General features: G+C 43.2%; 39 protein-coding genes and 12 non-coding genes across 81 annotated transcripts in view; 19 read left to right on the top strand and 32 right to left on the bottom strand.

Annotated features, from left to right (window-relative positions):
* The window catches only part of LOC128763071 (DNA repair protein XRCC4-like), a 22,096-nt gene extending 21,530 nt beyond the window's left edge, over positions 1-566 (bottom strand). For 3 of the 4 annotated variants that reach the window (XM_053871818.1, XM_053871816.1, XM_053871819.1), the window contains exon 1: positions 502-543. The gene's annotated coding sequence lies outside the window, so the exon portion shown is untranslated. Of the gene's footprint in view, positions 1-497 lie in introns of all 4 variants that reach the window. The other variant, XM_053871817.1, reaches the window with a different exon arrangement.
* Positions 567-631: 65 nt separating this feature from the next.
* Positions 632-2,581, top strand: tmem167a (transmembrane protein 167A). The gene is made up of 4 exons (XM_053870930.1): positions 632-694; positions 1,508-1,617; positions 1,707-1,741; positions 1,823-2,581. The coding sequence occupies exons 1-4, from the start codon at positions 692-694 to the stop codon at positions 1,891-1,893; spliced, it is 219 nt and encodes a 72-aa protein (XP_053726905.1). The 5' UTR covers positions 632-691; the 3' UTR covers positions 1,894-2,581.
* Positions 2,582-17,160: 14,579 nt separating this feature from the next.
* Positions 17,161-19,134, top strand: LOC128762372 (piggyBac transposable element-derived protein 4-like). The gene has a single exon (XM_053870591.1). It carries the CDS (start codon positions 17,161-17,163, stop codon positions 19,132-19,134), a length of 1,974 nt encoding a protein of 657 aa, XP_053726566.1.
* A 4,544-nt stretch (positions 19,135-23,678) lies between these two features.
* On the bottom strand, positions 23,679-27,466 carry LOC128762373 (arrestin domain-containing protein 3-like). Its single transcript, XM_053870592.1, has 7 exons — positions 27,232-27,466; positions 25,570-25,856; positions 25,445-25,505; positions 25,191-25,362; positions 25,027-25,114; positions 24,696-24,952; positions 23,679-23,864 (listed from the first exon to the last, which is right to left on the bottom strand). Exons 2-7 carry the CDS (start codon positions 25,826-25,828, stop codon positions 23,679-23,681), a joined length of 1,023 nt encoding a protein of 340 aa, XP_053726567.1. The 5' UTR covers positions 25,829-25,856; positions 27,232-27,466.
* A 176-nt stretch (positions 27,467-27,642) lies between these two features.
* Positions 27,643-30,816, bottom strand: LOC128762733 (arrestin domain-containing protein 3-like). Its single transcript, XM_053871192.1, has 6 exons — positions 30,526-30,816; positions 30,395-30,455; positions 30,183-30,330; positions 30,024-30,120; positions 29,501-29,757; positions 27,643-29,220 (listed from the first exon to the last, which is right to left on the bottom strand). Exons 1-6 carry the CDS (start codon positions 30,782-30,784, stop codon positions 28,783-28,785), a joined length of 1,260 nt encoding a protein of 419 aa, XP_053727167.1. The 5' UTR covers positions 30,785-30,816; the 3' UTR covers positions 27,643-28,782.
* A 213-nt stretch (positions 30,817-31,029) lies between these two features.
* Positions 31,030-34,508, bottom strand: LOC128762824 (arrestin domain-containing protein 3-like). Its single transcript, XM_053871350.1, has 6 exons — positions 34,232-34,508; positions 34,113-34,173; positions 33,894-34,041; positions 33,735-33,831; positions 31,816-32,072; positions 31,030-31,643 (listed from the first exon to the last, which is right to left on the bottom strand). The coding sequence occupies exons 1-6, from the start codon at positions 34,476-34,478 to the stop codon at positions 31,320-31,322; spliced, it is 1,134 nt and encodes a 377-aa protein (XP_053727325.1). The 5' UTR covers positions 34,479-34,508; the 3' UTR covers positions 31,030-31,319.
* Positions 34,509-34,836: 328 nt separating this feature from the next.
* LOC128762374 (uncharacterized) lies at positions 34,837-39,737 on the bottom strand. Its single transcript, XM_053870593.1, is given in 11 exon segments — positions 34,837-35,482; positions 35,607-35,858; positions 35,977-36,078; positions 36,144-36,291; positions 36,358-36,855; positions 37,697-38,244; positions 38,326-38,577; positions 38,885-38,983; positions 39,061-39,208; positions 39,280-39,340; positions 39,418-39,737. Coding segments are annotated over 11 exon segments (2,754 nt in total). The 5' UTR covers positions 39,692-39,737; the 3' UTR covers positions 34,837-35,110.
* A 1,416-nt stretch (positions 39,738-41,153) lies between these two features.
* LOC128762619 (arrestin domain-containing protein 3-like) lies at positions 41,154-44,647 on the bottom strand. The gene is made up of 7 exons (XM_053870982.1): positions 44,353-44,647; positions 44,043-44,087; positions 43,694-43,754; positions 43,209-43,359; positions 42,908-43,004; positions 42,441-42,697; positions 41,154-42,324 (listed from the first exon to the last, which is right to left on the bottom strand). Exons 1-7 carry the CDS (start codon positions 44,612-44,614, stop codon positions 42,058-42,060), a joined length of 1,140 nt encoding a protein of 379 aa, XP_053726957.1. The 5' UTR covers positions 44,615-44,647; the 3' UTR covers positions 41,154-42,057.
* Positions 44,648-45,207: 560 nt separating this feature from the next.
* On the bottom strand, positions 45,208-48,501 carry LOC128762865 (arrestin domain-containing protein 3-like). Its single transcript, XM_053871416.1, has 6 exons — positions 48,190-48,501; positions 47,471-47,531; positions 47,246-47,396; positions 47,081-47,177; positions 46,433-46,689; positions 45,208-46,361 (listed from the first exon to the last, which is right to left on the bottom strand). Exons 1-6 carry the CDS (start codon positions 48,443-48,445, stop codon positions 46,110-46,112), a joined length of 1,074 nt encoding a protein of 357 aa, XP_053727391.1. The 5' UTR covers positions 48,446-48,501; the 3' UTR covers positions 45,208-46,109.
* Positions 48,502-51,042: 2,541 nt separating this feature from the next.
* Positions 51,043-54,323, bottom strand: LOC128762681 (arrestin domain-containing protein 3-like). The gene is made up of 6 exons (XM_053871104.1): positions 53,961-54,323; positions 53,806-53,875; positions 53,513-53,660; positions 53,339-53,441; positions 53,003-53,268; positions 51,043-52,674 (listed from the first exon to the last, which is right to left on the bottom strand). The coding sequence occupies exons 1-6, from the start codon at positions 54,217-54,219 to the stop codon at positions 52,576-52,578; spliced, it is 945 nt and encodes a 314-aa protein (XP_053727079.1). The 5' UTR covers positions 54,220-54,323; the 3' UTR covers positions 51,043-52,575.
* A 12,440-nt stretch (positions 54,324-66,763) lies between these two features.
* On the top strand, positions 66,764-118,127 carry ssbp2a (single stranded DNA binding protein 2a). 2 transcript variants are annotated; one of them, XM_053869702.1, is made up of 17 exons: positions 66,764-66,887; positions 95,238-95,310; positions 99,307-99,368; positions 99,462-99,546; positions 112,187-112,276; positions 112,614-112,673; positions 112,750-112,807; positions 113,375-113,439; positions 113,504-113,571; positions 113,700-113,748; positions 113,878-113,913; positions 113,995-114,049; positions 114,202-114,272; positions 114,341-114,419; positions 115,585-115,625; positions 115,701-115,799; positions 115,877-118,127. In XM_053869702.1, the coding sequence occupies exons 1-17, from the start codon at positions 66,832-66,834 to the stop codon at positions 115,904-115,906; spliced, it is 1,077 nt and encodes a 358-aa protein (XP_053725677.1). In that variant the 5' UTR covers positions 66,764-66,831; the 3' UTR covers positions 115,907-118,127. The 2 variants fall into 2 exon arrangements, with proteins under 2 accessions (XP_053725677.1, XP_053725678.1); XM_053869703.1 differs by having other exon boundaries at positions 115,585-115,613; positions 115,877-118,124.
* Positions 118,128-118,205: 78 nt separating this feature from the next.
* LOC128761999 (uncharacterized) lies at positions 118,206-120,009 on the top strand. Its single transcript, XM_053869706.1, has 6 exons — positions 118,206-118,358; positions 119,047-119,189; positions 119,272-119,336; positions 119,404-119,532; positions 119,603-119,698; positions 119,795-120,009. Exons 1-6 carry the CDS (start codon positions 118,248-118,250, stop codon positions 119,875-119,877), a joined length of 627 nt encoding a protein of 208 aa, XP_053725681.1. The 5' UTR covers positions 118,206-118,247; the 3' UTR covers positions 119,878-120,009.
* A 656-nt stretch (positions 120,010-120,665) lies between these two features.
* Positions 120,666-125,907, top strand: LOC128761998 (single-stranded DNA-binding protein 2-like). 2 transcript variants are annotated; one of them, XM_053869704.1, is made up of 13 exons: positions 120,666-121,205; positions 121,520-121,579; positions 121,656-121,713; positions 122,281-122,345; positions 122,410-122,477; positions 122,607-122,655; positions 122,785-122,820; positions 122,902-122,956; positions 123,109-123,179; positions 123,248-123,326; positions 124,495-124,535; positions 124,611-124,709; positions 124,787-125,907. In XM_053869704.1, exons 1-13 carry the CDS (start codon positions 121,170-121,172, stop codon positions 124,814-124,816), a joined length of 747 nt encoding a protein of 248 aa, XP_053725679.1. In that variant the 5' UTR covers positions 120,666-121,169; the 3' UTR covers positions 124,817-125,907. The 2 variants fall into 2 exon arrangements, with proteins under 2 accessions (XP_053725679.1, XP_053725680.1); XM_053869705.1 differs by having other exon boundaries at positions 120,668-121,205; positions 124,495-124,523.
* A 614-nt stretch (positions 125,908-126,521) lies between these two features.
* Positions 126,522-128,266, top strand: LOC128762747 (uncharacterized). Its single transcript, XM_053871214.1, has 6 exons — positions 126,522-126,691; positions 127,317-127,459; positions 127,538-127,602; positions 127,670-127,798; positions 127,869-127,964; positions 128,061-128,266. Exons 1-6 carry the CDS (start codon positions 126,581-126,583, stop codon positions 128,141-128,143), a joined length of 627 nt encoding a protein of 208 aa, XP_053727189.1. The 5' UTR covers positions 126,522-126,580; the 3' UTR covers positions 128,144-128,266.
* A 4,332-nt stretch (positions 128,267-132,598) lies between these two features.
* Positions 132,599-135,267, bottom strand: f2r (coagulation factor II (thrombin) receptor). Its single transcript, XM_053870871.1, has 2 exons — positions 134,747-135,267; positions 132,599-134,218 (listed from the first exon to the last, which is right to left on the bottom strand). Exons 1-2 carry the CDS (start codon positions 134,820-134,822, stop codon positions 133,029-133,031), a joined length of 1,266 nt encoding a protein of 421 aa, XP_053726846.1. The 5' UTR covers positions 134,823-135,267; the 3' UTR covers positions 132,599-133,028.
* Positions 135,268-137,186: 1,919 nt separating this feature from the next.
* iqgap2 (IQ motif containing GTPase activating protein 2) lies at positions 137,187-164,011 on the bottom strand. Of its 2 annotated transcripts, none has more exons than XM_053870379.1 (39): positions 163,912-164,011; positions 163,534-163,659; positions 160,315-160,414; positions 153,246-153,402; positions 153,033-153,110; positions 151,628-151,704; positions 150,210-150,277; positions 150,009-150,122; positions 149,649-149,827; positions 148,993-149,080; positions 148,749-148,912; positions 148,595-148,682; positions 148,361-148,524; positions 148,123-148,283; positions 147,623-147,747; positions 147,377-147,540; positions 144,090-144,180; positions 143,828-143,995; positions 143,600-143,742; positions 143,347-143,517; positions 143,098-143,181; positions 142,944-143,015; positions 142,805-142,874; positions 142,513-142,721; positions 142,289-142,441; positions 142,061-142,224; positions 141,735-141,959; positions 141,405-141,545; positions 140,648-140,732; positions 140,355-140,587; positions 140,134-140,266; positions 139,949-140,051; positions 139,744-139,885; positions 138,642-138,729; positions 138,370-138,582; positions 138,142-138,302; positions 137,924-138,067; positions 137,728-137,836; positions 137,187-137,654 (listed from the first exon to the last, which is right to left on the bottom strand). In XM_053870379.1, the coding sequence occupies exons 2-39, from the start codon at positions 163,577-163,579 to the stop codon at positions 137,541-137,543; spliced, it is 4,989 nt and encodes a 1,662-aa protein (XP_053726354.1). In that variant the 5' UTR covers positions 163,580-163,659; positions 163,912-164,011; the 3' UTR covers positions 137,187-137,540. The 2 variants fall into 2 exon arrangements, with proteins under 2 accessions (XP_053726354.1, XP_053726355.1); XM_053870380.1 differs by lacking the exon at positions 163,912-164,011 and adding an exon at positions 163,828-163,846.
* Positions 145,815-147,904, top strand: f2rl2 (coagulation factor II (thrombin) receptor-like 2). The gene is made up of 2 exons (XM_053870381.1): positions 145,815-146,004; positions 146,181-147,904. Exons 1-2 carry the CDS (start codon positions 145,941-145,943, stop codon positions 147,224-147,226), a joined length of 1,110 nt encoding a protein of 369 aa, XP_053726356.1. The 5' UTR covers positions 145,815-145,940; the 3' UTR covers positions 147,227-147,904.
* A 907-nt stretch (positions 164,012-164,918) lies between the features above and the next one.
* On the bottom strand, positions 164,919-192,809 carry sv2ca (synaptic vesicle glycoprotein 2Ca). Its single transcript, XM_053871493.1, has 13 exons — positions 192,663-192,809; positions 187,209-187,946; positions 180,994-181,174; positions 179,207-179,358; positions 172,232-172,365; positions 171,906-171,995; positions 170,919-171,029; positions 170,741-170,829; positions 169,507-169,671; positions 169,309-169,442; positions 169,011-169,217; positions 168,212-168,371; positions 164,919-168,109 (listed from the first exon to the last, which is right to left on the bottom strand). The coding sequence occupies exons 2-13, from the start codon at positions 187,804-187,806 to the stop codon at positions 167,926-167,928; spliced, it is 2,205 nt and encodes a 734-aa protein (XP_053727468.1). The 5' UTR covers positions 187,807-187,946; positions 192,663-192,809; the 3' UTR covers positions 164,919-167,925.
* Positions 192,810-199,558: 6,749 nt separating this feature from the next.
* poc5 (POC5 centriolar protein homolog (Chlamydomonas)) lies at positions 199,559-204,184 on the top strand. The gene is made up of 13 exons (XM_053870932.1): positions 199,559-199,657; positions 200,181-200,261; positions 200,330-200,483; positions 200,655-200,750; positions 200,828-201,027; positions 201,226-201,402; positions 201,485-201,589; positions 201,961-202,140; positions 202,496-202,667; positions 203,170-203,270; positions 203,460-203,555; positions 203,616-203,786; positions 203,846-204,184. Exons 2-13 carry the CDS (start codon positions 200,181-200,183, stop codon positions 203,975-203,977), a joined length of 1,665 nt encoding a protein of 554 aa, XP_053726907.1. The 5' UTR covers positions 199,559-199,657; the 3' UTR covers positions 203,978-204,184.
* ankdd1b (ankyrin repeat and death domain containing 1B) lies at positions 204,059-210,100 on the bottom strand. 2 transcript variants are annotated; one of them, XM_053870933.1, is made up of 15 exons: positions 209,488-210,100; positions 208,640-208,740; positions 208,471-208,569; positions 208,307-208,405; positions 207,946-208,050; positions 207,770-207,874; positions 207,590-207,688; positions 206,651-206,749; positions 206,381-206,479; positions 206,185-206,283; positions 205,128-205,226; positions 204,964-205,059; positions 204,561-204,762; positions 204,346-204,477; positions 204,059-204,282 (listed from the first exon to the last, which is right to left on the bottom strand). In XM_053870933.1, exons 1-15 carry the CDS (start codon positions 209,639-209,641, stop codon positions 204,227-204,229), a joined length of 1,644 nt encoding a protein of 547 aa, XP_053726908.1. In that variant the 5' UTR covers positions 209,642-210,100; the 3' UTR covers positions 204,059-204,226. The 2 variants fall into 2 exon arrangements, with proteins under 2 accessions (XP_053726908.1, XP_053726909.1); XM_053870934.1 differs by lacking the exon at positions 209,488-210,100 and adding an exon at positions 209,252-209,389.
* Positions 210,101-211,341: 1,241 nt separating this feature from the next.
* Positions 211,342-217,266, bottom strand: polk (polymerase (DNA directed) kappa). The gene is made up of 15 exons (XM_053870507.1): positions 217,169-217,266; positions 216,902-217,030; positions 216,557-216,676; positions 216,329-216,481; positions 216,014-216,145; positions 215,782-215,932; positions 215,444-215,665; positions 215,042-215,166; positions 214,704-214,870; positions 214,599-214,631; positions 214,434-214,530; positions 213,764-213,935; positions 212,730-213,638; positions 212,549-212,597; positions 211,342-212,468 (listed from the first exon to the last, which is right to left on the bottom strand). The coding sequence occupies exons 2-15, from the start codon at positions 217,028-217,030 to the stop codon at positions 212,387-212,389; spliced, it is 2,541 nt and encodes an 846-aa protein (XP_053726482.1). The 5' UTR covers positions 217,169-217,266; the 3' UTR covers positions 211,342-212,386.
* On the top strand, positions 216,955-234,690 carry LOC128762328 (ceramide transfer protein-like). Of its 3 annotated transcripts, none has more exons than XM_053870508.1 (17): positions 216,955-218,399; positions 218,880-219,014; positions 220,988-221,104; positions 226,642-226,749; positions 226,837-226,975; positions 228,309-228,395; positions 228,471-228,628; positions 230,713-230,805; positions 230,870-230,956; positions 231,716-231,802; positions 231,968-232,045; positions 232,274-232,369; positions 232,431-232,563; positions 232,632-232,702; positions 232,761-232,889; positions 233,133-233,262; positions 233,538-234,690. In XM_053870508.1, the coding sequence occupies exons 1-17, from the start codon at positions 218,310-218,312 to the stop codon at positions 233,663-233,665; spliced, it is 1,866 nt and encodes a 621-aa protein (XP_053726483.1). In that variant the 5' UTR covers positions 216,955-218,309; the 3' UTR covers positions 233,666-234,690. The 3 variants fall into 3 exon arrangements, with proteins under 3 accessions (XP_053726483.1, XP_053726484.1, XP_053726485.1); XM_053870509.1 differs by having other exon boundaries at positions 216,956-218,399; positions 228,312-228,395; XM_053870510.1 differs by lacking the exon at positions 231,968-232,045 and having other exon boundaries at positions 216,956-218,399.
* A 1,313-nt stretch (positions 234,691-236,003) lies between these two features.
* Positions 236,004-264,705, bottom strand: pip5k1bb (phosphatidylinositol-4-phosphate 5-kinase, type I, beta b). The gene is made up of 15 exons (XM_053871750.1): positions 264,482-264,705; positions 252,915-252,988; positions 252,759-252,827; positions 251,696-251,826; positions 248,079-248,196; positions 246,808-246,960; positions 246,437-246,736; positions 241,098-241,300; positions 240,774-240,857; positions 240,495-240,543; positions 240,320-240,404; positions 238,602-238,760; positions 237,988-238,114; positions 237,029-237,155; positions 236,004-236,654 (listed from the first exon to the last, which is right to left on the bottom strand). The coding sequence occupies exons 3-15, from the start codon at positions 252,825-252,827 to the stop codon at positions 236,652-236,654; spliced, it is 1,608 nt and encodes a 535-aa protein (XP_053727725.1). The 5' UTR covers positions 252,915-252,988; positions 264,482-264,705; the 3' UTR covers positions 236,004-236,651.
* A 518-nt stretch (positions 264,706-265,223) lies between these two features.
* unc45b (unc-45 myosin chaperone B) lies at positions 265,224-271,839 on the bottom strand. 5 transcript variants are annotated; one of them, XM_053870136.1, is made up of 21 exons: positions 271,797-271,839; positions 271,589-271,635; positions 270,070-270,231; positions 269,949-269,985; positions 269,305-269,480; positions 269,127-269,216; positions 268,871-269,038; positions 268,617-268,782; positions 268,374-268,541; positions 268,136-268,307; positions 267,757-268,057; positions 267,575-267,669; positions 267,317-267,458; positions 267,096-267,236; positions 266,885-267,012; positions 266,733-266,799; positions 266,519-266,632; positions 266,187-266,302; positions 266,007-266,124; positions 265,783-265,938; positions 265,224-265,714 (listed from the first exon to the last, which is right to left on the bottom strand). In XM_053870136.1, exons 1-21 carry the CDS (start codon positions 271,834-271,836, stop codon positions 265,448-265,450), a joined length of 2,871 nt encoding a protein of 956 aa, XP_053726111.1. In that variant the 5' UTR covers positions 271,837-271,839; the 3' UTR covers positions 265,224-265,447. The 5 variants fall into 5 exon arrangements, with proteins under 5 accessions (XP_053726111.1, XP_053726113.1, XP_053726114.1 ...); XM_053870138.1 differs by having other exon boundaries at positions 271,589-271,655; positions 271,752-271,815; XM_053870139.1 differs by having other exon boundaries at positions 271,589-271,655; positions 271,797-271,812.
* A 176-nt stretch (positions 271,840-272,015) lies between these two features.
* On the top strand, positions 272,016-284,745 carry LOC128762160 (kinesin-like protein KIF2A). Of its 4 annotated transcripts, XM_053870141.1 has the most exons (22): positions 272,894-273,163; positions 276,314-276,408; positions 277,004-277,126; positions 278,231-278,285; positions 278,547-278,684; positions 278,780-278,824; positions 279,837-279,937; positions 280,677-280,772; positions 280,848-280,902; positions 280,972-281,134; positions 281,206-281,296; positions 281,377-281,440; positions 281,510-281,601; positions 281,667-281,809; positions 281,886-282,090; positions 282,153-282,263; positions 282,336-282,403; positions 282,639-282,764; positions 283,115-283,262; positions 283,422-283,523; positions 283,606-283,741; positions 283,809-284,745. In XM_053870141.1, exons 1-22 carry the CDS (start codon positions 273,103-273,105, stop codon positions 283,892-283,894), a joined length of 2,304 nt encoding a protein of 767 aa, XP_053726116.1. In that variant the 5' UTR covers positions 272,894-273,102; the 3' UTR covers positions 283,895-284,745. The 4 variants fall into 4 exon arrangements, with proteins under 4 accessions (XP_053726119.1, XP_053726116.1, XP_053726118.1 ...); XM_053870144.1 differs by lacking the exons at positions 272,894-273,163; positions 282,639-282,764 and adding an exon at positions 272,016-272,336; XM_053870143.1 differs by lacking the exon at positions 282,639-282,764 and having other exon boundaries at positions 272,897-273,163.
* Positions 284,746-285,047: 302 nt separating this feature from the next.
* On the bottom strand, positions 285,048-287,542 carry dimt1l (DIM1 dimethyladenosine transferase 1-like (S. cerevisiae)). The gene is made up of 12 exons (XM_053870146.1): positions 287,381-287,542; positions 286,878-286,951; positions 286,657-286,743; positions 286,519-286,580; positions 286,354-286,447; positions 286,235-286,284; positions 286,041-286,164; positions 285,884-285,976; positions 285,750-285,814; positions 285,615-285,678; positions 285,451-285,557; positions 285,048-285,286 (listed from the first exon to the last, which is right to left on the bottom strand). Exons 1-12 carry the CDS (start codon positions 287,436-287,438, stop codon positions 285,244-285,246), a joined length of 921 nt encoding a protein of 306 aa, XP_053726121.1. The 5' UTR covers positions 287,439-287,542; the 3' UTR covers positions 285,048-285,243.
* Positions 287,543-287,857: 315 nt separating this feature from the next.
* cenph (centromere protein H) lies at positions 287,858-289,875 on the bottom strand. Of its 3 annotated transcripts, none has more exons than XM_053871363.1 (10): positions 289,811-289,875; positions 289,227-289,362; positions 289,039-289,094; positions 288,884-288,929; positions 288,739-288,807; positions 288,622-288,678; positions 288,497-288,551; positions 288,370-288,421; positions 288,136-288,296; positions 287,858-288,055 (listed from the first exon to the last, which is right to left on the bottom strand). In XM_053871363.1, the coding sequence occupies exons 2-10, from the start codon at positions 289,358-289,360 to the stop codon at positions 287,963-287,965; spliced, it is 723 nt and encodes a 240-aa protein (XP_053727338.1). In that variant the 5' UTR covers positions 289,361-289,362; positions 289,811-289,875; the 3' UTR covers positions 287,858-287,962. The 3 variants fall into 3 exon arrangements, with proteins under 3 accessions (XP_053727338.1, XP_053727340.1, XP_053727337.1); XM_053871365.1 differs by having other exon boundaries at positions 289,227-289,346; positions 289,715-289,849; XM_053871362.1 differs by having other exon boundaries at positions 289,715-289,848.
* Positions 289,876-290,046: 171 nt separating this feature from the next.
* Positions 290,047-290,118, bottom strand: trnaq-uug (transfer RNA glutamine (anticodon UUG)). The gene has a single exon. It is a non-coding gene; the product is annotated as a tRNA-Gln (tRNA).
* A 353-nt stretch (positions 290,119-290,471) lies between these two features.
* trnaq-cug (transfer RNA glutamine (anticodon CUG)) lies at positions 290,472-290,543 on the bottom strand. The gene has a single exon. It is a non-coding gene; the product is annotated as a tRNA-Gln (tRNA).
* Positions 290,544-290,716: 173 nt separating this feature from the next.
* Positions 290,717-290,788, bottom strand: trnaq-cug (transfer RNA glutamine (anticodon CUG)). Its single transcript has one exon. It is a non-coding gene; the product is annotated as a tRNA-Gln (tRNA).
* Positions 290,789-291,566: 778 nt separating this feature from the next.
* Positions 291,567-291,638, top strand: trnaq-cug (transfer RNA glutamine (anticodon CUG)). Its single transcript has one exon. It is a non-coding gene; the product is annotated as a tRNA-Gln (tRNA).
* Positions 291,639-292,112: 474 nt separating this feature from the next.
* Positions 292,113-292,184, bottom strand: trnaq-cug (transfer RNA glutamine (anticodon CUG)). The gene has a single exon. It is a non-coding gene; the product is annotated as a tRNA-Gln (tRNA).
* Positions 292,185-292,371: 187 nt separating this feature from the next.
* trnaq-uug (transfer RNA glutamine (anticodon UUG)) lies at positions 292,372-292,443 on the bottom strand. Its single transcript has one exon. It is a non-coding gene; the product is annotated as a tRNA-Gln (tRNA).
* A 487-nt stretch (positions 292,444-292,930) lies between these two features.
* trnaq-cug (transfer RNA glutamine (anticodon CUG)) lies at positions 292,931-293,002 on the top strand. Its single transcript has one exon. It is a non-coding gene; the product is annotated as a tRNA-Gln (tRNA).
* Positions 293,003-293,128: 126 nt separating this feature from the next.
* On the top strand, positions 293,129-293,200 carry trnaq-cug (transfer RNA glutamine (anticodon CUG)). The gene has a single exon. It is a non-coding gene; the product is annotated as a tRNA-Gln (tRNA).
* Positions 293,201-293,553: 353 nt separating this feature from the next.
* On the top strand, positions 293,554-293,625 carry trnaq-uug (transfer RNA glutamine (anticodon UUG)). The gene has a single exon. It is a non-coding gene; the product is annotated as a tRNA-Gln (tRNA).
* A 486-nt stretch (positions 293,626-294,111) lies between these two features.
* Positions 294,112-294,183, bottom strand: trnaq-cug (transfer RNA glutamine (anticodon CUG)). The gene has a single exon. It is a non-coding gene; the product is annotated as a tRNA-Gln (tRNA).
* Positions 294,184-294,370: 187 nt separating this feature from the next.
* Positions 294,371-294,442, bottom strand: trnaq-cug (transfer RNA glutamine (anticodon CUG)). Its single transcript has one exon. It is a non-coding gene; the product is annotated as a tRNA-Gln (tRNA).
* Positions 294,443-294,796: 354 nt separating this feature from the next.
* LOC128762116 (junction-mediating and -regulatory protein-like) lies at positions 294,797-305,833 on the top strand. 2 transcript variants are annotated; one of them, XM_053869991.1, is made up of 10 exons: positions 294,797-296,009; positions 298,528-298,701; positions 300,697-300,847; positions 301,264-301,433; positions 301,505-301,670; positions 301,950-302,119; positions 302,993-303,067; positions 303,138-303,233; positions 303,296-303,782; positions 303,886-305,833. In XM_053869991.1, the coding sequence occupies exons 1-10, from the start codon at positions 295,221-295,223 to the stop codon at positions 304,188-304,190; spliced, it is 2,583 nt and encodes an 860-aa protein (XP_053725966.1). In that variant the 5' UTR covers positions 294,797-295,220; the 3' UTR covers positions 304,191-305,833. The 2 variants fall into 2 exon arrangements, with proteins under 2 accessions (XP_053725966.1, XP_053725967.1); XM_053869992.1 differs by having other exon boundaries at positions 302,022-302,119.
* Positions 299,985-300,056, bottom strand: trnaq-cug (transfer RNA glutamine (anticodon CUG)). Its single transcript has one exon. It is a non-coding gene; the product is annotated as a tRNA-Gln (tRNA).
* Positions 305,079-329,300, bottom strand: homer1b (homer scaffold protein 1b). 3 transcript variants are annotated; one of them, XM_053869995.1, is made up of 10 exons: positions 328,071-329,300; positions 327,896-328,005; positions 321,180-321,336; positions 320,055-320,186; positions 317,918-318,010; positions 316,021-316,169; positions 309,107-309,263; positions 308,904-309,014; positions 308,364-308,444; positions 305,085-308,292 (listed from the first exon to the last, which is right to left on the bottom strand). In XM_053869995.1, the coding sequence occupies exons 2-10, from the start codon at positions 327,898-327,900 to the stop codon at positions 308,101-308,103; spliced, it is 1,077 nt and encodes a 358-aa protein (XP_053725970.1). In that variant the 5' UTR covers positions 327,901-328,005; positions 328,071-329,300; the 3' UTR covers positions 305,085-308,100. The 3 variants fall into 3 exon arrangements, with proteins under 3 accessions (XP_053725968.1, XP_053725970.1, XP_053725969.1); XM_053869994.1 differs by having other exon boundaries at positions 327,896-329,300; XM_053869993.1 differs by lacking the exons at positions 327,896-328,005; positions 328,071-329,300 and having other exon boundaries at positions 305,079-308,292; positions 321,180-323,224.
* Positions 329,301-330,570: 1,270 nt separating this feature from the next.
* Positions 330,571-338,177, top strand: tent2 (terminal nucleotidyltransferase 2). 3 transcript variants are annotated; one of them, XM_053871436.1, is made up of 15 exons: positions 330,571-330,672; positions 330,952-331,081; positions 332,858-332,950; positions 333,036-333,258; positions 333,334-333,448; positions 333,523-333,611; positions 333,742-333,793; positions 334,594-334,660; positions 334,726-334,802; positions 334,883-335,011; positions 335,088-335,131; positions 336,000-336,136; positions 336,882-336,973; positions 337,223-337,302; positions 337,363-338,177. In XM_053871436.1, exons 2-15 carry the CDS (start codon positions 330,981-330,983, stop codon positions 337,447-337,449), a joined length of 1,386 nt encoding a protein of 461 aa, XP_053727411.1. In that variant the 5' UTR covers positions 330,571-330,672; positions 330,952-330,980; the 3' UTR covers positions 337,450-338,177. The 3 variants fall into 3 exon arrangements, with proteins under 3 accessions (XP_053727411.1, XP_053727410.1, XP_053727412.1); XM_053871435.1 differs by having other exon boundaries at positions 330,599-330,672; positions 330,949-331,081; XM_053871437.1 differs by having other exon boundaries at positions 330,603-331,081; positions 336,003-336,136.
* An 850-nt stretch (positions 338,178-339,027) lies between these two features.
* cmya5 (cardiomyopathy associated 5) lies at positions 339,028-350,097 on the top strand. Its single transcript, XM_053870595.1, has 14 exons — positions 339,028-339,128; positions 339,668-340,304; positions 342,850-345,123; positions 345,616-345,711; positions 345,773-345,991; positions 346,081-346,103; positions 348,004-348,128; positions 348,195-348,329; positions 348,745-348,891; positions 348,969-349,116; positions 349,179-349,312; positions 349,417-349,534; positions 349,604-349,780; positions 349,845-350,097. Exons 1-14 carry the CDS (start codon positions 339,028-339,030, stop codon positions 350,095-350,097), a joined length of 4,587 nt encoding a protein of 1,528 aa, XP_053726570.1.
* A 1,184-nt stretch (positions 350,098-351,281) lies between these two features.
* mtx3 (metaxin 3) lies at positions 351,282-354,769 on the bottom strand. 2 transcript variants are annotated; one of them, XM_053870484.1, is made up of 9 exons: positions 354,664-354,769; positions 354,117-354,186; positions 353,919-353,995; positions 353,750-353,842; positions 353,495-353,677; positions 353,340-353,416; positions 352,739-352,896; positions 352,529-352,617; positions 351,282-352,445 (listed from the first exon to the last, which is right to left on the bottom strand). In XM_053870484.1, the coding sequence occupies exons 1-9, from the start codon at positions 354,754-354,756 to the stop codon at positions 352,344-352,346; spliced, it is 942 nt and encodes a 313-aa protein (XP_053726459.1). In that variant the 5' UTR covers positions 354,757-354,769; the 3' UTR covers positions 351,282-352,343. The 2 variants fall into 2 exon arrangements, with proteins under 2 accessions (XP_053726459.1, XP_053726460.1); XM_053870485.1 differs by having other exon boundaries at positions 354,293-354,752.
* Positions 354,770-356,096: 1,327 nt separating this feature from the next.
* Positions 356,097-362,940, top strand: thbs4a (thrombospondin 4a). The gene is made up of 23 exons (XM_053870309.1): positions 356,097-356,203; positions 356,574-356,771; positions 356,917-357,164; positions 357,401-357,506; positions 357,575-357,666; positions 357,768-357,819; positions 357,892-358,100; positions 358,164-358,301; positions 358,433-358,513; positions 358,582-358,734; positions 358,803-358,907; positions 359,112-359,219; positions 359,287-359,446; positions 361,017-361,135; positions 361,190-361,242; positions 361,302-361,386; positions 361,450-361,546; positions 361,603-361,781; positions 361,898-361,946; positions 362,017-362,213; positions 362,317-362,489; positions 362,552-362,691; positions 362,754-362,940. The coding sequence occupies exons 1-23, from the start codon at positions 356,125-356,127 to the stop codon at positions 362,801-362,803; spliced, it is 2,871 nt and encodes a 956-aa protein (XP_053726284.1). The 5' UTR covers positions 356,097-356,124; the 3' UTR covers positions 362,804-362,940.
* A 281-nt stretch (positions 362,941-363,221) lies between these two features.
* serinc5 (serine incorporator 5) lies at positions 363,222-376,900 on the bottom strand. Its single transcript, XM_053870310.1, has 12 exons — positions 376,732-376,900; positions 370,228-370,395; positions 367,600-367,778; positions 367,398-367,480; positions 367,197-367,290; positions 366,784-366,995; positions 365,768-365,860; positions 365,482-365,608; positions 365,213-365,282; positions 365,084-365,120; positions 364,569-364,719; positions 363,222-364,325 (listed from the first exon to the last, which is right to left on the bottom strand). The coding sequence occupies exons 1-12, from the start codon at positions 376,759-376,761 to the stop codon at positions 364,181-364,183; spliced, it is 1,389 nt and encodes a 462-aa protein (XP_053726285.1). The 5' UTR covers positions 376,762-376,900; the 3' UTR covers positions 363,222-364,180.
* A 751-nt stretch (positions 376,901-377,651) lies between these two features.
* On the bottom strand, positions 377,652-437,362 carry cdk7 (cyclin-dependent kinase 7). 4 transcript variants are annotated; one of them, XM_053869678.1, is made up of 13 exons: positions 437,321-437,362; positions 433,585-433,694; positions 381,416-381,475; positions 381,306-381,339; positions 380,878-380,945; positions 380,738-380,806; positions 380,001-380,111; positions 379,643-379,761; positions 379,294-379,393; positions 379,132-379,218; positions 378,910-379,059; positions 378,522-378,660; positions 377,652-378,001 (listed from the first exon to the last, which is right to left on the bottom strand). In XM_053869678.1, the coding sequence occupies exons 2-13, from the start codon at positions 433,591-433,593 to the stop codon at positions 377,973-377,975; spliced, it is 975 nt and encodes a 324-aa protein (XP_053725653.1). In that variant the 5' UTR covers positions 433,594-433,694; positions 437,321-437,362; the 3' UTR covers positions 377,652-377,972. The 4 variants fall into 4 exon arrangements, with proteins under 4 accessions (XP_053725653.1, XP_053725655.1, XP_053725651.1 ...); XM_053869680.1 differs by lacking the exon at positions 437,321-437,362 and adding an exon at positions 437,154-437,205; XM_053869676.1 differs by lacking the exons at positions 433,585-433,694; positions 437,321-437,362 and adding an exon at positions 391,448-391,608.
* Positions 390,970-423,656, top strand: setbp1 (SET binding protein 1). The gene is made up of 7 exons (XM_053869675.1): positions 390,970-391,683; positions 398,121-398,712; positions 411,912-412,333; positions 412,455-414,356; positions 414,447-414,654; positions 414,727-415,795; positions 419,202-423,656. Exons 2-7 carry the CDS (start codon positions 398,278-398,280, stop codon positions 419,693-419,695), a joined length of 4,530 nt encoding a protein of 1,509 aa, XP_053725650.1. The 5' UTR covers positions 390,970-391,683; positions 398,121-398,277; the 3' UTR covers positions 419,696-423,656.
* Positions 437,363-443,562: 6,200 nt separating the features above from the next.
* slc14a2 (solute carrier family 14 member 2) lies at positions 443,563-450,440 on the bottom strand. 3 transcript variants are annotated; one of them, XM_053871805.1, is made up of 11 exons: positions 446,874-450,440; positions 446,597-446,782; positions 445,693-445,761; positions 445,444-445,618; positions 445,183-445,372; positions 444,981-445,109; positions 444,669-444,861; positions 444,457-444,604; positions 444,264-444,398; positions 444,110-444,159; positions 443,563-444,036 (listed from the first exon to the last, which is right to left on the bottom strand). In XM_053871805.1, exons 2-11 carry the CDS (start codon positions 446,618-446,620, stop codon positions 443,674-443,676), a joined length of 1,476 nt encoding a protein of 491 aa, XP_053727780.1. In that variant the 5' UTR covers positions 446,621-446,782; positions 446,874-450,440; the 3' UTR covers positions 443,563-443,673. The 3 variants fall into 3 exon arrangements, with proteins under 3 accessions (XP_053727780.1, XP_053727779.1, XP_053727781.1); XM_053871804.1 differs by having other exon boundaries at positions 446,868-450,440; XM_053871806.1 differs by having other exon boundaries at positions 445,252-445,372; positions 446,597-450,435.
* A 4,065-nt stretch (positions 450,441-454,505) lies between these two features.
* Positions 454,506-465,845, bottom strand: lnpep (leucyl/cystinyl aminopeptidase). 2 transcript variants are annotated; one of them, XM_053871211.1, is made up of 22 exons: positions 465,494-465,845; positions 463,787-463,884; positions 463,126-463,328; positions 462,777-462,888; positions 461,960-462,217; positions 461,472-461,662; positions 461,191-461,329; positions 460,888-461,022; positions 459,758-459,878; positions 458,504-458,655; positions 458,323-458,436; positions 458,130-458,261; positions 457,940-458,074; positions 457,712-457,875; positions 457,554-457,642; positions 457,308-457,491; positions 457,076-457,232; positions 456,414-456,598; positions 456,142-456,303; positions 455,932-456,072; positions 455,779-455,860; positions 454,506-455,600 (listed from the first exon to the last, which is right to left on the bottom strand). In XM_053871211.1, exons 1-22 carry the CDS (start codon positions 465,519-465,521, stop codon positions 455,469-455,471), a joined length of 3,114 nt encoding a protein of 1,037 aa, XP_053727186.1. In that variant the 5' UTR covers positions 465,522-465,845; the 3' UTR covers positions 454,506-455,468. The 2 variants fall into 2 exon arrangements, with proteins under 2 accessions (XP_053727186.1, XP_053727185.1); XM_053871210.1 differs by having other exon boundaries at positions 457,554-457,663.
* A 2,205-nt stretch (positions 465,846-468,050) lies between these two features.
* Positions 468,051-478,993, bottom strand: rgmb (repulsive guidance molecule BMP co-receptor b). The gene is made up of 3 exons (XM_053871212.1): positions 478,534-478,993; positions 473,211-473,740; positions 468,051-471,583 (listed from the first exon to the last, which is right to left on the bottom strand). The coding sequence occupies exons 1-3, from the start codon at positions 478,649-478,651 to the stop codon at positions 470,843-470,845; spliced, it is 1,389 nt and encodes a 462-aa protein (XP_053727187.1). The 5' UTR covers positions 478,652-478,993; the 3' UTR covers positions 468,051-470,842.
* Positions 478,994-495,546: the final 16,553 nt, after the last annotated feature.

Genomic DNA, 495,546 nt, shown 5'->3' on the forward strand with positions numbered 1-495,546 from the left:
AGCTGATCACTAGTCCTTAGTAGTAGCAAATGTATCTTTGTATTTTCACATTACTTAAATCATGAATGTACAATTTACTATAAAACAAGATGTTACACTGCACGGCACTCTAGAATGGATGGATCACACGCTGTTGTTTTAACTTTCAATACATATATCTTGTTATCATATAGTTACAGCATTAATTGTCGAAAATATTTCCTTTTTACCTGTCAGACAGTAAGAATAAGGAGCGTACTTTTGGGTCATAACTTCGGAGAGGATAAATATAGACGCATGTACAGAAAATGTGTCATAAATAAAATAATTTCAAATACAATAAATACGTATGTGAACCAGATGAACAGGTGACATGTACATGCTGTGAAAGATTAACATAAATATTACCATTTGCATTAGAATATTTTAATTAATTTATGCGGTTCACTAAAACGCCGCGCACAACGCTCGGTGGTATAAGTTAACTTTCATAAATAAAGCACTTGCACTCAACATACCTACAGATCTCAAGCCTTCTGCTGGACTCATTCGTTGGCGTCCAACTACTTATTCTTCCGTCAACACTAAGAACCTTTGACCTTTGCTACTTCAACGAATCGCCGTGCAGATTCGTGTGACGTCATCTCTGGTTAAATCCTTACGCAATTTCCTCCAGACAGGAAGTGTGATGTGGCGTTGACTTGGGACGAAAATGGTAAGATTTTTATCTGTGTCTGGCCCTTTTTTTGCAAGAATAATTTACTTTGCCTTGCAGAGCCCCCGCGTATTTTAGAATAAGACAGCAAACGTTCAAGTACGAGTCGTTAATGCCGGTTGGTGAACTCGCTAGCCCGTGTGAGCTAAGTAAAGCTAACGGCTCGCCCTGCGAGTGAACCAGTGTTTATGTCCGTGACGTGGCTTCGCGGGAAAGTAGAAGTTTTATTGGTTTTCTTGCCACTGCGTTTCAGTGAATTTCAGGTATGGCATCGTGAGCGGTAGTGGGGTGACCGTTATCTTTGGGATTGTGTGCCACGTCGATGCCCGGTGTCTGGATGATCATGACACAGCTGACTGTATTTATGGCATCTAAAGCTATAAATCACACCCAGTGCCCCCATGTGATGTGCGAGAGTCTTGTATTTGTTGGCAGTGATCACCCCAGTGGTGTCTCATGCAGACTCCATGCATCTGCCATGAAGTTGTAGTAGACTCAAATCATCTAAATATTTACGGTAACTGAATCATGACTCCAAATTCGTGTTGTCTCAACATTTTGTGAGTGTATTTGTCATTTATCATAAATAGACAGATTGATCAGTAAGTTTGTATGGTGTGGTGTGGTTTGAGCCAAATGAAGTCTGGGATTTTCTGTCCATCATGACCAGAAACTCTTGGTGGACCTGAGGAACCTCTGAATACAATCCAAGCAAGTCACTATTAACATGGAGTTTATATAATGTTTAATATGTTTCAAGAGTATTCAGATCAATGCACTTCATTTTCTTTTATTTTTCTTTCCGCGTTCCAGTCGGCCATTTTTAACTTCCAGTCACTGCTCACAGTGATTCTGCTGTTGATTTGTACGTGCGCCTACATTAGAGCTCTGGCGCCCAGCCTCCTGGACAAGAACAAAACTGGGTATGTTCAAAGCCTTTCTTCGACACATCTAGTGCAAACATAGCTGTTGTCTTTTTTGGCCAGCATAATTAGTTGTCTTGTGCTTGCAGGATTCTAGGAATTTTCTGGAAATGTGCCAGGATAGGTAAGTCTGACCAGTAACTTGCATTAATTTTGTTTAAAATTGTAACTTTTTCTCCATCTACTTGCATGTCTGATTCTTCAGGAGAGCGGAAAAGTCCCTGGGTGGCCTGCTGCTGTATCATTATGGCGTTTAGCACACTTTTTCTACAGTAGCTGTCCAGAGGTGAATGGAAATATGAGTCGATAAAGGCGCACGGACAATACAATTGCAGAAGACCTTCAGTGGCTTTCTGTGACCTGGGGGACTGGCTCGAGTCACAGAGGCGAGGTGTGTCCTGTTGGAAGTCTGTGGCAGTAGCTTCATCCCTGAACTGTCCTTGAACATGATTCTGGGGAGCCTTTTCACTGGGTGTCCGTGGTCGGAGGGTAAATGCTTTACGTTGTTTAACTCATTATCGAGGAATCAAATGCAAAATTTTGGGATCAAAATGTAATCATGTTGCAATGCGTGTTCTGTTTTTAACTCATAAAAGAGTGTCCTTGTAACATACACATGGGTCATGTGACCGAGTTTTCCCCCAGCTCTTGACACAACCGCTAATGAAGCCAACCTTTGTATTCCACAACGAGCAAACTGTGTGTCTTGCTTTTAGTGGTTTCTCATGTTTGCTTTGGAAGAAACCAGGGATTTGACATCCTGTGCTATTTATTAAGCAGTGTTTTTGGACATGTAGTCACCTGGTTTGTGAATGAAAACCACTTGGGTCTCACTTTCCTCTTGACAGCATGTTTGACTGTTGAGAAACCTGGGCTCGACAAAGGCATGTAAACCTGTTTTCATTTTTGTACTGTCATAATTAAACTTCCTCTTAAATAAAGCACAAGGCAGTTTTGACTGAAACGGTCAGGTTCCTGAGTTGTGCATCTCTGTAACTCAGTGTGGACTTCGAAGTACATTGCTTGGTATTGCACTTTTATTTTGGTCATTTGACTTGAAGAGCAGTGCATGTGAGAACTTCTCTTGTCATTCTGAAGTTGTGGGTGTGTAAAGTGCAGTCACTTAGGTCCAAGATGCTTTTCACCAATGTTCCTTGGTCCAAGATGCTTTTCACCAATGTCCCTTGGAAAAAAGATTAATTCTGTCTAGTCTTGATGTCACATTTTCCAATACAAAAACCCAATAATCGACAGGCTAATCAGACAGTTCTTACAGAAGATTATTTTGTCTTAACCCGGTCATCTTTGCTTGGCATTTTGGAAAAGCAGACATTGTTTTTGGAATTCTGGTTTTTAGCCTTATTAAAGCTTCACATTGTTGCCAATATGTGCAATGGAGTCTCGTGGAGTTTTGCTCTCTGAATTGAACACTATTACTGCCCATAAGTTTGATTTGGGATTTATATAGTATTTCCTGGTTTGGATCCCTCACTGGAAAAGCCTGGCCTGAACCAATGGAGCATGAGATACCTGACAGTGATGTGTAAAAGTGTGCAAAGCATGAGGCTGCTAAACCTGTCAGCAGAATTCATTCATAAATATCAGATCAGAAGTCTTGAGTCAAGTGGGTCTTTAAACAGAGTTTAGTGCTTCCTGATAAAAGTATTCATACGCTTCCACTGAGAAGTCATGCAGTCAGTCTGGCCTATGTGTTGATATGTATGATTACGAATCGGTGACACTTCGCCTAAGACACTATAATTCATATACTCTATGAGAGGATACTGTTTATAATCATTTATAACCACTATAACAAGGTTTATAACGTATGTGGTGGACTTTCATTCTCAATCTTTGTTATCTAGTTATTGAAGCATTTCAGCCTAATATAAATAACACAAACCTGTCTCCTGTAAACCCTTATAAATGTATTATTATACCTTATTATGTACTAATAATGCATCCAAGATGAGACAGCTTGGTAAAGTTCAACCAACAGGTGGGAGCAATGCAACATAACATGAAGATAAAAACATATGTACGGAAATTTGTGTTAATAATACACTAGATAGAGAAATGTAGTTATTTGTATTGTTGTACCCACATTGTGTACCTTCATTAAAAAAAAGTTTGTTTGTAAAAAGTTCTGAAAACTCAACCTGAAGACATCTGTTTTGCCATCACACCCTGCCTCAGCTTCCTCAATGAGTGGCCACTCATACCAGGCGCTGCTCCTCAAAGCATCATGGAGCAGTTGGTTAAATCTGTGCATGACGGTATGAGAAAGAGGAAGCAGTTAGGACCGTACTCTTTACTCTGATCAGAGAGGAGTGTTGACTCCCACGCGTGGCTGCCATATTGGTGTGCATCCGTTTGCCACTTGCTTGTTGAGATAAGTCCATGTGAAGCCTTCTGGAAAAGTTGATATTATCAGACAGTGACGCAGATCCAGGAGACACTGCGGAGGCGGACACTCAGTCTTCTATCTTTGGGCGCAGAGATAATGATGGACAAGAGGAACATCGTGGGGTCAATGAAGAAAACAAACGTCCCAGTGATGTTGAGAGGAGAAAGATATGGAAGACTTGAAGTTGAAGATAGCAACTATAGTCACAAGCGTTGTGAACTGCAGAGCAAATGTGAAATCTTCCCAATGTTAAATGACCCAAAATAAATTATTCCATGCACTAAAACTCAAACTACATGCCATGAGTCATGTGAAGGGTTTCTGCTGTTTATAAAGTGACTTAATGGATCCTTTTATTTGAGTTGGCTGCAGTGAATTTACCCTCATTAATGCCAAATTGCTATTTAATGTCATGTCATTGCGTCAAAACGGAGCTTTAGCTCGGTGCATGTCATCTCTGCAGAGCAGTTGGCCCACTTTCCCTTTTCTTCCTGTGCTCTTTGTCTCAATCACAGGGCACAGCTGGCTTTCTAAATAAATACTAAACAGAGTTTGGGGATGTTTACGCCTGCCAGCTGGCACGCTGAAGCTTGAGTGATGTGCTCTGAGTGTTTTTTTTAATTCTCAGTCACTTGAGGTATTGTTGCTTGTGGGTGCCATTATTAGAAAAATATGACACAGATTCAACCTGAAATGTTTGTATAGGAGCGTTGTAGTAATTCTCATGGAGTTATATTGTTTTTGTTGTGAGGTCACAATGGCTAACCCTGACTCTAACACACTGTATATGACAGATAATAAATGTAAGTGTGACATGCAAATGGACAGTAAAAAAATATTTTTTAAACATTTAGAAAAATTGTTATAGCGTGCATTTTACAGACAAAAGTGCATCCAAGACTCAGTCTCTCACAGTGCAGAGGATGAAGAAAAGACTTGAGTCACACCAAGCCTCCTCCTCTGAAACCTACCTGGCATGTGGAAAAGCTTGGTCCCTCCTCCAAGCTGAGCACTGTGTCTTAAAACTGAACCACTGGACACACACAAGGGCAGATGAATCTGCAGCACAGCTCTGGAGCTTCACTACCTGGTTGACTGGTACGTTCCTTCTCTCACCTGTAGTCACAGGCTGCTTGAGAGGGTAAGGGTGTTAGTGAAGGAGTTTTTTGGGGAGAGAGAAATCCAGGCCTGTTTAAAGCACTAGCTGTCCTCTGATAAGACAAGGGACGGTGGAAGAAAAACGCTCGACCACCAGTCCTACTTTAGTAATCCCTTCTGAAAGTGACCAAACAAGGGTGCAGGTTCTCCTGTGACCTAGTAGGAGATTCAATTTCCACCTGAGATTTGTGGCAGATGGTCATTGGAGCAAATCCCAACTTCAATTTGTCCTAGCAAGCAGACGCATTAGCCATGGCAGTGGAACGTCTGGAATGTTGACATTCTTCAAAAGTGATCATCATAACTGTACCTAAACAAAAACAGATCACTCCAGAGGAACATTAATACCACGCCCCCCACCCCAAAAAGGTGTAACCTTCTGAAGAGCAAATGAAGTCATTATGACTATTTAATGAAAAGTAAACAAGTGCTCTGGTGTTATAATATAATTATTAATAGATATATTATAAATATATTAATAACAAGTCCATAAATTTTGTCTCAGAGCTTCGTATGTTCCTAAAAATGCTAGCAACAATTGTATTCGAGATACAATTTCTTTGCCACTGTTCATAGTCCGCGTTTCATTTCATTCATTTTTGCACAACGATATTCATAAGCAAGTGAAACAATTCTCTGCTCATCACATGCCAAATCAAAATTCGTTCCTCTCCTCAATTTTTTATTCAGAGGGATTGAAATGAGCCCTCTTTTATTAACCTTTTGTCTCTGAACTTTTCATCTTCCACAGTGATAAGGGCAGCGGGGAATGACAGCATGAGGTGAGATGAACTCCAAATTGTTTCAGTTCATAGCCTCATAATAATATTAATCAGGGAAATAAAGTTACTGAATGTCAGGGGGCTGTTGGATGATCCCGCTCAGCAAGAGACGCGGAATGAAATCAGCTACTCAGAGGTTTTGGCATCAGTTATCAATTCGTATAAGTCGTTATAGTGTGGAGCAACCAATAAACAGTCGACATGGAGCAGGGGTCAGGTGAATGGGGGAGGAGGTCAAACATTGCTGCGGGTCTGCAGCACCAGAAGGAAGCTCAGCTTTTGCTGCCATCCACTTGTTGGCCAAAAGCTGAATGATGATTTCTGTAGGTTGGTTGATATTTCTGTTGTTGTCATTGAAATGGCATCGCTACCAGTTGACATACCTTTCTTTTAGGATTTTTTTCCCCTTTTGCTTTAACATTTATTCCTGAACATACTCAAATATTTTCTATTGTTTCTGGATATAATTTTCTGTTTGGGTCGTAACATTGCGATATAGTTCTTGACATTATTGCTGGTAAATTTTCATAACCATTGTGAGCATATGTTTTTGGGTTTTAGTTTAGCTTTTGATTTTTTTCAAAATAGGTTTTAAGCTGCTTTGGTTTTAGCCATTCATTTTGTCATGCATTTCCCAATTCTTTAATGCGTTCCAATGAAATATTTTCTTTTTTTTCTTGGCTCCGTTCTGTTACAGAGGTCACGACTGCAGAGTTTTCCTTTCATATATTTATCTTTCATATTACATTCTTTAAATTTAACATATTTAACAAAACATACATTGACATTTCCCTTGTAGGTTTACGTATCCCTTTCCCTTTGTTATCTGTATTATCTTACTCAGTTTTGGACAGTCCATTTCCATATTAACTTTTATTTATTATTGTAATTTTTTTTTTATTGCCTAAAACTGGTTAGGAAGACCAGACGCAGATGGAGTGGACACATGAAGACAAGAGACGGGACATATTGGGTGAAGAAATGGGGGGAGGATACACCAGATCTATTCCAGTAGAGGGGTCAGTTATCCGAAACGTACATCCGCTATTGCAGTTTTATCTTTTATAGTTGGTTAGTTATTGACATTTCTCATGAGATTCCTTTCTCTCCAGATAGACTATTTGTCGCTGCCTTAATGTCAGCTTCAAACAGCATGACACTGCCATCAGCAAGCTTTGGAAGGGAAAACATGATGGAGGGAGGCCGGGAGAGATATTCAAGATGGGGAGAAAGCAGAGGAATCGACGGCAGGAAGGCGGCACTTTGTGGTCGACTGATCACTGTGAGAGCGCCGCCTCATTACAAATGCTTGAATTTGCAGTCTCTCCACAAAGTCTTTGTTCTGTCCTCACTTCCTCATTAGCAACAAGCTGCCTTCAAAAAAAAAAAAAAAGAAGCTGAAAGATACCAATATCCTCTTAGCGGGGAGAAATACAGTGCAGCTGGGTAACGGAGTGTGTGAAAGACTTGCCTTCTGGGTCACTCTAATTCCTTCCACGTGTAATCTTTTACCACAAATTTAATGGTAACATGAGAAATTTTCAAACTCTTACAGTCAGACAGCTCCCCGTGGCCGCAGTAACTGGGTCACCACATGGCTCCTTTGAAGGTGGCAGCAGAGGTTTGTTCAGAGGACGTCTCTCCCCGTGCTCATTAGCCCGCGGCCGCTCTGCTCTGCGTTACAAGGCGCAGCGCCACAAAGCTGGAAGAGGCCGCAGCCGGCGCCCGTGGAGATTTATCAGTGGAAGGAGAAGATGTAAAGCCTCTGTGATATGAATTAATGATGGTACAAAGCTGAAGACTTTGAAATGCGTCTTCGCAGCGAAGCAGATGAAACTCCGGGGATCTACTGTGTGGATGGAAGGGTTTACTTTGCTGCTCATTCTGATGCCAATAGTCTCCAAGCATCGTGTACTTACTGTGTTCCAGCCCAACTCTGCTGCAATGGAAGTGGCTTATTCATCGCTGGGAGCGTGCAGACTGTACCTCACTGCACACAGCTCAAGCTAATACAAATGTATAGAGTGTTGACTTCTGGCTCTGCTCTTTTACAGTGTGACACAGTGAATAGCACCTTTCACTTCAGGTTATATCACATTATCAGTCATTCAGCAAACACGCTAATCCAAAGAAACTCCCCAAATTCTAAGCAATATCAAACAAGCTGAGCAACTCAATGAAGCATGAGACGTTTTTGTTCAATTCAAGGCACATTTTGAAGTCTGCACCTGAACATTCAGGGAGCTCTTGTTCCTGCATCTTGAGACAAGACAGCGAGCAGCCTTGAGCTCCATGAGTGAGATGATCCGACAGCGATTCACTGGGTTGATGCTGAGCTGGACTGGCTTGACCATTCCTACATCAGTCCTGATCCTGGCCCGATACGTGAGTAGTACTGCTAAAATGTGAAAAAAAAAACTGTGAACTCTCAAACTCTGGATATCAGCTCGACCAACTTCCAGCAAGGTTAAATGACAAACTTGCATGTCCAAGTTGAGTAGCCTTGTCAGAGAGAGCAGATAGACCGTGGCACCTTTGTAGCAGTTGTAGTTGTATTCTTCATCTAACAACCCCTTAGCAAATACTAGCATACTCGAAGTATAGAAAGTAATGCTGACTTTATCTTATTATTACTACGACTAAATTGGAACATTTTTAGTTGACTAAAATTTATAAAAAGAGGTATACTGCGAGTGTACTCAGTAAATGCTTCCCATCTACATTTTAATGATTCAATGTTTAATCAAAGTTCACAGTTTAATAGGTGAAAAGATATAACAGAGAACAAAACAATATCAGAGCAAAATGTCTCTTTTCAACCACCGGTGACCCACTCCTGTGATCCTTTGATGCTGAATCACCTCAATAATGTACTTGAAATCCCTTAGAAAAAAAGTAGTGTACATCTTCAATGTTTTTCACTTCAGCGCACAGTCCTGTTGAGTGTTGCAGGCAGTGCTGGAGCCTATCCCAGCGGTCATTGGTCGAGAGGCAGGAATACACCCTGGACAGGTTGCCAGTCCATCGCAGGCCACACACAACATTCACACACACCTCAATTGACAGTGAGCTTCAGCGTGCTACTTTTATGTATTTCAAATGTAGCATGTCAAAAGTAGACTTCAAGTGTACTTCCTCAGATTTAGTATAAAATAAATATACTCTCAGTACACTTGAATAAACTGTTTTTTGCAAAGGGACCTAAAAAAACGACTGAACACTAAAATGTCACCATCACTAACATTAGGTTTCTTTTTTCTTATTTACCAGTAATATATAATAGGTGATAATAAATGTGGCACAATGTTCACACCCTTGAAATGTTCACCTGATATTACACTCTTGAAAAATCGGTGAGACAAAGCTGGGATGGGAGCAAGGAAACCATCTTCTAGTGACCGGGATGAAGTGTATTAGCTACACATCGTGTTTAACTGATTCATCTCTGTGAGTTCTGGAAGCTTTTGTTTGTCTGAGGGGGGAACAAATGAGCTGCTGAAACCATCACCTTTCACCACGTGCTCAGCAGCTCTCACATGCCGGGAGATAAACTATCATCCGAAGAATAAACCGTATTTAATTATTTACTCTTTTCAAAAGATCATCCAACACATATGAAGCCTGACGCGTCGTCCCTCTGCACAAATAAACACTGCTGGGTGGATGGAGATCACGAAGAGAAAAGCATCCGTCCGAGATAAAGAGGTCAAACTCTCAGTTAGCTTGAGCTACAACAACGCAGCGAAAGCTTTTGCCTTGTCCACGTCTGTTCCATAAGATCCACGCCTTGTTGACAACATTGCAAAGTGATACTTGATTTAAAAAATAAATAAATATGGGTCTTTAAATGGAACAAAATAGGAAGTGTCCAAACTTAAATCTGCTATGTGACATGAGAGAAACATTATTTAATGGTGTTAAAATGATTCATTTTTCTACCAAAAAAATGACTGCTATCTGAAGTGTACTAACTCATTGATATTGTCAATCAGATTATTATGAAAATAAATAAATATTTGCTGCTGACCTCCTGACGTGGCAGCAGAGTAGCTGAACTCCACAAAAGCTCCTCTGTCTCGCGCTGCTCGCTCAGACATGAGTCAGGCTCTGGTGATGTCTAGATCCTTCACTCAACATGATCTACTGAACGAGTAACCTCCCTTTTAGCCAGTAGATTAAAATTTCTGTTTGTCCTTGTGCTTCCTGTGCGCTTCAAATGAGCTAAAACTGAAATAACCAAGAGAGAAAAAGAAGAAATCCCTCCAGCGCTGTAATCTGTCACGAGTGGAAGTGTCCTCTGACAGCGTGGAGTAAACAGTGCCGTGTGCAAATGCATCATTCCCTCTCTGACCTGACCCACCACTGATAACTGCTGAAAATGATCACCTGGCTTACAAAGAGTTCAGGAAACTGTTTGTGCTTGACCTAAACACCAGCGGCGGTATGAAGCTCCTTCACTTGCTTCTCTCTTTTTCAGTCTGGCAGAAGCCGTGGGAATGTTTACATTTCATCGCCCTGCAACTTCCTTTTTTCAAATCTTTGTGACACATCACCTCACCAGTGAATTGAATATTTAAAACAACACTTCCACATGTGCGTTTCTATTCACAAGTTTTATATCTAGATGAAGTATGCAGTATTCACTGATTCTAAATCAAACACTGATCATGCACACGGTGCATTCACAGTCATACGGACGTCCCATTGAAACTGAAGGAAGACTCTAACCAGAGTCTGCAGTCCTGACCTCACCATGCAATGAGGCAGTATTAAAATCTGAATTAAAAAATAAAAGCTGAATTTCTGAGACCACCAATGTTTGTCTCAGCTCTCTCTGCAGCCCACAGGTTTTCGGCAGTATGTCTTCAAGATGTATTCACATCGGAACTAAGCAATGACTGGTTTTACCTTCAAGGGGAATTATTTCTTTCAGAATTGCATCATGCGCGCCCCACTGAAGTGGGTTTCCTTTTGTCTATGAGACATTGTGATAGCTTTTCCTCTCAGATAAAAGTCACATTTGTTGCACTGTAACGTTCATCTGACTTGAGTTTCCATGTCCTCACACACTCACTTTAAGCTGCAGTGTTAGCCTGTTCAGAAGTTTTATTCATCTGAGCCATGTTATTTACACTCAATCCTGAGTCAATTGATGTACACACACCCCAATATATATAGAGTGGTGTAGCGACAGTGAGCAACAAGGTCAATGTGAGTCAGCATATTTAGTCAGGTGAGTTGCGACTCAGAAAAGAAACGACATCTGATGTGCAAGAAGTCGTTGCAAAGGCGCCCCCGTACGGTAGACTTTGGTATTGTCCGTGTCATGTCTGCTTGGAAAGACAGTTTTTCTTGATGTCTGTTTGACTCACAATGTATTTCAGTGTAATTTGTGACACTGTTATTTTCATTTCCGTTAGAATGACACATGAAGCGAGTGGATGAAGTTAAAGAGTGAAAGCGTTGCCTCTTGCTGTGATGTATTAGTCACGTTAACGTGGTTTTTGCAGTTTTGTTGTGTCATAGAATAATGTCACTCTGCAGAGAGGTAGATCAGATATACTCCTGAGTAATATGCCAGTGAAATAAGTGCAGATATAAAGGCCATAACCCACCATCCATCAGTCCCTCGGCCTGTGATGAACGACCAGTGATCATCAGTCAACATCTGCAGGCCACAAGATGAATTGCTGTTTCAACTCTCTGCGCTGCTTGTTCCAGCAAATACATACAAAGACATGTGTTTGATGATTAAAAGCACATTCTTCTAAGACAATTGTTATATTTGTTTGTTGCTGCTGGAAGAAGGATGCGGTGGAGAGAAAATCTGTTGGGCTCTGTGGTCGGTGTTGCGTCACCGTGGGTCTCACTCGCTGGGTCACATGGTAACAGGATCCATGTGTTCGAGGAAGGCGCGAGGACACGATCAGCTTTTTCAATGACACTTTATAAAATTGTAAACCTATAGCAGTTGGCTAATTTAAAGAGGTTGTGCAAAGAGGTCTTATCCAGCTGTCAATGTATGTCCACACCAAACGCCATCTACACGACCTGAAGTCTATATACAGACGTGCTACAATATGGAACCCGCGACACATTTGGAGTGAAGTTTTTTCAGGTGATTCGTCGCGTCAACTGGTGAGGTTATGAAAACAGAAATATGGCGTCCATCATTACCATTTGCAGAAAAGGAAAAACTCATCAACAGATTAGATGGAAGAGTAACTGATAGATTCAATGTTTAATGATTTAATGTGGTGTGTTTAACTTTACATTACACATTATTATTATTACACATTGACTTTCCATTCATACTTCCATCAAGATATAGATCTTTTTTAAGTGCTGTATAGTTTCATTTAGCTGTGACAAGCACTGGATTTTACAGAAGCTACTCAACAGCTTGCCTTATCTAGAATATAAACTTTAACCATTTCATTCCACATGCGTCACAACACATCACTACCTGTGTTCAGTCTGAGACATTTAAAACCCACTGACAGAGACGTCCACCAAAGTAATGAGGAACAGAGGAAGATGCCCCGAACCAATGAGTCTGTTTACACGGGGTTATAACAAAGTGAAATGTCATAAATCAGAACCAAAAGATGACGAGCTCCAGCGGGCCGGGTCCAGCAGATCAGCACAAATGAGGAACACATGGCGCGTTAGCGCGCGCGTGTGCCTACGCGCACATGTTCTCTGGCGGGACTGCGGGCCTGTATTTTACCTTTCACCTCCATCTAGTGGTGTGACTGGGCACATCGTCCTCTGACTTGGACCACAGCAGAAAGCAGTGTGGTCTCTTGGATGCAAGTCAAGTCACGCAACACCGAAACAAGAATATATAACTGACTAGCACATCCATAAACATTATGGCCAGAATTTTGCAAATCGCCTCCAAAACTGCTGCTCCAGTGGATTATTCCTAGCTGGCACATTTACCAAAATTGGCTGGGAAAAGAGTTACATGTAGTTATTATGTATTTGACAAAAGGAAAGATGGAAGGAAGAAGCACAGTGAGATCCTCGCGCTGTTGTTACTTTTAGCCACAAGATGGCGTTTCATTCAGGTAAGAATGAGGGTCAGAATTCTAACTGTGAACATTTATATATTTATTTTCATCAAAGCCCATTTTTAATTATCATTAACTTATTTTTCATGACATATCTGAAAGAGCCTATCAATGTGTGCACTTTTTAATCAGAAATAAATTCTCATTTGTTTATATTCTATTCTTTCTTATATCTGTTTTGATCTCATGTTGCAGGCAGTAGCTAAGAGAAGGGAAAACATCAGGCAGAAACCTCAAGTTAACCATACTGAGCCAGTGCATTAGCAACACTGGGTCACAGAGTGAATGCTGCTGCACAATCCACAGACACGGAAAAGGGCGAGTTTGGGATTCATGTTTTTGCACAGTTGAACTCAGCACCAATAGCTTAGCACATTCAGAGCATGCAACTGGTGCAGAAGGTAAGCGGGTGCCGGTGTCAGGTATTGCATTTAAATGGATGATGAGGAAGGAGAGAAAAACATCTTATTATAAACAAACACCCTTGCAGGACGACTCTGAGCAGGGTCTCCATATCGGAGGCTGCAGAAGCTGCACCATTTGCTCCCATGCTGGGAGAGAAACCATCTCTTAAATCATCTATGAGAACAGAATCTCAGCCGCGATGGAGCCGAGTCAGCCGCACACACACACGCACGTAGATCCAAACGCCTCCATTGGTCGGCGTCTCTCCACCCCACCGTGGGAGTCTCAGAGGGTCTGCTGCAGTGCTCTGCTCTCGGGGCCTGGAAACGCTGGAGTGAGCCGTTTTTCCTCCTACTTCTATTTTTAGGTTCCATATTCGAAAAAACCCACATCCGCACAGATTTCCAGATCTATCTGGCAAACTGGTTTCCAGTCCTCTCAGCTCGATCACTGCGGCTAGATGGAGGAGGGCAAGCTACGGCTGAGACGCTGAGGAAACACGAGACACGAAGCGAAGAGGGTGCATGCATAAATGGTGCCTGGGCTGCCTGGCCCCGGGGCAGCAGCCTGGTGCTCAGCCAGCCGTGCACTCAAGACACTGCTGAAGGAATTTGGAGGGGGACACTTCCTGCAGCAGCCCCCTGCTATCACAATATCAGAGCGAATGAGTTCCTCCCCAGTGAGACACAAGTCTGCATTTGGTGTAAACACACTCGCAAAGTTACGTCAAATGAAGACATGTTTTCAGGCTTGTCCACTTTGGCATTGAACGTGTCCGTCAAATATTTGGCCAAAACTAATGAGGAATGTTGCACGATTGGTACGGTGATATTAACTAAAGTAATGGGTTGCACACACACAGCTGATTTAATATTCATCGGCGCTAGTGATGGTTGCAGGATCCTTCAGGGGCCACTCAGCAAACACCGTTTCAGTTGACAAACTGCTGCGAGTAATTGAAGACACTTCCTGGCACATTCATAAAAGGTTCGGGGTTCATCAGAACAAGCGAGCGTGTCTCGAAAGGCTGACGCGAGACTTGATACTGATTGCTACGAGACTGAGCGGCAGGATTCTTCATCCTCCACTCAGACTGGTGCACAGAATCCACCTGCTGTGAGTGAGGCTTAAATCGGATTGAGGCTGAGATGAAGCACCAGCGTTTCTCACGCTTTTGTGGAAACAAACCTTTGGTGAAGCTGCTTCATGGTCATGTGACACAATAATTCCCATGTCAACCTCTTGTTTTTCCTTCTGATTTGCCATGAAAAGAAGACAACTTAGGAAGTTTGTTCTGACGTCCTTCTTGTCCTCAGACGTGGTCAGACAGCCTCATGGGTTGCAGTTGACTCCACCATGGGAGTTGTAGTTTTCTTAGCAGCGGCCATTTTGATTGAAGTTTCTTACCCAGGAGGCGGGAATGAAGCAGCTGTCAACACAATGCTTTGTATGTTGTGTTTCTACGTACATCTTTGCTTGTGTGATTACATTAAGTTTGCTTATCATCAGCTCCCCAACAGTTACACAGCATAAATGGGGCTAAAAACAAAGAGGAGGTCATAGTTTCATGTCTAAGCCAGCTGTGGTGCTCAATGTCCGACGGGTGGGCCACTTGGGTCCCTTGACCCGATTATACGATGGACAAGATATACTATAGAGTAGATGCTAATAGCCTCTGTAATATTGGAGGGGGTAAAAGACAGCAAATATTTATTAGCGTGGTGGCAAAAAAATCTTTTTAAACATCACATGATGATGGGACAAGAGCAGACTGCAGTGCATTGTGTGTTCTGCTGAGAAGGTGATCGAGTGCAGCCTGCCACCTCTACATGACCTGTATGCCTCCAGGACCCAGAGACGTGCAGGTCGAATCAGAGCCCACTCTTCTCACCCTGGTCATGGGCTGTCTGTTCCACTTCCCTCTGGCAGGAGGTTGCGGTCGATCCAGACCAGAACCTTATGTCACAGGAACAGCTTCCTCCCCTCGGCCGTCAGACTGTTGAATTCGAGATCAGCCTTTGTTGTCTGTGGGTTTCATTTTATATTATTTTATTTTATTTTATTGATAGCACTTTATTTCGAAACACTTAGTTGGTGACCATGGCAATAAATTTGATTCTGATGATGTACACTGTACCACAGATTTAAGGCCCTAAAAAACAATGCTAACTGCTAATTCTTGATCTTGTACATATGTACAATTGATTTATACTCCAGGTATGACACTCTAATACCCTGGTAATATAAGATCAGATTGCCTCAATTGTTTTTTGTTTTTTTTTGTCTTTAGCATTAGAACATCTGTGACTAAAATCGTAACTACAATACAGCAGAAGCAAGTAGATGAGAACGATACTATCACTTTGCCACCTGGAGGTAAGTCCTCCACAGTTCCACAGTAGTACATCCATGTCTTGTTAAATCACATCTCACTTTGAGGCGAGCACATATGCTTCCGGCCCGATCAAGCAGGTGAGTGTGTCACAAAAGGTAAACACTAAAAACAGCTAAGGCAGTGTTTTTAATTGGCCTGAAATATGTTTAAACAGTGTGGAAATGGTATAAAAAGATATGGTAGAATCTCAGGGACTTATGTGTTTATTCATTCACACACTCACACGCACACCCCCACACTCCTAGTTGCACTTCGTCTGCACTCTCATTGTTAACTCGACACTTGTGTTTTTGTTGTTGTTTATGTTTGTTTTTTGTGGTTCAAGTTGTTCTTGTTATTCATCTTGTATTTAATACATAGTTCAATGTCGTATATGTCGCTGCACGGGCCGCCGAGTAATGACATTTCAATCCTATACTTTCCATTACCTTACCTAATATAATGGGTTGAAACAAAAGCTGAAATGATTCTTTTTTCAAGGGATCTTTCTCACGCTGGCTGGAATATGAGATTTTAATGAAAACACTGTGTTTCATTGCTTATCATTTTTTTGACAGGTACTGACCACTGCTGACCAGAATAGTATAGGTTAGTGTGTCTGTGTGTGTGGGGACAGTGTATTTATGACGGTGCAGGACTGCCAGCTGAGAGGTTTGAAACATCATGGAGCCAGAGTATCTGCCCACATTGATAAAATAAAGGGAGGTCCCTATTCCTTTTTAGCCTATAGGGCTTGAGATTCATGTAGGAACCTGTCAGCATGTTTATGAATGAACAAGCTGCTTCTCTCTGACTTCACTGAGGAGTGTGTGTGTGTGATGTGATGATGACACTGTGCTCCTGCAAGATGACTCCTGATCAGCTCCAAAAAAGAGACAGGAGAGGGAGTCCAGTGTGTACGTGGAACACTTGAGAGACTCCCTGACAATGTGGGGTTTTGATGTTTGAACCCGAACTTGTCAAGAATCCGGCTTATTGGTGGCGGTGGTGGATGCCAGCGGGCATGAGAAGAGCGCGCGGCCATCTGCCAGCCGAGCGAACGAGCAACCCCACCAGCAGCTGCAGTCGCAAAACGCCCTACAAAGCAGGACATGCATGCAGCTTCTGACGTCTGCGGCCACACTGCTGCTGCTGCAAAGCCCAGAACCCAGCAGCGGAAACCATGCGAGCCAGGCTCACAAGCGCCGCATAGGCTCCAAACCCCAGACTTTTAGCCCAGCAGCGTGTGCAGAAGCGCACATGGCTTCAGTTCGGATGGTCGCTCGGGGGAAATCGACATAAAAAAAAAAGACTCATGCCGGGGCACTTGAACACCGCGACATGGCGACGGCAAGAAAAGGAAGGGAGCTTTTTACTATTTTGGAAACTAGCGCGGATACAGAAAGTAGCTCGGTATGCGACGGTCGGGACACTCCACCGAACCTTTCGGCTGATGTGAAGTGGTTCGAAATCCCCGACCGAAAGCCAGACTCGGACGAGGAAGAGGGCGAAGTGCGGGAGGAGGAGGAGGCGGTGGACGGCGAGGGGGAGAATGGACTCTCGGCAGCCGCGGCGGAGCCCGCAGACGCGGGCAGCCTCAACATTATTCTGGTGACCGGGACCAGCAATGGGCTCAAACACGACGAGGACACCGAGGACTGTTGTTATTCCACCTCCACCGATTCGGATATCGACTTCTCGGATCTGGAGGAGGAGGAGCAGCGCCGGAGCTGTTGGAGCCTGGGCGACGACTCGGACGAGGACTGCACCGCTCCGGACTTCTGGAGGGAGCCGGACCAGGTCATCGCGATCGAGCCCTTCGCTGCGCCCAGCGGCCCGCAGCACTCGCTGGGGGACGATGCCGACACCCGTGACTATTTCCGGATACTCTTCCCAGATTCTCTTTTTGAACACATGGTAGAACAAACAAACAATTACGCCCTCTATCGGCAAAGGAGGAGTGGGAAGGCAGACCCAAACTGGCACCCCACTGATGTGAGGGAGATGAAAGCCTACGTGGGTCTGAACATCCTGATGGGGGTCAATCAGCTGCCGGACCCGGGCATGTACTGGGCCAGCGACGTTTTTATTGGCAACGCTGGATTTAAAAAGACAATGACGGCCAGGCGCTTTGAAAAGCTGACCCAGTACCTGCATCTGTGTGACCGCGGGTCCCAGCCGGTGCGCGGAGAGAGGGGCTACGACGGCCTCTACAAAATCAGACCCCTTCTGGACGTGCTGGAAAACACTATATGGGACGCGTACATGCCCAACCGCTGCCTGACGGTAGATAAGTGTGCCATAGTGATGAAGGGACGCTACGCCCCCTCGCATTACATGCCCTCTAAACCGCTGAAGAAGGGCTTGAACGTGTGGATGCTGTGTGACTCGCGCTCCGGCTACTGCCACCGGGCAAAGCTCCACGTAGGCAAACCCTGCGAGGACGAGGAGGCGGCTGTGCTGGGCTACAGAGCGGTGACCTCTCTGGTGCGGGGCCTGGAGGGTCAGCACCACCACATCTTCATGAACAGCTTCTTCTCCTCTGTTCCCCTCCTCCAGAGGTTGTTGAAGGACGGACTGTACGCCTGTGGTCCCGCCCACCCGGGTCGCAAAGGTTACCCCGAGGTGCTTAAACCTGGCAACGTTGGAAAGCTGGCCCAGGGGGAGTTCTACCAGTGCCAGCGTGGCAACCTCATCGCCACAGTGACTCGGGATGTCAAAATGGTTTACTCCTTATCCACCAACTCGGCGCCTGGCATCGTGGGAATCAGCCCACCGCAGAGGCAGCATGAAATGGATTTGGAGGACGACTACATGGAGAGTTTGTCCTTTGGCCTGCCCCGACCTTTGCCCTTGCTGCTGTACCAGGAGAACATGAGGGGTGTGGATCTTTGTGACCAAATGAGGGAGTGCTACCAAGTCGGGCGGCCATGTAAGAAGTGGTGGCGCTACTTCCTGTGGTTCTATGTGAATTTGTGCATTGTCAACGCGTACATTATCCTGAAAGAGAGCCGGGGCGGAAGCGCTCCGGCCGGCTTTAACGGAAAACAGTTCACCCATCGCCACTTCCGGGTGCGACTGGCGCAACAGTTGATCGGAGACTACCAAGGAGCGAGAGGCATGGAGCGCGCCGCGAGGAAGAGGCACGCGGACTCACCCATAGAGTACGGCCACCGGCTGGAGCGCATGTCTGAGCGCTCGCGCCGCTGCAGGAACTGCACCAACAAGGGACTGCGGCACGAAAGCGTGTTCGGCTGCAAGATATGCAACGTCCACCTATGCAGGGGAGGCTGCTTCTCTGAGTTTCATAAATAATGTCTTTTGTTTTTTATATCATTTGTGTATCGAGCAACAAACTTTTTTCAAGTAGACATTGCATTTGTAATTCCAAAGGTTACAGCTGTTCATATGCCCTTGTGTTTCTGCCCAGCACATTTTGGACATCTGGCGAGCATCATTTCATCACGACTCGGAAAGTATAATATGATTTTTCAAAATGTTTTCAAGTCAAAAACATCCAACACTATTCCCCCCCTCCTTTTCTTTATTATTTCAATTGTATTAAAATGGAACACAATCCAACAAAAGCCCACAAAATAATTGCTGAAGTTCTTCATGTCTGCTCTTCTCCCCACACTCAGCCACGTGGTGCCTTCATGTTCTGTCAGATTGATCCGAGAGTGATTTGAAACACAAGTTTGAGTATGTGGTGAAGTCGATGCAACAGTCATATTAAACATTAAATGGTGGTGCTGTGCGTGCCAGCCATGCAAAATTATGTTACATAAAAAAACAAGTTTATTAATAAACAACTTTTTTATATTAAGTCAAAAACAAATCTGATTCAGCTCCTGCACTTCTGTGAACGCTTGAACTAGTTCAGTGATCGACATGTGGTGTATAAGTGTGTATATTATTTAGAACCCAGAGCAAATACTGATGCATTATGAAGTCAATATTTTTCAATGTTAATGAAATCAAAACTTTCTTCCTCGCCCTCATGTGGAAAACGGCTGAACTATTCTGTCCCTCTTAGTGATGAGTCAGCACTGTTTGTCGCAGCTTTGTCACCATCAGATGTCGAGCCATAAAGCGAGTTCAACACCAAATTGAACCCTATATTCGGGCTGTGTGCGTGATGCTCCTCATTCACTACATTGTGACCAACATGTGTTGCACTTCACACAGTCACGGCAGAAACAAAACAGCATTATGTCAAGTGCACAATATATCATACACTTTAAGTAGACCTAGGGTTAGAGTAGACTAGAGTCATGTTATTGCACGTGTCATTAGAGATTATAAAGTCTGTTAAATATTTGAGTTAGAATAGAAGGTTTTTTTGGCAAACGCCCTCTGTAACACTGACTGAAATGCCTTGTTGTCACTTTTTATACATTTCAAATCTGAGAATTTTATATGAAGGAAAGAAGATTTTAAACTTTTCTGCACTTAATCACAGACTGGAAAAATGTTTACTATGGAAAGTTTGTCTTCTTTTCCAAAATAAATATTTCATTATGATTCATTAATTCGTTACTTGAGTTCATTCAGCCCCCACAAAGGGACGTTTACAAACACGCCGCACGGCGCTTTTAGATTAGATCAGTTTCCCCTGCTTTTGAAGGAGATTCAGCAGCGACCGAGGACATGAAGCAAACAGCTTGGAGCAATTACAGACTAGAAGAGAAACTCATCAGTAATCCCAGCCGGGACTGGTGACTCCACTCTTCACGGACATCTGCGGGCTCCAGCCAGAACCAAGTCTGTTGAAGTGAGTGGTCCAGATGAGGCCGTACGAAACGTCATTCACTTGTGATAATCTTCACCGCGAGATGAAGACGTCTGTATTTATACAGTTGATCTGGCTCTTCTTACATCGTAATAAGGTTCTCATTTTGAGCCACATATTAGTATGCGCAGGGAAACGTTGATATCTTTCAGGACAGGACCAAATGTGACTGGAATGGTCCACAGCTGAGTGGAATCCGGGATGACATCAGCTGCTCTAAAGCTGCAGGAACATACTTCTGTGGAGTGTCCCATCTCAATAGGAGATGAGATGCTTCACTAGATCTGAGCAGCGTTTTGACTCCTGAGCATGTTGCTTCTGACTCAATTGGTAAGAAAAGAGATTCGGATTTCATCACTCAGTCGGTGCACACTGCTTGGTGGCGACTGGCAGGTATTCTCAATGCTAACCAAAATTTAAGTCCATATCAGTGGGTTTTTTGTCCTCCATTTGACCTCCACTTATATTTCACCATCTCGACTGGCGAAGCAGTGGATAGAGTAGGAAGGGTAACTGATGCCACTGCTACATGGTGATGTGGGAGACAGAAGTGTGGGTTCAATATGCCCAGAATCACAGGCACAGTGAGCTTTCTAAATAAGCAGAATTCATTGTGTCGGAAAAATGATCTCTGTGGTGATGCTTTGATTTAAATGATGGAAGCTGATCCTTCCGCTCCCAAAAGGAGGTCAACTACATATCCAAACCTGTTAGTGGACCTGGTTTGACGTGCGCTTTCTCATCGTGGCTGTCTCTCTCTCGCTCTCTTTCCAGGCTAAACGTTCGGTGGAGTCCAGCCGAGGTCAGAGCAGCACCCTCCTCCACAGGAGCTGCGTCCTCACGCTTGCACACAAACATCCACGCTCTCCACTTTCACTCACGCTGCCTTCTCACCGTTCCCCAGCTGGGAGCGGGTTAGTCAACTGGACGCCCATCCTGCTGATCCGTGGGAGCCCCATGGGGAGTTGCCATGGAAACCACGGCTGATGAAGACTGGGTGTCGCCAGCAGGCCGGCGTGGTTGTCATGGTGCTCACTCTGGCTACAGGAGTAGGAGGATCTGGAGGCCACACCCCCCCCCACCACCACAGAGGGCTGTGTGTGTGTGTGTGTGTGTGTGTGTGTTCGAGGAACTGGTGCACACTTTGCATGGAGCCAGTCTGGTTACCACGGCGGCGCTGCGACTACTCCTGACGCCAAAAATGAATGGCTTGCTGCGGAGGCGACAACTGAAGGCAGGTGGTGGGGAGAAAAGAGAGATGTATGTGGCCGTGAATACTGCCAACAAAGTTGGCCGCACATATGGAAAAAGAAAGGGTTTTATATAATTATAAGCAATTATGTAACATTCAGGCACTGAAGATCACACGCACTCCTTACTTTGCTGCATCTTATTATTGATAACCTCATAAACAATACTGCATCATACAAGCATGCATGTACTTTGAATGAACAAGTGTTTATTTCATTCGCCACTTTAATATGTTCATTATTTAAGTTAATAAGTTCATTATTTCCCATGGTATCATAATTGTTATATTACATACAATTCAGTCAATACTTTGTCTTGCAGAGATTGAAAAGAAACAGCAGAAGAACAGTTACGGTAATATATATTGCATGACTGGGCTTGGTATGGTAGAAGCTATGCAAGCTTTATACATGCTATAAAACCCCCCCATATATATCCTAGAAATATAGGATTTATATATATATATATATATATATATATATATATATATATATATATATATATATAGGATTTATATATTGGTGGCATGTATAAAATAGCTTTTATAGCATGTATAAAGCTTGCATAGCTTCTACCATACCAAGTATAAAATAAATATAATGTAATTTAAAACGTTACGCAGTATGACCACGATTTATATTGTTCGAACATGAACATTATTTTTGAAATTTGATAACATTTGATCTATTTATAACTGTATGACGAGTATACAAATGAGAAGCACTGTCTCACTTCTATTTTCGATTATATTCTATTGTTAAATATTCAAGGTGCAATGAGCTCCGACGGACAGCAGGTGGAAGTAGCGCTACAGACACACGAAGAAGAGACTGCATTGCTGAAAACGGTCGCATGTCGTTCGCCTCATTGAAAATGACACGGGGAGCTTTACCATTTTTTATAAATGAACACTGACCTCCAGCAGTAATAACTTGTATTCACATCAAACAATGTTTAACAAACCTGACACGTATGCCAATTCTACAGAGTGCCTTTGCCGTTACAATGTAAGTATCCTGTAGTTACATTACATGTTAATAAAATATGATGAAACATGACCCTTATTTTGCATTTGCACACATTGTGGCAGCACCTGAAACAAACCCTGATTCACATTTTAAAGTCAGTTTTTGGTCAAATCATTGAAAGATGTAGTGGATGTTGAAATAGTTTATTGTTACAGCGTGATTTTGCGTCATCACTAGCAGCACACAAGGAAAACACATTAGGGCAAAATAGCTTGTTCTTGATTCCCAAAGTCACGCAAGCATGAGAGGCTATTTGGGATCAAGAAGACTGAGCCTAAACCTTCGCTGGTCACGCTTGTCCTGCATTATTGATGATGTGGAGCAACCATTTTTCTTTTGGTTTTTTGAGCCAGCATTCACCAACAGATCCAGCTTCGGGCTGAGTCTGCACCTCACACCCTTCTCTCTCATTGAGGTGTTTGGTGTCACACAACTAGATCAGGTTTCTGGCCTCTAGTCGGGTAACTGTAAACATCTTCCCAACATCCATGTCTGGTTCCACTTAAAACCATCTGGCTGGGGAACAGATGAGAAACATGAATGTGTCTTTGTTCAATACTGGCTGACAAAACAAGACATTGGACTTTGTAGAGTGCACCGTCTCTGTTCTCATCCCATGAAATGACGTTTGATTTGAAACCGTATAAAATTGTCCACTTCAGAAGGCAGAAAAAAATACAGATGTGTACCGTGTATTATGTCATATTTGGTTATCATAGCCATTGTTTTTGCCTGCTGTGAATATATTAAACATAACTGGAATGATATCATGTGGCAGTGACCCATCCTCATGCTAAAACATATGGCCACTTCCTGTCTGTTTCCTCTGGATCTTTGGCTTCATTTAAACAAGGCAGCCTCCGAAACCAGATGGAGCGCTTTGGTTTCTGCTTCTCTGGCCTTGGCATCCGCAAGAGAATGACCAGTGGAAGCTTGACCTCTGGATGTCTCTTCAGAGGGACATCAAGAGCGACCTATGAGCAAAAAAAACAAAAAAGTTTTCACGTTATTTTCAGGCCAAATGTGGATTGTGTGGCTTGGATTCGCTATTCAGAAATCAAAGTGAGCAATTTCACGATTCATTGACCAGGATGGATCTAGCATCCGTCATTCATTCCATCATCCATCTTTTATGACTTTAACCTCGTGTCCGGATCCAAATTGTGTTGGATACATATTTCCATTTAATCATCAATCGATATATTTTGCTTCTAAGTAAGAAAATAAGAGATTAAATCGACGACCAATTTGTCATTGGCACGCAATATATTCAAGTCAAGGTACAAGGTACAGCGAGTTCACGCTCCTCTTGTGTTCTCCCCATGAGCCACTAAGAGGCGCTGTTGCTCATAAAAGTACCATCCAAGTATGATAAACCGCTGTCCATCCTAAATGTGGGTGGAGGCGCTAACTAACCTGAGACAGATCTGGCTATTTTATCATTGTTAATATCTTAAACATGTAGAAAATGTGACTTTAAATGTTAATGGGCACTTTATCTTTTCCGTTCATATCTTAATTGTCACTTTTATCTTTCATTTCTTTCCAACTGTCGCCTTCACAGCGTTTGTTTTGAATTATATCTGTAAATAAAATCCAGATTTGATACACCAACATGAGTTTAGATAAAACCATTTAAAAGACCAAATTTTTAGTCTGAGGAGCTTATCAGTTTTCTTTCAATGAGGTTGAAATTGAATTGTACTGATAATTGAAAATGACTTTTATTTGAAATGTTCAGTTTTGTGGTAAGGGTTAAAGGTGTCTTTACCACCACCAGTAAAAGCATCAGTGGAATCACATACCTTGAGCCTGTATTCAAGATTCATCATGGAGCAGTTGAGGAAGGTGGGAGGAAGGTTTGGAGGGACCCGGAGAATGTTAGTAATGGTTCCACTGCATAAAGCCGAAACAGAGTCTCCTGTCCCAAAAAGGATTTCGTTGGCGTGTGTCATTCTCCTGGACTGAGCAGCGAAAGTCTGCTTCTCACAAAAGAGGAATTTGGGTGTAACGCTATAGGCTGAGTTGTTCAGAACTTCAACAGAAACTGCCATCGCTTCTCCTGTTTACAATTTGAAGAAAAATTAAATAATGAAATACAGATTTTTTTTTTGTCATGTGATTTGAGAAGCTGACCTTGTCCCATAGCCATTCGTTCAGAGGTCACATTCATCGTCACTGGACCTGAACCGAAGAATGAAACGCTGCTGGCAAACTGCTGCTCCTGGCAAGCAGACGACACAAGTGTCACATGAATCCTCTCACGTGAATTGCACAATATTGAAAAATGAAGTGTGCACCTTCAGCCCAATGATGAACATTTCAGATCTGGAGGCAAATGGAAACTCAGACTTGGTCAAGAAGGGGAACTCCAACTTAGTTTTGTGGACGTGCCAGATCGATCGTGTCAGCTGCGCTCGCAAACTATATGTGATGTTTCCCCACTTCCCGTCGAAGGACGAGGGCATGTCCCTGGAATTAAAAGAGGAAGTGTTTCTTGGGCTCGGCATGTAGCCGTATGTAGGGTCACAGTCCTCTCCATGCAGAAACTTACGCCGTGGGAATGACAAAGGTAAAAGGATAAACGTTCCGGCCTGCAGCCATTATTTCCGACCCTTCATAAACAAGAAAAAAACATCACCTTCAGTAGTTTGACTCTCTGTATGAATGATGACATACCATCTCCTTTGTTTTTATCCTGGAGAATAATCTGTTCAAAGTTAAAGTATATTTTCTTGTCGCTCACGACGTGTGTGGCACATCCATCCTGCTCGCTCCACGTCACTGCAGCCTTCCCCTTGGCCTTCACCAACAGCCTCTGGACTTTGGTCTCTCTGCTGGTCACCACGGTCACTCTGCCCGTGAGAACGTCTCCAGGGGAGAAGGTTCCTTGCTCGTTCACCTTGTCGTAATCCAGTGAGAGATGTTTCACAGTCATAGTGAGTTTTGCGTCTCGTCCCTTGTGCCTGTGTGATACCAGGTCATGTGATCAGGTTGGTGGTGTCACTTTCACATAGGTAACGTGAGCCTTCAGCTGCACCGGTGAAATTTGGAGGACTTTATTCAGACCAGGAACATGCATTGACTCTGATCCACTCACTCTACACCGGCTGAACAAAGGTCCACAAAAAAAGAGCACTCTCACTTCATTTATTTATTACATATATTTCATTCCCATTTTATGGTTTCTCATGGTTCCATTTGATATGAGCTTGATCAGACTTCCAGAATTGGTTTAATGTTAACTTAGTGGCAGAGCACTGAAGTGACTGACATGACTGGCATACAAGGCTTTATTCACTTCAGTTTTCACTTTGAGAAGTTTGTTGAGGTAATTTTTCTTGAAATGTATATGTATGTTTATTGAAATATTACAGCTGCTGAGGTGCAAAACAAAACACAAAACGTCTAAAACAAAACACACAATCGGCAAAACAAAACCCCAAAAATCCACCGTGGTAGCTAACAACAAGGGTTTTCAGTATATTCTGTGTTGTCTATGTTGTGTGTTTTGTTTTAACAATTGTGTATTTAATTATGCGATTGTGTGCTTTGTTTTAACAATTGTGTGTTTTGTTTAGGCAATTAGGTCTTGTTTGTGAAAGTGTGTTTTGTTTTAGCAATTGCGTGTTTTGTTGTAACAACTGTGCATTTTGTGATTGTGCGTTTTGTTTTAGTGATTGTGTGTTTTGTTGTAACAATTGTGTGTTTTGTTTGTGAAATTCACGTCTGACTCAGTTAATATTAACCAACCAGCGTAAATAACACCAGCAAAGCAACATATTGAATCAAAAAATATTTTATTTAAGTGATGCAGTGAACAGATTAAAACAGTTCTGTTGAAAATGGAGTGTAATGAACATCATGTTTTTTTGTGTTGATCTCAAGGGTTTTGTCTTCCAAATGCAGGTTCAGGTTCTGAGTCGGTACAAAGGCACCGCGGTGTCAAATCAACTGTACAAGAACACCATTTGTTGGACCTAATTGATGTTCATCTCACAACAGGAGACAGGGACCAAAACGCACACCAGTGTTTACTGTCAGGTTGTAAAGTCTTGCCTCAAACCTGTAAACTATCCTGCTTATTTGAGCTCTTGTACACACCATGGTCTCAGACAGCGAGCTCACAATCACTGATCTGGATAGCGAGTGTCGAGCATTTGTGATGTTTTCATTAGATTGGAAAATCCCGTCTGTATCTCTATAGCAGAACCACTTCCAGGAGGCACAGATTCCAACACAAGCACAGACAGACAAATACGGTACAATAAGTGAGGCAGGTGCACAACTGTCCAGTCACACTGCACATGCCTCAATAGATGAGTCAGTGTAATCACTCACCCCCCTGACAGGACTCGCTGATATGGTACAAGTTCCACTCATACTTGGACTCCATAGGTGGAATGGAAAGTTCCACAGTGACAAACAGGTTACGTCGAGTCACATTGTATGCACAACACATGACAAAGCTATTGCCAAGATTAGCTGAGGAAAACGTTTTGAATGAAAAACACGGAGCACCTGCAGTACAGATGATCATTACTGGATCAGAAAACATAAACGCTGGCTCCCAGAGAAAACCCCGCTCATTTTCTGGGAGATGAAAATGATGCTTTGTGGTTCAGCTCACACACAGTATGGATCAGATTTGACCAAACAGACTTTATTAGTGCAACAGCGGAGAACTTCAACATGTCACTGCAGTCAATGACACCAAAGACACTGACACATATCAAAGACATGAAAGGTACACAACAAACATTGAAAAAAAAAATGCTATCAACAACGCAAGATAAATAAATTAATATATATAATCTAAACGAATATCATGACCAAATAAATACAAGTAAAGATACGTAAATAGATAATACAATGATAATGATGAATTATATATTTTGTACAAAACATTCAGTCTATCAGGTTCTACTGTTGTACAACCTGACAGCACTGGGCAGAAAAGAGCAGTGAAGTCGCTCCATCATGCAGTGGAAAGATAAGAAAGCGTAAGAAAGAAAACTGTGTGTGTGTGTAAGTTGGAGTGAGAAGCCGTGTGTGTGTTTGTGTGGAAACAAACTATGTATTTACAGAGCATCGCATTTGCAAAGACTCAAATTTGAAAGAGTTTTGTCACTCAGTCGTGAGCGCACCGAAGTTTACACACTTCTGAGAGGAAGAAGACAACTGGTTACCCCTGCTGGTCGAAGACCCACTCAACAAGGAAAGTAAAATGAGCCTTTTATTCATACACAAATTTAGAATGGTGATCACAGACCCGGGAGAGAAACATGGACAGAACCATCCAATGAATCAGGCAGACAACAGAGAGTAAATTAGAACGTGATGGTCAAACGGCCATCGAGCATGAGTTATACACAACGGAAAGTAAGGTGGCGGTCAAAAACTCACACGAGGGGAAGGGAAGAAAAAAGAACAAAGCTAAGCTGGTGGCAGAACACGCGCACCTGGCTGTGTAAACAGGGGGAAACAAGGAGAGAAAAGTGAATGGCAGAACTGACCGACATGCAATTTAACTATCAAGGATCTTGTAGTAAACACAAAGAGAAAACCGACTAAATATAATCCAGCCAAGCTAGTTGCAGTTGGAAATCTGCTGCAGAGGACAGGGCTTTTTACCCGTGTCTTGGTTGAACATAATAGCAGAAGCTCACGGGAGAACGGGGGGGGAGAAGACAGGAAGTCGAGATACAAAACAAAAGCAAAATAAAAGCAGAAGACGACAAGTATGGTCCTTTAAAACGTGGCTTGAAAGCAGGGTAAATCTGGACCCCTCTCCAACGTCCGGAGACGGACACTTGAGGCTTCTTTCTAAAAGAACCACCAGAGAAATACTGGTGGGTAGCTATGAAATGTCCTAAAAAATAAATAAATAAATCACAATTCATCCTGGTAGTGCTCTGGTTCTGGGGTGGGAGGAGGTAAGGCACAGGCGCTGTATGGTGGGGGAGGATCCAGATATGGCTGATACGGCTGGTGGCTCACAGTTGGCAGACATGGATCCGCACAGGTTTGGTTCAGGTTCTCAAATGGTGAGACTGGATAGAGACATGCTTGGTTGGAGTACCCCACCGGGTTCTGGGGATAAGCAAACGCTTGGTTCCCGTCTCCAATCGGTTGGTGAGAGTTTCCAAATGACTGTTGTGGGTTTACAGTTGGATGATTAGTCTGCTTTGACTTCCGGCGTTGTTTCTTTGGGTTTCCAACTGGCTGAGATCCATCCAGAACAGGAACCGTCTTCGTCTTCAGAGCAGGAAGGACAACGATTGGAAGTTTGAGCTTTGGATCGATCGCAGACTTGATATTCAGGTAGACCTACAAGCACCAGGGACAGACACAGCAGTAACATGTGAGTAAATAATAGTAACAACAACACTGTCTGTCAGCGAGATGTATTTTTTCCAGATGAAAGGGTTGTAAATGTCACAGCTCAGGTTTTCTCTCAGTTATGTTTGGGCTTGTGAAAAGAATTAACAGCAGTCAGACGTCAGGGGAACTGGATTCTGGATCACTCCATCTCTAACTTTGGAGTGTAGCGCTGAATTATTGTCAGAAACAAGTTATGTTGGGATAGTTTTAGCCATTTGTCCTGTACCTTCAGCCTGTACTCCAGCGTGAGTATGGAGCAGTTGGTGATGGAGGAGGGAAGCTCGCAGGGAACGGTGATCACTTTCTTCACCATCTCCGTGCAGCCGGATGCAACAGCATCTACTTTCTCCTTCAGAACGTCCTTGGTATGAACTCTCCTGTGACCCTGAGCAAAGTAGCTCTTCTTCTCATACAACACGAACTTGGGCTTCACCGAGCGGCTGCAGTTATTGTTGATGGCAACGGTGACCTTGATGGCCTCACCTTTAAACATGAGACATGCTCGATTCAGATATTAGGGTTAGAAACTAAAGATGCCTGACTTTGATAGAACATATTTATAGATCAAGCTTATCAAACTCTCGTACATGTTTGCCACAACAAAAAAAGCAAAGAAAAATAAATATTCCAAAATATTTAACCTGAGATGCACCAACGATATTTCAAAGATATTTAATGTGAGTATATATAATATTTGAAATATGTATATCACTCAAAGAATAACACGGGAAAGGAATGAGTTTCCTCACCTTGCATGTACCCCATCTGATTGGTGTGAACGTCCATGGTTACAATCCCAGATCCAAAAAACGTGATCGTTTTATCTTTACTCTCAGATTGTGGCTCCTGGTAAAAACAAACATATGTTTTTAATAATGTAGAAATGATCATATGTGATGATAGCTTACCATGAGTCCAGGAATATCCAGGTCAGCTTTGGACACAAATGTAAAATGTGCTTTCGCTTTCTTGGTCAGTTTCATCGACTGTTTGAGCTCAGCCTGCACCTTATGAACGATTTTACCGACGCCGTCTTTGAATGACGACGGTATTTTTCTGTCCAGACAAGACGAATAGTTAGCGTAAAAGCACGAATGAGGAGACATTAAAAACAATCTACCTGTCTGGAATCTGGAAGGTAAAAGGGAAAACATGTCGTCCTTTGCCAATGAAGTCACTTCCTTAATAGATATATTAATGTAAACAAAAGTCTGTGGCACAAAAACACTGCTTCAAGGTATATTTGCGTACCATTTTCCCAATGCTGACTCACAATACGATGCTTGACTTCGTAGTATTTTTCGTCGGCCCAGTAAACCCTGGTATTGTACTGCCCGTAGTGTTCCGTCCAGATGACTCGAGCCTTTCCTGATGCGATGAATGTCAACGTCTGGACTTGAGTTTCCTTTGAAGCCTCCACAATGATCCTCCCGTTGATGGTGTCTCCATTTGTGAAGATATTTTTGCTGTTGATGGCGTCATACTCGATAGAGAAGTTGGTGATAGTCATGACACCAGAGGAGCAAATGTCCCGGCTCAAGGAGAAACCAGGTAAGGGTGTGTACAGACATCTGACGGTGCTGCTCCATGTGAAACCTGTTTTTCCTGCCACAAATGCTTCTTCTCACTCACATTAGCAGCAGCAAGTTTACAGAGGAGGAGCGAAACATATGAGCGAGTGTTGCTGCAGCCAAGGTGTCAGTGTGATACACTGAATGTTTCACACAGGAATGATTTTATTTCAGTGAGAAGGCCAGTTCAGGAGTCACATTGAAAACCAACAATATCTGGCACAGAGGAGCAAAATAAGCTTTTCATGCTGCACTTAGCTACAGCTGATGGATCCACATACTCATTGCAAGTCTTTTCAACACAGTGAGTGGAAACTTTTGCTGCTTCTTTGCAGCGAGATCTCAAGTGAAAAACAAAGGGAAGGAAAAGAAAAACACACAACTGTACATATGGATGAATATCCACTGGATTTCAACAGCTGATGGACTTTGTTTGCATCTGAATTGATTTTGTTGAATTACTGTAGTCTGGCTTCACGTCCCGGGTCTGGGGGGCGGGTACAAGCTGACCGCACTGTAAGGTGGAGGAGGACCCATAGGGCTGGTGATGCTTGGTAGACCTGGGCTGGAATTCACTTGATTTGAGTTTCCAAATGGTGGGTTTGTGGGCGCATGCGACCGACACCAGTTCACAATTGGTGCAGTGGTGTACGGTTGGTTAGGGTATCCACCCAGAGGAGCTTGGTTTGGGATCCCAGAAGTCTGATTTGGCTGAAGTGGAGGTTGTTCCTTCCACGGCATGACAACAATCGGAAGAGTGACAGTCGGACCTTTTGCATGTTTTCTCTTCAGAGTCACCTGCAATCAATAAAGTTTGTTTAAAATAACAAAATGAAGCTGCCTCTTGTCACCAATGTAGAAAAAAATTACCTTCTGCATTGAATGATAGTATATATAACATAAATGTCCACATTTGTGAAACAGCCTGAAATGATTCATAAGAATCAACTTTGATTTTGAGTCTTCATACCTTCAGCCTGTACTCCAGCTGGAAGATGGGACAGTTGGTGATGGAACAGCAGAGTTCACCGGGGACAGTGATCACTTTCTTCACAACTTCTTTCCTGCCTGATGGAATAGAATCCAACTTGTCCTTGAGAACATCAGAGGTGCAATATTTGCTGTCATCATCAGCCTTGTATTCCTTCGTCATGCACAAGGCCAATTTGGGCTTCACCGAGCGGCTGGACTTGTTGTGGACCTCAACTGTGACCATGATGCCTTCACCTTTAACACATGTAAACACAGAGAAATTACTGCATCAGAGGGATTCCATCCTTGATGCAGTATACAGGCGAGAAAAGAAGGAAAAATGAGTGGTTACTAAAACTCATTCATCATCTTCTATGAAGTCCCCACAGGCCTCGCTGAGTCAGCATGGAGCCGGCACCAAAGCAGGGCCCACGTTAGGTTTGCTCACCACTAACCAGCAACACGGTTGAAATAACATCCACCAATAACACGACGTTCACCAGTTAAAAATTTATGAGAGAGCTTTCTCGACATTTGGATGAGCAATGTGACGTCACATTGTGCTTGACTCCGCCTCCAGCGCAGCTCTAAACCCACCCACCTCCTCCTCCACCCAAGCAAGAGTGTTGCCTCCATTAAGATGAAAATAACAAAAAAAAAAATTTCATGCCTTCAGGAGTGTCAGCTACTTCCTGCTCCTGTGTATTTTTGTTCTCTCTTGACAGTGTCGGGCGCGATCGGCAGCTGTGATCAATTTCTACTGATGAACCTCCACCTCTTAAGGAGAAGCTGGAGGTTGGTGCAGCTCCAGATCGTGAATGTTTCTGCACTGTGATATACTTTTGGACTCCTGATCAGAACATTTTTGGACTTCGACTTCCCCATATTTTCACTTCCTGGTTTGCACTGTTTTTTTTTGCCTTTGTGGCTGAGAATTTTCATAAGTTTATTCTAATTTATGTTTTCTTGTTTCTTAGTTCCTCGTGCCTGACCTGTTGTCAGTGAGTTTCTGGACTCTTTTGATTGCTCCCTGGATTTCAGTTGAGCATGTTCCGTTGGAGTTTCTCTCAGTTATCTATTTTTGGACCTGGGCCGTGTCCCATTTGTGTTGGCCCTGTATTAAACTTTGTTTGTGGATATAGTTGTGACAGCCTTTCTATACTTCCTGCGCTTGGATTCTCCTCATTGTCTGAGCTGTCACAAGGAGGTGGATTTGTCTGCCAATAAATGCCAACACTAGTTTGTTATTTTGAGCAAATATCAATCAAACGAAATTCAAGCTAATTTCTCCCTGTATTGTCGTAGAAGGAAGCGGGTGACCACAGAGCTGCCCAAAAACACATGTCCCCAGACACTCTCTCATGACTGTAATACAAGCTAAACGCCCACGGTCACAGCGCCTCCTTGTGGATGGCTGGAATGCGTCGTTCTTACAGAGCAAGTATTTTTGAAACTGCCATACAAAGTGATCAAATGGGAATGTTCAGGCAGATGCGGCCTCATGCTGTTCTGGATGGGAAATGTCAGACGTGTGTTGTTGGTTCTGCGGCGCAGAGACGCTCTCTGATGACATCACCTCATGGCGCACGCTCCTCCGATCACAAAACAATAACGAATGGAAACGGGCATAAAATAGCGTTTTCTTTTTGTGCGTCTTCACTAAATTCGCTAACCAGGTCAAAATATTTGGATGTAAATAAATGTTATGATTAACAATTAACAATTAACAGGTGATGGTGTGTGGATGCATGAAAAGCTACAAGTTTGTTTTGAGTCCAGAGCATTCTGGACGCCGGTGATACGTCAACAAGTCAGTGTTTCTTCTCATTTCATTTCTTATCTCAGAAAAGACCTCGTACAATGACTGATCACGGATATATTTATTTATGTCCATATATCTTCACCAAAAACTCTCACCTTGCATGTATCCCGTCCTTTCAGTGAGGACCTTCATTGTTACACTTCCATACCCTGGAGAACGGACAGGACTATCTGCAGAGCCATATTGAGGGTCCTAGAGAAAACAACTGTATCTTTTGAGGGCCATGAATGAGTCTATTTGATGTTGCTTCTTACCATGAGTCTGCGGCTACTCGGGTTCACAGGCGACACAAAGTTGAAGTGTTTGTTGACCTTCTTGGTCAGTCTCATCGACTGCTTGAGCTTCGCCTTCACCTTATAAATGATAGTACACTCATCGTCTTTGAAAGACGACGGCATTTTTCTGTTCAGACATGACAGATAAGAATGAGAAAAGGCAGATATGAAAAGAAAACGACCGCAAAAGTCACTCACGTGTCTGGAATCTGGAAGTTAAAAGGAAATACATGTCGCCCCTTGCTAATGATGTCACTCCCTGAGAACACACATTATATTGAAGTGATATTGAATCATAAAGTTTGTAGCAGCTTTACCATCATTCCGGAGGTGACTCAGGATATCATGCATGACTTTGTAGTACTCTATGTGAGCCCAATGAGTGCCTTCATCATCATCCGCCCAGTGGACTCCAGCCTGTCCCGATGCAATGAATGTCAACGTCTGGACTTTAGTTTCCTTTGAAGCCTCCACAATGATCCTCCCGTTGATGGTGTCTCCATTTGTGAAGATATTTTTGCTGTTGATGGCGTCATACTCGATAGAGAATTTGCTGATGGTCATTATTCCAAAGCGACACTGGCTGCGGTTCAAACACGCGCACTGCGTACTGGACATGTGAGAAGGCAGACATTTCTTCCGGGTGAAACTTGTTTTTCCTGTCGCACACGTTTGAATCTCTGGAGCCCACATACAGTATCAGTGCCGTTTGTTATAACAGGTCGCGCTTTTCACCACAGCGGGGAGGAGTGGAAGAGGATTGGCTGCAGGCGCTGTGTCAAGTGACAGAGAAGACAGAGAAAACAGACCAGGAGGATAATAACTGAACAAACTGAATAAGTCACACATGTTGAAAATACAGACACAAACACTTTGCTAGCTTTATTGCACCAAAAGGTCAAAGTTCCCTGCTAAAAGAAAAGAAAAGTGAACAGTGAAAACTGACGATACAAAGATCAGACTGACATATTGCATTTACTCTCCCTCTAAATAGTTCACTCCTGTTTTCTATATTGAGTTTTATTTTACAGTGCTGGACCCGTTGCACGGAAACAATGTTAGACACAGCAAATGAAGCTGATGGATCCACATACTAACTCATTTCAACACAATGATCGAGCCTCAGAATAGCAAAATACAAATCTGTGCATATGATTAAATCTCTACTGAATTTAAGCCACAGATACTTTGGGGAATTATTGCAGTTTATCTTCAGGTTTGTCGGTGGTGGGGGTGTATTCTCCGGATGCACTGTAAGAAGGAGGAGGACCCACAGGGTTGGTGGGCCATGCATATGCTTGACTCCCAAATGGTGGGCTCAGCAGCGCATGTGGCTGACATGGGTTCACTATTGGTGGAGTGGGGTATGGGTACGGTTGGTGAGGGTATCCACCCGGAGGAGCTGCGAACGCTTGGTTTGGGATTCCAAATGGCTGATTTGGCTGAAGTGATCCGCACATATCCAAACTAGGTTGTTTCTTCCCTGGATCAATGGACTTCAGCGCAGGCATGACGACAATAGGAAGCTTGATCTTCGGATCTGTCGCAAATTTGATATCCAGAATCACCTGCAAAAAAGTGCTGTCACTGAGGTAGAAAAACAGTTTCAATAGTAAGAATCAGGACTTGGCTGAAGTGGGCGGCTGCTAAGAATGAAATCCCGAGCTTGACCCTGACTGTGAGTCTTCATACCTTCAGCCTGTACTCCAGCTTGAAGATGGGACAGTTGGTGATGGAACAGCGGAGTTCACTGGGGACAGTGATCACTTTCTTCACAACTTCTTTGCTGCCTGATGGAACAGACTCCATCTTGCCCTTAAGGACATCTTTTGTCTCAACATTCCGGTGACCCTGAGCAAAGGAGCTCTTCTTCCTGTACAACACGAATTTGGGCTCCACCGAGCGGCTGGACTTGTTGTTGATCTCAATTTTGACCATGATGCCCTCACCTTTAACGCATGCAAACACAGGCAAGTTAGGCATGTTAGGCAATGAAAAAGTTGATCAACTGTTACATAGGAGGGAAATAAAATCCATCTAAAGAGGGGTTCGCAAGCAGAACCTCACCTTGGATGTATCCCATCTTATCAGTGTGGACGTCCATTGTTATGCTTCCAGATCCAAATAAACTGACAGTTTTATCTTTGCAACCATATTGAGGGTCCTACAGAAAATAAAATAATATTTTTTAGCAATGAATAAATGATTGTTATGGATGTTACTTCTGACCATGAGTCCAGGAATATCCAGGTCTGCACCAGACACAAAGGTGAAGTGTTGTTTGGCCTTCTCCCTGAATCGCATCGATCGGTGGAGCTCCGCCTTCACCTTATGAACGATTTTACAAATGCTGTCTTTGAATGACGACGGCATTTTTCTGTTCAGAAACAACAAAATGTGAGAAAAAAGAGATGAGAAGACAATGAAAGCAATCACCACCTACCTGTCTGGTATTTGGAAGGTAAAAGGAAAGACATGTCGCCCCTCGCTTATGATGTCGCTCCCTAAATAGACACAGTATTGTATTAATGCTGAATCATAAAATCATTATTACTGTTATTCAGCTTTACCATCTCCGCGTAGCTGTCTCAGGATATGCTGCTTGACTTCGTAGTATTTTTCTTCAGCCCAGTAATGCCTGGTATCGTACTGCCCGTAATGTTCAGACCAGTAGACTTGAGCCCTTCCAGATGCAATGAACATCAAATCCTGGACTTTAGTTTCCTTTGAAACCTCCACAATGATCCTCCCGTTGATGGTGTCCCCATTTGTGAAGATATTTTTGCTGTTGATGGCGTCATACTCGATAGAGAAGTTGGTGATAGTCATTGTGCCAGCCGAGCAATCACAGAGGTACCAGAGTACTAGCGTGTAGTGACATCGGATGAGGCTCACATTTCCTCCCCGTGTGACTCGCTTTTCCTGTCGTGCTTCTTTGCATCTTATTGACCTCACATATAGCATTGGTGCCATTCATAAGCCATAGTGGATCACTCAACCGTGTCGGAAAATATAAGCCGTGCCATCAGACCAAACAATGGTCATGTCTACAGCAAAAACAGCAGAAACAGATTTCCGCATGCAGGTGTCAGGTGCAGTAGGGAGGAGTCTGTTGGCATGTTTGGGGCGTCTGTCAAGTCAGAACTATCCGTACTCTTGAAAACAGAATGAATTCATCACATCAGATGAGGTCCAAAGTTCGGGCCATTTGTTGTCCTAAATTTAATATAATAATTAATATATTTAATACAGCTTAAAATTTAAATCAATGGAACATAATATCACCTCTTTGGACAAACTCCTATGAACCCAAATGAACTCAGTTTTGAAATGCATCAAAAATGAGGAATTATATATATATATATATATATATATATATATATATATATAAAAGGTACATGCAGTGTCGCAATCACACTATATACTGTCCAATAAAAACAAGCCACACCTCCTTCTCTTTTGGTTCCTGTTTCAGTTGGATGTTCCTCTGAATTCAAAACGACTTGTGTCATCGCTGTCTGGTGTGATGGTGCCAATGTAGTCATTGTTAGTTGGTTATGGAGGTCAGTGTAATATACACCGTGAGGTAGATGTTGAATAATGGCTTCCACAACAGTTACTATTCCTTTATTATTGAAATATTGCATACAAAACAGAATATTGCAAAAAAAAAAAGCTGTTTGGACAAGCACCTATTTCAACCAAAAAGTAAATGTGGTGCACATTCACTGAAGGCATCGCCATGTGATCGCCAGTAGTTCAGATTCAAATTGGCACATTACAGTTTATCTTCACGTTTTTCAGGACTGGTGATGTTGGGGTATAGGTTGGGCGCACTGTAGGCCGGCAGTGGACCCCCAGGGTTGGTCTTGGGTGGTTGGCTTTGGTTTGGGAACGGTGCAGTTGGATAAACATATGGTTGGTTTGGGTATCCGCCTGGAGGAGCTCCACCTGGAGGAGCCGGGTATCCACCTGGGGGAGCCGGGTATCCACCTGGGGGAACCGGGTATCCGCCTGGAGGAGCTCCGCCTGGAGGAGCTCCACCTGGAGGAGCCGGGTATCCACCTGGAGGAGCCGGGTATCCCCCTGAGGGAGCTGGGTATCCACCTGTTGGAACAGGGTACCCACCTGAAGGAACAGGGTACCCACCTGGAGGAACAGGGTATCCACCTGGAGGAATGGGGTACCCGATTGGTTGGCTTGGCTGAAATGATGGATGGTTTTCCAAGTTATGTTGCTTCATAGTCATGTCCTTTGATGTCAGAGCAGGCATGACAACAATGGGAAGCTTGACCTCTGGGTCTGCTGCATACTTGATGTCCAGAAACACCTGCAAAATATATAAAATATACATATATTTCAAATAACAAGAAGATGAAATAAAATGAAATTTTCGAAACTAGTGCTGGACCTTCAGCCTGTACTCCAGCTTGATGATGTTACAGTTGGTAATGGATACGGGGAGATCGCTGGGGACTGGGATCTTCTTCTTCAAAGTTTCTTTGCCACTTGATGGAATTTCATCTATCTTGTCCTTGAGAATGTCCTTGGTTTGAACTTTCCTGTGACCCTGAGCGAAGAAGCTCTTCTTCTCATACAATACGAATTTGGGCTTCACCGAGCGGCTGGAGTTGTTTTTGATCTCAGCAATGATCTCGATGTTCTCACCTTAAAAAAAAATCACACCACAAATATACATACAAATTATACATCGAATCATCAGACATCATCAAATATCACAAAAATAATCGGCACAAAATGATGTACAGTACGATCAAAATCAAAAGTTGTCCAAAATCATGTTTTTTTTTTCCTCAAAAAAAGAAAAACAATCTTCCTAGTAAGTGGAATTGCCTTCCTAACTCAGAAATCAGATGAATCCTCTGCTGTCTTGATGGCATAATGCATGAAAATAGTTCATCTGAATGAATTGAAAGTCACAATATTTTCGGAGTCAAAGGAGTGTTAACCTCACCTTGCATGTATCCCATCTTCTTCGTGTGCACATCCATCGTTATACTTCCAGATCCAAACAAGACACTTTTATCTTTACAGCCATACTGGGGTTCCTGAAATGAAAAGTACAAATTCCACATAAGGACTACATGAAAGACATGACTTGACTTTGTAATATACTGTATCTTACCATGAGTCCATGAATATCTGCGTCCGGTTTGGACACGAAGGTGAAGTGTTTTTTGGCCTTCTCTGTCAGTCTCATGGAGCGCTTGAGCTCGGCCTTCACCTTATGGACGATTTTACCGGTGGTGTGTTTGAATGTCGATGGCATTTTTCTGTCAAGCAAGGTAACAGGACTCACAACCAGAATGTGTAACAAAGTGATGAGTGCATGAAGGCTTGATACCTGTCTGGGATCTGAAAGGTGAAGGGAAACACATTCCGCCCCATTTTAAGGACATTGGAACCTTCAAATAAAGGTGAGTACAATGGTAATTATTGCAGAAAATACTGAAGCTGCTGTATGACACACCCCTCTTCTTACCTGCTGACTGTCTCAGAATGTGCTGCTTCACTTCGTAGTACGCCTCTTTTGCCCAATAGTGGCGGGTGCGACCATGATGACCGTGAGCTCCATGATGTCCGTGGTGTTCCGTCCAGGAAACCTCAGCTCTCCCTGAAGCGATGAACATCAGTGACTGAACTTCAATTTCTTTTGAAAGCTCCACGATGATGCGTCCATTGATGATATCTCCATTAGTGAAGGTGTTTTTGCTGTTGATAGCATCATACTCGATGGTGAAGCTGTTAATGGTCATTGCCGCAGAGGCGAGAGGAGACGAATTAAAACAGCTGCCTGGTAAAAACAAGTGCGGAAGTCTGACACAGCTTTCTGTGCCGTGGCTCTTGAGAAACCTGTTCTGCTGGTTTTGCGTACTTTAAAGGGGCAGCACTCAAAGTTTAGTTTAAAAAAAAACAAAAACTAAACACTTGGAGCAGCTTCATGACTTTTATCTTCAATGAGATAAATCATTTTTACTGTTTTGAAAAACTGAATTTCTCAATTTCATAATCTATTTCTGTGGAGTTTATTTGTTATACTATCATTCAGGCATCTGAGGATTGTAACGTTGGGCTGCACCTGTTTCCATTCATGTTTGAAAGAACCAGGTATGTGTTGTGACTAAACAAAGACAAAAGTATACAATGGTTTTATTCCGTACATGCTCTGCCCTCTAAACCAATAGCAAAGTCTGTACATAGTATTTATTCATTTTCTCATGTGAATGAATATATTTCCTTTATTTATTTACTCTTTGTCTCTTTATATACAACATAGTTAATCTCCAGTCATTCCATAAAACTCAATTCCTGGATGTAATCGCCCTTATTATTATTATTATTATTGAACTGGTAACCCACAGCCATCCATCAGAACTGTTGGTGAGGAGGATGATAACCAGTATGGTTCACTTGATGCCAGCAACAGATTGTTTTAGTGAAGTTTTTCTGCCAGTCAAAATACTGGATAAAGTTTTGTCTGAAGAAAAGAGGAAAATGAACCATTGAAATGATGGAAAAGGGTATTGAGCGATAAATAAGTGTGAAAAATGTGAAAATGTGAATTTATAAGATTGTGGGCGAACAGGGTCAAATGTGTGAAAGGACAACGGCCAGACTTTGCGGCAGCAGACAATTGAAGGTAGTTGTTGCAATCTTTCTATAATTGGAATGTTGTCAATGCTGACATGGCTCTCCTTCACAGTTAAGCATTGTTGCTTTCTGCCTAAGCTCTTCCTTATGTTGATGTGCTTAGTTCATTTTATAATATTTCTCAAGTGTACAACTGAAAAACAGAAGCATTGTAACCCGGTTTGCAAAAGATGATTATTGCTGTTGAAAAATAAAAACAACCAAAAAAATACGTTGTCACAAATACCAGATGAAGACGACTGTTGTATACATTCTTACTCAGCTGCTCAAAGGCTCTTTCATGAATATGCAGTGAAGTCATGCAGACCGACTGGTCTTTGCTGTCGCCAACACACTTTCAACAGCTCCCTCGCAATGAATCCTGGATCCAGCTGGAGAATGTACCTGGTCCCATTGTCGCCATTCATGCAAGATTTCATTGAAATGAACTCATAACTGATTTGGCAGACTGAAGCAATGATCACATGACCTCCATGAGGAACGTAAGGACACAAGAATTTAATTGTTAAACATTAATAAGGAAGTGAACATCTCTGGGATTAACTGTGCCATTACCATGTGATCGTCAATATGAGAAAAACAGGTTTTACAAACCAATACACATGCAAAGGAATTTACGTCAATAAAATCAGAATTTTAACTTGTGGGAAAAAAATGGCATTTCAGAAAATATTGCTTTTTATCAATTTCATTTATTATGTCATGAAATATAAAACAGAATACGTCAAACAGTCTTCGCATGATAAATATGTATGCATGCACACATATAAGGAAATGTTGAGACGAGAAGAACAGCAGCTGTATGTTTTCAATGCTATTAAAATACTAAAATAACAATGAATAATACAAACAACAGGTCAGTATTTGGGTTATAAACAAACTACACACCACAGGGACAGGGCTATTGTGACCCCACCCACACATTGCAAACGTCTGTGGCTCAGACAAGTTAGTAACTGAACTGACACTTCCATCGTTTTGTGTGAAGCCTGTAAAAGCCATGGATTTACAATATATTTCTTAATATCACGCATATCATTACCCATCTAATGAGAATTGTCGACAGGCATTGGTTTTGGAAGACACATAAAACTGAGTTCAAACTTCCTGGGTTTCTTCCCGAGATGTCAGTCCAAGTTGAGGTATTGATACAAAATAAATACACAAATACAATTTGTAGCTGTCTCTTTGACTTTGAGATGAAACTTTAGATGGTATGAGCCAATAAAGAGCTAATGTCACATGACATGTCACAAGACATGACATAATACGGAAGCTTTCAAAGTCGTAATGTGAGGTCAGAGAGCAGGTGTAGAGATGACAGCATCTATGCAGTATTTCAGTGAGAACACATCAGTCATCCTTGTCATATCATTCAACCGTGTATAAAAGGCAGTTTCCAGTCACAAGCTAAGTAAAAGCATAGTAAAAATGCATTCTTCAGGTAACCTGGAGCAACACATTGAAATGTTTAGTACTTTAAGCCTGTAATCGAATACGTTGGATACATCGAATGGGCACCATAAGGGGGTGGAGCTTCAGCATTATGAGTCGCTTCAGGTAGCTCCTGCAGTGGCGAATAGGCAAAGCTGGGTTGGTTTTGGATGTTCAAGGCCTCAAATCCGAATGTTGCAGCAGCAGCTTGAGGGAGGAAATCAGAGGGAACCCCAGCGGCAGGCAGGATGATTATGGGGAACTTGATTTCTGGGTCTGAAGCATATTTGACGTCCAGATAAACCTGTAAGGAGCCATGCTGTTACTGAGGAGGACATGTCACACTGCACTCCAGTTAATCTCAGCCGTAATGTTATCGCCATCACTCGCACCAATCACACAACAAGTTGAAAGGCTCACCCTGAGTCTGTACTCCACTGTGATAATCTGGCAGTTGAGGATGGACGGCTGGACATCGTGGGGCACGTTTATAATCTTGGTCACGTTCTCATTAGACGACGGTGGGATGGGGTTTCCCACCTCCTTCAGGAGGTCTTTGGTATAACATTTCCTCTTCCCCTCAGCGAAGAAGCAGTGTTTTGTGTAAATGCAGAACTTTGGCTTGATGGGACGAGAGGAGTTGTTTTGAGCACAGACCAGGACCTTTATTCCTTCTCCTGCAACACAGACCAATAAACAGAGAACTACATGACACTGTATGAAAACTACTCTAAGCACACAGCACCACATAGAGCTTAGCTCCCGATTCATCAGATGGAGACACTTGAGAGTGGGTGAGCAGTTTGCACCACAGAACACAAATGGACTGGACACGTCAAGTATGAGTCAAGGATGTGATCGGTTCCAAGCTGGAGCTGCTGCCTCACCTTGGACAAACCCAGTCTTCTCCAGTCGTGCATCCATGGACACTGCTCCTGAGCTGAAGACCTTCATTTTCTTCTCCACAGTATCATGTTGTGGCACCTGAGAGATCAGCAGCTCGTGAACACAGGATCATGAAGCACTTTGAATTGTGGCAATAGTTATATTCACACGCATCAGAACCAGCTTTATTGCCAATGTCACTGAGGATCCCACCAAGTAGGAAAGTGCTTTGGTACATTGTGCAATAAAAATAAAAATAAACACGTCAATCATCACCAAGACAAGATAGGGCTTCTCACTTACTGTTATTTCAGGAAGCAGGTTCATGTTGACACTGCTAACAAAGTTGAGTTTGGCTGTGTCCGTCTTGCTGATTCTCATTGATCTGGACAGTTTGGCTTCCAACAGAAAAACAATTTTACCATATTCTCCTTTGAAAGACGACGGCAGATCCCTGGTGCAGAGGGCGACAGCAAAAACCATTACAACTGCGCTCAGATGTTTCAACGGCTGAATCAGGAAGTCACTTCTCTCACAGAGTCACAAAATCGACGCTGTTCGTCTTTTGTTTTCTTTCTCTAAAAGGCTGTGGTATCTCACCGCGGACGGCTAATGCACAGCTCTAAGGTTACATCATTTGTGATGCAGAGTTCTTTTCTTGTGCACTTGTGTAGACGCAACTGCAGTCCTTCTGAATGTAAAAAGGAATTCCACCTTCGGAGACGCTCATTTCAGATCAGCTGCACACATCCCTGATACATATCGAATACCGAGAAGAGTAAACTCACCCTGGCGGGATCACAAAAGAGAATGGGTAGACGTGACATCCAGGGGCGACAACATTGCCATCTGCAAAACAAGGCTTGATTTAAAACACAGGACATGCATAAGGTGTGTCTGAAAGTATTCAAAGTTCCTATATTTGCACTGTGACCAATGTAAATAAGCGACGACAACAACATCCTAGTCAGTACTGAGGTGTGGCCTGCCCTGGAGATTTGACCGGAGAGACCATGTCAGAACATGCCACCAACCCAAATGGGAGGCAGCAACCATCACCAGACACGGAAGACAATATGCTGTATAAACTATGGATGGATGGTCCACTTAAAAAAGAGAGACCTGCCAGTCACTTACATGTTGCTCCATTTTGTTGTGTCAGTAGAGTTTCAAAATCTCCATCTGAAAAAAAAAAGACTTTTTTCAACTCCATGTATGTGCGTGTGTAAAAGAAAAAATAAAATAAAATAAAGGAAAAGTAAATAAATAAATAAATAAATGAAATAAAGGAAGTGAGTCACACACCTTGAAACAAAGTAGCATATAAACAACTTCAGCCAGAGAGAAAATGGGGGCCGCCCCCCGCCGCAAGTTATTTGAGGGGGCGGAGAGGAACAACTCACCAGATAACTCACCAGATAACACTCCAGCCGCATCAGAAACTCACCTTTTTTATCCTTGTCGCGAACAAAGTAGTGCGTGGTGGAGAAGTACTTGTCCTTGGAGTGGTAGTAGTGCGTGGTCTGTCCGTGCCGCTCCGACCACATCACCTCCGCCTTCGCCTTGAATTTGATGGACAGCGACTGGATCTCGCAGTCTTTCGCCACCTCCAGAGCCACCTGGCCGCTCACGCAGTCGCCACTTCGAAAAGTGTTGCTCTCGTTCACGGGACTGTATGTCACTTTAAGACTTTTCACGGTGGACGACATGTTCACGGACTCGCGCGACTCGAGCAGAACAGTCGGAGCAACACGCCCTGCTTGACGATCACCTCGGAGAGCCAATCGGCTGCGTATTATGTAACAAAGTGGGCGGGACAGTTACTGGAATCAAACCAGACGCAATATCGACTTTTTTTTTCAGAATCAGAATAAGAATCAGAATAGAATCTATTGCCATGGTCAGTGGGGGTTCCACCAACTAGGAAAGTGCTTCGAATTAAAGTGCTGTTATAAACTAAACTAAACTAAAACAAAATTAAAAAAATAAATAAATTAATTAATTAATTAATTAATAAAAGTAAAATAAATAAAATAAAATAAAATAACAAAGGCTGATCACAAATTTAACAGTCTGATGGCTGTGGGGAAGAAGCTGTTTAGGATAGATTTACCCAATTTTACCAAAATTCCCGGGTTAAGTTAAATAATACAACAAAAAAGGAAAGAAAAAAAAAAACACAAAGCATTGAAAAGATGAGGAATGGAATTTAATTTCAAACGGACATCAACTCTGGAATGACAAGAATGACCCTGACAGCTGTTTCTTATTTGTAGGGGAAGGGTCAAGTTTGCACCGCTAACAGGAAGATGTTTTTATAGATCTGCTCCTGAATTTTCCTGTTTTGCAGTGTGCTCTGCTTTCTCTACTAATATATTAATATTAATACTGATCTATGATATACTGAAATACAGTGGTACCTCGGTTCTCAACCACAATCCATTCCAGACAGCCGTTCGAGAAGCGATTTGTTCGAAATCTGAATCGATTTTTCCCATTACAATGAATGGAAAAAGAAATAATGCGTTCCAAGCCTTAAAATAGTCTTTTGTAGGAGTGAATGTAGAGTGTCTGCTGCAGGTGCGCTGTTCGTCCATGTGTGTGGCCGCTGCATGTGGGAGGGGTTGCTGAATGAGTGACATCTCTCCAGAAGTGAAGAGGTGCCCGGTGCGTGTCCAGCTCTGAATGTGCGCTTCTGTGCAGTTTGGCTGTGACAAAGTCATAAACCAAGTCACGCTCTGTCCCAGACTCGCCTCATCCCTGTCTGAGCTCCAGCTGACAACAGAACATCAAACCTTGGAGTGAGCGCTCCAGCCTCGGAGGTGTGGAGAGCGAGCACCTCCCCTGTGACACTCTACCACGGTCCAGTGTGGAGACAGGAAAGGTTTTACACCTCAATATGAAGAAAAAACAGTCAGTAAATGTAGCTAACGGGACACGTCTGCATACAGAGGCTGTGTTATACACAATAACAAAGCGCGTCATGGGTCAGCTGATCGGTCCACGCACATTATGGTTTTTCCAGATTTTTTCAGGGGCGTTCAAGTTCTGGATTTTCGTTCGAAATTCGAAACAAAAAAATCTCAAAATTTTTGTTCGAACTCCGATCTGTTTGAATTCCAGGACGTTCAAAAACCGAGGTACCACTGTATTGGCATATTAAATTCACAACTCAAAGCATATTTATAGTCAATATTGCTGACTTTAAGATTTTTCGTTGAAATCGGCCAGGGAAGGGTACGTGCTGTAGGGAGTGTATGCAGGTGGGAGAGCATATGGACTGTCGTACATGGGAGCGGGGGGTAACACGTTCCCCCCGAAATTTGTTTGTGAGAACGCATCAAATCCATAGGCAGGAGGAGGAGCTGCCATCTCATCAGATGTCGGCACAACTGGCAGAATGGAAATTGGAAACTTGATCTCTGGGTCTGAAGCGTATTTGACATCCAAGTAGACCTGCAGCACAACCACCCAGCTTTGTGACATACAAGTCTGGAAGCAGTCACGACAGATAAATTGATACTCACCCTGAGGCGGTACTCTGCTTTGAGGATTTTGCAGTTTTGGATAGACACGCATGTGTCTGGTGGGATGGTAATGACCTTGGAGACGGTCTGATAACTAAGAGGGGAAATGGTTTCACCCACCTCCTTCACAATGTCTTTTGTTTCAACTCGTCTGTTCCCTTTGGCAAAGTAGCTGTACTTCTTGTACAGACAATACTTTGGCCTGATATCCCGGGAAGTCTTGTTTTCAATGGTAGCTACAACCATGATGCCCTGACCTGCGAAGAAGAAAGGTACACATTGTCCAGTGAGTCATAAAAGGCAGAAACGCATGACAATGCCGAATTGTCAAACTTTAGTTTTAAAAAATGGGGAAAACTACTACTATGAATACTTAGATATGAGATGAGTCTTGACTTGAAAAATATGTATTTAGTAGTGCCACAATCTTAACGTAAATAACAAATGCACACAGAACATGACAGCCATGTTTTGTTCACGTTGCCTTTTGTTGTTACTTCTATCGTTCTGCAGTAACCCTGAGTCTTATCTCAGAACCATAAACTGTTTCCATGAAGAATAGACTTTGAGCAACATATGGTCCTGGAACCCATCCAGCCAGCCACACCACACACCTCAGTCCAGCTCAACTGTACATGAGTTCAGTACCTTGAATGTAGCCGGTTCGCTCCAGCTTGACATCCAGGCTGACGTTTCCTGAAGAGAATAACTTCATTTTCTTACTGGTGCTTTCATGCTGTGGACTCTTGAGAGAAGCAGCTCGATCACTGACTCGGTTCTTCTGCAGAGTATTTATGACTGGTCATTCATTACCATCAGTATCGGGTCACTGTTCAGGCTGGCTTGATGGACCACAGTTAACACAGCCTTCGCTTTGCTGTCAGTTCTCATCGACCGGCTCAGGTTTGCTTTCAGTGTGTACTTGATTTTCCCACAAGAGCCCTTGAAGGAAGGCGGCAAATCTCTGCAACATGTGGGAAATTTTGAGTCACTGATTGTTTCTGTTTTGATGTGGAGCTCACAGGGGGTCAGACTTACTGTGCAGGGATCTGAAAGGTGAATGGAAAGACATTGTTGCCTGCACGAAGGATGTTGTTACCTGGAAAACACTTTGGACTCTTAACTACACAGTTACCTCAGCAGATTTACAAGCCAAACTATAGAGACGTCATTGTGTTTCACCTGCAGAAGATATTCATGTGGCTAATACAGATAGCGAAATTGTGCCTGCGAATGAAAACAGACGCAAACTGTTGGAGAGAGGCCTATTTAAAACAAAGGCAGTGTTTCAGGGGGGTTTGGAAGGACACCAGCATTGGTACACAAAGCCATCGTAGTGATCCCCGAACCTCAGCATTTAGAACTTCCCGCAACAGGATCACTTCATTTATCACTGCGGTAAAAACACCACCATCAGCCAGAACACACAGAGACAGTTGAAGCTAGCGATGGGCCGATGAGGCTTCATGAAACAGTGTGCTCACTTTCAGTGCACTCTCATTGACGTGGCTGTCAAAATCCAAAGATTTTAGAGCAGGGAGTGCCATTTAGTGCGCTCTAAAAATGCAGACTTGAAGCATCTCTCCCCTCCAAACAAGCGTCTGACTGCTGTAGTCATGTGACAGACTAACCAGTCTCAGACAAGGCTGACAGCAGACACACATAAAACAAACCATACTTATATAAGCAGCGACGTATATATTTAAAATGCGATGGAAAAACTGTATTGAAGTGAGAGTTAGGCATGCACCTCTTACCTCGTCCCTCGTGAATGACCTCTGTCTTGATGCTGAAGTATTTCTCCTTGTCGTAGTACGTCACCACTGTTCTCCCGTAAGTCTCGGTCCATTTCACAGTAGCCTTCCCCTTCAGCTTGACCCAGAGTGAGCTCACGGTGCATTCTTTACTCGTTTCTACCAAGATCTGTCCGGTGACGGTGTCACCGCTGCGGAAAACATTGCTTTTGTTAATGGGATTATAACCCACAGTGAACGTCTTAATGCTGCTGGTCATGATACGCCGAGGCTTAAAGGAGGTGTGTATCGTGTCGGTGAAGGTGAAGAGTGAGGTGATGAGCGATGACAAGCCTTGCTTTTTAGGTGTGTACCCAGTGGAGATAAACATGTGGGTAATGATTAAACCAAAGGTTTCCAGCTGTCAGAAGACGGATGACTGGCAAACAAGATAGAGGAAAAGTAGGATGACTCTCTCACTGGTTCGGTTCATTCACTGTGTCCCGAGACTTTTTTAGGCTGTGTCTGTATTCGCCAGGCAAGCGTGAATCCTTTGTTGTGGTGCGTACAAGAGCTGTAAGAAAGTATTTAATGCAGCTGTGCTTTATTAGGATTTTGAAGTTTCACGGAGACCAGACTCAATGTTTATATTTGTTCACCACATCTCACCATCTGCTACTACAGCACGTTTCATTTCAGTTAATATGCTGCTACTATGACATTAACTTACTACTACAATGTTGCTGTTACCCTGTAATGATTATTTCTGAATGTTTTAAGTGTTGATTTGCAAATAATCCTAGTCTGCTAAATCATATTCACCGCAACTCTCATGTAAATATTATTTACATTGCTGATATATCGCAAAATTTTTGATGCACAAACCAACTCAAAAAATAAATAAATAAATAAATAAAAAAAAAAAAAAAATATATATATATATATATATATATATATATATATATATATATATATATATATAGGTCTTCACAATGTCTGCTATTGACGTCTTATTGTTCACTGGTCTCAGAAGCATCGTGCATTAGGAGCCATGGTAACATTACTGAGGTAACAAGTGTTTGAAGTCTAGTTTGAAGACTAACTAAACTTGAGATTTCTTTTCTCATCTGATAAAGGGCACATATCAAGTGATAAAAGTGATCATGAAAAGTGCCTCAACAGTGATGCATCTCAGCTAGTCACTGCTCAAATTCTTTGTTGTTGTGCTTCCTTTACAATTTATTGCTGAGTATCATTCAGTACTGAAAACATATACTTTCGCATGTACTGCCTTCACATGGATCTTCTGGAAATCATCCAAGGGCCCCCATTGTGGCAGGAGTCTGCCGGTCAGCTGAGGTAGGCGCTGGAGGGTCAGTGTTCGCCTCAGAATTTGTTAGTGAAAACACTTCAAATCCATAGGCAGGAGGAGCAGCCACCTCATCCGATGTCTGCTGGGCTGGCAGGACACCTGATCTCTAGTTCTGAAGTGCATTTCACAAGTAGACCAGCAGCACGACCACAAGGCTTAGTTTGCCAGCAAAACCAGCGAAACCAACAGAAGATACTCGCCCTGAGGCGGTGCTCTGCACACATGATATAGCAATTTTCGAGAGACACAAATGTATCTGGTGGGATGGTAATGAGCATGGAGACAGTCTGACAAAGCACTAGGTGAAATGGTTTCACCCACTTCCTTCACAATGCCTTTCATCTCAATGAATCCGCAGAGAAGCTGTGCTTCTAGACAGTCCAGCCACCTAGAAGAACTCAATTTAAAAAATGAGAAATAAAATGGAAAGAAATACGACTATTGCTGCTATTAATGTTGCTAACTACGTCACATTCCCTTTAGTCTGTTAACCTCCAGCCTCCTTCTGCAGTAACTCTGAGTCTTATCTCAGGACCATAAACTGTTTCCATGGAGAATAGACTTTGAGCAACATATGGTCCTGGAACCCATCCACACTGACTCTGTTCTACTGGAGAGTATTTATGATTGATTATTTATTACCATCAGGATCGGGTCACTGTTCAGGCTTGCTTGATGGACCACAGGTAACACTTTGCGGTCACTTCTCATCGACCTGCTAGGACTTTCAAGTTTTGCTACATGAAGCCCAAGTGACGCTCCTTCAAACCCAGCACACCACAGCTTTTGGAACATCCCAAAAAAGGACTGAGATACCTCTGCACTCATAGACGCTAAAAGTCCAATATTGCGAACAAACTTTTTCTAGTGTTGTGTGTTGGGTATGTTGTGTTGGCTTGTTGGCGCCTCATTATGCATGTGAAATGTGAATAAAAACTGTCAACGCCTTTTTAAGTGATAGATGTTTTTGTGCTGAGAGCCCTGAAATCAGATCACGTCAGACTTCCACAACATACTGGGGTCACGATGTTGCCCATTTTCGTAGTCCTACTCTGCCCCCCAACAAATCACAAAGCTCCATCTTTAGTCGGTCTACGTCTGAGTGTGCCATTTCTTTTTTCCACCTTGACACAGCCACAAGTGTCGGCCAAATGTGTGTGACACTCTGTGCACGTCAGCCTCACAGTTAATAGTACACACCTGGTTCCTGTGCTGTCCTGCCAGGATGTAAATGCTCCTATGCCATCTTGTTTATTATTATGTACTAGTGTATCAGCTCGGACTGTCAGGCATTTTCAGTTTCTTCCTTTGTTCCCTTGGCTCAGCTGCGTGTGTGTGTGAGTTGTGCTTGTTCTGCTTGTTCATTCTCACTGATTCTGTTATTTTCGTATTATTGGTCATGTGAGATCTGTAATCTCATATTGAATACATCTGTGCATCATCAAGATTCAGACAGAGTACAGAGGTTGACAGTGCACCACCGTCTTTTTTTTATTCCAGTTTATTCCAATCTGCGCACAGTAATGATATTGGACATGTATATAACACTTCTTTGCATTATAAGACACTGCTTCTGATACATTAATGACCGTGAAGGCATCATTTTGTCATATATTTTATTGAGGTTGAAAAGGAGTGTAGTGAAAAACATTTTATATCATTTCTGCCTCTTTTTTCTTCACACCAGCAGTTAACTGGGATAAAATCAGTCACTTGGGTGCAACTAAACAGAAAAGAACCCTGAAATTTCTGCTAATGTAATAGAAGAATGTGGACCAACTGAGATCAGTGAACATCAGAAATGATTCATCTCTGCACATCCATGAACTAAAAAACATTTGATCATCAACTATTGGGGTGAATTCTAAAACCTCTTATTATGGAGATTCATTTTTAATGCAGTCCAACCCCAAGAACTGTGTGCTACAAGTATGACGCTTTGTCAAGTCTTTGAAAGGATGTGTTTATTTCCGGTGTGAAGGAAGTAATAGTGCTGTCTCAAAATAAAAGTATGCAACCAAAGAAGCGGTGATAAATAAACTATTCAAATAAAATCTTCAACTGGTAATAATGACATGTGTATAGCATGACCGTTACATTAGCCTATGAAGGTCAAGGCTGCACCAACTTTCTTCTGTTGTGGGTTGAACGGCATAAACCATTCCCATAGACTCTGTGAAATGCCCCTTTTCATGCAGTGTGAAGTGTAGACATCCTTCACCCAAGTTGGAAGAGCTTTTTACATCACACGTCTGGCTGTTGCTGCAACAAATGTACTCACATATCTACTGCACATATCTGTCCTCAATAACAACATAAGAGAAGTGCCACTCGCCTCTACATCTACTTGGCACTGCTTTGTGTTGTTTACTTATCATGAACAAGACTAACATTGCGGTTCATTACCGGCAATGAGGCTCATTCTGATGGCTATGAAATGCTTATTCATCACTGCCAGGTAATAAAAGGCGGTGAGTTGCTGAAGCCAACTGCAGCTTCACCGTGCGAGAGATGATGGATGCCGTGGACAAGCCCATCATTTTTTTTTAAAGATAAAGTGCACTTGTAAATTCCACAAAACACTGCACATGTTGCAGGATTGACACATTGTTATATGTTAGGCAGCTTCCGTGGCAGAAACCAGGGCAAGAAAAGACACATGGTTATTCAGATAGCCAACAAACAAACAAACTACTTTTGACTCCCAGTCAGTCGGCTGTTTAAATACAAATTCATAGGCATATTGAGAAACATGAATGAAAGCTAAACGTTCACATAATTTTCCTGAACAATCCCTGAGCAAGAAAAGCTCCAATTAAAACACAAGTAACATCAGGATACATTTCATGACACAAACGTCTCAGGAACACTGATAAATTGGATTGTGACGGAAAAGAGGTGCGATAACAACTACTAAAGGCAGCAAAGTGACTATGTGTAAACATTCAAGAATACAAGGATCCTCTAATAATAAGGCGTATTTATGCTCCGACTTCTTATTACCTAGCTGGCACATCTCATGGCCATCACTGACACACTCACGAGTACGGTGGCGGGAGGGTCATCATAGGAGGTTCATAGAGGATGATGGGAAAGATCACCACAAGATTAGATGATGCTGTCATGCGGAGGGACAACTGGAAGAAAACAGAAGAGTAAAATGAGAAGTGAATACAAGCATCACAGGAGGAACACATTCCAATGACCCCTATGCTATGATAGCTAGGTGTTGAGCAGGTGACTTTCGGCCCTCTGCAACACACAGATAGCAGGAGCTGGAGTAGTGTATATTTAGTATTTATCATTTAATGTAGTTTTTTTCTTGTAGCATTTTTATTTTATCAAGTTTTAGCCACATAATCTTTCATTAACCTTAGTTTTTTTTAATTTTACCACACAACTGATGTTATACTCAGATAATTTTTTTTTTTTTTTTCCATCACACAAATGTTTGATTAAACAAACCTCAATCACGTAGTCCACCACCAGGACGCTACAGTTGGAGATAGTGGGTGAAGCATCGGCAGGGATGGTCAACATGAGCATCGTGTGGACCGCAGACCCGTGAGGGTTGAGGGGCTGCCCTGTCTCTGAGGCCAAGGTTCTGAAATGCAGCCTGCTGCTTACTCGGTTATGTGTGAAAAAGCTCTGCTTCTGCTGCAGCTTGACTGTCGGGGTCACCACACGAGACGATGCGTTGCCAAATTCACAGAATATTTTCACTACCTCACCTGGAGGGGCAGAAAAAGACACGTTTTAGTTAGATTTTCTCTTTCACTTGAGACAACAAGGAGGCTGCACCTGGTGCAAATGCTTTCTTCTCTAATCTGGCATCCATGGTGATCGGTCCTGAGGCACACCAGAGGCAGCACAAGGTTTTGCTGTTGGCACCTGACATAGGAGACTTGGGGACAGCAGTGTTAAAAGGTGAGGTCACAACACTCAATGTGCGTCGATAGTTTAGAGCCCACTTGCCCACAGGTCCGGCTGGTTCATATTGATGCGGTTGACAAAGTCCAAATCAGTTGCAAAGTCCTTATCCAAATGCCAGCTTCTGCTGATGCTCACCTTAAAGGTGTACTTTATTTCTCCAAAGGCTCCTTTAAAACTTGAGGGGAAATCCCTGGAACAAGACACAGTGCAAAGTCTGCTCTCACCATTGACTCAATACATTCCAATGTGTCCTATCTCGTCTGTACTGGACGGGAACATGACTGGTGAATACGCTCTGGACAAGTCAGGGATTCACAAACGCAGGTCTTACATACCCATGGGGGATGTGGCAGGTGAAGGGATACGCGTATCTACCAGGGCGGAGTTTTGCAGCAGCACTCGACACTGCAAGAATCCATTCATGGAGTGAACGTGTTGCTGAAGTCATAGCTGACATCAAACAGACAAACACAAAAAGTTGTTTTCATACCAGCGCCGTTCTGCAGTAAGTTGCTCTTGAGTTTAAAGTACTCCACCTTGGCGGAGTAATGCCTCCTGTTTTTGCTGCTCCCGGAGCTCCAGTGGACGTTGACCTGTCCAACAATCTTAATGGTTATGGAGTTGATGCTGGTGTCCTTCGTCAGGTCAAAGCCGAGCTGCCCCGTTACAATGTCGCCACTGGACACCGTGAAGCGCTCGCTCACCGAGTTGAAGTTGATGGTGAAATTCTTAAAAGTCTGCTCGAACATCTTTTTTTTAATAAGTTGATCGTTAGCAGTGATAACGCCACTATTCACGTCAGGCTTCCAGACAAAAACAGAGCGAGCAACAGGACGCCCAGTGCGCACGCGTGACCGACCAAGCCCTGGTTATGGGCGTGGCAGCATTGTCCGTCCTTTTCCGGTAAAAACTGATGTTTCTGGTGTCGAATCTTTGTTTTTTGTTTTTTTTTTTTTACAAATCTTCGTTGATACTTTCTTTATCTAGTTTTATTCATAATTCTCCCAAGTCAATAATTCCCAGCCTTAATCTCAGTGCCTCATATTTGGAGCAATCAAATCATTTCACCTCAGTGTTTTTGGTTTGTGGGAGGAAACCAGAGTGCCCAGAAGAATCCCATACGAGCGGAATATCGCAGTCCTTGTTGCTCCGTCATTTCATGTGGCCAATATATATATATTTTACTTTTTATAAAAGTGATTTCCTCCCGCTCATCTGTTGACACCCACCGCTTAGTTTCTTATTCCTTGTTAAACGGGCGGTATATAGACTGACATATTATATGAGCACTGGCCAGTCACTCTTGATGAAGGTGTCCGGAAAGAAAATGCAATGTAATATACCCCATCTCTTACTGCGTCTTTTATTTCATTTGCAACTGCATTTCCCAGTTATTACAGTGCTGATGTTGGAATTTAATGATTAATTCCAGAACATTAATAAATCATATTTTTTATTTTATTTTCATTTGTATTTTTTTTTTTTTTATTAACAGCACTTTATTTCGAAGCACTTTCCTAGTTGGTGGAACCCCCACTGACCATGGCAATAAATTTGATTCTGATTCAGATTCTGAATTACAGCTGACAGACTCCGTTTGACATATTAAAATCAACCTCTAGATGGCACTGTTTGCCTTACTATTGCCTTTAAATAGTTCAAAACCAGTGCTTTTGGGGTCAGATAATTCATTTAAAGTTGATATGTTACCAGATAATTTGCTCTATATATTAAGACGCTTTGCTTTAATGGTTGTTAGATGACTAAATAGTAGAGCTGCCATGAAACCGTACAGAGCAGAGGTCTCAGAGGGTCCTCAAAGGGCCACAGTGGAGGAAGGTTTTGTTCCAACCAGGCACCATTTCACCAGTCTTACCACCAGCCTGGTGCAGCTGCTGGTTAATAACAACAACAACAAAAACCTGCACACACTGTGGCCCCTTTGTGGATCAGTTTGAGACCCCTGGTTTAGAGGGTGCAATAAAGCCACGTCTCCCCAACATTGCTGTGTACAGTATAGGATTCAATATACTGTTGCTTTACTGCCAATATATGCCTTTGCAGAAACGTGAACGTGTGCAGCAGATGACTTTGCGACCTTTATCAGACCCTTTGGCGCACACTTATGTAATTCTCTGAATGTTTACATCAGTCGTCGTCGTCTGCAAACGAATCACGAATCTCATTGGGTCTAGAGCGTCCCTTTTCATCCAGTTCAAGGTTTCCACTTACAGAGTTTACATCAGAGAATTAAATATTTGACTAGACTTGACTCACGCAGGATCATCAGCTGAATTCTAAAACAGGAAGAGCTCTCAGCCAGACATTGCTTGGCTTCGTTATTTACTCTAACTGTCCATTAGTTGCTCAGAGACTCCATACCCAGGCTCATAAACAGTGGAAAGAATGTTGAAATAGGAGATGTGCACGGGGTGGCATTTGTAAAGCCAAACAGCAGCAAAGTTCAGTGAATCAAAATAAGACTATGTAATGCCAAAAAAAAAAGAAAAAAAAAACTTTTTGTGATGACCGAGATCCTCATGTTTAATGGAGAAGTCTTCTGAATCACTCAGGACTCACTACAGGAACTGAGTGTGATCTTTCTCTGTCACACACACACACACAGAGTCGTCAATATCAGGATTGACTTTAACGGTCTCAGAGGAGGGAGCCGATCAGGTTTAGTAAAGATCACAGAGACCTTATTCAGCTCCAGACTGTCATCTCTAGCTTCGGATGTGGGTTTATCTGAGAGTAATGGCTACATGACAGGATGATGGAGTCAAGCGCAGGTAAGAGAGAAGGGCAGGATTTTAGGATGTGGTGAGATTTATCTATCTATTATTTCACTACTCACATATCTGTATTCAAGTTCTATTCACATTGCAGCTCACAAGCAAAATGTTTCATCCAAAATCGGAGTCAATTTCAATGTTTGGTGCTGGATACGAAATTTTCTCTTAGATGCTGATGCACACCAATATTTCACTTTTATTATGACGGTGATTATAGGACACAAATCACATGGCTTTCTATCATAGATAATAAATCACCGATGATGATACTTAAGTGCTTATAAAGTTGGCTGGATTTCAATCTCGTGAATGCCAAATGCCAGAAAACGAAAAAGAAATTGACCAACTTCTCAAAGAAATTCTTTCTGCATTTGGAGCACTGGTGTTTGGCTGTTCTTTTGAGTTAAGTCTGTGTTTGGTGATTACATAGACAAGAAAGGTTTTCTCAAAGCAAGGTGATGCATGGTTCAGGAAGGTCAAACACCAAAACATTACAATTAAAATGAGGTTGAATTGTTGTGTTGAACTTGAGTTTTATTTGTTTTGTTTTTGAAAGACATGCCTTTCTACTCCCTCTATATTTGACTAACAATAGAGAAATCATACAGAATGCAGTGCATGGCCTAATGATTCCTCTGTTGTTTCCCAGACGGGAGTAAATGTTTGTCCGTAAAACAGACTATAATCCAAAGTGAAGTAAAGGAACCCCGTGGATAAGCTTCGATATCGATCCACACATTCTCCAGAGCTCCAGTTAATCCACAGGGTCGGTTCTGATGACTTTGGAAAGCTCTGCTAGCAGTCGACCTGTGTCTATTTGCAATTTAGATGGGAGAAGAGGAGATGTCTGAGGCTGAAAACGAGGAGGGGAGAGTGAAGCAGGAGAGAGCAGTGAAGCAGGATGGTGGAAAATACAGAGAAGGAAATGTGATGAGGGATGGAGGAGGAGGATGGCGCACTGCAGGAGGAGCGGAGCGAGAGGACAGACAGATTTGAAGGATACGTTCAAGCTTCAGTGCGTTTGGATAAAATATACTGGACTAGCTAACAGTAATCCTTGTTAAAAAAAAAGAATAATGGACTGTAAAAAGGTTTTACTTCTGACTCTTTTTAATGATTTAGATTGTAGTTATTTTATAAAATGAAATTGTATTTTCTCTGTTGATTGGAATGTAGAGGCTCATGATCATGAATAAAACAAATTAAAAGACCCATCTCAGATTCTGACATCTGTCAGAAACAAACCACCCCACCATGTCATCATCAACCATGTGAATCCGGTGGAGACGAAAGGGATAAAGTTGCTAGATATGGCCTCTTTTGTACGTCATTTCCACCCTGCACAAGAAATCCTGTGGCCAAACAGGAAGCCAACAGTTGGCAAGCCTAATCTGTCTCAGATCCACTGATCCCCACAAACAATGCCGCTCACAGACGACGAGGCTCTGACGGATCTGCACCCGCCACCAGGAAAGTTTTGTCTCCGTGTCTTACTCATTTTTGCCCTGCTTCCTGTGCTCATTGCCCTTCTGTTGTGGATGAGTACTCTGTAATATAAACCACTTACAACTGTAGCCACATCACTTTACCTCATTCAGAAGAAGCTGAAGGAAATATGTTAAAAGCTCAGTGTCATCACCAGAGATCCACTGCTATGTCTTCAGGTCACCGTGTCTCAGAAGAACCGGCAATATTCTTGTCTAAAGTTCCAGTCTGAGGCGCAGCGCCGTCTCAGAGAAGAAAGAAGAGTTGGCTCTCAAGAACAAAAGCGATTCTTTGTTCCGTCGTCATCCTAAACCTCAGCAATTAACGTTCACCTTCCAAAGACCTCGGCATGGAGAAGAGCAACACTCCATCTTTTGAAGAAACCAGCCAAGCATGGAGACAACCCGGTGGCTTTTATTCAGTGACAGCATTGCAGAATGAATTGCGCCTCAACTGCTTCATGATTTGAAGAATATATTGACTATTTTTGACTCATAACTCATTAAAGAAACACTGACCCGAACAGAAACTGTCTTTAAGTTGTCTAACTGTTTAACCCCAAGGAAGAAATACGGTCCAGCTGATCTGACTTAGCCCTCAAACGTCCATATCCTGAGGCTGACTCAGCTTGCACTCATTTCCTTTTGTATTTAGGCACAAAATCATCACACAGGAAAGCAAAGAAATAATAAAACCAAGTCCTTAAACAACTTTATCTGACTCCTGACGGTGTATAGGGCCAGTTCTAGCTGTTGGTATCTTTTATTACTGCAATTTGTCATTTCAGCAAAGTGTAATCCTGAAAAATCACCACCAGATACAGCGATTATTGTGTATTGGTGGGAGGAACCAAAATAAAAAGCTTTTCCACAGTATTGGAACAAAGTGCTCCCACCTTGCTCTGCCATATGAAAATAAAATATTACAAAAAAAGGAGCTTTACCCATCATTCATCTATTTAATCTGACAACTCAGGCAGTTTCAAACTGCAAATTGCTTTTGCACATGATGCCATTGTCACCAAACTTAAAAAAGTAATAGTTTTCTGTGTGAAAGAGAACAAACCTCTCATCCAAGACTCAAATTCCTGTTTTATCTAGGCCTGGAACTTTGAGAGATTAATTTCAATGAATTAATTGAAGACAAAATTGATGAATCAATTCAAGTTGCAGGTTAATCGCCTATAACCTGGCTTTCACCGGGAACATTTTTCCTGGTACATGTCAGTAGATCAGAGGGACAGCACATGTCAGGTGTTTAGGAGACAAAGTCAGAGAGGCTCGATGGAGATGGTTTGGACATGTACAGAGGAGAGAGAGCCAGTACATTGGTAGGAAGATGTTGAGGTTGGAACTGCCAGGCAGAAGGTGGAGAGGAAGGCCAAAGAGGAGATTGATGGAGGTGGTGAAGGAGGACATGAGGTTTGTAGGTTTGAGAGAAGAGGAAGCAGAGGACAGGGTGAGATGGAGGAAGATGATCCACTGTGGCCACCCCTGAAGGGAGAATCTGAAAGAGAAAGAAGAAGATCACATTCTACTATATGATGTCATCACCAAAACATCTGTGATGATGCTAAAATGTAAAAAACTTCAGGATAGAAACACAAAAAAATGTTTGCACTTTGTGCAGCACAGAGTTGGCTCAGCACTACGTGCACAGTTTCTACTTCGAGTCAACCAAACTCTTATACAAATATTGAATCAAAATTAAGTAATTATAAAAGCTCTACATTTTTTATGTAAAAAATGGTTCATATTGTATTTATTTTAACTTTAAACAATTTGAAAAATTTATTTTCTGGATGCGCGACTTTCTGTCATAGGCAGGCACCACCTGATGCCACTGGGGTGTAAAGAGTAGTAAACCTGGTCCGTTTGGCTTCACTACAAAGAGTCCTTATTATACAACCAGTTTGTTAGATTTGTACACTTTTATAGTATGTGAATGAAGTCACTATAGAAATCAAATTAAAAACCAATGCAACAATGCAGCAGGTAAAAGCAGTTTAACTCTGTGGGGCCCTGTCTGCGAATGTTTATGTTGCACTTACAGTAAGTGAGTCCACCGCCTGACAGGGGAAGAGAATAGTTAATAGGCCACACGACCTCTGCTCTGACCTTGAAGCAGGACCATCCATCATGAGGGGTCGATGATAGATTGAGGTTGAGAGGTGGATTACAGGTCGCTGCTCTGAGATTCAGGACTGAACTGACTTGATGAGTAGCAACTTAATAAGCTTCTTTATTCAGCAAATGGTGATTGCAGACTATTTCATCATGGAAGCTGGATGGTTTGTGGTGTCAAACCTCTGCCAGAAGAGTTTTAAGTCACTCGTCTAAACATGTCAAAGAATACTAATACGGCTGTGTGAAGGACCTGAGGTTTCTCACCCTCACGCTAGTTCGGCCGTCTTTTCCGACACGGCGTCACTAGCGGGGTCAGAGAGGTCAACTGTCCAGAAGAAGAAGACCTTGGCAGACATTCATTGTTTCAAGACCTTCATCAACTGTTGCCTGCACTTTCCTTAATCGCTAAGATACAGGAGGGAGTGAGCAAGTCTGAGAAATTCCCAAGACATTTTATATAATTCAAACTCTCAACTGCACATAGTCAGCGAAAACAAAGGTGATGACAAATGAAGAAATTGAAGGACAATCCCAAACTAACTACACAACCCACAAGTGTAGTAGAGGCTGTATGTTCTTCTATGTGTGAACCATATTACAGCGCGTGTAACCTCAACACTGCAGACTGCGGGTGGAAATAAGTCTTGTTTTGTCCTTGCTCCACCTTCAGTCCCCTTCTCTCTTATTTCCAGTTTTGGGTCGCACTCATCTGCAACCTTATTACCCAGCGTCCTCCGCGGCAGCCTCGCCAGCGCTTCACTGCTGGAGTGGTTCTGTCAGACATCAGCACCCGGCGCACGCTTCAGCCCACTTCTGATCATCAGGAATTTTACCAACACAAAACCTGCTCAGAATTGACAACAAGGTTCTTCAGATATTAACCGTCTTTTTCTGTCTAGTCTTGGTCAAAAAAGTGAATTTTCATCTCATTATTATGACTCTCTAAAAAGGGTAAAATGGCGTGTGAATATTGCTTCATTGTTCACGGCTTCATCCAGGCGTGAACATCATTATTGTTTTTGTATTTAGCAGCCATCATTGTTTACTGTACTGCAATCTCATCCGTGCTGCATCTGTGGAGCCGAAATGCCAGCGGCTCTTTAAGTGCGACATCATTTAACAGCTTAATAACTACTGTGTGATTCAGCCTATAAAACAGACCGTTTCATCTCCACTTGAATCAAACGTTCTTTAATGTTAGAAGAAAAAAACCTGCTCGGCGGTCTCCAACCATATTGTCACCGGGAGATGCAGTTATTTGTCATAAATGTCACTATCATCCAAAAGTAATGGCTCAGTCGGTAATTGCAATCTGGTTCAGAAAAGTTCTCAGCAGATCTCATGCCGACAGCCTTGCACGACAGTTGCAGCGTCATATTGTGCTGAAAAGTTGTGTAATTATTGTGGGTTTAGAATCGCAAAATTTGAAGTCATTTATCAGTTGATTAACTGATAATAATACATAATAAACATTCAAATTCTTGGACGTTTCCGTAGCATAGATAGATTGCTTTCTCCGTCTCTCTGTCTGGTGAAGCTTGTTTCAGCTGACACCTGATTGGCTAAACTGTGTGAGCTTGGCGCGAAAACCGGGCCCTTTGAGGACTGGATTGGACACCTCTGACTTCTATCCTATATCTGGAGCAGGGTTGGGCAGTTCTATTCGCAAAAAAAAGTGCAGGGACGTTGGTAAAATGCTGAATCAAGGCGTGTCAGTACCATGGAGAGAGAATGCAGTGATGCTGCAGCAGTAATTTGTTATCTTCTATTGCGTCTCAGGGAGAGAGTCACAAGTTCAGCATGAGGTCAACTACTCTGTTAAGCAACAAGAGAGACACATTGAAACTACAAAACAGGGAGGAGAGAGATTTGTCTTACTGTTCAAGTCACACCTGGGAAAAGTGCGGCCCCGGGGCCATATACGGCCCGATGCCTGTATTTTGGTGGCCCGTTTGATGTTGGACTAAAACTAATATGTCCTAATTTTTCTGCCTTTTTTTTGTTCTTTCTCTTTTAGTCAACACCACTTCAGCAGTAAATTTAGCATGTTCTTGTTTTAAGACTGAAATGAAAACTGAATTTTTGTGTTTTTCTTGTTCCATAAGTTACATTGAAAAATTACTGAAAATATATTTTGAACTAAATTTACTTTTTATCCTGACCGTCTTGCAGTTGATTTATATTCAAATGAAATGCACATAAAATTAAATATTTAAATAGGTTTCATGGCATATTTACACTTCTTAATATCCTTATTTCCATTTCATCTTCTTAGGTTCATTTTGTCTTTGCTACTTAAGTATATATTTTGGATATTTTCCCGTCAGGTTTTGTAGTCATCTCAGTATTTTTTTTTTGATGGTCCCTTATAACCGTTACAGTTTCTCATGTGGCCCTTTAGGAAATATAATTGCCCACCTCTGGTTTAAGCGAATACATTTAAAGTTTCAAAGAAGACGCCAAAAGAATATCAAATTTAAAAAAGCACTCAGGGAGCGCAAACCTCCGCCAAGCAGCTTCAGTCCATCCCCAACACAATCTCCCAACGACTAAGTATTTAAAATTCCTGATTTCAAATGCCAATCTTGCAAAAATACAGAAAATGGTCATATCCTGGATTCAGCCAGTGATCAGGATCTCTCTCAAAACTGAAGTATTTCTTCCTGAAAATTTCATCCAAAGGAGTCCATATCTCAGCTCAGACAGACAAACCAACACGGTGTAAAACATAACCTTCTCAGCAGAGGGAATGATAAGGTATAGTAATGATCACAACCATTGTTAGCTGTGCAGGTGGTCACATGATGGTGACACTGCTGTGTGAACGGTTCAATTCATAGCACAAACAATTGGTAGAAACTTGTTAGAGCAAACAAATTATTGCCAAAGACCCTCACATTCAAGTCATGCAAAGTTCTTATCAGTTGTTCAGCTCCCATAGAATCCATCACCGACTCCTTCACACAGTGGAGAATGAAGTTGTCCTCTTTGATTTGGAAACAGCCTTGTCAGGAACATCTGGTGCAGGAGAGTACAGCAGAGCAGGAGGCACCAGGAACAGGCAGTTTTAAGAAGCCCTGGGACCACAGGAGGAGAGAGCTCTATAGCTCTAATCCTGCTTTCATGTGAACATGTGTGAGATCTGGCACACTTACTTTGTTGACCCACGACTCTTGTCCTCACGTTCTGGTTAGTGCTCAGCACAGGGAGAGATCCACCACATCAGTTAATGTTCATTAGAAGAAGTCTTCACAGGCGTACTTCAGTTAACGGCGCTGCTGGTGCCAGATGCCCATGGGGCCCGGCGTATAGGACGCTGGCATCTAGACTCTCTATCAAGAGCATGAGGACATTTAAACTTTGACCTGAAGTCATCTTTTCGTCGCCATCAGTGTCTATTGAAGACGTGCGGCTTTGAAATTGAAACGTGTTCTTCACCGCACACTTTCAAACGTCGCACGTCCTCAACCCCGACACCAGCAATTACACATTAGAGAACCAAAGAGTTACAAGGTGCACTATTGTTCATGCTAAATTATTTACCAAGCACACGCTTTTGTAAACTTCAATGGCAGTTAATCTTAAGAAGCTCTTTTGTGTCAGCACTTAATCGTTTCCTAATTAGCGTCCTTGCTAACACACGCTCTCAGTGGAAATATGCGATTACAGAGCCCACTGACACACACAGCCAGCAGAGGCTGTTCGGCAGCGCACCACCGCTGCTGCTGCTGCTGCTGCTGTTGCTGCTGCCGTGGTGATCATTTCTGTGCACTAGAGTCAACACATGCTGGCATGCTCTATGGTGCAGTGTGTTGGTAGGTGTCACTGAAGGACATAAGGGAGATGAAATCCAAATTTGAAGCGCAAAGTGGTTTCCCAGTGTGTTGACAAGTAATTACATGCAGGAGTTTGCGTTCCTAGGTGCGGCGCCCAGAACAGCACCGAACAGTTATTGCATTCGAAAGTACATCAATAAATAAAATACATTACAATGCTGGGAGCATTTTTCAATGCACCAATTCCAAGTGTATATCGTGTGATATCGTAAGCAAAAGAGCCATGATGAGGGAGAGTAAATGGGAAAAATTGAGTTTAAAAAATGCATGCAAGTACAAAATATTTTAATGCTAATGTGTACAGTACAGGTTCATCATTCTGGAATCAAATATTAAAACAGAATTAAAATATTGTACAGATAGATGGGTTGGCCGAAATGGATCCAGATCCAGGGCAAATATCCTTCACTTTGTCTTTTTGATTTTACAATGTTGCGTCAAACAAGCTACATAGCTGAGTGTTTTTTGCCACGTTGCACGGCTATTTGCATTTTAAAGCTTTATATTTTAATAAAGCCAAAGCATGAACAACTTCAATGATTTGGTGTTTTTAGGTGTCACAATTAACATTCACATCCATAACTTTTTGAGTGACAAGTAGAAGGTATCGGATTGTTGTTGACCGATCCTCAAGTATCGGTATTGGTTTCTAATGTGACAAAGTGGTATCAAGGTATTCGTGGTTAAAAATCTGTGTGTGTGTGTGTGTGTGTGTGTGTGTGTGTGTGTGTGTTGCAGAAAACGCAGCAAAATAACTGGGTCATTATAAATGAGTTTACGTTTGGTTCAGAGTCCTGGTTAAGGTTTTGAATGGTTAGGGTTACAGAGAGAGTCTGGGGAAAGTGTTATCAGTCCCCACAAAGATGGTGTCACAAACCTCTGTGTGCATGTATAATATAAATGAGGCATGTAAATATTTGACGTTACAGAAAGAATTAGATTTTGGTAAAAGCTGACTGAGCCAGTGATTTTTTCATTCTTCTGACATTTTCCATAACAGTTTGATTTATTTATTTGTATTTTACACACTCCAACGGCTTTAAAACGAAGACAGTAAGGCAAAAGAAATGGAGCTGCAGGAAGACTCCGTGATTGTCTTTACCTAATGGATATTTATTAGGACTTAAAACAGCCATTCTATTTTGATTTGTCAAACTTAGTTTTCAAGAGAAAGTGACGTCCTTGAGAATACTATGAGAATACTCTGCATCACTGTTGAATTCAGAGGTGAGCCAGCAGGCAAAGCTCTCAACTAACAAACCCACCATTTTTAATATATTTTTTTTATTTTTTGTAGGAGGTTTGTGGCTCCCATGACTGGAGATGAATTAAACTTCATGACCTGTAGTGACCAGTAAAAAATAAATGATGAGCTCTTTGTTTTTTCCATAATAACATGGTACTTGTTCAGTCCTACGACATGATGGGACTTTAATAATTTGTTGACCTCTATGAGCAGTGGTGGCGGTTTAGAGAGATGTCTGTGCCATATCTTCAGACATGTCTCGAAGAAGTGGACAGTGCTCATCACTCCAATGTGGAAGCTCAGAAAACTAACTCTTATGAGCTTCAACTATTTCAATGTTATCTTTATTGTTCCCCGCTAATCCGCATAAAAATGAAGTCAAACTCCACACAATAATTTGAGGTCTCACTCAGAAAGCTCAGGGGAACCATTTCTCTCGTCTTGCTTTCATCGCGAACCTCACCGCTCTCTCCCAATCTGCTCCTAATACCGTCTTTCCTCCTTTGTCCTCCTCCTCCATCCCTCAGAACACATGCTTATTGCCTGCCAGTGGTTGTCATGGTGATCCACCCAGAGGGACTCATCCCAAAACCCAAAGTTCTGCATGTCAAAAAATAGAACCTCCACCTCTCTCTTGGGGAAAAAAAGGGGGTTCACTCTGCATGAGGGGGGAAAGCGTCACCAGTCAAGCAGGAGGAGATGAAAAGATGAGGATAGACTGGGAGGAAGAGAGAACGGGGCTGCGTTTATCCTCTCCAACTGGGTCACATCGCAGGAGCATTGTGAGAGCGCAAACACTGCCGCGCCTGTGATATGCCCCAAGTTTGTGCACACACTTTTGCACAAGAGACCGTCTCCGTTTCCCAATCACGGCCGGCGTCACAGCCAGCTCCCTCCTCGCCGAGCATTTTTTACGGTAAATACATGGAGGCTGCGGAGGAAACCTCTGCTCGGAGAGAGCTGACAGTCTGGACAGCAGCATGACATTGCACTTCTTCTTCCTGACTGCACATCCAGTCAACCACACCGGCCACTGAAGAGAGGGATGTCAGAGTTACCTTTATTTTAGGGTGAGGTTCTGACAGTAAACGTGTGTGTTCATTTTATATATATATTTTAATATATAAAAAATATACTCTTTGTAAGTGTTACTGTAAATATGACATAGCTATTTACCGCCAACACCCTCTGTAAAATAAGTGACTGCAGGCTTATCTATCGAGCTGAGCACCTCTGTCATTCGCTGTAGACTTGGAGTAGAGCTGCTTCCTCTCTGGTGCTTCTTCAAAGCCTAAGGTCAAGCTGAAGTTGGGACAGTTGTCACATGTCCGTCCAGCAGGACCGGCGGGAGCAACACCATCATGTCGACAAACATGCCACGACTGTATAACAAGTATTACATTCCGAATGAGCTGCACCAGTCTCCCACCCTGCATCCACCACATGTGATGCCCAGTGGCCCAGTCAGGGGTCTGCTGTCTCTCCATCACGCTCTGTTGCTCCACTCATATTTGGACATCTGAACACACGTGTGCATTGACAACAGAAATGCTGCGTGTGAGGTGTTTGCGTGGCGCTGTGCACCAGCGAGGAGGGCGATTGTCTATAAAAGGAATCCTAGTTGGACGGTTTCAAATCCCCCCTGTGAGTGTGCGCGCGGGAGCGCGCGTGAGGGAGGGGTGGAGCTTGTGCTCGAGGGGCGCGGCATTGCTCCTGTCACTCACGCACCGTTGTCATGACGAGTGGGCGGTGCCGAGCAGCGGGGCGTCCAATGGGAGGCGACGCTGCTGGTGTCGCCATGGTGACGGGGCTGTGCCCGGGGAGGTTGTGATGGGTTGACAGGTGCGTGACAATCGCGCCGCTCTCTGCAAGCATGTACGCCAAAGGCAAGAGTAGCACCGTGCCGTCCGACAGCCAAGCCAGAGAAAAGTAAGTTTTATTGACGGGGGCGGCCGGGGGGAGACACGCGGAGCAGGGAGAGGGGAGGGCTCATTGAGGGTGTCCGCTGTCTGTGCTCTGTTTGCCGCGGAAAGTTGACCGCTCCGTTTATTTCGCGATTCTCACATTCAGCCGGGGATATTCTTTTTCATTTGAAACTGGAATGACAGCGGTTTTGTATCGGAGCTGCTTGCTTGCTCCGCTGCAATGTTTTGGGAAGTGTTTGCTACGTATTGTCTGACTGAGTTGTTATTCATAGTTTGTTGACTCCGTGGTGTCTGGACCTTGTGGTGCGTTCACTGCCGGCGTCACTCGCTGTTGACTGTGTTCAGCGATGCTTCTCCTCAGTCTTCTGTTTTTACCGAAGCTCCCGTAAGATCGTCTTTGAAGTTGGCTTTCCATATGACAGTGAGACTCTGGGCTGCCATAGCGATGCATAACAGTGACCTTATTTAGGACGTATCATGTCAATTCTTACGTTGAAAAAACTTCTGATACAGTTAAATCTATCGTGACGTTGAGGTTTCTAAAAAAATGGAGTTAACATGAGTGTCTTTTGTCATTCGTCTGACAGACATTTGTATGTAACAATAATAATAAAAAAAATCATTATAATTCGGGATAACTTTTTATACTCTGGCAGTAGCTTCTCTGTGTTGCATTTCTGCATTTGTGTCATGAACTGTTCAAAGCTCACGGTAATGTATTCATTCATCATCTTCCGCCTCTTAACACGGTCGGCTCCCGACTACGTGGGGCGAGAGGAGGTGGACACACTGGACAGGGCAGTAAGTGCCCATGTGAAGGAAGATCAGTCACTGGCTGGTTTGACAGCATGAATGCCCAACACACAGTCATGACTTAATATGTTGTGACAACAGATTTTGTACGTGTACAAAGTGGTGTTACAAACAATCTACCTGAATAATAACTGTGTAGTTCACGATTGCTGATCTTGAAGGCAGCATTTGGTCATGTTTCTGACATATATTAGCATTCTGTTGTTGCTGTCCTGTTACCACAGAGAGGATTTGACACAGGAAATCAAATTATTGCTTTTGGGGTTTATGACTATATGGAACATTCTGTCAGTAAGAAGAAAGCATGTTGTGACAGTGGACCCCAGGACATCCGCAGTAGCCCTGCTGGAACAGATGAGATTCACCAGCACCTGTATGAAGCATTAGGAGCTTCTCAGTATTGTAGGAAGCAATGAAGGAATCATACACCCGAACCAAGCCAACCCTAACCTGTCATCATCATTATTATTACTATCATTAGGAGGAGGACGAGTCGTGGTAGTGGTGGAATATCTTTTTCTTTTTTTCATTCTTTATTGATTGATTTGTTTTTTGATGGAAATGGTCATTTAAACACACAACAAAAGCCTTATCCAATGAGAGAATATACTTAGAACTGGTGACTCTGAATAGCTGTGGGGAGAGTTTTGAATATGGGGGGGTCAGAATTCTATGGAAGTACGTCTATGAATACTCACAGAAGGACAACTCAAGCGAAGACTGGACAAACCTGGTCCTGAGTGTTCATATTTGTATTTAGATGATTCATATCCACTGTGTGCAATTCTACTGTTTCTCTCTTTTAACCTTAAAGCGAGTGTCTAGCAATGATTTAGTACATTGGGTACTTTGAATTGGTTGAAGGTTATAATAAAAAAAGCCTGTCTTTGACTGAGCTCGAGCAAACTCTCTAATACCAAGACAGTTAATTTGCATGTATTGCAAACAAATATAATGTATATGCATGTACAGTGTTACCTGCTAGTTAGATTTGTCCCTATTAAGCATCTTTTTTACTAATCCTGAGGTTGTATTGGATTGCTAGCCTCATAACGTTTTCCCTGTAGCCAACTTCCTTCATTGTACTGCAACTATCTGGCCACCCAGGAACAGCCTCTCTTGTGGTCCCCACATGGTAATCATTTGCCAAACCTTGATCTAAAAAGTGAGTCGTATAAAAGGCTGTTCTGTTGAGAAACTAGCTCAAACTCCTGTGTTGTTGCAGATCATAGAACTTTTTCAGTCTGTGCAAGCCCAATGTCTGCTAATAGAAAACACAAGAAAGGGAAAGAGTGAGGATTATTTGTCTCTTAACAAGCAACCTTGTTTATCAGTGCCATGTATCGGAGAAGAGAAGGAGGCCCAGTGTTGCCATGTCGTTGTTTTTAATTTCTGCTGCACAGCGGGGCATCGGTGCGCGAGAGAGCGAGATACACCACACTGAAGCAAAAAGTATGAGCGAGAAAGACTGTGCTGGATCATTAGTTTACGGTGACCTCGGGTTCGGCCTCTGTAGATGTGAAACTTTGGATTCTTGTTCATGTAAGCTACCAAATGCTACTGACCATCTTCACAACTCTATTGGCTTTGGATCTGTGATGATAATAAGAATTTGTTTGTTTGCCATAGTCACAGCGGAACATTGTTTTTGTGTCACCAGCAGTAAAGCGACATACGGAACTTCACGCTTCAGCCGATGATAGTACATTTTTAACTGTTGACAATTACAACTTGGGTTTATGTGTTGGGACTATGCAAGTCAAGTAAACAAATCCACTGTTGGCATCAACCTTTCTACCTTTTAGACCTTTTAGAGTCATCAATGAACCTCTGCAATCCTTCAGACTGTGGAGGAAACCAGAGTCCCTGACAAAATAACGCAGGAGCGCAAGCGGACAACATGGCAATGTCACACAGGAAGGATCAGGGCTTACTCACTTGGTCCTCACCACAGAAGGCTCCAGGGGAAGACAAATGTTTCTCCAGCATGTCCTGTGTCTGCCCTTGGGACTCCACCCATTTGGCCTAGCACACTTCATGATGGATTCGTCTAGCATGCGACCTGACTCAACCACTAGTAAAGGGTCTTCTTAAATCAGACATCGACTCCGAGCCTCTCCTGGATGCACCCCTGCTTCTCCTATGTGACAGGTGTGCATCCAGTAGAAGCACGTCCCGTGACTGCCCAAAGCCTTAGGGTGCCAGAGTTGTTTTCAATGGAACATTCCGCTTTGATATCACAATATCAAAAGGCTCTACTTTGAAAACTGTTACAGATGAAGGCATACTATAAAACAAAAGAATCTTCAGTGTAACCCGAAAGTTTGGGATGGAAGTAAATCCACTCATCCAATCGAATCTGGCCATAGTGTATTATGTAACATTTTCAGACGTGGTATCTGATCCACAGGACATTCTTCCTCCTCTCTGAAGCAAAAGTGATGATGATGACAGCTGGGCACTGTGTGTGTGTACATCAAGGCTCAGAAAAAGAAATACTGTGTTAGTACAGCTAAGTTCGGACTTTGAAAATGTATGTAAACAGCTTTGCCTGGCTACTGGAGAGAAATGGGAATGTCTCTTAGACAATGCGGTTAGTAGCTGGACTAAGCTAGCATGTAGCTGAGTAGCTCAACTATGACCGGACTGGGTGTTGTGAGAGTTGGGCGAGCTTCAACTACGCAGCGGAAGTAAACAAACTCTCAGACTAATCACTAGTCTTATGATGTCCAATAATCTTCTATACAATGGAGAAGTTGTGTGTGCAACCTGATGCAGTGTGTGTGTGTTCTTCAGTCTTAGCCGATGCCTGCGGCGAACACATTACAAACCTGATATCTGCCGTTAGCACGACTGCTAAGTTAGTCTAGGTTCACGCCAGTGATCAAAAGAACGACTCTGTACTTTACATACTCCACATCTACCATTCTTAAATACATAGAAAACACGATCCCTGGGATATTTATTCTTAGTCACAATTTAGCAAATTTATTCCCAGAACTGGACTATAAACTCAGATGTGTGCATGTGCATCTTCCACTGCGATTCACAGTGTATTTTATCTCAGGGCTGCCGCTATTCCACCGTTATATTATGTTAGTCCACCACATTCCCACAGGCAGTAAGGCATCAGCTCCAGAATGCGTTGCTTGTTGACTCTCGACGAGCAGACCCGCTATCACCATGCACAAAGGCTGCTTCTCTTTCTGGCTTCCTGTACTACCTCGCTCTCTGCCTCCCTAGTCTCCTTGAGGTGGCGTGGTTTTCATACTAAGTATACTCCAAAACTGCATTAGTAACACGCCCTCAAATGGTGCTCAGACTGCATGTGTAAAGTAGTAACTACATCATGCTCCATATTTGCAGCTGGGCTTGTTTAAATGATGTGATGCTGTCTGTCGAAATATTACAACTTTTGCGCCCAATGGGTTAAGACTCTGCATTGATCTGAGCACTTATTAAAAAGACCCACATCATGCTTGAAGGCCATTCCTACTTGGACTGAAATGGCCAGATTCTCTTCCTTCCTGCTTTATGTTCCCTCTTTCCCAATGTACGTTTCCTTTAAGCTTTACACAATTGCTCGCTTTAATTGACTTATAGAGCGCTGTGCTTCTGTGGAGTCAAACCAGCTAGTATCTGACCTCACCTGTCAATCATCACTGCTCAGAAATAACAGCAAAGTGCTGACTGTTGAAGTCAACCTTGAAACTGCCTGTCAGTCCAACTGCACAGCTCTCTGTTGTGTTGTACCTCAGTGCTTCTTGTTTACCACAAGTGTTTAAAAAACCTGATGGATGGAAGATTGACTGCTGCAAGGGCAAAATGTTTTTACGCACCGTGAGAGGCATTAGTTGCGTACGATATTTGTCTTTCGGAGACGAGGAATTTCAAAATAAAAGAACCAGCAGCAGTTGCATCCCAAAAATGCTGGGCTTTTGAGAAAAAGTTAGTTTCAAATGTTGCCACTTTGAGAAGTAAATATTTATGGGATTATTGAAAAAAGTTGACATAAACTTCCCCTTGAGTTGTTTTTATCTTCACTAAACTTGAAACTGATTCTGGTGAGACAGAATCCCTCTCTGTTTCGCCCGCCCTCCTTTTTCCCCATCTTCTCTACCTGCATTATACTTGTACTTGATTTGGATTGGAAGTGACAGAACACGACCACAGGCTGCGTACTGCAGTAGTTCAACAAGTCTAGATTTCAGTCTCTGGCAGTTAGAGCAACATATTTCACATAGTTTTTGGGATTGTGGTTCTGAACAGAGCTGACATTAGACTTTCTACTTCTTCTGTAGTAGGGAATCTGCTGGAAAGTGATGCTTTCTTCAACTGGGATTGATTTTCTTAACCTAAAAAAAAACGTGCCTTTTGCGTTCGCTACTTTCGCTACTGATACCAAAGGTGTCATTGGGTTGTATTGAGATCCTGTGTAGTTTTGAAAGACTCTTGGCAGAAAGACACCGTGCAGACGGAAGGAAAGCACTGCATGCTGGGAGTGATTACCCGCTCTGCAACTCTGGCTATGACAGAGTGAGTCACATTACACGAGGACCATAATGAAAACAGAAGTGGTCATACACACATGGGTGTCCACCACACACTGGCAGTGTCTTTTCCCACATTTTCAAACATCAGCTGCCACCACCTGATGAATGAGCAGTTGTTTATTCATGGGTTTAATGAGGTGGACTGGGGAGAAGGGTCAGTGTTTGAAAAACAGAACAGCGTTCTAAAAACATGCTGATGATCACGTTCTATTAGGAATATTGGTAAATGGCGAAGAGATATTGGAATGGTTGATAAAACGACATGATTTATTTTCATCCACCTATACCCTTATTGGGCTCATGGAGGCTGGTGGGGAGGACACATCAGACTTCTGTAGGGGTGCAAGTAAATATAGACTCTCTCGAGCTCCCGATATTTGTTGGCATGCACCGTATCTATATCTTTGGGTGCAATATGGATATTTGATTGGATATTTTGAGTCAAGTACTCGTGGAAAACACCACAAAGATGCAGCATTACAGCAAACCGAGGGGGTTTCATGCTATTCTGATCACAAACCTGTGTGTTTAAGTTACAGCCCACCTGTGTACCCAGAATAATGCTGTCTATAAAGATATACAGGTAGATTGTTTAGGAAGATTGTTTTTAAATTAATTGCACAATTTGTATTTTTTTATTTTGTCAAGTGTGAGTTATAGCATTACACCCAACATGGCAGGGATGTCAGTACAAGAGTTCTACTGCAACTACAAGATAGAAATATTAAGCATTATCTCAATTTTCAAAACAAAACCATGTATAAAAAACTTGGGTTGTCAGGATAACAACATTTCAGTAGTCGATATAAATACCAAGGATTTTAGATGATAATAATAAGAATGATTTTGAAAAAAAAAATCACAGCTTTATTCAAACAGTTTCAAAATATTTACTTGTTCTTCTGACCACATGGGATTGGAATTAATTTCCTACTGTACCTGGGAAGGCCATTCCTACTTGGACTGAAACAACTGGATTCTCTTCCTTCCTACTTGATATTCCTTCCCAATGTACGTTTCCTTGAAGCTTTACACATTTTCTTGCTTTAATTGATAACAAAATTTCAGTCGATAAGAATACTAATGATTTTACATGACTGCCGTTACTGAAAACAAGTACTATTACTGCTAATACTACTACTATTATTATTATTAGTATTATTATTATTTTGATTATTGTTAATAATAATAATAATAATAATAATAATAATGAAATTCACTACTTTATTAAAACATATTTACTTGTTCTTCACTAGTATAAAACTTATAAAATGACTATAAAACAAAGAAGCTGAATTTAATAGCAGGTAATCTCTTTTTTGATAGATTGACAAATTGTTGTAATTTTGTGCATTCATCTTGAGAGATGCCAGTTTCCCACATTGGCATAATTTCTTACGATTTTTGAACTTCATATATTTTGCTTTTGCTGCCGTTTGAACGCAAATCATGTATTCTTTTCCCTCAAAACTATTGTTAGTCTGTGACTCTCCTCCTGCTCGTCTTGGTCGCAGTCATCCTCTCACTGATCCTGTGAAGAAAAAACAAAAGTTTCGTAGTAGTGACCAGCATAGACAGCATCTTAATGCTTCATTGCATGACAGTATCGTCAACGTAGTAACGGAACGTGTGTTGCGATGTTAAGTACAAGGCGACTCAAGTGACTGTAAACTTAAACTCTCTCACCTTTAATTCTTTAAATGTGTTGCGGTGAATGTCTTCACGTGTTCTGGTTCGTGTTTCCGTCTTTTGCATGTCAGTTTTAGTGTGTTTAAAATGATTCTGCATTCATCCTCCTAGAATGCAAAGTGTCTCTACACACAAATCCAACTACAGCACCGGAAAAGAAGCTGGTATGTTTTTTTTGTTTGTTTTTGTGTTTTTTGTGGAACCAAATTGGTCCCGAAGTATCTGTTTTTGTGACAACCCTGCATAACACATAAAAATAAAAATAAAAAGAAAATTCATATTTCAACATATTTTATTAATGTTATCAGTAGCGGTGTGTCAAAAAATTTATTCACATCATCTCATTTACCGTCATTCAGAATCAATTTAACATGTCCAAAAATCGCTCAAAACAACAACACACACAAAGTGATGGCTGTCTGCTGTTTTGTAACAACATGCAACATGCAACCCTGCAGCCTGTTCTGGACGTACACACAGAAAGCACCACAACAAAGATGACGGAGATGGAGGTTCAACCACCAATTTTTCTTACTTGCATCAAACCAGTCACTTGATGAACAAAACAGAGTTAAGGCCTATGAACTGCATTGCCTTCCATATCAAGTGGGCACTTAAAGAACAAGGTCACGTTCGAAAGGCAAACAAGAACACAGAGACTAAGGAAAGTGAATCTCTGCATAGATGCATTGTGAGGTTGAGGCGAGACCAGGTCCGGCTGCACTTGGAGATCATGCATCAGCATTGTCTGGGAAACTGAGTTGTGTTGAATATTTCTCCAAAAACGTAGTGAGAAATTCATTAAAACTGTTGTCCCCAGATCTTGCAATGAGAATGTCCGATATCAGAATATCGGAAGCACAGTAGATGTTCTAAAGACTCCCCACTCTCATTGACTCACAATGAGGAGGACCTGGTAAAGCTCCTGCTGTTGGACCACTGCTCTGTGATCCAGACTGGCTACTAATAACGGTTATTAAAATATTTAAAATAGGTGCAGATAAAAAACATTGTACCCACATGTTTAATGTACCGATGGATTCTTCACTTCAGACGGAACACTGGTGTCTCCCAGGCGTCTACACTACTGACATTTAATGAAAGGTATCAACTTCAAACTGCTGTCGATGTTTTCATCCTCACAGCGCTGTAGATTAGCTTCAATCTGGGATAACAAGGAAATCCGAGGGCACGCTGATACCAGCTCCTTTTTTTCTGCTCCTCTCCTCAAACAAAAGTGGTTATGGCACTTTGACAAGCGCTTGATGGAAAACACTTTTTAACCAGCTAAACACAGAGCCTGTTAAAAGTTGTGTTTTATCTGATGGCATCCCCCTGCTCTTGCTCTTATCCCTGCTGCCAGAGATGTAGTGTGCCAACTCCAACTGCTATCAAAGCCTCTTACTGAGCTGTGTGTGTGTGTGCGCACACATGTGCAAGAAGGCACTGCTTTTAAAGAAGGGGTGATGTGTCAATCACCAAGTGACTCTCTGCAGTCAGCACCTTCTCACACACCTTTGGCTCCTTTACTGGGAGTGATGTTACACAGGACCTTTCATCACGATCGGATAACGTGAGCGAAAGCTTGGGTGCGATGCTTGACATCCCAATGTCATTTATCACGGCAATGTGATGCTCAATATCACAATGTGTGTCCATCAAAGTTTTTTTTCCTTGAGTGCTACTGTAGCACGAGACACCAGAATGGCAGGTCAAAGTTTTAATATGTAAACATGACCTTCTATTGATGCCAATTTACTTTTTAGGAAATGCCAAACTTGACAAAACAGAACATTATTATTATTCTATGAAAGAGTGTTGCTTTTCGTCTTAGAGGCTAAATTGACCATTCTTAACTCTGTGTTTGATTTTAAAGTGTAAATCTTACCCTGCACCATTTAGTGCTCTCTAGAAATGAAGGCTGTGCGATAATAATAAATCAAAATATATAGTGATAATACAAGAACATTAGAACAATCTATATATACGACTTAAGATTTTGCTGTCATTAAACTTTCAAACTTTATTGAACAATGAACTACAAAACAAACTGTGTAAAATTGAAATAATAATTTAACAGTTATATTTCACCGTCTCCATGTAGGTTAAATATTTCTTTCTAGAAATGTCGCCAATCTGTATGGTCAGGCTTCAGAGAACAGTTGAGACAGGAGACAATATTTCGAGCTGAGCAGGCACTTGGTTGGGACGCAAAGATGTTTCTGTGGTTCTAATTTGTAAGCTGTGATGTCATATTCCAAGTTTTCTATTCATTTTTTCGTGCGTCTCTGCAGTGTGATGAATGACAAGGAGCGCTTGATTTTATCACCCTATCTCAGGTTGAGTGGAAGCGATTGTTCTTATGCATTTATCCACTTCCTAATAGTCGCAGGTTTTTGAAAGATCAGCAACAAGCAGCTAGCGTTGCTGTTGTGACTCAGAAGGCTGGATGAGCGTCTGCTCCTCGGAGGTTCTGAATACCATGCCGCCGTTGTAGAGGCGACCGAGTTGGTAGCTAACAGTGGCCAATATTAGCGTCCCCCACTCCATGCAAATAGAGGCTCGAGCTCTCTCGCTGACAGGTAGAGCTTTGCGCTGAGTGGCTCACTCTGTGTAGCAGGTTCACTGTGCCCTCCACAGTAGCCAATTTTCATGGGGACGAAGCGTGGTGCAGCGTTTGGGTGCATCAGGACATAATGAGAGAAGCTGGGGAGACGGGTGTCCGGTTAAATAATCGTTTCATGACGATTATCAGGTTTTTATAATCGAAGGAAGACATAATCGTAATCATATGTGTGTGTGTGTATATATATATATATACATTATTTTCATTCGCTTACACCTTTGATAGCATCGAGCTGTTTGCTCATGGTGACTTGTAATGTGCATTGCCGTGTTGTTCCATGAAGTGTCCTGTTGGCTGACACCACAATCCTGCTTGTTGGTGGTGAAACGTGCGGTTTTCTCAGGAAGTTTTTGTTGCTTGTAGTGACACCAAATATGCAGAGCTTTGCTCCAAACCGCAGCTCAGCAGGCTATGCTTTTAAACACTTCCTGTAACTGGAGCTCTGTGGATAGAAGCGCTCTGTGGGCTCAGTTGTTGTGTCTCCATTATCATCCAGCTTCTGAGTGTCAACATGAACTTGTTTGCCTGGAGAGAACAACCTCTTTGGTTTATGCTCAACCGATTTGTTTCACCGCCGTTTTTAGCTCTGCTCCTGTAATCATGACAAGTAGTCATGTCAATATTAATGCTTATATTGTTCCTGCTGCCGAGACTATGGTGAAGGCTGCTCTGCTGATATTCCTAAATCATTGATATGCAAGCTGCGTCGCTCAGACGCTAGCGCAAGGTTAAGCATGCATGACGGCCAGGCTTAGGAACAGCCTCAGACATCGTCTCTCTCTATCTCCCTTCCACACACACCCCTTCTCTCCCTCCTCCCTGCGTCGCCCTCACTTCTTATGTCTCGCACTCAATTTGTCCCTCATCTGTCTGCTGAAGTTGAGCTGCAAACTTCTTCACTTTAATTCCTCATAAATGCTCCGTCCTTACTCCACCACTTATTCGAGGTGTGTCAGCTGATCCGGAGTCCTTGATGCCTATCACACTGCAAGCGTTCATATCCTTTTTTCTGATTATATTGCTGACATGGTTGTCGACTTTTCAAGGTCCAGGTCATCATCGTATTCATCCGATCATTCATTGTGGACATGCAGGGTCGAATTAGCTCTAAATATCTAAGTAACACATGCATCAAAAACCGTAATCTGTTTTCTCTCCATCCATACTCTGTATTCTCTCCATCCGGTCAGTTTCTACCGCAGAATACTACATCATTGAAACACCAGCCATCACCAGGAAACCAGAACCAGGTTCTTCTGAACATGCCTTAAGATTTAATAATGTAATATGTTGTGACAACAGGTGTTGTCCACCTCTATTCAACATCACTCTAGAGTAGCTTGACATACAATTCCACAGTGGGATCGTGGGCAGAGCGCATCCCCGAGGAGCTAAAGGTTGCAGGTTCGCCTCCATTGTTAGCTAAATTTTCTGCATTTTATTGTGAGCTCATTCAAAATATTAAACTAGTTTTCATATGAAAACACACTGTGTATGTGTCATATGAGATACAGGGCAGTCTGAATAAAACCTATTAACACTCTGTCTGAAGGGGATTTCGCAAGCACGGTGTGAACCTGTCTGAAGTGGCTGGACCAACGCTCTGTGTAGCATGAGGAAGAGTGGGAGGGGCCATGGTCATGGTCTAGGAACGGTTTTCACAAGAACTGAAATAAACGAAATACATTTGGATGCAATTGAATTTAAGAATGAAGCAATAAAAGGTGGCTCTGTAAGTGGTTTCTCATGCAGCGGAAAGGGTAAGATATTTTATTAAGAATCCGAGCAACATTTTAAGTTAATATTCATTGAATGAGATTCAACTGGTTGTAATATATACAGTAAAATGAGAGCGTAGAAGGTGGGAAAGATGTCTTTTCAGGAACAGAGGTTTTACTCAAGATAGGTCAAAAGTGCTATGTGACATATCAAATCAGTTCTTGTAGTTTTCGAGGTGGTTCTGCTCAACAAGCGGGCGGAACTGGCAGCTCTCAAGCATTGCAAGTCAGTGGCTTTTGGGCTGAATGGTTTTAGGAAAAACATTGTGTTGCGATTTTAATTCACAAGTGTCTTTTTCAATTCATACGCCACATTGACTCCTCGTTTCTTTTGTCTGCAGTGTAGCTCCACTCATCACAGTTTGCACGTCCACGTCCATCTTTGTTTGTCATGTGCATTCTTAATGAAAAACCTTGTGATAATTTATTCAACAAAAAAGTAGCGGCATATTTCTAAACAGTTATTTATGCCCTCCTGTCAAGCACCTAATGGTCCCACATTGTCGCCCAAATTGAATCGGACTGCATTCATTTATACCATGTTTTGTTTCCTTACTCGAAGCTTGGATCAAAGAAGAGCAGGATATTGGATCTACGTAGATTTGAAAAGATCAGTGCATCCTCTGCTTAGTCCGCTTTCATGCTTTGTTATGGTGGCTGATGATTATAGAAGTTTAAATTGATCCCTACAATGGAAGCTGCTGCTGTAAGATATTGTACATCTTAAATTATAATTATATTGAAATAATGAGAATAATAATTTATATTATTGTAGTTGTTTGTTTTATTGTCACACCTTCACCTTCTTCTACCGCTTATCCGGGGTCGGGTCGCGGAGGCAAAATTCAGAGCAGGGAAGCCCAAACTTCCCGGTCCGCACAAACCTCCTCCAGCTCCTCCCGGGGGATCCCGAGGCGTTCCCATGCCAGACCGGAGACATAATCTTTCCAGCGAGTCCTGGGTCTTCCCCGGGGTCTCCTCCCGGTAGGACATGCCCAGAACACCTCCCCAGGGAGGCGTCCAGGGGGCATCCGGATCAGATGCCCGAGCCACCTCAACTGGTTCCTCTCGATGTGGAGGAGCAGCGGCTCCACCCCGAGCTCCTCCCGGATGACCGAACTCCTCACCCTATCTCTAAGGGTGCGCCCAGCCACCCTGCGGAGGAAAATCATCTCAGCCGCTTGTATCCGCGATCTCATCCTTTCGGTCACTACCCAAAGCTCGTGACCATAGGTGAGGGTGGGAACGTAGATTGATCTGTAAATCGAGAGCTTCGTCTTGTGACTCAGCTCCCTCTTCACCACGACGGTCCGATACAGCGACCGCATCACTGCTGCCGCTGCACCAACTCGTCTATCAATCTCACGCTCCCCTTTTCCCTCACTCGAGAACAAGACCCCGAGATAATTTATTGTCACAAATGTCTTTAATTTAAAAAGTGACATTTCAACTTCTATTTCAGGCTCCACCATTTTCTCCTTCATTAGTTACTACTCATCTGATGGACCATAAGCAGTCGTGCGACGATGCACACACTTGAATTTAGCGTCTCTCAAGCTTCAGCGAGATTCTCTTTCCGCGTTGAAGTCATTCTATATGCTGTTGCGGCAAATTGAAACAAGGATTATTAATTGCCATGATGAGTTCTTTTAGCAAACAGCTCAATGTAGTGACGCTGCGTTCATGGCTTACTGTAATAAGTCGCGGACCAAGTTGAACAGGGAAAAATCATTGGTGCTCCCTCAGCTGTGAAATTAAACAAACTCCCCGCGAGAGGCGACTAAATCTAAACAAATCAAGTCCACTGAATTGGAACTCAAATCAAGAAAGTGATATGTTTGCCTAAGATTTTATTTGATACATGCACTGCTAAATGAATTTTATTGACGCTAAGCTCCATAGAAATGGCTTGGTTTGTTAATATGAGCGTCCTCCTCTGCTCCCTCTGTGTTGCTCGGAGTCTGATAAGCTGGTGCTTCCTGTTATCTCAGCCCTGGCATTGTTGTCTGCTCTGTGAGACGGCCGCGTCTCAGCACCGCGGACAGAAACTAGAAGTCATTTCTCTTCAGGTCTGTTCTAGGTGGAGGTGGGGGCTGCTTCCTCTTTTTGCTCTGCTGTCAGGACGGGACTAAGTCCACCATGCTCATTGTCTTAGCTTGAAGGCTGAGAATACAGTCGTGACTGTTGGTGTCGTGACTATATGTGCCATCATTGCTACAGAAACAAGTCCCAAGCTCATATAACCGCACCTGCACTCGCTAGAAGGAAACCATTCAATGATATTGAACAGTCTTGACTCAGACAGGGGTGCATGATGAGATGGTTAATATGGCAAAAATATCATAGTCATATTTTTTACTATAAGATTATAGTTTGGATTTTATAAAATTCTCACCCCTTTTTGCAATCTTCTAGACCATGCAAAAAATCCTTGTGTAAAACAGTCATAAAACAGACCAAAAAAATCAGACAATTCAGGCTAAAGAACAAGTTTTTACCAGCATATGCAAAAAAAAAAAAAAAAAAAGAAATATACCAAAAGCTAAACAACAAAAGCACTCTGATGAAGACTCTTCCAACACAAAAGGTCACTTTCAAACCATGGCTTCCTCAACCCAGTCATTTTAACAGGAAGTGCACCAAAACACTAAAGAGCTTGTTGAAAAGGTCAAATAAATATGCAAAACAAAGAAGACAATATATTTGAAAGATTCTTGCAAGATGATGTCAAACGTGGGTCATATGTCGGAGCGGGCCAATGAGAAGCAGTGCTAACACAAACTAGCACTGACATAAAATGTGATTTTTAACAATTATTTATTTTTTATTTAAATATATATATATTTTTTTTTTATTTTGTCACTTAATCATTAAAGCACCAGCAATTGACAGAGCAGGGAGAGTTTTCCAGGCTCATGAAAGTGAGACCACTGGTTCCTCAGCAGCAGGCTGTTAGTGTGGCTAACGCTTAGCAGCACCCACCGGTCCGAGCGCGACATTCGGAAGGCTCAGTGAATTGTGCAAGAAATAACTATTAATTTCACCAAGCTAGATGACCAGCCTTTCTCAGGTGTCATTCACGTGGAGACAGTAACGACCGGATCCATCGCCGGTTTAGAGTGAGGTGCAGCGTTTGTCAGCCTGAATCTGAAACTGTTGAAAAAGTCTGGAGTAGAAACTTTCATAAATGCAGTGCTCTCTGTCTCGGAGTGCCACTACAGGCGGCCAGTATGTAAATATTTCACAGACATAGCAGAGTGTCCAGAGATTCACCAAACTGCAAATTCTCGCATTGAATTAAATGTACTTCAGTTGTCCTTTTGACAGAATAGTTTTCGCATTCTGCAAGTTTTTTTTTTTGCCTCCTTGAGGAGGTATATAAAAACTTGTCTGAATTAAAATGATTTAATTCAGTTCATTTTTTCACATCATGTACACAGAATGTCGCATCGTATTGATTACAAATTCATTGTCAATCCATGTGATCGGTATCAGTGATCGGCACCAAAGATCCTGATCGGAGCATCCGCAGTCGGTACAGTTAAAGAGGCAACATTCATCCACAGTTCCATACACCATCACCCTGGTATTGACCGATCAGTGTGAATCACCGGTCTAATAAGTGTGTTATGATTAATGTGCTGTGGACCTGTCCTGCTTGTTCCTCGTAAATTCCTCTGTACTTCTCGGACAGGTCACCAGTCATCTCCGCTGACTGTTGTGATCCTGTCATGCTTCATGTTTTTACATGATAAACTTGTTAATAACTATATGCTCCCATTATTTAAGCTGCACTTCAGCACTTGGAGTCACGTTTTTTTGTCCCTGTTTTTCTGCCTTTGCAGGAAAGATTACGCATGGATCCTGTCCTGAATATCTGGTGACTCAAGTTGAGGCAAGACTGACCGTTGGCCTGACAGGGTGTAGTCTGGTCAGTAGACAAGAAAACAGGGTGGAACAGTTGAACCGCTCTGTTATCTCTCCCTCGCCACGTGCGAAGTCCATGACTGGTTGAAGAAACATAACTAAACTGATTCCCTGGTCAAGATGCAACGGAGAAAGTAATGCTGAATTATTTGAACATGAAAAATAGATGAAGCTTGAAGTGGCTTTATGGACTGGAGTGTCCGCAGGGTGGGGAGTGGAGGGGTGGATCGCGGGATATCTGTTTAATGAAAGGTAAACAGAAGGATTCACTTAGGTGAGCCAAAGAACACAGGATTCTCCCTCCCTGTCAGGATATGAGCTTCATTCTTTGGACTTAAACCCTGAAACTGGACAACCCACCGAACAAGAGAGCGCATCTGTTTTCAGTTAAATCTTTTTTTCCGACATCAGAGTCAGAGTGATACAAACAAATATACAAACCTTGGCGGGTCATGTGTGTTCTGGTGATAGCTTGAAGTTCTTCATAAGTTTGGTGCACATTGACCATGAAGAGGAGCGGATTTCCCATCTCACCAGCTCTACACAGTGGCATCATGTTCTGAAATCGGAAGCGTACCGCAAACATTTGCTCGTCAAAGCAGCGTCAGAGGCCCAACGTTAGCGGAGACAAAACAGAGAACAGGAGGGGATGAAACCAAATTTGTGTAAGAACAAATGTCTCTCCTCAGGCTGTTTCCGTGTGGGATTATGACGCCTGTTTTGTTAATCTTCAAAGCTGCAGTGAACTTTTCACTGCTCCTCCCGACATGGTACTGCATTCCAAACCTGATGCTCGGCGAGGGTTTGCTGCACATGGACCTCTCTGTACAGGCGCATTTAGCTGCGGCCATTAGAGTGACCCCTGGGGATTCCTCGGGAGACTAATGGAGAATATAGATTCAGCTTGTGACCATCAGCAAATATACCAATTAGAGATGCATCAGCGAGCGGGCTGTATGGCCCGTTGGAGAGCTGAGGAATTGTTTGATATATTTCATGGAGAGTTGGTGCTCTTGTCAAACAAGTCTCTTGGTTTAGGTGCAGACTCCTCGGGACCATCGGAACTAGGAACTTAGGCGACCACTGCACAATAGAAAAACCTAACACAGTCAGCACTGACAGTGTTAGGCTGAAACAACACGGAAACACTTTGTGACGGTTATCGGCAAAGAGTAAATTAATTTCAAAATTAAAGTTTTGACTTTTCAATAGAGCGGCAAATTACTTCTCAAACTAAAAATATTTCAAGATTATCATATTTTGATGGATTCCATCTGTTGCATGTGGTGAGGTAAAAGCCAAAACAAAATATGGTGTGTGTATATATATATATATATATATATATATATATATATATATATATATATATATATATATATATATATAATATATATATATATATATATATATATATATATATATATATATATATATATATATATATATATATATATATATATATATATATGTATATATTATTTTCATTATTTTTCATGGTGCCTAAAATACATATGTGGGTCTTTTTAATTTCATTCATATATTTGCAATTTAATATTCTTACTTATTAACTTTGTTTCTTTCTATATTTATTTTATTTGTATTTCCTTATTTCCTTATTATTATGGCTCAATGGTAGTTTACCAGTGTAATAACAATAATAATGTTTGCAGTAGTAATACACATCATGTAATCAAATATTTAATAAAGAATAACAGACCGTGATGACTGTTGTGAGTTTCTCCAGGCACTGGTTTCTTCACGCTGTCCAAAACATACAGAGGTGGATTTATGACAATTTGAATGATAGACCGGAGGCCTGTCCAGGGTGTCCGCTGCATCTCGCGCTTTGTAGCTGCATTAGGCTTCAGCCTCTTGATCCCGGGATAGCAGGATTGAAAGTGACTGTTTTGCTTGTTGAATACACTGCTGACACATTCTGAACGCCATCACAGCCAAAATAAACACTGCATGGTAAAACACACAGTGGAGGAGGATGACAAATGTAATCCTTGTGCTCAAAAAGCTAAAAACCATGACCAGATGTATGTTTACACTTCTGGGAATCCGTTAAACCATCTTGTGGTCCATGCAAACAAACTCATCTGTGACAAGCTATTTGACACTTTCCCTCCGAGCAAAGCTTGGCTTTCGAATTATGCTGCAGGTTTACTTGTAGTCTCGATCTTCGTATTGCTTTACTCACAAATTGGAAAAAAAGGGAGAAAGCATGAAGCGTGGTTCATGGATGTCACATGGGATGACATGTGACTTGGCGTGTGGCTTGTAGATAAAATAACAATAACAAACAATAACAAACAAGTCTACAGAACCAGGAGAGAAGAATAGTAGGAGCAGTGGGTAATTTAAGGACCAGAAAGAACAAACAACAAAATACACACTGGTCAAAAATACTTAAGTAATCAATCGCGAAACAATGATCCAAGCCGAAGGCTGATCCATATGAAACAGAGCTGAACTCGCTTCCAGAACAATTCAGTAAGTCAGAATCGAAACTAGAAGAGACGTTTATCAAGCACTCAGGTCTGCAACTCAAGAGCAGGTGTGTTCCATTTATGAAGCTCTCATGAACAAAGATGAGGAATAAAGAAGAGACATGACAGGACGCGCACAACCAAAATAAAAGCAAAACAAAAGCAGAACATGAAAAATAGAAGTTGAGGAGACTTGGCAGAGACCTGCTTCGACCTTTTTCTGATTTAACAAAACTTTAAAATGTGATTGTTTTTACTCTGTAGTTTTATATCCTACACAGATCAACTCCAAATGTTGTCAAACTAAAATGTCATTAAACATTTTTTGCAGTTCAGATTAAACAATTCCAGGTTCAGAAAATGAATAAAACATTAATGCCCGAGACTTGTGCTTGTTGAAAGTTCAATTCTACTGCAGTTTAGTTTGAAGGAAAGAGGTAATTCAGTTAAACGTACACCCACTGACCCATTTCCTTGTGTTTGCTAGTTGGTTTTATCAGCTGTTAATCGCTTTATTTGGTCCTTATTTATAACCTCCTTTGCATGTGCACAACGTATTCTCAGCCTGTGACTCTATATACCATCTGGAATCTTCTGCTTTCCATATGGCCATGATCCAAGCAACTGCTCACACACAAGTCGATTTTGCTTATTTGCAATTATCTGAACGTAGCTATCGAGGCTCGCATCTCTGATGATAACGGGAGGCAGCTTCTGGTTCTGTCCTTCTCAGTGCTTTGCTCACAGGCTGCAGCATCGCTTCTCTCCAGCTCCATCTTGACCTCCCCTCAGTTGCGTGCGCCTGTCATTAATCATTTACTCTTCCTTTCACTCTCCCTCCATTTTTGTATTTCTCTCTCACTCACTAGTCTCACTGCCTCTGCCTCACCAAAAACACCATCATTACTTTCACAACTAACATGTTTTTTCAGGTTTTCTTTTCAGCTTTCTTTGTGCGTTATCTGCTCAGCATATTAATATTGATGTGTCCTGCTGACAGATTCTTGGAAACCTTGTTTGCTGTCACTAGTGAACAGTGTAACACTCCTTCGACTTCAGGAGCCTGTTATCCAGGTGGCTGTTGGCGGTTGGAAACTCCAAACTAAGCTTAAAAATCAGGAGAATGTGTGGTGCAGCTGGCTTTGAAAGACAGACTGGGTGTAAGCTTTATAGTCGCAGTCGGAACTTTGACCATGATGGTGGAGGTCCACCTGGCTAAAGCATCAAAGACATCCACTCCGATATTTTCCGCCTGTCTCTACACTACAATTAATGCTCTCCCTCTGTTGTTTTCTTGTGCCGCTGTCTATAAGATGAATAATTCAGTGTTGTAATGGGTCTATATTTGTAGTTGTTTATCCTGCCTCAGTGCCCCGACCAGCCTCTCCAAGAGTCCTCCATCTCTCTCTCTGCCTGTCAGTCAGTCAGAGCCTCATATAGGACGGGAGAGTTCAGCGAAGTCGTTCAGCGAGCCTCTTAAAGGAACATAAAGCCCCTCAGAGAGGCTTGATTAATCAGGGGAAGTGTTTGGCAGTGGCACACTGAGTCGTCATCAGCAGCAGTTTGATCACTGCTGTCTTTCAGGGCCAAGCTCCTCTCTCTTTTCTGCCGGCGTAGAACACTCGACTCCTCCACAGGTGGCTCGTGTTTAAGGCTAGCAGGAGCCAGCTTTGTTTTATTGTGATGGATTTGAAGAATGTCTTTGGAGGTTTACCTGCATTTTTATGGGGTGTTGACAGGGCATGACAGTTGTTTAAGTTTCATGTACGGATGCAATGACAGGTCAATGCAGTCGATGGCATCGTGGGGAGGTGCTCGCTCTCCACACCTCCGAGGCTGGAGGGCACACTCCAGGGTTTGATGTCCTGTTGGAGCTGGGACAGGGATGAGGCGAGTCTGGGACAGAGCGTTACTTGGTTTATGACTTTGTCACAACCAAACTGCACAGAAGCGCACATTCAGAGCTGGGCACCTCGAGAGAGTGCCATCTCTTCACTCGGCAACCCCTCTCACATGCAGCGGCCACACACATAGACGACACTCTACATTCACTCCTACAAAAGCCTCTTTTAAGCCTTGGAACGCATTATTTCTTTTTCCATTAATTTTAATAGGAAAAATCGATTCAGATTTCGAACAATTCGCTTCTCGAACGGCCGTCTGGAACGGATTGTGTTCAAGAACCGAGGTACCACTGTATATCTTTGTATCCATGAAATTACCTTTTTTGAGTGTAATGTCCAAGTATAACTACTCGCATCACTTGCTCATTCTCGGTTCAGTCCTGGTTCCCGTCCTCAGTGTTGGAGCTTTGTGAGAGTCATTGATGAAATGATAATGTGCACGCTCCAAGGAAAAGATACTTGTCATTCTTTCAGCACGGCAGGAGACGTTAGATTTAGTTCCCCCCACAGCGCTAGGTTTATCTGGTCCTGGTGTTTCCGGAGATGGTTTGGTATTAATTTGTAGAATCAGGTCACAGCAGGGAGTCTGGTTAACTGACGCGCAGCTCAGTGATGATCCTCGACAGAGGAAATATGGAAGTTACCCAAACTCAGGAGGAACCATAGTGACACTCTTCCAGCAACTCTTGTGCTTGTGTGCTTTCCATTGTCACTGGTGTTGGAATGGTATTGTCATGTCATTACAAGTAACATCCGACTTACGACCTGCTCGACCCACGTCCACCCGTACTTACGACCACGGCCAGCAAATGCTTTTTTTTAAAATACAATGTCTGGCACCGCAGCACGTGTACAACAGTTATGGCAGCACAGTATCCCAGCATCTCACACTCACAGCAATCGACCACTGCAGTAGTACCTGACCCTCGCGTCGGCTATTTTGAATGGCATTCCACTTACATCCAATCTGACTTACGACCGGTTGGGTGGAACCGATCAGAGTCGTACGTCGGATGTTACTTGTCCAGTGGTACCTTGGTTCTCGACCACAATCTATTCCAAAGGGCCGTTCGAGAAGTGATTTGTTAAAAATCTGAATCGATTTTTCCCATTACAGTGAATGGAAAAAGAAATAATGCATTCCAAGCCTTAAAAGAGGCTTTTGTAGGAGTGAATGTAGAGTGTCTGCTGCAGGTGCGCTGTTCCTCTATGTGTGTGGCCGCTGCATGTGGGAAGCAAACATTTTTTTTGTTCAAACTCCGATTTGTTCAAAGTCTGGGACGTTCGAAAACCGAGGTACCACTGTATATGGCATGTTGTGTAACTGCTGTTATGTTGGAGTTGGAATGAATGGCATGAATTGAATTTTATGGCATGTTTTGATTCCACAACTAAAAGGCTGCAACTGTATATAGCATTTAACACAGTTAAATGCTATAATACACTTTGATGTTTTGGGTTGCAACAATTGTGGTCCTGGGACTTGACCTGAATCTTCTAACTTTAAGACGAAGAGAAGATTGTTTTCAAGGAGGTAGTCAAGAGTCTATCTGGCTTTTTTTTCAGTGAGAGAAACAGCACCAAAGGAACCTTGGCTGAAGTGCAATTGAGCTTTGCCAAAATTTTAGAAAATCCCTTTTGTGACAAAAAGACACTTGACTATGATGGCATACTATTTGCAGAAAATAACTATAATAATAATTTGTTGTGTAATGTGTATTACAGTGGTACTGAAGGCTCTTCATTTCATCAATAAAAATATGATGTACCTCTTGATAATGAATCCTGTTTAAAGTAAGGGTCAAAATCACTTGAGTTACTGTGTAAGACTGTGTACCAGCTGAAGAGGTTCTCTGTAACTAAGCAGTAGTTATGAGTGTGTTGCACGACACATTGACGTTGTGTTCTGCATGTTGGTAACCGGTGGCGATCTTCAGTCTGCAGTGGCCAGTCATTCTAGCTGATCTAGTTGAAATCACTACAATAGGTTTGCAGCTGAGAATCTCAATAAAAAAATACTTTATTTACAACCATGGAAACATTCAGTGCTGCTCTTCACAAATCATGTTTTTTGTTTATTTTTAAGCCACCAGCTTGGCAACAAATGCTTTAACATTTTTCACCAATGTTCATTGAGCATCTTTTTGTGTGCTGAAGGTGTGCGGTCCTGTGATCATCTCTAAAACTAATAGTGTGAGGAGATTCCTGGTTGTAGCTTTCCTAAACAGCTTCAGCTACTGTGTCATGTCTGAACGCTCCTGTCGTGTTCTGTCCATCACTTGGCAATACAGCTCCCAAAGAGTCTTGATCAGACGTCAAATTAGCAAAGGAGCGACGCTGTCTTTCATGTTGCAACTCTCACACATATTGAATCACCCGCAGCTGATCAATAAACGACAGATCCATTACAAAGTTTATGTTTGTTGTGATGTGAATCTGTGCCAGACTTTGATCAGCCTAAGTCGATTAGGAACGATCGCTGGTCTTTGCTAAATGCTGATCTTGGGAAACACGTGTGGACTGAGTGTGGGGTGTGGTGGAGAGCCGCTCCTCTCCGGATGAGATCACTCTTTCTTCCCGCTGCCTTCATTAGACCAAACTCTCCCACCGACAGTTCAGGCTCACCGACTCGCTGCTCCTCTGCAGATTTACAGCAGCAACTCGGGATGGGGGTCGACTTCAAATATGAATCTAATTATATCTGACAAAATCACTTCTGTTATGAAGGAGGAAGGAGTTGGTGCTCTCTTCCCCTTGTTAGCCCAATTTCTCCTCTCCAGATTTTCATCGCAGCAGCCTTCAGTCATCCACCGCCATTAATGCGTCGGCGCGTTTATTTACAACACAAATTACAGAAGCAGACAAGTTGGAAATAGAAATTGTCTTCATTCCTGATGGATGTACACGATGAAGGACAATGTGAGCAAGCTGATTCCGGACCCGGGCGAGTCTCATTAGAATCCATCAAGTGTCTAATTCTTTAAACTGCATATTCTCAGGCCGGAGCTATTTGAAGTGATGTTCATGTCATGACAAGAGAGTCAATTTATGATGTCAAGTCAGCTAACCTTGAACCCCCCTCACCAACCCGACCCCCTCATCTAATCCTCAGATCATATCTCGGCTCAATAGTTTGACTTTAAATTCCACATCACTGAGTTTTCATCAGCTTAATTCAACAATTTGAACAGTTCAATGGCAAAGCTCCAGCGTGAACCGTCCTGGCATTGGAACCGTTGTTGGTCACTGTCCAGCCACCATCATAATGTGTCGTCATATTTAATTTTTAAATTGTATTTTCACCCTTTGGTTCTTGTTTTAAATTCAATATTTCAATGTCCTTGAAGTCCTTGTCTCAGTATATGTATTTTTTAAAGTATTCCTCAGTAATGTTTGGCTACAATTTATTGTCAAAATGCAGTTCATTATTATTTTTTATTATATTATGGATTACTATTGTGTTACTGTTTTTTTTGTCTTGTGTGTCTTCTTATATGTCTATCTTTGTGAGAACCAGTATGAGTTTTTAACCAACAGAGTGAGGACATTTTTGCAAAGTGAGGACATTTAGTCCTCACTTCTTTAACCCACATTTGGAGTGTTCATTGTCTCTGGCATGGTAATGTCCTTGTGGTAGCTATGCTTCCCCACAAAATATTTTCTTGTTGCATGTGCATCATGATGCAGACTTTACATCACAGACCAACACAGCTGACATGTTGCTGCCGGTGGGAAATTATTTTCTCGGCTACTGGAACTTTCTTGAGGCGGGGCTTCCGGCCATTTCCGCTGACAGCTGATGGCATCTGATACGTTTATCTTTTTAATGTAAAGACAAAAAACAGCAGAACCCATCTGTTGCAACACTGGTGTCTGGGATAAAATAGATACACAACAATGTAAATAAAACATTCAGAAGTTTGTTCATTGCGCTTTGTTTTTCTGGTGACGTCAGTATTCACCGACATTTGTTTTTGGAAAACTTCTTTAGTAACAACAAGATGAATTGAACACAATTGAACAGCAATGCATATTGACCTTAAAGTGCTAACTTTTTTAAATAACTATATTCATTCTATTTAGTTCACTATCATGAACTAAAATACTCATATCAGACATGCTCTGTTTTCTGTTTCCGTCCAGGGTCCTCCCCAGCGCTTTTGCAATGTAGAGCTCCCCCCGACATGAGTTGTATTTTAAGACTGTTAAATAAATTAAAAAAAAGAAGCCCCATGTTTTTGCTTTCCTTCCAAATTGTCAGTATGTTTCTGTATCGTCTATCCCATAAATCAACCCCCCCTTTTCCTCTGCCCTCTTCTCTGTGATAAACGCACTTCCTCTGACCCGCATCTTTGGAAAAGTTGAAAGGTCCTTGACCTCTTGTCCAACCCATTAATGCTGAACACTTTCCTTCCATTGGCTTGAATTTGAAACCGAATGGGACCAGAATAATTCATTCACTCGTGCAGCCGTCTCTCTGAATGCATTCACAGCAGGTACACAAGATCTTTGGGTTTAATAAATGCTAACACTGTTGTTTGGAAGTCAGGGCTCACTGGGGAGACAGAATCAGACACTTTGACAGCAAAAAAAAAGAAAAGAAAAATGATGGCACAAGTTTGTTGTAGAGGATGTTCACTGATGTACAGTGCTTTGAAAAAAAAGTGGACACATCTTTTATTCATGCTCAGTTACCGAGGTATCAAGAGTTTTGTCAGGCCTCTCATTGTTCTGTTAACCTTGTCCCTGTAAAGCGCTCTGTCTTTGGTTAGACATTACTGGCAGGTCACTGGGGAGCCGAAGAAAAATGAAGATGTCTCTGCATTTTTTCATCATTTCTACAAACTATTGCATGCAACCAAAAAAAATGAATGTTGAGAGCTGTGACACAACATTCTGCATTATTAAAACTGTGTGGGGAAGTAGCGTCACACAGCATGCGCATCCATTGATTCTCGTCTTGGAAAGCATACTTTCAGCTCAACAAATGAATCGCTTTGAGTCATGAACTTTTCATGAGTCGACCAATTTTTATTGGACTCTTTCTTTGAACCAGTTTCTTCTCTATTCTCTCGAAGCCACCAAGCTAGCCAGTTCCGAAGTCAGATCCTGTGCCCTGATCTTGGTGCACTTTTTCATGTTCAGTTTATTTGCTTTGCTGTCTTGGAGTGCATTGTTCTATTTTTCTATTTATTGCTGATCTTTGTAATGTGTTATTTCTAAAATTTGATTTGATTTGTTGGTAAAGTCTTTCAACAATTGAAGTATTTTATTTTAATTTTGAAAATTAAACTAAACCAAAATATATAAATAGATAAAGTATTTTTGACAATATTTTTAAAGGAAACTGTTATCACAAGAAAACGTAATGGGTCACCGACATTCGGTCAATTGAGACATAAGAAGAAACAATTTTCATTCTGTTTATACAAATAAATATCAATACAATTTTGTTTCTATATCCAACTGTCGATTAAACTTTCACCCAGACAAGACTGATGCTTCCATCTTACAACGTAACCGGAGGTACCTACTCTTTAAAAAAGCTGAGTTCAGAGCATGGAAGCAGAGGAAGAATATCAGTGAAGAATTGAGCAGTTTTTTTTAGGTTGAAGAGAAGGTTCGTGTAAATGAAGGACTTGGTTGTATCCACACAAGATGAAGATGAACTGGTTGTTCCACTCTCTCAAGAAGGGTCAGCAGTACAACGTATATAATGCGTGTGAGTAAACAAAGGGACTTACCCTTTTCCAGGCCCATTTTGTCACTGCGGCGTCTTCCCACTGCTTCGATGATAAGTTCATGTTTGTTTACGTGTGGAAACCTTTGGTTGTGCAGGCAGTTTGAGGCATGTTCTTGCTTAGTGCAAAACTGCCCTGAATTTGAAATCATTTTTACTTCACTACACTTTTTCTAATTCAACAGAACCCAATTTGTAGACAAGGTAAGGTCATTTCATACAGAATATTTATGCATAGTTTCATAGCAGTTGGTGACTCATCAACCTGCATCACATTAGGTTATATTTCAGGTGTTTTAAAATGATGCCATGGGACGAATCATGTGTCTGCTGGTGAAAAATGCTCATAGTATAGAAGTTTAAACTGCCATTTCCTGAAGTTCATTCCAGAATTGTAATGGTGAATCCCATCGGGTTTGTGTTCTTCCTATCTCTAAATGGGCATAAGGAACAAGGCGAGGGAGCAAGAAAGGAAAGTGATAAAGGCAATAAGGAGTGAGGGGGGCGGGAGCGAAGAGATGAAGCACCTGTGTGCTGAACAGAAAGGTGCGTAGTTCATCATCTTCAGACGCACAGACGGTGCTGTCTGGAGAGTTTATTTTTACCTCTGAAAAAGTGGAGTCTGGAACCACGACAGCCATTCAGAGGGGATTCTAGGACACAGACAATGAAATGTTTTCACAAATGTGACTTATTAACTGCTGCTTAATTTAGCTCTCCGTGTGCTGTAAATAAACAAAGTTCTGCATCATCGTTTCACTGCAGCGCATTCATAATTGTGTTTAATGTGGTGAGCTATACTGACGTATCACACTCAGAGGTGGTGGTGGTGTTGCCTCGAGCTTCTGTTGGTTTAATGCCGTGGAGATCTCTTCATCATGTTCAATATCTATGAGAAGATCTGGGGGATTTCTCCCACCTTGTCCAGTTGGAGCCCCACATATGCTGAGACAAAGGTCAAAGCCTAAACTCAGGAAATGGAAGATTCTGGGCATGAGTAGCATGTGAGACTCATTTTCAAGACAGGATGCAGTGTTGTAATTTAAAGGTCACCAAGTAAAATTTGCCCTGCTACAGTTGGTGGTTACTTCAAGTGTATTTTCCTCTTAATGTGTAGAGTACTAAGAGCCAGTTTTCTACCCTACAATATCATTGACTTGTGTGTCTTGTGTGTTTTACCCAAATGTTAAATTCTGTTTATGAATATTTTGGGGAATCTGTGGGTTCTGTCTTACTGCTTGTCTGAGTCAAACCTTCTATCCTCCTGCTGCGCTGCAACCAGACTGGAATGTACCCTCATATGATATTGTTGCTATGATCCAAAATGTCTTCTTTTATGCAAGACTAGGGTTGTCACGCAGTTTGTGTGTGTGTGTGTGTGTGTGACTGTTTGATTTTTTTATTTTTATTTTCATAAATTATTTTTATTGCAATGTTATGGACTTCATTTCTTTGTTGTAATAAAAAAAAGAAGATACTGATCATTGAGATGTATATTTTTGCTGTCATGTGTCAATAAAAATATTGTCCAAAAAAAAAAAAACTTCTATCCTCCATCACCTCCCGATCCATAACACACATTAACTTGTGGCTTTCCATGTGATTAAACTCAGCATAACAACAACAGACAATTCAGTATACATACAACACATGTCCAGTAATAAGCATTTGTACCACTACGGTACAGGTCCCCTAATACACTGCAGGAATTCAAGCTCTAATAATGGTAAACGTTATAAGTCCAAATGATAGCCCAAAAAAGCAGTAAATACTTTTTGTGCCACAACTGTTTTTACTGACTCAGATTCTCCCACCTTCTAGACATGACCATGACAAAACCGACGCTTTAAGAAGCCACCTGTCTGGCATACATTCGCTTGAGTAAATCGGCTGGAGTTATTTTAAAATCAATGTGACTTGTTTTAAAGACCCGATAGTTCATCACCTCACCGTGGCTCAAAGCTGTAGTCAGTATTGGTATAGACACTCCAGGGGGTTATTGATGAACAAATTAGGCCGGTGGTTAATTCTAATCACAGACCTGGGGTCACTGGTCCGTGCACTGTGTGGATTGGAACACTTGAATCTGATAGTCTGCACTGTCACCCCATGTGTTTACACGGACAAGAATGTAGAATAGAAGAGTATGTGTAATGTGAAGTAGCCATAGTGAGAAGTCTGTGCGGGCTCAAAGCTGCAGCTTCAAAGTTCTAGAAAGTCAATTGATGTGGCATCTAGACAGAATGTCTCCGCCGTGACTCTCCATCGATGTCTGCAGAGGATGTTCTGGGAGGAGACACGCTAGAGAAATTATTCCTCAGTTGACCTGGGAGCACCTGGGCATTCCCTCAGTTTCTGGGGAGAGGGATGTCTGATACTCTTTACAGGATCAGACCCTGCGGATAAGCAGAAGGAAGTGATGGATTTATTGATCACTTGCGGGAATTGAGTGAGAGGACTTCATATAGGTTTGTTGTTGGGCTGCCTGGTGCAGTGGCTTCCTGTCATTTACCGAGAGAAAACCTGTACACAAGAGTGATAAACACCTCTCTTTTCGCCACATATAATGATAAAATTTAACTTGACCTTAGTCAGGTAAAACTCTGGCTCTTAAGACTGGCTTGAGAGTTTTCTGTCACTTTTCATGCAGCAATGATGAAGAAAATAAATATCTGTATTTCAATTAAACCTTCTGTATAGCCCATTTAAATGTAAATCTTTGTTGTGTTGTTTATTGAAGAAGTTCCATGAGGTTTCCAGCATGTTGGCTAACATGAACGTATAGAAAGACTGTCTTTTTTCTGACCGTGTCCTTCCTTCTCTCATCAACAGGTTAGCTCTGTATGTGTATGAATATCTGCTGCATGTCGGAGCTCAGAAGTCAGCACAGACCTTCCTGTCTGAGGTGAGTGTGTTTGTGTATCTGTCCATGTGTTGGAGAAATGGAAGCAAAAATGAAAATTGGTCATCAACATCTTTCTCATTTTGAATTTTCCGTCATTGATTACAAGGTTGATTTTATTCCATTATAATTTCTGTAAGATCTGGATTAATGGCTGAGTAGTCTGAGTTTATTTAAACAAGAGAAACCTTTAACCTAAACTGATTCCACTACTATATCCTCTAAACACGTTCATATAGCAGTTGATTTGTTTGGCTCTCAAGACTCTTTTGAGTTCATTTAGCTGACACAGCAATAGCTCATTTTACCTTGTACTTCCATTGCTACGATGGCCGTAGTGTTTCTTTATAATAGGGTTTCCCCTTCCTACTGTACATTACATTTAAATCCAGAGTAATTTACAAGTAACATCTGACTTACGACCTTACCTTACTGACTTAGGTCCACCCCTACTTACGACCACAGCCAGCAGATGGTTTTTAATTTTTTTTTTTTTTAATTCAATGTCTGGCACCGCAGCGCGAAGCTGCCCGGGAACAGTACAACAGTTACGGCAGCACTGTATCCCAGCATCTCACTCTCATACATTGATCTACCACTGAAAAGTACCTATAGGAGCACCTAGAACCCTTGCGACCTATGTCCAATCTGACTTAGAACAAGTTGGTTGGAACTGATCCCGGTCGTAAGTCGGATGTTTCTTGTATTATTATTTTTATTGTTGAATTTTCAAGATAAATGCTACCTGACTTGAGATAATTTCATCAAGCCAGGAGAAACATACACTCACACACAACCTACAGTATCATCCTGGCATTTTCCTCTGCCTTGTCATGGAGGAAGCGGTCTGGGCTCACACTTTCCTCTCCCTTCTCTCTTGTCACTCTTCTCTGGGAATATGAAGGTGTTGCCAGGATACAGAGACACAATCCCTCCAGCAAGTCCTGCGTCTGTCCCGGGGCTTCCTCTCTGTTAGTCACACATGCAACAGACATCCAGGAAGTCTTTTGACTGGACCCTCTCTTGTTTAGCCGAGCTCCTTACTCAGATCTTAGGGGGTGTCCAGATATCCTGCAGAGAATGTATGAAAGATGCTTCCTGTTTACGGTAGCGATGACCAGTGAGAAACCCATGAATGTTACACACCATAGCATTGCAGCAGTGGGCACCAAGATCCGCTGCTGTGATAAGGCAAGGCTTCCATATAATAGCCTGCGTAACGGATAGCTATTCCTGAAGTGCATGTCAGTAATAATTAAAGCAAAGAAAATGCGTACTTGTGCGAAGATCTGCAATCAGTAAAAAAGCGCAGCCGTGAGTGATGAGGTTTCACTGCAGGCTGAACATCCAGATCTCACACAGCGCCGAGTCCGATTCACTCTCTGCCTCAGCAAAGTCTCTCCTCTTTCTTCCTCCGCTCTTCTATTGTCTTGAGCATATTCTCGCAGTCGCTCTGGAGGTGATGGGGTGAAGATGAGGTTAGTATCTGGTTCTCTGCTGTAAATGGCGGTGAATTACCTCACTGAAGACAGAAGCTGCAGGCTTGTTGATCCTCAGCCAGAACAAAGAGCGGTTATAAAAAGGTTATCAGAATCTCTAACCACTCAGACACCAGTGTTCAGTCTGTTCTACACTGCGTTCTTCTTTTCCCCACAGCAAATCACGATCATGTTGGATTCATTTTAACTTTTTTTTTTCTGTATTTAATGAATATTTGCGTTCAGTATTGAATAGATTAATAGATGCGAGGCAGCTCACTAGGGTTGCACGATCAGGGGATGGAGGTGTTCGCACGAGCCTTCCCAAAAGCCTGCTGGAACACTGCAGTGAGAGTGGCGGCTGCAGCAGCGCGCCAACATCTGCCAGTAATCAGGCTAAAAGGATCTCACTGCAGTGAAGGTAAATGAATGAACCTCCGGGGAATGCAGACCACAAGAAGAAAGAATATGCAGACAGAGTCGATGCTATTTTCTTCTACTCCGATTAAGCGAGAATGAGAGACAGCGCTGAAAGTGTCCTGACCTGAACTGTCTGGAAATCTTATTTGGGCTGAGCTGCTGCCAATTAAATGTGACAAAACTGGAGACACCATGCAAATTCGCCGTCTTTTGTAGCATCACTGTGAGAATAAATCCGTCTTTGTCATAGTGCCGCTGGAAATGAAGTCTTTACTCCGACTGTTAGCGGAGACTGAAAGCACGCGGGATAAACAAGGAGGAGCAGTTCCTGACCCCCCCACATCCCCTCCCTCGGCCCGACGGCTTCAAAGCAAAACATTCCATCTAAAAGTTAGTGTGTCTGATTCACAGCTGAGGTCAGGACAGTCTGATTCGCACTGCAGTCATCGAGCGCTTCCTGTTATTTTAGAAGTGGAACTGTCGAAGAAATGGAGCGCTCACTTTAATTGTAAAGTGTTTGAATAACGCTCACTTCATGTGGGAGTCATATATATTATATGAGAGAGTACATTTCACACAACAAACTGCTGCACCGGATAAAAGCAACAGTAGATTAAAAAACACACCAGAACAGGGCTGTCACACTCAAGCACCAGAAGTTCAATCAGAAGACAATGTTGGACCTCATTTCGGTTGTTAAAGACTAAAGGAAGTGTTTCTGTGGCTCAAAACCTTCCATCCAGTTTCTCTTCTTTCATCAAGTCTTCTTTATCAACTTTCTGGAGCATTCCAAAGGATTCTCTCAAATCTCATGCAGGTCCCAAGGAGTGACTTGGTTAGCCCCTGAGTCTTGAGTTTGACATGTGCTCCAGTGCAGTGATTCTTAACCACAGGACCGGGGCCCATGGTGTGGCCGTGAGTGCCTCCGAGAGTGCCGCTAAAAGTTTTTTTTTTTCACACCTTTGGGCCACGAGGGCCGTAAGACACTCAGTTTTAATACATTAGCCACGTATGGTGGCAGCAGTGTGTCACTGAATTGACTTGACAGCTGCAGATCTGTGATAGTTAACTATGGAGAAGTTCTTGAAAAGAAAAAAATGATAAAGTGATGGCGCCCCCAACAGTAAAAGCTGTTCATGAAAGAAGCTGTTGAAGCAGTTTTTAAAATTAATTTATTTTTATTTTAACATGTTACTTTATTATTTTATGATATTTAGACATGGTTTATTATATTTATTTTATTCCCAATTTTATTCAGCTTTTTTCAATTGTCTCAACAGTTTTCATGTAATGTATTTTTGTTTTTATTTTTTCTTTAGTAAATTTAATGAACACGTCTTGCACCTGCTTCTGCTGCTGGTTGGACTTTTCGATGACAAATATCTTTGCGATGATTACATGCTTTCATGTCATTTCACAAGGTTTTGGTTTGTTTATGTGTAAGTAGATTAAATATGGTTATTGATCACAAATGAAATCAAGAGTGACGAATCAGATCTATTACTCGAATGGGCCCTGGGTCCATTTATTCTGGGAAAGGTGGGCCCCGAGATCAAAAAGGTGATAGAACCCCTGCTCTAGTGCACCCACTGTATTGGTTACAGAGTTTGAGATACCTGACCTTCCAGCTACTGTAAACCTAGCGGCCTTAGTTGGTTGTAAAAAAACTGAAACATCGGTCTTTTTACAGCTGGAAATTGGTGCTTTTGTTTCGTTTTCAATATTTATACAGTACACTATGTAACAGTACTAATTACCTGTAGAAAATAAAGTGTCTAATGAGTTTTATTGAATCATAGTTTAACTTATCACTGGCTGAATATACAGGACTCCTTCTTCAACCAGCTCAGGTGCCATTGAGCAGTTACTCTATCATTCACTCAGCATTCAGTCTCATAAATATATTAAATGACAGATTTAATCGATATATTATCTTTTGATATATTTTTCCATCTGCGATCTCTTTGGTGACAAAACATATTTATTTATTGTATTGGCAACATAGTCTAAAAACAAACCACGCTTTTTTGATGATGCTCTCAGTGCTTCTTAACCTTATGCTTTTCTTTGTTCTTCTCCTGCCTTCCATGTCTGTGTCCAGATCCGATGGGAGAAAAACATCACATTAGGGGAGCCTCCTGGGTTCCTGCACTCATGGTGGTGGTGAGTGTTTGCCTCCTGTCTGCCCCGTTTAAACACATGTATCCTAGCGGCTTTGATCTTCCTCAGAAAACATGATGCTCTTCTTCTCCACAGTGTTTTCTGGGACTTGTACTGTGCAGCTCCAGAGAGGAGAGACACGTGTGAACACTCGAGCGAAGCCAAGGCTTTCCATGACTACGTGAGTCAGCAGTGCTGTACTATTTAATGTGTTGTGAAAACAAAACGCATCACACTTATCGTTTTTTACTTGACATGATCAAATGTTTCCACTGTATCTACTTAAATAGTTGTAAAGAGGGTCACTAACTTGGAGAGTGCCTAACTTTAGCTGTGTGTTGAAGGCTCGGTTCGGTTTTCCCTGCTGCATTACATCCCTGCAGTGACTGTGGTTACTGCAGGGGCCTTTTTAAGATAACCCGTTGACCATTGTGCGAACGGATGAGTGCGTCTCTCGGGGACGGTGCAAGAAGAAGGAGGATTATTGTTGTTTTTCCGCCGTCTGACTCATCGGATTTGACTGTTGTTTATTGAGATATATTGCGGGCAGAGCGCAGGTCAGAGGTTTCTGCTACACCAGCAGGATTGGAGCATCTACATCACTGCGATGAGCGAACTGGTGTGGCTTCTGTGCCTGGGCTGTAATGTGTGCATGCGCAGGTGATGCTGCTGATGTCGGCGATGATGATCAGAATGATGAATAGGCACTCTGAGGGTGATGATGTCATCCTGGCTCCAAGTGAACCAGCTAGAGGGCAGCTTGACCTCCAGAGACAGGCAGAGAGAGGAGGCAGAGCTGGGTGTGATGGAGACACACGCGCGGATTCAGTTGGTTACGAAAACACCACGAGGAACTTTCTACTCCCAAATTCACCTGCAGGCATGTAATCAGAGAGTAGTAATTAGACCAATTGTAATTACACCAAGGTCACATTCAATCAGAAGGTGCGACGATATATCTGCGGCTCAATTACAACCCGCCGCCGAGGTGGACGCGGCGGAGAAAAATGCCTCTTCATTTGGAGCCGGTGTCTCTCATTCTGTTTCCTGACTTTGAGACTGATGTAGATGTTAATCAGACGTATTGAAGGTAATTATTTTCAGATAATAGATAATTATAGGGTGATCTCCTCATTAACGGCGGAGAGACTCGCTGCTCATTCGCTCGCCGTCCTTCTCACCTGATAACGGATGGGATTGCGACAAATCCTTCCACTTGATTTGTAAGATTATCCTGGCTGGAAGCACCTGCAGCAGATAGCAGGAGCACGAGCAGAGCACAGGGAGAATGCTGGTCGCCAGATCGCACGTGGAGCGTAGATATTAGCGTCGGTGGTGAAGCGCTGCTTGGATGGTCATGTTAAAAGGGAAAGGCTCGTGAGCGAAGTGAAGGGAGATGCAACCGTATTGATTTCCGCCCTGACTCCAGGCTTTTCGGGCCTCAGAAAGACCGTTGACGGTTCTGTTAAGTGCTTTGTAAATCACTCTCTCCATAGCAGATGTGCGGTTTCCATTTCAAAGAGCCATGATGTCATCAAAACAAGTTATTTTTTTTAAATGATGATGCTCACTCGGGACACAAGGTCCTGAAAGACAAATGGGTAAATGTGGGAAATATTTATTTAAAATGTTGTCTGTATTTATTTGCGGAGAGTGGATTGAGTTCTGTTTTTCAAAGTATGTCCCTATAACATTTGCAGTCGGTGGAAACAGATTTCCGTGTTTTGAGGAGCTGACTCTAGATTATCAGTGTGCAGCACTTGCACTGGTCAGCTATGAGCCTTCTGATAAGAACATGCTTGGTAACTGAAGCAAGCGCGGAAACTCGCTCATGAACGTTTAGAAGTAGTTTGTCTCGCACTTGTCTGTTATGTCAACGCAGAACTGAACCAATAGATCTTTCAAGGCCACCACAGTTAGTTCAGTCACACACTTCATGGAGGATGGGTCGATCTTGATGCTTACTAGAAACCAGCAAAGATCTGAATCTGCTTTTGTTCAATATTAATCTAGATGAAATTCTCATTACATTGTATGACATAGCAACAGTAACGTAGGGTACAATGAAATCAGCAATAGCAGCAGAGTCTTCTCAATAGAGACTCTATAGAAGGAAGATATAGTTTTCCATCCAAGAGGCTTGTGGTTCGTGCAAAAAACCTGATTACTGAATTAAAAAATTATCACTAAGGTCCCTTTAACATAGTGATCCTGAGGATGGAGACACTTAATATATAAATGTTAAAGGGCCTGGGGAATTTCTTTCTTTTTTTTCTAGATTAACAGTTTTTGCTTTAGTATTAGCAGGATCACATCTGAATTATTCTTCAAAAAATCTGTGTACATCCACCCAGTCACACTGAAAGCACATCATCATTTCTGGACATATATCTGTTGTCGCACTTGGTTTATCATAAGAGATCGTGTCCGAATAAAAACTTATATTATATTATTATTATAAAGTATATTTTAATGTGGCGTTACCCAAGGCGCAGGTTCGGTTCTCTCTGGATTCTGTTTTCTCATGAACTTGTGGTCGGTGAGTCCCCTCAACTTGAGATCTTATTTCAAAGTGTCGAGCAGCTGTTGATTCTTCCAACGTTTTTGCATCAAATCACCTCTGACAGAGACTCGGCATGCAGAACAGCATGTACGATGAGCGGAACCTTCTATCAATACGAGTCATCGCTGTGGGAGATACGAGCCACGCAGCGGTTAGAGGGAAGGAGAGATCAAGAGGCACCACGGAGAGCATCCGTGTCTGATAAGAGACGTTTCATGCTGCCAGATTGGTTTCATTCTCACGCTCTGAAGCAGGGAAACACATTGAAAGTGTTCGATGGAGCGTCAGAATGTGACTTTGTCTTGCAGATTGAAAAGTCAGTGGTAACCATTTTGACGGTGTCTTTATAGGTGGTGAGAAGGACAATAGGGGTGAATGTTGTAGGTTACATCAGATATTGCAACACAAAAACTTGTCAGCTTTGATCCCTGTAGAAATATACAGTCAGGTGTTTTGTATGGCCTGTTATGGTGAATGCCCCTGGGTGTCCCTCGCCTCTCGCCCTATGTAGCTGGGATAGACTTCACCAGCCAAGCAAACCAGAAGGAGGCATCAGAAAATACACATTTTAATGGGACCACGAACTTTGAAACATGCTAATGTGTCTATGTGATTCTTTCCTCAATGGGGTTGTGGGGTCCTGGTTTGGTGTGGACGGCCCACCAGTAGTAGTTGAGATAAAAAAACAAAAAAACACTGACATTGCTGCGAGAACGAATGGTAGGTACTGAACTAGTTGAGAGCCAATGGGGGCCAGGGAGACCCCAAGTCTGTTTCCAGGGAAACATCCTTTTCTCCTCGCCGCCTCTCACTTGCTCCAATGTTCCTTGGTGTTTTTGAGGAGGAGGGAGAAGTGGAGGTGACTCACTGTAACATCATTGCCATGGCGATGAGGAGCGAGGCGCATGGAGGGAGAAAGAACGGGAATTTCCATCAGCAGAAGAGACGTGGACATTGTCGTGACAGAGAAATTTAAATATAAACTCTTTCTCTCTCTGTGCTTCGTCCTCACGTCAGCAGCTTTGCTCTCTTTTGTTCCATACGCTTATCTCCAGCCCGGCTCCAAATCCTCCCCCTGCCTCTTATCTTCGGTCGTTTTGGTCCTCTTGTCTCGGGGGAGCATGTCCCCCACTGCTGAGTCATGTCACACGCATGTTTGGACACGCTGTGGTGATGTAGACATATGCAAAGCTGCTGCTCTGTCGTGGGCAACAACAGGGAAGTGAGAAAGGGTCATCTCAAGTTTGATATCAATCAAGATGCAAAATGAAGCGTCAGTGAAGGAAGAGCACGCAGGGATCTTCACTCGCATCGTCCCGGGAGACGCAGTAGTTCTCTTGATGTCGTGTTTTTATATGTGGCTTCCACAAACATTTGTTTCACAGTCAGTTGAATCTCCTGATGAGTTTGTTGTCAGGGAGCTTCCTCTGGGTTTGGTGGTACAAAGATTACTGTGAGTGGCAACATTTCAAATGAAGTATAGACATGCACGGTTTACGTCGCATGCTCACACGTGTGGGACTCACATAACGTAATGTAGTTGCTCACAGAACTCAAGTCACACATTCCAAGGAACGGACCGCCTGAGGACGGCTTGGATTGGAGGCAGATTTACTCCTCATGATAGAAAACTGCTGTTTTCACCGTCACCAAATGACAATACGTTCCCTGCAGTTTCTCTATCACTTCTTCATTGGCTTTGTTTGTTTCCATTTTTTTGTTTTGGTTTTGCTTTTTGTTTACCACAGTTTAAAATAATCATGTGACATGTGAATCCAGTTCACCAGGTTTCATAATTCTTGCTGTATTAAATTAGAACCCAACAAAATGATCTCAGCTCATTTCAATAATGTAAGAACATGAAACTCACACTTGCATGAAGTTTCATTTTTACATTTTTCATATAGTAGTTAACAATCAGACCTTCACTGGGTCTATACACCGAGGCGTCATACTGAGGTGGTTATTTAATCCAGATCCAGCTGTGTTTTCAAGATGTCTCTTTATGATGCCAACTCCCAACTACTTAAGCGATTTAGCCCCAACGTTTTGCTGAAAGAAGCTGCGCATTGTTATTGCCTGTAGATTGCTGCAGTATGTGTCTGTGTAGAGTAAATAATACTCTTTATAAATACACAAATACACCTCCACAGTCACCTCCTAAACTGACCAATTTAAGGGAAGGGAAAATAAGGGAATTAAAATGCTAGAAAATTGCCCCAGTACTGCAGAATCGCAATAAATCCGATGCAGTAGAATCGCAATAAATCCGGTTCACAGTCCAAATTCAGTCAGCACTCACTATCAGGATTAAATTGAATTGGAACAATATATTTATATTAAATCATTGACACGTGAAAGTGAAGAAAAACTGAACTACAGGAGTTGCGCGCAAAAATAATGCCTGTCAACAACAGCTACAAGTTGGGTCACTACATTGTTTGAGTCATTAAGGACTTAACTGTACCTGCAGCTGGTGCGAGAGCAGAGACTCTGCAGGTCAGTGCAGTGAGGCAAAGGTCTGACTGTTGTAATGCTCTCAATAATTGTATTAGCAATTATTAAGACTCTGTGTTTGATCATTTCAATATGGACATATCTGATCAGAAACATCTGTAAAGTCAGCATGGTCGGCAGGGTCCAACTTTGCACATCACTCACAGCTGTAACAAAATGTTTTGAGAAATTAAAATAAATTTAAAAAATCCCACTACATTCTTACATCTTTGATACAACCTTGACACGCACAGTCGCTCAGAAGAAGACAGCTCTAGATCATATTTCAACTAGTTTTACTTTAAATAATGCATTCACGATGAGCTAGAGCTTCAGGAACCCCAACATGAACCCCTTATGAACAACTGGTTCACTGACTGAAATGGATTCAGTGCTGGTAAAGGCTTGCTCAAGAAGACATTGGTGAAATCATCTGTTTCAGTGTGCTACTTGGAGAGATCTGATGTGTGTGGGTGTCGCTGCCAGAAGAGTAGCAGAAGTTCTATAGGAGCAGTAGGCGGCGGTGTGGGAGGAGGACCATTAAATCTGAGCGTCAAGCGGGCTGTCTTCCTCTAACGTCTGTTTTAAATTGGGATCTGGTTGGGTAGAGACTTTAAACCAGTTTTGGCCGCATTGTTTGAGTTGTTATTGTAGTTTTGCTGACAAGTTGTGGAGCTAATTATTCCAGAGAGGGTGAAAGAGAGCTGGATCGATACAAGGAGAGCAGGAGAGTGTCGAACTGCTGACACAGTATGACGGGTGTTTGTGGATGACCTCCGATGACCCCACTTCATTTTGCCACTCTGCACTGTTATCTTGTGCTCAGGCTCATCAGGGATTACGGAGGAAGCATCGCTGCTTAGTTCCACTCTCACAGACACTGTCGTAAATTCAAGTATGTCTGCATGTCCACACAAAAAAAAGATCCTTTGTATTGATCAACTGGAGCTAAAGGCTGTGATATTTTATTCTCTTCATCTCAAGCTGTCTCTATAATCTGCCGCTCTGTCTTTCTCCACCTTCATCTCCCCACCGTTGCTCCTTATCTCCAGCAGCGTCGGGGCCAAGTGTGATAGCAGAAGTGTGCTTCTCCGGCTCCGATCATTTTCGGCTCTGTTCATGTATCTGACAGAGCATCAGGCCTCAGCGCCGGCTCACATTTTATATACTGCTGCCCAGAGATGTTTAGAGCGCTTGATAATGACAACAGCGATAAAGAAAACACAGACACTTTCTCCGCGTCACTGTCACCTGCTGCTGCAGATACCAGACCTCATTTGAGGAGCGTTGAAAACCCCCAGTTCTTGACTAGATAATGATGCTCCAAACATGTAGTGAGTCAGTTGGATTCAAGTGAAATATCCAGTGAAGAATCAATTTTTCTGTCTTTAAAACAGCAGGAAATTATATTTTAATCCTGGATTAATTGAATAGTTATTACAAGGAGTGGCCACTTCAGCGTGACTCAGTCCTGTTTCATGTGAGAGTTTTGAGTTACTTCGCTCGGAACAGGAAGAGGAGAGAAACACCCTTCAGCACATTTAAACAGTCTAACCTGAAGTGCTAAAATATTTGTGGGCCACAGAAGAGTCGCTTCAGGAGTGGTAATGTTTGTTTTTTAACAAGATGAAATCTAATCTGCTTCACGTTGTTGTCTCTCAGAGTTGTAACCGAACAGAAGCACATTTTTAATTAGCCTGCCATTGTGTTCGTGAGTGTGTGTGTGTGTGTCATTTACGTTGGAGCATCTCTTCTTTCCATTTCCTCTCCTCCCTTGTTCAGGAAGTGGACTAATGGCATTTGAGAGGATGAAGGGAGCCGGGAAGAGTGAGCGGAGAGATGGACTTCCTTCCTGTGTTGTGTGTCATTCACAGATTTGGATGATACTGCAACTGGGCCTCAACACATTACTAAAGTCATGATGGCAATAATACAGTAATTATATTTAGTAGCAGAGAGAAAGAGAGAGAGAGCTCAGTAAGTGATCAGTAAATGACACCTCCACTCTCCGACATGAGATTGAGTTGGTTACAACAATGTTTATGTAAAGTTGATGGCTAAACAAAAGACCGCTTCTTATCTGAGCAGCAACAAGATGATACGAAGACCCAATTTTTGTATAATAATAATCATAATAATAATAATAATCGGTTTGCAGCTCGGATGAGCATCAGCACCTCTAAGTCCAAAGTAATCTCAACTGGAAAAAGATGGATTGCTCTCCGCAGGTGGGGAATGACTTCCTGCCTCAAGTGGAGAAGTTTAAGGATCTTGGATTCTTGTTCTCCAGTGGGGAGGTAAGGGAGTTGGGGGATTAGTCTGTGAATAGGCGGAGTGGTAGTCGCTCTACCACACTGACGTATGTAAGAGAGAGCTGAGTCAGAAGGCAAAGCTCTCCATTTACTGACCTTCACCTATGGTCCTGAGCTTTGGGTCATGACTGAAAGAATGAGATACCAGCTACAAGCAACTGAGTTTTCTCAGACAGGTAGCAGGCGTCTCCCTTAGAGATCGGGTGAGTCAGTCGGGAGAGACTTAGAGTAGAGCCGCAACTTCTCCACATTGAGAGGAGTCAGTTGAGGTGGCTCGGGCATCTCATGAGGATGCCCCCTGGCCACCTCCCTTTGGAGGTGTGTCAGGCACAGGCAGCAGAGAGGAGACCCAGAACCAGGTTGGGGGTGTTACACCTCTTCACTGGCCTGGGGGTGTCTGTGGACCCCCCAGTCAGGGCTAGTGGATGTTGCCCGGGACAAGGGCATTTGGCCCGACCTTTTGGAGCTGCGACCTGGCAACAGATAAGTGGATGAAGATGTATGGAGGGATGGATGGACCACGCTTGTTGGTTCCAGAGAAGACCAATCCTGCCTGACATGTTGGAGAATTTAAAGAGAAAGACACTCCCTTGGTCGAATGTACCAATGAGCTAGCCGTATAGCTCTCGCAACAAATTTTAGTTGTCGAAGGATCCTTCCTCTGGAGCATGAGCAAAAGGCACAGATTATTTTATATACAGTATTTCTACTCAGTCTGTATTCATAACGTAGTTTTCACTTGTGGTGATGCCCATAAACAAAAGATTAGCGGCATCATTTTCCTGCGACAACCCATCACCCACATCACTGTAATCATCCCTTCATAAATAAACAAGAATAAGACGTTAATAACCCACAAATATGTGACTCGTGTTATGTTGAAAACACAGAGGAAAGTGTAGAACTTATGTGGAAAAACTGGCAAAGCAGATCTGATTAGTCATGTGGGACTTTAAAGGACTTCAGACAGAATATGAGTCTCACATTCAGAAGTTAGTTTTCGGGTATCGTAGAATAAAGAGCGGTCCGGTGTGGCAGCAGTGATCGTTTCATAAACATAGTGACAGTAATGAGACTTTGAATCAATCACCATTAGTCATGTGTTACGTGCCGTGGCTGTTCTCCGGGCTGATGTGTGTGTGAGTGTGTTTGAAGGAGACAGGGAGGTGGAGGGAGCAGACAGGCAGCGGTGCAGGTAGACTCGCAGACAGAATATTGAAATTCCTCTCACGCACCCGAGTGTCTCTCTGTCTCTGAAGTATTGAAAGAAAATGACTCCTCATTTTCTCACGCACACGAAAACAACCATACATATATGTATATATATATATATATATATATGTGCAACAACACAGGTGCCGGCACCACAATCGCTAAACTCAGACGGTTCAGAGGGTTTGAAGTTTCCTCATTAAGTGGCTCCCAGAGCTAATGGTGATGGGATTAGCGTAGCATGGACGTAGCATAGACAAAGTCTGATTAGTTTAGAGCACCAGCGTGCTGCGGTGAGAGCGCACGACATCTTGATGTCTATAGGGATTTTTCCATTCTTCCCTGGAGGGTAAGGCGTGTTGTGATCAACTTGAAATGTACCTCCAGTTTAAATGAAAACACAATTTACGATCAAGAGAGGACGAAACAGGGCTGACTCAGTGGTCACGCAGCACCTCAATATTAGACTGTTGATACCTAGTTTGTGTGTTGGACTCTTGTACGGCTCATATTGTTCATTGCGTTCTCGTGAGAACATGTTCTAAGTCTCACCCCAGGACCATTTGGAGCCTTTGATCAGAGTCCATGCGGCTTATGTTATTGAATTTATTTATATTTTTGCCGCCTCCTGAGAATGTAAAACTACTGAGATTGCGACTTTTTAAAGGCCCATTTATGCATGGATTTATGTACGGATCTAGATATGCATGGAGCCTTCTGCCCGTGTTCTCCATACATTTCATCTCCATTTCTGCACATTCCCACAAAGCTTACAAATATGGACCAAGCGCAGCAGTACCACCGGAAACCAGGGGGCGGGGGGACAGTGTTGCTGTTACTACCTGATACATAGCTTGAATGAGACACGAGGAAGACATTGTGGTGGAAATTTAACAGCCTCACTGACCACCGCCTGCTGCAACGCTGCCTACGTGTTCCTCTTTTGTGCAAGAAGTACATTATCAATACTTCGTCCACAGTCGCCATGTTTGTTGTCATTGGGCTGCTCCCTCTGGTGGATATATGGGTGTACAGCAATACCAACATAAATAACGTATGGAAGCGTGTGATCAGCTAGGTGGAGCGTCACATAAAACAGGGTGCGCTTGTTTATCTGAAACCGTTGAACCATTAAAGCATGTGTGCCTGATCGGCTGGAACACAACCATGCTCCACCCCATCCCAATTTTTAATCTACTTTAAGCGCTCTAAGTAAAGGTTCAGTGCTGGAAATACGTTGGATAGTTTACATTAAAAGACAGTAAAGTTCAACACATGGTCATCTTAGCGCCTGAATGAACAGGGCACAAGGTTTGCGGACACTATGTAGTACAAGGGTTTGAACTTAAACTAGATGAAAATACTTAGATAAATATTTTATTTTGGTGAAAAGCTTCTCTATTAATATGGTAGGTTTGATTGCTGAAAAAAAATAAGGAGAATAGGGCGCCTTTATACATCACAGAGAATCACCTCACTAAAATGAGCCTGCAATGACCCAGTGGTGATTCTTAAATTCTGCAAGTATCATGTTTTCTGTTGGTCAAAACACCTCAAAAGCCTCAAATTCCAATGTTGAAAATATGTTATTTTACAGAGACGATGCTGTGCAGGTGCTGTTTTATATACATCTTTATGGCTAATAGTTGAGCCAAACTAAGCCGAGACAAATGCTCTATGGAGTGTAGCATATACAGTGGCCTGTTTGAACAGATAGATGTGCGTGTTAGCAGGCGTGAGTTTCCTTGTCTGAGCTGTTGTGCGTATGTTGTTTTTTCTCCTCCAGTTTTGAATAATTCATGCAACAAATGAGTTCACCAGGTGTTCATTTGAGTCGGTGGTGAGGAGTCGAGTTTCATCACACTTGATCATTGAACTACACGTGTCGGGGCAGAGAGCCTGTGACCTTCTGTTTGTTTTGAGGGCGTGTGTTTGAAGAGTCATCAACACCGACTTCTTGTGATGATTTAACAGCTGCTATTAACTCTTATGTGCTGGATGTTAATTGTGTGCCCGAGTAGGTGGGATGGACTCCAGCTCAGGGTCGTAGATGAATGAGTGAATGGATAAACAAACAAATTTAGGGAATTATTTGGTCTTTCTTCATCATAGTTTGGTGCAGGACTTTGTTTTGTTTTCCTTCCCTGTTGCTGAATGTGGAAAATGCTGCTTTGTCAGCAGGTCAGGTACATTCTTTCTCCCTCTCTCCTCTTTTTGTGCACAAACAAACATCAAGTACACACACTCAGATGCACACACACACACACACATATAATCTGGGCTTTGTCCTCCTTTCTCTCTCTCTTTCTGAGCAAACTCAGCAGACCTTCAGGCTGCCAGAGAGCTCAGGCATTCTGGGTAATCCAACGACCAAGAAGAAAGAGTTACAGAAAGTGAAAAGAAACTTGTTGTTGTGCATATTCTCACACACACACTCGCACGCACCAGTCTCGTTGAAGCATGGAGGAATAAAATCCATCTGTGTCCATCTGCATCGCCGTCTGCTGAGACAAATAAACGCTGTGTTTGGCGGCGAATATTCAAGCTGCTGGTGTCTCAGCGTTATATTAAGACAGTGAGGCGAGGGAAGAGGAGTGATGGAGCACAGGAGGACGCACCAGTGTCGTCGGGCGGCTTTTACCTCGCTGCTGTCTGACCTAAAAAGTCAGCCGGTGGAAACTTCAGAGAATTTTGGCTGGAGCACTTTGCGTCCTGGTGATCCCTCCAGAGATGGTGAGTGAACTGTTGCACGGCAGCCTGGTGGGCTCACTGCTTCCTCACCAATTACACAATGAGCTCAGATCTGAGCCAGCAGATCTCTTAACGCCAAATGTCCATGTTGGGATTCCACATGTTTAGCCCTCAACTCGGTAAATACGTGGCACTGAGACCAAAAATCACCCCCCACCAGCCATGGCACAAGTTCCACAATGCACTGCAACAGTGAACACTCTCGTGAAACTCTACAATATCATTCACTGTCCTCGCTGTTGTGGATTTTTTAGCCTACAAAGGACACCAGTGTTGCACATTGGCTGCCAATAAACAAGGACCATAACAGTGATTGATCATTTAAAGCCAGCGCTGTTTTTCATGTCACGTACGCTGCGTGCATGGAGGCGCTCTTCCTCCTCCGTCTCTAATGAGTTTGTCGAAAAGTTTGGAGCTGTGAGCGGCGACACGGTGGCAGTCACAATGCGGCAGGAAGCAGACAGCAGAGGCAGCGTTGACATGTAGCAGCGCCAGCCGTCTGGAACCAGCACAACAACACAAAAAAAAAAAAATCACAAGGTATAAAAATAAACGCGGGCCTGCCTGGCAGGGTATCTGCAGACACCGGAAATATCCCACTGAAAGACAGCGAGCGAGAGACAGAGGAAGACCTCTGAATTTGGGGCTTTCTAGTCGGTGTGGTGGCAGTCGTGACAGCTCAGGACTGACTGATCTTTTGATATGTTGGTGCTAAAATTGATCACATAACGTGCAGTGCCACAATGGAGCCGTTTATATTAAGATCAGTTTTTCAATTAAGTACTGATGCTTGATGGGTGTAAAACAGTCTGTTGGAGGACAGAAAAAATGAAATGTATTCAACAAAGTGCCAGAGCAGCATGTCTTTTTATACATTATTATGTGTTATTACTGTTATTTCTATATTGTTGTCATAAATCATTTTAAGAGAAAATATTTGTATTTTAAGATGAGAAGTTTAGAACTTATTCATCCACGATACACTGGAATATCCTGCATCCTTAAACAGAATCTGTTAGTTACAGTATGAAAGCAAAGGGATTACTGTGTATTAGCTTGCATCCTGAATCAAACTAGTGGCAGGAGCCTGTCACTCACCACATCAACATGCTGAATCTGAACATCCATTTCAATCTGAAGTGGTGTATGTAGTGGCCCAGAGTCTTGATGTAAAAAGCACTGAACCTTGAGGAACACCATGGATCAGAGGCGCCATGAAGGAGCATGTGCCGTAAATGAACTATCACAAAGTGTGATCGATGTTTCCAAACCATTGATAGATAAGGAGGATCCTAAAGTGAGGTTTGAAAATAAGACTGACATGTGTTGATCCGGTGAGTGGTGTCAGAGATGGTGTCAGAGATACCTGGGATGGGAGTGGTTTGAATAACTCTTTGGGTGTAAGGTGCCAGGTTGCCTGGCAGTATCTTTGGCTACAGCTCCCTGGACACAGAGTGTCATACCGAGTACTTGTGTGTGTGTTTCAGAGCGCGGCAGCAGCCCCCAGTCCTGTACTGGGGAACCTTCCACCAGGAGATGGGATGCCAGTGGGGCCCGTCCCACCAGGCTTCTTTCAGGTACACACACGCTGACGCAAACCCTCAAGCACATGGACTGTATGTATCTCAGGGAAGTGTTGTTATCAGGAGACATTTCAGTTGTGGGAATCAAATCTAGTTTAATCTTGAAATCAAAACATTCTGACCACTCTTCTTCACTCAACTTTAAATCGTTAAAATTGTGCGTTTTTCTTACATAAATTGCACTCTATTCAGTTCGACCGTCCAAAAACCGTCCACCAAAGTGTTTCGGCGCGCCCTAGTGGTCAAATGTGAAATTGCAGGACTTAAGGTAGATAGATCTGTTTTGGTGTAAATAATGAAAATGGCAAACTTTTTATGTCCCTCCGGGCAGCCATTTATGTCACCTCGATACCCAGGCGGACCCAGGCCCACACTCAGACTACCCAACCAGGTAACAGAGACAAATAAGTCCCATGTAGCGACAAATATTCTGAAAAAAATCTGTGGATGTGTCTGATCGTCTTCAGGGGCTCGGTGGGAGTCAGCCAATGTTGCCCAGTGGAATGGACCCCTCACGACAACAAGGTACGTCAGCGCCTCCCATATTCACCGCTAACCATATCATTATAATCCATTATATGATAAAACCAATAAGCAGACAAATCTTGAATTAAAAGCCCAGTGAAGCCCTGGTGGTGGTTCCCTCTAGAGCATCATCCATGCGTTGTTTTCATTCTTCCTGGACAGAAACTTCCTCTTTTGCCTTCTAAGCCACCCTTCAAGGTCGAGACGCTGCAGCAGACAACCTTTTAATTTTCACTGATGGTATCTGAGTTCTTACCAGAGAAGAGAATCAAGCACAGACAGACAGACAGACATGGTCTTCTGTACCAAGAGGGACAAGTCAGTTTAGCCTGAAGGTTCAAGCCCAGACCAGGACAGGTCGTGTTTCACCAATAAACAAGACCAAATAAGGCTTAAGATGAGGCTTCATCACACCGTATGATGTCAGAGACGATGGTCTTAAGAAGAATAATGTGCTCATTCACAAGCAGGTGAATATTTGCTACTGCAGTTTTACACCACATGTAGTAGCACCATGACAGTAAAAGGCTAGTAAACTCAATATGATGTCCGGCCTTTGTCTTTCAGGACATCCAAATATGGGCGGTCCCATGCAGAGGATGACTCCGCCCAGAGGCATGGTACCCCTGCAGGTAGAGACGCGCTTCCTTAATGGCTGATAAGCGATAAATACCACCTCTTTGCTTCCTCTTTTAGAACTACGGCGGCGGAATGAGGCCCCCGCTGAACGCTCTGGTGGGTCCAGGGATGCCCGGCATGAACATGTGAGTGTGGACGTGCAGACAGAACACTTTTGAATGATAAAAAAAACTCTGTCCAAGTTAAAAGCAACGAGAATGTAGCGTAAGAAGTGAAGAAGAAGAAGTGTAAGAATAAAAAATGTGTGTTTCAGGGGACCTGGAGGGGGCAGACCCTGGCCAAACCCTCCAAACTCTAATTCAGTAAGTCTTTGTAAAGAGTCACTTTTAGAATGTTGTGTCAGGCCTGTTCTGCTGTGGTCAGAGGAGGCAGTTGGTTCTCTGTTAACTGAGTAGCTCTCCAAACATGCTTTGTTTGCCTGTGTTCTCCAGACTCCCTACTCTTCAGCGTCGCCAGGCAGTTATGTGGTGAGTACTGTACTTCCACCCTCTCTGGTCTCCTGCCATGATTCTCCACACCGTGATGCAAACTCATTCATGTGACTTCAGGGTCCTCCAGGAGGAGGGGGGCCACCTGGGACTCCCATTATGCCCAGTCCAGCAGGTAAGTGTGGCTCTCCGACTGTGAGTGAGCCAAATGACCCAAAGACGGTCCTCGGAGAGAAGGTTATTAAAAGCTGACACCATCAGAAGGTCCTTCATGGCAGACAAAAAAACATGTGTCAGAATTTTGACCTCTGCTTTGTCCTCCGTCAGATTCAACCAACTCCGGTGACAACATGTACACAATGATCAACACGGTCCCTCCTGGTGGAAGCCGACCCAACGTAATGACCGCCCAACACAGAAGACTTCCACCAGAGCTGTTGTTTACACTCCTGTTTCCTCCCCTCAGTTCCCTCTTGGTTCAGGCGGCGATGGTCCGCTGGGCGGGATGGCAGGAATGGAGCCTCACCACATGAACGGATCAATAGGTGAGGCAATAAGCCTACCTCGACACCGGGGAACACCAAACTGTTCCAGAAATAGCTACAGTGAATCCGGGTTTTTGGTCCAACCAATCGAGAACACACTCGCATTCCGGCCCTTTCTGGCACAGTTTGTGGCCCCTGCTCTACACTGTCCAGGTGGAGTGAGCTAGTGATGACACCCTCATGAGCCACAGAGGCTAATAAAACAATGGCAAGTTCCCAACAGAGAGCTGTGGTTTAGAGCAAGGGTTCTTAACCTTTCTGATCTCGGGGACCACCTTTTCCAGAACAAATGGGTCCAGGGCCCATTCAAGGAATAGATCTGATTCATTACTGTGTTTACTGATTTCAGAATTTGTGATTTCATTTTGTGTTCAATAACCATATACGTGTAAACAAACCAAAACCTTGTGAAATGACATGAAACCATGTGATCATCGCAAAGATATTTGTCATGGAAAAGTCCAACCAGCAGCCAAAGCAGGTGCAAGTCATGTTCATCAAATTTAATAAAGAAAAAAGATGAAAAAACAATACATTTGATGCAAACTGTTGAGAAAATTAGAAAAACTGTACGTCATGAAAACAAATAAAATAAATATGATTAAACAACGTATAAATATAATTTAAAAAATCATTTTTATAAACAAACTCTAAAGAAGATAAGTAAAGTGTAAATGAAAGTGTCACCATTTTATTAACAAATCTTTTAATAAAACATTTAGGTGGTGAAAACAAATGATATATGTGTCAAACTCAAGGTACAGCTGCAAAAACTGTCCCGCCAGATCATTGACACGTAAAAACTGAAAAATATATATAATATAATATAATGTAATATAATAGAACAAATGTTTTCTTTTTCATAAATAAACTCTAAAGTAGATAAGTGAGGTGTAAATGAAAGTATCAGCAAGCGCTCCAACAGGTGACTTTCGTTATCATTTTTTCTTTCCATCGTTGGTAACTATCACAAATGTGCATCTGTCAAGTCAATGACTCATTACTGCCTCCATACGTGGCAAGTGTATTAGAAGTGAGCTTCTCCAGAGGTGTGAAACAAAAAACTTCTAGCGGCCCTCTAGGGGGCGCTCACGGCCCAACCATGGGCCCTGGCCCTGTGGTTAGGAGTCACTGGTTTAGATGATAAACTCCTTCTTGTCCTCAGGCTCTGCTGACATGGACAGTCTGCCCAAGGTGAGAGAGACGGTCAGTGTGACGTCAGTAAGCAACACTCCATCACACGCCACCGACGGCGCACTGAGTCTGGACTTATCCCGACAGAACTCTCCCGGGAACTTGAGTATGAGCAACCAGCCGGGGACCCCGAGGGAGGACGGCGAAATGGGCGGGAACTTCCTCAACCCCTTCCAGAGCGAAAGTGTAAGTCCACCGAGTCTGTGTTGGCGTCATGAAACGGTGTTTGGCAGCACATATGAAGTGTCACTGTCTCCGTGCAGTATTCTCCCAACATGACGATGAGCGTCTGAGGCAGGTTGGAGCTTTGTCCAGCAGCATTTGTCGACAACCTGGGGACAGGAAGTGATGTCACACGGACCGTCGTCTCTTCCATCTGTGGTCCGGCCTGGACCGTGGACTGTGGCGCCCCCTCTCTCCTCCCTCCCCCTCCTCCTGGTTTCCTCTGACATCTTGGCCAACACCTTCCTCTCTGAATGATCAGCTCGTCCTCTGCCGATGTACAAAGGTTTTATCTACGTGGAGGAGAACTGCGTGTTTTTACTGTGTGTGCGCGCGCGCTCCAGGCTGATGTTTTCACCGTCTCAACACAATACATTTGACTCTCTTCAATTTGGATCAGACCCAGAGAAACATTATGAAACAAAATGTTCAGTTCAAAACCCCCGAAAAATGTAAAAAAAGGGCCCCAAAAACCTTCATCCTTTGTATAGCTGAGGGCCACAACATGTATCCGTTTGATCGGCTTAAGGGACGATCAGAGGTCACATGGCTTCCTACTACTAAAATGTGGTGGTGGACCAATGGTGGTGATGAAAAAGTGCCCTCCCTCCTCACGCGCCACCACAAGTTGAACAGCTCAAGGACAAATTCGGGCTCCTCACCCTGCCCTCCATCCCACTGACTCTCTTGTGTTTACCTGTTGAAATCACTGAACTCAGTTATCAAAAAAGGGATCAAGAGTGAATCACTTTCGTAACATCGTCCGGATAAACTGTGATCTCGGTGGTACCAGAGGCTCCGGCCCTTCCTTCCCCAGAACTTTTGATGGCCCGCCTTGTACAGAAAACATCTCTTTCCACTGTACAGCTGACAAATGTAGCTCCCTGTCTCGTGTGTGTATTTGATATTGTTGATATTATTTAAAGTACCACTCTATGGAAAGGTGGACTGCAGGTGAGAGGAAGTTCCTGTTCCTTTCTTCTCAGCGAAGCCACAAGTGGGGGAGACGCATCTGTAAATCGAGTCACGTTTCTTTGGTTATGTGGCAGTTTTTGGAGACTCCATTTGTGTCATGTTCATTTTTCTCTTTTTTATTCTTGTATTGTGTTTTTTTGTAAATATACAGAGAAGTGTGAATATGCTGGTATAAAGCTTCTCTCCCCTTCACTGCGGCGTCCCTTGGTGGTGTCATGACTCCGCTTCCTGGATCAGTGTCCTGGTTTTGCTTTTTTCCCCTCTGTTCCTTTGGCACACGGCTGGAGCCGATTAACCTGATGACTTGACTTCAAAAACACCTGGGCTCCAGCAACGTGTGCCTGACCGTATTTATCCCATCGTTTGTTCCCTGTGTTTGCCGCTAGTCCCTGTGATTGTTCCTCTCGCTCCTGTCTTTTCTGGACCTCTCGTTCCCTGTGGTAACTCCCGGTTCTTGTGTCTCTCTCCGTGTTTGGGTCTCTTGCTCTGTCTGTTACCTTGATTTACTTTGTCTTATACTTTGGTGCCTGAAGTTAGTGTTTTGTTTTCTTCCTGTTTTTTTTCCGTGTGCTCCCTGTTTTCTTTTGTAGTTTATTCTTGGTTTCATTTGTGAATTAAGTTAGTTTTTTTTCTCCCGGTTCGGTGACGCTTTCTGTTCTGTTTTAGTTTGTTTATTATTAAATATCTCTTTTTTACTCGTTCCTGCCTCCTGTGCCTATCACCACTTGCGCTTGGGTCTTGGTCCAGTCCTCTATACGTGACCTTCAGTTCCCACGTCCTCTATACGTGGCTTTAGCTCCTTCGTCCCTTGACTCGTGACATTACGGTCTGGCCATGTTAATAGACCCAGCAGTGTTGAAAGGCTGGCAGGACGAACTAGACCCTCAGGCCACCAATGGAAGCAATATGGAGATGATTATGCGGGAGATCTCTGAGGCGGTTGCGCGGCTTTCCTCCCGCTCTGATCTGTCCGGTTCTCCGCTTGCTTCCTCTGCTCCTCCTCTTATGTTGGAGCAAACTTTCTGTTCCCGTCCTGCCCCCAGAACCCGAGCTTCCCGTCCGTGATTTTGGTTCCCGGCGTCCTTAGTTTTCTAGTCATCTGTCTGTACTTATTTATTTGTTCCAACGAATAAATTGTAAGTTAACCTCGTCTCCCGTGCCTTCTGCCGACCAACACCGCCTGCACTTGGGTCCATCAGCCGTCAATTATGACAGGTGGTTCTTTATGAATGTGGCGGTGCAGTCAGAGCGTCGGTTATGCTTCTCAACAGTTTGAGAAGGTTTCAAGGCTGAATCTGAGGTCAACGGTGTCACATGTACTGGCTGGACTGGTCCCCAGAGCCTTCAGATTAATCAAAGTTCGTTTGATTTGGCGCAGCAGTTGGTCCCGCTCAACCTTGACCTTGACTTCATTGCTGCTCCCTGCTGGCTACAGTCATGGCTGCACAGCTGGTCATCGCTCTGCTGGCTCTCGCCTCCCTGGCCTCTGCGTCTGAGCTGGACTGCAAGGAACTGATCAAGCCTCTGGTGCTGGACGACCACAGTCCTGTAAGTATGACAGCAGTCACTTCATCTGGCCTCCACATAGAATATGCACTACTTCTTCACTGTATGCCTAGGTGCTGTTGATCCGACTTTACAATGACTATTATTATTAATGTTATGTTTTTACAAGGGGCAATAACCCAACTTCTGTTGTCCACAAAGCTCCCAGTGAACAACGTTCAGAAAGGTGCTACGTAACTTGTATAGTAAATTATATTCCTTTTTTTTGTAGTATATTATATTTTAAGGTGCTCATAATGCATTTATGACAATACAATACAATGTAATGTAATATAGTATGTCATAATGTAACATTACAATGTAATGTAAGATAATGTGAGATAGTATCATGTATCATGTCATATATCGTAACATTGCAATGCAATGCAATGCAATTCAATACAATACAATGTAATGTAATATAAGAATGTAATATAGTATAACGTAATAATACAATACAAAACAATGTAGTATAATATATCATATAATACAATATGATGCAATATCATATCTTATTTCATATAATAACATAACATAATGTAATAAGATATATAACGCAACGCAACGCAGCGTACCGTAACAACATCATACAATACAATATATGAAGTTGTACTTCAGTGAAAGTCGCACTTCAAATACTAAAGTCTTTTGAAAGCCAGGATGTTACTGGACAGAGTTTTTCAACCCTCAGATCTACGGGAAGTGGATCATGCACATGGGCACCTACGATCACGAGGGCCTGAGGAATGACTTGGTGTCCGTCAGCAGTTCCTGGGTGGAGATGTCGGCCTCAGCTGAGACACACGTTCTGTCCGTCAACTGGGCCGACCGAGTGTGAGGACCTCCACAGGGAGTCCCTTGCGAGCGTCGGAGCGAGGCCACTGACTGACTCTGACTCTTTTCTCTCTGGCTGCAGAAATGGAACTTGCATGCATGGGGTCGCCAACGGCACCGTCTCTGACGCCATCACCCACGCCACATGTAAGCTGGAGACTGATCATGTTGTGGAGAACTTGAGGGTTGGAACAGTGAATCCCTTCTCCTCCAGTCACAATCAACGGTCACACTTCCTTCCATGACTGGAAATACTTCGAGACCTGCCCCGACTGCCTCATGTCTGAAGACACCACCATGCTGCCGGACGACACGGCGATGGGCCGATACTTTTACCTTTTCAGTAAGACTCTTGTGCGTTTATCGCCTGCTTTTCTTCTGAGACTCACATCTACACATGTTCCAATGTGCAGCACGGACTGGGAAACTAGACGCGGCCCACGTGGAGACCGTCAAGAAGCAGGCCAAGTGTCTGAATTTCGTCAACGATTTCCACTTCATGGGTGAAGGTCAGTCCAGAGTTGAGAGAATCACATCAGCGTCTCAAGGCTGGGAGCTGGGTGTGAGGCATCACTCACTCCTCACGTCCTGTGCTCTTGTTCCAGACCACTGCCCTGACACCAGAGAGCCGGCAGCAGCCACGGAGAAGCCAGCGGTGGTGGAAGACTCCAGCAAACCCCCTGAGTAGACAAACGACTCATATCATGGTCATTTAAAAACAAAGAATCCTAATGTTTAGACCATCTTCTTATGCTGCTTCCTCTGCCATCCTAACAGCGACCTCTAGATAAACACGTCAGATGAAACTCTCTCCCTTTGTTTTGTTCCGTTTGTTCATCCACTTACAGACACCTCATACTGAATCCAACTCACTGCGTGTGGTGTTGCCAAGAACAGGAACAAACAGTAGCTGTTCCTCCCTCGGGGTCCCCGGCTGGTTGCTCATACTCAAGTTCCCGGGAGAGTTCTGTCGGGATAAGTCCAGACTCAGTGCGCCATCGGTGGCGTGTGATGGAGTGTTGCTCACTGACGTCACACTGACCGTCTCTCTCACCTTGGGCAGACTGTCCATGTCAGCAGAGCCTGAGGACAAGGAGTTTATCATCTAAACCAGTGACTCCTAACCACAGGGCCCATGGTTGGGCCGTGAGGAAGACCTCTGAATTTGAGGCTTTCTAGTCGGTGTGGTGGCGGTCGTGACAGCTCAGGACTGACTGATCTTTTGATATGTTGGCGCTAAAATTGATCACATAACGTGCAGTGCCACAATGGAGCTGTTGAATACATTTCATTTTTTGTCCTCCAACAAAGTGCCAGAGCAGCATGTCTTTATACTTTATTTCTATATTGTAATAAATTAAGAGAAAATACTTGTATTTTAAGATGAGAAGTTTAGAACTTATTCATCCACGATACACTGGAATATCCTGCATAAACAGAATCTGTTAGTTACAGTATGAACGCAAAGGGATTACTGTGTATTAGCTTGCATCCTGAATCAAACTAGTGGCGGGAGCCCGTCACTCACCACATCAACACGCTGAATCTGAACATCCATTTCAATCTGAAGTGGTGTATGTAGTGGCCCACAGTCTTGATGTAAAAAGCACTGAACCTTGAGGAACACCATGGATCAGAGGCGCCATGAAGGAGCATGTGCCGTAAATGAACTATCACAAAGTGTGATCGATGTTTCCAAACCATTGATAGATAAGGAGGATCCTAAAGTGAGGTTTGAAAATAAGACTGACATGTGTTGATCCGGTGAGTGGTGTCAGAGATGGTGTCAGAGATGTGTTACCTGGGATGGGAGTGGTTTGAATAACTCTTTGCTTGTAAGGTGCCAGGTTGCCTGGCAGTATCTTTGGCTACAGCTCCCTGGACACAGAGTGTCATACCGAGTACTTGTGTGTGTGTGTGTTTCAGAGCGCGGCAGCAGCCCCCAGTCCTGTACTGGGGAACCTTCCACCAGGAGATGGGATGCCAGTGGGGCCCGTCCCACCAGGCTTCTTTCAGGTACACACACGCTGACGCAAACCCTCAAGCACATGGACTGTATCAGGAGACATTTCAGTTGTGGGAATCAAATCTAGTTTAATCTTGAAATCAAAACATTCTGACCACTCTTCTTCACTCAACTTTAAATCGTTAAAATTGTGCGTTTTTCTTACATAAATTGCACTCTATTCAGTTCGACCGTCCAAAAACCGTCCACCAAAGTGTTTCGGCGCGCCCTTGTGGTCAAATGTGAAATTGCAGGACTTAAGGTAGATAGTTCTGTTTTGGTGTAAATAATGAAAATGGCAAACTTTATATGTTCCTCCGGGCAGCCATTTATGTCACCTCGATACCCAGGCGGACCCAGGCCCACACTCAGACTACCCAACCAGGTAACAGAGACAAATAAGTCCCATGTAGCGACCAATATTCTGAAAAAAATCTGTGGATGTGTCTGATCGTCTTCAGGGGCTCGGTGGGAGTCAGCCAATGTTGCCCAGTGGAATGGACCCCTCACGACAACAAGGTACGTCAGCGCCTCCCATATTCACCGCTAACCATATCATTATTATCTATTATATGATAAAACCAATAAGCAGACAAATCTTGAATTAAAAGCCCAGTGAAGCCCTGGTGGTGGTTCCCTCTAGAGCATCATCCATGCGTTGTTTTCATTCTTCCTGGACAGAAACTTCCTCTTTTGCCTTCTAAGCCACCCTTCAAGGTCGAGACGCTGCAGCAGACAACCTTTTAATTTTCACTGATGGTATCTGAGTTCTTACCAGAGAAGAGAATCAAGCAGAATGGCACAGACAGACATGGTCTTCTGTACCAAGAGGGACAAGTCAGTTTAGCCTGAAGGTTCAAGCCCAGACCAGGACAGGTCGTGTTTCACCAATAAACAAGACCAAATAAGGCTTAAGATGAGGCATCATCACACCGTATGATGTGAGAGACGATGGTCTTAAGAAGAATAATGTGCTCATTCACAAGCAGGTGAATATTTGCTACTGCAGTTTTACACCACATGTAGTAGCACCATGACAGTAAAAGGCTAGTAAACTCAATATGATGTCCGGCCTTTGTCTTTCAGGACATCCAAATATGGGCGGTCCCATGCAGAGGATGACTCCGCCCAGAGGCATGGTACCCCTGCAGGTAGAGACGCGCTTCCTTAATGGCTGATAAGCGATAAATACCACCTCTTTGCTTCCTCTTTTAGAACTACGGCGGCGGAATGAGGCCCCCGCTGAACGCTCAGGTGGGTCCAGGGATGCCCGGCATGAACATGTGAGTGTGGACGTGCAGACAGAACACTTTTGAATGATAAAAAAAAACTCTGTCCAAGTTAAAAGCAACGAGAATGTAGTGTAAGAAGTGAAGAAGAAGAAGTGTAAGAATAAAAAATGTGTGTTTCAGGGGACCTGGAGGGGGCAGACCCTGGCCAAACCCTCCAAACTCTAATTCAGTAAGTCTTTGTAAAGAGTCACTTTTAGAATGTTGTGTCAGGCCTGTTCTGCTGTGGTCGGAGGAGGCAGTTGGTTCTCTGTTAACTGAGTAGCTCTCCAAACATGCTTTGTTTGCCTGTGTTCTCCAGACTCCCTACTCTTCAGCGTCGCCAGGCAGTTATGTGGTGAGTACTGTACTTCCACCCTCTCTGGTCTCCTGCCATGATTCTCCACACCGTGATGCAAACTCATTCATGTGACTTCAGGGTCCTCCAGGAGGAGGGGGGCCACCTGGGACTCCCATTATGCCCAGTCCAGCAGGTAAGTGTGGCTCTCCGACTGTGAGTGAGCCAAATGACCCAAAGACGGTCCTCGGAGAGAAGGTTATTAAAAGCTGACACCATCAGAAGGTCCTTCATGGCAGACAAAAAAACATGTGTCAGAATTTTGACCTCTGCTTTGTCCTCCGTCAGATTCAACCAACTCCGGTGACAACATGTACACAATGATCAACACGGTCCCTCCTGGTGGAAGCCGACCCAACGTAATGACCGCCCAACACAGAAGACTTCCACCAGAGCTGTTGTTTACACTCCTGTTTCCTCCCCTCAGTTCCCTCTTGGTTCAGGCGGCGATGGTCCGCTGGGCGGGATGGCAGGAATGGAGCCTCACCACATGAACGGATCAATAGGTGAGGCAATAAGCCTACCTCGACACCGGGGAACACCAAACTGTTCCAGAAATAGCTACAGTGAATCCGGGTTTTTGGTCCAACCAATCGAGAACACACTCGCATTCCGGCCCTTTCTGGCACAGTTTGTGGCCCCTGCTCTACACTGTCCAGGTGGAGTGAGCTAGTGATGACACCCTCATGAGCCACAGAGGCTAATAAAACAATGGCAAGTTCCCAACAGAGAGCTGTGGTTTAGAGCAAGGGTTCTTAACCTTTCTGATCTCGGGGACCACCTTTTCCAGAACAAATGGGTCCAGGGCCCATTCAAGGAATAGATCTGATTCATTACTGTGTTTACTGATTTCAGAATTTGTGATTTCATTTTGTGTTCAATAACCATATACGTGTAAACAAACCAAAACCTTGTGAAATGACATGAAACCATGTCATCATTGCAAAGATATTTGTCATGGAAAAGTCCAACCAGCAGCCAAAGCAGGTGCAAGTCATGTTCATCAAATTTAATAAAGAAAAAAAGACGAAAAAACAATACATTTGATGCAAACTGTTGAGAAAATTAGAAAAACTGTACGTCATGAAAACAAATAAAATAAATATGATTAAACAACGTATAAATATAATTAAAAAAATCATTTTAATAAACAAACTCTAAAGAAGATAAGTAAAGTGTAAATGAAAGTATCACCATTTTATTAACAAATCTTTTAATAAAAGATTTAGGTGGTGAAAGCAAATGATATATGTGTCAAACTCAAGGTACAGGTGCAAAAACTGTCCCGCCAGGTCATTGACACGTAAAAACTGAAAAATATATATAATATCATATAATGTAATGTAATATAATACAAAACAAATGTTTTCTTTTTCATAAATAAACTCTAAAGTAGATTAGTGCTCCAACAGGTGAGCAGTTTTCACTGTTGCTGTCACTTTTGTTATCATTTTTTCTTTCCATAGTTGGTAACTATCACAAATGTGCAGCTGTCAAGTCAATGACTCACTACTGCCTCCATACGTGGCAAGTGTATTAGAAGTGAGCTTCTCCAGAGGTGTGAAACAAAAAACTTCTAGCGGCCCTCTAGGGGGCGCTCACGGCCCAACCATGGGCCCTGGCCCTGTGGTTAGGAGTCACTGGTTTAGATGATGAACTCCTTCTTGTCCTCAGGCTCTGCTGACATGGACAGTCTGCCCAAGGTGAGAGAGACGGTCAGTGTGACGTCAGTAAGCAACACTCCATCACACGCCACCGACGGCGCACTGAGTCTGGACTTATCCCGACAGAACTCTCCCGGGAACTTGAGTATGAGCAACCAGCCGGGGACCCCGAGGGAGGACGGCGAAATGAGCGGGAACTTCATCAACCCCTTCCAGAGCGAAAGTGTAAGTCCTCCGAGTCTGTGTTGGCGTCATGAAACGGTGTTTGGCAGCACATATGAAGTGTCACTGTCTCCGTGCAGTATTCTCCCAACATGACGATGAGCGTCTGAGGCAGGTTGGAGCTTTGTCCAGCAGCATTTGTCGACAACCTGGGGACAGGAAGTGATGTCACACGGACCGTCGTCTCTTCCATCTGTGGTCCGGCCTGGACCGTGGACTGTGGCGCCCCCTCCTTCCTCCCTCCCCCTCCTCCTGGTTTCCTCTGACATCTTGGCCAACACCTTCCTCTCTGAATGATCAGCTCTTCCTCTGCCGATGTACAAAGGTTTTATCTACGTGGAGGAGAACTGCGTGTTTTTACTGTGTGTGCGCGCGCGCTCCAGGCTGATGTTTTCACCGTCTCAACACAATACATTTGACTCTCTTCAATTTGGATCAGACCCAGAGAAACATTATGAAACAAAATGTTCAGTTCAAAACCCCCGAAAAATGTAAAAAAAGGGCCCCAAAAACCTTCATCCTTTGTATAGCTGAGGGCCACAACATGTATTCGTTTGATCGGCTTAAGGGACGATCAGAGGTCACATGGCTTCCTACTACTAAAATGTGGTGGTGGACCAATGGTGGTGATGAAAAAGTGCCCTCCCTCCTCACGCGCCACCACAAGTTGAACAGCTCAAGGACAAATTCGGGCTCCTCACCCTGCCCTCCATCCCACTGACTCTCTTGTGTTTACCTGTTGAAATCACTGAACTTAGTTATCAAAACGAAAAAGGGATCAAGAGTGAATCACTTTCGTAACATCGTCCGGATAAACTGTGATCTCGGTGGTACCAGAGGCTCCGGCCCTTCATTCCCCAGAACTTTGGATGGCCCGCCTTGTACAGAAAACATCTCTTTCCACTGTACAGCTGACAAATGTAGCTCCCTGTCTCGTGTGTGTATTTGATATTGTTGATATTATTTAAAGTACCACTCTATGGAAAGGTGGACTGCAGGTGAGAGGAAGTTCCTGGTCCTTTCTTCTCAGCGAAGCCACAAGTGGGGGAGACGCATCTGTAAATCGAGTCACGTTTCTTTGGTTATGTGGCAGTTTTTGGAGACTCCATTTGTGTCGTGTTCATTTTTCTCTTTTTTATTCTTGTATTATGTTTTTTTGTAAATATACAGAGAAGTGTGAATATGCTGGTATAAAGCTTCTCTCCCCTTCACTGCGGCGTCCCCTGGTGGTTCTTTATGAATGTGGCGGTGCAGTCAGAGCGTCGGTTATGCGGTGTTGTAGACAGTAATAACAGTTTGAGAAGGTTTCAAGGCTGAATCTGAGGTCAACGGTGTCACATGTACTGGCTGGACTGGTCCCCAGAGCCTTCAGATTAATCAAAGTTCGTTTGATTTGGCGCAGCAGTTGGTCCCGCTCAACCTTTGCCTTGTTTTCCTGGCTGAGTGCGCTTGTGTAACACTTAAAAGTCCACTTCAAGTCCCTTGTGACTCATTGTTGCACAAACAAGTAGCACCTCTTTCCTCGTCCCACAAGGACTGAGAGGGTGGGGATTTGAAAAAGCACTTCAAAACACGTCTTGTTCAATATGGCTTCATCTGGTGCAAATTGCTGGTGTGCTTGGAGCCATTGTTGAGGGCCAACACTGTTGGAAATCCCTGTCTGTGTAGAAGAAAAAGTGGAGGATGGCGGGGGGGCTGCTCCGGCCCTGCCAGCTGGCTGTTATGTGAGTGGATCAACATGCCCCCGCAGACCGGACTGGAGATGTGTGTGTGATGTGATGTGATGGTGTGTGTGTGTGAGAGCCGGCCCTCTATTTAACAGCTGAGTGAGGGACTCTCCCTGACTTCATTGCTGCTCCCTGCTGGCTACAGTCATGGCTGCACAGCTGGTCATCTCTCTGCTGGCTCTCGCCTCCCTGGCATCTGCGTCTGAGCTGGACTGCAAGGAACTGATCAAGCCTCTGGTGCTGGACGACCACAGTCCTGTAAGTATGACAGCAGTCACTTCATCTGGCCTCCACATAGAATACGCACTACTTCTTCACTGTATGCCTAGGTGCTGTTGATCCGACTTTACAATTTTTACATTTTTTTTTGTAGTATATTATATTGTTGTAAGGTGCTCATAATGCATTTATGACAACACAATACAATACAATACAATACAATGTAATGTAATATAAAATAATGTAATATAGTATCATATCATATCATATCATGTCATATCATATATCATATCATAACGTAACATTACAAAACAATACAATGCAATACAATACAATACAATGTAATGTAATGTAGTATAATATGATGATGATGATATGAATACAATATGATGCAATATCATATCATATAATCTATTATTTCATATAATAACATAACATAACATAACAATGTAATATAAGATATATAACGTAATGTAACGTAACATAACGTAGCGTACCGTACCGTAACGTAACGTAACGTAACGTAACATCATACAATACAATACAATACAATACAATACAATACAATATATGAAGTTGTACTTCAGTGAAAGTTGCACTTCAAATACTAAAGTCTTTTGAAAGCCAGGACGTTACTGGACAGAAAGTTTCTTTCAACCCTCAGATCTATGGGAAGTGGATCATGCACATGGGCACCTACGATCACGAGGGCCTGAGGAGTGACTTGGTGTCCGTCAGCAGTTCCTGGGTGGAGATGTCGGCCTCAGCTGAGACACACGTTCTGTCCGTCTACTGGGCCGACCGAGTGTGAGGACCTCCACAGGGAGTCCCCTGCGAGCGTCGGAGCGAGGCCACTGACTCTGACTCTTTTCTCTCTGGCTGCAGAAATGGAACTTGCATGCATGGGGTCGCCAACGGCACCGTCTCTGACGCCATCACCCACGCCACATGTAAGCTGGAGACTGATCATGTTGTGGAGAACTTGAGGGTTGGAACAGTGAATCCCTTCTCCTCCAGTCACAATCAACGGTCACACTTCCTTCCATGACGGGAAATACTTCGAGACCTGCCCCGACTGCCTCATGTCTGAAGACACCACCATGCTGCCGGACGACACGGCGATGGGCCGATACTTTTACCTTTTCAGTAAGACTCTTGTGCGTTTAGCGCCTGCTTTTCTTCTGAGTCTCACATCTACACATGTTCCAATGTGCAGCACGGACTGGGAAACTAGACGCGGCCCACGTGGAGACCGTCAAGAAGCAGGCCAAGTGTCTGAATTTCGTCAACGATTTCCACTTCATGGGTGAAGGTCAGTCCAGAGTTGAGAGAATCACATCAGCGTCTCAAGGCTGGGAGCTGGGTGTGAGGCATCACTCACTCCTCACGTCCTGTGCTCTTGTTCCAGACCACTGCCCTGACACCAGAGAGCCGGCAGCAGCCACGGAGAAGCCAGCGGTGGTGGAAGACTCCAGCAAACCCCCTGAGTAGACAAACAACTCATATCATGGTCATTTAAAAACAAAGAATCCTAATGTTTAGACCATCTTCTTATGCTGCTTCCTCTGCCATCCTAACAGCGACCTCTAGATAAACACGTCAGATGAAACTCTCTCCCTTTGTGTTTTGTTCCGTTTGTTCATCCACTCACAGACACCTCCATACTGAATCCAACTCACTGCGTGTGGTGTTGCCAAGAACAGGAACAAACAGTAGCTGTTGGGAAACTTTGCGGTCAGACTGCTGCCAGGTATTTGCCACATGGAGCCGAAGCCCCTCGCTCCGACGGCAACCATTATTTCGGGGAAGAAAAGCCAATTCACTCCAGACCGAGCTGAGTCATGGCCTGTCTCGGCCCAGCAGAGCTCCCTCCCTCCAGAAAGGCTTTGGCTTTGTCCTGTGTCCACCCACCGCTGCTTCTCTGATTGTCCGAAAAGGTCCATTCCAAGGAGATTTGGCAGGTCAAGCTGGGAACCTTCTGCTTGAGAGTTGATGAAGAAAAACAGGGTTTAGATCGACCGAAGTGCAAAACGTCTGTATAAATAACAGACTTGTTATTGGAAAAGTTTCAGCTTCCCAGCCACAAAAATGAGGTATCACTTCTGATGCACATTTTGCGTTTTTGGACTACAGACAGACCTCTAGAACATAATCAGGGTAACAAGGGCCTTAACTCTCAGCCCTCCTTCTTGCAGAAGATATGGTTCTCTTCGCTCCTAGGACCACCAACTGTCACTGGAACAGGTGGGGTTCAGACCAGATCCTTGAGGTTCATGGCTACAGTATGGGGGGGAAGGAAATCCCTCCCAGGTGGAGTTTCAGTATCTTCAGATCTTCAAGTGGGAGAAGAAAGTATCCTAAGCATATGGATGCTCTATCAGACTGTGTAGAAAGAGCTGAGCCAAGAGGCAAAGGTTTCTCAGGTTTCTCCTCTCATCTATTGTCCCTGCATCATGCAACAACTGAACCAGAACAGATATTCAGGCAGGATCTGTCGTCCAGCTGAGACTCGGAGTGAAACATCTCTCCCTCAGGATTTAGAGGAACCAGTTGAGAAGCCAAGGTCTGGAGGCCTCCCCCAGTGAGGTGTTTGCAGTGTGTGCACCTGGGAAGAGGCTCCAGGTGAATGATAAATAGTGGATGAAAGTGGAAGACGTGAGTATAGAGTGTACCTTTACAACGTACTGCGGAATAAAGCTCAGTTGTTATAGATGTCGGGTGAAATATGCTGGTGCTTGTGTTGAGATACATAATGCAGTAAATATCAGAGATGCAACATCAGCAGGGCGTCAACGAGAGGTCACTGAGGAGCATTGAAGGGTGTCATGTGAGAGGCACACTTCCAGCAGTGCAGGAACACACACACACACACACACACACACACACACAAGTCCTGTTGCACCAGAAATGGAACAGATCCAGTCAGTTCTATGCTTTAAATCAATCGCTTTTGAACATTCACTTCTGTCATCTATCAAGACACGTCGCAGCTAAGATGATAACAACAACAACAAACGTGGAGGAGAAAATGTTTTTCGCCACACAGTGGCCAGTGTTACCACTACTCTGAATGTACTTGAAATTCTTATAAAAGTGAAATTCTTATACAAATATTTTCAAGACATTAAAAGAGCTTTAGTGTAAATAAGGTGATATAAAAACTTGAATATAGACACCATCCTGATTTATTGTGCTTTTGTCAAACTGATGCAAAATAAACAACATTTTGTTGTTTAAATGTATCCATGGGTCCATCATTTGATTCAGTTATATACCAACTTCATTCAAATTGTGGCTTCTTGTGGCAAATATTCTTATACCATTAAACTGCGATAAATTAATGAAAAAATTCTCTAATTAACTATATGTGTGTGTGTATATATGTGGAGTAAACAATTTGGATTGAAGACACAGACTCAGATATGTTGAGTGAGTCAAGATGAGGAACATGAAACACAAGTAACATTGGGGCTGTAAGGAACAGGGGCTGGAGTTTGAGTTCAGCAGTTTATTGAGCTCACTTCTCATACTAATTCTCAGTATAGAAGGAGTCAAAAATACAAACAGAAACACTCCACTACAAACTAACAAAGGAGGTAGGACAAACTAAGACAATTCCAAAACACAACTTAGCGCGCCAGAGTTGAAAAACCACAAACAAAAAGAGTCGAATGGATTGACAAGCGTCCGTGAGAGTGCAGCAAGTCCAGCAAAGCCAAACAAGTCCACAGGGTTGGGGGGAAGAGGAACCAGGGTCACACTGGAAAAACAAAGGAGATCAGTCAGTCAAACTCACGAAAGCAAAGCACATGGCAAAAATGGTCCAGAGCTGAATCATTCAGGTTGGCGAGACGAACCCGGAGGGTCATACCAGGGAGAACACGCGTGACAAACTGCGTTTAAGTAGTGAGCGGGCATGATTGCGGGATCAGCTGGGGCGGGAAAAAGGCCCCCAATCCTGGGAGAGAGGCAGAGAAAAAGGTGGGAGCAGGAAGCAGTCCAAACCAAATTGAACAGACGGAGGAGGGTTCGTAACAGGGGCTTCCAATACACAATATTTTTGTTTTGTTGCAATTGAAATGTGGTTGTTCCTGAACCAGCGAGACCAACAACAAGTCCAAAACCCTTCTGAGGACAGTCCAAGCACAGGGATGGGGTCATGCTGGGGTCAGACAGGGTCCTCCGAGCCCTCCCCGTCCACTCCCCCTCCTCCTCCTCCTCCTCCTCCTCCTCCTCCTCCTCCTCCTCCTCCTCACTTTATAATCTCAGCAGGGAAAGTGTATCAAAGTTCGGGCGACTCGCTCTCAGACTCCCTGAACACGATGAGCGGCTCACTCGTGCTCCTGCTCGCCCTCGTCGCGCTCGCCGATGCTGCCGCGCCCGACTGTCAGGAGCTGGTGAGAACCTTGGTGTCTGAGGATCCTGCGCAGGTGAGGCCGACCTCTCCTCTGTCTGGAGGCGCTTTGTTTGAAGAGTTGGAGGCTCAACTGTTGAACCTTCAGGGAGAGGGTGCATCTCTTTAGCTGGGAGGCTTTTAGGATGTTAGAGGAAGTGGAACTGTGCTCCAAGATCTTTGCCATTGTACCAACGGATTTCCCGCAGGTTTTTGGGAAGTGGGTGTATGTGTACGGAGCTGGCGCCCCTGAGCCCTACCACAAGGCCCTGGGCTCTATGCAGAGCTCCTGGATCCACCTGTCTCCGACCTCAGACAGCCAGAGGGTGGCGCTGCGCTGGGGAGATCGCTGCTTGTGAGTCCCACCTCTCCAGTTCCCTCAGGCGGCTGTTCATACAAATGTCTCCCACAGTAACCGCTGCATTTTTGGCAACGTCAACGCCTCAGTGTCCAGTGAAGCGGTGACATTCAGAAGTGAGTCGGGACGACTGAAGCATGTAACTGACAAATAACAACTGGTGAATTTCTTTATTGACAGAGAACCTCTCGGATCATAAAGGACGGCTCATCCACACCTGCGACAACTGCCTCCTGTGGACTGACACTTTCCGGAACGGAGACGTCACAGGAAGATACATCCTGCAGTTCAGTGAGTCCTGACTGAGAAGTTTACGCTTTTTTTTTCTAGTTTAAAAACAAACCTTTTTTTGTGTTGTCATCCAGCGCGGAGCGGGAAAATGGAGCCAGAAGATGTGGAAGTGTTTCAGAAACAAGTCGCCTGTCTGAACTTCCCGGAGAACATCCACAGCTTTGATCTGAAAACTGGTCAGTTGTTTTTCAGGCTGAATGTAGACTTTAATGACTGTAAGCAAGTCTCCACGAGGTGGAGTGCGAGGATCCGCCATTTTTACTTTACATTTCCACATGCGCTTTCATAAACAGCGCCTTTATTTCGCCTATTTATTGTTTTGTTTTGTCCATATTACATATGGTAGAGATATTATGGACACGTTGGTGCTTATGTTTTTTTTCTTCTCATAAATCATTTCTCTTTGATCTAATATATTAATGAATTTTGTAAATGTATCGATTTGTCTACATTATTTGCTATTTCTTTATATAAATTGTGTCTTTCAGAGCTCTGCCCTGACGACATGGAAAACGCAAAGTAAGCAAGGGGAAAAAAAGTGAGTCGTCGCTGACGTTGGATATTTTTGGGAACTGTTAACCAAATAAATCACTGTTGAGCAATGAAATTTCTGAAAAAATGTCTAAACTGCTGATGTAATGAGTCTGACACGCACCCGGAGACACTGGTGCTGAGGTGACTGGAAGCGTCTTTACAATTCAAACTAATACATGACAACGATTGTCACAACTTCAGCTCCCAGTTTCTCTTCATGAGAATGTGAATTCCTCTGTATTCAAAACTAAATTGGTCATGATTCAAGTAGATTTGTTATATCAATATATATAGAGAGATTTAGCCACAAAAAAAAAATCAGAAAACATAGATGCTTGACAAAGATCAGAATCATTGTTAGAGCCCCAAATGTAGTATTATGAAAAATCTTTTAATAAAAGATTTATGTGGTGAAAAAACTCCAAAAGGTATATGTGTCAAACTCAAGGCCCCGGGGCCAAAACTGGCCCGCCAGGTCATTGGCCCGCAAACACTTTGAACTACTACAATTTGGGAGGATGATGATACACAGATTCCAGCATCAATCCACAATGGGTCCAGAGGAAATGTGTTTGTTCTTTAAGGAGAAAAGTTGACGCAGTTGCATTACAAACCAAGAGTTACATTGGGACGTGGTCCAAGCATGTTTGTACAAAAAAAAGAAAGTTTCTAGAGATTTATGTCCAGAAATGCTGTTCAGTTACAGTGAATATACACAAGCAAATCCATCACGTTCGAGCAATAAAGACAAAGAATGTCAATGTGTGGTTTTCCCATGAGCACTAGGGTGTCAGAGTTCCTCATGCAGCCAGCTGCTGGTACATTTTCACGAGTCCATTCTGACCCGGGTCTGTTGCTCCAACCATGCTGGTGACCGTCTTCCTGCTGCGAGTGCTGCTGCTGCTCGCTGTGGGTGCCAAGCGCTGGCCCCGCAGCAAAGCCATCACCTGCTTCTGACACTGAGAGGAGCCAAAGTAGTAGAGGAGCGGGTCCAGGCAGCAGGCGACACTGCCCAGGCTCAGAGAGAGGAGGTAGGCCTGGTAGGTCCCGTCACTGGGGCGGCTGGACAGCTGGATGTAGTGGACCAGCAGGATGACGTTCGTGGGAGTGAAGCAGAGCACAAACACCAGCAGCACCATCACAGCCATGACCACCGCTCGCTTCTTACGAGATCGGTTCTGGACGCTGGTGGCTGCCAGGACGCTGATGACACGTAGGTAGCAGGCAGCGGTGAGGACCAGGGGGATGAAGAAGAAGACAAAGGAGTAGATGGGGAAGAAGAACTGGTAGAAGGTCTGCAGCTTGGCTGCATCCTGAACGTCGTGGCATGTGGTGATGTTCAACTCCGGCAGGTACGCGGTCTGCTCTGAGACCAGCAGGGGCGCCGCTCCCACCAGGGCCAGGAGCCACATGGACACGCAGACCAGCGAGGCCGCCTGGGAGCTCCGCCAGCTCAACGACTGGATGGGGTAGGCCACGGCCAGGAGGCGGTCCACGCCGATGCAGGTCATGAGCAGGACGGAGCAGTACATGTTGCAGTAGAAGGAGGCGGTGACCACCCGGCACAGGGCGCCCCCGAAGACCCAGTTGTTGCCTTGATAGTGGTACGCCACCTTGAAAGGAAGCAGCAGGCCAAAGAGCAGGTCGGCGATGGCCAGGTTCAGCATGTAAATCACAGCCGGTTTCTTGGGTCGGATGAGCTGCACGAACATCACCACGGCGACGGCGTTCAGGGGGACGCTGAGGACAAAGACCAGCGTGTAGAGGGTCGGGACAAAGACAGTCGCCAGGCGACTCTGGAGGAAACTCCGGGCTTCGTCAGAGACAAAGAAGAGTTTCTGGCCGTCATGGTGGTGTTTCTTCACTGGCTGCTGAGGCGGGACAGAGCCGGAGCCGCCGTCGTCGATCCAAGACGGGTCCAGGTAGTCAGCCCGGTCACTCTGGTCCTGCACCGGCTGACCCGAGAAGGTTCGCGGGCCAACAGCGGAGCCTTAGGACAGAAACATGCACATCATTACGTATGAAGTTGGGTGAAATCCAATTCTCTGAGGCTGAAGGAATATTGTCAGCGGAGCTGTAGCTGTTGCAGTACATTATGGAACATGCAGCATGTAGGAGGGAATGGTTTTTCACCGGTGGTGAGCAATAGTGGGCATCACTAGAAACATGACTGGAGAGAAAAACACGCTCTTGTTATCTAACTGTCCCGCTGAGGACCCAACAGCGGAAACTCAAAGGAAGCACAGGAAGAGGGAGAAGTATGTTGATGTACTGTGGGAGGGGCTAAAGTTGGGACCTCAAACACTCCATGTTCTAACTGGTTCAAATTACACTTCATAGTACAAGAACTACAGTCACAATTGACACAACATCTATGACAAGAGAAGACACACAGCGATTACAACTGAGTCCCGCTACAGCACTTTCCAAAGTAGAAATACGACAGGAAGGACACACGTTCTTCCCCCATTCTTTCACAGCCAAAGCTAGATCCACGGATGAACAGAAAGAAACTTACCATTCCCATGAGCTGAAGTTGAGCCGATCGAGATCAGCAGCAGCAGCAGCAGCAGCGACACTGAAGAAAGAGCCATCCAGTCTCCTCACAACAGCAGCAACACTGGCTACAGATGTGCGTCAGCGCAGTCGGAGAAGAGACCCAAATGTGACATCATGTTATCAGCAACTACTGTAGCTGCTTCCTGCCTCCCACTCACTGCTCCGGCGACTCCCAAATATAAACAGGAAACTTGTGTCGACGTTTTCCCAAGCTTGTTCCAGATCAGCTCTCACATCAAATATGGGCAACCGACGACGCGCGGCTAGCTAGGCTATCTGCGCTGGTCATCACACCACGCTGATCTGAATCTATTACAACACTATTGCAACAGCAAATACATGTGGCCCAGACAGGTTCTACACTTGACGCGTGAAATGCCTCCACATACCAAGGTTACGGCACCGCATGGACTCAAGAAGAACTAACCGCCATAATGCATCAAATCATTCCCTACAAAAACGCAACAATGTTGTTCATCTACTTCCATTGTCCTTGACCTGCAATGTACGTGACTCCCCAGTAGGGGGCACATTCCTGCTTAGGGTTCTTTAACCTGCTTCTCCTGAGGCTAAAGGAGAACCAAAAAACGAGAAGTAAATACTGGCGCCACGTATTCTCAGAGGAGGCGGTTTTTCTTGGTACTTCCTCCATGACAGCACTTTTCTAGGAAGCGAGTCTCACGTACTCATGGTGCCTTCAAAGTACACGTTTAAATGAGTGTTACAAAATGGCCGCCTCACTGCTTATGAGACTCTGGTGCCAGTTTGTGTGGATCACATGACAACTGTTCAATTTTAGGTTCAATGCGAAACAGACTGTATGACTCATTTCTGCCAGGCCATCCATGACGATGACTAAGCCATGAAGAACGATGCAAAGGGAGAGACGCAAAAAAAAAAAAAAGTGGTGTGGTTTCACTTTTATTTTTGTCATAACTTGACCTTCAATCTACTGCAGTAGTTATCATATATATTCTCTGTGTGGTTGCTCACATTGTTAAAGGTCTCAGTCATTCCAAAGTACAAATCACACAGGCTCTGGGAGACTGGACAAGCCTTGATACCTTTACTGGATACCTTTACTTATACAGTGGTACCTCGGTTTTTGAACATATCGGAGTTCAAACAAAAATTTGGAGATTTTTTTGCTTATGATTTCGAACGAAAATCCAGAACTCGAATGCCCTGAAAAAAGGAGCGCGCGGACCGATCAGCAGACCCACGACGCGCTTTGTTATTGTGTATAATGCAGCCTCTGTATGCAGAATTGTCCCATTAGCTCCATTTACTGACTGTTTCTTCTTCATATTGAGGTGTTAAACCTTTCCTGTCTCCACACTGGACCGTGGTAGAGTGTCACAGGGGAGGTGCTTGCTCTCCACACCTCCGAGGCTGGAGCGCTCACTCCAGGGTTTGACGTTCTGTTGGAGCTGGGACAGGGATGAGGCGAGTCTGGGACAGAGCGTTACTTGGTTTATGACTTTGTCACAGCCAAACTGCACAGAAGCGCACATTCAGAGCTGGACACGCACCGGGCACCTCTTCACTTCTGGAGAGACGTCACTCACTCGGCAACCCCTCCCACATGCAGCGGCCACACACATAGAGGAACAGTGCACCTGCAGCAGACACTCTACATTCACTCCTACAAAAGACTATTTTAAGGCTTGGAACGCATTAGTTCTTTTTCCATTCATCATAATGGGAAAAATCAATTCAGATTTCGAACAAATCGCTTCTCGAACGGCCGTCTGGAACGGATTGTGGTCGAGAACCGAGGTACCACTGTATCTTCTTCGGAGTTTAAATAATATTTTCTGATATTTAGACATGGTTTTATTATATTAATATTATTCAGAATTTTATACAGTTATAAAGTTTTCTCAACTATTTGCATCAAGAGTATTTTTTGACGACACACCTTGAGTCTGTCATGGTACGTGTCGTGGCACAACGGTTGAAAAACACTTATTTAAGCAAAGAAATATTGACTAGTGAGAGTCAAACTATGAACCAACTATAAATAAAGTCTCGACTTGATTTCTCGATATTTGAAAACTTGAATTATGTTGATATTGTCCCGCACTCGTGGAGAGTTGGCTTTACTGTCTGATGAACACATTTATGATAAAGGGATAATAAGGAACAATATGCATATTTACTGATTTTAAAACCGTAGCAAGGCATGAAACTTAAAAAAAAAAAATTGTAAGCATAGAGTACATTAGAAAATAGATTAGAATAGACTAAAACTAATAACCAAATGACACTTCACACAGACACGACTAGATTAGAATAGACTAAAACTAATAACCAAATGACACTTCACACAGACACGACTAGATTAGAATAGACTAAAACTAATAACCAAATGACACTTCACACAGACACGACTCGTTGAACATCATTTATTCGTCCTGGATCTAAGATTACAAATAGTTTTCAAATACACATTAAAATATATCCACTTTTTTAATTAAAAGAGCATTTAACTTCATTAAAAGGCACGTGACCCTCATTAACCCTGTGAAATTCCATCGATCCCGTTCTCAACATACAAATAGTGTATTTCTCTGACAATTAAAAACATTGCATTTACAACCAGAGGAAGACGTTTCATCCAATGTTTAAACTATGAAACACAGCTCTCACTCAGACTCTCTTCAAAGGCACCGACGTCTTCCCTCTTCTTCCCTCATATATATATATATATATATTTATCACATAAAAAAATCCATTTATTATTCAGTTCTTCATTTCCCATGAAACTTCTTGTTCAGGAGGAAGATGAGCAGGTTGACGTTGACCTTAGCTTTGTCGAACATCTTCATGACGGCGACGCCCTCGTACTGCATCTGGAGCAGATCCTACACACACACACACGTTCAGGAGGAGCCGATGAACACGCCTGTCACCGGACTGAGGCTGAGCGATTCATACCTGGAAGTGGAGCTGAACCTTCTCCATCTCCACGCCCATGAATTTGGCTTTGACTTCAAAATCCCCCACTTCTTCCGTAGGCGAGATGTCAAACATGACGTTTTTGAACCTGGAGGAGGAGAAGAAGAGGTGTTTCCCAGACATCAGGTGGTGGATTCAAAAGTGCTGAAAAGAAAAAATGAACCTCTGTACTCACTGGTTGGTCTGTAGACCCTCGATCTCCAGGATGACTCCCTTCTCGTGCAGCCTCGCTGCCGTGTACTTCAGAGACTGTGGCTTGGACTTTTTACTGCCCTTTCCTTCTCCTTTGCTGTCCAGTTTAATGGACCGGCGGGAATTCCTGGTGGGGAACGGCAACACCACACGCATCAACTCTCCAGCTTCTTCTCGCCACACGGACTCAGCACAACTCACTTCCTGTTGAGGTTGTCCAGGCAGGTTTTGATGTAAGTGTCGTAATAGTTCATCTGCTCCTGGAAGAAAGCCGTTTTGGAGTTGAGCGCCGTCAGGGTCTGCTGAAGCTTCACCAGCTCGGCCTTCCTCCTCTGCCTGTAGCGCCGCTGATAGCGAATATCCTGCCGATCACCATGGCAACGATCACATTCAGCTCAGGTGCGAATCCAGCTAATGTGCGGGTTGCACCTTGGACACGTCATTGATGATGTCCTGGTAGTTGTTGCCGGCGGAGACCAGGCTGGCCTGCTCCAGGTTCCTCAGGTTCCTCTGGATCTTCCTCTTCTTCTGCTCAATGGGGAGCTGGCTGTCCTCCAGCACCGCCGGGCTGCTCTTCAGACCTTCAGGCGTCTGTGCGTCCTGAACGGCCCGACGTGCCACAATCTTGTTGTGCTCCAGCTCCTTCAGGTGAGAACCGGTCAGAACATCTCCAACTCAAGACAAAAAAACAAAAACCCAACCTGGGGCGCCGAGGCAGGGGACTCCAGGATCTCCGTCAAAGTCTCTGCAGGCTGAATGCGAACCACATCCACTATGAGTTTCTTAGTCCTGAAATCATAAATACATAGATATAGCAACAACAAGAGAATAGTGGCACTGAACAGCTCATGACCACAGGAGGGAGCAGGACTCAGCTCTGTCTTCATCACCACAGAACAATAGAACTGAAGACGACACACTGGTTCCACATCCCACTCCTTTATCACGAGTGATTTCACACTGTGAACCGTGACCTTGAACTTAGAGCAGCTGATCCTCATCTTGACTTTGTAAAACTCAGAATTTAATATTAAACATTTATAAAGTGCTCTTTCGCAACATTTCCAGGGAGCAAAGGTCATGACTTCTGCAATGATACAAACAACTGCCTACATAGAGCTTACCAAAATATTCTACTCCTTACTGGACTATAGTCATGAAATTCAAAGCTGTTTTCCGGTAAAAACATATATGTACAGTTAAGTAAAAAAAAAATCTGCAAGTCTTCATTAAAAAAATGTTAACACAGTTCAGTGATGAGAAGGTCTTTGAGCTGAGGGGTCATTTCAAAGCTGACCAAAGTTCACATCAGGAGGCATCACGTGGCTCTGCAGTAACTATCCGTGACTCTGCTAAATTCAACAAGTCATACAGTAATTAAATCATTGTCCATCATTTCGAGGACCATCAAATAATAGAGTCAAAAGGACTGCAGCACATGTACTGACACATGACTTCACTTCCCCAGTGAAGAAACAGTTTTTTTTAACCAAAAAACACTAGTAGTGAATATTAGAAACATATTACAGTCGAAGTGCGTATCTTTCTGTACATTCATTCACTTTCACTTGTAAAAACCGTGACAAGGCCATGGCTACAGGTTTACAGGAAAGATAACAGCGTTGACTCCAGCACTTCCTGTTTGAGCAGGAAAGAGGATGACAACGTGTCGGTGGGTGATAGTGACAGATGCTAACTGGAGACACGTCATCGCTCCCATCATAACAGTGTGACTGGTGGAAACATTATTTAAGCCGAAGAAATTGGTCACATCTCTAAGGTACAGAATCCTGGGAAACCTACTTGGTCATCAGGGTCTTCAGGTCCTTGTCGTCTCCTTCCAGCAGCTCAAACTTGCTGGTGAGAGTCAGAGAGATCTCAGTTTTGGCCAGTAGGCTGAGAGCAGTCTCTCTGTTGGGATCATTGGGATTTACAGCCCCTTCTCCTGCAAACAAACACTACATCTAGTGACATGTGAATTGATGTCAGGCTGTGGAACTGGCTCTACCCAGCAGCGTCTCTACGTCTGGAACATCTCCCAGGTCCTGCAGCAGCTCATGCAGCAGGTCGTTACGGTCCGGAGAAATGGCATCCAAGTGCTCCAGAAGCAGCTGCGCAGATGAATTTGGTGAGATAAAAGGGTGACAATTCACTACAGTCAACAGTCAGAGCCCAGACAATTCAAACGCTCACTGAATGTGTGTTGATGATCTCCTCGATGGAGATGTAGATGATTGGTTTGCTCAGGGTCACCATGTCCGAGTACTCGTCAATGTTGAATTTCTCCTCCGGCTCAGGAACATCACAGGCAGCCTGGAAAAACTCCCTGGAAGAAGACCATGAATGACCCTCCTGAACCTTCTCCTGCAGCAGCTTGGCTCGTCCTTCACACTGACTCAGAAGCCTGCGCTCACCTGAACTTGTCGTAGGTCTGTGATATGTAGTTGTTGAGGGGGGTGAGGTGAGCGTTCTCCCCCTCGAACAGCTTGTTAGCAGCGGCGTGCTGGAGCATCTTTGCCACGGAGCCCAGGTTGCGCCGCTGGTCGGAGTGCAGCTGCCCCCCGGCAGACATGTCGATGATGTCGAAACCATCTGGAGCCACGATGGCTGGATTCATGTAGCGGTAGTAAAGCAGGTTCCCTACGATCTGGCCCAAACTCCAGTCAGTACCTCCAGTCATGAAAGAAAAACACGTGCATGTTCTAACCTTCATCAGCTCATCGTCTGAGGCGTCGGGGAACTTTTCATGGAGGCAGTTCTTCAGAACTTTGGCGATGTATTTCATGCCATAACTGCAAGCAAAGCAAACAATGACATTGGGGAAATAAACACGCAGATATCTCTCTCCCTCATTTCTGCCTAACTTATGAACGTAAACGTGTAATAAGAAAGATACATTCAATTCACAAAACATCTTTTAAAATGTAATTCATGTAGCGGTGGTTTTCCTTTAAAAGCGTCAACGTTGCATGCAACAGCAACAGCACCACCTAGTGGTAACACAGTAATACGCGATTAAAAATACCGCCAACAATTTAACTTCAAGCTAAAAGCTTTTAGATGAAAAAAAATATTTCGTGGCAGAATGTAGTAAACATATGTTATCACCTATCAGAAACAGAAAGTCCATCACTATCAGCATATTGTATTATAGCCTTGAAATGTGTTTAATGTGTATACACTGTAAATATGTTCAGATGGTTCTTATATTCTATTCTATTGTGATCTTAACACTTAGTGTATACTAGTATATCTTTTATTCTATTTAGTATGTTTTTTTTGAGTAACATCGTATTCTCTTTATTTCTTTATTCCTCTTCGATCTTCAGAAGGGGTTTTGCATGTAACAAAAAAAATTCCCCCCAGATAAAAAAAACTGATATTGATTCTGATATTGATCTTTGTTTCATTCAACAAGAGCTATCCTGACGTTGAAAGTCCTTGTCGGTGCAGGACACACTTACGGTATATTATCCAGTGAAGACACGATGGAGTTCAGAACTTTGTCTGTGGCTGCACGAAGCGCTACACTTGAAGCCTCCAGTCTGTTGCGCACCTCCTCGTGAGACATGGCCTGCTCGGGGGTCACCTCGTACGGCAGCTTACTGTGACACAGAAATGGAGAATTCAACCTCTTATAGTGAGGAAGCGTCTGTGTGCGCTCCTCAAACAAAGAGCACAAATAAATCATGGAAAGTAAGGATTCATCAAGCGCTCACTTGCATCCAGTGAAAAACTACTGTAGTTATATACATAATGCTTTTTAAACTCTGATTTCTGTGGCCTCCAGCTACCTGGCCTCCCCAGTTGCGGTCTCCACCTGGTTGACCCAGGCCTTGTACACGTCCACAGGGTTGGTGTTGATGCCCAGGTTCTTGTCCTCAATGAGATCTTTGACGACTGGAGCCAGCAGCTGCCTGAGAGTGTTGTGGCCTCGCGCACCTCTGTTGAAGCTCACCACCATCTTGATGACGGTCGGGTTTCCCGTCACTATGTCCTGCATTTGGTCCACCTTGGAGCTGAGGTTCAACAACACCACGATGGTTTTCATTGGTTCCAACATGAAGAGGGCCTAAGTCTGAGAGCTAAGCTGGTGACAGGGTAAGGGTGTTTCTCTCACTTGATTTCCTCCTCCAGCGCCGTCTTGAAGAGCTTCAGCAGAAGGTATTCCTCTCTCTGGTTGGAGGCGTAGTTGTACAAGGTGAAAATCACAGTGTCCATAAACTTGGTGGACTTGTTTTGTGGCATCTGGAATATAAGCTTGGCCAAGTAGGACGGGTTGGTCTGGAAGAAAGGGGTAGGTTCACGTTCCATATGAGACAGTGAGAGTGAGATGAGAGTGTCGTACCTGCAGCAGGTAGAAGAGGTGCTGGTAGGCCTCCAGCTTTCTTCTCTTGACTTTATTCAGACCCTTGATGCCCAGTCTGTCTGCTCCAGCCAGTTCATCTTTACGCTCCTTATTTTTCATATTCTTCATCTTCTTATTATGAGTGACCACGTCCTTTTGAGGAGAAAAGGATTGAGCAAGAGTTGGAATGAATGTACAAACACTTTGTAATGCTCAGAACAAACCTGCAGAGTGATCCTGTTCTTCACCAGCAGCCCGATCTTTATGTCCATCAGGTTCAAGTCTTTCTCCATCTGCTGGTTGGAGCGAATTTTGGTGACGACTTCCTCTCTTAACCGTGTCACTTCCTGCTCCTCCTGCACATCCAGAGGACTCTGCTCCAACAAGTGGACGAACTTGCGCACCACAGACAGAGGGGGGTCTTTGGCTCCGGCTGAAAACATGGCACAAGTCGGTTCACCACAGGTGATAGATGACTCCAATATACAGTATATATCAACATTGACGTTGACTTACTAAGCGTCCTGTAGTCCTCCCTGGCCTTGTTGGCTTTAAGGAAAGCCTGGATCTTCACAATCTCTTTCTCCTACACGCAAAAACAAAACACTTCAATGACATATTCACACACAGAATCTGCAAGAGTTCATGGACTCACATGCTCCTTGAAGTACCGCAGCCTCTGATTGTACTGACGCTTGGCTTTCCACATTTTAACCCAAGACTGGAGCTGCAGGGAAATTCACATTTTAATGTGCAACAAAAGGTGATTTAATTTAACTGCACTATTAACAAAACCAAAAAAAGCTCACCTTGACAATGGAGTCGACATTGTCTTGTAGCAAATTCATTCTCTCCTTGTACGCTTTCCGCTGTTTGTAACCTTTCCAGCAGGCCTGGGATTCATTGGTTCAATGTTACTTTCTTGGGATACGAAAAAATGGCTACCCCTCACTTTCTCATCCACATACTGACTGACCTTACATGCTCAGTCACTCACTTTCTCAGACTAAAAGTCTATTTAATACTCCGTAAAAGCAGCTGACTCATAGCTAGGTTACCTGTAACTTGACAACATGCGGCTCCTGCTCACGCAGGTACTCCATTCTCTGCGCATGCTTTTTCCTGGCCAGGAAGCCTCTCACTCTGGCCTGCAGCTGGATTATGAAGCCTTCGTTGGCCAGCCATAACTGCTCCCTGTTATAATCCACTGTGACACAGCTGACGACTCCCTGAGGAGAGACGGGAAACGTTTTCCCACAAAGCACTTCTAACAACTGATGCATTTACTTCAATGATAGTTTAAAATGGTACCTGGATTTCATCTTTATCAAGCTGAACAGTGTTGGGGTCAAACTCTTCAGGCTGCTGCCACAAACCCTGTCCCGTCTCCAAGTTGAAATAATAGTCATATCGGTCCCGAACACAATGTTTCACCCACACACCATGAGAGCCGCCTGGACATCATAATAAAAATAATAATGAAGTAAACAATGTTCATCACTAATAGCAGTCACTGAAATGTTACAGAAGGGTTGTCACCTTCAGCAGCTTTTTCATCCTGCCTGTCTGACAGTTCAGACTGGTACGTGTCGGCACATTCGGAGAGGACAGCCTTCAGTCCGGCACCAGGAGACTGCAAAGCCCTCAGTGTTTTCTGGGGGTCTCCCTCTGCTACACTTCTGTTGATATCAGCTAAAGCCCCAGCAACTGACAAAACATATGAGGGGAAATGTCAACGCAAGGGACAAAAGAAAATATCAATATATATTTACACACGCTGGTAAACAAGGAAATGACATACATATGAAAGCCTCCTCTGCATCTTGATTGGCTGCATCAATGGCCTCCTGGATCTGGTCCAGCCACAGAACTGCAGACTCATCCCCACAGCGCTAGAAAAAAAAGACCAGAGAAAGACGTTCAACCTCTGCGGAGCTAATTTGACCTTCAGGCTAGATTAAGTCTGTAATAGAACTATATATTACTTTATTATTTATTATGACCTACTGGGGAAAAGTCAAACCAAGCCATTATGCACTTCAGCAGTGACGCAATGGCGGCATTTTGAATCAAATTTGATATCTATATGGCACATGCAATCACAAACAAAAAAAAATACAGAAAAAAAATGCAATGACAAGAAAGCATGTGAAGTCTGTCACAGCAGAAGTATATATACAGACATGTACAGCGCCTGATTACTAAAACAAGCAATACAAACTTAGTAGGGATAACAGTCAAATAAACCGTAATTCTGTCATGTGAAAACATTTAGTCCCATTTTTCCCAAAACGTCTTTCCCTTGTGGTTTTGAAGTCACTACGAGAAGGTCAACAAATGACCTGCATGGAGGGCAACCGTGGGTGTGTTACTCTGGAGCCAACATTGTGTGTCTTTTCTGCTGTAGTCAAAATATCTGTGATAAGATATTTCCCATTCTTATTGAATCCTTCAGCCTTTTTATTTATTTAGTTATTTATTTATACCAGCTACCTGGACAGATCACCACTTTCCTCCTCTCAAAATTGGTGACGACTAATGTGCATTAGGTCCAAAAAATGTCGGTATGCTCAGCATGATCTGATCCAGACACCAGCATGGATGGCACTGAGTTTACAGTTCTGGCATGGAGTGAGAAAAATCTCTCCAGACAAAACAACAGAGTCTGTCAGACTTGGCTCCACTCCTCTTTAGTTGTAGCATATTAGCCTGTTTTTTACAGCAGTTCAGCACCATCAAGCCTTATTAGAATTGACTGGCCAAGTATGTAACATTGTTATGTGAATAAGCGTTATCAAATATTTGGATATTAATAAAAATGGCATACCTGGAGAAATAAAAATGAATTAAGACTGGCACATATGGTGCGACCGTGACATCATGACAAAGTAAATACACACAGAGAAAGGGGAGCGTATGTAGAATGTACAACAATAGGTGAAGTCATATGGCTGAGATAAAGTCTCTTCCTTGTTTTATCAGATTTAATCTTGGCCAACACTTAAGATGAAAATAAAAAAGATTGTTCGTTTAACCTGACTTGGGGTGGTTCCCAGGCTAACATTAGAGAACTCTAGGGGGGACAGGGTGTTCCCCGCAGCTAAGGAAGGAAGCTGCCATTAACAGATGCTAAAAAAATCTTTCAAGTTTGTATCGGCATGTGGATAATAACTTCCTACTCTGCAAAAGAGCGTATTGTGTCAGGAAGCACAAGATAAAAATAACTCTTGTTGCCGCTGAAGATCCAACAGGCACAAAGGTCACTCAGCTGGTTAGTATTTGTATGAATAGAGCTAATTAGAACAGTTGTCTCTGACCAGCCAGGAACTTTATTTTCAGTAGCTTGTTTATAGCTCCAGCTGCTGATAAGGCAGAAGGCCACGTTCTCCAACCTCAGCAAAGCTGCGCATACTACTGACGCAAACAGATGGGAATTCAGGAATTCCGGGACAGGAAACATGCTGGGTGCATGGCTCAACATGAAAACACCCCCGCATACGGCCGTCAGAGGCCAGAGCGAATACACAGCCACCACAGTCGTGTCCCACTACAGAGATGCACAACAGCAGACGTAACCACAGAAAAGCTTCGGTGTATATTCAAGTAACTTAAGTGCGGCGGAAGGTCTTTTGAATCCCTCTGCGGTCCAGTCATGGCTGACCTGGTGTCCGGATTACTTGCTGGCCTAATGGCAGCGCAGACTGCTCAGCATGAAGGTGAGTCCACAGTCTTCACTCTTGCTATGTATTAGTATATATATTGTACTTATTGTGGCTTGGACAGAGATGAGTTTACTGACTAAGGGATGTGTGTGCAATTGCATTAGTCACCTTTAAGTACAAAAACTGGTCAAATTTCATTGACTGTTCTATTTTCCACTTTAAACCAATAGGCAACAGAAGCAGCATAACACGGAGCAACTCGACCGGTGCGACACCAAAAACCTTTAAGGGGAGGCTTCGAATAGACAACTTCACCAGCATGGACCCACAACTGAACTTGTACCCCGACGACGCTGTCACAGGATACACAACAGGGGTGCTAAGCAACTGGGTGATACCCTGCGCCTATATCGTCGCCATGCTGGTGGGAATCCCCTCCAACGCCTACATCCTGGCCTTCCTGCGAGTCCGAATGAGAGCCAAGTCCTTGTCCACGGTGATCCTCTACCTAAACCTGGCCTTGTCTGACCTGCTGCTCCTGCTGTCGCTCGCGCTGCGTGTTCACTACCATTTTAATGGAAATGACTGGATATTTGGGGAAACCTCCTGTCGGCTCATCACAGCTCTGTTTTATGGGAACGTGTACTGCTCGGCGCAGACTATAGCGTGCATCAGTCTGAAGCGGTACCTGGCTGTGGCCCGCCCATTCTTGTACAGGCGGCTGGCTAAAACTGCGCTGGCCATGTGGATGTGCTTGATTGTGTGGATCCTGTTTGTCGCTGCCATTGTTCCCGAGCTTCTGGTCCGGCAGAGTTACCACATTATTCAACTCGGGGTCACGACCTGCCATGACGTGCTTCCAATCGAGGTGGACTCCTACAGAGTGATGGTGCAGTACAGGCTGGTACTGGTTTGCCTGGGCTTCATGATACCTTTCCTCATATGCATTTATGCCCATTTAGCGGTGATATTCCACCTCGGGCAATCCGGTTGCGACTGGAGACCATTTATCAGGGTCAGCTCCCTGGTTTTCATCATCTTTGTCATCTGTTTTCTCCCCAGCAGTGTCCTGCACATGGCTCACTACATCCGTCTGTTTTCCAATGGAGACGACCATCTGTACGAATACTACAGAGTAGCTGTGTGTCTGTGCTGCTTCCACAGTTGTTTGGACCCTTTCCTGTGTTTGCTCATTTCAAAGACCGCTACATCAGAGCTACAATTCATCCCCCTCCGCGGGATACCTCAGAGACTGGCTATTATGATGTGCAATTGAACTTGAGAACAAAAACAGGAAGTACACTCACGATTGTGACACAGCAGCTATAAATATATATCTCCAGAAGATGAACAGTACCAAAAATGAAATATATTTATGATTGGCACACAAGTTGCATTATCTTCATTTAAGCCAGGAAACGCTTACCTCACAGAGCAGCTGCTTGTTGTACAGGAGCACATCGTGATAGTGTTTGGCAATAGCAGGGTCCACTCCAGTCAGTCTGGCTGTAGGGAGGAGCAACGCCTCCAGTGTTTGCTGATGATCCCCAGAGTTCAGAGCCTCATTGATCTCAGCAATAGCTATGATACCTGGAATAGAGAGACACCAGGAAAACAATTTACAACACTACAGTAAATTCCAAATGCTCTGCATGAAATAAATGGCTCTTACGTTCATGCTCCTCATGGACCTGAATGTTGACGGCGTCAATGCACTTCTGCACGTCATTCCAAGTGAGAAACTCTTGTCCACTAGCCAGAGCCTCAGCTCGCAGAGTGATGAGGGTGTCGGCATACCTGGCGAGCAGCGTTGAGAAAATGACAGTGAACAGACAGAAATGATAATGAAAAGTTGGACAATCAGGTAAATGCAACTCTGTTCTTGCAGCTTACTAATGTGTTGATGCACATTTCATTCTGGAACATACATAAAATAAAGAAACGTGTTCGACTAACCAACTAAAAAACTGGATCCTTTCTTTTAATTGACCCGGTGAACAGGTGCAGCCACTAAAGGTAAAAGACCTTCACCTTCACATCACAAGAAACGGCATCAGCGTATGTTACTTTGGGGCTTGGCCACATGTGATCGGCCCATTGGAGTCACTGACGTCAGCATAAAACCATCAAGAAGAACGTTTTTCAGTCTTGGCTGGGGATGAACCCCCTTACCTGTGCACGTTGTCCTGGTCCATGTTGGTGAAACCTAACGGAGAATCTGTAAGTTGCTCAATGACAGCCTGTGGATCTTTGGTGTCCAGCACTTCGTTGAGGACAGCGACGGCCGAGAGCATCTCCACGGCGACGCTCAACTCCTCGTGGCTTAGGCCCGACTGAAACATACGAAGGAACACTTTGGTACACTCATCCACTGTATTGCTGCTGGAGCTCATGTGCAGGATCTCATTACCCGTCCTCCTTGGAGCTGCAGACTGAAGAGCTCGTTTTGGTAGAGGTTAGCAGCAGGTTGGTAGACAATTGGCAGCTGTGCTTCAGGGTTCATCAGCTCCTGCACTGTGTCCTCTGGGTTGCCCAAACGAATGGCAGTGTTGATGGCAGCAACGGCCTGAAGTTCTGGTGGAAACAAAGGCCTTTCAGAAGTCCATTAAACGCCATGTGAGCATCTCAGCAGGAATTTGCTTACTTCTCTTCTCCGCCTCAGCAAAGTCATTGCAAGAGCTGACCACCCTCTGGATCTCCTCTTTGTCCACCATCAGTGGCTTCCCGCTGTCCTGCAAGTGAGGTTTGGTGACACTGGTGTAAATGATCAAGCTTTAACAGTATCGTGCACAGGGTACCTTTGTCTTGTGCTGGCAGTAGGTGGTGAAGTGTTCCAGGTACCAGTGACAGTATGCCTCCTGAACACCAAGCAGAGCCAAGTCTTCCAGCCTGAGTGCAGCCAGGAGTGCAACCTCATCCTGGTCGGACACAGCCTGGTTCACCTGCATTATGGCCGTCTGAACTGCGATCAGGGAACAGGTGTTACATTAACAACCCCCACATGTTAGCTTAGCATTTCATGAAAGTGAAGGTCTTTCTTACCATTGACAAAATCAATGCAGCTCTGAATCTCTTGCTGAGTCAGCAGCTCCTCGTACACATCTCTTTCCTCTGTTGAAAGTGTTGATTTCTAAAGAAAACACACGCAATATTTATTTGCATATTGTCACATGTATTCTGATTTATATTTTAGTCTCATGACTTCCAAGGTTTTAATCACATATAGGGCTCACAGAGGCGCGTGGGGGGGGGCTTAACTGGGTGGGATTCACTTCAGCTGACTCTGCAACCACTGGAATGTGTTGGTGAGGCCCGGGGAATTCCATGACAGCATTTTCACACAACAAAAACAACTTGAATCTAATATATGATTTTATCTATAGAGGGATTCAATATCCCTTTTATATTCTATGTTTTTTTTTTACATGACTCACCACCAGCCAATGGTCAGTTTGATCCTTTGAGTCTTTATCTCCATGTTTCACCAGCTCATTCAACATGTGGTTCAATTGTGGACATTTCAGCAACCAGTCAGAAGTTTTCATGATCCAAAAACAGGTAAATTATTTATTCACCAATTAGACCAGACCACTCACAACCACCAGTATAGTTACAGTTTTAGCTAACCCTTGGTCTTTGATAGTTTAGATTAAATTACTGAGAAAGTATCAAACAGGGTCAAGGCTGCTCGCTCATACCCTCCTCGACGACTGGTGCTGCTTCCGACCTTTGGCCTGGCTCAGTGTGTCCTGGTATTCCTGAGCAAGACTGTCCTTGATGTTTCTCAGCATGGCGTTGGGATTATGAAGGGCGGCCATCGTCACAGACGCCTGACCCTTGTTTATGGCCTCATTAATGGCAATGACGGCAGCATGCACTGCAGTTGAGAGGAAAGGCAATGCTTTAGTGACATGCATATACTGTAATGAACAAACAAGGAGTCATTCATAAATCAGCTACATTAACTTGACTTAAATCATTGCCACGCTTTTGCCACTAAAACAATTCCCAAATAGGCTGACAATTGCAATTGATCAGAGAGTATATTGACAACTCACAGGCGGCTTCATCCACTGAGAGCTCATTGGCAAGGATGCCACCGATTTTGCTGAACGCTGGCATTTGAATTCCATACTTCTCCAGCTCACTCCTCATGTTGCTGATCTCTTCCTCTGTTGCACAACACATACAGAAGAAAAGATTCAAGTGGATGAATGAAGTTGTAAAACATGGCTGTATCTTGTATCTTTGCCTCTCACCTGTGAAGTCAACTTTACCCAACAGGTCCTGGATCTGCGGGGCAATACCCAGCTTGTACAAGTACAAGCTGAAACAAAAATCGACTTTAAATCATGTGCCAAAACATCACACAAACTGTCTCAGGTCTAAAATTCAGGAAGAAATTTGCGTCGCCAATCATTTTATGTCTCGGTTTACCCACTAGAGGGAAGTGTTTGCCAGGTGAAGGTAGCGCCTCCGGAATAACAGGAGTTCGCAGAGCAGGTGGCCGGAAACTTCATAAAACTTTCATCTACTAGCGGGTATCTGATAAGTGGTAATGAATTATAGATATTTGAGCCTGGTGAAGACCCAGCTTCAGCCCTTTTCAGAACCATGGCTTCTTCTGCACTTTGCCCAGAGGGTGTCTGTAAACAAAGAATACCCTCTGTCCTTGGAACTCATGGGACTTTAGACTACTTTTTCAAGTCGACAGGGGCTATGTTTGGCAGGTATTTAGTTTTGGTTAGAACAAACTCAAGTCACTGATAATGGGTAACCAAGCAATTGGTACAAGCAGTCAGCTGACTAACTGGACTCAGGACCTTCTTCTTGTTCACTCACTCAACTGACTTTTCCCTGAACTGAACAACGTGGACAAAAATTGTCTTTAGGACAAAGTCAAGTCGACAACGCAGAAGGTAGTGGAGGAACCTCAGCCCGATTTGCAGGAAGGAAGAACATGTGTGTGCATATGGAGGGAAGGAAACAAATTCTCAAAGGACCATGACCACAGAGAAAACAATCCCACCACTTCAACTAGCCACTCCCCAAAACTGTGGACCGGATTGAGACAATTCACAGTTCATTTACAGCCAGCTTGTATAGTGACACGCCAGGGAAAAGATTTTTTTTAAATGTCATGTACCAAGAAGCTACTCTGGGTCAGTATTTACAGTTAACTATGTGCCAATCTCTGGCTACTGTATATAAAGAGCTTTATAATAAAAGTGAGAGTGAAAACCATATGACAATAAGCAGTTACTTTCTGCGGACAGTAGCACACAACACCTGTCAACTATAAAAAGAGCGTGTGAACAAAAAACCTACTACTCCAGAAAGTGAAAACTGATCACAGTACAGTAAAAAACAGTAAAATAATACATATACATTACAAAAAAAACACAGGTTAATTGGTAGGGTATTAATTCAGTTAAATGAAATTTACAAAAAATATATTACTACACCAAAACAAATGTCAAACCATGAGAAAGTCCTCGCAAAAACTTAGCAGGAGATGAACTGACACCAATAACTACTAAATTGTTTGAGGAAATTGATAAAAGTAAAAACAACCCATCACCTGAGTTTTGAGAGCCCTGATAAAAACTCATAACAAAGGAGTGCCATCTTTAGCAAACAACTTTTTCAACCTTAACCAGCGTCTCATTCATCTTACCTCAGAGCGTGTATGCAGTACACCACCTTGGGCATGTTTTTGCGATCATACACATCTGTTGTTTCAGGATAGAAGATCTGAAAAATAAGAACCAAGCAAAACATTATGACGCCCATTTCAGCACATCTTTTGTTCTGTGGTGACAGGTCATCTGAAAACCATCAAAGGGAACAAAAGCAAGGTCTGCAAGTTGAAAGCGGCATATATTATAATGAAACTTGAATAGCTGAAGCTTTTTGGCCTCTTGGTTTTGGCAGACAGGAAAGAACATCAGAAAGAGGAGTTGCTATTTTCTCAAACTGTGCTTCATTGAGGTCTTTGTGCCCCTCATGAGCAATACAAGTGTTCTTGTACAAGCATGAGTGAATTTCCACATATCCATTACCAATTAACCACATGACAAGATATTCATGATATTTACTTTTAAGGAACTAGCTAATACTTCCTAACAAGGGAATTGCTTTTTGTGCATTCTCAACAGCAACTACCATTATTATTATTTATTATTTTATTATTATTTTCTTCTTATTTTTTAATGAAGTTACACACTGTAAGTACTTGTCAAGCTTAGTTCAAAACCAAGGAAAATTAGAGTTCACTTCATTGTGCTTTCAAGTTCAAATTCAAATGTCTTCCACCTCTGCGTTGCCAAGTGACACTCATCATATTTACTATGCTAAAAATTATTTAAAAGGCTCTGAACTTGATAAACATGCCTTTTTTGGGAGGTTTGTGCTGCATCATGGTCTGGAAATAAAGCATTTGTACTCCCATGTTGTTTCATTCAAATGAAAAGTGTTACATTTTTATTTCAACAGAGAACAGAGCAGATAGAAGTCATCACACCGTAAAATAGACAAAGACCAATCTTGTCCAAATCCACACGTTAATCTGAAATTGACAGTTATTAGCCTGAGGTTGTCAAAACTTGAAATAGCCGGTGGGTATCCTGAATATTCATAAGTGCCAAATGGATAGTTTTATGGAGATGCAGTTAATTTTTGACAGAATTTAAAAGACCTCCTAAAAAGAAAAACGTTTCCTACCCCCATCATGTGATACTTTGACCTTGTTCTGTATTTTGCACCACAGACGCTGACGGTTAATTTTGTTCATTTCATTGGTGAGAAACCAAAACAATCTTTACTAGTATCATGACAAAACTCATATACAGCTGCAATTCATATTCACTAATATTTTGCACATTAGCCCAGGGACAGAGAAAACAAATGAAGCAACAAATGTAACGCTGTTATGAAGATTAATTGATTTGTCAAATTGGAGCAGAAACAGAAAGGATCATGTGGGGTGAAGGCGCCAGTGCTCCTCAGTCTAGTGGCGTCAGGGCCATGACATTATGAGTTGGATTAATAAGAACACACTGTTGGTGGAAGCAGCACCTTACCTTGGGGAGACCTACTGACTCCATGGCTCTTAGCCACTGCACTGTGTTGTCAGTGTGTCTGAAGTGCAGTCCATTGCTCTGAAAAAAGGAACAATTTTGTCTGGTGTTAAACATTGATTGGAGCACACACACAAAATCCTATTCATCAACCAAGTGAAACGCAGTACACCAACAAAATGCACCAGTTTTCAAGTTGCTAGAACAGTGGCAAACCTTATATCGTGTCTGATCTCTGTCATATATCCTTTTTTCAGAGACCATTTTGGGTGCAAAAAAGGTCGCAAGCTTGCCAAGGTAGACGCCATTCCTGAGTCCCTCCTCAAGTTCAGTAGTTGGAGGCAAGTCCTCTTCTAAGCAGGCTTCAATCCACCTGAGGAGAAGAGTTTGGATCAGGCAAAGTACGGGAAAAAAAACATGCAAGCATGAGCAATGCTAAAAAATAATCTAGACCTCTAACTAACCCAAGCTGTGCCCAGCTGCCCTAAATTAACAGCTTATGTTTGACTGTGCTCTGTCTGAAGAATCGTTATATGCAAATGAGTTATGAGCCAAGTACTTTGGTGTATATCAGTTACATCAATCTTAGTACTGTATAGTGCTGTACAAAAAAGTTCAGATGAGTCTGCACTTTTCACATTTTGACAGGTATCTCTTTTTCAAAGCTGCATTCCATGGATGCCTAACCACCACTGGCTGACCCATTACCCCAGACCTTTTATTGCGGACCATTTGAAGATGTAATTTTTGGCTTTAGATGGCAGTTTACGCCAAGTCGATTCAAGGGCAGATATTTGCCACCTTACTCAAACCCAATTCATATCCCGGAAGTCATACTTTTATCTCATGCCATTGATCCAGGTCAAACAGACTATTTTAGTCAAATCAGCAACCTTCATTTTGCATCTCCTCTTTTAAATACAAGATGTTTATTATCCTCATTCATTACTCACACAATGTATCCAAGAGCCATTTATTACTATACAATTACTTTTCCATTTGTTGGTCAGACTTAAAGGTGATGATCCTCGAGGATCAAATCTTCAGAGCAGGGGAATAGAAACTCTCAGGAGAGACCAAATCCACCCCACATTTGATACAACTCGAATGTTAAATATTTACACCATCCATTATTCAGTTTCCTTAAAGAGGGCCTGATGCCTGGATTCCATCAAATCTCCACAACAAAAGCAGAGGCTGCAGTCTTAGCTTTCACGTCTTAAGCGAGAATACCCCAGATAGATTACTGTATAAACAACTTGCACTGGCCAAAACCAGGGATGTAATCCACCAGGCTGTCCAGCAAATGCACAGCCGGAAGTCATACTTTTAATTCACACCTTTGCTCCAGGTCAAACGTCCTACTGATTATTGGAGTAAAACCAACAACCTTCATATTGCATCTCCTCTTCTAAATACAAGAAAAATGCTTGTGTGTGCTAACACTTGATGACAAAATATACAAACATTTATCAATTACTTACTTTGCATTGAAAGTCGTGCAATGGTGCAACAATGACATTTATTAAAAAATAGGATTATTGAGGCAGGCTCTTTCACAAAAGCAAACAAGATAAGTGGGATTCCATTGGACTTAAACATGAATGGAGCATGACAAAGGCAGGTTTGGGACAGTAAGAGCCGTGCGCACATCCTTTATTAAACAGGACTCGGCATCAAATAACATAAAGCTTTCATTTGATGCATCAGCTTTACGGATTCAGCGTCCTTGAAAACCCAGCATTACAACCAACCACCTGGTGAACCATTTGCGAGGACTACAATAGCTTCAAAATCAGTTACATATTATCTCACAGCCACACCAGCAATGGTACTGCAATAACTCCATATAACTGAAGACATTTGTGTGTCTCTTTTGCAGATCAAACCTCGTACTGAGGCTATTCACAGGTAATAACGTAGTAAGGTAATAAGTTTCCTCCCATGGATGCACACAACCTTTGTTTAGGTTAATTAAGTTGTGTGTGGGAGTTTAAGGGAATCAATTACCTAAAGCGCTTGTGTCAGCAATTTACAACACGCATGCAGGGTCAACAAAACCGTGAGTTTAATCGAGGGAAAATGAACACATGCGACAAGTACGGTACACTGGAGTTAGCAGATAACAGTTCTTTTAACTACACATGGAGTGGATGACGCTTGGTACTCACTAAGAAACAAGACCAGCACCACAAAGGAGGATAAGGCATCAAGGTTGACTAGAGTGTAACTGTAAGTGGCTGTAACTGACAGTTATCACTTCAGGAAAAAGTCTGGAGTTACAGTAACTGGATGGCATAAATGTTTGCACAAAAGCACATTGGGGGCCTGGATGATTACAAACTTTTTCTCAGTGAACTTTACTTTTATTGTCCTTGAAATCCCAGACAGACTAAACATCTGCCTTACAAACATGAACACTGGGGAACAAGAAAGGACACTCTTGTGAAACCATGTACAGCATTTAAAGACTTGGAAATAGTTTCCAAATAGAAGATAACTGAATGGATGCGACTACAATAAATACAGACAAACTACATATTGATGCATTTATTTGGTTTGTGTAGATAATCCAACACCCTTAACAAACACATCACATTCAGCTAAATTTCCCAAAGTTCTCCATAATCTAGGCCAGAAGTTAGTAACCCAATATCAGGACAAGTCACGAGGCCATAAAACTTTCACTGTATGACAGCTGATAATTAGAACGGAAACATGTTTTCAAGAGCTATCTAAATTCCAGTGACCAGAGCACTGCATATGACAACTATCAATCTATCTTGTGGCTAAAGCTATTTGCTGCAGCTGCGGATCATGTGCTTGGCATCCACACCATGACTTCATAACAGCTCACAGCACATGGATGAGGCCATAATTTCAAAATGCAAACACTGGAGATTGCTGGCAATAAGTGATCTGGGAATATAACACCCCTTGAAATTCAGATGACGTTCTTATGGGCTGAAATTCTGGATGGAAACAGACACAGTTTCAATCCAGACACAAGCGGTCAAGTAAGATACTAAATGTTTGGCGTAGAAACAGTATAAACTGTTGTCACAAACAAATGTCGGATCACTGTGATTTAAAAAGGATGACAACAAAAATGCAGAGGAATACTGAACAACAAATCCTGTGCAGTTGTAGAGCTCTCATGTGTTAAGTCACTTCCCGTATTTAACACAATGTCAGGAGACTCCTGACGCAGGAAGTACTAGTTGTCCTGTTTACAGCCCCCCTCCCCCAAAACAGCTCTTCCTGTCATTGTCCAACCTGTCGCTCCGCAGAGATAAACAAGCTACATCTGAGTGATCAGTATCAGATCAACACATTCACAAATTACGACAGAAGCATGTGTGTTCAGCATCTGTGTCACTGTGTACACAGAGCGTTGCATCATTAGTCATGCTGGTCATGAGTTGCTTTGTCCCAAAGATCAGAGGAAATTCTGCCAGCGGCAGAATTCACTGTCATCGAGTCTGAAGTCCAATTCCACAAACCAATTTGTGTTTGCATTCCTGTTATTGGTAAATCACAAAGAAGTTAAAAATGCACTCACTTTACAAAAAACATTACAAAGGTCTAGATAATCTAATTTTTCACCAAGTCAAAGCCTCAAGACACATGATGGCTTGTGTTTTTTTTCTTCCCCACATCTTCCCTCGTGATTGCCCACGATTTACACTACTGTTGCTGGTCAACTTATTCAGTCAGTCCCTGAGGGTAATTTTCTCTTTACAGTCCAGTTTAAATATTTAACATCCATCATCTTGACCATAACTTCTTGCAAGCAGTCCCTCCCCTCTTAGTCACACAGACGTACTCCATACTTGGCCTACTGACTTTTAAAACTCCTGTCTGAGAACCGCCAACAACACGTCTAGTTATACATCATTTCTACAGTAAACAAGGAGAGTGGCGCTAAACTCTGCCACATTGCAAAGCGAAGAAAAAAAAAAACTAACTCCTCTTGTGTGTACAAGAGGAGCCTCAGTGTTTGCTCTCAATGTTTCAGGTCTATTAGTGTCTTTGTAACTTTTGCTCATCCAGTCAAGGTCTCAAAACGTCTCAGCCATGTTCTTTGAAAATGCTGTTCCACAGATAAATCGGCGTTCATATATGTATGATGATGAGCAATATGAATTGTCATTGCAATACGCCAAGCAAAACAATGCCGATCTCCAAAGCTACATCTGGCTAACTTGCGTTTCAATACATATCCTGATACAGGTGTGGTGTATTGCTGTAATAATAACCTGCTGTACTGCGATACTGTAGGTTCAGCAATATAATGTGATATAAGCTAACAAGAGCCATCGTTTTAAAGGGGAAAAATCAGATACTGTAATGCAGTATAACATTGCGTGCATAAAAACTGGTGTGTTGTAATGAACTCCAGTGTACAGGAAGAACATGTTATTAGTATTAAATACGTAACAAATGCAGGCGCATATCCATGTATCGATGTGTTAAATATTAATATAGCCGACTAAAAACATCAAGGAAAAATCACACAATGAACCATCACAATATTTTAGCAAAAAAATCAATACAATAATGCGCAATCAAGTATTGGGATATTTGAACATATTTTCTTTCACCCCTACTATATAATAATAAAGCTTTCAATTCCACATTCCAAGAGACGTTTCCCTGAAAAACCACAGTCCACTTTGTGAAGCAACAAAATTAGCTGCTGGGTAAAACCCTCAAAACATTCCACATATTTCACCAGACACTAGGTCACAAGCGCTAGAGAGAATAATATCCTCATTAGGAGGGTATGCAGGATAACTGTGTAGTGTACAGTGTACAGTACTTAAGTTACCAGGGAGAAAGAAAAAATGGTATTGGCCCTCTGTCTCTAGGACAATGGCCAAAAAACAGGTGTACCTGAGCAGAACTGAGTGGAGATAGAAAAGATGGAGCTCAATGACACAACCACAGCCTGATAGTGTTGTTTAGTATCAACTTGTTATACCTTTTTATTTGATAAAAAGTACCTTTCTACACCTGAAAGACAACAATTATCAACAAGTAACTCTTAAGTGGGTTAGGATAGTTGGCAATGATATCCAAAGTGGAGTCAAATTGGACTTTCAAGAGCCAAACTTGCACCTCATAAGTGGCACTATCCTGGTGATGATATTTCATGGATTTGATATCATTATCTTATATTCATGTCTTGGTTCTCTCCTGTGTGTCCACACGAAAACAGTCAGCTGCAAACTGCATACATCTATCACCACAGTCAACTATACAATACATACTCTAAAATTTTGGTTTGAGATTACCTTTTTTTTTTAATCAAAAATATTCAAAGCTGAATCCACAACAAATATGCCCAGCAATTATTTAATAGCATTAGAGAACTAAATCGCCAAAGCCAAACCAACAACTTAACACGATTTATTCTGTATTTGCCAACATCAGAGCAAACCGAACCATAGACTGCCAGGGCTCAATTGTTGAGTCCATCTTGACACATTCCTCAGAAAGCAAGCAGTGTTTAGGTAAATTTGAAATGCACTTGCAGCCGAATCTATTATACAATTCAGGCTTTATGGCTACACATCAATGCTTCCAATTTCTAGCAGCATAACTGTTGACAACAATTTTTCAACGCAACTTTCATTGTACCAACCTGCCATGCAGAACCTGTTCAATCAAAATAAACACTCTTGGGAATCAATATTAGCGTGATAGGGTGTAACCGTCAAAAAATCTGTTTAGTAAAGAGGCGTGACAGCACTTCCTGTTCAGATAGAATCCCTCTTCAAGAAGACAGGAAGTGGCTTTCTGTTGCTCAAATACCTCACAGGCCACAAACACGTGGGTGACTTCATAGGGAAAGTTTCACTACTGTAGGAAGAAGAAAGGCAAACTGTCAATCAATCAAGCTACTGATCCATTTAGTTGGCAACAAAATGAGGTAAATGAGGAAAAAAAATAATTCAAGAATTTTGATGAAACGTAAACATAGTAGCTCACATGCAGGCGACTGGTGTGAGAGTTGAAACAGTCTGGAACATGCAGACACAATTGAACAGAGCAGATAATCATAATAGACTACAGTGCAAAAATGTATTCTCTGCCATCTTCCCAACCTTATGGATTATCAGTCCTTCAGTCTGTCTTTACCTCCCTGATCAGTTCAGTCGTGATCAGTCAGTCAGTCAGTGTGTTTAAACACAGCCTACTATAGAGATAGCCACTTTCAATATACATGAGACTAGCTTTAAACACAAACTGACACACTTAAAACACGAACTGAAAAGGCTCAAATAAAAATGTTGACTTCAGAAAAAATTGTAGTGTCTGATTATTGAACCCGATTATGAAAGATCCAACAGCTATGGAATATATTACTACTTCATTATCTTATCTTCGAGTTTTCACTTCTATAAAGTAGATGTCATGACAGATTCCTATCACCTATTGTTAGACAGGGAAAACATTTTGTCACCTTAACCTCGCTTGCATTTGTTAAGGATCGCATACTGTGTATTTTTGGAGATTTTCCAGACAAATCTTAGACATTCATTATCTTATCTCGATTCATAACAGAAAATAGTGTGTTTACATTTTGGAGCACATTTATTTGGTGCAATATTTTAAGCCAACTGCTTAACAGCTAGGTAGACTTGATGCTCTTTGAGTGTTATTAAAGGTCAGAGTGAAACGTCATGTTAGCTGCTAGCCCTGTTAGCTCTGCAGTGCGGACAGTCTTTGTCAACAAGAGTCAGATAAGGAAGACCCCATCAATCATGAAGGTCAGTGGACATGTTAGAGGCACGTCAGGTTTAATAACAACAGAAAGTTGGCTGGTTTGGCAAGTGTGACAACGTACGTGTGCAGTGTTTCACAGTCGCTATCGTCAGCATCAAACTATAGACTAGTCTAGACTATAGACAGTCCATACAGACTCCTCACTTTGGCAGATCATCATCACAGGCTAACACCGCCACATCGCACACTCCTAAACCAGCAGATTGTCACCACAATAGACCAACCAAAACGACACATATTTTTAAAAAGCTACTGCGTACATTTATATAATAGTAATTCTATTCCTTGTCTACTTTGTGAAGCAAGAAAATGGCATTATTATCAGGAATCTATCCAGGCTAACGCTAGCTGGAGTGAACCTCAGTCATCTTCCCACCCTTATTTTTCACACACTCTTTTGATGATTTCATTTCCATCTGTTTTTATCTCCATATAATCCCCTTTTAATGGCTGCAAACAACGGACATGTGCGAGTCGCGGTGCCCTTACTTACCGTTTGGCCTCCTCCAGGTGACAGAGGTACTCGTAGGCAATGTTCTGTCGCCTCCTCTCATCCATCTCCTCTGCTGATAGTCTCTCGTCATCCTGAATAGCTAAAAACAAAAGCAAAAACGATCAGTCTGGAGCAACAACGTGATTTGTGAAAGTGTTTTTGTCTCATGGCTCAGCTCTATTACAATCCCCCAACAGCCAGCAATACACAACCGCTACTACTGTGTTCAGTTATTATAAGATCCCAAGCTAAAGCTTTGTAAGATGAAGGCTAGTTTACTACTTTACCTCACAGTATCCTGGTGGGGCACTCTCATACAATTTTTATCCACCTCTTCCTACTGTATCTATATTGGGATTGAGCAGTGAAGGGAATCTCAGAATCCTAATGCACACGTTCAGACATAAAAAATGTATACAGTAAAGCTAGAAATCCAGAATATCTGACCAAGGTGGCATCCTTGCCTGAGCCACTTCAACTGGCTTGTTTAAAGGTAAGACGCAGCAGTTCTACGGTGATGTCTCATGGATGACGGAGCTCCTCCCCACCTCTAAGGTATCTTTTTGTTACAACCCAAAAGTCTGTGGCCATAGGTGAGAGCAGGAATACTGTAAACCAATATTCCAGTAAAACCACAACTTTACCTACCTATTTCTATTTTAATAAAGAAATGGATTGCAACATATCTCCAGATATCATCAGTGACGTAATGTTTTTGTTTTCGACTAATCGCGCAGGATCCAGTCCAGCAGCCACTGCTTTGACGGCGGTAACATGTAAGCGACAACTGGCTTCTGCTGAGGGTTGACCTTTACCTGCTGCTTAATGACTTCTCCTCCCACGGTGCTTCTTACCGCACTCTAATCCAATCAAATCTCTTTATTTCTGGCTGAGCAAAGACCAAGTCACAAGCTTTGTGCTCCCAGGTGGTTGGTTGTTTGATAATAGACGGGCAAAATTTTCACATGAAAGAACAGAGGGAGCATCGACACATTTCAGCAGCTCATGGGACGTACATGTAGAGCACCAGTCTGAGTACTTGAACATGCTAATTTGTTTTCCACACAAATAAGAGAGAAGGATGAACTAAGACAAGGCTTTCATCTCCAAGTTGAATGTTGTCGAGTGTATTCATTTCAAGGGTCTCCATGGTGTTTATTGAGGTAAACATGGAGGTGGCAAGTCTGGAACCTAACTTAAACACATCTTTACTACACCAAACCAAATGAAGTTGACTGACTAAATTATGCAATGCAGCAGCTACTTTTTACGAGCACACTGTGTTGACTGCTGTTGAAATGTTTGAATTTAAAACTTAAAATCAACAAGCTGAAACATTCAGCTAAAGTAGCAAGTATGCACATTAAACTTCATGCTGCTTGCCAACATTTCTATAGTCCTCATGGAGGTGAGTTTTTGGATACTAGAAGAAATAAACTAACCAAGACTGCAAACTACCTATGAAATCAAGTGGACCCATGAACCTTTTTATTTGCAAAAATGGAAAGGAAACTGGAGTTTACATGAACACATTTTTTGCCACAACACAGCTGTCAACATTCCAACCTTGACATTTAATTTGACATAACACACCCTGCAAACAGCAGAAATTCAAACTCAAAAACTTAAACCTTGCGTTCAAAATGAGCACTACGACCCTGTTTGACTCCGGATGAGGGTTGTCCTCTTTTATTTGCCCATATTCTCTATGTGTATGCATATTGCAAGTGCATGGACGTATGACATGTCTGAAAAAAGTTTAACTGCTTGTATTGTCTGTATTTTAACATGCTTTCTGTCACTTCTTATGGAAAGTACTTTAGGTGTACGAAAAGTTCTAAATAAATAAAGATCATTTGTCCATTCATTAATCACGTGAGCCCCAGTAAATCTACACCGATCTTCCTGGCTGATAATGCCAAGCGTAGATAAACACGATGACTGCACTCGACAGTGATTTCCAGCGAGCCAGCAGTAGGCATGCCTAAATATTGCAAGGCAGAAAGACTACGATCGTACATTTGGTAACTAGGGCATCAGAGCACAACAGTCAAATAAACCAAGGGTGTAACTGCACACACAACATATTGGTAAACACTCACGATGGCATACGAAGGGGGAGTAGCACCGTACGCCCCAAGCCTTTTGGTTTACATTTATACTGTGTTTATGCTGGAATGGCATTGCTAATGTCTACTTACAGTAACTGCTTTGCAAGTCAATAAAATGTTTCCTATTTAAATCTGTTCATTAACGTAATGAATAATTTCCATTCGTCAAGTAAACATACAGAGTAAATACTCCATGAATGCATGACAGTGTGAGCAATTCAAGTATACACACTCCACACCACAATGATGACAGGTACAATGCAAACTTGACTTTTCTGACACCGTCTGTCTGTCATGAAACTGAAACAGACTAAAACTGACAGGATGTTGGTCGGCCTTGACTCTTACGGTGGTAACTCTCACTGGAGTCTGACTGCAAGGCTGATCAGGCATCTGGATCCAAATTTTTGGAAGCGATGCTAATGAATGTTTCCACAGCCATCTGAACTTCACAAACAAGCTGTTCAAATGTTGACTTTTCCAAATAGCAGTACAGTGGGAACCATGTGAAAACTGGCGCCTCAATCATGTTTTCACTTTGTTTAAGGTCAGACACATTGTGAAATGATGAAATCTTCGTTGTGAAAGGATTGATGAGACAAAGTGATTATCTCCCCCCACTTGAACTTTGACCTCTGTGACTACACAGCAGCAAATGGTGAAGATGAATTGTAATGTTTTTCAATATTCTAGACACACTAGAGAGTAAAGTAGGTCAGTTAGATATCTGTACAGAGCAGAATCTTAAGTTAATGGTTAACTTATGAGAATAAGACCTGATGTGTAGACATGCTGCCAAACGCCATTAAATAAATAGATTTTTTTTTTAAACACAAGCTGATAAACTGAGGACATTTAAAATAAAGCAAGCCTTTGGAACGAAAGGGTTCTATTGAATTGATTTAATGCAGTGCCTGGCATACCCATTTCTGTATCACAAATACAAGGTGTATTTACTATAAATGGTTAGCAGCAACCGCACCTAGGTAGCTAACCTCAGAGCAGCCCGGTGCCCCTTGACTAACCACCTGCTGCCAATCAAACATCCGTCAATGGTCGCCCAACCATTTATTGCTTTTAGAAAATAAAAAATGAGGCGTGTACTTACTTCCATATCGAGGCTTTTGAAAAGCAGCGGTCTCTTCATGATACATCCTGTCTCGTTTCCTCCACTTGTTCCAACTCACAGCAGTTCAGCCCAAGTTGTCTTCAACACGCACACGTCAAAGTCGAACTGTCCGAGTCAAATAAATAAGCGGTTACAATGTAAATAACACTTGGTGGAAGTTTCTTTGGTCACTTGCGGCAGAGAATCCCCATCCTGAGCGCGCGCTTGTGTGTGTGTGTGTGTGAGAGAGAGAGAGAGAGACTCTTGGACTAAGTGCTGGTGTGTGTCACTTGCATTGAGATCCGCTTCCTCCGCCTCAGCTAGTGCGACTCCTGCTGGTTCACTGCTGTATTGTGTGGAAACGAACAAAGTTCTTACCTCATTGATGTATGAATTTAGCAAATATGATGTGTAAGAGGAAGCAGAGAGCAGTTGACAGATTCACCGAATGTGACATGAGAGCCTTCCTTCGCTTTTGTTTATGTGAGCGTGGAGGACATCAAAGGCTTAAAGGCACGACGTAGCTTTAATACGTCACAGATAAAAGGCAACTGCGGTCTTTTAAAATTTACGTCACCAGCTTGTCCTTGTTAGCCAGAGCAACTCATCTGAACAAGTTAGTTCGACTACCAACTTTATGTCTCTTCTATCTGAGTCCAAGCCATCTACTTCTGTCCCTAAAACTCTGGCTGAATTCCCTTCTGGACTGTATGAATATTGCGCTTTGTTATGGCTTTTGGGATGCTCTCGATCATCTGGGAGAGACTCACTGCAGAGAGCCTGCGCGAAGAGTAATCAGTTACCAAGATAGTCACTGGAGAGAGCCAGGCATGTTCACAAGGGAGGAGGCCTTGGATCAGACCTGGAGAAAATCCACAGCTTGGAACGTCTTAATATAGTTTCAATGAAGAGTGAAGTCTGGACTGCTGTCCTCCACTGCTGCCTCTGCGATCCACTCTTGGCTTAGCAGTAGTGAATAGCCAGTACCTCTCACAAATCAAGGCATCCTGTCAGCCAAAACATTTGATCTCCACAAAACATTCATGCATTTGTGGGCATCTGGGACATTTAATTTAATTTAATTTAATTTAATATAATTTAATTTTTCAATGTACCGAAGCACTTTCCTAGTTGGTGGGATCCTCACTCACAGAGGCAACAAAGCGTTTTCTGATTCAAATGTACTGTACAGCAGCAGAAGAGTTAAAACGTTATAAGGAATTATAACTTACTAAAGGGGAGGGAGGATCATTCTCGCCACTAGATGGCAGCATTCCTTTTGTTTTGAACGCGTGACATTACGATTACGCTCATTGACTGAGTCCAAACTTTGCTGTAGAACAAAAGATTTATTGTATATTTGTTCAAAAAAAAATACAGTTTGCAGTCCCTGCCATTTCCAAATATAGCTCACTCCGCTTCATTTGGCACATTTTTTTAAAACCTCTGAACTCATTCAGTAATTCTCACATCAATACAGACTCCACATACATTTCATCACCTCCATAAATCGGATGAAGATAACTTACATTCACATTTTTTCTGAACAAAATATGAATATTGCCTTTGTTTTTCGCAATTGTAAGTCACACTTAAACACGAAACTAAGCACAGAACAGAAATTAAGTACATGCAAGTTTATACACACACATACGCCCACACATACACACACGCACGCACACGCACATCAGAGCAGGGAGACACACAAATGTACGACAGAGATACGGTCAATGGCGCTATCACTTGGACAAACAGGGAACTGATGAGTTTTGATACATATCTTGACCCAACACCTATACAATAGTAGCTTCTTATGCACAGTATTTACAGTCAGAACTGCACTTGCAGGCCCACATATGTAAGCAATAAAAGTGAATTCAAACCAAAGAACAAATAATGACCTTTAACACACAATATTTCAGACACATTGTTCTTCAATAATTGATGGTTGTTTCACATCAAGTGTAACTTTCAAACACAGGCTCACAACCGGCGTAGTGGTTAGGATGTCCTGCGATCACAACATTGAAAAAATAGCCTGATTTAACCATTACAGAGGAACAAAACAAAACTTTAGAGCGCTACTCTGGTGCAATTTAAATATATTTCTTATTACACAGCAGCTAAAAGAGGAGCATTCAAAACACCACCCGCAATAACATCATCATCGTAGCGCTACAAGAAATATGCTAGAGCCTTATGATGCATCTTAAGCGTTTATTCACCCAAAATTTACTTCCCTGCTTCAGCGATGCTCTCAGCTCAGGACTGATTTTTGGTTTTTTTTTTCTTAAATGTAATTTGAAATGTAAGATATTATCCGATGATATTTGTCTTGACGCAATAGTTTAGCATGACTACTTAGTATGTGTAGTGATGTGGTTTGAGTTTCAATTTGAGTTTCAAGTCAGAGCTCTATCAACAAACTCAAGAAACTTGAAACGCTCTGTCGAATACTGGAGGAGTGTCGCTGCTTTGCTTGCAAGCAATGATTGTTCTGTCAATGATAACTGAACACTTACAAACTTGGGCTGCGAGGACAGCAATTCATTCCAAGGATTCTAAAAACAAAACATGAAATATTCAAAACCATTGGACAAGGTTGGCTGCCAACACCCGTCGTATTATCACAGCATGGAAGTTTTATACAAAGCTGTTGTTCCAAGTTTCAGGGGTGACAATCTGAAAGTCTTTTTGAGACCTTAAGCTTCTGTTAGACCCCCTTGATAACTGGCCAGAACATTTTGGACAGGAAACTGGATTCAACAATCCCACGTTTAAGTGGCTGGCCAGCCTGAAATCTGCTGTTACTTTGAGCCATTTTCACTGCTCAAATGGCAGTTCACTGCTTTTCTTTCTGGACATATTCTATATGTAATTGCACCCCTCAGGGCTCTCTACTTCATAGCTAGCACAGCTCAGTTTTAGCTTTTTTTTCTTCAGCCATTTTGAGAAAACCTCCCTCATGTGGACCTCAAGAGAACAGGAGTCACCACAAACTGTTGAACTAACCCTATTGGTCTTCTCATAAAGGTTTCACACAGATTTCCGTTACTGATCTACGCCAATAATGGTGGATCAGTGAACATGACTATGGGCAGACAGCTCGAGTTGAGGAGAGGCACATTTAGAAAAGGCCATTGAGTATTTTTAAAAGACAGCAGCATGACATGACATCGTCATCAAAAGTCACCGCCACAAGCAACCAACAGAGAAGTAGTTTGACAAGGTCTCACAGTCAAGCGAGGTAAACACATTTGGAAAAAAAAAACGTCCATCAATAAAGCAGAAAGCAAGAGCATATCATTACATTATTAGGACAAGAAAATGCAGATATTTTAAATATGGCATTTATTTATTCTCTGAACTGCAGGTAATGCAAAAGGCTTGGCATCTGTTTAAATTGTCTGCAGAAGACAAAAACTACAAGTGCAAATGCACATCAGTGTTAATGTTACGAAGACATGTTTTAAGCTATAACAAGATGCATTTCCTGTTTAAGACCATTTCTAGGGCATTTAAGGATAATATGCTTCACTTAGAAGTGAATTATTTAATTTATCTCTTGCACAATAAATAGTTTTTTCTGTTGATATAATGTCATTGTTGTACTCGCGCTATTGTTATTACCGTTTCCCTGAGGAGTCAAACCGTGTTTAAACGCCTTTCGTCTGAAAGGGGGAAGCTACAAGAACTAAAAAAAAACAACAACATAATTTTATCAGTCAAATTGCGGAAAAATACCATTACTTGAAAGTGAAGCTTCCGAGTTAAGTGGTCAACTATTGACCTTTCGTGCAAACATATCTCATCCAAACCAGATCATGATCAACAGTTATGTGTGCTGACCGATGCTTCTGTCCAGCTTTGAGAATATAAGCAGAGTACAATTTTATTTTACCCAATTGTTGTATTTAGTTTGAAAGTCCCTCTCCCTCTTTAACACCTTGAATAGTTGTCAATGAGTTATAATAAAGCAGATCAAATCCTTATTTCCATCCTACTGATGTTTCATACAGACGTGGGTCTCGGCTTGTGAGTCTACGGGTATGTGGGCGACCCAGCTGCTGGCATCTGTTTCCTGTGGCCTCTGTCTGATCATCTATTCCCTTCGTTATCACACAACAGATTGGTGATGCTCATTACGACTTGTTTTTCACTTTTCTGCCCATCTGCTGCGTCCTAATAAGACTGTTTCAATATTTAGCTCATTTCATTTTTTTCTCTCTTGAACCTAAAAAAAGTGGAAATCTGAGCAGGTATTACTGTACAGCTTGGTGGAAACATGTCTGACAGACATTTATATGTGAATTATTGATATGTTGTCTGAAGCTATTTGCATTCCTTGCTCGTTGCTTCCTTGGCTCGATCCTGGATTTTCAAACGCTGGTGTTACATAAGAACGTTGGCCCTGGTGTCAGGCAACCGCAGCCCCACCAGGCCTCCGCCCACAAGCACGGACGAGGCCATGAGGATTGGTATCGCCTTTGTGATGCCAACCAGCGAGCCAAAGATCAGGTTCCCCAAGACTGCAGCCATCTTACACAGAGCATTGCAGAATCCGAAGCCTGTTCCTCTGCAGAGCGATAGAAGAGAGGACAGACAGAGAGAGAAGGGGACCATTAAAAGGTACAACAGCAAGAATATTTCGACAAATTCAGCACCTGTATAGTCTTACCTGCGGGCAGTTGGGAAGGACTCAGTCGTGACCACATCCAAGGAATTCCAGGCAGAGATGCTCAGGCCATTGTAAAGGCACAACATGAAAATCATCATGGACTCACTGGTGCCAAACCAAAGGAAGAAGCAGCTGATGCCTGACAACACCATGGAGCCTCCTGAGGAACACCACCACATCACATGGATTTTTAGTGAATAAGCAACATAATAGTTTCTTATGTACTCTTTGCAATATATAATTTTGTTTTTTCAAAATATTTCTCTTGGAAAAATGATTAAAACTATGCATGCATACATTCTTCACATACATTCATACATACATAACAACTGCAGTGTATCTACTTTGGCATTTCGGTTAGGTGTGCTGTCTGCTACAACACAAGTCTAAAACCAAGCCTACTGATGTAAGAAAGAACTCTTATGAGTCAGCCTTTTCTCTTCATAAATCTGGTGGTGAACTTTGAAGGTTTTTTTCATTTACTGCATTCATCATTGTTTTGGACATTATTCTCCTGGCGAGCCAGTTCCTTAGAGCACTGAAGCCAAAGTCATCTATAATGGATGAGAGGATCCTGAACCCAGTCCAGGCAAGCACACACTAGGGACAATTCAGATTCACTACTCTGACCTAAAGCATGACTTTATAAATTCATCCATTAATGTCCCATTGAAGAAAGTTGAGAGTGTTTGTAAGTGGTTATGAACTGAACTCCCTAACTGCCACATGAGTAGCCCATGCATTTGTTAACCCATACTCTCCATGACGTACACGACTTCGACTCACCACTCCATCTTACCTAACATGGACAGACGGCCTATTTTGTCCATGAGTAGGGCGGAGACAATATTGCCAGGCAGGACGGCCAACGTCCCCAGGAAGTTGATGAAGTAGACCCAGTAAGCACTGTAGTCATCATCAAAGGTCATCTGGCATCCGGTCTTGTTGTGGGTGAAGGTGCTGTTGATCACCTCAGTGCCGTCTAACAACTTGGTTTCATCAATATCTGCAGCACATTGAACAGGAGCCAGACGACAGATCAAGAACGTGACAGTGTTTGATTGACAGGTCATACCAAGATGGCAAAAAGCTTTCACCTGTGTTGTAGAAATAGGTATCGATGAAAGTGCAGTGATGGAAGTAGGACCCCACTGATGTAACATCATCGAAGTAGCAGTGACGAAATGTTGAGTTATAGAATGTCACCGACTTCAGCTTCATATTGATGAACCTGAGAAAACCTTACGTCAGAGATTTCTTTTTTTTTAATCACATAGAATGCCAAGTATTCTTACCGATCATTAATGAAAAGACTATTTTTGTGTATCTGGTTCTCCAACGTGAAATTGAATGTGAAATCCTCGATATGTTCATTCCGGTGGATCTGAACCTTTGACGCATACTCATCAGCCTGAAGGTGCTTGATGACATCGGGGAACCAGACTGACAGACCATAATACCTGAAACACATGATAAAGGTTAACTAAATGGACTAGTAATAATATTTTTACAAAAGAAAACAAACCACTGTCTTCACTAAACATCAACTCGGATGACTTACGTTTCTTTTTAACCACTACAGTATTGGCTGTAACTTTTTTTTTTTTTTCATATGAAGCCTTGAGAGTTTTTTCTTTCTGAGGCCAGTAGGTAGCAATTTCAGACACCAACAGTGTGTCACAAGCTTGAGCATGCTTGATCGCAAATTGAATTTCAGATTTTTTATTTATTTTTTTTTCCCCAAATGCCACTGAATCAGTCAGCATTATTTCACTTGGATTCTATTTTTCGTTGCTCGAGAATGTGACCTTATTTTGTTAAAGTTATTGCTTTGATGCTGTTGTTTTCACCTGGTTTATTTCCATCATACGTGTCACTTTATGACTACCAAACTATATATTTGGCTTAGAACATGACATTTCAAAATGCACAGCAACAGTCAATGTTTTAGGATTGAAATAAAATTTGTGTTGTTTAATAAATGGTATTTATTAAGAAAAAGTATTGACTGTATTCCATTTGGCCCTATATTGTTAGGTTTATGACCCATGGAATATTTATTTTCTTCAACCGGTCATTCAGTTATTCAGACGATTCAACTATTAAGGACAAATGAAAGTCTTCAGATGTGGCCCAGAAATTAACTACAATAATTTTTAAGTCAAAACATCATGGCTGAAGACTGCCTGAGCCACACATCCCGTCCATCATCTAGCACGACCAGACAAACCCTCACCCACACCGCCTGGACAAACATCGGCCATTAATAATGCTGCATGAATTGTAAATGTTCCCTGACTCATTTTTCACTGTCTTTTTTTTTACTTCTGCGGCTGCTAAGACTCATGTCTCTGAAAATGGAACGCTATTGATCTGACGATGGTGATTGATTCGGGGGAGCGTTCACCAGCGAGAGACCGGGTTGACACAAATGCGATGTGGCCACGAGCCGCTCCGTCTCGTGCTATCATCCGACCAGACAAATTATAACGATTTTTCTTCACAACACAAATGACTTCAAGAGCTCACCCGAACGACAAAGTGAACCACACCACGGCCAGCCGCATCATGTTCTCCCTCATTGGATAGTTGAAGCATTTCATTAGATTCAGATAGATCTAGGAGGACAACCAAACGATTGCACTTTTTTTTGTGAGAAAAGATTTTGGGGGGAAACAAGATTATTGGCTGTTAAATGCACACTCACCCCGCGAACCTCAGCCTTTATCCGGAAGAAAGCTTTAGAAAAAGGGTTTCCAGACTCTGATTCCATTTCCACCAACTCATCCAGCTGCTTTGGGATCTTGATTCTGTTAACCTGAAGAGATTTGTTTAGATTAGATTTGGTATCTATAACACAGAGTGGGAAGTTTTCACTGCCATGCATCATTCAAATTGGCAAGAAAAAAATGACAAAAATGCGGTGTTTCTGAACTAAATCTGCGTCTGGAGAAATGATGTCAGTTTGAATCCTAAGGGAATAAAGTTTGCACTTACAACTAATAATACGTTTAATGCTTCATCTTAAATATAAAATAAAAAACACGAGCCTCACTTTCTTCACTGTTCTGAAACCAGCTATCTACCAATCGCATTGCTGTCATGAATGCTTTGCACCATCTGGCGTCCCGGAGGTGGAACTGTCTGACAGACTCATGGCTCCTCTGAGCTTGTATCGACGAAATCTTTATTTAAATAAAATGTATTTGGGACTGTCATTTTAGATTAGACAAAATAAACACACAAGTTCAGTCCAATGAGCAGTTTGTTTGAGAAATTAAGGGACAAATTTAGGTTCCGGTGACTCTTAAATAGTGATAGGTGGACAAAAATGGAGGCCTGCCTCTCTCAAAACTAAATATCAGAACAACCTGCCAGTCAGACTGGCAACACTGAATCTTTGCCCCAACAAAGGATTAGTTTTTAATTGCATTATTAATACAAGGGAAATTGTGATCATAAACAAGGTTTCACTCTCAAGGAATTTGCGTTGTCTAAGAAGCTTTCCCTACACACACGTCGCCCAACGAGTAATCCTGAATGGCATAAAACTGCTTGCAGAAGCGTGATAACTCTGATATGATCCTATGGAGGAAACATGTTGGAACGTGTCCCACTGGTGACAGCATATAAGCCTCTTTGCTTCTTTAAGCATCCAGCGACGACAGCACACAGGGGAGAAGCACACACTCACCGTGAAGACTTTCTCGGGCTGCCCACGCGCTCTCATGTTGGTGTCGTGGATCTGTTTGAGGATCATCCAGGCTTCATCGTGCTTCCCCACCTGACAGTAGAAGGAAGATGATGAAAGGGAAGATTCACTTTAACACTCAGAGTGACTGTAATCAGTGCGAGCAGAAGTGTGTCACCCTACCTAAGATGTTGAGTTGTCTATGTTTAATTCACTACACGTTTGTTTCTCTCCCTTTCATTCAGATGTTCTAACCATGCACTCAAAGTACAGGAGCAGCTCAAATTCTCCACTGGGATTCTTCATATCTTTGAGGAGAAAAACTCTACCTCAAGGTAAAATCGGGGGCTTTCTGGCATGAAGGTTAGAGCCACCACTGCACAGACGCAGGGCAGGGCACAGACGACCACGAACACCCGCCAACTGTGGAACTGGTATGCTGAGCCCATACTGAAACTCCAACCTGCCATGGAGAAAATGTTGAGAGTGAAAAACATTGGCAGCTGGTGACACACCACACACACATCATCATCACATAATTCAGCTCTCATCTCTATGACAAAGTGGATGTTTATGTGGTACTACTCTCCAATATGATACTGCGAAGCTATGGCCACAAAAAAGTTTCTTAAACCAAGAAACAAGGACAAAAGAAGACTGTTTTGAAAGGAGCATCACTCCAAACATGGGGTGAGAGTCTCCTGCCCAAAGTTTATCACAGCATAGGGACCTACCATCACCCCACAATGACAAGCCGTGACCCAACTCAACCCACCAGTAGAGAATCACTCCTCAACATCATTATAACAGCAATGTCCTGCTCGCAGCAGAAGAACCCAGTTGCGCCGGTTGAAGGCCCTCCTCACTTTCAGAAGAACATAAACTGACACTTGCAGCAACAAAAAAAACCAATGCAGATTTACATGGGTTGGATCCAGTTTGCTGTCAAGGTTGACACCTAGTCTTCCCTTTGATTCTAATGAGGGCAGTAGTCCACACCAGGTCCAACATCTAGAAGGTGCCTCGCCCCACACTACCAGGAGAACATGCCGGACTGGAGAGCAGCAGATTCGTTGTGCGTTCCTCCTATCGCCAACATGATGCCAGTGGAGCATGACATTTAAATAAGTTCACTGGAGGGCCGCTACTGACTGATGTATAGTCTCACAGGGTGGATGGCTCCTTGGAGGCAGCTGTGAGAATCAGACAGGGACCGGTTAATTGAATGGGTAAGAAAAAAATGAGTGTTTTTCGGTGAAGTTAAATCTTGTTGCACCTGATCTCAGCCCACGGGCACTTTCCCAGACTCATTAATCATTGTAAAGCACACACACACACACATTTGGTTTGCTATTTTTGTGAGGACCGCCCATTGCCATAAGCCTTTCCCCAGCCTCTCATTGCTAACCTAACCATCCAAAACACACAAATAACTTTAACCAGGACTCTGAACCGAACTGACACCCAACTCATAAACTACTTGTACAGATATTTTCTAGTGAGGACCGGCCAAAATGTCCTCACAAGAAGTATGGCAAAACATGGCTGCACACACACAGTTGTGTTTCACTATTTTTGTGGAGACCTCTCATTGCCATAACCCTTTCCCCAGCCTAACTTTAACCAGCACGCTGAACCAAACTGAAGAACAATCATAAAAACACAGTTATTTTGAAGCCCTCATCCTCAAATTGAGGCTTAGCCTTGTGGGATTCAGCAAAAGGGCCCCACAAATGCCTAAGGCCCCACAATGGGGTGTTTTCCTCAAAATTGGACCTCACTAGGATAGATGCGCTTAAACACACACAAACACACATAAAACTGCATGCAAGGCATTTGAAAAATGATGGTTTTGTAAAAAAAATATTCTCTAAACACAAGCACAGAAATTATTATCTGTATTAAACAACACCAAGCTAACACCTTTTTACATAACATTACATGAAAAAAAATATTAATATCGTCTTTGGTAATTCATGAGTAACAATCATGATTAAACAGATCCAAAAATAGATTTCATTTGTACATGTAAATACAATACCAACAAAATCAATGTATGCGGCACAGTGTATGACAAATGTGATTTACGCAGTCAGTGACTTCATTTTTGGGGAGTTATTGTTTAGCAAGAGACACATAAAGGAGCTGCTGTGTCAGTCGTGACCTCCTACGCCTCTCAGCATGCTCGTGAAGATGCGGCTCCAAAGGGAATAACACCATTATCCATCAACAGGCGTAGGAGTGGAGTCGGGGACTGTGGAGGGGTAATGGCAGTGCCAGGAAAAGCCTGTTTGGAATTAATCTCCAAACATATTAAAACACCACTGTTATGGCAAAACAAATCAACAGCTAAAAACAAATATTTTCCAAAGGGCGAAGGGCTGCTGGAGCAGAGGATGTTTTTGTTGGAAAAGCATCAATGAAGCTTTATTTATAGTGCTAATAAACACATGAAACGGAAAGGGATTATCATGAAATTAATTTCAAAATATGCACATTTGCATGCAGCTGCACGTTAAAATGCAACTACAAAGAATTGTTCTATCAAGAAACTTTGTTATGAAATATGAGGAATTTAAACATTATTTTGTATTTATTTTATATTTTATTATTAAACATTATTTACTCTCTCATAGACAGTCAAATTGTGACTGTATGCAATATCATAAATTATTCAGTAATTTCAACTTTTTTGTCTTCATAGCAGGGCTGACCAACTCAGTCACGTTAGGCTTGAACCTCCACCCCCATCTACCACAGCAGTAGCTCTACTTTTGTTCATATCAAAATAAATAACCATGCAGAAAGCACATGGTAACAACGATATTAGTCAGCTTGGTTGGACTGACGAGAAAGTGGGGCTTTGGCTTTCAGTGATTTTAACCTGCAAGTGTGTAGCAACATACTATGTCTACTCATACTATTAGTACAAACGCAATTTCCTTGTAAAATAAACATGACAACTCTCTTTCATGTTTAGTTTTGGCTGTGAAACGACACATTCTGTTACAGCCGTTGTGGGGGTCTGCCATTAGTTAATATCTGAGGTGACGATGACCCATAGTGCTAAGACGTGACAGAGCGATAAGGTGGCCAAGGCTATGGTGGTAAATAGGTTGTCGCCTGGCTGATGAAGACTTCCTTGAGACGTGTTTCGTTGTGGGTCGGAAACCAGATATTTTGCGCTGAGCTCCACAAGCAGAGGTGCAGAGCAGAGGGCGAATCGAACACAGGCCACCCGAGACAGAATCCGTAGTGTGAAAACGCCTAAAGTCACTGCAGAGTGGGCGTGACGGGGAGAACGACATTTCAGCTGCCATTTTCTAATGTAACGATTTACAAACGTTTTGTGCAGAAACAGAAACATGTTCCATAAGGGTCCAATATCATTTTAAAAGACTCAACCCCCCAGGATAGCCCACCTTTTATAGTCAATTTTCACCACATGTAACGTTATACATGTTATTGATTCCAACCCCCAACACCAGTCCAACACCCAGAGGTGAAGAAGAGGACACCAAGTACTTTTGAAGAGTTTGTTGGGATGCCATGATGGCTTCTTCCCTCTACCGTGTGTGTGTGTGTGTCAGAAAAAGGGAAGAAAGCAACGGTTTAAAATGGAGTTGTTTAGCAGTGATTGCCTTTTCTACAGTAATGTAGTGAAGCTTCCTGGCCCCCAGGGCGAGCGTTTCACTCCTGCTATTGGAAATCTCATTACAGGGATTATGTACATAATTGACTATGTCTATGGGTGACTGATTCAGCAGCAGCACACAACTTAGATCGGCAGCGGAGAAGCTCAAAAGATTGTGGATTGATGGCTACGGAGAATTTATACTTTCTTAATTGTAATTAAGCTAGCAGTGTTTGAGATAAGGAGAACAGCAGAAAAAGGACTCCCCAGATCAGATTTGGGTTGTATGTATTCTCCAGGCACGTCAGCTATCACTGCCTGGTCAATTCATTTTCATTTTATAGGGACGTTAAATTGAAACGATTATGTTGGAAAACGGTAGATTAATGGCTAAATAAATGTGCATACCAAGGTGTTCAAAGACAGCAGTAAAAAAAAGAGACGTCAACTTGCATACTGCATCTAGTCAATCATTTTCACTGTGCTGTTTTCGTGTCATAATCTTGAGCAAGCAGTTTAACATTCTGAGCATATAGGAAGATATTTTAAATGGAGACATTTCACTTTCCTTCACATTCCTTGGCCTTGACTTTTAATCTACATGTATTCTCAGTTACAACTGACACACAATAAGCCTATTAGTAGTCGACCAGATTATGGACTGGCTAATAACAAAGAGGGTGTCCGCAGCTGTGAGAGTCTGTGCTGAGGCTGTTGTGGACCAGTGCTTCTGATAGTTAGACTCTCAGCTCTGCTGAATAAAAACAAAGACTTCATGGCGATCAATAATGAATAATAATACATGAAACACATGACACAATTTCAGTTTCAATCAAAACATCTTGAAACGCTGGACGAAGTGACTTTGAATCATGTGGTCACTGAACTGATACAAGCTTGCATCTGAAATCTCTCATCTGCTACAACCAACTTTGGGGTCTCAGTAATCACTGCTATATATTGAGAGTTACATATATTAAAATATCTTTAAAACTATGATCACGAACGGTTAATGGTCCTCCAGATTCTCTAGATGGTCAGTTGTTTTGGTGTATCCTTTTAAACATGAATCACACGGACAGCGCCCCTACTGGCCAGAGGGAGAATCGACCCAAACCCAACCCAAGGTGCACTATATATATATATATATATATATGAGATCTCTGTTCAGATTCAGAAGAAGAAAAGGGATCTGGTTTATATAACCAACATCCAACTCAGACGCAATGCAGTCACAATGGTGGATGTAATCCAGTGTCTACAGCTTCAGAGGAGCGATCCTGAACAGATCCATCTGAGTTTGCAAGAGCTACGTGGCTGTGCAAGAATAATAATCAACTATACTGAATATACGTTATGGTAAAAGCTAACAGTTTTGCCATCCAACTGTTTTATATAAATAATTGAAAAAATAGAAGAAAGAAAATAGAAGCCCCTCCTATTGTGATTATATCTATCAAGATATATTCTGAAACCTAATTTAGAAAAACCCTTCATGCCATGTTTAACCACTTCTTAAAGATATGACAGACACAATCTGAAAAGAGACTTTGCTCCAGTCTCTTCCTTCTGTTCGATAAGAATCTCTAATGAGCAGAGCCTCTTCAGGGCTCCAGCTGAGCAGCTGGCAGGAAAGCTTGGGGGAGACGTTCAGAGTCAGGGAGAGGAAAAGATGAGACCTAATGTTGTATCAAATGGAACCTTCATCCAGCCGTGGTGTCTTCATTCACAAGAGCATGGCGAGAGCATGGAGTCTAAGACATTTTGAGCAGCTGCAGTACACACAGTGCTACAATTTCTGATTCCAGCAAACTGCTTAAAGTAAGTCTGAGGCCCTTTTAGACAGCAGAAAATAAGCTTGAGGTCTAACCTGAGTGACTTCTTGCGCCAAGTCAAACTGACTAGGGCAGACCTGGGCAAAGTGCAGCCCGGGGGCCATATGCGGCCCTTTGCCTGTGTGTTTTTGCAGCCCTCATGAGGTCAGAATAAAACCATACAACTGATAAGTAGTAATTTTTCTGACTATTTTTTGTCTTGTTTTTTTTTAGCATTGCTATTACAACAGTAATTATGTTCAGGACTAACATTTATTTTTGTCAGCCATTTTAGAGAGTATTTTTTGTTCCTCAAAATACATTGAAAGAAAAGAAAAGATAATATATTTTGAAATTAATTTCCTTTTAATATTTCATAGACATTTGTGCTATAGTTTTTTACTTATTGACATTCAAATTAAATCGCATATTAAATGGAATATTTTTCTAGATTTTATGCCATATTTGCACTTCTTAATATCCTTCTTTCCACTGAATTTTCATGGTTCATTACATCCTTGTTACTGAAGATTTTTTCCTGTCACGTTTCTTAGTCATCATCGCTTTTTTTTTTTTTTTTTTTACATGGCGGCCCCTCACCACAGTCACAGTTTATAATGAGGCCCTTTAGGAAATGTAGTTGCCCACCTCTGGATTAGGGCAACAATGGAAAACAAGACCACAAATACAGGGATCCTTCTCACTATCTACTGCAGACATCACAGCTGGGACATTTAAACAGCTCTTCCTGTACTTAGAGACACATTTGGATCACACACTGAAATACCAAACACCTGTGAGTAACATAACTGAAAGGGGGAGGTACTAATACTGGTTAATAAGCTATGCACATGCAGGTAGTTTTTCTTCTCCTGTTTATGTTTCCCATGATGTGTACTTCTGTAACTAGAGCACCTGATTCAGTGTCAGATTCTATTACCTTCCAAACCCACTGAAGGAGACCTGCTTTTGGCCACGGCTCAGTAAAACATGCCACTTACAGAAAAATACACCCAGTCTCTTACTGACGTCAGAGGTTGGCCGAGCGCGCTCCAGCCATAAATCACTTCTAGCTGTAGCTTTGTCCTATCAGAGCAAGGAGAAAAACCTAATTAAGCTTCAACAGGAACACTCAGTCGCGACAGAGAGAGCGGTAATAAAAAGGAAGGACGGAGCCAGGAAGGGAGAGGATCACAAAATCCGGAGAGGAGGAGGAGACGGCGTAAAAATGAAGGGACGGCAGGTGAGAAGGAAAAGTTGCTAAGTGATTGGTTTAAATTTCCCGCTGGTGCCATAAGGAATACAGCGGCTGTCTAATGCGGTGTGATCATAAATCACAGGTTTCTCCATCCCGGAGGCCTTGCTGTGTGACTGCTCTGCGGCGACCATGCGTATGTTAATCTCTTAACCTCTGCCTCTCCCCGCCTGCGGCAATTCATCGCTATTAACTGATTGATTCTCATGGCAGAGAAAACTGGCACTTTCACCCACAGCCCCGAGGGAATCTTATTGGAAGCCTAACATTTGATCAGTCACTGTTTCAACTTTTTCTTCAGTCTTCAATATATCACATGACGATTTCCTGTTGAACTGATCATCTCTGAAACGCCAATGTAGAAAGCAAGAAACACTTCTGTTCAATTTACACCTGTTTGAAAATCAAATATTCAACTGTACATTTGCTGAGCAGGGGATTCCGTTGTGCACACCACACATGATCCACGGTTCACAGAAGAGCTGACCCACTTGCTACTGGCCTTGATCACACATACCAAAATCATAAATGGCCACATACTGACTCTTTCTCAAGTCTGACCCAGGTTGTTGTCTGTGCATTTTCTGCACCATAAACTCACCATAATGGGGTATGATGGCCCAGGCCATGGCAGACGCATAGATCTCTCCAATCATCCAGAACATGCAGAGCCAGCTCAGGTGTTCCCCTCTTTTCTCTCTAGACAGCACCTCTGAAAAGAAGGAGAACACTATGGGCACAGCACCTCCGATCCTGGCAGAGGCAAAAGAGAGGAAAAGAAAGAAAGATGTTAGTAGTCAGTAGGAAGCATTTTAATGTATGCATTTCATGACTTCATGCAATAAAATCTTTGCCCTGCTTTTAGAACACAGCCATCTGAAGAATGATTGATTTTCCATGAATTAAAGCAAGAATCCTTCTGTGTCATGCATCATGATCTACAAGCGACGGCAGTATTGGCAATTTTTCAATTACTCTTCTGTCCCATCGGAGTCAGATCCAATTACTGTATCCGCTTGTGGGGGACCGGTCACAATGTCACGCAAGAAACTAACAAATCACTTCATACTGCAGCTGATGACGTGTATCGTCATAACTTAGGAATAGTGTTATTACAGAAAAGATTTCTAGATGTCTCAGTGAAGCAGTGATCTACGGACTGAAATGTTTAAACACCATTTTGCCACTGAAAATTAAAGCTAAGATGACAACATAGCTTGATTTCTAACTATATTATACTTTACTCTTTTAACATGATCATATTGTTTGCATTAATTTATACCAGAGGAAATAAAAATAAAGTCCAGCACATGTTCAACAGCATCCAACCATGCACATAATATTCAATACATTTGAGAGAGCAGATGGTGATTAAGGCTTTGTTAAATAATGCTATAGGATTAAAGTTGGTGATGGAAATAAGTCACTCCACTGATTGTAGCGTGTCAAACATATGAGGTTACTTGGGTCATTCTCCTTGGCCTGACTGCTTGTCCATGACAACGACTTTCCAATAGCATGCACAGTGCTGTCACTGTACAATAAACCATAAGTATGTCAGCATATATGGTATCTCAGTACAGTTACACTAAAGTGGGCTAGACATATTAACCATTAATAAACCAATTACTAGCTTATTTACTGTTAAAAATCAGTAGTGATGGTGCGGTTCTGAGTCGCTAAGATGCAAATCACTAGTTTATAAAAATTAATACCAGCGAATATGCTATTGACGTTATTTATGCTATGTTCCCTATATGACCCGGCCAAAGTTTTGAATAACATTTTCTCTATTTATTTTATTCTTGAACATGATTAATTGATGGTAGTTTAGGTAGTAATTGCTAGTGGGATTATATAATATAATATAAATATAATATAATAATAAATACACACATATATAACTTGTGGTTTTAAATTAATACGATTTTAAAGTGCTAATTTCATCCCTTAATTAGCACCAAACTGTGAAATCAATCCCATTACCTGTAGATTTCTTTTAATGTAAAATTGTGCTGCACAGAGTTCATTCAAGAGGTTCTAAAAATAGTCAAATCCAAACTCCAACAAAGGAATAGAATCAGTTCACACAGACAGATTCCCACTGTATTTATACGGCATCTAATAAAGAGAAAATACCACAACTAAATAGAAGAAAAAGTAATCATTTGGATCACCCTTGTTCCAGACTAAACTGAAGTGCAAACCCATTTCCACGACTGTCTCCCTCATGTACACTGATTTTACTGGGCACTCATGTTGCTAAGGAAAGTCTGGTGAAGTTAATGGATGATAAATCACTTCCTGGCTTCACTCCCACAAATTATTTTAAGTGATGGCTCACCATCTCCGTCTGGACAAGGGTGACCTCTACGTTATCAGACTTACCCGAATCCTGCTATGATGCGGCAGAGAAGAAAGAGGCCGTATCCTTGGACGAAAGAGGACAGGAAGGCGAAGAAGCCGTTGGTAGACATGCAGATGAGGAGACACTGTCTGCGACCCACTTTGTCAGACATCCCACCCCAAAAGAAGGCTCCCACCATCATTCCCAGGTAAACAATACTTCCTGGAAGAAACAAGGATCAAGAATTAACACTAAAAATCATGGTGTATAATAGTCTTTAATGGAAAACTTATTTATAGGCAACATTTTTTCTTTCTTTATTTTACTATTATTATTAATAGTATTATTAGTAGTAATAGAATCATAAGGAGCAGCAGTTGCAGTGTGATCGTATATATATATATATATATATCGCCAGGACAAGGATATTCAAACCATGGTAACAAACTAGTGTGTCAAATAGCAGACCCAACATTGTGGCCAATCAGCATTTACTGCTAAAATGTTTCTACCACGAAAGGTTACACATAACACGTTTTTTTAACACAAATTTTTGTCATGACTATTTGACTAAGTAGCCAAATGTAACTCCTGTGTTTCTTGGATGTTGGCAGTCTATTTACTTGTCGTGATAGGATTTCACTTTGAGTCCCTCAGGGGTCGAACAGCGCTATCCGTCACATTTGGCAACCTAAGAGATACGCCCCCGAAGGAGCCATCAATTCAATATTAAATTAGGCGCCATTGAGTTTGACTTCATTAGGAAGATTACAAAAACAAACCCACTGGCCTTGCATTTACTTCCCAACCTCGACTACCCCAAAAAAGGCTTTCAATGATCCCTCTCTGCTCCAACTATACATTCAAGATGAACAAACAGAAAACACAACAGAGAATCTGCACTTCCTTGCCAGCCTTTAAAAACAAGCAATAAAAGCAGTTGACTTAAGACTTTATTCTGGGCAGCGCAGTCGATTGTGTAATGAATTTATCGATGTCCTTTCCAGAATGCAGCACATCGTCCCGGGAATGATGTCAGCGGTGTTGGCACCAGCAAGGGCAAAGAATTTTGCTGTAGTGTGATGCACATTGGTTTAAAAATAGCCCAGTGCTCGTAACAATTAAGAGCTTGCAATGTCAGTGGTTAAATTGAACATTGAAAAAAAATACACACACATACACACACACACACACACACACACACACACACACACACACATATATATATATATATATATATATATATATATATATATATATATATATATATATATATATGGGTTTGTGTCTGTTGATTGACTCAACAATGCAACAATTTAGTTGTCTTATGAGTCAGATATTAACAAGACTGTAGGAAGCGATTTGTGCAAGCACTGATGATAGAGGAGAGAGTTCTATAATTGCCTGATAGGATGAGTAAATAAGAGGGTAAGAGAGGTGGGAGTGTCCTGGTGTTGCATTTTCTGTCCTGTCACATTTCTTAGGAACCCCCACCAGAGGCGTGGGACCGCTGAGCTGCATCACAACCTCCTCTCTGATTTCACGCTCTGATGCTCCTTGCTTTCAGCTTTGCAAACTGCTTCTACATCATGCACAAGACCAGCGCAGATTTCTAGGTAGCGATACTATCATGTGCCTGGTGCGACACTTCAGCACTTGTCTCATTGTTAAACATGTTTATAAATCTCACATTTAATTTTCCATGGATGGCAAATTTAAGATTGCTATATCAGCTGAACATACAAACAAGGGTCATGGCATGCTGTAGAAACAAATCAATGTCTCATTTGCCTCCTCAGGAATATCTAGAAAACCAGCAACCAGCTTCTTATTGACGTCTCATCTACATTCACAGTATAATGATTGATTTAGTTATGATAAAGCTATGATGTATACTCTGATTACAGCAACATAATATGAACCTGTTCAGGCTCATTCAAGCAAAAGCACAACTAAAACTATAAACAATAAAAACTACACTGCATATTCATAAGGAATTATATCTGACAAAAATATATCATAAATTATATAATATAGAAAACATTATATATGTAATAATTGATATTTAAAAGTTCTTGTTGTAGTTTTAAATGAGAGTTTCAGTATCCAAGGCAATGTACAGTACAGAAGAACTCATTGTGTTCTTGTGTACTGTATATATATATATATATATATATATATATATATATATATATATATATATATATATATATATATATATATATATATATATATATATATATATATATATATATAGTGCTATATCGTGTAGTCAGTGTGTATGTCTACAATATAGGTCAGTTTGTGATTCATGCCTTACTCTTCTGCCACCTATGCAAAAAAAAAGATAAAGTCGTGTGAGCATGGGCACGATCTTGCGTGATGCTATCTTTATGAAAGCAACTTATTGAAGGGCTTCAAACTTCATTGCATTACCAGCTTCGGATAATATCTGCGAAATACTGTGATACCATGTTCCCAGAATAAGAGCAGGGAGTTATTTCACGGTGACTGACACAATAGCTGCCGGCAGCAAGTTTGATCTATATGTTCACACACTTAAATTCACTCCTGTCACACACTCCTCTGTTCCTCTCTGACATATATTCCTGCACAATGAGGATCTGCACCAGCAAAGTAGCGTAATCTCTGCAGTGACGTTGGGATCTTACTGCAGTTTAGCTACGCTCAGCTGCCCCTGGAACATGAAGCCATACTGAACCAGCTCATACCGACCACAAATGTAGGCACTGGAGAGAGAGGGGGAGTGAGTGATGAAACAATCTGGTGCAGGAGATCAGGAGCTAAAATGCAAATTATCAAGCAAAGTAGCGGAAGAACGAGGGACGTCTCAGAAGAACAAATGAGCAATGATGGGGCGATGCGATACTAATGTGTGTTGTGTTTGAAATGATATCAAAGCCGTTTGCTCACATTGCTGGTGCTTCTGCCACCCACCTCTCTCCCCATTAATCCTCTCAAACTTGGCATCTCTTTGCTTTAAAGCTGCCCCTCCTTTTCGACTCTACCCTTCACATCACACATATTGCAGCCCACACTGATCGTTTTTTCGCCCAGTCTCTTTTGGTGCATTCCTTTATGAATTCACGGGAAAAAAAGTACGTGGGTACGAGGAACACCCTCGAACTATTGGAGCTAACAAATGGCTTTCTTCTCCCTATCCAAGATTCCTGTACAAATCAAATTTGAGATCATTTAAAAGGGCAGCCAGGAAACAAATACATTTAGAAAAAAAATACAAGTTTTCAGATGTAGAGTTAGCTTTGTTTTTATCTCACATAATTATGCTTTCGATGGCTTTTTTTTTTCTCTGATATTCTGTGTTCAATATAAATGGAAAAGTTGTGAACAAATTTCAATGAAGTGAAAGTGATTCGAGATCAACACTGTCAATGGGAGACTGTGTTGGAGGTGGACTGTTTTTTTTTTTTATGGCTGCTGTAGATCTTGTTGACTGAAATACCTGCCATATAGTTTTCACTGAAATGGGAGTAACGTTGTGATATCACTACAACATTGTGCGGGTCGTGTGGCTAAATGTGGCCAACAGCTGAGGTCAAAGGTCAAAAGAGATTACTCATCCTAGTGCTGGAAATGCTAAAATATATTGTCCTTCAGTGAGGACTCGGGTTCTTTGGAGGTTAAGTTAATTAATAATTCATATTTGCCAGTGGTCCAAATGAACTTTCATCAGATTACATGACATTTCTCATTATATGACAGAATAACAGAGGCAACCCAGGGTGTCATTAGGTATCAGGGGCCTCTGGAAGCTTCTTGCCAACTGCAGCAATGACTGACTCAAGGATGCTGGCTGGCTTGGACTTTTGCAGGTGTAAATATAGTACAGTTCACATCCTAAATATCTTTCTGTGTAAGACACATTCTGAATATTTCAGTAGAGACACTACTATTCCAGTCAAATTGTGTTGCACTGCTAGGAGGCTACTTAAAAAATGAGCCAACAGTCAATACATCCAGTTCATCACAGCAGAGAAACGCACACACTTGACTTAATTACTCGCTACAACATCCCATATCAACAAGGTCACAGCAATCATGTAAGCTGAGACAACACTCCTTATCCCAGGCGCACAAACTTGTACACACCAATCATGTCCACCTCAATGGGGAGGAGCCGGGGGGCAATCAGTGGGAGAACTAAAATTTGGCGAATGCAGTGGAGGAGGATGGCGGAGGAGCGCAGAAGCACATACAGCATGAAAGCAGTGGCGAGAAGTGGAGTAACAAACAAGGAGAAGCAGAGCGCAAAACATGAATGCCTGCAGGACGCTGCTTGGCTTCAGAGAAAGGAAAGATGTTTCATGAAGGTGGAGAGTACAACAACATATTGTGAGGGATGGAGAAGAGATTTGGTTTAATATAGGGCAAATAACTTTGTGTACTAGCTTGATGACTATTAAGCAAAGACAGTTTTAGCTTGTTGAAACAATAAATCAAGGAGGAAAAAACATTCTCTGGTGGCATGTTTGAGTAACACCAGATAAAGCAGTAATTCTCTACTCTGATTCTCCCACAGTAGCTCTATGGAGTGGTGCTGTGGGGGAACACCTACCAAAATAATACAACACCACTGTTTCTGCAACAGAAAAAAAACCCTCTTGGAATAGTAAAGTAGAATACAATGAAATTACCAGAGCTAGTCGAGAGACACTGCTGGTCATGTTTAGAGCCAGAAATGGACTGATCTTCGATCATCTATAGAGACTCTTTCAACTAACTCATGATGAAGAGGAGCAGAGAAGAAGAGGGAGCTTCTACCAACCACACTGAGACAAAAGGAACTCACTGACAAGGGAAATTAAAAACCTAAACAACATTGAGGGTTTTCAACAAAACATATCTGACAGATACCTCTAGAGCAGTGTCTTTCAACCTCCTTTAAGCCACGACACAATTCTTTCAGTGAAAAAATCTTGAGGCAAATCGGTACCTTGGTCAAAGCAAGTGCCACGTCAAGTGTCCTGCAGAAAATCCCTGATAATTTGTAAAAAAAACATGTAGCTCCTGACACATGGCAATTTTTGCATGTCATTTGCAAAAACAAATTGCATATAATGTATTTGTTTTAAAATGTCCCCAGACAGAGTTGGACAGTGCAGCAAAAACACATCATAACAAGTAAGTGTTGTTACGTCTTTTGCATGATTTGATTCTTTGACTCTTTCTCTCTTCACTTTTTGGAGTGAATATATTTGGTTCTGCATTTAGTTTAGTAGCCAGCTTTTAAACCTTTTAAACCTAACTTTGATGGTCAACGAGTGTCAATAAAGTATTGAAGGGAGACGTCAAGTTAGCTGTTAGCTCTGTTAGCCTTGCCGCGCAGACAGTCTTTGGCGTTAAGAACACATCATTCTGTTGCGAAGGCGTATGGTCACGTTAGAGGCACATCAGGTTTAAAAACAACTGGAAGATGCACACCGGTTGAAAAACACTGCTCCAGAGAAAAGACTTCAAAGATCAGAGTAAATGACTGACCCTAACAAACAAGTGACTGACAGTAACACGAAACACAATAGAAAGGTCCTCACACAGACACAAGCTATACACCGTTACATATAACTGTTTAGATTAATAAAGATATTATAGGAACTGTTCTTCACTTATCTAATATAATGGACATATAATATCAATCATATGTCCAAAAATCTGCTCATTCATTTAACACCCTAAGTTTCAAGTCATAAGACGTTTTCTGTTCTGATTTGTGACCTAGAAAACAGCGATGGAAGAGAAGTGAAATAAATCTATCTAGTTTATAAATCGATCTAGTTTTTAATTCTCTTTTCTCACAGATTTCCCAGTCTTCTGTCCTCACTGTAACTTCATCTGCCACAGGATTCACATTTAAATGGTTGAACTCAGAGTTAGTATGTAGCTATAAAGAGTCCATGCATTTTGTCCCATTTCCACTGAGTATGGTGAAACTACATCCTTCTGTACAGTCCCTAGACCCTTCAAGTCTGGCTGGAGAGATCATTGTGCTCTGACACACACTGTGATGGATTACACACCTGCAGCCGTTTAGACTGGAGCAACCCCTATTCCCAACACGGGTGCCACAGGGCTTTCTAGCCATCCCTTTAATCTGACCAGAGGAACAGCACACCAAAACACCCACTACAATATATAGCAAAATATAGCCATTGGAAAGAAAGTTACATCTTCATTCATGGTATTTTTAGATTTAAAAAAAGTTGGAATTCCATCTTACCTAACCATCCGGAGCTGGAGTCAGGAACGCACATGTCAGTCTCGGCGCTAGGAAGCACAAAGCCCACAACGAAAACCTCCACCCCGTCAGACATGAGTGCCAGCCCGAGCACCAGGAACAGCTGCCACTGGAACCTTCCATGCCCACACTCTTGGATGATCAGCTCGTATTGCTGAGCCAGCTCTTCTTCATCAGCTTGTCTCTCCTGCTCCAGCTCCTTTCGGTCCCTGGAGGCATCAGAGATGGGTTGACCAAGCGCCACTTGCCCCTCTTTATGCTTTCTGTCCGCTGCAGAGGGTATCCCCTGGTATTCGCCCTCGTAGATCTCATCCTCGTCGTCATGACCTTCTGTAGCATCACTGGAGCCCTCCTCATTGTCATGGTAGCCCTTACCATCCTGCCTGGGTGGGTTTCTATAAAAGTCCTCGTCTTCGTCCTCCTCATCCTGAAATCTGTTGTAGTTGTGATGGGACGAATACTCATCTGAGGCTCTGTCCACCACCTTATTCACCTTCTTCTTAGCATGCCTCTTGGCCTCCTTCACCATGTCCTTTGCCCCTTTAACCAGGGAAGTCCTGTTATCGTATGAGTCCTCCATCCTGGCAGCGGTGGTGCGCGTTCAGGGGAAAAAGATGGACTACGAATCGGCACGGCAGAGAAAAATCACAGGAGAAAACTCTTGAAACTGCAGTCACCACAGGAGATAACCCACAGCGACGGGGCCAATCATCAACCAGTCTGTGATGGATGGAGAAAGAAGGAGAACACAACAGATGAAAAAGAGTGTAATATACAGGAGCACAGCACAGAATTTGTTGCATATTATTCTTAAACACAATTCAAATGCAATATATATGTATATATATATATATATACATATATATATATATAGAAAGAGAGAGACAGAGGCAGAGGCATATATATATATATATATATATATATATATATATATATATATATATACTGTTGCGTAATTAAGTGTTACTAACATTGCTGTAATAAAACAACCGAAAACATGATCGATTCTAAAACAGATGTGAGTCTAAGACATACAGTGTTTCCTTTACAGTGAAGGCTACAGCATATAATCAGTGCGAGGCTCGTGAAGTCACCACTGTTCGTCGTTTCCTCCTCCAGGGACTTAATTCACATTGTGTAGTTAATTCTAAGGGCTCCGTATGGACTCGTTTGTGCATTAAAAGGTCCAATAAAAATGCAATAAGAGTGTGCATGCCTCGGAGGGTGATTCAGAATTGCAGAAAAAAAAAATAGTTTTATTACTCAAACGGAACAGTTCTTTCAGGCTACCTCATACATTTGTAACTGATACTTTACATATTCAGGGACTTAAGATCTGCTGACTCATTGTTAACCTAAGGGAGTAGAAGATAATAAACAAGACAGGAGCTAAAATCAATTTGCCCTCAATAAAGAGCTGGTTTATTATAATGGGAGTGGCAATTCAAGCGTAACCACACTGTCATATATTATGTGCGGAGTGAAAGAGAAAAAAAGTCAGGAGGGGGATGTGTAGACTAAATCCACACTGATAAACCGGCATGCAGAAACGCACCGCACCACTGGTATCTGTAAACTCCCATTATACAGCTGCCTTTGACACGTTTAATGAATCGAGTAATGCAATCTGAGATCGCACTCAAAAAGAGTGCAGCGATGCAGGGGGGGCACCCCAAGAAAGCAAGACTGATGCAACATTTAATGCAATGTTATTTCCTGTAAGAATATGGGGTCACTCCCAAAAAAATGTGAATTTTCAGTTTTACCACTTTGTTTTTACAAGATGGAAGATACCAAACTATTCACTTCACATTAGTGAAGAGTGCACTTAGCTATTGTGGGGGGTGAAGAAGGTCAGCTGTAGAGCGACGGTCGGACTGAGCCGTCCAGAGCGCGCAGCTTCCCGTGTGTCTAGGAGCTGCTCACTGCAGTCCCTAATGAACGCTCAAGCTCTGTCAGGAGCACACAAATCATGGCCAGCTCCGGCTCCCATAATGCAATTTTACTGTACAAATGACATTGCTGATTCAAGGTGACTCCTCCAATCCATAACGGCTCAATGGATGACATGTGTGATTACAGGAGTATCACGCTACGCGATCACTAGGTAGTCGTTGGTAGCAGCAAATATTTGATCTCTATCAATTACAGTATCTCCCCAAAAAAAAGTCTAAGATAAATAAAATCCTGGCACATACACTTTTTATTGCATTATTTTATTTTTTTACTCAAGCAATACATATGTTAAGTTATCACAAAGAGTTAATTCTCAAATGACTGTGCCAAATTTTAACAATTTAAAAGTCATTTTTGTTCATTCAATCTTTACCACATCTGGGGAGCCTAAGTCCCGTCCATCTACTTCCGCCCCATGGGACCTAAGTAGACAAGAAACATGAACTGGAGTCTATGGAGTGATGAAAGTTATTATGCCATAGATCTCATATCAATCAAATGCCCATGACAGCACTGCTTTTCCATCTGCATCAAAAGCTACTTGAGGTTTTGTATGATATGTAGTAGCAAGCAACAATGCTGGTCGCACTTGATAGTCGGTGGAGTGGGAGCCAGCATGGAGGATAAGGTCTACCGGGTCACAGTGAGTGTTTCACCATGTCAGCTAACGTTAGCTAGCTTCTGCCTTTGATAGTATAGTACCTTTAGCATCTGCCTTAGCGCCGGAGCGGTTGGATTCTGCTGTGACGTCATACATGCGACGATTTGTAGTCCAAATAAATACATGTTTTCACAAGCAAATAACTCATAAATGATACGACAAACATTGTCGAAACTCAAATCATTATTTATCATTTAAATTGAGGTGTGATCCAGGGCACGAGACCAAGTGGACCTGAAAATAACTTTCTCCCCATAGACTTCCATTCATTTATTTTTTTAGTCCAAGCTTAGTTCCCATGGACCGACCAGAAGGGCCAGAGACTTAGGCTCCCTATTCCATACTACTAACTTTGACGTACGTAGAGGAAACACAACATTTCTTCTGTGGCTCCAAACCATCTCCAGTTTTCTGTCTAAATTTCGACTTTGCTATGACACTTAATCACTCAGACAGGATTGCTTCACAAAGACACTGTCCAAAGTTAATGGCAGGTGGTCTACACAAAGTCTTCTTCAACACAATAAGGAGGCTCACAATGCCTCGCTACAAACAATGAAATCAATTTCATGATGGTTTCTGGGAGGAAAAGAACCATTTCAACTAGAGGTGAGACCTCTCTGACTGAAGTATGTGTCACTAAACTTTCCCGTAGTTTGCTCATTTGACGCAGCGTTCGTGGAAAATCATGACCATTCCACACAACTTTAACTGGTCAGCAGCCCTTTTGGAGAGAAGCAGTAATAAAAAGGTTTGATGGCTGGTATCGTCCATTAGCATGAGGAAGAGCAAGTCCAATCTCTAAGTGGGCAGAGCTGTACATAATCCCATCAAAATGAAGAACTCTCGACCTTGTCTGGAAGAGGCACAAGCAGCCTGGGACATCTTCCATTAGGAAATTTCATCAAACACTGAAGCCATTACCGAGCTTAGGCGAGGAACATGTGTGAGTGGAGAGGGGTGTGTTGTTAAAATTCTTATCACTGACACAGAATAAATGTAAAAAACATTCACCATAAATATGTGTAGTTGTTACCACTCATGACACACTCATGTTCCTGGAAGGACTGGCATCTACGTTAGCCATTCCAATACATCCCAACCGCCTCTCACTGCGTGTCGGGCAGGTCTGTTTATGCAGGGGTGGGGAATTAAATGAAAACCTATTGATCCTCCTTTATGCATTTAATACATATATATTTAATGAAGACGAAAACATCTAACCCTTATCACGGCAGGTTCCCAGCAAGATTTACATGCTCGCCGTTATCAGGAAAGCGGGAAGTGCTTACTCATTTTCAACATTTTCGGAAGATAAAACCAGACATTTTAGAGGAGTATTTCTAATGTTGATCATGCTGGTCTAGAGATACAACAATGTTAGATTTGATGTGGGTTTTATCTGTTTTTGATTGATGTTATTACCTTCATGCCAACAGCAGCTTAGTAATAACCTTCATGACAATATAAACCTTTTATTCATTCAAGCCTCCGTGATTTTTGTGAAGCCTCAGGTGCTTCCATAACCTTGGACAGACGACTTGACTGAAGAATTATTCTGTCATGGCATGGGAGGGTTGCCATGGTGACCTCCTCAGCATTATTTTAGGTGTTAAATAAACTGATTCTATGTACACTTACTGTAAAGGGAGCATAGGGGATCTAGAAAAGTGTTTGATGGAGTTAAAATGTGAAGTTAAAGTCCAGTCTACACTGACTTTTCCGTATCGCTCAGTACTATGGAGTGAGCAGAGATGGGAGGGGCTAAATAGGGTGGGGCAAATGCCATCTGAATTTGATATGCATATCACGATCCATTCATTTCAGGTTGGTTGCTGTGATTGGACGGTTTTACACTGCAGTAGGTGACTAGAAGGTTTTGCTATTTGTGAATGAGAAATAAGTTAGTTGGTTTCAATCAGGTGTGACAAGGATTTTAGGCGACACAGTGGGGGAAAAAAATCCCAGAAAAAGCTTCAACCCAACCTTTGATCTGACAGCCATTGTGAAATAAATAAATACATAAATAAATAAATGAAATATTTTGGAAATAAAAAAAAATAGTTTGTTGATTTATATCACATTCTGTTCATGTTACAATTAGCATTTTAAATAAAATAATTACATGTCAATTGAGTTTACAATATTTAAGGTAGAGATAGTTTCTCAGAAACGAGGGAATAATGTGAGCGAGAATTTTGCCAGCATCTTCATAAAACATTTGTTGACGTCAGCCAGCAAAGTTATCCCCACTGCAGCTCTGTGGCTGCTCACGAAGCACTTCGCCACAGCTTTCCAGTTCACCGGCCTCGTGCCTGTCAATCGCTCCCTGCCCGGCGAGGTGCAATTCACGGATGAGTCAGTCGCCTGCGCTCGCGTCCTCTCCTCCTCTTTTTGGGAGTCTCTAGTGCAGAGTGCTTTCACTGCCCCGGGGCTCGCGGCTGCATTGTTCTACAGTGTTCTACAACATCACACACAGCACAGCATGAAGAGCCAACGAGACCGAGCTCGGCGCATGAATATATGGAATTTACCAAAGACGTGAGCGGCTCAATAACGCCAAGTAAATGTCTGTAAGTTCACCAGCTGCGAGTTTAAAAGTTAAGACAGGTATGAAAGAAGACGGTTGTTTCAGCCTGTCTATCGCCTCTAGCTTTTCTAAAACCACACTATACAACTAAACTTTTTCTTTAATAATATTACGCTGAACAAAGGACAAACAAGGTTACTGTAAGATAAAATAAACGTCATTTACTTTGGATAGTTACGGGCAACCAAAAAGAACGTTTCGATTTAAAGTGATGCAGAAAACTACTTACAGTCGTTCATGGAGATAAAACTGTTGCGAGTCGGTCCTGAGCCATTGCAGACGTCTTCCAGAGGACTGGGGTTTTCTCACTGTAGAAACGAGTCGGAGGAAAGCACCGGCAGCTCGCGACAGTGCATTTCCCCGATGCAGTCGTCTCTCGCTGCAGTAGTTGAGGAGGAGAAGGAGGGAGGGAGGAAGAAGGGAGGAAGAGGAGAGAGGGCAGCGGGGGATCGATAATTGTGTTTCACTGACTGATGAGTTGTTCCTTCTGGTGGGACTGAATAACGCGTTAGTAAAAATTAATAATAGTTCCACAGATATATGGTGGGAAGAAGTTGGGAAATTCCGGCAATAGTGTTGTTATTTTAGGTCCAAAATAGCTACAGACGCGTTACTAAAGCTGATGTTGGATTCTTTACGTTCATTCTGTTTTGGTTAAATAGTAAATTCTTTTCTAAAGACGTTTTTAGCATAATATAACAATATTAATCGTTAATGTATAGAGCCTGCAGTTGCCTCTGTTATGGTTTCTGATATTCACTTTAGAAATCAAAAAGAAATACTTAAATACATTATATTTAAATTGTATAAATGTTTAGAATCTGAGGTATATATATTTTTTATATATATATATATATATATATATATATATATATATATATATATATATAGTGGAGAATCTGAGGTATATATATATATATATATATATATATATATATATATATATATATATATATATATATATATATATATACCTCAGATTCTCCACTATATATATATATATATATATATATATATATATATATATATATATATATATATACCTAAGATTCTAAACATTTATAAAATTTAAATATAATGTATTTAAGTATTTCTTTTTGATTTCTAAAGTGAATATCAGAAACCATAACAGAGGCAACTGCATATATATATATATATATATATATATATATATATATATATATATATATATATATATATACGTGCACGTTCATGATATATATATATATATATACCTCAGATTCTAAACATTTATAAAATTTAAATATAATGTATTTAAGTATTTCTTTTTGATTTCTAAAGTGAATATCAGAAACCATAACAGAGGCAACTGCATATATATATATATATATATATATATAATAGCATGTTTAACTATAAACTGACAGGGAAAAGAAAAATGTAGCCATAGATGGATGTCAAGCTCTGAAGGCTCAGAATCATAAGGTCATAAAAGTCCAGGATCTACTTTTTGACCCTTCACCAAGAAAATAGATTTTCATTTCCTCTTGGGTGATGTTTCAGAGATTAATGGAAGATGCTTTGTTGTCTTACAACCAATATTTGGTGGACCTTTTTACCTTTGTGGAAAAAAATGGAAAAGCGTAATTTGCTAATAACTGAGGTTTAAAACTAAAACGAATGTGCAAATTGAGATTAAACCTGTTTTTGTTAGTACAGCCAGTATTGAAAGAGAATTATTGCAGATAGCAATTTCAGAAAAATCTTAAATATCTATAACACTTCATCATTAATGCAAAAATGATGTACCTGAATGTTGTATGAAAGATACTGGAGTAGTACAGTAAGTTAAGTCAGCAACACTTTCATCTATTGTGGATTGTTCCCCAGGATTTTAAGCGGCATCAAGCAAAAATAAATATATTAAATAAATTGGAACTACGATTGCAGTTACTGTCACACAAAAATGTTTATTTATGGCGGGGAAAGGCTGTTTTGCTTTTTTCCAGGCTCATATTTGTTGTTTTATCTGATATAATGGGATGGTTTCCAGCAAATATGCCTTTGTAGTTTTTGCTGATCTTACAAATACATGTTTCAAATGTATCCTTTTCGCTTTCTATTGCATCATTGGTATAGATTACTTTCATGACGGCAAATCATTTTGTGTCGTGTGTAGCCACAATTGATGACCAAGGGAAGTGAGATCACCCATAAAAGACACCAGGAGATTACACAACCCTTTTACATTAATTGCATAACCTATCAGAGGCTCAGCGAGATAAGTAGGTTCCTGAGATGAATTGGAAGACAGTGTGTGCCTGCCATGTCAGACCTCCAAGCCCTTCTCACTCACAAGATTCCTCAAAAACACAGAGGATTATTACCTTTTGCAGGAGGAGCTCAAGAACTATATATTCACCTTTTGATGTTCTACTTTCCAGGGTCAAAATATCAGCATTAGCTGGCAGCGTGACTTAACACTGTAACCTGCACAAAGATCTCCAGAGCACAAAAAACAGCATTCACGTGCACGTTCATGAAAAGCATCCCCGTTTCTGCTCTGAATTTGGTGATTCACAGAAGCAGTGACCTGAGGCTTGAGACATTCTCTGCCTTTGACTGAGAGTCGGAAGACAAACCCCCTCCCTCTAGCCATAACACTCCATTTATGACTGCTGTAGAGCTGAGGAGCACTTAGCTTAATGTACAGGACAGTGGAATGACACATGCACGCACATGCACGACGCACCGAGCATTCTACCACCGCATCACATGCTTCCATTATACTGGCAAGTGCAATACATGCCTGAAAGTATCAGATATTTTCTTTAGATTACTGGATTATTTTACTGAAGAAAGGTGTGTTGCTGACCCTCACTGGGTCTGATTCTAATTGTATTTGTCTTGTCGAGAGAGGAGCGCAGGCTAACTGCTTTAGTGCCTGTCTCTTCTCCATTTGATCTATTGTTTAATCTTGCTTCAACATGTGACATAAAATCACCAAAACCAGGTTATAAACGCAGGCCAGTCTGTGTGTTCCTGTAAACACTGAAATGTTCTCGTGAATCCAAGCACTGGGTTGTTGTGGATGGAGAGGGCTGATGGATTGAAGCTGCCCAAGGGGGAAGTCCTGCTCCTTCAAAATATAATGATAACTAATTTGAAAGCAGTAGGAAGCTGTGCATAACTCCAGTTTGGGAAACACGAGGTTCTGCAAGAGGGCATTCTCTCACAACTGAGAAAAATGAGTTGATAACAGTGCGACGGATTGAAAGTCATTAGTTGTTGTCTCCGGGAGTTATGGCAGTCTGTGAAATGCTCTGGCAGAAAATCAATCTGGGACCATTTCACATGGCTTCTTGTCTGCAGGTGAACAGATGGAACCGAGCACACTGTAAAGCCTGTTGAATTTACGTTGACGTCTGTTAGATCTAGAGATATCTAGAGGCCACTCTGCATGACTGATACCTGCTTTATGTATGTCAGTCTTAGAATCTTAGAGATAGAGCAATCGATGTATAGCTCATGCAGTGGATGGTCTCAAATCGTCAAATGAACATGGGCAAAAATATATACAGAGAGTTACGAAATACAAATGGATTGAACTTACTCTTCAGGACGAATATAAGCTCAGGCTACCGGTGAAGGAATTTACTTATTGTTCCAAGTGTAATTTAAGGTTACACTTTACTTAAAGGTCTCATCTATAATGTATTATTACTACATTCAATAGACGTCATAGTGAATGTATAAGGCTTCGTAGACGATAACATGAATATTTATATTGACATATGACAAGTATTAAGTATTATCAGGTGGTATTTGAAAGGATTATGTTATTTCTAATAATATTTCACAGTGTGGTTGGGTCTAGGGTTCGGGTTATGTTTAAGGACGTTTGAGTCTTAATAAGTCGATCAAATTAAATTAAAATAAATCTCATAATATTTTATAAACCTTGTCATAAATTGCCAGACACAATTCTGAACATTCATAACATGTCAAAGCCTTATAAACTTGTCATAAATTCTTATGAATGGACGAATAATGTACTATAGAGAGAACTTTTAAAGTGCGACCCAAATGAATTGTTAGAAAACTAGAAAACTAAATTATTCAAAACTAGGAACATGTTTTCATTCTTGACTGCAGCGTATATATATATATTCATAAATTGAAATTGTTTGTGAGTCCCCCCACTATGCTTCAGTCTTGAGGCTTCTGCAATGTCATGAATTATTTTCAGTGCATCACGTATCTCTCATTATATTGAAGCAAAAAATGGCTTGTTGCCTTAAATGTCAGCACTTTGTTTGAAGTTTCACCAACTTAAATTATGGTTTAAGGCCAACAAATATTAGTGGGATTCTGTGAGCCCCTGCTTGGCATGAAAGCCATTCTAAAAGCCAGCACTGCGTGTGTTATTCTCTTTGCAGTCATGTAAATTCTGTGTAAAGCTTCTAAAAGCACAAGCACAATAATCTGTGGTAAAAAGCAAAGAAAGTAGATAAGAAAAAAGGAAACCACCTTAAAAGATCACCTCAGAGTGAAAGTGGTGACAAGCACATCTCAAAACCTTTCAAAGCATGCACTCTGTAACCAAGCCTTAATCTGCTGGAGCAACAGTTTCACGTCACTCCAAGAGGAAACCCGCACTCCTCACGGAGCCGCATGGATTAACCACACTGCCACGCAGTTTTACTAATTTACAGCCGGAAGATTAGGGAGCATACAAAATGAACCTTGTTTTAGCAACACATTCGCCATAGGCACTTGTGAGTGCAAAAACCTTGATAGAAAACCCTGCAGAAAGAAGAGATTTGCTCCAAGAGAAGTACCTTCCAGTGACGCTTGGCTAAGAAACTGTGTTTGCCTGAACAATCTCAACAAGAGAAGCATCTGCTCCAGCCCACGTTCATTAATCCACATGTTGGACGCTGAGATTGCCTCCTGCAGCCTGTATCATCCAAACCTTGGAAGATCGGCAATTGATGCTGCTGGTTTATGAATGAGGCCTGGGTTTTTCTGTGAAGCCAATTCATGATGTATAACATTACGCAAGAGCAGTAACAGATCATGAAGAACAGCTGGAAATAATGTATCCAGACCACATTTACTTCCTCATATTTCACTAAGCCCCTCTGACAAGCTACAAGTTGATCCCGCCACGATAACACTTCCGTCAACTGATCAGCTGTCAAAACAGATTTGCAAGCATGAATTATTCTGAGTCATATTTTCCTCTTACACACCAGACTAGTTGGGATGTGTCAGATAAATCTGTCAGATTTTACTTTGCCCATTATACCCTTAAATAAAAAATAAAAAAGTCTATCAGTGCCGCAGAAGCTCGGAAGGTCTAGTGCTTTAGCTGTCACGGAGTGGTGAGCAGGGATGGAGGGAACAGATTGGTAATGATCTCCTGGCTCAGTGCCCGCATTGCTCTTTAGACTGCTGGCTTCTTCTTTCCTCCCTGCAGGATTTAATTAAGATATTGACATCAATGTGTTCTTGGATGAGTAATCCCACTTGCCTTATTCAGCATTCTTGGCTTCACTCGCTCTTATCTTCAGGTGTCTCTTGTTTTCCAGCAATCGTACCCATTACACCCCGTGCTCAGCTCAATACCCTTCAGACCTCGGTGAAAAAGTTTACTTCCATTCATTCTGCTTCTCAGTACAGAGACAAAAGGCAGCTAGAAAAGGCCCAGCACAGCGGAGTATACGAGGAAATGAATCACACGTCACCACTCCTCACGTCTCTACTCCACTTCCAGAGGCAAATTTGGAGCCACATTTATTACATTACTTACCAATGGGATCAAATAGACATTCTCAGCGCAAAAGATCTGCCACTCTCAGTTATCATGTTTTATTGTTTTAAAAATGGTTCTGCCATTGTTTTGCGATGTTATGTAATTTTAGATGCGTATGCTTCAGATGACTTTATGGGAGCCTTCCCACTTTTGACACTATTTGTGGTGTTGTGACCTTTGTAATCCTAGTTTTTCAGAAGAAAATGTCCAGGCATTGGCAATAGAACAAACCCCAGTCGGCATCAGTGTGAAGACTCATAATGAGAAGGTCAGATGATATGATTCTATTAACTGCACTTGAACCTGGTATAGATGGGATTTCTACAGGTTTGTTGTTTATACACAGGTGTCAGATACTGCTTTCTTTGACTGGCTGTAGCTAGGAAGATGACGATCACTGCAGACACCAATGCACTAGATATTGTCAGGACAGCTGTAAATCATACTTCAAACTCATGCAGCGTGTCTTGACTTGAGAAGGCAGATTGACAGCCACTGAACAAGGAGACATTCTAATGCTAAAGTCAGTGGGGAATAAAATCCTAGTTTGCCTATCTGACATACATATTTATATTGCTGTTATGCAGAGCATTTTTGATCCATTTACAAAAATGGTGGATGAAAAGTGAGTTACTTCATTGCCCATGTAGATAATTCAATGTCAGCAGTAAATTTTCTTAGTCCGGTTGAACAGTGGAGACCAAAACATTCACCTTCAATCTTTGTCAAGAAGGTATATAATATAATATAATATAATATAATATAATATAATATAATATAATATAATATAATATAATATAATATAATATAATATAATTGTGATGTTCGTTTTACTGCCGCAGTAGCGGCAGAAAACAATTGTAGTACTGTCTAATGTCCAGAGAGTGGCAGCAGAGCAAAGTCATGAAACGTTAATATCTTAACTATAAAATATTCTGTACACTGCCAAGTGATCCGTGTACGCTCAGTTAGTGATATTGAGTTTTGAAGCTTGATGGATATGCAGCAGAGCGGATACATTTCTCAACTGCGGAAAGATCGAGATTTCAAAATTCTGTTGACTCATCATAGTTATTCATGATACGTACTCTGGAACTACGTTTTGTGAACGTGTTTTCTTAAAACGTAACCGAGTTGTATATGCATCATTCATTCAGTATCCATCTAATGTAATATGTGCGGCCTTTAATGATCTCCGTCATTGATCAATACAGAGATTAGGAGGTGCCGAGATTGAGCTCGACGACGCAGGAATCCCTTATCACCATAGTGACGTATCACCCAATCAGAGGACGTTTTACAAGGACATGTCAACCCATCAGCCAATCAGGCACTTAGTTGTTAAAGAGCCGGACAGTTTGAACAGACGGGGCAAAGCGATTTTAACTGACAACGTAAATGCCAAACAAGAGTCGAGATTCGACATAGAAACCATCCACCTGGAGGTAAATAAACAGTTTGATGGAGTTAGGCCTCTCGTATGTCCATGCATGAGACTCACTGTCTAAAGCTGAAACTAGTTGCATTTTCGTTACTCACCAGATCGACTTAGAGTTTACACATAAAAGATGTGTTGTCGTTTATTTTGTGCGAATATATGTGCGACGATTAGGCATCAAATGGACACACTGCTTGAGTAAAATTGCATGCTAAGCTAAACTTAACCACACGTTAAAGTTTCGTTTTAGCATTGAGGAAATAGGACTGACTGATCATCCACTGAATATTTCTTCACACTGTGTGAAAGTGAAATGACCAGAGAATAAAATCGCTGACGCTAAAACTTGGACCAAAACACAATGCGTACGTGTATAAGTTATAAAACTGACTTTGCATTCAATCGCATGTGACGGTTTAAATAAGTATTTACTTCATGGCAGCTGGCCGCTTGAGATTACATGATAAGTGCTTTTTAAACACAAAGAAATGGACTCTGTTGTGTGTCATTGCTGTCCATTCCTTCCCCAGATGTCCTCAGATGAAGAGCAAGTGAGCGGCCCGGTTATACCCAAATCTAGTCGAGGAAGCTCTGTCTCATCTGAGCTGCAGGTGAGTGATGCAAAGCTACAAAAGCAAAGTCACCCTCTCCTGTCACCATTTGTTTTAACCTTTATCAGGAGGAATATGAAGAGCTACTTCGCTATGCAGTTGTCACACCAAAGACCGACACTTTTAAAGGTGCACGCTTGCAGGCACCAGACACTGCGCATCTGTCTGGAGCGGGTCAGGCTTCCCTCAGAACAGAACATGCAAAACCTCATCTCCCACCAGGTATTATGGTTGGCTGTCGACAGCTCACAAACAGTGCGTCTTTTTTCCCCATTGGTCCTTGTTCACTGCATCCATGACACTCTTCAGTTGTCTTTCTCTTTCTCTCCATCCTTTCCACTCTACTTTTCGCAGAGTGATGATCTCTTACAAGCCTTTCACTTTCATTACCAGACCCAGCGACAGAGGTCGACCAGGGAAGGCCAAGCACCAGTGTTGCTTCCTCGGGAGCTTCTCCGCTCTTTGTTCCACATTCAAGAGCATCTCGTGGTAAGTCTGACCTAAATAACATCAAATCAATGTCAACTGCAACCAGGGTCATCTTTTTTTTCCTGACTTTCTCTCAGCTGAACAGTGGTTGAGTCGGACAGCTGTCAGAGATTTGGCAATTTCAGAAGCTCCGTCAGACAGATTGCACACACCATCAGTGAGGTCAAGGTCAAACAGCCCTGACCCCGCTGCACCCGCGCCAACAGAAGTGTTCATCTGTGAGGAGAAGATCACCTCGATGGGGAACATCCTGGACATGTGCAGCAACCAGCTGAAGGTAAATTCACGTGGAAATCATGCACGAATTCAAGCATTAAGAGGAGGATCCATGTCTTAAATATAATAATAAATAAATAATAAAAAGTAATCACTGCGAAAAGTTAGATAGGCCAAAGTGAAATACATGTCAATAAAATGTGGAAGAAACGTTTTTTAAAAGTCATTTGAGAATCTCTTTCTCTCTCTTTTAAATGAGACAAACGTCATCATGGAACTCCGAAAGTGGAAGCTCATTTTCATGGAGCAACACCAGCAGGAGATGAAGAAGGAAAAGGAAAGACAAGCTGCTCTCACAGCTGATCTGAGGTCCGAGAATGACAGTCTGAAGGAACTGATCCGCACCTATGAGACGTCAGCCCAGAGGAAAGATGAGGTTACTGCGCAGTGTCCTCTTGTAGTGCAGCATTGTTGGCTGCATATTCAACTCAGCTCACCACAGTCATGTGTCTCCTCAGGTCATCGTAAACCTGAAGCAGGTTCTGCAAAAACAAAAGGAAAACCTGGAGAGGATGAAAACCTTCACACAGTGGAGGCTGAAACACACCGAAGCAAAAGAAGAGGTAAATGCTGTTGGTTGTTCACAATTCTTTGGGCTAAAAACACTTGCGTCACTTCTTACTCAGTTGTTTGAATGTCATTGTACTCCATTTATTTTTGTTTGCTCACCGCCAACAGCATAATTGTATTGACTTAAAGCCACTTTTTTTGTTTATCTGTTGCACAAAATTTCATTCTTTCCCAAACCCTGTACATGAAGTTAACACTTTCCTCAACAAGTCCACCGTGGCTTGTTCTTTTTGCGGCACACTCCATGCAGTCATGTAAGACACGGGCTGGAGGTGAAGCATAACTAGCCTGCTGACTAAGCAACACCTAGGCCATCTCAGTGATGCATTTATGACACATTCATGGTCTGCTGGCGCTCTTCCAGGCTTACGCTTTACAGGTGGCAGACAAGCACTACAGCATGCAGCTGAAGAGGAAGGTGTGGCTGGGCTGGCACTCTCTGATCCAGAAACACTGGAAGGTCAAAGTGGAGCGGGCCTGTCGTGCCAGGGCGGAGGAGGTCTGCACTCAGCTGTCGACGGATTATGAGGCCAAGCTGGCGGACGTGAGTCCCTTCCAGTGCCTTTTGTGAAGGTTTAATATTTTGCTCATTGATGACAGATGTTTGCCGGACCATATCATGAATGAATACATCCTAATAATTCATTTTCACCTGCGTGTTCCTTCATTGGGCTGGTGGATGACACTCACAACTACAGACAATTGGCTGGATTCAAACCTGTGAACTTCATGCTATGAGGCTGCAGTGTTAACCACAATCTTTTCATAGCTAAAACACTAAAACTCGACACCCTCAATCATGGTCATCAAACACCAAAAAAGTTCAGGTTCTATTGATGTTTTATTGTTCTGCAACCTGTTGTTTTGTAATATTGCTTCGTCTTGTTCTTTGTTTTCAGCACTGTGAGGCTTTGGAAAAGGCTCATGCTGAGATCCAGAGACTTCGACTAGAGCGAGAGCGATATGAGGAGTCGATGAAGAAAGCTTTTATGAGAGGCGTGTGTGCGCTCAACATGGAGGCGCTTCACATGTTCAGCCCCACAGAGGGAAGGCCAGAAGCACCAGATACAGGTGTCTGGGTTTCATTCATTTTTATCATATGATAACAAGCACTTCACTCACTAACTTGTTCGAACTTCATTTCTGAACCACTGCTACTTTTTAGTTATATTTCTCTGCATGAATTAACATCAGTGTTGTAAAGAGAGTGAAGCCTAATGAGGATCACCCCTTTCAATAATTACGGTCATCGGTTATGTTATTTATTGAAGAGACAAAAATCTCTCATGCATAACTAAACATACACAAGTCTGCAATTTTTCATGACAGTCTTAGTCAGTTGAAAACTCTGTTTGGGTTTGAGAGTTTGCTCAAAGGCACATAATCTTCTAAGATATGAAATACAATAGGAAATGTATTTTAAATAAGTAAAAATTGATACAGGTTTGGGTGCTAGAATGATCATAGATTGTGTGTGCTGGGCCACACTTGCTGATGCCACTGAGATTAGCAGTGCAGGAACAGTACAGCCGACGTATTAAATGTGATGTCAATGTTGTCCATGGTGCTGTAGAGTCTTTCCCTCCAAGAGATGAGATGGTTTCTGCCACGAGGGACAGCCCGGGTCACTTTGAGCCTCCAGGCCCTTCGACTCACTACGACAGTGACGACATGGTGAGGGATCTATTTAACAGTAGCTAAAGCTGTGTGTACCTTTTATTCATTCACTCATTCTGGGATGCCAGACACACACATGCATATCCATGTTTTTGAGCTGTGGGAGGAAACTAGAGTGCGCTCAGGCAACCCATGCTGGCATGTCTGCCAAAAGTGACCTCTGTTGTCTGGTGATCGACCCCTCAGATGGGTGCACCTTCTTCCAGGGCAGACGGCCTTCCCACCACCTCAGTAATGCACAGCTCTTTGCCACCAGGGGGCAGTAAAGGCTTCAACAGACAGGTAAAAAAGCACAGCATCAGCATTCAAATTTTGATTCCAACAACAGGATATATTTCACAGGGCGCCGGACGGGCTGCTGCATCGAGCCAACAAAAACCTGCAAAGACCATCACAGCTCGCATTACGGCACGATCAGATGTCGGTAGAAACCCGCGGGCTAATCTACGGGTGATGGGTGTGGCTCCGCCCATGACGTCTGTCGTTGTCGAGCGTCACCACCCCGTCACACAGGTACTTAGGAAGTCGTGAAGAGTAACCCTGCTGGATCTCACGTCTCCGTGTGTCTGCAGCTCACCATCGGACAGGCTACTGCGGCAAAGTTTCCTCGGTCCTCCCAGCAAGTCCCCGGCCCCTCAGGAGTCAAAGCTTCTTCACGGCACGGCGGCAGCTGCCAGGGACACGCCATTAAAGTAGTCGACTAGTTTACTTTCAGGGACTGCTTCTGGATTTTAATGTTCTTTTGTTTTTTGTTTTTCACAAATGTGAATTTATTTATACGCAGTTGTACATCAATGTACCACATGGTGGAGAGGTTTTAAGTATTTATGTTTTTATCCACACGAGTCCATCCAGCACACAATTGAGGGAATGAACTTCAATCGTGTTTTTAATAAATGACTTCACCTTACAAAATGCACACTAAACTCTGAGTTATTCTGTTCAATTCCAGCTCAGGAAATGATGCAGTTCTTGTTTCCAGGGCTCTCGGCTTCCATTCGAATCTTATCTGCAAGACAAATGCCCAACTCTCACAATCCTTGTCACTAACTGAGGATTCTGCAGGCCGTACCTGCAGCTTTCCTGTTGCCCGTCACAATGAGGCTGTTGAACAGTTCCTTCGCAGGATTTCTCTGCGCCAGCTCCTCCCCAAACAGCCAGATGAGCAGCATCCTGTTCCCATGCTCTTGGTAACTCTCCGAACCTTTGGGAAACATTCGTCATTATAGTTTTACTGCACTCAAGACACGTCCACAGTGTGTGTTGAGGAAGCTAGCTTGCTCTGACCTGTCCACTGACGTTCGATGGCAAAGATCTGGTCCGGCGTGAAGCCCCAGTGTTCTGCCAGCCGCTTCCAGTCTCCTGGTTTCAGGAGCTCATATGCCAAACGCCAGGCCATCGCTCGCAGCTGTTTGGTCTCGTTGCGGTGGTCCAGTTTAAAGGTCAGCGGGTACTCGCTGTGAATTTTCTCATTAAGTTCGGGGTTGGCCTGAAAGGGCAATGAAATCATGTCAGCAGAACGGCGACCTCAGAGTCATAAGAGCACTGGAATGATTGGCAGTGGAAATGTCAAGCTTGGAAGATGACAAGCGTAATTCGGTGTAATTCAATTGCTGGCTGGTTATGGCCGCTGCATGTGTTGCCACTGAAGGTGATGAATGTCACGGTGGATGGGGGTCTGAGATCTCACCTTCATCCACGTGCAGTACCGTTCAGCTTTGATGATCATGTCAACGATGATCACCTCGTCTGCTCGGGCCGCCACACCCAGCGCCGTCTTGTCCTGCTGCTCCAAACCATCAAACCGTCAAAGTGGAATTCTCCGCTCAAAGTGACAAAAGTTCTGTTTCTCACCCGGTCCCTCAGTGTCAAGTCCAGACCGGCCTTGAGCAGCATTTCCACCACATCTATCCGGGCCAGCTCAGCAGCCAGATGCATCGCTGTCTGAGACCTCTGAGGTGGAAGGAGTGGAGAAACATGAGGCACTGTGTCAGCCCTATATTTCTTGACATTATTATGATTAATTAATTAACAAAAAAAAATACATATATATAATTTAATTTTTACTCTCCAGACAATAGGGAATCTTTGCAAGTGCAGGAGTTCCTGGTGCACTGATCACACTGATGCACAAGACACGTGGCAGCTAGGATGATAACAACAACAACAAACATGGAGGAATCCCTGAACAAAAGCAAACAGAAGCATCTGTTTGCTTTTGTTCAGGGAGGTTTTTCGCTACACAATGACCAGGGTTTCCACTACTCTGAATGTACTTGAAATTCTTATAAAATTGAAATTCTTACACAGATATTTTCAAGACATTAAAAGAGATTTAGTTTAAATGAGGTGATATAAAAACTTGAATACAGCCACCATCGTGATTTATTGTGCTATTGTCAAACTGATGCAAAATAAACAATATTTTGTTGTTTGAATGTATGTGTGGGTCCTTTCATTCAGTAACATACCAAATTCATTGAAATTGAAAAATGTGGCTTTTTGTGGCAAATATTGTTATACCATTAAACTACGATTAATTGAGATTAATACAAATTCTCAAATTAATTAGATTATTTATTTTAACCAAAACGCCCCCCTAGTTTTAATATTTGTTTCCTGAATGATCAAAATGAAGTTGAATCTGTGCTTCCACCCTGATGTGAATCAAAAGTGAGCGAACTCTTTGTTGTGCTTCTGTCCTGAGGCTTTCTAAACTAAACTGTTCCATCCAACTGCACCACCTTATTTATTTTGGTTATGACATCACATTCTGCTCTGAAAGAAAGTTGACATGAGCTTAATCCTGGTGATTTGGATGGATAGATTCCCTTATTGCCTGTAATGAATGGCTCTGGATGAACATGCTAAAGCCGCAGCACTGGTGTTCAGATGCAGCCGTGTGATGCACCTTGTCTGTTGCGTTGATGTTGCAGCCAGCCTTCAGCAGTGAGTGAATGACGGGGATGTGACTGTTTCGGACGGCCAGGTGAAGAGGAGACTCCAAGTTCTGAAACAAAAACACATTTTTTTCCCACTACATTCTGATGGAAATACAGAGAGAGATTTTGTCCCTCAATGGTGGGTGTTGAGTCATGTTTCCTCACCTGGTTCTGGAAGTCAGTGTTGGCGTTGTACTCGAGGAGGAGCTGGACCAGAGAACTGTCTCCTTTCTCTGAGACTGGATGGAGGGCAGTGCATAGGGCCTACAAGCAGCAAGGTATGCTGTAAGTAATAACTTGCTTATTACCTGCTGCTATCTAGGATCAGAGGGAGCTGGTGCCTTCACCCCAGGTGAACCAGAGCACCTGCACCGATCCCTCATAGGCAGGAGGAGGACATGCAGTTGACATCAGGAGCCCTATTGCAGTACATGCCGTAGTTTGGATGTCGGGGTCACAGCCGGCTTCTAGCAGGGTCAGGACACATTCTTCTTCACCGTTACCTGCTGCCTGGTAAAGAGCCGTCTCGCCGTCCTGCCAGACACAGCATCTCTCTGTTAGATGACCCGAGCCTTTACTTCAGTCCACAGCAACCACACACAAGCAACAACTGGAGTCAGATAGTCGACTTGGTGTCTATTCTAATGCCTTAGATCTTGTCAGGACAGCAGCAGTGAACGCTAAAGAGCATATTCTTCATTAAGTTAAGGGCTCAGAACAGCGATGGAAGCCCAGATTAGAACAAAAAAAAAATAGTTACATGAGTAACATATTCATTGCTGCCACTTGTATATTGTTATTAGGGTCAAACTACTGAAAATATTTATGCGATTAACTAATTATAAGAACATATTAATTTCACCTGATATCGAGTGAACTGCGAGCAGAAAACCAAACCAAGACTGTCAAAGTGAAAAAATGCGCATTTCCGTGAAGGCACCACAGATGCACCAAACGCTGAGGTTGCCAACAGCTACGGTGAGACAGACCACTTAAATGAAGTAGTTTGTTTTTCCCACAGCACTTGAACGCAACCTCCAGTTGAAGCCTATTCTGGCCAGGTGGGAAAAACAAACTTGATGGTGAAAAAAAACAAGTATTTATTTATTTGGGCTTTTTTTTCTTAGCGATTTTTTTCTCTCTGATATAAGGGTTAAAAACACACAAATTACACACATGCTCTCATGTCAGTTTCAACATAAAAAAGAACTTTTCATGTTGATATAGACACATGCTTGTCATGATGTCAATCCATTTTGTCATGTTAGTGTAACATGTCTTGTTAACCTTGCTTGTATCTCCCACAAGCACTGGATATTTGACAACAATGTCATTCCAACTGTTGCCTATTCCATTATGTAATAATGGTATTACCTGGTTGACTTCATTCCGGATATCAAAACTCTCCAGCAGCAGCTGGAGGGCTTCCAGGTGGCCGTTCCTGGCGGCTAAGTGCAGCGGCGTGTCTCCTCGCTGGCAGAAGGGAAGGCGGGTAAACACTGGCATCAAAGACTGTTGACTTCACCACCATCGCCACGTGCTGATCAAAGGTACCGCGTTGGGACTCATGGTGGCCATGTTGTAATCCGGCTCCATCAGCATCTCCAGCATCTCAACACAGCCATGTTCGGCGGCCATCGCAAAACATTTGTGTCCCGTCTGGAATTCAGGAGGCTCAGTTTAGCTGCGGGACAGGTGTTAGTGGGAGGGGGGGCAGGAGGGCGCCTCACGTTGTCCTCCTTGTCGAGTTCCATCATTTGAATGTCGTTCACGATGTAATCCATGATTTCCGTGTGGTTGTTGATGGCGGCACAGTGCATGATGTTCAGACCTTCCTGGATCACAAATAAAGCCACTGTTATTCGGGTCTGGATGGGTCAAACTGCTTTCACTTTCCCATAAACACTATTTACTCATTTCCTCATTATGGCGCTTCTGGTATTCCATATAAATCTTCATCTGTCTTTCACAAACAACAAATCACAAACACAACCCCGTGGAGGAGCAGGAATGGGGCGCCACCTCCTGAAGAAGGGTTTTGCAGAGAAGGAAAGATCAGAGCGTAACAGAGGAGTAAAAAACTTCAAGCACCTCATTCTCGATCTTCTGCTCCGCTCCAGCCTTCACTAATAATTTCACCACCTCTAAACTGCCAAACCAGGCCGCCAGATGAATGGGGGCAATGCCATACTGCCAAAATAATAAACACGTTATCACACACTTTGTTTCATCTCAAGTCCTTCCGCTCTTCCTACCGTATCTTTCTGGTCCACCTTGACCCGCCTCTGCATCAGGAGCTCCACTGCTTCTTTGTTTCCTCCAGCGGCAGCGTAGTGAAGGGCAGTTCTGTTGTGCTGAGGCCAGCATGATGTCAAGGTTAGAGCTCTTCAGAACCACAAACACCTGAGGAGTTTAAGGTTTTACCACATTCTTTGCATTGGCGTTCAAGCCTCTTCCTAGAGCCCTCATGGTCTGCACGTCATTGTTCTTGGCTGCTTCCATGAACTGTTTCTCTGCTGGGAGCACTAAAGAAAAAGGTTGTTGAATTTAGAATATGACGTGAAAAGCTGTTTAAAAAAAAAAAAAGCCCTCCAGGTGGTAAACCACCTGCGCATGATGTCACCTTACTGTCTATGATTCAATACGCTCAAGTTGAGTGTGATATTCAGTGGAAATTGAAGAAACAAAATACATTTTTTTTTTCAATGCCACATTTTAATTTACATTTATGTTACACTATTAAACACCTTGTAAAATTCTTATTTATATAAATATTTTAAAAAGTTTAAAATACATAAAACTCCAGACTTATTTTCTGTGTATAACAACAACAATAAGATATAATAATAATGATTTAATTCAAATTTCAATGAAACTAAATGCTAAATGCACAAAACAATTGAACATTTTATTAATAAATAGAAAAACTGTATAAATAAACACTAAAGCTATTATTATTATATATAATGAGCCTGTTATTTTGTGCAATTTAACAACGTATACATTGTGATAGTCACTCACATAACATTGACCCACCTTGCTAGAAAGCTAGAATCCTCAGAACATGTCTAATATTATTACATAAGAATATTGTTGAGCAAAAAAGAAGTGTTGGAAATAAAGCACTTTTAAAAGCGACCAGTCAGAGTTTTCAGAACTGACAGCTGAGGCAAACACCGGAACGCATTAGCAATAGCTTGAATGTGTTGCCTCCAACAGCAGCTTCTCTTGTCAACATTAGATTTCCAGAACAGACATCCTGGTGTACTCACACATTTCCTGGTTGTCAAAGCTGCTTTCCTTTTCCGGCTCCTGCTGTTTCTGGAGCACAAAGTCTGTTAAGCCTTTCACTTTCACGGCCAGATTCTCTTTCTTCAGCCGATGCTTCTCCATGGTGGCTTTCAGGGCCAGCACCTTCCTCTCCATTGAAAGGTTGAAGTGACTCTGTCTGGACTATAAACCTGGAGCTTAAACGCGAAGGTTCCGTCATTAAACAATGCCTGTTGCCGCACCAAACCAAACAGCAGAGGACCCGAGATAAGCTGAAGCTGAAGTCTGATGTGGCTGCAGTCGGAAATGATAAACATGTGAGGCTGCCCGTGCTTTCTTAATGCTGCAGGCTGATCCATGTTTGTTCAACCGGCCCACACCCTTACGAAACCTCACGCTTCCATCAAGAGAGAACGTCGGCTTCTGCTGTTATGTTTGTGACAAGACGTAGTTAGTCAGCTTGTCTCTGCTAGAAAATTTGAGTGAACAAATATTAGACATGATGGAAGGTTTCTACAAGCTCCAGAAGAAGTTGGACTTGTTTGTCAAGTAACATTTGGATTCAGTTAAGAAGCAAAAATGTTGGAAACCATGAGCAGGTTCTGTTGACATGGACGAAACATCGCTCTGAAAATATAAAACCCACACTCTCACACATGATGTCGCTGAATGAAGGGATTAGCCAGTGGATGTGAGGGGCGGGGTTTCAACAATAACTTTGGATACACTGCAGTGTCATGATCTGTTAGTGTTTGAGGATGAGGTGTCAAAGAGTGACGCAGAGTGGGTGAAAATAATCTGCCTCAGAGATCCTCCAATGAAGCTCTTCATTCGACAGGACAGGATGTGACATCAGAGGAGGGACAAGTCACCAGAGGTCATACTGATATATTTATTGTGGATTATACCATCAGGCATCTCAAACTGCTCCACAAAAAGAGGCAGTTGGTTTGATGTTTTTGTTCCAACCTTTCAAGAGGAAGACAGTTTCACCAGTCAGCTGTCTGTTGAGTCGATTATCAGACTGGTGCTGCTTGTTTGGTCGGAGCAGAACAGCCATGGGTTAACAATAACGTGCGTCTTTGCAAGTGGGATCCACAGAGTTGAGTAAGACCAAGGCAGGTCGACACGCAGTTCAAATCAATGTCTGTGAAATAGGCTTCATGAATTGTTCAATCTGTCTGCAAATGCCCAAATCTACAGAGGTCCCGAGTATACTACAATGATCATAACACAGTACTACATTCAATATATTAATACATGAATCCAATTGCAGTTGGTGTTGATTCAAATAAACATAAAAAAGACGGCGGTGGACGAGTCACAGTCGGTGGAAAAATGAGTTCAATATTTGGGATCTGTCATATAGAGCAGGGGTTCTTCACCTTTTTGATCTCAGGGCCCAGCTTTCCCAGAATAAATGGACCCAGGGCCCATTCAAGTAATAGAACTGATTCGTCACTCTAGATTTCATTTGTGATCAATAATTATATTTAATCTACTTACACATAAACAAACCAAAACCTTCCTGAAATGGCATGAAACCATGTGATCATCGCAAAGATATTTGTCATACAAAAGTCCAACCAGCAGCAGAAGCAGGTGGAAGTCATCAAATTTACTAAAGAAAAAAATAATACACAGGAGGCAAAATGTTGAGAAAACTGAATAAAAATTAAAAAATGTACTGTTGGGGCAGCTGCATCACTTTCTTTATCATTTTTTTCTTTTCAAGAACTTCTCCATGGTTGTTGACTATCACAGCTCTGAAGCTATCAAGTCAATTCAGTGACACACTACTACCACCACATGTGGCTCCTGTATTAAAACCAGGCGTCTCACGGCCCAAAGATGTAAAACAAAAAAAACTTTTTGTGGCCCTCTAGGGGGCGCTCGCGGCCCAACCATGGGCCCCGGCCCTATGGTTAAGAATCACCGATTATAGAGTAATGACAGAGATTAAAAGAGGTGAAGAGTGCAGGCAGGGTGGAATGGTGAGAGTGAAGAGGAGAGCAGAATCAGAAATGAATATATCAGAGGGACAGTGCACGTGTAGCAGTTTGGAGAAAAAGATATGGAGATAAGGCAGATGACAGGAAGAAGATGAAGGAAGAGGTGGAGAAGAAGAATGAAAAGAAACTCTAAACAGGAGGAAGACAAACCTGCTTGAATGGCACAGAATAGGACTTGCATAGTTGTAACTATCAGACCAATCGAACAATGCCTTCTGAATAACTATAACAAATGATCCAATACCACGTAAGAACCTGAACGCAGGTCATGTCAGTGTTTCCAGTCTCATTAAAATTACATGTTTAGTGAGGTTTAGTGAACGAGGAAACATTCCTCACCGCTTGTCATGCACAAAGAGAAGTAACCTACCGTCCATTTTTTACATTTTTTAAAACGATTTCATCTACTTAACATTAATAAATAAACATTAAATGAAGATATATTTCAACATGCACTACGCACAACGCTTCCAAATAGTACAATTAAAAGTACAATCAATAATATGACCAGCTAACTTCACATGCTGTTTTCCAGATCTCATATTTATTCACTTTTTCTGCAGTAGATGGAAAATCCCCCCCCACCAAACCACACAGTCGCATGTGACAGGAAATAACAATTCAAGCCCAAGATTTGTTTATTGTCAATTTCACTATTAAAATCCATAGAAACATAAATAAAGTCCTACTCATTCAACTACCATTATAAATATTTCAGTCCAGAAAATATGGACACAGCAGCAGACAAATTCATGTGATAGAAAACCTTCATTAAATACCTGATCCACAGATAAATTTACATCATTAATTCGATAGCTAATGAATAAACATGGCTTTGGGTCCATGATTGTGCAAAGTCACATTCTAAGAATGGAGAAGCTCAGACTTGTCACCTGAAGAACTTGTCAATTGTGTTGCTAGAAGCCACAACTTTGGCCTTTTTTGCAGGAGCAGAGGAAGAAATGTCCCGTCTGAAAATAAAGAAACATATTTGAACACATTTGCCAAAAAAATCCATATTGTTGTGATGCGAGGGAAAGCGTTACATCACCTTTTAGTTTTGCCTTTGCTTGCCTGCCTCGCCGCAGGAAGGGCTTTGTCTGTAGATGCAAACGCATGTCATGTGATCACAAGACGACAAACTATTACGTTCCAATATTTAGCTTCAACTCAGCCCAATTTCACGTCTGAAATATAAAATTCCAATCTTTGTTTGAAGCGATCGATCTCACCTGCAGCTCTGGGGTTAGAGACTGGTCTCACAGTGGCTGGCGTCTGCAGCTCATGGAGCACTTGCTGGTTCAGACAGAGGTCAACATGGCTGTTGAAGACTGTGAGGTCATCTGTGTTCTGGGTCAGCTGACACACCGGACATATCAGCGCTGGCCGTCCTCCATGATGTGACTGAGGCTTCTGCAAGGTCAGTGCTCCACTGTCATCATTCATTAGCGGCGCTACATTCTGGTCTGAGGTCTCCTCTGGCTGCTTCTGAACCTCCTTTGGCCTGCACTTGTCCATCTGGTCACATTTTAGCTGCCCGTCCTGGAAGTCAGCTTCAGACTCAGAGTCTGAGATCATGTATGGAACGGGCTCACAGCTCTTGTTACTCAGACATCGGTCGATGTGTGCGTTGAAGGCACTGAGGTTGGAGGTCTTCACCTGGCTGAAACACACAGGGCAGGTGTAGCTGCTGGCCGTGGAAGCGCCCAAGCCTGAAGTGGACGCTTGAGGCTCGGGAGGGGGAGGACTCCTACACCGAACAAGACTTGTGCCGTCCTTCTCTGACTCCTCACTTTCAAGAGTGAGAACGGCTGCTGCAGCATCTCTCTCATCATGGTCCTCTTGGCTGCTTCCATTTGCTGTTTGAAGCTGAAGTCTCTTGGCTTGGGCCTTTTGGAAGAAAGACTGTCTTGTCTCATCACTAGCTCCATCAAAAGACTTCTTTCTGGTCCACCTGGGAATCTCTTCCTTAGTCTGCAGTGTCTGAGTGGAGGGATTGACTGCCTGTTCCTCCTCTGATTTCTGCTGCACGTCCTTGGATGTGCCTGCTGAGCTTGGCTTGCCAGACTGGAGGAAGCCAATGATGCTCTTCTGCTGAGCCTTCTTATCATCTCCACTTACAAAGGTTGAGATGCGAACACCTTAAGAAACAACAACCATCAAGCTTGCCCAGCAGGTTAATATATATATATATATATATATATATATATATATATATATATATATATATATATATATATATAAAATGATAATAATATTTTCTCACCCATGAGTCTGAGTCTGAGCAGCTGTGGCTTCTCATTTTCGATCTCAGTCTTCAGTAAATCCTTGGCAACAGCAAAGATCTCATCCGCAGTGGATACAGCGTAGGTCAGCGTCACTGCTCGGGACCTCACCTCGAAGTTCACATTCTTCAGCTTCAGCGTTACCGTTTTACCCTTCAGGAGTTTCAAATAAACATTGTTTTTTTGATTCATACCAAAAGTCTTTGTAACAGTAATGATTTCTACTGTACATGTCAGACAAGCGGGTGACATATTGACGGGACAGATTTAGAAACGGTGCAGCAAAGGGCTTTTGTCAAAATGTGATCATCTCCTGCAGCGACATTTACAGAGCTGACAGAAGCCCCCGCCGTCCACTTAATGGCCTTCTATTCCCTGCAGTTATCAAGATCCATAACACGGCCCAGGCAGGGGGTCATGGCCGAGCAAAGCCTTCGTCTATTGACTGGACCATGGAAGAGGGATGAAGCGTTGTCACGAGGATGAAGAATCAAAGGCGCATGCTGTTTGGTTTAACACCAGACAACATGCGCGATTAAATGCACTTTAACACAGGTTAACACAGAAATACAAGCATCTCTTTCCCACAGATTTGTCATCAGTGACCCTCTCAACATCTTAGCAACAGTGAGGCGACTTAAACTCCATTACCTTCAGCTCTTCCTTCTTCATGTCATCTGCCAAGTCCTGACAGATCTCCCTGCATAAAGTCACCTGCTCGTCTGTGCAGCTCAGTTCTCTAAATGTTCTGCAAAGTAGTGAGTGATGAGACAAGAATCGTGGTGACTGACTGCAGTGGCAAAGCAGGGGACATACCTCTCGGTGCTCATGCTTTTCCTCTCCTCGTGCCTGTTTTAGGAAGCATAACAGTAAATCAATAATAACAATAACAACAATCCTGTTAGAGCGGGTTTAAATTACCTCGCGATGTGCGTGGATCCCAAACCCAGGGAGATGCGCAAGAAATGATGCCACATTGTCTCCGAGAATAACAGAGACAACATGGCCATCTGCTGGCCAAGATGAGAACAGCTGCTGATGTCCAACGCATTCAGCATCTTCTCGCACACCTTCCCGATGCCAGACACCTGGTCGAACACGAACACTTCAAGTCAGATATTTACATACAAGTTCTCACTCACACATTTAGCTTGTCACCAGCACATCGCCAAGAGCTGATGTGCGATCACGTGTTTATGTTTCCACGTTGATAATGCACCGCGCTGTTTATGTTTCCACTTCAACAAAGAGGGCTGTACTTTGCGAACTGGAAGGTTCTGGATGAAGTCCATGACTGCCTCTCGGCTAGGTGCAAGCCTGTATTGGCCGTTGGGCTTGTTCTTGTCACTGCACACCTTAGCCAGCATCATGTTCGGAGCAATGCCTGGATAAAGAAGAACAGTTGGTAAAACATCCGCACAATGAGAAGAACAGACTGAGACATGATCAGTGTATGTTCATCTATATACAGTATTTGGCCAGTCATATTACATACATATATCAAGGAATGACACAGAAATGTTCATTTATTTCTGGTTGTGTGGAGGTGGGGCTTTCGAACACAAAACCATTTTCAAAAATTACATTGTGTCATTTTTTATTTTAGATTCTGCTACAACCATATTAGCTGGTGTTATCAGGATTCCGATGAAAGTAAAGACCTGCACTTGCTGTCAGCTGGGTCTTCTGCTCAATGCGGAAACGCATTTCTCGAACAGCCTCCTCCACAGATGTGCCGAAAACTTCCACAGTGCTGACAGCAGGACCGGTCTCTTCCGAGCCTTGTAATAATGGACCGTCATTTGGGCTGTCATCAAAAAGAACAGGAGAGATACACTCAGCCTTTGGTGAAGACTTCTGGGGGACGTCAGCTGGCTCATCGCCTAAAACAAAAAGTCTGTTAGTGGTCTTGAAAAGTTACATGGATTATTAAAACGAAAGAAAAGCAAGAGTCACCTTTGAATATCATCAGAATTTGTTCATTTTAATAAGTACTTGCCTTTAGCAAGGGAGCTGGAATTGAAGTGATGAGTTCGAGATGACTCAGGCAAGTTCCTCCTCTGCTCCAAATGATCTGTAAAGTCCAGGTAGGCCTCATCCAGACTCATTGGCTGAAAGTGGGGGTCATAGTCTGCAAATATTTCCCGAATCTGACAAAGAAAAAGCAAATTCATGAGGTGTTGCTGGCGTTTTTATGGTCGAATATGTTTTTTTTCTGTTGCTTCTCTCACCTCGTGGCTCACAGCCCGGTATTTATCGAAGTTGGTCGGCACAATAACTAGTTCAGGGCAAAGTTTCTTTGCAATGAAGCCTGGCATGGCAGCTCGGACGCCAAATTTTCTGGCATGGTAGTTGGATGTTGACTGAAAAAAAAATCATGTCATATGCATACTAAATCAACAGCGTGATAGGACATATATAACTGCTAATGTAAGTATATATTCTCCAAAGACACTTGAAGTCTATAACTCTTTTACTATTGAGGATAAAGTTCAGTTTCTCATTTATCCAATCCAAATATCCTTTTGAAGAAGACAAGAACTTACCAGCATGCTCATTGCTCCCACAGCCATCGGCTTATCTTTCAACTCAGGACAGTCTCTCATTTCCACTGCAGCGTAAAAAGCATCCATGTCCACATGCACAATAACACGACTTAGATCACGCGTTTTGTCAAGTTCGGCTACCATCCGTTCTACCTGTTAACACACCAAGGGATAGGTTTCAGTACATCCAACAGTCATGTATGGGTTACAACCGTAATGTCCTACTACCATATGATGTGCTTTCTTTAACTGGTGCTCTGTAATTTGTGCTTTTTGCACCATCATTTTCTCGATTCGCTGGTTCACCTGCTGCTCTCGCTTCATCTCGTTCTCATAAAACCTGGAGCCCTGTGAGGACAAGGTGACACAGTTGATAGTGACGGATGGAATCGGTACATCTATTTCACAGATGGGTGGACCGACAGTAGACACCACGATTTAAGAGCCTTACTGCACAGATACAAAGTTAAAATGTGAACTTCTTCATCTCGGGTTTCACGATAAACAGATGGAAGGTATTATGAAAAGCACTGAGAACATGATTATAGGCCTTTCAATCTCATTAGTATCGACCTTTGATGACTCCATGATGATCTTGTTGATTCTGTCCCTGTCAAGACCCTCCATCCCAGCCTTGTTGTCATTAAGGGCCATTCTGGACAGGAAACCTCCATCTTTCTCAGACACGGTTGAATTTTCCATCTGGAAGAAAGGGCGGTAAACGGCACAAAAACTTTCATTTATGCTGCTCGGACCACATTAAACGCGAAAATAATTGGTCAAAATCTCTCGGAAACGTTGAAAGTAAAAAAATATATATAGTCGTTACTGTAACCTAACTGTGTTATCGCTTGAAATAGGAGGTGTTTCATTGGCATGCCATTAACTTCAGGTCAGTATTTTTGTTTCGGTTGCCTGAGCACTTCCGTATACAGTTGTCAAAAAAAGCGGGACTTCTTCTATTTGAATTAGCGGTCGAGAGCGCCCCCTAGGGTGTCGGAATATACACTACAGACAAAAAAATCATCAACCTGTTTAAACGTCTCATCAGAAACTCATGTGGATTCTATTCACGTTTTATTTCATCCAATCAATATACGTTTTAACAACCATTATATTCATTCAGTTTGTTGTTTTAATCGACAAATAGCTCCCAAATCATGATTAATCCATATACGAAAGGGAAAAGAGAACCAAATGTAAATAGTGTGTGAATATATTTAATATGTTGCTGATCAACTCAGTTTTTAAAAAAGCGTTTTCAAATTGTACAGTCGTATAAAAGATGTAGTTATAAAGTCAACAAGTTCCGGTTTATTTCCAAAATATGAGAAAGTCACATTAGCAAGTGTAGCCTTAATTTCATTGTTAACTTGTTAGAAGATGTAAATAAGAATAACATGTATAAATATATGTTAACATTGTATATATTAGGGATTTTAAAAGTCAATGTTATGCTATTGTCGGAAGTAGTGCGGTAAGGCTGACTCTTGCCTCCATGTAGTCAGCTTGACTAATAATGGCTCCGCCCTCCTTCGACATGATTGACAAGCTAAGACCAGCTACCGCTAACAGAACCGCGGAACTAAACACTGCGATGCAGTCCTGGTCTCGTCCGCAGTGGGTGGAAGTGGCTCCAGGGTTGTAATGCGAAGGCCGTCTTTACCAACTGTGGGTTAAAGACGTCGATCCATGCCGCGCCAGATTTCGTGCTTAGTCACAAGTTGCAAGTTAATATTTGCTAGTTGCGTCGTTTGACAGCTAACGCTAACTAGCCTGCCCTCATTGGCATTCGACGTCAGTTTCAAAACAAAGCCCGCAAAAGCGAGAAGTTGAAGTCCTGCATGCGACACCCGCTGCGGAGCTGGTCGCCAACAGGGAAGTCTGCCGGATATTCGCACTCGTACCCTGCCTTGGCTGCAGAAAGTTTGTGGTGCGTTAGCATTGTCTGGCAGTGTTGCTTGTCCCACTTTGGATTTAAATGTCCGAAAAGAGCTCATCGTCTGGTTCCGATGAGGATGTGGACCCAGAGTCCGGGCAGCATGTGGAGCTGGGAGGCGTTCTCAGCAAGGTAACCCTCCTGGCACTTGTTATTATTCTCACATTGTTGTGTTACTAGCTAATAAAATGTGGGTGTTCTATGTGGCTTACACTTGAAGGATTTACTTGGCAGTAGCTTACTCTCTTTCTTTCCTTAGTTATTAAATGTTTTGCTCTGTTGTTGTGGTATTCACTGTTAGCTAGCAGACACAATATTAACCCTTGGACCTAAAGCATAATCTGTCTTGTGATTCTCCTCAAATCCAAGTAAACATTCTGGATCAACATTACTATTAATATCCCTAATAAAGCATTTTGTATCACAAGCTCCACAGCAACAGAATATATCAGATAATGTTTAGTAACACTTGGACTGGTGTGAAATTTAGGACATGTGATGCTTTAGCATTAGAATGAAAAAATAATACTTGCACAAGTGATGGTCTTGTTAATGCAGTGAACAATATAAACCAGTGTTGTTTGTTGCTTGAAACGTACGCTTCTCTTGCAGTGGACTAACTACATCCATGGATGGCAGGACAGATGGGTGGTGCTTAAGAACAACACCTTGAGCTACTACAAGTCGGAGGATGAACGGGAGTATGGCTGCAGGGGGTCTCTGTGCCTGAGCAAGGCGGTCATTATGGTGAGTAGGTGTTGGGGTCAATCCCTGGGATGCAGAGTTTGCTCATGCGGAGGTTCAGACATACTTAGAGAACACACAACCCTCTCTCTGCCATAGCAATTCAGGAGTCAAGTTACCTCTTCAGTAGTTCCTGAAGTGATCCCTCTAACCTCCCAGCTTTAGATAAAGGGTCAAACATTAACTGGTAATTTGGCTCACATCACAGGCGTGACGAAACCTGCTCAGTAGACTGTGGCGTTTTACTTCTAGTAGCCATTGAAGCACACTCGCGGTAATAATTGCAGAAGATAGACTCGCTCCTTGAGTGGAAAATTAAGCTTCACTACGTGGCTTTGACGTCTGTTCTCTCTCTGCGCAGGCCAGATAAGCTGAAATCACACAACCTTGCTACATACTTTCACCTGAGTTACCTCGGGTCCCTCACTGCACGGCACCAGAAGCCAAGCAGTTGGTTTTATTGCTCACGTTCTCCCTTCAAGTCTGGATGAAAACATAAAGTGTTAAACAAAGACGTAAAGACGTGTAATTGCTCCTCCTGTGTGGCACCTGCCATGGTGCATTTCCTAATTTGAGTGAAATGTTTTAGGTCAATGATTTCAAACCCGTCACGGACTACTGCGTGTGACTCCACTTATCATGAATCAGCACGTTTGTTTCCTGATTTCTCAGTTTCGTTGACTGCGAAACATTTTCACAGTTAGTCATACTGTACCTTTTCTTGTGAAACTCCGTTCAGGAAAACAACTTACCATTGTTTACTAAATCTCCTGGCAGGTTTCAGCCAAGTAACTGGCTTGGTATGCTTTTTTTCTGAGCCTTTGTCCTGCCAATATCACTTGTCTCCCGTTGACAAGAAGCATCACTGCTACACAGTGTGGATCAAAACATTTGTGACCTTGGATGTCCTCCCACAGCATGATGACTAGTCCTCTTATGATGCTGAGGTGGCATTACACCGTTCATCTCTGCCAATCATAGAATTCTGTTACGCCTATGTGCTTTTCCAGCTGTGGGGAGGTCAGCTCAAACGGCAGTGCTAGCTCGAGAAAGGAGAATGTTCTGGGTGGATTAAAGGAGGAACGAAGTTGATTGTAAAGCAGAAATTTATAGACCGTGTCTGATAAAACACGCTTCGGTAGACTGGCTTTTTTTTCCAGCTAGAAACTGCACCGTAGCTGGATACCGCTCAGAAATGGAGGCATTGCATCATCACATTTTCTGACAGCGTGTGTTATCTTTTTTAGGAGGGGCAGTTCTTCAACTCTTACTGACCGAATATGAAATAAAATGAGAGAATATGACGGTGTTAGTCAGTCAGTTTGCTGGGTGTAGAGTGCCTTATTACGAAGTTGCGGTAGCACATGAGTGTCATTCAGCAAACTTAATGAAACCCATGCAACAGGAGGTCATGTCAGCTGACATCCGCAGATTAGCTGCCATGAGGGAGAAGTACAGAAAACATCGGATTCAGCTGTGTCTTTTTTCTGACTCCAATCATTGCGGAGCAGATCACCACTCTGATAAGTGCTGGGGTCAAATTCCAATCACCGAGGAAATGGTGAAATTCCTCGTGCACGTGTTGGGTGGGGTGCATTGTCGTGTGTGGGAGTGAAATAGTTTAAGGATCTGGCCCAATAGTACGGGGTTTGGGTTCTTATGACCTTCGAGTGTTATTGTGTTTGTCTGTTACTGAAGATGCATGACAGCAGAATCCAATTAGAGGTCTTACTATTAAGCAGAGACTTTCCAGTCCCTGATGGAATCCATGTGTGTCATGGTAATTCAACCGGTTCTGCCAACATTCAACTGCTCATGACTTACAACACACTCACAATAGTCTGGTCTCTCAGTCAGAATTCTTGTGGGGTTTTTTTGCAAAACATTGGTAACAAAAAAGAAAATGTATATGCAGGTCTTTGGTTAACATGAACACTGTCCCCTCTCCTCCCCCTCAACCCCCTCCGTATTCTCAGCCTCACGAGTTCGACGAGTGTCGTTTTGACATCAGTGTGAACGACAGTGTTTGGTACCTCCGAGCTGAGGATCCTGAGCACAGACTCCAGTGGATTGAGTCCATCGAGCTGCATAAGGTGAGTTTGGGCTTTTGTCTTTCGTTGGCTGGTCATGCTGTTTAATACTCACGGTACATTTTAGTCCTTCTTTGGAACAAGCCTTTTGACTCAACAAAAAAGTATTTCAAGCTCATATGTGTCGGAGCAGTTAGCTTTTTTGCCTTTTTTACAGTTAATTGAAATGTGACCTTTTTCAGAATGTGCATTACTGATGTGAAAGCTGCTGATGACCTGCTTGAATTTGTGTTGGGTTGCCTAGTTCAATGAATGCATGTGAGAGTCCCTCACGTACTGGGCCACAGTTCCTTATTGTGTAGTTTAAGTTAAAGTTGAATGAAGGTGCACTCAGGGCCGTTTTGAAGAATAAAATTTCAGTTTCTACTGTTTCCTGGCAGCATTAAGAAGGTGACTGATGTTGTGAGCAGGCAGCAACTGTGTCTTGTGCTTCACTGTTCACCTGCCAGGTGGATGCTTGAGATATTTTGTAGTACTGACTCATTGCTTGTGTTCGCGATAAGATCACATCATTTCTTTCTTTTTTTTCCCATTCCAACTTGTGTGCTTTGGGGGATTAAAAAAAGGTCTGCGGGCCAGACGGAGCCCTGGTGCGCTCAACACGGCAAGGGTCTCTAGACTAGTACATGGTTGTTTTCTTATCGCCAGCTGCTACATTACTCTCATATTTCTGCTGTTTAGGTTGAAACGGAGGCCAGCGTGCTCCGCAAAGTAGACACAGAGTTATCTGTTCCGTTGGTCGATATGGGCGTGGCAGCGCAAGGATTCACATGAATGATCACTCAGAGAAACACTCTCTCACTCACTCCTTCACCCAGAGAATGTAAGGAATCTCGAGCTAAGGTGGGGTGGGGGGATTCCCTGTTATCAGAGCCCAGGCAGCTGCTGGTTCGGAAATCCATTCGGTTTTGATTTTGGAATTGTTGCTCTTTGACTGAGATTTGTCAACAAATGTGTCAGTTATCGCAAAATCGCATTCATTTGGTGCCGGCAGCTGACTGCTGGTGAATAGGGAGTCATAAGGTCACGGCACAAGTGTTCTCAGTTCAGCCGGGTGTCAGCAGACCGTGATTGTGCCTGTGGCGCCGAAGATGCTTCTTTTCTTCTTTTTCTCCCACTTGTTGCACACTAAACATAATACTGAATTTATTTATTCATTATAATATACCCTTACGTTTTAGTAGTAGTCAGTGTTAGTTAGTGAAGGAGTTGCCACCACCCATAACAGCAAATGTGGTTGAACATATTTCTTCAAAATTGTTACTTATTTTCTAAGTGATATAAATGCCCCGTACTTCATTTAACAGCACATTATATATTTTGATTTTAGACTAGCTATAAACTGTGAGAACAGAGGAACGGTCTGCCAAAGAACATGTTGATTTACTCATTCAAAACACACAGGTCTGAAAGCTTTTGACGTATTTTTGTGCTGGGCACACAAGTGAAGCTGAAGCTAGCATTCTGTTGCACTGCCCCCTCCAGGCTGATTTCCAAGTCCCCAAATTCTGCTGAGCATTAGTAAAAAGGACCTGTTTTGGATACAGCTGAGTTTTGGCAGGTGTTTTGCAATACAGTACGTATCCCGATTCCGGAGTGGTGAGACGATACATGGTGATATAAGTTGCGCAATATATTGTAATAAGAGCCATCATTTTAAGGTGGAAGTCAAATAATGTAGTACAATATGATGCACATGAAAACAAGTTCATTGTGACTGTTAGATTTTCAGTTAAATTCCGTGCTGCGACAGAGGAGTGAATCACTGAACAACAAAACAATTCCAGTGTACAGAAAGAGAATGTTAGTATTAAACACGTCACAAATGCCGCAGCATATCCAAGTATCTTTGTATTAAATATTAATATATCAAGTCCATATCACGTAATCAAGTATTGCAATATTTGAGCATATTTTCTTACACCCCCTAGTATTGGAGTAACTACACTTGTATTTTGTTTCACGGTTGTGTATCCAAAAGATACATGTCTACTTGAGCTCGTGACATGGCTGTTATTGGCTTTTGCTGAGCAGTAATGATTTTTGTCGTTTCTGAGTCAGACACAAAACTGCTTCGATGGTCGTAATTCTGCAACAATCCAAAACATCCAGACAGCTTTCATAACAAATCTCTTTCTGAAGATGGTTTACTCACACGTTTATACTTCATTCATATGTTCAGCAAACTGAGCCCAGATCTGGACTCAGGTGCTTCTTTTTTGCCAGTGGTGCTGAACACCAGTATAGATCAAAGGCAGAGCCAGTTCTGTTTGGACAGAGCATATCAATATGTCAATCTATCATCGCACACGCGGCTGTTTACGCTACAGCTTTGGACAGACGTCAGTTCTCTACTCTTGGTTACTGCGGTGTGTGTGTTTGTGTGCATGACTTGTGAGAACAGGTATGAATATGACGGCAGTTCAATTGGTCTCATGTGTTTTCTATGTATAAACACATGCTTTATTAACAGCAAGCAAGTGCCAGCCACTCATTATTAACTGAGGTGAGATGTGAAGTCAGTAAAAAGTGAGAATGACTGAAAGCAACCATTTTTAAAGGAGATTTCAAATGAGAAAAGAGCTACTGTTCCACACACACACACTGCCGCACAGCAGATTAGAGCTGACCACGGTGGTTCTGAAGGTCTGTCTAAAGTCCGTCAGACGTGGAGTTGTTATGTATTAAAGGTGGTCAAGGGTTCAGACGGTGTGTCAAATCTTGCTTTTAGCTCGACGTCTTTTCATTCATCGCCCAGTTCTTCTGGAGTCCATAGTCTGATCTGACTTAACAGCTAATACGTCCATGTGACTGTTGAGCGTTATAATCCACTTGTTCAAACAATAAGCCAATATCCCAGTAATACATGCGTTTGTGAATATAAAAGTTAAAAACCGTATTGATATCATGAGTAGGAAATCCTACAATACTTGCTGACTCTGCTGAAAAGTCTCTGCTACTCCACTTAACTTTCAATGTATTTATTCAGGAGACTCGTCCTAGGACTGTTATTACTTGCCTCTAGCAGCTGGAACGCAGGTTTCAAACCCATTAGCAGCGGGTCGAGAGTATTTTAGGGTCATGTTGGGTTGCTGCCCGACAGTGACCCCTGCTGGCTTCAAACACTTTGGCTGCACCATCAACCTTTTACACGTTCGTGACCGTCAGTGCTTCTCTGCTGCCACCCGGAGGACAAACGCAGTATCGCATCCTGTAACACTGCAGAACCTGAAAGCAGTAGCCACTTTAATACAGCGGAGGAAATACATCATTAATATTAATGTGCTGGTTCATTGAATTGATTTTTTGATGCCTACATTTGGTTTGTAAAGTCATTTTGATGTACCAGGTTTCTGAGTTTAATGAGATCTTTTCAATAAATGTATATGTGGATTTAGTACTGGAATATTACTGAACTATTATTAATGCAGCTGTGGTTATGTTGATGTGGGACGATAAAGAGCATTAAAGTATGTATTAAAGTCATTGCTAAAATACATTATGTCTGCAATGATGCAGTCGGTTGATAAAAACTAGATAAATGACTCCTCCTGAAGTCCCACTTTTGTACTGATTTCATAACACTGTGTTGTTTTCCCGGTCTGCAGTGTTGTTGTGTGGGTTTGTCGGTGATGTGAGAAGTCATGCTAAGTGCAGGGACTTTAAGTGCGCCTCTTGAATTATGCATTTTGAAATCGCTTGTTCTCACAGCAACCAAAATCAACAGAGACACGCAAAACACTCCATCGTGCCACAGACTCTTCCACTGGTCCTGTTCAGAGGGGTGTTGCGTTTGGGGAAACCCCTTCTCGACTCCTGCGGTTACATGTGGCGGGGTGCTGATGCTGCGGCCCCGCTGCTGAGGCAGATCAATCTTCACTAGTGTGTTTATTAAATCAGACCAGGGAACGAAGAGAGGAGACTTGTATGTGGAGCCCAACATCCCTTCAATGTTTTTCCTCGCTCCTAATTCTCCGCCTCCCTTTCTGTCTGTCATAATGGAGTGTAGGCTGATTCAGTCGCCCACTCTTTTGATATTTTTCACTTTTATTTCTCAGCAGCCTTAATGAATTCACACTCACGCTATCTCACTCTCATGCACTTGCTGGGCTGCCTGATCTGTGATGGATTCCGGACCTAAAAATGGGCAGGTTGTAAGGGTTTTTACGTGTCCCGGTGTGCGTTCAAGTGCGTCTTGAAGATGTGTGTCCGAGAGGATGAGCTAACCCGAAGCTAAACGGAGTGTTCCTCTGGGCTCAGACCTGCTTCCGGGAGCAGGCAGCGTCTGCATCTCTTCTGGCTGCAGCAGATCGAATGGCTTTTCCTCCTTTACTGCCGCTCGCGCTGACTTGATGCGCTCAGCTGAGGCTGTTTCATTCTTCCCTCCTCCTCCTCCTCATCTTCTGTCTAGTTTCTTAGAGAGGTGTTGTCCCGGAGGTACTGGATTGAAGCCTTGTATTAGTGAGAGAGTTGGGGATCATCTGGGACATGTTGGGGCCAGCGAACCGACAGGACTGCAGCAGTGTCCTGCTCTGCTTTGGCTGCTGGAATGGCAGAAGGGTGGGCCGACTTGACGCTGGCATGCTGCTTGCTTATTGTCACTGTTGTCATTCATTACTGAGCACCGGCTGTGTGATGATTAATTACTGTGCTCGCTCGCCTTTTTGCTGTGCAGCAGAAACTGAATTCATTACTCGTCATTTATCCTGGTCCCAATGTTACAGCTACAATACTTAAGCTTTTTTAAAGTTCCAAATGTCTGTTCCAGAGCTATATAACTCCTATAACTTCATTTGTTTTGATAAATGTTTATCTCCAGCGTTGTCTCATACATGTGACTATGTGGATCTTGCATCATATTATAAATAATGTCCTACATAGTTTGCGAATTTTGGCTACAGTGAAACCAGTGATCTTAGACTGATCTCTGAATGTCTGCACTCTACCTAAACATGTTGCTGTCACTCTACATTCTAAATCAAAGTTTTCTTTTCTAAACTACGTCCAGGTTTACTGGAGCGGTGTCACAGAGAATCCATGTGAAGTCTGGTTGGTAGTGTGGGTTGTTTTTTGCGGACATAAACAAATAAATTGATAAGCTTTTGTCAAAAACAAGAGGTTATACCTTTTCGATCCATCATCATGAATGAGCCAGGATGCTTTGTCACTGTGTATCTGAGGATTTTTTATTTGCTCCTGATTCCTGTTTCCACTTCCAGCTGAATCTTTATATAAGTTATTTCTAATGTGGCTTGCTGGTCTTCTGTGGGCGCAACCGTCTATTTGTCATAGTTGGTGTCTCTCAGCAGACTGTTTGTGTAGGTGCGGGTCTCACTGTGGTCCAGCTCAACATTACTCAGCGCTGCAGTCTGCCACATTGATCTCACATTCTCTTTTATTCTCTTGCAGACGGATAATAGATTTCATTTGCACCCTGGTGCTTTCATCCCTCTCCTGTCTTTCTTGCTTTATTCCTCAAGGTTTACCAAAGTTGTCTATTATATTCCTGCCTGTCTCACTCTTTTCTATACTGTTTGCAGGCGGAGTCTGGTTATGGATCAGAGACCAGTCTGAGACGTCATGGTTCCATGTTGTCCCTCACCTCCGCAGCCAGTGCCTTGTCTGCCACCTCCACTTCCTCCTTCAAGGTACAAATTTATATCCCATCTATATACCATCTGCCTTAGTCGGAATATTATGAAGTAACATCCTTTGACATCCATGTCTCACCTCAGAAGGGTCACAGGTTGTGTGAGAAACTGGCAGAAATGGAGACATTTCGGGACATCCTTTGCAGACAAGTGGACACGCTCCAGAAGTACTTTGACTCCTGTGCTGACGCCGTCTCCAAGGACGAGTTTCACAGAGACAAAGGTGGGATTATGAATTGAGAGTTGAAGATCGGTCACTAGGGCTGCAACAACTGGTCGACGTAGTCAACTGTTAAATTAGTCTGGTGGACTAGTCGTGACATCATCATTCTCTTCTGCAGCAAGAGGAGGCCGCATGACCACTGTGAGCACAAAACATTGAAAGTATGGGACCATATTCAGAAAAGGCACATTCAAGGACACATTCAAGTTTGAGTCATTAAAATTCAAATATAAATAGGTGGTTTATTGATTAAATAATTGTGTTTTTCAAACTTTCAAGTCGTGGCGCACTTTGTTCATTGAAAAAAATTCCGAGGCTCACCACCAACAGTACCTCGGCCAAAAGACCCTTTTCATTTGTAAAAAGCTTTAGCTCCTAACAGTCAGTGATTTTGGCATGTTATTTGCTGAAACTGCATAAAATGAAATGGCATAAAATGCATTCATTTCAAGATGTGTTTATTTTAAATAACTGAAGTCTTTGGCACGACTTGGATCTAGTTTGGAGAATTTCCAGACATATCTTCAACATTCTTTGCCTCAACTTGCTTCTCAACAACAATGATTCTTTCTCTCTTCTCATTTTTGAGCGCATGTATTTGTTTCTGCATTGTGTTTTTAGCCCACTTTTAAACCACGAAACAAACTTTCACAGTCTACGAGTGTCAATAAAGTGTTGAAGTGAGACGTCATGTTAGCCGTTAGCTCTGTGGCGCAGACCGTCTTCGCCGCTGTGAGTCTGATGAGGAGCAGTTCCATCATTCTGTCGTGGAGGTGTGTGGTCAAGTTAGAGGTGCATCAGGTTAAAAAACAACTCAAAGTTGTGCATTAGACTGGCTTCTTCTCTGTGAGTGTGTGTGGAAGTGGAACATTGCACGCAACACTGAACGCTGTGAGTGATGGACGAGTAGCGTTATCATAGATCTGTAGTGTATAGAGAGAATGAGACCGAATACCTGTCCTCTCCTCATGTTGGTAGGTCGTCATGAATGTCCCTGCTCAGCCTCTCTGATCGGTTGTGACAGACATTTTTTACATTTTTTGCAATAGATAAGTCGTTTACCAAGCTTATCTCACAGCAGCTAACGCAAATTGAAACCAAACTTATCTGCAGTGATAGTTTTTTTTGTTGTATTTTCTGTGTATGCGTACATGTAAGAATTGTGTTCTGTTCCCAAAGGAACGTGTGGATTATTTATGCTGTGTCTGTACAACAAATCAAAATGAAAAATCAAATGTCGTATCTGATCTTATTAGTTGTTCAGTTGGTTTGTTATCATAAATTACATTGTATAAAGGTCCCCATGTTAATGAATAACGCATGTTTTTCTCAGTAGTGGAGGAAGACGAAGACGAGTTCCCTTCCACTTCAAGAACAGATGGTGAATATAATCACAACAACAACGGCAGCAAGGAGAAACGTGAGTTTCCTCCAGCAGCCGCCGATTTCATTTGGCATCACTGGTCCCCTAAATGTGTCTCCCCGGCTCCGCCAGTGTTTTCCCCCGCCAGTCCCAAAGGCATCAACGGAATCGACTTCAAGGGGGAGGCCATCACCTTCAAGGCCACCACGGCAGGAATCCTGTCCACGCTGTCACACTGCATCGAGCTGATGGTCAAGCGAGAAGACAGCTGGCAGAAGAGGCTGGACAAGGTACAAGCTTGAAGTCACGTGAGGCGTGGCTGAGGCGTGTCATCGGAGGTGCAGCAGACATTCATGTGGATTTGCTTCACAGCTGGTTTTGACTATGCCTCCGCCTAGTTGCCGTATTTATTTAGAAAAAAAAGAACAGGTTGGATGAGATTCAAAGATTCAAATAGCCAGCTCACCAAACACTCCTAGATTTGACTGTCTTTAAATCCGTCATTGTCCTTTTGCTCTGAAGGCTTCACTGTGTTTGCCTTGTAGCATTTGCTTAGCGCTGTATACATGAGGTGAGCAGGAGGGCGGAGAGTTTCCAACAGGGAAGCATCCAGCTCAGCCTCTTTTATTATCTTCCTAAACCCGTTGATAAACAGCCCGCCGCGTCATAAAGGCCTGCTGAGCAGTTTGCCTCTGCGCAGGTATGCTCTTCCCTCCTCGCGTCGCCAAACCTGTTCCTCCGTTTTCCTCCCTGCTTGTGAATGCCTGCTTGCCCAACCCTAAAACCTGCACGAGCCCAGAGGAAGTGCTCTCAGTGCGTGGAGCTGCTAAGCCGAAACAAAACTCGTCTCGCCGGTGAGATTTAGCGGCTGATGAGGAGGAACCAGCGAGAGCCGGCCCGTGGACGAACCTGACACTGAGCTAAACAGCAGCTTCTTTTCCTGTCGGATTTAAGAAGAGAATGACGACAAACAGGCTGAGTTTGTGGAAGTCTTCGCACCACGGGAAGTCGAAGGCGCTAAAGTGCCAGTCTCAGCGATGGATACCTTTACAAACATGCAGCGTCTTCTTTACAGTAGGTCTCCCTCTTGGTGTCGGCCGCCACTGCTGACAACTCCTTTCTACACTTGTGTGACAACTGCTTTGCTTCAGTCTGGATCCGACCTGAGTTTCGGTGCTCCATATGGAAATGGTGTCAGTGCCAGTACATTCTTTACTCAGGGCTACCGCTGAAGATACTCTTGTGTTTTGCTGTATTTGCTCGGGCTGTGTCAATAAGAGGCCACATTTGCTCTTTCTGGTTTTCTGAAAGATCAACCACAATCTTGAATTGAGGAGAGCGGTGAGGTTTCTGCTCAGTTGCCTGGTGGGGATGTGAGGGAAGGTGGAACCTGTTTGATTGATGAAGTGTAGGCCGACTGGAGCTCTTTTGTTTCTCTTCATTGAAACTATTATTCCTTTGACGTATTAAGTGGTTGACAAAGTTCAACTGAGAATTCAACCTTTGAGAAAAGAAGTGTCTGGTTTGCTTGTCGTTATTCGTCAGGTTATATACTGATTCTTTTAGCTCATAAAACCATCCGGAAATCTTGCCTTGCGTGTTCCAGTAGACGCAGCTGCTCGCATTGTTTATTGCTTTTTTTGTTATGAGTTCAATGTGTTCATTCAGTTTTCACTCTCTGTCTCGATATTTTGATGATTCCAAGAAGAGCGTTTCAGCGACTCACACTGGCTGAGAAAAATAGATTCATATGAACTTTGGGAATTCTCAGGTTTCAATAACTCATATTTCTCACACACTAAAGCACAAAGTGTGAGAACTTGGTTTTCAGTTTTTATCAAAGAGAAAAAAGCGTTTGTGTAGAATGAAATTCATCTGTCTGTGCGTCCTTTGGGCAACAGATAAACATCATAATTCAATTTTCCTGATGCTAACTATGCTCATGAATATGCATGTAAACGCTGACATCATCCGTTTTTAATCCAGTGACTGTTTTCAATTTTTTTCTTTGACTTTTTAAGTTTTTTCTTTTTAAGACTGAAGCAGCGGTTCTGGTTCTTTTTCTAAATATTGAGTGAGAGACAAGTCTGCTTTCTAGTTTCCAGACGAGCTCATGAGCTCTGCTTGCTAGAAAGCCACCAACAAAGCTTGAACATGTTGTCCTTTTAACTGATATTGCAAGGTCCTGTGGGCTGGATTTCAACCCCCCAGTCTTGTGATAAAGGGTCCCTAATCTCATAACATAATCTGTGGATTAGCAGTTATTTAGAATAGAGCGAGTTTGGGAGGTTTCGGGAGCACTGTTTACATACAGAGACTGATACTTATACGTTGCCCAACTGACGTCACTGTCACACTGTGTGTGTGAGTGCAGGAGCTGGAGAAGAGGAGGAGGGTGGAAGATGCCTACAAGTCTGCCATGAACGAACTCAAGAAGAAGTCCCACTATGGAGGACCGGACTATGAGGCAAGAAGAGAGCTTGTAGTCTTTGTGTATTCCACTTGATGCGACAGTTTTGCTCCTCACTCAGGAGGGACCGAACAGCCTTATCAACGAGGATGAGTTCTTCGACGCTGTGGAGGCGGCGCTGGACAGACAGGATAAAATAGAAGAGCAGGTGAGCTGTGAAACTCTCCAGGGTTCCGTGACCCAGAAAAATGATCTTCTTTTAAGTCATCATTTTATTATCTACCTTCCATACTACGTACAGTGTAGAACTAAATTGTTCATTGAGGTGCTAATATCATCTGCAAAAGAAAAATCTGAAAAATATATAAAAATATCTGAATCCAATGTAAGATGGAATAAAGCATCTGTTTCACTTAAAAATATTTTTCTTGTTCTACAATTTATTTTATGCTCATTTCCATATCAATTTATATCCAACGCTTTCTTACAAATCATTTTTCTGTTTTTCTGTGTTCATGAAGATTATTTTTTAGCGCTGACATACAAATGTTCCTCAATGAACCAGCAGTTCTGGTACTGGTCCTGTTGTGCAGTCAGTTATATATGGGAAAAGAAGTCAGCTTTTGAAGGACATATGAGTGAAGAGAAAAAAGTATTCTAAGGGAAAGAAATGTACCATGATGATGCCAGGATCAGAAAAATGTGTGAAAAATGAATGGAAAAATGCTTGAATTTGAGACAGGGACACACTAAAGAGTTGCAGGAAAGAAACAAAAATCTTGTCAACAAAATGGGAAATGACTCACCTCTCTCTCTGAAAGTGAAGAAAAAGATGGGTTGAAAATTTAGAAATGGATTGATAAAAATAAACATAAAAATAAAGGTCCCTGCCCTTGGTTGATCAAGTCTTGAACTGTAGCACGTGTGGTGAGACGCTAACATGCAGATGTTCTGTCTCTGGATCCAGTCGGAGAAGGCCAGAATACCCCGGCTGACCCCTGCTCCTCCCGGAGACGTCTACTCCTCCGTCGGCTCGCACCGTTTTGCTGCCAAGGTAAGCGTGGTTCTCTGGGAGGCCGCCGTCTTTCCGCCCGCTGCTCCTCCGCCTCACTGCCGATCATTGTGGTAACCCCAAAACGCTCCAGCTGATGATTGTCTTCAACGTGTTCTGCTTTGGTGCTTCTCTCCTCCTCTGGTGTCCTCCTCTGGTGGCCTTCAGACCCATAGCTTTTCCTCCTCCCTCTCCTCCGTGGAGCTTGTCAGTGCCTCAGACGACATTCACAGATTCAGCACACAGGTACAGTCTCCCAGCAGCGAGCGCTCACCTCAACCACCTTCTCTGGTTGATGCTTTCCTTTCCCTCATGTTGGATCACTCCAGCCACGAGCTTGTGTTCACATCTGTGGTGTGAAAGCTCCGCACTCACACCTCCTCGTCTTGTCTTTCACTCTCCCTTTGTTGAGCACCTTTATAGCAGCCTTCTGAGCCCTAAATGCAGAGGAGAATCACCTGTTTGTCCCTTCAGGTGGAGGACATGGTCCAGAACCACATGACGTACTCGCTTCAGGACGTCGGCGGCGATGCCAACTGGCAGCTGGTCATCGAGGAGGGCGAGATGAAGGTGAGAAGCCAGCTGGTCCGTGGTTTAGATGTAGTTCACACCAGAGCTCTCCAACTCTCAGGTCTACCGGAGGGAGGTGGAGGAGAACGGCATCGTGCTGGACCCTCTCAAAGCCACGCACTCGGTCAAAGGTGTGACGGGTCACGAGGTCTGTCACTACTTCTGGGACACGTCGGTGCGAATGGACTGGGAGAGTAAGTGTGACCCGAGCAGGCGAGGTCCCTGACATTCACCTGGGACTGACTGATGTCTTGATCCTCAGCTACTATTGAAAACTTCAACGTGGTGGAGACGCTGTCGGACAACGCTGTCATCGTGTACCAGACGCACAAGGTAAGCTCGCAACACTTCGCTCCTCTGAAACTCTTGGTTCACTTCCTGTCTGCCGCAGAGGGTGTGGCCAGCCTCCCAGAGGGACGTCCTGTATCTGTCAGCCATCCGGAAGATCCTGGCCACCAACGAAAACGACCCGGACACATGGCTGGTCTGCAACTTCTCTGTGGACCACGACAACGCTGCTGTAAGTTTCCTGCTTCTTCTGATCAGCAATTGTGCAGAGGTAGATCTTCAGCTTATTGTCTGATGATGTGGCTCGTGTGTTGGGGGAGTCAGTCATCCGAGGATCTTCTCTGACTTGATGTGATCCTGTATGGCCTCGGGTCAGGTGCTTCAGCAAGCTTCGAATCCTGTTGATCTATTGATGCTAAGTGGAGGGAGACTGTGTTTGGCTTTCATTAGCTGTGTTGACTGTGTGTGGTTGCAGCCCTCCAACCGCTGCGTCCGAGCCAAAATCAACGTGGCCATGATCTGCCAGACCCTGGTCAGTCCACCAGAGGGCGACAAAGAGATCAGCCGAGACAACATCCTGTGTAAAATCACTTACGTGGCCAATGGTGAGTCCTTCTAAAAAAAATAAAAATAAAAAACACAGCGGTTTATGAGCGGGTCAAAGGTCACTGCAGCATCTTGTCTGAACCCCAGACGTGAGCAGCAGAATGTTTTGACCTTTGATGATGAAGTGAGAACAGCATGAGGCTTGACATGTCAACAATAACAATGTTGGAGGTGCTGGTTCTCAGTGACATAACAGTGGCTGTGACGCGAACGTGCTACAGGTTTGACCAGTGTGGCTTCACCCCTCCGCCCTTCTCTCTCTCTGTGTGTGCAGTGAATCCGGGCGGCTGGGCTCCGGCGTCCGTCCTGAGAGCCGTCGCCAAGAGAGAATACCCCAAGTTCCTCAAGCGCTTCACCACCTACGTCCAGGAGAAAACGGCTGGGAAGCCCATCCTCTTCTGAATGTTCCCACCAGGCGGTCAAGGCGACCAACAACTACTTTATCTTTCGGTTCTGCGCTCGCGGACATCACGGCCCGCCTGCCGCCACGTCATGAAGAATCCTCCAGCGGCTTCATCTCATCAGTATTCTCAAATGTCTGAACACGCGAAGTCGCTGGTTTGTGTGTAAATTTCCCCCCTGCTTTTTTTTGTAAATTGTTTTGTACATTTCTAATGATAATTCACTTTCTGGGTTGAATTTGTGTTGCGGCTGCTGCTAAAGTACCGACGCTAGGAGGACGGCGGACCTCTCCTCTCCTCTCTCTTGCCTTCTGCTGGGGTCTCATGGGGCTTTCACACTTTTCTACTGTCCACTGTTGTACAGCAGCTTCCTGTGGGACCACCGTCACCATTCCTGTTTACTAACGCGCCAGCCAGCGAGAGGGAGGAATGTGAATCGACTGTTAAACGCTTGAATTCTCACCACGGTGGACGAATCTGAAGAGCTTTTGCTATAAATGATGCATGGACGACGATATTTTCCAGAACTATTTTGCTATCTGTGACGTCACGACTTTGATGGATGCTGTGTTTTTACCCAATTCTGAAACTCGGATTTTTAGCAAGCGCTAACAACGTGCGCTCCCAGCTCAAGAGTGGTGTCACTACAAGCGGACACTTCGAGGATGCCTTACGCACCAGGAGGATCCGACCTGAATCCTGGTCCCACTACTGTACAGACACCAGACGTGCATTCAGTAACACAGTGTGTTGGAGGGAGGGTCAGCATTTCACCTCATCGTACCTCAATTCTGCGTTTAGTTTCGTCGACAGATGTCAGGTGTTTTGCAATCACTAGATCTTCTCTTTGGTCAGATCAGCGAGCAAATCAAGAAACCGACTTTAGATTTTGATATTTTGTCATCTACATACACACTTTGTATATTTCTAAGTTGTACATCAGAAGTGTTATTATTTGCACTAAATGTAATGCCATATGACAATGTTCTGTAAATTAAAATTGCTACACGTCAAACAGCAGTTCCTGCTTCTTTTATCTCAATGCACAACTACATTTGATGCACTTCATTCAGAGGCTGAGAATGTTAAGAAACTAAACCGGTGGTGAGAGGAAAATTGCTGCGAACAGGGAATTATGCATAAAATGGAGTGAAATAAGGCGGAAGTGTTCAGTTCATTGAATTGGTTGAATGGCGTGAGTCAAAGCGCAGGCTGACGCAGCACTGGCTGTTTAATGTGATTCGTTCTCTGTGAAAGCAATTTAACGAAGTTCGCCTAAAGTACTTTCAGCGTTGGAGTTCCATCCACTCATTCGAAAAGACGCGAAGCGCATGTTATTTGCGGTCACTCGTTGGAGCGTTGCGGTCCGGAAGTGACGACACGTTGTGTCAGTTGTGACTAAATGGAGTGTGGCGATTGGTTAAACTTGACGTGCTGATTTTCTCGTCTTGTTCAGTGTAAAAAACCGGGATCATTTTTTTTGTGGATTATATTAAAGTACTCGGTTTTCTTATAGCTTATAATTACATATTTCAACTTCTAAAGACTTAGTATCCCATTTATTTCAAACCTTGTTTGAACTGTTTTTGTCAGGTGAGTCAGCTGTGGCCTGTGTCAGCTGACTCACCTGATTGGTTGGTTGGATCACAAACCTGCACTTGAAGGTCCGACTTGAGACCCCGGATGTATGATACTTTTCTGTGTTATTTTTCTTCTCCCTTCAGGGGTGGCCACAGTGGATCATCTTCCTCCACCTCACCCTGTCCTCTGCTTCCTCTTCTCTCAAACCTACAAACCTCATGTCCTCCTTCACCACCTCCATCAATCTCCTCTTTGGCCTTCCTCTCCACCTTCTGCCTGGCAGTTCCAACCTCAACATCTTCCTACCAATGTACTGGCTCTCTCTCCTCTGTACATGTCCGAACCATCTCCATCTAGCCTCTCTGACTTTGTCTCCTAAACACCTGACATGTGCTGTCCCTCTGATCTACTGCTTCCTGATCCTATCCATCCTGCTCACTCCCAGAGAGAAGCTCAGCATCTTCATCTCTGCTACCTTCAGCTCTGCCTCCTGTCTTTTCCTCAGTGCCACTGTCTCCAAACCATACAACATTGCTGGCCTCACCATCGTTTTCTACACTTATTAGTTATTTACTTATTGTGCTTTTTTCTTTTTTTTTTTGACCCTACTGCTGTTCTGGCAGACATTGCCCCAGACAGCCGGGGAAAGGACATTGCATCAAAACATCACCGCACCAACAAACAAAATCACATACAAATTCCCTCCGCAACAGTGAGGAAAATGTGAAATTTTAGCACTTTATTTACTCTTCTATATAAATATGCATTTGTCTTTACATTCAGAGATTTGTCAGCAAATGGAATATATATATATATATAAGATTTACATGTTAAATTACGATCTGGACTGACATGTGATCCTCCACGTGGGAATATTTGGATTGATGAAGAGGTATCGAAGCTTCGGCCTGGTCAGTATCTGAAGATACAGTAAAAGCAACAAAAATAAAAATCATCTGTATCACTGACGTGCAGAGTTGTGCATTGGCAGCAAGAAAAAAAAAGTGCAAGTTCACACAGTTCAGATGGAAGCTGATGTGGAGCGGCCCGACCACCGAAGCAGCGTCACAGGAGCGAGTCTTTCTTACAGTAATTCGGACGTCGCTCCTCCCCCCCGGCTACAGAATTCACTGTAAACGTCTCAGAGTCTTTCAGTTCTCTGGCGAAGACACAAACGCTCTGCTCGCAGTGAAATCACTACACGTGTGGGGAAACTAAAATCACTGCAGTGACTCAAGCAGATGTTCTTCACGTCACATGACGCAGGTCACATGGCCTCCCAGGTGACTCTTAGTCCTTTTCAAAAACATTGGCAACATGAAGATAGCAGCACTGGGCCCGGGTCCCATGGAGTGATGCCTCGGATGTTTTGGCAGGAGGAAGTGGAGGTGGTGAGGCGGCTCAGCTCACTGCAGAAAGGAGAAGCGTTTCATTATGGCACGTGCGACAACAAGCAAATACACAACGTCGATGACGTGGAGGTCCATCTGTTTGGGACAAAGGTGAACCTGACTTGTGCTGGTGGTTCTGTGGTGTGGTGGGCATCAAGGACTGCAGCACGCTGCTGCCGACTGGGTCAGTTATGGATGTGAACTCCACTCTAACAAGCCTCGCAAGGAGCCCGGGCCCTTCCTCAGTGAGGCCCGTCTGCAGGTGACCCTGTCTCAGGTTCACTCCCGGGCCAATCCTACCACCACTTGCTGGAGCTCTGGCGTCATGTGAAGTGGGTCACAAGGCTGTTTGGCACCATCATAATAAAGCATCCTGAAGAAGCCGGACCTACCAAGTAAACGTCAAGTACTGAGCCGTCGTCGCGGTCCATGTCCATGTCCATCATGGTGCTCTGCTCCGAGGTCAGGCAGATGGCGCTGTCCTCCAGTGTGAAGGTGGAGCGGGACGCGTCGTCTCGGCTGTCGAAACAATGTGGCAACGTTTTAAGATCCGGACTAGTTTCTGTGTCTTCAAACACCTTAGCTTAGTTAGCAACTTTATAATAATTTTGTCATGATATTTTTGAAATGTAACTTCACTACATTTTAAATCATCTATATTTGCGCTATTCTGTTTTCACTCGCGTCATGTTTTCAACTACGTTGTTCGCCTGAAATAAAGCATTCGCTTTAATAGTGTCAGGTTGACAAAACACGACAAGTAGGAAAACAGCTTCCAAATGTCGACATAAAACGGCCACTTGTGTGTGATGCAGATGTACCCCAGCAGGGGGCGATACGTACGCTTTTTTCCCCCATGTTGGTCAGGTGACAGTCAGCATGCGTGCGGACATGTGATTTTGTACTGAGGTGTGAATTTAAAAGTCAAAGATACGTTCACCTTACAAGGTTGGAGAGGTGCGCATCTAAACAGTCGTGGAGCCAGTGTGGCCTCTATTGTCCCAGTTTCACCAGCAGATACTGGGAAGCGGTGTCAGCGCTGGTCTTTAAATATGGATGAAAAGACCTGACAGAACAATGTCAGCGCAGCAGCAGGTGACTGAGGAGGGCGGCTGAACCTGACACTGAGCGACGGAGGAAGCTCACGCTTCATACACGCTTCATAACGGAGGGTTAATATTTGCCAACAGAGCGTTTGAATAAATCCACAGAAATATTGACATTTAACCTTTTCAATCACCCTCTCACAGCCCACAGGAGATAAGTGCCGTGTGAGTCAGCGCCTCCATGACGCGGCAGGATCATGTGACCTCAGGTGACGGGCGTGTCTCAGTGATCCTGAAGCAGATACCTGTCGTCGGTTTGGTTGTCCACGTTGACAAAAATGGAGGAGGTGGAGATGGTTCCCATGGAGGAGCCGTGGTAGAAGGCCGAGTGGGTCGGGACCAGATCGGGACGCAGATATGACCCAAACACAGCTGCAGAGAGGAAAGACACACGACTCACTCACCGCTGTGACCACATGAATGCAAGACCAGTTTAAACATGATTGTTTTAATCTCCTGACAAGTCCTGCCCTGACATCTTCAACTTCAAGGATTCATGAGGAGGTTTATACTGTCAGGGTTGGTCGACCTTCACCGTGAGTGAACACATATTCAACAGTAACTCTAACACTTCATACAATATACTGAAAACAGGAAAACAGTGTAATAATATTCTAAAGGGGAAACTATTATAATATTTGAAATATTAAACTCATATGTGAACCGTCTTGCTATAGGTGCAGGTCTGAAATTCATTTTAGAAAACAGCTTTCCCAGACAAGAGTCAAAATGAAGCGCTGGAAGGGTCACATGACAGGGCTTCATCCATGCACCTTTGAAAGTCAGCGCGCAACATGGTCCAGACTCCAGTCTAAATAAGACAAATGAGTGCGGCGTCAGCACTTCCTGTTGTGCTCACCTGGTCCGTCCAGACTGGCCAGGCTGTGAGCTCCGCCCAGTCGGTCCCGCCGGTACTTCTCTTCTCTTCTCTCATCGTGAGATGAAAGGATCTCCTGAGAGGACGCCTTCAGAGCACTGATGGAAGTCCGAGTCCTCTTTGAAGGGGAGAATCGAAACGCTGCCGAGCGACAAAAACACGGAGGGAGAGACTTCAGCCAGGATCACTTCCACTTCTAAATGTCACCAAACTGAAAATGCTTCTTGAAATGGGGTTTTCTGATTCAGAACTTGGAGTTGGAATTTCATTCTACAGCTAAGACTTAAATACGTTGATAAATCAATTGCAGGAACAATAACTGACAGTCTCACCACAGTATTCAATGTGACGTCACCACCAAAACATGATGGAGACTGACTCCGATGGATGGAAATTATAAGTTTAAAAAACAAGTGTCTCTTTAAATAAAGACTTCCCTCATCACAGGAACAATTCTATACCATGTCACTCATATATTTCAACAGAATACATTGATCTCCATTGGCGGTTTTGGCTTCAGTCTTTGTCTGATCACTGGATCAAATGACAGCAAGTGTTACTCAACACAAGACTCTTGGCTGCAGTGAACCAAACAATTCTTGTGTGGCCTGACAGGAAATTCTCTCTTTGATTCCAAAAATAGCCTGAAATGACAAAGAGCTCCCAGACGGGGTTGTACCGAGGCTCGGGAGCAGCTTAATCATTCCCTCAGCCTTCCTCATTAGCCCTGCTGGTTGTGTAACAGCCAATATTGAGGAAAATCTCCGGAACAGAAGCACAACTGTGTCAACAACGCGGCAACACGTCACGACTTCCTTGCTGCTGCGATGACTGCTCCTTCCAGATCAATACACATGGCCTCCTCCTGGCTGACGTGTGAAAGCGTCTCGGCCATTTATTGTTCACCATCGGTGAATATTGCCGGATCATGGAGCCGCCGGTGATGGAGCAAACAAACAATCGTATGAAATGTAGGTCATGTGTTTAATAAAGTAAAGGTAAAATGCACCAAAACATCATGTTTGTTCTTTATCTTAGTCTGTAATTCTGCGGGCAAATATTGGAAGTAAATTATCAGCCTCACGTGAATCAATAAAATAATTCATATAAATAAAAGCCGCCTCAGGCACAGCCTCCGTCCAACCCTCACTCATGAACAAGGCGACCACGGCAGGAAGTCGTTCCCAAACTGGAGTCCACTCTAGTTTGCAGATGGTCCTCACACCACCAGCTTCCCACTGGGACACTGACTTTTCAAGTGGCTGGTGGCAAGAGAACCAACTCATCTGCAACAGCGGAGGTGGTGAGGTCACCAAAATGAAGTGCCCCGCCCTCAAAATGACATGAAGACTAAATATAAAGTAAAGTTAGTAGAGTTTTACTGATGCAAAACTAATTTCAATTTTGAGGTCGTCCATTTCCATCGCCTCAGAGAGCAGCGGATAAAAGGGAGGCACCACAATAGAGGGTTGATAAATCCGCCTCCTTCCAGACCCAGAAGGTCTTAAATGATCAGAACAGAACGCTCCATTTCGATCCAAACTTCAAACGCTGAATCCACAAAGACTCATTTGTCTGTTACGCAACAGCTCCGACAATTTCAAAATGAAACGAATCAATGGCCAATCAGATTAGTCCAAATCTGATTCCAGCAAGGTGACACACAACAGCCGCGTGTTTTGAAGGCTCACAAAACTCACGCTGGCTCTTCCTGAAGACTCGGGTGCTCATGAACTTGAGGAAGCGGCTGGCGTAGAACCCGGGACGGTGCACCGACACGGAGTCCTGAGGACAGAAGGGACGGAGCGTCAGACGCAGGGGAGGCTGAAATAAAGGGCTCATTCAGTGTCGATCTTCAGGAGAATATCCACTTACACCGTCGTACACCAGAGCTTTCCACGAGTGCTCCAGCTTTTTGATCAACCTGACAGGAAGGAAACAAGAGTCAGTCTTTTTCAGGGCATCCAGAGGAGGATGGGAACAACAAGCCCAGTCTTTCACATCAGTTTTAGACCGAGGACACCTCCTATGGTCTGAAGTGCTGAAGCCACAGAAGAGCTTCACTTTGTTTGCATCAGTGCCTCAAACCTTTCATTTCTTTATTCATAACTTTGTCAGAAAACGCACGGTAATTCGTTCAAGATGGTTCCTCACCTGTACGACTGCAGAATGTCTATGATGCCGAGGTATATGAGGATCTTTTCCTCTTTGTGTGTTTTGGCAGGAATCCCTCCCATTCTGAAAAGAAACAAACACACCAGTGAAATTCAGCCTTTGTGGTGTCGATGCATAGCTTTGTTGACGCGGAGGCGACATGCTGCTGCACTTTGTGTTTGTGAAAGGTTCCCTCAGTGTTTACATTCATGCCTGTCAATACACACAGCAGTGGTTAGTGTCGCTATGGAAATGCGAGGTGTGTGTGAGGATGGGCAAACTGAAGCACGCACATATGTGTGTGTGTACAAGTGTGCTGCTCACGTGTCGTCTGTTGTTACAGCCTCCGCCGCCTTGCCGTCTCCCTGGATGGACTCCATAGCAGTGGAGTAGAGGACCCTTTGACCCACTGGCCTCCTCCCGTCGCCCCCCGCCTGTCCTGGATCATAGCCTTCCCTGTGGCTGTGGTCCAGGACGTGGACGCCCAGCAGCAGGCTGTAGTCCATGATCTTAAAACTCTCCAGAACCTGCAGACGGTACAAGAAGGACCAGGTTTGTGGGACAGCATCATAAAGCTCTTGAGGGAGACCCTGGCTTGGAAACAACAGGAAATGTCACACCGGCTCGGAACACTGAGGACACTGTTCTCCAGACTGGACGCTTGACCTTCAGTAAACACTGTGACGCACAGAGAAGTCACATTTATGGCAGAAATCGCTTTCATCACCTCAAAGGTCTCAGCAGCTGAAAGGCCACAGAAGGAAATGTAATTTTGGAGTAAAATAAACAAGGTGTTTCTCCACAGTGAGCCAAGTGTTCAAAGGTGGCCTGTGTGAGGAGCCTTTTACCCAGTTCCCAGAATCTCTGCGACTCCATGTCTCCTTCAGACTCATGCTTATAGTGGTAAAATAAGAGGGGCTCAATAGGGCAAGGGACACCAATCAGTAACATCATGCCTCAGAGCTGAGAGAGGTTAGAACCCATCAGTCACAAAAATGTGTTTCAAATTTGAAAGATTGCAGTCACCCTTCATGATTCTGCCACATTCATAATATGGGATTATAAAGTCGGTCACAAGGCAGACAAGCTCCGAACCACTGGAGTCACTCGCTAAACACGCATTTAAGGGCATACAAATACAGCCATGTCATCACTGCTGGAGACTCACCGAGCACTATACTGGACTGAAACATAAGGAAAAAAGTCAAGAAAACTCAACAGGCATCTCGTCCAAAAGAATGGAAGAAACGCCAAACAGACCTAAAAACATGCAAACAATTTAGACTGAGCAAAAAGTCTGTTTCCTCTCAGATCAACGTCACGGCACACGGTCTCTGACTGCTGCATACTGAAATCAGCTATTAGTCAGTGCTCCTGTTTACCCAGAAATAATGCCATCATAAATCTTCTATATGAATTTTCTATATATTTGCACTAATGCAACAAGCGTCTACTGTCTTCATATCAACCATTTACATCACTCACTGAACTCCCCCGGTCTATTCAGACCTCAGCAGACATCTTGAATGGAGCCTCACAGCAGTCGGCCTACAGAAGGCCAGAGCCCGGCACGGAGAGAACAATCGTCCAAGTCATCAAAACCGCAGAGAAGGAGACAAAATATTATACCCTCCATTATCTATCTGGAAAGGGTTAAAGTAGCACAGTGGCACAACCTCCCCAACATCAGCTGATATCTCCTGCAGCATCTCCCCACCAGTTGAGCTGAGGTCATTCCCACTGTGCTGGAGCTTACTGACATGGACCTGCAGCTGCAACAGCACAGACTCTTCTTTGGGTTTGACTCCGACCAACTGGGTTTACAATGCGAGCAAGCATCACACCTTTAATACGATCTTCCATTTCAAGAATTAAGAAATAAGCTTCATTATATTTCTCTGCTACTTTTCATTCAGAGTTCATTCAACCGAGAAGATTTTTTATCAACATATACATGTTGATAAAAAAAAGTGTTGGATAATGACATGGGGTACAGAAAAAGAGAATATTTTATATTAATATTTTCATATTTCAGTATCCCATTTTTCTCAAATTTTCTCACTTCCATTTCCTCATAAAACTGTGTTGTTTACTTTTACACACAGCCGTCATTGTAACCATTCTAAATCTTTTGTGCAGTTTATTCATCACATTATTTGTCAGTATATTAAAACACATAAGAGGACATTTATCACACATGGATTATGTTGACCACCACAGAATAGTAAACAGCTCCAACAGCCATGTCAACAAACCAGCTCATGTTACTTTCACCTGCTGACAACAGCATGTTTGTGGTTGTGCGACGTCTTGTATTACAATGTTGGTATCACAATCCAGGAACAATCTGCTGCATGTACTCACATGGACATTACACAACATGCTCCGTCGTCAACACAAGCTTTCATTGACACACAGAGAGAATTGGAATTTCTACTTAGACATTGAAGCTTTTAGATACAAAGGGGTGTTGGGTCTCTACGGGTCTCTTCACCGGGTGACACGCGCTCAAACAAATCAGTTCACTTCAGCGTTCAGGAGTGAATGTGCTGACTGTGAGGTTGTAGTCAGGGTTCCTGCGGCAGAGAATGAGGAAAGGGATTGTTTTCGCCGGAGCATATCACGGAGGAGAGGAGAACTACAGTTCATGCTTCTTCATGACTGTGCTCACACAATCTATGTCCCGTTATATTCCACACACTCAGCATGCACAGGATGTCCAGTATCGAAGAGAGCACCACTGCACTCGACTGCTCAGCCACGATCCTAAATGTCTAAACAAAGAGAAAACCTCTCCATGTCACATTCATAATTTAGCATGTTTTCGGTGTTTGGAGTGGATCACGGGAGAAGCAGGAGAGTAATTACAGGAATGACACGCTTCACTAGAAACGTCCTCTACAGCAGATTCCTGTGAAATCATCCTCCGACATCATTGCGTAATGAACCCTTCCTCTTCCACATAATGATCCTCCCTCCTCATGCAGCTGACAGCAGTCGACCGCAGTCGCTTGACTTGTGTGAACCCAGGTCCACAGCCTCTCCAGGGGTGACGGGGGTGAGCTGCTTACTCATGGAAATGGACGGAGATTCTGCTTAGAGGGCATTTTGGTTCCCGCTCAGGAGGCGAGCTCAGGAAACCCGGCAATAGCAAACAGTACAGGGTCCCCACTGCTGCTGCTGCTGCAGCTGCTGCGTACAGTAAATACAGACCCACACATCGTGACAGGGCCAGTATTTACACACACATCAGTGAAACAATAGCTGGGAGGTGTGCTAGCGTGGAAGGAAGTTCTGACTCCGCACTGAAGGAGTGCCACAGTGAGGCTCAGGAAACATGAGGATGATCTTTGAGACAGTGCGCTGACTAGATTGACGGAAAGGAGGTTAACACAAGTTGGAGAGGGTAGATATTATTTAGCCAATCACTTAGAAAAGCCTCACGGAGAAACAAGCACCTCTTGTGGTTCATCCAGAAAAGCAGTGTTGGTACCAGCAATTTCTCCATCTACACTCGATCCATATCACAAAGAGCTTCATGAGAACTAACAGGCTCAGGCACATTCAGTGATGGTGAGCTACAAGGCTAAGTTCTCAATGAACCAGTGGACCTAAGTTGACAAGCTACGGTAAACTATCAGCTGAGGTGACCGAGGCATTCTCAGGTTTTCTAGTTATGTTGGAGATCATGGATCAAAAACTGACCGAGGTATCAGTACCAGTATTTGCCTAGAATAGTTTCAGAGAAACTGCCTCAGAGACCACAACACATCCAGTCACTGAAGACCTCAGCGATAAAACAGCTAATCCATCATCATAAGAAGATGGACTGGCAATCCCATCTCTCTCTGCTGAATCACGACCTGCTTCATCACCAGAAGATGAAAGCTCAAACCAACAGGTCAGCATTGTCTGGTAAAAGCACTGAGGAAACACAGATGTTGTCAGTTCTCTTCTCTTCTAAGAGCTGCTGTGTGTAGTGATGGTAAAGCAGCACCTTGTGAGCAAACTGAAACACATGGAGCTCTGCCATTTTGTGACTGTAAATGGAAAAACACATGAGACGTCAACCGTCACCGGTTAATAGGCACGATCTCACCTGGCGTTTCGCCCTAAACCTAAGCTCACTCTGGATGTAAACTGGATTTTGAAACCCTGAATGCAACTTTGAGGTTGAGACCAGGATTGGGGGAGTAACTGTATTGCAGGTGCGTTTTGGTCTGCAAAATGGTTACGCCCCTGGGTGGTTGCAACCAGATGACAATGAGTCAGGTGAATGGTAGAAAGGAAACTTGAGAAACAGAGCAAACCTCTTTGGTATCACAGGAGATTCGCCTTTTTAAAACACCAGATAGAAGCCAGAAGAAATCACAAGGACTTCCTTTAATTCCTTCTACTGTGTCCGATTATCCAACGCAGCAAACAGGAACTACACTGCACTATTCATTATGGCTAACACTGCTGCATGTGCCATCAATCACTGTTGGACAATCAGAACACGCGGCGGCATCGATTTGGGAGCATTAAAAATTGAAAGATTCAAGCTGAGGTCGATAATGTGGAAGCCACTAAGTTGTTAGATAAGTGGTGCCATGCAGGTCTGCCAAGTGCGACAAATTCGTAGAACGCAGCAGGAAGGAAATCTGTGTTCCTGATGGTGCTGGTGGGAATCACGCAGACAATTGCCTCCTGGTCAGAGCAGGAGCTTCCACAGCCTGTCTCACAATCTGTCTGTGTTCGATGACATGTATCACAGCAACAATACAGTATCAACCAAAGGTGGACCATCAGACAGTAAACCAGAAGGGAACAGGAGTCAGGACATGTTTGTTGAGGTTTGCATGGAGGAAAATGTGACCGCAAATGGTCTTCAGCAGCCCATAAAAATGAGAAAAACACAATAATCCATTTCAAATCAGTAAATCTGCCTTAAGATGTGTAAAGCTGCAGCTAATATCATCGGGCTGATTGAGCGCCTTCTGCTCAGCTGCAGTAGATAGTCTCCCGACCTTTAAGCAGACAACCAGAAAATTCTAGGGCTCTTCTTTTGTTATGGAGCTTCAAGTCTCTCACGCCACTAGGATTATGTCACAATCACATACTTGCCCGAGAGACGTCACAAGATGAAATATTGCAGCTGTAATATTAGCTCGGGGCTAATGAAGAAATAGTACAAGACATAGATGTCCACCCAGCAGAGGGATGTTTTTATAGCCCATCTATTCTGCTACAGTTTCATGGCACTTGGTTTGTGAGAGGGAACAAAGCATGAAAAGGTCCACCCACGGACTTATTTACTTTTCAAATAAGACACGCTGGTTAAACCAAAAATATCAATTCCACGTAATTAATTTCAGAGATATTTTTGTCTTCAGATTTATCTTTGTTAATGTGAAACGCACGCTTACGTAGAAGTCTGTTAAATTGAATTAGGGGTTGTGGTCAACTGAGGCAACACTTGGTTACATAACTGAGGCCGTGCAACTTTCAAGTGGAGGTGCATGTGACAGACACGTTTTACGTCTCATCTTCTCCGTATAGACCAAAGAGGGCGAGCACTGCGCTGGTGATAAGTAACAATAACAGTAGTGCTTTAAGGTCCTGTAACAATGAAGAAGATGTTTCTGGGTCAAAGGCACTCGAGCCTGTGGAGTTCCACCTACCCGACAATCTCTCTGTAGCGTCTTCATCAGGTTGTTATAGGTCTCTGTGTCGAAGTACAGCCCTTCTTCGTGCATGTCCTGGAAGTCCAGGTCTTTGAAGGTGGGCGACGCCTTCTCCCTCTCCTTCCTGGAGGCTCGCCTCTTGTAGGTGGACCCTTTCAGGTCATATTTGTAGTGCATTTTCACCGTGCGGGGCAGCACATTGTTCATCACCACCAGTCTGATGTTGATGCCCCCAGACTGGATACAGTACAGACCGTAGAACTTGGGCAGAAGTGTGCGAGGATTCTGGTTCAGGTTCTGTGGAAACAGAGAAGAAACAGCTTGTCAGTGTAGAGCAGAATAAAAATGCAATTACGATGCGATCTTACCATGTAATAGCCAGGTAGTAGTCTCTGAAGAAATTTGGCCTCCTTGTGCTGGACAGTTTTGATGATGAACTCATCGTCGCTGGTCAGGTAGAATAGCGATCCACTAGCACCGGGGTTAGTCAGTTCAATCAGAGGCTCATTAACCAGCGAGTACTAATGAAGAATAATGGACAGGTAAGATGGATTTAGTTTATTGATCACATGATGGGAAAATGCAGAAACATTTACAAAAAAAATCGATTCATTTTGACACCGATAATAAGCTGCCAACAACATCGATTCTTATTGACTTTCAGCCTGAATGAGCAGCGTCATGAGAGCCACATGTTAAAAGAGGCAAAATAGTTGAAGTGTGAAGATCTTCAGACACCAAAGAGCCTTAGTGTTGACAGACTGTTGAATCCTGGTCGCTCAACTTTGTGTATACGGTAATGAGAGTTTGTTTTGTGGGAGAATTTACAGTCGGGCTCGGGGACTTGAATCTGGACATCCTTTCTTTGTTGCCTCATCCTCCTGCAGTCTTTGTTCATTAGATGAGATCTGTCGACTTGAAACGAAAGCACTGCTGGGGAGTTCTTCAAGGTCTCATGGGGAGACAACTAAACTTCAATAACTTTGAATCCAGGCAGAAATTGTGTTGGCTCCGATGAATCTGACAGCAGACGGCCAATTAAAGTTATTATGCGGTCGGATATGCGCAGCAGATGAATAAATCATTTGAGCTCAAGCGATACACAAACAAGCCAATGAATCACTGAAATCTTGCCGCAGCAGTCTGCGTCTCAGCGGATACACAGCTCTCGGGTGTCTGGTGAGATGGAGCCGATTGAATTTCCAAAATATTAATCAAATTTAATTGACAATTTGAGCTCTGCCTTGTAAGTGATTAAAAAGTCAAAATGAGTAGCGGATAAATATGGGCTCCAGGGAGGCTTTACCAAATAATTATATATGGGTATTATAGAATTTTTGATGCACAATCCTTATGCTTCAAACCTTAGAATCCCAGCAGGAATAGCTGCCGCTTTTATAATAATAGTACTATAGTGTGCTTCATTATACATATACATTATACATATAAAAAAAACTATCTATCTATCTATCTATCTATCTATCTATCTATCTATCTATCGATAGATAGATAGATAGCCCTTTGGTAACCTGTTTCTTGTCGATTTAGGTGGCTATATATGCATATATATATAGATAGATAGATAGATAGATAGATAGAGATAGATAGATAGATAGATTTTTTTCATATCCTGACTCACCAGGTAGTCATCTGGTTTGATGCCGAACAGATCCCTGAAGTAGCGGAAGGCGAGGGGAGCATAGTTCTTGAAGCGAAAGTCAGGGTAGTGATGCGCCGGGGTCAAGTTGCTTCCCTCACTGGGTGAACAGAAATGAGACATTAGTATTCAACCCTTCACACCAGCTTAAAGAGTCGCTGACTTTTTATGGAGACATGAGTGTTGGAATAATGGAGTCGAAACACAGGACAGAGCTACGGAGCCTCACAAAGGTCTGGAGCACAAAGATACTCCCCAGCATTATGGTGACAAAGCAACTGGATTTAGTTCTCTGCCTGGAGACTGACGATGGCTCTGCTTACATTTCCACGCTCAGCTACAGGACTCGAGGAGGACAAATGGGATAGAAGCAAGTCAATAACCTACATTTTGCTCTTGCAAGTGTAATGAGATCCCTGACATCCTAAAAGAAAAAGCGATGACACTGGTCCATCCTGTTTTGAAACCCACTGAGAGCAGATTGGGGGGGCAGACAATGACACAAAAGCAGCATCTGATGAGGTTAGAGTGAGTTTTTCATTCAATAAACCGTGTGTGTGTGTGTGTGTGTGTGTGTGTGTGCACTCTCACGCCACCTAAATTGACAAGAAACAGGTTACCAAAGGGCTTATCCGATTTCTAGAGACTATTTTCAAACTGGGTCTGAGATGTAACACTGAATGGATGTTTTTGTTGTTGTATGAGCAAAGAGGCTTGCAACTATTTTGTAACCTCATGCCACATGGATCACCGTAATGAATGGACTCTAATTATTGCCAGAGCTTATCATTAGCATTATGATTAACAGTGCTGTTGGACGACAAATATTTTCGATGAACAAGAAACTGTTTTTCAGTAAATCGAAGATAAAATAACATTAGGACTTGCTGCTCATTCATATTCTCCCGGATCATTAAAGGGAAGTCTTGAAGTGTAGGCTTCATTTAAATTCATCAGATTCTCAGATTATAATAAAAAAAAAAAAAATAATAATAATAAAAATATATATATATATATATATATATATATATATATATATATATATATATATATATATATATATATATATATATATATATATATATATATATACATATATATATAAACCATGCGTAATACATAAATATAATATTTAACCTAATGTGCATATGTGTCTTCATTGTTGTTATTCCTCAGCTATTTACACTCTCATAATTTTCCAACTTTGTTTATCTATTTATTATATTATTGTGAGGCTCATAACTACTGGTAAAATTTCCATATTGTGAATTGATTGAAGCACTGAAATACTCAAAAATGCCCTTGAATTTATTGTTCAAAGTTCAGGCTCTTGCATCTGTGCACTTGTGTACTTTTATCAAGTGCCATTTTTTCAATGCCCAAAATAGCAAGTGCAAACAGGGCGTTTCTTTTGTTGGATACTCATCAGTCTGGTCTTCAGATAGAACTTTGTTATCATTGAACTTTACTCGCGAGGGTGTGTCTGTGTTGTCACTCCGCATTTTAGAAAATGTTTCAACTATCGATCCAGAAACAAAGAATGATACTCGTGTTTGGGCACTTTGGCATGACCAAATCCATTACCAAAACAATCACTAAGTTTTGCCTATGTTGAACCCAGTTGAATTCTGCTCCAACCGACTCCACCAAGGTCCTCAGAGATTCCAAGGCAACAGCATTCAGTGTAAATAATACAAGAACTTGGAAGCAGTTCAAAACAGAGGTTGTAGTTTTTGTTTCCATGTTTTGTTCTTGGAGGTGAGACGGCGACACGTTGGCCCCAGCGGTGTAACACTAGAGTTGTGACTACACGGACATCTGACTACTCCATTTACTGAGCCCATTATTTGCCATCAATGATGGGCGGTCTGTGACGGCAACACTCTGCTCTCCGGCAACACAACACAGCACCCGGCAGATATTCATCAGAGACGACTGTTTAGTTAGGGTCCTATCATCACTAAAAAACAAGAACCAGGTGAAAACAAAACAGGTTAACAATTAAACCTTGTGTTGGGGTTTCACACCTCTGTGTGACAAGACCAGGCACCCACTTGAATTGGATTCACAACTATTTGTAACTTAAACTTCACAATCGAAGCTGCACCAAAACGTGGAACAATATTTGGTTGTTGCTGAGAAACAGCCTGTAAAAGATTAATGTAGGTGACAGACGTGGGTTTGCATAAACTATCCTATGTTTGCATATCCTGGTGCACAGGGAAATGAAGACAAACTCCAAACCTATTAACCTTCATCCACTTTTACATATGTTTGTGATAAACTAGGCCATGCACTAACAGACAAATACTTCATTAGGGTTGCAGCTTCTGTAGGTGTTTGCATTTAATACTTTTTTCACTCTAAATCTGTAATTGATTCTGTTTCGTTGCACGTGTCTCTTTCAAACCTGACATTTATAAATTATTTACCTCACTCTCTCTGGCAATAACTGCACAACTTCTAGACAAAGTACAGTAATGGCATCTCATAAACTGGTCAGTCATCTTTGTATTAATGCAGCCACCTGAAAATCAAACTCCTCTTCCTCATTCTGGATCAGTGATTTACAGCTATTAGAAAACACTTTTAAAAGCTGCAATATTACTGAGATTGCTGTAAAGCTAGTCAAAATGTCATTGGCAAATAGGCTTTCAGAAAATATCTTGAAAATATTTTGGATTTTATGTTTAAGTTAATCGCAAAAATAGTGTATCATTACTAATTATTATAATAATCATAATATAATAATAATGCTACAGATAAATAAAATAATAATTTAAAAAATAGGTCTTAAAAGCACCTTTAGGCTAAAAAGAGCCTGCAGTTGGTCGGTATTTTTAAATTTGATGAATAATTTAGTCTTCATTCATCACAACTTCCCAATTAAAATGTTGATGTTGAATGTTTAAGCTGACTCAAAGCAAATATTTAGACATTAAAATACTGCCCCAGATACACGTTCGCTACATTTTTGAGATATGAATGATACACAGGGATTAAAGTTTATCAAATAAATAAAACTGTTTTATTGCCAGAGCTTTGAACAGAACACACCCATTCACAGAGTCCAAACACTTTGGTGCCTACAATGTGTAGACGCAGGGGTCACACTTCCACACAAAAATCCCTGGTATCCTTCAGATAACTTGAAACATTCTTTACACGCGGGACGTAATTGTGAAGGCAGCTGGATGACGCAGCAGCAGTGGGAGTAATGCTTTAACCATGCTTCCATCTGATGATCATGGACTCTGTTTTGAAATGTTCTTTCCATTTTGGAATGGAATTTAAGTAAATATATAACAGCTTAACATTCAGTACTGTCACCAGTCCCTTCTCCCAGAGAGAAAAATACGTCACACACCATGAGCTACTTCTTACCGCCTACACATAATCTGTTTTTATGAACCATATGAATTGGCTCTTTGGCTCATTAAGAGCAATAACCTTGAGCTTATGTAAAGCAGCGTCTGTGTTTTCACTGAGTGAACCATTATTCACTTAGAGGAACAGAGTTGAATAAAAACGTCGACGCTCTCCCATGTGCAGAGGCTGTGTGCGTAGGTGTGAGTCGGAATATAACATGTAACACTGACCTGGGCAGAAACACGCTCTCCACCACGTAAAAGTCTTGCATAAGAACGTCTCTGTCGGGCTTGGACGTGAGGTTCCCCACTGTGTAGCCGATGCCCAGTTGAATAGAACCCTTCAAGGCTGATGATGGCGTCTGTAGCAGGTCACAGAAACAGAATGTACAGTCATGATTTTTTAGCCATCCATGCAAGATTATTTTTTTTAATTCAAAAGCAGTTATATCCTAGAATAAACAATGGACCTCATCTCTGTTTTTGTCACTGGAATGGGTCAAAACCATGCGCAGCCCAGTCCATGTTGGGAATGGCTTCCAGCTCCACAGAATAATCAAAGGTATTTCAGGGGTCTTGTTCATGAGTGACGGAGGTATGGTCCGCGAGATCCACAATCAGCTCTGCACAGCGTTTTCTTCATAAGCACTGAGTATCAAAAAACAGCTTGGCGTGATGGCAAAGCTGTTTATCAAAGTTCCCAACCACAAAAGTGGTGGCAAGGTTTCGATGGAGGTCAACAAAACAGTGATCAGAGAAACAAAACACGTTTCCTCTGAGGATGTTGTTGACTCACACTTAAAGATAGCGAGAGAAGCTCGAGAGTGGAAGTGCCAGCTGAGATGTGTCTAGACAGGATGCAACCTAAATGTTTTGCTTATGTGTGGCACTGGAACATCAACAATATCAAAGCTTGCTCCACAGATATTGGGCAAAGTGAAAATAGTAAACTAAAAATAAACCAGTAGGTGTTAATGTTTCAGAAACACACCACTGTATGGACAAAGACGTGGAGAATCACCTTCAGAAGAGCCTCGAAACAGTGGCTTTTAAAGCAGCAGACCCCAGAGAAATAGCATTTGAAGTTAATTATGTGCAAAACTCGACTGATCTCTGGCAGCCAGCCTGGACCAGGTCAGCACATCAAGTACCATAGAAGGACATTTATAGGGACTAATGTGACTCATCAGCTCACAAGTAAAAGACCTTTCTTGGTAATAAACATCTGCATTCTAGAAGTACAGTTATGAAGAATACTCCAAAGCCAAGGGATATAAACACAACAGTCTTTCACCTTCTTGTAGGTTTTCTCTCTGCTGGTATTCCGAAGCCCTCCCATTCCATTTTCTGTGGTGGTGGACATCTAAAAAAGACATTTATGAATGAAGAATAGTTGAGGAATTATCAGGAAGAGGATGTTTTTAGAAAGTATATATATATATATATTTACCTTGTTGAATGAAGGTCCCAACAATCGCTGATCAGGGCAACATCTCTTGCTTGTTAGAAATAAGGAACATCAGTCTGAAAACAAGAGCATGTAAACGATCACAGCAAGCAGAGGACCGAGTTCCTTTAGTCTATGCTGAACGTGGTATCTGTACCTAACTCTTGTTTTCGAGGGTAAGAGGAACTTGTCATGTCTTGGACACGGTCTGTCTGTCACCGCTTCTCAAGCATAAAACTATCCTCCTCCTTGCATCACCACATCATTGCATTTGTCTTCCACATTCCTCCGAACTTGCATAAGTGTTGGTCAATTAACTTGCAGTAAAGACACAGACAGCGCTGTGACGCTGATCATTGCGAGCAGATGTTGCTCATATTACAGCGACACAAAAAATAATAATTGAATTAAAAGCATAAATTTACCACACTTTACCACACATGGCGGCATGGTGGAACAGATCACTTCTTTCACCTGGCATTGATTTAACAGGAATTCTTCTTACAGTAAACTGTAAAACATTCCACAACACACACTTGTGTGGTGACATTTATCGATTGTCAATTCTACTCTACTACACTACAAAAATACACCAAGTTCATTTAGGTAAGCGTTTGAACTAAACAAAGCTATATATCAAATGACAACTCAACTAATGATTAAATTACAAATTAAATTATGATTGGTCATAATTTATGAGAAGAGTTATACAATGGAAATATTTCCATGACGATATGCTTTAAAATACTGCTGACATTTCCGGATTATTTGTTGACAGTTTTATCGTTGCTAATTGGGAAAACAACTATTGCAAAACAAAATGGTCCAGATTTGGTTTTTAGGCCTTGACTTTGATACTTGCCATAAATGAATGAATGAATGAATATTTCAATCCCACATCAATCATACATAAAAAAACCAAATCTTTCATGATCAACCCTATCTGAGGGATCAAAAAGGACCAAAGAGAAGAACAGCTCTTATAATGTCTCCCCCTTTTTTGTATTTTCTTTCCCCAGACAGGTTTAGGTGTCTCTTTCAAGTACCACAGACCTGTAACTAAACCCAAGTGTAGCTTGACATTAACATTACAATTGATCATTAATCTTAATCTTTTTGACCATGTTCTCACACTTCCTTGACCATTGTTTTATGAGTAGGTTTCTGAAGTCATAAATATTGATTGACTTTGTTCAAGACAGATAGTTTCAGCACTATTTATAACCTTGCTACGCCAAATATGACTAAAGGTTTTGCTAATAAATACGGCGCACCACAAATGTTTTGACACTTTTTTGCTTGTGTTAATCGTGAAGTGTACACAGTCGCTTGCAGTCACGTCACATGTTGTCTCAGCCTTGTTCACAACCAACAACAGCACTCTTCAGCTAAAATCTATTCAATACAAGTAATATTAGGATGATACTTCTGTAGGGTTCACTGCTTATCAACAGAGATTTATTATCCTCAGATAAAAACTTACCAGGAAGAATGATGCTCAACTACACTTTTTATCAGTGCCACCCCACTGTTGCCATTTACATAGACTCAACATGACTCCTCTCAACTCCTCCAATGTGTGATTTGTTTTGTAGCAATGTTTTATTGATCTTTTCAATCTTAAATCTCCCATTTATTTTTGGCACAAAATATGGTAATCATCTTATTAATGATGATAGCATTCATCTGACAATCATGTATATCACCATCACATTTCTAATCTCAGACACCCTAGTCTTTCCACATGAGCTCTGTCAACTGCTCAAGAACCAGCGCTCTCAATAATTTAAGAGCTCAGTTTGGCAAATCAATCAACAATGTATAATGTTTTCTCATCATGAAGAAAAATAAGACTAAAACAATAACTTGACTTACATAAATGTAAATAACATTTTAACCCCATTTCCATTCAATACAAAGGATGGTTAAATCTTGCTGAAGGGGCATGTTTTTATCTTCTTCACATTGTACTTTCTCATCTGCAGAATGATTGACTGGGAGAAAGTAAACGTAACTAGACTTCTGAATCACAATATATACTGTATATACAGACACACATTCACCCAGCTCTTTAAGTGCAGTCTGAATCATACTTTGCCCACAACAGTGTTGCTTAGCCACATGATCCATTCGTGTTATCTGCAAGCTCGGGACCAGAGGAATGTTAATAAGTCTGCAGGCCTGTTTGGCCCTGTGCTGTCAGTGTTAACAGAGATTATGCTGAAGCACCTCGGCCCCCTCTCTCTCTCTCTCCTCTCATTCACCTGACCCTCCACCCATCGATGCACCAACAGACCATTTCCAGAAGCATCCATGAAGAGGCCCACAGCTGCAGAGAACAGCAGCAATGCTTTTGTTCAGCTCCCAACAACACAGCGGTCGCCTGGTCGATGGATGGAGGGACACAAGGCTGAAAAGGGATATGTGGACAATCCTTGAGAATTTGTTGGTGCCATTGGTCTTCCAGAGACACGTAAAACACTCAGAGAGTGCAAATCTTCACCAATAAAGCATCCTTTACAGAACAAAAACTCAATTCAAACCTAAGCCACAGCCGAAGCCTAACCCCTAGACCACCTGGGAGTATGGAGTGTGTATCATGTGTACTGATATCTTCATTGATGGCTAAAAAATTAGGCAGCGCACTCCCGAAATTGAATCGTGTTCCTTGTCCCATCTCACATATTTCTTGAAAATTTCATCCAAATCTGTCCGTAACTTTTCAAGTTATTTTGAACACAGACAGACAAACCAACAATGTCGAAAGAATTAAAACCAAATGTGAATTTGTCTGGGAAATTAAATTACAGTCACTCAAATGACCAGTTATTTCAGTATCGATTACACAGAAGCTAGTTATATTTTGCACTAATGTACAAATCAAGAGATCATTTACTCGGGTAACTCATGATAGTTAACTAACATCCAACTAGCTCAACAAGAAATGAGAAGAAAAAGTGAAACCAAACAGTCGTCTCCTCCACAAGTTACAAGAAACAGAGTTACGACAAGTCGTGTGTGCAAAAACCCCCCACAGCCATTTGTTTCTAACATAATGTCACAGAATCCTGTTTGAAAACCTCCACAACCGCTTCAAATGTGAAAACACGAATATGAAAGGGTTTTGGTACAGCTGACATGGCTCTGCAAGCTTTCTGGCATGTATTCTGATTTCATCTTCAGGTCGACATCAGGTCTTGATGCAGATTTTCCGATTCATCTCACTGGTGACTTGACCTGCTGGTCTGTCACACTTCTGAGTGCAGATCAAACAGTGATGTTTTATCTCGAGCAAGGTTTCTGAGATACAGCCCGTGTCACCCAGGATGACAAGTCCAACTTTGTACTCAAAATCATAGCAGATCCGATATATATAGAGCTTGATACAGCATTAGACTATTGTGGAAGCAACAATGACACCATGACAGCTGGACAGTCAACAATGCAAGCATTCCCTTTTTGTCCTGTTTGGCTTCGGCCACCAGATACTATTAAATTACCGGCAGTTCAAAGACATAATGGGGAATCAATAGTGTAGCATAAAAGCCGGGTGAGGGGGAAGGGTCGCTTTCAAGACCTTCGCTGACCCCACTGGGATGATAGATGAGGGTAGATCCTGGATTCATTTGGATGCTATCAAGACACAGTCTGCGTCTTAAGAAGCTCTGGTGAGGATTAGCTTTATTAACTTTGCTGCTTTGATCCGAGAGACTACACACACTGTGTAGACGGAACACAATTTTGCATGCAATGTATTGGACGAAGAAAAACTGTTTATCAACAGGAGTGCCATAGTACTGCATTATTGTCAAATAGGAACAAAATGTATTTCCATCAGAGTATCAGGGTTCTACTTCATTCAGGTTGACCTCCAACTATGTGTGTTGACCTCAAGCTATAGAATGAGCAGAAGGTCCGCTGCATTGGATCATTTTTAGTTTACTCAAAAACACTTGCAAATGTTTGCTATACTCACTGCAAGTTGCATTCTAGGACACTAAGATGTTTGCATGTTGGAGCATTCGTCCAGTCGGAACTCAGTTTTACTTTTTATTAAGCCTTTTACAAAGGTTCTATCAAATCTGAATCATTATATGTGAAATAAGCATTTAAATTAGGTTGTGGGTAAATAATCCACAAGGCGAAGATGACACATTAGACAAAACAAGTGTAGTATCCACTACGATCAGAAATCATCATTCAGCTTCAGGCTTGTTCTGCTCATAATGCTAATTCTGTCTATTTTGACAAAGGGAACAATAAATAAATTCACACAAAACTCAAAATTATGTAATAAAGCCTACAGTTGTGGAACAGCATGGTTTCATGCTCTGTAAACAAATGTACGTCACACATTGTCTCTTGTGAGTGGTGACAAACTAAAGTTGTCAAACAAATGACAGGGGGTTTTCGGAGACCGATTTGTGCCCCACATTTCACCGCATCCTCTGGAGGTCTGTCAGTGTTTCATAATCCCAACTAGGGACAAGCTGAGCTGCCTCTTCTGCACTGCATTGCAGTGTTAGTGAGGAAATATAAACATATACCAACAGCCTTGCGAGATTTGAATACCTCGTTCTGACACCATATTTGAATAATTTTAACATACCACCACATCAGCCCCTACATAGGGCATGCGACTGAGACATGAACACGGGTTTTACCAGTGAATACATTTCACAACACATTAGTATTAAAAATGGCCTAACAAAAAAATAAAGTCTATATGATAATAATAAAGTCCAGGCACTAAATAAAGAGTTTTCACTTCACTTAGATACATTAAGAATAATATGGCTTTAATATTGAGTAACAACAAGAGACCAAATGATACAATGCAATGCACACAATTGCGTATTCTTGACGTTACATGTTAAATAAATTCTTATGTAGCTCTTCTTCACGCAAAGACTGCATGATAGGTTACTCAACACACCCTGACAAGACACTCTACAAGAGTATGACGCCACAAGTACATAAAGCAATGCAATGCGTTCTGTTGAATTTCAAACTACAAAGCTTGAAGAGGAGACTGACAACACATTGTGTAACACCGGATCAATTTTTCACAATCAGACAAATGCAAAGCCAAACACATTTTCCTTTTTTTCACCCCAGATGGCCTCACTTTCGATTGGTCAGCACAATTTGCAGTAAGAAATGGGGGACAAAGAGAACATTATGCAATGGATACATCAAAGACTAAAGTGACATTTGCGATTCCACTTTTTAAAACCACATTTTGACCACTTAAAATTCACATTCAACTCTATACCAGAGCCTACAACAATTGATGCCATTTGCTTTTTTATATACTATTAGCAACACTACAATGAGACGTCTTGACATGTTAGTCAAACCATGCACGTCATACGCCAAATAGTAACAGTGAGTAATTAAGATAGTCGGTGACAAGTCAACTTTCAAAACACTGCAGCCCTACTTTTGAAAATTTGGACAAAATGTATACAGCCTTTAACATAAGTGGAATTATTCACTGTGTGTTCCACTGACTGTGCCTCCATTATTCAACGCCTCGACTTCAAATGGTGGGGTCATGCTGCATTCATTGTAACCCTTCTCAAGGTATATTTTGACCTTCCCAGTTTAATGGCTAATAGTCAGCTCTCAAGAGCTCAAGAAGCATGACGTATCAGGCAACGACAGACATCCTTTGGACCAATTTAATTCATCAACAATTGCAAAAACAGACGTCAATGCCTGGCCCTAAAAGAGGACCTAGTCAAAAAGCAGCATCACGTTGACCACTGCTCCACACTGCAGTACAGTGATGGCAAAGACTCGATAAAGGCACGACCTTGTCATTAATCTCATCTGTTCTGAACACACAGCCGATTGGTGACATTTCACACCTGACCTTTAATTCAAGTTTCAGATAAAACAGTTTAACAACTGGGCATGTCAGCCTTTCACATGAGATGTTCCAATATCACTTGTTTAGAACAAGACAATACCTGCAATATGCGATTATTATCAGCATTGTCATGTGTTAGATATTGTATAGTCACAACAATGAATGAATGAGTAGCATTTGTAGTTAACTATGCTGCCAAGTGATGGATTACATCGCGGCTTCAAAAAGCAAGAAAACCTGAGAATCCCTGCATGAACAGATGCTCTGAAGTGTTTATTATTCACTGAGCGTCTCCTTCTAGTTCCACTCTGCACAAGAACCAGCAAGGGGTTTGCCCTGTGTCCTGGGAGTCACATGATCATCAACCCAGAAACAAGAGGTCCGACTACATGATCAGCCTCAAAGGAAATGCAGGTATTCACTTCAGTTACCTAAACAAACAAATATACACACTTACCACGTGCAAGAAAGAGCTATCACAGCAAAGTTTGACTCATTTAAAGTCCACATTGTAATGAAGTCCCTCATGAGAAAATAGGGCACCGTGTTTATTATATAGACCCATGGTGATGCTAAAACTCCTGTTATAAAAGTGATATGACACGACTTCAATCTCATAAATGTGTATATTTTTTCATCTATTGCCCCCATGAGCCGGCCTCTGCCTACCTCATTACCATGCTGGAAGACAGAGAAGGGGGAACCAAAACAAAAACAACAACAAACTCCACGACCACTAAATTATCTGAATTCTTGAGAGGTTGCCAATTCTCCTGTGAGCTAATTGGAAGACAGAAGAATTCAATTATAAAGAGGCAACACTGCAGGCCTTGTAAAATTCCCGCAGCAAATACTATCTGGGAGTTTATCTTTATGTTAGTGCCACTCAAACTTGGATCCAACACAAACTGAAAAGAAAAATGTATGTTAGGTTAATGTCAAGACAAGCGATAAGGCTGGGACTGATTGAACAGGTTTCTATATGACGTTCGTATGTATTTCCAAGTCAAATTTCATGTTACGCTTACTCCTGTGGGCACCTTATTTGAATGAAGGCTTGTTTTGTTTGGGTAAGAAACAACAAACACAACACCAAGATCCTTTGTGCTTAAAAAGGTAGAAGACCAAAACCAGTTTCTCAGAGTGAACAGCTTCCTAATAAAACCATCTACGATCTATTCCGTTCTATTAGAGATGGATGAAAGCACCGGCGACTCAAGCCAAATTCCGATGGGAAAATCATTTAGCAACAATAACAATCACCGAACGAAACACATTTTTGTGAGGCTGCCAAGTGTCACACAGCCAAGACTCTCACAGACATGACACTGACAACAATTTATGGAGTGTGGTTTATTTAACTTGGTAACAATATTTATTTATTGACATGAGAACCTAAGGTTCCATGGAAACAGAAAACTTTGACCTTGAGGTTAGTACAAAATCACAACAGCATTCTGACTATAAGATTGTTGATCGGCGATGAATGGTGGTCTTAGGCGAGTCCGATAACAGCTCTGTGGTTGCTTTTTTGTGGTTTAGCTTACTCTTTTCCCAATGAGCATAGGTGTGTTACCAACAGCAGTTATATTATATATATATATATATATATATATATATATATATATATTATAAATATTCCCCCCTTAACTGACAAAAATAATTATAAAAATACCAAGAAAATGTTGTGCATATTATAAAGAAATGCGTACTTTTGTAACTACTCACCTTCATATTCATTCAACTTAAGCAAGAATATATATATATATATATATATATATATATATATATATATATTCTTAAGCAAGAATATATATATATATATATATATATTCTTGCTTAAGTGCTTTTACCAGTGCCATTATGAAAAGTACTGTATTCTCCAGGAGGACACATATATGTCAAATATTGACATAGCCAGCTTAAAAGTGAGCAACCATGAGACCCTGCCAGTTGCAGGAGCTATCAGAAGAGCAAGGTATGTGCTGACAGGAGGGTAGCCTCGTCACTGAATGAGCACAATAAAAGCGATAACACAGGGAACAGCCAATGTCGTGCGCTGAAGTGTGAACTGAGGTGTGGAGACACAGGCTCACCTCTGACCTCCGGGTTTCAGAGTCTTCACGGTGTCACGAGAGACCTCATTGCAACCAAAATGTTTTAGTTTAAAACAATTCAATGTGTAGTTCAAGGTGTCCGCTATCACTTTACAAGTTAGAAAAGCTTCCATTATGCCCAGTGTCAGTATCACAAAACTAAACTAGAAAAGCAGCCATCCTGAACCAGACCATGAAGGTACTGAGACAGAACAATCCCAAACAACAGGTTCATTACATCTGCACCATTAGCAGATGATTTGAGTGATGCAGGCTGTTTGAGGACTTCCTGAGTTCTGGCAACATCTACTTTGACAGGCGTTCAAAGTTGTACAAGATTAACCAGTTTGAAGCTAATCATTAGTAGCACACCCTTTAAGCCACAGCGGCGACAAGTACTCATTAACTTCTACCAAACTGCTGTCATCACTGCCAATACACGAGAAATTGTAGAGTAAGTTTGCAACCACCACAAAATCATTTGAACCCTTCAAATCCAGGATGTATACGTATGCATTAGACCAAAAGTGTTGATACTTATTTGAGTAAGTGTGGTGAGACACTCTCTCTCTCTCGAGGGAAATAAAAACAAAGGGCTGTAACAAATGAAGCATTTTGAACAGCAGACTTGTCATTCAAGTTAGTAATTTCTCTGCTGGCAGTGTTAAGAGTTTCGATTTTCATAAATTCTTTGGCATTATAACAAAGGCAAAGCAAAGTCAATATCATTTTTAATCTCCTAGCCGGAGGACAAACAGATCCTCGCTAGACTTGTTATGAATACACTGCTATAACAAGGAAGCATTAATGCTGCAGCCACGCAGCTCCTCTGCAGTCTGCAGTAGCTGAGGAAATGCACCACTGAAATGTGGCTATTTGGAACAAACTACAGCAGACTGCTATTATAAAAGTAGGCACAAGAAAGGCTAGCGCAGGCTGGGAATTTGTTGAAGACAATCACAACCACGCCAAAGGTGAAATGGATTCTCTTTAGTCTCAATCATATCATGGTTAATATGAGCAATAAAACAGCTGCACACTGATGTTAAAATTCACAAAGATCTATATATTACATTACTATATATGTGAAATTGTCGCTATGTTGGCACAAGCCTACCCCTCATGATATCTTGTATAGATATATTGGAGGGGTGAACTTGAGGCAGTTTCAACCAGAGATTAAACCAAGCATCTTCTACATTTCATGAATTGTTTTTGCTGGATGACACGTGCAAGAAATGGCATCTCTGCTGGCAAAGGCTGCTGAAACTTGATTATTAATTGCTAAAACAATTAATGAACAATCAAACTCATAGAACACTTTAATTTAAAAGAAATTGAAACATACTATACACACAACCCACACATGAATACACTTCTATTAATAACCAGTAAGGAAAGATTAAAAGGGCAAAAGTCACAATGAAAAGCACCGGGGGAAATTAAAAATCCACAGTGGTGACCGGACCTGGGATCTGCAGCAGAAACCAAAGACAGACTCTCTCAAACTTCACAGAAAAAATACACACTGTCATCACATCAAAATATTGTTCGCCTTCATGTGTCAGAACCGTCCGAGGACATCCATTTAAACACACATCACCGTCCTAGCCATGGAATACCATGTGTGTTATCTGGATCACTAGACTAGGGCCATTATTATGTATTATGTTATTATATATAATATTTTTAAAACCAGAATTAAATCCAAGAATTTACATGAGACCAGGTTCATTCGTCCCGGCGTTATTGCTCATACAGCGAATACATTAAACAAGACTAATGGTATGCGAGTAGTGCTAGGCTGCGTTTTACAAACATAACATGGTCAAATAGATATTTACAATAGTCAGCCCACACGCTGCGAGTCCAGAAGTCTGATGCCAAATAGCCTGGAGAAAAAAAAGAAGCTGGGAACTACCGCTCAGTTTGCTGACTTATGCAACCGTCTTTAATGAGCTTCATATGCCTTTTATTTGGGTTCTACCACGGCTGTGTCCCATGGTACAGAGGACAGTCTGCTCTTTGACCCTGCATCACAAGACGGCATTAAAAACCCTGCAGTTGATAATTGACATGTTACCTTTTTCTCAGGAAACTAGAACAGCTGGACAAACAGGCTTGCAAAACAACCGCTGCTCCTTTTTGAAAGCCTTACAGTTTGCATGAGGAAATCGCTGTTGTAAACATGTAATAAGTGTGAAACTTGACAGGAGGAAGATACCTTTGTTTTGACATGATATGCTAACTGCAATGCGATGAATTAGCACAGATGGAAAACATTACATAACCACCTCGAGCCGTGTATCAGCACAGGAGGCCAGGTGCGCTTCCCAAAGATTTGCATGAGACACTTTCCCTTTCAAAACACTGCAGTGGTGAGTAAGAGCGGCCAGCTTACCAGTTTCACAGTCAAATCACAATGAATCACAAAGTTCACCAAGTACATTCAGGCTTTCATAATGTAGATACACATGGCTGAAACCCAACATGGTTTGCATGTTCTCATAATCTTCAGTGCCACCTGAATCATCGGTACACAACATTTGGTTAAGTCATTTCAGAACACTTCCCTCAAAACCAGCTAATTTAAACTATAAAGTTTTCCAGGTGATTCTTGACAATCAGAAAGCACGTGAACTCACATGCTCTCTCAATTACATGGAAATTACATCATACAGGTATATTATCAAGATGAACAGATCCATCCATTGAGTAACGCTTAAAAGTCTAGCAGGAATTGCATATTGAAAAAAAACTGAAGTAGATCACCACAACTAAACATACTCCAAATATGATGACACTGACGACTGAACTACATGATTTTAGCCATTTGTCAATGACATTTTGTATGTTGTTTAAAATAAAAATGCCACATTATCATTGCATTTACGACATTGAATTGTCAAAACATTGTATGTTACAAATAGGTTCATGATGCTAAACTGAAACATCTTCAACATCCTCTGTCTGGTATAAAACTTTCCAAGGCAGTAGTTTAATCCATGTAAAATCACCTACACAACATGAGCATTAGCTGGTTCCAAAATCAATTTATGAAGACAACGTACACCATTTTAAACAACTGGAGCGGCAGCAAATTCTGTTTTGAGCGTTGGACTGATTATTTTCCTGTGTCAAAACCTTCATAATCAGTTATGGTAGGTACTGGCCACTGCTAACACGCCACTAGAACAGCAAAATAAAAATTGGTTAGCAGCAAGTTACTGGTAAATAATAGCCATAAAATACGATACAGTTGCATTTTAATACATATTGTAAATATAACAGGTCATTAAACCCTAACAAGAAATAATTCCTCAACTTGGACAAAGAGAGAGACATTTTTTCTAGAAAAATGAACGACTGAAAAGACATATTTAACAGGAAAATATACCTAATAATGAGGAATTTTAACATACAACAACAATGAAATTAAAAGAGTTTGGGCTGAGGCGAACATATAGAACAGAGGGGATGAGGCTCTTGTGCAGATTACACAGCATACAACATAAACCTCGGTATTTTTAATCAGAATGTGTAATGTAGCTGAGCTGGTGTTGACGAGAAATGTCAATATTAAGCTAATTTCGACTCACCAGATTGAGGAGCTCTAATGAACCGTCGAAGAAGAAATCACTTTCCAGCAGCGATACACTTTCCGGATCAAACCACGTCCGGCGGACCAATAAATCTTGAAATAATATTGTGGAGACGGGTCCGGGGTTTGTTTTCCACGGCGGTCTGACTGTTAGTGAAGGGAAACACTCCTGCAGTCAGTAAGAGGTGTGTGCGTGTGCGTGTGTGTGTTCAGCCCAGCCTCTTCACTCTCCCAGAAACGCACACGCCGAAGAGAAGAGCTGCTCAACTGCGCCACCTACATGAGAAGGTAGACATATCATCCAGAATGCAGCACAACTTCCATTCTTTCAAAGATGGAGACTGACGCATGAACTGAAAAAAAAAGCCCTTGTTGGTGGTACTGCGGCTCACTCCCTCATTAAAAGAATTAAAGAAAAGTGTTTTTTAAGCGTACCGTTTTTTGTGAATTTCATTTTAGTCTTAATGCACAGCAGAGGTTTATTGAAAAACCTCAACAACCTGATAGATTATTTTGTGCAGCATCTATCTTAGATTTGATCAAGACAAATTCTGAAAGACAAGGTCAAAGTGACTCATAATATTGTAACTTTACGCTAAAGGACAACATCCACTGATAAATGTAAAATATCAGATTGTTAGGTCACTGAATAACGACAAGTGATATAATACCGATGAGAATAAGCTACAAAGTTAACAAACAGACATTTATGACATGGCAGAATATTTTAATAAATAGTTGTATAACTGCAAAGAAAAAGTCCAAAATTAAAAAAAATACATCCAGAGAAGAAAAGTCAAGCTGTATTTGTGGTACCAGCATTCAAAATTCCAGCCTAGTTGACGTGATTTAGATTATCATGAATAGTTTTGTCTGAGATTAACACATTAAATATTATAGCAAAAACAAAACAAAAAAGGCATGTTTCTAAAAAAAAAAAAAAAAGGGAAGTGTTCAGTCAGGATTAGCTACTGAAGGGTTTGATCAGGCCCAGGTCCATAGCTTTGACCAGACACGTGCGGGCTGCATCAATGGGTTGCTGCCGCTTTGGGTTGTCCGCAGCTTTTCCAATCACTGTGAGGATCTCCAAAAGCTCGCTCTCGATCAATCTCTTGGGCAGCTCTGGGTCATCTGAGTTGAGCATGTTGAACACAATCACAAGGCCACGGTGTTGGATATGTGGGTTGGCGTGGAGACACAACCTCTGCATGATCTCAAGCCACTGGCCCGTCTGTGCACAGAGAAGAATTCACAGTTAATGTATATAAACTCAGAGAGAGAGTTAACATCCTCTCGTACCACTTGTGTCATTTTGTGGCAGAGTTTCTTCTGAACAGCGGTCAGCATGGCCAGAGCTCCACTTGCAGCTATCTGCAGTTTGTCGTCATCCTCCCCGCAGAGCAGCACCAGCAGCTTCAACTTGTCATTGCCGTCTTCAAGGTAACGATCCTGAACCTGAAAAACCGAAAATCATTCAGCACCATCTCAGATTTATGAGGAACTTTTTCACGTTCTACTCGTACCTCTTTGCAGGAAACCAAGTTGCACATGCATTCGGTCGCAGCCTGTCGGATCTGGTCATGCTCCTCAAACATGTAGTTCTCAATCTCTGGCAGGGCTTTCTCCTTAATAATCTTCACTCTTTCAAATCAAAGAACATATTTAGACATGACTGGAGAGAGATGTGAGAAATCAGCTTCTACCTTAGCTTCTCACTGAAGCCAGCCAAGTTGGTGAGGCTTCTGAGAGCCTCATAATTCTGCAATCCATCTCTTTCCGTGTTCAGCAGGTTGACTAAGGGCCTCACCACTTCATACACCTGTTGGCGGGACAAAGATATGCATGAGCTGGAAGCAGTGTTTGGCGGCAACTGTTGAATTTCCCCACTGCTGAATGAATAAAGGATGTCTAATGTCTATGTCGCCACTCTTCTCTATCAACACTAGAGAGTATAAGAGAAAAATATCCTCCTAATATGATCCACTCTGATGTGCATCCACCAAATAACAGACTTTTTCATCGCGGCATTTCTTACCCGTTCACCAGGGAAAGCAATTTCTGGGTTAGAAATGGCAGCAATCCTCGCCAGAGCATGGCTGGCCTTCACCTTCCCAGCATCTGTCCCCTCCAGCGCCAGCGGGATCAAAGCCTGAGAGACAAAAACGTCAAGGGATGAAAAGCAGATCATACACATACGCTTTAAAATATGTAAATTTGGAGGTTCTCAGAGCACAGTTCACAGTCCTCACCTTTCCACCACCTTGGGCGACAATTGTACCACGGTCTTTAGGATCTTCTGACAGTGCCAGGAAAACCCTACACAAAATATAAATATAAAATATGAGAATTCTGCGACTTGAACTGACTTGAACCAATATGACCTGATTAAATATTCTCTCACCTTGCCAGCAGCTCCTTTGTCTGGTCAGTCAGGATGGAGCTGTCTGCTTTGACCATGACAGCCAGGGCTGAAATGACTCCGGCCTTCAGCAGCCTCTTCACTCTCTTCTCAATAAAGTCCTTCTTGTCCTGTTCATACATAAATCATGACAAGCACGCTCATACTTCTGTTCTCACTTGACAGCTGTGTCATTTAAAAGATACTTCCTTACCTTGGGGTGTTGCTCTGGCACATGCTGCTTCGAGAACTTGGCCAGTTGGACCAGTTCAGGGATCATTTCTTTCTTGTCATAGCTGTTGGTACAGTTCACCAGTGTGCATGCCACCGCATAAATGATGGTCTTGTCCGTTGACTGACAGAAGAATCATTCACAATAACATTTTTTACATTTTAACATTTGTGGACCAGTCATGAGCAGCAATGTGCTGGTACCTTTGACAGCTCAAACATGGCTTTCAGAGCCAACTCATCCTCAACAAAGTCGTCTTTCACGTCAGCGTCGTTGGTCAGATAAGCAAGACCCTCAATCGCCCATTTCCTTGTTTTTGCATCAATCTGCGGGTTGCACAGCCACCTGATAAAAGAATAAGAGTTTAATAACTGAATAGTAAGGTTGAATGGAGTAGAAAGCATTAGAAATATGAGGAGTTTGCATTTATTAAAGGAAAGCCATGTTTTATTAAGGCTTACTTTCTGCACTGCTTGGCCAGCTTCTCAGTGGAGCCTTCAGCGAACTGTCTCATGCTATAATCGTCACCTCCAGCCGATCCCAGTTTGCACAGACCCTGAGAGCAACGTCAGAAAGTTAACCACAAAATTCAGTGGCAGTGTTAAATTATGATGTGTGGAAGTGCTTTGACAGGAACACTCACCACTAGGGCTCGGATTTTGATCCTCTGGTTTTGGGTCTTCTTGTAGATGTCCTTCAGCAGCGAGACTCCATTGGTGATGATGAAGCTGGCTCGGCTCATCTTGGTGGAGGAGTGAATGAGGGCCTCCACGGCCACCATCTGGTCCACCTCCCGTTCAGAACCGCACAGCGCCACCATCATCTCCATGATACCTTGATGTCCAACAAGAGCGTTGCCCACGTCGAATGGACCCTGAAGCAGTCCAGAGATGACGTTGATGGCGTGGATAGTCTTGTCCATGTTGTTAGGGTCAATTTTGGATCTAAAGGGAAGTGAAAGGAACATCTATTGACTTGCACTTGTTGTGTTAAGAGACAACCTGATTTTACAATCCACTCACTTAATGTATTCATCGCAAACATCTCTGTAGTTGTTTCTCTCTGGGTCACATTTGAGGTCGTCATAAAGCCTGTTGAGGAGCACGCTTGCAATCAACTGTGTGTTCTCTGTCAGAGGAAGCTGGTCGGGCAGCTCGGGAACCTGGCCACAGATCTTCAGGATCTTCTTCAAACCTGTACAAGCAAAGGTTATCATCAAGCTCCATGTACAAATAAATCACATGCTGGTCTCTCTCTCACCATGATCAATAGTGAAGAGGGTGGTGGAGTTGTCCTCCTTCTTATTTTTGCGCGGTACATTCTTGCTCAGCAGGTTCAAGGCTTGGTCTCTGCCATGACCGGACACTTTCTTACTGCCAAGCATCTCCAGCAGAGAGAGAAGAATCGTCTTCAAGTCTTTGGATGCATCTGTGGAGCAGCAGTCGTGAGTCACTGAAGAACTGAAACAGCTGGTGAAGATGCTCAGAACAGAGGATGGCTTACCTAAGACCAAGGCCTCTTCCTTGCCATAGTTCCTCTTATCTGCCCCAGTGAGGGAGTCGTTGATGCACTGGAAGAGGTTGCAGGTCGCCAAGGCTATCTCTTCATTGTCAATGGCCATGATGCTGCATAACTTATCAGTTCCCACCATGTTAATGATAGCCATTGCCTGTGGAACCAGTAATATATTAGATATGTACGATATATTAGAAAATTGAAAAACAACTGGAGGGACAGTGGCTTGTCTCCATTCCTACCCGGGCTTTATGTCCCGTGCACATGCCAGACAAAGTTCGAATAGCCGCCAGGATCATCTCAGGTTTGCCCGTTTCTATCATGTTGAGCAGGAGCTGAACACCATTATTCTGGAATATTCTCTCTGCGCCTGCATCTTCTCTGGACAGCACAATCAGGTTGTTGGCAGCCTGGATTTAAGGGGATAAATCTTTCAAATCTGTTCACAATTCGGAAAAGCTAAAATAAACTTCTGTTTGAGATGGAAAACATACACACCTTTTCCATCTTCTCTTTGTCCATCTCTTCTCCGAGGAGAATGTCGAACATGTTCTGAACCCGCGAGTCGGTGGAGAATGTTGTCTTCAGCTGTGGTAGAAACAAAAAAGAAAACAAAGAAAAATATCAGTGGTCGCTCGGTCCTTGACTAATGGCTTTGAGATGGCTTTGTTCCAACCTTGGCCTGGATTTCAGCCCCCAGCCTACGAAGAGTCTCCTGGAAGGTCTTGTTCTTTGGTTCGACAGTTGCACATCTCTGTACATCCTTAAAGGCCATGTCCAGTTTTCCAAGCTTCTCAAGGGCTTGGCAGCGTCTGTAGAGGGCTTTAATGTCCGCGGCATCCACGTCAATCGCTACAGAAGGAAGCCACAGAGGCTTTTATTATTTTTGGTAACACTTCGATATATATATATATATATATATATATATATATATATATATATATATATATATATATATATATATATATATATATAGCTAGACACTTTTGATTCTATAGCATTCATAAATTTACATTTATGGAAAGACATTGTGATAACGGAGGTCAGAAGACATAAAGGAGGGAGGAGAAATATGGAAATGGAAGTCTAACTAAAGGCTATATTATTTATGAACCGCATTAATCTCATTTAGGCAAAGAAAGTCTGTCACAATGACGTCAATGGACATATCGTAATTCATGAATATTAATTTAGATATCAATAAAAATTATATGGTTTATCACAATTAATTGAAATATTTTAAAGGAAACGTTTTTTTAAATACATAACAATAAATATACACTTTATTTTAATTAAACCGTTTGAGATATATTGAATTACCTTTTGATGCATCTGAAGCAGCACCAGTGTAATTCTCCTATAAAACAAAACATATAACATCAGTCAGCATTGTAGAAACGTGTTATATTGTATCTTTTAAAGGCAGATTTAACCTGCTCACCTTTTTTAAGAAGCACGCAGATCTGTTTCTGTAGATAACAGCCAGCACCTTCTTGTCCTTGCACACCTTGATGGCATTTGTGTAGCACTCGAGGGCTTTATCAATATCGCCTGCCTGGAAGAATTTGTTTCCCTCGTCTTTCAACTGCACTGGGTCTCCCATCTGAAACATTCAAACTATCTGTTAGATTACCACAGTATTTTTCACTGTGAAACATTTTTTAATGATGAGTTTTAGCAACTATGTCTCAATATATTGCCATGTGAAACAGTCTAAGTGAAAAGGTCATTAAGGGTTCATTCATTTAAAATAAATCTCAATAATATCAAACAATCCAGCTGGTTCACAGATATTGCCTGCCGATGCCAAATAAAGCTGATATTTTCAAAATTTGCAACAGAAATGTTCTCACCATTGTGTGCTGCTGATCGAGTTGTTTCAAGCAAATGGTCGTGCACATGCTATCTAACTTTAAATGGCCTCCCCTCAGCCCTTATTTGGTCATAGCCTCTGACCATAGACAGCAAACAAATGTTTCTCTCCTTGTGGACAGAGCCAGATAGTTGCAATCTATATTCCTTTGTCTCTTTATCCTAAAATGCAACAGGTCTGCACCAAAGTTCTGTCTTACCGTATATATTTGTGTCTTCTCTTCAGAAGCTGAACTGTCTCCTTGACTCTCTAAGACTTTAGGTTTTTATGTAATCTTGCCCCACCAGAGCAGCCATGCATATTTATAGTGGATCAGAGGCGGGACAGGGGTAAGGTGGACCACTTAGGACTAGCAGGGGGGTCCGGTGTACCTTGCTATGCTTTCAATGCTGTTTTTCAGCGTTGCCACTAACATGATAGTGTTTTTGTTGAGATTTTTTTTTAAGTTACTACTTTAAAAAAGCAATGGAATAAAAAAAATGCCTTAATTTGAAGCGGGGACCCCCGAGTTCATGATGGTCTGCTCCTGATAAGTGCTATTTAGGGACCTGACAGCTGAGAACTCACTAGCAAATGCTCGATGCCAAAGTGGCGGGAGGGGGTTTGAAAGTGTGTAATGGTGAGTGTGACAGGGGCCTGACAGCTGTAGGGACACAGAACAGTCTGGTAGCTTCTGGAAAGAGAATGATCTCGAGTGTGTGAATGCTGCAGACTTCAAAGGAAAAAAAAAACTAAGAAACCTTATTTAGATGTATTCTAATGGGTAGAAATGGATATATACATTTATATTCATTCGTTGCCTTCTTCTTCTCCCATTGATGTGGGACGTTTGAGCATGATCCTAGGGGTGAGAGGCACAGGACACCCTGGACAGGCCTGGAGTCCATCACAGGGCCAACAATCGTTCACACCAACATTTTTAAGTGGGATTTAAACTACATATTAGCTTGAATAATTCATGCAGATTACTTCAACTGTTTTAGAACTGCACAGGCCATCCCTTATCTTGAGCGCTACCTTCTTTGGATGGTTTGAATGAACTCCACCCCACTCATGATAAAGACAGGAAGTTAATTTCTTTACATACCTGCAAGAGGGTGCACCTCCTACAGAATGCGGCTATGCGAACTTTGTCTGCAGAATGAAAACAAAATCTGTAAAATGAAGATGACATGGCATTATGACAAGATTAGGACATGATTGGAACTAAACTAAATATAGTGAAGTATAAAAAGGTGAATATATTTGACCACATTTGCTCCTCTCTAAAACAGTGTTCCAGCTGTGATGTACACCTATATGGCTGAATTGTTCACTCCTCTGTCTGACCGCCATGAAGGAGACACTTTTTCCAGACCTTTGTGATGGTCTGGGTGATTCTTTCTTTGTCTTTCTTTATTACCTCGTATCTTTGATTGCTCATGTGTTTGCTTCAGCCTTTGATTACTTTTTTTTCTAGTCCCTTTGTTGGTGTTTGTCTTTCAATCTTTAGTCTTTGCTTGCTTCTGTCTCATGGTTTAAAAGCTATCATAATGCAAGCGCCATCACAGAGTATAACTACAGCGGTAGAGGTTCATAGACCCCATTTGAGCTGAAAAAGAGGCCTCCACGCGGTACTTTATGTGGGATGCTGAAACTAAAAACCTTTCAGAGGACTTTACTGATTGCACTTTTTCATCCCCTTTGCCATCCTCACTGTCTCCCATCTCCATAGATGAGCGCTTAATACGGGACACAAACACTGCTGGGCATAACTTGACTTTTTTTGTGGTGTCTGATGGCATCTTTTGGGAAACTTTATGTCAATACATGTGTGGAGATAAAACGTAGTGATGGTAAGTTTCTAATCTTGTTTTACTTGCCCGGTTTTCTGAAAGATGGTTTATTGGCAGTGTACAAGAAGCCAATCTTGCTTCACTGTTTTCACTTTGTGTGTGTGTCTATTCGTCAATCTGATCTCCCACACCTGTCCTCCCTAGTCACTTGAGCAAAGCAGGAATGAAGCTGAAAGAAATCAAGCTTTGGTCCAATCCCTGTGGTACAAAGTTAAAGATTACAGAATAAGACACTGGGTGACCTTTAAAGATGTTTTATCCACAGAATTTTTTGGCTTTATTACACATCTCTCACGGGTGTGGAATGAGGCGTAACACAGGAGGGAAACTGTTTTTTAAGTATTTATTTCAGTTGCTGATCACACACTATACCAACACCCAATTCCACCATTTTAGTAACTGGTGTCGCCTGTATAAGAAGAAGATTATTAAATATGTCACCTGTGTTTTGAAATGTTTCGGCTGTGACTTTGTTTTACTGCCTCTCTCCTTTATTAGTCACGCGTTTATCCATTAAGGTTATTCCAATCCACTCATGCGGCAAGTTAAAGTAGGTTCCTATCCAGCCAGGTGTTGTGCAAATGTGGACCCGGTTTTAATTTTGAAACAGCCGAGACCGGAAGACCGGGCCGTCCTGCACATCTACGTAACGACAGTCGCTGCCTGACTACTCCTTAGCGACCAGAGACTGTTGAACACCAGGCTCCAGCCTTTTATACTCCGCTAGTAGGAAGTTTTGTTGCGGTTATTGTTCGCGTAATGTAGAATGGCGTCGACCTTTGGGAAGATAGTCGTTAATACGTGTGTGGAGATAAAACGCAGTGATGGTAAGTTTGTTCTCCCTGAAGTTGTTTGTGGACCTTTGTTGAACACAGCAACCGTTGTTAGCGGCTGCGGAGCGAAACATCCCGGCTGAACCATGACGTTAGCTGTCAGGGCTAAGAGCTATGAATGACTCTTTATCTTTGTTTGTCTTATGCCAGACGAATAGTGTATGAAGAGCATTGTGATTGTTGGTAGTAGTGCGTGACACGGACGCTCTTGGGCGATATATCTTCAGAATTGCGCTGTTTATCGTGGCCTAAATGATTTGGCCGGTTCTGAATTTGAAATCGGAGCTAGCGAGGTGGCTAACGCGGCGAGGCTGTTGGGGAGTTCCTTTAGCTTTAGCTTCAGCTTAATCGCTCGGATAAACAATACATCTTATATTTATATTTTAATGCATTTTAAAATGCAAGTCAGAAACCCTCGCACGAAATCTGGATTTGACAGATGCTTCATTTAGGTGGACTTGATTCTTAACTATAGAACAATAACCTAATCCAAGCGCGGTGTTTCACTCAAATTTGTCTCGTTGTCTTTATATTATTTGTCATGATGTTTGCAGCATGTCAATGACATGGGGAATCCCTTGGTCTCCATTTAGTTATTCACATTACAGCACCAAGTAGAAAGATTAAGTGTGAAGATACGCAAAACTTACTACCCTTTTAACATTAGATGTCAACATTTGAATTAGCTTATTTAAACTTGGCACCACCAGTCAAGGTTTAGTCATCACTTAAACCATGTAATGTAAACTTCAGGCAAGATGGATTGCTCCTAAATATTTGCACTCTGTAATGAATGTCTGGTAAACAATTGTACCATTTGTAACCCATTAAAAAAGGACTACAAATTCATCAGTGCATTATTAAATTAACTGTCAAGGGAAATAATACACGGCTCACACACTGAATGCGCCTGAGAGCTGTTTCTCACAAGTAAAGCAAGTTAAACAAAACTTCATGTGCTGACTAGTCAGCTAATCGTTAAGGTAACCTGTGACTAGTCGACTATCGGAGTAGTCTTCAGTTACAGCCATAAATATAAGGCATATGTAGTTATATATATTTCTGAGCAAAAGGAAAAGTCCTTAGAGATGAAGAGACAGTGTCGCATCACCCATGCCTGAGTGAATGTCAGCTTTATGTTGCCTTTGAGAAAAAGCTTTTTGTCATCCGTGTTTCCTGAGCAGGATTAGACAACACCCAGTTCTGGATTAACAGAACAAAACGGTTCTGATATTAAACCATTCTTGTATCAAACAGGGCAAACACTGAGGGTGTGCCTCAGGGTTAGCATCATTTCTTGTGGTTGTTGTTGGTGATATTGCCATTGTTTCAGGACCATTTGAACTGTCCTCATTACCTGGGTATTTGTCCCAGTTGGTTGGTTGGTTTTCATCCATGGAGGGGATTTTATTCTCTCCAGGGGGGTTGACGGTGAAGCCGTTTCATATTCAGTCCAGATTCAGGCCATTAGCCGTCACCCCATCTGTTGCAGTCAGCATCCGCAAATCTGCTTTGACTCTCCCTCTTTTCATTTAGGTTCGTCTCCGCTCTCTGTATTTGGAAGTGAAATTCTCAATTTCTTGTCGTTTTCCCCCATATTTTAGCAGCGAAGTGCTATTAATCCAGCCAATTATCAGTTTTTATTAGGACCTTTGTTTTGTTTCAAATTGATGCACAGTCATTGTTGCTACTTTTTGAAGGTAATTGTGATTTGTTGAGATGTAACTCAACATTGAACTATGCATGTCTTACATTTGAAATGCTTTGATTTGTTGTACCCTGGATTATGACAGATTATACATCCTCTTTTAAACCCCTAACCCCCTCTGGGGTGTCAACAGAAGGATTCAGGTTAATGAAAATAAAAGAAAGCGGGTGACTCTTTGGTCACTTGAGCATCGATAGGAACCTGGTTTATCTTTTTTCCACTATAAAACCCTTGTTTAAGATTGGCCTTAAGTGACTCTCATCTGAAGCTGTACCCTCAAGTGTCACTGTAATGTGAAGAAAATACTAGCTCTTGAAAACTGCAAACAATGACCAACAAACATGCTGATCAAGTGATGTTATTACCTTGATAATTTTAGAAGATAATGCTTTGAATCACCAAAAATGCAATCCAGTTGTTTACTGTCATTCCATCAGCTTGTTTTCCAAAGCATGCCCATCGCCTGGAGAGGAAGTGGAGGAATAGGCTTCTTTTGGTGGGCTTTAATTTTTTGTACTGTTTTTAATTTATGATCTTTATTGGCCTGAATGTCTAATGTTAGAAGCTGCATCTATATTTGCACTTCTTGTTCATTCTTGCTGAGAAATATTTAATACGTCCTACATGCATCCGTGCATACTTTCATTTGCAGTCTCATATCAAATTGCTCTTAAGGCGCCTGCGGCAGAACTGCTAGAGAAGCAGGACATCAACAATTAATTGGTCAAAAAAATTGTGAAAGTGTGATTTGAGAGATCAATGTATTTGTTGAATAGGTGTAAATGTATCTTCTAATCTGATGTGGCCAAAATAAAGGAACAAAAATGAGCAAAACACTGCTGTCACACAGTCCGTACCAACCCAATTGTGGCCACCAACTTCATTTTTCTTTCTGCTCGAAGCGTCTTGAGAGCCGTGTGGTCCCCAGTTTCTTACTGAATAATGAACGTAGAGACTTACTGTTCTCTAGATTGTGCTTTAACAATCTGCTCTTGACGGACAAACCTTGTGGGTGATATAAGGACAGAAACTTGAGATGGATGGCATATTTTGCAATTGCCTTCCCAAAAGCATGTGTTTACGCCTTTCTGAGGTTGAAGTGAATACTTTTAAAACCTATTTATTTAGTCTACATGCCCTAGTTCTTAGGTGGCTAAGGAATGCATGACTGCTTCTCACTGATAACTGCGGTCCTGGTGTGGCTTCATTGGTTGGTGACCTGAACTGATTCAGCTTTCTTCGTGTGTGAAGCAGTTTAGGATGAGCACATAGCAGTATAGAGAAGGCCATTTCTCATTGGGAATGTCTGCTAAAGCAAGGCTTGCTGGTGTCTTATCCCAGAGTAGCATGACCAACCAAGATTTCATTGTATACAAGTACAGCAGCTGTCTTGACTTCTGCCATGTCTCATCTACACGTTTCTTTCCTTGTCACAGGACGAATACATCAGGCTATGGTGTCCTCATTGAACGAGGAGAATGAGAGTGTCATCGTGGAGTGGATTGAAAATGGAGACACTAAAGGGAAAGAGGTAATGATATTTTTATGGCAACAAAAGGCACCACAACCATCACCCGTACTTGGATATCTCAATGCGATAAATAATGCATCCAGAGAGCCATGGCATTCCCGGTGCAGTCGACTGGGAGCACAGCTCAGCCTGACTAATGTGGTTCCAGGCAGATGCTGGTGCTGTCATCATGTTACAGTCACTTCTAACCAAAGACATGGATTATTTTATTGTTTTACATTTTATCAATCAGAAGACCACTCTCTTTTTCTTGTCACTAGTTCTGGAAGTGAAATTAAAAAAAGAAATCTTAAGGACTAATATGTGTGTTCGATACACGTTTCTTTTTCGATCTTTGCCGGCGTCTGTCCGTCATGCTTCCTGTTGCCTCTGTGTCTGAAAGCACTTGTGATGTAGGTGAACCTTGACAAGATTGATCTCCTTACGCACATTGTTTATATTGTAGGAAGCAGGAGACCATCATGACTGTGTTTTTAATATAAAACTAACTGTGATATGATGTTAATGCAAAGATAGATGTGTGGCTACTTCCGGTGCAGATAGGTTTTTCATTATCAGTGTTGACACAGGCTTGTTGATGAATTGTCTTGGACAGATTGATCTGGAGACTATATTTGCACTGAACCCAGACGTTGCACCAGATGAGCATATAGAAGAAAGCCCAGGCACGCCGCCACCACCTACGCCTGTCAGTTCAAAAATCAACAAGATTGCAAAGGTGAGGGGGTTTTTCAAAATCCTAAGACGATACTGGAAGACATGGATGTGTTGTCTTTTATTACTGTTAACCTTTATAAACTTCAATCAGTTATTGGCTGAAGCTTGATTTAGACTGAGGCTCCTTCTACCTAACAAGATAATGGGTCTGGTGACAGAAGATTAGGCAGCTTTGTATTTACCACTGAGATGTAGGTTATGTTTTCATGGTTGGGCGCTGTGTCAGGAAGTCAAGTGAAATCATTCTACTGAATTGAATTAGTTGTTGCATGCATTCCATCCTGTGAAATTAGTCGATCTGTAAGACATTTATATATATATATATATATATATATATATATATATATATATATATATATATATATATATATATATATATATATATATATATATATATATATATATATATATATATATATATATATATGTATGTGTGTGTGTGTGTGTGTGTGTAAATGTATGTAACACATCTATTATCTAGCCACAAGTTGTATATGCAGGTTAATGTGTTGATATTATGAGCCTCAGAATAAAAAGCATGTATAGGAATATAATGTCCTCTGGTCATGTCTTTGATGGCTTTTTTTGACAACATTTACCACAACAAGTAACACCATATAAATAAACAGTTGTGTGTCGAGAGGACGTGACATAAGTTGTTCTTTGTATTTGTCACAGTTGGTTTGATGCCAACCTTTAGCAATTTCTCCTGATGCTAGGCTAATATGTTGCTGGCTGCTTAGCTGTGTAATGTTCAACCTCATAGCGTCTCACATCCTGCCACTCAACTGTTGCCAGGTCACAAGGGCAACTGTGCCATCAGTGACGGCCGGACAACCCTTTCCCCCGCTAACACAGCGGGCGGTAGAGGATGTTCCGAATCCAGTGTGTGGATATGTAAACGTACTTGTGTTCACGCAACTGCTGGTTGTGCTTTTGTTTTTGCTTATCCAGAAACTAAGCTGAACACATTTTCAGAACTTGAAATTTCACCAGAAGCATTGAACATGAATGATTTTGCCTCTACGATGGGTGTTTTGCTTAGTTTTGTAAGGTATGTCATTGCACTGTTTTCTAAAGCTCATATGTTTGTTGCATTTTTCAGAATCGGCGAACAATAGCACCTACAAAGAATGACGCTTCATCCAGGGATAATAGAGGTTTGTTTCTGCAGACCTGCACTGCTACTTAACAGCCTGATGCCTTAGAAAATAAAAAAGGAAAATTCATGTTTACAAGACTTACTTTATTACTTTATGAGTTTCAGGTGTTTTAGTACATCCACATTCTTTTTTAGATTTGCCCAGTTGCAGTGGGGTTTAAGTTCATCTTGGCTATAGGCTTTTAACAGCTCAACGAAAATGGGATTCTTCTTTGTAGTTAAATGTGAGAACCGTCCGTCTCTTTCTGCCGTCACTCAGGAATTCCGACCCGAGCCAAACCTCCACTGCCCCAACAGCCAGAACCTGCACCGCCACCTCCCGTCCAACAGCCTGTACAAACCAACCAAAATCAGATGCAGCAGCAGCAGCAGCAGCAGCAGCAGCAGCAGCAGAATGGTGAGAACCAGCGGGACACTCCAAAGACAGCTTCGTATGAAGAAAGTGATGCTAGTAAAATGCCTTGATGCTGTTGACTGCATGTTTTACCACAGAGTCTTCACATCTGCAGATGTCCAGAAAGGATAATGGACAGCTTTGTATGTATAACGTGCTGCTTCACTGCACTTGGTGCCTTGCTGTTTAGTTTCCCCCAAATCTCCCATGACATTTGCACCAGATTATTCAAGGATCTCTAGTGAGAGCCCGTGGCATCACTGGTGTTGTGGTGGACTAGAAAAGAATTGAGCTGAGATTGTGGGTAAAATGACATCTGTGGATTAAACCTTTGCTTTCCCTCCTTAGATTAAACTCCTCCTTAACTCTCCCTTTCTCTCTGTCACCCAACACTGAATATGGCGCTGTACACTGCTGGTGCTCGGCTTTATCTCCTGTCAGATTAGTGCAGATCATTAATCTGCTGCTTCTTTAGTTGAGCGTGCCCAGAATCAAGAGACTGCGTCACAGGCTTTCAAACCCGAACGATGATTCAGTGATGGCTGGTGTACACAATAAACCTTCTTCCTTTATGACTAATTACATTGCTGGCAAGTCTGTGGGACTTAATCGTATTGTTTGAATGGTTTTGGCTTATGATTTTTCATGGTTTTACCGTAACATTTTCAGATTAGAACAACCCAAAAGTGACTGAAAGGTCAAGAGTTTTCATCATGGCTATGTTGAAGTAATAGTCCCAGCATTGCTATTGAACCGTGGCGTCCATGTGACCCCAAATAGAAGCAACAGGTTTGTTCCTTTCTTTGCTGGAGTAAGTTGAACCCTCCTGGTTTTGTGTGACTGATCAAGTTAAAGGTCAGGTTTTATCTGGCTGCTTTCTGTCGTGTCAGTGGTAGGAGTTTGTTTTTGAGACAGTGTCTTCAGAGCATAGACGTTCCTGGAGTATGTTTCCGTCTGATGTTTTTACAGAGAATCCAGCCACTGATGTTGAACCTGTCTGTCCCGCTGCTGAGCAGGTGTGGCTTGTGTTTGCCTAGATTCCCTCAGGCGTCTTTGGACAGAAGCATTTGAGTAGTAACGGGTCGGAGTTGTTTGGGAGAGCTTAGGCCATCCTTTGGAAGGTAACGGATGTTGTTTATTTTGTCGCCATGGCAGCCAGGAGAAAGTCCAACTGCGTGAAGGAGGTGGAGAAGCTGCAGGAAAAAAGGGAGAGACGCCGGCTTCAGCAACAGGAGCTGAGGGAGAAGAGAGCTCAGGTGAACTGTGTCACGTTATTGCTTACTGCAGGGGTTTTGATCTCGGGGCCCACCTTTCCTAGAACAAATGGCCCTGGAGCCCATTCAAGTAATGGAACTGATTCATTACTCAATAACCATCTTTAATCTACTGACACGTAACCAAACCAAAACCTTGTGAAATGACATGAAACCATGTGATCATCGCAAAGATATTTGTCATCGAAAAGTCCAACCAGCAGTAGAACCAGGTGCAAGTCATGTTCATCAAATTTAGTCAAGGAAAAAGGAAAAATACCCTTGATTCAAGCTGTTGAGAGAATTGGAAAAACTGAATAGAATTCAGAATAAAATAAATATAGTAAAACCATGACTAAATATCACAACATAAAAATGTGTATTTTATTTAAACTCCATAGAAGATATAAGTAAAGTGTAAATGAAAGTTTTGCCATTTCAAAAGTGCTTCAACAGGTGCTTTCATGAAAGGTTTTTACTGTTGGGGCACCATCACTTTCTTTGTCATTTTTTTCTTTTCAAGAACTTGAACTAGTTTTTAACTATCACAGATTTGCAGCTGTTTAGTCAATTCAGTGACACACTACTGCCACCACATGTGGCTCATGTGTTAAAACTGAGCATCTCGCAGCCCTCCCGACCCAAAAACAAAAAAAGCGGCCCTCTAGGAGGTGCTCGCGGCCCAACCATGGGCGCCATATGAGTTGTTCCTACTCAAGTTTGCATTTGTTCTGTCATTCAGGAGGTGGATACAACCATCCCGAACTATGAGATCATGTACATGATTAGAGACTTCAGGGCCAGTCTTGACTACCGGCCACTGACCACAGCAGATCTGGTGAGTTCCACTGACAGGAAGCTGGAGCACGATGGGTCGGTCGGAATGCTCCTAATGCTGACTTCTTCTTTGCAGATTGAAGAGCACAGGATATGCGTGTGCGTGAGGAAGCGTCCGCTGAACAAGAAAGGTACTGTAGCTCCATCAGCTCGTCCGGCTCCACGACTGTGCTGCGCCTTCACCAGTCTGTGTGTTGCAGAGCTGTCCATGAAAGATTTGGACGTCATCACCATCCCCAGCAAGGATGTGGTGATGGTTCACGAGCCCAAACAAAAGGTGGACCTGACCCGCTATTTAGAGAACCAGACTTTCCGTTTCGACTACGCCTTTGATGAAAGTGCCACCAATGAGATGGTGTACAGGTAGAGACCAGTCTGTTAGAGTTGTGTGGCACTCAACATTTGTGATGATAAATGAGTGTGTTTCACTTCAGGTTCACAGCAAGACCTCTGGTGGAGACCATCTTTGAGAGGGGCATGGCAACCTGCTTTGCTTATGGCCAGACAGGCAGTGGAAAAACACATGTGAGGAAAATAATCTGCCCCCCAAAAAATCACATTAATGCTGTTGATGCTTGAACTTCTTGTGTATTTGTTTCTCATAGACAATGGGAGGAGACTTTTCAGGGAAGAATCAAGATTGTTCCAAAGGAATTTACGCTTTAGCTGGTGAGTCACAATGAGTTTATCCCGCCACTCTTCAATCATGGGATCTAATCCACAATTGTTGTCGTGCAGCTCGGGATGTATTTCTCATGTTGAAGAAACCCAACTACAAGAAGTTAGACCTACAAGTTTACGCAACCTTCTTTGAAATATACAGTGGAAAGGTGAGTTCTACATCAGCAGCATGAGCTTTCGTCGTTTGCTGACACCCTTTGTTTTGCACGGTCAGGTGTTTGACCTGCTGAATGGTAAAGCAAAGCTCAGGGTCCTGGAGGACGGGAAGCAGCAGGTGCAGGTGGTGGGCCTTCAGGAGAAGGAGGTCAGGGGAACAGAGGATGTCTTGAGGCTCATCGAAGTGGGCAACAGTTGCAGGTGGGTTTCAGTTTGAGAGCAGAATGAGAGCAAGCCAGAGTGAAGGTTCCACTGTCGCCTGTTTTGACCCTTTCAGGACGTCGGGGCAGACCTCAGCTAACGCCCACTCCTCCCGAAGCCACGCCGTGTTTCAGATCATTCTCCGCAGGAAGGAGAAAATGCACGGGAAGTTTTCCCTCATCGACTTGGCTGGAAACGAGCGAGGCGCCGACACGTCCAGCGCCAACCGCCAAACTCGACTGGAGGGAGCCGAGATCAACAAAAGCCTACTGGCACTCAAGGTGGGTGCCAGGTTGCTTTGGTTTCATGTGCCTTGCTAACAGCGTCCCATGTTAAACGGCAGGAATGTATCCGCGCTCTGGGACGGAACAAAGCTCACACCCCGTTCAGGGCGAGCAAGCTCACCCAGGTCCTGAGGGACTCCTTCATCGGAGAGAACTCTCGCACATGCATGGTCAGCCATCGCTTTGGTCTGCTCCGGCGGCTCCTAATCCTTATGTCGACACTCACGAGATTCTCTGTGCAGATTGCCACCATCTCCCCCGGCATGACGTCCTGTGAGAACACCCTCAACACCCTGCGTTACGCCAACAGGTGCGGCCAATACATGTCCCATCTTGTTGTGACAGTCGCGGGCTGCATCACACACGTGAACTGTGCAGCGCTGACTGATGTGTTTTGTTTACTCAATGCATATAAACACTATGACTGGTTAGAACGTAGCGACCTTGTCTTCAGGGGGGTTCTGAGGGGCTGTTTTTGAAGTGCTCTGACAGTGTATGTCCTTCCTTTCTGCTCCTCTGCTTCTGCTCTGGTGTGGCTGCTGTAGAGTCAAGGAGTTTGGGATTAGTCCGTCAGACATCCCCTTCTCTCAGGGAGGTCAGGGCCCGCGCTCCGATCTCTCCCCCACCAATACCTTTGAGTATGATGACTTTGCTGCCACGTCCCCCAGCAGGTCCAACTCTCTCCAAAGTTCTCTCTCGTGCATGCCTTGTCATCCTGCCCCAGCTGTGCATGTGCCTCCATTCATGTCCCGTGCTTGTGTCCGTGCTTGTTTTAACCCAACTGCAGACATCACTCGTCCTACTTCCAGCACAATGAAGCTCCAGTAACATAATGAAAATTGGAGCCGGCAAGATGTAAATCTTATCTGAAATATTGTGTTCATCCTCGGACGTGAATGAGAACATCATTTCTTCAGTTTCCATCCGTCTCCCGCATGACATCACAGCTGCCATCGTCTTGTAACATTGCATTCGACACTGCTGTGGATTGCTTCTATCGAGTGTCCTTTCCCTCTTTCAGGGTCAAGGAGCTGACGGTGGATCCCAACCAGGTGATGGAGGGGGGCCGTCCCAACATCCACGCTGGGAATCCGCTGGATTATCTGGACGATGAGTGGGTGACGGCCTCGCCTCAGAGAGATGACCTCAAGTTGCTCTGTGAGCAGAATGTGAGTAGATGAGTAGTTTTCCCCTGTACTGAACTGAAATTCCATGTGTGAAATGTTTAAATACAAAAACGATGGAGAATCTCTAGGTGAAAGAACCTGGTGAAGAACTTCCATTGTTTCCTGTAACTTGTTTGCTCCATTCATGTTTGCTCCATTCAGGAGGAGGAAGTGTCTCCACAGCTCTTCACCTTCCATGAAGCCGTGTCTCAGCTGGTGGAGATGGAGGAACAAGTCCTGGAAGACCACCGTGCTGTTTTCCAGGTGAGAAGAGTGAGAGTGGCTCCACCATTTGGTTTCATTAACCAAATGGTGGAGCCACTAACGCCCAGTGGGTTGTGAGCAGGAGTCCAACCGGTGGCTGGACGATGAGAAGGTGCTGCTGGAGATGACGGAGGAGGTGGATTACGATGTGGAATCTTACGTCACTCAGCTGGAGCAGATCCTTCACCAGAAGATCGACGTCCTTATCGAGCTGCGAGGTTGGCAACGAGCCGTCCTGAAATTGTTTTAGACTGCTGTGTTTTGAGCCATTTTTTGCGCCAACAGATAAGGTCAAGTCATTCCGCACCGCGCTGCAGCAGGAGGAACAAGCCAGTCGGCAGATCAACCCCAAGAGGCCACGTGCCCTCTAGAGACGGCCCACTGAGGAGGGCCCGTTCGGAGCAGAACCACTGTGCTTGTGTCGGTCTATGGAGGAGAGGACTGACGCTTCAGCCGAGCAACTCGTAACCGTTTACTCACTGAGGTCTTTGTTAGAAACTTGACAAGATTAGTTCTCCTCATTTTAGTCCCCTGCTTTTTAAATTATTTTCTTTTATACTTGTTTGCGTTTGGACAGGAAAGAGGTTTTCTGTGCAGTATTTGATTTCTAGTTGCTCCTGTGTCTGCATGTGCACTCTGTCAACCCTCCTCCCCCCCACGCCGCCGTCTCATCAGAGTGTAGAGTTCTTCATGTGGTTCCAGCATTTTGATCACGGCACATTACAGTCCCATCGTTCCTCATGTCTCTAAGGAGGTTTTTGTCAATATGGAGAACGTGTTTTTCATCACACTCTTAACACTTTCTTACAAAAATGGAACTAGAACTATTAATAAATGTATAGTGACAGCTACTGAAGACATTGGCCAGTGTTGACTGGATGTCACGACCGGGTCAAGTGATGAAGCGGCATGTGCTCCTGAAGAAAAATGTTGGAGAAACTAACCACTTTACGTTTGAAAACAAAGGGTTGAGAACAGTTGCATTATAACACTATTGTTAGAGATGGAACAATCAAGAATATGAGCAACATGAATGACCATCCACAAGCTTCAGCCCTGAGCTTTTCTTCGTCTGCCATCAACGCCGTCTTTCCCTGGAGCACTGGACAGGTACTGACCACAGCACAGGAGTGCAATCGTCGCTGTCCTCCCCTTCTTCTGTATCCCATCCAGAATTGTAAATAATAATAATGCTCAATAAAACGTTGAGCATTGACTGCAAGTGAAGCCGTCATCCGCTCCGTCTCCAGTGATCACTTGTCATACACGCACCTAATACACACGGCTGTAGTGGAAAGCTCAACTGTAACAGATCTACTGATGTACCCTTGAAACCGCACTGCTCTAAACATGTCTGCAAAGCAGAACGGCTTTACACGTTCCCAGATTTAATCATGAACGTAAACACTTTTACACTATTACATGAGGTTTTAGCAAAATGTTGCTGGCAGCAGAAGCATAGCTATTGTGTGTTGAGCTGCATGTTTGTCAGGGTGAACCATGAACCAAGCATCGCTACATCAGAAAGGAGCATTTAATTGACTCAAGTACATAACATTTCCCAACTTTTTTGGGAACTAGCTGTGATCATAGTCTGTGGTTGGAGGAGAGGATCCATAAAAACAGGAGACTTGAATTCTTCCCAGGTTTTCGGTGATTCTTGTGCACTTGCAAAGTCAGTCCAGGCTGATGGTTTAGCACAAGTGTCTTTAAGCCTAGTTCATGAAAAGTGGATTCCAGCTGAGTTGAAGGCGTGCAGCAGCCTGAGAAGACAAAAGTCCATTACTTACTGTCTTTATGTGGCCGGAGCCCAATGCAGGTGCTTGGGTCAGAGACAATTTTGCGGAATGGACTGATGAATGAAAAACCCCAGTTTAGTAGCGCTGTCCCCTTCACCATTGTGCTGCAAGAAAGGCTTAAAACTTACACCATGAAATCATCTATGTCCATAGATCGAGCTCTCTTCTCGCTGAATTCTGCCTCCTGCAGCACTGTCTCAATCTTTTTGGAGATGCTGAAGTCTGCTGGAACGTCCTGTGAGACATGGACTGGTCAGCTGCTGACTCACTGGGAGAACTACACGGCACTTACCACGTTGTGGACCGAGCAGTGGATTCTGTAGTTCTTCTCCAGCAGCTGCTCCACTGCCGTCGATCTGAAAACGCACACGCACGTTTCACTCTGTGGCAGGGACATTTTAGGTGTTGCCACTAAACAGTCTCTCACTTAAAGGCAGAACTGAGGGTTTTGTTTTTCCTCACGAAGGCGATTCGCACCAGACCGTCCCATTCCTGCGTGACAGACGCGTCATTTAGAAGTAGCTAAACAGCAGTGAACTAGTTTTGTTGTTTTGCATTCACCTGGAAGTTGACAGGAGGCGGAGGATTTTTGGGTTCTATCCTGACAACGCTTGACTCCACTTTAGGAGGAGGGCGGAAGTTATTCTTCCCCACCTGAGGGAGAGGAAGTGCGGTTCAGAGCTGAGCAGTGTAGGAGGGACAAGAACAGACGCCGCACCTTCATCAGGTGGTCAACGCGAGCCAACAGCTGTGTGTTGATGGACAGCCTGCAGTAGAGCTTGTCGCCCGGCTGAGCCACCAGTCTCATGGCGAACTCTCTCTGGAACATGAGCACGGCACATCTGCACAGGCAACAAGAGCTGATGGAAACCAGAAAAGCAGAGCAGCTTTGTAGCGGAAGACGTTTCTCACCTGAAGAACGGCCGGTGAAGAAGAAGTTTGAAGACGAATGGAGATGAAATCTGCACATTTAGAGCGGCAAGTCAGAAAGTTCAACATCATCTCGGCAGATTTTCGGCCAACGCACTCACTTGATAAGGCAAGTTGGCCACACAGATGTCAAAGAAAGGCAGATCTGTTTTCAGAACGTCGCCCACCAATATCTGAAGCTTGGTCTGCAAAGGCCTGTGAACACCAAAAAAAAGTCACACATTTACATGAATGTTTCACTTCACACCGCTGTGGTTTCCACTCACGTGCACTGGACTCTTTTCTGAAGCTCAGCCACCAACCTGGAGTCCAACTCACAGGCCACCACCTGAGAACATCACGCCATTAGTTCCTCAACAGTGACACAAAGGTTCCTACCTTTAGATGGGATATTGAAGTCTCACCTTTTTGGCTTTTTCAAGAAGCTTCACAGTCATGTTACCAGTACCAGGCCCCACCTCCAGAACCACATCTGTGGGTCGAAGAGCAGCCTGGAAAACACATCAGCCAAGCCACTGTCACTAACAAGCTATTCACCAGGAGGAGTTCAACTTTCTTCACATGTAAAGGTTCAGACTGCTCGTAATAACAACAGACGGAAACTAGCAGTGTCGATCGTGCAGACCTTCTCAATGATTCCATTCACAACCAACGGATTCTTCAGGATGTGTTGTCCAATTCCAGTGTTGAACATGATGCCTGGAACCAACACATTCACAAATGCTTACAGACAACAAGCATCACACACTGTCCTTTTCACAAAGCGACTTCGCTGAGGTAAGTGCGCAAATACGATCACTATAACACTATAACTATAGGGTCGAGATATCAAATATTGCACGACTTTTAATGCACTTTATGACATGTTCTCTGTCATGAGCCTTTTCTTTACCTGTTCAGTGTGTTTTTCTACAAAATCAAGAGGAAAATGACGCAGAATTAAAAAGTCAAAAGATGAAGTATTTGTTCACAGACATGGGGAGTGATGACGTAAACAATTAGCCACTATATAACATGTCCAAAATATCACGGTTCTAGTGAATGCAGCTGTTGTATCAGCTGATCTGACAGCTCTCGGTTAGCATGGTATCAGCTAGCACGCGCATCAAACAAGCAAATAACTAATACCTTGATTTTTTACTTCCTGGTGTTGCCTGCTTTTCTTCTCTGCTTTGACTTTCGGCATTTTCCCAGCGTTGGACACGAATAGATATGTGTTTTAGCGGTGGATCTAAGGTTTAAAGCGCACTGTTTATCTAAAACTTCGTTCACACGTGTGGACGCTTCTTCTTCGCTGACTATTAGGAAGTGCAATAAGCTCGCTACCGCCCTCTGTTGGCAGAGTCCAGCCGTCAGACACCACCGCCTTCAACAATCAGCTTTACAAAGTAAAAAGTCGGTTTTGTTCACGCGTCAACGAAGGTTGGAGGTACGGTGGCCTTGTGTGGTTCTTTCATTGGAGTCGATTACTGTGCTGTTCTGGCCCCATCACATTTGTGTATGTATCTTATTTGCGTCAGGGTCATTGTAAACACAAACCAACTGGTCTTCCCTCACTGTCCAGTGAAGCCCGACAAGCAAAACCTGCAGTTCCACTTCCAACACTTCGAAGGAGGGACACACTCCTGTGTGGTTTTATTCATTGTTATCAAACATCCAAGTAAGCACTCAAATAAAAGTTTAAATAATAGGTAGACATTGGTGAATTCCTTAGTCAGAAATAGGAAGCTCCTCCAGCGTCATGACCACGTCACGCAGAGCAGGATCATCCATCCAGTTGACTTTGAAAGCCAGGAGAATCCCCTACACACACACACACACAACAATCATGAAGATGCCAGGTGGCTATTTAAAACACAACAACACACAACCTTTCACCATACCCTGAAAATGTTCTGGATCATGACAGCCATCTTTTTGAATTTCTCCAGATTAGATTGAGCTTTCTCCAGTGGAGCTTTGTACTTCTCCACCTCGGGGTTTTGGATGTTGGACATCACCTTCCTGATCTCCTTCATCTTCTCATTGGTGAGTCGCTTCAGCTCTGCATTACCAACAGCGAAGGTGTCAAAAGTTTGGCACAGGTGCAACAGAGTCAGACTTTCTGTTCAGCTTACCGTGTCGCTGTTTCTGAATATCTATTATTTCATCTTGCAGTGCTCTCGACTCCTTTGGATGAAAAACAATGAGTTGGCAAGGAGCCCTGGGCAATGTGAAATGTATAGAAATGGTGAGGCTTCTTACTAGCTGAAGTTGTTTAATGCGTGAACATAAATCCATGCAACGCTCCTTCAGTTCACTGAGGACACAAAACACAATTTTGATGACAAGTTGTTCACAAAGGACAATAATAACTCATTTTGAATTACTTGGTTTCAGCGTCATTGTCCTTCAGACTTTCTTCTATGGCGTGTGCCATCTGCAATCTGGAAGACATGTTTTGAAGGAAACAGCTCACCAAACAGCAAAACTCTCCAGCAACCTACCTGTGTAAAGTCAAGGTGCTGTTGAAATATGTGGTTTTGATTCTTTCCAGCTCAGTCATGTATTCTGGCCTGGAGGAGCAACACAATGTTAACCGTGTAAAGTTTGTAAACACAGATACACGTGAGTCAAAAGTCAAAAGCTTACAACTCTCTGTCGGGCTCAGGTGAGCTGCAGGAGCGCTGACTCTTCCCTGGTATGATCAATTGGAAACAGATAAGAACACCGCATACGAAGCACTTTTTTTTAAATTAATATCATTGTCTGCCACTGCATTTCTTATTTTTGTCTGACTTATTTACCTGTATTTAGGTGCACATTCATCTCAAAACACTGGTTGGACATTTGCTGCTTTATTCTGGGAGAAAATAAATCAGATTCATGTTATCAATAGAGATGCCAAGTTATGTAAAATAAATAAATAAATAATGGATATATATATGTGTATGTGTGTGTGTGTGTGTGTGTGTGTGTGTGTGTGTGTGCGAACCTGAGCATGTCAATGGCGACGGGTGGCTTCTTTGAGGAGTCATCTGGATCATTATTCAGTTCCACCCCCTCAACCATGTTGCTGAGATTTCCAATGTCTTCACATTGATCCATCCCAGACCTGCGCAAGGACATGACTGAGATCAGAATCAGAACAGAATTTATTGCCATGGTCAGTGGGGGTTCACCAACTAGGAAAATGCTTCGAAAGAAAGTGCTGTTAATAAATAAAATAAAATAACAAAGACTGATCACAAATTTTACGTTTGATATGTCAACACAAGCCATGAGAATAATCACAAATCCATCGAAAAATAAAAAGCAATTCAGTTGTGATGTGTTGTTTGGTACTGTTTTCGCAAGACTGTGCAAAACGGATCGCTAAAGTAAAACAGCAAACTCGAGCAAACAGGTAAACACAACACATAATAACGGTCTCCAGAAAGACAGAGCGGTTTTCACACATATTTAACATTTCAAAACACTTGCCTTTGAGACGAACGTTCGACAGCTATGACTATTGTTTTTAGATTTTAAAAACGTGTTCGTTTATCGACAACAACACAAATCTAAGTGTAACGTCACCGCCAACGTTTATCTGAAGACAACATAGCGAAACCCCCGCCAGGAAGTGACGTCAGTCTGCTCTCTTCTTCACTCTCGGGTGAGATGCCTAGCGCCCCCTGTGTTGGAGCGATATAATAGTGCATAAAAAGTTTACATCATACGATCTAAAGAAAATAAACAGAGCGGCGAGAAGGTGGAAACGGCCATACATGTTAGACATGGGTGGAGCTTAAATTGCATAGAAAAAGGTAACGAGGTTCCACCGAGATTTGAACTCGGATCGCTGGATTCAAAGTCCAGAGTGCTAACCATTACACCATGGAACCACACGAACAGCTGATCCACGCAAGGGCTCCGTGGCCGTGAGTCAGTAGTTTCGACGCTAAGTAAGTAAGTATGAGGTCGTGATCGGTGTCACATAACTTCTGGATGAGTCATCCAATCACTTGCCAGATCTTAACTATGATAAAATAATCCACGAGTTAATAGTAATATGATGGAATTCCGCTTTAGTGGTTTGATTCCGGTCACCATGGTTAACATCACTACGTTTTGATCATTGATACACAGAACAACTACCAGCGGTACGAGAGTAACCTCCGTCCACGACTTCACTGTGAGGACAGAAGGAGGAAGAGTGAGCAGCCGTGTCACCTATTTTATGGATTAAAAGTTCTGCAGGTTCCACCGAGATTTGAACTCGGATCGCTGGATTCAGAGTCCAGAGTGCTAACCATTACACCATGGAACCACAGGCTCATTTGTTGTCATCTCTCAATGGCTCACAAACAAACAGAATCTCAGAAAGAAAGTGTCTCACAGAAACTTGTCAATTATGACATTATCATCTGACAGAGGTTTTGAGTTCAGTCATCTAGTTGAGATCAGATTGATAGTGGTTATCCAGGATCTCAAAAGTTCCACAGGTTCCACCGAGATTTGAACTCGGATCGCTGGATTCAGAGTCCAGAGTGCTAACCATTACACCATGGAACCACATGTTTGCTGAATCTCTGCTTCAAAACTCGTTGACTGTAAACCCGCCAAATATTGCGCAAGACAACACGCTCACGGTGTGATGACAAGGAGACCTTCTTAGTTCATATGTCATCTGAAAGATGGCAAAAGGACTTGGCCTTGAAGAGTGTTGCAGAAGAAGACAAATGACTTAAGTTTCACCAAGTTCTCTTCAGTAACCAAGACTTTATCCATGAGCATAGAACTCAGAGAGTGCAAACACTCTGACAAACATCCATTCATTTCATTGGAAAACTATTTTCACCATACATGAAGTAAATCTATACCATTTTAGCCCAACTGGCTGTCTGGTTCAAGTGCCTTCGCAGTCTTCATCCTCTTAAGAGCTTCCCTCACGATCACCTTCATGGTGGACGATTGACACATTATCGTTCCATGGAAACAAGGAGAACCTTGAGAGACATCTCGTTTGTTCGGTAGGTTTAAAGATTTAAACTCAGATCATTGTAATCAGATTGCGAACTTTTTTCTGTGATGCTCTTTCTCACCATGAAACTACACTGCTGTTCACTGTACTGTTGGTGACTTCTGCACCAACCTCTCTTTCCCTTCACCATCTTGGTGTGAGGAATCAATTGATCCCTCAAAGGTTTTGTTCCCTGAAGATCACGCCATGCTGACAGTCTGGGGCTAAAAACAAGCCCCAAAGACACATGAGATTAATCTTCTGTATGGTTATATGTGCTGTTGACTGCACAACAGGGGTGAAAACCAGGTTAATAGCACAAAACTGTGTGGTTCCATGGTGTAATGGTTAGCACTCTGGACTCTGAATCCAGTGATCCGAGTTCAAATCTCGGTGGAACCTGCAATAGTATTTGCAGATAACTAAATTCTTAACAATGGGAGTTGATGGGTTCAGGCTGGACCACTGTCAAACCAAAATCATGAATCTATAAAATAGCCACAGATTTGAAGACTTATTACTTCCTTCCTTAACTGATACTCTCCTGTACCTCATCACTCCACCACAAAGACTCTTTGTGCTCCTTTCCTGGTGATACACCTTACACTTTCTTGTGGATTCACTTACTCTTGGCCATCCTGTATTAACTTCTGTCTGTTCTCTGCTCTCACCGCTCAGTTGCCTCATACCACTCTTACCAGCACCAATCTCCTTACGGTATATGAGAGAGGGACCAGGTGTACAATATTACACCATGATACCATACGTTTGGCAAACAATGAGCCAATCTGCGGTGTCTTCAGTTTTTTTTTAGTTTAGTTAAGATGTAGATATGTTGGTTTCAATAACAGGTACACATGTATTTAAAAGATCCGCAGGTTCCACCGAGATTTGAACTCGGATCACTGGATTCAGAGTCCAGAGTGCTAACCATTACACCATGGAACCACAGGCTCATGTGTTGTCATCTCTCAATGGCTCACAAACATGCAGAATCTCAGAAAGAAAGTGTTGGCAAGGTGGGGCCACATAGAAACTTGTCAATTATGACATTATCATCTGACAGAGGTTTTGAGTTCAGTCATCTAGTTGAGATCAGATTGATAGTGGTTATCCAGGATTTCAAAATATCCGCAGGTTCCACCGAGATTTGAACTCGGATCGCTGGATTCAAAGTCCAGAGTGCTAACCATTACACCATGGAACCACACGGAGAGCTGATCCACGCGAGGACTTCGTCGCCGTGAGTCAGAAGGTGAGTATGAGGTGGTGATCGGTGTCGCACAACTTGAGTCGTCCAATCACTTGCCAGATCTTAACTATGATAAAGTAATCCACGAGTTAATAGTAATATCACGGAATTCCGCTCTAGTGGTTTGAGTCTGGTCACCATGGTTAACATCACTACGTTTTGATCAGTGTGCGAACTTGTTTCTGTGCTCCTCTTTCTCGCCATGAAACTACACTAAACTGTACTGTTGGTGACTTCTGCACCAACCTCTCTTTCCCTTCACCATCTTGGTGTGAGGAATCAATTGATCCCTCAAAAGTTTTGTTCCCGAAGATCACGCCATGCTGACAGTCTAGGCTAAAAACAAGCCACAAAGACACATGAGATTAATCTTCTGTATGGTTATATGTGCTGTTGACTGCACAACAGGGGTGAAAACCAAGTTAATAGCACAAAAATGTGTGGTTCCATGGTGTAATGGTTAGCACTCTGGACTCTGAATCCAGCGATCCAAGTTCAAATCTCGGTGGAACCTGCGGATATTTTGAAATCCTGGAGAACCACTATCATTCTTGTCTCAACGAGATGACTGAACTCAAAACCTCTGTCTGAGATTCTGCATGTTTGTGAGCCATTGAGAGATGACAACACATGAGCCTGTGGTTCCATGGTGTAATGGTTAGCACTCTGGACTCTGAATCCAGCGATCCGAGTTCAAATCTCGGTGGAACCTGCTGAACTTTTAATCCATAAAATAGGTGACACGGCTGCTCACTCTTCCTCCTTCTGTCCTCACAGTGAAGTCGTGGACGGAGGTTACTCTCGTACCGCTGGTAGTTGTTCTGTGTATCAATGATCAAAACGTAGTGATGTTGACCATGGTGACCGGAATCAAACCACTAAAGCGGAATTCCATCATATTACTATTAACTCGTGGATTATTTTATCATAGTTAAGATCTGGCAAGTGATTGGATGACTCATCCAGAAGTTATGTGACACCGATCACGACCTCATACTTACTTACTTAGCGTCGAAACTACTGATTCACGGCGACGAAGCCCTTGCGTGGATCATTTGTTCGTGTGGTTCCATGGTGTAATGGTTAGCACTCTGGACTTTGAATCCAGCGATCCGAGTTCAAATCTCGGTGGGACCTATGATGCTTTTAGCAGATAACTAAATTCCTAACAATGAGAGTTTTTTGGTTAAGCCTGCACCACTGTCAAACCAAAACCAACATTATGAATCTATAAAAAAAAAGCCACAGATTTGAAGACTTATTACTTCCTTCCTTACCTGATACTCTCCTGTACCTCATCACTCCACCACAAAGACTCTTTGTGCTCCTTTCCTGGTGATACACCTTACACTTTCTTGTGGATTCACTTACTCTTGACCATCCTGTATTAACTTCTGTCTGTTCTCTGCTCTCACCGCTCAGTAGCCTCATACCACTCTTACCAGCACCAAGCTCCTTACGGTATATGAGAGAGGGACCAGGTGTACAATATTACACCATGATACCATACGTTTGGCAAACAATGAGCCAATCTTCGGTTGCTTCAGGTTTTTTTTTTAAGTTTAGTTAAGATGTAGATATGTTGGTTTCAATAATAGGTACACATGTATTTAAAAGTTCCGCAGGTTCCACCGAGATTTGAACTCGGATCGCTGGATTCAGAGTCCAGAGTGCTAACCATTACACCATGGAACCACAGGCTCACGTGTTGTCATCTCTCAATGGCTCACAAACATGCAGAATCTCAGAAAGAAAGTGTTGGCAAGGTGGGGCCACATAGAAACTTGTCAATTATGACATTATCATCTGACAGAGGTTTTGAGTTCAGTCATCTAGTGGAGATCAGATTGATAGTGGTTATCCAGGATTTCAAAAGTTCCACAGGTTCCACCGAGATTTGAACTCGGATCGCTGGATTCAGAGTCCAGAGTGCTAACCATTACACCATGGAACCTACAGATAAACAGCATGTGCACAAGAGTTGCGCTCTACGAAGATACAGCCTGACTATTAATTGTATAAATGAGATTTTCGCGAATAACAAAATAAAGAATTTGTATATTTTCAACATTAAAATAAGTGTTCTAAGGCGTTCTTTGCTCTACCGTTAAAAAAGGATTAAAAGATCAAAAACTCTCATAATAAAACACGGAGATTCTTCTGTGGTTGAGCTATGATTATTTCTTGTAAAAGTGTTCTAACAGTTAAAATAAATTAAAAAGTAATAGTGGAGCTTCTGAAATTCATTGCGATATAGAAGACGCTCTTTTTTCCCCACAGCACATGAACGCACCACCGCTGTCCTACGTCTGTGGTCCTGCAGGACGACGGAAACAGACCAGTGTTTACAGTCTGAGCCGAAGCCACCCCGCGAAAAGATGTTTTTAGGTCAATCGTGATAGATTTATTGTATTAAGGAAGTGTTTGGATAACGGACGTCACGATCGGGGCTTCACAGCTGCACTCAACGGTTGGAGTTTAGGCTCTGGATCGGAGACATGGATGCTGTTGCGGGGATCATAGACATGTAAGGTTTGTGTATTTATGTCAGCGAGTCTCTGCGGACGACAGTCGAGACTCAGACACGGACCGAGTTTATGGGTCTGATATCGCATTTCTGGATATTTCTCGAGTTCGAAGCATGTTTTAATGCAGACGAGCACACGTCTGTCCCCGAACATCCCACATCCCAGTGCTGATCGGCTGAGTTGTTGTGCATCGCTTCGGCAGCGATGTCTTTCACGATGGAGGATCACTTGGAGTCAGGCTGGGTGTCCGTCCGCCCTAACGCGTTCGAGGAGAAGGAGAAGCACAAGTTCGTCTTTATTGTGGCCTGGAACGAGGTGGAGGGTAAATTTGCCATCACTTGTCATAACAGGACAGTGCAGAGGAGGAGCCTTGGCGCTAGGGATGCTCCATTAGGGACCAGCAGTCAGGGAGGGGACAAAACAAAATGGCCTGAAAGTCCCGTAAGGGATCAGCTGTTGAGGAGTCCCAGCAGGGGGTCCGGCTCCAGCTCCAGACAGAGCCCTGTCCGGATTAAAACTGTGGTCAGGCCTTCGCCCCCTCCGGTTGGTCCTCCTAAAGAGCTGCTGACTCCACCAGATGAGGAGCTGCATCCCATCTTGGACACGTGGACCCTGGAAGATCTGGACCTGAGTAAAGAAGACTGCAGCTGGGCAGGACTTTTCTCATTCCAGGACCTCCGGGCGGTGCACCAGCAGCTGTGCTCCGTCAACTCCGATTTGGAGCCCTGCCTGCCACAGTTTCCGGAGGAACCTGGCGGAATGTGGACCGTTCTGTTTGGGTCTGCGGAAGTGTCTGAGGCGGAAATGGACGCCCTGTGCAGCAGCCTGCAGGTCTACATGGGACATGCTCTGGACACCTGTGGGTGGAAGATTCTGTCACAGGTTCTGTTCACGGAAAACGACGATCCGGATGAGTACTACGAGAGTCTGAGTGAGCTCAAGCAGTCTGGGTATGAAGAGGTGCTGCACCGTGAAACCACACTCCTGCAGGAGGTGAGGGACTGATCCAACACACTCTAATAGCAAAGTATAAACACAACAGTTGCCAGTTCAGTTTAATAATAAATAGCCCTGAATCGTAGAAATGCACAAGGATTTGACTCAAACTAGGTCAGTGAAGGCAGCAGGCTGACCAGTGTCTTACATGAGGATTACTCACCAAATCCATGCAGTTTGGAACTTAGCCCTAGTTATTGTGAAAACACACGTAGTGACCCGTCATGTTTAAGTAATGGGATTCAAGAAGAATCATTTACAGGGTGTTATGTCACTTTAATGCAACAGCCTTATTAGTGCATCGATTAGCGCATGCTTACATCAACATTCGTCATATAGCAGCCGTCTATATGTCCTGCGGATCAATAATGCTCCACTGATTCAGTGAGGAGTGCGGCTGAGAGCCTGAAAGCCCTCCATGCTGTGTGTGTTGCTGTCAGAGGTTTAATGCTAATCTGGGGATGATACATCAGCCTGTATCAGTGGCCTATCAGGGATGCTGCGGCGCAGTGGCTGTCATATTCTGAAACAACTGTGTTCATCTTCGGGTTTAGCTGCAGCACACCACAAATTCACAAGCCAGTCAGTTTAACCTTTTACCTCCGGAGGTTTTATAACACACATCCATCATGTGCTTTCATTTATTTCATGGCCTACTATATATGAACAGACATGTAGCCTGGGCTGCAGTGACACAACCATGAGTGTAACTACAGATTTAACTACATTTTCACTGAATTTACTCTGTTTTTGTGATTATAAACTCATTTTATTATTAGTCCTTATATACCACAAGTTCCTAGAAACAGTAAACATGCTGCATATATAAGCCTCTGCAGCAGGAAGTCATTATTTGTGTATAGTTGGTATAGTCTGCATTCAATTTCTCAGTTCAAAAGTTCACACATGAATACAGAAAACCTGAAACAGGAAGCTGCATCGGCTGCAGATCTCACCCTGAATATTGGGGGTTTAAAGCTGCACAACCACTTTTGGTGTTCAGTCTTATTCAGCTGTTTCCACACACGTTGCTGCTCTTCATTTAAATAATGTTAAAGGCTGAGCCCACCAAACGCACACAGAACACACATTGTCCTATTGATCCTCGGACTCCATTTCAGGGTTGAGTTAATGGCTATTTCAGTACTTGCTGCTGGCCTCGAGGAATTTTTCAGTCTGGTGTGTGTATCGATCTTATTCCCAGCAGCGAAGCAGACTCTCTCAACTGCGTTTGTGCGCTGCGTTTGCTCTTTAATAATCTTGTTGTCACAACAGTTCAGCATGTGTCACCAATGCGCATCTTTGCACTCTGTGTTGTTCCGACTGCATATCTGAAAACTTGAAAAAATGACGTATGAATACTTGGGCTCCATGCTGCCATCCAGGGTGGAGTTTGAATGTTCCATGCTTCTGTGACTCTCGGATTTCCTTTCACTGTCCAAAAACATCTAAAATGTCCGCAGGAAAGTGCACCCCACTAGCGAACATTCCAGAGTGACTGTCGACATCTCTTTCCCCATGTAGCCTAGGTTGACGCTCAACTTTCATGTTCAATAGGTGGCAGAAAACCAATGCCTGTAGGCCACCAGGCTGATCCGGGGTAAGGTGGAGACACATTAATTTAATTCCTCAGTCAAGCTCTTCAGTTTTCACAGCTCAGTCCCTGGATACAGGTCATGGAAAAACATGTAGTTGTGTCTTGAATTACACTGAAAATACACAATGCGTCAAGGAGCAGTTGGCCTGTTGTTACCTCTGATGAAGCTATCAAAAGTATTGTAAACTGAAAAAGTCCTTTGTTGCAGCATCGTATCCATTGTCCTGTCCAACCGGGCCTTGTGACTGAGGAGACACCATTTTCTTGCTCCTCGATGCGTGATCAGCTAGATTTAATAAAGCTGTGTCATGTCAGCTTCTCATTCTGATGTCTGCAGCTAATGCATTCCCACCCGCCTTGAAGATGAACAGCACGGTTTTGGAAAGCAGTGGACATGACATGATTGCATTTCTTTTGGAACTGGAAAATAAGTGGAACACAACTTTGACCAAATTGTGAAGTAAAAAACTGGCTCTCATGACATCATTCTTGCTGCCAAAACATCTTGCATTATGAAAATATTCTCAGATAGTCAAGCTCTTTTGAACCTTCCAAATCAAATACATGTAAAAACGATTTCTTCTTTTCCCAAACATTCAATAAACATTACGGTTCTTTAGCCATAAACAAAGTCCATCAGAGGAATGTCTATCATCAATAGGCTTCTGGTAGAACACACACAAGAACTAGCACTGCACTGGTTGAGTCTCTTGCAAGTGATCTTCATCCAACTTACATGCCGAATTAAATAACATCATAAATAACATTATAAACATCCTAACATCCATAACAACATTCATAACATTATAACATATAACATCATAAATATGAGTCCAGTCTGGATCCGAACTTTGAAATGCCCCCCCTCTATAAATGTTTGACCCTGAATTGCTTTTGCATGCGATGGTTCTGATGCAGTTGCTGGAGAAGCACAAGAGCATGGACAGCATGGTGGAGCTGCTGGACTTGTACGAGAAGGAGGACCAGGCGTACCACTGCTTGCTGGAAGCCTCCACGCAGCTTTATCAGTACCTGCTGCAGCCGTTCAGAGACATGAGGGAGCTGGCGATGCTGCGCCGGCAACAGATCAAGGTAACTCCCCCCTTACACTAGTAAGGTGCTTCTGCAAGAGAGGATTCTGCCTGTGGAGTTGGCATGATCCCGCTTGGCTTGAAACACTTCATTTGATATGAATTATTCAAGAGAATGTGAACACTTCACAAAATGTTACAGACCTTCACTGAAAGTATTCTCATGCTCAATTATTAAAGGTGCATTCTTCTTAATTCTCCGACAGTCCTGGGATGGGCGGCTAAATGAGAGGCTGATAAGATGGATGAGTGCTGGAGAGGCTTTTGACCAGGCATCGCACTGCAGATGGAACGTTTATATTTAGTCTAGTGACTCACACAAGGCACCAGTAATAAACACTTTGTATTACAAGAGCCACCGCAAGCATGACAGACGGAGAGCATGGATTTTGTTTGTCATTATCCAGGACTGCGGCAGGTATTCAGTGGGAGCTGAAGGGTGTGCTCACAGCTAAAATAGCACCCTGTCGGTCTCCGGTTTCCTCATAGGGACATGAATAAGTCATGGTGTGTGTGGGGTCCTATAGGTTTACAGCAGGAACAGGGGGATGCTGAGATCAGCGGGGAACGCAGCAGAGCAGAGAAAGAAAGAGTTGCTCTGAAAATGCTTTAAGCCCTTGTCGTGTTGTCAAGGACACAGTGGGTGTTTCCTCTCGTGGTGTGTTTCTCCTCAGTTTTTACATGCACTACAATCTTATCTAAGAAAGAGAGCATCGGATTTAAAATGACTAGCTGCAGTAATATTAATATTGATGTCAGCAGCCATTTAAGGGCTGTAATCCACCGACCTTCTACCTTATATGCTGAATAACAACCATTGAAAGAGAGATCTGCCTGTCATGCAAATAGGAACAGTCTGCAGTTAAAGGAGAGGTGGCTGAGGCACTTGGACTGTCGTCACCCTAAACATTGACACACAAAGACTAAAGAGACATACCTTTCAAACCACGTTTTTAGCTATTAAAATTCAGGTATAAAAGTTCTAAATAACTTTAGCATTATTCAAGTGTTAACAGCAATTTGCATATATATATATATATATATATATATATATATGTGTGTGTGCAATCTCAAATTGTTGAGATTGCACATGTTTTGAGTGATTTTCCAACCAGGCAATGACAGTTATCATTTTGTCCACACCTTAGAATATTAACGTTTTCAGTGGAGAATATGTGATGAAAGGACTTTTCCCAAATGCACAAAGGCTTGTTGCATAAAAGCCAATAGTCTAGTGTATATTTTGGTCTAGTAAATGGAGCTGAACTACTTAAGTCAAAATACAGGTTCCACCGAGATTTGAACTCGGATCGCTGGATTCAGAGTCCAGAGTGCTAACCATTACACCATGGAACCGCGCGATGACGTCGACAGCGTTCGCAGAGGTCTAAATGCTGTACGGCATTTCTGGTCGATATAAACGCGAGTAGGTGTTGTGGTATTGTGAATTTTCAACCAGTGTTTCTGTTGCAATCGTTTTCTTTCGTTCACCGAATACATTCTCAGGGGGCCACGATAAGTTCGTAAATGTCCGTTAGCCACGCTGAGTCATGACAGCAGTTCCGGTTGTAGCGGACAAAGCGCTGGTTTTGTTTTATGTTAAATGCCATGACTGAACATACGCATTTGAACTTGTTAGCGTTCTCACTAACTAAAAATAAGAAGGGTTTATGGCACTTAACTTTAATGGTTTGCCGTAATACGTAATCAAACGTAAATAAATGTTTCAAAAAGTATGTAGTGGGTATATTTGTTTGGGAAAAGCCACAGCTCCTCACCCTAAATGTAAAAAGTATAGAACTTTGTCTTCGTACACAGTTCGTTTCTCACAACCTCCCCATCACATAAAACACTCCATTTTTGGAGAAAAAAAAATACTATTTATTACGTTGAATTGAATTGTATTATGATTATTATTATTTTGAATTATAAAATGTTGACTCTGACACCGCAATAACAAAACAGCCATGAAGTCACAAACATTCTCTCCTTTCAGATCTCCATGGCAAATGACTTCTTGGGCCCCAGGCGTATAGATTCTCTGAAGAAGGAGGACTCTGACTGGCAGAAGAAAGCTGAGGAGGCTGTTCTCAACATCCAGGAATTCACTGTGAAATACTTTGAGATCACTGCCAGAGCTCAGAAAGGTAATGTGCCACAAGGATTGATGCGCCATTGTTAGAGCGTGCTTATACCTGGCCCCCACTTATATCACACACGCACACATATGCTGGCATCAGTGTTGGACATGGATTGGCTCGTGTTGGCTTCTGAGTGCCAGGGGTGATGTGGTTTAGTATTAATGAGGTGGTGCGGACAGCTGTGCTTTGACACAGACAGGAAGAAACAAGGACGAGCTATTGATCTCAAAGCTCTGGAGGCAAACGCCCCCTCACTCCCCCTTGGTTTTCCTGCTCCTTCTCCCACTTCACTGCGGTTTAATTCAGTAATTGTGCTTGCTAAGTTTGGCCACTAGATGATGCCCTTCCATAACAATGAAGAAACCGATTGATCGCGATCATGAAGTCGAGCCTAAGAAGTGTGTGTGTGTGTCTGTGTGCAGGATTATATGAACGCATGAAAGTGGACCAGCGCAAGTTTGGCAAGTCGTCATGGACGGCAGCGGTGGAGCGCATGGAGCGATTACGTTACTCTGTTGCCAAGGAAACCCTGCAACTCCAGAGAGCCAGAGAAATCTGTTTAGAGCAGAGGAAACACGCACTTCGTGAGGAGGTATGGATCTCCACTTTCTAGTCCATCAGTCTCCATGTAACTGAGCCAGAGTTGTGTTCCTGTCTGTTCAGATGCAGAGCTTGTGCAGCGGTGAGGATGCCATAGTGCTGTTGGACCACATGGAGTCCCAGTACTATGAGCTCCAGCTGCAGCTGTACGACATCCAGCGTGAGATCCTGCAGTGTGAAGAGCTGCTTCTCACAGCTCAGCTGGACAGCGTTCGCCGGCAGATGACAGGTGTGAAGACACACTGAGCTGGAAGAGCTCTTTTGCTGGTCAGAATAACCGTGACACTAGTAAGCCTTGATATAACTGTGAAGCTGTGCAGTGAAAAGCTTGTACTCACTTTCACTTCCACTCTTGAGATGGTGGAGATCTTGATGCGTTGCTGATGACTCGTGTGTGTGGTTGCAACTGTCTCATTTTGATACAAGGACGGGAGCTCAGAATAGAGGTTGAAGAGGTCGTGGGGTGACAGACGTGTTCTTACATGGCTATATGTGCATGTGTTTGCAGAACGTCAGGATGAGGTGGTGTACTATGACACCTTTCAAAGTGCCGATGATATAACAGAGGTTGATATTGCAGAAAAGGAAGAGCTTCGAAGACTTCAGCTCAGTGCTCGGCAGCTGGAGGCCAGGCGAGGACGCATCACTGCCAAGCGCTCCTACCTGCAGGACAAGAGAGTAGGTGCACGTTGTACCCTGAGCCGACCCTTGCTCTTGACCCGTCCTACTGCCTGTTTAGGTCAAACATGTTTTATGTGGGAGCTCATCCTTTGTAAGTCCCCAAAATATGCTCACGAGTGTTTGAGATAGATGCTGAAAGAAATGACAGTCTCCTCCCTGTGCACCCAGCAGTTTAGAAATGTGTAAAAGTGTGGCTGTCTTGCTGCACTCAGTGTGACTGACCATGTAGAAATGTGACACTGTGTTGTGTTTCAAGTGCCTCCTGTGATGTTGAAACAATCCTGCTGTTAATGATTTTCATTTTTTAAAAATATTTTAATTTCTTTCATTGTTTATTGCCATTTTAATGTAAATATTGTCCTTTTAATCTGAAGACCTTTAATGGTACTTCTAATTTTACAACTTATATTAAAAATTTCGAGCGTTTCATTTCTCCCCCTTTATCTATGTTTTTATTATTTTGATAATGCTAATTCCATTTTTTTGTCACATAAAATACAATTTTTATTCTTTTCTTTAACATGCCTTTTTAATTTATAATGTAAAACATTTTTAGATATGATAGAATATATAAATACATTTTTAGTCACGCATAAAATGTGACTATTTCATTTAGAGTTTTGAAATTCTGTTGAGGTTGAGTTAAGTTGAAGTTAGCTTTGTATCTTAATTAAAACTTACACATTTATTTTCATTCATTCATTTGTTGATGTAAAATTTCTCATGTTTGTAAAATCTCAAGTCTTATTTTCCACATCATAAGTAGATTTTTGAAAACTAACACTGTCACAGACATTTCAAATGGATTATTTTGCTGGGTAGATTTTAATGCAACAAGGAGCCATCATATTTTTTGATTCTGTTCCATAGGAAATCTGTGTGTCAAACCACATGCAAAAGCAGCAGAAAAGTCATGGATTCCTCAAAGACTCCCTGCTCCTGCAGGTAGATATCACCTGGGTCTATGTTGATATCTAACAAGCGTCCCGTTTATAAGACTTGGCTCATGTCACAGCTGAAATACGAGGAAGAGGAGGACGAGGAGAGGAAGAACCGCCGAGTCAGTCAGGAGAGACAGAGGACTCTGGACAGACTTCGGTCCTTCAAGCAGGTATGGATGAGTTGCTTGACCCTTTAACCTTATCCACTCCGATTCATTGACTTTGTGTCCAGCGGTACCCAGGTCAGGTGATACTGAAGTCCACTCGACTCCGTAGCGCTCACCCCAGAAGGAGAGACTCTGGCAGAGGGGTCGGGGCTGGGAGTGAGAAGGAGGAGGGGACCGGTCAGCCTCGGTGTTTCAGCACTAGCGTCCAAACGGACCCCAGCCCCACTCTCACCACCCAACCTGTCACGGGCCTGGCAGCATCACTTCCCCCTCTTCCTGTTCCAAGTCCTGCGGACTCCACCTGTTCCCCCTGCTCTCTCTCCTCACTGCTGTCGTCCCCAATTTCGCCTCCACCCCCGCCTCCTCCACCACCGCCCCTCCCAGTCACCGAGCAGTGGTCGCCATCGGCAACTCCGGGCTGCAGTGGACACGAAGACCTTTCTCTTTCGCCGATCGGCCCTTTCATCCCTCGCTTCTTCGACAGCAGCCAACTGCTGAGTGCCCGGAAGAAACTGAGAAAGACCCCAGAGTTTGAGAGCCACAGCAGGCGAGGTACTGAGGCCACCACCTGGTCAACCTTGTTTTCAGATATTCAATCATATTCTTATGAGTTAGTTATTTCACGCTCATGGTGTCTAAATGTTCTCTCCCCCAGTTAGTTCACCGATGGACGAGGTGCTAGCGTCTCTGAAGAGAGGCAGCTTCCACCTGAAAAAGGTTGACCAGAGGTCGCTGCCCCCTCCCCAAGGGGAGGACCCTAACAACATTTTAGCCCAGATCCGCCGCGGAGTCAAGCTAAGGCGGGTCCCTCGAAAAGAACGAAAAGACCAAGACGAGCTCCCAGCGTCCACCGACCCGCTGACCCGGAGCATCCACGAGGCCCTGCGACGCATCAAAGAAGCGTCTCCGGAGTCAGACTCTGAGGACGACGCGCTGTCCGGGCCAGACTGGGAGAGCTAGACCCATTGAGGAGAAGTGTTATAGAGCAGTGAACTGCACTCACGGGACTAATGCACTTAGAGAGCTGTATTATACACGAGCACACACTGAGAGCTCAATCACGTTGAGTCTGACTCAATACCGGTTCACAGAAAGGTCAGTCTGTCCTTTAGTTGTCTCTCCACGCAGCACTGTCCTGCTACACCAGTTCATCACGACTCATCATTGCCTTTCCTGCATTCATGTTTATTTATTGATCAGATTACAGTTTGACCTTGACTCAGCGAATTAAGACATAAGCTGCTCTACCACATGCTTGAGGGTCGAAGTTTATTGACCCATCACATGTCTACTTTGGGGGCCACATTCCAACGCTGTCCTCTCACTTTTTTGGTTGGAGGTGTAACCGTCTGAAGCAGCCACTGTGAAAGACAGTCGATCTGAGAACGTGAGCGTTCATACAGCCATGAGATTAGAACGGCGCCCGGCTCTTCAGGGGTACAGAACTGTTCACAGGTCACCCTGGACTAGCATGGCGTGGGGCAGAGAGCTCATTCCAGCCACTTGCACCAACTATCTTTTAATCATCACCCCAGGCCACAGTTGAGAGTGGGAACATAGACTGGTGGATCCCTCTGTCCCTCACTAGGGAACAAGAGCCCAACATACTTGACCTCCTCCACCTAGTGAGCTTTATCCACCAGAGACAGAACACCTCCTTATATGTCCTTCACCTCCACCTCTCCGTCATGTTATGGCACTTATACGGTCTCCTGCCTCCCGAGCAAATATGGTCGGTCTGAACAGGAGTCAGTGAGAGACCCTTTTCACACCTATCAGTTTTGAATCTCAAACAAATCTGCTAACTTTTCCTTTTAAGTGTCTCTGAATGTAGTAGTTTTGTTCTGCATCATTTTAGCTCGACTACTCCAGTGGATTTGTGCCTCTCTCCAGCATATGGGCTGCTGAAGTGGAGTAGATTGTGGGTGAAACAGTTTAGTGATGAGAGCTGGAGGCCCGGGCCCTCAGGGAGGCTGAGGTCGTGGCAGTAGTGAGAGTGGGCGGTCCGTGGAGGTCCTGTTGGAATGGTCACGCTCGGTGGAATGATGGATGGCAGGTAGGCGTCTGGATTCTCTCCGCTCTGCTGGGAGTCACCGTGGGCCAGCAGCACACTCTCTTTCTCTTGTCTTTGTTTCCTCTTTTCACATCACTTTCTCATGCTGTGGGCAGAAGCACCTTGGTAGGAGGTTGCTGAGTCATATTACTGGTGCTCACGCAGTCACGCTCCAAACCTGCTGCAACCATATGGGACGCACCAGCCGCGGAGTCCATGGAAAGTGGTTACATCATCACAAAAGTAAAGGGGGAGTTCATGAGATGACCTTTATCCTGACTTAAAATGAAGCTTTAGATGTCCTTGCATCAACTCCTTGTGGTCAAATCGGTATCTTCCATTAGCGTCTTCATCACCCCTCTCCCCCCGGTCTGGCACATGCCTCGTAAACACTCGCTTGACTGACAAATGCACCGTAACAACACAATGATACAATGAAATCTTAACCTGAGGACTACTTGTCAGACATTGCAGTCTTATGCGGACACATTACACAATTGTTGTTTGGAACTGCATTGTTGTCCCTGCAATTCAATAAAAATCGGTTTTACCAATGCGAGCTGCTGTTGAATCTCTTTGTCTCTGTCAGAGTTTTAAACAGGAGGGTTGAAAAAGGGTTGCAAAAAATGCGTGTCCACACACAGAGATGTACAGATGACTCTTGTGTGTCTGTGTGCTTGAGTGGTGTCCGACTATAAGTGGACATAAATCCTGGTCTGTGAAGGAGACACCCCGCCAAAGAAGCAAACAGAAGCAGTGGGATTTGCACACACAGAATTCTGCGGCCACTGTATTTGAATATAAAACATAGCATTTCTCCATTCACAGATGTGTGTTCTTCTCCTGGTTAGAAAGGATCTTTCTTCCATCTGTCACCAACCTCTGAGGAATCTGTTCATCCGCCTAGCATCATGAAGCCTGAGGTACCTCTTTAATTTAGTTTAAAATTACTTTAAATAGTCAAAAATATTGCCAGTCTTCTCATACCTCTGGATACAATAATCATAATTATACGTACATTAAATACCATAAGTTACAAAACAAGAGAATGAAAAGCTTATTCCACTACTGTACAAAGGCATTCATCAACAATAGCATGAATATTAATGTGTTCACTCTGTGTTAAACAATCAACATTTTCTTCTACTCAGGCCTTGTTCCAGTGTATTAACCTGTGTGTGTGTGTGTGTGTGTGTGTGGCTAGAGCAAAAATCTGGGCACACGAATGTAAATCAATAATTCATGTTGCTACAAAGTGTAATAAAATCAGTGCAAAAAAGGTGCTCAAACATATTTAAGACCTCAAAAGTTGCAGCATGTCATGTGGATTTGAAGAATTTAAGTGTGAGATTTTACACGTGGCGTTGACTATTTTGCTTTGACAGGAGTATATAGATTTAGAATATAGATTTAATATACATGTTCTGTGAGGACGGTATGTTGGTTAATACACAACAATAAGCCGCCGCGTGGTGGTGTGTCTGCATTCTACTGAGGCGCCTTTCATTTGTAATGCCAAGTAGAAAGTATCATACAGCATTATCACTAGCGCGGTAATATACTCTGAGTAAAAAAGAGTTCTGTTTCTGCTCATGAGGAGTGAATATCCATGAGCAGTTGAGAGATGATGATGACACTCCGTAAGCCCTTCGCCATGCACTACTCTGACCAACACAGGTTTACGGTCATCAGCAGTACACTATCTGTTGGTCGGGGAGGTGTGTGTGTGTGTGTGGGAGGAGGGTTGGAGGGAGGAAGGGGTTACACATCTGCATGAGTCCACTGAGTATAGTACCTGATAGAGTTAAATAGAAGTGTTGTACAGAGCCTGTCTGGTATTGCTCAGTGTGTGTGTGTGTGCGTGTGTTTGTTGGCCTCCACAAGAGTCGCTCTCTGACAACGCAAAACACACACACACACTCAAATTCTATATTACAAAGTGTCCTCTTTATGTGTGCACGTGAAGGCACACGTCAGGGTCAGGCCTTATTCAGAAACACACAGCACACTGAGTTTGGCAGGAAGACAGGTCGGCTGACTGCAATGGTGGAAGCAGGGATTCCTCTCCAATTTCGTCATGGCACAAACGATGCAGATGCGATTCCTCGATCATCTTGTTGGAGTGGCGGTTAATATTATCTATTTATATGTATATAGGAGGAACTCATTCTCACAGCAGAAACAACCACCAAAATATTTTTTCTTTGTCCAAACACTCATCAGGCCCCGAAAGTAAGGCTTTCTGTGTCCTCAAAACTCTCTGGGATGCTGGCAGTTTCTCACTCAAGTGGGACTCTTTCGCTGTACAGTGAGTCACTTTGGATCGAAGCATCTGTATTAGGGTGATATCTTGGGTGAATCTCGCAGCTTTGGCGCAGTTCATTGAGTCTTTACAGCAAATTCCGCTTGACTTGTAACTTACATTCCCCTTCAGGTGGAGGAAAAGACGAGGTGCAGTTCTCCAGCTGAACTGCAGGCGGCGCTGAGGCACAGTTCTGGAGTTATCCGTGTGGACTTGGGTGAAGGTGGATGCCAGTGGGTTGCAGGGCAGTTGCCTCATCAGACATGTTTACAATTCTTCCACACCAGCCAATCAGAAGGCTCGCTGAGGTAGTCCCTGTGCTGCCTGCGGTGGTGGAGTTGGAGCCTGCGTGGAGAAGACGAGGGAATAGCTGCCCACTTTAAGCAAGAATCACGACTGGGGCAGTGTTGTGTCTGAACTATAACCTTTCTGAGGAAAGTGGGTGGTAGTGGGTGGGGACTGGAGTAGGTGCGTGGACTCATATGGCTGTGTCAGATTCTGCAGCTCACATTCTTCTAGCTGGCTTCCTCTATGAGCCTGGCCAGTGTGTCTCTGAGCTCCGTCAGCTCAAAGATCTTGCCGTCCAGCATCTCCAGCAGCGTCCGCAGGCTCTTCCTGAAGTTCTCTTGCTCCTCCTGGTTCTCCTCGAGCCGCTGCTCGGCCCCGGCCAACTGCTCCTCCAGGACCCGGCCACGCAGCTCCGTCTCCTGGACAAGCACCGGCACCGGTGAGGACGAGGCCACTGAGGACATATGTCATGTGAAGTTCTCTGACTCACCTCAAGTTTCTGCGTAAGAGTGTCTTTCTGCTCCATCAGGTCGTTCATGTTTTCCAATTCTTCTTTCAGCTTCTCCATTTCCTGAAATTATATTATATTATATTATATTATATTATATTATATTATATTATATTATATTATATTATATTATATTATATTATATTATATTATATTATATTATATTATATTATATTATATTATATTTAAGCATCTCAACAACACTCCACTTCTCCAACTACGATGGCCAGAAGAGGAGGACATGAAGCAAGCGCAATACATGAGCTTTATCGATCAGTTTGAGAAATTATAAATATTTATACTATAGGTTACTTCAAGTTCTGTGGATATTGTTCAGATATGTATGTGTGTGTGTGTATATATATATATATATATATATATATATATATATATATATATACACATATATATATATATATATATATATATATATATCTTCATGTCTTCTTCAAAAGAACCTGAAGAGTCTCCAACACCAGCAATTTTTACCATTGGTGCGCTTTAAACAACAACAGCACAGACCTCTTCTTTATCTCTGAGAGTATTCTCCAGTTCCTCGATTGTTTGGTTGAGTTCAGTTTTCTGGGACTTGATGGCTGGTGTTTGGTTGCTCTGGCACTCGAGCTCTGTCACCTGCAGAGGAGATCCAGAAAGACATATGAAGACCAGTGACACGTCATGTCCTCTCGCGGGTTCATAAAAGGTTGCTGTCTGCTCCCGCTCACCCGTTTGTGTAGCCGCTCTGCTTCCTCCTGGTAAGCAGCCAGCTGTTGCTTCCACTGTTTGACGTTGGCCGTGGACTCCAACAGAGCCGCTGTGAGCTTGGCGTTGTTCCCTTTTAGCGCCTCTAGCTCAGCCTCCCAGTGTTTTGTCATGGTGGGGCTACAACACACACACAGATGACGTGAGACAGATTCATATCACTTTATTGAGATAAGCTGCTCGTGAGCGCAGGAGGTGACAGAGGATGGATGACATGGGACAAAGCAGTCAGAAGCTCCGGCGGAAGGCACCCAGGCAGGAGGTCCCTGTCTGTTGGCCTGAAGCTGTGAAAGCAGCTGTCTGCCTCATGAGTTGTAATCTGAGATTATATCCTCAGACTGGCTGGAGTCTAATCTACTCCAGCTACTCACAGATGAGAAGATACAGATTAAATGTAAATGAATTTTGCGATACAGAAGCTGAGTGCGAGAAAGGGGCTGATGGAAATGGAATAAAGAGTGACACATTTTTACGCAGTAGAACTGCTTAAACACATCAGTGCTGGTGATCTAGGAAGTCTTTTTGATGTCACTGTGGATATCCTTCAGATCTGTTATTTGATTTTAATATCAGTGTGTTTGTATTTAATGTATGAGAGGATTGCACATTCTATACATTCAGTTATTTAATATATTACATAATTTTTCCCTTACACCAGCGTTTTTCAACCGGGGGGCTGCGGCACACGAGTGTGAGAGAGTGTCAGGGGTGCCGTGGGAAAATGATCCAATTTCACCTCATTTGTCCGGAGATAGAGGTGGGTGATATGATGCTGTTAAATCACGACAATTTACAACGCGTTGAGGAGCAACCAAGGTGAGGAGATCAGATGGATTCGCTTTCTACACACTATACTGTGGAGCTGCAGTGTGTTGATGCGCTGGTGTGTCCCTCGGTCAAAGCAGCGCTGCTGTGGTGCGCGGCGCTCCTCTTCCCACACACTCACAGCAAAGAAGCCTGTCTAATGCACGACTTCCAGCTGTTTTTAAACCTGATGCGCCTCTAACTTGACCACACACCTCCACGACACGATGGAGGGAGTGATCCTTATCGGACCCGATACGCCAAAGAGCGAACGGCTAATGTGACGTCTTACCTAAAAACTTTATTGATACTCATGGACTGTCAAAGTTTGGTTTGTGGTTTAAAAGTTGGCAAAAAACTAAATGCACAACAAAATAAATGTGCTCTAAAATGTAATGAGAGAGAGAATTGTTTGAGATAATTGTTTTTATGAAGCAAGTTCAGGAGAATGCTTAGGATTTGTCTGGAAAACTACAATAAAATCACGCAAAAATGTGATAAAATCGATCGAACAGTTATTTAAAGTAAGTAAATAAATAAATCATAATCTATTTTGCCATATTGTCTGCCTCTTTCTGGACACTTTGGAAACAAATACATTTTCTGCCATTTGTTTCTCGAAACAGCCTGGCAAAATAGAGTGTCAGTAGCTACAGTTTTTCACAAATGAATAGGGATTTTCTATGGGATTTTAAGCACAAGTGAGCTTTGGCCAGGGTTCCTTTGGTGGTGTGCCCTGAAAAAGGTTGAAAAACACGGCCTTACACTACTGTATATTGAACAATTTTTTTGTCACAATTTATATTCCCCTCAGTATTCACAAGTCTTAATAAACAATAATTACAACCAAAGGCACACAGTCACAGCTGTCGCCACAGCTGCCATTGCCTCACACCTCACTCCATCACAAACCATCACCCCTCACACCACGAGCTGAGGTCGAAACCTGAGAGCTCTGATGTCAAACTGAAACCCTGTTCGTGTATCCACAGCAAGTCGCCGTGTTCTTGGTTTGTTTCTTTTCCTTTGGACTGTTTTTAAATTTTAAATTTCACCAGGTTGGTAGCAACATTGCTAGCTTTTGTTGATACACTGTTTACATGAATTTCCCGAGACTCATGCAACATTGCCGTGTTGTGGGTATCACCCTTGTTCAGATGTGATATACCAATAGCCCCAGGTGAACAAGTGAAGTAAACCTGGCTTTCAACATGATCAGAGCCATACTGTTAGTTTAAATAAATGTGAATTCACTAATGTTCAGTCCTGCAAATCACTGTCAGGTGAACTCCGCGATCAACCTTTGACCTTTCAATATACAGCTAAGAAGCCAAGTGAAGCGTTTGCATGGGAAGAGAGTGCTGCTATACAGCATCTCCGCTGGTTCATATGCTAGCTGAAGGATGCAATTCAGATTTACATAACGCCCACTGATAGTCGAATTTAGCTCGGAAATTGTATCAGCCGAAGCAAACAGCGTTGAGCAGCGACGCTGACATTGATCCAGGCAGGAGCCTTTGAAAAGGCGCTTCTCCTCCTACATAGTCGCATCACATACATCCCAAAAAACCCCACAAAAGGCAGCTTATCTCGCTGGAGGAGTGCTGTGAGTCTGTGTATGACCCACAACGGCAGGGTTTTTTTGTGCGTTACATCCACCCCCGCACTGACACACACACAGATATCCACACACTTGCAGGCAGCAGTACTCCACAACACCCACTCTGTGAGCAGTAGAGGAGAAAAAGCCAAGATCTAATTCACTCTGGACTCCCACGACACTCTCACTTCTTACACAACAGCCACCCCCACCCCGTGAAAAGTGTGTCTGCGTGTATGACGCATAGGAGGGAGATGACACTTCATCCTACACATAGCTACTGACACACAACCACATACACATATGGAGTGATGCTGTCACCAAGGCGCCCAGCCCCACCAGCGTATAAACCCCACTCGGCAGCTCAGAGCGCGGGAGAGCAGGCAGGACGTCAAGATGTGAGGATGGAAAGAGACGGCGAGAACGGCGGGCAGAGAACGAGCTGAGCGAAGCGAGATGTTTGGACACTGCTGTTGCTCTTCATTAGTCTGGCTGAGAGGCTTCAGAGTCCAGGGTGAGGACGGCGGCTGGATGTGGTAAGTTGCTCTGCAACTGTGATGTGAATAAAGCTTATTTTCAATTAGCCGCTCGACTATAGGCTTGACCTTGACTTGGAACTGTGTAGTCTAGACAAGCTAAATCGACCTAGTTTTCCAGGCAGCGTGGACGCATCAAGTGGGAACAAGTGCTTCTCTTTTTGATGTATAAGTCAATCGAATGAATTATTTTCTGCTTGACTTGAATAAAAGATATCAAATGTGGTTTGTGTGTATTTCTTCACAAACGCCTGCCTTTCTGTCTGCTGCGGTTCTGACCACTGCGGTTGTCAGGTAGGTCCTTTCCTCCTAGCAGAGTCCTTCAAGAAGCAGGGAGGCAGCGCAGTTGCCATGGCAGCGCGAGAGGAACGGAGGCGCCCGTGGCACTGTGACGTTTGGCATCTGCGCCGTCTACACTCACACAAGCAAACTTAAAATATGCCTGCGCTCTCCACCATTCACAGAAAGAAGGCAGGCCCAACTGAAGGCCCTGGAGCTGGGTGTGGAGCCGTCAACACGCCTACGTCCTGCTATATGCTGAGAAAGCTCTGACAGTGCTGCTGTCTCTCATCATCCTGGCTCCTCCTCACCCCTACACGCCCACACACCTGCCTACACAGAACACTGATACACTAAGCACAACGGTGATGAATTCTCTTCAAATACAACCTCTATGAACGGTACAACACGTAATGAAACGATCACATTTTTTTTTTTTGTGGCCATTGCATCAGTCATGAACCATTTCCTCAGTTCCAGAAATGTTCTCTCACTGTGTGTGGCTGACACGTTGTTGCACTTAATAAATCACTATTGTATGAACAAAACAAGCAAATAAAAGACTGATAATTTATGAGGTAAATGATTGAAATCTTTAATAAATAAAGATATTGATCAGATAAAAGTTACAGATTCAAAGGGCTGTAAGAACAGTTGACTACAAAAGAAGAAAAAAAAAACAGTTTTTATTCACAGATAAATCGACCCATTGTGCTACAGGTCAGTTTTGGAAGCCTGCGGCGAGTACATGAGCAGATGTGTGCGGTTGTTAAGTCACAGTAGCTCAAAGAAAAAAGAACATCCCTTCTACATGTTCTTCTGCTCCACACACACCGGTCTCATCTCTGTTCCAGCCTCTTTTACTCACTGGAAGTTAGCTAAATCTTACATCAACACCTCATCATGGACCTCGTAGGTCGGTATCATCACAAACTATTACAGGACATATTTGTCTTCCACTTAGATAGAAAGTGATGAATACAGTTCTGGGATCAGTGGTGATACAATCAGAAGGTACAATAACAGAGTCGTTCATGCAGAAATAATCTGCTGTAAAACTACAAAAAGGTCATAAAAAGCACCTTCAGATACGACATCACACAAGTAAAACCCTTTTTTAATAATGTCATTTAACCAGAACTAGTTATTGCCACTGATAATGGCTGCTGCAGCTGTGATTCATATAGTGGATCACTCATCACCATCCGCATTTCCTGTCCACCAGGTGTGTCTAAAATAGGTAATAATCACTATAGAACTCATTTGTTCCCCTCACACAGCACCTTAACGAAATAAATATCATTGTGGACAAAGTGGAATGTTCGTTTTCAAGTAGTCATGGATCTGCAGATATGATGCTAGTTGTTTTTTTGTCACGTTACAGCAAGAGTAAACTCCAGTTATAAATATGTTGTTTCATTTTTATTTTCTCACATTTTACACCGATTAACACAAGGGTGTCCTGAGGTGGCTCAGGGTTTAAAACAACTTCTTTAAGCCGTTTAAATTCAATGGCACTGAACCATTTTATGCAAATGTTACTGCCAACAAAAGTAGAACTTCAAAGAAGTCAAATGTCTGTTATAGGTTACTATTAGACACAACACATTAACAAGTAATAATTTGTTAATGTTTACGTTGAAAACAAATGAAGAGGCTCTGAACAAATGCTGCATAGCACTTTAACTAGTTTGACCAACGTAAAACTGAACTTATCATTTGTGACAAACTCAGACCCAAGGGCCAAAACTGGTCCACAAAGGGATTTGATAGGCCCAGAAGAGCTAGGAATAGCTCTGAAAATTAAATAAATAAACACAATAAAATAAATAAATCAATAATAATAAAGCCCAAGACAGGCTAGCAAATGGAGATAAATCTCTAAAATATTATTATTATAGTATTTTTTTGTTTTTGTTTTGTTGGAGTCATTGTTTAAGATGTTGGTCCCTTGTGTGGTCAAGTTCGATACCCTTGTTCTGCAGTCTCTTGTTGACTGTCAAACAAAACCTCCATGACCCAGGCTGTATGAAATTCATATCTTCAACACCACACGCCTCATTCTTTATCTTATTTTTTTTTTGCTTCCATAAGTTCCCTGTGTTTATGCTCATCACTGTGGTAACTATTGTCGACTCTTTATCTGAAAATGAGCTGCATCCATCTGACTACAGATTACAACACTCCTCAAGCTGCTTCAGCAGTGAAGGAGATGATTTACAAAGATCGCTGAATTGCGCTTGCAGCGTAGAGTCAAGCACCATGGATTACAGGAGATTCACTGTGATTGCACTTTCAGTTAAAAACAGGAACAAAGTAGAGATGACTGAGTGAAGCACAGACTGTGCATTTCAAGGTTTGCCACATGGCCATTTGAAGGTAGATGAACCCTCTTAGCAAGACCTTGGACAGCAGTCCTGAAATAAGAGGTTGTTGGACGTTGCTTGTCATGAAATAGGCTTCACATTATACTGAAGTCAAGACCATTTAACAACAACAAAAGGGCTTCATATAGCGTAAATGAAGCTCTAAAATAGTCATAAATCACATGTAAATCTATCTGGTTCAACGTCCATGCCACCGTCAGCATGAACTCAGACACAGAGACAGTTACACACTGCATCTGAAACATGCTAGAAGACTCCGGCAGTGTAGACAAATCTGGTCTCAGGTTTTATCACTCAGTCTGTGCATTGCAAATCATTGCATTTGCATATTTATTGCAGCAAACATATTCAATGGGGTGCACACGCTACTTCGTCCCTGGAAGACAAACCATTGCCTGCATTTCTGATTAATCCCTAGGTACCGATCTGAAGCCCTACACACAAACCTCCATTAAATCAACCCCTAAAAGTCTCAGATTTGACAGGTGAAATCAGATTTAACAACGGCAAACACAATATAATAAGTACAACAATCCTCAGGAGACAGGAAACAGCAATATAATATCAGGTACACAGAATTTCAGAATATATATATATATATATATATATATATATATATATATATATCATGACAGTGACAAGGAGCAGCTGTGACGCATGCATAGATGTGAAACTGTCACTTGCTCTGGTTGCATCAACAAAGGAAACAGTCAATATATATTTTTCCTTAAAACATTATTGCATTGCAAATACTTCTGTGTACAAGCATGCTCATTTAAAAAAATGATGACTAAGCAATTCCCAAGTCTTGAGAAACTCCTATAGATACAACCGTCACTCGTCCAAGTGTAAAGTGTAAGTGTGAATGTCACTTAAGCAAGTTAAAATAACACCACTCCACCCACATTTCTGAAGTCGTGGTGCGCGTTAATCTTGAGAAAACAGGCAAATAATGAGGTTTTATAAGGACGACTCTCCCTGTGTCTGACCCCACATTATGCCTGACGACTAATTGTTTTGTATGTGATGATGCTGCAGAAGTCAGGACTTGAAAAGAGACCCCTATCAGAAAGAGCAGACTCGACAAGTCTTAAACTGCTCCCTGGAGGGAAAGACACGAGAGAGCAGCAATGAATTAAGGGAGAACACCACCACGCTGACATCAGAACCAAACGCTGAGCTCACAGACAACATCAATTTCATGTGAGGTGGAGTCCTAGAGGAAGACCTAACATGTGCTCAAGGTCTTGGCCTGAGTCATGGGCTCGTACCTGTGAGCAAAGGCCAGTGCGTTCTGCGAGGGTTCCGGGCGATTCTCTGAATTAGGAGTGGCGTCACACAGATCATCCGTGCCGTTCAGCGCTTCCATGGGCGGAGTCACTGGGGTCAGAGGTGATGCCAGCTCACCCGCTGGAGACTCCTGGAGAGAGGTGGAATGCTTTGTTTAGCTATGACAAAACGTTCTACTAAATCTACAAAATCTACTTCAGCAGAAATATGTGTACTTTCATCTGGATTTGGCAAATGTTTTGAAGGTTTTGTCAGACTGTTCTTTGTTGTTCAATGATATTTCAAATGTGAAAAATAAGACAAGAAAAAAAAACAAATTTCAGTATGAGCCCAGTTTGTGCATTTATATTGGAAATTGAGTAAAAAGTAGCTTAAATAGTAAACAGATGCGTGATTCTAAACCATCCTACATGAAACATATGCAAACAGCAATTCCATGACTTAAAAGCAGGAAGTGTAGCCGTATGAAATTGCAGGATTAAAGTCTAATCTCATCTTCAAATCCCATTCCAAACTGCTATTATTCCAGGGACAAGTCATTCCACTGCTGCACTGACATAAAACAAAGCAATTAGGACTGCGACTTGGACACAATACAGTGACACAATGACTCAGTCTGCACTTCCCAAATGGACAAGAAACAAGATAAGCCGACCAAATATCTGGCATTCTTCACTGGACGCCATGTTTAATATTTGACATGAGTTCAAGCTGCATTGCTGCTGATGCCTGCCTCGGATTAATATATATATATATATATATATATATATATATATATATATATATATATATATATATATATGATGTATTTTTGACAAGTGGCCACCACAGACACTTTTTAATTTTGATGTTACCCTTAATTGTATTTTTTTTTTACTTGAACACTTAACATGAAATTGCATTTTCATTTTAGTTGCTGAGATCTGTGCTGTCTCTGCGGTTTTGTTCTTCTAAAATGAGGAGTAAATAGTACAAGGTACATGGAATCATGGTCCAAATGGATGCAAAAAAAAGAGAGCCTTTTTTAACATAACTCATTGAAGAAGACTTATTGCATGAATAATATTTGGTGAAGAAACCCACACCGACAGCTTCTGTCTGATGCCATGACGCCATATCAAAACCATGTGACCGCCAGGCTGCAGTTTTAGGAAAGGTAAAATCAAGCCAGCCACTCAGCCTATGACCCCTGACGTGCGTGCAGATGTCCACTTGGTTCCAACAGGACCTCTCTCCCCGGGGCAGCACCAAGTACAGTAGCATTTCGGCTCATTTCGGCATTAATAGCGCGCGTAATAGAGCGCAGGCTGGAGGGGGGCGGCTCTCCTCGCCTCTATAATGAGCAGAGCCGGACATGAAGCCTCTTAACTACCTGTAAATTAAAGAACAGATTTCTCTCGAGAGTTTCCTGTGAAATGCTAATTTTCTCCCACTTGGATTGAAACACTCTAGTATTAGTACACAAAAACACCTCGCACCACAGTTAAGCTATCTAATTTACGACGCCAAAGATTTCTCTGCTCCAATCCACGCAGCATTAGCTCAAGAGAACATCACATGATGATCTTATATTGACAGTGAGAACTTGATAAGCATCAGCCAAATGTCATATTTTAAATTGTAGAAGATTAAAATCAGTAAAACTAAAAAAAGAGTAGCCCAGAAAGTGTTACCATATTCATTTTGAAAAAATGTCTGACATTGACTGAAGACGCTTAAACGGCGAGCAGATTAAAGAAAATAGGTCAGAAGCAGATAATGTAATGACAGTGATTTTTATTTCATTACTGTCTCTTCTGATAATTAATGAAACTGAAATGTGCTATTTTTAGGTCGATTACAATGGAGTGTGCTGCGAATCAGAGGGATGGAACCTACCTGGGAAGGAGACGTAGCCATTTCCATCTTCTCCTGGCTTTTCTCTTTGGCCAGCCGAGCCGCTTCTTTGTACTCAGCGAACTTCTCTGCGAACTGAACACAGGGGACACGGCTGCGTCATGACAGAGTCGTGTTCATGCGTGGCTTTGTTCAACTCTTTTGTGCTGGCAGATGTTCACAAGCAAATAAGCCACCAAGTGGTGATTTCATATTGACCTTTGCCGATAATACCACAGAGACATGAGCCAACTAGGTCATCTCTGGGACACGCTGGTCAGAGCCCTTCCTAAACTCAACATGCACTTCTACAGCCGTCAGACTCCTGCGAGGTGTGCTTCAACAGCGTCCCTTCTTCCTGCAGTGCTCTACAGTCACATGCTGGATATGCAGTCCGGTGGAGGACTTGAGCTGTGAGAAAATCCAATTGACACTTCTGCTGGGGCTGAGCTTGAGTCGGCCATTGCTGGAGTTGAGTTAAGTAACTCAATATGATTTCAATTCAGTGCAATATAATAGCTCTGCTTCTCTAATCTAAATGCAGTCTGGGTAAGTGCTCCAGAAGAGTTGGCGCTGCAGCTATATGAGAAGTGAATCCGATTATTTCATTAGGACACAATGGCCGACGGAAATACCGACTGTCGATAAGGTTTTTTTTTTTTTGAAACAAAGGAACACCTGAGTGGTCATTAAATAGATTAACGTTAGAATTGCCCATTTTCAAACGTGATTCATCTCTACAGCAGAGGAGCGGTCGAGAGGAGGCAGAACTTCTCTCTCTCCATGCAGATGACACCGGATTCTTTGTTAGAGACTTTCTTTATTCCTGAATTATTCACTTCCAGTCAGGCGACCACACACAGAGGTGCAGAGTGTCATGTGCTTCTAACCCCCTGCAGCAGAAAAAAGAAGCTCCGCCCACAAAAACAGAATCGGAGAAGGATAGTGAATGAAAAGTAAATGAAATTAGTCTCAAGCCGATGAACCAGTAAGAGGAATCTAAACTGAATTTAAACACCTTTCTGATCCTATACTTTCGTTCGGAGTAAAAGACTGGTGAAATTCTGAACAAAACTTATTCGAGTTCTTTTCTAGAAGCTTTTATACGTCTTCCTGTCTTTTTGTCTTTCTGAATTAGATTTTTTTATGAGTAATGCTATTTTTGTCCCTCAAAATAAGGTTAAGTTAGTGTTTATAGTCAATTGGGCCATATGCATTGCATACAGAGGAAATTGAAATGTCATTACTCGGCGGCCCGTCCGTTGATATATACAATATTAAACCGTATCAAATACAATATAAACAACATATACAACATAAACAACAACAAAAACATGAGGGTCAAGTTAACAAATCAATAAATCAATAAATAAATAATAGATATTGAAGAAAACACCTAAAATAAAGTGCTATACCAAGCATGTAAATATCCACCACCTAAGACTTCTATTATTTATTATTTAGATTGAGAATCTTTAAATGAAGTGTAATAATATTTAAGCGCCTAATATAGTTTATGAATATGATTCCACACGTCTCAAAATTCACAACATTTAAGTGACATTTACAACGCTTTTTCTTCTGCTCTGTCTTGTGGCTTGACGGCACCTAACGTTTGTCACATAACAGAATGTGGCCCCTTAGGAATTGTTTTTGCTTCCCTTGCTCTATATAATAAATCATGGCATGGGTTTGGGTTATAAACTGGTAATGTCGCTCAGCGACAACCAAAGCAAGGTGTGCGTGAAATTCGATGAAAAGAACTTGCTGTGTCCGATCTCCTCTTGCCGTAGCACTTTTCACCGTAGAAAGGTGAAAATGCGAAGAGAGGAAGCAGCCTGGTCACGTCCAGATGACATCAGAACATTACGCGGGTGTGTGTGTGTGTGTGTGTTCCCGGTTCACAGCAGGGCTTAATCATACTGCAGGGGAGAGAATCCACCACCCACACACACATGCATCACTTCCTTTAAAAAAAGCCTCATTAGGGCTAACTGGCATGCGGGGTCTGCATTCGCCTGGATGCTATAGCAACAAGCGGGCTGAAATCCTGTCATCTCTCGAGGAAGCAGGAAAAACGGAGGAGCCTCCTCCCAACTTTACGTAAGCGGCGAGTCTGGTGGGTGGATGGGGGCGTTACCTTGGATAGATGATGCTCTGTGGAGAATCCCAAGCCGTAGACGGTGTTCGCTCGACTGTCCGCCCACTGGCCAAACTTCTGCGAGGTCTTTGTGAACGTCATGTTGGGACTGATGGTGCTGTTAATTATTGCCTGCGGGACAGAGGGACACCTCTTTATATATATATATATATCGTAAACCATAGTGTGTGTCCATGAGGGTGACTGCAGGGTAGAGAAACCACAAAGAAATAAGGTTGGGTTTTCATTTCATCTCATTATCGGCTCCACGTGTGGGTTACTTTTGCTCAAAACAGCTCAAAACGTAACTCCAACTCTGACTATCATAGCAAATAACACAGACAAAGCTGTATTATATAACATAAACAAACAGTGAAAATATTTCAAAAGTAGCATTAAAAATCTTTTTCTTTTATGCTAATACCAACTTCAGGATCCAAACATTTCAAAACGTAATATTCATAATATTAACAAACGTTAAACAGGTTTAGCCTGCAGAGACTGGGCATGTTGTGCTCAATATTCCTGCGTCATGACGATAAAACACGAGCTGAAGACTCCAGGACATTGTTCCACAGATACGTTTGCTGACCTGCAGGCTTCTTCTCCACCAGCCACAGCAACAACTCAACCATCAAACCTTACGTCACTGACCAAATGCTAGCTAATTAGCAAAAACGGATAGCAAGCTACAGCTGATCAATGTGCTGCGTTGTGCAATGGCTGACATTCCACTGTGGATCAATAAGAGACGGGTGACTATGGGCACGTTACACAACAGCTTGTCTTGTTAGCGCTGTCAGCTGGCCGGGAGCTTCTGGTTCATGTCGCTCTCTTTCTTGTTGATCCAACTTTTACCTCACAACTAGCAAGAATTTGGGGGACAAGCGTGTCTCATTCCAGATATGTGGCTCCAGAAGCAGGCAGCAGCAACGTGTCACACACTGGCAGGTGAAACCCGAACCTCTAGTCCAAGGAAGTACCATAACACTGAGCTAATTTGAAACCAGTTCTCACATTAACCATCCAGGCCGAGCATCCATCTCCATTATCGCTCTCAAAACTACTGCAGTCCCACTGCTGTGTAGTGGTGGACGAGGGCGACACGCCGTGTAGGTGGCTCACCTTGGTGCCGTCCAGGCTGATGATGCGGTACACGTTGCGTGTGCTGTCGTAGAAGTAGGAGACGGTGACTGCGTGCTTGCTGGTGGGAAGCCAGTTCTTCTTGGTGTTGGGGTCAATCTGGAAGACGTGAGCCCGGGTGCTGTAGATCGGCTGTTCCCTGAAGGGGACGAAGAAGAAGTGGTGAACCTCTTTGTGTCTCAGCACCAGCGTCTCGCCAAACCCCTTGCTGTCCAGAGGGGCGGTGGATTTCCCTGGCAACCGGATCATCAGCTCGCCTTCTTCCATAGTTCCAATTCACTGAACTATAAACATTCATAAAGACATATTCCCACAATCCAGGAGGCAGTTAACTGGACTTAGTATTCAAACATGGTTCCATGGTCCTCCTGAAGTCAACCTGGGATCTCTTGTATCAACTCTGACTCTTCAAACCAGCGATCAATACACTCGCAGCTCCCCGACTGAAACTCTGCCTCTTTGCAATGCTGCACCGCCTTTGCATGTTCAGATATGGGAATGCCTGCAGCAGTGAGCGAGGGTCAGGCAGGGGAGCTCAGGAGGGGAAAAGAGAGGGTTTCAAGCTAAATATAGATAGTAGGCCATGGCCAATGCGCAGTTTCCTATGCAGCTCAAACAACACACACAGACTCTTAATTATATCGCGGTAACTTTGACACCACGTGACCGGAAACGCTCCAGTAGAGGGTGTAATTCCTGACCGGCTTCAGCAGACTACATAACTCACTTTATACGAGAGGACACTGCAACATTACCTCTCTCTGAAGCTAAATTCTCTCACCGTCGGTGTGTTGTACTCTCATGAAACACGATCAACGGCTCAACAGATTATTGGCTCCACTATAGTAGTTGGGACTTTGACACCACGTGACCGGAAACGCTCCAGTAGAGGGTGTAATTCCTGACCGGCTTCAGCAGACTACATAACTCACTTTATACGAGAGGACACTGCAACATTACCTCTTTCTGAAGCTAAATTCTCTCACAGTCGGTGTGTTGTACTCTCATGAAACACGATCAACGGCTCAACAGATTATTGGCTCCACTATAGTAGTTGGGACTACTATAACTGGGAAGTAAAGGTCAAAACAGAGTAGTTTGGTTATTTGAGGTCAACTTCAGAAAAAAGCTTTCCTGACGTTCAGGTGAAAAAACATTCATTAGCTTCTGTTTCCACCGCTCAAACATAAACCCTGTCTTCGGTCGGATTCCCATCCACCTGCATCAGTTTTTCATTTTTTGTTTGTCAATGGAGCATCTCTCACTTATGGCAAAGACACTGAGGTCTTCACTGGTAACAGTACTACGAGCATTTTGGGTCTGCGATACATTTCCATTGAATTGAATTTAGAGCTTTCTAAAACTCTTGTAAAATTACTTCAACAGGAGGTGCTTGGCGTATCACTACCTCAATGTATATGCCACATGGTATATACAGCACTGTATGCTGACATGTGTTGTGACAACAAGCGTGCACCGTGAGTGAAGCTCATGATACACCACGACATGACATAGAATTTCCAACAGAGGAAAACCTTGAGGAAGCCCAACCACTGCTTTGGACCTGCAGCCTACATCATCAGGAAACACAGCAGAAGTGGGAATGTGACTCAACTGAAAGCCTAAAGCCTCTACTTGCAACGCAGACAGCTGACTTCTGCATCACTCTTGGATGGAAAAAAAACACTTGCTAATAGTCGATATTTGAACATTGAGTTGTTTTATCTTGTTTGAACAACTTTGATGCTGGAGTCTATGCCTGGACCAGTCAGCAAAGCTATGAACAACATCATCTAATGTCAGCAAGGATGTTAGCTTGTCCAGATGCCACGTTTTTATTGGCCGTTCATCCATCAAGGCCTCTATTCCGCCTGTCAGTGGCCCAGTGCGTTCCAGCTGTGTTGGGGCTTCATGGGTTGTAGCTCCAGTCACACACACCCACACGCCGAACAAGGTGCAGAGGGAGATATTCTGGGCTGGCAACGCTGGCAGAGCAAGAGATAGAGAAGTGCTTACACTGCACTGAGGGGTGATGGAGGACATCAAAGGCTGGCTGTATAAATGAATATTAAAATTCACCAGCAGTAACCCTCCTGTGTGTGATTAGCCAGGCCTGGGAAAGACAAAAAAGAGAGCAGGGAAGTGGTGGGGAATGTGGAGAGCATAGGAAGTCTGATGATGAATGTTACTCCACAAAGCTGCTTGTGTGTGAATTATCATAATCATCGACAGCAGAGCAAGTGGTGGGACTGTGAGTCATTTCAACTCTCTCCCAGCAAACATCACACACCACCGCGGCTTGTCCGTATGATCCCTGCAATAGCTGCTTGGCAACTAGAGTCCTTTTTTGCGTTGCGTAATTTGAGAGAGCCGTGGCCAATTCTGTTCATCTTGTTGCCTAATTGTGCGCAAATCAAATACAGCAACAATCTGGTGCTTTGATACGAACATGAATGTGGGTGCCAGAGTTAAGTCGTTCCAAAAGGACACCCACCGGTTGTCAAAAAAGCAACATCAACTTGCATAACTGACTTTGAAGACAAAAGCAGCCTTTGAGCTGGCTCCATTAGTCGGCATCCATAATGACATTCCGCTTTTCCCCCCGGCAAAACATTTCATACTTATTAGCGATGACCTTTGAATCGTCACAAGTCTCAGCCAACTTCCCAAAACAGAGGGATTCGGCAAGAAAGCGTCGGCTCAGTACACAGAGGCTGGTGTGAGTCAGGAAGCTCTATTGTTGTCGGCCCCAAATGGGTTGACAAGTTTCATTTTTTTCTAGTTTATTTACACACATATGTTTCATTTTAGTGTCAAGACCTTCAAACAACACGTACATGCACAGGTCACGGGGCGTGGCAACAGCGTGTGGATTCATCTTTGGTGTTCGGGTGGCAGATATGGATGCAAGTGTAGGGCGTATGTCGCCTTCTACATCATATTGTGCCCGCGACACAGTGATGCCACTCGTCCAAGAACCAGTAAAAATGACTGTTGCCATGCCCCCGGATATTTTATTAATATATAATTACCACTGAAAAATCTAGTCAATTATAACTTTAAACATCCTGTGCATCAAAACATTCATCAAAACCAAAAGAAAATCTATATATAAAATAATAATGATAAAAGTCACTGTCACATGAAAAAAGAATTACATTATAAAATTACTTAAACAAACTGAACTGAAAATATTTATATAATTTCCTTTACAAATGAATAGGGAATTTTCTGGTCTATGATAATAATTTGTTATTTAACCAAAACAAAAATTGACCCCACATTTTTAGCCCACTTCCTTCGGCATGTGTTACTATGAGTCCCTGCTCTTGGGCAGAACATTGTACACCCTGCACAAACACTGCGCATACAAGCTGCAATGGCAGACCCGTTGTAAATGTGGACAACTTTCAGTCCCTGTAGAGAGAGAGAAGGTGAGCGGCCGAAGGACTTGGATCCATGTTTGCTTCTGTCTCATTCAGCAGTCGCTGCTAAAAGGCTAACAACCGCTCGCCAAGTAGCAACAACATCCAAAAACCAGAAAGGTGCGAGACAAATCCAAGCTCTTAAAAAAGGAAAATGTTTCACATACTTGAGATCTCTGAACAGTTGACACAGTTAAAAGTGCTGCAGGATTTCTGAGGGTCATTGATTGCAGCAAGTGGAGCGTGAAAGCTTAAAGAGCTGGTATTAGGTGAAGAGATATTATTAATGAGGAGGCTCTTGTTTCTCCATCTACAGCAGCTCGAGTGACCCGAGATGCGCCGCTGAACACGTCCTACTCCCACAATTCCAGATCAAACCCATTGTTTTCGGAAGTGAGAGCACTTCATTGTGCTGTTTGTCGGAGTCTGCAGCACTTGAGCATGTTATTCAACAACAGGACGACGCGACACTGCTGGTCATGTTTGACAGGAGACGATCCTCCAGCTATAGACTCTTATCTAACCATCTCCTGTATACATTTACGAAAATGCAAGTCTGAATCTGGCCTTGTGAAGTGAATCAGACTTTGGTTTATTCCGTTGTGGATCAATTGACTCATTGAGTTTGTTGCATAACAATAAACTTAGTCACTGGTAAATACAGGCAGAGAGCTGGAGCGGTGAGTGGGAGACCACTGAATGACATCCTGCCCACGCTGGAGGAGTGTGAGTGGGAGACTCAGCAGCCCCGCATGTATTTTAAATAGTTAATGCACCAGTTTCGACTCTTCCTCGTCCTCTTCGCTTCACTTGGAGGTCATCACACCTTCCCTCACTCGCTCGCTGTCCCCACACTTCCACCGTTACCACACAATTTTCCACCCTCTCATCATGCGCAAATCTCAAAGAGATCACAAGTATTTTTCTGAACACATAGTTAAAACATTTTATGTTTACATGCCCCAAAGCCCTTTTTCTTTCTGTCCTTCTTTCGTATTCTTCCAGCTGTCCATTACTTTTACATTTGTTTGGAAAGGATAAGAAGGTAATGTTCTGATTGATCGAATATTTAAAAATAACATAGATTAATAAATAAACATAAAAGATGTGTTTATAATGTATTCCTGCATGTGCTGTGAAAAATTGTTGAGCTGATAATATTGGCAAAAGTGTTACTTTGTTCCACTTTCGTTGTGTCTTCTCATGTAAAAGGAAAGCTGCTTCTACTTGACCTTCAGCTCAGCACATGACCCTGCACTGTTCTGTATTCCCGTCACGATTGGCAACCAGGGAGCCACTCTGTGTGTTGATGGGCATAAACACCTTTTATGGTGAGTTTAAGCTCGTGGACCTGGCTCTGCTTCCAAGTCTTGTAATCCAGAGCTTGGGTGAGCCCAGTCACTCCAAAACTTTAGTGGGTGGTGCAATAAAAAACAGGCCCAATCTAACATTAGTTGTGTCAAAAGTTGCTTTTCTTTGGATATTTTGTAAGATAAAAGACATTCATAGATGGCCACTAATCTGATTGACTTCAATCTGACCTAAAGCTATTGCTTTTTCTTGACTTGTGGAATTGGTTTGCGACTTCACTATGTTGTCCACTGCCATGGTGTAGCCAAGATTCCTATTCATTTATATGACGATGAACATGACGGTTGCAGCAATATGCTTTGCTCTTTGAGCCTGTGACCTTCAAAACAATAGTTAATTTAAAATATAGCGTGAGCATTCTGTTGCTGCAAGAGTGGGGTCTGTCACAATGTCTGATGTTGAAATTCAGTAGATGCATTCAGGTTTGTTTGTAGTTTTGGCAACTTCGGGGTCTGTTTGTAGCATTAGCCACCAGCTAACCGATTCCAGCACGACATGACATCAGTTCTGACTCGATCGCTGACCTGAGTAGAGATTGGGCTTAAATTTACTTTATTGCTTTGTTGTTAAATAGCGTATTGTTATTTTTTTGCTACATTTGATGAGTGTAGATTGTTCGTGCTTTCTCTGTTATGTATTGTCACTATTTAATTTTCCTTGTTTATTTAACTGTTTAAACAGTTTAAACTGTTAAGTTTTCATTACAGATGGCATTTTTTTAGAAAACCAACTTATTGATAAGAAAACAAAAATACAAATATAAAAAAATACATTGTGTATATATATATATATATATATATATATATATATATATATGAAGTGCACTTTCTGAATATAGCGTATGACTTTACACCGTAGTCCCACCAGAATACTAAAAATAGAACGTTTCAGTTCAATCGATGAGAAATGAACGAGAGGACGGTTAGGCTGTTCACATGGGCATATTTTAGGCTGGATGTGGGCTGAGATGCTCAGTAGTGACACTTCTTGCTGCCATAGAGACAGGAACCCACTTTGTCACATGAAGCAGCGATGTTGTTATATGTGCTGACATTCGTCTGCGCTCTCACCGCGCACATCCTAAATATTTTGCCTCTGCATGCAGGGCCTGGAACATGATGTACAGAACTCCACATCACACACATCGCTGAGAATATTTCAGAAGAATCGCTGTCTTGCTCACAATTACATAATAGAGCCGGAGAGCAAACAGTCTGAGGAGGAAGAGCAAGACCATACCGCATTGCTAACCGTTTCTGTGCACAAATGGTTGTTTTCATGGCCTTCGCATAGTCCTACAACGGGATACTCTACAGGTCATTAAAGTTTGATGATGAAGGCAACTTCTGCATCAGCATTTATGTTCCTAGCACAGAATATATGTCTGTGCAGAAGCCAATGTTTGAAATGACATCCCATCCCAGCAACTACTTCAAAAGCTGATTTGTTTGTCCTGTGTTCTACTGGAACATTTTGATTTGGCCTATTAAAAGGAGTAAGCATGCTAGAATAATTTTATATGAGATCAATTTTTAAATTAGCGTTACAAAAACAATGCAAAGTATTTAAAATGTGTAACTATATAGAGGTTTTATCTCATGGCAAATTTAGTAAGTGATTTTGAGCCTTTATTATTTATATATCATAAGAATTCCACTATGGCTTTGCGCGTCTTTTGTCGATTTCATGGCATATTTGAGAGACTAGATGATGGTTTTCGAGTGACTAAACATTGCTGCTAACCTAAGCCCTGGAATCCAGAGGGTTAGTGCGCTGCTCCTCCGAGTGTGTGGCAGATTGATAATTATTCATGGGAGAAGTGGTTTTAAATGCGGTCTCCATGACAGGAATCCACACAGGAGACATGCCAGAGTCTGCTCGAATAGCAATAATCCCACTTACCCCATTGTTGTGGTGGAGATGACCACGGGTAATTAAAGAGAATCTCCCGGATTGGCTGCGGTGCTGATGGAGGTCTTGGTTCTGGATGACAGCCGCTCCTGAATCACCGTCTGCAGGAATGTGATGACAAGAGCTCCATTCCCCCCTCGCTGTCACTGCATGAATTCACACATACATGTCGTTCCACACACATGGAGCCTCGCTCGCTCTCCTCCTCCTCCTCCTCTGGTGGGTGGTGGTGATGGAGCACCGAGGTCCAGCGGTGGAGTTGCGCCGGAGATGACGGACGGATCCTGGCTGGAAGGGTGGAGAGGCTGCTGGCTGGACTGAGGAAGACTGACAACCACCCCCCCTCTCTCTCTGTATATCCACCCCCACTCGGATTCAACAGCTCCTCCGATCTCTGACTCTGCAGCTTGAGATGCCACGCTGCCGCTGCTTCGTGGAGAATATTCTCCGTATCGATCTGTCCACAGACCCTTCTGCACCCCGCCCCCCAAAAAAGCGCTCCACATCTGGGTGATGCGTCCGCCTCCCTCCCACAGATCACAGTCAGTATTGAACCTCCTACGTCACCGCACCGTCCTCCGCAGTGACGTCACTCGATGCTCAGGGGACATGGAAATGTTCTTTTAGAAGAACTTTGTTACGGACAAAGTGTCCCCAAACAGGGTTAAAGAGACGGGCACAAAGAAATTCTCCTATCTTTTTAATCACATCAATACTTGTTTTCTTCCATTATTCCATCACCTCAACAATATCCCTCTCTTCTTTCTGGGTTAAGAACTCACAATGAGTACTACGAGTACAGTCAGGGAAATTTCCACACATTTACAACCCCCCATTAATCCAGCGCTCTCTCTGTGCGAAAGGCAAAGACCCATGGTGGGGGTGGGGCAGACAGCGCCCCCGCTGCTCCTCCTCGGGATGGAGCATCAGTAGAGGATCAGGGGTCGGACAGGGTCACTTTGATAATACAAGCCCCCAATCCAGATTGAGCGAAGAGAAGATCTGCTTTTACTGTACGTTGAGGCCATCTTCAACTGAGTTTTGGAATGTTTTGCAAATGTCGTTCACATAGACGGATTTGAAATGACTCCTGACTTTAACAATGTCCTGCTGGCTTGATTTAAGGAAGGATATTATTTATCTTTGTAACTCTGACGAATAAAAAATGGTAAATGGATCTTACTTATATAGCTCCTTCCATGCTTATCCAGCAACCAGCAAAAGTGCTTTACGCAAAGTCACCCATTCACGCAGCACACCATCTGAACCATCAGGAGCAAACCAGGGTTAAGGGTCTAACGCCGCACTCATCAGTTTGTCGATCACACCCTCCATCCTCCTCCTGCTTCAACAAGACACTGGAATTCCTCCACTTGCTGAAGGATCTCACCTCCACCTGGGGCAACACATTCAAGTCAGTTCTGAAATTATTATTTCAGAAATTAGGAAGAGTCTAAATGCAAAGCTACTGGAAGCTCATAATGTATGTCCCCTGTGCTGAATTTCTCCTTAAAGCATTTGTTTTTTTCTCCCTGAGCAGCTATTATTTTAAATCTGCTCATAAAATATTCAGCCACTGAAATTCCAGAAGAGAGACAAAACTTTCCTTATTCATGCACAGACTGCTTTTCTGTCACCTTACTCAATCACAGCTAAGGTGTGCAGCGTGTGTCTACTGCTTCTCACATTCACAAGCAGGAAGATTGAGCTTCATCTTATGCAACTTGGTGACAGATTTCACAATTTCTGCACTGGCTTTGGAGAAATTGCAGACGGCACATTGTGCTGTGAACGGTCCTACTCACCTTGGTCGAAGTAGAAACGTTAGTATTTCTATAGGTGCCATTTGTCTGACTCTTTAGTTACATAAGGAGCCCGGCTGTCTACTTGAGGAACAGTCTGAAGATGATCATAAGTGGTAAGTGTAGCCCAACTGTGTTGAAGTAAACGTGCTGTTACTTCAAATGCAAATGACAAAAGTCAAGATACTCAATTCATTTTTTCAGTTTTTTCAAAGTATTAGTGAAAAAACAACCATTTAAGGTAATGGAAATGTCAATTCATTGCAAGAAATTGTGACAGAGCACAGCATGTCTCAGTAACCTTGTGATGCAAGTGGCTCCACCAAAGGTGATGATTTGCTGGTACATTTGACAACTTAGGTTCATTGCAGAGATTTCATAGGTTGACTCTGTCACCTTTTTGGTCCAAGAAAGTATACACTGCATTACATACTATACTGATTGCTCTACATTTGCTCTATACTTTCACCCAGGCGCTCGCAGTGATCTGGCCCTCGGATAAACCAAAAGTTCATCAAAAAATAAATATCAGGGGAAACATACTTAGTCACTCAGAGAAGTACGACAAATTCAAGAAGTTACCCGCCTCTGTCTGTCATTTCATTTCATCCTGTTGACGCTGGTTGATGGTCAGGGAGGCAACAGATCTATTTCGTCCCCGAAAACAATTTGTATTTCTTTTTAAGTTATTCATGGGAGAGACCAGAGAAATGAAAAAATAACGTTAAAACATACCATTTACGTCATAAGACACATACATCCTCTTTTTTGTTTGATTCTAACGTGACATAAGAACAGCATTCTTTTGGGCTTATTCGGAAATGTAATAAAAATAACCACGAACGGTTCGTTCTCGGCTCGTGGACACGCCCCCTCAAATTGCGTTTCATGACGTCATGACAAACCGGAAGTGCGTGAGGCGGAACGCTGACTTGCTTTTGTTGACACTTGAAACGTTGAAGTTTGGTAAGATTTCAGCGCTAGTTTAGCTGCTTCACTGTTCCTGTAAATGTAAAGGACACAAACGCACATTGTGGCATTCAACGTGGCGCGTTAGAGATATTTTTTGTGGCTGCGTTATGGTAAAAAATGATAAGAAAGAAGCGGTGTGATACTAACGATGCAGCGTTGAGTGATACTTTCACTTTCATGTCGTGGTAATTACGAGGCGGTAAACCTGCCTCTCAGGTTGCTGTCACTGACCCGTGTATTCCGCCCATTTCTCAACATCAATCGACATAGCAGTGTCGCCCCGGTAGCTTCAGGGAAGCAGCATGTACCCACGGTCTTCTGGGGGGCGACCAGCCCCCTACACACCGCCCCCCGAGTCCCGAGGCGCATATGGCAGCCACCCCTCCGTCGCTGGCGACAAAAGGTGAGTGAAGAGTATTTGGATTTTGAGAGGTTTCTATCTCCTCAGCAACACCCGGTAGGTTTCGTTTCCTGGAGTCAACAACAGGAATCGAAACTACCCGTAATGCCTGTTGTTTTTCAGTTCCCTCTCGTATTTATTGTTTTCACCAGTGCTGTGCCCGTGCTGTCGCATAATAAGAGGTAGTGTGTCTTGTATATTATTATATTGTTGTATTGTTGTTAATTATTACGGTGAAGTTACAGGATGGACAGATTAAAAAAAGTAGATGATTTTAAGTATTTAGGCTCAACTGTCCAAGGTGATGGAGAGTGTGAGAGAGAGGTGAAGAAGCAGGTGCAGGCAGGGTGGAATAATTGGAGGAAAGTGTCAGGTGTGATGTGTGACAAAAGGGTGTCAGCAAGGATGAAAGGGAAGGTGGTCAGGCCAGCGATGTTGTATGGTTTGGAGACAGTGGCACTGAGGAAAAGACAGGAGGCAGAGCAGGAGGTAGCAGAGATGAAGATGCTGAGCTTCTCTCTGGGAGTGAGCAGGATGGATAGGATCAGGAAGCAGTAGATCAGAGGGACAGCACATGTCAGGTGTTTAGGAGACAAAGTCAGAGAGGCTAGATGGAGATGGTTCGGACATGTACAGAGGAGAGAGAGCCAGTAGATTGGTAGGAAGATGTTGAGGTTGGAACTGCCAGGCAGAAGGTGGAGAGGAAGGCCAAAGTGGAGATTGATGGAGGTGGTGAAGGAGGACATGAGGTTTGTAGGTTTGAGAGAAGAGGAAGCAGAGGACAGGGGGAGATGGAGGAAGATGATCCACTGTGGCCACCCCTGAAGGGAGAAGCCGAAAGAGAAAGAAGAAGAAGATTGTTAATTATTACAGCCGCGTAGAACTGCCATTAAAAAATAAATTAAAAAAAAAAAAAAAATATATATATATATATATATATATATATATATATATATCAGTTGTTACGTTATTTCACGAAACTGTCGTACCATGTAATTACGTGATACATCTGTATTATGTAATAAAGTGATAGCGCAGTTTCATGTAAAGATGTCTTTGGGCAGTGTTATGTTTTTACATGATACTTGACTGGCTACTGCGATAGACTGGCAGCCTGTCCAGAGTGTATTCCTGCCTCTCGCCCAAGGACCTCTGGGATAGGCTCCCGCACTCCCCGTAACCCAGAGCAGGACTACGCTCACACGCTGGTTAACTGGCAATGTTTCAAGGAAAACCAGCCAGTCAGATTCCTGTTCTCTGCGCCGGTCTGATGCATCACTTGACGGTCCTTCTGATCACCTTACGTGGTTCCAGACAGCGCTTCCCAGGATGAAATAAAATGGCAGGCAGAAGCCAAACTTTCAAAGGAGTAGACCAGATAGCAAGGTCCTTCAAAGATGCCCAAAGACATCTTTACGTTCGTCTTTGATTGCTCTGTGTACTTTATGTCAAGTTCTAAAACATGTATTTTATTGTGCATTCTATAATATCAAGATCTTGGGTGAGTTTTCAGAGCCGTGGTGATCACCTGTAATGACAAAGGACAGATAGAACATGACCATCTTGATTCGCTTGTTCACAGGAAAACACAATATGACAAAATGCTACATGAAATACTACATTGTTGCCATTGTATTGCCATGTTATCAACAATGAACACATGCTCAATGAAACTCGTATATTTCTAGCATTTAAGTCTTGTAGTGGTCATTATTTGTATTATTTCTCTCTGAAATAACAATTTTTTTTGACAATATGGGACATATTTTATGGAACTAGAGTCAACGTGCTCCGACCTTATAAATGGGAACCAGCACCAGACATCAGCCCAAGACGTCCCAGGTTCATGCCCACCCCGACATTGGGTCACAAGTACGTTTGCTACACTTAAAAATAAATCAATGCTTTTCATTTTGTGTTGTTTGAAATCAATTTCTACTGTATCCTTTTTTTCTAGGAGACGGTTTGCGAATCACAGCCCCCACACAGTGAAGCGCCAATGCATTAATTCCAGCCCTCAGTTACCGATGGATTCACCTCATTTATCGGGTCGTGGTGAAGTTGTCGCTGGGTCTTCTGGAATTCCTACAGTTCAGCCTCACCGTAGCCCACAACCGGTCCTGGAGTTACCTTTGAAACCTCCTTTCATACAGGCCTTGGAGGAATATGTGAAGGACAAGGTATGCTATAAAAGTTCCTTCCAGTTTTTAACACTTACATTCAGAATTCACGTTTGTGTGTCTTTTGTGCCTCAGCTTAGTCGCCAGATGATGGGTATGTTTGTGGCGTGTCACCAACAACCACCTGATTTCCTGCGAAAGGAGGCTATGAGAGCGCTGCTGCACCGAGACATCAGTGTGTACTATCCAGGTGTGTAAGATGGTATGTGGCCTTTCAGAGGATAAAAAGGTTGAGTTTTTAGTTGCCATCATCTGAATCTGCAGGGGCACGACTTTTCTTGACTGGCTCTTCAATGAACGGGCTCGGATCTCGGACCAGTGATGCTGATTTGTGTTTGCTTCTTGAGGGAAGTGTAAGTAGTGGGATCATGCCACAGTCTTTACATGGCAGTATAGATTCACCAGTAACAAAGGTGATATTGTTATAGGGGAGATTTTTTGCATGACTGTCAAAATAAAGTTTATGTTTTGGTACTGAGGAAGAGAGCGCCTCTCCATGTTCTTGATGTCCTCCTGAGACTCTTCATCTGGTTGCGTGAGTATAATCTAGTTCAACTCTCTGTTTACCATGAAGTACATGTCTGATCATTTGAACGCATTCTATTGTTGGGGATGTTTTAGTCCTCAAATAACTGTCAAAAGAGCTTACATTTATGTAGTTTCTACTCTAATTTGACATCAGTCTGTCTGTCGTGAATATGACCCTTGTGGTCGGACTGCAAAAAATGTTCTTTTTTTTAAATTTTTTTTATCAAATGTTATTTCATTATCTGTCAGTTCCTTCACTTGGATTCCAAACCCCATGCTGGACGTCTGACATCCGGTGTTCAGCCATCTCTCACGATATCAGGATGTCACTTACAGCAGATGATATGCAAAATGTTTCAGTCAACTCCTCACACTTTTGTCACTGTGCTCTGCCCGTTTCCACTCGTGATGACAGTTTATCTGCTACTTTTCGCTCCTTTGCTCTGCTAATTGATGCTTATTTTGATCTCTGAGTGACTCATATTTCCCTGAACTTCTTCATCTTGGCTTCAATTGTGCTTACCACCAAGTTTGAAATTTGAAATTGCAGTTATTGTAACCTATTTTTGGAATTGCACAACTCAAAGTGTATTTATGTGCGTCTTCATGACTGGGGGTTAGCGTTATGATTATCGTCATAAATCCTGCATGTTGTGCCAAAATCATTACGTTCTAAAAATACATTTCATGCTGGAGAAAAAAAAAATGTGTCGCACGATTTGACCACAAGGGGGCCTCATTTTCTTCTAGTGTTAGAGAAGGCGTGCGCCTGCAAACCCAAATAACCAACACGTTTTTCCCTCCCAGCGTACATTCAGCACGTTGTTTTGGTCAGAGCCAAAGTGCCGATCCTCAAATTCAAAGAAAGAGGCGGGTAAGAACCATCTATCTAAACCTCCCTTGCTGCTCTAAAAAGGATAAACGTGTGTTTTTCTGCAGTGACCTGGAGTTTGATCTGAATGTCAATAACACGGTCGGCATCCGTAACACATTCCTCATGAGGAGTTATGCAAATGGTATTCTAGTCTTCTAATTCCATCTGACGGACACCGTGTCACGGGGACCTCATTTATAAACCGCTCTTCTCTGTTCCCAGCTGACCCCAGGGTCGGGCCCATCGTGCTTGTCGTGAAAAAATGGGCTCGATACCATCAAATCAACGACGCCAGCCAAGGGACACTAAGCAGCTACTCACTGGTGCTGATGGTGCTGAACTTCCTCCAGAGTCAGTACTCGCGCTCGCTCTTCATGTTGCCCGTGCAAGTCGTGTCAATCGAAGTGCGTGTGTTTGTGTCTCACAGCGCGCCAAACCCCGGTTATTCCGTCTCTGCAGAGAGACCACCCAGTAAGTGGAGCTCATCAATACCTCTCATCCCTCTCTGTTTCTATCATGTTTCCATTCGTGATGGTGAGATGAAGCTTCTTGAAGTGCTGAGGCATTTAGAGGAATCGGTTCGACTCATGAGTCGACTCTTCAAGAAGGTTCATTTGCCCTCTCGCACCACCTAGTGGACATTAAATGAGCTTTTGTTGCCTGCTTTCAGCAGGGTTGTCATCGACAATATAAGACTTAGATGGGGGTAAATGCTATAATGGTGTTTGAGAAGACATGGATAAGATGTACACACACACAGCAAACTTTAATTTCAATTATTTTATTCAAAAATAGATTTTCTTCAACTGTTTTTGGACTGAGCCGGTTTCTTTTCTTTGTCAGAATTTCTCCCACTGTATGTGTGTAATACATCGTACTTACCTTGTTGGCTGAGATAAGATCGAAGTGTTTTCAAACCAGGGAAAACTGTCTCTTTCTCGATGGTTCCATGACAACAGTAATCGATAATCGATACACAGCTGCTCACAAAACGTTCCCAAATGCTCACAAAACGTGAAAAAACAGGGAACCTCCATTGGGTTTCGTGAGGCTCAAATCTGGAATTGAACTGCTCGATCCACTTCCTGAACCGGTCACGTGGTACGGCCAGTTGGAGGCTTCAGCTACGTCATTGGAGCATTTCTCGGTGCGCTGTTCATAAACTCGCTGCCAGATTATTTGGTACAAGCACCGAAGGGTTGATACAGCGAACACATCACTAGTTTTCATGTATCAGCAGAGCTGATGATGATGATGAAAAAGAAGAGAAACACAACTCACTGACACATGTTATCGCTGTCATTTATCATTGAAAAGAATTGTATTTCCTCATTTCCAGCAGTGCTTCAATCCAAACATCCCAATCGACGCTGTCCCTGAAGCAGCTGACAAAGTCCCTCGCTACCTCTCCGGGAACAAATCGTGTCTGGGAGAGCTCTTTCTTGGTTTTCTCAAATACTATGCCACAGAGTTCAGGTAATCCACGGCTCCACCGATGCTTTGTGACCTCCCGCTCCTTGATCTGTTCAAGAGTCCGCGCCGGGCTTTGCCACCCTCTGTTTCACCCCCTCGCTGGGTTTCATGTTTCGGGCTGAAAGGCAGCACCAGCTGAGACCTTTGACTTATTCAGACTTGACTGTGATGTCCATGTTTACAGGATGTGTGTTACTGTGCCATGTCTGTCAGGAGGCTTTGCTTTTGTGCTGATATTGAGTTGTAAATCACTTTCAAAGCTTTGCTCCAGACCTTCACCGGATGACAGCCGCAGAGCAGAAGCACAACAATTGTTGTGGACGAACGTGATCTGCACTAGTGCACTCAGTGTATTTGCACTTGAAAGTAGGCAGAAGAGTAGCACTGAGCTGGCAAAATAAGTGATGAAGAGCCTGCAATCGGCATTTGAATTTAAATTGCAGGTCATGTAAAGCACTTGTCACATCCTTCTGCCCTACACTGATAATGGCACATTTCATAGCTTTAAAAAATGTTATAGAAACTATGAGAGCAATTCACATGATATCGTGAAACAGAAGGTCATTACATAAGTCTCAGGTGAAGGTTTGGCTAAGACTTGCTCACCAGTCAAGACTGCAAAAGCAAAGGTGTTGGAATCTATCAACTATCCCAGTTATGTCTCTTGTCAGATGAGTACAGCAGCTACACAGTTTAAATGCATTTGTATTGTATTTTCACATTGGTGAGAAACTGTTCTGCTGCTCAGGTGGGACAAGCAGGTCATTTCTGTCCGAGAGGCCTGCGTCCTCGACACAACAGACTCTCTGCAATGGAAGAACAAATACATCTGTGTGGAAGGTAAGTGATGGAATTGGAACGTGTGTAAGGCTGGGGTTAAGTCTGCAGACAGACGCAGCAGATTCTCCGCTCTGGCCTGAATAACATGACTGTGCTATTCATCCTCAGACTGGAACACTTACAAAAGTGTGGTCTAAACATGAACATTCTCTAGCTGTGACAGAACTAAATCCATCAATGCAGTACTGAGTACTGACATAGTACTAGCAAATGATCGTGCCATTCCACATGATTATTTCCCTCTTACAGAACCGTTCGACAGAACCAATGTGGCCCGGGCAGTGCATAAGGAGGACAAGTTCAAAGCCATTAAAGATCAATTCTTAGAGGTAGGTAGTTTTCTTCTTCCTGCTTCCCCTGTCAGTGTAGTAAACCACTTCTGTGTCCAGTCATGGTGCACTCTGCGAAGAGAGAAGGACCTCAGCTCCATCCTTCCTGTGCAAGCGCTCATTGCTGAAGACAACTGTAAGAGATGATGATGACCTCCAGGTGGAGCTTGTCTTCACCTTTATTTGAGGATGGGTTCACTCCAGAGCTCAGCTTCTTTTACTCCCCCTGCTGGAGCTGCGTCATCCCCAGTTGGTGAAGGGCTTAAACAACGTATACATATGTAACGTCTGCTCAAATCCAGAAGAGTTGGTGGTCATGCGAATGCTGGGCATTGCATTGAGAGTTGTTACGTACATGTCGTCATGTGCGTATTGTGTGTGTGTATTCATTTGCTATGTGATGTCCATACAGCCGTATGGAAGCTACATTTGGATACCCACTGTTTGTTTTATTCTTTTCATCATGCTTTGTAAAATAAGCTTCAGGTGGCCTCTTTGCTTTGTCATGATGTTGCAATCTTGTACAGTGGACACTGTTGGATAAATATACTGTGTTTTGTATGACACCAGACATCAGGGCGATTTGTATGATTTTTTAAAAAACATTTTTTCTATGTATTTCTTTATAAAATGTTTAGACATTAAAGCACGAATCATCTGTTATGAATTTGTGGAGCACATCAATGCCGCCTTTTTGGCTTCCTTCGGATTTGTGGAAGTGTCTGTACAGGCATTTTTCATGTGTTTCAGAGCATGTCGGACCTGTCGCAGGCCCTGTGTTCGACCCAGGACATGGAGATTTATGTCTCTTACTTGACTTGGGGGAGTGAAATGGATGAATATTCCAATAAATGTTCACCGGCTTCTAATCGTCTGAAGTTCACTGAACCAACTGGAATTCACTTAATTCATTCATTACATTTCCATGTCTTCCTTGCTTCGACGTTTTAAGTTTGAATATGATAATATATGATAAAATGAGACAGTTGGGTGCTTAAAATGGTATGTAAATAATATGTAAATAGCCTTAAATGATGGAAAGTGCTGAAAAAACCCATGATTTCACTGAGGGCAGGGCAGTTTTAGTGGAGTTCTTTGTCTTTATAAGCCTTACGTTTGTCACATAAAGTCAAGCAGCGACACAATCCTCCATGACTGTCACCACAACCTAGTATAGTATTCGATCCAGTGCCTACATCTGTGTTTTTAATCCATGTTGCATCCACTTTAATGGTCCTCTTTAGTGGCACTGCTGTCAGGTGTTGGATCCCTCTCAGAGTGTGTGGGAATGTGACTGGATGTGTTCAGTGTTGCAGGCAGCCGCGGGGGGCTGGAGTCTAGTTTCAGCCCGTGGCCTATATTTAACCCAGCGAGGGGAATTTTCATCCTAAAGCCACACATCTTCAATTCGACAGGAGGCCTCTTAAGATATACCAGTCGCTTAATGATTTATCGGGACAAATGCAAGCGCAGCCAGTCCGACACGTTGCCAGCTCCTTCAGGGAGATTGACTCTTTTTCTCAGAGCTGAAAAACCCACGAGCCAGTGAGATTTCCGACTCCTGTCGCTACCCCACTCTGGTTTATTTCTGTCCCCCGGCTGAGTCAGTTGGACGGCCCCTGACTTCGAATGACATCCGACAGACTGACTGCAGGAAGAGGGGCTAAACAATAAAGACACCAGGAATCGACAGTGCGGCGTTGTTGCAAAGCCTTTAAAGTCAAGATGCACGAATGTGAGAACTCGGACTTGCAGGACTTTCAGGGGGAGGCTTCTGATACCGTAAGCCAAGACGATGACGACGAGGTGGAGGAACTTCAAAACAGGTGCCTGACGCCCCTTTGTTGTGTTTCCAGATCTTTTTCGTTTGCTTTATTGATCAGTAGCTGCTGCGTTGCGAGGCAGGTCAAACAAGTCAGAGTGCATGAGTGAGTGTTGGTTCATTTGAAGTTTCCCTGCTGCATCATGGATTCTTTCTCGATCACGAATGGTCATCATTGTAAATATCTGAAATGATAGCTCTTCTCTAATGTCACCCAGATGACGCGCAGGGACATCACCCCACGCTAACCCAGCGCGGAATGTCCGTGCACGTACCTGCCAAGAGTGCATTTCATTATAGTGTTTCTTTCTTGGCCACCATGCAACCTGATTGAAAGCTGGAGACCAGCAGCCATCCTGAGAAGATAAGCAGCTGTTAGGGTGTTTTCAGGTTAGATTTGATCGGGTGGTGCAGCAGAAGTGTCGCTCCAGCTTGTTATGATTTGATTCATTGGTTTGTTCTCCGGTTACGTTCCCGTGACCAGAGACCAGAGATCTCCATGTGAGCAGTCCAAGCTTCACCGTCCATTTCTCTTTCCGCCAGCCTCCGAGAGGTTGTCCAGGATCAGTCGGTGAGGCCCCAGCTTCAGTGCCTGATGGTGGACCCCTCCTTCTCCATGGTCACGGTGCAGAGCGAGGACAGCGGTATCGTTTGGGAGACGGCCTCCAGCCGATGTTCCACTCCCTGGGCTTCTGAGACCAGCTCTGTCTCTGAGGCCTGCAGCATGGAAGGAGCTGGAACTGCGGGGAAGATCACCATCGTCTTTGATGAGGAGAAAGTCACGCGCAGGAGGACCAGGTCCGGCGGACGTTACAGCAGGCTGTCGGACAGGTTCAGCCGGCCTGGGAGTTCCAGGTCGGCTTCAGCTCTCGGCGTAGAAAGACCCGAGATGGCTGAGGTGTCCCTGCCCAATGTCAAACAGGAAACGGCGACGGCAGAAGCCGACTTGGAAGAAATCAAAAACAAAGATCAGCAGCTCTTCTCTTTAATCTCAGATGGATTTGAGATTCTCAATATCAGAGTCCCATCTAAGCTTCCCACGGTGGATGAAGAAGAGAGCACTGACCTGCAGGATAACTTGTCCTATCTCGCCCAGACGCCCAGAATCAGGTCCCGGAATCAGCACAGCCTCACTCCAGTGAGCCCGACAGTGGAGGTGGAGGCCAAGGACGGCACTGAGGTGTGTAGTCATGCACGTGTTCGGTTTGGTGACTTCCTCATGTTTATCTTCACAGCAGTGCATTGGTTAGAGTGATGAAGCATGTGCGACACGCTTTCCAAAATCCTATTCAGATCAACCAATGTGATGAGGGCAATATGGCAAAAATACATCATGACTGATTTATTTGAAATATCTATTTCAATTTTATCACAATCTAACTTGTGTTTTTGAGACTAACTTGCAAGTTTCTGGTCAGTGTTAGTCCTACTGGATAAACTTTTTTTTTTTTTAGGCCAAATAGCTTTATTATTCTAGTTTGAATAATTTCCAGACATATCTTTAACATTATTTGCTTCAGCTTCATAACTACAATTATTTTGCCTCTCCACACATTTTAGAGCAAATACGTTTGGTTCTGGCTAACTTTTTAGCTAACAAAGCAAACTGGACAGTTTTCGAGTGTCAGTTTTGAAGGGAGACATCACGTTAGCCTGTTAGCTCTTTGGTGTCGCGGGACAAGCATCATTCCGTCATTCCCTCCTGAAGGTGTGCGGTCAAGTTAGAGGCGCGTCAGCTTTAATGTGATGAACCATGCGCTGCGAGTGATGGATGGATCACCTCTCAGCATAGATCTGTCTACTGGACAAATCGTGGGTCATTTCCCACGGCACACTGCTTGAAAAACGGTGATCGCTATCATTCCGCGGGCGGCTGTGTTGTGAGTCGCGACACCGAAGAATGTAATCTTTATGAGATCCGACGGGACGTGTTAATGGGAGAGGATCAACAGCTCACTGATCGGTGCACGTGGTCTGGAGGAGAGAGCTGGCTCTCTGGGGAGCACAGGTGTGTTCAACACACATGAAGAAAAAGGTTGCCACTGGAGTGAAGCGCGAGGATTCACCTCCGTAACAACGTGGCTCATGTGTGCGACTCCTATATCGAGGAGAGCTGGCGCTCTCAGGTTGCTCTGCCAAGACGTTCTGCTACCTCTCAGACACAAACAGACGACGGACAAGACTAAGATGGTGAATGTACAAATGGAGTTGACAAAAACATACTTTACTAAAACATGCAACGGTTTATTCCGTGGCTGTCAGTAGATTACAATTTTTAATCTCAATTAATCGCACTAAGGCTGAGCTATTTTGCGATTAATCGCACATTTTGCATCTGTTCTTAAAGTAGCTTAAAGGAAGTACAGTTCTCGACCACCATTTGTAGCGATTTGTTCAACATCTGAATCGATTTTTCCCTTTACAATGAATGGAAAAAGAAATAATGCGTTCCAAGCCTTAAAATAGGCTTTTGTAGGAGTGAATGTAGAGTGTCTGCTGCAGGTGCGCTGTTCGTCTATGTGTGTGGCCGCTGCATGTGGGAGGGGTTGCCGAGTGAGAGACGTCTCTCCAGAAGTGAAGAGGTGCCCGGTGCGTGTCCAGCTCTGAATGTGCGCTTCTGTGCAGTTTGGCTGTGACAAAGTCATAAACCAAGTAACGCTCTGTCCCAGACTCGCCTCACCCCTGTCCCAGCTCCAGCCCACAACAGGACATCAAACCCTGGAGTCAGCGCTCCAGCCTCGGAGGTGTGGAGAGCGAGCACCTCCCCTGTGACACTCGGTCCAGTGCGGAGACAGGAAAGGTTTTACACCTCAACATCCGTTCAAGTTCTGGATTTTCGCTCGAAATCAGACGCAAAAAAATCTAGAAATTTTTGTTCAAACCCTGATTTGTTCCAATTCCGCGACGTTCGAAAACCGAGGCACCACTGTATTTATCCTCGTAAGAGAGGCCAATAATGTCTACAATGGTATGCCTGTTGTTGAGACTCTTCAGAGCCGCTGAGGTTCTGAAGAATGTTCTTGACAGTATCTGTTCTGTTGGGTTGTGGGAGTAAACAAATGTTAGCATGAGGAAAGTTTTATTGCCACTCCTGTGTAGATAAACATGATTGTCTGCAGGTCTGTGTGTGTGTGTGAGAGAGAGAGAGGTGCCCTACATCTCTCAGCCCAACTGCCCGGGATAGGCTCCACCCCCCACCAACACATTTGGAGAATAAGCAGAAGGAATGAAACATGGCTGTATTAGCTTTGAACAGGTTAAAAAGAAGCTGGTTCATGAACCAGGCAAGAATAGCCTTCTGAAGCCATTCAAAGCAGATTCACACATTTTGTTGCTGGCTTTTGTTCTGTATTTTGTATGGCACATTTTTTCAACTTCAAAATCAAGAATGGTTATGATGTACTTTTTTGGATAGTGGTGTCTGCAAAATGTAATGTATGCAAATGCATGGAATAGAAAATTCAACCATAGTTTCAGATTTTTGTTTAAATATTATTTTATTTTGTTTGACGTAATTTTAAAACTTGCATCTGATAATTTGAAAATGGTCGTATTATTATTATTACAAATCATAATAACAGAACCTACCATTGACATACCTTACATATGCCATGATCAACATTACACCATACATAATTGAATACCCAAAGCATATTTTGAAATTCTATCCTCCACTTTGCATTTCCGATTACTTTGATGTAACTTTGCTCACTGTCTCTCTGCAGCCTCCAAAAGAAGACTTCTCTCAGTCATGGGCAGACCGGGCTCACACGCCCACTCAGGCTGAAGACTACTTTGAGAAGTTTACCCTTGTGGACGTGGTGTCACCAGAAGAGCAAGCTACTATTCCAAAACAGGAAGTCGAGCGTCCTGCTGTGAAGCCCCAGGATGAACATGTGAAGGAAGCCACCCCTGTGCACCCTGCAGTGTTAGAAGACTCCTTTGTTGTCGTATCAGAAGGGGATATAGTTGAGGAGCATCTGGACGAGGTCTTCTATGGAGATACAGCACCAGATGATGCCACCTCTCGAAGAGAAGAAGAAGACCTGGAGATTGAGGCAATGGTGAGAGCAAGAAGAGAAAGTCAGAGGTCAGCCAAGGAGAATGGCGGAGTGCTGTTTGTCAGTGAGGAGACCACCCTCACACCTATATACATCTCCTCTGGTCCCCCAAAAATCATTGATCCCATTCTGTTGGAGGAGCCCACGGCCATGTCCTTCATGTACACCGACCTGTATGAGGACGCTCTGGGGGAGCGGAGGAAGAGCGACGAGGAGTTCTCAGAGGCCGAGAGTGTAGCGTCTGAAAGAACCTACAAGAGGCGTTTCTCTGACTCAGAAGAAGATGACGGATACCTGCAGAAGTTCACTTTGAAAGATGAAACACCGACGACGGAGGTTCAAGGACCGTCTGTGGAGCGTAAGCGAGAAGACAGGATGATGTGGTCGCAGAGTGATTTTGACATGACAGGCTGCTTGAGAAGGGCAGTGGAGGAAGAAGAAGACACTAAGCCGAAGCCTGGTGGTGCTGAGAAGAACACAGATTTGGATGAAGTATTAAAGCAGGAGAGTACTGACATGCAGCTGCCCACTGGGCCTGGAAAAGCCATCCAGGAGTCTGATATTACAGAGAGTGAGAAGTTAGACATGGTAGTTGCCCAAGTCCCAACTGAGAGGGTGAATATGGCCGAGGTGACCACCACGAGTGAAGCTGTGGGGAGGGTAGAGGAGCACATGAAAGAGGAGCGAGCTGAAACAGCTCCCCAGCAGAGTCTCTTAGAACTCAAGCAAGCAACTCCCTCACATGACCTGACAGATCTCACAGTGGAGACACTGGAAAGCTCTGAGAGTGTAAGTAAGTCAGAGAGCAGCGAGAAAATCGTGTTGGAAGAGACACAAGTAAAAGAGGTGAATATAGAAGAAGACCTCGCTTTGAGCAGAGAAGAAGAAGCTCAAACAAGTCAGTCTCCAGAGCAGGATCTGAGGAGCTCCACTGAGGTGCCTCCAGTTGAAGTTATCACTGATTCTGAACAGGACATTCAGGCAGTCGTGACAGTGGAAGAGAAGGTCCAAACTGAGGTTCAAATTGACCTTAAAGAGGCAGAGTTAGAGGGTAAGAGGTTTGAAGGCTCACGAGACGTCAAGGAAGAAGTGTTTAGTGCAGAACCTGAGCGGGAGTTGGGGGTTGAAGCACTGTCCTTGAGTAGATCTGGTGGGGAGGATGAGATAATGAAGCAGGAGGAGATTGCTCAGGTGGCAGGTTCTTCTCATCAAGAGCAGGAGAGCGACCACTTGCTTATTTTCGTGCCCAAAGGAAAAACAGTAGAGATGGATGTCGACATGGAGACGGGGCTGCAGACAGCAGATGAAAGTTTTGAAGATCTGTCACCGTCTGTTAAGACACCAAGCAGCCCAGAGGTGGTTGAGGAAACTCCAGAGATGATGGAAGCAGAATTACATATTGAGAAGTTGGAGAGGGTTTCTCCAGCCGAGGAGGCCAAAGAGCAGATAATGGATGCGGATGAAGAAGCCTCTTCACCTCTGAGCGCACTGAGAAGTTTTGCTCTGCAAGAGGATTTATCCATCTCGATCAGTAAAGACGAGCAGACCACAGAGGATGCGAGGAAGACCAGCATCATGGAAGCATTGACTGAACAGCAGGAAAAGGAGGAGGCAGAAGTAGCAGTCGAGGAATATGAGATGATACCCACGGATGCAGAGGTCAAGAGAGGCGAAGAGGAGTTTGTCCCTGGCTGGGACGCTAAAGAGCTGCAGATGGAAGATGAACAGGATGCCTTGGAACTCCTGGAGGAAGAACCCATCGAGGCAGGCTATGACATCATAGATGCCGAGGAAGAGCATCAGGCCCGGCTGGCTGCGGAGCTGCAGGGGTTGGACTGGTTCTGCCTGACCTGTGAACATCTGCTGTCTGAGGAAGAGCAGTCGGAGCACCGTGGACACAAGGTCACCACCGTGGACAAAGCCTTCGAGGAGCTCAAGGTAATGTGCTGAGGGAGAGGAACCCCACTGAGATATGGAGCTTTAACCATCCCCATGTTATGATGACAGCAGCTCTACGAATGAAACCAAGTGTTGTTTATGAGTTTTGGGCTTCATAAGATAAACACCTCTGTGCAGTCGCCCTCCAGCTGGCAGGCTGCTTTGTGCTCACATTGACATGTAGTGATGTAAGCGTCTGATTTGATCGACGGAAAAGTCGGACGTGACATCAGAGTGTGAGGAGAGAAACTGGAGCCGTTGACTCAACGCACCTTTTAGACTCCAGTGCTTTTTATCCAAGGTTGAATTTGCTTTTGTCAAGGTCAAGGTCTCCCATGGGTCGGCAGATAATTGCATGAAATCTTTAGAGTCAGGCTATGTTTTGGTCTGGAGCTGGACCAGACTACAGTGGCCCATTGGGTCAGAGAACTGTGTAGAATGCCTTTGTTCCAGCGGCTATATCTGCAATCCAAACATCTTCTCTGACCCCAGGACAGACTGAGTGAGTGGATCTCAGAGCTGCAGGGAAGGTCCGAGAACATCGAGGACTTGGTGTCTGAGCTGGAACTGGCCTACAATTCTGTGGAGGTAAACAGCGCCATGTGCAGTTAAAGCAAGAAAAACTTGTTCCAACACGCGTGTGTTCCAGGACCAGTTTGTGGAGAGCGAGAGTGCAATGAAGGCTCAGAACGAGGAGATGATGGCGCTGGTGATGGAGCAGTACAACGCCATGTCTGTCAACACGGAGGAGGAAAAAAAGACCAAGCTGGAGCGGCTCTATGACCAGATCGTGTCCTTCCAGGAGAACATAGACTCAGCTAGGTCCACCCTGGAGACGACAGCCAGAGAGGCGGAGACGGAGGCTCGGGTCAGTCCTCTGCTTCGTACCTTCAGATGATGGTGCAGGGTGGGTTGTGTCAGATCTGTGCTCAAGCCTTCATTCTGTTCTCTTGTCAGTCCCCTGAAGAGATTCATGAGCGGTAATCCTGCCTGTTGATGTTGTGCAGTGAATCTAACCATGCTTGCACGTCCACTCTAGCTCGGAGTTAGACTCATGTATTCATTTGGTTTAGCTGTGCACGTTTTCTCTTTCCTGGGTGGCTTTGTCTCACTGTGTGTGTGTTCAATTCATGGCTACGTTATTAACCCACAAATGTAACATACTGCCTCCCTGAGTCACTAAAATAAACTACATATATATATTATATTTTTAGAAAAAACAGACTGGTGCTGTTGCGCAGGTCAGAGTCACCAAGAATGAGTGGGGGAGGTTTCATCCTTAGTTAGACTCATACAATGGCATTTTAATATGTGATTTTCGAGTGGCAGAATGTAAGTTGACTCCGTAAACATCAGGGTGGAATTGTTCCAGTGAGGAACGAACTCTTCCCGCAGCAAAATGTAGTTCATCCAAGTGTACTTATTTTATACTAAAACTGAGGAAGTATACTTTTGACATACTACATATGAAAGACTTCAATAGCACCCTGGATTGTACTCAAGTATACATACTTTAATAAAATGAACTTCAAGTAGGCTACTTTTTTCTTTTCTTTGGGGTTTCAAGTATAGTACTAATGCAGAAGCAAAGGCTCCTGCGGGTAGGAAACAGACGTTTGTTATGTGTGTAAGGTACCTTTGCCCTGATATTGTTCAGTTCTCATTTGACAGTTTCTGATGAGTACTTCTGTTGAATTACTAAATAACTGTTGGTCACTGTGAGTGTGACCCTCTGCCGTCAACCACAAGTGATATGAATATATGTAGGCTTATGTTTGGGTGGTGAACATGGTTGGCAATTTTAGAGTTTTCCCCATAGCTAATGTGAACTTTGAATATACATTGAATAAATGAAGGAGGTATATACCTAGTACACTAGTAATACACTTCTTGTATACTTTGTTGAATACATGAAAGTAAACTTTACTCAACTGAAAATGTTCCAATTTAGTCTGTAGAAGTATAAAATGAGTATACTTTTTACTAAACTACTAGTATACGGTCTAGACCAGGGGTTCTTAACCTTTTTTTTTTATCTCGGGGCCCACCTTTCCTCCATCCAAGTAATAGAACATTACTCTTGATTTCATTTGTGATCAATAACCATATTTAATCTACTTACACGTAAACAAACCAAAACTTTGTGAAAGTGTTGAGAACTGTTGAAATTGGAAAAACTGAATTCTGAATTAAATAAATATAATAAAGCCATGTATAAATATCATACAATAAAAATAGTATATTTTATTTAAACTCCAAAGAATATATAAATGAAGTGTAATTAAAAGTATCACCATAACATGTTCTCATTTTAAGTAATTTTAAAAACCGCTTCCACAGGTGCTTTCATGAACAGTTTTTACTGTTGGGGCAGCATCACTTTCTTAATAATTTTTTTCCTTTGAAAGAACTTCTCCATAGTTGGTAACGATCACAGATATGCAGCTGTCAAGTCAATTCAGTGACACACTACTGCCACCATATGTGGCTGATATATTAAAACTGAGCGGCCTAAAGGGGTAAAACAAGAAAACTTTGAGTGGCCCTCTAGGGGGCGCTCGCGGCCCAATGGTTAAGAATCACTGGTGTAGACTATACTTGCGTACTTGTACTGAAGTATACTTAATAACGTGAACTAGTTTTTGCCAAGGGTTCGCTGCATGAAGTGCACTGAACTTTGTTTATTGTGAAAGAAACTTAATACCCGATCTGTTAATCTGTTTGGATTAATGAATGTTTTTTGCCCGTAATTCATTGAAAATGAATTCACCTCCCAAATGGAGTGTTTTGGCTGGAACAGGTGGATGCCAAGAGCTGAAGGAGAAACCCACTCGCTGTGGAAGTAAGCAGCCAGTGTGTGTGTGTGTTGTGTGTATGAAGCCTGCAGGCAGCTCTGGAGTCCACCATGTCTGTGGAGCTGGGTCCCCGAGGGTTGCTGGTGTTTGAAGATTACGCCAAAGGAAACTCAGGCAGCTCGCACCGCGCTCAGCGAGAGCGGATCTCAGGTGTGTGTGACGGACTGACGCGGACGCCGTTCACCTGCAGATGTAGCTGATGTACCTGTGTCCCAGTGCCTCACAGCCCCGCCCTCCAGGCTCAGGAGCCCGGCTCTGCCACCAGCACCAACGTCACCGTTTACTGGAAGGTCAACCCCGATGACATCATCGACTGCTTCCAAGTCTACTGCATGGAGGAACCGCAAGGAGGTAAGTGTTCCGTCCACATCACTGTAATCGCACTGTAGCTGCTGTATAAGTAAAGGTTTATGTTGTAGACTGAATGAAAATAAACCCTGGTTGAGATGATAGTTATTGCGTCTCTTTCCTATTAGCCCATGTAAGATTATGATGATGGTTTTTCCATCATCTTCCTGCTGGAAGTGGTTGAGGGGAGATGAGGAGGAAACTTTAAGTGGACGCAGCTTTGAATGATTTGCTAAAGCAGAGGAAAAATATTCCTCTGGTGTTGAGTAGACCACAGTCATGAAAAGTTCCTGGTCACTTCGTGGTTCAGTAGCTGCTCGTGAGAGGATCAGGAATCCTAGTTTTCCCGCCAGGTTACAGAGAGACAGACCGTTTTGATAGTTTTGATATGGACTCTTGTCCCGGTTCTGACCCGCAGCGGTGTCTGAAGAGTACCGAGTGACAGTGAAGGAGAGTCATTGTGTTCTGGAGGAGCTGGAGCCTGACAAGACTTACAAGGTTTGGGTGATGGCTGTCAACTGCACCGGCTGCTCTCTGCCCAGCGAGCGGCTCCACTTCAGCACGGGTCAGAACCACCCACACAGCCGCCACACACTCTTTCCTTTTGAGGCTTTCAGCAGCATGTTGTCGTGCGTCTGCCAGCCCCTTCGGTGCCGGTGATCCATTCGGAACGTTGCACCGTCATGTGGGACGTGGCCATGCTGAGGTGGAGCCCAGGGAAAGAGGCTCCAGGACTGAGTTACACCTTGGAGTACTGCCGTCAGTACGAGCTGGAGGGGGAGGGGCTCAGGTGGGTCCCGCGACCTTGAACGACCTCGGATTTGTTGGTAACTTCCAGTGCTCGTCCTGTAGATCCACAGCAGGCATCAAAAGCTGCGAACACAGAGTGGTCCTGCAGCCCAACGAGAGCTACTTGTTCTACATCAAAGCTGTGAACGAAGCAGGAGCCAGTGAGCAAAGCGAGGCTGCGCTCATCTCAACCAAAGGTGCACGCACACAACAGGCTCCCACTTTTAAAGCCACCTCCTGTCATGTGACCCAGACTGGAACACTTCATGCACTGTGGTTCTGTTCTGTGGTGCCATCATAGGAACCAGGTTCCAGCTCCTGAAGTCTTCAGCTCACCCGGCCCTGGAGCTGTCCTCGGACCAGACCACCCTCTGCTACACACAGGAGGCCCATGAGCAGAGACCTCCCACAGACAAGCTGTGAGTTCCACCATCTGCCAGTGGTCTTTTCTTGAGTCTCGAGTGATCGGGAAAATGGCTTCCTCCCAGGTGTCCGTCCATCCTGGGCGAGCTCCTGCCAGCCAGCGGTCGCTGCTACTGGGAGACGGCGGTTGGTGGGTGTGCTGCGTACAGGCTGGGGGTGGCCTACCGCACTGCCCACAAGAACAGCTCCCTGGGGGAGAACAGCCTCTCCTGGTGCTTGCGGTGCACCCCGACTCCATCTGGGTAGGAGATCAGCTCCTCTTCCCATTTCAGAATCCTTCCCATTGTTGATGTTTTGGTCTCCCAGCTACAGGTTCCAGCTGCTCCACGTCGACGTCAGGTGCAGCGTGCAGGTGATCGAAGCCCCTGAGCGGGTGGGAACTCTGCTGAACTACCAGAGTGGACGTCTAGCTTTCTACAACGCGACCAGCGGACAGCTGCTGGGCTCCTTCCAGCACAGCTTCACCAAGCTCTGCCATCCTGCTTTTGCCCTGGAGAGTCCAGGATGCCTGCAGGTCTGTATGGTACCTGAGGTGCCGGAGTTCATCGGAGACTCTTAGTTTCTGTGCACTGTTCTTCATTTGGTTTCTTTTGAATAAGATGTAGTAGTTAGCTTAAGAACATAGATAGATTCGTTTGAATTTTGGGTTTAAGAAAACTTGAATTACGTCAACCCACAGTACAAATAAACCTGAACAAACACAGAGCCCCCTAACGTTGCGTCACAGGAGACTACTGACAAATATGTTTACATTTGTGGATTTAAGTTGCCTGTTGTGCTACACTGATCACTGTCTTTTCTTGTCCTCCTTGTTTTTAACCCACAAATGCAACACCAAAGATTCACTGTAGCACTTTCTCACATTGTGTATAGGCCTGTTTTGTATTGATAACTTTTATGAACAGATGTCATCGGCTCTGTGCTTCACTTTCAATTCAATGAATTTGATGTCTGAGCATTATTATTTTTATATTTTATGAATTTCCTTGCGAGATTTTTTTTAATTAATATATGCTGCATTAGCTTCAGTTTGGTGTTAGTCTTACATGTCAACACTAGATGGCAGTAATGCACGCGAATAGATTGAATTTTTGAATGTACAGTACAGTCCACCCTGAAAGCAGTTTATGAGTTACATCCCTCGCTATTTCTGAAGCAGGTGTAGAATGTTTATTTGGACAAAAAAAAAAAAAAAAGCTTCATGCTACTTACACTGAAAGTGGTTAAGAGTTGTCTTTACATCTTACTTATTTTAAGGACATATCAAGAGGAAAGTAGACTTTTTGTGATTGTTTTGGTTCTAATGTATCCAAATTGGAATGAGAATAACCTTTAAAAAATAAACAAAATATAAACATTTCAGTCTACTTTGTCATCACTCCTTGCTTGCCATATAGAAAGCCATGTTTGCTATGTTGCAGGAGCACCTTAAACTTATCTCAAAATCTTAAATAACCAATCTGATTTACATTCTGTTTATAATTACTGACTATAAACAGCGTCGACAATCTGTCCCTGTTTTGTCGGAAAGTTTAGAGCAACTAGTCTCATTTGTTATTTGTTTTGGAAAGTTGGAATAAATCGGGCTCAGCAGCCGCTCAACAAGAAGAAGTGCTTCTGTTTTGTATAAAACAGAATAGTTGCCCCGGAGTTTCCATCTAAACAAGCTAGTTTCCATCATTTCACACCACTGTCGAACAATGGAAAACACCATGAGTCAAACAAAAGACCTTCATTGTTATATATGCCTTTTATTAACATGATGTCAGAACACAAACACACAAGCAGTCATGAAGGCACACGGCAAACGTTTGTTCTTCACAAGCATGAATGTTGTTACGAGTGCTGCCAGTATATGGCTTCAAAAAACGGGAATGGTCCCATGTAACTGGGAGGTAACCAGCGGTGACAGACAAGGACGGCATCCTAAACGCACTTGTATGAGGTGAACGTGAAAATGTGGACTCAAAGGCAGCTCATGACAGTGAATTATCAGACGTCAAGTCATTCAAACTGATGGACACAAGAGACTCTAAATAACAGAAGCACAGAGGGAATACAGAACGAAAAACAAAATTATTTTATGACAGCAACATCACAAAAAGTTATTTTCTTTTTAATAACTTGGATATTATTTTTACTGGGCTACTTTCTTTTTTTTAACTAAAATATATTTCGTAGGTCAGTGAACGCACCAGAAGCCATGTGTTCTGCATGCAGGGGAGAAAGGGTTTTATTTTCGACTATATTAGATTAGATTTTTTCTAAACTCCTGCAATGAATGTATTTGGACATGAACATTTGAAAGTTATGACAATGCACAGCTGAACGTGGAACAATGAGAAACCACAGTAATATCATCCTGAACTAACAGAGCAAAGGTCAGTGCCTCAGTGTTGCGGTCAATCGCTGATCACGAATTCTGCTTCATTCAGTTGCATTGCTTTGTTTTCTGCATGAAATATCTACAGTGGGTGAACCACCAAACCAACCTGAAAAGCCCCTGAAAACTCTGACACTGACTTTGGAGTTGTATAAAGTGCTCTTCTTGGACCAGGTATAAAACTCAACATTTGAATGCAGTCCCTTTTTAAGATAAAACAAAGCTATTAAAGCAGATGGACGCTCTCAGAGGTCACACTGACTGACTTCTATCCCACTAGCAACGTCTCCTTCAGAAACACACGAGCACTTTCTTCATCTCTGAAAGCCCTTTCCTCTAGTAGTTGTAGCATAAATACAGTTCAAGTCAGAATGATTATTAGAGCTGTGAATGCACCTTAATCTACACTAAGAGGTCAGAGGTCACGCGGGTGTGGAGTTCCTCTCGCTCTTCGGACTGGGTTTGGGTTCTGGGCGGTGAGGTCTGTGCTGAGGGCTGCTGCTGCTACGCAGGTTGTCATCCATCTGCGACATATAGAGACATACAAACTATCGATGGTTGTTTGGAAAATAATTGCAGACAAAGACACACTCGTCGGCTAAAACACCTTCTCTATCAAGTTGGATTCTTTGTTCACTAGCTGAGTTAGTTTCTGGAGGTTGGCGTCCACAGATTCCTGGACAGAAGGAGGAGAACCTGCAGGAGACGGGTGAGAGTGAGAGCAGCTCAGAGTTCAGCAACTTCCAGTGAAAGTAAACAGAAAATAAAACAATAGTTGAACAACAACTGTGAAAGGTAAGAGTTGATGTGTTCGCACTTGGGTCTGAGGCGCTGAAGTATCTGGCAAGGATGTTGTCGCAGAACACGACCAGGTTCTCCAGCTGCTTCAGGTGGTTCTGCAGGGGGCTGCTGGGGAGGTCGGCTTTGAGCAGAGGGGCCAGAAAGCCAAACATAAACGCATCCAGGCTGCTCGGCCTGAAACCACAGATGTTTAAAGTTTAAAGAAAAGTTTCATTACCAGCTCTAGGAGAACTACTGCAACCACGGGACGCTAGCACGACAATGGCGAACTGCCAGAGCTCAGCCTGTAAACTTGATTTGTTTCTACAGAAACGCACCACTTCTGTCCACATACACTCTAGCAAAACACTCACGCTACTGATACAGATGTACCTTTACTGCTCAGCACAATTCCACAGAACAGAAAGAGACATGAGTTGAGAAGAAACCATATGTAATGACAGGCAACAGGAAAAATATTGAGAAAAACATGAATGGTACATTTATTTTAAGATGACCTGTTGACAGATAAAAAAGTTTTCCCTGTGGTTGTGCAGTGACACACACCAGCAGCCAGGCCTCAATATCATTTTACAAAGTAAAAACACCAGCTAGTGTGTGATAAAGGTCAAACTTACGAGTTTCCAAAACAGTATTTATTGCTCCCGAGTCTGTAGGAGAGCAGATTCAGACACTCTTTGGCGTCACTGTAAATCTGAGACGGACAAACGCAGAAGAGTCACATGACAAGTCGACCGCGCTACTCAAGATGAGTCCCATGACAGGTGAGTACCTTCCCTTCTACTTCAGTGATTTTGAGGAGCTGCGACTCTCCTTTGGTCAGCAGGATCCTGGACAGGGCAACGTTGGCGTGGCGACGAGGCACCAGGAAATTCAGAGGGAAAGGCGATCGGGAGGCGAACCAGGGCCGCGTCAGGTTGGCATAGTTTTCTGCATCCACCCAAAAAGTGTGTAACTGTTTGAACAAAGACCAACAGTAGATCCACGAGCACATGGGTTAGTAGAATCAGAGGGGTCGGGAGGTTACCAGAGCGGGTCGCAGTTTCTCCTCCAGCAGAGCGATGTACGCCATGGTGTCGGCTCCTTGCCGGGCCGACAGCTCATAGTCAGCGTTGAACCTCTGAGGAAAAGGTCAAGCGAACTCAAGTGTTGCCGAGACACCTTTCATGACTCGTGTCACAGTAATGTTCTCTTGCCTGCTTCCTCAAGAAGGTGAGGATCTGGGAAGGTTCGACGACTGAAGAGTCTCCACAGAGGAGCTCTGGGATGGTCGCTAGGAGGAGGCACAGTATGGAAGACAACCTTATTTTAAGGCCTGCTCCAAGTTGAAATAATACAATATAATATTCGACGCCTTTCTTTTGTTTCATTTCACGTGAACACTCTGGACCCACCTGTCAGGGTTCTCCATGTCCAGTCCACTGGTGAGACTGTCAGTTTAGCACCTGAAAACTTTGCATAAGCCTGAAAGAAGAGCACATCGGCATTATACAAAAATACTATTTCTAGCGCTAAATGAAAGTGTAAGAATATAAGTTTTCTTTTTCCAGTTAGCACTTGCGTCACAAACCGTAGTTCGTTTCATCTTGTTAATGCTTGTCAACTTATTCATTTAAACAAGATGTCAGCAGACGGGGAGAACATCCTGGTTTCTACTGGTTGACCTTGAATGTCCAGGTACTTCCAGGTGCTCAACAACCAGCCGCAGTGCAAGACTCGTCTTGACAATCCAGCGAAGAACCCAACCGATGAGCGATCACGACTGTTTGTAAACACCGCGACAGCTGCCGACTGCAGTGCAGCAGCAGCAGCAGCCACGTTAGCATGAAGCTAACCAATGACAGCTCCAGCAGATACCGACCCGATACTCGCGCAACGAGGAATGACACGTCCACAGAGCGAACATGCGTTTGACAGACAGTAAACCAAAGAACGCGTTACCAGAACCACCAGAGACTCGGTGTGGACAGAGGGAAGACCCCAGTCGCCTCCCCAGCATCTCAACTCCATGGCAGCCGCCATGTTTCCTGTCATGGAGACAGCTGGGGTGGGGTGACGTCATAGGATAACAGAACCGCCGCTTGAAATGTCATATGAAACTACTTTTTTTTTAATGATTCATTCGTCAAACAATCACAATAAGTTACAGTTAATTTAATTTATGGCTATTTATTTATTCATTTCATCAACTGGCGTGAACAGTAAGGATAGATGTATAGCATGTGTACTGCACTAGGCCAATGGCTGTGGTAAACATCTGAGAAAATAGTGACATTATAATATACATAATGGAGTTCATTGTTCAGCATTACACCCAGGCAGCTCAGAGTCAAACCACACTCCTCTGCTGGAAGCCACCTGGCATTGGAACCTGGTACAAAAGCTATTTGACAGCACAAGTGAAAGACGTACTCTAAAATGAAAAAGTTGAAAAGTAAAACACATTACATGTATATTCGTCAATATAATGAATTAAGATTGAATACTCTATAATATTGATGTAAGTATTCGTCTTAAAATAATATTTTAGTGATAATGGCTCTTTCACAATATACTGTAGGACTTGAGTTCACGTATGATCGTAAATAATATAATAGTAAAATAGCAGTAAACATAATAGTTCAACATCTACTCGACAGGAACTACCTTCTTATGGGCAATATCAACTCATGCCTGTGGAATCTCTTAAAACTGTTTGTGGAGTGTGTTTCTCATTGGCCATGATGGATTATAGCAGTTATACTTTTGATGTCTATGTTTTATCCATCCTGTTATGTGGCACGGGACGAAACATCAACAATAACCAGCAGACACGCAAAGACAGAGATACGAGGGATGTGGAAGTTCTGTCGAAATAACACTTTGAGACGAGAAGCAGACATCCAACGAATGTTTCCATGGTGAAACACCGTCTCACCTCCAGCCCTCTCCATGTCATTTCCTGCTCATGCATTTAATTCCAAGGAGTTCTGGCTAAAATGAAAGTGAATACCATCTGGGGGGATGTAATCCGTTACAGTAAGCTTCTGGAGAGAAGTTGACTGCTCTTTCCAGTCACCCTGTGTTGCTAATACATCGATTTCAAATGAAATGGAGGCTTGAAAAACATCTGTTGAGTTCATTGACCACAGACAGCATCTGGAAATGAATCGGTTTTGGAGTTTCTTTATCATAAAGCAACAGGCTTGACTCAGCGCTGCAGAAACACACAAGGAATATCCTCTTTCTCACTGACTGTTTTTTTCTTCTGCGGACTCTCCAGAGTCCCCCGGCTGTGCCAGTGTGGCACCAGAACCAGACGAGGACCCTCCCCCTTGCTTTAAAAGGCCTGTACAGGGCTTCAAGTCCATCTCACCTCTCAGTGTCGCTACCTCCGGGAGCTCTGTCCGGTGGTGTTGGATCATGGGTGTCCGGACCAGAGGCTTGGCTCTGTCGCTGTTGCTGCTGCAGCTCTTGGCCAGTGCCACAGCCCAGGGCTTGGGTGAGTGTCACATCTACACTAGCCTCATTCCATCTGTTATCTTTCTCTTATCTGATGACGGTTTCAGCTGAGTGCACGTACTTCAGTGGTCAAACTAGTGGCTGGTAAAACTGTTTTCAATCTCACTGTCCTGCTGCCTGTGACATAACAGAGTCCCCTCACTCTCTAAGTTCAAGCTTGAGCTTTGTTTGTGCCAGTGGAAAAGACTTTACTGCTTGTCCTTTCTCACTTTATAAAACGCAGCGTGACACAAACACATTCACACATAATAACTCCTTCACTGACGCTGCAGCAAGCCATTACTCAACACTAGTGAGGCCAACAAAACCATCAGCATACCAACCTTTTCATCTCACCGTGTGCTTGTCAGTCTACGACCTGCTGGTGTCGCCGGACTGCCTGCCCGACCTGCTCCAGGGGAGCCTGAGGAACAACGGCCGGGACGAGGCGTTCTTGCTGTCCTCCTTCAGACTGCAGAGCAAAGGCCCCACGCCACTCTACAGCGTCATCAATCCGAAGGACAACACAAAATACCTGGAGCTCAGCGTTCAAGCCAAGCTGAGCAAAGGTACCTGACGCTGATGGAGGCGTATATTCATTAAAACAATAATAATAAGAATTACAGTACTAGAAGGTGGATATTTAGGCATCAAAAATCCTAGGAGCCATTCCACCACTTTGACAGTTCATCTTACATGTCCCGCCAACTGCAGTCACTGTGCGATACCAGAGGTCAGACGGCAGATTCAGCACCACCAGCTTCAACCACGGATCCCTGGCTGATGGCAGAGAGCATCATGTGATGCTGCACGCCAGCGGTCTGCAGAACGGCCCGCCACGCCTCAGTATCTATGTGGACTGCAGACTGGTCCACTCTCTGGACGACCTGCCCATAGCTTTCGGCGCCATCTCGGCTGGCTCTAACAAGGTGGCACTTAGGACCCTGCAGCCCAATGGGCAGGTGAACATCAACCTGGTTTAAGTATAAAGTTTAAATAAATAATTCAAGACATCAACTGTGGGTGAATATTCAAATAAAACCCACTGAATTTTAGAATTGGTACTTGTTTTTTTAATTTCTCACTTACTGCAGTGTTTCTCACAAATAATCAGAATGTTTAACTCACCATAATTCTGGCTTAAATATGAATGTTAAAAGAATGAACAAAGGAATAAATACTCTCGCCCTCGCTTCAGGACGAGCTGACCGACTTGAAACTGGTGATCGAGGACATCGTGGAGAACGTGGCGACTCTGCAGGGCTGCAACACGCAACATCAGGGTCAGGTGGTGCAACTGTTGGGTGAGAGAAAGTAGCTCTGTAGAGGCGAGGTCACATGACTCAACACAGTAGTCCTCACTTCTATTTAGATATCCAGAGCAGTCGAGCATCACATGACCAGACCACCATGATGGAGCTGAAGAGCTTGTTGGCTGAGATGAAGGAGCTGCTCCACCAGCAGGTGACTCAAACTAGTCGGGCTAGTAAGATTGCACACGAATGCTTGAAAGAAGTTGAGGTCGGAAACAACCGTAGCTTTGCTAAAGCACTTCATTTCTGCAGATTAAAGAGACCAACTTCCTGAGGAACACCATCTCAGAGTGTCTTCCCTGCGGTGAGAGGCTCAGAACTGGAGTGTAAGCGTGTGGAACATTTCAGGTACTTCAATGTCTCAATTGTTGCCCAGGTCTTGCTGGGAATCCCGCCAACCTAAATGTGGGTCCGGGTCCAGGTCCGGATTCAGATCCCAATGGCCGACTTCCACAGACACCTTGTCCGCATGGCACTTGCTTTAGACAGAACATGTGCATCCCGGATGGAAGAGGCGGTTACAAGTGCGCTCCGTGTCCTGATGGGTTCACGGGCGATGGGGTCAACTGCGATGACGTGGACGAGGTACTTTACATGCTCCCACAGAGAGACGACCAGGTCCCGGGAACAGTTGTGTTTGTGTTGCAGTGCCAGCTGGAGCCGTGTTTCTCTGGCGTGAAGTGCGTGAACACGGCTCCTGGGTTCCGTTGTGAGAAGTGCCCGCTGGGATACATGGGACCTGAGCTGAATGGAGTGGGAGTGAACTTCGCCATGTCCAACAAACAGGTCCAGTGCACCCAACTTGAGGGTGCAGAATGGGAGCCTTCCTCAATTGCTGTTTAACCTTTGAACTCACCTCCAAAAACATGGTGTTTGAGAGTGTCTTCTTGATATAGCATCTGTTTGAATTGTCGCAGGTGTGTGTGGACATAGATGAGTGTGTGAATCCGCCCAAAATAGGAGGCTGCACTGCCAACTCTAACTGCTACAACACCATGGTGGGTAACAGCCAGTGTTGCTGTGAAGCGTTCTTCTAGTTGACCTGACCCCAAGATCTGCTCTTCAGGGCTCGTTTCGCTGTGCGGATTGTAAAAGGGGCTTCACGGGTGACCAAATCAGAGGGTGCCACGTCAACAGGCTGTGTCCCAACGGCCAACCGAACCCATGTCACGAGATGGCGGAGTGTGTTCTCCAAAGAGACCGCAGCGTTACGTGTGTGGTGAGAGTCAAACCTCCTGGATGGATGGAGAGACCAAGAGGCTCTGATGATGCGTCCCCCTGCGACAGTGTGGGGTCGGGTGGGCTGGAGACGGACACATGTGCGGGAAAGACACTGACATCGATGGCTATCCGGACAACCAGCTGCCATGCAGCGACATCAGCTGTAAGAAGGTATTACAGTCGCTTACTGGTCGATACTAAATAAGTCTGTGTCCTCACATCTACCCAAAATACTTAGAAGTTGGTAAGTACTGTAGGCATGTTCCCTAGTGTATAACTATCCAGCAGGAGGAGCTTGGACAGTTTTCACCACCAAAAGAGTTGGAATGGACACCTACACTATCAACCTGACTTTAAACTGACCTGTGTTTTCAGGACAACTGCGTGATCGTCCCCAACTCTGGCCAGGAAGATGCCGATGGGGACGGAGTGGGAGACTCCTGCGATGATGACGCGGACGATGACGGCATCCTTAACATAGAAGTGAGTGGTCTCACCGCCGGTCCTTTGCCATGCGCCAACACCGTCACCAGGTTCTGTTCCTGCCCAGGACAACTGCTTGTTGGTCCCTAACCCGGATCAAAGGAACAGTGATAAGGACCTCCACGGCGACGCCTGCGACAACTGCAGGAGCGTGGACAACCCGACCCAGAGGGACACCGATAAGGACGGGATGGGGGATGAGTGCGACAGTGACATGGATGGAGACGGTGAGAAGCCGCTCTGTGTGATACATTTGAGAGTGGGAGCAGCTGTATAAACTATTACATAACCCTAAGTATTTTGACAAGAAAGTCTGCTCCTGTATCTGCAGAAAACATCCGTCTGCTCCTTTCCTCTGTCGAGCCGGTTTCCATCTCGCAACCTAACCCAATGAGGTCATTGTTTGTTTTTTTTTAGGGGAAATAACTTTAGTATAAAACAGTGTGACATGAAATGGCAAACGTTCTCAAACATCAGTCACTGCATGGACCTTTAAAAACAAACCTGGAAAACACTTTGGAAGCTGACCTTTACGAGCGTCCACATGTTGGGTGAAGCTCTGGTCACTGTTTCTGTTCCTCAACTGTGTCGAGTCTGTTTTCTCCGCCAAATCTTTTTCCACCATGAAGTGTTCCAGACTGGAAGGCTGCTGGAAACTATTCTCAAATACCACCATCTGCGGATGTGATTGTTGTGACTGCACACTGTCACCTCTGTCCGCACTGCAGTCAAATGCTTGAAATTGTTCCTCTCTTTCCTGGACTTCCAACAGCACAGGACGCTCAAGAATGTATAGTTGGACACCAAAAACAATCACACAGCTCTTTTACAGCTCTGAAATTCATACTGGGACAGTACCACCTTAGCTAGAAAAACAGCTGTCGACATACTGAAAACATCAGTGCTGAAACTCACTTTCTGTCGATCTTTGACGAAATAACTCGACTCACCACCAACTTTGTTGTTCCCATTAATGTACCGCGTCTAGTAAAGAGTGTTGACTGTCGTGACGACAAACAAACCATGCAGCGTGACGTAGTCAACTGGCGGCAGTCCTGATCAGAGTTGCTACAGTAACTTTGAAAAATTAATCTGACTACTGATTACTCCCTCAAAAAGTAACTTAGTTACTTTACTGATCACTTGAATTTAAAAGTAACTAAGTTAGATTACAAGTTACTTGTCAAGTTACATTTGGCAGCTGGCTACATCTCTCATCGCCCAAACAATATCTTTTATGTCAATGTTGAGGTTGGGTTCTTGGGGCTCCAGTGTTTTTCCATGTTTGGGGTCATTTTTTTAGCACAATCTCAGTTACATGAATATTACAGTCAATGTTTTGCTTTGACACACTCTAACCTATTGGAGCGAAAACCACTCCACAAGCATGTTATTTTTGCAGAATACAACTGTTTATTGGTTCTCAGAATCTTTTCTTTCTTTATTGAATTTGGTAACATTTATCTATTCACTATCAATGCAAACGCTTAAAAATAAGTCAGACATTATTCTTACATTATGTATTTAAGTGAAATAGTTTAATTAAATGCATCAAATCTTCCTTTGTATGAAGTTGACCAAATTCGATTGATAGAAATTAGATGTGTACATTTGGCTCAATATAAGCGCAGTATAAGCATCATGCAGTGTGTGGGGCTGGCGTGTTTTCAGTAGCGTGGTCTTGAATGAACTGCAGTTTGGATGAGTTGTGGTCTACAGGCTGCGAGTTTGACGCAGCGGTTTGAATAGACCTTGCACCATAGCCATAACTCAGATGATCTTCTGGTTCACTTTCAGGTTTTGCCAATCCTGTGGATAACTGCCAGCGAGTGCCGAACCCGGACCAGCAGGACAGAGACAGAGATAACGTGGGAGACGTCTGTGACACCTGCCCTGACATGTACAACCCCAACCAGGTGAGAGCTCCTCCCCCCAGCTGACCCTCTCACTAACACTCTTCTTCTTCACAGTCCGACTCGGACAGCGACCTGGTGGGCGACACCTGCGACAACAACGTGGACAGGTAGAGTGCAGGTGACCGTCAGCAGCAGACGGTTGTGACGGTGTCACGTCTCTCCTCAGGGACGGTGACGGGCACCAGGACTCGAAGGATAACTGCCCCACCATCATCAACTCCTCGCAGTTGGACACAGACAAGGACGGGATGGTAGCTCACTCTCACACCTGACCGATCTCCTCTGGCGCCTCCTCATGCACCGCTGTGTTCCAGGGAGACGAGTGTGATGGCGATGATGACAACGACGGAATTGCGGATGACAATGACAACTGCAGATTGGTTCCCAATGTGGACCAGAGAGACTCTGACGGTGAGACCCAGCGGTTGTTGGCATGGAGCGGCTTCAGAACCAGGCGTGTGTAACAGGGGACAGCGTTGGCGACGTGTGTGAAGGCGACTTTGACAACGACAACGTCACCGACATCGTGGACCAGTGTCCGGAGAACGCTGAGGTCACGCTGACCGACTTCAGGGCCTACCAGACCGTGGTGCTGGATCCGGAGGGAGACTCTCAGATCGACCCCAACTGGGTGGTTCTCAACCAGGTGACCGAGCTCCAGAGTTCACCTCCTCAACTTTGTAAACGGTCACCTGATGTGGTCCTTGCAAGCACCAAACACAGTCCAGGTCTGGTCCTTGCTCTGACAGCTTCTCTCGACAGGGTCGGGAGATCGTCCAGACCATGAACTCTGACCCCGGTCTTGCTGTTGGTGGGTCACCTCCCATCACTGATGCTGTCATTTCCATTCTACGATGTTTAGAAAAACACTCTGCCCGCAGGCTACACGGCATTCAGCGGCGTGGACTTTGAAGGAACGTTCCACGTGAACACGGTGACGGACGACGACTACGCAGGCTTCGTCTTCGGCTACCAGGACTCGTCGTCCTTCTATGTGGTGATGTGGAAGCAGACGGAGCAGACGTACTGGCAGGCGGCGCCCTTCAGGGCAGTGGCCGAGCCCGGCATTCAACTCAAGGTGACTTCTTGACTGTCAATCCCATAAAGCAGATCAATTTCTCCAGGGTCTTTTGTCTCGACGCTTAACATTTTATTTACTGTCCGTCGTGCTCTTCACTGAGGTGGTGAAATCCAAGACAGGACCTGGGGAGTACATGAGGAACTCCCTGTGGCACACTGGGGACACCCCCGAGCAGGTCCGTCTCCTCTGGAAAGACCCCCGCAACGTGGGCTGGAAGGACAAGGTGTCGTACCGCTGGTTCCTGCAGCACAGGCCGCAGGTCGGCTACATCAGGTACGGCCACACACACTTCTGACAAGCCTAGCGCACCCAACTAACTGGTGCGGGTGCGGCAGGGCTCGCTTCTTCGAGGGCTCAAACCTGGTTGCAGATACTGGGGTGATCATCGACACCAGCATGAGAGGGGGGCGGCTGGGGGTCTTCTGCTTCTCGCAGGAAAACATCATCTGGTCTGACCTGAAGTACCGCTGCAACGGTGAGTTCGGGTGAGGGTCTCAAGTTCGGCACATGATTCTCATGGGCTGCTCTGCTGCACAGACGCCATCCCACCAGACTACCAGGACCTGAACGCACAAAACTCCCGCTGATGAAGCGAGGGGACCGAGAGAGAAGCTTCCAGGTTCGTAGACAAAATGCTTACATCTGGGCATTTTATCCGATTCACCGACAGCACCAGGACCTCAGTCATGTACCTGCATATCTCAGTGGACAGTAATCATTTGCTTTTTAGAGGAATAAAAATGCTATTCAAGCCTCTCTTTTTATGTCTTTCATTTGGGTTCTCCTGCATGATCATCCGCTCATCAACCATATATCGGCTGAGATCTCTCCTGTTAGAAGTTGAGACTATCACACAGTCATAGCGAAGTAGCGTGTTCTGGAAACAAAACAAAAAAATATAGCCATTACTGTGTATGAGATATAATATTAGGAATATTATAGCCTGTCATTTGAGATGCGTTCCAAACCTGCCTTATTTAAAACGCCGCAAACATGTGATGGCCACAAACTTCGACTGCAGCAGATGGTGTTTAAGGTTTTAATTTTAGATCTGAACAACATAGCTGGTCTCCATAGCGACTACGACTTTGCACTTCAACACCGACATCTATGCCGTTTACATCCTTCACAGTTGCCGACTAAAGTGTTTATCAGATACATCTCCACATTCCGAGTCACTTCACAGGGATGAGATCAGAATATTCAAAATGTACATATGTTACTATAAAACATGTTAAGAGAGCGAGAGACAGACACGACTCGGGTGAGAACGATAATGAGGAGTCACATGACGAGTGAATCGGGTTTCAAGTCAACATCCAGTGTTGAATCGAGTATAAAAGCTACCTGATTGTGGCCGAAAGGCTTCTGGCCCAAACAGGTGAGTATCAGCATGCTAGTGGAGGAACACTTACAGTTCTACTAGTGTCACAGATCAAACCTTCTACTACCTTTGGCACCACAAACCTCCATCACGGCCGTCGAACGCATGAGTGTGAGGAATAACTGATTTGGCTCAAAGGATCTGACAATGTTTCACCACAGATATCATCTAGAAACGAGGAGAGCTTGTTCTGTTGCATAGAGAACGTCTACATGGGCCTGGAACTAGAGAGACAGAGAGCCTGAGAGGTGAGTCTGGAGCAGCGTCCGGCACGACCGCGTTCGCTCATTCTCTCAGTATTAGGACTGGACTAGAACGCCAGTCGTCCTCGGACTCTGCTGCAGCTCCAAAAGTACAAAACTGAAACCAACTGAGACACGTACAAAAGTGACTTCCGGGTTTGAAGTTGTCAGAATGTCCTGCAACCTCAAACCTGAGAGTGATAGAAAACTGTCGTATCAAAAATAAGAAAAATACCGTCAAGGTAGTAACAGCTTAACAAACCACACGGAGCATATAAAACAGAAGGCAACAGATCATCCTCCGTCTCAGACGCTGAGGGTCGCGGGGTCGTGTCTCTCTACGCCTCGAAGCGCTCGGGGAAGATCATGGGGACGATGAGGGTCCACATGTAGAGGAAGAGACAGACCCAGCAGGAGGCCATCTTGATCCAGAACACCGACGGGCTGCCTTCTAACATCTTCTCAATCTCGTGGTCAGCGTAGCTGCGGAAGGAGAGCCACCACTTCAGTTGACCTCAGAACAAAACATTGTTCTTGTTAAAAATAGAAATATTTAGTGTGGGTATAAAAGTCCACAAATAATCGAGAATGTCTTCAAAACTGGACAAAAAACAAGCAATCCATCACATGATCAGATGACTATTTAGTCATTCCCACCACCGCACTGACTGGATACAGTTCTGTCAATGTACATCACTGATCTGCTGAAACTACTGCCTGACTTACTGGAACCAGTTGGTGACAGTCATCATGACGTATAAGGAGCCCAGAAAGAAGACAAAGTGGAAGTAGGCGTAGCCATAGATGGTCCCCTCCTTCTCGTCGTAGACCACATTCTGGCCTCCGCTCCTCTGGTCATCATCGCCGTCCTCTGAAACTACAACAGGACTGTGGTGGTGAATCTCTGTTACTTCATCCTTTGTTATAACTTCGAGTGATTTCTAAATTTTGTCACTGACAACACGGATTTTATTACTATTTCCCCGCCTTGTATGAGAATTCAGTGCATCTCCAGCAGGGGGCAGTGTAGCACTAAGAAGAGCGGCGGCGCGTGAGGTCTGGTCCGCTAACCTCCTAGTAACAGTGACATCATCTGTGTTTGCTGACCAATACTTTCTCACCCTCTTCAATCGAGGTGAAGAATACAAATGAACCCCCCCTCGTGCACACACACACACGCAGGCAGGCAGGCAGCAGGGATTGGCAGCGTCGAGAGACAGTGTACAGGAATAACTTCTCACCTGAGTCGTCTCCACAGCAGAAGCAGCAGCGAGCTCTCTGGAGGAGCCACGAATGAAAAGACACAATTAGTCAAGACTGTGTAACAACGGCGAGCTTGTATTTCATCACATTGTTTCTGAATATTTCACCTCCGTCTCCGGCTCGCAGTTCCTGTACACGCGCAGTGCTGCCGAGCTTCTCCTGGTGGTGGACGTCAGGCTTCGGAGAGAGCAGGAGATGTTTTTATTCCACAACCACGTCCTTCTCCAAAAGTGTAATCATTTTTTATGGAAAGTACCAGCACAGGGAAAATGGGAAGCACATGTGGATCCTCTTAAACATTGCTCGGCAGCAGCCAATCAGACGGCATCACTTGAACACACAGTGAAATGCAGCTGTTTCTGAGGTGACGTCCTACCAGGAGTAAAGGATGCAGGCGAACAGCAGGGTGGTTCCCAGGCCCGTGACGATCTGCTTGTCACTCTCAGTCCCAGAGTTGAAGGGAAACACACACACCGTCTGGTTGACACCGTCCACCTCCACCGCTGGACACAGAAGGAGAGGACATCAGCACAGAGACACGAGCAGCATCCGGGGGGTCACAGTTAGGGGGCTGAGAGCTAAACACAAACTCTCTGCACAAGAGAAGAGCTGACCCAGCTTTTGAAACCTCAGCTAAAACTGTGGGACGACGTCGCACTCACTTTCTTTGGGTTTGCTGGAGAAGGCTGAGAAGGTCAGATACATGACGTAGACACTGATGACTCCGGGCTGCAGCAGGCCTGACTGTGGCTGCACTGTGGACCAGAGAGCAGAACAGACTTGACCACACATGTTCTTCTCCGAAGTTAGAATGGAGCAGGAGCTGCTAAAGTTATACTGACAAACAAAAAAATCACATCAGGCTTTAAATTATACACATATACATTTCTCATTTTACTATCATCATTCTCTTTAGAAGCAATACTATCTGTAGTCGGGAAAGTAGTAGTCGAAACAGTGCGTAGTTGAAGCAGTAGAAACACTGTGTAGTTGAAGAGCTCATGGTAATAATGGTGGAAGTAATAGTAGTAAAATGACAGTAGTTCTTCTAGTCGTAGTCCTGCTAGCAGTAGTAGTAGAAGGTTTTCTGTTGTGATTGGGGTATCAGTGTCTTGAACAGTTGTACTAGAAACACTCATAGTCACAATAATAAGTTACTGTTATAGTAGTAGTAGTGCGAGTTTTAATAGGGTTGTGAGAGCCAAAACTATTTGCCGCACTGTATGATCATTTTTAACAAATTATTTTAGTTTACATTGACAAAGTCAGAAAAGAAAGGAAGGGAGAAAAACTTCAGGGAGAAATGATAGAAGCAGCAGTATATTTAGTGGTGGTCGGAGTAATATTTGTTGTATAGATAATGGTCATAGTTATGGTACTATGAGCTCTAGTTATGGTAGTATTTGTAGGAGTAGTGGTAGAAGTAATAGTCAGTAGTGGTAATATTACAGTAATATTAGTGGTATTACTACTAGTAACTATAGTATGTGTATTTGTACTAGGGATGGTGATGTATTTTTACAACTATTTTTTACTATTACTACATTGACCTTCATTAAAATGAGAGGATGGTCATGGATTTAAACATTTCAGAGGGTGCATGCAGAACTTGACATTTTTACGTCTACATTCACTTCCAGTTCAGGATACAGCAGCTTGACCAGGAGGAGGCGCTTACGTTTCTGAATCCAGGGTGAGATGGCAAGCAGAGTGATAACTAAACAGAGGCTGGTGTTGATTCCCAGAAACAACTTGTTATCAAAACAGGCCTCTGGGTGAGTGTAGTACATGGCCATGAAGACCACTGCGCCCACTGCTATGCTGAACAGCATCAGAGTCACGAAGGCCAGCGCTGCGTACCAGAATTTGTTGTACTTCACACCAGACGTCCTGAAAGTCAGATCACAGAAGTCAGTTCTCAGAGAGAAAGGAGAAAATCTGATGCCTGTTTCACAGGTCTGTGTGAGTTCAGAGTCGGACAAAATTCCAGGACAGAGGGGCTTAGGACAGGCTGTGGCAAGGACTTGAACCATGGACTCTCAGTGTTCACTGAGAGCTTTTGAGCAAACACATGGCAGAGGCTTCTCTCACCAGTTTGTGTTCCATCTGTGAGCAAACTCCACCAGCAGTCGGAGCTGAATCAGCAGGAAGCAAAACCCGCCTGCAGCTCCGATGTAGAGCCAGACTGTGAAGAGCAGAGGAACAACAAGTCTTAGGGAAAATAGTGTTACTGTGTGACTAGTGGCCCACTCATGACAGGGTCTTGAAGTGGGTGAGCTCCTCTAGATTCACCTTGCAGGAAGGTTTTCTCCTCGGGAAGGAAGAAGCCACCAGCACAGCAGCCCACCAGCAGGATGAACTTCAGCAGCCAGAACCTACAATTTAGGACACAAGAAGCACAATATTGCTCAACAACGTTTTAATACTGCCAAGTGAGTGAAACAGGAAGTCGAGGGAGGTTTGGACATTGCTCCTGATGTGGACTTAAACTGACCCGTTGTGGACGGCAGCCCTGCAGTCTGTGCTGTTCCTGATGCGAATGGTGAAGAGGGAGAATAAGAGGAAGAAGCAGGCCATTCCGAAGCAAACCTTGTAGACCGCCGAGTACCCCACCAGGGTTTTGCACTTCTCCCCGGCATTGATGGTCTCACACATCTGACTGTAGAAGGGGATCTAAGCGACAGAAACACAAAGACTTCAGAGCAGCTAACCTTGTAGCTCCACCCCTCCTGCCGTCTCTGCTCCTGGCCACTAAAGCTGCTGTGAAAAGAACCATTGGTGTCTTTTCAGGACTATCAGGCCTCTGGAGGAGCAGAACCGGAGAACTGCCAGTGACAACAACCTCAACTCTTTCTTTCATCCCTTGTTCCCTGCAGGCTGTTACAACCAACTGTCAGCGTACACAAACAAAAGGCACAGATGAATAAATTAGCAGCTTTCATGCGAGAGCAGAGGGGAAACACACGAGCTGAGACGTCCATCTTGATGTTCTGCTGCAAATGCAGGCTGACCTACATGGCTTTCACATTAAGCCAAGAAGACGGGACTAGTGAGAGGGGGTGTGAACGTGTTTGGGTGGCTGCGAGCCTGAAGCACAACAGTTAAATACTACAGGAGGAACTGCGATTTATACAGCACGTTCCTCAACACATTTTGAGCAATTAAAATTCAAATACATAATTTTAACATTGTAATGCTATTCAGGTGTCATCAACAATTGACACTTTTTCCCCAATATTTTCATTCATTCATATCAGCCACAATAATAATCATATAAATGCACATACACAATCAGGACCTCGGCTGTGTGAAAAAAACAACAACTATTATTTATATAAACTATTAACAAAAAACCCCAAAGTGGATAAAAAGTAGAAAAATAAAAGAAAATACAGAATTACAATAAAATAAACAACAAAAACAGTAAATAACAATCATTTGTTCACCTTAAAGTCCAATGTCCGTCTTGTACATATAGCTGCATATAACAAGCATCAAGTTGCAAAGGGCAAAAGGCTCTCTTAACATCAGTCCATATTAGTCCAGATTTCTATGCTTGAGATATTCAAGAAATGAAGCCCAGATCCTTTTGAAAACACTTTGCTTTCCTTTGATCAAAAAAGACAACTTTTCCATGGCAACACAGGAGCTCAGTTCAGTTAACCAGTTTTGAATACTTGGAGGATTTACAAATTTCCACTTTGCTTTGCTTCCGAAAAAGACAAATAACATCTTTTTTTTTCAAATCACTATTTACAAACACAGTTCCTGCATTTGTCAATATCATAGTAGAGGTTCACATGTGGCAAGATAGCTAAAGCCACAGCACACAACAAGCCACTCAACTAGCGTCACCCCAAGTGGACAGCAAATGACTTTTCCTCCCATTGAAATAACTACTATAATTAAATCCAACAATACTTTCTCTTTAAATAACATTGAAAAGTCGGCTGAGTGTGATTACCGGTGAGCCATCATCATCATCTCAGTGTCCCACCAGGGTCACAGCAGCCCTCCTGGAGTGAAAAGCCTATTAGGCGACATGTTGCGAGCCATATTAGCATGAACATGGTGCTGTGATCCAGGGTAAAAGGGGCCATCACACTCACACGGTTCACATGTCTGTTTCTAAGAGACCAGCACTGTGATATGCACAATGGCTGCCCTCTTGGCTGCGACCTCCCACTTGGGAGACGCAGCAAGTGTGTTTGCATCAAGATGTGTGAGGAGCAGCAGCACACTGGATTTATCCGAGGACATTTGGTGCCCGGATGACCTTCTTTCATCCTTCTCTGTTCTGTTTAACAGGAAGTGTTGCAACGCAGCAGTGGAGAGGTGGAAAGATTACATTCCCTTTTGACTGACTTGAAGTTTCTTCAATCCAACAGTGGGGGAGACTCTTCCCCCATGTTCAAAGCAATTACCTTTTTCAGAATGATAAACTCAAGCTTCATTCATTGTCTCTCATCGGCCTTGCTAGCCAGGTTCACAGGAAGCCAAAGCCAGTTCAGTCGTCTGTCCATAGGTCAGAATCAGAATCAGCTTTATTGCCATGGTCAGAGGGGATCCCACCAACTAGGAAAGTGCTTTGGATTAAAGTGCTGTCATGGATAAAATACAATAAATAAAATAAAATAAAAAGAAACAACTAATAAATAAATAAATAACCCACAAACAACAAAGGCTGATCACAAATTCAACAGTCTGACGGCCCCAAGGACACCTTGGACATGATGACGGTCAATCGCAGGACAGGACCTCTCTGACATTTAAGATCCAACAGTAGCAATTTGTACCATCCATCTGTTGACTGGGGCAACAAACTACGATTAAAAAAAATGTGGACAGTCTAGTCTTCTGTCAATGTCTCCTGTCCTTGCCAGCCTGGGAAAGCCTAACTATTTCAACCTTATCAACTTTCTTCCTTGAGACACTCTAGATAAGACAGTGTTCCTCCCTAAACTTCCATGAAACACCACAGAAAGGCAATAGCTGGTGTCCTTCGCCAACATGACCTCTAAAAGTAGATACTCAGAGAATGTTAGAAATAAGCCACATGAGTCCACTAGTGTCAGCAACCCCCTCCCCCTCCTCCCACTGTCCCAAACAAAGATGTACTTACAGCTTCTGCGAGCGCGTCCCCCACTTTGGGGGACATCATGATGCAGCAGACGATTGTGACCAGCAGGAAGTAGAACGCGTACATGATTCTGGTGGTGGTGGACTGTTTGATCTTTGGGCAGCAGGAGCAGCAGCAGGAGCAGGCCGCTGAGCCGCAGCAGCAGGCCAGCTGGAACCAAACCAGAGCAGAGTTAGAGTGACTCACACCCGCACCAAACATTGGCGATCAACTTGTGTTCATTCATGGATCTGAAATAAGTTCATTTATAGGGATGCAAACAATCCTTGCTCTTCTTGACAAGTCATGAAATATTTTATTTTGGTTGCTCTCAGAGCTAAACATGCTGCTTCTGAACTTTTTCTCCTCCTTCACACACACACACACTGGGTGAAGTCTGTTTATTTAACAGCTGCTTAAACAGGAGGACATTCTCAGGAAGACCTGCACAGACGCCATTTGAGAAACTATAATTACACAGTGCAACATCTTTTGGCGGGTAACACCCAGCTTTCATCTGATCTTGCGCGCAGAACTCACACTCTTCAGTTGAGGTGTGGTGCAACTGTGAGGTCTAATTTAGTTCAGGGGGACTGTTCACCCACACAGGAAGAAAAACTGCATCGTAATAATAGAGCACATCTGCTAGTTCTGGACCTCGGATGACTTCTGTCACATTGAAGTATTTCATGGATGACTTTCACAGCCAGACAGTGTCAATACATGTCACGTGACCTCAGAACTGTTTTAGGTTGAGTTCACAAAAATTACAGGAATTAAAAGGGTTTAACTGCAGCATAATAAGGATATCTAATCTAACCTTTTTTTTTTTTAACTTCTAGTCTTCCGTGACTTTAAAGACACTTGTGCCACGTCAAAAATAAACATTATTCTAGATTCCAGTACAAATCTTCTGTTAAATCATTTTCTCCAAACTTGTCATCTGTTCCCACCAGGATCACTTCAACTTGCCCTCCAGACCAAAAAGTAATCTGAGCCCTCAGTTGCTGAGTGTGGGTCTTAAGCCCAAGCACTGTAACAGGGCCAGAGCCTAAGCCAGTGTGGAATACAGCTTGATGTGTGGGATCTGCTCCAGATGTCAAGTCCTTTTTGCTCTCTGGGTGTAGATGAAGCTAATGGTAAATGGAATATCTCAAGGTGTGAGTTGTCGTCCAGTCCAAAAGTCTTATTGCACAATCTTGTTAGCAAATCAGGATGAATCAATTTCAACACACTCTCACGCCAGAGCACCAGCACTACATAAGAGTCTGCAGTCAGGCACCACCACTTAACCAAGTTCTATGGACCAGATCCAGGCCACATAGTGATGACCACATGAAAGGTCAAGTTGACAGGTTTATGTTTAAAAAAATGTTCATAATAGTGTAGAAAAATGTCACTCAAATATTTGGAAATCAAAAAAATCAGTAATATATTTTTAAGTTTTATCAGTATTTAAGACCTGAGGAGCGATTTTCATGCATTTGCCCCGCGGTCAGCGCTCGCCTTCATGGAACTTAGCAAGATAATCTGTTTCTCTTGTTTGTGCGGCTCCCACACTTCTTCAGTGAGACTCTAATGAACCACAACAGCCTGAAAAAACTGCCTGAATTAGGCTCTAAGGGTGTTTAGATTTCATTAGTTAGGGGTGTTTCACCGTCCGGCTACACACTTAAGGGGCCAACAGACTTCACGGAGTGGATAATAGAAAGGGAGGGGGGGCGGCACATGGGATGGTTTAAAGGAATTCCACCACATACACATGAACACACACAAAAAAACAGTATCCCTGGTTACCGACCCTGACTATACCCACTTGAACGCTCCCCCTTCACCCTACTTTTGGCCTCCATGACAGCATGTTGACAGGTGGCCAGCGTGTCTGTGGAACTCTGCACCCACCAGATCATGTTGTTCTCAGTGGATCAGAAGGTTTGGTGGGACCACGCAATGCTTTGACACAACGTCAGGTCAGATTTGATCAAATGCTGTGTCACTAAAAATATTTAGTCTCATTTTTTTGTAACATCACAATACATCCCTGGCTCTTAGATTTCATTCTGTAAGATTCATCATAAATGTAAATATACTGGAACCAAACCCCCATCTATTCCACTGCAACCCCTACCTTTCTTTTTTGTTGTTTCTTATAGGACGTTCAGGTAAAACCACAAATCTTTTTAGGTCTGTTGTAAGTGTTTTACAAGACGTCGTCTTTGCACCCAACTTGTTTGCAATCCTAGCACTACTTAGCCTGCACGCGTGGCCTGATGTTTGGTTCGGGGTAAGATCACTCCTGTTTTTATAACTAAAGCAGTACTCTGGAAAATCAATCAAAACTTTATCAAAACCGTTCCAAGAGTACCCTATATTGCATGGAGCATTCATTAGTGTAGCTGCCAAGAACCATCTGGATCAAATGCCACTGAAATACTCCCACAAACGTCCTCAGCAGCCATCACGTCTCCCCACCATAAAACTCTGAGGAGATGAAGGTTGTCTCTTCCTTGTTCTGCCTGCAGCTCTCCACGCTCTTCATCACATTTACCCAGAAACACAGAGGTTTGAAGTGACGTCTCCATATTTCAACCCATCACCTCTGAGCCCTTCACAAGCTACCACACTTTCCGGAGTACATTGAAGTGGTGTTGTATTAGATTACAAGAAGACGGGGAAAGCAGGGATACTCCCTAGACAGCAATCTGTGTCAGGGTTCAGCTCATCTACTCGCTTCGACCTTGAGTGAAAAGCTTTGATGCAAGTCTAACCTACAGCTGGAATCTTGATGAACAGATACAAGTCCTTTTCAGCTTCAAGGACTTGGCTGTTTCATGCCTCCTCTGCATTCCTTTACGTTGTGATCCAAACCCAGAGGGATGAAAGGAACTTCAGTATCGAAAAGGGAAACAGGAAGGAGTGGGTTCAGACTAAATCCAACACACAAGGATGAAGCAGTGCTGCAACACAACGCTTGCACAATGCAATCAGGACGAGCGCAAAACTGGGTCACTGTCTATGCAACAGCAGCAACAGCAGCAGTCGTATCGGGAGCAGTAAACATCCAGCGGCACAGATGACAGTTCCCAAGCCAATTCAGCGGGTTTGATGAAAAATATTTTGAATGCATCTGGGCAGCAATGGCTTCAGCCACACCAGCATTCAAAAATCACAATGTTACTTTCCATTTGCAAATAAGAAGCCAGTCTCTGAGCACAACCACCACGGGGGAAAGGGTGGAACACGGGAAACAGGTTTCAGAGCAAAAATACAGCGGCACTTTCAGACACTGTCATGACTCATGCATAAGGAGAACTCTGCCAAAACAACATGAGCGCTTGTAGTGAAGCGAAACCATCAGTGCCGCCTGTTAATGTTGAACACCCAGCTGCGCGTGTCGCAGAAATAATCGACACACTCAAATTATAGCAATTAAAATAGAGTATAAACAAGTATAAATGAGCCAACGTTTGCGATTATGACTGGAAATTAAATTGAGACAGGAATATTTTATCTTTTACAGTTGAGCTTGCAATATTTCAAATAAACATATTCTTTATAGCCACAACAACTTACAACTTACAACTTACTAGCAATCTCTTACTTAAAAAAAAATGTAAAATGATTATTGACTGCACTTCTCAAGTGGGGAATTGCTGTCGATACTCAATAAGCATTTTACGTCTGCCTTTTCAAGAGCAAGTCGTGGGACACTTGATAGCACCGAGGTGCAGATGTATGGCTGGGCTATTTTTAATCACAGCTCTTTCAAAATCATCTAAAATATGTATATGTGTCTGCTGACAAAATAAGAACATAAAGAAACCAACTGACTGGTCACCACTTAAATTGTGTATTTTATTTGTAGCTCTCTTTAATCGGTGATCTACTGTTGAGAGTGATCTGCGAATGAGGCACTAGCAGATATGCCTTTTTCACTTCTCAATAGATGAGTCTGAGCACGAATGACATAAAAAACAATCCTAAAAACTTGGAAAAGTCCCACTCACTGACAAACATTGCACTCCAGGTAATGTGTTATTTATACTGTATTATCAAGCCCCCCAAAAATGTTTTCTCATATGCTTTCATTTTGTTTTGCGGTAAAATGGTTGCCATTTCTAAGGCTTAATTTCGCCTAACCTTAGTAAACTTTCTCTATGCAAGATGCCCCAAGCTCGACAAGCATGATAAAATCTGGCCTCATGGAACAACTTTGAGGTTTATTCACAATAATGATCAGGTTGAGATCTTAAAGACCAGTCTGCAGGAGCTTAATGACAGCCGTCCCTGGGTGAAGTTGACCACAGTGAATCATGATAGACCAACAACCCAGACGAAACCAACGACACACCCTTTTAGCTCAAATTACAGCAACGCTTTGTGTCTAAAGGCAAGGGAAACTGTAGAAAGGAGCCAACGGAATGAAGACAAGGACAAAAGCAGGATGTCCATCTCACACAAAAGTGTGTTTGGCTTGGCCAACAGGCTGACTGGGATGGGCTCTATCCCCTTTTTATTGTGACGGATGGCCCCGCTATTGTCTTCATAGCTAGGCAGCTGTATACACACAGCAAAAATGTATCTCTGCTCTGTTTTCTATACACAAAGAACTGGCAGTTCCTTCATCATGGTCATGTTCCAAACAGCAAGGATCTGCAAGACATTCCTCTATACAGCACCACAAGCAGTGCCCTTATAAAAGAATGTAACTTCTATCACTAGGTGTTTCTTAGCTTTGAGAAAGCCCTCTCAAGAGTGGCATGTTCCGAGCAGACAGGGTCACGGGATAACATTCGTAGGTGTAAAACAGTCCCGTCGGTGGCTTGTAGACTGGCATGACAAGAAAGGAATTAGTCAGGAGAAGCATGATGACAGTTCAGAGGGAGAAAAGAAACAATCTCCTGCTGCCGTTGCTTCTGACTATAGTCAAAGTCCTACACAGGCTGCGGATTGTTTCTCAGCGGGAGCTCCCTAATTCTTATCATGTGACTGAACTGTAGAACTAGAAATGCACTCAGAGAGTCCACCTTGTGCCATTTTCACATATCTTACATATCAGACGAACCAATGCCATGGAGGCCATACGCTTCTTGGTGGAGGTACACTTAGTTGCACAGCAGATACTTGTGCCCTCTTCTCGATGTGTTGCTGGTAAACTCTTCGATGTACACCTTAAACTAGACATCTTACATTCTAAAAAATGCCTATGACAAATACAGAAGACAGATTGACAGAAAGGGCAAACATATAGTTTCTATAAATTGTATATAACACACAATATCTTGAATTAACTGTCAATTAACTTTAAAAAAATTGACTTTTCAATGCAATCTACAGTCTATCAGTCTTAAACCCCGAATTTCATCAGGTTTGTGATGTGACTCATTCATGTTCTACGGCTCTAATAACCTTCAACGTGGATTTGATTTTGTCCTCTAAGAAGTGATTTATTGTGCAATGTCTCGCTAATGTTTACAATCCTCTCCTAGGTTCACAGCCAAAGCACTTTGGCTAAAATTCAGCGCTGGGCCGAAGCCGACCCCCTATCTCATTCCAACATGGCTACATCCCCTGTCCCATTGAGAAATGATGAGAACGCGGCTCCCACACCAGGCCCACCGTGCTCTTTTAAATCCCAAACAAACAAACTCCACCAAGCCTCAATTTCCACCTCCAGGGCGAGAAGGAAATGAAGAGACCGCACATCCACTTAGGCTTCACTATACATCCACAGGAGCGGAGATTAAAACGTGAATTACACTCATAGGGGTGGAGATTCTGGATGATGAAAGAGCAGCATGGCAGGACCAACATGGTGTTGAGCATCTTGTCTTTCAAAGGAAAGCGTTGGGTGCATTTAGTCCCCGTGGCTTAAACAGTCTTGATCAAAGTATTAGACAGGTGTGCAAAAACACAAGCTCAATTAAATGAGGAACATTTTGTAGCCGTCTTTAAACTATTAGAAGTTCATTGTTTGTTTATTTTTCTGTGCACAACACCAATGAACCGTGTTCTACATGCTGCACATTTTATTTATTTAGCAGTAAATCATCAATGAGACTAAACACACATGTTTGAGCATGGTTTTTCATCAACTCCTAGTTTTTCCGTTTGCATCCAAAATAAACCACGAATCTTGATGTTTAAGTACATTACATGTTAATCACAGTTGAAGACTTGAAACAGTTGAAGGAGGGCGCTGCGTGTCGTTGGTGGCAGTGAAGAAGCGAAGCTCAAGTTAGCACCGAGCATATAGCCCGTGTATGTTTGGGTGTTTAGCTAGTTCCGTTGCCTCGTCTCGCTTTGTCTTCCACACCGTAACGATGCCTTTTCACATCTTAGGCGAACCAACGAGAGCCTCGCTCACTTATTCCCCACGTCACGTTTCAATTTGAATACAGTAGAAAGATGTCCATTTTGAAGCGTATTCTCACATACATAGTGAGATGTATCACTCCAGATTGAGAGCCATCACAACAAAGCCGAACAACAGGAAATAGTCCTCACCTGCGAAAGACAGCACAACGGGGTGCACATTCTGCCAGCAGAAATAAATAAAAGATGATTTAAAAAAAAAACTAGACGAGCTTCTCCTAGTGCCTCTCTTCTTCCTTCAAATGAAATTTCCACCGGACCAGCAACAGCACGTCCGCCTCTTCCAACTGGTCGTCCTCCCTCCTCCTGCTCCTCCGCCTGCCGCCACCGCTGCACCCCTCCCTCCCTCCTCTGCCTCCTCTCCCTCCTACCGAGCATCTGCTCTCACTGAATACAATACATAGAAAAAATGGCCAAGGACACGACCAAGTTCTCCGGAAAGTCCAATATAGAATTTGCGCATCATATATTAATCAATTCAAACGTAAACTAAATTTGAACTGATTGAATTATTTGTGAAACTGTACATACTTATGGTTGAAATCACTGGGATTTGAACCCCTGACCCTTTTCATTCCATCAAAATCTAAGCTTTATTTGAAATGTATTCGTTTTATTATTGTGATGCAGCACCACTATTGCACCGTGATTTAGTGCTCTTCTGCATTAGACCAAATATGACCTTGATATGTGCAGGCAGTTAAGGATAAGATTCAGTCTGATGCACACAGCTCATGCTCTGTCAAAGCAAACATGTGGTGGAGGTCAATATCATGTTGCCCATGGGAAGTTGCCCATCACACGGCCTGGAGTTATAGTGACATTTGTGGCTTTCCACAAGCAGATCTGTAACCTGACCCCATCAGCCAGCAAGTGTACAAAGTAGCAGGCACTAAGTGATCATGCGCTTCCCAATCTACTGAAGGGCTTCATTCAGAGCGGAGCGGACGATTTGAAACATGACTTTCAATCAATAGAAAGGAGAAGAGAGAAAAAGAAAGAGGGTGAGGTAACAGTGTCACAAACAGAAGAACTTTGAGCTGCATCTTTTTTATTTTTCATTTTTCTCCACATACAAAAATAGGGAAATGCATTTCATGAAATTGATGAGACTCCAATACACTTCACAGAACATTAGTCACACTATAAATAGTCGGTTCTTCAGCGCTCAGACATCTTTGAATGAACAAAAGCAAAGCCCTCATAGAGCAGAAAGTCTCTATTGTTTGGCCCACGCAGCACTGCTGCGCACATCTCATGTGACCACAGGCACAATTTTGTCACTGAACAGCAGCAGCAAAGTATCTATATCACAACTTAGCGCCCGTTGGTGGAGCTCCTTCTCTTCAGTGTTTTGTCCTAGTCCATTCCAGTCAAAAAAATAGCTTCTTCTTCATGGAATCTGAAAATAGAAAACAGGTTTAATAACCAAATGTAAAATAATTTATCATCCAACTATTTCTATTTTCCCTCCAAAGTTAAGGTGACGACCTGTAATACTAACACCAACACAACAGGCCCCAGATAAGACAAGTCTGTAGTTATTGATCAATAGGAAGCACAAGTCACTATGGTGCTGTTTTCAATATGACTTATGTGACTGAGCAAACAGAAATTCAAACCAGAGACCCCCAAAACCACGGAAGCCTTTGAACCTCCCACTAACATCAGGCTGCTACTTCAGTTGAAACCACCATCCAGCGCATGTGAGCGTGCTCTGCTTCTTCACATGCCAAATGTGTCCTGGAGCAGCCAACACCCACTGGATTGCTACCTTCCATCCTCCAGAATAGAGCTCGTATAAACACCCCCAAAATACACTGGACTCAGGTCCATGTGTTATCTCCTAACATAGCCAGCTGTACAAGCTTAAACGTCCTTGTGCTGCTTAGAATTGAAAAAAAAAAAATCTTATGAGTTACTTGTTTTTGAGTCTTCTATTTTCCTCTTAAGCCCAAGCGTGTCCTTTTCTTTCAAGGCCTTGCCAGAGCAGTTGGGTCGAGGGAGTTGGGGACCAGGAGTAGGACCGGGTCGATTACTGAAGTACCTCATCTTCAAAGCCTGAGGAATAGGACACATACAAATGAGCAGAAGGCTTTTAAATTGTAACAGGGCCATGAGGTTATGCCGAATTTACATAAACACGCAGAGCTAAAGATGAATGTCCCTCCAGATGTTCACCTGTAGATTACTGGTAATAGAATATCTGAGCAGGTAATATCCTGCAATGGCTGGAGTCTGTGAAAATGGCTTCATTTTCAAATTAAACAAACCAAAATATAATATGGAATTCAATCTCTTTATCGTCACCTGTGTAGCTGTGGTTCGCGTCAGAGGGTTAAATGTGAAGAGGCCTTGCAGCAGCTCCAGTAGGTCGTCTCCAGCTGCACTAAATATATGCTCCAGAGGTGTCCCAGGGAACAACTTAAAGGACACGTAGTCTGGCAGACTACTCATTCCCTGTGGGAAGATTTGAAGAGAAATTATAGAGCAGAATCAATGCACAAACCAAGTAAGAGAAGAGATACAGACGGGCCAGGTCTCTTCCGTCGGTGTGCCCAGAGCTTCGAAGATTTTTGTCAACTGATCCAGATCCGAATCCCCAGCTAAGAATGGCAACTTGGATGAAAAGAGATGTTTGGAGTTACCATGGAAGAAAAGAGACAGTGAAACTCTGAAAAGAACTGTGTTTACTCGCAGGAGGAGCTCAGCCAAAATGCAGCCCACTGCCCACATGTCAACCCCAACACCGTACATCCTGGCTCCAAACAAGAGCTCCGGTGAACGATACCATCTGAGGAAGAGATTGACAGACATTGTTATAGTTGCAGTTTTCATGTAGCCTACAGACGCTGGCATATATTACAGGCATTTAATTCATTGTGTTGTTCATGTATTTCCGACTCCAATTTTATTTACTGTCTATACATAAAATAACTGTTCACTTTAGACAAATCTCACCCACAAAAAATGGTCATAATTGTGAGTACAATGCAGCATATTAAAGTATTAGCAAAACAATAGAACTAAATAAAGTACTAACCTGGTGACAACCTGATGTGTATAGACCCTGTTAGGGCTCCCAAATGACTTGGCTAAACCGAAATCAGCTAACTTGAGCACTCCGTTCCCATCCAGGAGGAGATTGTTGGGTTTCAAATCCTGAAGTATAAATTCATTGTCACGTCATTTAGTTAAAGGAAGAATAATGCCTTTATTTGTTAGTAAAAACAATACAGAGCAGACTGACTCCAAACTACATATTATATTCGTCAAAAAAATAAATTGACCAGTTACTTCTATTTAGGGCACATAATGGTCTTCTAAATATAACAAACAGCACAAGTGTGTACTCCTCTGCACATCTCTCTGTGTGTCTAGTTTCGGTCGGGGATGATTACCCTGTGTAGCACCCAGTGATGATGCATATACTCCAGTCCCTGCAGAGTCATGAGGATGTAGGCTTTAATATTGGCTGGCGTCAACACCAGACTGGTATCCTTGATGATCACCTTCAGGGCAGAAACAAAAGACGAAGACCTCTGTGAGAGAAGATCCAAAACACTTTGTGGTCTAGAGGAAAGTATGGACACTGAATATACTGCCTCCGACATGCAATTCTAGAATAAACTGGGCTATAAATATGCTAATAAGATCATCATCACATTTCGTCCTCCCCTGTCTGCTACCTGGAAGCTGCTAATGGCATCAAATCACTCGGCAAACCAAATGTAGAGTGCTATTGATTTTCTAAAATGTAGTTATATTGTTTAGCCTGATTGCATTAGCGTCTGATGTACTGGGGCCAAACCTGAGAGACATGAGAGATGGAAATAATTCACTTGTGGTTGCCTCGTGTGTGTACTCCTCTATATTGCAGGATGGGTTATTATAGGAGCGACTGTCAGCCATCTGCTGACCAGAAGTATGCTGTTTAAATGGAAAAGGCCTGCTCAGCAGTCCGCGTGTCAAATGGTAATTCATGAACACTGAGATTCAGTAAAATACAATTGTGCAGGAGGAAAGGTCCCACAAGCAAACATTAAAACCAACACCAGGAAAATCAATGCAATGAAGTGCTTTAGCAGAGCACAGATCCATTTGGATTTTCAATTGTCAAAAACATGGAACATTTTACCTCCAAATCAGTTTCCATGAAATCAAACACCAGACTGATGTTAGATTTGTGTCCAAAGGCGTCCAACAGCTAAAACACAGATGGTGCGTGAGTCAAACAGAAAGACATCACATTTATCACATTATTTTCTAGACACTCACCCCAATAATATTTGGATGATGCAGTTCTTGTAACAGTTTGATCTCTCGAAGAGCTGTTCTGTTGATTCCTAAAGAAATATGATATTATATATTACCGTAACAAGGATTAAAAAAGAGACCAGAGCTTCCAGCAACTAAAAAATATTTTTACAACAAAAATATCCTGTTGAAACACCTTGATGAATAACAATTAACTAGAAAATCCAAACAAAGTTATCAATTTAAATTCTTAAACCCATATAAAAAATACAGGAACATAAAACGTGACACGTGAATGTAACGAGGTGTGGAAGGTCAGTACTGAACCCTCTCCATGTAGTTAAGGAAGCTTGTAGTCAGATCTAAAAATAATGTTATGAATCGTTGAGTCTCGTGCTTTTGTAGTCTAAGGGAGAGGTGTGGAAATCTCTGGATCAGTCCCAACCTACCATCTTGAGCTTCGGTTCTATGGCCAACTTTAATCTGGGAAATGAAAACATAGCCATTTAAATGGTAGTTGGCAAGTAGTTGCAAGACTTCAGCTAGTGTGAGATTTTACCTTTTTAATCGCAACAATTGTGTTTGTAGTCTTGTCTCTCGCTTTGTACACAGTAGCAAACTACAGAGAAGAAAGAAAGAGAGATTAAAAAAAATCACTTCATTCCTTTTTCAAACCACATGCACTAGCAACGCTTTGTTGACATTTGCAACCTGCTAAAGCTAATTAGCTCCACGCGAGACAGTAGACGAGGCCTGCAGGGCTCACAGACAACTGCAACATCCGGAAACATATCATCCTCGTCAATACCTGTCCTTCTCCTAAAAAATCCAGTTTTTCATATCGCTTGGCTCTTGACTTCACATCCATTGTTTCTGTCAACTGCTGCAAGAGAAGCGACAGCGACCTTCAACTACTACTTCCGGGTCAGAGCAGACTTTTAATTGTGCAACACCACCACCTACCGACAGAGGGAAAAAAAAGGCCTGGGTCGTCATGACGTTTCCATAGATATGTATATAAGAAATTCTGAAGGAAAAAGAAAACCCCAGTTGCATTATTGTATATATATATATATATATATATATATATATATATATATATATATATATATATATATATATGTATGTATGTATATGCAACTGGGGTTTTCTTTTTCCTTCAGAATTTCTTTCTTCTACTGTATAATGGGACACAAACAAAGCATGCTGAAAATATATTCTTAACCAGCAATTGTATTATAGGTGTGGACTCGCAAACTTTATAGCCGTGGACTTGATGTCTGTTTCTGTGGCGCTGTGAGCACCGCAAATCAAACGGTCCAAAAAAGTTGAGCTACAGTTTGTTTATGAGATGCCATAAAGTGGATGGATACATAAAGGAATAAAAATATATCGTTTCAATCAAAGATGGTTGATGTGTTGTGAATAACGTATTCTATATCGACACATATATACATTTATTTACAAATAACACATCATTATAAGAATCATGCCATAGTCTCAAGTGTTTCTCGAACCAAAACTTGAAGTAAGATAGATCTATTTATATAAAGTGAAGACTATTTAACTGAGTGTTTTGCGTTCAGTTATAGCTGCTCATCGTAAGCAAACAAAAAAAAACAATAACCAAGCCATACGGACACATATTATGGCAACACAAACAGCTATTTATATTTTTAAGTGTGGATGGATGTATTCTCATCCAAATTTGATATTTGTAGCTTCCATACATGTTCCGTTTCTTTTCACCACTTAGCAGTTTGACATCTGTCTCGGGGGAATCTCTGTCAACGAGTGAGGGTTTTTAATGCATGCACTGCTGAACACGTCACTACATCCCCTCCCAAACCATGGTAAATGCCCTCACATCCCGCAGGATTAGCCACGCTCCTCTCTCTTGACCACCCTCACTTTCTTGCTCTCAAACAGACACACACATGAAGGCGCAAACCGACTTCCATTTTCATGTTAAGTTTGACAAGAGAAGTGTGAAGGATCAGCAGGCCTAATACACATTCTGCCATCAGATGTATGCACATCCATATCTGACAGCCCACAGATGTGACTGGCAGAAGCGTATGTGCTCATGCATCCATGCAGAGAGAAGAGAAGACATCGACAAGCGGTGGTGTAGAACATTACTGTCCAGCAGTGGACATAACTCAGGTTCAGTTACATCAGTGGCTCTAAAACAAATGTGACACATTGATGTCCTCCTCTAATTCTGAGATGATTTGAGGGCATTCGCCCGCTCGTTCCTTTAAGCCTTTGTCTACCGCCTTGGATGAGGAACGCGGGCGCTGAGTTATGGAGGTTTAAGTGATTCAGGTGGCGTTTATACAGTTTGTCGCAGTAAATCTCACAGCACCAGGAGTAACATTATGCACAATAACTCACTCAGGTTGCATGTCACGTTAGCAGATGGGCAAATGTGTGTGTGTGTGTGTGTGTACTTCAGTTTGACAGGCAGAAGAGTGAAACCACAAAGCTGTTTATCAAACTCATAGGAAGTGGGTGTTTGTGCGAGGACAAGTCACATCACCACATCCTGCTGCTGGGAAACAGCTCTCGACCAAAATGTGTTCTTGTTATGTACAGAAGAAAACAACTGCAGTACAGAAGTGTTATTTAATGCGCCTGTGTGAAGGATGTGGCCTGCGCGTGACTGTCCGCAGACGGAACAACAGCTACAATCTGAAGTGTGGAGCCACACAGAGGCTGAGCCTTAAAGCATTGAGATATTAGTGTGGCACATAAAATTAATCCATTTTAACATCATGCTCCAAAACGTGCCCTTCTGATAAGTTAAATATGATGACAAGTTCATTCTCTTTTTGCACAGGACGAAAAAAGGAGCTTGGCTTTCGGCTAAAAAAAACAAAACACATAAAAACAGGAGCTTAATGAGGGAACTGGATGAACCAGTCTTAATGATCGATGATATTGAATTGTGACATTGAAGGAGGATCCCTTTCACTTTCAGTTTGTCACTGTCGTGCATGCAGAGCTCACACCTAGCTGCTCGTCCACAGCTGTAACAGGATGTTGTTGTGCCCTTGTCGAGATCTGACGGGTGACAGTCATGTGAACCAATTACCACATATGAGCTCCGTCAGACAAGGGATGGTAAGGTGCTAAAATTTCATATTGCAGCTATTCTGACTTCACTGTCACCTCCTAGCATTTTAACTGTCAGATGTTAATAATCATCATCATCATCACTTCTGCAGGGAAAGACTCTCTTAGTAAATGTAATCTTACACAGTAAATATTTTTCCAAACACCACTTGCTCATTGCACCCAATGTGTTTAAAGTGAGAAAAGTGAGGTAACTTTTAAAAATTCTGTGCTCTATTAAAGAGCTATAGAAGCATTATATTTTCTATATGTAGGTTAGTTTACTATACACTTGCTGGTTAAGTTGCATGGTGGTGAAGTAGATGACTCATTTGATTCAACATGTTTCCGGCCTTCGTAGTGACACCCCTTTACCTACGGCCACGTAGGCTGGAGGTGGGCCCACGTGGGGCCCATGTGGGCCCTGTGTGGGCCCCAGGTGGGACCCATGTACAATGGACATTGGATTGCGCATGTGGGGGCCATGTGGGCTCGGGGTGGGCTCGAAGAGGGCTAGAAGTGGGCTAGTCCATGTGGGGGCCATGTGCCAATGACTTTCTCTTCCTCTATATAGCTTTTCGCAGAAAGCATAGCAGCTTTCAAGAAACCTGAGCCAGCATTAGACATTCACGTCTGCCTCAGTGCTAACAAACAACCATTCACACGTATACCAGAAACATGTAAGTGTGAATGCAAGTGTTAATGAGGTGACATGGAGCAACTGATTTTGTGAAGTGTGATGACCAGTTGAACACAAAAGCAACACAAATTCGGAAAATCCTTGTAGCCTGTTATTGATTTTACACCCAAAAGTGACAGATCAGTGGTAATGCGGGAGATAACATGAAACACTACAGGCACCAAGAGGCAGGTGAAATGGTCAAGAGTAGAGGGGGCAGACTGATCCAGACCAGAAGTGTGACCAGCTGAGAGGACAGTTCATGTCTAAAGGTCAAATAAAATGAAAGGGAAGGACGTTTTACTAAGAGGATGGGAAATCAGGCAGGGAGGTTTCGGAAGCTACGGCAGACCTCATTCAGGTGTACACGACACGAAAGAAGAAGAGCTTAGAAACTGTTAAAGACCAATACTACTTTGAGATGTCTTATTTGTGGTCTGAAAAATCTGATCTTGTGCTTATCTACTCTGGCTTTTGCTTCAAAATATTGAAGCAAAAGTAACATGAGCATCATCACAACATTATTTATTTTCTTGTACATGTTTACTTTGCTCCTAATACTTTGTTTTTCAATTATACATATTTTAACAGATAAACTAAGACAGTAGAAGAGAAAAGATAAACAGATTTAAAAGCCTTTGATTGGTGTAGAACAGCAGTGAGTTATGATATTGTTGGTTTCTGTGCCGGCAGATGTGTTTGTTCACAGCTGTCTCCCCGCAGCAGCAGTAAATCAGCGGTGTTTTTGCACGACTTGAACACGAGCGTGTCTGATTGCTCGGCTCAAAGAGAGAAAAACATGGCGATCATTTTCTATAAGTAGGTGGAGGATGGAAGGGTGGTGAATCTTAGGATCGTCAACAGACACCACAGAGTGTTAAGTCAAGTGAGTTACAAGTAAGAGCTGTGTTTCACGTTGCCATAGAAACCACCTAGAGACGCTACTTCATTCCAGTGTAATCTTCACAGATGTTGCGCTATTTAAGGGCCTAGATAAAGCAATGAAGGCACAATGTTGAATCCATTACGTGTCCTCAGTGATCAAACAAGGAGAAAACCAAAAAGTGTTATTATGGCATGGAAATATATATTTATGTGCTCATATATAATTTTATTTCATGTACATTTACATACATTATCTGCAGAACAAAGCAAACATAAACATGACAAAAAGGCACTTCAACATTTTTTTTCCTGAATACATTTTCTTCTTATTATTATTTTCTTTTTGAGGGACAAGAAATACGGTTACATTTAGTGTTACTCATAAAAAAAACTTTTTTTTTTTAGCAATTAAATATTTAGCTATTGGGGATGAAAAACAAAAACAGGAAAAAAAAATGTGGACCTAAAAAAGGAGTTTTATTTAGAATACAAATGGGAATGAATGATGAAAAAAGTGCAAGGTCAGTTTGTTTGCGCTCAGCAAATAAACCGACCTTGCACTTTTTTCATGCATTTCATACGCCTGGTTTAAAAAGCGAAATTTCAAACATAAAATATACATCACAAATGCTGCACAGTTTTGTTTATCTCAATTCTGTTCTTCTTGCAAAAAAAGAAGATGCACAGCTGTGGAGAGTTAGCGGGATGCAAAGCACCTGTGGTGATGTGGCACACTGTCCTTGAGCAGGACTCTTAATATTTCATTTCCTTAATACCATGAGGTGAGATGAGTTTTTAACGCTTAAGTGGTTTTATTTTCATTCAAGAATTCACACGAACTTGACTCCGAATGCCTGTTATTAAAGGCCTGTCAGTGGAAAACATCCCCAGTGCAAGTCACTGCCAGTCCCACAATGCATTACAACAGCTGAAGCTTTGAACAGCGAACCATCAAATGGATTAAACTCGGTCAGTTTCAGAAAACTGTTGACCTTTCCTGACCCCCCTGCAATCCTGCAATTTCAGATTTTATTTTTTATTTTGCCCTTTTCAGTCCAGGATTAATTCACATCTGATCTGACCCCCAGGTCAGACAGAAGCGCTGACACTGGCGTCTAATAGCCACAACAACTGCACTACGGTGTGGAGTGTCCCGGGGCAGGTAAGTGAAGGAAGAGAAAAGATGACTGGTTTTATCAGCGCGCATCAGGAGCGGCAGATAAACCCAGCGGGGTCTTCTCCAAGAAGTCGTTTACTTCATTAACCCAGCCAGATCACTGAGGCCTCAGTAATCAACCTTGTCACACGTCCCATTAACTTCTCACTCTATCAGCAGGCCCTTGCTGCTGCTTCCACACATCCCCTCCACTGTCACGCACATGCACATTGCCGCTCTCGCATGCAAGACACGCTTTATCACACACAATTGCATTTTTCTCCCGCTTGTTCTCCTGCACTCTCAGCGGCTGCGCCCCCTCCCCACCTGAGCTCAGCCCATTAGCTCTGTCAGTCCCAGGGGTCGGTGGGCTCTGATGGACCCTCTGCTGCCCTCTGAGATTAGTGGACTCCCTAAGAAAAGCCTCTCATTGATTGGACCTAAGTCTCTGCTGCTCACAATGTCAGCTGAAGGTTAACATGATGGCTCTCCGCGCTTCCTCTACTGCCACAGTGGAGGGCTGAAGCTTTGTTATGAATATACAGTAAGTGGGCGGCTGATGTCTCTGCCGACTCCACCAGTTATTTTATTCATAAACAGGTTATAATTGACATTCACCTCCAGGGTTTACAATGCTCCTCATCTCTACTTCCCCTCCTCTGTGGTCAAAACAAGGCATTCATTGCTCCAGTTTTACTTTATCTGCAGGTTGCAATAACCCCACAAAGATGCACTCAATTCTCATTTCTCTACATGAAAATGCACATTTTATAGTACTGAGAAAATGTAGTTTGAAAGCTCCAAAGTTGCAGAAAAAATATATGATGGAGGACATTGGTCATTTTGTTCCAGAAAAAAAGAGCTGAGGTTCCTTGCTAGGTTCCTTGTCTGATCTAGACATCTAGACACCGACTAAAAAGAGCTTAAAGACTGGGGAAACAAGCTGCCAAAATTATATATATATATATGATATATATATAGGATGGGAATGTTTGCCATCGTGGAGAACAGATCCCGTCACAATGACAGAAGTCAGTTCAAGTGGCTGGGGCAACTTGTCAGGATGCATCAGACAGCACGCCAAACTAAGAGAGGACAAAAGCAGGTTTCTAGACAGAGGTAAATCTCAGCCTCTTGGCTTCAGCTGCTGCGCCCAAACTTGGATGAGTTGAAGAAAGTGTATGCATATGGATGGAGCTAATTGTGCTTAAAATGTTGCTTTATTTTTGGAACTAATACTCCAAGGGACACATGCATAATATAGACTGTAATGGAGAGATACACATTTTAAATCTTATGCTTAACAATGACTAATCTAATACAAACATTCTGCATTTGAATCTGTTTATTTTATTTTTTTTTCTTCATTTCATTAATATTTATTTTTGTCCTCACAAAGCAGGGAGAGGAAGCAGCTACAATCTGACCCACTTGAGGTAATCAAGATCTCCCACAGAAAAAGGCAGAGCAAGATGAAGGAATGAGGGCAGCGCTCGGTCTGTAGAGGAGGGAGTCATATCACTGGATTGATCTTTTCATGCTGAACTTGATGAGCATGAATGATGCACCAGATTTCTTGTAGAAGTGAATAGGAGATGAAAAGATGATCTGCTTATTTGGATCTTTCAGGCAGGAACATTGCCCCGCACTGCTGTCTCTTTCCTCCCCATCATGATTCAATATTTACAGTTAAAGCTGCAAAACTGCTCCCTCTTGGCTGCCAGTATCTGGTATCCATGGCAACAGATTTAAGAACAGAGTGCTGTCTGGACGCGTCCGTGTGTCTGTGTGATTTTCTGTTTACTGATATACTGCGATTGATTGGTTGTTGAGGAGCAGCTGTTGACCCTTCACTCTCCGGGGTCTCTTTGTGTTCTTGCGCACATCCTCAAATCAATAGAGAGCAGAGATAGGATGCACACACACACACACACACAGCAGCAGCAGCGGAGTGACAACAAGGCTGCCGCACCACAGGAAGGGCCCGGGTCACAATCTCACCGGAGGCATTTTCTGTGAGCTGTTTCACATATTCAACCTTGCCTGACTGTCCACCAGTCCCATATTAGCCCCTGTTCACAATGCTGAATCCTGAGTCCATCCTTCACCTTCTCAACCTGGTACTAGGTTAAGACCAAGAGGGGACTCACAGCTTTTTTTTCTTCTATGGTTTACCTGCATGACTGAAATGTGCTGTTGATTCTTTAGACAAATCGAAACCAAATGTGTCTGTTCCAAAAAGGATTAATAAAATAATCAAAATTATAAATTTATAAGACGGAAGACTGGCCAAAGACATGTGACTCATATAACAAATGACTGTCCTTATCTGCTATCAGTTGGATGTGGATCCCGCTGCCATGCCTTTAATAACTACATTCATGAGATCACTCCAATAATGTATCAAGGATAGTTTTTGGTGTGCAGCTTTCAGGAGGATACATGATTAATACTTCAGTCAGTGTTAGGGTTAGAACATAAGAGAATGTATAAAATAGGTAAAGTCAGTACAAATTTAAAGTCAAGGTATTGGTCATTTTTCATAAAGACTGTTTTGAAGGCAAAAGATGAAACAATATAGGTGTGCGGCGATACTGAATAGGTTTGTAATTCCAAGTTAGACAATGCTCAAACCTGTGGTGTTACCAGGCCCCAGGAGGCCCCTGAGACACACAATGGACCATGTCTGATATATAATGTACAAGGATGAGCAGGCAAGATTTTCAAATGCCCTTGTTGCTAAGGAGGTTTCTCAAAAGAACATTGCATGTTTACATGCCACTGAGCAGAGTCTCAAGCATTACAGCACATCATGAAATACCTAACATTCGTTCCTCCGCTGTCACACACACACGCGCACATACATACTCCAGGACTGAGTAACAACTGCGAGGCACATAAAGGTCGTCATTTGCATCACTTGTTAATGTTAAAGAATGTTCTCCACATAATGAAGGTCAAGTTTCGCATGGAAACATGACCTATGAGATAACGGAACAAGTGCTTTCCATTCTGATGCATTTTGACATCTCACTGAGGAACCATTGGCACACAGACCCAGGCTTCACTCTGACTTCCCTCGCCTACACGCCTTGTGTTTATTGGACGATCTTACATTTCACTGAACACGTGTTAGTGTTATGAGGACTCAATTATCCCAGTTCAATAGCCAGTTCACTGGCAGTTAGCAGCTATAACAATCATAGTAAAATAAGGGTTTCAACCTCATGCTATTAATGTCTACCTCTGACTGGCAGCAGGATTTCAAGCGACAACTTAATAGGTTGTCATAAAAATTATGCATTTTCCACTTTCTAAATATGGTTTTCATGTTAATGTGTGTGAGGTTGCCTGTTCAGACTCATTATCCATAAACGAGTCAGAGAGAGGAATTCACAGCTTACATGCCGATATGTCCACCTCAGTTACTGACACTTTGTTCAGACAAAATGAAAATAAGTTTCATCATGCATTTAATACGTGTGTGAATCGTTTCCTAATTTCTTTGCATTGTAGGATTTTACTCCATAAACATTATAGATTTCTGACCTTCATTCTATGACGATAAAGCTTATTTTGGAACACAGGATTAAAAGAAGGAAGCTTGATGTTTCGGCTGAGTGCTAGAATAGAAAAAGAAAAGTCGCCTATTGCACCTTCTTTGTCAAAAATAAATTGTCTAGCAAGTTATTTTTGTAATTTTGTTTGATGAACAAAATGTATTTATGCAACTTTTTACCTACTGCTTAATTCTCCTCACCTTTGACCATGAAGATTAGGTCTCGAGTGGAAGAACAGGTTCAAGGACATTCATAGAAGGCAACTGGTGCCAGCATAGAGACATGGAAGCTGACTGATGCGAGACTTGGAGTAGAACCACCGCTGATCCAGAAGTGTCCTTCAAGCACCTCATTAGGATCTTCTTCCATTAAGCAGAAGGAGATCAATAATCTTTAATTTGGCTTCCGAACACCCTTGGTGGAGCTGGAGAGTCTGGGTTAAGGCAAATCTGGTCCACCAAGCAACAGATACATGATTTTACAGGAGCGAGATTCAGTCTATAAAATAATCCTCTTAAACAGATAGGTTTACTTTATCGATCCCACGCTGGGAAATTACAATTTCAGCGCAGAAAAGATCCTATCTCACACAGGGTGCGGGGGGAGGTTGTGTAGAGACTCGCAGGGCGTGTGAGCCACCAGGTGGAGGCGATGTCGCTCCGCCTCCTCGGCTCTCCTCGCCTCTGCTCCGTCTCAGCGCTCAGTGTGCAGGCGGAGATCATCATAAGCAGACACCAGGCTCCAGGACCTGACATTCACCGATCGGGAAAAGCAGAGCGAGAACAGGGAGAGCGAGAGAGGAGTGAGAGAGAGAGAGAGAGAGAGACCGAGGGCTTTTTCCACTGCGAGCCGAGCGACTCGATCCGCGACTGCGGTTCCTCCGACACTGACGGCTAAAAGCGCGGTCTTGTGGCTGACGTTTCCCTGTTGGATTGTAGTGTTGGACGTCGGATGCGGGCTTGTTTTGACTAGAGCGACACCCTCCCTCCTCCCCAGACCTAGCGGATTTGCGAGGGATCTAATCGCTGCGTGCAAGCTTCCCCGACTGTCCGGTGATCTTGCGCGGCTCCGGAGTCGAGCTCTGCACCGCCGAGGCGCCTCACCACCAGCAAACCTTCCCGAGATCCGATTTCTCCGAAGAACAACCGGGACATAAGCGTTTTTGATTGGATCCCCCCCCTACCGTGCCGCTACCTTGTTGGAGTCGTCGGATCGGGTGTAAATCCTATTTTGTTTTTCCTCTTCAGAGGCTCGTTGACGCCATTTTCCTCGAGGTTTTCTGTCAAAAACAACCACCAACATTCCGAAGCCGCTTGACAGCTCGCCGGGAGGCTGTCATCCCATCCGTCGCCTGAGTAAAATGTTTCTAAATGGATCGTAAATGATCGTGATCAAATATTTACGCAAGTGTGTGACAACATCAGACATGGGTAAGTAGCCTCGGCTGACTGGCCACATTCCACACCTGAATGCACCTCTGCGTGTTTATGGCCGTTGTGCGTGTCACACACACCACAAATGCAGGTTAGAATAACGCTCGATGAGAAGTGTCTAGTCGAGTCGGGTGCCAACACATTTGCTTAACCTCCTAACGGTGGCTGCATCTCTGTTCATTACACCTTAGCAAGATCCAATTAAGTCAATGGGATTAAGTGACCACTAGACACTGATCGTGGACCCGCTCCACTTGTGTTGCTCACTTCCTACTTGACATGTTTGCGGTGCTGGAGGGCACTTCCTGCATCTTCACTGACATTGAACACTTCATCACATAGCATCACTGCCATGACCTGCAGGGGAGCTAGATGGAGGAGGATGTGTGTTTGTTGGGGCGTTGAGCCTTTGAACCAAGGAGTTTTAGTGCTCTCTTTTTCTCCTTCCAATTTAGAAGCTGCATGTAATTGAATTAGGAATAGCAGCTTGCAGCTCCCCAAGGGTGATGGTGCTCATCGTGTTTTTGCTGAGGAGCTGAAGGAGTCTGCAACTTCACTGGTAGTTTGCTCTATCATGGAGAACTGTTCTGATGTGACTTTAGACTGAATCAGGTGTTGGAGGTCCATTTCTCTCACTCCATTTGTGCATGTGACTTGACCCTGATGCAAGCGTGAGGCGATGTAACAGCACACATATGAAGAAACAAATGACTAATCTAATTGGGTGATGAAATGGATTGAAACATGCAGACAGCTTTCAGAATCTGTTGCTTCACATGTTCACATGACATCTGTCACCACGTGGGATTTGACCAGCCCATTTGAGATCATTGGGTTACGATGAGAGCAGCTCAAAAGCAATGCACCGGCCGTGTGTCTGACTGATGTCATGAGCAGGCTATATATTAGATGGACTGTAAAGGTGGGATTATGGTGGCCAGTAAAAATCGTCTGTCCTAGGGACTATAGTCACAAAGAAAGAAGAAAAGAAAGAAATTTTTAGGTATCCATGGTTCCCCTACATATTTCAAAGACCATCCGATTTAGGCAAACACCTTAACGGTACATTTCCGCCACACGCAGGGGTTACACTGGTTGTGATGGGAGGCCAAAATATTAGCAGGGAGTCCCTCTTCTCAGCCACCATTAATGCTCCGGGTTAACGGGTCACAGGAAATTCTCTTGGCGCATTTAATTGATTCAGACTTCGACTTATTTTTTTATGCTCGGGGTAAACGTCTTGGATTGCGTACTCATACACCTTCAAACTGAACACAGCACAACTGGAACGCACAAACCGCACCTTCGCTGACAGTGCAACCCATTCTGTCCGCATTGTGACACCTATCTTTATGCTTACTAGTGATTGGTTAAAACATTGTTTCGAAGTAGAGCAATAACTATGAAGCAAAATCGTCTGGAGTCGCACCTCTGTGACAGTCATAGCAGAACTGTGTCAGTCCCACAGTCCCATTAGTCGACGTTTCCAACACTAAGCAACGCGCTAATAAACCGTGAACAGCCAGTGACATAAACATAAAGAAACAGTTGAGTCAATATCACTCTGGCAGGAACAACTCTATATGCTATCAAACAGATAAAATATGCATAGCTGTCTATCTTCCTTCAGCTGAGACGCAGTCAATCCTCAAGCAAGCGCAACACCAGAAAACAATCGAGCAACATGACTTGAAGCTAACTTGAATTACAAGCACAGTTCCATGTGATGATCAATAGCTCTATCTCTGCTTACTCAGCAATTGTAAAGTAACCACAGGGCAATACGGTAAATTAAGAATAGCTTATATCCACTCGGGTATTTTGCCTCCAGTGGCTGTCGTAAAAGGTGCAAAGCAGTTGCTTTTTCAAGCATCAACAAGAAAAATGGTCTGCGTGAAGAGTTTGGTTGATCTGGTGCATTTCAAACACAAATCTAGACCAATGTTGGTAGGATAAAGAGACTGTTCAAAGCACATTTTGCTAAAAAGGGAAGTGGTCGCTTAAAGTTACACGTGTAGCTGCTTAGATAGTGAGATGCTTAGATGTGAGATGGTGTCACATAAGATAAAATAGCCACTGACAAGTAAGACTGTCCAAAAATGCGAAAACAAAGACAACTGCAGGCAGTCATTTAAGATTGTATTGGTTAAGCTCCATTCACTGTCGAAGAAAACCCAATTCAAATGGAATATTATGAGGAAAAGATTGAATGTCAGACTATATGCAAACTGTGTGTTTTGTTTCGCTGATCATTCTTGCTAAAATCCCCTCGGTGTGGTCACAGATGTCAGCTCCTGGAGCGTAGTGCATCGAGATCTTTCACGTGAAACTAGTGATTAAGTCAGTTTGGGTCTCATATGTCTCAACTGGTGTTCAAGATGTTGTGGTTGAAAGTCATCTATCCATGGTGGGCTGTTTAGAGGGGGATGAGAACCGAAGTGTACCACTGGCAAGTCAGTAATCCTGCAACTGACAGACATCTGGGTTCAAACCACAAGATCCAGAAGATTAATAGATAAACCTGAAAGAGAACGTGTGGAAACGCTCTCGGGCTTGAAGATAAATAGGTTTAAGAGCCTGGAAATGAACAGGGGAAAGAGGAGAAGGGCATCAGTGGAGAGGCGATTGTCAGAGAAGTGCTTGACTAGGTGGAAAGAAATGGACTTGCGAGATTGATAATTGAGGTGACTCAGACTTGGATTGAACCATCGATCCTCTCTTGTTAACAGGTCTTCCCAGAGCAGAGCAGCCCATCGGCTGTGGCTTGTGCTGTGAAAGTATGAAGCAGACTGGTAAAAGCTCTATTAGGTAATGAGATGCCCATGCCACCTTTTAAAATGAAAGCATGAGAAATCGATTAGGTGCATCCCCCTCTTGGGTTGGATACCACGGGTCGAAATAGGATCAAGCAAGTGGGAGGAGGGAATGTGAACGCCGTCCAAGGACAAATCTAACTGATGGCAGGCTCTTTTAGGAAAATATCAACACCTTTTTGGAAGAGCTCACAGAGCGGTATGAGAGAGAGGGAATGGGAGGGAAAAAAGGGAAGAGGTAGCATACAAGGGAGGGGGAAGAACAGAGGTTTGGGGGGTGAGGAGAGCGAAGAAGACAGTTGGGGAATAGCAGAGGTGTTTTTGCTGACAGCCATTTTGTAGCTTCTGCTGCAGTTAAAATGGTTTAACATTCATCTTCTGTTAGGCGAAAATGCCTTTAGTGCTACCTAACATATGGCTCGTTCAGGGGCAGCGTGGCTTTAAGCGCGCACACACACGCGAGATCAGCTTCAAGACCATCATTTTCTATTATGGTCTGCCCACACATGGCACTTTATGATCATCCTCCTAGCAGAACACATGCTGCTGCCATCCCTGAATGTGAACTGAATGCAGAACACTCTTCATGCTACATTCCCTGACCATTTATCCATGCAGAGCCCCTTCCTCTTCATTAACCTCAAAATAAGTGTTTTTACCCTTCTCGTGAAAAGCAGTCCGCAATAAAGAGGGAGCTGTAGATGTTCTCGACATTTAAGTGGCCGGTGGGTTGGGCAGGATAATCAGGATGTAGTGTGTTAAATTTAACAAACACCTTATTTGCACAAACCTGAAGCAGCGCATTCAAAAGAAGAAGCATAAGTTGCACTGTGCTAGTTTGAACTAGAGTTGGAATGAGAGAAAGAAGATGTGAGATGATGACATTGGAACTCATTTGAATGTTGCACCCGGGTGTAAAGTGTCATCATGAAATAGAAAGACACAAGTGCAAAATGAGAGTGGCAGGCGGGCCGAGGTACTCGACTGCAGCAAGGCATGGTCTGGACTCAACACTCTCATCGTATAAAAAGCGAAGAAAAGACTTCACCTTGTGCAATCACACATGTGCTGGTGGGCTATTTGTGAGTCCACCTCAGGCTGTGGAGCTGCCGGGTATGCAGCCTTAAAAGGTTGTGTTCTGCTGCCATCAGTCGCTCTCTGCAGTCTCTCTGTTTGGCTTTTTCCTCACCCAAACACTGCTTCAGCCCCTGTTTTGTCTGCTCATCTTTATCACTCGCTATCTCTGCCCTGTCAATCTGTATTCTGTTATCAAAGCTTTATCATAATTGTTTTCGGAGACACAGGCAGAAGAGGAAGAGAGCCTCCTTCGCAGTGTTTTCACATCCAGCGCAGGGAATAACCTTATGCTGTTTGAGTGAGGCGCTGAAAAGCCCTGGCAGTTTTGAGAACATAATAAAGCTATTTATGCAGCACGTCTGGCCTCTTACAATCAGCCTGCTGTCTGAGGCTGGTTGAGGTGTGTGTGCGTTAGTGTGTTTTTGTGCGAGAAAGAGAGGGGAGACAGCAAAAGCTTAGCCTCAGCCAGGGAGGCCCGACGAGGGGGTCAGTCTTACACAAACTCTCAGCCAGTCTGCCAGTAACAGAGAACCAACAGAGCTTAGGGCAGCGAGCAGTGGGGGAGGAGAGGTAGTCGTGACCCAGCTAAGTAGTTTACACTGCGATTGCCCAAAGTGAAGTTCGCCTCATGTATGACACCATTTTTGCTGTGAAGCGCTGCACACTTGGTCTCTTTTGATGTTTCTCAGTTCAAGTGTTCATGTGGGATGTTGTGGTTGGCAGTTGTCCCTTTTTCCTGTGATTGTCCCGGGTCACATGACAGACTGGGTGGCTTTCACACATGCCATGAGGGCGAGTCACCGGGCTGACATTAGGAACACGAAGGCTCCCAGAGGATCATGTGGGAGCGACCAATGTGTGTGAAGTCAGTGTTAGCTGATCTTCCGAGCTTTGGATTATTGAAGTTTATTAGGGAGGGCAGTGAGGTGCTAACTTGGAAAGATGACTGCAGATCATCTGGGGAGTTTAACTGGCAGTAGAAAGTATATTGAAGTAGAGTTTAGCGTATCAGAGTGCAGTGTGAGTAGGAACTATTTCAGCACTGCTCAACATAAAGTTCTCACTATTGAGAGTCGTGTGAAGGAAACTACACACTGCTGAATGCTTCATGCTGAAATAAATACTGGGGTAATAACTATTGGCAAACTGTGGCGTTGAGAAGTAGAGTAGTTGAAAGATAGTAACATATGTCTCAAGGGTGCTTTTCCTTGAGCACAAATATAATATCTTAACATATTTCATACTTTTGCTAGATCTAACAGCTTGTAATGTATACTTCATTGTTTTTGTTAAGTGAAAGGGCAATCACTTGAGCCATGGTCTGGAAATCAGGCATAAAATAAAATAGTCAAAATGGTCGATCCTAAATACCCGCGCGAGTGCTATTAAATCAATCATTAAGACACAAAAATGAAAACGCTTGTTTTATGGAAATGCATTCAGCTCAGAGAGTTAGACTCGGTGGGTGTTAAAATACTGCTGCGGATTATGAACAGTCAATCACACTGTAAGCATGTGCTTTGTGTCCTGTTGAGTATTACGGTGGAGATCAGCTGTTAGTACAGCAGCGTGGGCTGGTACGAAGAAAAGACTCACACTGGAATCTAGGTGTAGCAGGTGGGCAGGATTCGAACAGCGCTTTTGTTTTAATAGCCCTTTAAATTGCGGTCTACTTTGGGTTGACATCAGCTTGAATGGTGTCAGACTGAGCTGTCTGTGAGACAGCATTCCCCGCTTCCAGCTCAGTCATGCCTCATGTCATATTGACTGATGGGATTCCCCGGAGATGTAGTGTGTAGTGAAGGCCAGTGTTTGTTTTGGTTGCTTTCCATCGGTGTAAGCGTATACATGCGGGTGCTTCAATATGTATCCTGTATCCAGGCCGGTGTATATAAAGACCCTGAAGTAACTTAAACGCTTTGAGGAAAAGAATAAAACGCTGCCTTTGCTAGAGAAGCAACAAGAGTGGAGACGTAAACTCTTACGGCAACACTGTCATTTGTGCGGGGGTTTATGTGGAGCATGGTGTGTCTTCTGCTTGTACATAGAAATCCCAATCCATGTGTGTGAAACAGTTCAGACGCAGTTTTTTTCCAGACCAGCTCGTAAAGCACATCTGGTAAAAGAATTTAGATTCCTTCCCTCCTTCTCTCTCTGCCACCTTCCCTTTCCCCTGTGTCAACCCCCCTCCACCTCTGCTCTGGCGAAATGAAAAGGAAAGAAAAAAAACAGAAGTCAGCGTCTTTCGTCTTTTTTTTTTTTTTTTTTTTTCATCCATGTGTCCTCAGGGTAACTTCACCCTCCTTTTACAGCTGAGAAGAAGAATGTCTTATTTTGGGCTGATCATTAGTGTGTGCATTGCTTTGGTTATAATATTTGCAATCGTAAGCATCTCAGACATTGCAAATGCTTGGTTTATGTGGTTGTGACAGGTTCAGATTCATACATTCAATATGCGAATCAAATTGCTTTGCAGGTGTAACAGTCACTTCATTGGCATGGCTGTCACTCTTCTTCTACTCATAACTCTTATTCTTTCCTCAGAATGTCCCGGGCTTCGCTGCATCTCTGTGGGTCAACCCACCCAACCACAGTAGCTCATCGGGAACACCCAGCCACTCAACGCACCTCTGTTCTCTGTCTTCCTATTGGCTGGCTGCCACAGCTTGCCCCATCCTGACTGGCTTTGGCGGGAGCGTGGATGGAGCCAAGAGATCTGGTTGGCTCAGCCCGACCCAAAGAGGGGGAGTTACAGGGAGTCAGGGTGGAGCTGAATAAAGAAGGTCGTGATGGAGCAGGGGGCATCAACTTAGCACGAAATGACAATGTGATCAGCACCGTTATCGGCGAAGGGGAGGGGATCGAGGAACAAGGTGAGCCGCTTCTGGAAGAACAGGAATTCTCCATTAAGGAGGCAAGTTTCCAGGAAGGAAGTCTGAAGCTGAAGATACAGACAACCAAGCGGACCAAGAAGCCCCCCAAGAATCTTGAAAACTACATTTGCCCACCTGAGATCAGGATGACCATCAGGCCTCCAGTAGGAGAGGCTAAAGGAGGAAGGCAAGGACGAGCAGGAAGTGGTACTGGCGCAGGGCGGAGTCAGAAGGATGAAGACCGAGGACCCCCCAGGAAAAGAGTAAGTCAATACTGAAGCTATTTTACACGACTTCCCGTCTCTTTAAATTTTAGTCCAGCCGTTTTTTTTATTTTTTATTTTTATTGATGTCCCTACGTCTCTCTTGCCCAGTAGCTCCTTTCTCTGCTTGACCACAGAGGGTCAAAGTGTGCCCTGTAATCGAAACCAGCCGAGGCTAGCTGAGAATAGGGCTGACATAAGCAAGTGACAGCTGGTGTCGGCTATCTCCATTTGTGGACTAATACACTCAGACCTCTTCTCTGTAGCTACTAGCCCTTAGGGAATCTTGTGTTTGCAGAGTGTGTTGACCTACACCGTTTGTGTGTCCAGACTGGACAGTCATGTCAATGTCACAAAGACTGAGCGGCAGACCAGAAACAGATGATATCGCCAGATGCTCTTGTCACCGATGGGTGTTAGAGGATGTGCTTTCTGAAGTTCTTTCACAAAAGTTTAGTTGGGTTTGAGAGTTGAGACCTCAGGAAGGAACCAAATCTTTACTTTTACTGCTCATGATGAACCAGTTAGTGAGACCTGCTGACCTTCTTGAGAACTTAATCAAACAAGACTAGCTTAGGACACCCATCTTGTCATTCAATAGCTTTCCTAGGAAATCTTATTCTTCTTGTTGAGATGTACTAGATCTGCTGTAAGTCTCTGCTTCCCCATCCGCCAATAATTCATGAATCAATTAACTTATTCTAGGATGACGACTCAAGTTGCAAACTGGCTGTGGTTATTCTCATGAGATTAATATGCATTTGGCTAGAGTTTCATGTGGGCTTCTGAACACGGGCTCTGTAGGGAAAATTCTGACATCGAAGCTTCAGTAAAAGGGTGACGGTCTGGAATATATTTTATAGCTTCTGTCGCTTCTTGTTTGGCCTCCCTGCTCACCTTCATTGATGAACCACAATGGTTGTCTTGCTCTTCTCCTCTAATCTGGTATTATCATCTCCAACATGTCCACTGTTTCTCCTCACCTACCCAAACCATGTGGTCACCACAGAACCCTCTTCCCCTTGGCTAAAACATGAGATCTTTCATCTCTGTTTGTCAACAACTTAAGATGGCTAGCCGGGTCATGTGTTACGCAATAATGCCCCACTATAGAATATAGAAACGTTAACTGCTGGACACTAGATGATCTCTGTATAGAGTCAAAGATAAGTCTTCATATCAAGTGAGTAATGTCTGGACTTTCCATCCAGCCCCTTAGCTGCCCATGTGGACCGCCGTTACTGTATGATTGACAGAGGTTGTCATAGAGACGTGGGCTTCAAGCTGCTCCCTATTGAGGTTTATGGAGGGGAGGGGCAAGGGTTGGAGGATATGTTGGTGTTGGTTGAGATCAGTTTCAAGCCTTCATCCCCGACACTGTCCCTCAATCATACCAATCCCTCCCCTCCCAACCCCCCATGCATGCTTTCCCTCCATCCACTCATCACCTGCCAGCCCAAGGGTGTAATACAGGAAGGCTCACTGGAGAGGAACGGGTTAAAGAGAGAGGCTGGACTGCTCTGTGTCTAGCTTGGTGTGTGTGTGTGTGTGTCTGTTGAGGTTAAATACTCTCTTTGTGGTGTGTGTGTCTGTGTGAGGAGGGGCAGATTTGAGGCAAGGGGGAGCAGATGGACAGCCTCTCTTCTCTCTATTGTAACGTGTCCACATCCACTCACTCCTCTCTTCCTCTCTTCGCGCCTCTGTGTCCCCGTTCATCCACCTTATCCTTCAATCTTTTTCTCTTTGCTCATGTCTTCCTCCTTTCAATTGCTCTTTTTCATCACCCATTTTCTTCCCTCCACTTTTTCTCTCTTTCAGCCACTGTTGTCTTGTAGCAGATGGCAGCATGGGGCAGCAGCAGCCAGAGTGTGAGCAGGAGATGGGGAGAGGAGAAGGGGGTTGTGAAAGAGGAGGAGGAGGAGGAGAAAGGAGGTGGGGGTCAGGCATATGGAGAGCCTGGTTAAGGGGCCCTCTCTGAGGGAGTGTGTATGTGCGTGTGTTACTCTAGTGAATAGAGGGAGCCGGGCAGGATACAATAGATACCCATTAAGATAGAGATTTGACTCTAATAGACAAGGAAGGAAAAGGGGATAAATAAGTCCACAAAGATGAAGAGTGGAACAGAAACCTTTTAGAAAAACAGTCTTAAATTTGGCGCTAACTCTGTCATGTAAAATGGTAATGAGTTAGGTACCACATTATATAGCTTTTTCAAATGTATCTTTATATTTAAGAGGGTACACAATGGTGCAATTTGCTTGTATCTCAGTTTTTTGGCAGTTTTCTAATCTCTTAAAGACATATAAATGTAAGGCTGAGAGGATGAGTCCTTCAATAAATCATCTCACATTGGTTGTAAGTCAAGAGTGCCAAAGGTTGCACTTTCAAATGGCATCAAGTGACAGTGAGGTGAAGACAGATTCATACGTAACCTTTTTTTTAAGATGTATCCTTCTGTTTCTCTGCAGTATTTCCGCAGCACTGGATGTTCTATAATGTACACCAATCAAAAGTATAGGGGTGGGGGGGCATTGTGTCATCGTCATCATCATCGTCATCATTGCAGACATGATAACCTGGGGTTTGATGAGGCAGCTCGTGTCAGGGGACAAACCCACACACAGACATGATGACATGCAATGGTCTTCCCTTCTCTGTCCCGCGCTGACATCACACACATGCTGAACGCCTCTGCACACACAGGTCTTTGTCCGGGCATGCTGTGTGTGTTTGCAAGATGAATGCCTGCTTTCTAACCGATTGGGTTTTGGGTCAAGCACAGCATCACTCTTTCAAACGCACATGCTCGCACAGACATAGACACGCAGCTATCAGTCCAATGCCAACACATGGGAGAGCGCACACATGCTCTCTACCTCCAGTTCTCTCGCTCGCTTACGTGAAAAAAAAAATTGCGTTGAGAGAGAGTGCTTCTTTGGTTATCAGTCCGGTTCTCTGGACGCACCAAATGTGGCTCTTAATCCATTTCACTATCTGTGTGGGGAGATAAGCCGGCACTATTCCACCAGTCCAGACCAGCTTGCACTGTATGTGTCTGTGTATTTTTGTGTGCACGCCGAACCCTGATGGTAGACACACACACACACTTATCTTGTCCTGACAGCCTCACTGCTTGGTGGTCCCCCTGGCTGAGGGTGTGTGTGTGTGTGTGTGTTCATCTGCCTGGTGGTCCCCCATCAGTATTTGGGAGTATTATACGTTAGTCAAGTGCACTGACAAGGAAATTAAAGCACTGACAAATGCTTCTGTCAAACGTGTATTTCTGTGTGTGTGTGTGGGCGTACACGTGCATGTGTGTGAAATGGTTAGCCTTTTGATGTGAACTTTTTCATCCTTGGCTGAGATGGCGGTTGGTGACCTGAGGGACTTGATGAGCTCATAAAAAAGTGTGCGTATCAGTCTGTGTGTACGTGTGTGAAGTGCCAACCCGCAGAGAGCAGTCCTGATTTATGGAGGTGTGTGAGCATGAAATGATCACCTCTGTCACGGCCAGACCCATTCTTGTGTGGACATACTGCACCTCTATCAGTTTAATGAGCAGCTGAGTTTCACTGGCTACATTTGTGCGTGTCCAGTTTTCAGTCTTAGAGAGGAAAAGCGAGGAATGCTTTAAGGGGCGTTTCCTTTTGGGGAATGGGGGAAGGGAAATGTGTATGTATTTGTGTGTGTGCATGTGCATTCAGGCTGGGGAGGGGTGAGTGATTTAGCACCGCTGAAACACCAGCTGTCCATCTGTGTCTGACCCCCATACACACCGCCCGTACACATTTGAAACACACACCGACACCCAGAGTGACACACACATTCACATCCCAATGCATCTAACCTCTGCTCCGCTCTCAGGCAGCAACCTGAAGAAAGTCCAGACAAAACACATTATGTCCATCTGTCTTTCCCCCACCAACGGTGCGCTGAGACGGAGACACACATACACACTCATCACCACACACAAGCCCACACACAAATTGCACAGAGAAGAAGCCCTCTCCAATCAGCTCTGTTGCCATGTGTGCACTTCAATGGGTCTTCAATGAATGACTCTGCAAGGTCACAACTACACTGTTACACAAAGAAAGCGGTAGACCAACAAGATAGGTGACCTGTGACCCTGCTGGACATTCAAGAGGTGAGGTAATTGCTGGATTCAGTTGTCTAGGCCGCTGTGTCTGTCTAGATCTGTGTGTGTCTTGTTGTTTGCGCGGGGCAGGTCAGGGTTTAGACAACTGCAGTCTAGCCTTTGCTTTCTTACCCTCAGGGCTGGATCTGATCTGTGAGTGTGTGTGTGTGTGTTAGTGCTGACCATTTGGTTGGAACTGTAGCTAATTTCTCAATCAGACACACACACATACCGTCTTCTCTATCTGTCCAAAAGGTCAAGCCCTATTCATCGGCTATTGTGTCCAGTCTCAGTGGGTCGCTGTCCCTCTTCAGGCAGATGTAGGACGACTATAATAGCCAGTCTAGCTGAAGGTAGCTTTTAATGAAGACCCCTGGCCGCTACTCACACTTAAAGAAATGCCATTGGCTCAGTGAGGGAGCTGCATTCAATGAACAAGAAGGTTGTCACCACACATCTTGCTGGAGGAGAATGGAATATGTCTCACCTTTTTATTTTAAGATGCATAACAGATGAGCATATTTTTTAAAATCATCTTAGACCCTTTTGAACCAAAACAAAAAGAGGCATTTAAATGCAAAGGGCTCATTCTCCTGGTTTTCAGAGGACATCACCAATTAATTGTGAATAAAAGTCACACAGCCACAGCTTTTATTTTCTGACAGAGTAGTCCCCTGTTTCTGCGGGAATATGTGAAGAGTGGTCTTATATCATGTAGAGAGGGATGATGTTGAGTCATTGCATCACGTGTTTGTGGCCGCTGCTTCGCTGTTGTGGCTTCATTGCGATGCAGCCTCTGTGGTTTTCACTTCTGACGTACATGCATGGATTTGTATGCTCAACCAGCCTGACAGGGATGATGAAGACCCTGAAAGAGTATAGACTTTCACTAAGCTGAACCTGAATGGCTGTCAGCTGTCTGGCAGCGTGTCAGTGAATGTATCAGTGTGTTTGTACAATAGTTGAAAGGTGGATTCCTGAATGAGCAACTGTTCTTCCAAAACCAATTCTTGTCTGGAGCAAATAAACAACAGACTCAAGTGCTAGTTCCTGTGGCTCATTTTGTAACAAGAAATATTTGCTGAAAATGTCCCTTGATTTGACGTTGTTTGGCAGCCCTATAAAATGACTGTAACGAGCGCCAGTACAAATTGTGCCTGCTCTGTTTAATGACCCGAATGGAGCCAGTAGGTCCCACTGAGGATGGACACGTTCCAACCCTTGATAACGTCTGACTCTGACCTTGGGATTCATAAATTTGATCCCACGCACTCAAAAGAAGTAAATGAAGCCGGAAAATCGACACACTCAGTTTGCGTTCTTGACGCTTCAATTTAACTGTGGGTTTATGAGATGAAAATAACATATAGGTGGTCAATATTAGGGTGTTTTCATATCAAATTGGATGAGAGATGAATGGATCCTGGTCAACTTTAACAAATTCAATATGGTCTGCGTCTTACAAAACATTGTCAAGGGACTGAGATCACTTCCCTTGACTCTAAGCATTGGGGCTATCTTAGAAATCCTGACCCTTCTGAGCGTAAGTCACAAAGCAGGGGCGTTTTAAATCCGACACTTCCTAGTTAGACCCCTAAAGTGTTGTACTCCAATTTGTCTCCATGTAGTTCCGCTGTTTATTTATGCTTGATGTCTTGTAAGTATGAATTTGCACATGAATAAATGATAAATGTGTCTGTCTGTCCCGCTGTCTGTGTGTCTTTCCCTCGGGGCCGGCTCAGACTAAACAAACAGCTGTGTCTATGAAGCTGGGAGAAGCCACAAGGGTCTTATGTTTAGTGGTCCGTTTCTACACACACATGCTTACATGTATTCACACTTACAAAACACTCAGCATCCACTACCTGCCCTGCTTTGTTGCGTTCATGCCCCCTCGTGTATTCCCTCCATTTCCCCTGGCCCCCTCTAATAAGAGCAAATCTTGCTCATTCTCCAACGATGAGGAATGCCACTCCGTGTGACCTCTCACCTACAACAAGGAGGGGTGCCGCTTTAGATGAGGGAATGAGGGGGCAGCTGCAGTCATGTGCCCAGGTCTGGATACACAAACACAGGCACACATTACAAGTGAAAATGTGCGTTCTTGAGTGATTTCACAGTCGTGCAGAGGTGCGCTGCGTCTCCTGCTTTTCCTTACCCAAAACGTCTAGGGTGCCGCTTTGGTCTCGGTGTGTATGTGTGTGTCTTTATGTGATTGTGCAAGTGGAGTGCCGCCTCAACAAAGCCGTTATTGTCAATGCGAGGGGGCCTGGAGGGAGGCTGGCCGGCTGATTGGTTAAGACCATTGTGTCTCACTTTGCCCATTCTCCCTGTCACTGAGGATGTCATTACAGCTGCTCTATAAGGCTCACTCTCTACCTCCTGCAGGTTTTGGATCATCTAAGGACTTGAGATGTGAGGCATAAACGTCAAGGGGAACACTAGAACGATCAAACCTTCCAGCTAGAATAGCGTACATTTTGTCACTTAATCAGTGGTGTTTAAATACATGACAATAAATGTGTCCGTACAACAAAAAACCATAGTGTAAGACGCTAACAATGATAGTGGTAAACAAGTATGATTCAAAGACTTGGCCCTTACAAAGTTGGAAGAGGGTCAACTCCTGTTGTGCACAATGGGTCTTGTATAAATGGTCAAAGTGCTCCTTACTGTCATTAAGAAATGATGTGATGTGCCGTGAATACTTCCCTCATGGCCTGGATCTGGCCCACAGGCCTTCAGTTAGGCACACCTGAACATGGTAGTGTTTACTTCAATGCCAAAGCAGATTTATAACTTCCAGGAGGCTGAATGGACTTGTAATGTTGGTGGTGTAGAGCAGTCTATAAAATATTTAGTCCAATTTCACTTTGGAGAGCTTTTTGACTCTGCATATATTTTGTTATACTGGGAAAATGTACTCGCAAATAAGAAAAGAAGCTCAATCTAATAGGTGAAATAAAACTATGAACTGCACTTTGCTGTCTGGAGACTACCACTTGTACACTTCTAGTCCATCACTTAGACGTTTTAAGTGCTATTTATGTGCTGTTACATAAAAACGGAGAGCTGAAAAATGTGCCATTACACCTTTTGTTCGTATCCCGAAGCACCACTTTACCATTTATATAATTACCCCGAGAGAAGCTCTTATTTGTGCCCAGATTATTATTTTGTGTTTACGTGACTTGACTAATTGTTAACAGCCACATAGTATTTTACATGTTGCGAGTGGCTTTTCTTCTCAGGCTAGCTTGTAGGAGAGGAAGTGTTTAATCTCGGCACAGCTTCTGTCTTGAATTACCCATCATTCTACACAGGAAGTCATCCCTTAGGATTTAGGGCAGCTCATTGGCTGTTAATTGTTTCCTGTTTTACAAAAGTGGAATGAATGGGTCATATGGTACACAGGATGAAGCACAACACTGGTTTTACAGGCTGAGATTGTGTGTGTGTGTGATGTGTGGTGTGTACTTGTCTGGTACATTCATGAGCAGAAAGTCAAATACATTTCATTGGTGAATGGCAGTTGAAATACAATGTTTGGAATTTGTGCTTACAGCATGACTTAAATGGACACGAAGGAACAAACTCACTCACTATTCAAGACGGTCTAGTTTGAGATGTAAGTGCGTCATTATTTATAAAAGGTCGCGTAATAACATGCAGCAAATCAGCCAATCCCAGGCTTTTGTCCAGATTGAGCCATCTACATCTCAGCGTGTCTGTGGAGTGTGTGACAAGGAGACTCTTGGGTGTTTGGTTTCTATCTTTAGGAGCACTTCAATCTGAAGGATTACTGCTGTAGACGTAGGAGAGAGCGTTTTACAGACGACCCACTGCTGTGCATTAAATCTGACTGCTGCTTTACAGTTAGCAAGCGCTAACAAATCTGCGCTGAAGGTGTAACAGGGAAAGTGTAACCCAGCCTTACAGCGTGAAGTCAATAAAACAAATATTAGAATGTAAATATTCTGACCGAATAGAAAAGCAATACTTCATGGATTAGTAGCAGCGTAAGTGACTCACAGCGTGCAGGTTTTGAAGATGTCAATATGTTTGATAATTAAACATAATGTATAGGAAAATAATTGTAGTGGTGTGGTGTTCACTTGGACTAGTCAGATTTCTTGTGTAAAATATTCTTAATAAATACTGACTAGCTACAGATACAGTAGCTATCGTAGTTGTGTGCATCCTAAACTTTGTTGGCTCATGCTGGCTGAGGCACACAAGTGGGTTTAGCCAGCGTCCCTGCTCAATTCAGGGATCCGCAAAGTGTACCACCTTGACACCCCCTTTTCCTCCACCTCCTCCCCCTTTGCTGTCCCCTGCTGTGGGTCTCCTCAGGCGTATGAATGGAAGTCTTTATTCCCCAGAGAACTGGTGGGAAGAACGAGAGAACGAGAAGCAGCGATGGGGGGGTAGAAGGGTTGGAGTGTGAGAGTGTCCACTAGATCAACACTGTGCAACACCTCCTCTTTTTTCCCCTCTACCACTTTTCCCATCTTTTTTTTTTCCTGTGTACTCCTTTTCCCACCCCCTACTCTCCTTCTATCCTCTTTTAAGTGCTGTGGACACAAAGCCTTGTTAGTATTCATGGTGTTTGTTTGCAGAGGATGTAAGTGTGTGTGTACGTGCACGGGTCTGTGTGTGTGCGTGTGTTGCGAGCTGTCAGAAACGAGGATCACAGGAAAGCGGCGTCCTGAATGGAGCTGCAGAGAAGCGGGCATGTGGGGGGAAGATGAGGTGGCAGTAGTTCCCACAGGGGGAGAATGGTCAGCTCTAGAAGAAAAGAAAAAAGAAGAAGAAAAGAAGGGATGAGAACGTCAGATAGGGGGGTCAGTGCAGAAGGCCAAGGGGGCAGCAGAGGGAGACAGGATAGAGTCAAAGCCAAGGGGAGAATGTTATAATTGAAGGGAAGAAAGGATCATATTTGACGGGGAGTTGGAGGGAACTTTGGTTGTAAGTGTTGTTGGTACCCCTGCGCTTGTTTTTCTGCCTCTCCCTCTCATTCTTTCAGTAGCCCCCCTCCTCTTCATTTCTCCCTCTCTCCGTGCCTCTCTCTGTCTCTTTGTGTGTCTATCTGGACAGCTGCCCAGTTCCATACACAGGGAAAAATGAAACACTCCAACCACCGGGCGTGCTGCCAAATAAAAGGCTGCGAAAAACTATTTGAAGGGCAGCATGTTTTTGTGTGTGTGTGTCTGTGCGCAGGGAAGTTTTGTGTGTACATTTGCTGCTGTAAATGTGTGTAAATGTGCGCTAGGTTGTGAGACTTGGGTGTGCCCGTGTTGGGTATTCTTTCCCAGTCGGCTGGTGCGGCCCAAGTGCTCGCTAAGTGAGGGGGGGAATAGTTCCAGTCTTAATTCACCAGTGGAAAACAATAGTCTGAAGAGAGGAAGAAGGACAACGAGGCTCCTATCGGTAGCAGACTTGAGATGATCTCAGTGTCCCTGAATAAACACCAGTGGCAAAGATAAAAACATCAAACACCACCGTCATTGTTTGTTTTTTAATGGAAGGAGTTTGGCCTCTGTGGAAGTTGTGATCCTTCACCTGCTTCTCCTTTCACCTATTTCCCTGCAACCCCTCATATAACAGCGGAGGACAGGCGTGTCACAGTGAATTAATACGGACATAATTTCATAATGTCTTTATCAATGCGAGATCTGTAAAAAAAACACGCATCAGTTGAAACATTTTGGCCTGGACAGTTATACCCCTCTATGGTTCAGTGAGGCATCAGAGCCAGAACGAATATTTGATATGTATGTACGCTCTCTTTTCTTTTACAATAAGAGAAACTAGCTGAGCAGTTGAGGCTTCCGTGCATGGAAACAATCGTTTTTTTGAGTGTCAGACTAGGAAAAAAAGGTGTGAACTATAACAATTACTGCATAATTACTCTGTCACATGTATCACTCAATTTCACAGTCCCAACTAAAAGCAAAACCTTCTACAACCTTGAAACAATGGTGTCACACTTTTCTTCACACACCTTCAACTTGCAGTGAAGTGGAGAGTAAGGTACATATCAACACACGTCTGTTGACAAGATGCCGACACTTCTGGTTTTCTGAGTAATATCTGTCTATCTCTAAAATATATGGTGTCAATATATGGACTTCATGTGACGTAAAATGAAAATTGACTAAATAAATCTATATATTTTACTAAAGAGATTTACAAAGGAGGAATTACATTCCTCTGACGGTCATGATCAGTCTGTCAAGTTCTCACTGTCAGGACGGTTAATGCTCTTGCACGTTGACATTTGACAGGAAATATATGCTGACTCATTTGATGCATCACTTTTGTAGGGCAGCACTTAGTCACTTATTACTCATCCTAACCTCTTTACAGAGCTCTGACCTTATCTTGTGGTTACATCACCAGCGGACAGGAATGTGTCTGACTCCATGTGTTCCTCTATACGTCTGCTTTCGTGTTGTTTAGAAGCAGATTTGGTTTCCGACTCAGATGAATCAGAGGAATACTCAGTCAAAATGGTTGTTGACCGAGCTATGTGTCCTCACCTTTAACCTGTGATCACAGCGATGACAACCCTCAGGCTGTGTGGTCTGTAATGCTATATTACATCAAATGAGTTGAAAGCTGAACTAGCTGTAGTCATGTCTACTTGTCTGTGTTTGACCAGAGGGGGTTGTAGTGGAGTGACAGTGTTGGTAAGGTCTGAAACCTCATGTGGTTTGCTTCAGGGTCAGAGTCCAGACTCCCACTGATGTAATGACTGTTGCCCCCTACTGTTTACCAGAGATATTACAACACTGATCAGGTACAGGGGAGTTCAGATGTACAAAGAACACAGCTTATATGTCACTGGTGCAGCAGTTGTAAGTTTTGACACTGGATTTTGGGCTCATGATGTGTAAATAACAAAGTTGTGGCTGAATATAGTGGAGCATTATTGTGGCACTGGGCTGAGTAAAAAAGAGCTCAGTTGATGTTGATAATAAACAAAATAAAAATGTATCCCTTAAATTTAAAGGCATACTGCAAAGCTAAATATGATGACAGGCATGTTTCTAAGCCGCTTTGAGAACTATCATCACCTTAACAATGTCCAAACAGTCAGAACACAACCTTCTGAGTAGACCCTTAAGTCTCTTGGCTTTGCTGTATTTTCGTTTCTCTCTGATGATTGTGACAGTGGATACAATTGTGCAAATCCTGACTTTATTAGAATCAGAAATGGAGAACTTTATTTCATATAGTGGCACATCAAACCAGTGATTGGGTAAGACACCCACGGAAGTCCATCATTCTCCTCCTGTTGGCTGCTGTTCTTATCTATTGCCTATTACCTTATCTATTATTAACTTTGCTGCTGAGTTTACTCATTGTTATTGTTTATGGCCAACACTCACCTCGCTGTGGAAGATTTCGCTTCATTATAATAACACTCAGTCTCAGTCAAACTTCACTCACTTAAGAGGGTGGTACTAAACAAGCCATGGCACTCAGACACAGAGAAGAGGTCTAGTATCTGTGGTCGCTCTGTGGTTAGTGTGAGGTAGCTGTAACTTGAAGACAAGTTAAATGAGAATGCATGCATGTATCAGTTGTCTGTCATCTGATCTAGCTCCTCCTCGCTGGTGTCACCTCCCGCACATTTACTAACTGGACAGCAGCCTGTTTTGGAGGTGAATCCAAGTGTGCGTTAGCGCGCATGCTTTCAGTTTCATAAATCATTTAAACAGTTCAAGCGTGATGCTGACTGTTTTCTATTTCCCATTGTAGGGAAAAAGTCACAAATAGCGGTTTTAGTTTAAAAGGAAAAGAAAAACTGAAGTGTCTGCAGTGGACCTGCAAGCTGTCCATGGTGTCCAGCGGTGTCACACATGTCTATATAGACTTGGGTGGAACTAATGAGAGCATAACTTTTTTCTCCAAAATCTAAGAATGAAGTAAGAAATGGACTCCAGAAGGGGCACTTTTCTCATGCAGGGAGAAAGGGCTGGTGCTTGAGCAACACCAGGGATCTGTCTGTGCACGTCCCTGGATGCATGAAAAATTAATTACACATGCGAAATAAGAAAAAAACACGAGCGGTATTCCTAATAATTCATTTTGGTCATAGAGAACTACCCGTGTCATCCAGTTGCCAGTAACAGAAAATAGCTGACTGGTCTATATTTTAATACCAAGGGGGTAATTGTATCTTTATCATTGTTGTTTAAACACACATCACAGCTTAAGTTCACCCTCCCTCCCCCACACACCATTGTTAAATGGGTCATGGTTAGATGTACACATTAATGTAGTTGGAAATTAAGTATAAATCTGAGATGCATGTGTTCGTGAGTGGTTGTGAATGCTGAGATGCGAAGCCTGCGGTTAGGTTACATCTTCCTGCAGTGCAGCAGAGCTGTGTCTTGTTGCGTCACACTGAGTCTGTTAATAACAGGCTAAACCACAAAGGCCATCCTCTGCTCCATTTCCCCTTCCCCAACACTGATTATGTGGCAGTTATACAAGGAGCTGCATGGTTATACAAGTCAGAAGGCTAGGTTTGGTGGCAGGAGATATAAAAGCAAAGAAAGAAAAATGTTGTAGTTCACTGGGGAAAAGTAAATTCCGAATCGTCCATACAACAACCAGGTGTGTAAACCAAGAGTTAATTATTTTTATCTAGATCTCTATTACTGTTGACAATAATGGCCATGATGGACTTGATACCACCACCACTTGAGCTTCCTCTCCACAGCTCTCACAGCATGCGACATCCTTCCCATAGAAATTAGCGTCCGGTAAGCTCGTTTTTTGTTTGGTGGTGGACTGTTAACTCCTACACGGAAGATACCTTAAAAGCCTCCATCTTGTCATGGACCGAATGAATAATGTACAAAAGTGTAACAGGGACTGGCTGCAGGAATGGATGCAGTGCTGTATTTGCATCTCTGAGGAGACTGGCCTTGAGAGTTTTTATGAATTTATGATGGCATTATCATGTCTCTGTCTATAGCGGGGCTCTATAAAGAGTAGTTAAGATAGCAGTATCAGTGCGGTAATGTCTTGTCTGTGCCTTTCCTAGACATATGAGCGCCAGTTCAGAGCACCCGACCAGCGAGAGGGAGGCCTCCTGCAACTTCTTGGAGACAGCGCTCCAGCCAAACACCAGCCCCGCAGCACTCCTCTATCTGCACTCACACATCATCACGCACAATCAATGCAGAGTAATCTTGCACAACAGTTCCATCACCTCCATGGGCACCAACATCAAATCACTTCAGACTGGATGGTGTCTGCACCTTCTGCTGCTGCTGCTGCCAATCAAGCAGACTCCGAATCAGTGCGAGAACTGGCAGGGGCCTGTAAAACGACTTTGCTCGATCCAACACAGTCCTTCTCACGAACATTGACACAAAGTCCTTCACCACAAAGATCCTTGACCCCGGACCTGCAAATGCCGGTTGTTACAGATGCCAGTATTCTCAACCTGACCTCCCTCAGCAGGTATGTAAATGAAAAGCATTTTAAACTATGTGTCTTGAACAAGGACTAGTTTGTGACTGCACCCATGCAAAAGTATTATGCTAGATTTGAAATATGCTTTTCTTTATCTACGTCTCCCCAGGGGAAAGGTTTTGCAGGAGGATTCCGAACAACTATTTGGGAAGATCAAAAGGAAATATGGCAGGAAAGATACACCGAGGACGCTCTGTAATCCCCACAGTGCGGAGACACCATGGGGAAGACTGCCGGAGAATAGCACAGAAAGGCCAGTTAATGCAGAAGAGCGACAACGATTCAGACAAGAAGAAACAAGTGAGCATTACCATCAGGATAGAGAGGAACGAAGGAAAGATGAAAAGGAGGTAACAATTCTCGGGAGGAGAGGAGATGAAGAGGACAGGGAGGCGCCCCTTCAAACAGAGGATGGGAAGGGCAGAAAGAGGAGAAGGAGGCCTTCTTTTGACGACTCATTTTCCGTGGAAGAGCCATCTCTGCATCAGCAAGACCCCGTCACCACAGACAAGCACCATCTGAAACCTCCCGAACCCAAAGTAGCACACAAAGTGGATGTGAACAAACATGATTCTCGACTCGCAAATCGTGTTGATGTCTTTTCTGAGAGAAAAGAGAAAAAAGAAAAGGGAGAGAACTCGGACAGAGCAGAGAAGGAAGATCAAGGAAGGGAGGCAGTTAAAGGAGTGGCAGACCCAGAGTTGGCCTTAAGCCTGACTAAAATTAATAAGAACACAGTAAGCCGTTCAAAAACCATTTCAGACATATCGAGACACACAGAGCCGTCTCACAACCACACAAACAAGGCTAACTTTACCGGTAATCCCCGTCTGCCTAGTCCAATCCCGAGCCCCAAGAGTAGCATCAGCCCAAGCCCCAGCCCTAAACCCAGGGCTTACCTTAGCCCCAGTCCAGTTCCAAGAGCTACCCTGAGTTCAAGCCCAAGCCACAGCAGCAGCTTGATGTCTGGCTCCAGGCAAAGCAAGGCCAAAGACAGATGGTCCTATCTAAAATCAAAAAATCACACAAGCCTTGAGCTATCTCAGCAGGACAGCAATGCAAGCCCATCCACATTGGCTGACCCACCCTCAGCCTTCCCAATCACTCCTTTGAGTCCTCTCTACACAAACACAGACAGTTTGACAGTGCATACTCCTATCAAGAGAAAACGTGGACGTCCCAAGAAACAGCCTTTGCTTACAGTGGAAACCATCCATGAGGGAACCTCAAATTCACCCCCAAGCCCACTGGCACAGGAAACCTCTGTTGGACAAAATCGATTTAAGAGGACACATGCATTTAACACACTGGGGCAGATGAGTCCAATGATGTCAAGTGCAAATTTTGACAGTCTGAAAATGAAGCATGCCAGAAGCCTCTCCAAGCCAGAACATAAAATACAATTTGGAAAAATGCAGAACATTCTCAGTTCAGTCATGTCTGACTCTAGTCAGAGTCATATTTCCACACTCAAATCATCTTCTGCACCCGCCATTTCTGCAATGAATGCCATGGCACCCAGCATTGAGAATCGCCTGGGCAAACAGATAAATGTCAGTAAGAGAGGAACCATCTACATCGGCAAGAAGAGAGGGCGAAAGCCAAGAGCAGAGCCACAGAATTCCAGGGACAAGCCCCTACATTCTGCTTCAACACCCAGCCTCTACGATAGTCCTCTAGTGCCTTCCGTCAGCTCTTCTCCAAGCTCTGGGCCTCCATCTATGAAAGCCAGTCAATCTGATGCCACTATGCCGAGTCTACAACCCATTTCTGCACTGCCTTCTAAGCCAATCAGCAGGAGCCTCTTATCTGGGGGATGGAAATTGTCCCCGCCACGTCTTTTAGCTAATTCCCCCTCCCACCTGTCAGAGGGTGCATCATTGAAAGAGGTGACATTGTCCCCCATCAGTGAATCCCACAGCGAGGAGACGATTCCCAGTGACAGTGGAATTGGCACAGACAACAACAGCACTTCAGATCAAACTGAAAAGGGTCCTGCCTCTCGACGCAGGTAGCATATCATTCCTCTCTTAGCTCTATCCTTAAGTATTTTTGTGATTGTTTTCACCTCCGCCAACTTTGTTTTTAATATTTTTCACAGATATTCTTTCGACCTCTGTGGATTCGAGTCTGCGGAGGCAGCGGCGCTGGAAACATCTGGAAGGAACAACAGAGCGCGGTGTGAGAGACAAGTTGCTGCTGTGGATAATTTCCTTTCACAGCCGGAGAAAAAGCAAAAACATCACAGGCGAAAGAGGAAGTGCCTACCGAGCCGGGATCAACTTCACTTTCTTGCCGAGCTGGAGGAGGTATGAAATGTCACTCTCTTTGTCATTTTGAAATCCGAATCCTTCAAACACTAGTGTATTTTCTTTGTTCAGGTTGTGATAAAACTTCAGCAGCTTCGAGTGTCTCACAGAAGATACACCTGCTACTCTCAGCATCCATACCCTTCCATATTCCGCCTCAACTTCCATCATTACTACCCTGTTACCTACGATTCCTACCCCTACGATTCCAGCTCATACATCCGCAGAAGTGCTGAGTTAAAGGCCAAAAGAAGACGTGGTCGTCCCGTCAAAGCCAATGAGCCAATCACATCTAAGCTGCCTTTTGTTCAAGGATATGGTTACCCACTACCAGGGGGAAACTACTATGCAGCACCATATGCTGTGCCTTATGCACCACATTTGAGTCTGGGCTACTTTCCCCCTGGTCCACCCTTTTACCTGCCCCACCACTCCCTTGGAGCCACACCTCCATCACCCTTTATGAGGCCTGCAGTCCCTCCTCCAAAGGCTTTTCACTCTACTGCTGGACACTCAAAGTTGCAGTCTGGACTAAAGCTCTGTGGAGTCAGTGGACCACCCCCAACACCTTCTCTCAGAGGCGAAGGACTAGGATCTGTGAGCAGTGTCAATGCTGGTGGTTTGGCAGGGGTTCGACTCCATAAGAGGAAACACAAGCACAAACACAAGCACAAAGAGGAGCCCCTACTTTCACAGCGAGAGCGGCAGGACTTAGGTGGTCTCTTCAGTGGAGCGAAGACAAGTGCACATCACAACATGATGAGTGACAGAAGGGAGTTCATCAGTCAGGGTTCTGCAAAGAATCAGGACGTGCAAAGGGGCAGAGGAAGAACCTCCAGCCACGGATCCAGTCTGGGGTTGTTTGAGTCAGACCAGCTAAGCCCACATTCCGTAACTGACAACCCATTCCACTCCCGTCAGACCGGACAGCAGAAGAACAGCTTCATGAGCAGCTACGCTAGTCAATCACAATGTCTGGAGTCGTCACCCGTTCTCTTCCTGGGATCTCAAGATGACAAGTGTGTTGGGAGGAGTAAGAAGGCAAGGCACTCAGTCTTTGGAGATCAGGACTTGATGTCAGTCCAAAGCAGCAGGCAGGTGCCAGAACAGATGAACAGCGTGTCCACTTCTCCACTATCTGGTAAGAATAACAAATTTAGGACCTTTGTTGAAAAGCTCTTTTTCTGCTTTTTTTGTCATGTTAAAAATGATCCCCCAATATGTGTTTACTTACAAACAGATAACAAATAGACATATATAGTTTAGTCAAAGATGTCGAATGGCAAATATGGCATGCTGGATTTACATTTCATGATAAATATTTACCCCAGTCATACTTCCTATCCGCCATATTGATTAAGACACAATCATCATAGAACCAGTGCCAATATGTTCACTAGTAATAACTCAAGGTTACGCAATAATCTCAAAAAAGAAATACATTTATTTGAAACACGCAACACTTCCTTCCACTTAGGTTTGTGCACACCCAGTTTCTCTTCCTTTCTCTCAGTATTTAAACTGGTGCGCCGTTTCAGGAATTCGTCCCTAGTTGAAGTAAGCTTGTTATTTACTGGCGTCTTTTAATCTCATATTATGTTCTCGTCTGTTGAACGAATCGATCTTGAAGCCAAATCCCCAAGTTAATTTATGTTTAGCAATCTGGTGTCACATTTAACCGCGCAGAGACAAAGACGATGGCTAACGTCTTTGTGCCAAAGTAATGCGAATTACGCTACATTCTGTAATCGGCTGTCTTTGAGCACATCTGGTCGCGGATAGAGAAAACGTAATGCATGGATGGAGACAACCATAATTCACCAATCTCCCTCTCTTTCCGTCTCTCCCTCCTTTCTCTCCCTCCTGCCAATGCCTTCGCCAGAGATATATTATTCACACAGTGTGATTTATTTTCTACAGACATGCCGTAAAAGGCCCTTGCCTGTGTTAAAAGAGCTGGCTGGCAGCCAGAGGTTTAATGACTGGGGCCTAGTCCAGTGGCGGGGAGGAGAAGCCAGGGGCTCAGTTAGAATATAACCCCCACCCCAGGGGATCCAGCAGAGATGACTCATATACACACTACGGTCCAGAATAACACATTCTATGTTCTTTTCCATCCTACTCTTCAGTCATTCAGAATGTACGTTTCTTACTTACACAAACATACATTTCACTGCATCCATTCCCTCGTCTCTCTCCCTCTCATTTCTCCTCCGCTTTCTCTTTCTGTTTTTTCCCATGTGTCCCCTCCCCCTTGTTCCCCCATTACCCTCTCCTTTGCCTGTTCCCTCTTCCCCTCCTCTAGCATGACTTACTGCTTCACTGCACAGCTTTTTCCCAATTAAAATACATGTGGCGTGTGTACTTATATGTGCGTGCTGAATCCACCAGGCATGTACGCTGACACACGATCACACAACAGTACTAAACACACACATGCAGTGCGGTTGCACCTTTCCACATGACCTCTTAAAATAGTGAGTCATACATGAGTGTTGATGAACTGAAGCGTGTCGTCATTTGCACTTTTAAATGAAAGTAATCTGAAGCTCTCAGGGCAGTTAACACGCTTATTTCACTTTCGTAAATTAAAGGATGATTCTATCTCGTCTGGCTTGTCGTGAACAGTATTTGTTCATTTGTGATGCAGAGACTTTCCTCACAGAGGAACAGGTCCTTGCTGCTTTATGGTCCCTCACACCGCTGAAGGTCACCGGTTTTATGTTCCGTGTATGCAGCTCATAAATTTCAGCTACTTTGTAGTGTGTGCATGTGTGTGTGTACGTCTGTAACTGAGAGTGTGTGTGAGACGGCTTAGTCTAGCTGAGAATGTGTGCAGCTCATAAACTACTGATAGTTAGTGCTTTCTGCATTAGTCTAATTTCACCGTCAGCCCTGAATTCACCGCGAACAATGGGATGTGACGTTCCGTACACTCATAAATGGAGGGTGGTCTGGTTTCACTTCATCACACCTCCTCAGTCGATTAGCAAATCCTTAACTCAGACACCCTTGTTAAATATTTCCTATTACAATACTCCTGATTAAAATACTCTCAGTAATGTTCTGTACCATTATGTTTAACACGCATTGCGTGCCTTTCTTTTAGTATTTACCGACTACACTGGTTAGCGATTGTTACAGATACAGCGAGAAATCAGTGAAATCGATCTGAAATCTGGGTCCCAGGCAGAAAATAGAACCCACGCACATGTCACCACAATCGCATGAAAGTTGATTTACTGCAGTATTCTTCTGCATGCTGTGTTTTATCGACTCACATTTTCTCGTTTTTAGCTAGTTCTTAGCAGAGCTAGGCGTGTCAGAAGCGGCGGTGTGACGCCATGCAAGTGAATGAGAACAACTTAATCCGCATGGAGCCACATAACAACACCAAAATTGAATTTTATGAAAATCCTTTTAAGTCCTTTGGAGTTATGCTTGTGACAAACCAACCAACAACATTCCACCAATAACCATTTCTATCTGGACCGGGTGTTTTTCCAACTTCCAACTAAAGCACCCACTAGTGACCTGTGGGAACTAGTCTAGACTCATCAGAATGACAAAAGAATTGCACATTTCTGTATCTTAGAAGACTTTGTTTTAACATGCTATTTCCATTTAGTAATTCACTGCTCTCAGGGAAGTGTGAATGTGAAGTCACATTCCAAGGGACACTAAGAATAACATTTCCTGTCACCTCAGTAAGTTATCAATCAAATACATCTAGGAATAAAGAAAATATTTCTCAATCCAAACCATTTTATTCTGTAGGAGGATTCAAGAATTGGGATGGAGGAGGTCGTAAATAATATTATGGGATGTAAATCATCCAAGATTTGCCAGAACAATATCAGAGCGAAGCTCTTTTGAATGTTAGTGCACGTTCTGGAGTGTGAAGGGCGGAGCGGTAACAAGAGGAGAAGAGTGGTGGCAGAGGGCGAAGGAGGAATCATCAAGGAGTGTTAAAGGGCGTTCAGCCCAGTTCCACGGAGCGTAGGGAACAATGTGTCTCCACTCCGCTCCTCTCCAACTGCTGAATTCATTATTTGTGTAATTTGGATGTGTGTGCATAAGCGAACGTGAGTTTGTGTCCATCTCTTCGCAAGGGCGTGTTGTGCGATTCTGCTTTTTGGCAGGCTGTGCCCCAGATGCACAGGGTTGTTATTGTGTAGCGACACATTAAATGGTTGAAGGAGACATTTCAGTGGGTTTCCTGCTAACAGTACAGTCTCCCCTCCTCCCCCTCTGCTCGCAGCTCTCCAGTAGACAATTACAGGATAGGATCTGCTCTCTTGGCTCAGCTGGGCTTTGAAAGGCTTACATGAATATGTCAAAATTAGCAGGAAGCTCTTGAAGTCTAAAGAAAGAAAAAAAGATATTCTCTTCATGAGATAAATTGGCATGATGTCTTTCCTGGCCTTTCTTCGGCTTATCGTCTTGAATGGAACACTGGAATAAAACCCCCTTGCTCTTTTTTTTTTAGGAATTTCACCTAGTTGTGCCTAACCTCTCGGTGGATTTCCCTCTCTCTCTCCCTGCAGGTGCTCCTAGTAAGCGGAGATATAAGCGTCGAGAGGTGGAACAGATCCAGAAGGATGTGAGGAGGATGCATTCTTTGAACTTTGAGCATGTGCAGAAGATATTGCGTGCCAAGCGCCTGCAGCGACAAGCCAAAACAGGAAACAATGTCATCAAAAGACGACCTGGACGGCCTCGAAAACAAACCACAAATGAAACTGAGAAGGAGGAGCACCAGGCAGACAGCCGCGGTTCTCAACACTTGGCAGGCAGACGAGGTAACGGTCGGACACTGGGGATGCCTGTTCTGGAGAGGTGTGATGACCTGCCAGGTAGGCAGAGCCTTAGGCCCAGTTTGACCCCTGAGCCTCGGGAATTCCCTAGTCATGATTCCGTTTCTGCTACAATCGAGACAGTGGTTCATAAAGCACGCACCGTGCCTCCGCTGGCTAAAGGAGGTAAACGCAAAAGCAGGGGCCACAGCAGGGACGAGTTATGGGCTCCGTCTAGCAAATAGACTCTCAAGAGAATGCGGACGGAGATTTCTCGAGGAGCCCATTCTGTCTTAAGCCATTAAGATGCAGTGACCTTAATTCTAGAACTCCTCTGTGCACTTGTCCTCACTGATTTTAAGACAACATGAGCCTTTCCAGGATTCAGTGGACCTTCATTCAATGCGGCACTATACGGTTCTCTTTGATACTGGATCTGATAATATTCTGTGTTACTTTCGTAGCGTAGGATCTTCTGTGATTCTTTATGTATCTCATACAGTGAAGTGTATTTATAAAACTGTATCTGAATGTGGCTTCAGCCATATATTTACCAGCAAGGGTGGGGTGGGCTAGTGTTAATATAAAACTGTGCAGCTCTGCTTATTTGCCTTTTTCTGTGGATGCTTGTCAAAGATGTGGATGCTTGTCAAAGGGATATTACAGAAACAAAAATGAAGCCACCTTATGTCTTTCTGCTCCCCTGCAATTGTTCCTGTTGTTTGCTTACTATCTAAGGGTTATTTTGGCCTCCCAAATCCCTGCCTTCCTTTCACAATCCTCCAACTTTCTCCTGTGGCTTGCGTCGCTGTTTCTTTTGTTGTCCATTCCGATTTGAGTCCAAACTGTATCATCCACGTTCTCTCCTCTGTCTCTCTCTCTCCCGGTCCAATGCTGAAGCCTGTCCTGGCCAATGATGTAAAGGCCATGTGGTGGACGCAAGACTGTACATACAAATCCACTTCTGCCTGCCATGTAAAATGGGACACCAGCTCATAGAAATGTACTGACTTGCAGCAGATCAAATACAACTGTACTATAGACAATGAAAGTAATGTGTTGTTCTATAACCAAAAAAGTACGTGGGTGTGACTCGAGACAAGTTTGTTTTTAGACAGAAAGCACTGCATATATCCATTCATACTCATTATTGTGTTTATATCCGGTCGTGTTGCGTACAGTGGAGATATCAGGCGTGTCTTTGGGAAAACTTTGATTTAATGCACTATGAAAAAGAGAGACACTTGGATCAATCAAACGCAGCACTTACATGCCTGTTCCCGCCTTATTTTTGGGCCTTCGATGGTGGATACCCATCCCGGGGAGCATGCATTACTCTTAATCAATTCATATATATGCAGGCTGCGCAGCCAAAAGCGTTGAACTGAAGCCCAAATCTGAAATGACTGCACAGTTCAGCAGCAGGGGAGGGCTCACTGTCAGTATTTTTGAAAACCTAATCCTGGTCTTATAATTCCTAACCTTGGAAAGATATTTCAGGATGAAATCAGATTTGGGAAACCAAAGTCTCCGTGTAAGGTTTGTTTTAGTTTCTTCTGAAGTGAGAGTGACTGTTAACCACGTCATCTCTGTGCACCCTGGAATGTGCAGTAGACACCTGAGGTTTATTTTATGTCAAATGTGTTTCTCTCTTTATTGATGGGTCAGTGTTACCGTCCGGTTTTCAGATACACAGATATACATATATATCGCCTGGATCCTTAGTTGCAGTAGGTGAAGTTGTGCCTTATGATTGTTTTTGCTCTTACAGTTGCATCAATTAGAGGTAACCAGCCAGCAGCCCTGTATTAGAACTAAAATGAGTCACTCAGTCTTAAGCGTCAAATACACTATCCTTTTCCACTTCATAAGAGATGTTTGACGACCACATAACGTTAAAAACAATTTATACTAGAAATAAATAACACCTCCTTCTTCAACTTGCTGAAAACAAAAAAGAAAATTCTGAGGTTGAGACACAAATGCAGTGATATACATGATACATTTAAAGCCATTTACAATTGTGTCCCACTTGACTATTGCCTGCTGAATAAGGGTTCGATATTCATTAATATATAAGGGATGAGTCTAAATATCACATTCATGCTGTGTGAATCAGTATGTTTAATGTTGGAGTCTTCCTTCTACTACTAAATATGTCAAAATGTTTTCCTCCGGTGGACGTCAGATATCTCTTTTGGCTGGTTAAAAAAGAGTAGTGTATATTTGGCTTAACCCACTGCAATACTGACCGCGTATCTTCTCCGCTCCTTCATCCCCCCCTAGACAAAAGCGTCTCTCCATCACCTCTATAGGTGTCGTTGTCATCACAATTGGCAAACTCCCACCAGCCCAATCGATTACTTCCCATTAACAGGTTTTGTGCGACGCATACGGTGAGCTATGGCGACTGCCGTGTTGGTACACATTGTAAGCTATGCATCGGGCTGTGCCTGGCAATAACCTTAAAAGAAATTCTGGGCCCACCCTTCACGTGATACAAGTGGTCTTATTTACTGAGTAAAACAAACACATGTAAGAAACTGTAAATACTACCAGGAATAATTTGTGCAGAAAATGACTATCATTTCAAGAAAAAAAAACAAACAAAAAAAACTATAGTTACTGCGACTCTATGCAGTGGAGCCTTAACCAGATGTAAAATTACAGTATTGAAGTGATTGTTGTAAATAGTTTGAGTATGTCTTCGGTGCATTGGGACCATTTGGGCTCCACTCAGCTCTCTGTTTTTGTTCTTGAGACGCTCTCCCCCAAGTTCTGACAGCCATCACTGCAAAGCTAAATTTATTGCCTTATCACAACGCTAAAGCTTCTAAACACAAAACCGTGGTAGGCTTGAAATGAGTGGAGGTAAAAAATAGAAATCCCTGCCAAGCACCAGCCATTTCCAGTCCGCCAGGGCAATACGCTTGCATAAACAAAATGCAAGAAGCTTGTGAGTGGGTGCGCTCAGAGGTAATAGCCAAAAATACATTTTCTTAGCGTCAGTGTGCTCAACCTTGCTTTCTGAGATGACTTTACGCAGTCTGTTGTGGTGAAGTCAGGAGTCTAGATGTGCGATTTGCAAGGTGCAGAGAGTAAACACGTGCTGTGGTCAGTCAACCTTCGAGTGTGAAAGTTTAGGACTGGGGGTGTCGTCTGTCCTGTCTGTCTCTTCTACCAGCCAGCGTTCCGGTGCCTTCTAACACTGACAAGTATTGTCCTGATCCTGGGCTTTGACTCTCCAGAGAGACTGTGGAGGGCTTAGGAAGGGGGTCTCTGAAGCTGTATTAGCAGCCAACGTGGACTCAACTGGGGCACTGATGTCAAGACCACGTCTTTGCTCGGAGCAGCGAAGAAGTTAGCGAAATATGATCCAGTGGCACCTAAATTTGATCGCCCCGTGAAGGGCCTGTGGCAATCAGCCCAAACGTCCACACACACAGAGTCGCACACGCAAAAGTCATATGAGACAGAGACTCATCAATGTACTTGTGGTCATCCCCACAGCATCCGTCACATTTTAAGCTATCATGTTCAAAGCCGAAAGTGCAGATGACGCATCGACGAAAACCAATAGATGTATTTTGTTAGAGCACAAACGGAGCTCTTTCTGACAGCGTGGGCATATTTTTGTTTGTATACATAGTGTATTTAAACCTTTTCTAGAGTGAACTTCCTTTATTTGCATGTTCAACTTGATTGTACGCATAAATATTTTAGACAAACTGAAAGTTGAATTTGAATTAAATTTGGATCAACAGTTGTACATTGTTTGATATGTTTTTTTGTAATGGATTTTTTAATTCATGAAGCATTTTTGTACATTGTATGAATATTAAAATCTGCAAATATTTGACATATAGAGTAAATAACAGATGCGCATGCATATGCATATATTCTTCACAGTATGTATGTGTAAATGTACACATATATTTTGTATTTGCATCGGCTGGCATACAGATATATGTCATTAGTACATATATACATGCAATATATATATATGTATATCCATGTCTGCTGGCATGCTTTTGGTCATGTTTATCTTTTATGAACTTGTAGGTATTTTTTATTTCTTTCCTCAGAAAGAAAAGCTCATTATTTTGCTGTCCATCTGCTGGCTGACAGCTTTGAGCACTTATTAAGAAGAACTACCGTTGAAGTTGTTCATGTTATCCATTGTGTGAAATAATAAATGACTTTATTGACAGCTAACAGAGTCTGCACTTCTTTTTTTGGTATTTTGGTGAATAAAAAGAATGACAATTCATCTTTATTATGGGGAAAACATTACTGCCGCAACTCATCTACAGCAAAAAGCTAATGACAAAGTGAAAATGATGGAGTGGTATTTACCTTAAGAGGGGATCCCATTCAATGCTACCATCATCTAATGATATTTCAAAATCTAACATAAGCGGCACACTGTTCTCAATGGAGATGAATGCTTTATATCAGCTTGTTAAACTCATTCATGTGGCACAGTGCTCGCATTTGTCTCTTGAACAGTGAGGTTGATGCTACAATTTTCCTCCTGACTCAACTCATTGTGACAATTCCAAGACACATGCTGCTGCATCATGTATGTGGTGAAGCAGTCCATCTGGCCTCAAGTGTAATATATCTTTATAACCAAAACCACATCCAAATGCTTACAGGATAAACATAACGTGCATCCTTTTATGGCCACAGAAATCAGACATGACACCGCTGAGCCATGCGGAGCGTAAAATGAGTCCTACTGTTTACTCACATTTCAATAATAGAGCAAAAAAGATTGAAAGATGGCTGTAATAAACAAAAATGGGTGGCCACTAGTTGGCAGTTAATGTACCACATGGAAACATAATTGTGAGTAACACATTAAACAACATGAAAGAAAAACAGTGTTAACTCTAGTTTAAATTTAAAAAAACCCTGTAGTTTAAATAAAATTATATATAAACCCACACACAATATATCACAACCAGAATATAAGTAGAAGATGAATTAAATGCAAAAAAATTGTGTCAACATTTCAATTCAGAAAATAAAACAACGCGCTAAATACAATTACGTTTTGCAAATTGTTTTACATCCGAACAGTAAAAACTATATATGGCGCAGTACCATTCTTCACCCAGTCTGATTTTTAATTGTCCCAATAAATTCAATATTTTCATTTAACTAAAGAACTAGTTTCTAGTTCTGCTGTGAGCCATGGCATCACACCTGAACACGCTGATCGTTTCCATTCTCAAATAGGAACTGGTGTTTAAAGCGATTGAATCATCTCACCATAAGGTCCTCATACTACACACATGAGCAGCCAAAGACAGCAAAAGAAATGGAAATTGGGTCACAAGTGAGGCATGACTTGGAGGTGGGTAGTGTGAGCCGCATCCCAAGAGGACTTCCTGATCACATCCCACAGAGACTGATGTGTTATTTGATGATCCTCTGAATGCATGCCGATGAATGTCAGCCACGACTGAGGATCACCTGGGAACGTATCGAGCTATGGCATGTAGGGGAGGGAATCCTCTTGTCCCACTACACTGCAGCCTCCCTCAGGCACATTCTTACGCACACTTACTCCACCAGCTCAGCCGCCAAACCTACACACACTTGCTGCAATAGCCCATCAGTATCAGTGCTAGGTGGGCCGGGCTGCAGGCTGCGCTCTCATTGGACAAGGCCCAGTGGGGGAAGTGCATATCCATTGGTTGGTGCCAACTCGTAAAATTCTTCTGTTACCATGGTTGCAGGGTGAGCTGCCCAAATGTGTCTCTGTGTATCTGTGGTGCTGATGGAACTCTTGGCACTCGCAGCATTGGGGGGAAAAAAAATCTTCCTCTGATGAAAGTCAAGACTGCAGCATTGCTGCACACAAATCACTGGTGACGCACGGAGATGATTCGGCGTGGCTCAAATCCACCCGTGCATCGCTGAACGAGAATGAGATAAATCACCGGTGCTGCAATCGATCAGCAAACAGGAGCGAAGGCAGACTCATACGGACTGGATGTATGGAGCAAAACTTACTGCTGAATCAACAACTAGGAGTCTGTGCTTCATTGACTTCAGGGAATATTACAGAATCTTTATGGCAACAACGTAGACTCTTCACACATTTTTGAAATCATGTCGACATATTTACTGAGCAGACTAGAAGACTAGAGGATGACAGGCTTCCTGTGAGGTTGCAAAACGTCACCGCTCTTGGTACAGAAGGTTTTACCTTAAAAATTATGTCTAAATAGGACAGCCAACTCTATATTGGATCTGTCAGCCCTCGACTACCCATTCACAAATCCAGAGTCCAGACCCTGTTTATTGTCCATGTTCAGTCAGATATATTTTCATTTTTCATGAATAATAACAATTTGTTTTTGTCCTCCCTGTGCCTGATACAGGTTCTTAGATTCTGACTCCAATTTCATGCTAATCTCAATTAAAGGCACATTGTAAGCATTAATGGGCACTGTGGTCATGATTAAATCTTCCTTTAAGTTACATTGAGAGAAGATACATAATGTGAGATTATTTTGCCATTAACGGTGTGTTAACTGAGCCTTTGACTCTATTGACAGACCTGCTTCTGACCTGATGCCACTTGAAAAGAATGTGTTTCTTTCAATACCATTAGAACATCCAAAAGTCAGAGACGTATATCAAATAACTTAGTAATATAAAAGCCATTTAAAACCTGCAAAACATGTGTTTCCTGACGGTTCCTGCACAGAAATTTGTAATATTTCCAATATTTAAAATTATTAAAGATGGTTGTATCAATGCGAACGCGTGATAGTTCTTGTCAGATGTTGTAAGTGAACTATGTTGTTTATATTCTACTGTATAGCTGCTAAAATACTAGAAGTGACATTGCCTATCCTCAAGACTAGATAAATATTTTGGTTGAAAACTTCTTTGGAGCTAAAAAATAAGTAAATTTATATTTTTGCGTCACATACAGTATATATAAATACTGACATCCATGCACACATCTTACAGTTGAGAGGTTAAAATTCAGTTAAAATTCGTATAGTTGGAGGAAGGATAGTGGACCCAGAGGAAACTGACGCAAGCATGGGGAAAACATACAATCTTAACAGCCTGGATTCGAAACCATGACTGACTATTTCATCCATGATACAAATGATCAAAATATATACTGATCACATGGATTGACAATGAATTTGTAATCAAAATGATCAAACCTTCTGTCTATATGATATGAAAAAATGAACTTTCATCATCATTTTAATTCAGGCACGTTTTTATATACCTCTTCAAGGTGGCAAAAATAGATAAAACCTCCCTGAATGCAGCAATTATTCTGTCAAAAGGACAACTGGAAAACATTTAATTCGTTGTGAGACGTTGCAGGTGAATCTCTAGACACTGTGCTATGTCCATGAAATATCTACATACTGTAGTGGGACTCTGAGACAGAGAGCACTGCATTTATGAAAGTTTCAAAAGTTTCAGACGCTGCACCCGACTCGAAAACGGCGACGGATCCGGTCGTTGCTGATTCCATCTCTGTGTAAGCGACACCTGAGAAAGGCTGGTCATCTAGCTTGGTGAAAAAATAATTCAAATTTCTTATCATTCCGAATGTCACACTCGGACCAGTGGCTGTTGCTAAGCATCAGCTGCGCTAACAACCTCCTGCAGAGGAACCAGCGGTCTCACTTTCATGAGCCCAGAAAACTCTCCATGCTCCGTCGAGTGCTTGAGCTTTAAGTAGCTTGTTTAATTTGAAGGCACTTTCCTGCACAGCATTTTCCCGTGCATGTGCTGCAGGATGCAAACTTTACATGACAGACTGAAAAAACCTCCACAGCAGACATGCTGCTGCCTAGAGAGCAGCGAGTAGAGAGGAGCAGGCGCATCACAACCAGCGGGGCTTCATCAGAGCGCCGGCTGTCACATGTGATCAGTTGTTTTGATCGGCAATGACAGGTAGTGATCGACATTCACCGATCACGCTGAGATTGGCTGATCATGATCTTGACCCATTGATTGGAGCAGCCCTATGTGTATATATATATATATATATATATATATATATATATATATATATATATATATATATATATATATATATATATATATATATATATATACCTTCTTTCTTCTACCGCTTATCCGGGGCTGGGTCGTGGAGGCAGCATTCGGAGCAGGGAAGCCCAAACTTCCCGCACAAACCTCCTCCAGCTCCTCCCGGGGGATCCCGAGGCGTTCCCAGGCCAGACCGGAGACATAATCTCTCCAGCGAGTCCTGGGTCTTCCCCGGGGTCTCCTCCCAGTAGGACATGCCCGGAACACCTCCCCAGGGAGGCGTCCAGGGGACATCCACATCAGATGCCCGAGCCACCACAACTGGTTCCTCTCGATGTGGAGGAGCAGCGACTCCACCCCGAGCTCCTCCCAGATGACCAAACTCCTCACCCTATCTCGGAATAAGGTTGTTTGCTCTCTCCAGGTCGGTGGAGAGTTCTTGCCCCAAGTGGTGGAGTTTAAGTATCTCGGGGTCTTGTTCTCGAGTGAGGGAAAAGGGGAGCGTGAGATTGATAGACGGGTTGGTGCAGCTGCAGCAGTGATGCGGTCGCTGTATCGGACCGTCGTGGTGAAGAGGGAGCTGAGTCACAAGACGAAGCTCTCGATTTACCGATCGATTTACGTTCCCACCCTCACCTATGGTCATGAGCTTTGGGTAGTGACCGAAAGGGTGAGATCGCGGATACAAGCGGCTGAGATGAGTTTCCTCCGCAGGGTGGCTGGGCGCACCCTTAGATATATATATATATATATATATATATAATAATCCTCAGAGACTAGCGTCCAGCTTCAGTTAAATGAAGTGTGATGGTCACATTTGATTTCAGTTATGACCAAGCACTGAATATAAGAATGGGCATCAACTGAAGACTCCAAGTGACACATGACAACGAGGTCAGGAGATTTGAAGGGACTCAAGCGAACCACCGGCTTTGAGCATAATCCAAGTTTCAGCAATGTTCAGACGAGGCAGCAGTTCAATGTTTATCAAATGAAACCCAGACGAGATTCCAGCAGAGCAGCAACCCTGTTTTGAATTATCGTGTTCTTGCACTTCCAAAGCACAACAACATATATAGTAAGTCTGCCGCCGACCCAGTCAACACATTTTCAGGTCCAATGCACATGGGATTTGACCATCAAGATTGGTGGGAACAATGCGAACAAATAACAATTTAAACAAATCATCTAAGAAAGGCGTTTGCATTTATATCTTTCGGTGGCTGTGACTTGGTCTAAATATAATTGTGTATTGATGGATAACACTATGATCCATGAAGTTGGATCTGCACCATCAACTTCAAATAAAGTAAGACTGGTACCCAAATGTGAGGCAATAGCAGTCACGCCAGGTATTCTCTAGTCTCCGTGACAGTTGGCATTAAAGGTGGGATTATTACAGTGATGGCAATCTAACCATACCGGGGGTGTGTTGTGTCTATAGATGGCCTGAACAACGGAGCCCCAGACGGGGATCCAAACAACAGTGATGCTCTATAACAGTGGTTCTTAACCTTGTTGGAGGCACCGAACCCCACCAGTTTCATATGCTCATTCACCAAACCCTTCTTTAGTAAAAAATAAAATATGATACACTAACTGCAGACTGGACTGAGGGGTGGACCTCTGCGGCGGAGGCTCCACCGAACCCCTGGGGTTCGATCAAACCCAGGTTAAGAACCACTGCTCTATAAGTATAGGTGGTCTATAATGGAGTGTGGCTTGTAGAATAAAAACAAAAAAATAATATACGAAAAGAGAAACTTCCCGATTGACGGGTCCTGACATGATCTAACAACACAGTTTAAAGCAGATATTCAATGTCTTCAGTCCACTAGAGACATCTCATAACAGCCTCCCCTTGACTGTCACCACGGCGCACAAACGTCCCCGAGTAAAGACGCCATCTGGTGGACAAAAGTATCTCTTCAGCGCCTCATGTCGCAACCAGTGGGCCAGGAGCATCACTTATCTCATTAGGGTCGACGCAGTAAAAATGACAGGTACATTTTTATGGTCCTCTGGTTTAAGGAGCGCGAGGATAAAAGGCTTTTACGCATTTGAATGATACAAATCTGAACTGTGGCCTTCAGCGGTCCACTCTGCTGCACACATTCAGTGATCCGCTGGGGAGATGGGCGCAGGAACCACTCTAGCTGAAAGTTGGTCATGTCTGCGTGTGGTGCAAAGGGAGACGGAGGAAAAGATAGAACGCGATATGAGAGAATGTATTCTGCACGGAGCTGGTCACTGTTGCCACGGTGACAGTGGGGCTCTTTGGCATCCTGATTTGGATTTGTCCCTGTTTTGTGTGTGATCTATGTGTGCGCCTGAGTGAGACTGGAAAGCAAAAAATGCCAGCATGCAAGCAGTCGGAGAATTCCAAGTGCCTATGTTTGTGCGCTGGCAAGGTGGAAAACAATTATGGGGCCGAGTTCGTCCTCTCAGTGTGGAGTAATTGTCCACCTCTCTCACAGTTAGAGGCTTTGTTAGCAGATTGGCTCAGCCAGAGTCTCATTAATGATGCCAACACTTAGGTAATGTGCCTTTTTGATGAGAGTAGGTCACTTAATCTCTCCATTCAGACTGCAACTTGGACCCACACACACACACACACCTCCCCCTCGATTCGCCTAATAAGCTGTCTCTCTGTCTCCTGTAATTTGGCAGACGAGTCTATTATATGATACAGTCATATTTTATTAATGGATCCCCGTAGCTAACACACACACACACACACACACACACCCCTCAGTGGATGAGATTAGGTGACGTGCACGGAGTGTGGCTGTGTGTTAAGAATGATTTCTTCTCCTTGGTTAGATTTCATCAGCGCTGTTTGTCTGCTGTGTTGCCACTATGGAGCGAGCGGGCAGAACCACAGGCAGTTCAGCTGAAGTTGGCAGTGGAACCCCGCACTTCATTACACTTCCATCAACCCATTGATAGCCAGGACCAAAACGGCGAAAGGAAAGACAGACTTGCTCAAACATAGTGGCAGAATAGTGCTGGTTCTCCACAGTGCTGTGAGGATAATGTCTCCCATATGTTTCGGCTGCAGCAGACATTTGCAAATTCTGTGGTGAAGCTTCAAAGCTCATTTGCTAACTAGCTATATTCCCTCATTGACAGACGAAACCGGCATTGAAATACCTTATTGGAGACAATGGGTTGTTTTCAATAACAACAATATACACTGAGTTTGAGTTCTGTGTTAGAGCAGTCGAAAATAATAATAAAAAAAACACACAGTACTCTCATGATTGGCCTGTTGGTTTGATGTGTGAGAAGCACACTGACGGCTTCTCTAGATGATCGATAAAGCAACATGGATACATGGCTTCAGCCCTGGCTCGCTGGGAATTTATGTCAATTTAGTCATTAAAATCAACTCTTGAGCTAAATGAACGCCAGAACCCCTGTGATTTTCGAGGTGATTTCATTTTACAAGACTTGGCCGTTTACACCGAATAACAATGAGGTCATTTGTTCTGATCCAGCGAATATAAAAGTGACACATTTATGTAAGGTGGGTGTGTGTATGTGTGCAGAGTTGTGTTTCCACATACCAGAGATGATCACACTCATGTGGCAACTTGGCAATGTGACAGTGAAGAGCAACGCAGTGACAATCAAACGTCCGCTCTGAGCTGAAGAGCCGCTCATTTGAAGTCTTCAGCCATGTTTGTGTCCCGTCTATAGAGACAGAACACCTGTGACACAAAACGCTGTCCGTCACCACTGTCTGTGCATTAGCGGTCGCAAAAACAGCCCAGCAGCTGAGGGAGGAATACATCCACGCAAGATAAATAATGTTGAGAGAAAATATTTGCGATGCAAGCTATGATCATGTTTTGAATCTTTGTGATGAATGCCTGAACGTCTGAGGGAAAATGAATATTTACAGCCCTGGTGCACACAGTAATTATTAAACAAGAGAAATGCTTTATGAAGGCAAAAATAGAAAATCATCTCACAGTGTCAGAGTTCATAATTGGTTGTGTTGCAAAAATGGGTCATGTGGATGTTTGGGAGGAACAGCAGATACTTATAACAGCATACATTACATTAAACTTGCTTCGATTCAATTTGGATTAGAGTTCAACTACACTAGTAGAACAGCATCTCTTGACTACAATTTGCTGCAGCTAGCTGGTAGTCTAGCTACATTTGTCGTTTGCGTTGCATCACATTAGTTCAACCACATTTTGGGTAATTTTTTGTCGCCAGCACCAGAGAAATATTTATTTTTCTTCAAGAAATATAAACGCCAATTGTCACAGTATGCGGGCGATCCATAAAATATGTTCCTTAAATCAGTTTCCAAAGCAAGTTACACTCTCCACTATGATGAACAGTGCTCCTCACAGCCTCAGAGAGACATAAGGCAAATCTCTCAGCACCTATATAACGTGAATTGTGCCAATGACGGCACCACCACGATGTGTTCACCAACGGCCCGAGCCGAATTTGAGCTTGTACATGAGATGCTTCTACAGACATTTCTCCCGTGGAAAAAACAGGCTTGTTCAAACTTCCTCCAGGCTGAATTACATGTAGTTCTATGAGCTACTCTTGGTTATAAAAAGATAAGGAAGAGAGGTCCGAGAGGGAATTTTTCTTCATCTCAATGAGTTAAAAAGCCTCAGTTTGGGGTTTTAGCGGAGGGTTACCTTATGGAGGTAACTTTTGTAATGCAAGAGAAGTGAAGTCCAGAGACCTCAGACCCGGATGAATGCAAACTATTTCACATCATCTTCGTCCCGTCAACATTTGGCATAAGCAGGCACGCCAAAGTGCTGTAGTACTACCTCCTACAAACATCACAATATCCAGGCTGCTGACAAACCAAGAGTTGGCATAAGATAGAGATCACGAGGCACAGGTGAAATCATTGAACAATCATAAAGATGAATTCAGGAAAATGTGAGATAGACTACTCTGCAGATTTGGATTTCAAACATACAAAGACATTTTCCTTTTGTATTTTTTCCATTCGACATTAAATACATGTGCTTATAGATGAAGGTTCAACAGGCAGTACACAGTTAATATCCCACTGTTGAAGAGTAAGCGCCTGTAAATGAGAGAGCAGGAGGCCCAGCCTGACCTCTGTAGCTCTCATCTGTCTCCCCTGCTCAGAACCAGAAGTGTTTTTTCCACCGTCTGCACTGGATCCACCATGTTACATAACAAGGATTCTATATAACCTGCTGCACTCTTTCAATCACCTGCAGCAGGAGACACCATCCCTAACATCATGAAGACAACTTGTACTTGTCCTAGATCAGTTTAATGGCCACCGACTTGAACCTTTCCACTGCGTTTTCTCTCCTGACAACAACATCGTTCTTTATTACTTTTTCTCTTCTTGTCCAACCAAAAGTTGTTCACTCACTGTGGTTTCGCTGCCTTTCCATTAGTTCATTTCCTCAGCTTTGAGTACACGGTTACATGTGTGCGGGCGCGTACATGTGTCTCCTGAGCCTCAGACCAGTATTATTGTAAACATATCATTTGATGGGGAGAGTGGTTCAGGTTGTTGGCCGACTGCCTTGCTTTCATTTGGAACAGAGCTGCCAACATCTGGACTGTGTCAACACTCACTGACAGCATTTCTCTGTGTGTATTGGGGTCCCCTGCTTTGGCCCCAAAGCTGTCAGCCAATGGATGGGGAACAGATTTGCACAGAATAATCACTGGTGTAGCTTTAATAAAAACAATCCTGATTTCTTCAGTTTGTTTCCGAGGCCGAGAGAGTGTTGTGCAGGACAAGATGTGGTGACATGAAGGTCACAAAAGAGGACACACTGGACGGGCAGTACTTCAGACCACTGACAGGTGACCACTAACTTTCTTCTGGAGCTGCACACACTCTCTTCAACAGGATTCTTTAAAACCAAAACAGACACCCAGATCACAATCTCTGGCCACCCCGAACAAAACCCACAAATCCAACACAGACCAATAAAATTTACATAATTCAAATACTCAGAACTTTCGTTTATTTAAACCCAGACCAGGATGTGCAGTCCCCATATTTCAGCCCATGGTTCAGAAAAAAAAGAAGGAAAGGAACAAATCTTACCTCATTCATTGGTCTAAAACTTGGAGCAGATGTGCCAGAGCTATGGTTGTTTACACACAAATGATGTGCATGCCTTGTCCTGCCTGTGGCTCATCGAGGTTTAGGGTTACCTAAAACAATATATGTTCATGAGCTTTCAACAATAGTTAGCAACAAAGAGTTAGCCGGTCAAAGTTTCAGTTACAAGAATGTAGAAGAATTTAAATTATTGTTCGCAAACTATACTTGCTTTTATTGACTAAATCTGTTGTTGTTGTTGTCACACTCTGCAGAACACTGACAGAAATCTCATCTGCCATTAGTTTTACTGAGCATATTACAGCGAAGCATGTTTCCATTGTGCGGTTGAGCACCGGGATGATAGGCTACATCACTACACAATAAATGAAAATAGAAGGCCCTGCAGCAATACTCAATATTATTGCCCTGCATATGTTGTAGTGAATTTGCAATGATATGCTCAGTTGGACAGCAGGTGGCAGCAGCACGCCAGAGCTCTATAACACATGACAAATGCAAAGAATAGTAACAGGAGCAATCTTTAGCTGATTCTGCAACCGACAAAATAATGTTGCAACAAAACATTTTGAAAATATACAAACACAGTCTAAATGAGAAGTTAATATACATGTCTGTTGATCTGTTAAGTTCATATACATGTTGCTGTGGGTGTATAAGGCCCATCCTAGCAACCAAGGGCAAGAGGTGGCTGAAACCCTGGATAGGTTACAGGCATCATAGAAGCAACATTGACATATTAAATTACCAGTGTTTTTGCACTGTGGAAGGAAAATGGTGTCCCCACCAGAAGCGCTGAAAAGAACATACACATGACAAATTTTGGGCACTCCACCCAACACCCACCCTCAAAAGGCAGTTAGTCAACAGAATTGACCTGACTTTCTAGTCGCTCAGCTTATCACACATAAATGGAGGACAGATTTTGATGGAAACACAAACACGAGCGAGGAAAACATGCAAACTGCTCACTTGGATTTGAACCTGAGCCTCTCAACCGTGACATGTTCATGCAAATTAAAGCCGAATAACTCTTGTGGTGACAATGAAACACAAATGCAAGCTAAGTGCAAACAAGACAAACTCTCCTGTCTGCTTTAATAACCTGCAGGGTTTAATAATACATCATCCTCAAATATTAAATCACCCCTCCGTCGTCCGAGGCTGAAGTGACGTCCTGCTTCCTCCTTTCAGTCGGGCTCTTGGCTAGACCGTCTGATCCCGTCCCACTAGACTTTGAGATATTTGGGCGAAGTGAGTGTCGACATTACTGCGGAGATTTATTTGGGTTAGCTGTTTGAGGGATGAGGCCTGTTTGCCCACAGAGACCGGCAACTCTTCAGGGGGTCGCTGGCTAATCTGCCGCACCATCCGACAGCTTAATTAGTGTTCCGTTGCTCATCTAGTGAACACACACACACATATCTCGTCAGACTAATAAAGAGCCATTATAAGGTTAACTGCGGCTCTCATTAAAGATTAGTCATTTACTATCAGGCATAACAAGACTCTCTTGCGTGAGTCTCATGCTGCTACACCGCAGCTGGGGTTTTAGCTTTCGTCCCCTGCAGCCGAGGCGACTTCAGTCATCACATGACGCTGTGCTAATGTTGTGGGTGTGTCACTTTGTAAATTGTCTGAGATGAGCAGAGATCCGGGGGCTTACAGAGAAAGAGCCCGCAGGAGAATAATCTGTGTGAACAAGACTTGAAATGAGCTTGCATGGATTTCGCAAGTCCTCATGGATGCTAAGTACTAAAAGCTGCATTGAAATGTGGGTGCTAATAATTATCTTGCTTCAACGGTAAATCCCCTAATGCGTCTCCCATCTGCTGGCGAGAGCAGCAGCGGACGTCCATCAATGCTGGAGAAAGATCTGTTCAGTTGCTCTATCCAACTCTCATCAAGTGATATCTGATCCCATGCTGTTAGACTTCCTGTCAGGGTGGGCTAAAACTCAAATAACATTATTGTCCTGGACATGAAAAACAGATGAGCACTGAGATGGGAATCGTGTTTAAAGCAATTCATTAAAATAATGCAGCTTCCAAGGTTTTAGGATCAGATAAGGGCCTCCATGAAGCTGTGAGAGTGTTTTTCTTCCCGCAATATCAAAACTAAGAAAACGGTGGGTTACAAACTGCTATGTTAAAACGGCCAGGCAATGTTCTTTGTGCTGTATTCTGATATTGGTAAATAAAGTAAATGCAGCTCCAGTTGTAAGCATGACCTGTGTATGTCAAGAGGAAGAGTCGGAATCTCTCCGGCAAGTCTGCCCCGGCCCTCCTCCAGGCAGGACCAGCAATAAATACCTCATCAGCTACAGTCTTTATAAAAAGCTACTAAAAAAAAAAAAGAGTAAGTGAAACAACCTCCGAATATAACCTTCCACTAATAATGGTGAAGTGTTCCCCGATCCACTGACAGTGAATCACGGGTTAAGCTAATTCGTCACACCTTCAAACAGGAGAAAGTGGTATCACATAAGCAAGATAGACATTCATTCACACATAATCGAATTGTATCAAATCTAACAGTATTGCAACAAAATACAAATTTTCTAATTAAAGTGTATGTTGACTACAAACAGAGAGTTCGCTCTGCAGTTTGTCTAAACCAAGTAGCAACTGTATTAAGGCCAACCTTTTCGTCAACCACAAAAAAGGTAAAAAGCAGGTAAATCAAACTGATGTTTGCCATGTCATGTATGTAATTTGTGTTGTGACAGAGTTGTTTGCAGCAGCTTTATCTGTCATTTATTCCCACTAAGCTACGTTATTGATGGCGCTGCATTCAGGTTTATGTTCGCGTGTGTGTTTATATTTATGACAGCATGTTTGGAGTGAGCTGTTAAGTGATGCTGCTGGATGTTTGACTGTGTGAGAGCAATTTGCTTGATTGACAGTTTGTTGATGTGCCGGCGAGGAAACGTGATAATTTAATATCTTTCAAACAGATGCCACACCAAGCCTGGAGGATTCATAAACACGCATTTGTCATAAGTATCAGACACATTTACGTCCGCACGCGTGTGCTTTAACAGGGCCACCGGGGGGACTAGTCGTGAGCACTTAAGTACAGAAGCAATAAAAAACTACAGAAAAGGAAAAACAAAAATGTCATAAATTATACAAATCTTGAATATTCAACTCTCTTGAGACCTCAAAGTAAACCACACGAGTCGCCATGTACCAGCTAATTCTTCTCTAATACCAGCCTATACACAGTCACAATCTTGCTTCTCTTATTCAGTCACAGTCTTCCTGTTACTACATTTAACATTTATTTACGCCGCAGTTATTGGCATTGGAATACAGTCAAGGTGACCTGGTTTTTGGTTTGAAGTAGTTTAGCTGGCTAAACACGGTTGAGGTTGACAACAGTGAGGAAATCATTTATTTCCAAGCATTACGTTTGAGAATAATTTCATATGTGCTTTTTTACTTACTGCCCAACACTTATCCCGTAACATAGCGTTACTTTAGTTTACCTAGGTCGACAGCAAACCTCAGAAACATATGTGCATGGATACCGCAAACAAAAATACTCACGTGACAGACCACCGCAGTAGAAAGTACCAGAAAATGCCATAACATTGACGCCGCGTAAAGAGCGACGCATGGCCGACTTCGAGCGGTGACGTCAGTACACAAGTTACGTTCCGGCAGCTACGTCCAGTCCACTGTTTCAGGACCTACAACTTTAAAATGACACTCACCTACTTAAGGCAGAAGTCACGTCACTGTCCTCGGCAGCCTTTTCTTGATGTGAAAGTTCCAGGTGAGTTGAGAGACCATCTATCCAGCTAGCATAACAACGTTAGCACAACATGAGCGACCCATCACTGAAGTAGGTCAGTAGAGTGGTAGAATGTCATTGAAATGCGATCATCTTTAATGAATTTTAATTAAAATAAAAAATGATTTTTATTATTATATTAAAATTTTTTTCCATCACCTACTGTATGCTCCACATTACAGACATATTCATTTGACATTAATTGTCACCATTCATTCTGTTATTGTTAAAAATGCCGGTAATGTGCAAATAAGCAGACAATTCAAGATCAACTCTTCACCATGAAGTAAACAGACACATTTCCTAAACATCCACTGCACTATTCACTTTGAACCATTGGAGCTGTGGTTCATCATTGCAGACTTTAAGTTGACCCACAGTCTCATTGCCGTTACATAATGCAGTTGCAACTATTTTTTCAAAGCGTCATTAAAGTTCTAACTGGACTGACTGTGTGCGACTGACAACACAGACATAGAGTCATACTGACCCCAGTGAGACGTTGCAGGAAGGTCAGCCTTATTAGACCCGATGACCATAAACTGGCTTCTTCAAACACAGCGGCATCAACATATCCCACATTTTTCATCCCGGAGAAAAGGAAATCTGCTTGTTGTTGGACCCAGCGGGTCATTATTCCAATCACAAAACGGGTTTTTCACATTGTGCACCCGAGCATGTCACTGTCATGGACGTATATTGTTAGAGAGGGCCAGGACTGTATGTTTATGGTGCACTACCGTGTGTGCGAGTGAGGGTTTGTGTGCGTGTCGTGAAGACTTGGCTTGGCTGAACGCCATGCAGCTGGAAGCCATCATAGAACCAATTACTCTCCATCTTTTTCTGTCCCTCTTTCTTCTTTTCTCTCCTCTTCTTCCCTCCTTCTCTTCTCTTCTCGTCTGTCTGATTTTAATTCTGCAGACGGTCTGAGCCAAGAGTTTGCTTCACTGTTATGCCTCTTTGTTTCTCCTTCTCCCACATCTTTCTTGCATCTTAATATCCCTTCTCTCCCTAAAAAAAGTGCAGATTGATCTTTTGTAACGACCATATTCCACGGTGCACGCACCCGTCTCCAATTGAAGCTCAGTCATTCTGAATACTTTGCTGACCATCATGATCATTCTTGCACTCGGGTCAGTGATATGTGAGTGTTGACTTGTGAACCTCTCTGAGCCCTTTCTTGTGTTGAAACATTTATTCTATTCGGTGCCTTTGACGGATTACGTCAACAGAGAGAGGTGTAGGGGGTGAGTGGGGGGCGATGAACGATGGAGACGGAAAGAGAGAGTAAACAAAATAGCGAGGATAAATCACAGATCAGAACAAGAGAGCCTTTGTCTTCACTTGCTCTGTTTGTTGTCTCACACTCACACATTCCAAAATCATATTTTTCGTGTCTTGATCAGGCCAAAAAAGTGAGATAGCTTCTGCTTGCACGTCTTTATGAATTTGCGATGGACACATTGGGTCATTCCTGTGTGCGTGTCCATGCACTGCCGCTGTAATTGGCAAAACAAGCTCTGCGCTCGGAAAACTCATGTGAATCATGCCAGCTCCAGTCAGAAAAATGTGAAGCTGACAAGAGTTTTGGCAAATGGGTTGCCAAGTTGTTGACATCACAAGAACACAATTACCTTGGTGTTTCTGTTTTAGATTTTGAAGCTGTGTTAGTCACATGTTGTGCACAGCGAAGCAATTTGTCTGTTCATTTCGGACAATGAGTGGTGTGTTAACATTTTCATTGTCTGAGTGGTGCAATGTTTTAACTCTGAAACAGCCTCATTTTTTTAAACAAATATTCTCACCTCCATTTAATATTCATGAAGCAGGATTCTGGGTAATCTGTGGCCCTGCAGCAGTGTATCCTCACTTGCTCCCAGAAGTGATCCCAAACGCAGTCCTTCACTGCCCTCTCTGGTCTGGAGTCGGACTTGACACCAGGCTTTGTCATCTGTAGACTCAAGTACCCGCTAAGTGTGTCGTCCACTCAGCCCCTTGCTTGAGAAAATACATATGTTTGAGTGCAGTTATTAGGCAGCTGCCACTGGTAAATGACTAGATGGAAGTGTAATGGCTTATTTAAATGAGATTCGAAAATGGTGAATGAAAAGAATGGATGCCCATCATTGATTCAGTTTAGGAATAAAGGCTGTTTACCCCCATATTTGATAGATCTATTCATTTGATTTATTGTTACATACAAAATGTATTTAATGTATTTTCCTCTTGTTTGGTTGAGCTTGGGCACCCAAACATCCCGCTTGACTGTCTTTAAGAGTTAGTATTTCCCTTGTCCTTGGTCATTTGAGAATATATGTATATGATCAAATATGAATTTAAAAGAATCACAACATCCATCCAATCAATTTTTTTTTTTAAGTTCAAATTTTATCATCATAAATGTCACTGTATTGGACAGAGTGGTGCTGACAGTTTTGACGAATATTTATCAGCTAAAAGGTTAAAAATTAATAAGTAATTCAAAATGAATACGACTGAAAATGAAAATGAAAATTAAGATTAGCGTGAGATAAATGAAAACAAAAAACATAGCCTGGAAGAAAATCGGTTTCGAGAATCAAAAGTTGGGAGAAAAACACCTCTCTTAAAAGAAAATGAGAAAATCACGCACAATCATCTATTTATTTATTCATTCATCCATCCATCCACTCATCACTCAGACTGCAGCCACATGCCTGCGTGTTTGTTTCAGCAGCAAACCTAAATTGTCTCATTGCTTGCTACCATACTAGTTTCTGCCTAACTGACTTCATTCATGAAACTTCCGGCATTGAAGACTTTATCATTCCTGCATCACTATTTCATGCACTAGAAGCTCCTTTGTTTCTCAAGTGATTCCAGTCTAAGAACCCCACTTGGGCAAAGATCATTTCAGAAAGTATTGCTGTGCTGAAAGAGGCTGTTCATTCTGAAAAAAAAAAACAGCCAAATAATTACCACACACACACACACACACACGCACACTGTGAGATGTGGCCGGGCGTCAGGCCAGATGCTCAGAGTAGAGGAAACTTACATTCTTGTGTCTGAGAGTCATCAAGTATCAGGTTCCACGGAGCCTGGCAGGAGCTGCATGGTTCCTCCTCACCACCCACCAATCACACGCAAATACATGAACCTCAATATTTCTTCTGTTGGCCCTGCTGGTTGAAACATATTTTAGCGGTCAAAGAAGGGAAACGGCACCCATCGGTCCATTTAAAGGGAACAAGACCTTTGACTTATCATATCACCAAAAGAACTGACTTTGTCCTCCAGTGCCTTTAACACCGGACATGTGTAAAGATTTAAAGCAATGACTCTATCTAATACCTCTAGGGGCTTAAACATTGATGAAGAGCCTCTGCATCAGGATGTTGCACTCATCACCTACAGTACCATCATCACCACTTTGGTTGGAGTAACAAATATTATCCGCCGGCTTTTTGTGAAGCGAGCAAGGGGAGGGGGTCCACTGTTAAATCATTGCAATGTGGTCACAGGTCATGGATGCAAAAGTACTGGACAGTGAATTAAAAATGTGTCAGGAAAAAAACCTCATAAAAGGTTTAGAATGGAATAAGAGGAAAACATTGGCCTCATGTTGCTACTGATTTATAAAATACTGCAACTTTAAAAGAACGCAGTGAAATGATTGAGGAATTGCTTATTCAATTAAAACCACCATTATACAGAAAAACATGTCATTTCACCATGGTCCACTAGAGGCCAGCAGTTATCCAATGTGTCTAAGGCAGCGCTTCTCGATTATTTTCTGTTGCGCCCTCCCCAGGAAAAGGAAACGTTTTGCGCACCCGGCCTCTAAAAATAGTATCATTTGTCAATAAAATGATTATAAGTACACCTCTGCATAACATTGCGTCCTTGTTAACATTAAAGAAAAGTAAAAACACAGTAATGCTTACAATAAAGAATAACTTTATTACATTGTTTTTGTGTATGTACATCAATTTGCCCAAAATGAAAAACAAAAAAAATCATAAGTGTGCAATTAAACTTTATTCTAGTACAGCATATCTTTATATTTATCCCACCCCACTGTTTGAGAAGGACTGGTCCTAGGTAATAGAAAAATGCGAGCGCAGGTTTGTAGGTTGTGCAGGCAAATTCAGGACACAGCAACAATAGCTGGGCTCCTGTCAGTTCCATAAGTGAATTCACACCACAGATGTAAACCAAGAAAAGCACTGTGGGTGGCACAAGTTGGTCATCCTAAACACCACCAAAACGGCATTTTCAGTTCCCATTTCCTGAGGGTGTCATTGTCCTCATTATTTTGAGATAAGCAAGTGTGTTTAGGTAGAGCTGCGTATCAGTGACATTGGCGAGGAGGTGGCTAGTCGTCTAGATATACATCGGTTGAAGGCTCGACAAATTGCGGTCCAGGCCACGTAGAGAGTTATACAACAGTGGCGGCCACCTATCTGTGTGTCATCTGAGACGTCATGAGCCTGTTACAACACAAATTCAAGATTTTCATCTATACTCATTGTACACTCGAGTGTCATTTCATGCAAACAAAGGTTTGCAAAACAAAGTGTTTATCGCACATTTTACATAACTTTGACTGACTTGATCTACTGGTAGATACCCTGCAATGCTATGCATTCTAAATACCTGAACTGCAAGTTAAAGTGGCTTCCTCTGAGCGCACAAGTCAGACAGTAACCTCTTCCAGCCTAAATAAAAAATGGCCTGCATCTCACCTATTGAAGGTTCCGACTTCACTCCTCTCAGTGGTGAGACGTCAGAATATGAAGTATCATTTGAATATGAAGTAGTCATCATATTGTCTTGTCATAATATGCTCCTTCTAATGTTGCTGTTTTTCGGTTGACGTTCAGAATTCAGCTAGCTGGAGTTGCCAGGCGGAAACTACAGTAGCTAAACAGAGAACCAACAGGAAGCGAGAGTGTGTACGTGGCCGCTGGTGTTTGCTTCTTGAGTTACATAAAGGGGCAAATCAGCAGGAAATTCACTTTTAATTGTGTTGCAGCACGTGTGTTTGTTGTTGTTGACTCTCAATTCAGTACGATTGTTGGCGCTCCTTGCTTCCTGGACAGTCCAGGAGGCTGCATTTTAATGTTGATGGTTGTATAACTGTTCCTAAGCTGAGATAGCAATACAGTCATGACAAGGCTTCGTCAAACGTAACGTGTGTCGGCTACTCTGCTCCAAGATCTTATCAAAGCCTGCGAATGGAGGGTGAAGCCTTCCTTCCTGGGGTCACTGAGACTAAGTGCTAATTGTCTTTATCGCCGCGACAATGATCGCCAACGTGAGAAAGTATTTTAACTGCTTCCAGGACATCCTAATGGCTCTTCGCAAAAAAAACGAGTGCAGCAGCATCTGACGCTTTATTACCAAGGTGTTATATGCGAACAAACAGAAGTAGAAGATCTCAACTTTCATGGAGAAGTTCAGAAAGTTCAATAAACGGCGGGACACCTCTGGACTACATAAAGGTCGATGGCAATGCTTCCATCTCCGATGGTCATTAAATCTGCTCAGGTTATGAGCTTCACCTTACAGATATGGACTTTACAACGCACATCTATGCAGATATGTAATCCCAGGTCTTAGCTGTGTAGGTGCACTGTGCTTTTTATTTTCCAGTTGAGGTTTTGGCTTCATCATTATTATGACTTGTAACTCTTCTGTTTTATATTTATTATACATTATGTTCTGCTTGGTTGGTCTTGGCCTTTACTGTTTACTGCTGCCACTCTGTGATTTCCTATTTTTGGATTATTGAAGTTACTCTAATCGAATGTCTGTCTGATCTAGAATGATGAATAGCATGGCTCCATAGTCAGAGATGGTGTTTGGGGTGCATAGATATGTGGATGGTTTTCATTCTATTACCCATTTGATCACATTTTGTTGAAGTCACTTCTTCCTATCATCTGGGTCCAGATGATATTCTTCTAGCAGCAGGGGTCCATGAAAGGAGAGGTCACAAACCTTTCACGGGTCTTTCACAGAGCCACCATGGAAAGCTGGGAACTTTTGAACCGAAATTCAATCTTCTGTTGACTTACTGCATCGATATTTCCTGAAATCTTCACTGAAACAAGTTATTTGGCAGACAGTCAAAAACACCTCCTCCATGATGGAATTAAAAAAATGTTTTATTAAAAAAGAAATAATTATATATTTTTGGAAAATAAATACAGTTGGTATATTCTGCTACTTGAGTCATGACACATAATACACGTCAAATCATCGTAACATCACTCTGGAAATGTATTTTCAAACAATATTAGCAAGATTTATCTTGTCAAGATCGTTCTGTTTAGTTTCATTCTCTTCATTGTTCTCCATCTCTTCTGTGCTATAGTCTACATTTACTGTTGGCAAGTTCTCTTCCAATCGCTCGATCTCAATCTTCAGTTCCTCTTTGGTTTCATCATCCTGCTTCTCAGTGTCGATTTTCTCCTTCTCTAACCTGTCTGCTTCCTCCTGTTTCCTCAGCTTCCAGAAGAAGCGCAGGTTTTTCTCCGGGTATGTGACTTTAGCTAGGGGCAGCTTGAAGATGCTGTTGGTTCCCGTGGTGATGAGAAGGAAGGTGAGCGCTGAGAGACAGAAGGGCCACGTGCAAGCTGGGAGACCAAACTGAAAAAAAAAAACACACAAGACAAACATTGAGTCTTGCATTCCTAAAGAGCAAGAGGAGAATTTGCCAGACCGTGGACATGATGTTGGCGATGGCAGAGCCGAGATAGGCGCAGAAGAAAGCTGTGGCGGAAAAGATCGCATCTTAGCGACGTCACTCGTGCAGCGCCACGATGATGTGCAAATCATATCTCTTCCTTGCAAGGACTTGTTAACCTGTAACTCACCACACGTGATGGCGAGCAGGTGAACCTGCCAGGTGAGCGCGTAAAACATTCCTCCGATGGCAATGCAGGCTAACACACAGTTGTAGCCCCACAGGCCGAAGTAGATGTCTCCAAATGGAGCTGCCAGAGCAAGACCTGCAGAACATCCAAGCTGTTTCCCACTACAACTACAACTGCTGATGTGTCATATTACCAGACACCATGCCGACTGCAGACCCCAGAATGGCGTGTGCGCAGGTGATGGGGGAGGAGATGAAGAGTGAGATGATGAACATTCCTCCGGTCCAGGGATTGTCGCAGCCATAGACTTGGCCTATGCCCACTGGCACAGACATGAACAGCTAGAAAAAGAAGTAGACAGTCAGGACAACCAACACAAGTGAGACGGCAATAACTTTGACTCACTTTAGAAAGGTCGATTTCCGACCAGGTGATGTTGGGCATCTCCGAGCGAGGTTGGATCAGGACCTGGGGGAAGTGGTTGTTGTAGTGACCCGTGGCCACCATGTGCAGGCACACCAAGATGTTGAAGGGGAGCGTGAAGACTGGTAAGTCCCAGCGACTGTTGATAGACGCCAAGGCGCTCGACACAATCGGGCTGCAACGTCAAAAGACCACATGTATTTTTCACTAAAACCTGTGAATGCAGTGTCCGTCAAAATCTCTCCTAGGTATTTTAACATGACCGTGTCTGGTATATATGGTTGGGTTACTCACCACATCATAGACATGAATATGTTTGGCAGCAGGAGCCACCAGTACCAGTTCCCTCCGTCAGAGAACACAGCCATCAGAAGGCCCACCAGGATCCCGTTGTATCCGTATAGCCCGGCCGCTATCGCTCCCCTGGGTCGAACCAGAGCAGACATTTTTGTCATGTCAGCCGGTCCTATAGCTTACCTGCTTGAAGATCTCAAACCTGCTCTGCTGCAGAATGAGGGCAGAGATAGTAGCAAAGAGGGTGCCGACGAAACCGTTCAGTGCCCACCAGTAGTTCTGAAGGATGAGTCCCCCGAAGATGATGAGCCCGCTGAGTGGGTTGTTGACAAACATCACCTGAGCCGCCCCACGCAGAACCCAGTCAAGCAGCTGCAGGAGCAAAAACTGTTCTGCAGGACCAGCCAAGTAAATCAGCGGAAACCTTTCCTTCTTGAATAGACACAATTGAATCCTCGCTTACTTTCCATCCACTTCCCAAACACGGGCATGTCTCCCGCAAAATATGACACGCCCTTGAAGAGCCTGGCGCGAGCACGCTGCTGGCACGTGCTGGCGGCCTTAACCTGTTGTGCAGATTCATTGGACGATGCGTCCTCTGGCATCTCCTGCTTTATAGCCATGAGGGGCTGCAGCTCCTGACACACAGGCACACAAGTTAGGGCGTTCACACACCTTCTGCACGACGTCTCCTTCTGAGCTTGAGCCGTACAGTGAGGGAAGTGGCGGGAACGTCGGAGAGGAGTTGAGCAGAAGAGGGAACGATAGTCTTCTGAACAGCCTGAAAGGAAATGGATCAGTTCTGTTGTAAGTCAGCTGACATTCATCAGCGCGTAAAGCCAAACACTGATCAGGTCGCAGATAGCTGGGACACCTGAGACACGAACCACTATTGAGATAACTCAATTCATCTATGAATCAGGGGCGTCAAACTGATCTACAGAAGGTGGCGAGTGGGTGCAGGTTTTGGTTCCAACCAGACTCAACTGGTTGCAGCCTTCAGACACCTGGCCTGTGAGATGGTGATGGGTCGGAATCCAAGCCTGCATCACTGTGGCCCGGTTGGACACCCCTGCTCTGTTTTTGGTACGCGGGAGGAAACCAGAGTGCACTAGGGGCACATAAGGAGAGCATGCACAGTCGATGACAGAAGCACTTCCTCCTAAACACTGTTGCCTCAACCTGTACTGGAACCAGGGACCTTCTTGAAGATGCCTGATGTTAAATTTGTTTCTTCCAATGATCCTTTTTATACAGACAAATAAAATCCCAGGGTTGACGCCGCTATTTTAGTTTAAGTTAGTTTACGTGAACAAAACATGTGAAGCATTCCCCTGCAAAGCCAGTTCAGAGTCTTGCAGAACAGCTAAGTTGCTGATGCTCAGAGTGAGTTTGTCACATCCATAAAGATTATGACTGTTGTGTCGATGTGTCCGATAAAAGTTACTTAAGCAACTGTAACATATTTGCATTTATATAGCAGGTGTCTGGTGCAGAGGTGTGATGTTTTATTGTGGCCTTGAAAAAAACGTGTACATTAGTTCTTTGTTTATTCTAGAGAGTTCTGACTTGGACTATTAAGAATGAATATCAGCAAAGATATTTCACAGTCCTACCTTAGAGCAGTGTGGTCCGGGCATGTGTCCCGAAGTCTCCAGTCTGCATGGGTGGACTGGTTCTCTTTGGCTGCACTGCTGCCTTCCACCGTCCGCCAAGGCTTTTTATAGCATCAGCGTATGAACCCCTCCTCTCCGAACCTCCTTCTGAGCTCTGCTCTGGACTGTGATAACAAGAGGCCTATCCTGTTCCAGATCAAGGAAATAGTTGACACAATGTTCGCGAGCTATTTCAAACCAATTTGTGCTCACAGAGGTCAAAAGCATGTACCTGCACCTGAGTGCCTGCTTACAACGACATAACCGAGGGCCCCGACGTAGATGTGCACAGGCGCGTCACCTCAGACTGAAACGGCAGCCACTCACTTGTCATGTGAATGAATGAAAGGAATGTGAGATGAGAATGTTGGTCACATTATTTCAATATTTGCCGTAACCATTTTTTTGGACGAGCCTCTGAGTCCGCCACATCTGTTGAGCATCATATACAAGTAACATCCAACTTATGTTCCGACCAACCGGTCGTAAGTCGGATTGGACATAAGTAGAATGCCATTGAAAATAGCCGACGCGAGGGTTATAGGTACTGTACTCCTGTAGTGGTAGATGGCTGTGTCAGAGTGAGATGCTGGGATACTGTGCTGCCGTAACTGTCGTATGCGATGCAGGGCTGCTACATGCTGCGGTGCCAGACATTGAATAAAAAAAATATAAATAAGCATCTGCTGGCCATGGTCTTAAGTCGAGCAGGTCGTAAAGCAGATGTTAGGTGTACTGCATATCATGAGGTTTGAATCCAGCTGGTGGCGCCTTTGCTTTGGAGTGAAGGTGGGCTTCCTCCCACTGACACATGAAGTCACTCTGATCTCGGAACAGGGGGCGCTGTTATGGTATGTTCTGGGATCTGCGGTGGTGGGGCCAGGCCTGCTGACGCCAAAGAAGGGTACTGCTGGATATATAAAAACAACACCCCTGTTACCATTAGGGGAAATAATAATTAATATTATTGAAATCCGTATGTAAAAAAAAGGTTTATTTCGCACATAAAAAATAACAGGTTATTTGTGAAATGCTAGTAGTCAATGGCCCTTGACACCTGGTACTCACTATTACACGGAAGGGCAAAGGTGGAGTGGCCTTTAAAAATGATAGAAATCTTGTTAAGAACAGGTTCCCAGCTTGATCCTCTGCTCAAGGCCAACAACATAAAAGCTTACGTTTTTTCATATTCCATCATCAGGACTTAAGTTGCCTGAGTCTCCCATGGAGGAATTTTGTATTGCAATAGTAGAAGAACATATTTGATGTAGTGTGATGTGTTTCACTAGTGGGTTTTTTTTATTATTAATGGCTGATTTTTAACCGAAATGAATAAAGAAATCTGAAGATTTCAGGCGTCAACATGTACAGCGTCACCTGGAATTCATAACAAAACAGCTGCAAATACAAGATCTGTAAGTGACCAAAACATCATGGTCGTGAGAGGAAAGCTTCACCTTTCTATGTGTGTTCCTCGATGCGAATTCACCGCCCCTTGTTGACGAATATCTGTGATAATTTTTTTATGTGCTGTTGAGTGAGATGAATGTCGCCATCTGATAACGCCGACACTGTGCTGACCAACTGATAAATAGTTTCCTTTTAGCCTGCAGCATTCCTGGGACATTTGTGATTCCACACCGAAGGCCATGACTCAATGAGGTCAGTGCTATTGACATGGATGTCACAAGACTCTGTGCGCACCTGTGAAGGCATCTTGAACTCGGATAAAAAAGAAGCTGCTGTCCAGGAATCTGCCCCTGATGTGAAAAGGTGAAAGTGGACCGGAGTCAAATGCTCCTCCTCACAGGTGGATGCATCTGGGCCCTCGACTGACTCTGCTCAGCGCATTCATAACACGACTGACGTGACATGGAGTTGAGCCACCTCCATCCACATGTAATGCATTTTCATTTGTTTTGACTTGCATTAATGCAGCTCCACAATCATTATTTTTAATTATTTTAAACATTATTTTATAATTGAAACCGCCATTACAAGCTGGAGATTTTAATTGTTGATAATATGCGGATGTTTCTGGGGCCCCGATGAGGTGTGTGGAGTCCTTCTTCACCGCTAAACTGTAACATCAAAACTAGCAGAGGGACTGATGACCCCATGGTCGTATGTTCCAGAAGCTGTAGAGGCTTCTGACCCGAGGACTCCTCTTTTTTTAAAACTGATATGTCCACCATGTTAGCATGCATTTCATTTGCATGTATTTACTGAGAGGCCACAATGTGTATCGTGATGGCAGTGAATAAAAAAAAAAAATATATATATATATATATATATATAAACATAAATTGAAAAATAAACTAAAGTAAAGTGGGGTACGGGGCCCTCTGCTAGGGGCTGTCCGGTCCCTGGTATGACCGGAGCAGGAGCATGGTTCGCATTGCCGGCAGTAAATCAGACCTGTTCCCGGTGCATGTTGGCCTCCGCCAGGGCTGCCCTTTGTCACCGGTTCTGTTCATCACTTTTATGGACAGAATTTCTAGACGTAGCCAGGGGTCGGAGGGAATCCGGTTCGGGAACCACAGAATTTCATCTCTGCTATTTGCGGATGATGTTGTTCTGCTGGCCTCATCGGACCGGGACCTTCAGCATGCGCTGGGGCGGTTTGCAGCCGAGTGTGAAGCGGCCGGGATGAGGATCAGCACCTCCAAGTCTGAGGCCATGGTTCTCGACCGGAATAAGGTGGTTTGCTCTCTCCAGGTCGGTGGAGAGTTCTTGCCCCAAGTGGTGGAGTTTAAGTATCTCAGGGTCTTGTTCTCGAGTGAGGGAAAAGAGTGAGAAGCGTGAGATTGATAGACGGGTTGGTGCAGCTGCAGCAGTGATGCAGTCGCTGTATCGGACCGTCGTGGTGAAGAGGGAGCTAGGTCACAAGACGAAGCTCTCGATTTACCGATCGATCTACGTTCCCACCCTCACCTATGGTCACGAGCTTTGGGTAATGACCGAAAGGATGCGATCGCGGATACAAGCGGCTGAGATGAGTTTCCTCCGCAGGGTGGCTGGGCGCACCCTTAGAGACAGGGTGAGGAGTTCGGTCATCCAGGAGGAGTGCGGGGTGGAGCCGCTGCTCCTCCACATCGAGAGGAACCAGTTGAGGTGGTTCGGGCATCTGATCCGGATGCTCCCTGGACGCCTCCCTGGGGAGGTGTTCCGGGCATGTCCTACCGGGAGGAGACCCCGGGGAAGACCCAGGACTCGCTGGAGAGATTATGTCTCCGGTCTGGCCTGGGAACGCCTCGGGATCCCCCGGGAGGAGCTGGAGGAGGTTTGTGCGGACCGGGAAGTTTGGGCTTCCCTGCTCCGAATGCTGCCTCAGCGACCCAGCCCCGGATAAGCGGCAGAAGAAGGTGAAGGTGAAGGTGAACTAAAGTAAAGGAACATCAGATATGGTTTATTAGTTTGATGGCGTGCAAGAGTCTCGACGCGTGCCGCCTGAGGAGTGCCATAGCTGATGATAAATATGGTGATGCTGCCTTGACAAGTGATACGACTGGCGACTCTATCGCTACGGCGATGAACCGAGGGAAGAGCCGATCGTTGCGATGACATGGAGACGCTGCATCACACGTTTCACGTGTCACGTTTCTGCTCGCCTCAGAACCAAATGAGGTCACTGTGGAGGCAGGGATCTAGAAACAAGGGGTCCCCGGGAAGCCCCCCCAGGTGAGAACTTCAGAGAAAGCACAACCTGGAGAAGTATTCTGTGGCAGTTTTTATCCCCATCAAAAACACTCAGCATGTTAGTTGAGCAACTCAGCGCTTAGTCTTCAACCCTCATATAAAGACGGGGAACTTACCGTCGGTGGTGCGTCCTGCGTCCTGCAGCATCCACTCTCTGCTTCTGCGCAAGAGGCGGCAGAAGTCTGGGGATAGTCGAGACCCATCTAATCATTAACATCTCTGGCATACGTGAGCAGGTTCTGCTCCGCTTCCCTCCACCGCCGAGGGAATGTTTCTGTCATGAGACACATGACACAGAAGATTGGTTGCATCAGATAACCTTCTTTTGGAGGTCGGTCCGCCTGTATCCGCCAGTTCAGTGCGGCGGCCTTGGTTTGCCTCATTGTTCTTTGCTGGTCTTCGTGGTACGAATGGTCTCAGCAAACTGGCGAGGTGGAGATGTGAAGCAGAACTGGGAGGGTGGGGGGTGGAGTGTTGTCCAAGCCTTGATGCTGATCGCAGATGACAAATGACAAAAGCACAATTAGAGACCATGTTTTATTCTAAAAATAAAGTGGAGATATCGGCCCATATCGGCAGGTTTTTTTTTCGGCAGAGAGATTTTTGGGGAAGAAACCAACACAATCAACCATTTTAGAGTGACACGTTCATGAATCATTTGTAACCGAACAATGAAGAACAAAGACTAAACCTCCGAAAATGAGAAGAATCCAGTCACCATGGTGGGGCTCCAAGAGGTGGTCGGACGAGTTCTTGAATCTCGTCTAGGGTTCGAGGTGAAATCCATTGGATCATAAATTAGCTAACTCCAAGTGTCAAGTGCAGGCTTCAGGTGGCTCAATAAATGAACCCAGATTATCGGCAGATTTCTGTTGGACTGCATCTATTGACATCTGTGGATGAACGCTACTTTCTCGCATCAAAACACTGTTTTTCACTGTCAAATGGCAGTTCTGTGTCATCAAATTTGAGGGGTGGAATATGCGGATGTTTCTGGGGCCCCGATGAGGCGTGTGGAGTCCTTCTTCACCGCTAAACTGTAACATCAAAACTAGCAGAGGGACTGTAACAGCTGTTTATTTATCACTCACTAGCATGAAGTCCATCCCAGACTCCTTCCCCATGGTCGTATGTTCCAGAAGCTGTAGAGGCTTCTGACCCGAGGACTCCTTTTTTTTAAAAAGTGATATGTCCACGATGTTAGCATGCATTTCATTTGCATGTATTTACTGAGAGGCCACAATGTGTATCGTGATGGCAGTGAATTAAAAAAAAAAAAAAAATATATATATATATATATATATATATAAACACAAATTGAAAAATAAACTAAAGTAAAGTGGGGTACGGGGCCCTCTGCTAGGGGCTGTCCGGTCCCTGTATGACCTGAGCAGGAGCATGGTTCGCATTGCCGGCAGTAAATCAGACCTGTTCCCGGTGCATGTTGGCCTCCGCCAGGGCTGCCCTTTGTCACCGGTTCTGTTCATCACTTTTATGGACAGAATTTCTAGACGTAGCCAGGGGTCGGAGGGAATCCGGTTCGGGAACCACAGAATTTCATCTCTGCTATTTGCGGATGATGTTGTTCTGCTGGCCTCATCGGACCGGGACCTTCAGCATGCGCTGGGGCGGTTTGCAGCCGAGTGTGAAGCGGCCGGGATGAGGATCAGCACCTCCAAGTCTGAGGCCATGGTTCTCGACCAGAATAAGGTGGTTTGCTCTCTCCAGGTCGGTGGAGAGTTCTTGCCCCAAGTGGTGGAGTTTAAGTATCTCGGGGTCTTGTTCTCGAGTGAGGGAAAAGAGTGAGAAGCGTGAGATTGATAGACGGGTTGGTGCAGCTGCAGCAGTGATGCGGTGGCTGTATCGGACCGTCGTGGTGAAGAGAGAGCTAGGTCACAAGACGAAGCTCTCGATTTACCTCTTGGAACGCCGTGGAATGTTTTCATTTTTTCAGTGGGGTTGAGTCAGATAACAAATCTGACTTTTTATAGCACTTATTCGAAGACCACTTAAAAAAAGTTCCTTGATGAGGACATTTTATGCAAATGTCAGTTCCAGTTATGTAATGTGTTCTGTCAAATGAATCAGTGGAGCGAAAAGTTTTGTAGCGCCACACACACGAACATGGTTCTCACAGACACACGCACGCACACACACGTTTGCATTGTTATCCCATTGTGAGGTTTCTCACTGTCATAACCCTTTCCCCAGCCTCTTGCCCTAAACCTAACCATCCAAAACACAGAACTTAAAGATTTCTCTTCATTTTGGTGAATATATATAAGATATATTCACTTGATTTAACTTGTCACTCACGTGTTTTCAGCATATGTGACGCTTTCCCCGGCTCCGCCTATGCACCTGACCTGGTAAACATGAATTTAAAAAAAATAAAGTGAAGGAACATCAGATATGGTTTACTTGCTTGATAACATGCCAGAGTCACCACGCGTGTCGCCTGAGGAGTCCCATTTATTTTGAAGTCTCCATCCCCAAGTTGAGGTTTGGACCTGTGTGGGGCCGGCAAAAGATCCGCATGAAGACATAAGGTCCCCGCGAGGACAGTGTTTTGTCAGGAATTGATCCCCATGAGGCATAATCCATGTATTTCCTCTGTAACCCACGTTTTTGAAAACTCAGTCTCAGTTTCAGGCTGAAAAAGTGCTGCCAACAGGAGAAACAAGTCTAAAGCAGATAGCAATATCAAATGCTTCTTATTTCTGGGAAGCTACTATAAAACATCAAAAACACTTTTGAAACATACAGATATTTACAATGTGTGTCTACATTGGTATAGCAGTGTTTGAAAGTTCCTGGATAACTGGACCATAGCCACGAGTGACAACCAGACGCTGAGAGACAAGATTCTAAAATTCTGATCTTCTTGATTATCAACAAGCGCTGGAGTTAGGATTGAATTAGAATTTAATCTCATGGAAAATCACCCATGGGCTGCCCTAAATGTCTTGGAGGGCTGGGTTTGGCCCCCAGACCTGGAGTTTGACACATGAAGGGTCGGAAAGGTTGTAGTCTATTGAAGCTGCTAGGAGCAGTTCTCTCTCACACACACAAACACAGATAATGTGGTCGTCTCACTGTGAAACCAGGAGCCCAGAGGACGCCCACACAGGCACGCGGACTCAAAAGATTCCGCCAAAGAATCGTCAGTGAAATACATCTGTGTTTTCATGTCAGTTTTCACCTCAACTTTAATTTGGACAAAAGATTAGGAAAGAAAAAAATGTAGAAATGGACTTCCTCAAGAGTCATGCGTATGTTTTATGTTGGTATTTCATCACAAGATGCCCCAAAATATTGTGTCGCAGAGACGAATGCTGACACAACATACACAGAGAAACTCCTGATAGAGGTCAGAATCAAGGCGGTGTGAAGATTAAAAATGTTTTTGATCAATTTCTTCACACCAGAAGAGGAACAACTGGAGACGCCAAAACCTCTGTGGAGGAGTTCACCACCAAGAGCTCAGGGCGGGGAGAAGGAGGGTGTTTCCCAGGCAGACCTCATGGGTCAGGACAAACCCTAAAGGTGCATTCCAAACGTGACAGACACACTGGAAGCCAATGGGCCTCACAAGTGTTTTGAGTGAGCGGAGGACCCTGGTGGCATCAGAGGGGCCACTATGCCAAAAGAAAGGCAGCAATGACTAAGAAACCTGACAGAAAAAAAAAATGACAAGGCCAAATGAAAAAAAGGACGAAATGAACCATTAAAGATTCAATGGAAGGAAGGATAAAAATATTCCATTTCATTAGAATATATATATATATATATATATATATATATATATATATATATATATATATATATATATATATATATATATATATTACAAACCATTAAAATGACAAATTACATACGTTTGTGTGTGTAATGATTTTTTAAATACAAGAGCCAATGAGTGTGTAATGAATGTACGGTACTTTGGAGCAGGAACCAAATTGTGAAGGTTAAATAGGTTAAATCTCAAGAGTGTCTTTTGAGGTGGAGATTTGGAGGCAAGAGTGGGAACTAAGATCGTAAAAGAATCATATTAAAGACATTCAAAGTCATGGGGCTCTGAAAATGAGCCAAAATGACTCTTTCATTGAACCTGGAGAGCAGAACAGCTGGAGCAAAGACAAGGTGACACAGAAAGCAAACGTGGCTCCAACCTCGTTTCATTCTTTATTGACTGAATTAACCGGTGGCATCACTGGAGTGGACAGAACAACCTGAAGAGTGAAAGCTTACAACTCTGTAACGTGCTGGTTATTATCTAAACAGCTGGAAGAGTAACACACTCTCACAGTCATGTCAGGCTCAACGTCAAGACGGGCTGCGAGCGGAACACGGAAAAGTAACAAATCTGTGGTCTGTCAACACCGACAACACATTTTAGGAAAAACCCTTCTGTCAAGTTTTTAAATAAATAGCAATGTAACCGCTCATCCTCAGAGGAAACACGTGAGCAACGCTCAGCCTGGCTGTGAATCACAGAATAAAGTTTGAATCAAAATCTTTTTTACACTTATGTACAGAGGGAGTAGCTTCTTCAAATATCGGGATGGTAATAAAAACCTCCAGTAACAGCAGAGGGACATGCGCAGACATTAAAATAGAGATTCAAATGTAAAAATAGCGGAGCGGTCCGGAGGTAAAGTGTGCAGAAGCGGGAGCAGCTCTGAACCACTCTTCCTACTGCACAGGGCGCCATCTAGTGTACACAGTGGGAAGGTTTGTCAGTACATTCAGTAGGAGTTTGGTATTCAAAGCAATTCAAGGCTTCATAAATAGAGTACCATCGCTGTTTGATTAAAGACAACACACACAGTCTGTTCCGGACAAACGCCTAATGGTGAACAAGCTCTGATGAAGACATTTAAGCTCTGCTAGCCAAAGATTGTCAGTTGAGGTTGGGTCAACAGCATGAAGAGTTTCAGTCTGATATCCTTCTCCCAGCATCCCGATCAGAACCAACCTGAGGAACCATGACGCCACCTGAGTCAGTGTCTTCCTGTCGATCCAGCCGGAGGGTGGAGGTGGTGGGACTCGGACCAGGAGCACAGTCCTTTAAGTAGTGCAAACGTTGCTGTTGTCTTGGTGACATGATGAAAACCTGAATGACTTCTCTCTCCTAGAGCCAGTTCATGAGTGACGGTATGTTCCTCTGCATCCAGCGCTGGTTGAGCTTGATGGTCTGTAAAGCTTCCTGGACGCTTCTCATCTGAGAGCCGCGCTCCTTCAGGTTGGAGAAGAAGTTCTCCACCTGGGAAAGAGGACAACATTTTTGTCTCAGTGCAGAAGGGAGAGCTGCCGGGACACTGTGACGTGGTCAAGCATCCTTTTATTTTACATATCTTACATCATATTTTCTTTTATAGGGTTTAATATATTCAAATAAAGCAACTTAAAATCAATGTACCGGGACAGAACTGCAAACATACCTGGGTGAGATGCGACTGCGTGGAGAATTGGGACGTGGTGGACTTGACGATACTCTGGATGGCAAAAGACCCAACAGGAAACCTCAGAGAAGACAAGAGTGATGTTAAAATGGCTTCATATTTGGTGTGAAGTTCCCTCTCATGTGGGCTCACTTGGCCAGCAGCTGATCCCAGTTCTCCTGGATGAAATCCCACGCAAACAAGTATCCAGCAAACCCTTTACACACCACATTGATGACCAGGGGGAGCTCCTGGGTCTGGATCTGGTCCCCCTTCAGGCCGGCCCTCAGGATCCTGGCTCACGACAGAAACAGTGATGAGAGATGAGCAGAAAAGAAGGCAACGACTGGTAGCTGAACGCACCAGGCGATGCTGCGCGTGTCCTGAGTGGAGGCCAGGCCCAACAGCATCTGTCTCTTCTCAGTGTCGTAGGTGGCGTGAGAATACAGGGTGAGTAAAGTGGCCCAGTCCTCTCTGGACTGAGCAGCCACGGAGAACACCACTCTCTGTAGGTCTCCAGGAATCCTGCAGGAGGGAAGTTCATATACATGACACCATCGGACTTAACACACAGAAGGCCTGGTCACAGCAGAGAAGCAGATTTCTTAAATGTCAATGAGCACCACCTACTGTACCTGAAGGTTCCGTTGGACTCCACGTACTGCTTAAACAGAGCCTTGGCTTGCTGTGTGCACTTGGTGTCCTCTAGGCGACAGGCTGTCTCCAGGAGAGCCGAGCGCAGCTCCTGTTTGGAAACGCTCTCCTCCGCCACCCAAGTCTGGCTGTTCATCAGGCTGCCAAAGCGCAGCATGATATACGCCTGTCAGATGAGCAGAAGCGGAACACTTGTGTTAGGACTCATGTGGAAGCACGTGTCTAAGCCTGTAACTTAAAATGCATCAATGTAATGTATCAGCTTTCAAATCTGTAGCTCCCCCTGGCGATCAGGTCAAAAAAAAGCCACATCCGACACCAACTGCCACCACGCGCAACACGTGAAAAAAATAGACCTCAAATACATTTCTGGCGTCCATCTCAGGCTAAGCATTCCTTAAAAACATGTCCAGTATCACCAAGGTCTTGGCCACAAGTGAGAGCCTTAAACTGGAGCCATGTGCTCAAATAAGACCCGCTTAATTCAATCATTGGTGTCATGTGGCGCACTCCAAAATCTGAGTAAGGTCACCTTATATAGAATAATAGCTAAAACCAGTCTGGATTGCACAGTGAGAGTCTTGAGCGAACAAAGACGGATGTTTCTTTCAAATACTTCCGAGCCTGCAGGCGTGAGGAGTACCTTCATGCGGCCCACGAGTCTCTGCTCCTGACGCTTGTCGAGCAGTTGGAAGATTCTGTTGAGCTGCAGCAGCGCCTCAGTCACAGGGCTGCTCTCGCTCTCACTGTCCATGGATTTGAGGAGCTGCAGTACGTGACGGAAAGTCACACGGCCAAGCCTGTGAAGCGAGCAGAAAACTAGGGAAGACAGCTGTACAGCCAAACACAAATCGGCTGGAAAAAGACGGGTCTACCTGGAGAGAGCGAAGAGGTTGTGAATGAGTGCGGCCCGATCCTCTGGTGTGAGGACGTTGATGTCGCTGGACAGAGCTTTCATGAGTGCAACCCAACCGTCCACTCCGTAGTCGACGATATAAAAACCAGAGTTTCTGTAGTTCAACTTCAGCCATTTAACACTCTCAGGCACCTTGAGAGACCCTGAAACATCAGGAGATCTTCAGAACCTTCTCAACGTCGCCAGCATGGCGCAGCACTTTTACCTGACTTGGTCTTTAGAGTGAAGACCTGCCTGCAGTGAGCGGCCACACTGCAGCTGTCGTTCACGTACGTCACTGGAATATTCCAGAGGCTGAGGAGAAAGTGAGAATAACTTCCGCTGCATATCAGCAAAAAGTTCAAGGAGATTAGGGTGAAATACCTGGTGGATTGTGTGTCGTTCTCAGACGTGCTCAAGAGGAAGTGCTCTTGAGTGAAGGTCACCTGATCACCTTTTCGGCTGACGGTAACTAGAGGGAAGCCTTTCTGTGACGTCCATGATGTCATCATCTCGGACACATTCTGGTGCTGCCCTGAAACGTCCACCTGAGGGCCAAAGCTTCAGCATCACGCCGCAGAAAGACCTCATATTTAAGGTTCAAATTCCCACCTGCGTGAGGCAGTTCCACAAGTCCTCCGTCTCTGTGTTCAACCCACTGAACTGGTTCAGGTAATGAATAATACCCTTTCGGAATTGTTGCTCTCCAGGCAGAGACGCGTTCAGCATGAGGAGAATAGACGCCCCCTGCAGGACAGACGTATATCAGCACTCTAAAATTTTCAACCTGGACTGCACCTGCCTTCTCATAGGAGACGGAGTCAAACATCTCTTCCACTTGCTCAGGTGAATCAACCTCCGTCGACACAGCATGAGAGGAGATGAGTGCGTCTTTGTCCATAGCTCGGAATCTCACCGCCAGGAACAAGTTACCCTAAAACACAAATTTAGATTCACACAAAATCTATGCGCACTCATCCCAAGTTTTGACTCACGATGTCCAGCTGTGGCAGAACTGCCTGCAGAGACGCGTACTGCATGAACGTGGCGAAGCCTTCATTGAGCCACAGGTCGTTCCACCAGCTCATCGTCACCAAGTTCCCGAACCACTGCGCCACACGACAGGCTCATTGTTAGGGTCTCACTTTCATGTTCATGCCGTGTTTGTAGAAGTACCTGGTGAGCCAGCTCATGTGCGACCACCGAGGCCACCACTTGTTTCTCCATAGGAGACGACTGCTTTCCCACCAGCAGGCTGGTCTCCCGGAAAGTTATCAGACCCCAGTTCTCCATTGCCCCGGCCAGGAAGTCAGGAATAGCAACCAAGTCTGACAAAGCAAAAACAAATGACTCAGAAAAAAAACACTAGGAGTGGGATGCGATCTAATCAAATGATGGATCCATACATACATTTAAACAACAAAATATTGTTTATTTTGCATCAGTTGGACAATGGCAAAATAAATCGCGATGGTGGCTATATTCAAGTTTTTATATCACCTTATTTAAACTAAAGCTCTTTTAATGTCTTGAAAATATTTGTATAAGAATTTCAATTTTATAAGAATTTCAAGTACATTCAGAGTAGTGGAAACCCTGGCCATTGTGTAGTGAAAAACATCCCTGAACAAAAGCAAACAGATGCTTTTGTTTGCTTTTGTTCAGGGATTCCTCCATGTTTGTTGTTGTTGTTATCATCCTAGCTGCCACGTGTCTTGTGCGTCAGTGTGATCTGTGGACCAGGAACTCCTGCACTTACAAAGGTTCCCTGTTGTCTGGAGAGCAAACTCTTAAATTAAATTAAATTAAAACAATTAAATGCTTTAATGTTTTAACACTTTTTTGTTGTAATTAATTCATCATAAATAACCACTAAAAAACACATACTGTACAGTACATGCCAAAAGTTTGGACACGCCTTCTGAGTCAGTGCTTTTTTTCTTCATTTTTACTACTTTCTGCAGTGTAGATGCATATTGAAGACATCAAATACACTGTATGAGGCAGGACATATGGAATTATGAAAGCAAAGAAAGAAACAGCAAGGAAATAAATCTGGAATAATTCATCAAAGTAGCCACCTTTTGCTTTGTTGGCAGCGCTGCAAACCTCTGTCCTTCTTAATGAGTTTCCTGATGGAGTCACACGTTGGAAAACCTTATCAGGTGACTACATCATGAAGCTCATGGCCAGAATGCAGAGAGTGAGCAAAGTAGTCATCAAAGCAAAGACTGGCTGTTGTGAAGAACCTAAAATATGAAACGTGTTTTGAGTAATGACACACTGCTTTGTTTACTCCATAATTCCATGTGTGCTCATTTATAGTTTTTATGCCTTCAGTGAGAACAGTGGAAATGAAGAAAGCACATTGAATGAGAGGTGTGTCCAAACTTTTGGCCTGTACTGTATTTCAGGATTTAAAACACTCACCAAGCTTTTTGAGAGGATAGTTAATTTGAAAGAAGTCATTGTAATATGCCAACAATTTTGAAGCAGTTTCCAGGGCGTACTCGGTGTGCTCCTTCTTCTCTGGGACGGCGTACACAGACACCTGTGACAGACCAAAACATGCATCGCTGAAGGTATAAGGTGAAAGACTCAAACACTTCTGTCATTTGACCAAAACAAATAAATAAATAAAACACTGTATCTTGGGCAGAACCCAATACGGACAGAGGAAGTACGTTGCTTATTCCTAGATCAGCACTTCCAGGCAATATCAGATAGGTGTGTTATCTGGTGTATCTCAAATCAATATCACATTTTTCACCTCAACAAAAAAGAAAACTGCATGACAGGGACTGATTTGTAAGTATTTACATCTTTAACATTAAAATATTTCATTTCAATGTACTACTTCTCAACTGCACCCTTTCTTTGACGGGCACCAAAAACGTAACGGTATGTTATCAGGAAAACAGACGTTACTGTATTTTGCACTGAATGTATCACATTGGACAACATGAAACCTTGAGTGCAACTGTGTCAGGCTGCAGGGTTTTCACCAGGATTATTTTTGAAACTGTGGTGGGGGCCCTCTCACCCCAAAATACAAAGAAACAAAAAACACAGAACACAGCCAATCAAGAAGCGGTAACTTGAGTTCAGTAAGTAATGGACTTCAGGCATTTTTCCCCTGAATAATACTGTACACTGAAAAGAGTCATGCTCATGTCCACCTCCATGATGTTACGTGTTGTGTTTCTTTTAATGTTTCCATTTCATCTATAAAAAAAGAGAACATTTTTATGATGGCGTGGCAGCTCTTTAAGCGGCTTAACGTGTAACGGAAACCCTGGGCTATGACCTTCTTCAACTACTAGCAGATTGTTTTCGTTTTTGTAGGTGATCGGCTCTTTCCAGCATGAATAGAGTCACTACTAATGGACTAAATGCCAAATTGGCAGCACAAGCTACCGCAACGGAAGAGGTTATTGTGGTTAGTAAGCCAAGACAGAGGGGCGAACGAAGAGTGTGGGAGCTCCAACGTAGTCAACCATCAGATCAGAGAGCCCCACGACGAACCCACTATAATACACGTTTCGGAGTAATAAACTCACCAGTGTGTCAGAGACGTTGGTGCTCACTGGAGTGAAGTTACCGACAATAAATGCCACCAGGTAGGTGCTCATGTTGACACTCGACTTCTCAAACTCGTCCTGCACCAGTCCATTGGGGAGTTTGGTCGTTTTAGCCTGGCATGAAAAGAAAGCACCGATTTTACAACCAAAATAATTAAAGATTTTCAGGATCCGTACGTTTCTGAAGAAAGTGATAACAAAGGGCTCAGTCAGAACAAATTAAGTCTCCTTAAACAAGATGGAAAAATTGATAGAATCATTGGTTACAAACATTAAAAGTACCTTAGGCATGTTGGAAAGAGCCATGTAATTTGGTTTTCTCTGGAGTTTAATAAAAAATGTGGCTTTGAACGAAGGCTCATCGAAACATGGGAAGGCTTTTCTTGCATACAGCGGCTCAAACTGGGTGGCAGCAAGAACCCTGCGGAGAGGTAAGACATATGAAACCTGAATGGCGATTGAATGAAGAGCTCTATGATGACAAATTCACCTTCAGTCGTTTCTGGTTATTTGTGTTTTATTTCATTTATAGTCTTAAAGGGCACAAGATGAAGCCAATTTACCTTCTTATTCCGTCCTTATCTGTGTAGGAGCTGTTGTAGAACCCATCGTATGCATTTGACAGATGGGCAACATATTCCAGAGTCAACACACAACGCTGTCCTGTCTTCAGCTCTTCAGGGATCTTGATGGCAATTTGCTGTTTGGGCTTGTACACAAGTATAGAAACGTCACTTGGACGCCCGTCTTCCACCTGCAGAGGAGCAACAAAATCCATTCTTAGAAAGTTTTAATGAAGGAAAATATGAACAAAAGTCCTCAATTATGGCAACTTGAGAAACTGTAGCACCAGTGTTTATCTTTCAAAATAAATTCGAAGGTTAATCAATTCAAGACACAGCCACACTCACAGTTAAACTACAGTCATCTACAGCTCGAATTTTTTGTCGTCATATTCCATCCTCCAACATAAAGATGTCATCTGCAGAATTTTTTTAAAATACAGATCTAAATTGTTGACCACAACAGCACATTTAATCGCATCACTGACCTGAAAGGTAGCTTTGGTGAAATTGTGATCAGCACTGTGCAGGACGACACGCTTGGTGTTGTGAAGGACCAGTATATTTATAACCGTGCGACCACTGAAGGTCATGAATTCAAAGTCAGGGCTCAAGGTGAGTTCGTAGTCGAGTGGGCGAATGCTGCGTGGAAGTCTGTACTCAGCCCACGGGAACAATTCTCCATTAGAAGCCAAAGGGTAGACGGTCTCTGCGGGAGCTGTGCTGTTTGGTTTGCGGCAACCCGCCTGCCAAAGAAACAACATCGAGTCAAACACTGAACAGCACTTCTTCACTGCTCAATGAGAAAACATGCATGTAAACATAGATTAAACAATGCAGATGAATTAGGAAAAAGCCTTTAAGGGAACCTTGTTTGCAAACCAAATATTACGTCTACGTAATGAATAGTGAAACGTAAGCAGGGGCCATTGGGAGGCAGTCTAGGTGGGATGGGAAGAATGACCAAAATAAACCTGTGACAGGGTAGAAGATCAGCCTATAAAAAAGCAAGATCCCAGCTATATTTAAAAAGTAGCCCCTTACGCTGTGTTTCTAATGTGGGGTGGGGGACAAGCACCACCCTAAATGTATTTATTGTGATGGTGTCATGGGTCGCTGGAGCTCTGCCTATCGGATCCAAACTTGATCATTTTGCACAGGAGGAGGAAACCCATGAGAAGAATGTGAGGAAAACACGAAAAAGCACCAATATAGAGCCATAAAAGTCTGGTAAACACATGACCTTCTGCAATCCATCAAAGATCCTCACAGTTTCATATCTCTTTGGGCTTCAAAATAACTTGCCTTAGTGAAGGTACATCCAGGCAGGAAGTACAGTACCATGGTCATAGAGGCCACAATCACCCAGAACAACACGCACACAACCATGGTGCGGGCTGAGGGTCTGGAACAGGAGCTGGAAAGACAAGCAGAGAACAAAAAAGGACCTCTTCAGTGAAAACATTATCCTTTAAATGAGCCAACAGTTGCTCAGCTAACGTTTCGTAATGGATAATAACGGAGTCTGGTGAGTTTGTTTGAAGGACAGACCACAAAGGGGAAGCGACTGTTAGTGATGTGACGAGATTTTTGCCCATGTATGAGGCAGAGCTGAAATAGTGGTGAAGAAATGAGTTTCTTTTTCATTTCATACCTGGGAGGAGGTTGTCTGGAGTAAGGTGAGGAGTTGGTTCTGTGTGCAGCACTGCGGTTCATGAAAGACATGCCCAAAAGACGGGCCGATGACTCGCAGTCATCCTCCTCCTCATCCATTTCATTCTCGCCAAGGCCTCGCACCAGCAACCGTGAGCTGCGTGGCTCATACGATGCCTCATCTGGGTCCAGTGCAGGAAATGTCTGCAAGAAAAAAAAATGTCACTAGTGTTTGGTCCAAATCCTGAATGAAATTGAGCAGGATACCAAAACAACTACACAGAAAACCAGAGGATGTGAAAGAATTAATATTTAATTATCAGGACAATACCACCTTGTGAGCAGTACACAGAGATCAGTAAAAAAAAAAAGTTTGTTCATATTTTTAAGACAGATTTAGGCAGAGTAGGGGAAGAGAAAGGCGGTTCAAATGAGGAAGTAAAAGCAGGGAGCGGATAAGAAAAGTCAACAGAACACGTGAAGATAACAGCTGGTGTCGTGCTGGGGGTCTGCGCGCCTATAAAACTTTAAGAGTAAAGAAATTATAGTGAGTGGAAGGGGCAGTATCATATTCTACAAATGTCTGTGAGGGCAAAGAAACAAACAACAGCTTAAAACAAATTACTTATTTCATTGGACTAAATGTAATATTAATGACATACCGGAAATGTGGACGTTGAGTCTTTGGCCAGATCCACAACATCAGGCTCTTCTTCAAACATGCTGTTCTCTATCATGTTCCTCGGCAGGTTGGCCCGCTCTACAAGGTTTAGGCAGAAAAATGCATGTTTCTTTCAATATTAAATCACTGTAAACTGGGTCTTACACTTATGAGAAAAAAAAAACTTTAATGTAACATTCATTGGTCTAACTCAATGAATGCATAATTTAGAGAAAATCTCTTCAACAGATATTGAGCACCACTGTGTCTGACACAAGTATACACGAGAAACTAACTGCGCAACAACACTTAGACATCAACTTCTGGAGAAATTTATATTGAACTCAGCAATCTAAAACGACTGACTGGTGTGGTTTTCTTTCCCTTCCTAGCTAGGATTAAACTCCTCCTACTATAGTGCACAGTAACAATGTAACAATAACCATCAGGTTCCAACCAAATTATTGAGGTCAAATGCAGTGGATACGTATTTTTTAATTTCCATATGGGGAGCATATATAACGACTGTACACGATGTGTGCACCTTTAAAAATCTTGATATTGCCCACAACTTTGGCCAAAATCACACTCTGTTTTCAGCAAAGCAAGTGAAACAGATTACAGTGCATAACATTGTTTTGTTTAAAGAAATACAAGCTGGAGCCCTTGACTTCCCTGTTTCTTCTCACAGACATTTTTGACAGAACAGGTATGGCAACAGGTTTAAAATAAATGTACTGGATACGCCCTAAGACCATCACCGTTAAGGGAAAACAAAAGACTGTTTACAAAATCAAATGTCACGAGATGCAGTCACATGGTGGCGAGCAGGTCATTAGACGAGACTTGTCGTTTTTACAAAAACCAATGACACAAGCGTTGAGAAGAGACACTCCGTCGCCCTAATCTAACCTCATACATTACCACCACTTCCTCGTTTCGGAGACAATCACGGATATGTTCCAACTTCCTGATTCAATAATGGTTAACGCAGTGAAACGTTGCACAAGTCTATGTCTGCACTTCTGTATACCACAATGGCTGTGGTGCAACGCATCCTCACTCTTGCTTTCTCATTAACTATACGGATCAAATTGAGTTAATAAACTTACTATCAAGTAACATTCAAGAGTTTCTCTACAACAACGGTCGCATTCATTTGAAAACCACCTTTAGTTTCATGGCCGTGAGAATGTGTAATGTTTGTATGTTTCATTTTAATTTCTCATTGACAGAGAATATGCGTTATCTATTGTCCATCTATGCGTGTAATGTGGGGGCGTGGGGGGTGAAATTGATGAATAGGCAGGCACTTCTCTGGTCCATAAAAGGGCCATTTATTAAGGCGTGCTTGTGTTGACATCATGCGCCAGTGTCATATGTGATAACACCGTCAATACACTCCCCCACATCGGATCCAGAGAACTGACATCAATACAGTTTTACCATGTTGCCCTTTTCACAGCAGCATTGAAGCGCAAACACATTGCAGATAACAAGTGCTGTCAAGTTTGAGCACGAGAACGTCACTTCATAAACCACCACCTTTGCTGCAAAATGAATTCCCGAACAACAACTAAAGAACTGTCAACATGTGTCCTCGGGCTAAAGTCACTGTCAGCCGGCTACTGACCCGTTAGTCATTAGCCGGCCTGCTACAGTTAGCCCTCAGTGTGTGCGTCTCATCGTGTCGTCATTCTTGTCTTACCTGCACTCTTACTGTCGAATGGATCCATGGCTGGAGTCTCTGGACCCAGTGGAGCGATCTTATCCGAAGCTTTGGGCGTATTTTAAACACACAGCGACCAGATGAATCTCACCCTGCCCTCAGTCGTTAGCTGCGCACTAGCTAGCTCACAACTTCTAACAAATAAAGGCAACTGATAAGAACACATTCCGGGGAGTGAATGGAGCTTTGCGCCATGCTATCAATTAAGCAAGTCTCTCAGAACCCTCACCAAGACATTGGCATTCCAAAGGGGAATCTCCAGCCAGACGCTTGTAAACAAATTGTGTCCGAGAGCAGTCGGCAAACTAAATTGTCACTTTACTTCCTCTCCCAGTTGTTGACAGCGATCCCGAATCCTTCTATCCGATTGGTTGTCACGGAAAAGGGGCGGGGCGAAAGCGCCACTACCCAAACACTGGGCAGCTGCACGTTCGAACCCTGAAATGCTGATCGTAATTCCTTCTTTCTTTAGCCGGTCATATTTATGATAATTTGACAATAGTCGTTATAAAACACGAGCAGCGTTTTTTTTTTGTTCTAACACTCCACTCTCTTATTATTAATGTAAGTTTAGTTTTATGTGGTCTTCGGTGAACTGGCATCACGCTAGCCCGCGATCTTATTTATTAATTTATTAAAAATACACCTTATATACTATAATAATATGGATATTATTAAAATATATATTAGAAAAACCACAAGAGGTTAGTGAAATCTTTCACTGGATTCCTGTTCAGGGTGCTCTACTCTACTCTACTATCCCTGTGAGTTTGGAATGTTTTTACTGTAGAATTATGAAATAAATCGACTTTATGTACTTATGTACTGTAATAACATGTGTATATATATATATATATATATATATATATATATATATATATATATATATATATATATATATATATATATATATAAACCACAAGAGGTTAGTGAGTAACTGTAAATTGTCTTTATGTACTGTAATAACATGTATTTTATATATATATATATATATATATATATATATATATATATATATATATATATATATATATATTAAAAAAACTACAAGAGATTAGTTAAATCCTTCACTGGATTCCTGTTCAGGGTGCTCTACTCTACTATCTCTGTGAGTTTGGAATGTTTTTACTGTAGTATTATGAAATAAAATGACTTTATGTACTGTAATAACATGTATATTATAAATATACATATATATACATAACATTTATTTACATTGTACTTATAGACATTATTTACGACACCATTTCAGCTTCATGAGTGTTGTCCTTTTTAAAGGAAGATGTATATATATTCCTGTTCAGGATATTCTACTCTACTATCTCTGTGAGTTTGGAGTGTTTTTACTGTAGTATTATGAAATAATACTATGTGTGTGTGCGCTCACGTGTGCACCTTGTATAGCTTATACGTTTTTAGACATTTTTGCCTCAGTTTAAGGATAATCACTTCACAATAACTAGGCCATTATAATTGGGTTTAAGTTTGGTAAAGAGTCATGGTTAAGTTGAGTGTGAGAGGCTGGTTGAAGCATTATGTCAGTCAAATGTCCCCACAAAGGAAGTGACATAAGTATGAGTGTGTGTGTTGGCCGGTCTCCAAACTAACAGCCACATTTGCAGGTGTTACTGTTTGTATTGGTGAGATTAAGAGAGAGCGAGGGAGAATTCCTCATATTCAGTGACCGATCCATAAACCGATGAAGACTAGCTGAGAGGGGATGCTCTATGGCTCTGTTGTTTCTGCTTATCATTTGTTTATTGAAGCCCGGTGAGTTTCTTATTTATCATTTTTGAAGGGATGACAATACATTTAACATATGAGGAAATGCATTGCACTATACACCTGAGATTGTGAATCAATGGTATGATCATTGAGTTGATTTAGTTAATGAATGTTTCCTATTGTTATCATTTGATTTTCAAAGGCTCCAAGCCAAACAATTGATGCTTTAGACAATGATAACTGCCTTGGTGTAATTATTGAGAATATGTGCTCAAACAAGTTTGAAATGTCTCTAAAACATTGTGTTGTGATGGACTTGAGGCTGCTACCTACTGAGCGGCGCAGCGTGGCCAAATCCTCTCACATAGATAAAAGATGTTTCTATCGTCCTATAAAAAGGACAACCCTCATGAAGCTGAAATGGTGTCGTAAATAATGTTTATAAGTACAATGTAAATAAATGTTATGTTTAATTTTAAAAAGGAAGACTGCTGTGACAGATTTATTTATTTTACATAAACAAATAAACACAAAACTGAATTGTTATAGGGGTTAGATTAAATAATATTCTCATATTTTAATTGCAAGAATGTAAAGGAAAACCAAGATAAAAAGACAATCTATAATTCAAACGTGGACAGTATAAGCATAATAAGCTATATTAAGAAATATATATAAAGTAAATTAAATTAGTATGAAATACTTGTGAGTATCGAGTCTTGACAAATCAGCGTCCTGTGAGGACACTCACAAAGCTTAGAGGGTTAAAACATCAGTAAAAGTAGTTTATTATTATTAGGTTGACGGTTGGTTCAGAGTCCTGGTTAAGGTTAGCCATTTGTTTTGGACGGTTCAGTTAACTGTGAGTGGCCGGGGAAAGGGTTATGTCAATGAGAGGTCCTCACAAAAATAGTGAAACAAACATGTGTGTGTTTCATTTGTAACTGCAAAAAGCATATGAAGCAAACTAAGATTGTTTAATTTAAACAACTGTTCAGACAGCAAAAGTAATCGATCCAATGAATCACAGTGTGGTTAAATTTGTCTGCTGAAACTTGTCTCTTGAACTTCTCGCCTGTACAGTATTTTTTCCAAATTGATGTGAATCATATTCTTGTGTATTTATAAGAATGTAATCGAATATGAACTGCTCATAAGGCTGGAGTTTTGTTTACCCAGGGGTTAGAGGTCATGTGCTGGCTTCTCTGGCTCCTCCAGTCCACCTGTCTGGAGAACGTCTGGGCTGGACGCTGCTGGTCTGCATGGTGAGGGACTTGAGGAGAGGGAATCTGCAGGTCAGCTGGACGTCCCCGTCACAAGGCCAAGACAGCAACTGGATGTACAGCTTTGCTGTGCACAGACAGCTCCGTGAACACAGTGCAGTGTCAGCAATCACCGTGACGACCGACGACTGGCCTTCTTTCATCTGCTCTGTCAACTATCCTCGACATCCCAGGGTGCAGAAGAAGGCTCGGACCACCTTCTCAGGTGGGCACTGAGCAGATCCTTTCATTTCTGATCACCATATACTGTAGCTGGTTACACATGATGCTCTGTTTCAATCCCTCAGGAGATGAAAGTGATGTCTGCTCAGGAGAACAAGAGACAGACGGTAAAATATTTCACATCATATCACGTAATTATTCCATTCATACCTGCTTTTGAAATTATTTCTGGGTGTTTTGCCCTGCAGATGTTGTCGTGATGACCACCACAATGAGTGTTCTGATCTTGAGGCTGCTTTTCTTCAAGAGTCTTGTCTTTAACACTCTCATAACATTATATGCCATTGTGAAGTGGTGAGTACCACATTTTAGATGGAGTGATTTCACTTTTATTAACTGATTTTCTTTTCTTTTATAGAAATCTGTGTTTGTCTCAGTTTAAGGCTGAGCGGGGCTCAACAGTCATAAAGATGAGTGAGGATATAATTCTCAGCTGTCTCCTCAATGGACCTCTTCCCATTTGCTTTGTGAACTAGACCTCTAGTTGGGTTCAAAACTCACTGTTAAGAGTGTCATCTCAGGTAAAGAGGTCTGTCTTTAACGCTACCAGAAACCCAGCTGGGAATCTTGTCATCTTCTTTTCAGTAAGTGAGACAGCAGGTGCTGCTGAAAAGTGGCGGTTGAGAAAAGGTCTGTTGTAGTATCTGATTAGACGTGACCTCAGACGACTGGTGTGTACACACTAGCTCACACTTGGGTGATCGTTGCGTGTTCATTGTTTTATGTTGAGAAAATGAAGGATTTAAAACTGAAAGCAATTTCACAGATGAAAAATTAGCTCTAATGTATAAAAGGCAACCATATTTGTGACATTTTAATAAATCTTGTCGCGTTCAAACTTAATATCCTGTGTTTTGTTTTTTCCATACATAAACGCCTTTAAACGTTTTTTTTTTCTTACATTATGTGTTGAACTAGCATGTATTAGTGTGTTTTGACTCGCATGAAAAATGACTGCACAAATCCTCATTCTTCTGTCGTTCATCTCGGGTGAAAGTTCGAATCGTCTCAACATGGACAAAAACACTGAAAATAATAAATACTTCGCTTCCATGTTTTTAAGTGTTATGAGAAACACACTTACAAAGCAAGAGAGCGCCACTAGGTGGCAGTACAATCACATCTGACTTTAAAATTGTTATGACCAAACAGCAAGAATATGAAGCTGAACTTCTACTGAACACTACTTTCATAAATAAGTTAAGTATTAACATTGACCAGTCATTCACCAAACTACATTGACACAAAATGAGATCACAATACCAACAGTGACGTTGGTAACACGCAATGCTGTACAAGGGATTTGAAGCGGTGCCATAAGTCACCACCATTGACCACAACCCAGTGATGTTTGAAGAGTCCAGTCACGACTGAACGAATCCTGCATGAGATGGACTGAAGATGACTGTGTGGGGGAGAAAGTGCTGGTTTGGTGCTGAGCGATGTTGGGCACGCTGGAGAGCAGTAGAGTGAAGTCTGCGGCTCAAAAGAATACAACTGAAGCTGTGAGTGCTGATCCTCTGGAGGAGCGGTCAGACAGTAGAGACGACACATTCACACAGACGTGGCTGAAGGACAGCAAAGCTACAGTAGAGATGGCATCAACAACAGAAAATACATTCGACAAAGAAGTCACGTTGACAAGTGACTTTTCCAAATGATGGAAATTCATACTGCGGGATCTAATCACAACTAAATCCAAATCAGCTGATGTCATCCAGTGGACATGTTGGTTGAGAATAAGAAACACTGTTGTGGATTTAAAAACAGGAAAATAAAGTGCCTCTTTGAAACAAACATCCTCTGTCTGAGGTATTAAAGAAAATCACATTGAACTGCGGCATCACACTGTGCACAAAAAAACAAAACTATATACAGATCAGAGTGTGTGTTTGTGTTGGTGGGACACACACACACACAAGGATATCGACATTGTCATTAGGGTCATATTACTGGATCTTCACGACTGCTGTGATTTCTCCAGGGCTCTCTGTTCCAGACAAGCCTCCACAGAGGGGAGGACAAGAATAAATACACCAGAGACAAACAAGCTCCCAACTTCCTCTTGGAGTGAGAAGCTGGTGTTTCATGTTAGTGCTTATTCAAGACACAGTTTACACAGCAGGAGAAGTAGCAGAAGTCTTGGCGTGTCAGGGTAGAATGTGGAGGGAGCAGAGCCCTTTGGGTAGATCCTCCATCTGTCTTGGTGAGGGTGAAGACTCTCCATGTCTTTCTGGGCACTATAGGCAGCCACAGAGAAGTTGGCGTCCCCGGTGGTCAGGAGGTCAAACACACAGGAGGAGTAGTAAATATCTTGCACCAGCAGCTTCTCTTGACAGCGCTCCCTCGCCCCATCAAGGCTGAAGACCTGTGGAGAGCCGTGAAGGGACAGCTGAGTCTGAGAGGCAAAACTGGGCCGACGCATCTGCTGAAGCTGCAGGCTCAGAGGAGGCGGGGACAACGGCAGGTGACCACCCTGGTCGATTCGCTCCCCCCTGGGGCAGCCGTTCAAACAGAGCTGCAGGTCTTGGGTGGCGTCGTAGGCCTGAGCCAGCTCCTCAGGGATCCGAACAGCCAGGGTCAAGTAGCGGCCCAGCTGCCGGACGATCACCGTCACGCCGATGTAGCCAGCATGAAGCTCCACGTGGTGGCCAGGGCTGCGCTCTGAGATCCATAGCGCCCGGACCTTCCTGGCGGCACCATTTGCACCGGCTGAAGAGTGGATGGGGTCTCCACTGCTGACGGTGCCGTCGTCAAAGGCAGCGGGGAGATTATCGGTGACGGCCTGGTAGACCCGCTGGTCCGTGCAGCCTTCATAGGGTTTGAAGATGATGGTAATCTGCACACGACAAATAATATTACTCTTAAAACAGAATTAAAATCTTATCCTTGTAATGCAATGTAATGGGACTAGCACGTTACATGTCACCTTAAGGTCAATCCTTTACAAACTTGCCATTATACACACTGTCAGCTCACAACCACACTTGTCAGAAGTGGCCTGTTTGTCAGGATGGATCAAAAAAATGTGACTAGGCAAATGCTACTAAAGCTAGTTCTTCCTGCCTCAATTGCGGATTTTGTGTGTGGATGACCTACCAGGGAACTGTTTTTCTTTATATCTCACTAGAGTAGGTGTAAAAGCAAAAACAGGATACTCTTTATCTCAATTGAAACAGCAGGTACAACTTAAACCAAGATAGAAACCTAAAAAACAGGCGCAAAAATAGAAAATATTCTGCATCGGACAGTTCTTTTCCTTGTGTTCCACAGTTCCAAGTGTGAAATACATCAGTAGTCAATGTTCCAGAACGTTCCACAGACGCTAGTTCAGCACTTGATCCCATGTTGATTTGTAATTCTAAATAATAATTAGCGTCTTGTGCACATTCTTGACTATTCTGGTCAGATCTTGAGGATAAAGCCGAGCACAAACACAGTCCCATTACACAGGCTATTGACTCTCATCACACAACATTTGAGAAACGACCTAATGAGATTTTAACAAGCTGTAATTTGACACAGCTATGCAAACATTCTGTCACATTCTCTGAAAACACATGCTGGTTAGGAGCGGCGGCGGAGGTGAGGGCGCGGTGTGAGCGTCACATAAGCATGAGCATCACAGTTCCGGTGAATGGTGGCTTTGTTCATGTGACAGGCCTGAGGAATGAGGCCGGCAGGCTTGTTAACGTCTGTGTGTGTGTGTGTGTGTGTGTGTGTCCCCTTAATAATTGTGACTAATAACTTGCCCCACCTCTGACACAAGGTCAAAGCTTTGGCTGCAGAGTGCAGCGACTGAGCTGTACCTCTGTGCGTGCTTGAATAATTAAAGCTATCGACTGAGCTAAAGAAGGCAGACCATCATGGGAAACATCAACAGCGCTTCCTTAACACCACAAAGATCACCTTGTGTGGTTCATCGTCCGTTTTTATGGTTCATAAGAACCTTACACACACACACGGACACACACACACAAGTGGTGCATTAGGCTCCTGAGTGCAAGGAGTGCCACTTATGACACACACATAAGCAAACAGAGGGTCCTTTCACACGTCTCTACGCCTGCTATTAGTGGTCAGGCTATATGCAGCCATTAACCAAGTGAGGTTCCTACAGCGCTGCAGTTTGACTCACACCTGCGTGTCTCACTGGGCTGCAGATGTAAAATAAAGCTTCTAGTTTTACGTGTGTTTCAAGCTTTCCAAAAAACCCATCATTGAAGATGAAGCTATCTTCCTATTGTGTGTCTCAGCCTCAAGGAGCGGAACTTAGGTACGACGTCCTTGAAAATAAATGGGGAACCGCCATGGTTTCAAAAAAGGTCATCACAGAACAGGTTGGCAGCACAGTCACATACAAACTCAATTACAGCAGCTGCTCTCACGTAGGAAATTCTTGGAATTTCCCAAATATCAAATTACTTTTCAAAAAGCACACTTCTGGCTAGCAGGTTGCTGTTCACCTTGTTGGTTGCCGTGGCGCTGGATCCTGTTACCACCGGAACATTTGTGACCTGCACTGATAGATAGTCATTATCGATGAGAGGCCACGCCCCCTCCACCTTACAGGTCTGGAAGCTGTCCTTAAACGTCCTCAGGTGCGGGTCCCCAAACAGGCCACAGAACAGGTATCCGGGCTGAGTGCGGCCATGTGAGTGCGAGTGAGAGTGCAGGTGCGAGTGCGCGTGCTGCGTCCGGCTGTGGTAGTTGCAGGGCTCAGGTGCGTCCATGTGGCCCGTGGTGGGAGTAGGCCCGTCTCTGGAGCAGTTCCGCTGACTCATGAGGTCAGAGATGGCCAGCACAGATGAGTGGAAGACCAGGTTTCCTCGGCAGGACTTGGAGGTTCTCTGCGTGCAGGCCGAGTAAGCACGAAGAGCCTTGCAGAACTCTTCATGGAAGCGATCCACGGCGGGCGTGAGGTGGGTGGTGAGGGAGACAAAGTCAGTCGTGCACTTCTGGATTCGACATTGAGGAGTGGCCACCTGACACTGACCTGCAGAGGACAAGAAGTCAGTTACAATAGTGCGATTGTACAGACATATATTTCACTGCAGGCTGTCACATCACATTTATTGGCTCAAAACTAAGAAGGATTTTTCGCTTCTTCCAAATATAACCTCTGGATTTGTTTGTCTGCCTTTTGTTTCTTCCCTCCTTCTTTTTAAATGCTTATGCTCATATAAGCACTATTTCGTGTACCTCAAAATTAACAAATAAAATATACAGTGGTTTTCTATCATGACATGTTTGACTGCCAGTTCTGTCACCAATATTCATGATTGATATTGTGAACCGAACAAAATAAACATTTTTTGCAGCTGCTTCACACATAACTTCGAGACATTATTGCGCACACGTCGCTGCAACCAACTGAGGAGTGGCTGCAAGCTTTTTGTCGTCAGAGCATGTCCTGCTATGTGTGTCATATGAAGCACTTTTGTTGTGGTCAAATTGTTTTGTTCAGCATCAATCGCAGACTCAAGCCCTGTTAAACGGTTTCCTTCATGCCCTGATGTCACCTCAAATGCATCACTATGTTGGTTCAGTGCGGAATTCCACACTTGCTCGTGGTGACCACGTAGGTATATTCGTCTATGATCTCCTGTGTCCCTGACTGACTTAAGAAGTGGTTTGAGTCTGAGGTTGATTCACAGTGGAGCGATCACGGCGATCCGACCATCATAAAAAAATACATAAGAAGTTCAAAGAGGGTCAAAGTGTTGGGAAGATGATTACAAAGATCTGCTTGTAAAGAATGTAACTCCGCTACGGAGAGAAATCAGAGAGCAGTCTCTAGCTGGCTTTGATCTTAAACACACAATGTTGCTGGCCCGTTACAGTCTAATAAAATTGGATAAAGAGCTCGCCGCAGGCTGAAAGTTTTCGATCAATCAGCACAGCCGCTCTGTCGGAGTAATAAACCTGCAGTGTAATAAACCAAAGAGCAGAGAGAAAAGATAAAGATTGTTTCTCCCTCACAAGCAGCGAGATAATGCCGGTTTCATAGGCCAGATCAAAGGACATTTACATTGCTTCAAGTCCTCAAGAGGATCAGAGGAGAGACAGTGAAGATTATTCATAAACAGATGAGATCTGTTTACACCGTGACTTGGTGACACTCACAATGTCTGGGCAGCACACAAGACTTCCTGTGTCATGATTGAGGACGCAAATTCAATAAAATGCTCATTTAAAATGAGGACAACTCCACACACTGTTCTCCCACAGAAGCTTGTTTCATTGTTATGATGTGGTTCATTACACTGCATTTTTCTTTCATCCATCTGGGGTTAGGACCTGGGAACCTATCTTTCAGCCACGTAAACAACGGACCATGCCAACCTTCAGTATGTGCTTTGGAAACCATGATGGATGAGATTTTTAAAATGCAGAATAAACACCAACAATCATGCGACACATTCTTGTCGAACCCATGTGGGTTTTGTTACACATCAAGCCAAGAATCTGACCTGCCTTCTGTATGTTTGTCGAGCATCAGCAAGAGAGCACGAGAGAGATTACAGACTAGACCTAATGCATCAGTCAAAGCAAACTTCTATTAGATTAGCTCAGATAAAGGCTCTGCAGTGCATGGGCAGCCACACAAACACACTCACACACGCACAAACTGCTGTCTGAGAGAGAAAACTGGTTGTGTAATTATTTCCATTTACGGCAAACGGTTATCAATGCTCAGACGGTGGGATGATGATCCAGTAATGACAGCACACAGGACGAAAAACATCCGCAAATTCCATTATTGTCCCACACGCCAGGCAGAAAACACCCAAGCATTCACTGCTCCTCCAAAGTCTCTGCGTTATAGAATAACATATTGTCGGCTATCCAATTAAAAGAACGGCTTTACAGCAATAATGAATTGAATTGCGGGGGAAAAAAGAAATTATAGTCTGAGCAACGTCTGGTTTGTCATATTAAAAAAAAAAAAAAGACCCCCGAGGTTCTGGTCTGATGCCCGCAGCAGCCATCTGGTGGGAGTAGAGAGTCGATTTTTCAAAGTCTGGGTGCAGGTACGAGCCTGACTCACACTATGATTCAGAATCTTCCCCCTGCTTGTAAAATCCGGACACACACAAAGTGAAACAAGCCAACATCTGCACAGTCCACTCCTCTGCTGGCCAGAAATGATGCTTCTAATAGGTGAACAAAAAGTTCAGTTCTCAAATGAAGCAGACGCATAAATTGCATTTCACATTAGTCTCCTTGAGAAAGACAAATCTTGTACTTTTATATATATGTGTGTAAATATATGTGGGTAGGACCACGCAGCCCAGACTGCATTGACTTTGATGGCTGCAGACCAGAACAGGATGGTGGCCATAATGTAGCATTGGCAAACGTAAACAATTCTTTCTTTATCTCCTGATTATTTCCTTGCTCATTGCTGTGACCTAAAGTCTATGTCAGACACATGGTGATAACACACTCGACAGGTCACAAGTCCATCACAACTCAATAACCCAGCCTCAGCAGACAATTCAGAGACAACAATAAAGCTCTGTATTGTAAGCTTTGGGCCTGATGGAGGAAACCAGAGCACATGGAGGGAACACATGCAGCCTGGAGGACAACACACACAGACAGTCTGTAAATATCCAAATCATGGAATCAGCTCAGTCGGAAACACAAGGAACTTCAGGGCAAATATTGAACCTTCAATGTTGTTATTGAAATTAGTTCTTTTGTTTTTGCAGTTCCTCGTCCACATGATGAAAATCAGTTATGCTGACAGCGCTTATGGGATAACTGTGTTTGTACATGTGCAATATTACTACTGCACGGACACAAAGACTATATATACTCACTGCTGGGAAAACTTAGTAGACAGGTATCGGCTATAACTGAGAAATAATGCGGTTATGCTCAGCTGTGATTTTGACTTTAGATAGAACTAAGCAAATTTGTGATGAATGAAGATTGAAGTAATAATTCATAAACTCACATCAGTCTGGGTTTCATTCTCTGGACAAAGACCTGATTGACACGATGAGCCAGTCAGCGATGCCTGCGCACTTAACACCCCCGGCTGCCTCCAACATCTCCATAGTCTCTCCTCACGCCTTGACTGTAGTCTATGTTCCACCTTGTTTCATTTGCCCCCATCAGCACTTTCCTCTTTCCAGCGATCCCCTCAGCTCTGGGCCTCTTCATCTCTACAATCTGACCTGAATATTCCAGGCTTGATTCCTTTGTCTCCCATCCTCCAGCCTCTCCAGAGATCTAAGGCAGTATCTACTGGTATCACCTCTCAACTGAGGCTTGTGAAGTGCTTATTGATCACCCTGTTGTGCACTCTCCCTGAGCTGAAATCACACAAACAAGCCCTGCGTAGATATAAAAGCTTTACACGGGCTCACAGCACAAGACTTCCCTGTTTTCTCTCTCTGTCAGCGAGACATTTAAGAGCGTGAACAATAGTCAACACTTCAGGCATTCCTGCCTTCTTGTCTAAACACACTCACACACAGCTCTGACAGCTGGTCACACATGAAATATTCCCGAACAACCGGAAATATACAAGCTACTTTGAATACAGACTAAATAGAGCACATTCTTTCCAGGTGACAGACTTGAAGCCTGGGGGCTTTTTAATGTGCTGCGCGTCTTTCTTTTCCCACCAAACAGTGTGCAAAGGCTGTTTTGTCCTGCTGCCGGAGCTGTGTTAAATGAATTACTGGAGGTGTGACCGCTCCACGCACAGCCGACCTCATGCACACGCACAGTACAATAACAGACCTGACCGGAAAATGAGTCAATGAATGTGCTGGTAAACAAACCTGACTTATAGTGATTCAGTAAAACGTGACTTCCACTGAGTAGATATCATGCATTATTTTATATTTCCTTTTGATTTTCTAAAAAATAAAAAATATATATATATAACGATAATAAAGTAAATATATATATATATATATATATGGTGAAAATGTTGAAATGTCAAGGGAAATAAATTAAAAAAAGAAACGTACGCGAATAAAAATTCAAACTACTACGCACTACTGTGCACAGCTCTATAAAACTATAATGAAAACACTATATTGGAAAAAAAGAGTCCACAACACCACTTATGCGCAACAACCAATGAAATCCCAGTTTTAAGTTATTACTGTTTCATCAGTTTATTGTAGTGTAGTTATAGTGCCGCTGTGTCATAGTCATCTTAACACATTTTAAGATCCATTGATTGTATAAATGTCTTGGAAATATCCAAACCTACATCTTTATCTTTGATGGTTCTAATTCATTGACAGGATGAATCCCACAGACCTAAAAAAAATGTAGATAGTGATTCCGACTATACAAGTGAAAGACAACTCAACGGCACATTTATTACACCATAAATCCCTGACCATAACTTTTTATGAAGCCATTGACACCTACAGATGTCCAGAGTCTGTGTGTGGAGCCTGATATGGCTGTTTATCAGTGTTATATGAACATGAGGAGAGGCGCTCTCCTCCTCGCACTCCTTCCTCCATGAGCCATTAAGGGGCAGACAGGCGAATGACGGCCCAGGAGAGAGGAGGCGAAACCCGATCTGACTGCTGCACTGCCGCTGAGATAGAGTTATTGTCGGGCATCCGTGTGCTGGTGCGGAATAACACAGCTCTTATAACTAATAAAGCCACTTGTATCACTTTTCAGGAGCTAAACTGAGCCACTGTTGGGCTCTGTTGTTGCCGGACAAGTTAAGTCTTTGAGCGAGTGAACATGAGGAATAAGTGGCGATTATTTGACAAAAAAAAGTCACTGCAGTATATTTACCAAAGTGGGCTCCGAAGCAAACAGCGAGGATCAGCGGCAGCAGTGGCCGGAAGCGGCGCACCGGACGCGGTGAGGCGAGGCGCTCAGCCCCGCGGCCACAACATCCGTCTCTCCCCATCCCCGTCCATGCAGGGCCAGGAGGGGAGAGTGGACCGACCTCCAAGGGCCGAGAAGGGCTGGTGTCCGGGCCTCCTCTCGTCTTCTTTGGTTTCTTCTTCCTCACTCTTCTCGCCTTCCTCGCCTCCTCGGGTGCGCAGGAGCATGAACGCGCAGCTGCAGCCGGCACAAGTCGCTGCGGTCACTTTCCCACTTTCCCCCGCTGCCAGCACATCCACGGCGTGATTTCAGAGGCACTTGTGCTCTGCTTCGGACCACTCTGCCGTTTCCACTCGCACAATCGCATCTCAATCTCCGCAGGCCGGGGCTTCTCTCCCACTCCTCCCCTTTCACTTTCTCCTCCTCCACCTCCTCTTCCTCCGCTCTCCTTCCAACAAATCAATGGATTCAAGCAGCAGTGCCGGCGGAATCCCCGCCTACCACAGACAGCAGCCAGTACACACACGAAGTGGACTGAGAAAAAGTTGTTGCTACTCCCTTAGGAGTATCGTTACTGACGGCTTTGACCTGATTTGCATGTGAGCAAATTTTATTTTCACTTTAATGGAGAACAACTAAAGAAAGTTACTTGCCATCACTTGTGTTGCTGTGCATTCAGTCACATACTTTTATTTCATATTCTAATCTAGAAGATTCAGGCTGAACCGTTTCAAAAGCATCCCCTTTTCAAGTGGAGTTTACTATCAAACATCTGAGAAACCTGGGGAACACTTTTCCTGTCACGAGAATGCGCCACCATGTGAACACATATTGGCTTGTTAGCATGTGGAGGCACCGTTTTTGGAAAACAATTCTGTACAGCCGGATGAGCAAACCTAGATGAAAACCCTCCGAGTGATGAGAGACAGCGGTGTTCCTTTCACTCCCCTCCTTTCTCCACCTGCAGCCATAACTCATCGCTCAGACACTCATGTCTTCGAGGTGACTGTGAAATGTGACAGTACAGAGCAAACCCATCAATATCTCAAATCTATTTGCACCTTAAGTGCATGACAACTAGTGCAGAAGATGCTTGAAGCAGCTGTAGACCACTTTGTTGAGAGTCAATTTCCCTTGAAACAACAAAACACTACCAAAAAAGTAGATCAATAAATGAATGATAACCAGCTTCCCAAAGGATGTGACTTGTTTTAATAAGCAAACAACAAATAATTTGTTTGTTTTGGGGTCCAGTATTCTTACAATAAAACAGTAGCACAGGTAGTATTACTAATAGCATAGAAGCATTAGGTGTCACAGGAATGACACAACCAAGGTCCAACCTCTTTTATTTATTTAGAAATTATTCATATTCAGACTCCACCCTTCAGTAGTACCTGTTCCCTCGACCACCCTGTCCCATCCTTCGCTGGGCTGGTCCTATTCTAGCATTAAAAAGTTATGAAAATCTACCACTTTAGTAATGAGGTGGAAAATAATGTCACACAAATTTTCCCAAAAGCCTTTTAAAGAAACAAAGAAGTCAGCTATGGACGACAGGGCGTTCAGGCATGTGAAATGAACTTTTAAACATTTCTTAAGACTGACACACAATAGGTAAAAAGTGAAAGCGAAAAATAACTAATATTACATTTACATTGATGACAAAACGAGTGCTTTTGCTCATTTTCTTTGTTTCTTAGATATACACTATGTAGGAAGTTTGTTTGTCCTTGTTCTGTAGCAAATGTGAGGGGAATCCAGCAGGGGGGAAAAACAATCTCATCAAGTATCTTATACTGTCATTATGGGCATTATACATTTAAAAGATTTAGCAATTTAAAAAGAAGAGAAAAAGAAAATAAAGGCCCCAAAACAAATGTTAAAGCTCTATTTAGTAATGAACATGGTGACCGTCATAGTGCCGACCTCACACCGGCCCCCAGACCGCACTTTGTCCAGCTCTGCTCCAGATACGATTCTCCAACAACAGTTCTGGAGGCAGAATAAGACACGTGGTTTTCTTTGACTGGGTGTGAATGAGTGCGACGTCTGTCCTGTGATTGATGGGTGACGGCCATGTGACTTCAGACCACACTGTTTCTATTCAGTGCCTGGTAATTTCAGTTTGTAATTGAGTAACAAGACGAATTGCATACCTCAGCAACACAGCGTCAGTGATTAATTAGCAGGAGACGAACACGCGCTTTATTAACGCTCCAATCCCAAAGACAAACTGCTTAATTGAATTACCACCATGCTCACGAAGATATTTGTCATGATGAATTTCATATTTCATAACGGTTCTCATGTCACGCGGGACGTGAGAAGGAAGGCAAGATAACAGATGACCCTCCTTGTTGGATTTAATTCCATGTTGCGCTTGAATCACTTGAATCAGTTTCACCACCGCTGAGCTGCGAGCTCACACACGCACACACACACACACACGCACACACACACAGCTGCATAGCTCCACATACATTGATTCAGGGCGCCTCAGGCACAAAGACAGTCTGTTTCTGAGCGTCCAGCTTGTCTTCACCTCCACACCTCTGCCGCTCTTCTCCACTTCCACCCCTCTCCACACCTCTTCAAGCCTCCCCAACGACAAACAGGCCGAAATTCAACAAATGCTGCTCACAGCTGTGTGTGTGTGAGTGTATGCGTGCCAGAGTGAGGGCTGGTATTGTTGCAAACATGTCAGACGCTCTTGCTGGGAATCTGTTTGCACTTGAAATCACACACAAGCACACACACACTCAGAAGAACATCAACATCATAGAGGTTTACATGGGCTCACAGTTCACCACACTGGACCCAACATGCATGCAAAATCATATTCAGCATTGTTCAATTCAAAAACAGATGTTGAGACTCCAGAGAATGTTGGGAAAAGCTTTGCTTTCCTTCTCATTTACTGGCCGTGTTGCACAAGGTAGTTTCAGACTGATATTTCAGTCCAAACCAGCTCCATTTCCAAATAAAAGGAAAAGTATGAAATCACATAAACCAGGGGTCAGGAGCCAGATGTGGATCTAAAACTGCATCTGGCTCTAAAACTTAGCCGGCAGAATAATTGACCTATAATTTTGCTGCCTTCTATGTTCATGTTAAAAAAGCAAAAAATACGAATCTCTGGCATCTATTTTAAACCGCACCTGTTTGGGGTGGTGGGCAGTGGAGAGCCAGTCCCATCCTATGGCTGTCATGGAATTACTTTTTAAAATATGTGCGTGTTTTGGCTATCTCAGTCAAAAAGGATCCCCGATAATAATAATAATAATATAATTATACGGGAATAATATTTGCACAATAGGGCTCTAAAGGGTGACATCAGGGTGTAGGAAAACTGCAATGCGTTGTGGGCTTCGAGGTTGGCTGAAAAGTTTGTTTACAACACCATCGCCAGCTTTCAGTGTTTCTTAGTTAAAGTTTGTTTGTAAAACTTTGACCATGATGGTGCAAATGAGCTGCATTATAAACTCCAACACTCATTCACATGACCTCTTTGGAAAAAAAAAACATGAGTTGGCGACTTTTCACATTTTCAAAGTGGAAGGAAAGCTGAGGACACCGGCTTTCAGAATGAAGAAAGATGCATAGTCTGTATAGCAGCCCAAACATCAATGCACTCACACACGCGTGCAATCTTTTAATTAAAAAAAAATCCATCTAAGAATGTGTTGTGCTGTTTCATAAGTTGCATGACACAAAGGCAAAGCCGACCCTCCCCTTCCCCCAATTCCGAACAAACCAAAAAGGTTCCTAGAGCGGCTATTGTTGCTCACCTCATACAGATCAATGACGTTTATTTCTTACTTTTTCAAGCCTTTGGAAGTGGGTCCTGCTTGTTTCACTATGGCCCATTGAATTTTTTTTTTTTTGCATTTGTATATTTGTCTCTCACGGCGGTTCACACAACAGGGAATATAAACAAGGACTGTTGACCGTAAAGATGGTGAGGAAATGAACGGCTTGGAAGAAATTTACGCTCTCTGCGTGCTTTACAAGAATCTAGATGTTTGAAATTAAGACCAGGAATTCTGCGATCGGTGACGGGATGGGGGGCAAGGCCTGACAAAACGATCCATTTTGTTCATAAACTTAAGCAATCATTACTTTTAAATGTACCTTTAAAGAAACACTAGCGTTCACTACATTAAGTAGCTCCACGATAAACAAGGTACATTCCTGCACATCACTCAAACCTGGTGCCAGCCACCGCGGCACACACAAGCCTGCATGCCCAGTTCCTGACTCACAAATGGGTTATTAAGGCGGCAGGAGGGGCGCTGCAGGTGTGTTGATATTCATGAAGTAAGATGATACCCTAAAAGATACAATCCCAAGTAGCCAAAGTCTGGTAGTTTGATATGTAACCTGATCTTTTAATAGCCTGTTTGTGGTGCTTCACCTGGTCTTATCAGACGTCTGCAGTCTCTGGCTGGTACAAAAGCTTCCAGGTGCCGGGACACAGAGAGTGCCACGGCAAGAAAGGGCCGGACGTTATCTTTGGGTGAGTGTATCTCTTAAAACACTGAGGAGATGACTATCGACGTCAGAGAAGACAGATCAACAGAGGAGGATTTCTGTGACACAAGCCAGAGAGACATTATCAGTTTCCCTCTTCTCACACTCAGACTGCAGCTCTCAGACTGAGGCCTATTGATTGACTGGGCTGACGTAAAACCAAAATACGATTATGAAACAGAGTTAAAAATAGAGGGTAACAAAGAAATAGCATGCAGTCTGAATATTGTCTCTGCTGGCATCATGATCTACTCAACATGTTCAAGGCCAGTCTAATATCCAACTGTCCACTGGTTTTGATGCGGCGTGGATGGACCAGGGTGTCAGGTTTAACCAAGTCCTTCAAGAACACTGGGCATGGCCCGTCAGTAGCACAGTAGACAAGCACCAGTCATTAAAATGGCAGCCAAATAAGGAGGATGACGAAGAAGATGATGAGGGGATGGGAGCTGCGGGTCTCAGATGACAAGAACATGGACCAGGTTGGAAAGAGTCATTACCTCCTGACGTTGAGCAGTAGAAAATCCATCTGATCCAGTAGCAACACCAGCAGTAAAGTACAGATCAAGTATCAAACCCTCCCGCTGAGCACACTGTGACCACAAGGGTGTCAGGGTTGAGCCTGAGGTTTCTGCTTTGAGTCAGTTCTTTGCCACCCAAAGCTCGTGAGCACAGCTGAGAGTATGATGCTTCATACTAAAAAGTGATTATTTACAGTGCACATACATATATTATTGTATCTTTAGTTCACTTTCATCACTTGAAGACTGAACTTGTCAGGTCACCCTTTCTATGAATGGATTTCTTGTCCGCATTACTGACTTTATCTAAGACACGACAACAGTGGAATTCCTCTCATGAACATGACGCATTAACAGCTGAGTAACAACTACTTTGAGGGCGACATCAAAGATAATAAATCGCAGGTTGTTACCACTGACATACTAAAAGCACCAAAACCAGGAACTTGTGTTGTGCAGCTCAATCCCACTTGAAACACCAAAGACTGCAGAGACTCTCCACTTGAGTACATCGGAACAAGACACACCTTACATCCTCTCCTAATGTCCCAGCAAGCTTTTCATCATGTGGGCTCTCCACCCTCATCACGCCACTCTTTGTGTCCAAACATCTGAACCACATGCAGCTGCATCAGCTGCACGGTGACAACGAGGCCTCTGTGCTCCTCCAGGAAAACACTCTTCAGCAAGCCTCCTCACACACAGAGGGCAGTAACAAGGAGAGAGCTAAAGGGTAATAGGGCAGATGAGGATCATGGGGTTGCACTTTGGTTTGAGACAGAGAGAGATTGCAGCTGGTAGACAAAGACATGGTTTAGAACTGAGTCATATTGAGCCGCCTGCTGCTTCTTTTGACTCACATTGAGTTAAATAAATGGTCGCTTTGTTCGGTGCTGTAACTTGTCACATAAATATATGAGTCAATCATTTCTATCACTTGCATTATGAGTTTTAAAAATACATAGAGGAACACACAGCCTATACTCATAGGGACAGCAGGAAATGGACACTAGGAAATATGCAAGAAACACAGAGAACCTTGTTTCAAGCCCAAGTATAAAGTTGGTGATCTTGTCATACAAGCTTGGAAAAATGCACATTTGCAACATTTCAGTTAAATAACTTCAAGACCCCTTTCTTCATGAATAACTAATATGAAATCAAACAACTATATATATTAGGGGTGGGATTCGATTAAAAAATGAATCTAGTTAGTAAGAGAATTTGTGATTAACTAATCTCAATTAACCGCAGTTTTATCGTATAAGAATATTTGCAATAAGAAGCCACATTTTTCAATTTGAATGAATTTGGTATATTACTGAATCAAATGATGGGCCCACTCATACATTTAAACAACAAAATATGTGCTATATATTAAAGTTTTTATACCACCATATTTAAACTAAAGCTCTTTTAATGTCTTGAAAATATTTGTATAGGAATTTCACTTTTATAAGAATGTATTCAGAATATATATATATATATATATTATAAGAATACATTCAGAGAATGGGAAACCCTGTGTAGCGAAAAACAAGAACAATAGCAAACAGATGGTTTTGTTTGCTTTATTTTTTTTTTTTAATTGTAATTGACTCATTAAAGTCCCACCACTATATATATATATATATATATATATATATATATATATATATATATATATATATATATATATATATTATAAGAATACATTCAGAGTAGGGGAATTCCTGTGTAGTGAAAAACAAGAACAATAGCAAACAGATGGTTTTGTTTGCTTCATTTTTTTTTAATCGTAATTGACTCATTAAAGTCCCACCACTATATATATATATATATATATATATATATATATATATATATATATATATATATATATATATATATATAGACAGAGTGACAGAGTGTCACACCCGTTATGCACTTAAAAAAAGAGTTTATTTATCTTCTGCCTATCTTCTGACAGAATGTTCACATCTGCCAGAGAGGAGTCCTCGAACCCAGGTGAGCTCCTAACATTCCTGCGATGTGCAATCTGACAGATATACAGATGGAGAGAAGCTCTCGGAATCAGAGGACGAAGGCAGTTCTTCCTCTCATAGATCCAGCTGTGAGTTCCTCCCTCTCTCCCTCGGGATGCAGCGCTCAGAGTGGCAGATGGGTGGAATGCATAATACATAGAGTATTTGGGGGGCTGGGTGTGTGCCACGCGCCTGTGTGTTTGTGTGTGCGCACTGTCAGTCCACAGGGAGTAGGCTCTGGAGTCATTATAGATCTAATGGTTGTGTTTTAGATGGTGCTGTGCGCCGATCCCATTTGAAGTGCAAAAGCCAAATAAGTGTGAAGCGTTTCATTACTCATGCATGCGCGCGTGTGTGCGCACTTCCCCCGTCAGTACATATAAGGCAACAGATCAGTGATGCAGTCACAACTTTCTGACATACGCACGAGTATCTCGTCTCAGGAGTGCTGCGTCGGAGCTCAACTTTATTTCACTGATCACAGCGATTAAAGCAGGACAAGGCCTATGTATCATAACGTCGTGTAATTAGCTCTCACTTGTGCTCTAACAAGTGATGCCTGCTCAGGCATGGGTGATGATGTTGAGCTGAGGCTTCACTAATGGAGCGTGTGTGGAGGGTCATTAATGTTGCCAGCTGAAGGAAAAAACAAAATCCATTCGTATCATTCGGAGTGAAATCCTCTCATGAACGCAACACTATCAAAGATTTGTTTTCATTATAGAGAGAGCGCGAGAGAGGGATGGTTGTGGGGGCGTGGGGGGTGACACTCCAACTGGGGGTTGAAGTTATGGTTACGGCGAAACAATGAAGACAAGACAGAACAAGAGGAGGCTGGCAGGTAACATTTCTCCAGAGATTCATTAGGCTTGTCACAAAAGCTGGCTGTGAAATACGCTGGCACAGCATGAGCCTCGGCGGCACTCGCTGCAGGTGTACAGGTCGCTCATCTGCTCGGAGGAAGGAAAGGAGAGCTACAATTTGGAGCCATGCTGTGAGGAGTCTCCCAGATCTGGGAGTTATAATTGTGATGCTGTAAGACACAAGCGCAACACAAAGGATTCAAAATGATGAGGGAAGTCTTTATTTAGAGCGTCCGGGTTGAAACAATGCTCTGCGATTGAGCTGTCAGATTCAATGTTAGTAACGTGGCAGCTTGTGCACTCAGTGAGCAGCACTCACAGCCAGAGGGAGACAGGAAAAATAAGACTAACTTAGAGTCAGAGACCCGGAGAGAGATGGGCGCAGTGACGTCCATCCTGAGAGGAGTGAAGCTTGGTCAGAGATGACAAAGCTCCTCTCTGCTGAGGTCTTCCTGGCTCAGAAAAACCCAGGCTTTTTTCGCAGACTGCTGCCCCCGCGATACCACTTGAGATTAGAGAAAGGCATAAACAGCCCAAAAGTGCTTAGTATGCTAATTAGCAGTGTTAAATTGGGCATAAATCTCAGTGAAGCAAGTGTCTAATGAATCGTGGCCTCCAGATGCATCGATCATGACTCAGACGACCGAACAAAGACAAAAACCAGTCTGTCTCCCGAAGCGTTTGTTTGGATTTGAAAGAAGTCTGGAAAAAGAGCAGGGTGATGAAACAGGTTGAAATACATGACGCAATCTGTCAAATGGCGCACGTGTCCGCGATCGCATGCATATGCATGTTCCACGAGCACTGACTGACTGTCGGACTTCCAAAGTGTCATCGCGTCTGATGATCCAGCTGTTCTCCCAGACGGTTCCCTCATTGTCTCGTGGCTCACAGAGTAACACACGTATTTGATTGTGTGCATCCAGACTCAGTAGGGGGAACAGCTCAACAGCTGGATGCTGCGTGTCTCCTGCATGTGTTCAAGTCCCACAGCAGATCCCTCAAACCTGACAGACAGGGCCTGAAACACATGTTGTGAGTTTTACCCTGGAGTTTGTTTCAAATTCAACGTAATATTTCAACTTCCTTACATGACCTCATCCTCAAGGAAGTCACTCTGACCGACTTCGATAACCAGAGGGGACTCAGCTGCAGACTTGAAATCATGGGACTTTGTTTCCGTGACAACCAGACACCATTTTCAACCGCTGACACTAAAATAACAGAGTGAATAATTTAGACAGATCCACTTTTCAATATCATGTCAATTCACATCACTGGCTAAAGGCTCCCTGCTTGGCACCCCGCTGAATAGCGCCACCCAGGAGGGGCTGAGGCTGGGTGGGGGTGCGACGCTTTTAGAGTAGAGTGTTTAATATGCAGTGAAAGTTTTATAATGAAGACAGAAGATAAAACGCACAAAGACATTTTTCACCGAAACTAGAGAATTATGAAAAATGAAACGCCTCACATTTGTACGCAGAATTTCAACTGATTGTGTAATGAATAATTAATTTTCTCCATCTCAGAGAACAATGAATCTTGACAGCAAGAACAAATGGAACCATAAATCAGGATTATATTTTTATGCATTTAATTCCATGCTTTAGCCGACGGAGGAGATTGCTACAGATCACTTAAAGTGGTAGAACAAAACCAGAATGAATTGAGACAAAACACGATGAAAAATGTATTCATGACATCTCATCAGATTGTGTTTTTCATTTGGCTGTGTTACTTCAATAAAGTATGATACACTGGAGCGATGAGTGATCACTGAACTCTCGGGCACCGAACCAAATATTTGTGCACTTGATTTATTCTGTTTCCCTCAGAGGAGAAACACTCAGACATCGCTGTCTCTGCACGTGGTGACTGCTGAGCGTATTCCTGGCTCATGTTCCCCACGACGCACACACACGCCCAATAACCAGAGGGCGAATAGGCCGAACGGATCGGGCGCCGCTGAGGTTCGCACAGCTGCGTCCGATCTGAGTCTCTTTGTTTCACTCACATTCTATCTGGTCATCTCATCTCAGGAGAGTTCTGCTTGGGCAATTTTATAATCAGAAAAATCGACTTCATGTGACTTTCGCCTCTTGGTATAGAACTGGAGAACACTGAGCTACTTGCAGCTACGGAAGTATGTTGCAGACCTTCATATTTTAAGTAAATTCTTTGAGTTAATTCTTTTTTAAACATTCCTCTCAATCATGAGACAAAATACATATAAATATTTAATTAGAAATATTCTACACTCTCTACACTTGCAAACTATTTTGACACCAGAATTACTTTTTTTATTTTAAAAAATTTCAGTATTTTTCATAATATCATGTATTGCTCAAGCAGGTCTGTTGGTCTCAGTATGGCGGAGTTGTAGTTGATGTTGCAGGTTCGAATCCATCTTGAGGTGAATCTGGGCTTGGAGGTTAAATGATGACTCTTGTCCCAAATGACTGTTGTTGAGCTGACCTTCATTGCTTTTATAAATGAATTGTTTAATAACAGCCCATAAATCTTAGCTTTCTGAATGTTGCCCCTCAGTTTTTGGAACAATTTCTTCATTTAACGGAGTCATAATCTGCGACTCAGAGTCAAAAAGTCCAGTGATGCGGGTATCATATTTTCACATTATCATATTTTTGATGACTTTTTAGGACAAAAGTTATTCTTTTTCCTTCGAGCCAACTTGATATTTCAAATCGGAGCTGATTTTGTGTTCAGGGATTTTACTGCACAGACTCAGACTCCTCCCAGCCCAAACACCTCCAGGCAGCACACCTGGGTCCCACTGACCCCCAAACACACACTCAGCACAATAACACGGAAGTGTTTACACGTCACAAACCCAGGCGCCACCGACAATGACAACAGCATGATGGTTATTGCAGCAGTCGATGCCTTAACAAGCGATTCATCCACCAACACACACACAGGCACAGACACAGGAGTGAATCCAGTCAGAGGCGTGGCAGGACTGGGCTCTCAGTGGTATTGATTAACCTATCCAGCAACCCATACCAGAAGATGCCAGCTGTGTCAAGCCGTTTACTTCCTGAAGCGATCCAGCTCCTGCTTGGAAGATGAAAATAATGACACCGCCAGACTCCTCTGCAGAAAAGCTGCTGGAAGCTAAAGGGCAGGAGGTCCACAGGGAGGCTCCAGATGAGGAACGCTTTGAGCCTTTTGTTTCATCCTAAACACAGCTACATTTTTTTCATACGTGCGAGCCTTGTGTGTGTGTGTGTGTGTGTGTGACCTCTGGTTTCCTGGTTGATTTTCTGCATACTGACTCATCACAAGTCAGTTGGAGGTAATTGGATTGAGATTTTCATTCTGACATCTTTGGGATTGAGATGAATGACCTTGGATTATCACCGCTTTACTTCTGTGTCAGGCACGTCACGAGTCATTTTCAAATTGACTCCTAAACCGTTGTGTGCTCCATGTTTAGACGCTGTTATGAGAGAATATAATGTGAAGGCTGAAGCCAAATTTCAGCAGCCAGTGAACCTATCGACGTGCTTAAGGGTCAAAGGTGAACCAGAGAGAGGCTCAGGAAGATGAACCACACAGTGTGAGACTCTTCATGCTCAGACTGCTGCAGGTTAGCCAGTCTGGGGCATCAAAAAAGAATATGGTCTTTGGTTGGATGCCTGGCAGCTCAGCACATAAAAGCCCTCATGTGTGGGTTCACCGCTGTCCTGTGGAGCAAATAATCTTTTTTTTTAAAAGTATCTAGATTGTGTGGTGGTGTCTTTCTCATTGTCGTCCAGACAGCCGGTTTATATTTTGCACTAAAACGGACAAAATTGCTGTGTCATCAGCTTCTTCAGATGCCACACCTTCGAAGTGGGGTGGATTATCTCGGCCCACTATCACTCTTATAGACATATTATTTGCGAGGAATGGTGCTTTTCAGTGTGTATAAATAAGTTTTAGCAAGTATTTTTGTTCAGTGTAAATAACTTGTAAACAGTCCAAGAGTCTGTCTCACAGGGGAGTTGAATCTTTGTCGTCTTACAGTGCTCACAACACAATGTTGATTTCACGGGTCCATCAATTATGTATTCCTGATGGAGACACATCCAAATCTGGTTCAACTCCGCTGCAAAGTAAAAGCACTTAATGCAGAGCAGCTGTGAAGAAAAACAAGCTGATGATTTTGTGGCACGGATTCCAAGGTAAAAACAAGGCCAAAATGAAACTCACTTTTTCGACTGTGACATCATCCTGTTTTAATGACCTAACTGAAGTATTGTCTTCCCTGAGATCACGCAGGTTTGAGACATCTGCGCCTCCAAATGCTGCCACTTGTTGTGGCTGCCCTTTCCTTTCACCCCCTCAGTGCACTTGACAGACTGGCGTGCTCACAGGGCACCGTCAAAATGTCTAAAATACAGATATTGAAATTCAATGTGGAGGGGAAGTGGAAGTCATAAAGAAGGAGAAACAGACAGAAAAGAGATATGAGCTCTCAGCGGTGAAAGACAATAAAGTAGGAAAGGTTTTGGCTTTGTTTGATGTCCGGCCCTCGGGGGCTCTGTGACAGAGACCGCAGCACTACCAGAGTTAAAAGAGGAAATATGACAGCAGCCATTTTTCTCCTGGTCGCTATGGCCCTCAATGGCTGTTGGATGTGTGTGTGATTACACTCTGAAGAATGTGGCTCTGAGAGTTGGGGAGTAAAAGAGTAGAAGGAGGGGAAAGAGGGAGCCCTCAGGGTCAAATAAATCAGCCGTGCGCCGAAGGGAGGGTTTGAAGGATCCTGCGTGCAAAGACAGGTGTCCGCAGCTTCCAAAAGTAGGGTCAGACACGTACACAGGGAAATCGAGCAGAAACAAAACCCATTTACTCTCCCAGCATCTCATTAGCATGACAAAGTCCTTCCTAAATATTTAAAAAAAAACAAGCAGCGCTGTGATCACAGAGGCGGCTGCGTAACGTGAGCTGCTTTTGTTAACACTTTACAACAGTTCAAAGCTTATTGCCGTTTTCTTTTTTTCTTCTTTCAACAAGGTGAAAAAAAAAGTGAGCCTGGCATCTGGGTGCAGGAAAGCGGCGGCCCCTCAACAGCATTAGCATAATAATGATAATTCAGTCAGAGTTATGGAAATGAAATCCAGTTGTTTATTCGGATACCCTGCATCGCACGCAGTATTCCGTGAGGATGTTTTTTTTTTGTTTTTCAGAATTCAAGACAGGGTTTCTTAATCGTGGTTTTGTCTTGTTAGGTGCTGGATCTGTTGTCGTGTGCAAACTGCAGACAAGCTTGTCTTTAAGGGGATTTTGGTCCCAGCCCACGATACTGGTATACATGGCCCTCAGCATCATTGGACACTTCTTATCATGTAGGTCCCAGCTATAAAAGTCACTGCTATTACTCAAGCTTCAAATGCCAAAACAAACTGCAACAGGTGAAGCTTTCAAAAAAGATTCATTCATTTCATTCCTCTTGCTCCCTTATTTCCAGTTCACCCCGGGGCCCATAAAGATAACCATGCAAACAAACATATATACCTGTATCTCTGTCCTTTCGGGGACCTCTCATTGTCATAACCCTTTCCCCAGCCTCTCACCCTAAATGTAACCATCCAAAACAAATGGCCAACCTTAACCAGGAGCTAAACCAAACTTAAATTAAATTGCAATGACCCAATTATTTTAAAGTTTAAATCCCCAAATTGAGGCTTAAACCTTTGGGGGAAAAGTCAAAAAGTCCCCACAAAACAAAAGTAGGTATGTTTCCAATAACTGGTCCCCCACAAGTTACAAGTTATACACACAAATAAAATGACTTGGAAGTTCGGATTTTGACACATTTGGCCAGTGATATAATTTCACATTTTCTGTGATTTTAGCTGTGACTTAAATAAAACCCACTCGACAATCCCACAATGTACTGCAACAATGACAGCAGGAGCTTCAAAGCCTAGCTTATTTGACAGATAACCTGGAGTACTTCTTGACCTGGTCTGCGAGAGGATCAGTGACTGAGCATGTCCAGTTGTCCGCACCTTAAGTTCTGTTTTCCTTGTTATAGAATGTAACTGACAATGAGAACCACGCTTGAATTGAACACAGCCCACTCTCGGTTTTCGAACGTCCCAGACTTTGAACAAATCAGAGTTCAAACGAAAATTTTGAGATTTTTTTGCTTCTGATTTTGAACGAAAATCCAGAACTTGAACGCCTCCAGATAAAGCTGGAAAAACCATAACGTGCACGGACCGATCAGCTGACCCACGACGCGCTTTGTTATTGTGTATAACGCAGCCTATATATACAGATGTGTCCCAGTTACATTTACTGACTGTTTTTTCTTCATATTGAGGTGTAAAACCTTTCCTGTCTCCACACTGGACCGTGGTAGAGTGTCACAGGGGAGGTGCTCGCTCTCCACACCTCCGAGGCTGGAGTGCGCACTCCAGGGTTTGATGGGCTGGAGCTCGGCTGGACAGGGATGAGGCGAGTCTGGGACAGAGCGTTACTTGGTTTATGACTTTGTCACAGCCAAACTGCACAGAAGCGCACATTCAGAGCTGGACACGCACCGGGCACCTCTTCACTTCTGGAGAGACGTCACTCACTCGGCAACCCCTCCCACATGCAGCGGCCACACACATAGAGGAACAGCGCACCTGCAGCAGACACTCTACATTCACTCCTACAAAAGACTATTTTAAGGCTTGGAACGCATTATTTCTTTTTCCATTCATTGTAATGGGAAAAACCGATGCAGATTTCGAACAAATCGCTTCTTGAACGGCCGTCTGGAATGGATTGAGGTTGAGAACCAAGGTTGGCTTGTACTTCAAATATAATTTTAGAATGTGATCTATGAACCTATGATCACTGACCATCATCATGAAAAGAAAAAAATGGTTTCATAAGACTATTTCACAAGTTAAATCTTCAATGTCCTTAAATTGACAAGAAGTCGGCTTCCAGCCAGTTGCTATTTAAAAGGTGTGTGTGCCCGTGGTGTGAGGGCTTCTGGCGGACGTTGCGTGCCGTACCGTGTCCTCGTTTTCCCCCCACACAGATGTAGAGAAAGAGGAGCTTCCTAATGCGTTGAATAAACACACAGGCATTAACACACTGAAGTGCACACTCACTCTAGCACACACTCAGACAGTCAAAAAGTGAAGGGTCCCAGAGAGTTCATAAGCTGGTGAATAATACAAGCCCCGTGCTGATCGGGGCTCTGTGCTGTGAAATGGTCGTCGTGTGACATGAATATGATGTTTTCAGTGTGTGAGTGTGGTGTGCGTGCCTGGGTGTGTGTTCAACCTCTGGAAACCAGATGAATTATTCACTATTTGCTCATGAGCAGGCATTTATAAGAGAAATCTGCACCGGTTTCTCCAGTACCATCTTCTCTTCTTGGGCTCCCCTTCCTCCCCCAACACAACTTTTATATTGCCGCTGTTCCTGCGGTTATTGGTTTAGTGCTTAGGCTTTGAAGATAAAGGCCATTTGCTTAAAAATAAGGAGGTCCAAGTCCCTTCCTGCCTGCAGCTCTTCCTATGTGTGTCTGATCCCTCTGACCTAGTTGGGAGACAATGATGGTGGATCTCCCTTCAACACAGAGTGAATCTATTTGCATGTTAAATGTTCGGTGCTGGGATTTGTCCTCAGAGCAGACTATTCTCAGTTATCACCACCTCAGACTTGCATCTCCAGAAGTAGCCAAACAAATATGCGAGAAACACTGAGATTTCAATGTAATGTTAGTGCAGACGTGTTCACACGGGCTGAAACTTCATTAATAACCCGACTGTTCGAGATCCTATTAACAGCCCCGGCCTTTCACACCTGGGGACCAAACTCCTTGCTCGTAATTGGTCCACTGAGAAAATCACTAAGCTGTTCACATCTGCAGAAATAAACTCAAAAATATGCACATGCATGTGCACACACACATGCAGTCAGTGGCAGCCAATCAGAATAAAGCTCCTAAGGCGATGTGCACAGCACCATCCTCTCCTTTATCCCTGGGTTCATCCTTTGCTTTCAGCTCCATCGGTCCCAATTACCAGAGAGCCCAGTCGCCGAAACTGAACCCAAACATGCATGTAAGAATCAACCCCTGCCCAGAATCCGCCCAAAACAAAGGTCCAAGCTTGTTCAGCCCATTGTGTTAGAGCTGTCTTTCCAGTGCACGGAAGCTTGTGTGTCCGGAGTTGGGCGCTTTCCCATCCGGAGCGGCTATTGCGCAGCTAGTAAAACAAAGTCTGCCTAAATCTGTCCTAATCCGCTCCCATGACCATCCTTGACTGCTCCCATAGACACACACTGCAACACAAGGTTGTTGGAGTCCGGTGCTTAGACACACATTGCGTCCTCCGTCCACATGAGCACACAGAGGTGGAAAAACAGAGGGAGAGCGAATGAGGTGAAGAGTAATGTATGTGCTGGTTCACACGTTACTGTGTACACTAGTGGGTCAGGGGAGTTATCTTTGGTCCCAGAGGGGTTGGACAAACCGACAGACCCTGATGAAACACTACTTTGACTGTGTGTGTGTGCGCTCAAATGTGTGTATTGTGAGGGCATGAAAGGATTATTTTAGTCTTTTGAACCTCCAGCAGAACCAGCCATGAACAATGCTGGGTTGCCGTCTGGCTACTGCTTTGCAGAAAGCAAATTAGACCTTTTCAAAATGTTCTCCATATCTGTGTACAACTGAGCGAAAACATGAATTGATAACTTCATCACTTGTAACGGATAAACCAATACACCACCCAGACGTTTGGTCTGAAATTCACATCAGTTTCAAGCCAATCCCGTTGAGGTATATAGTACGCAGTATATCCCAGTATGCATACAATACCAGAGGATGATCACCAAGTAAACACAATGGAAATGAACATGATAGTTGCAAGTGATCATGATGGGTTTTTCAAATGCAAATTCAGAGTATTTTTCATCAACATATACACTATTTGACTGTTTTGGTGAAGCTGCATTTGAAGCTTTCATGGAGCAGACAGTGTGCCATGAAATGTACAATACTACTGTACATATAATACTGCACAGTTGGCCCCACTG

Source organism: Synchiropus splendidus, chromosome 7, assembly GCF_027744825.2.
Source record: "Synchiropus splendidus isolate RoL2022-P1 chromosome 7, RoL_Sspl_1.0, whole genome shotgun sequence".
NCBI lineage: Eukaryota > Metazoa > Chordata > Actinopteri > Syngnathiformes > Callionymidae > Synchiropus > Synchiropus splendidus.

What these genes read in the sequence shown, in the direction of transcription:
- tmem167a (XM_053870930.1), top strand. An exon ending in CTGGACAAGAACAAAACTGG is followed by an intron (nt 1,618 to 1,706) that starts GTATGTTCAAAG and finishes TTGTGCTTGCAG; the next exon opens with GATTCTAGGAATTTTCTGGA. An exon ending in CTGGAAATGTGCCAGGATAG is followed by an intron (nt 1,742 to 1,822) that starts GTAAGTCTGACC and finishes CTGATTCTTCAG; the next exon opens with GAGAGCGGAAAAGTCCCTGG.
- LOC128762372 (XM_053870591.1), top strand. Translation starts at nt 17,161, where the DNA reads ATGGCGACGGCAAGAAAAGGAAGGGAGCTTTTTACTATTTTGGAAACT.
- LOC128762373 (XM_053870592.1), bottom strand. Translation starts at nt 25,828, where the DNA reads ATGACTGTGAAACATCTCTCACTGGATTACGACAAGGTGAACGAGCAA. An exon ending in ACCTTTGTCATTCCCACGGC is followed by an intron (nt 25,363 to 25,444) that starts GTAAGTTTCTGC and finishes TTTTAATTCCAG; the next exon opens with GGACATGCCCTCGTCCTTCG. An exon ending in TGTTCATCATTGGGCTGAAG is followed by an intron (nt 25,115 to 25,190) that starts GTGCACACTTCA and finishes TCTGCTTGCCAG; the next exon opens with GAGCAGCAGTTTGCCAGCAG.
- LOC128762733 (XM_053871192.1), bottom strand. Translation starts at nt 30,784, where the DNA reads ATGACTATCACCAACTTCTCTATCGAGTATGACGCCATCAACAGCAAA. An exon ending in GAGTCAGCATTGGGAAAATG is followed by an intron (nt 30,456 to 30,525) that starts GTACGCAAATAT and finishes ATATCTATTAAG; the next exon opens with GAAGTGACTTCATTGGCAAA. An exon ending in TGGATATTCCTGGACTCATG is followed by an intron (nt 30,121 to 30,182) that starts GTAAGCTATCAT and finishes TGTTTTTACCAG; the next exon opens with GAGCCACAATCTGAGAGTAA.
- LOC128762824 (XM_053871350.1), bottom strand. Translation starts at nt 34,478, where the DNA reads ATGACCATCAGCAAATTCTCTATCGAGTATGACGCCATCAACAGCAAA. An exon ending in GAGTCACCTCCGGAATGATG is followed by an intron (nt 34,174 to 34,231) that starts GTAAAGCTGCTA and finishes GTGTGTTCTCAG; the next exon opens with GGAGTGACATCATTAGCAAG. An exon ending in AAGGACGGGATACATGCAAG is followed by an intron (nt 32,073 to 33,734) that starts GTGAGAGTTTTT and finishes CATGTGTTAAAG; the next exon opens with GTGAAGGCATCATGGTCACA.
- LOC128762619 (XM_053870982.1), bottom strand. Translation starts at nt 44,614, where the DNA reads ATGTCGTCCACCGTGAAAAGTCTTAAAGTGACATACAGTCCCGTGAAC. An exon ending in TCGCGACAAGGATAAAAAAG is followed by an intron (nt 44,088 to 44,352) that starts GTGAGTTTCTGA and finishes TTTTTTTTTCAG; the next exon opens with ATGGAGATTTTGAAACTCTA. An exon ending in TCTTTTGTGATCCCGCCAGG is followed by an intron (nt 43,360 to 43,693) that starts GTGAGTTTACTC and finishes CCTCTGCACCAG; the next exon opens with GGATCTGCCGTCGTCTTTCA.
- LOC128762865 (XM_053871416.1), bottom strand. Translation starts at nt 48,445, where the DNA reads ATGACCAGCAGCATTAAGACGTTCACTGTGGGTTATAATCCCATTAAC. An exon ending in GGTCATTCACGAGGGACGAG is followed by an intron (nt 47,532 to 48,189) that starts GTAAGAGGTGCA and finishes AGTGTTTTCCAG; the next exon opens with GTAACAACATCCTTCGTGCA. An exon ending in ACCTTTCAGATCCCTGCACA is followed by an intron (nt 47,397 to 47,470) that starts GTAAGTCTGACC and finishes CACATGTTGCAG; the next exon opens with AGATTTGCCGCCTTCCTTCA.
- LOC128762681 (XM_053871104.1), bottom strand. Translation starts at nt 54,219, where the DNA reads ATGTTCGAGCAGACTTTTAAGAATTTCACCATCAACTTCAACTCGGTG. An exon ending in CTTACTGCAGAACGGCGCTG is followed by an intron (nt 53,876 to 53,960) that starts GTATGAAAACAA and finishes GGATTCTTGCAG; the next exon opens with TGTCGAGTGCTGCTGCAAAA. An exon ending in TGAACCAGCCGGACCTGTGG is followed by an intron (nt 53,442 to 53,512) that starts GCAAGTGGGCTC and finishes GCTGTCCCCAAG; the next exon opens with TCTCCTATGTCAGGTGCCAA.
- ssbp2a (XM_053869702.1), top strand. Translation starts at nt 66,832, where the DNA reads ATGTACGCCAAAGGCAAGAGTAGCACCGTGCCGTCCGACAGCCAAGCC. An exon ending in GACAGCCAAGCCAGAGAAAA is followed by an intron (nt 66,888 to 95,237) that starts GTAAGTTTTATT and finishes TCTCATCAACAG; the next exon opens with GTTAGCTCTGTATGTGTATG. An exon ending in CCACATGAACGGATCAATAG is followed by an intron (nt 114,420 to 115,584) that starts GTGAGGCAATAA and finishes TCTTGTCCTCAG; the next exon opens with GCTCTGCTGACATGGACAGT.
- LOC128761999 (XM_053869706.1), top strand. Translation starts at nt 118,248, where the DNA reads ATGGCTGCACAGCTGGTCATCGCTCTGCTGGCTCTCGCCTCCCTGGCC. An exon ending in GTCAACTGGGCCGACCGAGT is followed by an intron (nt 119,190 to 119,271) that starts GTGAGGACCTCC and finishes CTCTGGCTGCAG; the next exon opens with AAATGGAACTTGCATGCATG. An exon ending in CGCCATCACCCACGCCACAT is followed by an intron (nt 119,337 to 119,403) that starts GTAAGCTGGAGA and finishes CTTCTCCTCCAG; the next exon opens with TCACAATCAACGGTCACACT.
- LOC128761998 (XM_053869704.1), top strand. Translation starts at nt 121,170, where the DNA reads ATGCCAGTGGGGCCCGTCCCACCAGGCTTCTTTCAG. An exon ending in GGGATGCCCGGCATGAACAT is followed by an intron (nt 122,478 to 122,606) that starts GTGAGTGTGGAC and finishes TGTGTGTTTCAG; the next exon opens with GGGACCTGGAGGGGGCAGAC. An exon ending in CATTATGCCCAGTCCAGCAG is followed by an intron (nt 122,957 to 123,108) that starts GTAAGTGTGGCT and finishes GTCCTCCGTCAG; the next exon opens with ATTCAACCAACTCCGGTGAC.
- LOC128762747 (XM_053871214.1), top strand. Translation starts at nt 126,581, where the DNA reads ATGGCTGCACAGCTGGTCATCTCTCTGCTGGCTCTCGCCTCCCTGGCA. An exon ending in TGCTGGACGACCACAGTCCT is followed by an intron (nt 126,692 to 127,316) that starts GTAAGTATGACA and finishes TTCAACCCTCAG; the next exon opens with ATCTATGGGAAGTGGATCAT. An exon ending in CGCCATCACCCACGCCACAT is followed by an intron (nt 127,603 to 127,669) that starts GTAAGCTGGAGA and finishes CTTCTCCTCCAG; the next exon opens with TCACAATCAACGGTCACACT.
- f2r (XM_053870871.1), bottom strand. Translation starts at nt 134,822, where the DNA reads ATGGCTCTTTCTTCAGTGTCGCTGCTGCTGCTGCTGCTGCTGATCTCG. An exon ending in AACTTCAGCTCATGGGAATG is followed by an intron (nt 134,219 to 134,746) that starts GTAAGTTTCTTT and finishes TTCTGTCCTAAG; the next exon opens with GCTCCGCTGTTGGCCCGCGA.
- f2rl2 (XM_053870381.1), top strand. Translation starts at nt 145,941, where the DNA reads ATGGCTGACCTGGTGTCCGGATTACTTGCTGGCCTAATGGCAGCGCAG. An exon ending in GCAGACTGCTCAGCATGAAG is followed by an intron (nt 146,005 to 146,180) that starts GTGAGTCCACAG and finishes TTAAACCAATAG; the next exon opens with GCAACAGAAGCAGCATAACA.
- iqgap2 (XM_053870379.1), bottom strand. Translation starts at nt 163,579, where the DNA reads ATGTATCATGAAGAGACCGCTGCTTTTCAAAAGCCTCGATATGGAA. An exon ending in CACCTGGAGGAGGCCAAACG is followed by an intron (nt 153,403 to 160,314) that starts GTAAGTAAGGGC and finishes TCTTCTCCTCAG; the next exon opens with GTGGATTGAAGCCTGCTTAG. An exon ending in AGGTTCAGCTCCACTTCCAG is followed by an intron (nt 137,655 to 137,727) that starts GTATGAATCGCT and finishes GTGTGTGTGTAG; the next exon opens with GATCTGCTCCAGATGCAGTA.
- sv2ca (XM_053871493.1), bottom strand. Translation starts at nt 187,806, where the DNA reads ATGGAGGACTCATACGATAACAGGACTTCCCTGGTTAAAGGGGCAAAG. An exon ending in CTCCAGCTCCGGATGGTTAG is followed by an intron (nt 181,175 to 187,208) that starts GTAAGATGGAAT and finishes TGTTTCTTCCAG; the next exon opens with GAAGTATTGTTTACCTGGGA. An exon ending in GCCCCCGATTTTACCTTGAG is followed by an intron (nt 171,996 to 172,231) that starts GTAGAGTTTTTC and finishes TTCTACTGTCAG; the next exon opens with GTGGGGAAGCACGATGAAGC.
- poc5 (XM_053870932.1), top strand. Translation starts at nt 200,181, where the DNA reads ATGTCCTCAGATGAAGAGCAAGTGAGCGGCCCGGTTATACCCAAATCT. An exon ending in CTGTCTCATCTGAGCTGCAG is followed by an intron (nt 200,262 to 200,329) that starts GTGAGTGATGCA and finishes AACCTTTATCAG; the next exon opens with GAGGAATATGAAGAGCTACT. An exon ending in AAAACCTCATCTCCCACCAG is followed by an intron (nt 200,484 to 200,654) that starts GTATTATGGTTG and finishes TTTCATTACCAG; the next exon opens with ACCCAGCGACAGAGGTCGAC.
- ankdd1b (XM_053870933.1), bottom strand. Translation starts at nt 209,641, where the DNA reads ATGGAGAGGAAGGTGCTGGCCCTGAAAGCCACCATGGAGAAGCATCGG. An exon ending in ACGCCAATGCAAAGAATGTG is followed by an intron (nt 208,570 to 208,639) that starts GTAAAACCTTAA and finishes TGCTGGCCTCAG; the next exon opens with CACAACAGAACTGCCCTTCA. An exon ending in ACCCCGACATCCAAACTACG is followed by an intron (nt 206,480 to 206,650) that starts GCATGTACTGCA and finishes TGCTGCTTGTAG; the next exon opens with GCCCTATGCACTGCCCTCCA.
- polk (XM_053870507.1), bottom strand. Translation starts at nt 217,030, where the DNA reads ATGGAAAATTCAACCGTGTCTGAGAAAGATGGAGGTTTCCTGTCCAGA. An exon ending in GGATCCACGCACATCGCGAG is followed by an intron (nt 214,632 to 214,703) that starts GTAATTTAAACC and finishes TTCCTAAAACAG; the next exon opens with GCACGAGGAGAGGAAAAGCA. An exon ending in AGCAAAGGCAAAACTAAAAG is followed by an intron (nt 212,469 to 212,548) that starts GTGATGTAACGC and finishes CTTTATTTTCAG; the next exon opens with ACGGGACATTTCTTCCTCTG.
- LOC128762328 (XM_053870508.1), top strand. Translation starts at nt 218,310, where the DNA reads ATGTCCGAAAAGAGCTCATCGTCTGGTTCCGATGAGGATGTGGACCCA. An exon ending in GGCAGAAGAGGCTGGACAAG is followed by an intron (nt 228,629 to 230,712) that starts GTACAAGCTTGA and finishes GTGTGAGTGCAG; the next exon opens with GAGCTGGAGAAGAGGAGGAG. An exon ending in TGGACCACGACAACGCTGCT is followed by an intron (nt 232,890 to 233,132) that starts GTAAGTTTCCTG and finishes GTGTGGTTGCAG; the next exon opens with CCCTCCAACCGCTGCGTCCG.
- pip5k1bb (XM_053871750.1), bottom strand. Translation starts at nt 252,827, where the DNA reads ATGTCCACCACCACAGAAAATGGAATGGGAGGGCTTCGGAATACCAGC. An exon ending in GAGAGCGTGTTTCTGCCCAG is followed by an intron (nt 248,197 to 251,695) that starts GTCAGTGTTACA and finishes CTGTTCACCCAG; the next exon opens with TGAGGGAAGCAACTTGACCC. An exon ending in CGCTACAGAGAGATTGTCGG is followed by an intron (nt 241,301 to 246,436) that starts GTAGGTGGAACT and finishes TACCGTCTGCAG; the next exon opens with GTTCTGGAGAGTTTTAAGAT.
- unc45b (XM_053870136.1), bottom strand. Translation starts at nt 271,836, where the DNA reads ATGGCGGTCAGACAGAGGAGTGAACAATTCAGCCATATAG. An exon ending in CTGCGTGCTTCTTAAAAAAG is followed by an intron (nt 269,986 to 270,069) that starts GTGAGCAGGTTA and finishes TTTGTTTTATAG; the next exon opens with GAGAATTACACTGGTGCTGC. An exon ending in ACAAAGGAGCTGCTGGCAAG is followed by an intron (nt 266,800 to 266,884) that starts GTGAGAGAATAT and finishes TATTTTGTGTAG; the next exon opens with GGTTTTCCTGGCACTGTCAG.
- LOC128762160 (XM_053870141.1), top strand. Translation starts at nt 273,103, where the DNA reads ATGGCGTCGACCTTTGGGAAGATAGTCGTTAATACGTGTGTGGAGATA. An exon ending in AAAGCCTACTGGCACTCAAG is followed by an intron (nt 282,091 to 282,152) that starts GTGGGTGCCAGG and finishes GTTAAACGGCAG; the next exon opens with GAATGTATCCGCGCTCTGGG. An exon ending in GCTGCCACGTCCCCCAGCAG is followed by an intron (nt 282,765 to 283,114) that starts GTCCAACTCTCT and finishes TCCCTCTTTCAG; the next exon opens with GGTCAAGGAGCTGACGGTGG.
- dimt1l (XM_053870146.1), bottom strand. Translation starts at nt 287,438, where the DNA reads ATGCCGAAAGTCAAAGCAGAGAAGAAAAGCAGGCAACACCAGGAAGTA. An exon ending in CGCCTCCTGTCAACTTCCAG is followed by an intron (nt 285,815 to 285,883) that starts GTGAATGCAAAA and finishes TCTGTCACGCAG; the next exon opens with GAATGGGACGGTCTGGTGCG. An exon ending in GACATAGATGATTTCATGGT is followed by an intron (nt 285,287 to 285,450) that starts GTAAGTTTTAAG and finishes TTGTCTTCTCAG; the next exon opens with GCTGCTGCACGCCTTCAACT.
- cenph (XM_053871363.1), bottom strand. Translation starts at nt 289,360, where the DNA reads ATGTCCTTGCGCAGGTCTGGGATGGATCAATGTGAAGACATTGGAAAT. An exon ending in CCTGAGCCCGACAGAGAGTT is followed by an intron (nt 288,808 to 288,883) that starts GTAAGCTTTTGA and finishes TTGCTCCTCCAG; the next exon opens with GCCAGAATACATGACTGAGC. An exon ending in TGATCCAGAACATTTTCAGG is followed by an intron (nt 288,056 to 288,135) that starts GTATGGTGAAAG and finishes GTGTGTGTGTAG; the next exon opens with GGGATTCTCCTGGCTTTCAA.
- LOC128762116 (XM_053869991.1), top strand. Translation starts at nt 295,221, where the DNA reads ATGTCTTTCACGATGGAGGATCACTTGGAGTCAGGCTGGGTGTCCGTC. An exon ending in AACACGCACTTCGTGAGGAG is followed by an intron (nt 301,434 to 301,504) that starts GTATGGATCTCC and finishes CTGTCTGTTCAG; the next exon opens with ATGCAGAGCTTGTGCAGCGG. An exon ending in TGAGAGCCACAGCAGGCGAG is followed by an intron (nt 303,783 to 303,885) that starts GTACTGAGGCCA and finishes TCTCTCCCCCAG; the next exon opens with TTAGTTCACCGATGGACGAG.
- homer1b (XM_053869993.1), bottom strand. Translation starts at nt 321,464, where the DNA reads ATGGAAGAAGGCGAGCTGATGATCCGGTTGCCAGGGAAATCCACCGCC. An exon ending in TGGCTACGTCTCCTTCCCAG is followed by an intron (nt 316,170 to 317,917) that starts GTAGGTTCCATC and finishes ACCTCTCTCCAG; the next exon opens with GAGTCTCCAGCGGGTGAGCT. An exon ending in CAGAGCGGCTACACAAACGG is followed by an intron (nt 309,015 to 309,106) that starts GTGAGCGGGAGC and finishes TCTCCTCTGCAG; the next exon opens with GTGACAGAGCTCGAGTGCCA.
- tent2 (XM_053871436.1), top strand. Translation starts at nt 330,981, where the DNA reads ATGTACCCACGGTCTTCTGGGGGGCGACCAGCCCCCTACACACCGCCC. An exon ending in CTCTGCAGAGAGACCACCCA is followed by an intron (nt 335,132 to 335,999) that starts GTAAGTGGAGCT and finishes CCTCATTTCCAG; the next exon opens with CAGTGCTTCAATCCAAACAT. An exon ending in TTAAAGATCAATTCTTAGAG is followed by an intron (nt 337,303 to 337,362) that starts GTAGGTAGTTTT and finishes TTCTGTGTCCAG; the next exon opens with TCATGGTGCACTCTGCGAAG.
- cmya5 (XM_053870595.1), top strand. Translation starts at nt 339,028, where the DNA reads ATGCACGAATGTGAGAACTCGGACTTGCAGGACTTTCAGGGGGAGGCT. An exon ending in GTGGAGGAACTTCAAAACAG is followed by an intron (nt 339,129 to 339,667) that starts GTGCCTGACGCC and finishes TCTTTCCGCCAG; the next exon opens with CCTCCGAGAGGTTGTCCAGG. An exon ending in CATGGAGGAACCGCAAGGAG is followed by an intron (nt 348,330 to 348,744) that starts GTAAGTGTTCCG and finishes TCTGACCCGCAG; the next exon opens with CGGTGTCTGAAGAGTACCGA.
- mtx3 (XM_053870484.1), bottom strand. Translation starts at nt 354,756, where the DNA reads ATGACAGGAAACATGGCGGCTGCCATGGAGTTGAGATGCTGGGGAGGC. An exon ending in TCACCTTCTTGAGGAAGCAG is followed by an intron (nt 353,843 to 353,918) that starts GCAAGAGAACAT and finishes CCTTTTCCTCAG; the next exon opens with AGGTTCAACGCTGACTATGA. An exon ending in CTTCAGCGCCTCAGACCCAA is followed by an intron (nt 352,618 to 352,738) that starts GTGCGAACACAT and finishes CGTCTCCTGCAG; the next exon opens with GTTCTCCTCCTTCTGTCCAG.
- thbs4a (XM_053870309.1), top strand. Translation starts at nt 356,125, where the DNA reads ATGGGTGTCCGGACCAGAGGCTTGGCTCTGTCGCTGTTGCTGCTGCAG. An exon ending in CTAACTGCTACAACACCATG is followed by an intron (nt 358,514 to 358,581) that starts GTGGGTAACAGC and finishes TCTGCTCTTCAG; the next exon opens with GGCTCGTTTCGCTGTGCGGA. An exon ending in CAGTGACATGGATGGAGACG is followed by an intron (nt 359,447 to 361,016) that starts GTGAGAAGCCGC and finishes GTTCACTTTCAG; the next exon opens with GTTTTGCCAATCCTGTGGAT.
- serinc5 (XM_053870310.1), bottom strand. Translation starts at nt 376,761, where the DNA reads ATGTGCACCCCGTTGTGCTGTCTTTCGCAG. An exon ending in CTCACCCTGGATTCAGAAAC is followed by an intron (nt 365,861 to 366,783) that starts GTAAGCGCCTCC and finishes TCTGGTCCACAG; the next exon opens with TGCAGCCACAGTCAGGCCTG. An exon ending in GCCTGCATCCTTTACTCCTG is followed by an intron (nt 365,283 to 365,481) that starts GTAGGACGTCAC and finishes CTCTCTCCGAAG; the next exon opens with CCTGACGTCCACCACCAGGA.
- cdk7 (XM_053869676.1), bottom strand. Translation starts at nt 391,555, where the DNA reads ATGTTGGTGGTTGTTTTTGACAGAAAACCTCGAGGAAAATGGCGTCAA. An exon ending in ATCATCCAAATATTATTGGG is followed by an intron (nt 380,807 to 380,877) that starts GTGAGTGTCTAG and finishes TCTGTGTTTTAG; the next exon opens with CTGTTGGACGCCTTTGGACA. An exon ending in ACACATCAGGTTGTCACCAG is followed by an intron (nt 379,394 to 379,642) that starts GTTAGTACTTTA and finishes TCTCTTCCTCAG; the next exon opens with ATGGTATCGTTCACCGGAGC.
- setbp1 (XM_053869675.1), top strand. Translation starts at nt 398,278, where the DNA reads ATGGAGCCAAGAGATCTGGTTGGCTCAGCCCGACCCAAAGAGGGGGAG. An exon ending in GAGGACCCCCCAGGAAAAGA is followed by an intron (nt 398,713 to 411,911) that starts GTAAGTCAATAC and finishes TGCCTTTCCTAG; the next exon opens with ACATATGAGCGCCAGTTCAG. An exon ending in GTCCACTTCTCCACTATCTG is followed by an intron (nt 415,796 to 419,201) that starts GTAAGAATAACA and finishes CTCTCCCTGCAG; the next exon opens with GTGCTCCTAGTAAGCGGAGA.
- slc14a2 (XM_053871805.1), bottom strand. Translation starts at nt 446,620, where the DNA reads ATGCCCGGACCACACTGCTCTAAG. An exon ending in CTCATTCTGCAGCAGAGCAG is followed by an intron (nt 445,110 to 445,182) that starts GTTTGAGATCTT and finishes GGTTCGACCCAG; the next exon opens with GGGAGCGATAGCGGCCGGGC. An exon ending in TCGCCAACATCATGTCCACG is followed by an intron (nt 444,037 to 444,109) that starts GTCTGGCAAATT and finishes TTTTTTTTTCAG; the next exon opens with TTTGGTCTCCCAGCTTGCAC.
- lnpep (XM_053871210.1), bottom strand. Translation starts at nt 465,521, where the DNA reads ATGGATCCATTCGACAGTAAGAGTGCAG. An exon ending in CTGGATGTACCTTCACTAAG is followed by an intron (nt 462,218 to 462,776) that starts GCAAGTTATTTT and finishes TTTCTTTGGCAG; the next exon opens with GCGGGTTGCCGCAAACCAAA. An exon ending in CTCTTTCCAACATGCCTAAG is followed by an intron (nt 461,023 to 461,190) that starts GTACTTTTAATG and finishes TTTTCATGCCAG; the next exon opens with GCTAAAACGACCAAACTCCC.
- rgmb (XM_053871212.1), bottom strand. Translation starts at nt 478,651, where the DNA reads ATGGGGAGAGACGGATGTTGTGGCCGCGGGGCTGAGCGCCTCGCCTCA. An exon ending in TTGCTTCGGAGCCCACTTTG is followed by an intron (nt 473,741 to 478,533) that starts GTAAATATACTG and finishes TGTCCTCTGCAG; the next exon opens with GTCAGTGTCAGGTGGCCACT. An exon ending in GCGCCACGGCAACCAACAAG is followed by an intron (nt 471,584 to 473,210) that starts GTGAACAGCAAC and finishes TGTCGTGTGCAG; the next exon opens with ATTACCATCATCTTCAAACC.